Genomic DNA, 508529 nt, shown 5'->3' on the forward strand with positions numbered 1-508529 from the left:
GGTCATTTCAAGAGTATGTTGGAATCCCATGATCGGGGCTCCTTGCTATACTTTTACAAAAAGCAGCAACAAGGGAGGCCACACTGATCAGAGTGACGGCATAGAGAGACTGAAATTTAACCCTTCCTTCATATTGGTTTCCAGCTGAAAATTGTTTGTCGACGTTCCTGTTGGCCCAAGCTTGTAAAACGTATGTTGGTTTCACCAATTCAGGCAAATAGTTTCAAGTGGGAAGAATTTTCAGCAGGAAAATGACATGTGGGAAAGGACTAAATTCCCTTCCTCTTACTTCCCCTTACCTCCCCAATCTAAATGTCACTTCCAAGCAGTTGCATTTTGTAAAGGAATGTCCCAATCATGGTCCTTGAAGTAAGGGTTAATTTGGTCATGAGTTGGGTTTTACCAGGGCTGAAATGTGTTTCTCTTCCCAAAAAGATGCTAAGTAGGATTTGAACCTTTTGAAATGCCTTCATGAATGCTTCCTTCTGTTCTGATGATAACAGTAGCAATAATAGTTTTATTATGTGCTGGCATACACTCCTACATTTTAAGTACAAACCTGGTAGATCAGATCAAAGATCCTGGGACTTCAGCATTCTTTTTTCAACACCTTCCAGTCACATTTCATGTGAATACTATATACCTACCCTTGTTGTCTTCACTTTATTCCCAGAAGAGCAACTCCACCCTTTCCGGTCTGGAAGAACTTTACATTCCTCTCCTTCAAGACATGGTTGCATATGACACCACCATTTTTGTTCCACTATTGAGGCTACAGAAAAGGAAGAAATGCAAATTGACACTATTTTTTAATTATTCCAGAGGAATAATTTATCAAGATAAATAGCAACAAGATCATATACATTTGCCATGATTTGGCTACCTGTTTAAAAAGTAATAAATATCAGCAGAATAAGAATGAATGGACAATTTCTGGACTTGAATGAAAAGGAACGAAAAAGTAATTCAACTCAAAGGAGGCACAGAGTTGCCCGCATATTCTGAAACTTGCAATTACAGGGGGGCCCAATATCTGTTGATTCCATATTTGTGGATTCAGTTATCCATGGATCGGGTCTGGGCCCTCCCACGCACCCCCCCCCCCGGAGGGCTTCCCCAGACCTCCTAATACCTTATAAGGCATTAAAAATATCACTTCTGGTTTCTCCATGAAACCAAAAGTCACATGTTTTGAGCTCTAAAGTTCAGCCTGAGCCAACAGATGTGGATAAGGTAGCATGCCTGTAATTTGTATATCTGTATTTCTCTTTAAAACAACTTAAAGGTCTTCAGAAACCAAAGTTACATTTGTCAACCATCCAGTTTCTATGGATGGTCTAATTTTAAAAATGTTGATGTTTTTCCACTTTTAGATAGTCTGTATTAACTATTAAACAGTGTAGCTAGCCTAATATATCTAGAATAGTTTAAAATAGTTGTAATTGTTGCTTCTATGATTGTTGACTAAATTATGTCAGGAAAGAATTCATAAACACAAAAAAGGTGTTTTGCACATTAGTCAAAAAACAAAAACCTGTGAAATTTTTATTGTGTTTTTTAATTACTTACTGCACAACCCTATGCATGTCTTCTCTTAATGGGCCTTAAGAATGCATTGGACTGCAGCCCTATGTACCTCTCCGAATGCAATTAATTGAAAATAGCTTTTTAAAAGAGTTAACACCCAGTCCTATACCTTACAGCAGTGGTATTCAAACTGGGGCGTTGCGATGCCCCAGACTGTGCATCCTGGCCTCTGCCCCCTTAAGGCACGGGGGCAGCCAGGAGACGGGGAAGGCAGCGGTGCGATCCGCAGGATCGCGCCACTCAGGGGGGCTGCAGGGGCTTGGGTGCACTTGCCCAAGCCTCCTGCAGCCTCCTGGGGGTGCGGGGAGCCCTGCGCAACCTTCAGCAGGGCTCCCCAGGTCAGGAAAAGTGAAAGTGGAGTGATCACGCCCCACTCCGCAAAACCTTTCCCTTCTGTTGGGGTTGTAGAGACTGGGGTGCACCCTCCCTGTGTGCAGGGAGCCCTGCGTGAGTGCCTGCAGGGTGCCCCAGGTCAGGGAAAGGGAGAGTGGGGCAATCGCGCTCCACTTTTGCACACTCTAGTCCCTGCAGCCCTCCCCCCGCAACCACAAAGACTTACTGCAGGTTTCAAACTCCCAGAGAGTTTGAAAACCGCAGCCTTACAGGAACAGCAGTGCTAAATGGCTATTGCTGAATCCTGTGCTGGATCTGAGCAGACTGGAGGTCTCCTTGGGGGAAGGGGATATTTGTCCCTTACCCCAAGTAACACCCCAGCAGACTCAATGGGCTATTTTGCTGGTGCAGACTTGAGAAGCCCCGTGTCAGGCTTCTGAGCCCAACGTGGGGGATAGGATGTGGCAGAGGAGGACTTTGCCAGGCCTTCCCCCTCCTGGGCCTGTCCCTCCCCCATTCCACCACCCTCCCTCTACCCAGGAAGGCCTTCCCCAAGCTCTCCTGCCCTCCCATGTCCCTGCGCTGCTTGGTGCTTACCTGTGCTCTACCAGCAGCTGCGGCTCCTGCTGTGACATTGACGGGGCGGTGCAGGCCTCCTGGCCAGCGCAACTTGCACTCTGGGTGGTGCAAACATGCCTTACGGCAGGGGTGCTCAATAGGTGGATCGCAATCTACCGGTAGATCGCGAGGCAAAATGAGTAGATCGCGAAGCCCTGTCTCTCCAAACTGTTAATATGTCAGTTTTGTCTAGTGACTAGACGAAACTGACATATTTAGCTAAACTGACACTGAAACTGACACTTTAGCTGCTCTTCAGGCATGCAGCAACAAAACTGAAGAAACTGACTAGACTCCAGCAGGGGCTCCATACATTAAAGGGGGTGTCTGTCAGACGCTTCCTTCCCCCCTGGTAGATCTCCGGGCCTTGCTGGGTTTCAAAGTAGCTCTCGAGCCAAAAAAGTGTGAGCACCCCTGCCTTACGGAATGTCTGCAGCACCAGAGCTGCAGTGCCAGCACTAGGGCAACAGATGACCAGGCTGCCTGTTTTAGAATCACTCTTTGCCTTGTTTCTTGTGGAAACCATAATATACAGGCTATGTGAAATTTCAGCACATGGAATAAATATGTTGATATGGCCAGAAAAGTAAGATTACAATTACTTAATTTGATACGATCATTCAGATTTTAACATAAATTTTTTGCTTCTCAAGAGTTTCCCTAGAAATTCATTTTAAAATCCCCAGCTATCCATCATCTTGGGTATATCACTGAAGAGCTCTCAACATCTTTCTTATCAGTGTAAACATTGACAAGCTTAACAGAAAAGCAAGCATGATAGAACTCAAGAGAATATGAGTAGGGAGAGAAGTGCAAACAACAGAACATGTCGCACCATCAACACAAGAAGGAGCTGCTCTGGTGGTACCCGCTACCTGCCCAGGAAAGCAGGAGCACTTGACCGTTTGTGATCTTTCTTCTATCTTGTTCTTATTACAACATCGGTGGAGAGCCACCACTTCACAAGTTCCAGTTTTAACATGATGAGCTGTGGAAACAAGAAAATGTTGACAGCCATGATAAAGTTTCTGTACAAAATTGTGCGAGTATTTTAAATAGGAGCACATAAGCATCATCATATTGGAGGTCCTCCATACCATAAATGCAAATCAAGAGTTCTTGCGTGTGGACAGTAGGCCACTCTTGCTCCCTAAGGCAGGGATGCTTTTCAAAACTTTCAGTTCAAAACATGGTAGCCAAAGTCTTAGGGCAAGATGGGGAAGCTGTATGCCTGCAAGTGTGGCTGGCTGCAGGCAGATTATGGTCAGAAGGGTATAGGAACGTAGAATTAGATTAGGCACAAGTTCCCCATTTCCAATAATTCAGGAATACACTTTGCATTTACAAAACACGCTCTTTTGCTGTAAGAGCAAAAGGCATAGTAAAGATTACTAAAGAAAATACATTTTGTTCCACAATAAATTGGCACTTGTGTCTTTTTCTAAAAAGACCCACTTTTTAGAAAAAGAATCTTGTCGGGACCAACCGGAAGTGATGTCATGACCGTAAGTGACTTCATTGAGCAGGGAAATTTTTAACAATCCTAGTTGCAATCCTACCTACACTTACCCAGGAGTAAGTCCTGTTTACTATCATTGTTAAAAGCATATACATAGTTGTTAAAAGTACAGGCCTGAAACATTTGCAGTCATATACTATGCTAGCATCAAGTCTAATATATTAAAAATAAAATATTGAAATGAATGGGGACCCACCTGAAATTGGCTCGCGAACCACCTAGTGGGTCCTGACCCACAGTTTGAGAAACTGTTCTAAAGTATTAACACATTTCCTATTTTGCATGTGTCATACCCAACCTCATATTCTGAGGAAAAAAATACAAAAGGTAGCGCAAACTTCCTCCAGGCCAACAAACTGCTTTCTAGAGAGACACAAAACAACCAACCTTACCATTCAATCAATCAAAAAAGCTTTCCTGCTATAAGCAGCTCTGAAATATTTTGTTACAGATGATTTGTTACTCCAAATATCAATTGCTCTGTTTTAGACTTATGGGATGAACACTCAATATGAAGTGCTGTGGTGAGAGTGGGAAATCAAACATATTCAGACACTATCGATATTGTTTTTAGCTCAAGGTGAACGTTAATGCCACTTCCTTAGAACTGTCATGAAATGCCCACTGAAAGTAATCGTTTACTGGAAAAAGTCCTCCAGTTCAGGAAACTTTGTTGTAGTGCTATGAAATCAAACACAAAGATGATGACTTCTTTTAACAAAACAGAAATAAGCTAACTATTTTTAGGGTTGGCATTGCACTCAAAAAATAAAAGTTGAAACTAATCCGAGTGTTCATTGCAAGGCAAAACATCTGGGAATTTTCAAGAGAAGAAAAATTACAACCCAATCCTAATGAGCCTGCCTAATCTGCAGTACAGTGGCACAGAAACAGCTGCCACTATATCCTGTGGGGGCAAGGAGGCAGCCAGAGGTTTCCTGGAGGTAAGGCAACTAATGTATCAAGCCCCAGCAGCCGCTATGGGTCTACTCAAATCTGCATCAGCTCAATTGGTGGCACAGAACTGAGTAGCCCCATGTAGGGTTTTCAGGCCTAGTACTGAAGATAGAGTCTGGCAACAGTCTCTACTGCCATCCCCATCCCTGTCTCAGACCTGAACTGTATGCAAGATCATGAACTCTTATATCATTCTCATCCTGTCACTATGAGAGGACAAGCCTAACAAATACCATTTTCATGGCCAGGCAATCTTTGCAGCTAGAAGAAGGTTAAGAAAGATATTGGAATAGTGATATATAGAGGATGACCTGTGCCCAAATCTGAAAAACCACCAGCTTGAGATCCTTTTCAACAAAGCACATCAACATTTTCTCTAATCAAAATTAATATCCCAATATGCCAATGCATAGTGTGTACCGTGACTGGCAGAAAGTGCACAACTGTTATTACACGTCGGAAATATGAACTTTTTCACAGCAAAATGATGGGATGACAAGAGTGAAATCAAAAATGTTTAATTAGGAGCAGTGGTTAGCAAGTGATAGTATGAAATTGATAGGTGAAGCATCCACTACACTTCATATCATTATAGATTAGGGGTTGAGAAAAACATGTTAGTGCGATTCATTATTTATTGATCCTTGCTCAGAAATAATATAACTGCATATAAGGCAAAATCCATCCACATCTGGCCAGCCCTGTTGCCTCTTCACTCTCCCAATGCATGCCCATTACCAAGAATGAAGGGCCAGTGTGCACCTTTTAAAAAAAAAAAATACAGTTTCTATTATTCTAAGAATGGAAAAGAAAAATCTAGGAGTCTACAGACTAGTTCAGTGGTTCCCAAATTCTCCAAGAGTTAGGGAAACATAAGTCTTTGCAGGGACGGCAAGGCAGGATCATGTTTACCAGGATCATACTGCTGCTTGGGAGGGACAAAGAGTTAAAAAAAATATACTATTAGCAGCAATGTTCTTCGGGGTGGGGTGCAGGGAGCCCACAGGTGCCTCTGCCTCTCCCCAAGCCTTGGATACCTCCCTCCAAGCCTTAAAATGTCCAAAAATTGCGACCCACTTCCAGTTTGCAATCGCAAAATTGGAAGTGGGTTGCAATCACTATTTTTAGGTATTCCAAGAATTGGGGACCCCTGAAGAGGTGTCTGCAGGTTCCCCCCCCCCCCCAGAAGGCTGGCGCTGCTAATGATGAAGTTTGTTTTTTACCCTTTGTCCCCGGCAACTGCACAATCCTGGTGATCATGTCACTGCCTTCCTCATTGCCCCGCCCCTTAAGGGGGCAGAGACAGGACTTCTCTGGCTGGGGCATCGTAACACCCCAGTTTGGGAACCTCTGGACTAGTTGACTACAGTTCCCAGGATTTATTAAAGTTTGAATAAGCTGAGAAAAATAAGATGATTGATATCAGGAACATAGAATTATTAAAAATCAATAAAGTCAAATGCCCAATTTATCCAACTTTAAATGTTGACAAATTAGGAAGAAATATAGAAGTTACAAACCATCCTCCTGACATAGTATAAGAATTTTACTTGGAATCAATTTAAGTGGGTTAAGCCCACAGGATAAAGACTTGATACCATATGTTCAGGATGATCCATTGTGTTTTCACTGCATATGGATGGCATCAGCAATAAGCAACATTACTTTAGAATAAAGTGTCCAAGGAAGCTTAAACATCAGCGTCCTGCACCTGAGTTCAAATAGTGTGGTGTCCTGGTAGACCGATCTTAACATCTGCTTCCAAATCTATGATGCCACCATAAAAAAAATAAAAATAAAAAAAACCTTGTCCAGTCCTCACAAGATTTTTGCATGACATGCTCAGGAAGGAGAGACTGCACACTTATTTTAGACACTTACTTATTTTACTCACTCCATATGGCCCTTCAACAGAGGGTAAAAACAACTTCTGTTATATTTCACTATAAAATAGGATGATAGAATCTCTTAATTGGTAACACACTGTCCAGTATGAAATGAAATATGATGTCCCATACAAGACAGTATTGTGACTGAAATGACATAATGTCAGACTGCTGTTGAGTGTACTGTTTCTCTCTGTAGTTCATAATTATGTGTATGCATAATTTATTTTCTTCTGTTTCTAAAAATAGAACAGATGATCCAGCAACTGGTTAAAACTAGAACTGATTCTAGTCCAATACAAAATAACTCTAATACAGTGCTTTCCAAATGTTTTCAAGCCTCAAAGTCAAAAGTCCCTTATTTCCATAAACTCATCCCCAGTGCCCCCTACCCTATAAAAAGCAATCTTCAGAAGAGTGCTTTGCATGACCCACTGGCAGTCCGATTCAGACACAAGTCCTGCACTGCGATGCAGGTGTGCCAATGCAAACTCCACTGCATCCAGCACAGGAAAGAGGCTGCTGCAGCAGTGGCATCAATAGGGGGGTGCAGACAATGGGCCACATCAGGTGATGTGCATGGGGGGGTGACACCACTACTGGCCAAAATGTTTAAAATTTTGGTATGTTTGAATCATGTTATATATCATTCAATGTGTGATTTCATGCAGAATGTAACGAAACAAACCATGTTGAAATATCTCTATTCTATCAAACATTATAGCTAAAAAACCAGGTGTGGGGCAATGGTCCATCACCACACCCACCACCTGGGGTGTTACCCCACCCACTGCATGGGAGGAGGTCCATTATAGAGATGGTGTTTTGGCCTCCCACATCAGGTGACAAAAACTCTAGTGACACCACCGTGCTGGAGGTCACTCCAAGGGAAGGGGACATTATGTTTCTGGACACAGAAACAAAAGCAGTCACTACAACTAGGTTGGTTATGTGTGCCAGCCCACAAGCGTAGTGAGTTGTGTTGTCAAAAAACAGATGTCAGCAAAGAGGACAGTAATTATAAAATTAGCTTTGGGTTGTGGAATTCATTCCTGCCTATTGTTCTCTCCAATATCCTTATTTGTATTCTCAGTTACTTCATTGATTCTTAGGTTTTGTTTGTCTCCACACATTCCTATTTAATAGTTTTTACACGGCACAACTGGTTCCCCAGAGATGCCACATTACACCTTCTAAACAGAAATCAAGCTTCATCTACACGCACCAATAGGCATCTGAAATGCAAGCTATTTAATAGATTTACTTTGTTGTAAAATACTTTGAAAATAAATTAGTGCTGAAATGAAAACTTTTCAAAGCAGCAAATGTCTCAGTCTCTAGCCATTAGTGAGAGAGAATGGGATGTTTTTAGGGTTTTATGCCAATGCAATCAAATTAAATGGTCATTTAAATATATGAGTACAGGTTCAGCCTATTTATACGCGGATTTGACTCAACATGAATGGCCCCTGCAAATGAGAAGGAATGTGCTGATCCCTGGAGAAGGGGAAAATGCACCCCTTTAAAATCAGTTTAAAAAACTGAACAGTCCTTTAACAACAGCCTCCTTAATGAGAGAGAGAGAGAGAGGGCAGCTGGCTGACAATCCATCAATCCTTCCCTCTCCAGCGGCCCCTCCCTTCCCCCTGAGCACATGAAAGAAAGGTGATCACTTTGCATTGGTGAAGGGAGGGGCTGAGTTGGAGGAGGACTGATTGAGGGATTGTCTTCTTAATGACTCTTATCTTAGAGTCCAAAGGTCAGCAAGGCTGTTTTTAAACCACTGGAGCAAAGAAACTTTGTTTTTTAAATTGATATGCTATAGTGCGTTTTTTTTGCCATCCATGTGAGTGCAAACCCACGTGAATAATTAGTCTCAGCCTGTAGTATGGGAAGGTATTTCTATAAATGACATGAAGAATGGATTAGATGAGCAAATAACCAAACCCACCGATAATGGTACTGAGGGGGAATATGACAATCATACAATTTTTAATGAAGAAAGTAACTTTCTACAAAAGACATTCCTGGCATTTTGATGCAATGCAAATCATGGGCAAAGAGTTATCGTTTTCCATATACAGTATACTAAGAGTGTGACTATAATGTACAGTGTGACTGCAGCACACGGCAAATGAAACGGGTTCATGACTTCCATGATTCTGAGAGACAAATTTTACCAGGGGATACAAGTTTCCTTTGGGTCCCTTCCTTTCTCCATTGGATCATAATTTCATACAATCATTGGATCATACTTTCTACAAATTATGATATATTAAACTGTGTAGGTTTACACAAAATGTGAATGCTAGTCTTCACACAATATATGCAAATGTTTTCTGAGATCCCAGGACATTTCCAGCTTCCCTCCTTTGGCTCCCAGTCCCCCTTTTGACCCCAGGCCCAGATATGATGTACCCCCTGCAACCCTCTCTCACTGGTCCTCCATGGTATGTTTGGAGTCCAAACCAAGGTTAAGGTCACAAAAAGAGGTTAGAACTCCCCATGGTTAAGAATTATTTATGGTAGGCAAAGGTGGAATGACTCAAAACACTGATGTCCATACAAACACACTAAACGTATTTCATGCAATGACTGGGATCATCTTCACAGCACAAACAACACATTATGTGACCCTAGTGCCAGATGATCTGTTCATGCACCCAAATCCTGTGAAATTACATATAGGATTTCTGATGAAGGAAAAGGAGATTCAGATACTGTTTAAAAGTGAGGGGGGAAATAGCAGAGATATAGCAGAGCTGGCCACTATTTTTTATGCTTTGGTAACCAACTACTCTGAGAAGAGGAAGAGGAAAAGTAGAAGCCAGAGGCTCACTACTACCACCCCCTGTATAGGTAAATAACCTAATTATCTGTGGATTTTTCACCCGCTTCTTTATCTCAATGAGACGGTCCCTTTAAATTAAAGGAAAAACGTCCTTTAACAATAGCCTGCTTACTATTGTACTGCAAGAGAGCAGTAGCAGGCAGTCAATCAATCAATCACTCTTTCTCCAGGTGCTTAGAAGAGCCTAGTTTCAGTTCACTCCAAGCCAAATGACCCCTCCCTTCCCCCTGGAATAAGTGAAGGAATGCAAAGTGGAAGTGATTAGCATATCCACTTTGCATTCTCTTTGCAGTCTTTCCCCATGCTCCAGGTGAAGGAAGGGGTCTCTGCCTTGGAGTGAAGCCTTTCTAACTGCCTGGAGATTGATTGATTGATTGTTTCACCTGCTGCTGCTCTTCCACAGTAAAGTGGTAAGTAAGACTATTTTTAAACTGCTAAGCAAAAGGACATTGTTTTTTTAACTGATTTCATTTAATGTAATTTTTGGCATCTGCATGGGTTCTGGGAAGGAAACCCTTGTGACTGCCAAGACTCAGCATGTATTCTACTTATATAGCGATGATTTTCAACCAGTGTGCCAGGGCACATTGGTGTGCAACAAATGGTCCACGGGTGTGCCACGGGACTTTGGGAGAGAGTCATTTATTAATAGGTCCATTGGGGGACGTGAGTTCCCCACCAGCAGCATGGTGTGCCTTGTCAATTGTCAAAAAACTGATGGTGTTCCTTGACAACTTGTCAATGTGCTGTGATTTGAAAAAGGTTGACAATCACTGCATCCTGCAGTTAGGTGGCACTCACGGAAGCCTCTTCAAAGTAAGGGAATGTTCTCTTATGTCGGAGCTGCATGCCCTTATGGGATGTGGGTTAGGATTGTGCCCTAAGTTATTTTTATCCTGTCCCTTCTGCATTGGGGCTGTACTGTCTTTTTGATATGATGCTGTTTTATGGTTTAGATAAGGCAAGCTTTTATTTGGTTGTTTTATTCTCCTGTTTTTGAGAGTCTTGTTGGATATTGTTTGGTTATTTTATGGATTTGATGATTGCTGTACTGCTGGCATCTGAGAAAAGAAATTAGGAAGAACCACCAACACGACCAACATAGATGAAAAGAAACATTTTCTGGACTTCAACTAGACTTTGAACTATAAACTACTTGGGTACAAAGAATCCTACTAAAAAAGTCATCAAAGTACAGGCAGCCATAATAGACTTTTGGAGCACCTGCCTTCACTACACATAGTTACCTAGCCTGTAAATATGAGAATTTCTTTGTATTAATTTAGTTTTATCCACAAGGAAACAGTTACATCACAGTTCTGATTAAAACGTTTTGCTGAAACAAACTTAAACTAATGTATGTGAACCTGAAATTCATTCTTACTTGGAGTAGTATCAGGTGTTATGGATGTTGGAGGATCAATGTGCAGAAGTCAACAATGGTCCATGAGAGTCCAAAGTGACACTATGGTAGCACCACTATTTCTAGCACGGTGAATAATACAGCTACAGTTTCCCATCTGCATAAATTTAATTTTTCCAATACTGTATATTTTATATTCTCTATCATAAAACTTTTTTTTAAAAAAGTCAACATTTTATGGATTAAAAAGTGGTGTGACTAACATGTTTTCAGTTCAGCCCCCGAATCAGCATGTTATTATTCCATGACCATACATTGTGGCAGGATTATCACTTTTTTCTTTCAAGCACACTGAATGTTTGCTTTGTTCATACAGACTGACATAGACAGCAAATGTAAGTTATCTTTCCTCTGCACTTGAGCTATTTCAATATGTCATATCAGTGTGTCACTTCAGAAAGCCAGAACATGAATAACCCTGCTATTTTTGTAAGTGTGACTGAAAAATCTTGTTCTAGTGGACAGTGAGTATCCAGCTTAAGTAGACAACCAAGACAAGATTTCGAACCAAGGTTTCTTTGGCAAATGTCCAACCAAATGTTGTAAACAAAACCATAAAATAATCCGATCATTACAATAGTTGTATCCGATCATCAAGGTTCCAACCGATTCTGTTAAAGACTAGTTGTGCCAAGGTTCCTTAGCAGGTTTGCTGTGTTCTGGCAACTGTACCAAAATTTATTTCAGATAGGGTGGCTCTGTATCCGCAGATCCCGTATCCTTGAATCAGGTCTGCGGGGGCCCCCACACGTGCCCCCTCCAGAGGTGAGGGGACCTCTGCTCCCCTTGCCTCTGGGGGGGGGTATTCAGAACATGGCAGAGGCAGCACACCTACAGCCTCTGCTAGGCTCAGACTGACTTTCAGAGTAAAAAAAAAATTTCTATTTTTTCTGAAAAACTGGAAGTTCCATTTTTAATGCCTGTTAAGGCATTAGGATGCCTGGGGAAGCCACTGAGGGCTTTCCCAGGCCTCCCATTGCCTTATGAGGCATAAAAAGTTACTTTTTTAAATTCTGAAAGTCCTTCTGAGCCCACCTGAGGCTGCAGGCAGACACACGCAGCCTCTGCTGGGCTCAGAAGACCCTCCAGAGGCAAGGTGAAGCAAAGTTTCCCTTGCCTCTGGGCGTTCATATCCACAGATTCAGCTATCCATGGGGGGTTCTGGAACAGAACCCTGGCAGATATGGGGGCTTGCCTGTACTCTATATTTTCCCCATAAGTCCATTAAATGCCACCAGTATACTTAACATTCAAGCCTACTAAAATTAAAATTCCAGAAATAACCTGAAAAATCTTATGGTTTCCCATTAGAAACTAGGTCATAATTCAAATTTAGGCTGTGATCCTCTCACACTTTCTATTCGGTTTGTTCCACAGCTTTTAAAGACTATTTATTTTTGTTGTATATAGTGATTACAAAGAATTACTTTTTAAAATATTATTAATGATCTAGAACTGAGGTGTCAAAACTCATTTCATACAGTGGGCCAAATGGCATTCATGGTGTCTGCTGAAGGCTGGAAGTGCCATCATTAAGCAGATGATGTCCGGAAATAAGCACTTTGATTTCATGTAGGAACCCATTCGTTGCAAATGACAGAAAAGAAAATATGCAAATCTTAATCATTTTCAAGCTATCAAAGAGTCCAATCATCATGCTGGGAGAGCCTAATTACCTTGCAAGCTGCCCTTTCAGCTGCACCACTTTTGCCAAGGCACTTCACAGATTCAGGTGCTCTACAAAGTGACGCCTTGGCAGAAACAGCCCTGCTGAAAGAGCAACCCCTTTGATAACTGAGTTGTCCCAATGCCTCTGCAGCATCTCCCTTTCTCACAACTCTCAGCCTGCACCTCCCCCCATAGCATTCCTTATCTTCTGAGCCCTCTTTTAGTCTCTCTCTTCTAGAGCCTCGGCAGAAGCAGCACTGCTGAAAAGGTGGTGCTGGGAGAGCCCAATTATCACAAGAGCTTCTGCAGGCCCGATTTAGCCCACAGGCATCATGTTTGATACCCTGGGACTAGAACATGAAGAAGGTTTTAATTTAAATCAGCACCAAGGATAGTTAGCTGCTTAACATCCATTTTGCTTAAGTGTAAAACAACAAAGGAAACTGCACCACAAGAACTTGCACAACCCACCTCCCTCTGCAGTAACAGCAAAATATTCATGCATCTACTTCAAACCTCAGCAACACAGTATCTCCACAATGCTGCCCAGTATATTTACAGCTAGTAGTTTTAGAAGCCCAAGATTTCATAGACATTAGTTCAGCAAGATTTGAAAAGCTGCCTCTGCTGTGCAATTAACCTACTTAGTCCAGGTGGATGCTGGGTGGCAAGAAAAGGGCATATGATGCACACTGCTGAACGAGTGCCTTGGTAACCTTCAAAAAACAGCTAATGAATGGTTTGCTATGGTCAGTTGCCAAACAGCAGCCCTGTGCCAGAAATAAATCCCATTCATCAGCTTGTCTGCCAGCCACCAGTTATTGCCATCTGTATAGGAAGGTTTTTGTCCCCTTGGGAAAAAATCAAGGAAAACTGTGTTGTAATTGCTTTCCCAGGACTAAGGTCAAATAGAAAAGAGCTAGATACCCAATGCCAAACCATCTAGATTAAGAATGGACAAGTAGAAAGAGGAGAATATGCTGGATGAATAGAAAAAACTGGCTTAGATTCAGCTGGGTATGCAAGTTTAGAAAGCAGAAATCCACCAGATGGGAATATTTCATGCAGAAGCTTTTGGACCAGCAGTATTTTCAGCCATCTGACTTCATCCTGTTGGGCTTAGCAAAGATAATTTCATTCAGCCATTTCTTTGGTAGTGTTGAATGAATTATGTTGGCATAAACTTCTCCTGTGAAGGTTAAGTGGATTTTCACAGTAGAGGTTACTACCCAGATTTCAATGGTCAGTTTTTGTTTGAGATTTGAGAATCCCAAAAAGAATGCAGTTTTCCCAAATAAAACAAGAACAAGCAGCCACAATAACCAATAGCAGAGCTGTCGATCAAAATAGCAATAGAGAAGAACAAAATCAATAGAATTCTCGGGAAATAAAAAGTTCTTCACCTGGTGCCAACATGACAACAGTGTAGGCCTCTCACAAATTTGCTTAGGGGAGACGTTCCATGGATAGGGAAGCATCCCTGACAAGACCCACTCAACTGACTCCAAAGATGCAGGTTAAATTAAAAAATTCACATTTAAAAACCCAAAATCTAACTAACACATTTCATTGATTAAACAACAGCATTGTGAAAGGTGTATATGTGCTTTAGCTCTGTGTCTGGAAAAATCAAGAGAGAACTGCTATGCTAAGATTCAGGTGGAATTTTCAAGGGTTGGCATAGAATTCATTGCCTCTGTGTCGGTCGTACTGCCCCACATGGAGACTCACGGTCCAGTGGAGGTTGCTCCACTGGTTCCACCTCCCTCCCGCCCCTCCCCCTCCCCACCTTCCCCCACACCCCACCTACTTCTCCGCTGCCCGGCAGTCCACGCAACTGCTGAGCGGCAGTGCTCTGATGTTCCACAGGCGCTAGCCCAGGGCCGACCAGCACTGGGCTAGCACCAGTGCTCCACCGGCACTAGGGTGTGCAAACATGTCTTACAGCATGTTTGCGACAGTGCGTGCTGGTGGTGAGCCGACACACATTGGTTAGGATTGGGCCCTTCATACTGCCATTCCTTTGTCTCAGGGCCAAAACAGACATGATGCTGAACATCTATAACACAGGCCAACACACATTTTGCTTCCTTAAACGTTACACCAATTCCTGGGTTTATTTGGGGTGCTGATTCCAAAAATGGCATCCATTTTGCCCTATCATGTCTAGTTTTGGAGGTATAGTATAGCCTCATTAGTGAATGGTTGAAGCAGCTTCCTCATGAGGAAGCCTACACCATGCCTTCCTCATGAGGAAGCTGCTTGAACCATTCACTAATGAGGCTATACTATACCTCCAAAACTAGACATGATAGGGCAAAACGGATGCCATTTTTGGAATCGGCACCCCAAATTCATATCAAACCACTGTAAAGTTTGAAAAAACTTTTCTGACCCTCAGTTTTGTAGGCCTGTGTAAATCAATTGCATTTCGTTTGTTTTTTACTTTAAGGAACCATGGGGACTACCATTGCTTCCCTGTACCATTTCCTCAACCTAAATGTCCCAATCACCGATATCAGTACCACTGTGGAAAACACAGTCACCTGTGTTTTTCCTCCTACCAGGTCTAATAGCGGCTTATTATTATTATTAATTATTATTATTACTTATATACTGCTTTGTAACCAAAAAAAAAGTTCACAAAGTCATTTACAGGGAAACTCGAATAATGAAATGTCTCCCTGTTGCAAGAGGGCTCATAGTCTAAAAAAAATGCAGATGAAACACCAGCAAACAGCCACTAGAAAAGACACTGGGCTAGAGTGATGAGGGTTACTCTCCCCCTGCTAAATTTAAGAGGAACACCACTTGAAAAAGTGCTTTTTTGCCCAGTTAGCAGGGTTAGATTTATGGTGTATGTATGCAATTTACATCAGAAAATATTAGTGTGCACGTGAAATGCCCTCCCTCCAACACTGTTATTTCAGACAAACTCGTTTCTGCATTGTTCTTTGAGAGAGAGAGAGAGAGAGAGAGAGAGAGAGAGAGAGAGAGAGTTTTGGTCCTCCAAATAGCTCAATGTTACATGTAAGCAACCCATCCCACTTGCCACTGTAGCCATTCCAGGCAGCAACATTAATGCACAGGTGTTTGCTAAATCAAACAGTGTTTCCTGTGCACTGCCATCACAAGTGGGAGGGCCTCCTTTGTGACACCTGCAGTACTTACTGTTCCCCCCCCCAGTTATGCTACTGACTGAATTTTTCCCCCTGCCAGCTACACAGTTGGTTCAATGCAATACAGAGAAAGCAAAGTTACAGACAAAAATAACAAATGGGTTCACTATTGCTCTTCCCCCCCCCCCCAAGCAGGAATTAATGTCTCTCCACCCCACTCAGTTTTAGACAAAACCAATCAGTGAAACTTGTTACTAGGTGGATCTGGTAGGGTCTGGCCAAAAACACGCTTGCCAAGATTTGTTATTGAGGCTATTGCAATAAAGTGCAACCTTATGCATGTCTATTCAGATGAGAGTCCCACTGTGTTTACACCCAGGAAAGTGTGTATAGGATTGCAGCCTGAAGCTCAGAATTCTGAGTTTCCAAAGGAGTGAAGAAACCAAGATGCAAAAAAATATTATATCCATTTGGAAACTCTCCTCATTTCTTGAAACAGCTGAGCTACAACAAGATTTTTCCTCTTACCATTTACTCCTGGCTTTTCCTAGCCACAGTTCCCCACATCACAAAAAAAGAAACAGGCCCATGATGAAAGCAATTTAGTAAGGATGGATAGACCATTTTCTCCAGTGTACAACTATCTTAAGTGAATGATGCAGTAAAATATGCAGACATTATGAAAATCAGCAACTTTTGCAGCAAACCAAAGCTTACAGTTGCAAATAATGTGGTTTCATGGGAAGGACAGAAGAGGCAACTCTCACTTTTAGGCATAAAAATAATGCTTTGCCCCAGACACTGTTTATTATATCAGCTCTCATTTGATGGGCCAGATGCCAAAAGCCTGAACTCAGCAAGAAGCAACATGATATGTCTCAAAGCCGCCTTCAGGTTTGAAAATAAAAACACACAGTTTGTCTTTTCTTCGGAGCTTCAGCACACAGGATGCGGCTTTATGTGATAAACTACACTATTTTATAGGCATTACATTTTGGAACTTTTGGAAAGTATAAATATACTTTATAAAAACATTATTGACTAGAGCAGGGGTGCCCAAAGTTTTTGGCAGGAGGGCCACATCATCTCTCCAACACAGTGTCGGGGGCCGGGGGAAAAAAGAATTAATTTACATTTAAAATTTGAATAAATTTGCATATGTTTACATAAATGTATATATTAAAGATGAACTTATATGAATGAATGAAGGTCTTGCAATAGGTCAAGGCCTATAAAAGGCCTTGCACAAAGCAAGGCTGACTTTCCTTTGCCGCCGCTACTGCATCACAGACGTGAAACAGCAAGCAGTGGAGGGAGCCCTCATCCCACAGCTCTTGCAAGAGGTCAAACAGTCACCCTCATGCTGAGAGCAGTTGCGTCGGGCCAGTGTGGGCTCCAGCAAATCTTCAGAGGGCCAGAGGCTCATTGAAGATTGGGGGCTCCCTGAGGGCCGCATTGGGAGTCCTCGAGGGTCACAAGTGGCCCCAGGGCCGGGGTTTGGGCACCCCTGAACTAGAGGATGAGCAGCATATTTTCACAAAAGCTTTATATTGACAAAATTCTATGATTCTGGATCATAGCTCAGCAATGGAGACCACCTTTGTTTTACCAAAGGGGGGGGGGAATCCCGAGTGATGAGTTTTCTGAATGCTACAGCCCTCTTATGGGACACTGTACAACTGCAGTTGTCTTGCATACATTTTTCAACTGAAGTGTGGTTTCCACAAGGGAACACTTTCCAAAACACTCCTGTCAAAATTGAAGTACCACAGTCCATGGAAGTAAAATGTACGACCACAATTAAACATGTTGGAATTATGCCTCTGGGCCCAATCCAAAGAGTGTGCTATGTTCCATGGAACCTGTTCTGCCGGCATAGCACACTTTCTGGCTGTCACAAATACCAGACTGTGGTCTGACCGCCAGAAACAGCGAGCAGCTGAGTCTGCATGGCAATGGACCGTGGATGCCCACACACCTCAGGTAAGGCTGTGTAGGGCAGGGCCTAGGAGAGGGGGGTAAAGGGGGTAATTTGTACCCGGACCCAGGGTCAGAAAGGGGGCCCAAGAGTCAAAGGAGGGGGCCCAGAAAGTTCCTGGGACCTTACATTTTCCTATCTCACCTGAATTTGCTACCTGTGCATGATGCTGGAGGCACAACTGTGGGCATGCAGTGTCAACTGCAGCTGCAAGCCATACACACCAGGCTCAGCCATACACACCATCCATGACACTCCTTAACAGTGTCAAATCTGGGAAGGAACAGGTCTGCTACTGCAGCTCTTTGACTCGTGGATCCAATAACCATGAAGGGGTGTATAGGAACTCAGGGACCCAGCTGTGGGGCTACAGCTGCTGCAGAAGTTCATTTTGGTGCACACACCACACTGTCTATTCTAGAGTGAACCCAAATATGCTAATTTTCTGCAATGGCTTTTCTATATTTCAAAGATTTTAAAGAGACTTAGAAGTGTGTTTTGTTTTCCATATTACTTTATCTAGCTGCTGGTGCAGCATGGTCAAGTAGACCTGGGCTCTACATCAAGAAGCCTGGTAGACCTGGGCTCCAAAGTGCATCCTGGCTGTCAGCACCTTCACCCTGCCCTGTTTTCCCCTCCCCTTCTACCTACCCCCATTGCCCTCCTCCCCCTTTGGGAAGGGGCCCAAAAGAAACTTTGTACCCCCTGATAAAATTCCTCTCAGAGGCTCTGGTGCAGGGGGTTGGAGGGAGGTGGGGAGGATGGACCAGGGCAGGGTTGGGGCAACAAGAAAGGCAAATTGGGCTCAGGCAGTTTCGACAGAAGAGGTGCCTGCTGAATCCTGACCCCTTCACAAGCCTGAACTGCCTTCACAGGTTTAGTTCAGAGCAAAAGGTAAAGCTAGCCTCCCTTGATCACAACAAACTCTTGCGCAGAACTCAAAATTCTTTGACAGGTCTGATTTCAGTGGGACATTCTCAGTGGTAAATACAAGTTCACACAGGGTGAATCTGTTATGAACAAAAATTATTCATAATAAACGCTAAATATGATGGAACCAAACTAATGTGCACAGAGAGCTACTTCAGATATTCCAAAAAAGCAATAAGAGGAAATATGAGTGACTGAAACTTCCTCCACCATACATCTGGGCTCATCAAAATATACTCATCAGGAGATGCGTATTTCTAAATGGGGTAATAAATGTTCTTCTACACATGTCTTCACAGGGAAAATTAGCAACTCCCCCTTTTGATGAGAAGAAGTGAGAGGAAGCACAAGTAACTCACTTTTCCTTTCTCAGGTCTGTTTTATACAACCCAAAAAGTCCTTGCCCGTATAAGCAGTTCATGCACATCTTGTTGTGTTTAGATCCCTCTAATGGGGATCTGAAGGCCGGATCAGAGGGAACTGAAGGCCTTAGGAGTGGACCTCAACAAGTGGGAAACCCTGGCCTCTGAGCGGCCCGCTTGGAGGCAGGCTGTGCAGCATGGCCTTTCCCAGTTTGAAGAGACACTTGGCCAACAGTCTGAGGCTAAGAGGCAAAGAAGGAAGGTCCATAGCCAGGGAGACAGACCAGGGACAGACTGCACTTGCTCCCAGTGTGGAAGGGATTGTCACTCCCAAATCGGCCTTTTCAGCCACACTAGACGCTGTTCCAGAACCACCTTTCAGAGCGCAATACCAGAGTCTTTCGAGACTGAAGTTTGCCAACACTATGTTGTGTTTAGGGGCACTTATCACAAATCTATGCTAATGTTAAAGTCAAACTAGAAATGACCCAAAATGCATAAGTGTTCCTTTGATTTGGGGTGATTTTCTGTTTGCCTGTTTGTTTAAGTTGCTTTTTGAGGGTGGGTAGGGCAAAATCATGGCATGGTGATGGGGGCATTAGGACTAGTGATGTGCACTGAAAGGCTGGAGAAGCAGTTGTGGTGGAGCTGCAAGGCATTCTGAGGGCTATCCAGAAGCCGCAGCACCTGCTCAATCACAGGGCAGACGGAGTACTTGCTGCTGCAACTCTAGTCTGTCCGTGAATATGCAGTGGTTCCCAAACCTTTTTGACTGGTGGCTCCCCTGACCTACCATATATACAGTACTTGTTACTGTACTATACAGTACTATACAGTACTATACAGTTACTATACAGTACTTGTTACTGTACAGGGAGAGACTAGAGCTGCGGCAGTGGGAGTTCAGCCTCCTCTAGGATCACGCAACCCTTTAGAAAGTGAGTGGAGCATGCACGCAATCACAGGGGAGACCAACGCTACTCTCCTTGGAGTATGACAGCTGAAACTCTGCCTCCCCTGACCACACATCCCTGTTAGGACTTTGCTCCCACAATCCAATCCAGATTGTGCCCCCTCATGTAGTCTTTTAATTGGGAAAAAACCTTACCGCTGAAAGCCAATGTTCTTCTTGCCCTGTGTGATATTTAACAGCAAAACAAATCAAATTGGCATGTTCTTAGTTCAGGTCACATTTATTACACCAGCAGTGCACTAACACAAGTCATTGGTGTGCTAATATGAACAGATAAGTGGAGCCGCAGGAAATGGTCCAGTACATGCACTCAAACATGATTGAGCCCTCATGGTAAGATAACAGAGCTAAGCACTTTCCAAGGCCTGTGTACTCTATAAATCAGCTTCTTTGGAAAGTGCCAAGCAGCTCAGTTTATTTTCTTTAGTTGCTCTTCCAGCAGTATTCATGGAACTCAACTCCAATATTTGCAGGCCTCCAATATCTTAATTGTACTCTCAGCATGAAGTACTGAAATAACCATAGGTGTAGATCACTGAAAGCACTACCACTGGTTTTTAAAACCTCTTGTCTTAAGAGGGTCTTAAAAACCTTTTTGGGATGTAACTCCAGATTTTCTAGAGCTAAGATGTAGGTTTGGTGGCATCTCCTAACTCCTGCAGTCTTCAAAGACTGATATCCCATTAAAAGAGGCTGCCGGGTCATTTCTGAAACACAAGTGTGAAATAAATACTATACAGGTCTTTTAATACATTTTGTCTTTCGGTAATCTGTCAATTAAACTAGAACAACCATGTATCTGTTTTTAAATACACCTCCCACTAAGTGTCAGCATGTGTAAGCAAACCTTCTAAAATCTTGTGTCTATTTTTAATCACCCCTCTTTGACTTTTCCGTTGTTCCTGCATTTTTTCAGATATTTCACAAGGCTACCCTGTGTAAACAGTGTTCTGAAGATGCTCCACAGGACATCCCACAACTCAGCTTGCTCATTGGAAGAAAGGCCTTAACTTTTGAAGTTCAGTTTCATTCAGGAAGCCCCAGGCAAATCTGTTTGATGAACAGAGTCAGGGGAGTAACTCTGTTCAGACTTTCAGGGGGGAAAAAGGGAGGGCTAACAAGACACACTGCGAGTCTCATGAAATCTTCTCTTTTAAAGTGATCTCCCTTGGTACAACCTTCCCTTCACATTATTGATTCCATATGAATAGTGAGTCTCTAAGCCATAGGCCGAATGAATCAATAAAATACCTAAACAAAGTATGAGAACTAAACTCAGATGAACAAAGAGGAAAGTAGTTTTTGAAAGATACTATTTCAGATGGTAAAAAGGAACAAACAAGCTCCATTTTGTTAGTGTATATTCCCCAATCTAACTCAACAGCTCCATTTCAACAGGATTCTCCCTGTCTCCCCCCCAAAGGATGTGAAAACTTGTTTCTAACATAAAATCCAACTACATCCTGATGTGTGACTTCTTAAGAACATAAGGACAGCCCCACTCAATCAGGCCAAAGGCCCATCCAATCCAACTTCCTGTATCATACAGAGTGCAATCCTGTGCATGTCTACTCAGACGTAAGTCTCATTGTATTCAGAAGGGCTTACTCCCATGAAAGTGGGCATAGGATTGCAGCCACAGTGGCCCACCAGAAGCCTCAAGGAGCACCCAAGACAACAAGATACCTGCATCCTGTTGCCACTCCCCTGGCACCTGGCATTTTGAGGCACCCTACTTCTAAAACCAGGAGGTTGCACATACCCATCATGGCTTGTAACCATGATGGAGTTTCTTCCAGAAATCTGTCCCATCTCCTTTTAAAGGTATCTAGGCCAGATGCCATCACCACATCCTGAGGCAAAGAGTTCCATAGATTTATTGCTCACTGGGTAAAAAAGTATCTTCTTTTGTCTGTTCCAACTCTCCCGACACTCAGTTTTAATGGTTGCCCACTAGTTCTAGTGCTGTGTGAGAGGGAAAAGAATATCCCTCTATTCGCTCTATCCATCCTTTGCATAATTTGGTACATCTCAGTCATGACCCCCTCAGGCACCTTTTTCTAGACCGAAGATCCCCTAGTGCTGTAGCCTTTCTTCATAAGGGATGTGCTCCAGCCCAGTAATTATATTTGTCACTCTCTTCTTCACCTTTTACCGTTCCACTATAATATATCTCTTTTTTGAGATGTGGTGACCAGAACAGTATGCAGTACTCCAGATAAAATACTCCAGTTTAAAATATGTCTTGCATACACTACAGTGTGTTTCTCAACTACACTACAGTAGTGTTTCTCAACCAAGTGGTACTCATACCACCAGTGGTATTTGAGGTGGTGTCTAGTGGTACACACAGGACCCTAGGCCCTCACTACCTGGCAGTGACACAACTTGACAAGCAGTAGTAGGAGGCTCAACTCAGCAGGCAGAGCTCCAGGTATGTATTTCTCATGTTCAAAAAAGCATTGACCCTAAGCCTCTTTCTGAAGTTTGTTGCATCACGTCTGGCCTCCAAATCTGGAAATAGCTGACTAGCACACTGTCAGAACACCTTATACAACTGACTGCTTTGTGGCAGTCAGCACCAGTGCATGAGAAGTATTGCCAACAGGTGGCAAACATAAGATTGGATCATTATTTAGATATTGTGTTTTTACTGCATCATATTTTATTTTGTGGGCTGTCTTCAGAACCTTTTTTGCTGGAAAGCATAATAGAACTTTAAATAATAAATGGCTTCTGTACCATTCAGCCATTTTCAATGTCCAATTTGTGTCCATTCATTGCCCTAAGTTCAGGCTGGCCTGTCTATGTCCCCATTTCCCCCCAAACAACTGAACCTTGGTTGGATGGCTACACACAAGAAGGGCAAGGCCATGGGAGAGGAGAAAGGGCTTTGTGGCATGGATACAGCTTGCAGACCTTACATGACACCCCCTGCCTCAGCACCGCTTCAGTGCAAAAAAAGCAGCAACAGAGGAAACACAACTTGTACTTGAACTTTCTCCTCTCTCAACACACGCATACTTCTAGCTGTCATGCAAGAGAGAATGATGCATAAGTCACCTGTGATGGTCATTCTCCCACCTGGAAATCAAGGAATAAAGATAGAATGTTAACCTCTCCCCTTTGGATGAGACCCAGAATATTATATAGTTTTAATATTAACTGTGATTCTATAACAGTATAGAGCAGTGGTTCTCAGATGTTTAGAGTCAGGACCCACTTTTTAGAGTGAGAATCTGTCAGGAGTCACCAGAAGTGATATCATGACCGGAAGTGACATTATCAAGCAGGAAAAATTTTTAACAATCCTAGGCTGGAATCCTACCCACTCTTAGGCAGGAGTTACTATAATTGTTTAAAGCAGGGGTGTCCAAAGTTTTTGGCAGAAGGGCCACATCATCTCTCTGCCACTGTGTCGAGGGCTGGGGAAAAAATAATTAATTTGCATTTAAAATTTGAATAAATTTACATAATTTTACATAAATGAATATATTAAAGATGAACTTATATGAATGAATGAAGGTCTTGCAATAGCTCAAGGCCTATAAAAGGCCTTGCACAAAGCAAGACCAGCCTTTCCTTTGCTGCTGCTACTGCATCACAGACGTGAAACAGCAAGCAGTGGAGGGAGCTCTCATTCCACAGCTCACATGAGAGCTCAAACAGTTGCCCTCATGCTGAGAGCAGTTGCGTCGGGCCAGTGTGGGCTCCAACAAGTCTCCGGAGGGCCAAAGGCTCATTGGAGACTAGGGGCTCCCTGAGGGCCGCATTGAGAGGCCTCGAGGGCCGCAAGTGGCCCCAGGGCCGGGGTTTGGGCACCCCTGGTTTAAAGCATGTACATAGTAGCCTGTTAAAAGTAAAGACCTGTAACATTTCCCCAAATGCAGTCACATACCAGACTAATATATTAAAAATAGAATATTGAAATGAATGGGGGCCCACTTGAAATTGGCTCGTGACCCACCTAGTGGGTCCCGACCCACAGTTTGAGAAACACTGGTATAGAGGATATGTCAGCTTTAACTTTTCATATTTGTCTGATCAAGCTTTATTGTCATTTAAAAGTAGGCTGATGTAACCTTCAGCTGAAACAAAGAAACAAAAAGAATTTGTTGTAGTTGCTCATGTCGCTCTACTAAGATAATATAACAAAGCTTTGGAAAAGCCTGGCTGACAGTTAAGAGTAAATTTATGTGTTGTTTTTTTTAAATCTTTTCCATTTGGCACTAGTCATGCTACCCTTAAGTGCTTATTTTCTTGGGAGTCTTGCATGGGACTCACACACATAAATCGTGCTTACCTGAATGGCAACATATTTATTAGACCAAAGTTATAGGCCAAAAGGAAACCAAGGCTGGATTTTTGAGGGGAAATCAAAATCACTAATATTTATGAACTTCAGCTGTTCCAAGAGTCACAATCTGCTACCTTTATGTTTGCTTTTTGTTAACATCACTGTGTACATGTTAGTTCTGAATATACCATACCAAACTGTTCCGCCACAACAAAACGGGTCAGTTCCTGCTGCCATCCTGGAGATGTCACCTCACTGGAGCAAGCTTTCTGCTGCTGCTGGTGATAGCTGACACCCCAGTCTTACCTATCATGTGTAAAAGTAGGTCACATATGAATAAATATAGCAGCACAGCAAACAATGCCAATGGCAGGTGGAAGGGAGGAGATGAACTGGAGACACGGCGAAGGCAGATCTGACATAAAAAAAAAAATTAACCATGTGTTCTTTGGCCACACAGTGAACATGGTTTTTCAGTTGAAAGGACAGCCATGTATCCCAGAGAATCAAATAATAATAATAATAATAATAATAATAATAATAATAATAATAATAATAATAATAATAATAATAAACTTTATTTTTATCCTGCCCTTCTCCCCAAAGGGACCCAGGGCGGCTTACAACAAAAAAAACAAATTAAAACATAATTTAACAGAAAAAAAACATATTAAAAACACATTAAGAGAAACCATAAAAACAGTAATCAGATAAAAGTCAGAATAAAAAGAGCATAAAACAGCAGTTCAAGGAGGAATCACGCCTGTAAAAAACTAAAAGATGTATAAAAGATGTTAAAAAGGCCATAGAGTCAGAAGGCTCGTGTAAACAACAAGGTCTTCAGGCCTCGCCGAAAGGTCTCGAGGGAGGGAGCCATTCTCAAGTCAAGGGGAAGGGAGTTCCATAACACTGGTGCCACTACTGAGAAGGCCCTATTTCTTGCCGCCGCCCCACGTACCTCTTTAGGCGGCGGCACATGTAAAAAGGCCTTCTCTGATGACCTGAGAGGACGAGCCGGATTGTACAAAAGTAGGCGATCTCAAATGCTGGTATGACAGTCTTAGGGTCCGATTCTGAACCTTCTGTGCCAGCCCTCCGCTGGCACTGAGTGTTGCAAACATTCCTTAAAACACACCCATGATACTTAGCGCTGGGTCAGCACTGGTGCCGGGTCAGCACCAGTTTGCGTTGAGCCAGCACCAACTGGAGGCCCACCACACATCGGCAGAGCAAGGGTTGAGCTCCAGGTGCTAGAGAGGTCAGTTGCAGTGGGGAGGAGGCATTCTGGAGTTGGGGTAGAGAAGCAAGGTGGGGGGGAGTGGGGCAGGACCTGCAAAGCTCTGCTCTGCCGGCTCCAGAAGCCCACGTCTGGCCTCCCTGCCCGACATGGGGCCTTTCAAGTCTGGGGCAGCAAAATAGCAAAATGGTGCAAACTTGAGTAGCCCCATTGCAGGGCTTGGGCCTTACCCCAGGGGCATGGGACAAATTTTCCCTTCCCCTGAGGAGATGCTAGCAGCTGCCTGAAGTCCACAGGATGCAATGGCAGCCACTTCGGTGGTGTTGCTGCTCTGGGTGCTGAGCAGCTCGGGATTGGGCTCTTACCCTTCCTGTTCACTTGCCTACCTGCCCTCTGTCACAGCTGCCTCTCTCCATACTTCCAGCTGAGGAAATAAGCAAAGCAAGTCAGCTACCTGAGCCCCAGCTGAGAAGATAAGAGGGCAAGAGGCACATTTCAACTGGTACTCCTCTTATATTTATCAGGGGGAGAGTAACTTTTCACCCTAGCACAATGTCTTTTCTAGTGGCCGTTTGCTGTTGTTCTTCTGTAGTTTTTTAAATTGGGAGCTCTTTGGGGACAGGGAGCCATTTAATTATTTGATGTCTGTAAACCACTTTGTTGAAAAGTCATATATAAGTAATAATTACTAATAAGGTTGCCACACCCTCTTCTTCTCCTCTGGACTGATGCACGGTGTGAATAGGAGCAGGCAATTCTCTCATTTGTTCCTCATACAGTCTCCTTCTAAGTCAGGTATGTGGCCACCTTTTGCCAGTTAACAAAGAAAAGGACAGGAATAGAAGCAAGCAGGCAGGTGAGTGAGCAGGGAAGACAGGACTAACATCCCAGTGGTTGATTAGCTAATAAGCACAGCTGTCTTTTCAAATGGACCATCAGAAGAAAGCTGCTTTGAGTCCTACGCATCTGTCTTTCGCCCTCAGCTGACCAATCCAAAAGCCATGATAGGCCTGATGGGGCCCACAGTTTGCTGAATAGATTCAGGTCCTTTGTGCTTCTCAACTTCACTAACTTTTTTAAATTCCCCATTAATTAAGAGAAAATTAGCAATGGAAAAAAACTCTTCTAACTAAGGCATTTGTTCCCAAACTGGTGGGTCGCGACCCACCAGTCTGGGAAGCACTTATCCCTGGCCCCTTAAGGGGTGGGGAGGGGGGCAAGGCAGTAACACAATCCCCAGGGGGGAAGGTTTTTCCACTAACCTAAGGGGGTGCCAGCCTTCAGGGGGTACAGGGAACCCTGCAGACACTTCTGCAGGACACCCCAAGTCTCTGTAACAGTTTTTAAAAAGCTCATTTGAAAGCCACTTCCTGGGTCAAAAACGGGAAGTGGCTTTAAATCAAGTTGTGTTTTTTTTTACTATTACAGAGGCTTGGGGAGCCCACAGGGGCATCTCCCTGCAAGCCCTGGAGACTGGTATCCCCTTAGGTAAGTGGAAAAAGCCTCCCCCCTCCCCAGCAGCAGCGCAATCCTGGGGATTGTGTTGCTGCCTTCCCCACTCCCCTGCATATACTTACAGTGCTCCCAACCCCCTTGCAGGAGTTTGGGAAACACTGATCTAAGGTATTATGAAAATGGTCAGTGTTCACTGAAAACATTTCATAAAAATGGAAAGCAGGAAGTCTAAGTGCTAGACATTATGAAGCAGAACGTTGCTTCCACATTTCTAATGAATGTCTGTTGCGAAATAAGGCACCTGAAAAAGGGAGAGTTTTGGATTCTTAATTGTATTATTCACCCTAGAACATCTGCCAGGTATTTGAAAAGCAAATACAACAGAATTTGAGTGAATATATAAGACAAAATCAGCAAGGCACCATAGTAACATATGATGTAGACCATGCAGTAAAGCAGCAAGCACATGAGAGATGACAGCTGTTTGAATACCTCTGGTTTGGATTCAGATAGTTTTGGGTGAAATGAAACAGACACCATTAAATGTACATTAAAAAGGTGCTAGGTTTTCAGTAGCAATCTGATGAATTCAGAGCTAAGTGTCAGGTACTGCCCAGTTCAAAACGGATGCACTTTTTTTGATGGGCAGTCCTGTTGGCAGGCCACAGGTGAGCATTAGCTAGGGTAAGAGGAAGGAATTCCCCTTGTCTCGGGCTGAGCTGCAGTCGGCCCCAGCCCCACATTGGATACAGGGCAGGCCGGACAGCCTCCCCATTCTAGCATGGGTTAGGATTGGGCTGTCTGTCTTATGGTTACTTTCAGCCTAATTAGAGACACTGTGAGGTTGTTCACTTGATACGATTTGAACTTCTTTGCTGCAGCCTGGGACAGAAAGGTAGACAGATTGAACTGATACAGCGCCACTCCTAGCACTTTAAGAAATAGCACAGAAATTGCAATGAAAAAAATGACACTACCTGCCATCCTTTAAAGCCATACTAGAAAGGATCACAATTAGCTGGACAGGCAAATTAAAATGTGGGTGTACCGCTCTTTAGACCAACTCAAACCATTACCCAGGCATTTCAGGTTTGAATTATACACAAACTAGGGGTAGCTCAATCTGATTGAAATTGCCCTGCACCAATGCAGCAGGGCCAGTGCAGCTTGCATGGTATTCCACAGGGGAATTTTGCAGTCTGGAGACATTCGTCTCCTTGTCCCGGGGAAAACTCTAGCCATGGCAATGGGTCTACTTGGAACGGCAACTTCTAAATCGCTAGTACAAATCTGAGTGGATCCATGTCAGACCTTGGGAAGGGGGACAGGATACAGTGTGCACCAGCACTGTGGACCCACCCCCTCCTAGACCCGATCTGCCCATCCTCTGCACGCGCCACACCCCTGCCTTTCTCTGCCCCTCTGCTGCTCGTCACATAGATTACCTGCTCCAGTGCAGGGTCTGCACTGACACTGCTGCAACATGCTTTACAGCACATTTGCGACTGTCTGTTCTGGCAGAGTATTCCCAACACCAGCGCAGAGGCACAACAGGATTGTGCCGTGAGCCTGTCAAGGTCAAACAAAACATTCAGAAAATTCCTGTAATTGTATTTTTCCCCCACAGAGCCAATAGCAGCTCAGGAGAGAGAACATTTGGAAAACAGCATGAAGTGATTAATCCCCCTCCCAACACCACTGCTTTCATCAAGTTTGCCCTTGTGCCTACTCACGTTTAAAAAAAAAAAAAAAAAAAAAGAGCTGGGAACCCAGGATTGAAGAAAATGAAACAACAGCAAGCATGGCTGGCCCATCCCTGAGGCTCACTGACAGTTGCTTTATGCAGCTGCCTGGCAGGGGGATCTCACTTGTATTGACACACTCACTGCTGCTTCTCTTCCTTCCACTCCCTGCACTGCAAAGGGAAGGGGGGAAATGGAGTGGAAGGGGAAGTGAGAAGGAGAGGTGGTGGTAGGCTACAGCATCTCTGATGCTCAAGATGGGCGGTCTCCAAACTGGAGACTGCTGCATTCCGGAAAAGCCCTTCCCGTTCTGACCAACGCTTACCATTTTGCCATGGTGCTGCTTACTTTTCACCTCGATTGCTGCACAGGGATGGTCTGAGCAGTCTCATATATATTGCCCAACATCCCAGCAGGCTGTGCAGCAGGATATCCAGGCAGATGTGACTGCAAGGGCAGCCCTGTTCAGCAACTGAGGTGAAAAAGAAGCGGCACTGTGGCAGAACTCATTAAGCGTTGCTCATTGGGGGGGGGGGCTTTTTCCAAACCCCAGATCAGGCCCATGGACAGGGTTTGGAGGGTTCTGCTCAAGAAAGCTAAGTGCTATGCTAAACAGTGGCAAACAAATTTAGAGCAGGAATTCCTACCTTTCTTTTTTGGCATGGGTACTTCCTTTTTGGCAAGAGTTGCCAGTGGACATGAAGAATGTGCAGCTATCATGATACAAGCACATGACTGCTCACTGGCTAGGCAAACAGAGGCTGCTGATAGCAGCAGGGACACTTATTCAGACACACAACCGTGCACTTGCACAGTGCTGGCTGTAGCATCCTCCTTCCAGCATTGAAAAAAAGGTGAAATTCTCCTCATTGCAACTATCATGCAACCATCACCACTGGTTTCATCTAATGCATGCCTCACCAGCCACCACTGCAACAGAAACTCATTTCTGTTACAGTTTTAACTCAGTTCTTCTTAAGGCATCCTCAGTCGACTTCATTTTTCTCTCTATACACCACAGCTCTCTATTTTTCTCTCTGCGTACAAGAGGTCTGTACTACTAAGGTATCCCTCTCTTTTTCTCTCTACACCTTATAGCACTCTTGACTGTTTTCTGCATCACTACAGGTTCACACCATGTCACCTGCACCTCACAGTGATCTCTTTTCTACCTGCTCCACCAGAACTCTCTCTCTCTCTCTCTCTCTCTCTCTCTCTCTCTCGCTCTCTCTCAGCCAGGGATGTCAAACTCATATCATACAGAGGGCTGAAGTTAGCATTCATGGTGCCTGCTGAGGGCCGGAAGTGACATCATTAAGCAGATGATGGCCAGAAATGACCATTTTGTTCTCACATAGAAACTCATTAGCTGAAAATGACAGAAGAGAAAATGTGCAAAACTTGGTCATATTTTCAAGATATGACAGAACTCAATTATCAAGCTGGGAGAGACCAATTAAAATGGGAGCCAGATAAATTGCTTCCGGGAGCCGCATTCAGCCCACAGACCTTATGTCTGACACCTCTGCTCTAGGCAATACTACACCATGAACCAGCCGCCAGTAAAACCAGTGTTTCAACCAGCCGCCTCTATATTTTTCCCATTCAGTTGATGCAATCATTTCTTCAGTCAGGAACCAGGTTCCATTAGTTCAGGGGGTTGGGACAATTGCCAACTATTTATTTATTTATTTATTTATTTATTTATTTATTTATTTATTTATTTATATCCCGCCTTTCCACTCCAGAAAGGAGCACTCAAGGCGGCTACACAAATATATGTACCCCGGGAGTGACAGAATTGGAAAAATAGTTCTTACACCTACATCATGCAGGGCCTATATGCTTGCTTAACCCTCAGGAAAACAATCGGTTGAATAAGCATGATATCAGCTTCTCAAATTCAAGCATTTTTTTTAAAGTATATGCGCCAGCCAAGATCAAGTGAAAGGTTAATCATCTGGAATGAAAAAACAACTAAAGAAATTAATATTGCTGATTGGTATACAGGTAATTATCCACAGATTTTTTTACCTGCAGTTTTATCTCAATGCGATGAGAAGAGCCCTTTAAATTAAAGGAAAAAGGTTGTTTAACATTAGCCTTGTTAATGTGAGAAAGGGCAGACAGCTTACAATCCATCAATCATTCTCTCTCCAGATACTTACAACAGCTTCACTCCAAGGCAAGCGGCCCCTCCCTTCCCCCTGAGCACATGGAAGAAAGATAACCACTTTGCATTCTTTCCCAGCACTGCACTCTGGGTGAAGGGAGGGGTCGCTGCCTCTGAGTGAAGACTTTCTAAGCACCTGGAGAGAGACTGATAGATGGGTTGTCTGCCTAATGACTCTGTCTTACATCTCACAGGTCAACAAGGCTGCTTTTAAATCGCCTATCAAAGGGACATTGTTTTTTAAATGGATTTGCTTTAAGGTGATTTTTGCCATCCACCTGAGTTCTGGGAATACAACCCTCGTGAATAACGAGACTCAGCCTGTATGTGCTTGAATGATCCATGCATTCCAGAAATATATTTCAAACAAATGAAAAAAGAAAATGATTCCTAATGTTAGCAGCTCCTAAAATCCTTAAATAGACACAATTTAAAGATACAATTATGAAGCAACTATATTCATATGCAGCATTCTAAAAGCACCAGTAGAAGCATTTTACCAACTCCAGCTGCTATAGAGGAAATCACAGCATGTAGGTTTGCAATGACACATGGTAGTGAGTCTCTGGTTTGTATACAGCTGATTGGACTACAAGGCATCTTTTAACTGGTCACTCTCATATTTAGCAAGGAAAGAGTAACTGTCCCTATTTAGCTCAGCATGGCACCCTCCCACGGGCTGTTTGTTGCTGCCACTTCAGCAGCATTTTTAGACTCATGAGCCCTTTTAGGACAAGGAACCACATTTTCATTTATTTCAGGAGTGTAGCGAACCCAATACAGGGGGCGCAGGCCGCCCCCGGCAGCACTCTGTGGGTTTGCTGTGTTCTTTGCAGGGGGTGCACAGCACTTGCCACCAAAGTGCTCAGGGCAGAGAGCAGATGGGCCCCTTGACCCATCTTGCATCCATTTGTCTCCAAATTAGAACCATTCTGGATGTGGGGGGGGGGTGTAACACAGTAATATGGGGACACTATGTCATCATGTCACACCAGCCTGGAGCACCAGTCAACCCAACTATTGCCCAGCTAGATTTAGGGCCCAATCCTAAACTCCCTGACTGCCGGCACTGAGTGTCGCAAATGTGCTATAAGGCACATCTGCAGCACCTGGGGAGGAGGGGCCAACAGCGCTGGGCCTCAGCACCAAGTGGTAACCCCACGGGAGCACCCAAAGGTAAGTTTCATCGCCAGATAGTGGTGAAGGTTTTTGGGGCACAGGGAGCCATTCCAGGGAGGGCAGAGGGAGGGCAGGGTTGGGGGGAGTGACTGGCCCTGGAGGGGGTGGGATAGCAGAGGCCTCCTCCACCAGAGCCTATTCTTTGTGTCAGGCTGCAAGGCCTGCACTGGAGGGTCTCCAGTCTTTGTCAGCATAATAGCCGGCACACACTCAAGTAGCCCCATTGTGGGGCCTGCCCTCTGGAGGTCCCCGAGGAGACCTCCAGAGGCCTCTGTGGGGCTGCAGGATACAGGGTGCTACTGCACCCAACAGCACCACCAGGGATAAAACTGGGCTGATATTTTGCTATGTCAGTTGCATTTGGAGCAGCTGTGGCAGCCTATGGCAGCTGAAAAGCAGTATATAACTTATTAATAATAAAAATAAAACTACATTTCAGTGTGAGCCAAAGGAAACACTTGCGTAAATTAAGACCTAAGAGAGCAGTCAGACTGTGTAAGTGGTATTCTGCTCATAGACTTTAGTTCACAGTGAAGGTTCCATGCATGGTAGGGATGATTAGGGCATTGGGCATGCCCAAGTTTTTCTTCTGTGCCTTACTACATGAAGCATCTACAGGGTACGTCCAAGTCCTGATTCAGACAGAGAGGTCAGTTATAAGTCACATTAAAAAATAAAACACACATGAGACAGTGTGTGAATCTATATAAAAGTCAGCGTATCATAGTAAATGATACACATAGTAAATATTATGTATATCTAGTAAATACTAAATACTGATTGCTGTATTTTTCAACTTAAATGAGAAAAGGACATCTTGTAAGTATAAATGATCATTTTCTTTAAAATTACCTTGTAGCAAAAAGCATTTTTATGACAGCTCTTGATACTGTATTCCAGCTATTCACAATCACATTAACTGTTATCAACTCAAAAAATGCGCTCAGCAATTCCAGAAAAAGCTATCTCCTGATCCCATTTATTTCCAAATGATTCCTAGATAGATATTCTAATTAGGTGGCTAAAGCTGTAAGACAGAATGCAATTTTTTTTTAAACTTTTAAGCTGCGATAGAAGCCCAGCACAGTTGTAAAGCTGGCGAGTATTATATCTACTAAACAATAGATGAAGTTCAACAGTGTTCAGAGAAACAGCACAAATGGCATTTTCATACTACTGAAATTAATCTTTAAGTGCATAACATGAGTTTGCCTGGTGGCTAGGATGTCATTGCTTACTTTAAGCATGTGTTGTTAGTATGAGAAGTAGCCTTACACGACTAACTTCTGAGAATTGCTGTTGGCCTTCTAAGTATTTGGAGATTCGGAAACCTGAACATTATAATCACAGTTCTAGGCTGTGATGTCTAAATGCGGGGTTTGTAAACATTTAATCATAGGCTTCTTTTTCTCACAGTCTGTTGCTACAGACGTCTGAGCCTGTGAGAGCCATGCATTTTCATCAGCGCTTACTACCATTCAGCCATGCTACTGTGGGGTAAGCCAGACACACAAGTGCTAACAACCTTATTGCAAACTCAGCATGAATCAGTTTCTGGCATTCAATCACAAGCACAGCTTTTTAAGTAAGACAAACAAACACTTTTTCCTTCAGAGGTTCTACTGCAGCCAATCTTTTTGGCATGTGTGCCATGAATCAAGACGTGTGTGAAGTGTATGTTGCAGTGTGTAGATGCGACTCTCTCCCTTGTGCCTTAGCTTTGCTTGTAGTCTAATGAGCTCGGGAATAGGCAGTAGCACCAAGTGGATGAAGGGATAACTATATCATACAAGGTTCACAGGCCCTCTGCTCCTGTCCAGAGGTGTCGGGGTTGCCAACTTTTGACTGGTCTGCAACTGTGAATCATTTGGTCAATACTACCCATCAGGGCTATGAATACACATTAGACAGAAATGTATTCACAAAACACTTCTGTACATGAAATATTTCAAACAGGTATATACTGTATTTTGAAGAGGCATTCTTCCAAAACTCTAAAACCCTTTGACCAACTGCACATTTTCAATATTTGGCATCCCAGTGGTAGCAATATAACAGTTTGAATTATAGAAATGCAATAATTATTTTTAGGGCCAAACTAGACAAGATACAGGTGATTCATGATCTTGCATTTCCTTGCAGATACTTAGAGAGATGAGAAACATAAGTGTAGAGTCACAGTGTTGGGATGCATGCTTTTATAAGGATGAAAACAGGAGTGGGTGAGGGTTAGAGCAGGGAAATGGCATGAGGGGGATAAACTTTAAAAGTTCTTCCTCCAGCACCAATGCAATTCCTACCTCATACCCCTCTCAGTTATGATTGTTTTTAAGTAAAGAATAGGAAGTTTCAGAATATTCCATGATTCATCCAATTTACATGACAAATCACTCCCTGTTTATGCCCTTTTATTTTCAGTAATGCTAACAAAACCACAGTGGTTTATGCAATCAAATTTTCACAATTAGAATCCAAGAATGTACAGACAACACAGAGTGAGGAATAAGGTTCAAAGCTACGTGGCACAGCAACCTAACCTCTTAAGGTGTTTTTTAATAGGGCACAACCAAAATCAAATTGGTGCCCCCTATTAATTCATCCATCAAAGGATTCTGTTTTCTGAGGTAGGGTTCGTAATCTTATAAGTAAACAAAAGGTTGCAATCCTATCCATATTTACCTGGGGAAAACCACCATTGACTACAATGGGATTTACTTCTGAGTACACATGCATAGGATTGGGCTCAAAGAGAAGTACTTCCAGGCTGCTAGTCAAACTCCAAGCACAGTTCCATAGTTCTGGTTAAAGCAGTGCATTGCAAGAAAGGGAGAAGCCCTATTTCTGCAGACACTCAAGAAGTCTCTTAAGTCTTATTGAGAAAATAAGCAAGACAACGCAACTCTCTCTCTCTCTCTCTTTCGTAATGTTCACTTGCATAGATAATTGGAATGCTGCAGCAGCGGACATTTTTCGAAAGATGGCCTTTTTATGAGGCTCGTTTTGCAAACTTCATCTATAGCTTGTTTAGGTACTGTTCAATGAATTTTTTTTAATGAGAGAAGCTACTTTATTACACTCCTAGTCAATTTCTCAAGTTTATCATCTTCAGATAACAAAACAGAAAATATGGTGATAAAAAAGAGAAATTCATTAAAGAACACGGGCATAAAATTCCTTCAAGAGTGATTTGTGGGAAACCAAAGCAACACTACTTATAAAAAAAACTTCTGCCAACACTGACCAAACACAACAAACCAGATAACAAAGGGCCAAATCCTATCCAACTTGCCAGCATTGATGCAGCTGTGCCATTGGCAGCCCACACTGCATCCTGATTTTGGGAGTGGGCAGTTATGGAGGCTGCTTCTATGTAAGGGAAAATTTGTTCCTTTACCTTGGGATTGCATTGTGGCTACATTGGAAAGGATTGGGCCCAAATTTTGTATGTTTAAAAACAATTTTTTCTTAAAGTTGGCAACCCTTGCCTTACAGAGTTGGCTTGGATGCCCCAACAGTACCATATAGCACAACACAGTTCAATTTCTTACCTTTGTGATGGTTTGCTCCAGATGCTATTTTCCCCCACAATGTTACAACAAATATTATTATTAGCAGTTTTCCTTTTGTTGCTTTCTGTAAGTATCTTTTATTCATCCTAGAAAAAAAATAAAAATACACAAAGATGAAAAATGTTCAAGAAGTATTTCAGTATTTTTTCCTAACTTTGTAAAAGTAGTTAAAATGCAGTTCTACGATACCGGAAAGATACTCCTGCATTGGCTGCACAGCACAATGTTAGCCCATTTATCCTAGCAGGGAATCTGATTTCATTTGCTTAAGCTGGTCTTCTAGCCCATTAGGAAAACGTTGCAGTATTGGCTATGCATGTGTTAGGGATTGGACTTCCCCTTTGACACAAATGAGAACGAGCCCAATCAACACATTGGCAGCTTAGCATACAAACCGAATAGTGAAGAGAACCCTCATATCCAGGAAAACCTCAGTTTTTCTCCAGGTATCATTTGAAACCTACAGCCAATTGGACCAGAGATTATAGTGATGCAAGGGGGAAAAGGATAAATTTATCACCAGCAAACAGAAAAACAGGGGGGAAAAATACAGAAACAAAACCCAAACAACAGTTCGTATGCCATCATTGTAAAAACTGAGGATAACAAGGTAGCAAGTACAGGGGGGACGCTCTATCCATAGATCCTTTATCCATGGATTCACTTATTTATGAATCAGTTCTGCCCCCTGCACACGCCCTTCTGGAGGCAAGGGGAGCAGAGCCCCGGAAGGTCCTATGAGCCCAGCAGAGACCTGTCTTTGGCCTCTGTTGGGTTCAGACTGAGACCAACAGTGGAAAAAAATGTCACTTCTGGTTTCTCTGTGAAACCGGAAGTGATGTTTTTAATGCATTATAAAGCATTGGGAGGCTCGGGGAAGCCTCAGAGGGCTTCCTAAGAAGGTAAAGAAAAAATAGGCAAGAACCTGCAAAACATTTTCCTCATAATGCTCTTAATTACTCACCAATTTGTACCCACTGAGAGCCCAATCCTGGGCTTGGCGCCACGGCTTCATGCCGCCGTGCACTGTTGCAAACATGCTGTAAGCTACCGCCAGGCTACCGTCCGTGTTAGCCCAGCACCAGCCGGTGCTGGGTTAGCACCAGGCTAGTGCAGGGCAGGCACCCAGCCTCTGCCACTCGGTGGTCTCACAGACCACTGAGCCGCGGCACAGTAAGCAGGGGCAGGGAGGGGGCAGGGAGGAGGCATTCCGGGGAGGGGGGAGGCCAGTGGGGAGTGGAGAGAGGGCGGGGGGAGGCATGATGGGGAGGCGGGAGGAGGGGGCGAGTGGGAGGTGTGCCGGGGGAGGGAGCCGGGTCCGTGGAGCTCTGCTCCACCGGATCCAAGGCTTTCGTGTGGGGCTCAGCAGGGCTGCTTCCCTTTTCCAGAAGAAGGGAACAAAAGCCCCCTTCTCCCAAAGTGCCACCTGTGGTAGTCCGAGGCACGCGGGTTCCTGCAGCAGCCATTCTCAGTGCCACCGAGGCTGGGTGCCCCAGGCAGCTCAGGACTGGGCTGTCAGGCTGCAAGCCTATATACATAGTAGAAGTTACTTCTGAGTAGGTATGCATAGGTTGTGCTGTGAAAAACATAAACAGCATGCAAATGTAGCATCTTCTGTATAGCTTCTTGGATTGATTATGCTGTATTTTTTTGTCAAGCCTCTGTACCACAAAAATTGGTGACACTATATTCCAAACTCATTACTTTTTGGAAATGCTTCTTCCATCTAACAAAGTATAATATTTTATGCTCATAACCTTTAGAACTATGGGTTGTCCTAATGAATGGTGTTCTTTCTAAGCCTGTTTCAACTATTCATCAACGATGCTCCCAGATTTAATGTCAGCTCCTTCCTGATACAATTGATTGCAATTTCCACCATCATTAATTTTCAGACAGGGTACTAACAAAAAGCAATGCAGAAAACAAAGTAAGAACAAACAGGAGATACTCTGTTCTCCATAAAAACCATAATGCAGAACTACCAACTGAACTAATCAAATTTCACTGTGGGCATAGTGATGGTGCAAATGATAAGCGTTTCTAATATTTGCTAGTTCTCACAGTTGAAGAGGTAAGTTTGCTCTTTTGTTTAAAAAGTGGCTTGCTTTTTCAGCTGCAGGAACGATGTGGTAAATACTTCAAAGACTGTTCCATTTGCACCTGTCTATACCTTTTCTGGACTATGACCCACCATTTCTTCTCCTATCATTTCAGTAGATACCAGAAACTAGTACATCTTTCTTTGTTTATATGTACCTAATCCATTCCTGAAAACAGCCCTTGTTGTGGAAATCTGGATAACAAATACAATTACAGGTTGAGACTCATTATTAGCGTGGGTTCCATGGCAAAAAACGCAGTATGGTAAATCAATTTAAAAAACAAGTTTCTTTGCTCCGGTGATTTAAAAACAGCCTTGCTGACCTTTGTGATGTAAGATAAGAGTCATTAAGAAGACAATCCATCAATCAGTCCTCCTCCAAGTTTAGAAAGACACTTCACTCAGTCCCTCCCTTCACCAATGCAAAGGGATCACCTTTCTTTCACATGCTCAGGGGGAAGGAAGGGGTCGCCTGGAGAGAGAAGGATTGGAGAGAGATGGATTGTCAGCCAGCTGCCCTCTCTCTCTCTCTCTCTCTCTCTCTCTCTCATTAAGGAGGCTATTGTTAAAGGACTGTTCAGTTTTTAAAACTGATTTTAAAGGGGTGCATTTTTCCCCTTCTCCAGGGATCAGCACATTCCTTCTCATTTGCAGGGGCCGTTCGTGTTGAGTCAAATCCATGTATAAAAAATCCGTGTATAAATAGGCTGGACCTGTATTACATTAATTTCTAATTCAGAACCACTGAGTTAGACTGGACCATTGGTCAGCCAATCCACTGGGGCAGTGGTTCTCAAACTTTTTGGCACTGGGATCCACTTTTTAGAATGACAATTTATCCAGGACCCACGGGAAGTGATGTCATGGTCAGAAGGGACATCATCCTGCATGAAGTGCTTTCCAAAGAATGCAGCAAGCAGGAAAGTTGCCCGTGGCAAGCACTGAAATAAGGCAGGCTATATATAAATTTAAATGTATGTGGACTTTGAGAGTACAGTGGTGCCTCGCATAACGAAATTAATCCGTTCCGTGAGTCCTTTCGTTATGCGAGTTTTTCGTTTTGCGAAGCACGTTTTCCCATAGGAATGCATTGAAATTTAATTAATGCATTCCTATGGGCAAGAAAAGTCAGAACAAAGTCAAATTTGGTTTACAAAGTGTTTATTAAGTGCTCTTTAAAGGCATACATACTGTACAGAGGATTTCAAAAACTGGGGGGGATGCTGAGTGGGGAGCTTGAAGGCTGTAATCCTGTGCACACTTTCCTGGGAGTAAGCACAATGGGACTTACTTCTGAGGAGACACGCACAGGATTGTGCTCTAAGCTGGGGAGGACAGAACAGCTGCACTCAATTGCTTGCTTTTGCCTTGATCATGGGGGAAATGTGAAGGAAATGGGGCAGTGAGAGGGTGAATGAGCTATGGGGGGGCATGCTGAGTGGGGAGTTTGAAGGCTGTAATCCTGTGCAAACGTTCCTGGGAGCAAGCACAATGGGACTTACTTACATAAAGATCCGCCCCTTACTAGGGTGAATGGGATCATAAACTGACATGAAGATCCGCCCCTTACTAGGGTGAAGGGGATCATAAACTGACATGAAGATCCGCCCCTTACTAGGGTGAAGGAGATCATAAACTGACATGAAGATCCGCCCCTTACTAGGGTGAAGGGGATCATAAACTGACATGAAGATCCGCCCCTTACTAGGGTGAAGGGGATCATAAACTGACATGAAGATCCGCCCCTTACTAGGGTGAATGGGATCATAAACTGACATGAAGATCCGCCCCTTACTAGGGTGAAGGGGATCATAAACTGACATGAAGATCCGCCCCTTACTAGGGTGAATGGGATCATAAACTGACATGAAGATCCGCCCTTACTAGGGTGAAGGGAATCATAAACTGACATGAAGATCCGCCCCTTACTAGGGTGAAGGGGATCATAAACTGACATGAAGATCCGCCCCTTACTAGGGTGAAGGGGATCATAAACTGACATGAAGATCCGCCCCTTACTAGGGTGAAGGGGATCATAAACTGACATGAAGATCCGCCCCTTACTAGGGTGAAGGGGATCATAAACTGACATGAAGATCCGCCCCTTACTAGGGTGAAGGGGATCATAAACTGGCATGAAGATCCGCCCCTTACTAGGGTGAAGGGGATCATAAACTGGCATGAAGATCCGCCCCTTACTAGGGTGAAGGGGATCATAAACTGACATGAAGATCCGCCCCTTACTAGGGTGAAGGGGATCATAAACTGGCATGAAGATCCGCCCCTTACTAGGGTGAAGGGGATCATAAACTGACATGAAGATCCGCCCCTTACTAGGGTGAAGGGGATCATAAACTGACATGAAGATCCGCCCCTTACTAGGGTGAAGGGGATCATAAACTGACATGAAGATCCGCCCCTTACTAGGGTGAAGGGGATCATAAACTGGCATGAAGATCCGCCCCTTACTAGGGTGAAGGGGATCATAAACTGACATGAAGATCCGCCCCTTACTAGGGTGAAGGGAATCATAAACTGACATGAAGATCCGCCCCTTACTAGGGTGAAGGGGATCATAAACTGACATGAAGATCCGCCCCTTACTAGGGTGAAGGGGATCATAAACTGACATGAAGATCCGCCCCTTACTAGGGTGAAGGGGATCATAAACTGACATGAAGATCCGCCCCTTACTAGGGTGAAGGGGATCATAAACTGACATGAAGATCCGCCCCTTACTAGGGTGAAGGGGATCATAAACTGACATGAAGATCCGCCCCTTACTAGGGTGAAGGGGATCATAAACTGGCATGAAGATCCGCCCCTTACTAGGGTGAACGGGATCATAAACTGGCATGAAGATCCCCCCCCCTTAAGTCAAAACAAAACAAAACAAAAATTCGTCTTGCGAAGCACGGGTCATAAAAATTCGTTGTGCGAGTTACCAAACTTTGCAAAACGCTTTCGTTCTGTGAGTTTTTCGCTGCGTGGGGCATTCGTTATGTGAGGTACCACTGTATTTACATACCTATACCACTATCTACCATTTTTCGAACTCAATCCTATCCATTCCCCAGTGCCACCAGGACTGCTGAGAGCTGGCATTGGGCCTAGAACAAGATGCCTGATTGACCCCTGCATCCTAAATGCTTTGGGGTAATAGAAGTGCACTGAAAGTGAATTAAAGCTGTAGTGGCTATGCAGCTCTAGATGGGCTGAGGTACCCAAATTTATTTTGTAATGAATTCATTTTGTACTATATAGTTTGTTTTTTTCATGGCCTGGGCCTGCTGGAAGCCTGACCCCAGCCTGCCCCCATCTCCTCTCTCAGGCCTGCCTCTACCCATGCAGTGACACCAAAAAGGCTATCGCTTCATCTTGCTGGGCAGGGGGGCAGTCATGCATGACTCCATTCATTTCCTTACCTGGGGTAAGCCTTTGTAGGGCAGGAAGAGTCTACTTGGACCTGCACCAGTGAAATTGCTGGCCCAAGTCCATGTTGACTCAGGACAGTGGTTTGGGCCCAAGAAGCGGGTTAGGTGTCAGTGATCCCCACTGTGGTCAAATCCGCCCTCTTCGTGGACCCATTCCACCATCCCCACCTAATCAGGAATTTAAAATAGGGCACGTGTTTGTCTTGTCTAGTTGTCTAAGGCTGCAATCCTAACCACACTTTCCTGAGAGTAAGCCCCATTGAACAAAATAGGACTTACTTCTGAGTAGACCTGGTTAGGATTGTGCCCTAAGGGCCCAATCCTATCCAACTTTCCAGCACTGAGGCAGTCATTCCAATTGGATGCACGCTGCATACTTTGGTGCTGGGGGGCAGTCATGGGGGGCCTCCTTAAGGTAAGGGGAAGTCTGTTTCCTTACCTCAGGGCTGCATTGTGGCTGCATTGATACTGAAAAGCTGGACAGAATTGAATCCTAAGCAACTCACATGCAATGTAACAAAATAGAATTTCCAAGCTATTTTTATTAAATTATGTGAGTTCCATATCCAGTAGTGTGTCTCACACTAGGTATAAGGCTACTGGAGACTCAATACAATTTTGATTCAAAATAACTGAACTGTGTTGAGCACCTATTATACAAAGGATTAGAAAGAATTTTTTTCAGTTCTTCATTTGATACAATTAATTGGCAAAGTCTGGGCTCTAAGCCAACTATTTTCTTTTCTTTACGAACTATAAACATCTAATTTGGCAGCATATGAGAGTTTAGACCTTAAATGAATGCTGTATAGTTTTCTTAAAAATACAGAGACAGATATCAATTTTACAAATATACAGAATACATTTCAATAATAATTCTCATTATTTAATATGATTGACAACAAAGCACCTGAGAGTTGCAATTGCTAAGATATTCATACAGATAGACAGTAAGTGAGAATGCAGCACATATTACTATTATTTTTGAAAACTAAGATTTTAGTGGACCAGGCAGAATGTTAAAGTAGTCAGAGCACAGGAGAACATAATACAGACCAGTTGTGTGCCTACCATAGGCTGACCTGGGGCAAATGCCCTGAGCGCCAGCCTCTAGGGCCCCACAGAAGCTTCTCTGAGGTTTGCCAGAAGCACAGCTTATAGCACCAGGGAACCTCACAGAGGTTTCCCTGGCGTGGGAGGTGGTTATGCAAGGCTCTTTGAGCCTCTGGTAAGTTGGGGGGACGGATTTCTGCCCGAGGGGGGTGGCGATAGCCCGCAGGGGGCGCCATCATGGAGCTTTGTCCCGGGTATGGGGCTGCAGAGTTCCACAACTGATACGGGCACACACCCCCCCATAGCCATGAGTACCATAGCCGTGGTTTCATTCATCCACGGTTCTCAAATCTCTTCTGTAGCACTCATGATTAACTATCTTTGTAAATGCTTTGTAAAAGGAAGATCTTTTCTTCCTTCTGCTTTGCAGCAGGAAGTTGTCAATGAGACTCATAGCTGGTAGACCCATTTTTTAGAATGAGAATCTGTCAGGGCCCACTGGAAGTGATATCGTGACCAGAAGTGAAATCATTAAGAAGGAAAATTTCAACAATTCTAGGCTGCAATCCTACCCACACTTACCCAGTAATAAGTACCATTTACTATCATTGTTAAAAGAATATACATAGTAGCTTGTTAAAAGTACAGGTCTGTAACATTTTCCCAAATGCAGTTACATACCATGGTAGCATCAAGTCTAATGTATTAAAAATAAAATATTGAAATGAATGGAGACCCACCTGAAATTGGCTGATGACCCACCTAGTGAATCCTGATCCACAGTTTGAGAAACACTTTGGTACAGGAATGCTACAGGAAGCAACACGGAGAATGCCAACAGAAAGTCCTCTGCTGTTCACTTCCTGTTAGTATTCTCACTGCTTTCAAGCCCAGGAGGGGGAATAGGATACGGCATGCACCGCAATCCTGCCACCCTTCCGAGGCCTGATGCTCCTGCACAGATCAACTGAAACTTGCATCAGCAGTATCACTAAAGCAGTTCCAGGTTGACCCATTGTAGCTGCTGGGGTCAGCCCCTAGGACAGGGGTATCCAAAGTTTTTGGCAGGAGGGCCACATCATCTCTCTGACACTGTTTCGGGGGCCGCGGAAAAAAGCACAAATTTACATTAAAAAATTTGAATAAATTTACATAAGTTTACACAAATGAATATATTAAAGATGGAACTTATGTGAATGAATGAAGGTCTTGCAAAGGCCTTGCACAAAGCAAGGCTGGCCTTTCCTTTGCTGCTGCTACCACATCACAGATGTGAAACAACAAGCAGTGGAGGGAAAACTCATCCACAGCTCACATGAGACGTCAAACAATTGCCCTCACGCTGAGAGCAGTTGCGTCGGGCCAGTGTGGGTTCCAACAAATCTCCAGAGGGCCAGAGGCTCGTTGAAGACTTGGGGGCTCCCTGAGGGCCGCATTGAGAGGCCTCGAGGGCCGCAAGTGGCCCCAGGGCCGGGGTTTGGGCACCCCTGCCCTAGGAGGACAAATCTCCCTTTAACCCAAGGGGACCTTCAGCAGTCAAAAATTCCATCGGATGCAGTGCAGCCTGCACCGGCATTGCTGTATTGCCACACAAGAATTAGGCAGGATTGGGCTGTTAAAGTGCAAAGATTTTAAATGAGTAGATAGTAAATGGTCCACAGCAATGTTTCCCAAACTGTGAGTTGGGACCACTAGTGGGTTGCAACCTAATTGCTGGTGGGTCCTGAAACTGACAAGCTGACAGCCTATGGAAAATAAAATTGAGCCACACTTGTGTGTTTACTTCCAAGTAGGCAAACATGTGTCTTGGCACTTATCTATGCCAGCACCAGCCTGTGGGGAGGGGGGTATGAGGAGCCCCATGAACCCCTTTGCAGGGATTCCCATGCCTCAAAAAAATTAAAAATAGTGATTGCAACCCACTTTCAGTTTCGCAATCACAACTCACAAGTAGGTCATGATATCTATTTTTAACTTTTCTGAGGTACAAGGAGCCCTGCAAAGGGGTCTGCAGGTCTTCCTGTACACAGCGCCAGAAGGCGGTGCTGGAAAGTGCCAAAAAACCCTTCTGTCCCCAGCAGTGGCACAATAGTGGCAATTGCATCACTGCCATTCTCCCACTCAGCTCCTTAAGGGTACAGAGACAGGGCTTCCCTGGCTGGTGGGTTGCAACCCACCAGTTTGAGAACCCTTGATCTATAGTTTCATATTTGAATAATCCTACAAACAGCCAATAGCTGGATAACATTTCAAGAAAATGCAGAAGTAATTTCTTCTCCTGCTCCTTTGCAGTGGGGAATTCTTTTACAAAAGGGTAGCAATTACTGTGATACAGCCAAGAAAAGGATATACAGGTGGAGCCTATTTATCCGCCTTAGTTCCGTTCCGTGACTTGGCGCGATTAACAAAAAACATGTTGTGCTAAATTCCACAGAGTTACGCAAATATGCTGCAGCCTGACACTTCTGGATGGAAGGAAACTAAGGTAGCTGTTATCAATCCCCTCCCCTCCGCTCCGTACTCAGCCCCTCCCGTTGCCAGCTGCCCAGCTTCTTTCACAGTTGGGATGCTGATCTTTTAAGAGTCTAGCCCTATGCGTTTCTACTCAGAAGTAAGCCCCATTCCAGTCAATGGGGCTAACTCCCAGGAAAGTGTGGAGAGGATTGTAGGCTACATCTCATGCTTTGCTTGGTGGGAAGGCTCGCTTGTGTCAGTGATAGCCAGCACCATGGGGGGGGGGGTTGCTTCTCTGTTGCTACCACACCTGTCCCTGTGTGTGTGTGTGTGTGTGTGTGAGAGAGAGAGAGAGAGAGAGAGCACTCCAACTTGCTGCACGTATTCTGGCTACAGAGATTTTCGGGGGCCCCCTTCCCCTCTTCAGCCTCTTGGCTGGCTCAGCGGCTCCAGGACTGTTACTGTTCCTTCTCAAGGGAAACCTCTTCCAGGGCTGCAGGGCTATTTCCCTGCCTGGGCGAGGCAGAGCCTTTTTGCAGTGTTTTGGGCTGCCTGGAAATGGACCAGCCAGCACAGATGCCAGCACAGGGCAAAGGTGTGTGTGACTTTCGGTTCCTCCACCCCATTCGCATTGAGACAAATCGGCAGATAAAAAATCTGTGGATAAATAGGCTGCACCTGTAATACTCGTGCTGCTCCATTAACTGGTGTGTTACCACTTGAATTGAGAAGCAGATGTGTCATCTCACCCCCTCCATTTAAAAACTGTAGATGGCAACAATGTTACAATCCATTTGCATTGAAGCTGGAATAGCAGAGAGATTTAACCAACTAGTGTGAAGCCACAGCTATAGAATCTCTCCATGTATTTTCATGCTTCTGAAATATATTGATTAAAAGCAAGCCTTAAAACCCTACACCTTTTAACAAGTCGCAAAATGTGACATTTTGTAGTAAGTGCTGTCTTGAGAAAAGTGCTGCTAACACAGTTGGACTCTATTCAGAGTTCATAGAAAAACTCCATTCTGAGTTCAACTACAAAAAGTTAAAAATGTTAGTGAAAAGGATGCTGTCACAGTGATTTTTAAAATATTAGGAACTTAAGTTTTTACATATAATACATTGTTAGGTGTATTCCTAAGATGTCTGAAAGTATGCACCTCAAAATGTAAGGTATGGCTGAGACAAATTTTTCTCCACAGACACCTATATCATATAGCTTTGCAGGTCAATGAGGTACAACAGGTTGCAGCTCTCTGTTGAGTGTATAGTGTACAAACATAAACAGGCTAAAAGTGGTTTTCTTCTATACCAGTGTCTCTCAAACTGTGGGTCAAGAACCACTAGGTGGGTCATGAGCCATTTTCACGTGGGTCCCCATTCATTTCAATATTTTATTTTTAATATATTACACTTGATGCTACCATACGTGACTGCATATGGGGATTTGTTACAGCTCTATACTTTGAACAGGCTGCTTTGTATATGCTTTTAACGATAGTAAATGGGACTTACTCCTGGGTAAGTGTGGATAGGATTGCAGCCTAGGATTGTTAAAACTTTTCTTGCTTGATGATGTAACTTCCAGTCATGAGATCACTTCCGGTGAGTCCTGACAGATTCTCATTCTAAAAAGTGGGTCCCAGAGCTAAATGTGTGAGAACCACTGTTTTAGAAGAAATTAACATTTCCTTTTCAGACTATTAACATAGAATAGCATTTCCAAAGTACGACCTGAGGGCTGGTTTGAGAACTACTGTTCTATACCATATAATTTTCAATCGGTTTCTTTCTATGTTCTCCATATTACATCACTGGCTATCTGTTGAGAATTATAGCCATTTCTCTTTTCAGGGGAAGGCTGCTAAATTGTGTGGAAATTTCCCTATTTTTATCAAATTGTGTGATACTTTGATCTCTTAAATCTGTATGCTTGCCTTGAACATGGATGGTCTATTTTTAATTCATCAATCAATGCTGCACAAAATCTTCAACGCCAAGTGAGTTGGGTTTAATTTTTAATCCTGTTACAACGGGGGAGGCATAATTTGAAAGTAAACACTCCCAAATAGTTCAAGAATGTATGCCAACAAAGCTGACAGCCCAATCTCATGCATGTCTACTCAGAAGTAAATCCCATGATAGTCAATAGGAATTATTTCCAGGGAGGTGTGGATAGGATTGCAGCCAAAGTATATTAAATAGCATTCAAAACATCTGCCTATATTCTTGCTCAACAGAAATACTCAACAACATAATGTTGATTAAATATTGCCAAACCAATACACCATTACTAACCAAGAACCAAGGAAGCATTTTATCTGTCTCTTAATGAGCTTAAGAATGCCTTATCAAACAGGTGATGTTTTGTATAGCTGACAATATACTCTATTGGATTCATTCACAATTCTAATTCTTAAGTATGGTCTCTCTCATGATGGTGAGTATTTAACTGCACAATCTTACCGGACGTCACTGCCAGCAGAAAACTCATTCCATTGGTGGTGACTGCTGTAAAAGTGTCATAAAGCACTTTCCGGCAGTGCACTGCTGGGACAATGGCGGCAAGGCTTGCCCACTGCCCACTGGAGAAAGTTAACCAGTGGGAAAGGTGGGGGAGGTCAATGTGGGTGGGGAGGGGGTGAAACTGGGTGCAAACAGTGTAATGAGGCAGGGAGCATGCAGGAGAGGGTGGACATGCCTGCAATGGAGCATGCCAGATTCAATCCCTTTGACAGCAGCCTCCCCACCCACTTTTTCTTCTTGTATTAGTGAAACTGCTAGTGTAGATCCAAGGAAACCCTTTGAAGTGTGAAAGGCGTACACAGCGGTAAGGAGATTTAAATCCCCTTTCACCTCTGAAGCCTCCCAATATACCACCAACCTGCTAGACACAGCACACCTGTTTTGGGCATGGCTGCATCAATGTAGATGGAAAGATAGGATTGGGCTGTAAGATAATTAGCATTATAGGTTTAAAAATAAACTTCTCTCTCCTCCTCTCCCCAATTAAGAAATGTCCACACTGTTCTTTTGTTGTTGGCAACCTTCAGTCTTGAAAGACTATGGCATCGTGCTCTGAATGGTGGTTCTGGAACAGCGTCTAGTGTGGCTGAAAAGGCCGATTCGGGAGTGACAATCCCTTCCACACTGGGAGCAAGTGCAGTCTGTCCCTGGTCTGTCTTCCTGGCTATGGACCTTCCTTCTTTGCCTCTTTGCCTCAGTCTGTTGGCCAAGTGTCTCTTCAAACTGGGAAAGGCCATGCTGCACAGCCTGCCTCCAAGCAGGCCGCTCAGAGGCCAGGGTTTCCCACTTGTTGAGGTCCATTCCTAAGGCCTTCAGATCCCTCTTGCAGATGTCCTTGTATCGCAGCTGTGGTCTACCTGTAGGGCGCTTTCCTTGCACGAGTTCTCCATAGAGGATATCCTTTGGGATCCGGCCATCATCCATTCTCACGACATGACCGAGCCAACGCAGGCGTCTCTGTTTCAGCAGTGCATACATACTAGGGATTCCAGCACGTTCCAGGACTGTGTTGTTTGGAACTTTGTCCTGCCAGGTGATGCCGAGGATGCGTCGGAGGCAGCGCATGTGGAAAGCGTTGGAAAACGTGGAAAACACTGTTCTGTTCCCCCAAATATCAACAGCATACCTAGGAGCAACTCAAACCAAATATAGTAGGCCCTCCTTTTCACCAGGCACAGCATTCGCAGATTTGAAAATCTGTGGATGTCAAGCCCATGGCTGGAAGTTCTCTAAGACCTCCCGGACACAACTGGAAGTGCCTTCCAATAGTATCACGGAGGTCTTCTGAGGCGTGAGGAAGCCACGCATGATCTCCCCATGCCTCCCAAGGCCTTCCTGGCGCTTCTGAAAGGCACTTCTGGTTTGCTGCAAAACCGGAAGTGCCTTGCAGTTGCATCAGGGAGGCCTTCTGAGGTGTGGGGATCGCATGTGCAGCCCCCAATGCCTCAGATAGTCTCCCAAATATGACTGAAAGGCACTTCTGTTTGCTGAAAAACCAGAAGTGCCTTTCAGAAGCGTTGCAGAGGCCTTCTGAGATGCATAGAACTCACACTTGGTATCCCCGCACCGCAGAAGGCCTCTCTGATGCTTTTGAAAGGCATTTCTAGTTTGCTGGTGCAGGCCTCCCACAGATTTCATTATCTGTGGAATTTGCTATCCATGGTGGGGGGTCCTGGAATGGATCACTCACATATAATAAGGGCACACTGTATTCTACTGTTTGAAAACTCATCTTAAAAAGCTGGCCAATAAAGCAAAAGATGCCAAAAGTTTACTGAATTTGTGGTAACCGAAAACCCAAACACAGAGAGCATTTTTTCCAAGACCATCAGTACTTATAACCTCACTACAAAATTATTATATGACTCCTTTCTAAACAGTTCAATTGACAAAAGTCAGTAGGTGACTTCTGAATAAGATATTTTTGTCAATGTCATAACAGACAACCTATTTGGTACCAAGGCTGATGCAGATATACCATGACCTCTGGAGAATGCAGCTAATTTGCAAGATAGTATACATTTAAAGATCACCTTTTGGGTTCTCAAAGCACTTTAAATGAGCTTCCAAACAGTCCAAAGGCAGTACTAAGTAAAGTACTAGTCCAACCTGGATGACATCAGGGGTCATCATAGCCAGGTCTGCATAGCCCTAGACATAAGAACATAAGAACATAAGAACAGCCCCACTGGATCAGGCCATAGGCCTATCTAGTCCAGCTTCCTGTATCTCACAGCGGCCCACCAAATGCCCCAGGGAGCACACCAGATAACAAGAGACCTCATCCTGGTGCCCTCCCTTGCATCTGGCATTCTGACATAACCCATTTCTAAAATCAGGAGGTTGCGCATACACATCATGGCTTGTACCCCATAATGGATTTTTCCTCCAGAAACTTGTCCAATCCCCATTTAAAGGCGTCTAGGCTAGACGCCAGCACCACATCCTGTGGCAAGGAGTTCCACAGACCGACCACACGCTGAGTAAAGAAATATTTTCTTTTGTCTGTCCTAACCCGCCCAACACTCAATTTTAGTGGATGTCCCCTGGTTCTGGTATTATGTGAGAGTGTAAAGAGCATCTCCCTATCCACTCTGTCTATTTCCTGCATAATTTTGTATGTCTCAATCATGTCCCCCCTCAGGCGTCTCTTTTCTAGGCTGAAGAGGCCCAAACGCCGTAGCCTTTCCTCATAAGGAAGGTGCCCCAGCCCCGTAAGCATCTTAGTCGCTCTCTTTTGCACCTTTTCCATTTCCACTGTCTTTTTTGAGATGCGGCAACCAGAACTGGACACAATACTCCAGGTGTGGCCTTACCATAGATTTGTACAACGGCATTATAATACTAGCCGTTTTGTTCTCAATACCCTTCCTAATGATCCCAAGCATAGAATTGGCCTTCTTCACTGCCGCCGCACATTGGGTCGACACTTTCATCGACCTGTCCACCACCACCCCAAGATCTCTCTCCTGATCTGTCACAGACAGCTCAGAACCCATCAGCCTATATCTAAAGCTTTGATTTTTTGCCCCAATGTGCATGACTTTACACTTACTGACATTGAAGCGCATCTGCCATTTTGCTGCCCATTCTGCCAGTCTGGAGAGATCCTTCTGGAGCTCCTCACAATCACTTCTGGTCTTTACCACTCGGAAAAGTTTGGTGTCGTCTGCAAACTTAGCCACTTCACTGCTCAACGCTGTCTCCAGGTCATTTATGAAGAGGTTGAAAAGCACCGGTCCCAGGACAGATTCTTGGGGCACACCGCTTTTCACCTCTCTCCATTGTGAAAATTGCCCATTGACACCCACTCTCTGTTTCCTGGCCTCCAACCAGTTCTCAATCCACAAGAGGACCTGTCCTCTAATTCCCTGACTGTGGAGTTTTTTCAGTAGCCTTTGGTGAGGGACCGTGTCAAACGCCTTCTGAAAGTCCAGATATATAATGTCCACGGGTTCTCCCGCATCCACGTGCCTGTTGACCTTTTCAAAGAATTCTATAAGGTTCGTGAGGCAAGACTTACCCTTACAGAAGCCATGCTGACTCTCCCTCAGCAAGGCCTGTTCGTCTATGTGTTTTGAGATCCTATGTTTGATGAGGCATTCCACCATCTTACCCGGTATGGATGTTAGGCTGACCGGCCTATAGTTTCCCGGGTCCCCCCTCTTTCCCTTTTTAAAAATAGGCGTGACATTTGCTATCCTCCAATCTTCTGGCACCGTGGCCGTTTTGAGGGACAAGTTGCATACCTTAGTCAAGAGATCTGCAACTTCATTCTTCAATTCCTTAATAACCCTTGGGTGGATGCCATCAGGGCCCGGTGACTTATTGATCTTTAATTTATCAATGAGGTCTGAAACATCTTCTCTTTTAACCTCTATCTGACTTAACTCCTCGGTTAGGAGGGGCCGTTCGGGCAGCGGTATCTGCCCGAGGTCTTCTGCCGTGAAGACAGATGCAAAGAACTCATTTAATTTCTCTGCCATCTCTAAGTCTCCTTTTATCTCCCCTTTCCCTCCCTCACCATCCAGAGGGCCAACCGCTTCTCTGGCGGGTTTCCTGCTTCTAACATATTTGAAAAAGCTTTTATTATTCCCCTTAATGTTGCTGGCCATGCGTTCCTCATAGTCTCTCTTGGCATTCCATATCACCTTCTTACATTTCTTTTGCCACAGTTTATGTTCCTTTTTATTCTCCTCATTAGGGCAAGACTTCCATTTACGGAAGGAAGCTTCTTTGCCCTTCACAGCCTCTCTAACTTGGCTGGTTAGCCATGCGGGCACCCTCCTGGATTTAGTGGAACCCTTCTTTCTTTGCGGTATACACCTCTGCTGGGCCTCTATTACTGTTGTTTTAAGCAGCCTCCATGCACTCTGGAGAGATTGGACTCTTTTTACCCTCCCTTTCAACCTCCTTCTAACCAGCCTCCTCATTTGAGGGAAGTCCACCCGTCAGAAGTCAAGGGTTTTTGTTAGAGATTTGCCTGGTATTCTTCCCCCAACGTGCACGTCAAAACGGATCGCAGCATGATCACTGTTCCCCAATGTCTCAGTAACGTTTACATCTCTAACCAGGTCCTGCGTACCGCACAATATTAAATCCAGAGTCACCTGTCCTCTGGTGGGCTCCGTGACTAGCTGATCTAAGCCACAGTCATTTAGCACGTCAAGAAATCCGGTTTCCTTATCGTGACCAGAACACAAATTGACCCAGTCAATATGAGGATAATTGAAGTCCCCCATGATTACAACCCTGTCCCTCCTTGACACCTCCCTGATCTGTTTCCTCAGATCAGACACAGCTGATACACCAGCCTAAGCCGGTTAAAGGCACTCTGGACCACAGCCACTATCTGGGCATCCAGGAGCACCGCATCCTTCCAAGGGAATGCAGCCATGTCCAGAACAGTCAAATTCATAGTACACAGATCTCCTCACTAATACTATTTCTGTTTTGTCCAGATTTAATATCAGCTTATTTGCCCTCATCCAGTTCATTACAAATTCCCACAACAGTTCAGGATTTCCACCGCCTCCTTGAAAGATGATAGAAATGATAGAGTTAGGTGTAAATCTACATATATCCAACTCCAAATGTGCAGAAGACCTCCCTTAGTGGTTTCATTTAGATGTCAAAAAACATCTAGGGGACGCAGTTTTTGACATCTAGATGTCAAAAAACAAAAAGGGGACGCAGTAGAACCATGAGAAATGCTATAAATTAATGGCCATACCTAATAGGCATTGCTACCTAAGCGCCAGAAATAATTTGACCCACCATAAAATGGTGCTCTCAATTCCTATCATGGACAAGTGGTTCAGAAGGACACCATGGTTCTCTCTGAACAAATTGGGCAAATAAGCTCCTCCCTTGTAAACTCGCGGGAACAGATTATAAACAATAGAGAAGAAAAAAGAATGGATCAGATGTCAGGTGAAGTTAAAGAAGTGGAGTATTTTGAAATGGGACATGAGATGGAAGAAGCAATTGTTATAATAACTGGGAATCTTAAGGAAGAAAAAAGACGAAATGTTCAGAGAGCAAGCTGTCTCAAGAAGAGGAAGAATTTATGGATTGAATTCAAGAATAACATAATGAAAAAGAAGAAAGAAAAAAAGAGGGGGGGACTTAAGAAGAAAAAGAAGAAAAGGAAGAAGTGGAAGAACCAGTAGGAGGACTAAGAGGGAACACCAATAATATAGAGTACAAAGTAAACAATAAGAAGAAGGACAAAATGGTTGAATAATAAATAGAATTTTTTTTTTAACATATTAAATTAAAATAGATGTAAATGAAAATTTGAAATATAAATATTGTGGAAATTAAGTGGTATTAAGATAAATATTTTATTAATTAGATTAAACTAAAGTGGATGAAAAGGGAATTTGGAATATAAGTATTGTGAAAATTAAAGTGGTAAATATATGAAATAAATTAGATGGAACTGCAATTTTGGAATATAAGTATTGTGTAAAATATAGTGGTATTAAGACAAATAAAAGGGTTATTTTATAAAAAAGAAGGTAAATAAAATAAATTATAGATGTCAATTTATTTTGGAGAAAATATTAAACCTGTATTTTGGGTTAATAAATATGTGGTGGATAAGCGAAGTATAATATTATTGTAATTGGAGATATTTGTTTTTAGATGTGATATTAGAAATTAAGAATCAGATAAGAGATTGTATTTTAGAGGTTCGTTTAGTGGTAAGAAGAGTCTATAAGTAAAAATTTGAAGCCTTTTTTGATTGGATAGTTATGGAAAATGATGTATAACATGTTATAAGAGATATTGAAGGTTATTGAAGAGATATTGAATACTATGGTAATCGGAGACTTCTTTTTTAGATGTCATATTAGAAATTAAGAATCAGATAAGAAAGATTTTATTTTAGAGACTAGTTTAGTGGTAAGAAGAGTGTATAAGTAAAAGTTTGAAGTGTTTTTTTATGATGGGATAGATAAGGTTAGAGGAAAAATATGGAATGTTAAAGTATTAACCAGTTGGGTTAAAGAATATGATAATTTTTGTATTGATTATTAATTTCGTTTGGATTAATGTTTGTTGTAATCGATGGCCACCACCCTCATGTGTAACCTATGTAGTCCTAGCCCTAAGTCTATCCAATTTTCCTTACCTGTATCTGTAATAAATAAATAAAGCATTATATTAAAAAAAAAAAACAGAAGGACACCATGGTTTACAGCAGTGGTTCTCAAACTCTATGGGAGAGTTTGAGAGCCACAAAGTCTTTGCTGCAGGAAGCGGGGGGAAGGCAGAGATGCAATGCTCAGCATCGTGCCTCTGATCTGGGCGCAACGGCGTGCTGCCACTCACCCCTGCCTGCAGCAGCCTCCCGGCGGTTGGGGAACCCTGGCGCCAGCCTCAGCAGGGCTCCCCATGCAGTTCAGAGCCCTCCAGAAGGCGATCGCAACCAGAAGTGGTCGCAATCATCTTCTGGAAGACTATGTGGGGAGCCCTGCTGAGGCTGGCGCCAGGCTCCCCTAACCCCTGGGAGGCTGCTGCAGGCAGGGGTGAGTGGCAGAGCACCCCTGCGCCCAGATCAGAGGCACGATGCTGAGCATCACATCTCTGCCCCTCCCCTTAAGGGAGAACTAACCAGGGCTCTCAGGCTGGAGCATCACGACGCCCCAGTCTGAAAACCACTGGTTTACAGTATCAGAAACCATAGACAGGTCCAGCTGAACCAACAGGGATATACTCCTTCTGTGCAGTTATCATGTTTTGAAGTGAGACTACAACCAAAGCTTGTTGAGCAAGCCAGACAAATCTGCAGTACAACAGCTGTTTGTTGTGAAATCCATCATGCATTGGAATTCTTGCCAATAGACTTATTTTATTTGATTCCCAATGCAAGCTAGGTGATAAGTCAATGGATTTTGGGGGAAAATTCTAAATCTGAGTCCAATATGAGTAGCTGAGTTTTGGAAATATGATGGTCCATCTTGTCTCTGGATGACACAAAGGAAGTCTCGCATATTCATACAAAGTATAGTCCTACCGCAAACACAATACACCAGTGTTTCTCAACCAGTGGTAAGGGTACCACCAGTAGTAACTGAAGTTGTATCTGGTGGTACTTGGTGGACCTCTGGGACATCTGCCACCAGGCAGTGAGACAAGGGACACAATGCAACGTACAACAGTATGAGGCTCAACTCAATAGGTAGAGCTCCAAAGCAAGCTTTTCCATGCTCAAAAAAGCCCTCCCATCTATCCTGAGCCTCTTACTGGTGTTTGTTGCATTGCATCTGGCCTCCAAACCCAATGATGTCATTGCCAGTTACTTCCATTGGTGCTTCGAATAGGTGGGCCACGAAGGTGGTACAGCAGAGGACAAACCTTGAGAAACACTACAATAAACCAAAATAGAAGAGAAAAATGTCATTCTCCCTCTTGCCTTTAATTAGGTTGAAAATCTTTGGAACTGCAATCTACTTTCATCCTAAAGCAGAAGTCACAGAATAGAGGCGGGGAGGGGCACTTTTGAGCAGGGGAGGGCAGACCAGGAGATGGATTAGGCCTGGGAGATGGTTGGGATCAGCCATGACAGTGCAGACAAATCTTAACTGCCACTCCGATCAGAGTTGCACCAGCAAAATCATTGGCACAGATCCAATTAACCCCATAGGGGTGGCAGGAGTTCAACATGGGATAAGTGGGAAAATACCCCCTTACCAGAGGTTACCTCCAGCCTCCTCTTAACCTGTGCTGGATACAGTGCAGGCCAAGTGGCTGCCTGTTCCAGCACAGATTAGAATTCTGCCTTGTTATTCTGCCTTTTAGAATAATTTCTATGACTTCTTACCAAGCCACAAACCAAGTAAAATATAAATATGGTGTGTGTTGTTTTTTTTAGAACAATGAAGCACTATTATATCCTGTAGTAATTTTCCACAGTGCAGTGCAGAGACAGGCGAAGAATGAGGCAGAGGAATAGAAAAATGATTCCTCTCAAAATGAGCATTTTCATCTGTTGCAACATATAGCTGATTAATTAAAAGACCATTTTATGCTATTCTAGAAAGAACAGTCTTAAGAACATAAGATCAGCCCCACTGGATCAGGCCGTAGGCCCATCCAGTCCAGCCCCCTGTATCCCACAGCGGCCCACCAAATGCCCCAGGGAGCACACCAGATAACAAGAGACCTCATCCTGGTGCCCTCCCTTGCATCTGGCATTCTGACATAACCCATTTCTAAAATCAGGAGGTTGCGCATACACATCATGGCTTGTACCCCATAATGGATTTTTCCTCCAGAAACTTGTCCAATCCCCTTTTAAAGGCGTCTAGGCTAGACGCCAGCACCACATCCTGTGGCAAGGAGTTCCACAGACCGACCACACGCTGAGTAAAGAAATATTTTCTTTTGTCTGTCCTAACCCGCCCAACACTCAATTTTAGTGGATGTCCCCTGGTTCTGGTATTATGCGAGAGTATAAAGAGCATCTCCCTATCCACTCTGTCTATCCCCTGCATAATTTTGTATGTCTCAATCATGTCCCCCCTCAGGCGTCTCTTTTCTAGGCTGAAGAGGCCCAAACGCCATAGCCTTTCCTCATAAGGAAGGTGCCCCAGCCCCGTAATCATCTTAGTCGCTCTCTTTTGCACCTTTTCCATTTCCACTATGTCTTTTTTGAGATGCGGCGACCAGAACTGGACACAATACTCCAGGCGTGGCCTTACCATAGATTTGTACAACGGCATTATAATACTAGCCGTTTTGTTCTCAATACCCTTCCTAATGATCCCAAGCATAGAATTGGCCTTCTTCACTGCCGCCGCACATTGGGTCGACACTTTCATCGACCTGTCCACCACCACCCCAAGATCTCTCTCCTGATCTGTCACAGACAGCTCAGAACCCTTCAGCCTATATCTAAAGTTTTGATTTTTTGCCCCAATGTGCATGACTTTACACTTACTGACATTGAAGCGCATCTGCCATTTTGCTGCCCATTCTGCCAGTCTGGAGAGATCCTTCTGGAGCTCCTCACAATCACTTCTGGTCTTCACCACTCGGAAGAGTTTGGTGTCGTCTGCAAACTTTGCCACCTCACTGCTCAACCCTGTCTCCAGGTCATTTATGAAGAGGTTAAAAGCACCGGTCCCAGGACAGATCCTTGGGGCACACCGCTTTTCACCTCTCTCCATTGTGAAAATTGCCCATTGACACCCCACTCTCTGCTTCCTGGCCTCCAACCAGTTCTCAATCCACAAGAGGACCTGTCCTCTAATTCCCTGACTGTGGAGTTTTTTCAGTAGTCTTTGGTGAGGGGCCGTGTCAAATGCCTTCTGAAAGTCCAGATATATAATGTCCACGGGTTCTCCCGCATCCACGTGCCTCTTGACCTTTTCAAAGAATTCTATAAGGTTCGTGAGGCAAGACTTACCCTTACAGAAGCCATGCTGACTCTCCCTCAGCAAGGCCTGTTCGTCTATGTGTTTTGTGATCCTATCTTTGATGAGGCATTCCACCATCTTACCCGGTATGGATGTTAGGCTGACCGGCCTATAGTTTCCCGGGTCCCCCCTCTTTCCCTTTTTAAAAATAGGCGTGACATTTGCTATCCTCCAATCTTCTGGCACCGTGGCCGTTTTGAAAGACAAGTTGCATACCTTAGTCAAGAGGTCTGCAACTTCATTCTTCAATTCCTTAATAACTCTTGGGTGGATGCCATCAGGGCCCGGTGACTTATTGATCTTTAATTTATCAATGAGGTCTGAAACATCTTCTCTTTTAACCTCTATCTGACTTAACTCCTCAGTCAGGAGGGGCCGTTCGGGCAGCGGTATCTGCCCGAGGTCTTCTGCCGTGAAGACAGATGCAAAGAACTCATTTAATTTCTCTGCCATCTCTAAGTCTCCTTTTATCTCCCCTTTCCCTCCCTCACCATCCAGAGGGCCAACCGCTTCTCTGGCGGGTTTCCTGCTTCTAACATATTTGAAGAAGCTTTTATTATTCCCCTTAATGTTGCTGGCCATACGTTCCTCATAGTCTTACTTGGCCTCCAGTATCACCTTCTTACATTTCTTTTGCCACAGTTTATGTTCCTTTTTATTCTCCTCATTAGGGCAAGACTTCCATTTACGGAAGGAAGCTTCCTTGCCCTTCACAGCCTCTCTAACTTGGCTGGTTAGCCATGCGGGCACCCTCCTGGATTTAGTGGAACCCTTCTTTCTTTGCAGTATACACCTCTGCTGGGCCTCTATTACTGTTGTTTTAAGCAGCCTCCATGCACTCTGGAGAGATTGGACTCTTTTTACCCTCCCTTTCAACCTCCTTCTAACCAGCCTCCTCATTTGAGGAAGGTCCGCCCGTCAGAAGTCAAGGGTTTTTGTTAGAGATTTGCCTGGTATTCTTCCCCCAACGTGCACGTCAAAACGGATCGCAGCATGATCACTGTTCCCCAATGGCTCAGTAATGTATACATCTCTAACCAGGTCCTGCGTACCGCACAATATTAAATCCAGTCACCTGTCCTCTGGTGGGCTCCGTGACTAGCTGATCTAAGCCACAGTCATTTAGCACGTCAAGAAATCCGGTTTCCTTATCGTGACCAGAACACAAATTGACCCAGTCAATATGAGGATAATTGAAGTCCCCCATGATTACAACCCTGTCCCTCCTTGTCACCTCCCTGATCTGTTTCCTCATTTCAAGGTCCCCATCCGATTTCTGATCTGGAGGACGATAGCACGCCCCCAGTATTACATCGCTGCACAAGCCTGGTAATTTAACCCACAGAGATTCTACGGTGGAGTCGGACCCACCTTCAATCTCTACTTTACTGGATTCTATCCCTTCCTTAACATAAACGGCCACCCCACCTCCAACACGCCCCTGCCTGTCCCTCCTGTAGAGTTTATAGCCCGGGATTGTGGTATCCCACTGATTCTCCGCATTCCACCAGGTTTCCGTTATGTCCACTTTGTCAATATTTTCCCTTGTCACCAGACATTCCAGTTCTCCCACCTCTGCTCGTAGACTTCGGGCATTCGCATAAAAGCATTTGTACACGGAATGCCCCAGGATGCGCTGCTTATTCGCTCCTTTGTCCCCGCATCCTCTCATTGTGCCAAACCGTCTATCACATCCCATCACCCTACCTTTCCCAATTTCTTCTCCTACTCTGCCTTTGTCTTGTTGTTCTCTAACCTCCCCATCCTCATCCCATAGGGATGAGGAGTCCCAAAACGGATGCCCCTCGGCTCCTGTCGGCCTTCCCCCAGGGATCAGTTGAAAAGCTGCTCTGCCACCTTTTTAATGTTATGCGCCAGCAGTCTGGTTCCATTCTGGTTCAAGTGGAGCCCGTCCCTCTTGTACAGGCCCCGCTTGTCCCAAAAAGTTCCCCAGTGCCTAACGAATCTAAACCCCTCCTCCCTACACCACCATCTCATCCACGCATTGAGACCCCTGATCTCCGCCTGCCTAGCTGGCCCTGTGCGTGGAACAGGTAGCACTTCAGAGAACGCTACCTTTGAGGTCCTGGCTTTCAGTTTCCTCCCTAAAAGCCTAAATTTGGCCTCCCAGCTACACTTGCCCACGTCGTTGGTGCCGACATGCACCACAGCCACTACCTCTCCCCCAGCACTGTCTACTAGCCTGTCTAGACAAGAAGTGATGTCCGCAACCTTCGCACCAGGCAGGCAAGTCACCATGCGGTCCTCACATCCGTCGCAAACCCCCCTCTCTATGTTTCTAATAATCGAATCCCCCACTACAAGAAGCCCTACATGCACTACAAGAAGCCACTACAAGAAGTCTTGAATTTTACAGATGACTTGAAGGCTGAAATGTTTTTCATCCCTGAGATAATCAACAAGTTAGCTACTAGAGGGCTTGCATAATCTTCTAGTACAACGTGGAGTCTATCACACCTTTCACATCTAAATGCATTGTTAAAAAAACAAAACTCACAAATGTGTCCTCATTGCTGAGTTTGACAGACTGGAACTGAACATGGTGAGAATAGAATGAGCAGTCAGCTTCAAACCCAGAAGAAAAAGGCAATCTCATTTAAATGATTTGCTGATATGACTTAAAACAATTTATTTAATCTTTACCTTTTTTATGTAAATATCTTTCAACTAAGGATTTAAAAATTATAATTTAGAACAGATTTTAGAAAGTATAATTAGATGCCCTGTCAGATGGGAAGACAAATTAAAAGTGCAATTCACAGTGCTACAGCTCTTTGCCACCGAGGAGCTACTAATCTTTTGCACAGTACTCACAGCAGAATGTACTCCAGTCTCCGTAGGGCATGTGATTATAGACTTGCAGGGGAACTGGGATTTAAATTATTCATCAGTGCAGATTTTCTTTTGCAGGAAAAATTAGTGTGCCACATAAATAGCAAAAACTGTTAATTCATAGCCTTTAACAAATTAACTGCTTGGTAATGGCATCAGTTATTACGCGTTACTTTTACTAGCACTTACAGTACCAAGACGCTATCAAAGAGGCAGCTGTGTACTTAAAAAAAATATGCTAAAGACAGAATGCAACATCCATGCAGCCAATTAATTTTTCAGAATGCATACACTCATGCAAATGTAAATCACTATGCAGAAGCCTGTCAAGAGAATCTGATTAATGCAAGTTTATGGCTCTAACCATGGATTTCTGGAGGGAGAACAAAGCTTACACATCAATATCCTGAATACTGAAATGAAGCAGAAGCAGGTGCCTAGTCTGTAAGGGCAGCAATTTTAAACCAGTGTGCCATAGCACATTGGTGTGCCCAGAATGGTCTGCAGCTGTGCCGCAGGAGTTTGGGGGAAGCTCATTTATTAGTAGGGTCACTGAGGGATGTGAGCCTTCTACCAGCAGCATAGTGTGCCCTGTCCATTAAAAAAATCCAACGGTGTGCTTTGACAATTTTAGTGCCCAGTCAGTATGAAAAAAATTGAAAACAACTGCATTAGGGTATATTTTTTCACCTGCCTTAGTGGCTCTGAAGCATCATTTGGATCAATTTTTATAAGGAAATCTCACTTTAGAGGAGGATCCTCTTCAATTTTTCTATGTTGAACTGATCCTGTATTCACAAGTTTATAGGATACAGAGGTTTTCCAATCACATAATTTCTTTGAGAATTAATAATGTCTCAGTTTTTACAAATGGAGTAAAATATCATGAAGGAGAGGAGTAATGCAAACCACTGGGTTCTGACCACTTTTTCTGTTTCTGAGGCTTGGGGACCCCTGCAGAGGCCTCCTTGGGCCTCCCTGCACCTCCTGGATGCTGATGCTGCTTGTAGGTGGTAAGGAAACCCCCTTCTGTTCCCAGCAGTGGCACAATCCTAGGGATCACATTGCTCTCTTCCACCCTTTCCTTAAAGGAGCATAGGCCAATGCATCCCAGGCTGGTGGGTTACGACCCACCAGTTTGGGAATCACTGTTCTAGAGCATCATTATGGGTGGAATCATGCAATGATGAAAAAAGTGTAAAGGTGTTGAAGCAGAAGTATTCTAGGCTGTGGACAGGAGTGAACAAAAGCCATAAAATATTGCAGTGTTGGTAGTCAAATTTTGCACTCCACCAAAGTACAGTTTTGACCTCAAAATGTTTTACTGGGAAAACGGTAAATTGCATTGCTTTGTTCCTTCATGGTACTGTACACTGAAAAGTCTCCTATCTCCTCTAAGGGTGTAATCCTAGCTCGCAAGTCCCTTGCGCCGGCCCAGGAGGGTTGCAAATGTACCATAAGGCACGTTTTTGCCTCCTCAAGAGTCAGCTGGGCTGGCATGTGAAGGCACAGATGTTGCATCCAGCCTCTGCGCTGACTCTTCTGAGAAGCCTTTCACTGGCCAAATTCGGCTGACGCAAGGCGCTGGTGTGGGCAGAAAGGAGGCAGGAGGGAGGTGTTCCGGGGTGGGGGGAGGGTGGTTTTGGGGGCGGGCAAGTGGGGAGTGGGAGGTGGGGCTGGGACCCAGCAGTTGCCGGATCCCAACCCCGTTCCCCAAGTCACTCCGCTCTCCTCAGACTTGTGTCACCTCCTGAGGTGGCACAAGTCCGAGAAGACCCATAGCGGTTGCAGTGGGAAGAATTTCCCCTTAACTTTAGTTATTTAGTTATTTGATTTAGAGCCATTTAGTTATTTGATTTTTCTCTGTAAACCGCTTTGTGAACTTTTAGTTGAAAAGCAATATATAAATACTGTTAATAATAATAATAACTTCGGCTAAGCCACTTTGGCACCCTATCTCGTGCTGGATAAAGCACAAGCCTCCTGGCTTGCCTGTTCCAGTACAAGATAGGATTGCACTGTAAATGGCAAAAGGCATCAGGATTAAATATTCTTTTCTTCTCCTTCCAGTTTTCTAACATGTATTGGTGAAGAGATCAACTAGGTCACAGAAAAAAAACTAAATTCAGAAGCCAAAGATCTTTGAATACAAACCTAAGGTAATGTTACAGTTCAGTGTATTCCCTTGCCAATTGGATAGTGTGGACTGATACACACACACATGCATTGTGGCTGCAGTTCTGTGTACACTTACATGGGAGTAAAGGGGCATTGTCTGTTGCTTACCTTGCATCAGTGGTTTGCAATGTTCAGACCATGTGGAGTGTGCAATCAGCAACATATGGAAAATCATTATGGCACAGAATAAATATCACACAGTGGTATCATGAGGTTACACTCTTGAAAGAAAATATCAGTGGACTGGATTCAGCCTATGAGTTCTACCCGGCTTTCCTCTGCCTCCCTACGTGATGTGTGAGAAACATAAGCCTGGAAGACACTCATAATGAAAATGTACATATTCTGTCCCTGTGGTTCCTCCTGTGAATTTCTTTTTGCAAACTGCAGTGGTGGACCTGTCAATAAATGAAAGGGGCAGATGCCCCGGGTGCAGAGCCTTGTGCACTCTCTCGAAGCTCATGATGCGGTCAGAAACTATGTATCTGGTTTGCCAGAAGAACAGTTTAAGATGTCGGGGAAGCCTGAAGAGGCTTCCCCGGTACGTCCTGGAGTCGTGCAAGCACCGTGTGCTCCAGGTAAGTGTTAGGGGGGATTTGTGCGTGTGGGGTGGTGGCATCCTGCAGGGGGTGCCATTGTGAACCTTGGCCCCAGGGCGCAGGGTTGGGGAGGTCCACCACTGACAAATTGTCCTGCAGGAGGCTGAGAAAAGTCTGGACCTAGGTAGTTATACTCTGTTTTTAGTTAAGAACTCTCATCTTGCTACTGGTTCACACACAATTAAGTATTCAGCCAGTATCCCATAAGCAAACAATACCTACATTCAGTCTGTGCCATGTGAAAAATGCCTTGCTTAACATACACTCCATTAACTGCAGTAAAATTGCCAAATGAATACTGAACATGAACCTATTATATGCTGCCAAATATTATTTTGTTAGGGATGAATTTGTTTGCTCATCAGCAAAATAAGCCATATGAAAAAAAATTATTTGCCTAGTAGGAAAAATGGTTCATTAGTGAAGCAATGAACAAATGTGTACCAACATCTTAATATTTCTGTGTAACCGGTTCTGGACAATGTTTCTTCTTGGGCTACTATCTTGTCATTTTTTTTTCCAACAGTAAGGAAAGTAGTGTCCTTTCATATTTGCAATCCACTCTCAATGTAATAAAATATAATTGAAAAAATTAAAGATCAACGTGTTGCTTTTTAATGAGTTTTCAGAAGTGTCAACTTTAGTTTTCCTAGATTGTTGGTCTTTCACTAGTTTGTCATAGCCCACAAGTGGGACAGAGCCCACCGGTCACTCCAGTGGTATCACACAACCATCTTCTTTTTTGAGGTGGTAGAGAAGACATCCCTGCTGCTTCCTTGTGATCACTTTGTCCAGCATAGTGTGTACAAAATTACTATATGATGCAGTGACATCTTTAAATCAAATTGAATTTTCATGGCCCTAATCCCTATCAATAGCAGCTACAAAGTTACTACATCCTGATGATGAATCATTTTTTGTTTGTTTGTACTTACTACACCAGAGTGAGGAAAACACATCACAAGAACATGGATGGAGTGTAGGCAGAGAAATATCTAGAGCAGTTCTTCAAAGAGAAAGATAATGAGAGAAGTGAAGGATAGAGGTATAGAATAAGAAATTAAAAGGGGGCCCATGGTTGGTATTAGAAACAGGCCACAGAACTGGAAAAAAAATGTTCTATTTCCTTAACAAGGCTAGTTAATTATTTTATGCAGGACTTAATTTGTTGGCTATTCTGAAGTCAAACTCTCATGCTCAGGATCCAAATCTTAACTATGGTTCCTTTAGGTTCTGGGTAGGTAGTCAAAGCTATATGGAGCCCTAAATCTGAAACCAGGGCTGCTGTATCTATCCACTTAAAATGAGTCCTGGGATCATTCACCAAGGTGACATTAGGAATGTGCCCAAGGCTTCCTCCTACCCCTGCAAGGTTTGTTCCTGATTTATTCCTCATAGAAAGTACAGGTGGCCCCTCTTTATTTGACTCAACATGAGTTCCAAACCCACACCGGAGGGCCTCACTTGCATAAGAACATAAGAACAGCTCCACTGGATCAGGCCATAGGCCCATCTTGTCCAGCTTCCTGTATCTCACAGCGGCCCACCAAATGCCCCAGGGAGTACACCAGATAACAAGAGACCTCATCCTAGTGCCCTCCCTTGCATCTGGCATTCTGACATAACCCATTTCTAAAATCAGGAGGTTGCACATACACATCATGGCTTGTAATCCGTAATGGATTTTTCCTCCAGAATGTAGGAGTTACCCCTGGTGAAATGGAAACGCAAGATCGCTTGGGTTGAAACTTTGGCTAGATATACTGCCATTTTACGATGCGTGACCCAAGAATGCTTGTGATGGAAATAGATCCCTAAATATTTAAACTCTCTCTGCACAATTACCTTCCCTTTGAAAGAACAACAGAAAGTTTCCGAGATTTGCCAAATACTATTATCTTAGATTTCTTAAAATTTAGAAATAGCTCATTTTTCTTTAGGTAGTCAATACAGCCAGTTATCAAACATTTCAGACCTATTCTCAAAGTTGACAGTAAAACCATATCATCAGCATATAGTAAGAGCAGGATATGATTGGGGCCTAATTTAGGGCTATGAGCATTGATCTCTTTAAGAAGAGTATTGAGGTCATTTAGATAAGTCGAACAAGGTTGGAGCAAGAATGCTTCACTCCCTTGTTAACAGGGACTGGCTCTGAGAGGTTGCCTCTAAAGGAGGCTCTAACCTGACATATGTATATAGCTTCCTAATTAGGATGAGGAGTCATATGTCCATCCTCATATGTGAAAGTTTACGCCACAGAATGTCTCTAACCACTGTGTCAAAAGCGCCCTTTAGGTCCAAAAAGGCAACAAAGAGCTATCCATTAGCCTGGGCTAGCTGTTTGTTAATGAGATGAGAAAGGACCATACAGTGATCTACAATAGATTTACCCTTTCTGAAACCTACCTGTTTCAGGCCCAGAATATTGTTCACCTCGATCCAATCCAATAATCTTGATAATAAATGTTTTGCGTACATTTTACCGATAATTGAGAGCAAACTAACTGGCCTGTAACTTCCTGGTGTTCTTCTATCTCCCTTTTTATAAACTGGTACTATAATAGCTTTGGACCAGGCCTTAGGTATTTGGGCTGTTTTATCCACCCTGGTGAAGAGTTGGGCAAGAAGAGAAGCCCACAAATCCGGCTGGACTTTTATCAGGTCAGAGGGTAGTACATCGGGGCCAGGTGCCTTACGCGGATTTAACTGACTGATAAGCTCCGAGATTTCCATGATGGAGACCGGAGGCCACTCAGGTATATTGTCAAGGGCAAGCCCATCCAGATAGGTGGGTACCCTAGGGCTCTCATAAAAAACTGCAAGAAAGTGCTGTTGCCAGGTCTGATGGGGAATCACTGATGGATCATGTACTTCTTTTCGCGAAGCCCCAGTCACGACCTTCCAGAATTGTTTGCTACTGTTTGATCGAATGGCCTGCAAAAGACAATTCCATGGATCTTGAACAAGAGTCCTTCTTTTATCTCTAATAGCTGTGATTAAATGTTGTTGCAATGTAAAATACTGGGCAGGCATCACTGCTTGCTCCGAGTCCCTGAATTCCCTATAAAGTTTCCTACAATTAGCCTTTAGGGCAAGACATTCTTTGTCAAGCATGAATTGGCGGTCAGAAGAGTGCCCAGGCTCGTGCTGCTTTGGTGCCTCTCCCAAGGACGTCACTATGTCCTCGATAAGTTCCTCAAACAGAGCAACCTTTCCACCAGGCTCAACTGAGTCTGATAAAATAGATCCCACTGTCCCCGCTAATTCTGTCTTGAGTAACTCTTGAAGCTTCTGATTACTTGTGTGGTTAGGCCAGATTTTTGGGAGGATTTTTAGAATGCATCCCATAGATCCCAGCGTTTTTAGTCTCAAAGGGTTAAATTCTAAATCAAAATGGCAAATTAGCAGCAGATGGTCACTAGACACCCGAAATTCTGCGACATGCAGTAATATGGAGGATGGAATAATCATGTAATCTATTACACTAGAACCCAGAGGGGAGATGTATGTGAAGTCCCCAGAGTCATTCAAGTCCTGTAGACCATTAAGCCATAAGAGATTTCTAGCTACACTTAGTTTGGCCAGCGACACTCCTCCTGGGTTAATCAGCTTATCCTTCGAATGTCTAGTAAAGGAATATATTGGGGGAGCGGTGAATCTCTAGGAATATCTAGGGCTTTAGAAAAAAAATCCCTTCCCCCTGTCCTACCCTCACATTCATATCACCACATACTATCAAAGCCACTTGTGGGAATCTACATTCCAAGTCTTCCAAGATTTGGCCCAAACAGTTCCATTGTTGAATCCTTTGGACCTTGGTTGGCATAACTGGCATATACACGTTTACAATTATAACAACTAATTTGGATAATGATGACCTGGATTTTACAGAGCTTGTCCACCGTTAGTAAGAGATCAGCATGAAAGTAGTCAGAAACCAGAACCGCAAGCCCCACAGAGGGACGGCCCCTAGAGTTAGGTCTTTGTGCTGGTAGAGAATGAACAATATACCCTTGCAGAGCAATATTCTCCATCAGCCAGGTTTCCTGGACCAAAATTTCATCAAAGGCTCTCAGAAAAGTTATAAAATCCAAGTCGTTTAGCTTCTTGATCCAACCTGCCACATTCCAAGATAAAAGTTTAAGGGCAGCCCTGCCCTCTGAAGCAGATGAAGGGGCTAAATGTCAATCATCCAACAATGGCACTAGTTCTTCTCTAAAGTCATCCTGAGGAGAGTCAGCAGGCTCTTGAGCAGCTGGATTCAAGGAGGGTAACTCTGGAGCGACTGTTGCTGCTGGCTACATCAAACTCTTGCCAGGGCAGTGCACCTCCGTTCCCATCCTGATTGTTTTGTTCGCATCACTATTGGGAGTAGGGTGGTCCCAAGAAATAGGTGGACTCTTAGCTGGTATAGAGGGCAGGGGGCTAGTGCGATGGCTGTTAGATCGTGCCAAACCTTCTCTAGTCTCTCGATCATCTGAAGTTGAGCTTGTCGTGAGAGGACACGAAACACCTCCAAGGCCTCGCTGGTCAATGTATCCTCATCAATATCCAGCTCCAACAGGAGATCTAAAGCCTGGGATCTTGACGTGCAGTGGGGAGAGCCAGCTTTCCAAGGTTGCAGCTTAGATTGTGGTGAGACAATCCCCTCTGGGTTGGATGAAGAATTTCTCAGCAACTTCTTGCCACGATCTGTGAGGATTTTAGGTGTCTTGTCCCGTGGTTCTATGATCGCCAGACTATCCATCCCAGCGCACTATGAGAAGAAAAGCCCCCTGAGGTCCATTCTCTCAGATTGAACCTTGGAGTTAGCAGGGGGTTGTTGAATCAAGCTGGCTTCTGTAGCTTCCACCCTAGCGTCCTCTGGTTGCGTTGGAAAAACCTCTATGGACTCGTCGAGGAGTATATCTGTTTCACCCACATTCATCAGATTCAAAGGCTGATTTGGTACTTTGGCTTCAAGCTCTCTCTCTTGTTCCTGTCGTTCAACTGACACGTACGTCAGCTGGTGGTCTAGAGGGGCAGCCTTAAGATGCTTTCCATTGGTGGCTTGAACTGCCTCCCTAATTTGCAGTTTGGGAGTGCATTTCATCTTGATTAAAGACTTTTCCAAGGAAAGAGTTAGATTTTCTAGAGTAGCTGAATCCTTTTCAACCGTGTTTCTCAGTATTTTTGGACTCTGTGTTTTTTTTTATCCTTAGTAGGAGATAGTTTTCTCTCATTTGAAGGGAGTGTTGTTACAGGCTTATCGGTTGTCTGGGCAGGTAGCCAAGACTCACATGCCGCTGAATTGGAGGCTGATGCAATAGTGGGAGGCTTCAGGTTATGTTCAGAGGAGGACAGAAGCTCTCGGGGAGGATCAAAAGTATTGGAGAACACCTTCTTTGCTGTTATTTGAATATGTCAAGAAACAGTCTCATTCAAACCAGAGTCAGGGGAATTATAGAAGTCTCAAATGTTAGAAGAAGGCTGGTTTTATATACCGAACTTTGCAGCTGATGGTAACTTTATAAATCTACGTGATTAAATTCCACACGTAAGGTTTTTCTGAGAGAGGTTTTTATACTGCGCCAGTCCTTCCATTTTCCCGCAATAACTGGCACTCTGCCCACTTCTGGAATGATTTGGTTGGTTTGAAAACAGCACGATTTAGGATCAGCTCTGTTAAATGTGGAGACTGGTTTGCTCCTGGGTTCTTTCACAGGGGCAGGAGTGTCCTTCGGCTTTATCTGTTTGTTCCTAGAAGATCGTGATGATGCCAGAGAGTTGCTTATGAATTTTGGGGCTACTTCCTCCTGTAGCTGTTTCTGTATAACAGCTAATTGGGCAGAGATCTTAATTCTTGGAATATTGCCAGGACTGTTCTCGCCGAGGCTAAAGAGTGATCTCCTAATAAAGTCAGGAGGCAAACATTGCCTAGGTCAGAGTCCATGCAGTCCATGTGGTTCCTTTGGAGTGAGGCATTTTCGCCCAGTGCACTCCCACAAGGATAACCAGGCTGTGGAGTCACTGCAGGGCAAGATCTATTCCAAGTGTTATCTGGGTTTAGGGAATTACTATGCTTATTCCCTTCCAAAACACCTTCAGTCTCCAGAAAGGGTTATTGAATGAGGGAAGATGGGGAGTATCACTTACATTTCCATTCCACGATGATAGTTGGTCGAGCCGCAGTTGTTTGGAGACCTTCCTGGGAGAAACACTGCCTGCTCACAGCCTTTTCCTCCTTCTGCCCATGATTACAATCCAAAACAATCCTTGAAAACAGACACCCCACAGGAGCAAAATAGCCAATATCAGAGCTGCCAGGAAGGTCTCCGCCAGCACAGAGGTACTTGGGAGAAACAAAACCTCCCGCGTAGTCACTAATCTCTGACGAGCTGTCCCATAAGAATTAAAACAAAAAGCCACCAAGCTGCCAAAAGGCAGTTTATCAGTAAATAATTAGGATTAAATTTAAAAAATTTAAAAAAGGAAACTCACAATATCTACCATAAACAAGCACAATTGGGAAGATGTGAAAGGAGGGTACGATGGGGCGATCTTAGCCAGTCGCCAACTTGACCTCTGAAAGACCATTTAATATTAAAACAAAATAATCTAATTACCAAAGTATAACATATAAAACAATTCTTCCATCTACTTCTAACTCTTCTACTCATTTATATATTTCTTATATCAAATATAATAGATTTTTCCTAATTCCCTATATCTTTTCTAAATATTCACTTTTTATTATCTCAACTAGTTCAATTACTCATTAATATCAAATAATAATAATCTAATTTCCAAATTATAATAAAACCAACTATCTCTTATAATATGTTTTTTACCATTCTCCAATCTATTTCTCCAATCTGATTACATTTTTTTCTTTAACATAATAATCACCTATAAAACAATTCATCCACACACTAACATTTCCAGCTATTTTTTCTAATTCATTCTAATTCATATATATCAATTTTGTATATATTTATTTTTTAAGTAAATTTAAACCAGTGATTAACAAAATAAAATCCTCCAATTTTCTTTAACCCTCAGGTTTCTTTTTCTTTCTTTCTTTCCATTTTTTCTCCTGTAATATCTTTAATAATTTATCTCCATAACAGAATCCAATAAGCCCACACTTTCTTGAATAAGGTATGTACATTCTTCCAATTAACTGGGATATGTTTTCTTCTTCTTGTTCCAACAAATTTGGTATTTTGTGCACCCATATTACTCTGTCCATCTTCTCTATTTCAATCTCCATCAGCATCCCCTCTAGATCCTGTTGATTTTCCACTCTTCTAATTTCTATATCCACTCTTCTGATGATGGATTTCATCCCTCACCATCATCTTTTCCGCTTTCTCCTTCTGTTTATCTTCTATTTTCTTCACATCTTCCAATTGTTCCTTGCACACATCTATCTGTTGAGAGAGAGTCTTTAAACTGGCTTGAATCTGCAAGGACCAACTCAACTTCTGTCTTCACACTGTGAGCAATTTTTCTAAATTTTTGAGGATCAGTTGAGTCCAAATATCTGGAACAGGCTCCATCTTGCAATTTCTCTCTAATCCACAAGATGTCCACAGCATATTATTCTCCTTATTTCCACCAAGTTTTTTCAGTCAGGCATTTTTTGAATTTTTCTTACAGATAACAGTGTGATTAATGGAGAAAAACAAAACGAAAGAAACAGTCTCAAGGAGACAAAACTCTTTCAAGTCTAATAAAAATTATGTCCACAAGTAATTCTGGATTCTAGTCCACACACCAAATTATATTTATAATTATAATCCACGACCGATTTATTCCACTACAAAGATAAAGATATTCCACTACAAAGATAAAGAGCAGATAATGAACAGAATCATGTCTGTTCATCCACTGTTGGCTCCTCCTCCTCCAATAATTATATTTCTCTACAAGTCCAGGTTGTCCCTTTTTAACCTTTAGCTACCCCAGATGCAGAGCACCTTGAGACACTTAAGTGTCATACCTTTACAAACCTCTGTCCTTCAGGGATAAATGACCTGGAGACAGGGTTTAGCAGCGAAGTGGCTAAGTTTGCAGATGACACCAAACTTTTCCGAATGGTGAAGACCAGAAGTGATTGTGAGGAGCTCCAGAAGGATCTCTCCAGACTGGCAGAATGGGCAGCAAAATGGCAGATGCGCTTCAATGTCAGTAAGTGTAAAGTCATGCACATTGGGGCAAAAAATCAAAACTTTAGATATAGGCTGATGGGTTCTGAGCTGTCTGTGACAGATCAGGAGAGAGATCTTGGGGTGGTGGTGGACAGGTCGATGAAAGTGTCGACCCAATGTGCGGCGGCAGTGAAGAAGGCCAATTCTATGCTTGGGATCATTAGGAAGGGTATTGAGAACAAAACAGCTAATATTATAATGCCATTGTACAAATCTATGGTAAGGCCACACCTGGAGTATTGTGTCCAGTTCTGGTTGCCGCATCTCAAAAAAGACATAGTGGAAATGGAAAAGGTGCAAAAGAGAGCGACTAAGATGATTACGGGGCTGGGGCACCTTCCTTATGAGGAAAGGCTACGGCATTTGCGCCTCTTCAGCCTAGAAAAGAGACGCTTGAGGGGGGATATGATTGAGACATACAAAATTATGCCGGGGATAGACAGAGTGGATAGGGAGATGCTCTTTACACTCTCACATAATACCAGAACCAGGGGACATCCACTAAAATTGAGTGTTGGGAGAGTTAGAACAGACAAAAGAAAATATTTCTTTACTCAGTGTGTGGTCGGTCTGTGGAACTCCTTGCCACAGGATGTGGTGATGGCGTCTAGCTTGGACGCCTTTAAAAGGGGATTGGACAAGTTTCTGGAGGAAAAATCCATTATGGGGTACAAGCCATGATGTGTATGCGCTTCCTCCTGATTTTAGAAATGGGTTATGTCAGAATGCCAGATGCAAGGGAGGGCACCAGGATGAGGTCTCTTGTTATCTGGTGTGCTCCCTGGGGCATTTGGTGGGCCGCTGTGAGATACAGGAAGCTGGACTAGATGGGCCTATGGCCTGATCCAGTGGGGCTGTTCTTATGTTCTTATGATTACCAGAAAAATCTATATTTCTTAGAAGCAGTTCCAATTTAGATACATTTCTACTGTACCAGAGGTGGAGACTTTAGAACTATAGAGATAGAAACACTCAAGTACAAGCCCAAGTTTTGAAGGGGGAAAAGAAAAAAGAAAACATATAAAGAGTTGTGGTTTCTATGTGTGATTTTGCAACAACATATTCTGTAACAGCCACAGAGAAAAATATTTTCAGTTATTTGCTATGATACCTGCTGGTGCAAATTATTTTATCTAACAATAGAAGACAGTATGGACTTCAGTGACTTCCAGTTATGGCAGATGGTTAGCTGAGTTTCTCTAATGTTTGCATTTGTCATTAGTGAAAAGCACTGCAATATTTTGCCATTAAAGTCATTTTACTACTATTATAAGAAAAACATAACTTTATAAACCATGCGGCACCAAATGCAGATTTGAAATTGTCAGTTCTGCAAACTAAGGAACAACAGTGCCATGATTCCTATTCCTGTTCCTTTGTATCATTTTATTAAAGGCTTTAGTAAAAATTTCCAAATTCACTTTTCAAAAATAATTTGTGGCAATCTGTGAGTGCTTAACTTTCAATCCATTTTTCAATGTGCTTTTTTTCAAAATATACTTATATGAATGGAGGTGGTGCTAGTAACATATTGGCAGTATTGTGGCCTTTGTTGCAGTAATACACATCAACCCCAGGAACACTCTAGAAACTGAAGACAAAGCCTGACATAACAAGTTACCTAATCAGTGGTTCCCAAACTTTTTAGTACCAGGACCCACTTTTTAAAATGACACTATATCAGGACCTACCTAGCTTTATGAGAATTTTTAAAAAATGGTTTCAATTACCAGTTGCTCAAGCCTCTGCTTTTTTTATCCTTTTTACTATGGTGGTGGGGGAACCATCTTCTGGAGCATTTGTTGAGCTCCACATTCATCGAACTGGGACCATTCTGGGGCCCTTGTGTTCCCCTTCACCTGACCTTCAATAAGAGCTGAGGCATGTTTGCCTACTCACAAGTAAAGGTGCACATGTGGCTCAGTTTCATTTTCCATAGGGCTCAATACATTTTCCTAATTAGCTATCAGTTTATAAGTTTCATTTTCACAATCCACCAACAATCAGGTTGGGATCCAATGCTGGGTCCTGACTTACACTTTGGGAAACACTGATCTAAATCATTTCAGTGTTACTAGGACTTTTATTCCTTTCATACTTTACTAATTCAGTACACGCATTTATCATTGTTTGTCAAGTATTGGATTATGAAATAGAACAGTTCATAGTACAGGATTAATTAGTTCCATTTGGCTTTTTTAGGGCTTCTTTGATTTAATTTAGTATAATCTTTTCCAGTACATTAAATCAAAACTTTTAATTTTGTATTTTCTTTCTCTTGCTTGACTAATTACATCAAAGAAGGGCTATATTACAGCAAGGGTCTCTGGGCCCAGATCCCAGGCCACCCATATGCTAATTAGCATGGTAGATCAAAAAATGTTTGGAGCAAATAATTTTCTGTTGATAGACCCCCCACACACACACACAACGCAAAGATGCCCCCATCAAAATAGTGTAAAGTGTTTTGTACTGTACTTCAAAATCCAACAGGAAGATTTTGAAGGGGCCTGGACAGGAGTGGGACCAGCCTCTGGTATTTAGGCCAAATCCTAATCCCCCTCTCAAACAGCCTAGCCTACTTCTGGGCTGCTCAGATCTGCACCAGCGATTTAGCTGGCACAGATCTGAGTAGCCCCATTGCAGTGGCTGGGGTAAGGAGAAAAATATCCTTTTGCCCTGAGTTGCACCACAGTCACCTCCAACCAACTTGCTTGTTCCAGCGCAGGTTAGGATTGGGGCTGTTGGAGACACTCGGATAGTAGGAAGGCATTCTGCCAAATACCTCCAAAGCTGACAAACCCTCACTATGCTCTCCAGTTCATAACTGAGGGCCTCATTCTCCAATTGCGCAGGCTTCTGGAGATGCTCTGAGTGCCCCCAAATCTCAACACAATGTAAGAACCAAGACCCCACCATCCCTTATGCCAAGTTGCTCCTCCTCATTCTATAACATTTAATACAATTTATAGTGTAATCCTATATCCAAGTAGTAGTAGTGTCCCCGCAACATAAGCACAATAGCCAAGCAATATCCATCATACTCTAAGTCCATCCTGTGCAAAGGGATGGGGGGGGGGAACAGCCCAAAAATGTTCATGCCAACATGCATGCCAATAACTCCACCAGTGTCCATATCTCTCCTTTAAAATAGGATTCCTATAAAGCAACTAGCAACAAACCAATCAAACACAGGTTTATACATTCCTATTAGTCTCACCAAAGGCTGTTCAGATCTTTGGCAAAATTTAATCTTGGGAGTAATGAATGTTTTTATTAAAATGATACAGTTTTGTTGCTGTTTTCAGATAATGAAGCATGAGTCGCATCAAAAAGAGGAAGAGGCTAATTTCTCTTCATTAACTGCTAGCTTTTATAGAAAGAAATTTAAAAGCAGCCTGGAAAGAAATGCACTCTTATCCTCTCTATATAAAATATTTAGATATAATTATAGTAGTTAGATTTGGAGGAAAATGCAAATGGGCCATGCTGAACTCACAAATTCAGAATCTATTTGATCAGTGTCATTCACGTGAATTAAAAAACAATGTAACAGTAATATGAAAAAAACACTGGTGGTAAAACTAGTCTGATGCTTAATGGACTGACACATTCTGGATTACTGATTTTTATGCCAGCAGCACACCATTTTCCGGGGGGCTGCTAACATTAGACTTGTGCAACTTAAAAACCACCAGCAGTCACAGTCAGAACCCTGATTATTTCATTTCTTATTTGTAAGAAATTTGAAAGGAGATAGACAAATCAATTGGACAAACACAGGTTTATATGTTTCTATCAGTCCCACCAGAGACTTATTTTCAGATGGGAATTGAGATTTTACAATAGGACAATGATATGAAGTTGTCAATTATTTCCTAATTCCCTCTTTTTTCACTTTCAGAACTTTAGCAAAATTTTGAGTACCAGGGGTGGGCAAACTTTCAACTTTAGGGTTCCTGGACCTTTAACAATTGTATAGAACAGGGGTGCCCAAACCCCGACCCAGGGGCCACTTGCGGCCCTCAAGGCCTCTCAATGCGGCCCTCAGGGAGCCCCCAGTCTCCAATGAGCCTCTGGCCCTCCGGAGATTTGTTGAAGCCTGCAGTGGCGCAATGCAGCTTCTCTCAGCATGAGGGCGACTGTTTGACCTCTCGTGTGAGCTATGGGATGAGAGCTCCCTCCACTACTTACTCTTTCACATCTGTGATGCAGCAGCGGCAGCAAAGGAAAGGACAGCCTTGCTTTGTGCAAGGCCTTTTATAGGCATTGAGCTATTGCAAGACCTTCATTCATTCATATAAGTTCATCTTTAATATATTCATTTATGTAAACTTATGTAAATTTATTCAAATTTGAAATGTAAATTAATTCTTTTTTCCCCCGGCCCCCGACACAGTGTCAAAGAGACGATGTGGCCCTCCTGCCAAAAACTTTGGACACCGCTGGTATAGAAGATCAGGTGCAGCTTGTCATCTCACAGATGACAAACTGTACCTGCTGAAATTCTCTCTCCCATACAATTGTTAAAGGTCCAGGAACCTGAAGTTGAAAGTTTGCCACCCCTGTTGTATATGAAGACTTCCACTTCTTTTATAAGAGCTGAAAGGAGGCAGAATTGGCTAAAATAGGTTTTATCACTCAAAAAGTTTAAATCGTTTTCTTTTCACTTGGTGTTTTCTGTAGCTTTCAGTGCTGAAAATTTGCTACAGTTCCTATGGGAAGAGTACTTGAACTTTCCACAAAAGAAAATATAGAAGGTGGTGGTGCTCCATAGATTTTCCCCCCACACAGCAACATGAGAGTGCATTCCCCCAAACGCCACATCTCGCTTATCTATAACAAAAGGTAAAGGTCCAACATGGCATATTGTTTTATGTCCATAGAGACAAGATTATGATAAGTGAATTCACTGAGGTGTTGCAATGGCTCGAATCACTCATTTTAGGCTATCAGGGACATACCTTATTTGATGCCTAATGTTCCATGACCCCTAACCATTGAGAAGCCGCTTATATGTACTTTATCAGAAATTGTATGTTTTCAAGCAATAAATCATGAATATGGCCTTTCTCCGAAATAGAACTACATGATTTTGTACCTTGAACAAAATATTATGGTAGGGTAGCCCTTCTTGAATATTTGTTCTTGCTTAAAATATGAGACCGGATTCATTAGCTGGCTATTGCATGTGGAAGAGAAGAGAATGTGGGAGACACAGTGTAAGTAAATTGAAAAGAAAGGTAATATATTTATGTTGGGGAATATTTCTACTCTCCTTCCCTTTAATTGGTTCAAAAGCATCACTATTTCCATATATTCTCAAATCTATATAATACCCCAAAATATAAAACAACCAAGACACTTTGCATTGATCCATGGAGATTTCCTTCACTAATTTGAGAGGCATCACTAGCTGTTCTTCTTCCATCTAAAACTTCATTTAGACTCAAACAGACTCACAATAAACCTCAGGTTTTGATCATGAAATCCTTGCTTGCTCTGGGCCTGATCCAAATTGCTTTGAAGAAACTGGAAAGTCTCCCTTTAACTTCAATGGGCTTTGAATCAGAGACTTTTTTCCAACAGTCTTCTCTACAGCAAATTTCCTGAAGTCAGTAGGAATTTTGCCAAGGAAGGCTTGGATAAGAACTGAATATAGATTCAGACACTAGCCTTAGGAAAATACAGTACATAAAAAACTCTTTCTCATAGGGAAAAAAATCTCTCACACACAGAATCCTCACTGTGAATATGAAGACAACCTATATTCTAAAAAGAGAGTATGCTACACAAAGGAGACTCAGGTCATACACAAACAAGGCAGAGAAAATTTGCCCTATTAACAAAAGAACTGCCTAGTTCTGAAACACACTTTATTACAATGCGGGAAATTAATTCCTTTCCCATAGGATATTCATGGCCCAGTGGTGAGAGTTATGCATGTTCAGAATGGGAAGGCTAAGATTATCTAAAGTTTCTATCAGGCAACTTAAGCCTCTTACTGAACGTGCAAATTTTATCACTGCAAACGATACGTTTCAGTGGGTTAAATGCTACTGAACAACTGTGAAAATGTTAACATAGTAAATTAGAAAAGATTATCCTTTAAGTACATGTGTGAGATAAAGCCACACCTGGTTGTGATTTATGATGCTGCAACCTTTCTGAACACTTAATAGAAAAAAGCATATCTACCTGAATATCTGTTTACAATGTAATATATGGAATTTTCTGTTAATTCAGGGGATAATTGTTCCAGTACTAAATGAATAGGCTTTCAAAACAACATTTTAATAACTATCTGGCAAAACATAAATTAAAATTATCTTCAAAACACTATTTTTAAAAATTTCTTCTAGAGCTTCATTGCTAAAGCTGAGTAAAAACAATAATTTTCAAAGGGGGAAAAAACACTGTAAATTACTTGACATTTACTCATTGACTCATGATTATCAGAATAAGAATTCAGACTTCTATAAACGACAGCATATTAAACAAAGGTAACAAGGTTCCTCTTTATTTCAGTACTAATGTATGTACTTACAAGTGTCAGTTCCAAGGCTACTATAGCATGAAGTCTGGCACAACCATGAAACAGAACAAATGACAAAACTATGTAGATCGGAACATGTCAATTCACAGCAGTTCTCAACATGTTCTTTGGGACGCAAAAAAGAGGCTGCGATCTGGGTCGAAATGCGCTCCGTGCCCTAGACCAGGGGCGTCCAAAGTTTTTGGCAGGAGAGCAACATCATTTCTCTGACACTGTGTCGGGGGTCAGGGGAAATAAGAATTAATTTACATTTAAAATTTGAATAAATTTAGATGTTTACATAAATGAATATATTAAAGATGAACTTATATGAATGAATGATGGTCTTGCAATAGCTCAAGGTCTATAAAAGGCCTTTCACGAAGAAGGCTGGCCTTTCCTTTGCTGCTGCTACTGCATCACAGACGTGAAACAGCAAGCAGTGGAGAGAGCCCTCATCCCACAGCTCACATGAGAGGTCAAACAGTCGCCATCATGCTGAGAGCAGTTGCGTCGGGCCAGTGCGGGCTCCAACAAATCCCTGGAGGGCCAGAGGCTCATTGGAGACTGGGGACTCCTTGAGGGCCACATTGGGAGTCCTCGAGGGCCACAAGTGGCCCCAGGGCCAGGGTTTGGGCACCCCTGCCCTAGACATTGGACTCACAAGGGTAGAGAATAGGCCTAATTTGACCTAGACTTTTATCCCGATAGGGTTCTCTGAGTGTATCACATTACTTTTTCTCAGATATCTGGATGGTTGCCATCTTCCCTTTGGATGGGAAGCATCCTCCTTGTAGCCATAAATACAGCAGTGACAAAACCTACCCTTTGCCTCTGACACTAAAAATTTATGGTGTCTTTGTAACAGCTGTTTTATTTACAGATATACAGAGCATAATAAGAGTCAGTTACAACAAACAGGTCAAAAAAGCAGTAACCCAGACATTATTCCTAGAGAGAGTTCTTGCACTACAAGGCAATTCACCTTCACCCAACTCATGCTCTCTCTCTTCCCCCCCCCCCTTTACCAACTCCTTTCTTCTGCCAAAACATGCTCTAACTCAGTGGTTCTCACACATTTAGCGCCAGGACCCACTTTTTAGAATGAGAATCTGTCAGGACCCACTGGAAGTGACATCATGACTGGAAGTGACTGGAATCATGACTGGAAGTGGAGGGGGGTCGGGGGCTTCTTGTAGTGGGGGATTCGATTATTAGAAACATAGAGAGGGGGGTTTGCGGACCGCATATGTGACTTGCCTGCCTGGTACGAAGGTTGCAGACATCACTTCTTGTCTAGACAGGCTAGTAGACAGTGCTGGGGGAGAGGTAGCGGCTATGGTGCATGTCGGCACCAACGACGTGGGCAAGTGTAGCTGGGAGGTCCTGGAGGCCAAATTTAGGCTTTTAGGCAGGAAGCTGAAAGCCAGGACCTCAAAGGTAGCGTTCTCTGAAGTGCTACCTATTCCACGCACAGGGTCAGCTAGGCAGGCGGAGATCAGGGGTCTCAATGCGTGGATGAGACGGTGGTGTAGGGAGGAGGGGTTTAGATTCGTTAGGCACTGGGGAACTTTTTGGGACAAGCGGGGCCTGTACAAGAGGGACGGGCTCCACTTGAACCAGAATGGAACCAGACTGCTGGCGCATAACTTTAAAAAGGTGGCAGAGCAGCTTTTAAACTGATCCCTGGGGGAAGGCCGACAGGAGGCGAGGGGCATCCGGTTCAGGACTCCTCATCCCTATGGGATGAGGATGGGGAGGTTAGAGAACAACAAGACAAAGGCAGGGTAGGAGAAGAAATTGGGAAAGGTAGGGTGATGGGATGTGATAGACGGTTTGGCACAATGAGAGGATGCAGGGACAAAGGAGCGAATAAGCAGCCCATCCTGGGGCATTCCGTGTATAAATGCTTTTATGCGAATGCCCGAAGTCTACGAGCAAAGGTGGGAGAACTGGAACGTCTGGTGACAAGGGAAAATATTGACATAGTGGGCATAACGGAAACCTGGTGGAATGCGGAGAATCAGTGGGATACCGCAATCCCGGGCTATAAACTCTACAGGAGGGACAGGCAGGGGCGTGTTGGAGGTGGGGTGGCTGTTTATGTTAAGGAAGGGATAGAATCCAGCAAAGCAGAGATTGAAGGTGGGTCCGACTCCACCGTAGAATCTCTGTGGGTTACCAGGCTTGTGCAGCAATGTAATACTGGGGGCGTGCTATCGTCCTCCAGACCAGAAATCTGATGGGGACCTTGAAATGAGGAAACAGATCAGGGAGGTGACAAGGAGGGACAGGGTTGTAATCATGGGGGACTTCAATTATCCTCATATTGACTGGGTCAATTTGTGTTCTGGTCACGATAAGGAAATCGGATTTCTTGACGTGCTAAATGACTGTGGCTTAGATCAGCTAGTCACGGAGCCCACCAGAGGACAGGTGACTCTGGATTTAATATTGTGCAGTACGCAGGACCTGGTTAGAGATGTAAACGTTACTGAGACATTGGGGAACAGTGATCATGCTGCGATCCATTTTGACGTGCACGTTGGGGGAAGAATACCAGGCAAATCTCTAACAAAAACCTTTGACTTCCGATGGGCGGACTTCCCTCAAATGAGGAGACTGGTTAGAAGGAGGTTGAAAGGGAGGGTAAAAAGAGTCCAATCTCTCCAGAGTGCATGGAGGCTGCTTAAAACAACAGTAATAGAGGCCCAGCAGAGGTGTATACCGCAAAGAAAGAAGGGTTCCACTAAATCCAGGAGGGTGCCCGCATGGCTAACCAGCCAAGTTAGAGAGGCTGTGAAGGGCAAGGAAGCTTCCTTCCGTAAATGGAAGTCTTGCCCTAATGAGGAGACTAAAAAGGAACATAAACTGTGGCAAAAGAAATGTAAGAAGGTGATATGGGAGGCCAAGAGAGACTATGAGGAACGCATGGCCAGCAACATTAAGGGGAATAATAAAAGCTTCTTCAAATATGTTAGAAGCAGGAAACCCGCCAGAGAAGCGGTTGGCCCTCTGGATGGTGAGGGAGGGAAAGGGGAGATAAAAGGAGACTTAGAGATGGCAGAGAAATTAAATGAGTTCTTTGCATCTGTCTTCACGGCAGAAGACCTCGGGCAGATACCGCTGCCCGAACGGCCCCTCCTGACCGAGGAGTTAAGTCAGATAGAGGTTAAAAGAGAAGATGTTTCAGACCTCATTGATAAATTAAAGATCAATAAGTCACCGGGCCCTGATGGCATCCACCCAAGGGTTATTAAGGAATTGAAGAATGAAGTTGCAGATCTCTTGACTAAGGTATGCAACTTGTTCCTCAAAACGGCTACGGTGCCAGAAGATTGGAGGATAGCAAATGCCACGCCTATTTTTAAAAAGGGAAAGAGGGGGGACCCGGGAAACTATAGGCCGGTCAGCCTAACATCCATACCGGGTAAGATGGTGGAATGCCTCATCAAAGATAGGATCTCAAAACACATAGACGAACAGGCCTTGCTGAGGGAGAGTCAGCATGGCTTCTGTAAGGGTAAGTCTTGCCTCACGAACCTTATAGAATTCTTTAAAAAGGTCAACAGGCATGTGGATGCGGGAGAACCCATGGACATTATATATCTGGACTTTCAGAAGGCGTTTGACACGGTCCCTCACCAAAGGCTACTGAAAAAACTCCACAGTCAGGGAATTAGAGGACAGGTCCTCTCGTGGATTGAGAACTGGTTGGAGGCCAGGAAGCAGAGAGTGGGTGTCAATGGGCAATTTTCACAATGGAGAGAGGTGAAAAGCGGTATGCCCCAAGGATCTGTCCTGGGACCGGTGCTTTTCAACCTCTTCATAAATGACCTGGAGACAGGGTTGAGCAGTGAAGTGGCTAAGTTTGCAGATGACACCAAACTTTTCCGAGTGGTGAAGACCAGAAGTGATTGTGAGGAGCTCCAGAAGGATCTCTCCAGACTGGCAGAATGGGCAGCAAAATGGCAGATGCGCTTCAATGTCAGTAAGTGTAAAGTCATGCACATTGGGGCAAAAAATCAAAGCTTTAGATATAGGCTGATGGGTTCTGAGCTGTCTGTGACAGATCAGGAGAGAGATCTTGGGGTGGTAGTGGACAGGTCGATGAAAGTGTCGACCCAATGTGCGGCGGCAGTGAAGAAGGCCAATTCTATGCTTGGGATCATTAGGAAGGGTATTGAGAACAAAACGGCTAGTATTATAATGCCATTGTACAAATCTATGGTAAGGCCACACCTGGAGTATTGTGTCCAGTTCTGGTTGCCGCATCTCAAAAAAGACATAGTGGAAATGGAAAAGGTGCAAAAGAGAGCGACTAAGTTGATTACGGGGTTGGGGCACCTTCCTTATGAGGAAAGCCTACGGCGTTTGGGCCTCTTCAGCCTAGAAAAGAGACGCTTGAGGGGGGACATGATTGAGACATACAGAATTATGCAGGGAATGGACAGAGTGGATAGGGAGATGCTCTTTACACTCTCACATAATACCAGAACCAGGGGACATCCACTAAAATTGAGTGTTGGGCGGGTTAGGACAGACAAAAGAAAATATTTCTTTACTCAGCGTGTGGTCGGTCTGTGGAACTCCTTGCCACAGGATGTGGTGCTGGCGTCTAGCCTAGATGCCTTTAAAAGGGGATTGGACAAGTTTCTGGAGGAAAAATCCATTTTGGGGTACGCGCAACCTCCTGATTTTAGAAATGGGTTAAGTCAGAATGCCAGATGTAGGGGAGGGCACCAGGATGAGGTCTCTTGTTATCTGGTGTGCTCCCTGGGGCATTTGGTGGGCCGCTGTGAGATACAGGAAGCTGGACTAGATGGGCCTATGGCCTGATCCAGTGGGGCTGTTCTTATGTTCTTATGTTAGTGACGTCATCAGGCAGGAAAAATTTTAACAGTCCTAGGCTGCAATCCTTCCTACACTTACCCTGGAGTAAGTCCCATTTACTATCATTGTTAAAAGAATATACATAGTAGCTTGTTAAAAGTACAGGTCTGCAACACTTCCTCAAATGTAGTCACATACCATGGCAGCATCAAGTCTAACATCTTAAAAATAAAATATTGAAATGAATGGGGACCCACCTGAAATTGGTTCATGACCCACCTAATGGGTCCTGACCCACAGTTTGAGAAACACTGTTTCTTGCCTCTTCCCTTAGCGCTGAAGGCTGTTAACTTTCCAGAGAAGGACAGAAAGATTCCTTAGCTATCAAGGAACACTTTATTATCCTGTCCTGTCCAACTACCATTTCAGAAATAACAGCTAAACAAAAAATGGTATTCCTTTGCTGGTCCACAAGAACAGAAATAAGAGACATTTGCAGCCTTTTGTTATTTGGAATATTGCAGAAACCCTGCCAGCTGGACAACCATGGAAAAACCCCTGCTCTCTCTCCCCCTTGTGACATTTTGACTTGGCAAAGCCATCCTCCTCCCCCAATTCCCCCCCAGTAGAAGAGCAGGTGGATGGAGACTTTGCCAAACCAAGTCCTGCCTGCCATTCACTCTTCTTCCAACATTCTGATCTGGCAAGACATGGAAAGGAGAACTGCCAAACTCAAAGCAGTTCTGGCCTGGTTCTCCAAGTGAGAAGTGATGTCAACCAGGCAAACATCAGCATGAGAATGGTTCCAATCTGGCCCAGTCTCTGGAACATGCTCTCACTTCATGAATTCATGCATTTTGGTCTGCCAGCTCTCCCTTCCTCCTCAGTCTTACCATAAGTGAAGGAAACTTAATTGGTTAAAGATTTCAGCACAGTTGCTTCTGCTGTCCCAAGTCTTGATTGAGCTTTTACCCTCATAGTATTAAACAACTTTATAAAATGTTTCAAAAGTATTAGCAGAAAGTTTTGAAGAGAGTCACACAGGAATCCTATGGTTCCTGGCACCCACAGCTCAGGAGTATCACAGTGGCGACTGCTAGATCCTGTGGGTGTCAGGACACCACCAGAGGTCTCCTCAGGGGAAGGAAGCATTTGCTGCCTTACCCTAAGTAGACTGCAGCCAGCAGCCAGCAGCAATGGGTCTCCTCAGCTCTGCACCCACGTTTGAGCAGGTACAGAGCTGAGGAGGTCTGTGTCGGATTGCCTAGGCCAGGAGGAAGAATACGAAATGGTGGCAGAGCCATCTCCGTCCCCATTCCAGGCCCCATTCTCCCTTGCCCTGTTCCACCCACTTCCTGCATCCCCCCACCCCGAAAATACTCACAACTGGTTGATACTGGAAGAGCACCAGCTGGCCACGCAGCACTGAGGTACACTGCCTAATGACACTGGCTCAACGCCGGCGCTTCTTCCTCCCCCTGTGCCATAAGTGTGCCTTATAGCACATTCAGGACACCTAGCATTGGCACTGGAGTTCAGTGCCAGCGCTGAAGACCCAAAGAACTGGGCCCTTAGTTTCAACAAATCAGATTTCTCTTTCCCTCTCTAAATTCCAATCACTGCATTGTGGCATCTTAATCACAAGTGTCTAAATTATTCTTCATGGAAACAGTGATATAAGCATGCTCAGAGAATCAAAAGGCCGTCCGCCAAAATATGTAGCATGACATCAATCCTACACAGAACTGGAGTAGTGAAGATAACTCTGGAACAGGATAGCATCAGGTAAGAAAACCCTGGATAGAATATAGGCTCAGAGTTAGCAGTTGCTAATGGAAGTAAAAAATCAAATACATGTACAAGGTTTGTGGACTTTCCAATTGATTTCAGCCGAGAAACCTGAGCTTTATGTGCAATTGTTTCTCTGTGCAGATTGGCTCCCTCCATTGCAATAAATGATGTCCATATACACAGGAAGTCATGTACCCATAAGAATCCACAAACGGTTCTGGATTCCGTCAATAAAATACAAACAAGTTCAAAATAAATGAAAATGATTTCAGACTCAAATTTTCAACATTGCAAGATTATATGTTTTATTATTTCATCTGGACATCTTTCATGTTGCACTTTTTTCATTCCAAACAGGAAAACCAATACCTGATTATTGCTATTTTACAACAATGAGCCATCAGGGCTGGTAGATACCCTATACTTAATTTCTCCATGCCACCTTATAACATATCTTTCTACATAGCCAAACAGCTGACAAACTAAATGCTGAAGATGATGTTCAGTTCAACTTGGAATGTTTTTTGAAGCATGAAATTAACTATCTTGCTCATACATGTTGCCGGAAAGTAGCTCATAAGAGAGACTCGATGACTATGGTGTGATGTGCTGGCCTTTCGCTACTGAGAACTTGGTCTCAAATCAGAAACAAAGCTAAACTTCGTGTTCTCATCTGACTAATCCAAAGGAAATTTGTGAGCTTCAAAACATTCTCATCTATTTGTCACAACTGACAGCGTGTTCAACAAGCGATCTGCACTAGCATGCAGGAGGATTATTCTATGCTGAGAGTGTCATGGTTACATGAGACGAAAACCCCACTAAGCCGGCCTCTACTAATTGTCATTCGTCTCTACTTGTCATGTGTATGCAGGGCACTCTAATTAAAAGCAACAAACAGAGCCATGTGTGGCATGATAAGCTGAGAGTAGGGAATGCTTTTAAAATATTATATAGTATTCCAAACAGAGAGGAAAAAAAATTCATGTTAGCCTCTGTTAAGGAATATGCAATGACTTTATTTAGCAAATTATGCTTTCTGTTATATGCCTAGTAACAAAATGCTAATTTAAGTGCTTGTTATTGAACTATTTTTAGGTTACAAAACAGCAGTTCATAAAATCTCTCTCTCTCTCTCTCTCTCACACACACACACACACACATACACACACACACACGCACACACACACACACAATTTGCATTCTCATTTGAGAATACTAGTGAAAAGTCATATCCCCCTCAATGGATCTTGCACAAGAGATGCTCATAATCCATTTTAGCCCATATGCCTTTCCTCAGAGGAACTTCTCATGAGGAACACCTTCAACAGTGCCTTGCTCATTTGTTCATACTTATATATAATGGAACTGAATTTCCTAGAGGCAAATGTGTATATTACTTTACTGAATAGTAAAACAAAAAACAAAAAAAAACCCTAATTTTGTATTAGAATTTCATATGCACTGTGTATTAGAAATCCAGAAATCCTCACTGGATGTTTCAAAGCATCACAGCTTCAGAATGATATGAAATACCATTTATTCTGCAAAATTTAAATAGCTATACCCATCTATCTGTTGTCTGCTGAGAATCAGGCCAAGAAGAAAGATGTAAAAGCTTTGATAAGTACAGGATGTTGGTCATGATTCAGTAAAAAAAAAATAACAAAAAATGCAGTTGTTTCCATGCCACAGAAGCCATCATAAACCTTAGCTGGGTGCTTCGGAAACAGACAGAAAAATCTATTTTTAAGGGGTTGAACAGTGCTAAAGATAGATATTCTATTGAATACCTGACCTTTACAGTGCAAATTCTCTAGTGTCTACTGTCTGTATTCATACAAAAAAATGTTAATTAAATATTTCACCATAATATCTGATCTTTATTATATGCTGCATGTACTTGAGTACTTTGGCTAATTCCCCTTTGTCTTCACAAAACAGATAATCTTCTCTTGAAATTCCAAGCAGTTAAAGAATAATTTCATGCTCAATAATTCTTTTCTGTGTCTCAATGCAAGAAGAGACAACAGCAATCTCTTACTGACATGTAAATTGTCAATGAGTGAGATTTTCCCATTCAGATTCCCTCCCACATTATTGCCACTTTTCCCCTTTTCTTAATGCTGTGTCAGAATTGAAATACTATGCAATATTCCTACTTAGGAATACATGACAGGCAGCCCAATTATAGGATCATAATCAGCCCAATTATAGGATCATATCCAGCCAGAATCTCATCTCTTACAGTTTGTACCCCTTGGATCTAGTTCTACTCTCAGAGGCAGTTGAAAACAAAACTGTTCCTTCTTGCACATGACAGCCCTTCAGGTATTTGAAGAGCACTCTCATATCCCCTCTCAGTCTTCTCTTCTCCAGGCTAAACATACCAAGTTTCGTCAACCTTTCCTCGTAGGGCTTGTTCTCCAGCCCTCTGATCATCCTTGCTGCTCTTCTCTGAACCGGTTCCAGTTTGGCTGCATCTTTCTTAAAGTGAGGTGCCCATAACTGGCCACAGTATTCTAAGTGAGGTCTGACCAATGTGGATTTAAACTGAACCACAACCTCTCACAACTTGGAGGTGACAATTCTACTAATGCAGACTAAAATGGCATTCACTTCCTTTGTAGCCACACCACACTGCTGACTCATGTTCATCTTGTGATCCACTGCAACTTCAAGATCCCTCCCACATGTTCTGTTGCCAAGCCAGGTATCTCCCATTCTATAGCTGTGTCTTTGGTTATTTTTTTTATATTTGTATTGGTTATTTTTGTCCACGCACCCCAAATGCAGAACCTTGCATTTGTCCCTGATGAACTTCATCGTATTCATTTCAGCTCAGTATTCCATTTTGTCTAGCTCTTCTTGAAAGCTTCTACTGTCTTCTGTTGTGTTTGTTACTTTTCCCAGAAGTAAGCCCATTGTGTTCAGTAAGACTTAGGATGTAAACCTATCTTATTCATTAGAAACAAACACCTCTAGTCATTGATGAAGATGTTAAAGAGAACCAGGCCCAAGGCAGAGCCCTGGAGCATTCCACTCGAAATAGTCCTCCAGGTTGATGCAAAACCATTGACGAGTACCTTTTGTGTATATTGTATAATATTGCTATGCACAATTATGAGCAGATCATTTCAGGCTACAAGGCTCTGGGCAGGAAAGTGAAGGACCTAGGGCCCATGTAGTATTCTCCTCTGTTTTCCCATAACAGGCAGAGGACTTCAGAGGGATAGAAAATACTCCAGGTGAACGACTGGCTATGTCAGTTGGGTTGTTAGGTTGTTAGTTGGGTTGTTAGGTTGTCCACCCAGAGCACTTACTTGTGAATTAAGCTTCATGCTGATTTCTTAAATTCCCTCAGCCTTCTGTTTAAAGCCCTCCTGACCAGGTTCACCATGCTTCCACTGAAACCTGGTGAATCCTTCCCCAACCTGGTGAGATGCAGCTGTTTATCCAGGAAGCACTGTCCATGGTCCTGGAAGCAAAATCTCTCCTAACAACCCAACTGACATAGCCAGTCGTTCACCTGGAGTATTTTCTATCCCTCTGAAGTCCTCTGCCTGTTATGGGAGGACAGATGATAATACTACATGGGCCCCCAGGTCCTTCACTCTCCTGCACAGAGCCTCGTAGCCTGAAATGATCTGCTCATAATTGTGCACAGCCATATTATTTGTTCTTACGCGGATGAGCAAGAAAGAAACTCATTTAGCTATGCAGCTGTAACTCCTTCTCATGCATTCTGCCCCTCTCCCCAATGTGCCAAAATTGTAGTAGGTATACATGCAAAGACCACTACAAGGGAGGTGGCCTCACTGTTAATCCCAAAGTTTATTGTGGTGTGAGCAGAGACATCTTTATTTTAACAAAGTTCGAAATTAAGGATAGTTTCTAGAGTTATTCATAGCCAATACAAATTAGGAGACAATCTTGCTTCTCAACCAGCAAGAGAATTAATATGGATTATAATTTTCTTTAAAAAAACAAAAACAAAAAAACCACCTGTCAGGTTCTTTAACCTTTTGCCTTTAACAATTTGCTTTTAACAACTGCAAAGCAAGCAAGATTCAGCAGTTGACCCTTGATCACTGCATCCGCATGCTGGGTAGGTTCACCTGCTGAATGACTACTAATCACACAGGAATCGGAGCTCTGAAAGAAAAAGTAGTAGTAAAACAATTTATGGAATGAATTCTTTTCTTCAACAAGATGAGAGCCTTAGTTTAATAATGTCATCTATGTTTAACTATAATCATTCATGTTGAATTTCAGCTCTCCTGCATCCAGGCAAACACATTTACTGCATAAATCTCCAAACTAAATTGCACACATTTTAAAGAGTTCTTTCTTTTCTTATGAGAAAAAAATTGAATGTATTTGCCCCCATGGAATTTAGGAGACTGTTGTTATGGAACACAATGGCACGGAGGTTGCTAATTTTATAATGTTTACTCTCCAGGTTTATTTGCCAAAAAAAAAGTATACTCTGTAGCAACCAGTTGGATGTCAATATTTTGTCTCCAGCACTATCTGTTTCCACATTTGTCTTATCAACTCCTTCCCATTAGATAGAGCAGCTCTGCCAGTGAACTAGCTGTTTTTTGAATTCCATCTGTGCTCTCAAACCGTTACCCATCTGTGCAGTTTCAACTTTAAATAAACCTCTGACCAATCAGTGAGAGGCAGCCAGTGGAGATGAGAAATTGTTCTGTGTGTATCTTTTGTTCTATAGCTCTTTTGCAAATTTAGAACAAGACAAATAGGAAGTGACTGGCATTTGCTCAAATCACAATCTGACTTTTTTTTTTCAGCAACAAACTGTTTTTCATTTAGGGATAGCTGATTTGAGAAACTAATGTATTCCTTTTTTACAAAAACAACTCAGCATAAATGGTTTTCAGAACCCCCTGCCTTCCAGAGCATCCTCATTTAAAATAAGCAGTTATCACTTCTTTCCACTATATAAGAAAAAGACGGGAGACCCAGCAGGTCCAAATAACTATGCATTATACCATTCAAAACACTGATTTGCTGTTTTGAAAGGACACTGTTTGCACAGAGCTAAGCAATGGGAGCCTCAGAGCTAAAAACATTTATACAACTGTTTAATCTTAGGCATGTGTGTAGTCCCGCTGAAGCTAAATCAATCTGAAGGTTTACTGCGCTGGCCCTTCATACACTGTCGCTTCAGGGAAATTGTTTGCATGGATTAGAAGACTGGCTCTGGCTACATAACATCATCCAGTTTCTCATTAACAGCAGGTACCCGAACAAGAGCAAATCATGCAAGATAACAAAGTGCACATCCACCAAGATAAGAAACAAGCAGATATATGCAACACGTTCACATAACCTGTTTACACTGTCATCAATGGCCATCCACCCTCACGCATTTATGTCTTTGTGCCTGAATGTACATATGTGCACAGGGCCTCTAAGAGGAGTCCTATCAGGAGGTACAAAGTTTCTTTGGGGCCCCTTCCCAAAGAGGGAGGGGATGAAACAGACAAGGGGGCAATGGGCTGGGCAGCCTTCTGTAGTAGCCGCAGCCCCACAGCTCCCATCCACTTCTTCATGGCAAGCAGATCCACAAGCCAAAGAGCAGGCCACCTTCCTCCCAGGTGTGACACTGTTAAGAAGCGTATGCATTCCTGGGCCTGGTGCATGTGGCTTCTGGCAGTACTTGCTGCCATGTGCCATGTGGGCAGTGAGTCTGGGTGAGATTGGAAAATGTAAGATTACAGGAAATTTCTGGGCCCTGTCCTTGGGCTCCTGGACCCCCTTTCTGACCCTGGGCCCGGTTACAAATTACCCCCTTTACCCCCCTGTTCTAGGCCCTGTATGTGCACACATATACCTGCCACATGCATTTTCCTTATGGTGGCAGAGGAAAGAGGGAGGGAAGAACATTTGAGTACCAACACTGTACTTCTGGAATCTTTCTGATAAGATAAAATATTCCATGCCAATGAGTAGGAGAAAATGGACCTCTGCAGGAGAGGTTTCGTCATTTGCAGCAGAACTGTGCTTCTTATTCATAATGACATGCAAATTCTACTGAATTCAAGACTGCTCATATATCTTCACAAATTGAAAAACAGGTCAGTTTTCCTGGAGTGCTTCAGAAGGAAAAAAAAAAAGTATATCTTACAAATCATATTGTGTAACCTCCAAATTGCATATAAGCACACAAACAGAACGTGCTGCTGTAAAATGTTCTTTTATTAAGTTCCTTTTAGAGACAAGAAAGCAGCGTCTCCACATCATGGGTTGGGCAACCATTTGGCCTGCCCAAGCCAGTGGACACACCAGTATAATACACTTGGGATTTTACGCTCTCAGCAGCAAAGTTGAGAAGTAAACAACAACTACATATTTGGAAGAGTTAATATGAGTCACCCATAGTAAGAGCCACTCCTGAACATTCATGACAACACCACTGCATACACCAGTCATGGAACAGCACACTGACAAAACCCCATGTTTGGCAATTTGCATGTCACTCATTTCCAACATTTTTCTTTTTTTCCCCTAGAACCCCTGTATTTAAGTACCGGGCGACCCTTATCCTCGGGGGTTCTGTTCCTGGAACCCCCACGGATACCCAAATTTGTGGATGTTTGAACCCGCAGATTGGACCACCTGGATACTCCGAACACAACCAGAATAAAGTTCCGGTAATGTCTGGAGCTCTTTCGAGGCCCACAGAGGCCTCACACAGCCTCTGTGGGCCTCAGAATGCTGCCCAAAGATTTTTAAAGTGAACTTCTGGTTTTTGGCAAAAACCGGAAGTTCACTTTAAAAGCTTCTGGGTGGCATTCTGAGAACCACATAGGCCTCATGCAACTGTGCACAGTCTCTGTGGGCCTCAAAGCCTCCTAGATGCAACCGGAACAAGGTTCTGGTTGCTTCTGGGAGGTCTTCAGTGGGGTCCAGCCATGGGTTCAGAACCCGCAGATGATGAAATCCGTGAGTTCTGAATCAGTGGATACAGAGGACCCACTGTATAGGCGAAGCATGGAACATTTCCACTTGGCAGGGTAATTTGTCCATGAAGATCTGCCATGAATAACTCTGTTATGAAGCACAGAATTTGCCAAGCTGAAATATAAATCAAAAGATACCTTTGCATGAATGAAACAAATCAGTGCAGACACAAGAGCTTATCTGACTGAACTTGAAGGTCTCAGCATTAGCAGAAAGGAACAAGAAGTGCTGTCTTCTGCCTCCATATAACAGCAGCCATTCTTGCTCCTGCTGTGGTACAGCTGTACATCACAACACTGGGGAACGTATGAAGTTTTTTCATACTGATCACTGGTCCATCTAGGTCAGCGTTGTCCACGCTGGTTAGCAGCAGTTCTGCAGGGAGGGTCTTTCCCTGCCTTCCTTGGAGATGCCAGGGACTGGGGCTAAGACACTCTGTATGTGAAGCAGGTGCTCTGGATGGCCCCCACTAGATTCAAAGAAAAGACGGCATCCAATATTACACAGATCTTTCTTTTTAATGAGGGCTCCATGTCAGACAGACAAAGGACATTACATCAGCTGCAGCAAGTCTCAAAGTAAAGTTCACGCTGCTACAGTGAAAGAAAAATCCCTACAACTGGCTGCCAAACAGTTATCAAGTGTTGTTAAATGTGCAGCATCTCTAGTTCTACCTCCATCAATCGCTGCTGCCTCAGCATGGATCTTCAGCGTAGTGTCCCATAATGTACTGAAGCATGGGAAATTCTAAAACAGATGGAAGTTGTATATTTCATCACAGAATGATTCAATGAACTGACCTGTCACCCACACAAGACCACAGGTTCTTTGTACTATAAATGGAGAGAAGGAAAGTTTGAACTCTGCTAAAGTCATCAATCTGGTGAGCAATGAATAAGTGGATGATATAAAGCTTCAGGGAAAGTGGGAAGAATTAGTATTATGGAATATTCCCCTCTTTCTTCTATCTGTAACGAAGAGGTGGACAACGGCAACACAGATTACTACGCAACGACCACAAGATAGTCATGGGTTCCAACCCACAATACTGTTTTCCTCACCAGCACAAATGTACCCAAAGGCATGACATGTTTCCCTGGAACACTGAAACGCATATTGAGACATTTGGATATGAACTTCAACTGTGCCTGAGCTATAATGTGGCTTTCAGGACACATGCGCAAATTCATGTTTGGAACATGGCTGCATTAACAGATCAAACCAACATTATCTCTTGCAAGCTTTTTACTTAAGCACTCAAGCACTGCATGATTCTAGTCATTAATATATAAATGATATGCAAAAATATTATGTAAATGATATGCATAACACCTTATGATGTGAGGTCAAAATAACAACCCATTAGTGTTACATTAGCATGTCTATAATTGTTGGCAACCTGACTATGGTATCGTGCTATGAATGGTGGTTCTGGCGCAGCGTCTAGTGTGGCTGAAAAGGCCAATTCGGGAATGAAAATCCCTTCCACACTGGGAGGAAGTGTGTCCCTCGTCTGTCTCCCTGGCTATGGGCCTTCCTTCTTTGCCTCTTTGCCTCAGTCCGTTGGCAAAGTGTCTCTTTAAACTGGGAAAGGCCATGCTGCACAGCCTGCCTCCAAGCAGAATGCTCAGAGGCCAAGGTTTCCCATCTGTTGAGGTTCTTTCCAAAGGCTTTCAGATCCCTCTTGCAGATATCCTTGTAGCACAGCTGTGGTCCACCCATAGGGCGCTTTCCCTGCACAAGTTCTCCATAGAGGACATCCTTTGGGATCCAACCATCATCCATTCTCACAACATGACCAAGCCAATGCAGGCGTCTCTGTTTCAGCAGTGTATACATGGTGGGGATTCCAGCTCGTTCCAGGACTGTGTTGTTTGGAACTTTGTCCTGCCAGGTGATACCGAGTATGCGTCAGAGGCAGCGCATGTGGAAAGCGTTCAGCTTCTTCTGTTGTGTGCAAAGAGTCCATGACTCGCTGCAGTACAGAAGTGTACTCAAGATGCAAGCTCTGTAGACCTGGATCTTGGTATGTTCCGTCAGCTTCTTGTTGGACCAGACTCTCTTTGCGAGTCTGGAAAATGTGGTAGCTGCTTTACCGATGCGTCTGTTTAGCTCGGTATCGAGAGAAAGAGTGTCGGAGATCGTTGAGCCAAGGTACAAACATTAGCATTTCTATAATTACTGTAATTATTATCTGCATACAACTGAGAAAAGTAATACATATTATCCCTTTCATACCACACTGTATTTCATTTTTAAAATCTTCATTTTAGTTGAGTAGCAACTTTTTCTTTTGCTGCACCCAAAAAGTATTTAGGCTGCAATATATTTGTTACAGTGGAATCCTATGCTTGTCTATTCAGAATTAAAGCCACAGTCCTATGCACACTTTCCTGAGGGTAAGTGTCATTGAATATAATGGGATTATTTTGAGTAGACAATTGTCGGACTGTGCTGTAAGTCCCTTTATGTTCAATGGGGCTTACTCCCAGGAAGCTGTGTACAGAATTGTTTGCAACCTTAGCTTTTAAGATGCCATAAGACTAATCCTTTATTTCAAATACAGGTTGGCCCTCAGTATCCACATGGGATCTGTTCCCAGACTCCCTGCAGATACTGAAACCCGCAGAAAATTGAATCTGTGGGTTCCCACCCACAGGAGCTCCAAACATGACCAGAACCTCATTCCAGTTGCATCCAGACCATTGAGGCTCACAGAAGCCTCAGAAAGCCTTTCAGACACAACCAGAACAATGTTCTAGTTGTGCCTGGGAGCTCTTCAGTGGGTTCATCCATGGGTTCAGAACCCACAGATGATGAAATCTGGGGGTTCCAAATCCATGGACATGGAAGGCCCACTGTAAAGACCAAGGAAACAACATTTGGAGGGGGTAGCCATGTTTGTCTGCAGCAAAAAAAAAAAAACAATAAATCGTCTTGCACCATTTACAGACTAGTTTATGCTTTCATGGATTATAGTCCACTTCAACAGATGCATCCGATGAAGTTCAGCATACGCTTTCATGGACTGTAGTACATGAAAGCATATGCTGATATTGCTGCATGGAATGTGCAAACTGGACACCATGTCGGACAAAAGGAAATCATCACCAGGGAATTGTGGAAGTGCAAAATCTCGATCACTGCAGTATCTGAACTACACCTCACTGGATCTGGGACACTGACCATCCACCCACCAACAATCGATGAAACAATGATGCTATTCTACTTTGGTTGCGAGAACGAGCAACTGGTATTGCCTTTACTGTGAAAAGATGGAGTGCCAGAAGTGTAACTGCTTTCCAAACAGTATCAGACCATCTGGCAGTCCTCACTGTTAATGGTACAGTCAAGACCCATATCCTGTCCATCTACACCCCAGCCAAGACCAGCCCGGATTCAGCCAAGGATGACTTTCTACAACCAGCTTCAAGACACACTAGATAGGATCTCACAGACTGAGTAGAACATTCCAGCAGGAGATTTTAATGCCCATCCTAGTGCACACAGGACTGAAGAAGAAGAAATGCTGGGCAAATTTGGTCATGGTGAGATAATTGATCACAGACTGCACCTGCTGCCCTTTTCTGCATCAAACAGCATGATAATAGGTAACAGCTACTTCCAGAAGCCTCACAAACACCAGTGTACATGGCACTATCCATCTGGCAAAGACTCTGCTGTCCTGGACTACATTCCGATCAACTCCCATCCCAAACCATTACACCATCCCATAAATTTATCTCCCACCTTTCCATAATGTATTTGCCCAAAGGACTGGCAGCAATAAAACAAACCAATAAAATGCATACTTCTGAAAAGAAAGGATTTCCATGGTAAGTGGCATCACCACTTGAAATCTAAGCCCCTCCTTGCTACTTAATCACAACAGTTCATCAAACCTCAATGGCTGAAAAGTATTTTGGAAATGAAAAAAAAAAAATTATGTATGACAAAGTACAATAATACATATGATAGAATGTACTCATACTGAAAAGGCTCTGTGTGTTCCATCTTGAAGCACTGAAATTCTGAATTCCAACCATTCTTCTAAGGGACACTTATTCAAATATAACAATTACACCAGCAGAATTACTACTTGCACACCATTGATGGATGCCTGCTGGTGAGTTCATTTGAAAAACAATTGTTCTCTTGAGAATACGCTCTTAACAGTTGCCATTATTTTCAGACTAATGTCAGTTTTATCATGTTGGCTGTGACAGCATGAGTCTTCTCAGAATGTATACGCAGAAGAGGTTTTCACAGGCTCAGTACAAAAAAACCAAATTCCTTTTGAGAACTATTCCTCTGTTATTTACCTTATCTGCTTAAAAGTGCTCTCAAAAGATCAGCAAGGTCTCATTTCTTTCCCTTGCAAATTCAGCACTAAGTTAAAAGCACATGCCAAGAAACACAGATGTCTCCCAGTTATTCTCAGAACAGGTTTTTTTTCACCCCCTTGAAATTGCTTTCAAGTATCAAATGTATTTATTTCAGCAGGGAAGAGCTCATTAAGGTGAGCTCTTCATTCTCAGTAAGAACCTGAACACAAAGCATCAGTCAGCCCACTGTCAGGAACAGTCTGCCTCATGTGGGTGAAAACATAAAATAAAACTACAAATTATGTATTATGTAGATTATGTTGAAATTGCTTACAGTAAGTAATTGCTGATTATAGCCAGTCATGCTGCATCCAGCAGATGCACAAGGAGGAGGAAAGATACTGGATACAAATGTTTGAAAGGCAACTCAGAGAGCTGCTTTGGGTCCCTTTGGGGTCAAGGCGGGGTAAAAATACTATAAATAAATAAAATCTAATTACCCACCCACCAAATAAGCATGCCAAACAGAGGTTTGAGTTAAATGATCACTTTATTATTATAAACAAACGCCTGCAGCAGGGAGAAAAACTTAACTCCACCCCTTAGTGTGCAGACAACTACATCAGGGGAAACAGCGGTAACCGTCTACTTCTCCCAGGTCAACAACTGGTTTCACATCCTGACTCCCAGCTATAGTCATAGACCCAAGGAGCTTATCACCACCAGCCCTGAAGGGTCATGGCAGCTGGACAGTGTAGATTCCCACAGGACAAGCCTTACGGTTGTCTTTGCATGTTCCAGCCGGGGAGCTTGCCAGCCAGCTTCACCAACCTAGACAAGTATCATCGGAGTGGTCTCAGTTCACCCCGTGACCATGCTCACCTCAGAATGTTCACCAAGCATGTAAATCCTGTCTATCCAGCCTGCACAACACCTGCTACCTGGGGGGGGGGGGGGATAGCATAGCACTTCAAGCCCACTGCCCCACAAACAGCCAAAGGGCTCCACAGACCCTGCTGCAGGTCTACCAGACAAATATCAGCCCCAGCCAGAGATAAGCAAATGCCCACACTTCTAAACAGGACAGGCAATGCACATTCAATTCCTGAGTAAGCACTTAACTGCTGTTCCCTGTTGAGAACTCACATAATCTTCCACCAGGCAATACCTACCAGGTGGGCTTTACAGGCCCACATTACAGGCCACCTACCTCTCGTTATCTGTGACTCTATTCTTCTTATCTGTGAATACTGTGCCAGCGCCACATCAAATGGGCATCAGCACTGGCCCATGGAGAATTGTTGGACACATTTGTATTCGCTTCCAGACTTGCCCTACCATTTTGGGCACCATCTCAGAGATTCCAGCTGAACCTTCACAACCCTGGCGATGATCAGAGACCAATAATAAGTGGTCTCTGGAAGGCTACCAGAGCGCTGCTCTGGGGCTGGGCCAAGTCAAGGGAAGGAGCCAAAAGACAGATGGAGGAGGAGGACAGGTGAAGTAACCCCCTCCCGAGTCGAGGGATAGTCAACACTGAGAAATTGCCATTGCCACAACCTTCAAAGCATTGAGAGATATCCAGCACACAGGAAGAAGCATCAGATTTTGAAGATGTTGATGAGCCCTCACTATCCCCCAGCTCCATAGACTTCAAGTTAAGATTCAGGTTCATAAAGTTCATCAAGTGCATGGTAAAGGGGATCACCTGGAACCTAACCCCTTTTTTCCCATAGGCTCCATGATTTGGAATCTGCTAATTAAATATCTAGTAGGTTTTTCCAGGAACATAAACCTAGTAGATAACAAGAACCGACTGTAGCTAACAACTGATAATCTGGTGTTTCGTGACAAGCAAATAAACATTGTTTCATGCAATGCATATTAAATTAGTCTCTCACAGGAAACCACAAAAACACATCTGAAAGGGTGATTGGGAGGCAGGACAACCACCTTCGTAGCAGTGGATTTTATACAGTGTTTGTATCACCAGGTCTCCTTTAAAAGCCTCTGGAAATATCTCCACCACGTAATGGCTTACAGTACTTATCAACTGCATAGATTGCAACTATAAATATTTTGAAGAGAGCAATTCTAATGGATTCCTCCTCCACTAAATATTTATTTTTGACAGTATTTTTGCATATTTCTGACACCACAGGACTTCTGATGCATTACGCATTCCCATTGCTGTCAACTATTTAATATTGAGGGAATTATGCTGTGACAATGTGCTTTATTTATAAGTAACATTTGCCAGAATCATTGAAGTAATGTATGGAAATACTAATAGCACACTGATAGCAGTTAAGGACTCTCTCGAGAGTGAATGAGAAAAACATTTGAACTGGAGCACAGCTACAGCCTAAAGAGCCGTCATCCAACCTCAACTATGTAGAATCAAAGGATAGTAGAACTGCTGCCATAACCTGCTGATGCTACAGATGATTTGCAGCGCAATCTTATGCATGTTTACTCTGAAGTAAGACCCACTACGTCCAATGGAGCCTACTGCCAAGTGAGTACATATAAGATTGAAGCCTTAGTTTTATGTAAGGAAACATGAAATTACTGGAAACCTTGTAATCTTTAATGTAAGGAAACATTAAATTACCAGAACCTTGCATATGTAGGTCAAATATTCAATGCATTTGTTTACAAGTTTGATAACAACATGTTGAGCCTATTTATCCTGTATTTTATATCTGCAGATCTGGCTCAACACGAACCCCTGTGCCAGACTTGGCCCATCCTGAACTCTCTGAAGGCGGCCAGAGCTGTGCTCCAGTGACCTCCAAAGGGCTTTCTGAAGCTTGCAGGCATCTACCCACAGCCTCTGCAGACTTCAGAATGGCCATTTCAGGCCAAAACCTGAAGTGACACTTTTGAGCCTGAAGGCCATTCTGAAGCCCGTAGGATGCAGGTGGACTCATGTGACCTTTGCGGGCTTCAGAAAGCCCTCTGGAAGCAACAGGAGCATAGGGAGGGTTTAAAGGGGCCATACCAAGGGTTTCATTAACCATGGTTTTCTGTATGAGAAACGGATCCCTCGTGAATACTGAGGCCCCACTATGTATATCCTAACTAGAAATATTGATTCAGATGGCAGTCCTATGGCACACTTCCTAGAGAGTGCCATGGAATTTGGTAAAGCTTGCTTCTAAGTAAACCTGTAAAGGACTGGATTATCAAACTTACTAAGTGAAGGGCTGGTACCTAACTAGGAAGCAACAAAAGGGATCCAACCCCTTTAGAAATTCAGGGATAAAAACTTCAAGTATATCAGGTGAGTAGACAAAAACAGTATCTTTAAGTCCTGATCCGGTTCACTAGACAATAGGCAGTTGAATCTGCTCACTTATTCAAGAGTAATCTTGCATTTCTAGACTTCTACCAACTCACGACAGTACATCTGTTTAAGCAGACCACATAAACATCTATTAACTTTTTTTCTGGTCTATACAGCTGATACTCCATGGACCAGAATCAATGTTAATTGGTAAAAATTTGACGCCGTTACAGAGGAATCAGTTATGTTTGTTTAGCACAATATCATCAATTGGCTTTTTCCCCAACAAATGTGGCATATCGCCCATCGATAATGCTAGAGACTTATCAGACATCTTATAAAAGTGGACACATTCAGTATTTTATGGTTAATGTTCCCATTTTTCATAAGGCAGGAACAGCACATTTCAAATGCATTCATGTGGAAGAAAAGCAAGTGATCTTATATTTTGGATATGCACTAAATAACTTTATAGCTAACTAGTATTCAAATCCTGTAGAATGAATCTCTGAACATATGCCTGTGAAGCCAGGTACTGCCACTACTACAACAGCAAAACCATTTATGGTTTTGTTTTGCTATGTAAACTACTTTGTGAACTACTCTTGGTGAAAAACAGTTCAGGTTTCCTCTCCATACCCACAGAGGATAGGTTCCTGCTGCTAACATGAATAACAGAAACTGTAGATATCAGTAAACCCTACAAGAAGCAGTTCACAGATTCCCCCATTGCACAAATGACTTAGTATTGTGTTGTTTTCAGCCGTCCAACTTGCTTCCTGGTACATTTGCAACAGCACAGAGAAGCAGCAACAGGAGGGCTGCAATATAGAATTCTCTATAGAAAAGCTGTGTTTTTCAATTCCACCTATACCTTTTCCCCTTCAAGTTTTAATCTGGGACCGACCACCTCCCCAGAAGGATGCACCAGATATTTCTCTGCTAGTAACAGCACTAATATCAGGTCATCAGAGAAGGCCTTTTTACAAGTGCCACCGCCCAAGGAGGTTTGTGGGCCGGCGGCAAGAAATAGGGCCTTCTCAGTAGTGGCACCAACGTTGTGGAACTCCCTTCCCCTTGACTTGAGAATGGCTCCCTCTCTTGAGACTTTTTGGTGAGGCCTGAAGACCCTGCCCTTTAAAAAAGCCTTCTGATTCCATGGCCTTTTTAACACTTTTATACATCTTTTAGTTTCTTTTTGACAGACTGGATTCCTCTATGATTTTCCTGTTTTATGCTCTTTTTATTCTGACTTTATTCTGACTACTGTTTTTATGGCCTCTGTTAATGTGTTTGTAATATGATTTTATCTGTCTTAAATCATGCTTTTTAAAATTGTTTTTTACATGTTGTAAGCCGCCTTGGGTCCCTTTCAGGGAGAAGGGCGGGATACAAATAAAGATTATTATTATTATTATTATTATTATTATTATTATTAATATAAGAACATTTTCCTTCACACAAGCATAGTCCATGCATTTAACAGTTTATTCCAAATAAATACTCAGATTAATAAAGATTTCCACCACTGATCCAACCCCCTCCCAGTGGGTGGGGGTGATTTGCCCACCCGCTGCCCCCATCGCTGCCCACCCTGCCCCCACCTGACCCCCACATGTGTCTTCATGACAACTCTGTAAGGCAGCAGCCTGAGAAGGGCTGAACTTAGGAGTTGTGGGGCAAGTTGGCGAGAAGAGACTGTGCGCTATTATATCAAGAACTCAGTTTTGATAAAGCTGTACCACTATTGGATTGGATCCAAGCCCTCTCTTGCACAGGCGTTGAAAGGATGCCTAAATGAGGCTTTGCAACCCCATTGGGGTCCTGACGTGCAGGTTGAAGGACACTGCATTACATTATTCAAGTGGTAAGTGTAGTTCTCACTTGATAATCTGTATGTATACAAATATATCGTAGCCAGAGGGTGAAAAACTAAAATGCTTTTTTGCCTTCAAATATCACGAAATAGCAGCAAAAACGGGAAGTGCTAAACAGCAATCAGCCCTGTCACATCAATCATATGCTGATAGTGATGTTTCACCCTGATGTGGAAAATATCAGATTTTATCAGGTGAAGAAACATTTACATGAAACATTAACCAAGCAAAACTGACATAAAGTCACTTTCTGATCAGCAATCTCATCAAAAAGGAATGTAGGAATCGAAAGAGGATATTCTTGAACAAAATTAAGGCATCAGAAAGAAATTTAAAAAGAAAGAAACAAGGAAAATAATGTAGCTAAGATATTACAAAGAGGTTCCTAAAAAAATTAAAGTGACATGTCCATCACTTGAAATATACCTTGACTTAAAATATCATTCCATTAATCAGTTACAAGCCTTCCCATGCTTTAACAAACGCCTCAAGACATATTTCTTTTCCTCCCAGGCCTTCTCTAATTGGCTATAATTTTAAAATAACACCTCTGTTTCTCCATGGTCTTCTCTCTCTCTCTCTCTCTCTCTCTCTCACACACACACACACACACACACACACACACAGAGCCAGTCCAAGAGCTGATTATTCATATCCACAACGAAAGCAGGATGGGGTGGACTGGGTACCAAAAAGGGGAGAGATTGGTAGTGGATCCCCAGTTTCATACTTTATTTATTGAGGTCGTGGCACAAAAAAGGTTGAAGACCACTGTTCTATCTGGCCTCACATACTTTTCCTACACACGCCTGCTCTGTCACCCACCTCCTTATCCAATCTAGGGAGTGGGAAGAAGAGGATCAGTGTAGAAAGTTAGCAGACGGCAGTGGGTGCCCCTTCCAATCAACCGCTTGAAGTGACTGCTTCAGCTGGCCTCATGGATGGGCCAGCCCTGCACACATACAAACACACCAGCCTTCCTTCCCTTGCCTTCTGCAGTTGTCTATTTAGATTGTAAGCTGGTGGACAAGGACTTGTCCTCCACAATTTTCTGTATGAATGCACAGAGTCCTGTTTTTAGGTACTTAATGAATAAATATTATATTATTACAAAATACTCAGAACACCAACATCTGGAAAAATTTCATGTCTTCAGAGTTTTTCTGTCTCTCTTTACCAAGTATAACTTTAACAACCTATTTTTTTCCCCTTAGATAATGGAGTGAGAAAAAGGATTCTTAATCAAGAGCTGCAATGATGCAGAAATATAAATTTAACATCTAGGAAATTTGCAAATGACCATAATTTTTCTTAGTTCTCTTTTTCTGAGCACAATGAATTACACAAAATTGCCTCTTAATGATGTGGCTCATCCATAAATGTACATTGTGAAATACTATAGAATGGAGGTGGCGTGATCTGCACAATCATCTCTACCACTGTCTTGCCTGCTTTAGTATTCACTCAGCAGTGCACAAAACTAGCAACAAGCAGCAACAGAACTCAGAAGCAATAGTAAATCAGGCCAAAACCAAATGATGGCTGTCCGGTGATAATGTCAAAGACATAATTTTGCCTTGTTCGGTGTCATACTCACAGACCTCAGCTTGAATGTGCCCCTTTCCTCTACTTATATGGTTTTCCCACCTGGTCAGCAGAATTCCAGCAGAGATCTGACATGTAAATCTGAAAAGATTTTTGCCTCAAGCACTTAACTGCACCTAACATTTTTAAGACACTTGTTGGAACTGACCAGCCCAGCTAAAAACAGTTTTATGTGCAGTACTAAAATGATAGGCCTGTGGAAGAGAATGGTCAAGTTACACTCCATTTTGATAACTAATGAAAAAGTGGCTTCCACTTTTTTGTCCTGTAATATCGCTTTGACCTCAGGAAAAACTGTATGAGAGCTGAAATAAGAGAACTCACACATGCACTAAGTCTTTCCCAGATATTTCCGGTTATAGCTATCCAGCCAGACTGATGGATCCTGCTTCCTAGATCATTATTGCCAAGATCTCATTGTTTGTGCACACCCCAATGAACACTCGAGACAACTTCAGCTGGGAGAAAGGGCCACTTTATTACCAAGTAGTATATTATAGGAGAGGCAAAGAGAGACCTGCAGATGCAGGGGCAGCAAAGCACCTGTGGTGCGGAGGGCGGACTCTCGGAAGGCACCAGAATAGTATCTGTCCCCCAAGTTGGGCATGCACCCGACTCCAAGCCAGGCCCCATTACAGGCGGTGCAGCTTATCCAGGTCTTCACCCTGTGAAGGGGTGAGGCAGCTGGACTGCAGGCATTGCCACCTCGAGCCACCGAGCCCCTGAGGTGGTCCTGCAGTCCTGGTCAGGGCCCCGTCCCAATCAAAGCAGCTTACAAAATTAAAAATGTATAGCAATAATAACTCATTAAAAACAATTAAAACAAAACAAAACCCTAATGGATCACATAACAACATTAAAAATTGTTGTAGTATTTACATACACAGGCACTAAGATGTCTTAGCATATTTGGCATCAAGGACAGTCAGGCACGCCTGCGCAGTTGAGCATGCTCAACCAACCTTGGAAATATGTTGGGTCGTTGAACTCTGTGCCTGTGAGCAGCAGAATGTTATGAAGGAGAATCTTATCTAGGAATGTGTTTGTGGTTAAGCTAGAACTAGCTAGTAGGCAGCTAGTATGAAGCAAGGTAGCATCCTTGTGGAAATTTCCCTATTACGTAACCTTATATCATGTGTTTTGAGAATAAAAAGCTGGGTCAGGAGCTGGGAGACTTCACTTCACTTCTCCCTTGATTTCATTCTTGCTCCTGCTTCCAGCACTTTCAACCTCTCTGAAACCTGTCTCTGTTGTCTAAGTCTTGCCATGGCTTCTCTGCCACACCAACGCAGCATCTCAAGCTGCTCCTCAAGTAGCACCAAAATGCTACAAATTGTATTTAATTAAAATGCCAGTCCATCACAACCGTTATCAAACACCACCCTGAATAAAAAGGCCGTAAAGCCCCACCTAAAGGTCTCCAAGGAAAGAGCTTTTATGAATTCCAAGGGGAGGTAATTCCATGATTGGGATTTCCCTGCCAATCTGTATATGGACAAGAACTAGAAAGAAGGCTCATGTTTCTTACATCCCAATTGAGTTAGAACTATAACATGACTAGAAGAACTGGTTGGCAACCTTCAGTCTCGAAAGACTATGGTATAAGCCTACAGCACCCGGTATTCCCAGGCGGTCTCCCATCCAAGTACTAACCAGGCTTGACCCTGCTTAGCTTCCGAGATCAGACAACTAGAAGAGTAATGAGAAATTTGGTGTAGGGGCAGCCTTTCAGGAAGGCTGTTCTAAAAGAACACAGGGACAAAACAAAAGACCTACAAAGCAGAAATTTAATCTAGTCACTGCTTCTACGCATTACAACATTCCCACTTCCATTAAGCTTTAGCTAAACTAATAAATTATTATTAGTAATAGTGAGGATGAGACGTAGTTTTAAGCAACACACAGCCTGATCCAACCTAAGTCTCTATCCACCAATGCAGCTGCCCCAACAGGGCATGTGCTGCATCCTGAAGAGGAGTGTTGGCTCTCGGAGCCCTCTTCAACTAAGGAAGGTTTGACCCCTTGCCCCAGGGCAAGACTCTGCTGCCCTGATGGGTCTACTGGTGCAAGTGGACTGAGACCAGGAAAGGAGGGTAGGATAGTAGCATCACTACCGCCACTGATACTGCCCCCTTCTTGGCCTCAACACACATCTCTCCCCACCCCAGTCTCCACCCTGTTACTCCCCATTCCTCCCACCCCCCTGTCCATCACCCACTGCCCACTTCCTGCACAAACTCACCAGCTCCAGGGCATATCTGGATGCCAGGGATGCATTGCCTTGGCTACTTGGCACTTGTGATGGCAGTCCAGGTAACGGAATGGTGGGTCACACTTTGTGACTGCCATAAAACACACTGTGCCACAGAAATGCATGTACCGGTGGCACAGAGGCCCCATAGGATTGGGCTGACAAGCTTCCACGTAAGCAACTGCACATATTTCACCCTCTGTGGAGTGGGAGGTTTACAAAAGGATACGGGGAATAATTCCCCTTTCCCCTTCAAAGCTTCCAGATCTGCCCCATCCGCTGGATACAGCATACCTGTTTTCAGCATGGCTGCAGGAGTGGGAGGGATATACTTGGGCTCTAAGGGCCTAATCCTATCCAATTTTCCAGGGCCGGTGCAGCAGTGCCAATAGGGCATGCGCTGCATCCTGTGGGGGGGAGGCAATCACAGAGGCCTCCTCAAGTTAAGTAAGCATTTGTTCCCTTACCTCCAGGCTGCATTGCAGCTGCACTGGGATTGGAAAGTTGGATAGGACTGGGCCCTTAATCTCCTCTGAATTTCATACTTTGAGGGTGAGAATTTGTTGTTCAAGAAAATAGTCAACCTCACCCAGAGTATACAATTGCATGTACTTTAGATTCTAGCCTTTATCTTCTTTTTATGCTACCACGGATTTGGCTATTCTCCCACAATTATCAGGTAAAGTTGCAAGTGCATAATGTCCTGAAAGTGAGAAAATCAGGTAAATGGTTTATTTATTTGGAGAGGCAGAAACAAAGAATATATGCAATTTCAAAAGCTCCTTGTCTGTGTAGCGCTAATTGAACACAGGACTTTCTCTGAAAAACAATAGTTCAGCATACACACAAATTGCTGGATTTAGTGGCAATCCCTTTAGGCTAGTGTTAATTATTTGAGACTGGAGCCTAGAGACTGGAGTGAGCCAGCAAGGCAGAAACTTGACAAATGGTATATGGCATCAACTTGTTCCACAAAACAATAAATACTGATTATGGTGATGATGCAGAGCTGAAAAGCTGCTCGACATGAAATGAAATTATTCAAAGTTAATGGAGAATAGAAAACCTTCAAGGCTGTGAACATCATAACAAGCAAACAAAACAACACATTGTAGAATTTGGAATTGATCAATTGACTTTCTCCCTTTTATTCATTGACTCCAAAGGATACAAAATTTAAATTGAACACGTTTTTGCTCAGCTGTGACATATTAATTCAAACCTGGAACTGATTAGACATCTTATAAGAATTCATTGACCAAAAGTAAGGCAAAACAAGAGCTAAGCTGCTATGCAGCAACATTGCAAAGACTCTTGCAAGACCCTGTCTGTACCACTTCTGTCCACTTCAAACTACATCATATTCGCCACAGTTTTTTTTTTCTCCCAGCTGAAATAAGCACCAAGCTGCCACCAACCTGCATCTCCTACTTTAGCTTTAGGAGAGGAAGAATGGATAATGAAGTACTCTGCTCTGCCCAGTCAGCAAACAGGCAAGCAATAAATTTTTCATCTGTTTTACAAATTTTTTACACCAAAGGAAATAGTTTAGCACAGTGGTCCTCAGACTGGTGGTTTGCAACCCACCAACCTGAGAACCACTACCCCTTTCTCTTAAAAGGGTGGGGGCAGTGGGAAGCAGCAACATGATCCTCATGATCACATCTCTGCGGGGGCAGGGGGCTTTACTTTAACCTAACTGACCACCTGCCGGGGTCTGGGGCTCCCCACAGCTTGTAGAAAGTGAAAGTAATTATCGTGACCCACTTCCAGTTTCATGATTGCTGAATAATTCTGTTAGGATTCATTCTGTTTAGTTTCCAATGTAAGGATTTACTTGGGGCATCCCTGACAAAGCTGAAAAAATACAGTTGACTTGGTATCTGTCAGTTTGGTACCCACAGATCTGAGGGCCAAAAACCACAACGTTCAATTTTCCATCAAAAACATCCAACATCCACAGATTTTGGCATTTGCTGGGGAACAGAACCTCCACAGATAATGAGGACTACCCTGTAAATTCATCCTTCATTTGCTTTACAGCCCAATCCTATCTAATTTATGACAGCTATCTTAGAATGGCTGCTGACGGGATGCAGAAAGCTCTGTCAGGGGCCATTTTGGGAGTGGCCACATCATTCCCAGTTTGTTAACAGAGTTGCCTACACCCACCAGAGCAGGTAAGGCAGTGGGCAGCAATGAGGAGGGGGTGAAACAGGGCATGATGGAGCAGGGAGGGTGCAGGAGTGGGTTGATCCAGCAGCAATGGTGAATACCAAATCATATCCTCCTTTTCTGCAACCTCCTTACACTCTTCTCTTCTCAGACTTGCACTACTGAAATTGCTAGTGCAGGTCTAAGGAGACCCATTGCAGAACAGGAGGCTTATGCAGGGGATAGATGATTTAATCCCCTTTCCCTGCTGGAGCCTTCTAATCCCCCCCCCCCGAAAGTGCATGACCACTTTGGTGCGACTGCACCAGCTGGGGGAAGAATAGGATTGAGCTGTTAGGGTGCAATCCAAACCAACTTTCCAGCACTGAGGTAAGGGAACAAACACTTCCTTACCTTGAGGAAGCCTCCATGATTGCCACCCAACTGCAGGATGCGGCGCATGCCCCATTGGCACAGCTGTATGAGTGCTGGAAAGTTGGCTAGGATTTGGGCCTTAGGCACACCTACATACCAATTTACCAGAAAAATGTATGAATCTGCTGTAGTAGATGTAAAAGTTAGTTAGGACTTGGTCTTAGCGTCTTATATGTATCAGGTTTGCTTCTTTGTTCTGGTGCCAACAAACAGAAAGTGAGCATCAGAATAGTCTCATGGGGAAGATAATGTAAGTATGAAAAATAAAAAAAAAACTTGGACATCTTTCCTGCTTTCCTGTTTTTAGCATGATGAGCATTTAACTGTTAAAAAATTTAAAATTTTGTTTGTACAGGTAATGTTGCTATATTTCGTTCATACTGGTCTTTGACCGTATTAATAAATTGACTGACTGGCATGAAAGTTCTCTAATTGCTATGCACACGCTGGTAAAATGGACGGTTATGGGACAAATGAGATCTTGGGTTTGAGTTGTTGTTTTTCAAGTATTTAGATGATGATGAAACGAGTCAACACTTGAGAGGCACAATTTACATGTCACATCTTAATTATAAGAAATAGCATTTTCAAATGGTAATTAATAATTTCAATTCCATTCCATTTGGAATAATCATAGTGTGAATGAGAACGCTACATCCATAACACAGCAGTAGTTGAGAATGCTGAAAGCTAGAACTGTATGTTGATCAGCTTTGCAACTATGCAGCAAAGCAATTTGAGGCCTGTCATTAACAAATTCCTTAGACTAAGCAGCCTCAAGAAAAACAGATTCTTTTTTTATTTTCCTTCATGGTTAGCAAGGGGGAGCAAGGGAGGGAAAAGAGCGAGAGAGAATGAGGGAGTGTGAGTGTTATAAAGCCATTATTGAGGAAGAGATAAAACATTTGGAAAATGAAATTCGTCATGGAGTGGAGTTTGTACATGTCATATAAAAATTATTTCTCCATGTACTGAAATACAAACCCACATACCTATGCAGAACTACTGCACACATTTTTTTATAGGAACTCTGTTTCTGGCTCCCACTAGTGAAGTCAGCATGTGCAGAGATTCTGTACCTGATCAAAGGCAAGGGTCACTTACCAAGAGCAACACATAGCAGGATCTCCTCAGTGTACCATGTCAATATTGTAAGCGTACCTCCGGAAAAATACATAAGATCTTTTAAGTAAGATTTGTTTATTAAAAAAAACTTTCTGCAATTATAACATGTCATTCACTGCCAAGATAGATACAGATGGTTCAGACAGATATTAAATCTAAATTGATACAAGATGTGACAGTTTTTGTCTCATTATTGGTGAATTATTTTTTTATCAGCTCTAATTTAATTTCTAAAGAGGAACATATAGGCTTTTTTTTCTTCCTATGCAGCCATCTCATTATGTCACTCAATGAATTTGCAAAGAATTCAGGGCCAAACTCTATCCAACATTCCAGCCCTGGTTGGATAAGACCTTAGAGAGTTGCCCTTCTCACAGAATTGAAATACAATTATTCAGGGGGGGAAAGAACAAAGTACAATGATAATTCATGATAACAATAGGAGTATTCTATAAGTGTGCCCTAATCTGTTCTTTTCCCTGTAAACCATGTAAGAGTATGTACGTGTGTATGTGAGAGAGACTATAATTAGCAGTAGCTATACTAGAAGTCAAAGGATACCTGCTTACTGAAAAATTAAAGAAGCTAGCATTCTTCTGGGCTCAAACAACATATTGTAAAAATTTGTTAACTAAAGCAGGCAGATTAAAGGATAGACATCGCTTCTCACATCTCTTAAAGTGCTTAAAAAGACAGATGCTACATAATGAATTCCTATGAATTCAGGGCCATATGAATGGTAGAAAGGCTTTTGCCTAAGGCCCCAGCACTCCTGAAAGCTGTGCAGAGATACCACAGTGAGTTTCATCCAGCTAATTTCAAAATTTGGTTCTAGGGAGGTGAGAATGGGGGCATTCATCATGTTTGCTCTGTCACCCATAAATCATTCCTTAGTTATTACAGAGGGGATGTTACTCCTGAACATTATATGAACATTATACAGGTTCCACAACTTCATGTGTCACAGAATCATAGAGTTGGAAGGGAACCACAAGGTCATCTAGTCCAACCCCCTCCTGTGGCAAGAAATCCACCTACAGCATCTCCAGCACATGTCTGTCAAGCCTCTGTTAGAAGATCCACACTGAGGAAGAATCCACAACCTCCTTCAGCAATCTGCTCCACTGATGAACCACCCTTAATATTTTCTTGACCCAAATAATAAGTTTACATAAGAAGCACCATGATCTTTCGGGAAGTGGACATTGTCCTACCTGTTAAAGGTAAAGATGACTATATGCACATTTTTATGAATTACAATAACTTACAAAAAAAGATTGACAGATCAAAATTATTATTTCCAATGTTTTGCACACAAGATCCTGGAAACATTCATACAGGCTCCTATTTCTCTATAAATAAAGGGGTGTTTGTTTTGTTTAAAACACATAAAAACACAAAACAACACTTTTTGGCGTTTAAGATATCTGAATAAAAACACAAAGCACCATATTCTAGTGTTTAAGATATTTTCTAGAAATTAAATAGATTACTTTTCCAATTACAAATAATATAGCGGAGGCATCTGCTGACACTATATCATCTACCTAGTATACTTTAAAAGTATTTAAAATTAATCAGAATGATAACTTGGAATGAGAACTTAGAATAAAAGCAGTTAACACTACCTTCTGCTTTTTTCATTTTTTAAAATTATGAAATCAGCCAAAAAAAAAAAAATTTCAAACACCTCTATGAATAATGATAACATCTCTTGTGTAGATCAACAAAATCAATAGGTTTCGATCAACAAATTCTGCTGAATCATATATCGCTTTGTTTTTTGCCAGTTGAACGAATAGGAGAAAACAAACTTTAAAACAGTTTGGTCTGTTTAAAACAGTTTGGTTTAAAACAGTTTGGGCAGGAGGTCTGGTCTAGAGGGTAGAGCCTCCATTTGCCTGAAGATTAACATCCACAAGGTCGCCAGTTCGAGGCCACCGGCACCGTGCGACCTTGAAGCAGCTGGCAAGCTGCAGCTGAGCTGTTCCATCTGCTCGGAGCGTGGGAGGATGGAGGCCAGAATGTTAAACCAGATCGAAGTGTAACAGCTTGAATGTGGTGGTTCTTGAAAGAGAGAACCTTCTTTCAATTTGTAAAAATCCCTGCGTGGATTTAATAAGCCTGCCTATGTAAACCGTCTTATATAAAGTCTTGAATAAAGACCAAGAAAGGCGGTATATAAATACTGTATATTATTATTATTATATTATTAAACAGAAACCAGAAATATTGTATCAGCAAAGGAAAATTTTCATTTGGACTTATATACAGTCACTTCTCCATACAGAATTATCCAAAACAAAAGAACAATGAAAAGGAACCTGCAACACAGGGGGTGACAGTTGGATGACTGTCACTTCACAAGCAACAATTCAACTTTGAAACTTTCCAACTCTCCAAAAACAATAATGGCAGTGAGGCCTGTCTTTAGCCTGGACCTCTGGAACCAGGAACCAAGCAGATTCCACCTAAGCCTTCAAATTTTTCCTGTATCTCTTTGCTACCCACAGTAGAGGCTCTCCTGCCCCATTTCCAGTTTCTAGTTCATTTTCTTTAACATTCTACCACAGCAGGCAGGATAATAGTGTCCCAGGCTTTTGAAGATCTTTTTTGAAGGCTTTTGAGATGAGATCTCCGGAATGAACAAAAATGCTCACAGGGTCTAGCAGCCCAATCCTGAGCTGCCCAGAGCGCAAGGCTGCCACAGCGGTGAAAACAGCTGCCATGGCATCCCGCACACCCCGGGCAGCCGCCACCACCTCCTTGGGAGAAGGGGACATTAGTGCCCTTTCCCTGAGTAAAGGAAGTAGTCATGCAATGGGGCTACTCAATTCTATGGCAGCTCTGGAGCTGCGGCAGAATCAGAGAGCTCCAAGTAGGGCCACGGGGCCAGAGCTCCACCAGTCCCACCCACCTCCCGCCCCTCTCCCTCCCCCGGCATGCCTCCTCCCCACCCTCTCATGGCTCCTCCCTGCTCCCCCCACATCCGCACCTACTTCTCCACCGCCAGGCAGTTCGGGCGACCAGCTTTCCACCTGCGCTAGCCCACTGCCAGCTGGCTCTGAACTAGCTCCAGCACCCAGGCATGTTTGTGATAGTCCGCACCAGCGATGAGCCAGTGCGCACTGTTCAGAATTGGGCCCTAAATCAGGAGGAGGACATCATATTCAGAATATTTACTTCTGGCACCTTCTACCTCAAACTCGAGGTCTACAAGAAAAGAAGGCCGTATATGTTCCTCTGGTTACACTGGCCCCTTCTTGGTTCAGAAATGCATCTTGGATTTGAGTTATATATGCTTCTATTACGTAATGATGGTAATGTCATGTCTTAAAAAAACATCATTCATTATTCTAGGAAGGAAAAAATTCATGTGACTTTTTTCCATATCCCCAAACTTCCTAACTTTCCCACCAGAAAAACTGGATAAAAAAATAGCTTGGGGGAAAATCCGATTTTCTAGGGCAGGCTAGGGAAAAATTGTCCAGTTTTTCCCCAGCCTTCACATCTCTAAAGTGAACGAATTGACATCTTGTCAACCAACACTGTCAACAATCTCTAACATTTCTTTTTTTGGCTTATAGGTAAGGGGATCATTCAAGCAAGATCATCCGCATATAGGTTTAATTTAGAGTTAATTTTAGAGACTATGCTTAAACTGCTTTGGTTCCATTTCCTTTAACAAAAATGCATGGTCCAACAGACCAGCTACAAAACACACAAGAATTGGAATGCAATCTTTTCCATCACTGCCATAATTTTGTACAAGAAAATGGGAGTCATTTAAAATTATGTTAAAATATATCATACTGCAAATCTCTGAACAATGTTTGTTTTGTTATTATAACATTAATAGCCCAATCCTAACCTGTGCTGGAACAGACAAGCCACTGTGGCCTCCATTGTATCCAGCGAAGGTTAGGAGGTGGCTGGAGGTCACCTTGGGGTGAGGGGATATTTTTTATCTTTCCTGGTGTCAAGCCCCAGCCACCCTTACGGCCAACAGGAGCCTCATATGACACTACTCAGATCTGTGCCAGCTATTTAGATGGCACAAATCTGAACAGTCCATGCACTGCTTAGCATGAGGTCTCATTTTGTATAACATCCCTCCCAATTCCATATAACACTTCATGCAACACTAAGATTTATTGGTATACTGGAGGAGGAGGAGCCAACAGTGGACGAACAGACATGTCCCCAGGAGCAGCTGGGAGGCAGTTTGTTTTCCCCCAAATACTGCAGGTCTGAAGAGGACCTGAAGATCTTTGTTAGGAGAGGCAAGATCTTCAATGGTGCAGGTATCTGGGAAACTGAAAACCCAAACCGGAGGGGGGGGGGCCTTCCTTCTCAGATAAATATAACCATTTGTGACAGTATTGGGGGAGATGCAGTGATCTGCAATCAAGCTGCTGGCTCTGTGCTGAGATGCCATATGGAGGAAGAAAAAAAAAGTGTGAAGTGTAAAGTTTAAGCTGGAAATTTAAGATAAGTAAGTGTTAATATTGTCCCGGCTCTGATTGACTGATTTGGCTAAAAGCCCTGGATATACTGGAGGCATTAACAAGAGACTTTTTAAGGAGGTTGAAAGTGCTCTTTTTCTCTGTCATGGAATAAATTGGTGGTGGATTATAATTACAACTATAACTTGGGTGTGAACTAAAATCCAGAATTATTCTTGGACATAATTGGATATAAATACAATTCTCATTAGATTTGAAAGAGCTTTGTTTTCTCTGCACCAGAGACGGTGAGACTGTTTCTTGCATTTTGTTTCTCTCTCCGTTAACTGCACTGGACTGTTAACTGCAAGAGGTATGTAAGGAATGCGGATGGCAGAGTAGTAGTGACGTGGTGGAAGTAAGGAGAATAATACATTGTGGACATCTAGTGGACTAGAGAGAAATTGCAAAATGGATTCTGTTCCAGAAATGTGGATGCAGAAAATCTTGATTAATACGGAGACGTTGCTTATTATGGAGCAACAACAGCTGAGTTGGTCCTCGCAGATTCAAGCCAATCTGGAGATTCTTTCCCAACATACAGATGTGTGTAAGGAACAATTGGAAGATGTGAAGAAACAAGCAGAAGATAAACAAGGGAGTGAAAAAGTGGACAAGGAGGAAAATCAACAGGACAATCAACAGGATGAAGAAGAGGCGCTGATGGAGATCAAGAAAGATAAGATGGACAGAGTTACAGGAGTGCACAAATCACAAAATTTGTTGGAACAAGAAGAAGAAAATATATTCCAGTTAACTGGAAGAATGAACACACCCTATATAAGAAAGTGTGGATCTATCAGATTCTGCTATAGAGATAAATTATTAAAGATATTACAGGAGAAAAAATGGAGAGTAAGAGAGAAAAAGAACCCTGAGGGGTAATCTGAGGGTTAAAGAAAATTGGAGGAATTATTCAGCTAATAACAATGGCCCAAATTTATTTGAAGAAAAAAAAAAAAGAATATGTATGAAATTGATAAATATGAATTAGAATGTATTAAAAAATATAGCTGGAAATGTAAATGTGTGGAAGAATTATTTTATATGTGGTTACTATGTCAAAGAAAAAAAGTGAAATTAGATTGGAGTTGAAATAGCTGAGGTGATAATTTTGGTAATTAGATTATTTTGTTTTAATATTAATGAGCAATTGAAGTTAGTTTACGCTTGGTAGAAAGTGAATATTTAGAAAATATAGTATAGGGCAATAGAGAAAATTTACTGTATATTATATAAATAAATGGATAAATCAATAAGAGGTAGAAATAGATGAGTAAGTAGATTAGGAGATATAGTATGATTAATTAGTAATGGTATATGGTATTTAGCACTCCTAAATGTATGTTATATGTTTATATGTCTGTGTGTGTTAATAAAAAAAAAACTAAGATTTATTGGTATACTAACAACCCAATCCTAACTAGGGGTGTACTGCCCTTTATGACAGTGGTACATAGTTCTGCTGTCAAAAATGGTTATACAGTAGTGCATACAGAGCCATTTTGGGGCCACTGATACAAACTGTGCTGGTGCCAGAGGCCTACCGCTGCTGGCTACCCCTGGCGGTGAAGAGAAAATGGCAGCAAAAGTGGGGATGGGCAGAACAAAGCAAAGAGGGGGAGTTTCTATGTGGGAAGGAGGGTTGGTCTACAGGGTTGAGCCTCCATTTGCCTGAAGATCACATCTGAAGGTCGCCAGTTCGAGGCCACCGGCACCGTGCGACCTTGAAGCAGCTGACAAGCTGAGCCGAGCTATTCCATCTGCTCTGAGCGTGGGAGGATGGAGGCCAGAATGTGCGACCAGATCAAGAAAGAAACATCTGAATGTTGTGGTTTCTTGAAAGATAGAACCTTCTTTCAAATTGTAAAAATCCCTACGGGGATTTAAATTTGCCTGCCTATGTAAACCACCTTGAATAAAGTCTAAGGAGAAATCTGAGGACCAAGAAAGGCGGTATAGAAATACCTGTATTATTATTATTATTATTGGTGGAAGGAGGAATGGGGGTGAATTTCGGTGGCATCAGCATGCACCAGATCCCTACTCTCTTGGACCCCTGCTAGCAAAGCAGCTGTCTCAGAACTAAGTAGATCCACTGGGGCAGAGGCTTGCCCCAGGGTAAGGAAAAGGAGATCACTGAAATGATCCCCATGCAGGATAAAGCACATGCTCCATTAGTGTAGCTGCATTGGTGGAAGGGATTTTGTTAAGGTTGGGCGGTAAATATGCCACCAGCTTGGCTGCATGTGAGACGGAGAAGTTAGTATAGCAAGACCGGTTTCAAAGGTTAACTATCAGTTTCTGCTCAGATGGTTTCAGTGAAGCATGCAATGAAGAAAGAGAGATGGAACTGGGTAACTGAGATTCCGCAAGTTCCTGATTGAGAAAAAGTGTGCAAGAGAAGCAGGAGAGCTGTACAGAATTCACTAATCCAGCAGGAGTTAGGCAGAAGTGTGTGTGGAGAGCTACTGCCAATCCAGCACCCCCTTCATGGGACCTGATCTACCCATCCCCTGCCTTCTTCATGCCCCCCCACCACCACCATTCCCCTGTCTCTGCTCTGCTCAGAGCAGCTCCTACATGCTCAGCTGCACATTCCTCTTGCTCCAACACTGGAAGGATGGCACAGGCCTTCAACTAGCGCTACTAACTGCTAGGGTGACAAAACATGCTTTATGGCGCATGTGCAACAGCCTAGGCCAGCGCGCCAAGTCGCTGCACCAGTGTTACAGGTAGTTAAGACTGTGCTGAAATGATATTCCACGGACATATTAGAGGCAGAAAATAAAATGGATTAAGGACCCAATTCTATCCAACTTTCCTGTACTATTGTAGCTATACTGTACTGTACATTCCTGTACTAATGTATGCCAATGGACCTACACCGCAGCTAGTGGCAGGGGGCAGTCACGGAGGCCTCCAGAAGGTAAAGAAACATTTTTTTCCCTTACCACGGGGCTGCATTGAAGTTGCACTGGAAAGTTGGATAGGATTGAGCCTTATGATTGCATTAAGGGCACTATAAATGTTTGAATTTTGATTCATTTGTTGCTTGCATTCATGTAGTAATAAATCACAAATCCCTCCCTGGAGCTTATCTTTCCTTTCGACATTAGAAAAGGGAGGCTTCCGTCCTTCCAAAACTTTGCCCTACGCCCTCTCTCTTTCTGGTGTGCAAAGAGTGCATACCATGGGAATATCACAACATAAGAGCAAATAAAAACCCCTGCTAATTGGGTAAGAGGCACTTTTTCAAGTAGGTGCTCCTCTTTTTTAGCAGGGGGAGAGTAACTGGCCCACCTCACCCCAGCACTGTCTGTTCTAGTGGCTGTCTGCTGGTATTCATTTGCATCTTTTTAGATTGTGAGCCCTTTTGGGACAGGGAGCCATTTAGTTATTTCATTTTTCCCTGTAAACCGCTTTGTGAACTTTTAGTTGAAAAGCGGTATATAAATACTGTTAATAATAATAATAATAATAATAATAATAATAATAATGGTACTAGAAGTCACCAATGTTTTCATACCAGATGCATTAAGTTCACTGCCTGGAATTTTTTTTCTTAAGTAGGCAACCTTGAATGTTTCTAAAGGTGAAGAGTCTGCATCGTCCTTGAGGCATGCTGCAGTTAACACTCCGAGCATGAAAGAAGTAGCTGAGATTTGTTTAAAAAAAAACAAAACCACCAGTTTCAATTACTGAAAATTGCCAGAGGCCCCTTGCAGTGGTTATATGCTCAGTCAGGTTCCTGAAGGTGAAAGGCACGAGCAATCCAATGCTCTACACAGCTAGAACAATCCAATGCAGTGGTATAGTTAGAAGGGGGTGCAAAGCACTAAGTTTTGCAGGCGCCTGAATGTACCATGCAAGCGCCCCCTCCCCCTTGGAGCCGTTCCAGGCAGTGGGAGCAAAACAGAGGCATTCTGACTCCATTTTGCTCCCATAGCCTGGAATGGCTCCCGATGGGATGGGTCACTTGCACTGCACATTCAGGTGCCTGCAAAACTTAGTGCTTTGCACCCTTATTAGCTATGCCGCTGATCCATCGCATACGTACGCAGAAGTAAGCCTCACTGAGTTTCATGGAACCAACTCTTAGATGTACGTGTAGGATTGCAGCACTAGTGAACTTTTCAAAATGTTTTAGAACAAAAAAGCTAAACCTAAGGTGGCTTTCAGTCCAATCATATCTAAAAGAAGCACTGGTGAACATGTTCTGCCAGAGCAAGCTGCCGCAAAGCAGCTACAAGCATTCATAAAGCAATTGCAGGAGCACTATCAGCCGGCACACCAGTGGGAATGATGGAGCTTTCCCATGTGCAGGTAAATGTCTGGAGGCCTGCCATAGCAGGTAAGCCCAAAGTGGGGTGGGGGGAGGTGGGGGGGTGGAACAGGGTGTGGGGAGGATGGGGAGGAGATGGGGTGGGGAATGGGCAGATTAGGCATGGAAGAGAGGTGGGTTCAGCAGCAGCACACACCAAATCCAAACCCCCTTCCTGGACCTATTCCACTGGCCCAGAGCAACACAGACTTGCGCCAGTACCATCACTAATGCAGGTCCAAGTTGCCCAATACTTGTTTCTGGGGCTTACCCTGGGGCATGGGAACAAATGTCTCCTTACCCCCGAGTAGACCTCCAGCAGCTGAAAATCCCCATGGGATGCAGCAGAAACCACACCGGTGTGCTGCTAGATTACCACACAGGTATTTAGATAGGATTGGGCTACCCATCTTGTTAAACCAGGGGTCTCCAAATCCCAGCCCAGGGGTCAGATGTGACCTGCGACAAGCCTCTATACAGCCCACAGCAAGCCCCTGGTCCCCTGGAAGCCTCTGGCCTGTTCAACCGAATATGACTAGAGCTGTGCTCCAATTGCATATGGAGGGTGTTCTGAGAGCCTGGGAGGCCATGCGCCTCCCCTCAGAATGCCTTCTAAAGGTCTAAAAATCTCCCTTCCTGGTTTTCCTGAAAAACCAAAAGTGACATTTTTTGGCCATCTGAAAACTTTAGGCTTGCTAATGTATTTATTTAAATTTTATATTTAAAAAAAATTTTTCCAGCCCTGGACACCATGCCAGATATTTGATGTAGCCCTCTGATCTAAAAGTTGAGAGAACCCTGTATTAAACTATGAACAGCCCAATCCTTTCTGGGTCTTCCACTGCCAGAACTCATGTTCTGGCAGGGCAAGGCTCTTCGTGATCATGTGAAAGCCAGGCCACTGCTGTTAACAGGCACTTCTAGGACACTGCTACAAAAAAGTAGAGTTACGACACACACACAGTAGCTCCCAGGGGCTCCATCTATCTCAGTAAGTTGGTTGCAGAGAAAGGGAGGTTTGGGGGCATTTCAAGGTAGGGAGGGCAGGGAGAGGGGAGCAGGCTGCAGTGGGTGAATCTCAGCATCAGAACACAGACCAGATTTTACTCCCATTTTACATCCCATCCCAACCCCTTTCTCTGTAGTTCTTTCAATCCTAAGGTTTTTTGTTTGTTTTTTGACAGTCACAAATAAGAGTAAATTGGAACTTGAAAATTTGAGGGAGAATGTACCTCGATCAACCACTGCAAATCTTCCAAAGCTCATGCTTTAGAACAGGGGTGTCCAAACATTTTGGAAGGAGGGCCACATCATCTCTTTGACACTGTATCGGGAGCCAGGGGGAAAAAAGGAATTAATTTACATTTCAAATTTGAATAAATTTACATAAATGAATATATTAGAGGTGGAACTTATATGAATGAAAGAAGGTCTTGCAATAGCAATGCCTATAAAAGGCCTTGCATAAAGCAAGGTCAGCCTTTCCTTCACTGCTACTCCTGTATCACAGATGTGAAACAGCAAGCAGTGGAGGGAGCCTCGTCCCACAGCTCACACAAGAGGTCAAACAGTTGGCCATCATGCTGAGAGCAGTTGCATCAGGCCAGTGTGGGCTCCAGCAAGTCTCCGGAGGGCCAGAGGCTCATTGGAGACTGGGACCTTCCTGAGGGCCGGATTGGGAGTCCTTGATGGCCGCAAGTGGCCCCAGGGCCAGGGTTTGGGCACCCCTGCTTTACACAGCTGCTACCCAGCTGGTAGACCTGGGCTCCAAGTCGAGAGCCCAGGTCTACCTGTCTGGTTGACCTGGGCTCTGAAGGTAGTGCTCATGGCCCCCTCCCAAATACAGACACTGGATCCACGCCTGGTTCTAAGGAGAGTCAGAAAGCTGAGAGGATTCAGCTCAACCAGGTAGATTCAATAATTCAAATCTTCTGCACTTTGCTTTTTAAAAGTAATGAATATTGCAAAAAAAAACTAGTGTTCCAATGACCTTACTGTATTTGACTAGCATATCTTTCCTCTTGCTTTTATGTAAAGTAAATAAATTTTATTTTAATATGTATCAATGCATCAGCAATGTGTCATCGACAAATGTTATATAGGCGCTAGGTAGGTGCTAGGTAGGTGTTGCATAGGCACTAGATAGGCATTATATAGGTGTTAGATAGGTGTTAGATAGGCACTATGTAGGCGCTATATAGGTGCTAGATAGGCTCTAGATAGGTGCTGCATAGGCACTAGATAGGCATTATATAGGTGCTAGGTAGGTGCTATATAGGTGTTAAATAGGCACTTTCAATACAAGTAAATACTACCTGCATCCCAGTGATATGTTTTACTTTTGCAGGGTTGCAAGCCTGTGTATTGCACTGGTGTGTAAATGAAAGGATATGTTGCATGTTATTTCTACGTATGTAGGCAATACATTTTCCATGGCATGCAGAGATGCATTTATTCAATGCAAATTATTGTTACATGGCTTTTCAGATAATGAATGCATCTTTCAAAAAAAAAAACCACATTATTTTCTCTTCATGAAATTTGGGGGAGTTTCGGGTATTTGATGTTTCTCCAGACTTATCCTTTCATTTTGCCCACCAGTATAGATACCTGAAATCATTGCCCCCCTTGAAAAAATAGTCGCCCGCCCCCCACCTCTAGAATCCTGGCTACGGGCCTGCCACGGTTTGCAGAGGGCTGGGGTTGAGAAAAAGTGAGGGACATGCTGTGGCTACACCATCAACTCTTGTCTGCCTCTTCTTATCCTGTTTCTTTCCAGTAGACAAAGAACCCTAGCCATTGTGGAGTTGGAGAGAGAATTTGGGAGGACAGTGAGCAGGGGTGGAGAAAAGGAGCAGAAAAGGAGTTCCAAAGGGCTGGAGAGAGCGTTTGCAGAGGAAAAGTGGGGGGGGGGAAGCCATATGCAGCAATGGGCAGTGCTGGGGGATCCAGCTGACTGGAATTGCTGTCCCTCCACCAGGCACATCCATTTCTCTTTCTCCTCTCACTCTTTTTAGATCCATTTCTGCAGAACCCTGAGTTCTGACTGTGCATGGTGGTGGTGCCAGAAGCAGCAGCTCCTTGCTCATCTTCTCTCTCCCTGCTTGCTTCTTTATTCTTTGCCCCCAATCCACAGCTTCCCCACTCACTACCTTGATGCTGGAGGGGAGAGAGAAGGGGATCCCCAAAAAGCAGTAGGGAGCTGACTGCTCTGCCTTAGGGCATGACTTGCCAAGCACAGCTGCCACCAAAAGTTCAGGAGTTTTGCAGCTCCCAGAACAGAAGACCATGCATGTCTAGGAAGGAAGACAGTGCAATCTGGAGAGCCCAGAAAGGGAGTTGCATTGGTTGCAAACAAGGGGCTAAAACAGGGGTGTCAAACTTGCTTCATACAGAAGGCCAAAGGTAGCATTCATGGTGCCTGCTGAGGGCCGGAAGTGACATCATTAAGTAGATGATGCCCGGAATAAGCACTTTGTTCTCACATAAAAATTCATTAGCTGCAAATGACAGAAGAGAAAATGTGCAAATCTTGTTCAAATTTTCAAGATATGAGAGAACCCAATTAAGCTGGGAGAGCCCATTTATAACCAGGTGCCAGATAAATTGCATTCAGTCCACGGGCCTTATGTTTGACACCCCTGGGCTAGAAGGAAGGGCAGTGGCATCACTAGGATTCACGTCACCCGGTGCGGGAGGCCTGCGCATCAACCCATACAGTGGGCGGGGCAACACCCTGGGTGGTGGGCATGGTGATGTACCATCGTCCTGCCCCCACTGGTTTTTTGGCTGTACCTTTTGATAGAACACAGATATTTCGATGTGGTTTGTTTCATTGCATTCTGCATGAAATTACACATTGACTGATATATAACATGATGGTCTTATTCCTCCAAACTCTGATTTTAGTGATTTTGAAAACTTGTAGAGTCACTCACACACCTGTGTCAACTTACTAACACCTTATTGCAGCTTTTCTCGAACTTTTAGCACCAGGACCCACTTTTTAGAATGACAATCTGTCCAGGACCCATTATTATTATTATTATTATTATTATTATTATTATTATTATTATTACTATTATTAGAAGTGATGTCATGGCTAGAAGTGACATCATCAAGCAAATTAAAATAAATAATTATAAATTAAAATAAAAGAAATAATTAAATAAGGGGAAGCCAGTCCTGTTCCACCAAGTGAATTTTCTCTGTAGCCTGCCTGCAATAACACCCCCCCCCCAAAAAAGAATCAGTGAGATTTCCAGTCCTCCCCAGTGCCCAGTTTAAAGTTCTTCTATTTCAAGCATATCAAGATAAAGACCCACTTGGCTTTACAAGTGCAAAACAGAAAATATTCCCCTTACCAGTTCAAGCCTCTTTTTTTGTCCTTTTTAGTGGGGAGAGGGGGAGGCTGCCTTCTGGAGCATTTGTTGTGCTCCAGTTCCTTCAGATCGGGACCATTCTGGTGTCATCACATTCCCCTTTGCCTGGCCTGATCACAAGCCAAGGCACGTCTGCCTACTCATGAGTAAAACGTTTTCGCTTTCCACAGGGTTCAATACACTCGCAGCTGGGAGGGAGGGACCTCCTTCTCGGGTGTTTTTGGGGGGCTGCATTCATTGGATTAGGACCATTCTGGTGTTGTTGGATTTCTCTCAGCCTGCCCTTTCCATCGCACTAAGGCTTCTCCTAATCATGAGTAAACGTGCGATATGGCTCAGTTTCACTTTCCCACTTGTCAGCCATAAGAAGTCTTTAAAGTTTTCCATCACGGGGTCAGGCATAATTCTTTTCTCTCTATACATCCTAAGATATCTGCCAACCATTAATTAAGGATGTATTGTAAAATACTGTCTTAACCTCCTTTACACCAAAGATAATTGCTTCTTCCAGCAAGACACCTTAACTTAGTGTGGTTCATTATTAAAAGTATACTGTGTTTCATGCTGCCTCTCCTAATTTAGAAGTAACATTTTCCATAACTGCATTATTGAAAGCTACCTAAATGCAGTTCGCTTAGTACTTTCACTCAGACCCCACCTATTCTGCAGCCTATCATGGTATACCAGAGTTGGTTCAGCACTATATCTGTTTACTTCCTAAAGAAGGAACAGCTGACCGTGCAATGGGAGCTGTCCATCCATGCTAGTGCTGAAGTAAGGTGAGAAAGCTTTTAGGAGCCACATACTGAAACTTCCTAAGCACAAAATGCAAGGAAACCAAGGGCCATGTAATAAATCCAAATTCCTGGGCAGGTGCTCCAGGCAAAAAGCGTCTGCACACACAGATACAGAGTAGGGACAGGTTCATCTCCTGCCCAAAAGGAGTGAGAAATGCAGTGAGAAAAAGGTGGTAGAGACCACATTCTTTCATCCTTCTGTTCCAGAAGAAAAAACCTTCAGTTTTTATAACAAGCAGTACAGTTCTGTTCCAGAACCCCCCACAGTTACACAAAACTATGGATACAGGAAAACGCCTGCCACCCCCAGAGCATAGGGGAGCTCAGACTAAGCTTGGCAGGCAAAAAAAGGAACTTCCCGTTTCTTCATGAAACCAGAAGTGACATTCTTAATTCCTTATAAGGCATTAGAAGGCCCCAGGAATCCCTCCCTTTTTTGCCTGCCTAGCTCAGTCTGAGTCCAGCATAGGCCACGGAGAGACATCCACAGCCTCTACTGGACAGACAACCCTACTGGGGTGAGGGGACCACAGCCCCCCTCACCTCTGGAGGGTGCATGTTCATGGTGAGTGTGCGTGTGCGTGTGCGTGTGCGTGTGCGTGTGCGTGTGCACACGCATGCTTGCAGGGGACAGACCTGATTCATGGATAACTGAATCCACGGATATGGGATCCACAGATACAGCAGCCCCCCTGTATATCATTAGTTAGCCTTGTGAAAACTTTGCTAAGAAATGACAGCCACTGACTAAAGGTGTCACATATAACAATATTTAATGTTTACATAACACATTTCAAGTGCTCCAGATAGCCTGCACACATTATCTCAGTAATCCTCTCATTTGAGCCTGAATTCTTTTCACCATATTACAGACAGGAGACTCAAACTAAGAAAACAAGTTGACTAGTGACAACTAATCAGTTTATTACTGAGGTGAGTTTAAACTGGGGTTTTCCTGACTCACAACTCATATTCTTGGTTAGTATGTTATCTCTCTTTAGATTTTACCAATATCATAGAACAATTTGGCTCATGTGAACAGTGGTTCTCATTTCCCAATCTTTTCAGTGCAGGCAAAGCAGATTCACTGTTGCGCTCCAACCCACAATAAACCAATAATGTAGCCAAGTTCTTGGTCTCCTATGCCCACTATACTACCTTACACCATCAAGTTTCAGTAATCACTGTATTCCACAGGACAGTTGCGCTGCAACACAGTGGGGTGTTTGCAGAATGTGGAACAGTAATAACAAAGAAATACTAGGTATCTTTAAATCCCAAGAAGGTTTTAATGACCTCAATTTTTAACAGAAGATCAATTCAATTCCGTTTAATTTATAGAACAAGTCTTCACTACAGCAATGCTGCACCTGCTACACAATCCAAAGGAAGTCTTCTGAGGTTCTTAATAATGACACAGGAGGGTGACAGGAAAGAACTGCTGTAGCCAGTCAAACAGCTGCTGAAATTAAATCCCAAGGAAGAACCTATAGATAATAGAAAATGTGTCAGCTTCAGCGCAGCACTGGAAGCATGTTTCAGCAAAAAAGACACAAGCTGAAAGAAGAGCAAAGATGGGGGAATTTATGCTGATGGGAGCATTCTACAAATCTCTAATGAGATTGGATAAACTATCTTCAATACAACTTCCAATGGAAGTTATTTCACCTAGGTATTGAAGAATATATACTGAAATGGAGCAAAATGGTATAAAATGTTTAAGAAACCCCAAATGTCTTCTCTCACTTTAGAAACTATCCCAGAAAAGGATAAACAATGGCTGCAAGATACCACTGCGCTATTAGCATAAAACCTACTTGTCTCCCAGAACAATTTATTTGGATTGTCTGGGGTATTTAGATGAGATTCTTTATTTGCTAGACATGCAAACTACCTGATTCCTTTTGAGTAAAATCCTTTTCCTTTCCAATGTAATCATTTTCATTTGCTTGAGGTATATCACAGGATTCCTCAATACTACAGGCTTTGTCCACATATAGCATTTTGCTGGGATAGTACAAAAAATGATTTCAAATGAAAATTACCTGTAATTAGAGCAAAGATCTAAGCAGACGCCCAGTCCTCAAAAGTGCATGAATTAGTATAAGTTCCCTTGATGTCAATTGGGTTGAAAATGCTGGGAATGCTTTGAGAACAGAACTGAAAATCAAATGTTGATGAACACCAGGTGATTAGAAGGATCAGGAAAGGAGCTCCAGCCTCCACAGGGCTGGAGAGAGCGTTTGCAGAGGAAGAGTGAGTGGGGCAGGCTGAAAGCAGTGGGCAGTGCTGGGGGATCCAGCTGACTAGAATTGCTGTCCCACCACCAGCTGCATCCATCTCTCTTTCTTTTTTCTCCTCATTCTTTTTAGACCCGTCTCTGCAGAGCCCTGAGTGCTGACTGTGCATAGCAGTGGCAGAAAAAGTAGGGGCTGCTCCTTGCTCTCAAGATACAAAATATACTACGTATTTACTTTTTTCACAAGTATTCTTTTTCAAACACTTGTGCTCAGGCTATGGATTTCCCCAATTACAATTCTTTATTTTAGAAGCAGCTATTTGAGCAGAACTGACGGATACAAATATACAAATTCATGTGGGCCTGAGTTGTTTGAAAGGAAGTCAGTTCAGTTTAGTGTTTTTTTTGAATAAGATAAAATGCAAAACCCAGAGACATAAGCATACATGCATAGTGCACATAATTATCCTGAGATAGTTGGTCTAGTCCTTGCCGTACTGCTTCACATGGTTCACCTACTGGAAGTACTGCCGGAAGTAACTGGCAATGACATCATCACCAGCTACTTCCGGATTGGGAGGCCAGAAATGATACAACAAACGCTGGTAAGAGGCTCAGGGCAGACAGGAGAGCCCTTCTGAGTGCAGAAAAGCGCACTCTGGAGCTCTGTCCACCGAGCTGAGCTTCCTACCACTGCCTGTCGCGTTGCATTACTGGTCTCACTGCCAGGCATAAAGAGTCAGTGTGTACCACAGCATACCATCTCAACTACACTGGTGATACAAGTACCACTGATTGAGAAACACTGGTATAGGATGAGAAGTGAACAAAAAAAGAAGCTGCCCTGCCAGAGTCTTATGCCACATTTTGTTTTATCATAAACACCAAATGCCTTAAGGCAGACTCTCCTGCAAATGGGATCTTTTCTGAATAGAAAGAGCAGACTGAATAGAAAGTGTAGTTATCTAGATAAATATGTGCATGACTGCAGTCTCCCATTGTGGTGACTGGATGGCAAACTGATTCAATAATGGCTAGACCCAGGTGTCAAACAGTCCGATGATCCAGATACAGCCCCCAGAAGCTGTTTATCTGGCCCCCATGATAACTAGGCTCTCCCAGTGCCAACCTTTCAGCAGCACCATTTCTGCTGAAGCTCTGGGAGAGAGAGATGGAAAGAGGCTTCAGAAGGCAAGGAACACTATCGGGTAAGGAGCAGAACAAGAGAAGCAAGAGAAGAAGATGCTGCTGAGATGCTGGGAGAGTCATTTGCAACTAAGGAGTTTCTATGTAAGAACAAAGTGCTTATTTCGGGCTATCTTTTGCTTAATAACATCAGTTCCTGCTTAATGATGTCACTTCCGGCCTCTGCAGGTTCCATGAAAGCTATTTGGTACACTGTATGAAATTATTTTGGCACGCCTAGGTTAGTTCTCACAGAACAAATATTTGAAAAAACCCAATTTGAAAAAATGGGCTTTATGAATAACCTGTCTATGTAAACCACCTTGAGTCCTATGTAAAACAGAGAAAGGACGTAAGTGAGTGAGTGAGTGAGTCTTGTGCTATTCAAGTTGGCAGTGTCCAGGAGAGTCGAGAAGGAGTGGTCACTGGGGTCCCTGGACACCCCTGTGAGTTCACACAGTTTGGGAACCACTGCTCTAGGGTGATGCAGTCCAGTCCAGCCCAGTTCAGCTCAGATGGAAAATTCCAGCAGAAGGAACCACCCAGGTCCTAGGATGAGTGACATGTACAAAGGGACCCATTTCAGAAAGTGACCCATTTTGTGAAAAACCCCCATGGGGTTAAGCAAAGAGACCTAAAGAAATTCTGCGCTGAACTCTTTCATCCTGTTCTCCCAAAGTCACAGTTGTGACATCACCTCAGTGCTACAACACTCGTGCCCTATGGACTGAAGTCATCTCTGCTTGTTGCTCTGAATTGTTGCCCCTCAGAGATTCCTACATTGGGGTTTGGCTACTGATATCAAAACAACCTTAACATGGCTCCAGCCTGGGCTGCATCTTATTTAGCATCTGATAGAATAACATGTCAAACTCACCTCATGGACTACACTGACTACAGGATCTAATTTAGCTACGAAGCATAAGGCCAAACACAGAAAAAGAAATTAATACTTTCACATAGTGTGCTGTATAATCCTCATATAGTGCAGAAGATTTTAAATCTGGCTTCTAAAAAGGTTTTCTGTCATATATTTGTAGAATGAGAAAATTTATTCATTAAGATTACTTTCTTTTGCATTTTACCATTTGTGGCAAAGGAAGTTAATCAAGCTATTATTCACAAAGTGGTCGTTTGAATTCCTGCATCCATAATTAATGCTTTTATGTGTTTCATCGTTAATCAGAAAATTAGAAAACTGCATTATTCAATGCTCACAAGCATTTAGCATCTAATTATTTACATATTGATATTCTGTTACCTCAAGAAATGAACAAGTGGTCCTACAACAATGTTCATACCAAAAAATTAAAAAAAAGTTTAAGCTTTCAGAAGTTAAAAGCAAGAGCACATTTTTCAACTTACTTCCCATGTTCTTTGCAGTCTTTTGGTAAAAGGCATTAATATATCTCAAACTCTGCAAAGGTAAATTTTCAGAATAAATGAAATGGGGTTTTTGATACAATTCTCTACAAATACCAATTCAAAACTGAATCTATCCTTTTTTAAAAATTGTGTGGTTTCTATAATGCAAACTCTTTCCAAGAGTTCAGATTCCCAGCCAATTAACAGACATGCAAGCAGTCAACTGCAAGTCAATTAAGATTCAAACTTGCAAATTGGACACAAAAAGCCAAATTATCAACTTGCCAGGTTTCAAACATACCCACATAAAATGTCTTGATGATTTTGCTTGGTATATTTAGATTTGTAGCCAGCACTGATCTTGACTAAAGTCAATGATATTTATTTGCTATGATCAGCATTGGAAACTATTTCCATACTGGCATAAATATTCTATAGCAAAGCCTGCCATAACAGAAAAGCTTCCAGTAGACACTGAAATACCAGCAGATACTGGTCAGGCACACTTCATAGGCTAGGATAGTGGTTCTTAAATGTTTTTGCACTGGGACCCCCTTTTTACAATGACAATCTGTCAGGACCCACCAGAAGTGATATTATTAACCTGGAAGAATGAACATGGTCAGGAAGTGTCATCATCAAGCAGGAAAATTTTTGACATCCCCCCCCCAATGTGAAAAAAATCAAATTAAATTAAGTATGTCCAAATCCTAACCAACTTTCCAGCACTGGTACAGCTATGCCAAGGGAACATGTGCTGCATCCTGCAGTTGGATGGCAGTCATGGAGGGCTATTCAAGGTAAGGACATGTTTGTTCCCTTACATTGGAGCTGCATTGTCCTTATGTTGGTGCTGGAAAGTGGGTTAGGATTGTGCCCTAAGGAAATTAAGTTTACAATAAGTTTAAAAATGTATTTAAAATTAAGTAAAGTTCTTCTAACTCTCCCAAGCAGTTGCCAATTTTAAAAATTCTCCAAACATCCCAAAAGCTGCAATCCTATCCACACTTACATGGGAGCAAGTCCCATTGACTATGTTAGGCCTTTGGCATCCCAGACCCTGAATTGTTGTAAGCCAGGATGTGGCAGGAGGGGCCTGGTATGAAATGTAAATTAAAGGAACAGCAGCACTGTATATGATTAGCAATCAGATGCACCTGTGTTAGGTGGGAGCCATGTGACCTGGGGAGATGTGTGCAGACTCACATAGGCTATGGTGGAGTGGTGCAATGCACTGCTGAGCAGCCAATCAGAAAGGGTCACAAGACAGTCTTGTGACAATGAGGTTGCCCTATTCTGATTGGCAGGCCCTGGTATATATGGGGGAAAGCACAGGCTCCAGGTGTGGGTTGCTGTGGTGGAGTTTCAGCATATTGTGCTGCTGGTTTGTTCTGTGACTTGGACTGCATAATCGTGACTGTGCCTCTCTGTATCCCTGACTTCTGGACCGTCTGACTGACTACTCTTCTGCCTGCTCCTTTACCAATACATGCTTCTGCAACAAGCAAGCCTGTGTCTACTTCTTTGGCTCTGTTTGGGTTTGCCTGCTTCTTGTGCTATCTCCCTAAGCGCCCGTGCCACTCTGCTATCAGGAAAGCAAGGGCTATCCTCCCCTGCTGCCCTGACAGACTATCATTGTTAAAAGCATATACAGGTGGGACCTCAGTACCCACTGATTTGACTCACCATTGATACCGAGGTCCGCCCTTAAATGCCTTGTAACAAGAGAAAAAAGGCACCAAAATCCAATTGCCTATCTTCATGCTGTTTAATAATTTTAATTTCATTTCACTAGATCAGAGTTCTCCAAACCCAGGCCTGGGGGCCAGAAGTGGGCTGCAGCAAGTCACTATCCAGCCTGCAGCCAGCCTCTGGTCCCCTGACAGCCTCCGGCCCACTCAACCAAACACAACCGGAGCTGTGCTGGGCTGAGGGCTGAGCTAATAGTCAGGGAGCACTCCCCAGCCCTCAGAACATGTGCCAGTGTTTCCTATGATGTGCAGGTTCTGAGGTTATTACTCCTTAAGTAAGCTGCTTGTGGGGTGGGGGAATGGGAGTCCATTTAAGTGTGTGCTTTATTTTTGTGATGAGCCTATTTATTCATTTAAGTTCCATCTCTATTTATTTAAATTTTATATTTAAAAAAAAATTTTTTTCCAGCCCTCGACACTGTGCCAGACATTTGATGCGGTCCTCTGGCTGAAAAGTTTGGAGACTCCTGCACTAGATTAGATTCCATTATTCACCCCATCTAGTGGCTGACTGCAGTATAGCATCTATACCAATTCATTGTGTGGATCGGACCTGACCACAGTGGTCCATGCTAGTGACTTCAAGATCGATTTACTGTAATGCACTCTTCGTGGGGCTGCCCTTGAAGACGGTTCAGAAGCTGCAACTAGTGCAGAATGTGGCGGCCAGGGTCGTTACTGGAGCTAGGCAGTTTGATTCTGTCAAACTGCTGCTTCGGCAACTGCAATGGCTGCCCATTCGTTTCCGGGCCCAATTCACGCTGCCAATTTTGACCTTTAAAGCCCTTCATGGTTTGGGGCCAGGTTATCTAAGGGACTGCCTTCTCCCATATATTCTAGCCTGCCCTCTTAGGACATCTGAGGGCGCTTTCCCGCATGTGCCGCCTTTCTCTCAGTTAGAGGGATGGAGGCACAGGGGAAAGCCTTCTCAGTAGTGGCACCAAAGTTATGAACTCGCTGTTGGGGGAATTAAGATCTACCACCTCCCTCATGGCATTTTGTGAGGGCTAAAAGCATTTTTGTTTTGTTTTGCTTTTGGGATGTCTGCCTCCTGTGCCTCTATAGCAGTTCCTTGAGTTATTTTTGCCCTCCTCCATTTGGTGTCGTCCCCTCCAACGTATTTTCTTTTTCTTTTGTCATATTGTATTTTATATTTTTTACTCTACTGTATAATGTATTTTTTTAAAATCTATACATTGTAAGCCTTCTCGGGCATCTGCTTTCAGCAGAGGAAAGGCAGGGTGGAAATCTTTTAAATAAATAAATAAAATAAATTCTGGGGCAACAATGGAGGAGCAAGAAACTTGGAAGTGGGTCTTCAAAGCTATTTTTCAACTGATTTGGTGTCCGCTGATTTTTTTTTATCCACTGGGGGTTCCAGAATGGCTTGCTCTGTTGGCACAGAGGCTTGTGTCAGCCTCTGCAAGCTGGCACGGCTCTGCGTGCTGGCCTTGCCAAAGCCTGAGGAAGTGCAAACATGCCCTATGCATGTTTGTGACCCTCCTGGGTTGGTGCAAGGGACTTGTGCTGGCCCATGTGCAGCTCAGGTATGTGCTGCAAATAAATAAATAAAATACATATCGAAATTGATGGGGACCCACCTGAAATTAGCTTGCTACCCACCTAATGGGTCCTGGCCCACAGTTTGAGAAACACTGGGCTAGGGCAGTGGTTCTCAAACTTTTCCAACCTGTGGCTCCCCTGATCCTTGTGGCCATTGGCCACAGCTCCCCATTACAACACCTCACCTCAGTTACCCCCAAAATGGGGGTGAAGGTGTTATAATTATACACTAGGAACAAAAAAACAGCTGCCAGCACTCTGAGGCTGCAATCCTAACAACACTTACCTGAGAGTAAGCCCCACTGAACAAAATAGGACTTACTTCTGAGTAGACCTGGTTAGGCTTGTGCCCTGAATTTGTTAGCAGCACACCTGGAGAGGTTTGGAAAGGGAGGGGGGAAGAAGTGATGAATTTGCTGGGGGACGGGAAGACTTTGTTTTGTGTGTATCTGCTACTTGCAAACTGATGCAAACTGAGACCCAGAGACTGTTTAGCTGCAATCCTAACCTCACTTTCCTGGGAGTAAGTCCCATCGAACACAATAGGACTTACTTCTGAGTAGACCTAGCTAGGATTGTGCCTTTTGTCTTATAATAGTAGCTAACATGGGAAGTAACCCCCCCTCCAAAAGGAGGCAAGAGGAAAAAGTGGGATGGCTGAAAAGGAATGGGTGTTTTTATTTTTTAATCAATTTCTGGAGACAAAGCCATCAAGAGTGGCTTTTTTTCTTTTTTGAAGGGGGAGGAAAAAGAGAAAGGTGAAGATCCTTGGTTAACCTGACACAGACCCCAAGCCTATGTAGGTCTACTCAGAAGTAAGTCCCATTTGAGTCAATGAGGCTTACTCCCAGGAAAGTGTGGATAGGACTGAAGCCACACCCAGCAAGATTACAACTCACCCCCAAAGCGGATGGGGGATGCTCACACACATACACCCCAACATGCAGATGCCACCCCTATTCCCCACAGGCAAGATGGAGAGATGCAGGCTGGGCATTCAGACACACACACACCCCCAAGAGCAGGCTGGGCTCCCTCTTTCCCAAGTGGAGGAGAGCACTTCCCTCCCAGTTTGAAGCCTGTAAGGAGTTAGCCCTGTGCTGATGAGATGCAGCACCTCTGAGCTGCCCAGTCAGCCATCTCCCCCACCTCTCCCCAGCATGTCTCCCACACCCTCCCCACCCACCTCATTCTCAGCCTCAAAAGCAGCAAGTCAGGAGGGCAGCACCTGCAGCTGAGCAAAGCAGAGCAGCACAGCTGTGGTCACCTCTCTCCCCAGATGCTTGGCAACACCCCTGGAGGCTAGCCACACCTCACTAGGGAGGTGGGACTCACAGATTGAATACCTCAGGGCTAGGGCATTCCACAAAGGGATGTTATCATTGAGCAGGACCTGTGAGTCCCTGCCAACTGAACTTAGAGGGTAGCATGTCCTGCAAGAGAAGCATCCGAAAGTATCCATTACACAATGGACAGGTTTATATGGAGGACTCCCTTACTGTCAAGAATTTCTTACTGATGTTAAACCAGAATGTCCTCTTTTGCAATTTGTACCCACTGGAGCTTGTTTTACTCTCAGAGACAGAACATTTGTATGCAACTGTAGCAGCTGCTTCTTTAGGAACTCCCTTCCTTTAAAAAAAAGAATCATTCTCACACTGTTGAAACAACACAATACAAGAGAACTGCTACTAGCAGTAATATTTTAATGGCTAGTTTATCCATTAAAACACAAATTATCTCAGATCATTAAAGTGAGATAAAAATAGCCATTTCAAGGTTAGAGGAACTGGTAGTAAATGTGACTTGCTGCATTTAGTTTTGTTCTACAGGTTTCACCATTCCTAGCACACGGGAAGCAGCACCAACAGTGGATTATTGCTACAAAGTTTGCAGATTTAGAAGAGAAAAAAAAAACAGAATAGTTTTTTCCAACACTCCTCTGAGCTGGTATCAGTCTGTCCAAAATTTACACAGCTTTCACCATACACAATTTTGTATGTGGGTTGCATAGCATATGCTACTGTCATATAAGCCAGTGTTTCTCAAAAGTGGGTTGGGTCCCACTAGGTGGGTTGCAAGCCAATTTCAGGTGAGTCCCCATTCATTTCAATATTTTATTTTTAATAAGTTAGACGTGACGCTCCCATGGTATGTGACTGCATTTGGGGAAATGTTACAGACCTGTATTTTGAACAAGCTACTGTGTATATTTTTTTTAACAGTGATAGTCACTGGGACTTACTCCTGGGTAAGTGTGGGTTGGATTGCAGCCTTAGATTGTTAAAAAAATTTTCCTGCTTGATGATGTCATTTCCGGTCATGACATCACTTCCAGTGGGCTTGACAGATTCTCAATCTAAAAAGTGGGTCCCGGTGTTAAATGTGTGAGAACCACTGATATAAGCTATATAAAACAATGTTAGATTAACCTAGTAGCAAAAGTAGCATATGCTATGAGCCCCACATTTCCAAGACTATATGCTCGCACGCTGTCTCTAGTGGAATCGGCATCTCACAATCCGGCAACCCTGTTGTTTCCAAGTCAGAGGAACTGCATGCAACATGGTAATCATTACATACATAAATAATAACATGAATAAATAATTTTGTTCAAATTTTACTGTGGGTACAATCCTGTTGTACCTCAGTGCTGGCAGATCACATGCTCCAATGGTGCTGGCTGTTGCAAAAGTGGCAGAAAGCACATTGTGACAGCAGAAGAGTTTGAGGCACTGGCCAAAAAGTTATACAGCAAATGAAAAAAATTGAATTAACTTACTATGCAAGTAAATAATTTGTGTTTTAATATTTATGTGTACTGCTTTTTTTTTAAAATTTAGGGCCCCTTTATAACATATGCTACAGGCCTCGCACTAGCTTAATTCAGCCCTGGTTACAGAGTCAAGAACGTTTCTGCAGAGATTCAAACATTTCTGCAGAGTTTTATCCTTTCATTTTGACAGATTTAGGCCATCCAAGTAGATTTTCCCATCACCTTAAGAGCTGCAACTGAAGAAGATTTTATCGAGAAAAAAGTCAAAAACTGAGTCTGACCATTAACAGACATGGGGCTATTCTAACAACTAAAAGAAACCTGCAGAATTTGGTCATTTTCAACATTACCCAACTCTGTGTGAACTGGCATGACAGAATATTACATACAAGGCCCTGGGAATGCCAACTGATGAATAATCATTTTAAATACACTCAGATTTTAAAACTGCATAGCAAATGTTGACCTTTCCTTCCAGTTTCTGTTCCTTTTTTCATATCTCACTTGCAGTTTATTAAAACAATTTCTTATAGCCAAAGACTAAAATGTGCAAACATTTTAAGATAAAATGTTTTGGGGGGGGGGGGGGGAATAAGTTAAAAAACAAAATACAGGCAGCTTCCAGCTAAAGTTAAGAGTATTTAAGCCCAATTGATTTCAATGGGAGAGAAAGCACATATGTAATTAATTTTCACCCATGTAATTCAATGGGACTTAAAAATTCTTAATTTGGACTGTATAGTGACCTATAACTTTTTTCCATAATAGCAAATAAGATGTGATTGACTTCCTTCCACTTTCTGAGATTTTTCTAGGTTCCCAGCCCAGCAGCACAAGGCCCTAATTTATGGCGGCACAAAACCCAGGCTGCACTGTGGACCGCCACTGCAAATGGACAGCAGCACAACAGTGGCTCTAGAGACCTCTATCTGTGTTGGCAAGTTGGTAGTGACATGTTAAGGTTGGGGGGAGGGGAAGTGCGGGTCTGCCTGCAAAAACGGGTTTGAAAGTGTGGACTATTTCTGGTGCAATCTCCAAAACCAGAGGAAGGCTCAAGTGAATGTCACAGGGTCACAAGCAGGGTGTCTGTGCCTTGGATAACACTTTGCACCCTCCCTATGAATAGCAGAAACAGAAATTACACTGAATAAGCAACTATGAGTACATTGTTTGATTTGCACAATTAATTAAGGTGGCAGAACTCAATTTTTCTTGGCACAGGATTTCAATTATTTTTTTCTTTAGCATCCTATACATAGCGATCAGCCCACAAGAGCTAAACAGCAATACTTAGCAACAGTATTAGTGACATCTGAGTCTGAATAACAGCTGAATAACAGTTTGAAAAACACTGAGTATAGGATCCCAATGCAAGTCACTGCCACCATGATCCACTCCCTTCAGCTCTTTGACATGTAGGTGTATCTCTCTGGAAATCTGAAGTGGGGTAGGAAAACTGGTGCCAGAAGAATCACATAGTGCTTACCTCCAGCTGAGGCTTCACTTACATTTTTGAAATTAAAACAAATATTACAACAACATCATAAGTCTCCAGTAATCTTTTCTCTAAGAGAAGCCAAACCAAACTAGTGTCACGCTCAGAACTTCTCACTGCTCAGAGAAGTGGGAAATAAGTTACACTGTATTTAAATATTGCCACCCATAAAAACCCTTATTGAATATGCACATCTTTAGCATGCAGAGAGAAAGCTGCACTTTTCACCCTGGCATGCTACTTTGATACAAAAGAGGTGTGGGTGTTAAACTTTAAACATGCAATGCAAACCTGAAATGTGAAATAGTAGTCTACGAATAGTGATGTGCTACATCTTCATGTTTGAAAGAACTGTTAAAAAAAATGTAACCATGTGCTAACTATAAAAATATACATGTCAAAAAGCAGACCTAAAGAGTGACCGTATGAACACAGTGCCACAAGAAATCTTCAAGGGCAAACTCACAATAGTATTGTTAATCAACCAAGAATAAATGAAACAAATTTCTGTATTTATTCTTAGACATGTTTCCTACTTCAGCAGAACATGTGAAACTAACAATTGGCAGTCTCTACATAGGTTTCCAAGTATTTAATGGAGTGTAACTACCAATTTCAAAATTCCCATTAATTTTTAGAATCTTGCATGGTAGATTCAGTTATTTGGCACTACACTTCATAGCAGACAAGCAAAATTATCAGGGATAGTGCGCTCTCTAGGACAATTTATTTATGGAATTCTCTTTCCATACTCAATTGCTGATGCTTAGTTTCGTGAGTTCTGGATGGCAGATAAAAATTTTAGTGTCCATTTGGTGGTATCTAAAGTGACTGACAAACTGATTTTGCCACTGTGTTAATGCAAAGGTGCTACAGGCTCCACCTGCATTTCACTTTAGCAGTTTTTGTTTGTTTTTGTTTGTTTGTCTATATCATATGTGTTTAAATGTTGTAACCCACCTTGAGAACTGCAGTTCGTAGGTGGGGGTATAAATATTTGAAAGTTAAAAAAAATTCACATGCAATGCATCATAATTGTTTTTCCCCAAGCACATGGACTACGTCCCTTGCTGGAATAGATTGTGGGTTCATCCAACCCTATCTGCCTGACTCTGCCAATGCACATGATTAAAATAAAATTGCAATCATTTCATCAGCAGACAGATGTGGAATAATTTGCCAAAAGCAAGTTGCCAGCTAGCAGCAGTCAAAGGACAATTATTGTCCTATAGTGAAAAGGTTCTGGAAGAACAAATCCAGTGCTTATTTGCACTGTTTACCTTCCTAATGCTGAAAACTTCTGATAGAGTAATCCTAACCTGTGCCGGTACAGCCAGGCCACATGGTCCGCACTGCATCCAACGCAGTTTAGGAGTAGGCTGGAGGTTACCTTGAGGACAGGGGATAATTTTCCCCTTACCCAGACTAATGTCCCAGTCTGCCCTATGGGGCTAATCAGATCTGTGTCAACAATTTAGCTGCCACAAATCTGAGAATCCTGGTGTAACACAGGGCCAGACAGGAGGGGGTTAGGATACAGTGTAGGGCTACCACAGCCAATCCCGCCCCCTCCCAGGCCTGATCCTCTCCCATTCTGTTCTCCCCCTCTCAAAAACACCCCATTCCCACCTCCAGAACACCCTCCCACCACCGTCTCCCACATCCCCATACCGACTGGCACAATCCTACTTGTGTCAGCTGACACTGCTGCTGGTTGTGGCACCAGCAAACCAGAGCACATCTTTGTGCCAGCTCCCGAGTAAGCGTAAATGTGCCTTATGGCAGTACTGTATCTATAGGGGAGTGCACAGTAAGTATTGCAGGCACAGCAACATACACCCCCTGGAGAGAAGGGCCTTTACCTTGGCACGCTGTAATGTGACCCCCTCTAATGACTTGCATGGCAGATTTAGAAAAGCCTCCTGGGAAGATCGTTTATGTAGCTGCAATTTAGGTGAAGTAGAATCATCCACACACATTATGTTGCACTGTCCCACATATCAAGTACTAAGGCAGCAATTTCTCTTTTCCTTGCTCCATCCCAAAACAGCGCATTCTGAGAAAGATATAATTCAATTCCTTCTAGCAGGTGATGTAGAGCATACAACCCTCTCAGTCGCACAGTTCCTAAATTTAAGTATTCTGAATCCAGCCAAGCTTTCTGTACCAAGTAATCACTGAGTAGGCTACATTCTGGCAAGATCCACAGAGTAACTGTTTGTTTCCTGTCTTTTAAATAATTCATGTTTGTTTGTAAAATGTAATGTACGTTGTATCTGTGTGTACACATAGGTGTGCACATATACATATATTTGTGTACTACTTAGGTTTATACTCTCTCTACGATTTCTGTACAGAGTCCTCACCTATCAAATGTTTATGCCTAATAAAGGTTTTGTTGACTGTTGACTGTTGACAGGCACCGCAACACGCCATGTAAATGGCCCCTCCCACTCGCTGTCGAAGCCACTCTGGGCAGTGATGACAACATTGCCCAGAATGGCAGGAGCCACTTACACAGCACACTGCGGTGCCTTCCATACTTACCGTGCCACCCCCGTAGCTATGCTACTGCCTTATCGCATGTTTGCAACACCTGGAGCCATCACAGAAAAGCCTGTGCCAGCACAACAGGCAGTTAGGATTGGACTGTGACTTTCTTAACTTTTCCAGCAGTAATGTATCTCTATTTGTATTTCCCCAAGTCTTTGCTAATTTATAAAATTCACCATTTGACTTGGTCCTTTCAATTATATATGACAAGTAGCTTATACTCAAATGATCTTCTAAACATAAGCTTTACATGCTATAGTTTATCTTCCTCAATGTTGCTAAATGAAATGTTTGAAAGAAAAAATTGTATCATCATTAGTAGTAATGGACTCATTTTTAAAAGTCAACAATAAGAGGTCGTAAGTACCTGCTACAGAAGATAAAGTATAAATACAAGAGTGTTGATAAAGGTTGAACAACCTTGAGATATGAGTTTATCCCATTTGTCAAGTATTGAGGCAACATTTTTTGTGCTCCAACACAATTTTTCTTCTATGAACCACAATTTGCTCTGATGACCAAGAACATCAAGGTTGCCAGAATCAAATCCATAGGGTACTTCCCATTATTGCATTATATTTCTACCATAAATGTTAACCCAGAATTACAGAGCATTCAGGACCACAATACCTTTTCCCCTACATATCTCCTTTTTAGTTACATGCACTGACTAACATCCTCACAGCTACAGCACAAAGTATTATTTTATCTCTCTATCCATCTCTTTCTAAAGTGTGTTTTTGAAATACACTGTGTGAAAGAAACAAAATAAAATCTGATTGAATTGTATTGTTGTGGGAGTGAAAAGCTTTGCACTACATTCCTAGAAGAGTACTTGAGGCTGATATGATTATTTGGTACTTCCTTTTGATGGGCAGCTGGCAACACAGTTTTATCAGAAGCTGGGCAAGGATGTTGACCACAAAATTAGAGCACAGAGATCACCGAATGTTCTATCAGAAGTAGGAAAAAATGGGCTGTGAAGTGACTCAATCTTAAAATGATAGATAGAAGCGACAGTATTTGTGATGTCATCAGTCACCAGGCTTTCAGATTATAATTGTCAGGTGAGCTGAAGTGCCTCCATCTTGGATCAACTGAATGAGGCATGTAGGCATAAGTATCCTCTGGGTGACCACAGAATCCGATCAGGCTGCTTGAAAGCAGAAAGTGTAACAGGAAAAGCCCCAGCTGGGATTAAACTGAAAAACGGACACTTCTGGTGATGTTCTTATATGGCTTATTTATGTCCGGTAACAGGGACAACTTTCAAACTGTATAAAAGTATCAAACCTCTGCCTGAGAAAGGCTGAGGTTTTTATACAGTATGAAAGTTGTCCCTGTTACCTGAGAAAAGCAGAGCAGCGACACACAAGGGTTTTGTCCTGTATACCATTTCTCATCCTTGGAATAAAGCTCCTTTCCAATAAAATTAACCTTTCCAATCTGTTGTGTATTTTGTTGTGCTCCAGGCATGAACTGCACACTAGGTGCTGCCCAGATTTTGGGTTAACAATAGTCTTCAGGTCCAATCCTAAGCAGTCGCAGCGCCGGCATTGAGCTCCAGTGCCATTGCTGGGTGTCACAAATGTGCAGTAAGGCATGTCTGCGACTCCCAGAGAGACAGGGTCGCTGTTGTCAGACCAGAGCCAGTCAGTGCTGAGCCTCACTGCCACTCAGAAGGCCAGCCAGTGCAGTAAGTAGTATCAGGGCAGCAGAAGGCAGGGAGTGGGCAGAAGGGGATGGAGACAGCGGGTCAGGAGGAAGAACCGTGGCAGAGCTCTGCTCCGCTGTATCCTGAGCTCCATGTCAGGCCAGAAAGCCCAACACAGTGTCTCTCAATTCTGCTCTAGCAAAATAGCCAGCACAGACGTAAGAAGCCCCACTGCGGGGCTTGGCTCTTTCCATGGGGGAAAAGGAATGAAAGTCCCCGAAGAGACCTCTGGTGGCCACTGTGGGGCCACAGGATGCAGCAGTAGCCACTTTGGTGCTGCTGCACCCAGCAGCAACGCTGGCTTTAGAATTGAGCTGTTGCTTATTAAGATATTGTTCTTTACAAACATGTTTATGAACTGGGTGCAGTGCCCGTTTGCAAGCATAACTTAGGTCATTTTTCAAATGTGTATTTCTATAATTTCCAGGCCAAGGAAACATCTTCTAAACCCTACTGAGTACAGACGTCAATTCGTACCTCCTTTACTAATCATTTTGCTTGAATGTGAAGTTATAGCATATATCAAGGATGTGTGGTCAGGGAAGGCAGGGGAGGCAGAGCCTCTCCTATCATGTCCTGCTCCAATGAAAGTAGCCTCAGAGCCTCACATGTCTCCAGTGAATACCCTCACATTCAGGGAGACTAGAGCTTGCAGCAGTGACAGCCCAGCCTCCCCTGTGATTGCTCATGCGCTCCTCCCAATTTCTGAGTGGTTGCATGAATATCTCGGTATCACAGGGGATACTGAGCTGTTATTGCTGCAAGCTCTAGTTCATCCCTGGATGTGAAGCAGGACTGTCATTGCCACAAGCTCTGGTCTCTCTGAGAGACTTTCCAAGACTCTCCTAGCCTGTTGTGATTGTACAGGCACTGGGGTAGCTCCCTGAATGACTTGCTGTGTGACGTCATCTTGTCACCACCATAATTCTGGGGCTGCCTCCCCAGCTTTGGACTTCACAGCATGTCACTGGCTTATATACAGTGCTTCATTAAATATACTGCCTTAACAATTAGGTATGTTTCCCTATATAGCCACTGGCCACTGTTTTTCTGTGGTCACTATACTAGAGTATTGCATTACAGTACTCTAAAAATATCATGACCAATTAATAATATTAAGAAATAAGAGCAATATTAAAGTTGTCTGGGTGTTTGTAACATCTCAAAATTACCTGATCCAGAGCATTTGGATTATAAAATTTTATGCATTGAACATCTTTTTGTCATAAGAAACTCAGATAAAAGACTTGTAGTGAAAGAAATGCTAATTTGAATTAAAAGAATTACATAATGTTCCACAGCTATTGTACTGCATGACAATACAGTTTTGTATTTAAAGGCAAATACTTAAATCAGAAATGACAAATCTGAAAGGCTATAAGCAAACCAGCATTTCACCACTCTTAAGCTGCGTATTCTTCATGAAGTGTTTAAATTTTTCTTTAACTCTGCTTACCCTGTATATTTATACTGACACATAAGGAAAATATTCAATTCAATTTTGCTTAAAACCATAGGTCATCGCAATACATTAAAAGAAAAACAACAACAAAATATATAACAATAACCAATAAAAGCACTCATCCTTAAGATTTATGGAGTTTTGCACGGATCTTTTTTGCTGCTTTAGCAAACTTTGCTACTTGACAGGTGATAGTAACATCTGTACCCGCAAGCAAACTGCATAGCTGAACAGGCAAGGGTCTATCATGCAGTAGTCTAAGTATACCAGCAAGGAATTGATTCCTAGGATGTTCATACATGGGACAACTAAATAAATAGTGAAAGATATCATCAATAACCCCTAGTCCACACAGACAAACTCTTTGATAAGGAAAATAAAACATGTATACAGATAATCCTGGGAGATGATGTATTTAAGAAATACAATACAATGTTTCTACACTAGTGGCAGCAGGTATATTTTGATCTTTAGGGTTTGATATTTAATAAAGAAAACAAAAATGATTGCTGAATAAAGCTATCTATTTCTACATAAAATCTGAATGAACAAACATGTACCCTAAAGAAACATTATTATATGTTAAAATGGACATATGTTTTATTCTTTAACAGTCCTTTTCACTGAGCAGAGTTCCAAGAAAAATGATTGCACTTCTGTACTGAATGACATGACTTCCTCTCTTCAAAGCTACTTTAGGTTCTATGTCTTTACTGATCCTTGAAGTGAGTAAATAATGGTGTAAGATCTCATGCTCTCAAACTACTTTGGTAAATCCATAGCATTAAATACTGCATGGTGTTATTTAAGTATTTACCACAGTCATATGTATACAGTTTTGCATTTCAAGAAACCTTTTCTGAAAAGTGTCTCTTAACAGATAGAAGTTAACCCACAGAAGAGTGATTTTTCCATGAGCTCTGGTGATTCCATGAACTCATCTGAGTAAAGGTTTAAAAAGCCACTGCCAGTTAAGATAGAAAACACCCTGAGCAGTGGCCTGGCTTCGTCTAAGGCAGTGTTTCTCAACTGTGGGTCAGGACCCACTAGGTGGGTCGCAAGCCCATTTCAGGTGGGTCCCCATTCATTTCAATGTTTTATTTTTAATATGTTAGACTTGATGGTACCATGGTAGGTGACTGCATTTGGGGAAATGTTACAGACCTGTACTTTTAACAAGCTACTATGTATATTCTTTTAATGATGATAGTAAATGGGACATACTCCTGGGTAAGTGTGGGTAGGATTGCAGCCTAGGATTGTTAAAAATTTTCCTGCTTCATGACATCACTTCTGGTCATGACATCACTTCTAGTGGGTCCTAACAAATTCTCATTCAAAAAAGTGGGTCCAGGTGCTAAATGAGTGAGAACCACTGGACTAAGACAACTTCATATGTTTGGCCTGCAATCCTATGTACACTTATCTGGGAATAAGGCTCATTGGAATTAATGAAATTTACTTCTGAGTGGACATGCCTAAGATTGCATTGCATCTGCATAGGCAGATAAGTTTTTGGCTATTAAATAGTGCAGTGGGACAAGCTATCTTTATGAGACCAGATACATTCTTCTCAGCTGTCTTTTTGCATCAGGATGTGGTGATGGCATCTGGTCTAGATGACTTTAAAAGGGAATTGGACAGATTTCTGGAGGAAAAGTCCATCACGGGTTAAAAGCCATGATGTGTATGTGCAATCTCCTGATTTTAGAAGTGGCTAACTCAGAATGTCAGGGCACCAGGGAGGGCGCCAGGATGCAGGTATCTTGTCTTGTGTGCTCCTTGAGGCATTTGCTGGGCCACTGTGAGATACAGGAAGCTGGACTAGGTGGGCCTATGGCCTGATCCAGCAGGGCTGTTCTTATGTTCTTATAATGGGATCTCTAATGCACTAGTACTGTATATACCTACACACACTGTCATTCATTTCTCAGCTCCACCAACACTCTCTGCTGCATTCTGTGTACCTTCGAGTAGTGCTGAAATCCCAAGTTTCTAGATGAGTCATGGAGAAACAATGCATACAAACTCTCAGAACGCACCATGTTCACGTCACCTACCAAGAAGTTCTCCTGCTTATGCCCCATTAAAATACTGCTGCACAACTTCCATTCATTTCAGAAGCAGAAGCCTTTCTCAATAGCTTGTGCTCCACAAGATACGTCAAGATCCTCTCAGATATTAACAGCTGGACACCTGTCCAATCATGTTTTCCAGCAATCATTTCCCAGTTGCATAGAATACTGCTATTTTGTGACTAGCAGTTCTGTTTAACACAAAATGAAATACCTTTTACAGCACTGCTATAGTACTGAGCTACATAATCACAAATATGTTAACAATAGAAATCAAGACACCCATAAATGAAAAAAGGAAAGGAAAGGAAAGGACATTTAAAAAAAACAAACCCACCCTACTATATGTGGTTCATCACTAATCTTTATGTAAGAAATACCTATGGTACATGACTTAACTAATCACTCTGACTCTACAAGTTACAAAATCTCTTGATTAGATGGCTGTGTCACAACTGCAAATTTTGGTACCCATGTTGTGTAAATGGTTGATTTTCACTGACTATGGTGTGTCAGGAAGCAGCAAGCTGCTTATTAAGCTGCCTGATGCTCTAAAAGAATTCGGAAGCTCAACTCAAAATATATTTACATTGAAATATGTTCTATTAAAATCAGTAGCTTGTAGTCCTACAAAGTAATATCAAAGCTGGTGTTATTTTAAATGCCAATACCTACAGCCAGCTGTTGAAACTGAAAAACTACACAATTTAAATGAATTCTATGCACATAACTCTGTGCAAGACAGCTCTGATGAAGAGCTGGCTATTCTACTTTTGCTGAAAAAGAGAAAGAGATACTTCTACAGTAGTTAGGTAAAAATTATTTAATAACAAGTGTTGTCATCATGGTAGGAAGTCATTTTAACTGAAAGTAAGAAAAATGGGTAAAAAGAGACATTGAACTTTGAAGTGCTCCAGGCAGTTGCAAACTGCTGGAAAGAATAAACAATATAGACAGAAAAGAACAGCATAGGACCAGGCACCTTTTGGGTACTGAAAAGCACTTCCACTCTTAGTTTCAGCAGAGAGCTAGATAGCTGAGAAGAAATGAAGCAGATATTTCAAAAGTGTGCTTATGCCCAGTTGCTTGAAAAAGCAAGGCGTGGTATGAAAATGTAGATGTAAAGCCAGGCAAAATGGAAAACCCCTTTCATCTAAGGTATGACAAATGAAAGAATGCAAAACAGAGGGACAAGGAAGTCTTATTTTATAGCCACAACTGTGAGAGAATTTATACAAAAAGAAATGAAATCAAAAACCTCAGGCTTTATAAAAAGTGTTCTTCCCACCCCCCTTCATAAAACAATTCCTCCACTCTTTAACCTCTCCCTCAAGTCATCCAATAATGCTAGGGTGCACTGGAGGTCCACAGCGCCCTCCCAGGTGGTCCGAGACCTCTCTGGTGAAAAAAGAAAAAAAATGCCCTTCCAGGAAGAAAAAAAAGCCTCTGCAGCGCCAGCAGCCAATCAGAGCAGCTCAGAGCCAATCAGAGCATAGCCTTTCTCCATCTCCTGCCTCCCCCCTCCACCTCCCTTCCCTCCTTGTCTGTGAGTGCCCAGACAAGCAAAAAAGTGAAGCACAGGCGCCTTGTAAGTTTGTGCAGCCTCCTGGCTCAGCTGCATGCAGAGGAGAGGTGCCTGCCGCCACTGCCTCCAGCCTGCTGCCTCCATTTCTTGACCCTGTGCCTTCAGGTTAGCCCTTTCAGCCTGGTTTTTCAGGAGTCAAATCAGGACTGCAGCCAGCCTGGGAAGTCTCTTGGGTGGACGTGCGGGGCCGCTGCTGCTGCCACCACCACCACCACCACCGGAGGAGGAGGAGGAGGAGGTGGGGGGCCTGAGGAGGGGAGGAGTGGGAGTAATAAGGAGGGGGAGGAGAAGGAACAGGCTCCCAAAGGCATCGCTGGCTGGGGGGGTTTCCCTGGGAGTGGGTTTCTCTGGATGTGATTTCCCTGGGAGTCCGGACTCCAGCTGCCCAGGGAACACAGAGGGAGTTTGAGGCAGTGTGGCAGCAGGAGAGGGGAGAAACAGTATGCTCAACCCCCAGCCCTGGTACTCCCTCCCCAGTTGGCAGGATTGGGCCCCCTGGTTGTGCTCTTCTAATGCCCAGGGGTGGAGCAAGGGATCCAGGCAACCAGGTTTTGAAGAGGAAAACAGGCAGCACCTCTGCTGTCTTACTGCAAGCTGCCCACCTGGGGAGAAGCAATCCCAGAAGTTGCAGAACAGGCACTGCCATAGCCAAGTACAGCAGGTGCACCCCCTGACTCTTCTTCCTCAGAGAGCAGTAGCAGCTTTGTCCATGGGGAGCCCTCCCCCACCCCACACTTAGCCAGTTCCTTATCTCCTCAGATTGCAATCCTATGCATGCTTACCTTGGAGTAAGCCCCATTAGACATGATTAGACATGCCTAGAATGGGGCTGTCAGTCACACTGTGGCTGTGATGAACTTCTCCAGAAATTTCTCCAGTCCCCTTTTAAAGGCATCTAGTCTAGACACCATCATCACATCCTGGGGTAAGGAGTTCCACAGACTAATAGCAGAATAGGCAGCTGTTATTTTGTGGCTGCAGCCTACCTATAGGCTTGCTCACACTCTCTTAGGTCCAACCAAAGTAGTCCACAGCTAGAGCATGACAGCAATTAGAACAGGAAGTGAAGAGAGGCTTTTTTCCCCTAAAGACCTTGCAGTGCACACCAAAAGGACTTTTCTTCCTGAGAGATGCAGCAGCCATTCTGAGATGTCGCTCTGAGCTGGTGCTTCCTTCACACATCTCTTCTCCTTGAGGACCCACTTGCCTAAATTGTGGTGAACACTTTCCTAAGGACTCTGGACTCACAAGTGGGGTGGAGCAGGGCCAGGGCTGTGTAACAAAAGGAATTGTGAAGGGATGTGTGTGCTTTTCCGTTGGCTCATTTAACTACCTTGCATGACTTGTCTATAATCCCCTTGTGCTTACCCTCTCCCTTTGTGAGGTGTTTTTCCACACTTAAAAGAGGCAAGGGCTGTGCGTAATGTGGTCTGGTGTGGGGGAAAAGAGACTGGATTGAATTGGGTGGGTGTGAAAACCTCTGAGTTGGGGGGGGGGATTATTATGTGTTCCATGTATTCCATGTAAACCCAAGACTTTCACAGTTAGTGAAGCAAATGCAAGCACAACCATCACAATAATTATTAAATAATCTTCTTATGTATTACAAATTTAATTGTACTTTTTGTGTGCGAGGGTGTGGGGTTGCATGTGGTCCCCACCGTCTCAAAATTTTGCCTTAGTGGTCCCTGAGCTCCTAAAAGTTGGGAACCACTGCAATAATGTGACTGGTCTCCAAGCGGAATAAAAATCTCAGGATATATGAGGCTCTGGAAGTTACCAGCCTTGCTCTTTATGAAAGGAGTTAGGCAGAGAAATCAATAGTCTCTCACAGATGGCCCAGAATCTCCTCCTGCAGATATGGGAGGGGGAGGGCAAGGGGAGGATTAAAGCAGGACACAGTCAGTGTGAGGATTTTAAAGGAGGGACCTGACACATCTCATTGATCCACACTGGAGCGCAATGGGACTAGTTAATACAGATACAGAACAAAACTGCAGCAGGCCACTGAGATCCCTTTTCATTTGAAGGGAATGTCACTTAAGGAAATGTTCCTGAATTCTGGACTTCACTGGTCCTTATAATAGAATTGCAGGGAGTTCCTTATTTCAGACTCCTCTAATCAGTGATTTGATCACTGCGAGCTAGAAAGACTGCTAGTTTCCAAGAACCATCACCCCATACACTCAAGCCTTTGTACTCTGATTTAACTAACCCAGACTAACTATGGCCAATAGGTTACCAACCTTCATTGAGTAACAGGGAAATCACAGCCTATGTTTCACCAACAATCTTGCTCCGAAAGGATGAGAAACACACATCTATCCTTTCTTTGCCCTCTCAAATCATATGGAGGGTGACAATAGGCTGCTAACAAATCCGTGTTAGGTGATCCGGGGTAGCAAAACTGTACAGCAAGCCAAACTGGTCCAAGCTAGAAAGCAGATTCAGCGCCTTCTTGTGCAACTTTTCTCTCCCTGCTTGCCTTCGCACGCCTCCAGCCAGAGATTCTTCTCTGACTAGCACAGGACTGTCACAGAAAGGGCTCCAGCTTTCGCACCTCTGGCTGCCTGCTTCACACTTCATCCAGGGCAGACACACAAGCACACACCCTTTGACTCCGGATCGAGCATCATCCTCCCCAAATCGTGATCTCCGCCTCGCCCCTGAGACAACCCGCCTCAGATCCCAAGCCTATGCCTGCCTACTCATAAGTAAGTCCCAGCAAAGTCATTGGGGCTTACTCTCAGGAAAGTGTGGATGGGATTGTAGCATGAGAGCCCAATCCTATGCATGTCTACTCAGAAGTAAGTCCCAGCAAAGTCATTGGGGCTTACTCCCAGGAAAGTGTAAATAGGATTGCAACCTTACAGCCCAATCCTATGCCTGTCCACTCAGACGAAAGTGCCATCAAAGTCAATGGGGTTTACTCCTCGGAAAGTATGGATAGGATTGCAGCCTGAGAGCCCAGTCCTATGCATGTCTACTCAGAAGTAAGTCCCAGCAAAGTGTGGATAGGATTGCAGCCACATCTACCCTTCGACCGCCTTGCTGAGAGTGGACACAAGTGTCCAAAGGCAGGACGAACCCCTGGGGAGAGACCTCAGGGCTGCCCTTTCAAAGCGGGGCAGGGGCTGCGGAGAAGGAAGCCCCGGTCTCACCTACCTGCAGACCCCTTTCCTTGAGGAACCACCAGCACGCGATCCTCCTCCTTCAGGTCCTGGAGGGAAACTCCAGCCTTATCGGGCTCGCATCGCTGGCAAATCCCAAATCCGCGGGCAGCATCCAGTGGCATGGATGGGAGGGGAGTGCAAAGGGGGGGGCTCGTTTCCAGCTGTCCTGGTTTCTTTGGTCTGCTTTGGGTCTCCTGGAGATGGCGCGAAGATCCCCAACGAGGAGTTGTTCCTTCTCCTCCTCCCCTCCGCTTGGCACCCAATCAGGAGGCAAATGGGGCCAGCTGGGGGGCTTGGGACGAGTGGCGGCTCCTCTTGCTGGGTTGCCAAAGCCAACTCATCCACCAAGCCCGAGGAAGAAGAGGGGCGAAGGGCAAGGCGGCTCTCCTCTCTCCCCTCCTTCCTCTGCCACTGCCAGGGACTCCCGCAGCCTCCCGAGGCCCCGATCCTCGCTTCCGATGGCGCGATGCAGAACGAGCCCCCCTCACCCCGCTCGGCTACTCCATCCCGGGCGAGTCCGCGGGGCTCCTTTCAACACGCGCGGGCGGTGCTGCGGGCTTCCAGCCGTCCTGCCTCCATCCTCCGGCGTCCCGTTTCTCCTTCTCCGCGGAGGTGGAGGGTGGCCAAGCCAGTCCGCGCGCACTTTGCCCAGGTGGGCGCCTTCCCGTGGCTACCCCTGAGAAAGGGGAGTTAGACGAGCAGCGGCAGCTCAGATCCTACGCATGCCTACTCATATGTAAGTCCCAGCAAAGTCAATGGGGCTTACTCCCAGGAAAGTGAGGGTGGGCTTGCAGCCTCACTCTCCTCCCATCCAGGCTGCCTAGGGGGCGCGGAGGAGGGAAAGGAACCCAAAACCAGGCGGAGGGTGGGGGGACACCAGAGGGGCAAAGGCGCACGCACCGGCCAGCCAAGGCGCCCCGGAGGGCAGGCAACATCAGCTGGTCTCCTTCCCCTGCTCCAGAGTCTCTTTGCACCCTCTTTCTTGGCCTGGGGAGGTGCGCAATCCAAGGATGGGAGGGTTCGGAGGTGGCTGGGGGGGCCTCCGCCTGCACCCCCACTTCCAGCACCTCTGCGGTGGTCTCAGTGCCCGATCCTACGCCTGTCTACTCAAAAGTAACCCCGATTACAGTCAGTGGAGCTTCCTCCCAGGAAAGTGTGGACAGAGCTTGCAGCCCTAGAGTCCAATCCTATGCCTGTCTACTCAGAAGCAAGTCCCATTATAGTCAATGAAGCTTCCTCCCAGGAAAGTGCGGGTGGGACTGGAGCCTTAGAGTCCAATCCTGTGCCTGTTTACTCGAAAGTAAGTCCCTTTATAGTCAATGGAGCTTCCTCCCAGGAAAGTGTGAATACAGCTTGCAGCCCTAGAGTCCAATCCTATGCCTGTCTACTCGGAAGTAAGTCCCATTATGCTGGATGGAGCTTCCTCCCAGGAAAGTGCGGCTGGGGCTTGCAGCCTCGGTGCCTACACAGGTCGCCTCCCGGCTCGCCCCGTGCGCGCCTGGGGCTGACTGGCACGCAGCTCCGCCGCCGCCTCGTGCATGTCCCGGGCCGGAGAGCGCCCCAGCCGTCCCGGCAGGTGTGCCCTTTCCCGCAGGCTTCCGTGCACCAGGCTGCGGTCCGGGCGCTCCCGCGGGGCTTCCTTGGCGAGCTCTTCCCTTCCTTCCGGAGGCGCGCGGAGGGACGAGTGAAGAGCCTCCTCGGCAAGGGGCTGAGCTCCGTTCGGGAGGGCGGGAGGAGCCCCGAGGCGGGGGGGGGGCAGAGCGCTCGCCGAGCTCCGGCTGCTCCGCTCTCCCGCGCCTTCCCTGGGCTGCGGAGACGCACCCGGGGAGAGCCTTCCAAAGACTGGCCTCTGTCGCCCTCCAGCGCCAGGAACGGCGCAGAAGACGCTGGCAGAGCTGGAGACCCGCGAAAGTTGCCTGCGGCTCTCCCAGCAGGAAGTGCCTCTGCCCTGGTTGAATTTGCCCGGCTCAAAGAGCTGCCAGTGAAAGCCGGGCCACAGCAGTGGCTTCAGTCTCGGGCAGTGGATCTCAACCAGTGGCACATCGTACCACCAGTGGTACTCGAGGGGGTGCCTGGTGGAACCCCTGGGACCCAGACCCCTGCTGCCTGGCAGTGAGACCAATGATACTCGTACCACTGGTGGTACTTGAGGGGGTGTCTGGGGGTACCCGTGGGACCCAGACCCCTGCTGCCTGGCAGTGAGACCAGCAACACAATGCAACAAGCAGCAGTAGGAGGCTTGGCTCAGCAGGCAGAGCTCCAGCATGCACTTTTTTGTGTGCTTGAAAAAGCCCTTCTGTCCACCTTGAGCCTCTTACTAGTGTTTGTTACATTGCATCTGGCCTCCCAATCTGGAAGTAACTGGTGATGACATCACAACCAGTTACTTCCGGTGGTACTTACAATAGGTGGACCGTGCAAAGCAGTACAACAGGGGACAAATGTTGAGAAATGCTGGTCTAAAGCGGTGGTTCTCAAACTTTTTAGCACCGGGACCCACTTTTTAGAATCACAATCTATCAGGAGCCACTGGAAGGGATGTCATTAACCTGGAAGTGGTGTCATGGCAGAAATGACATCATCAAGCAGAAAATATTTAACACCCCAGTATGACAAAATCAAATCAATCAAGTAAATTTAAAGTGTATAAGTTTTTAAAATTTATTTAAAATAAAAAGAACCCTCCCAAGCAGTTGCTGATCTCTTTAAAAAAAAAAAAAAATTCCCCAAACATCACAAAGGCTTCAGTCCTATTCACACTTACCTGGGTGTAAGCCACACTGACTATCATTGTTAAAAGCATATATATATAGTAGCCTGTTAAACTATAGATCTGTCACATTTCCCCAAATGCAGTCACATACCATGGTAGCATCAATTCTAATGTATTAAAAACAAAATACACATTGAAATGAATGGGGCCCCACCTGAAATTGGTTCATGACCTACCTACTGGGTCCTGACATAGGTTGGTGCATTGCTGGGTTCATACAGGCCATGGGGGTCTCATTGCCTCTGCTTCCAACTTGCTTGCCCCATAGGGTTGGGGTTAAGGAGAACAAGCTGCCATTTTGGGATGTTTATCTTCTGCAGTTGAGTTTTTCACTGAGTTTGAAAGCCATGTATAGGTTTTCATACTATGACTCTATAGTATGGGTTGCTAGTCAGCAGCTTGATGCAAACTTACCAAGCAGGCCTGTGGTGCAGGCTGTGGCCTGTCATCAAGCCTGCACCCTGTCTACTTCTTTCCATCAGCCAGTTCCTGGGCTCAGTCAATAAGCTGCAAGGATGCCAACAAGGCATGTAAGACACCCTAGAGTGGCACCATCTCAGACTTTGGTTTTGACCTGATATACTTGCCAGAAAACTTAGCCAGCTGCTCTGTAGAGTCTCAGCATTTTTCCCCACTACCCTCATGTAAATGAAGTGTAAAATGTGCCACCAGAGTTGCACCACCTTAGAGAAGTGCACCACCTTAGAGAAGAGGACTGGGAATCATGCTCCCTAAAAGTTTATCACATGTTTATAGCAGCATTGTTAGGAAGTCAATCATCTTCGGTGGTGCAGTGGACCAGCACCTAGCTTTTCTGTATCAGGGAGTGTAGGTCAAGCACATGCTTTGCATGCTGAATGTTCCAGCTTCAACATCATGGCAGAGACACAATGATGTCACAGTGATGACACACCAACATCAGGACGGTGCTCCATGGATGTGCTGTGGGCTATGTCAGTATCTCCATGCCCCCTAGGGATGTTACTGGGAAGGGCTGCACCAGCATTGCTGTGCCGGACAGGCCTGGCATACACTTGCACCAGTGTCAGTGCACCATAGGCATGCTGCAGGGATGGGCCTAGCATATGACAGATAATGGGTCAATGTCCATGTGCCATCAGTACATGTTCAAATAGGATTGGGCCATAAGAGTTCTAATTGCTTCTTAGAGTCCTAGATTTGAGTTGGTTTGCTTTTTTCATCTCACTGTATTCTATACTTTTGAGTGAATTTTGGTATATTTCTATAAAGGAGAACAAAAACAGGTAGTGGTAGACAATATTCTCATCTTAATCATTTCCATAAGTAAAATGAAAGTATGATGTTATAATTAATGGAATGAAAGGTTTATGAAGTATTCTCTCTTACACTAAAATACAGGGCTATTATTTCATAGAAGAATAATGTATTACAATTTTGCAGTACTAAAACAAAAACCTATTCTTTCCCAAAAGAAAATACGATTCACTTGTTCACCCTCGTTTTAAATCCAGGTTACATTTTAGATTGACTGTGTTTGTTTGATAAATCATCTTTGTTTTTAAAGAGCCAGGTCAATTTTTAATGATCAGCACACAGAGGTCTCAGGAAATGCTTCTGCATGGCAACAGCTCCACATAGAGGACATAACATTTACAAGCCACATCACAAAGTTCTTCCTGATAATATGGAGTTTCTCCATACCACTTCCAGCAGTCACAAAGTGTCCAGGAGGGCTTCTGCCTTTTGCCACCCCAGTTGATGTCACCCCAGAAATCCAACCACAGCTCCTTGACCATCTGGCTGTCTCCTAAGTGGCCGTGTGATTGAGGAGGACAGTGAGGAAGCAGCGGCTATATTATTCCCCCCTCCTGCAGCACTGGAAGATCTGGGTGGTCACAGCCCTGATTCTCTTTCTGCTTGCTCTCAGCTCACGGGGAAAAGATTGCAGAGCCAACTAAAGTGACTTAGTGAGCAGTCAGCTGGAGGGAAATGGCAAGGAGTCACAGGGTGTGGGGTACCCCTCATCAATTCACCACTCCCTCCAACTTGCTGCTGAAAGTAAAAGCTTCAGTCAGCCTGATGGCTAAGCCAACCCTGTCCTTACAAGGGCATAGACTATAGAAGGCTATAGACTCAGCTTCTGGCTGAACCATGTTGCAGGCCACAGCATCAGCAGCACTGTGTCCCTTCTTGAGGGTCAGCTGTTAAGAGACGTGGCCTCTTCCTTTCTCCACAGCCAACCTACTGCTTCTTCTGAAGTCTGCAGTCATCTTCCCTTTCTCCAGCAGGCACAGACCCCATTCCTACAGATGTGTCTTACCCACACTTGGTGTACTCATTCCTTTGTGCATGCAAGGCTATTTGCCAACAGAGGTGAAGCAGGTAAGTGCAGGAATCTCCATGCATGCACTAAGGGGCTGTGGTGGTAAGGTTAATGTGTCTTGGATAGTGACCATTACAATATTTCACCCCTGTTGGCTCTCTTATTAGGCTGCCTTTTCCCACCCTCCACTATTAAAAATGGATGGTGCAAGGTTATACTAACTTCTGCCATTCTAATGAACTAGAACTAGAGTTGGAGAGCTGCCATCCTCAGCTGTGTCATTGGCAATGTATCTGGGGATGTGTCCCACCTCTAGTGCAGATGCAGTTGTGATCTTGTATTGTGATGAGCCCCTTAAATTTGATGCTATAAACTGCTGTACCTGTAAAGCGACTTATTAAATTGGGCCATAATTCAGTATACAACGAGAGATTGTGTATGGGATGCTGACCCTATCAATTCAATTCAATGTGTTTCTGAACAATCGGATTGACCTTCTTGTCATAATGACAGCATACACTGTCCATTTAAAATGATCTTTAAAATCCTACAGTCTTGCTCAAAAGAGAACTCTTAACAGAAGCAATTTATCTAGTATAATTAATTATTAATTACATTGGCTGCACTTAAATTCTAACTAGAATTAAACAAACAGAGAAAAAAAAAGGCATCCTGTGCTTGCAGGCTTTTAGACTAAGCAATTGGAAAGGCTAATAGAAAGTGTATTTAGTTGTTTCTTAAGACTGTTTTTGATGGGAAGAAATTCTGCAAAAAGACATGATAACTCATCAGCAAGAAGGATTAGTCTTCATGTTAGGGATTTATGGTACCATTTATTATCTCTTGAGATACAATTTTTTGTAATCTGTAAAGTGTCATTTTAAACACACATTTCACTAATCCTAGTTTTTAAAAGAATTGTCAGATCTTTTGAGCTGGGTAACTCAACCTATTATGATGGGAGATGAACTTGGAGTTCAGCCAAAAAATAGTTCAAAACACTCCTGGCCCAGTCCAGCAAAGGCAATCTATGCACATAAAGAGGCTTCCATGTGCAAAGGCAGTGCAAATAACTTGGGGCTCAATCCTGTAACCTGGGGACCTGTCGTACACTTGGGTCTCACTCCCAGGGTTTTGGGGTGCTCAGAGTTGTTGGTTCTGAACCCTAGAGCCCTCAAAGATCCCTGTTCGGTAGTACTGCCACCACCCTGTAAGAGCCAGTGCCCTAAAGGGAAACCGAGACCCTTTAGGCTTGACTATATCCCTTGTAGGCACTGAACACTTTCCTTACTTAAAGTCTCAGTCCTCAAGTTTCTGGTCCACAATGAGGATTTTTGGTAGCTTGCTGAACGGCTAGGCAGGATTCTGAACCTTTGTCCCCAACAGACAATGAATCAACATGGTAAAAAGATTTTTACTTTATTAAGTACATAGGGTTACACAAAGTTACATAAGGCAGCAAATGCTAGAGGCATAAAACTTCTAGGAAACATATCAGCATAAAACAACAAAGCTAACTGGCTAACTCTATTAATCTCTGACTCTCACCTGGGTCAGCTTCTTTTGTAGATCAGTTACCTAAGAGGCCACATGGTCCTGGCAGGGCAGGATGTGCACCTACCACCTCTCTCACCAAGAGACAAGGAAAAAAGACCCTGTCCTCTGGAAGTGGGGCTGGAAGTTCACCCTCTCAGCTCTTCCCTCCCCCCTGGAGATCTGCAGCTGCATTCCATCCTTGATGGGCATCTTTCTGGCTGCCTAGGTGCTACATAATCACCTTCCATTGAGTTGTAAATCCTAGCAGCTAGGAAATGCAAACCACTTCTATGTTACTGTTTTAGCTTGGTTCAGGCCTTGCAATGCTACTAGGCCTGAACTGTACATATTCATGACAGGGCCCAATCCTCTCCAACTGTCCAGCACTGATGCAGGGCATGTGCTGAATCCTGCAGTGGCGGGGCAGTCACGGAGGCCTCTTAAAGATAAGGAAACAACAGTTTCAATGCATTGCTGCATTGAGCATCAGTGCTAGAAGGTTGAAAAGGATTGGCCCTTCTTGTTTCAGGAAGGCATACATTTTTGTACATTTGAATGCACATATATCTGCCCTGTGCTGCTTTTAATGGCATGCACATTCACGTGTGCATTTGAACATAAATTTCTCTCCACAATATGGCACAAGTATTCCCAACTCTCATAAAAAGTATGACTGAAGTTGGGGCTGGGGCACCCATTCTGAGGCAGGCTCATATCTCATAACAAGACTATGTAGTAGTGTACTCCTATTATATATTTACTTACTTATTCAAATTTCTCTCCTTTCCTCTACAGAAAGTTCAGAGGATCACAGTTTTTTAATATCTGTAATGGCCTTGGGTATAGTAAATAAGACGAAGGAGAGAAGAGAAAAGAGAAGAGTAGAAATGTTTTTGCTCTTAACCCTCTATGTTTCAAGACAGAATGTAAATCAGAATAATACATATTTATGAACTCATATGTATTCATGAGGCAGCCTTACCTGATGCTTTAAAATGCTGCTATAAACATTATTACTGGTGTTCATGTTTGATGATGTTCTGAGAGTACCTGAGGAACACAATAATGATAATTACAAATGGATGTACATTGAGATGCTATCACTTTCCACTGAACCCAAAACAGTAATTGCAATCCTCACCCCAGGATCAAGGGATAGGATTTGAAATTATTTTTAGCAAAGGCATTGCCTAATGGCCTCACCCCAAAGCAAAACAAGGTTAAAATTATTAGGAGGTACATGATCACCTTTAAACACTCCAAGCTGGGTATTTCAAGAGGATAATTTTTCAGAAAGGCAACTACCAACCTTCCAGAAAAGACAACAGCATTCCTAATTCTAAGATAGCTATGAGCAGTGGCATAGCTAGAGGGGGTGCAAAGCACTAAGTTTTGCAGACACCCGAACACACTGTGCAAGCGGCCACTCCCCCTCCTCTTTGGAGCCACTCCAAGCAGTGGGAACAGAACAGAAGCACACACCTCTATTTTGCTCCCAATGCTTGGAATGGCTCTGACAGGGAGAGACCACTTACACGGCGTGTTTGGGCACCTGCAAAACTTAGTGCTTTGCACCCCCTCTAGCTACACCACTGGCTGTGTTTCTTAGGGTACAATCCTATGCATGTCTACTCAGAAGAAAGTCCTATTGTGTTCAATGGGACTTACTCCCAGGAAAGTATGGATAGGATTGCAGCCTTAATTGGCAAAGAATAAAAAAGAACTCAAGGCAGAATCAACCAGGTAGCTGGCACCTAATGTCCAGTGTGCCCACAACCCCTTAAAAAGCACTTTACAAAATCTCAAGGAAACCAAATAGGAAAATGCTGCAACTATGGTAATAATATTATATGACAATCCACAATATTTAACTGTGTAATGGAATCTGTAAACTATATTAACCAGCAAAATGAATATGAAAAAAAATCACTGCAGATAAAAATGATTCATAGCACAATCCTATCAGAGTGTACTCAGAAGTAAGCCCGATTATGTCCAATGGGGCTTACTCCCAGGAAGGTGTGTAGAGGTTTTCAGCCTCAGATAACCTATTGGTTGTTCTATTCCTTTTTTTTTCCCCCAAACTACAGTTCTAAGCAACCATTTGATGAGGTCTAATCCACACGATGAACAACAAACAGAATCAAAAATCTGAAAATAAAATTGGCAACTGACTGAGAGCTGGTGCTGGGCTGCAAATCAGCTGCAAATCAGAATCTCTCCAGTTCAAACCTTGCATCCACAATGTACTCAATAGGTGATCCCAGGGATACCACTCAGCCTCTTCTCCCTGGCTTCTTCATGGGGATAACTCTTACCTTACAGGTCATTTTGAGGCAAGGCCATGAAAGCCATAAGCCATTATGCCATGCTCATAAACACAAACACATTATAGTTTATATGTTTAGCAGTTTAACAGAGAAAATGTTCAAATGTTTACAAGTTTAATGAACCAAATGTTAATGCTATGTTATGGGTGTTTATAGCTAAATTAGTTATTAGTTTCTATGTTTAAGAAATAGGAAAAATGTTATGTTTAGCATATGTTTGGAACAAAGAAAGCATTTTTCTGGTCTTTATCTGAAACTGCAAACAGAGACAGGCTATAAATCAGCAAAGAAATGTTTCTGGGCAAACTGTCAAAGCATCAGATAAGGTGAACCGCTTCATGGAAAAGGGAGTATAAGGCTGAAATTTCCATCTGTCAGGCTAATTGGTAGTATGATAAATGAAACTAAACTAAACAGACTCCCAGCTTCTTCCCTGCTAGGAAAACCCTTGGAAAAAAAGCTTTTTGGACTTTTAAAACATTATATTTTCAGAAGGACAATGTTATGAATACTGAGAGAGCATTACACTAAAGCAACGTATCACAGAAGTGTCAGATAAATTACTAAGTTAGCATGCTTACATGCCAATAGTTCTTTAATGCCTCAATAATTATAGTGATTGTTTTTTTTAAAATGTAACCAATATATAAATTAGCTATTAGAGTAAAGCTTGATTGCCTGATGTTATTGAAAGTTAAATAATAGTATAGAAATACACAGAAAGGGGGAAATTATTAAGTTTTACTTAAAGGCACAAGTTTGAAAACTGTAATTCAGATGCAACCTTGGCAGAAGTAATATGTCTCACAGACAGCTCACAGATATGGAATATAGGAGCTGTATCCCTGTAACCTTGAAAAGGCAAATGTCTGGCAGAAGTTAATTAACAAGGAGACTCTGAAATGTGGTACTCCTTACAGATAAGACTCTTAACTACTCTGTAGACTCAAAGTGACAGATTTAGATACTTATAATTGGAACTCAGAGAAAGAGTTACAACTTAAAGTGAGATTAGATACAACATACAGAGGAACTAGGGAGGAGGCAGGAAGCATGATGTACCTGCAACAATTAATCAGGAAGCCGATATCTCTTGGCACCAAGAAACGTTATATAGAGGTTAGAAGCATTTTTAATGAGGAACATTAGATAAGCAACATTAGATAAGACAGTTGACAGCCTTGGCAAAGACAGTAAATCTGTTGCTAATTAAATTAGAGCTTTCCAAGATACAGACACCCACAGAAACAGCTGGACAGGAACAAGATAATGAAGCCCCTGATTAAGCCAAAACATAACAAGAGCCTCTCTTTGAACTGAGAGCAGACAGGAGGGGCTAGATTTAATTAAAATAAAGAGAAAGGTCTCTTAAAATCCTTATTTACAATAAGAGGTTGGTTTGTCTTGTATTAAATATGTTTTGTTAGAAATTTTAGGGGTTAACCTAACTTCTCTCAGAGGAGGAACATTAGGAAAAAACATGACTCGTGTTTTCTGTTAAAAACAAGGTAGAAAATGTCAAGATGACCTGCAGAGAAAAACATGTGTGTCATAGCTTTTTCAAAAGGAACATTCCAGGGTGTTGTGAAATCAAAGTTGCAGGCCAGAACTTCCATACATGGCTCCCAGTAAAGGCTAGAACCATGCACCAGTATGCCAAATAAGGAGAGGGAAGTGACATGAATATCACATGGGTCACTTGTTTTTCATAGAGTACAAGTACTGGAGTTTCAGGTGTGGTTCGAGAAAGAAATCAAAGATCCACCATGGGGTAACTTAAAACCTGTATTCATCCAAATCTATTCTTAATCTGTAAATAGCATGTAAATAAATTTTCTATATGCTTATAAAGAAGTCTATGTCTGCTTAGCAATTTGACCCAGAGACCAAGTCCCAGAAATCTCTCTATCAGTTTATACCACTATGCATCACAATAACAAGCCACATAAAGGGAATTACACATGGAATAGAGGAAAGACCAAAAGGGCTTAGTTTAAACAGAGGTTAGCAGAAAGCCCACAGTGATTAATGAGACCAGACAGAAAGAATGTTGAATAGATAAGCAGATGGCTGTTTGAAACATGTCAGGGTCAGGCCAGTGAGGAATGGCAAAAGATAAGAGCAAAAGACATACCAAAAACAAGTCCTGAATAATAATTGAGTAAAGAATGCCATCTAGTGGTTGTTGGAAACAATGTTTTCTATAATGTCTCAATGTACATTTCTCCGGTTTTGGAATTTGTAAATTGAAGCCAACCAATCAAATGCTTGTAAAGTTATCTGTGGCCAATTCAAAGAGAACCCCCATTTCTGATGTCACACACCAGCCAATGAGAAATGTAAGACTCCTCAGACAAAGGAGCCAGAATCAAATATAAGGGAGAGGCACACACTGGAAAATTGCTCTCTCTGAGGACTCTGAGAGTTCCCACATGGCTCTCATTGCTTTCTTCATTTTGGACAGGAGTCCCTGACAAGCCCGTTGCTGGCAATGAAATAAAGCTTGCAGACGATCACCACTCTTGCCTACTGAGTTTGCTTTTGACCTTTGCTCTCGACCTTGCAACAATTTGAAAGGATTACATCAAGAATATACAGGTGCAGCACTTTGCACACTCAGAAAGCACTGTGGATATGCAGTGCTATGCATATTTGATTGAAAGTAAGTCTCACTGTTTAATGGGACTTTCTTGTGTTTTTAGAGTACTTAGAATTTTCTATGGAGAGTGACAAGTTGGGAGGTGGAGTCTGAGCCAACAAAGTCAAATACAATACTCAGGGAGAAAATTATAATCAGGGGAACAATAGTAGAGTGGAGGGAAGAAGAATTTGGAATTCTGAGTGCCTGACAAATGAGCTACTGGTTGACAGCAGAGAAAAATAAGACTGTGTTTTGAAGAATAATGTATATTTACTTACATAATTATGGTACAATCCTAACAGCATTGGCACTGCCAGTGCAGATGATCATGGTGCCAGCAGGACGGCCTGTGCTAGCCGGCACAAGCAGTAGACCTGCGCACATGGAGCAGGTAAGCTCTGCATAGGCTGGCAGAGGGGTGAGGGATGATGAACAGAGCAGAGAGGGATTGTAACGGGGCAGGGGAGGGTGGGGAGATGGTGGATCAAGCTCAGGAGGGAGTGGAATTTGCTGCAACACCTACCACTATATCCTATCCTCCTTCCTGGGCCAGATTCCTCAAGGAGATCTCTCATGGGTGGAAATGGGGAGATGGATGGCATTCAGAATGGAATCAACCACAACCCTGCACAAGCACAAGCACAAGCAGGCCACATTTGATCTGAGCCAAATTTTGATATTCTGAGCACTCCCCTTTAAAAGCTCATGAAATTTTTAGAAATAAAGCAACATAACAGTAACTACTAAAACAAATCATATTTTAAAGCCAATAGTGTGAAGAAGGCACCTGGCCAAGTCTTCAAGAATCATCAGCTCCGTGACCCTAAAACAGCCAAACTGGAGTCAAGGACAGTCCTAGACCAAGAATGACTTCTGCCATTGGAGATACCTGCAGTTGTTGCAGGCCACTGGCAGGGAGTGCTTTACTATAGGTTTGCTCCTGTCTTCTGCAAAGCTAGGACATGAAGAACAGATTGCTCTGTCCTGTACTTGCTCAAAAATGCCATCAAAATGAAACTAGAAAAAGAAACTTCCACCTGCTCAGTGGCATCCTTGACTTCATGGAATATTTGATCGTAGTCAAATAATAGGTGGCCAATCAATAAAAGTTGATTGTTACAATATTTGTTACTATTTGTTACAATAGCAATAACAAATGTGGAGATTCAGTGCTATGAACAATATAACATGCTAGTCATAGGTAATGTAAGTTCTCTTGCTTTCAGTGGTGCTTTATCTGAATCAGAGCCACAGAATTAAAAATTAGCTCCTATTTGAAAGGGTTCACAATTGAGCAAGGTGTAGGCAGTTAAAGGAAAGGGGATACAGAGAGAAATTGTGGGCACAATCCTATCCTGCGCTGGAACAGGCAAGCCAAGAGGCTTGTGCTGTAACCAGCACAGTATTGTGACCAAAAGCAGCTTAGCCAGAGGCAAGGGGAAACATTTCCCCTTACCCCTGGGTAAGGGCCGCTGGCACCTATGGGTCTCCTTGGACTTGTGCCACCTCTTGAAGTGGCACAAGTCTGAGGAGAGAGGAGCGGCTTGGAGCTGCTCCGTTCTCCCCAGGAATGGGGTTGGGATCGGCATAACTGCATATGACTGATGCCTGCGTAGGCACACACAAACAGAACAAAAAACAACTCTTGCTATTTAATTCCTATCCTGTTGCTACAGCATACAACTCACCTTCACTTGACAACATATATATTTTTTTCGAATATGTAGCTTACAATATTTGAACCGCTGGTGCCCCCATGTGGTTATACATCAACATTGCCTTCATTATATTTCGGTTAGGTGTGAGACTATTTCACAGGGTCCAATCTGTTCGATATACACTGCTACGCTGTCAGTTGCTACGGAGGCATATCCTCCTGTGCTCACACTGAAGACCTCTTGGGATCAGGGCAGATGCACTGGGAAGCTGTGTTGGAATGGTATCATATTGTTGTCACAATTTACAACCACATTCTAACTGTGCGCAGACAGAAACATGAAACTGGGAAGTTTTTATCAGTGGAGTATGCAAGTTGAGTGGCTCTGACCATGTATCTACCCTTGCCATTTCCAATGGCCAGGCTGTTGATGACATGAACGATCTAACTGTCATTGAGCTGTTGGGGTACCCTTCATCCCAAGTTTGCTGCAGCTACCCTCCAGCCCATCATGGACTGAATTGCATCCATTCACTTTTAGCTTGGATCTCTATCAACTCATGCTTCTTCTTCATATGATCCCTTTAAAGCAGTGGTTCCCAACCTGTGGTCTATGGACTGCAAGTGGTCCAAAAGACCCTGAGAAGTGGTCCGCAAGGTCTAAGAAAAAAGATTGCCTTCTATCATTTCCAGCATTTTTCCAAGTGAGCACTCACCTACAGACCACCAGAGGGGGTGAAGAATGGACCTCCAACACTGAAGTGTTGGCTGTGGCTCTGGGTGGTCTGTTCTCTTCCTTCTCTGGTAGTTTGTGAGGGACTACTTGCTCAGGAGATGCTTCTCCATGGTCCACCAGAGAGGGTGGAGAATGGATTGCTCACAGCTGCAGCCAGAACCTACACTACAGCATGTCACCAAATGCTCCCCCATGGATGACTAAATTTAATTGTATTTTTTTGTGTGCAGGGGGGTGGGGGGGTGTTGCATATGGTCCACAACAATTCTAATTTTTGTCTCAGTGGTCTGTGAACTACTAAAGTTTGGGAACCACTGCTTTAAAGAAAGTGCTGATTTGTTTAAAAGGACCACAGGAGGAGGGAGTGAGGTGAGTGCATAAGAAATCAGATCACTGCCGCCTGCATGCAAAACAACACCCACACACAGGTTGCTGCAATCCCCCTCCCTATCCACTTACCTTGCTCCTTCCTCATGCAGTTCCTTTACTTCCTGCAGTTCCTTTACAATCCTGCACTTTTGTAGAAAAAGACCTCACAGGGCGGTGTGAGAATGCAGAGAGGTGGCAGCAAGATGCAAGTATCTTGTGGTCTTGTGTTTGCTCTCTGAGACATCCAGTGGGCCGCTGTGAGATACAGGAAGCTAGATGGCCTCTGGGCCTGATCCAGCAGGGCTCTTCTTATGTTCTTATAATGGGCTGAATTCTTCTGCCCAAATTTTTGGAGGGGTGCACTTTCATGTCAGCAGTGGGTTAGAGGCAGAGGCAGATGGTGGACTCTCTCATATTGGCCCTTTACTATTTTGTCCATTCTAGAGCCTACTTTGAGGTAGGATAGGTGAGAGGTTGATAAGAGGTAAAGTGAGACAGACCAAATTGACAAAAGGGAGTGCTGCAAATCAGGTTCTGAAATTCTGGGGAAGCTTTATATTGTCACAGAACATTTGAACGACATACTTATTAGTTCCAGTGTTCATAACTTTAAAAGAATGGAACAGTAAACAGAACAATAAAAGCCACAACTTCTCTTTTTTAAGTACTCCTGCTATTGCAATTACAGTTTCAACAGCAAAGCACTTCCCTTTTTAGAGAGTTAATAAACAAGGCTTTACAAATCATATGAAATGCTGAAAAGCATTTCTGGTTTCGCTGTTAATTCATCACAACACTGGAAGAAAAACAATATTCCTGTTTTTCAGTCCTAGACAGGAAATGGACAACGCAGAAGGGTGAGCTTGGCAGATCTTGGACGGCCACATGCTTACTTTTGTTAATTTGTAATATTATGACTTCTAATTTGGAGAATTGTTCCTTATCTCAGCATTTGAGAACATCTGTGCTTACCAGCAGCCGTGTCGCTAGGAGCAGCATGACCCAGGGCAGAGAAGGCATCATCATGTCATTTCCTGGTTTGCCTCCTTTAGAACACCAGAGTGCTTGCCAGCTGCAAAAAAAAAAAAAAAAAAAAAATCCATAAAGGAGTCCCTCCTAACTTCCTGCCCTCTCGTCTCCCCTTAGCCATGCCAGAATTCCAGGTTCATCAAGAGTGAAGATGTTTAAGAACTTCTCAAAGTTTAAATTCCCAAAGTGAAACTCCGCAATTCAAAAAAGGGGGAAGGATTTAAGGCTGAATTTATTTTATTTAAAAGATTTCTACCACGCCTTTCCTTAGCTGAAAGCACAATTCTCTAATAGCACAATTATATACATATTTATTCCAAGTTTTGTTTGCACTTACGCTTCAAAATGTGCGTGAAATGCAAGCTCTGGGTGGGAATACATTTTGAGACATCCAAAGAGCAGGTACCTGTAGCAGGAATGATGAGACCCATTGCTGCAGGTCATGCAGTGCAGAGTCAGGAGGGCAGTGACAGGTGGGCATTCTGCAGGTGAAGCTACCCCAGCACTAGTGGCGTACCCAGGGGGGCAAGGGGGGCAAATGCCCTGGACGCTATGCTGGGGGGATAGCACTGTGACCTGCCCTCAGTGTATGCCAAGAACCACACTGATAGTGGCTGCAGGAGTGAAGTGGTTCCATGCTGCTCTGAGGGCCACCTCTTCCCCTTTCTTTCCAGTCATAAGATACACAGCTGGCATAGTAGACTGGACCCAGGTTGAATTAGGAAGACCAGGAATATAATGAAAATGAATCATGCCCTACATCCACACAGTGATGTTGATACTGTACTTTATTTACTCAGAAGCATAAGTGGGCAAGCTATGTTACAAGTACACCAAATTGTACAAGAAGAAAGGGCACTGCAAGAATATGTAAAGGGATAGTGAAGAAGATGCTGTGAAGCTGGTTTATCAAGAAAACATGCTAAGTACTGGGGATGGTGATACAATAACAAAAAAACTAGTTTATAAAAAGGATCAAATGAATATCAGGAAAGAAAAATGGCAAAGCAAAGTGCTCCATGGACAATACACAAAAGACATTGCAGGAAAGGCTGATAACAACAAAACCTGGCACTGGCTAAGAACAGGTAGATTAAAGAAGGAGACAGAGGGATTAATTTTGGCTTCCCAAGACCAGGCACTAAGGATGAATGTATACAGAGCCAAAACATCTATGGACAGCAAATGTTGATTGTGATGAAACTGTGTACCACCTAGTCAGCTGCTGCAAGAAAATTGTGCAGACTGACTACAAAGAAAGGCACGACAAAGTTGCAACAATAATTCACTGGAACTTGTGCAAAAAGTATAAACTGTCTGCAAGTAACAACTGGTGGAACCACAAAACTGAAAAAGTGGTAGAGAATGAAGAGGTCAAAGCGCTCTGGGATTTTAGAATACAAACCAAACATCTGCCAGACAACATACCACACATAACCATCATCAAAGATGAGAAAGTTTGGATAGTAGGCACTGCAGTACCTGCTGACTAGAATAGAACAGGGGTGCCCAAACCCCGGCCTGGGGACCACTTGTGGCCCTCGGGGGCTCCCAATAAGGCCCTCAGGTAGCCCATAGTCTCCATTGAGCCCAACACAACTGCTGGCCCAACTCCGTGCTGGCCCAACTCCGTGCTGGCCCAACACAACTGCTGTCAGCAAGAGGACGACTGTTCAACTTTTCACCTGAGCTGTGGGACAAGGGCTCCCTCCACTACTTGCTGTTTCACGCCTGTGATGCAGCAGTGGCAGCGAAGGAAAGGCTGGCCTTGCTTTGTGCAAGGCCTTTTATAGGCCTTGAGCTACCCCAAAACCTTCATTCATTCATATAAGTTCCATCTCTAATATATTCATTTATGTAAATTTATTCAAATTGTAAATTGTAAATTAATTATTTTCTTCCCAGCCCCCAACACAGTGTCAGAGAGATGATGTGGCCCTCCTGCCAAAATGTTTGGACACCCCTGGAATAGAAGATAAAGAACTGGAGAAAATCACCAAGTATAAAGACCTACAAATATAAATTGAAAGACTGAGACACAAGAAAGCAAGAGTAATCCCAATAGTCATAGGCCCCTTGGGTGCTTTCCTGAAACATATTCAGAAAAGCACTTGGACACCATTAGGTTGAGCACAAGCACCATCAGTCAATCACAAAACGCCGCCTTACTAGGAACAGCTCATATACTATGGCAATATTTGTAACGTAACAATATAAAAACAAAAAATAGCTGCTTATCCTAGGCCAAAAACAACACGAATGTGCAAAAATTGAATAATAATAATAAACTGAGAGCACTACTCCCCTTGGATAGCCTGCCTTCTCTCAATACCTTCTATGACAGCAGTAGACATCGGAATTGTCTTTTTTACAGAAACTGTTTCAAGGACACACTGTGAATGAACAGATTCTACTAAATTTAGTTAAAAATGTAGATAACTGGCATTTAGGGAGATAAGATCATGCACAGCTTTAAAAAACACAGAAGCTCTTCCATCACCTTCTCTATACAGCAAAAATGAAAATCAATATTTTAATAGCTCTCCTATTCTAATGGTGCCATTTTGTGAATATAGCAAGTAGCTTTTGTTTGGCATCCTTTAAAGAACAAAATCTTAACACTTTCATTAGATTCTATTGCAATTAGATACACTCTATACCTCAAGACATGAGGGATGCAAACATCATCACGCTGTACAAGAACAAAGGTGACAGGGGTGACTGCAACAACTACCATGGCATCTCTCTCCTTAGCGTTGTAGGAAAGTTGTTTGCCCGAGTTGCACTAAAGAGGCTCCAGGTACTTGCAGAGAGCGTCTATCCAGAATTGCAGTGCGGATTCCGAGCCAACAGGTCCACCACTGATATGGTATTCTCCCTTAGACAACTGCAGGAGAAATGCAGAGAACAACGACAGCCACTCTTTATAGCCTTCATAGATCTCACGAAGGCTTTCGACCTGGTCAGCAGGGACGGCCTCTTCAAGATTCTCCCCAAGATCGGATGTCCACCCAGGCTCCTCAGCATCATCAGATCCTTCCACAAGGACATGAAGGGCACTGTTGTCTTCGATGGCTCCACATCAGACCCCTTTGACATCCGAAGTGGCGTGAACCAGGGCTGTGTTCTTGCATCAACCTTGTTTGGGATTTTCTTCGCTGTCCTGCTGAAGCATGCCTTTGGAACTGCAACAGAAGGCATCTATCTCCGGACCAGATCAGACGGAAAGCTCTTCAACCTCTCCAGACTGAGAGCAAAGTCCAAAGTCCAGCTGAAATGTCTGCGTGACTTCCTCTTTGCCGACGATGCAGCTGTCACTACCCACTCTGCCAAAGATCTCCAGCAGCTCATGGATCATTTTAGCAAGGCTTGCCAAGATTTTGGACTGACGATCAGCCTAAACAAAACACAGGTCATGGTTCAGGATGTGGACTCACCTCCCTGCATTACAATCTCTGCACATGAACAGGAGGTTGTCCATGACTTTGTGTACCTTGGCTCAATGATCTCCGACACTCTTTCTCTCAATACTGAGCTAAACAAACGCTTCGGTAAAGCAACTACCACATTTTCCAGACTCACAAAGAGAGTCTGGTCCAACAAGAAGCTGACGGAACATACCAAGATTCAGGTCTACAGAGCTTGCGTCCTGAGTACACTTCTGTACTGCAGCGAGTCATGGACTCTCCACTCACAACAGGAGAGGAAACTGAACACTTTCCACATGCGCTGCCTCCGACACATTCTCGGCATCACCTGGCAGGACAAAGTTCCTAACAACACAGTCCTGGAATGTGCTGGAATCCCTAGCATGTATGCACTGCTGAAACAGAGACGCCTGCGTTGGCTCGGTCATGTTGTGAGAATGGATGATGGGCGGATCCCAAAGGATCTCCTCTATGGAGAACTCGTGCAAGGAAAGCGCCCTACAGGTAGACCACAGCTGCGATACAAGGACATCTGCAAGAGGGATCTGAAGGCCTTAGGAATGGACCTCAACAGGTGGGAAACCCTGGCCTCTGAGCGGCCCGCTTGGAGGCAGGCTGTGCAGCATGGCCTTTCCCAGTTTGAAGAGACACTTGGCCAACAGTCTGAGGCTAAGAAGCAAAGAAGGAAGGCCCATAGCCAGGGAGACAGACCAGGGACAGACTGCACTTGCTCCCAGTGTGGAAGGGATTGTCACTCCCGGATTGGTCTTTTCAGCCACACTAGACGCTGTGCCAGAACCACCTTTCAGAGCGCGATACCATAGTCTTTCGAGACTGAAGGTTGCCAATAAAATATACCAGCCATTTTCAACCACTGTGTGGTGCACTCTGGTGTGCCACAAGTGGTCCACAGGTGTGCCACAGGAATTTGGGAGAAGGTCATTTATTAGTAGGGCCAATGGGGGTTGTGAGCCCCCCACTGGCAACATGGTGTGCCTTGTCAATTGTCAAAGACCTGATGGCGTGCCTTGACAATTTTAGTGCCTTGTCAGTGTGCCAGTGTGCCAAAAAGGTTGAAAATCACTGCTCTATACAGATAGTCATTAATTGTTTTTTTCTTTTTTTAAGCAACTCTAAAACATCTTTAGAGGGGAAAAAAAGACTTCAATTTATCTTGCATCATTTTGCATAAACAGGGCTCACAACTTTCTTTAACCAAATTTGGTTGTTGTCAGTTCACCACCTATATGAAGATTTCAACTTAAAAGAGGAAGCAAACTATTATTTTAACAGACACAATAAATCAGTGTCTAAAAATGTCACTGTTGCTTATATTTTTTCAGTTCCTAGCACAATACTGTTGGCTATTTCCATTCAGTCCCCCTCCCCCAAGTAACGTAACAAAGGACTCTAATAGCACGATTCTATACATATTTATTCAGAAATAACTCCCACCATGCTCAACTGGGTTTACTCTTTTAGGATTGCAGCCTAAAATAAGGAACTGACAGTGCAATCCTAATTTCTGCGGGCACAGGCAGGCCAGCGGGCCTGCACTGTATCCAGCACAAATTTGGGGCTGACAGCATGCCAGCCCAGGGCAAAAGGAAACAATTCCCCTTACCCCGGGTAACACCATAGCAGCCCCAATGGGGCTACTTGGATCTGCGCCCCCTATAGAGGTGGCTGAATCCTGGCCCTGCCTCCCACTGCCCTCCAACCCACCGGTCTGCCCACTGCTCGCCGTGCCCCTACCCTGAAACACTTCCTCCCTGCCCTCCCCATGCCCCTGACCCCCATGCTAACCAGGAAAGGCCAGCGCAAACTCACCTATCCTGGGGCCCCAGGTGGCGCAGGGAGACAGGCGCACATTGTTGCGCAAGCTTCCCCAACTTGAATGGAGGTGTGAAGTGCTTTATGGCATGTTTGTGACCCCTCCAGGGCCAGCGCGAGGGACACAAAGCAACTAACAACAAGAGATACAAAACGTCCTGAAGAGGACGTTCAATGAAGCAACACTTCATGTTGAGATGGGGGAAACCTTCCTGCTAAATGTGAACGTAAAATCCCAAAGGTGCCTGCTGGAGAAAAAAAATTTGTTTGAAGCTACTGAGCAAGAAATTCCCCCAGGCAGTGGATAGGATGATGCAATGCCCAGGCCTATGGATTTCAGTGAATTTCATTTTCAACAGAATTGGTTCTGTAGTAGATGCAGGATGCCAGCACGAACAGTTTGTAGCTCATATGGGTCAGGTGTGGGAGACATCATGCTGGCTTGCTTAACCAGTCCCATAAAAACATATTCTTAGAGTAGGAGCTTTCAGAATCCAAGATGCAGTGACATAAAAATGAATTTTAATTATTATCAAGATTATCATATATCACTTTTCAACAGAAAGTAGTATACAAAGTGATGTACATAGCCATACAAATAAATAAATGGTTCCTTGTCCCCAAAAGGCTCACAATCTGAAGGGGCGGGGGGAGAAGCAAAGAGACTCTAGCAGCAAAAGAGGGACAATTGCTCTCCTGCTGTTAAAGATGACACTAAAAGGTACAGGGTGCTTCCATCTGTGGATCCCATATATGCAGTTCCATGGATTAGGACCCCCCCCCCGCGAACCCTCCAAAGCCACTGAGGGTCTGTTAAGGGTCTTCAGTGGTCATCATATTTATGTAATAACGTTGCTCCTAGATCATACTTGCAAATGCCCATTGGTTGGTTTGTCATGTGCTGTTATAGAATCTGAAGTGACGATGTCTTCAGCATTGTGTAACATTTTCACAATCTTATGATTAACATCCCGATTTCACTGGACATAGTTACATAACCAGGCCCTCAATCTGACTGTAAGATTGGTATGATTGTATGTAGGACCAAAACTAGGGCCAAAGTTTTCAGCATAGTTCACCAAGCGCCTACATTTCTGCAACCCTTCTTTATCTGCTAGTGGGGCATGTTAGTGATTGCTTGGATTCTACTAGGATAAATACACACACATTGCAGTTATGCACACTCAGAACCATCATTTTTGTCTGTTCAATTTCTAACCAGCTTCACATGCTGTCCAAGCAGGCCCCCCAAGCACGGGGGAAATTACTAGACACACCTGTCTGCATGGTAGTGTACCACTGCAGCTGTTACCTGCCAGCCAGGGAAACTGGAGGCTTACAGGCACTCCTAGTCCTTGTGAGTTCAAAGCAACCAAATCCTGATGCTCCTGGATTCAAGACCCTGGTAAAATCCTTAAAGGCAATAGTGTGGCCGAAATGGTCAAGACTAGATTTGGGTGGAACATTTCCCTTTCACAGACCCACACTGTAGGATTTTATATGTTTCATAAATTTTATTGAAGAAATAAAGAAATAGATTATACAGAAGTATTTGAATAAAGCACAAGTTACAGACCTAAAGCATATGCAACAACTAAAAGAAATAAGCGAAAGTTCTAAGATTGAATGTCCTATCACTCACCTGACAGCGTGTAGCTCCTGAGCATAATCTTACTGTGGACTTTCTGCCCAATCCTATGCATGTCTAACCAGACGTTGTTACCAAAAGGGCTGTTTTGTTTAGGGGAATTATTACACTGCCCTTATTGGAACCTTAGGATCGTAGGCTAGATAACAAGATGGCGTAATGCAGAGAAATTCCCTTTTGCTTAAAAAGGAGACTGAGAGAAAGACAACTTTCAATAAAAGATTATAGTTTTATTACAAAAGCACAAAGGTAAACATAATGCACATGGAGAAATGATAAGTGTATGTTTCTTGGTCCTAGTACTTGAATCCAGTGTACCTAGCTTTCATGGTGGTTGTGTGTAAAGAGTATTTGGTGCATCCGAGGAAATTAGAAAAAGGAAAGGTTGTAGGGAATGATTTTAGGGGTCCTTGGTCTGCCAATCCCAGCTGCTAACTAAAGATGGGGAGAGAAGGGGAGAAAAAGGGGAGGAAGAAGGGAAAGAGTTCCAGGTGCAAGATAGTTACCTGTCCTGTAGAGCAGTTGGATGGGGGGGGGGAGTCCTGTGAAGAGAACCCTCTGACACAACACAGAAGTGTTGGTCCTTGGAGACAGAAAGCCAGAGAGTGGAAGCCCTCACTTAAAAGGGGTTTTCAGACGGAGCTGAGCTTGATGTGTGTAAAACATTGAAAGGATTAGGATGTCAGTTATCAGCAAAATTCAATGGCTGGCTTCCTAGATGGGGGAACTTAAACAATACAATGAATCAACAACACAAGAAGGCAGTTCAAGTTTGCATTCAGTACTTAAACAGTGATCGGGTTAGGAGATACTTTTGCATACATTTCTTAAACAGTGATTAGGTTAAAACAATACAATGAATACAGTAATGTAAGAGACACTTAAACAATGATTTAAGATGCCAGACTTCCTCCCATAATGAGTGACCATAGGGAGGTGGTGGTTGTGTAACCATGGGCTTATGACTTGACCAGAGTTTTCAAAATGTGGCCTGTGTGAGATGTTTAGCCTGCATAATATTTTAGTTCATAGTAACATAACCAGATATAGAGAGAAAATCACAACTAAAAGGAAAAAGGGGATTTTCACATAACAACGTAAGTCCCATTAGAGTCAATGGGGCTTACTCCCAGGATAGTGTGGATAGGATTGGGCTATTTCTCATTTACAGTGTGCCCATTAGCAGTACCAGCAGAAATGCACAGTAGGATAATCATAGGAGGACCCTGATGATACCTGAGCAGCTACCTTTCAATGCTGCATCCAAGACTAGCCGAACCCCCATGATGGACTTCCTCCCATGCAGTGGATGGGGCAAAAACCCAGGTGGTGGGCTGTGAAGGACTTTGGTAGTTGAAGACGGTCTAAGTGGCAATCTAGTGAAGGTGTACCTTCCAAACAGGCTACTAAAGGTGCTCAGCCCTTTGCTCATTTGTTCCAGAGTAGCAATTTTCAATGTTTTTCTTCTCATGGCACACTGACCCCTATGGTCTTTTTCTCTTGTGATGTCTACCTTCCAGGAAACTCTTCTGGGTTCTGTGGGTCTGTTTCTAGGGCAAATAGTGACGAATTGTCTGTCCGTCTTCTTCCACCAGCTGGTGGAAACAGACCCGTAGAACCCAGAAGAGTCTCTCAGAAGCAGCATCACAAAAGGCTCTGCTGGTGGAGGCACAGACAATTTGTTACAGATAGCTGCCCTGGAAACAGAGCTGCAGAACCTGGAAGAGTCCCAGAAGCCAGAAGCAACATCACAAAAGGCTGTGCTGGCAGAGGAAGAGGCACAGACAATTTATCACTACAAACAGTTTCCCTAGACAGAACCTGAACCCACAGAACCTGGAAGAGATTTTCAGCAATTTTCAACCAGTGCTCCAAACTCCTGCGGCACACCCGCAGACCTTTTGCAGCACACAAATGTACCATGTGCCATTACTGTTCTAGAGGCACCTTCTCTAACACAGAAGATGCATCCCCAAAAGAGAAAATGTTGCACTTGCCATTTGACCAAAAGTTCTTCTCTCGGTGGGTATTGGAAAATCTCTATTTTATAATTTTTAAGTATGTTTTATGTAATTTAATGGCTGTTAGCCACCTTGGGTATTCTCTGGGGAGAAAGGCAGGTTACAAATCAAATACACAATAATAAATAATAAGTTCTGTTAACACATGTGTTCAGATCCAGACATAGCCATAGGGACCCATGTTTCTTTTCTACTATAACTAGAGTAGAAAACTAGAAAACTATCGCATTCTGTGGGTTCTTCTACTCTGGCATCTACAGTGACCTGAGTTTCCCTGGCAGTGCCTGGTGGACCAGTGGCGCCAAAGTGGCTACCGCTGTATCCAGCAGGTGCTGGGAAGCAGCCAGAGGTATCCTCGGGGAAAGCCCCAAGCCCCATAATGGGGCTTCTCAAGTCTGCAGCAGTTATTTTGCCTTCCAGCCCAACACAGAGTTCAAATTATGGTGGGTCCCACCTCCTTCCTGCCCCACCCTCCTCACCCTCATTCTGCCCTCCCCCACCACCACAGGCTGAACTGCTGCCTGGCAGTCATACATATACCCGGCGGCAGCGTGTCCTCCTTCTGCCAGCACTGGGTCCAGCTCCTGACTGGTGCCAGAGCCGAGTGCAAGAGCTCCCTACTCACCAGATTCTGTAAATGTAGTTTACAGCATATTTATGGCACCCACCACTGGTGCTAAGGCTCAGCACTGGCACTGGCCCAGTTTAGGATTGGGCCTTCACTCAGGCTGTTTCTAAAAGCTAGGGGGACTTGCAGTATGTCCTGTCATAAACTTGTGGTATGCCCTGTCATGCACACACCTCATACTAAGATTGAATCAATTTACCTTTAGATTATGTTGAGAGTTTTCCCAAACCATTAAAGACATCTTTAAATCTTCAATATTCATACAATCAAAAGAGAGATTGGGTCTGCTGCTGATCTCCACAATGGCAGCAGGAAGCTAACAAAGCTTTGGATATACATTTGTATGCACATACAGTATGTGTACTGGGCAGAAGAGAAAGAGACTGTGCCCATAACTGAGCAAGTGGACAAGAAGAGCAGATCTTGTAGAAATAAATGAGATGTTACCTCAAGTGTATAATAATTTGGCTCTTTGTTGCTGATTTTCTACATAGCACGTTAGAAGGGGCACTAGCTCTTTCCCCCACCAGGGGGGGGGGAACCCTTCCATTGGCTTTCAACTAAATATTTATTCCTCTGCTCCCCCCCCCCCAAAAAAAAACACAACCTAAAATAGCATGCAGGAGCCTGTAGTTGGGGGCAAAATGACGCATGAACAAAGAGTTCAGTTACTCTAAGGTAGCATGCATGGGATTGCAGCCCACGGAAGCACAGAGCTGGTATTCCCAGAATAATGTGTGCAGGATTGCAGTATAAGAGTTTTATGGAAGATTTACAGAAACAATTTAAAGAAACAACACACAAGTCTTTAAACCATTCAAGGCAACTAATGTCATGATCATCACCAACAGTAGCCTCCCATATACTCTCTGTCCCAAAAATCTTAGAAAGACTACATACAGGACCCATGAGAGGGGTTAAAGGGGGTAATTTGTACCCAGGCCCAGGTTCAATAAGGGAGTCCAAGAGCTTGGGGGGGGGGAGAAATTTCCTGGGATCTCACATTTTCCTATCTCACTTGGAGTGGGATGCTGGGGGCACAACCCCAGGCATGAGGAAGTAGCTACTGCTTCAAGCTCTACACACTGGAGCTGGAAATGCATGCATTCCTGGTGTTACATCTGGGAGGAAAGTGGGGTGCCAGAGAAGCTCTTTGGCTTGTGGACCGGCTTCCCACGAAGGAGCACTGAGGAGCTCAGGGTCATGGCTGCAGGATGCAACTGCTACAGAAGTTCTGGTGCAGGCCAGACACTTTCTCGAGTGAGCCTCAGTACAATGAAGCTGATTCTCTGCAATGACTTTCTGTATTTAAAAGACTTCAGAGAGACTTGGGAGGGTTCTTGGTTTTCCGTGTTAATGTATCCGGCTGCCAAGGCAGCACAGGCAGGAAGACCAGGCTGCATATGGGAAGCCCAGTCAGCCTGGGCTCCAAAGGCTGTGGCCTCCCCCTGTTTTGTCCCCCTCTGCAAAGGGCCCAAAAGAAACTCTGTACCCCCCCCATCAAATTCGTTGCAGAGGCCCTGATTTTTAAAGTCTGACTGGGATTTGAATATCTCACTGATATTTAAGGTGTGTGCATGTGTGTGTATATGTGTATATATGTGTTTGTCCATGTCTGCGTGTGTGCATGTATATGTGTATATAGATGCATGTGCGGTGTGTGAATATATGTGTGTGTGTGGTGTGCGTATATGAGTGTGTGAATATGTGTGTGTGAATATGTGTGTGTGAATATGTGTGTGTATGTGTATATATGTGTGGTGTGCATGTATATGTGTATGTTGTGGGTGGGTGTGTATGTCTGCGTGGTGTGTGTATTTATATCTGTGTGTGTAGGGTGTGGGTCTGTGTGGTGTGAGTGTATATATGTGTGTGGGTCTGTGTGTGTGGTGTGGGTATATATGAGTGTGTGAATATATATGTGTGTGTGTGTGGTGTGTGTGTCTGTATGTGTGTGTTTATATCTGTGTGTGTAGGGTGCGGGTATGTGTGTGTATATGTATATATGTGTAGTGTATGTGTATGTTGTGTGTCTGTGTGGTGTGTGTCTGTGTGTGTTTATATCTGTGTGTGTAGGGTTCGGGTATGGGTATGTGTGTATGTATATATGCGTGGTGTATGTGCATGGTGTGTGGTGTGTGTCTGTGTGTTTATATCTGTGTGTGTAGGGTGTGGGTATGTATGTATATCTGTGTGGTGTATGTTGTGCGTGTGCCTCTGTGTGTTTATATCTGTGTGTGTAGGGTGTGGGTATGTATATGTGTGCGTGGGTGTGTACATGTGTGGTGCCTGTATAGTCTGTGGTGTGCGCGCGCACTTGCTGCACGGAGCGTTCCCGGGGACGCGCCCTGTCCCGCCCGAGCGAAGGGGAGCCGCGACGCTTCGCGTTCCCCGCAGCTGGCCGAGCCGGCTGCTGCCGCGGCCAGGGAACCGCCCCAGTCCTCCCGCCCGCCGGGTGGCGCTGCCCACAGAGCTCCGGGCCGCCCAGCCCTCCCTGCCGCCCAGCGGCGGGCGTGGGAACGGGGCGGGGCGGCGGGGCGGGGCGTCACTCCCAGCATGCCGCGCGGCCCGCTCTCGCCGCTCCTGTCAGCGCCGCCGTGCCCCTTTCGCAGCTGCCGCCGTCACCGCGGGCCGGCCGGGAGCGATGGCGGAGGGAGGCGCGGCGGACCTGGACACCCAGCGCTCCGACGTCGCCGCGCTGCTCAAGACGGCGCTCCGCAAGGGCGACACCTGGTGAGGCGCGGGCGGGGGCTGGACTGACGGGCGGGCGCCTCAGGCGCCCTCGCCTCGAGGGAGGGGCCGCCTGGTGCGGGTGCTGCTCGCGCCCCTGCCCGCCACCTGAGCCCCTGCGCGGGCGCCTGCGAGGCGAGAGCTTCCCCCGTCTCCAGGGGCCCCAGGCAGCCTCCCGGCGCCCTCCATTGCAGCCTCGCCTCCTCAGTTTGGGCCAGGGGAGGGGAGGGGCCGCTGTTACCCTCCCCATCCAGAAGTTGATTTGGATGACGGGAGGATTCAGACCCCCATCCTGCGCCTGTCTACTTGGGAGTAAGTCCCGTGGGCTTGCTCCCAGGGAAGTGCGGGTGGGTCTGCAGCCTCGCAGCCCCCTCCTGGGCAGAAGTAGGCTGCAGTCCTAGCCACTCTCTCCTGAGAGTAGCCCCATTGAGCAGAATAGGACTTACTGCTAAGTAGACCTGTTTAGGATTCTGCCCCAAGCCTCATTATAATCAATGGGGCTTCTTCCCAGGGAAGTGTGGGTGGGACTGCAGCCTCAGAGCCCCATCCTGGGCATGCATGTCCCATCAAACTCAACAGGGCTTCCTTCCTGGGAAATGTGGATGGGACTGCAGCCTCAGAGCCCAACCCTATGCTTGTCTACTCAGAAGTCAGTCCCATTATAGTCCATGGGGCTTCCTCCCAGGGACGTGTGGGTGGGATTGCAGCATTAGAGCCCAATCCTAGCCCTGTCTACTCAGAAGTCCCAGTATTGTCAGTAGCGCTTACTCCCAGGAAAGTGTGGATTAGGCACACTTAGGCTGCCATCTTATCCGCACTTATCTGGGAGTAAGCCCCATTGACTATAATGGGATTTACTTTTGACTAGACAAGCATACGATTGGGCTCTAAGGACCCAATCCTATGCAGTTTTCCAGTGCCAGTGCAGCTATGCCAGTGGGGCATGCACTGCATCCTGTGGTGGGGAGGCGGTCACGGAGGCCTCCTCAAGGTAAGGGAACGTTTGTTCCCCTACCTTGGGCAGTAGTGGACCTGGGGCTGTGGCATGGGTGGCAAGTGCCCTGAGAGCTATGTTCACCTTGCCCCAGCAGCTGCCACCTCTGCCCACCACGCTTCCCATCCGTCGGAGCCATTCCACGGTCAGGCAAAGCCCTGCATGGCACTTGGCAGCACGCAAAAGCCTTTTGAGGCTTCTTGCACAGTATAGTACCCAAGAAGGAGGTATCGGTTTATACAGACACTTGCTGCCCATCTGGGAACTATGAGATATATGAACTAGCCCAATCTTTTAAAAAAAGCAATTTAGAACTTTTCAATAGCCTTAAGCAAACTCATGTTGGCTTTGCTGAATTAGGGTTCCTTTTTAATATAAATAAAATGTATCTTCTTGATTTCTGTAAGTGCAGTGGATATGTGCAAGCATATAAGCAACAAGATATTAAAGTTAGTGTATGTCTACTCAGAAGAAGAATTCAGTGGGACTTATTCTCAGCCAAGTGTGTATATCAGGGGTGGCCAAACTTGTTTAACGTAAGAGCCACATAGAATAAACTTCAGATATTTGAAAGCAGATGTTTGATAGCTGCAGTATTTAAGAAGTACTTAAGTTCTTAAATATACTTACTCATCATGAACATTGTGTTTTAATCCAGTGGACTCACAGCCCAATCCTATGCATGTCTACTCAGAAGTCAGTCCCATTTGAGTCAATGGGGCTTATTCCCAGGAAAGTGTGGATAGGATTGGGCTGTCTGTTTATACCTGGTAAATACAGTAATTATAAAACTTGAAAATTTGTTAGTGTGATTCAAAAAGGAGCTGAGCAAGTGTATTTCTGAGAGCTGCACGTTATATGTCAAAGAACCACATGTGGTTTGCAAGCTGCAGTTTGATCACCCTGGTTATATGAGTGCAGTCTAAACAAATATTTTCCTTGGCTTTTTTGCTCACCTGTCTGATTAATAGTACTATACGTGTTCATTAAGCCGTTCCTTATAGTCCTCCAGGCGACCTTATACATGTTACTGTCGCTTCAGCTCTTCTGTGTATGGTAATGCTGCCTTCCTAACAGGCCTGTTATTAGAATAACTGAGAGTGTACTTGTAGCTTTTTGAACTCTTGAAGTGTGCTATGTAAAACTTACTATGGTATAGTTATATCCCAACCATAATCTCTAGTTTTATAGGAGTGTTTTTGAGGACGGTACTGGTATGAGAACAAACTCTCTGCAATTTATCTTCTGCTCTGTCATTGAAAAGAAAAAAAAACAACTAGATGAATAATTTGTTATGTAAATCTCTTCCTCTTCAAGGAGCTTAGACAAGCATTCATAGTTTTATCTTCATTTTATCTTCAGAGAACCCTTGTGAGGCAGGAGAGTCTGAGAGACTGTGACTGGCCCAAGTAAGCTTCATGACTGAGAGGGGATTTGAATCTTGATTTACCATGTGCACTTACTAGGGGCACTAGTTTCCATCTAACTTCTGTAGCATAGTCATACAACCCAATCCTTTGCATATATAAGTCACATTGTGTTGAGCAGGTATGTGTTTATAAGTTTGTAAGTTTGTAAGAGCTCGAATTATCTACAGATATTGGCCTCATAAAACACTACATAATTCTAAACACAGTTAATAAGGAGTATGTCCCAGTCTGAAGCTTTGGTCATCTCATGAGAAGGGAGGACTCTTTAGAAAAGATCCTGTTGCTGGGAAAAATTGAAGGCAAAACGAAAAGGGGATGGCAAAGGATGAGATGGTTAGATAGTGTCACAGAGGCAATGAACATTAATTTGGGCGCACTCCAGAAGTTAGTGGTAAACGGGGGGCCTGGTGTGCTGTGGTTCCTTGGGGTCATGAAGAATCGGACACAACTGAACAACAATGTCCCAGTCATGGATCTACAAGTCTTGACTGGGCTTGGTGGCCAGTTGTGGTTTCTGTAACATTCAAGGCTCAGTGTTGTTTTATGCACCATAGAAGTAATCTAAAGCTGCAATCCTGTGGGTGCTTACCTGAGTGCACTGAACATAGTAGGGCTTGCTTCTGAAGTGTGCTGTAAAGTGTATCACTCTTGTAGCAGCTGCCTGATAAAGAAATTTGCAGACCAGCGGTCGTAGGCTATGTATGTGTAATTGTGGCAACGCTTCTCTTTCAACCCAAGTTGCTGAACCTGATGGTCTGGCATCATCTGGAAAGAGAGACCCTGCCTTGCTGTGGTGCTGGTGGCTTAAAAACGAAGCATATTCCTTCTCTGGTCATCAACATTTAAAGTATGGTTGCCAGCTGCAATTAGGCTGTTTTTGTTCTTTTTAGTTGTAGGTACAAAAACAATTTGCTATTTAGTGTTCAAAATTTCAGTGTGAATTCCAGAAATTTAGAAATAGCAATAAACCAAAACATTAGAACTAGTAAATATGTTTCTTGTCCATATATTGTTTGTCAGTATCTATTTTTGTAAGTTTTAGGGTCCTATTTGTTTATTTACTAAATATTTTTTCATTTTTTTCATTCTTTCATATATGGCATTGTGACTTTTCCACAGTGCTTAGGTAAAACAACCTTAGCAGCAATCAGTAAGATCAATATTAATGGTTTTACAGGTAATTGAAGTCAGGAATCCAAATAATATACTGCTGAAGGATCCATGTCAGAACTGTCCCTGAAATCTGGGTGATAACTCTCATAATCTTTGGCCAGTAAACCTGAATTTAAGGGCTAAATCCTATCCAGTTTTCAGTGCTGATGAAGCCACAGTGCAGTCTGGAAGTAAGGGAACAAATGTTCTTCTACCTTGATGGGACCTCTGTGACTGCCCCTTCACAGCAGGATGCAGCATAAGCCCCTTTGGCATGGCTGCATCGCTGATGGAAAGATAAATACAATTGGGCCTAAGTTGTATGTGCACCAAAGATGGAAAAAGTCAGCATAGGTAGCTGACCACCGTATTTGGTTGTCATGCGCATGCGTATTTGTTTACCCTGATCCCAGTGGGTTTCACGACAGAATAAACATGTTTGTGTTGTTAGAGGAAACCCTAAATAACTATAGTACAAAAAATCTCTACTTAGTATATTAGAATAAAACTTCCTCTTAAACCAGTCGCAATGCCCCAGCCAGAGGGCCCTGGCCTCTATACCCTTAAGAGCAGGGAGGGGGAGAGGCAGCGATCACCAGAATCGTGTCGCTGTCGAGGGGCGCAGGGGTTTGCATAGACTTACCAGAGGCTGGAGCAGACTCCTGGGAGTGGGGGGAGCCCCATGCCAGCCTCCACAGGGCCCCCAAAGCGCGCAGGCACACAAAATAAAAATTGTGACCCACTTCCAGTTTTCGGTTATGAAACCAGAAGTGGGTCACAATAATTATTTTGTCAGTTTGCACACTTCGGGGGGGCCCTGCAGAGGTTGGCATGGGGCTCCCTGCACCCCCAGGAGCCTCCTCCAGCCTCTGGTAAGTCTAAACAAGCCCCTGCACCCCTTGACCGTGACACGATTCTGGTGATTGCTTCACTGCTTCCCCCTCTCCCCCACAAAAACTCCCTGAGAGTTTGAGAATTGCTATCTTAAGCTGTAGGGGAGTTGATGTTAAAACCAAGTTTAAGCATGAATCCTGTATAGTGAATAGTACTGTTATTTTATTTTAAAATCTTTCTGTATTTTGAGAAACTATGCAAACACCAGAATCCCTTTATTCATATCATTTTATCCGCACCCATAGCTATGCCATTTGTACTAAAAGTATTACATCAAGTTTTTTGAAAACTACCATAATTGGAATGGAACTGGAAAATTTGCTATCATGGGCAATCCTGTTGATGTTAATGGGCCTAATCCTAACAGTAAAGGCATTCTTATATTGTTTTAAAATTGATCGGATAATAGAAAGCTGCCTTATAGTCAGCCATCTAGATCAGTATGGTCCATACACTCTGGGAGTGGCTCTCCAATGGTTTCAGACAAACTGGGAGTCGCTCTCCAAAGGTTTTTATGTGTTCACTCTTTATGATTCTGTTTCTCACTATAGAAATGATTCAAAAGTTGTCTTCTGCTGACAAAGATATGATTAACTGGCCAACTGGATATTATATTCCCCCTATTCAGTCCTTGTGAGATCCAAAGTGTGAATATTTAGATCAACCAATGTAATCTAGCAAATAAGGTGTTTTGTCTCTGAATTTATCTCTGAATTATTTTTTGTTTTTTTCTGGACAGTGCATATATAGCACTTTTCATGCCTTAATCATAGTCAAGGGAACAAGATCAGACTTCATAACTATGCACTTTCTCTCCTAATATAAATGAGCAGTATTGTGTACCTTTCTATGCTGTCATCACCAAGGTTAGGGTTCTTGGAGCAAATCTGTTCTTTGCTTGTGTAATTCTGTTTGCATATTATTCTTGGTAGCTCATTAATGAAAATGAGTTGTATCCTAAGAAGATGAATCCTGACTTATCACTATAAAAACCACTGGGAAAGTGAATTGTGACTAATTCCAGGGAATTTACAGTTCAGTCCTATGTATATTTTTTCAGGAGAAAGTCTCATATATTTCAGTGGGACTTAATCCCAGATCAGTGTGCATAGGATTGCACCTATAGTAATGCCTGAAGTTTAAGACTCAACCTATTGTTATCAGAAGTGGCTGTATGTGAACTACAAGTAAAATATGACAATGCTAGCATAGAAGAGTTAACAGTTCTCAACCTGATTCATGTTTGCTTCCTGATTAGAAAGATAGGTTGGAAACAACCTATCAGGCCTCTGTTTTGAACACTGTCAGTAAGCCACTTCCATACTAACGTTTTTGAAACGCTGGAGAAGAAAGTGGCAAATCGGTTTTTTCTGATCTGATTGCTTAAAACTAGAGGTGTTTGTTTCCAGTGAGTAAGATGGGATTACAATCAAAGTCTTACTGAACACAATGGGTTTACTTCTGAGCAAAGTAAATAGCATTTTCAAATACCTGTTATATAGATTCAAGTTTTAAGTAATGGCTATTAGCTAATACAATAAACAATCTTTGACTTTGATTCAAGTTTTAAGTTCATTTTGTCAGTACTGGAGTCCTTTGCATATCTACTCAGAAGTAAATCCCATTGTACTGGGACTTTCTCCCAGAAATGCGTGTGCAGGGGGGCTCCCATATCCTTGGATCCCGTATCCACAGATTCAATTATCTTCAGATTGGGTCTGCAGGGCCCCACCACGCACGCTCTCCCTGGCTTCTCTGGGCCACCCAATGCCTTATAAGTCATTTAAAGTGTCACTTCCGGTTTCTCAGTTAAACTGGAAGTCATGTGTTTTGAGCTCTGTCTGAACTCAACAGAGGCTGTGGACTGCAGCCTCTGTTGAGCTCAGAGGTTCGTGGCCTTTGCTGAGCTCAGAAGACCCTCTGAGGGGAGGGGAGTTGGGCTCCCCTCCCTTTTGGAGGATCCAGACCGTGGGGATGGGCATTTGCCCTTATCTGTGGCTTTGGCTATCCATGGGGGGGGGGGTTCCAGAACGGAACTCGCGTGGCTAAGGGGGCACACCTGTATAGCAGTCGTTGCCAAACTGGTGGGTTGCAACCCACCAACCAGGGAAGCACTCATCCCTGGCCTGTTAAGAGGTGGGGTGGGCGGGGCAGCCATGTGATTCCCCAGGATTGTGCTGTTGCTGGAGACAGAAGGGGGGGTTGTACTTACCAAAGCGAGTGCCGACCTGTGTGTGTGTGAGAGAGCGCCCCATAGACACCTCTGCAGTGCTCCCCATGCCTCTAAAAAGCTAAAAATTGCAATTGAAAACCACTTCTGGGTTGCATTTCCAAAATAGGAAGTGATTTCCAATCACAATTTTTAGCTTTCTAGAGCAGGGGTGTCCAAACCTTGACCCAGGGCTGTTTTCAACCTTTGGGGGACCCCCAATCCGGCCCACGAGGAGCCCCCAGTCTCCAGTGAGCCTCTGGCCCACTGGAGACTTGCTGGATACCACACTGGCTTGATATGACTGTTCTCAGTGTGAGAGCCGACTGTTCGACCTCTCACGCAAGCTGCAAGCCAAGGGCTCCCTCTGTTGCTTGCTGTTTCACGTCTGTGAAGCAGCACTGGTAGCGAAGGAAAGGCTGGCCATGCTTTGCGCAAGGTCTTTTATAGGCTTTGAACTATCACAAGACCTTCATTCATTCATATAAGTTTCATTTCTATTATTATTATTATTATTATTAACAAAAGTATTATTAACAGTATTATTATTAATACTATTAATATAGTATTAATTATTATTGAGTTGGCATCCTTCAGTCTCGGAAGACTATGGTGTCACGCTCTGAATGGTGGTTCTGGAACAGAGTGTCCTCTCCAGTGCGCGAAGCCTGGGTAAAGTAGGTATGGAGGATAGGCTGTTACCCATGCAGCAAATCCCCCCTCTCCACGTCGCTGAAATGGTCCAATGGAAAGGCAGAGGCCAATACGGTTGGTTCCAGCGGCGTCGCAGGAGTTGCTAGAACGTGACTGTGTTCAGTCATGAACTACCTCAGGGACTCCGGCTCCGGCTTTTGCCTCGAGGTTGTCTCCTGAAGCCTTTTCCACAACTGGATGTAGCCACAAGGCAGTGGAGGTTTGGGATCAGAGTTTTCCTTCTCTCAGATGAGCTGCCTTCCCAGGCTGACGAGTCTCATCTACCCGGTGGCTGTTTAGTCGCCTCTTACGACAAGTACAGCCAAACTGAGGGCCTATTCTTATCCCCAGCTCCCAGGGGAATAATTATTATTAATATAATAATATTATTATTATTAATAACAGTATTATTATTCATTTATGTAAATGTATTCAAATTTTAAATGTAAATTAATTCTTTTTCCCTGCCCCCAACACAGTGTCACAGAGATGATGTGGCCCTCCTGCCAAAATGTTTGGACACCCCTGTTCTAGAGGCTTGAGGAGCCCTGTGGAGGCGTCCATGAGGCTCCCCGCGCCCCCCAGATGCTAGTGCTTACTTCATTAAGTACAACTGCTCTTCTGTCCTCAGCAGCAGCACAATCTTGGGAATTGTGTCCCTGCCATCCTCCGGCCCCGCAAAGACTTATTGTGGTCTCAAAGTCCGAGTAGGACTTTGGGAATCGCTGTTGTATAGGATTGCAGTCTAAATATTAGAAATGTCTATTTTTTTAATAGCACATTAATTGGTGAGGATAAAACTCTGTTTGGCAATGGCTAGAGGAAGGACTTCAGTTCTCTTGATCTTACTGAAGCAAAATTACAACAGGTGAAATGGAGTGTTTCAGGATTTTAGCATAAGGTCATCATGAGACCAGCTGCAGAGAAAATAAATCCTGAGGAAATAGAAGTTTTCCTCTCCACAAATCTGTGTTTGTGCCTTCCTGGTGGAAGGTTCCTAAGGTTAACTTCTTACTGTCTTACCTTCTGTATGAATGCTCCTGATCTGATGGCTGAGCCACGTGTATGATGCAAAACTTGTTTCAAGTTCCAACAAGTTGCCAGTCTTTTTGTCTTTTAGGGAGTGATACATGGCTGGCACTCCCTGATCCTATCACAGTATCCTTTTTAGGCTCCTTCTCCCTCTAAATTTTCTAGAGCTCAGTGCTAGACCATTTTATGTTACCACTTTTGAAGGAAAAAAAACCTGCGTTTCATAACATATGAATCGTTGCTTTCTGCCTTGACTCTGTGGAGCAGGAAACAAATGTTGTATCACCCCAGTCTGTGTACCTGTGGCATGCTGCCAAACATGCATTTTTAACATGCTTTATAGATGCTTTGTTTCCCAAATCTGTGTGACTGTCATATGACAAACAACAAATTCAAGCCCACGGGTATCTCTTGTAATCAGAAACAATATCTCTTAATAACCTTGATTTGTTTATCCATGTGAGATTATTTTTAAACTAACTCAGATTAGGCATGTAAGGTTGCAGTTCTGTACATGCTTACCTGGGAGTAAGTCTGGCTGAACACATGCAGCAAGTAGAACATTTTGGATTTATTTTTTTTACAGCAGACAGGAATGAAATACAAAAACAATATCCAGTGTTAAGTGGTGATTTGTATTTTAGGTTTGTGTGTGTTTTTTTACAACCCAACATCTTACTAGCAAGGAAAAAAAATGTCGTAGTGCTTGGTAATGTAACATCTGAATAGTTGAGTGTGTGCTTTCTAGAAGTGAAGCATGTGTTGACCAAAGTAGCTTTGAACTTCATGCCGAAAGCAGCTCCACAGATGTGTGGTGATGTTTCCTCAATAATGTCTTATGATTGGCTTTCATGCATATTCAGAAGGGCAATGGAAGGGACTCGGTAGGGCTGTGGAGGAGACAGAATCACTGAAAAGTGGGTGGAGGCCTCTTGTGGGAATAGAACTTTTGCTTTTAAACAGTGGGTTCCCATCCCAGTTTCCTTGTAAAAATAAAGAAGGTTGCATTTGCAGGGGAGAATTGAAAGAAAATACTGTATTTTAACATTCTCCTGTCCGTTAACCAATTCTCACTGCAAGTACTCCCCCCCCCCCATAACTTACAAATTACAAATAAAATACAAATTATTCCCCACCTCCCAAACTAGGTTCAGGAACCAGAGGTAAACCCAGTAGGAGAACATAACATAAGAACATAAGAACAGCCCCACTGGATCAGGCCATAGGCCCATCTAGTCCAGCTTCCTGTATCTCACAGCAGCCCACCAAATGCCCCAGGGAGCACACCAGATAACAAGAGACCTCATCCTGGTGCCCTCCCCTACATCTGGCATTCTGACTTAACCCATTTCTAAAATCAGGAGGTTGCGCATACACATCATGGCTTGTACCCCATAATGGATTTTTCCTCCAGAAACTTGTCCAATCCCCTTTTAAAGGCATCTAGGCTAGACGCCAGCACCACATCCTGTGGCAAGGAGTTCCACAGACCGACCACACGCTGAGTAAAGAAATATTTTCTTTTGTCTGTCCTAACCCGCCCAACACTCAATTTTAGTGGATGTCCCCTGGTTCTGGTATTATGTGAGAGTGTAAAGAGCATCTCCCTATCCACTCTGTCCATTCCCTGCATAATTTTGTATGTCTCAATCATGTCCCCCCTCAAGCGTCTCTTTTCTAGGCTGAAGAGGCCCAAACGCCATAGCCTTTCCTCATAAGGAAGGTGCCCCAGCCCCGTAATCATCTTAGTCGCTCTCTTTTGCACCTTTTCCATTTCCACTATGTCTTTTTTGAGATGCGGCGACCAGAACTGGACACAATACTCCAGGTGTGGCCTTACCATCGATTTGTACAACGGCATTATAATACTAGCCGTTTTGTTCTCAATACCCTTCCTAATGATCCCAAGCATAGAATTGGCCTTCTTCACTACCGCCGCACATTGGGTCGACACTTTCATCGACCTGTCCACCACCACCCCAAGATCTCTCTCCTGATCTGTCACAGACAGCTCAGAACCCATCAGCCTATATGTGAAGTTTTGATTTTTTGCCCCAATGTGCATGACTTTACACTTACTGACATTGAAGCGCATCTGCCATTTTGCTGCCCATTCTGCCAGTCTGGAGAGATCCTTCTGGAGCTCCTCACAATCACTTCTGGTCTTTACCACTCGGAAAAGTTTGGTGTTGTCTGCAAACTTAGCCACTTCACTGCTCAACCCTGTCTCCAGGTCATTTATGAAGAGGTTGAAAAGCACCGGTCCCAGGACAGATCCTTGGGGCACACCGTTTTGCACCTCTCTCCATTGTGAAAATTGCCCATTGACACCCACTCTCTGCTTCCTGGCCTCCAACCAATTCTCAATCCACGAGAGGACCTGTCCTCTAATTCCCTGACTGTGGAGTTTTTTCAGTAGCCTTTGGTGAGGGACCGTGTCAAACGCCTTCTGAAAGTCCAGATATATAATGTCCACGGGTTCTCCCGCATTCACATGCCTGTTGACCTTTTCAAAGAATTCTATAAGGTTCGTGAGGCAAGACTTACCCTTACAGAAGCCATGCTGACTCTCCCTCAGCAAGGCCTGTTCGTCTATGTGTTTTGAGATCCTATCTTTGATGAGGCATTCCACCATCTTACCCGGTATGGATGTTAGGCTGACCGGCCTATAGTTTCCCAGGTCCCCCCTCTTTCCCTTTTTAAAAATAGGCATGACATTTGCTATCCTCCAATCTTCTGGCACCATGGCCGTTTTGAGGGACAAGTTGCATACCTTAGTCAAGAGATCTGCAACTTCATTCTTCAATTCCTTAATAACTCTTGGGTGGATGCCAGGAATTTAGGCCCTGATGGCATCTAAATTCCCCGCTTTCCTCCCCCCCCCCGGTCACTCAAGTGAGCAATTCAGTCAACATCATCACTAAGCTCTCCCTGATTTGATTCATTGTATGCAATGCTATAGTTTCTATAACTGAAAACTTGTAAGGAGAGAACAAAGTGGCAGGAAGAGTACATCAAATACATTGAATTTTTCTACATGGAAATTACTTAAGTGAGGGAGGGTATATATGAATTAGTAAGATCATTGCTGGTACAAGGATCTTTTTTACTACGTGAACTTGCATCAAAAAAAACTGCTGCAAATCATATCTTTCCAATATGTATATACATATGTTGCAAAATAGCTTTTTGTACAATGTAGTGATTTCCGTTTTGGAAACTCATATCAACCAAGGTGACACAAGCCAATTTGAAACATTGAATAATTTCATAATGTGAACTACCATGCAATGTCAGTACTACTGCCATTCAAGTACTGTATGTAATGTAGTAGATATGTGAGACTGATCTGCTTTTCAAATATATATTTTCTTCTTTTCAAGGTATTTAGTGGATAGTCGCTGGTTCAAACAATGGAAAAAATATGTTGGGTTTGACAGCTGGGACAAATATCAGATGGGAGATCAGAATGTTTATCCTGGTCCTATTGATAATTCTGGACTTCTCAAAGGTAATGTATTATCACTGTTTGCTAAGTTCCCTGCATATGTACCAGTTTACTTCTGCAGGTCTGTACAGAGGTTGAAATGTACAGCTAACAAGAAATCCAACTCTTGTTAGCCTGACGCTATTGCACCCGCGCAAAAGCACCACTAAAAAATTACTGAACCTTCACAAAAGTAGTGATGCAGCTGTCTGTTACTTGGAAAGCTACTTGTGTTTTAAACAAACAAAAACCAAGGATCCTGATTTCTTTCTGGTCTTCTTTGCACTTCCCTTACTCCTGGGGTTCCCAAAGTGTGTATTGCAACACCCTGAAAAGGCACTGCAGGATGTCCCCAGTTGTCCCCCTACTTGGTGCTGCCATCTTAGATCTCACAAAATCTTGTGAAATATGGGCACCACCATCTTTAATCTCATGAGATTTTGCAAGATTCAAAATGGCAGCACTCGGCTCCTCTGGGAAGACGAGGCTGCAGGGTCCAGAGGCGTCACCAGGGTTTGCATCACTTGGTGTGAGAGCTCATTGTGTCACCCCATGATGGACTTCCTCCCGTACCAGAACCATACAGAATAAATTACAATATCATGCACACAACCTAAATGCAGTTGCACTACTAGGGTTGGCATAACCCCCATTAATTTTATTTCTTTTAATATATAACAGTACATGTCACCCAACAAATCAATAACCAACAACAAAAAATGGCCAACTTGATGACACACAACTGAATAGGGCTGCAGTCCTAACCGCAGTTACCTGGGAATAAGTGACGTTGACAATAATGGGACCGACTTCTGAATAGATATGCGTAGGATTGGGCACTAGGAGTTCTAGTATTACCTCAGATGTATAGAAATGAGAGCTGACTCATACTAGCACCTTATTGGTTTCCTGCTGTATCATAATAACACCTCATTGACTATCAGAACAATCAGTCTCGTTGGTCAGTTTTGAGTTAAGGGAATACACTTTTTGTTACATAAGGCCTTTGTTTTTTTCCTTTTCTGGATATTTCAACATGGTTTGTTTCATTGTATTAAATTACACATCAAATGATACATAACATGATGGTATTATTCGAAAATACCAAGATTTTCAGAACTTTGGCTAGTAATCACTACTAGCCAAAGTTCTGAAAATCTTGGTATTTTCGAATAATACCCCCCCGAGTGTCACCCCCCCGAGTCACCCCCCCGAGTGCATCACTTGATGTAGTCCGCACCCCCTAATGATGTCTCTGGTGGGGGTGTCATGGCCAAGGTAAGTTTGAGACCTGTCAGTTTAGTCGGTCAGAGTCTAGAAAGTATGTATCTGTACTCTACCAACTCCTGAAAATTAAATATCAGATAAAAGCTGGTGCAAATAAAATTCTTAATTGAAATGAGTTTATGATAGGTCCAATCTCCCTAAAAGAGTATTTCTACTGACAAATGGAAACAATATAACCTAAATCAGTAAGATTAACTCTTAGACTAGGATTCTTGTGGTAATATTGCCTCTCTTATCCTTAAAATTACGTACATATGTGTAAATATTCTAAAATCACTCCACAATAAAAGATGAAAACATATTTTTAAAAGCTTTCATACTTTTAAAAAGCATGTTTACAGAGATATATACTGTTTAAACTGTAGCATTTGGAATATTCCACTTTGGTTCCGCATACTAGTCTGTGTTTGCTTATAGTGAGGATGGTCAATTTATAGAAAGCTTTTTTTCTTAAGTGATTATTTCAGAGTGAGTTCAAAACATTGTTTACCTTCATCAGTGTATATGTTGCCAGTTATATTTTTCAGATCCTTAAAACTTAGAACATAAGAACAGCCCCACTGGATCAGGACATAGGCCCATCTAGTCCAGCTTCCTGTATCTCACAGTGGCCCCACCAAATGCCCCAGGGAGCACACCTGATAACAAGAGACCTTCATCCTGGTGCCCTCCCTTGCATCTGACACAGCCCATTTCTAAAATCAGGAGGTGGCACATATACCTCATGGCTTCTAACTGTAATGGATTTTTCCTCCAGAAACTTGTCCAATCCCCTTTTAAAGGCATCCAGGCCAGATGCCGTCACCACATCCTGTGGCAAGGAGTTCCACAGACCAACTTGATCATTTGTGATCGTCTAAGGCTACAGTTCTATGCATGCTTTCCTGGAAGTAAACCCCATTGAACACAGTGGGATTTACTTCTGAATAAAATGGTATAAGTTTGTGCTGTAAGTTTTTATTTGTAAGTTTCTGTGTAAGAGTGTGTGTTTAAATAGTCAAGTATTATAAAAATGAAGCATCTAAACATTGTCCTAATGGAATATAAAACTTTTTTATCATAGATGGGGACTGTCAGTCTCTTAAAGAGCATCTTATTGATGAGCTGGACTACATTCTTTTACCAACAGAAGGCTGGAACAAGCTAGTTAGCTGGTATACTCTTATGGAAAGCCAAGAACCAATTGCACGCAAGGTACTTCTATTGAGTGCAGAAATCTGTACTGGGCTTGTCAAAATTGTGAGGTCTCCTAGTCTTGGGCATGCTCTCCTCTGCTTCCCATGCAAGCCAGTATCTCTCCTGAGATCTAAACTCTGTGATCTTGTTTATTTGAAAAGTTTGATTGGAATAAGCCTGAATTGCCCTGTTTGGAAGTCACAACATAAAAGTCAGGATAAGAAGTAGAATAATTCCTCCCTTTGTGTACAAAGGGGAGTGGGGAGATAGGCACCCAAACATAGGAGACATTTCACAAAACTAGTATTCAGTCCTAGTTCCATATGGATTCTGAACTGAGCCAATATGTTACTTTGAAAATGTTCTGATGTTTTCTGAATGCTGGAAATAACATTAATGTTTGTTACATAAATGACTTGGTTTGTGGGGTTTTAGTCTTAGAACTAAACAATATGATCCATGTTCTTTTTGATATATATTCTTTTAAATACTATTTCAGCAGCCCATTACTGGATGTACAGTACTGTTCTGATGTTTTCTGAATGCTGGAAATAACATTAATGTTTGTTACATAAATGACTTGGTTTGTGGGGTTTTAGTCTTAGAACTAAACAATATGATCCATGTTCTTTTTGATATATATTCTTTTAAATACTATTTCAGCAGCCCAGTACTGGATGTACAGTATAGTAATTTGGCTGGTCATAAAATACTTCTAACTGATTTCCTCTTCCTAACAGTCTTCAGCAAAGCAAAACCTAACCCAAAACAGTGTAATGTCAATTGTTTGCTATTCGTAAGCAAACCCAATGGCAAAAAAGAGTACAGTGTAAAGTTAGGAAATAAGATTAAGGGCGCAGTCCTAACCCCTTATGTCAGTGCTTTCCAGCTTTCCAGCACTGACATAAGGGCAATGCAGCTCTGAGGTAAGGGAACAAACATTCCCTTACTTTGAGGAGGCCTCCATGAGTGACACCCAACTGCAGGATGCAACATACATCCCATTGGCACTGCTATAAGGGGTTAGGACTGCGCCCTAAAGGAGTTGAAGGGTAAAAGACCAAGAAAATGCAAGAATTATACAACTTTTCTCCTACAAATTATACATTCTCTCAATCACCACCATGGCAGTCTGTCTTCCATGAGGTAGGAGAAGGAACAATGACCTAATAACCAGTTTCATAAAATTAATTTGATTTTCTCAACTGAATTCCCCAAAGGATTAAATTAAAATTGCTTCTCTGTCACTATGTTAAAGCTACTAGTGAGCTATATTCCTGTAAATTAGATATTTTAACTTTATTATTATTATCAGCATTTTGACTTGCAAAAGTTTAGAATATAAAATAGAAACATTGGTTTGGTTCCAACATTAATGCATGAAAGAGTCTGGTTAATCAAGCTTTTCTAGTTTTTTTTCCATTTCTATAGAGATATAGGCTAAATTCAGACATTGTGTCAAACTGTTATTCACAGTAACCATAGTTGATTGTTTGAACTTTCAAAAACACAACAAGCTGGGAGGAGGAGCCAACAGTGGATGAACAGACATGTCTCCAGGGGCTCCTGAGAGACAGTCTGTTCCCCCCCCCCCAAAAAAAAACAAAACTGCAGGTCTGAAGAGAATCTGAAAATCTTTATCAGGAGAGATAAGATCTTTTCACGGTGCAGGTACCAGAGATTTTGAAAGCCCGACCGGGGGGGGGGGGGGCTTTCTTCTTGGAAACCTAATCATAGTATGATTAATGAGTAATGGTATATGGTATTTAGCACTCCTAAATGTAAGTTACGTTTGTATATCTGTGTGCGTGCAGCGGTGCTATTGGCTTGGGTACACTTACCAGAGCCTCCAGCAGCCTCCTGGGGGTGTGGGGAACCCTGTGCGGCTGTCCACTGGGCTCCCTGAAGCTTCAAACGTGAAAGTGGAGTGATTGCGCTCCGACGTTTGCACCACTTTCACTTGTTAAGCTTCAGGGAGCCCTGCAGACAGCTGCGCAGGGCTCCCTGCACTCCCGGAAGGCTGCAGGAGGCTCTGGTAAGTGTACCCAAGATCCTGTGGCCCCCCTGAGCCAGCCTCCAGGCTGCCCCCGCCCCTTAAGGGGAAACAGGCCAGGGACCACAGGCTGGGGGGTGGTGACGCCCCAGTCTGAAAAGCCCTGGCATAGGACAGTCCGCTGTATTTACGGTGGGAGAGATCATTGCATCTCATTGGGCAGCTACCGCCCGCCTTAAACTGGGCAGTCCCCAGTCAGTAAGGCCCATAGCCAGGGAGACAGACCAGGGACAGACTGCACTTGCTCCCAGTGTGGAAGGGATTGTCACTCCCGAATTGGCCTTTTCAGCCACACTAGACGCTGTTCCAGAACCACCTTTCAGAGTGCGTTACCATAGTCTTTCGAGACTGAAGGTTACCAACAACAACAATTGTTTAGATGTATCAGTTAGTGGTATATTCTTGTTATCAAGTGCCTTTGTATATCTAAGTTTGGAAAACTCCCTTATTGTTCCTTTATCCCATTATGTTTTTATCTCTGAAGCAGACTATACTTTCAGTAATACTTTCTTTTATCTATTAGAAAATTTAAACTATACTACATACTTGTTGGAATTGTGGAGGAAGTCCTCTTTTGGAACCTTGTATACATAAGGGATTCTTCAGCCAAGTTATTGGTTCTTTTGTTACAAAACATTTGATAATTGAATGAAGCAAGAGGTATTTTCTGGGCATGGGTAGGGGTAATCTCATTCAGCAACTCCCCTAGCTTCTGAAATTTCACAGTGTATTGCCAATATGCTTGTAAGCATATCTTTATCACAGCAACAGCTAGAAACGTGCTTTATGAAAGATGGGGGGGGGGGAGAGAAAGGCATTTGTGTTTCTTAGGCTGATGAATACTGAGGCCAAACTCATTTTGCAGCTTTTCTGCACTTCTATGGAGTCATGGTGTATAAACACAGCCCTGATTGTAACCTTAGCAACAGCAGCTACCCAGTTTTATAGTAATGCAGAATACTGTTGTTCTTCACCTTGTTTGCTGTGCTTATGAAGTTGTAGCAATGTATACTGATCTTGCTCCTATGAGGTTTACGCATTGTTCCCTATCTCTGTAAATGTCCAAGGCAGAATGCTGATTACCTAGAACATGTTTCTTTATCTGTCCTCCCCATTTAGGTGAGTGTATATTGGTGTAGGATTGGGCTTCTAGCCATTGTTTAGTACCTCCTTCTTTACACTATTTGTCTGATATATCACATATCAGGCAGATGGCTATTTTCAGGACAGTCTACATGGCTGACTTATGCAGTTATGACATAGAAGATCAGAAGGAAGTCTATAAGAGATGACTGTGAATATTCTGCTTATTTCAATTTGCAAGTTTTGATAGAAGTAATTTATGGCAAATAACGCTTAATATTACTTTTCTAGATAAAGCTGAAAATTAACATAGTCATTATTAGAAAAAGCAGCTAACCAATTGGCTGGCAAATACTGTTTATTTTAGTGCATATTTCATTGTATATATTGCTATTTGGATTACTGATAGTGTAAAAAAAAAAACTATGTGGGTGTCTTAAGTATAAATATTTATGCTTTTAGAGCTAGAAATATTTGATTATGCCCTAACTTATGTGACCTTTAAATGCATCATAAGAATTATGTTAAAAACTTTGGAAATGTAAAAAATAAGAAATTTGCTCCTGAATCGCTAAGAATTTTGCAGGCTCACCACAGAGACTCGCCTATAAGTAGACCCCACAGATAAGTCGAGGGCAGGTTTTGAGCCAGCAATCATGGAATTTTCTATGGCCCTCGGATAAGTCGGGGGTTAAACTTAGGGGGGTGTCTGACTATAGTTTTGTCTGATTTTGCCCGAGGCCAGATCCTGAAAAATAACCTACCACTAATTGTTACCTAAGAACTGTAGTCTCTAATTTTACTAAAAACATAATAAAAGATCATAAGATACATTTTTATTCTTTTTTAAATTCTGGTCTTCACCACCTTTTTGTAAATACTATCAGAGTAAGTGCACTGTAAACAACATACCAGTGGTTCCCAACCTGGTATTCATGTACTCCCAGGGACACTCGACCTTTTGGGGTACTTGAAAAAGAATGGAATAATGGCAGAAAAAGGCAGGTCGTGTGCCAGAATGCTTTGCAGAGCCAGCAAGGCAGGAAGGAAGGTAGCTAGTTGACTGTGAAAGCCCCACCAATAGCTAGTTTTAGGTCATCTATTCATGTATGCACCAGTGATTGAAAACTAGCACAGTAAAAAAGCTGAAACATAATATGGAAAGTGATCAATCAGCCAGAATTTCTCAGCACACTTCTGGTGCAAAACAGTGCAAAGGCAGAGTCTTCTGTTCTTCAAACAGATGAAAAGAGAAAACACTGTAATAAATACATGAAGTCTGGATTTTCATATGGGGAGATGAGGGCTTGTATTATTAATTACAAACATTTTGCTAATAGGAAGGGTACAATTTATGGAAATGGACTGCCAAGGGATATGCAAGTGGAAAAGGTTGAACCATGAATCAAATCCACCTTTAAGGTGTGTAGTGTGTTAAACCAGAAGCTCTACATACAGCATATAACGCATAACTGGGAGTGTGCAATTCAATTCACAGCAGAGGGATGCAGCTGTATATGTTTGCAGCCCTTTTTACTCAGAAGTAGACCCATTGCTTTCCATGGGCGTTATCCTTAAGTAATGGTGCACTGAATTGTAGCCTGGGAAGGAGAGTCCCATCCTGGTGTTGAAAAAAGCAGACCTGCTTGGCAATCATTTGCCAAGCAGAACCAGGCTGCAGCAGAAGGAAGGAGAGTAAAAGGTTAATTTTGGCTAGAATTTCCCAGTTGCCATAGAAACTATCTCTGCCCTGCCTGCTGCTTGAGAAACTTGGCGCCTGTCTGTCTGCCACTTGAGAAAGGAAACTGTTCAGACCCTCTGATTGACCCGGAGATAAGGCGAAGTGAGAATTGGAGCTTGATTACTTGGCAAAAATTTCATGTACTATACGTGAGTATCTACGGTAATTTCTGAAGCAATATATATGCACTTAGAGATTAAAATATTCTGATCACATAACAACTTTTATCTGTTTATTTTTCAGGTGGTTGAACAGGGTATGTTTGTAAAGCACTGCAAAGTAGAAGTATACCTTACAGAATTAAAGCTGTGTGAAAATGGAAATATAAACAATGTTGTAACACGAAGATTTAGTAAAGCTGACACAATAGGTATGTTAATTTGTGGTGTAGCTTATGAGAGATTGTATTTAATGCCTTTGAAAGTGTGTCAAGCATTTTCAGACATAAGCACTAGACCTTTATGGATGAAACTGTTGAAGAATTAACTTTATGGAACCATTTGCTTCAAATAGGTATACGTGAACTTTATTAATTTTAATGAAGTTTGACTTGAATCAGCACTTATCAACCATAACGTTGTTATAAAACAGGCTTCAGAATAGTTATCATGATAAGAGCGCAATCCAAACCTGCGCTGGAAAAGGCAAGCCAGGAGGCTTGCGATGCATCCAATGCGCATTTGTGGGAAGCAGTGGCTCGGCCAGAGGCAAGGGGAAACTCTTCCCCTTACCCCTGGGTAAGGTCTGCTGTCCCCAATGGATCTCCTTGGACCTGTGCCACCACTGGAGTTAGCGCAAGTCCAAAGAGAGTGGAGCGGCTTGAAGCCGCTCCGTTCGCTGTGGGGACGGGTGTTGGGATATGGCATAACTGCCAGATCCCAGCCCCACCTCCGGCTCCCCACGCACTCACCCCCGGGGCTGCCCATCGCCCTTCCTCCCCCTATCCTTCCCCGTCCAAGAACGCCTCTCTCCCTCCTCCTCCCTGCCCCCCACGCCTACCTTTGCTGCTTGTGTCCGCGCGGGCGCGCTGTCACAAGCAGCTGCTGGGAAGCCGGTGTGGAGGCTTATGTCAGCCAACACAGCTTCCTGTTCAGGAAGCGTAAACGTGCCTTACAGCACATTTGCTACCCTCCCAGGCTGCTGGCCCAAGTCCTAGTTAGGATTGCACCCTAAGTATTTTAATGAAATATCTGGTAATGATTTATATAGATAAGCTCTTGTTTATTTTTAACTTGTTGTACAATTTTGTTTTAAAATGCATGCTGTGACTCAGTGGCCAATATCCTGTTGTGTAACCTTTGTAATCCTATCCCTAAGTTTATCCCACTTCCCTGCCCTATATCTGTAATAAATAAATTAATTAATTAAAAATAAAATAATAGTTATCATAATACTTGTATTGGAAAAAAATTCCAGTTTAAATTTATTCCAAACGTGATACTTTTGGATGGAATAAAAATTTAAATGTAGATGTAGTATATTTATTAGTTTCCCCAGCATGTACAGTGAGAGAAATTTTTTTAACATGGTTGTAGTCTGAGAAAATCAGTAAACTTTGGGTTCTGCAACATGGGTGAAAGGATACCAGACTAGGAAAACAACCTGTTCTTTAGATGCATACATTCAGTTATTTCAGACATGGACTGGGTGACTGGTTAGTTAAGTGTCCTTCTTCCATAATGCTTAGAAGCATTTGAACAACATTCTTGTCGGTTGTCAGTTGTATTCTGCATTTGATATCATACACTGAATTGCTACCTGAAGATTTGCAACTTCTGTTTTTAACAAGTGCATATAAATTAGAAACCATTTGTTTTCTGTATGAGATGTACGTAATTGCTGATGAATTATAAAATGAGACATTTATTTCTGCCAATATAGATACAATTGAAAAGGAAATAAGAAAAATCTTCAGTATTCCGGATGAAAAAGAGACCAGGTTGTGGAACAAATACATGAGTAACACGTTTGAACCTTTGAACAAACCAGACAGTACCATACAAGATGCTGGTTTGTACCAGGGACAGGTATGATATAATTGGGTGATTCTTATTTCTTGTGTAGTACATGTTAATGATGGACATTTCTCAAAGTATAGTTAAGAAGTTCCATCAACTTTACTCTGGACATTTCTCAAAGTATAGTTAAGAAGTTCCATCAACTTTACACTCAGTTAACTAATTCCTAAGCTTTACAAAACATACAAGCCTTCAAAGAACCATGCAACTAGTTCTGCTAACTGACAAAGTCTAGTTTTTCTTGACTAGCTAGGGCTAGTTTTTCTTGACTAGCCAACTTCATGTGTTGCAGGTCAAGCCACTTTAGAAACTGTGTGGAGCTTGAAAAATCAGTTTGTGATAAAGCACCATAGTCTGCTATTAGAATAAAAAAAACTAAAAAACAAAAATAATTAGGAATGCACTAGAATGTATTAATTCTAGTGTCTTGTGTTGAAAAATGTGGAAACAGTACAGTGGGCCCTTCTTATCTGCGGGTTTGGCTGAAAAATTGGAAGTGCCTTCTGAAGCATTCAGGAGGCCTTCTGAGGCCTGTGCCTCAGAAGGCTTCTCAGGTGCTTCAGAGAGGCAGTTCTGGTTTCCATTCCTCTCCCCCCCCCAATGGATTTAATTATCCACATAATTTGGTATCTGTGGGGGGGGGGGGTCCAGGAACAGATCCCTGTGGATACGGAGGGCCCACAGTAACTTCTTTTGCCCTTTAATCTATTTCTCATGATGCAAAAAAAGTTGAGTACAGATCAGAATTAACCAAAGAGGACTGGCTACTATGATGTTATGTTTGGGGAATGATCTTTGGATGGCAAGAACAGAATTCAACATACAGTTTTGACTGTTGAATATCCAGACAGGCATGAAAGTACCCTGTGATTTGAGTTTAAATTAATAAAGTTAGGCAAGAAACAAATTGAAGGCTTAGGAGTCTGCTCATGCTGTGTTTCCATTTGAATTGAAAGATAGGTTTTGTTCAGTCTAAAGTAATTTTTGGAAATGTAGCTTGCAAAAATTCTAAATTCTTCTTTTAAAGTATGAGATGAAACCATTCTGAAAATAAATTCCAACCTATGAGTTGTGCAAGCCAGAGGAAGTTTGCACAAGGAAACTTCTCAGCCTCTGCCTCACAGCAGTTGAATTCTATACTCAATCCACTCTGTGCTTTTCTTTGCTTTTGCAGAATCATAGCAAAGCACAGGAATAAATACTCTATTGAAATTACTAGGAGAGAAGAAAATGAAAGCATTTGAAAACAATGGTAGCTATTGCTTTAATATTAAAACAGGTATCTTAAATATCAGACATTGAAGAACATGTACTTTATTTCCTCCTCCTCCTTTCTTCCATTTATATGACTAAATGTGTCATTTATACTGAGTATAAACTCCTTGGAAAGGAGTTACAAATCTTCCTAAGCCGCCTTTCAACTGAAAGTTTGCTTTTCCATTTATTAGTTCAGTTCTTGATCTAATAAGCAAATAGATAATTGAGAGTGCAATCCTAAGTGCTTGCTTGGCTGGTACAGTGGCCATTGGGCTGGCTGAGGGTGTTGCAAATGTGCTGTAAAGCATGTTCCCGGCACCTGGAGAGTAGGCTGTGCTGGTGGGGAGGCCTGCTTAACCCCACCGACACTGCATTCTGAGCCTCTGGCAGCCAGTGCAGTCAGGTAAGGGGCTGAGTCATGCAGGAGGGTGGGGAGGAGGAGGTGTTTCTGGGCATGGGGACAGATCATGCTGGGGAGGGGCCAAGATTGGCTGAGGCCTCCTCTGTTGTATTGTATATGTGTAAGGCCAGGCAGCCTTACATGGGGCTGCTTGGATGTCTGCCAGCTAAATAGCTGGTGCAGATCTGAACAGCCCCATAGGACAGGCTGGGCAATACTTGGATTAAGGAAAAAAAATATTCCCTTATCCCAGAACACCTCCAGCTGTATCCAGCCGTCTGGCTGCACCTGCACATATTAGGACTGAGCTGCCCCATGGTTTATTATTAGCAGAACTCAGAAAATTTTTAAGGGAGTTCACTGGATGATTGTAGTGGGGATCTTCAATTTTCCAAAAATTTAATCCTAGTGCAGTTCACTAGTATCTGCCCATGCAGGCCTAAATTTTCAGAGCGTATCTTGAATGTTTTTTCTTTCCTCATGGTTGTCAGAAACTACATAAAACAGGTGATTTTTTTATATTAATTGAATAATACTTGTACTCCCACACACTCCTTGAGGAGTGCAAGTCATGTCTTTCTTGTCCAAGTAAAGCCTGAAGTGGTTACCCCTGCCCAATCTACACTAGTGTATTACTGAGATTTTTTTAATAGCCGAACATACCTTCTCAAATGAATCATTTGTTTCTTGAAAGTCTAAGCAGGTTTTGAAAGCATAGAAACAATTATGACTGCCTCCTTACCATATTCTTGCAGATATTTCAGCATATTTGTCAACTTTTTTCTGTGATTTTTCCAAATGTAAGTGCTCCTGAAATTTCATCTACCTGTAGCAGCTGTGCTACAAAGTACAAAAGTCAAAGAAAATCTGTTTGTGCAAGCTCTCTCTCAAACAGAGAATGAGGATTTGAGAATAGGATTGCTCTCAATTAGTTTTGTCCTTAATCCTTGCAAATAATAAAGGCCTATCTAAATCTGTTTCAAGTGAACTCTTAGATACAGTGGTGCCTCGCATAACAAATGCCCCGCGCAGCGAAAAACCCGCAGAATGAAAGTGGTGTGCGAAGTTTGGTAACTCGCATAATGAATTTTTATGACTTATGCTTCGCATAACAAATTCTTTTTTTGTTTAGTTTTGTTTTGGTTTGTCTTAAGGGGGGGATCTTCATGTCGCTTTATGATCCGTCCACCCTAGTAAGGGGTGGATCTTCATGTCGCTTTATGATCCCGTCCACCCTAGTAAGGGGCGGATCTTCATGTCGCTTTATGATCCCGTCCACCCTAGTAAGGGGCGGATCTTCATGTCGCTTTATGATCCCGTCCACCCTAGTAAGGGGCGGATCTTCATGTCGCTTTATGATCCCGTCCACCCTAGTAAGGGGCGGATCTTTATGTAAGTAAGTCCCATTGTGCTTGCTCCCAGGAAAGTTTGCACAGGATTACAGCCTTCAAACTCCCCACTCAGCATCCCCCCATCACTCATTCACCCTCTCACTGCCCCATTTCCTTCACATTTCCCCCATGATCAAGGCAAAAGCAAGCAATTGAGTGCAGCTGCTCTGTTCTCCCCAGCTTAGAGCACAATCCTGTGCGTGTCTCCTCAGAAGTAAGTCCCATTGTGCTTACTCCCAGGAAAGTGTGCACAGGATTACAGCCTTCAAGCTCCCCACTCAGCATCCCCCCCTTTTTGAAATCCTCTGTACAGTATGTATGCCTTTAAAGAGCACTTAATAAACACTTTGTAAACCAAATTTGACTTTGTTCTGACTTTTCTTGCCCATAGGAACACATTAATTAAATTTCAATGCATTCCTATGGGAAAACGCGCTTCGCAAAACGAAAAACTCGCATAACGAAAGGACTCGCGGAACGGATTAATTTTGTTATGCGAGGCACCACTGTATATCTAAAAATTAATAAGAGAACAGTAGTATGAGTTAGGGTAGTCCAAGATGATCTGTTTCCTGAAATAGTTTGCATGCTATCACTCTCTCAGCCAGCCAGTACACACACAGCCCACCATCACTCACTTCATTGTCCTCCCCTTTCATGTCTCCTGGTCAGTAAAGTTCTAGACTGGGAGGATCCTGTTTTTTCTCATCTAACCACTTTATAAGAAGCCCCAGAGTGGTGGAGGAATAGCACTTGCCTTTTTCCGAAGTGCTCAAGAAAAGGATTGCAGTGGTAGAGATGGAAGGAAAGGGAAGCCCCCTTCTTTCCTCATGGGCAATAATCTTGGTAAAAATATTGAGATGCCTACTGTTAGCATAATGGATGTTATACAGTTTGCAAGTGTTCTAGTGCTCACCTGATTGTTAAACGTTTTCAGTGTTCCAACTTGAAGTGAAGCTGTTTTTCTTCTTTAATTTTTATATCAAATAGGTGTTAGTAATAGAACAAAAAAATGAAGATGGGACCTGGCCAAGAGGTCCTTCAGCTCCAAAGTAAGTGATTAAAGCAAATTTATGCTGCCCAGAATGTGGTTTAATGGTGTCGATCTCCCCTCCCATATTGTCTTCCGGAGTTTTGGAAACTGTGTCACATCCAGAGTAATGCCTCAGAGGGTAGGAGGGATGTTCATTTTGTGCAAAGGGGTCTTGTGTGAGTGGAAGGGGCCCTTTGCACAAGTGGAAGATATTTTCTGTTCTTGGAGGGAAACAGTATTTGTGAAAATGTTCTTCTGGATGTGACGGAATACTTTTTCATTTGCAGGTATTTGCTGTTCCTTGGGAGGGCTGATACAGTGGTAATATTTGATGGGTTTAGTTGAATGGAATTGTTCAGATGTGTTTTGTAGCCTGAGTTTCTGTGAACCTGCAGTTCAAAAAATATTCTAGCATTTTTGGGAAGATGTCTAATAACTAATCATTTATTTAGTTTCTATCATCCTGACCTCTTTTTTTAATAACCATAATATGGTTATTGGACGACTTCCATTTTCTGACTGGTATTGCAATAATGGGATTGAGTAAGAGTAGTCCTGTCAATTATATTTATTACTTGCAAACTCTGTCCAAGGGCACGCTAAGCAATGTACAACAGTTAAAGTCATAAATTACTAAATTATAATACTATAATCAATAAAATAAATATTATTAATAATAATAATAAACAGTATTTATATACCGCTTTTCAACTAAAAGTTCACAAAGCGGTTTACAGAGAAAAATCAAATAACTAAATGGCTCCCTGTCCCAAAAGGGACACAATCTAAAAAGATGCAAAGGAATACCAGCAGACAGCCACTAGAACACAGTGCTGGGGTGAGGTGGGCCAGTTACTCTCCCCCTGCTAAAAAAAGGAGCACCCACTTGAAAAAGTGCCTCTTACCCAGTTAGCAGGGGTTTACACTAAATACACTAAAACAGTAAAAATAAACAGCCAATCTGTATTTTTTTTAAGATGAACCTCCAGATAGTATCATCTGCTTTGCCTATAGGCAAACAGTTTTAAAGTTAAACCTATTTTACCTATCAATGGAATGCAAATAACTGGGTTTGTTTAGGAAGCACATTTCATAGTTTGGGTGCCACAACGGAGAAGGCTCTTGCTTATTTTAGCTGGGCAAAAGAGGAACCCAGGACATAACTTCTGCTCCAGATCTTGTGGTGTGTTGAGTTTTATGTTCCTTATGCCTCACTATTTTTAGCAGTTGAACCATAGAATTTTGTGCCATATGCAGCTGTTTTAATATAGAACCAAAGTCTGAGTGTACAGAATGCTACAGCATGATAGTACAATGAGGGGCTACCAAGGCATGAATGAATGTACTGGCCAAAGAGACTGTTGCAACTTGTTCACAATCTTTAATTAGCAAAACATGGTTCTAGTCATTTCTTCCACCTGTACATCCAGCAGCAAGCATGGTTAAGAAATACTTTTAAATGATAAATCTTCATTTTTAGGGTAGTTTGATTTCATCCAGCACAAGTATAATCGATATCCCCTTATCTCTAGAACTTTTCTGGATTAATCTTTCATTTACCAGCCTTCATCCAACCTGTCACTTAAGAAACTGTCCACACAGTCACTTAAGAAACCTGCTGCCATTCCTGAATGCAATAAAAATGAAAAAATAGAGTTGTGTTGTCTTTATACTGGTGAAACCGCACTGCCAATACCAAATTCTCTCAGTGTTTCACATAAATAAAAACAGCAAAAACAAAATTCAACCTTTTGAGGTACTTCACAGGTCAAATCCTATGGGACAGAGCATCTGCCACCGGGTTGGCAGGCAGGATAGAATTACCATGAAGCAGGAACCCAACTCCTAACTGTTCCAGGCAGCTCAGAAGGATCTGATGGTCTGGTTCATCACCATGTGATGAAAGGTCCATAAGAATAAGCAAAGCTGCATTTGCCATCCAACTTTAGATATTCATTGGAGTTACTGTGGCGGCTTCTGTTCTATACCATAGCTTAAACTCTCATTGATATGGGTCAAAGTCAGAATTCTCAAGAGTTTCTGGAGTTGTAATCATTTTGTTTGCTATAACCTGTTTTATGATATTTCTCAAAAGTAGCAAGTTATAATCTGTTCAAATATTTTGTGTAAATAAAAATGTACTTCAAAACTTGCCTCTGTTGCCATATAATTCCATGGGAGGGGCAAGAAGAAGAAAATGGAAAGAAAGCTTAGAAGTGGTTTGGGCAATAGGAGGGAAAGGGAGGAAGAATGGAACCTGGTTCAGACCTGGTTTGTGTAGCCAAAACATGGTTTTGTATAGAGTCTGAACCTAAGCCTGTCCACAAACCATGGTTTGGTGCCTCCAAACCTGTCATGAAATCACAGTTGGTTTGCAAGCCCCAGTTTGTGCTAACTGTAGTTTTGCACTATATCTGAATTAACATATTGTTGATACCCCAGTTAGGGTCATTGCAAGCCTCAAGGGGCTACCTCACCATTTAGTGAAGCTGTGTCCTGAGCAGATGGGAAACAAAAGCAGTGAAGTAGCTCAGCCCATGGCTTTTTGTTGCACATCTGTGAACTCAAATCATGATGTAGTATATCTTAACTATAGTGAGCATAAATCGTGGTTTACATTTTGTCTTAACTAAACCAATGTCTGTCTCTATAAAACCAATAGTATCTGCTAACAAAATACTCAAAATGATCTTTCATACAACATCTAGATACAGTTTGAATTCTTAAAGCATACAGGAAGTTTCCAAATTAAGTAAAATATGCAGAAATGGTTGAATAATTTTAAATACTGTCCTTGAATGGTAGGAAGCAATTGATGACTTTGTTTTTAGATGAATTCTTGTGATTCATAGTACTGGGTTTCTGTTTTGCCAGATCCCCAGTCCAAGCTTTGCTTAGAGAACCTATGCCCACTTTACGCTAATTAGCTCCCCTGTGTTCCCTAACAATGGCCCCAGTTCTGCACTGCAGCACAGCTGGACCCCCCCCCCCAGGTTAGCTTGCTTGTTCAACCTGCAGAGATGCTCCTTCCTCCCCTCTCCTGCCAGCAGCTTCTCCAGCCTCCACAGCAACACCTTGGTCCTCAGCAGGTCTTGGGAGTAGCAGCCACACACCAATCTCTAGTTCCTCAGTCCATTAATCCATCAGTTCAGTCCCCTCCCCTCCTTCAAGCTTTCCTCCTTCTACCACTCACACCCCTTTTACTTCCTGCAGGTGCTGCTTTTAACCCTGAGGGCTTTTTTTGCCTCCAAGTGGCTCCAGCTGTGCAGCACACTCACTGCAATCTAAGGCCTTGGTGTTAACCCCATACTTGCCTGCCAGAATAAGGGGCCATTTCCATTACAGTTTCATAGAAATTTTCAGCCATATTTGACACTTTTCTGTCATATTTTTTTCAGAACAAGATTAATTGCTGTTGAAGTTCACCTTGGTATTTTACTTTTTCTATTCTTTTTAAATGCAGTTTTTATACTGAATTCAGTATATTTGGTTTTGGCAGTGCCTTTTGGAAAACACTATAACATCCCCCTAATGTACTGTGCAGTAAATTATTAATTCCTATACTCAGACTTTGGCTCCACCTTTAAAACAATGTCTCTGGATAATGTGTATTATACCTCTACCATATGATATACCAATTCTGAATGAAGAAGTATTGAACTGTTGAGCGTTCAGATGGCTAGCTGCCAGAACCTTGCAACAATTGCATTTTGGGTAAGACCTTAAATTTGAATTCTATAAAATTTGCCATTAGACAATATAGAGATGTTGTTTCCTGTATTGTACAGTCTGATTGTGGTTCTGTACCAATGCAGTATACATGTGGAAGGGAAGTTGTTTGTTTGAATACCCAATTCTGTTTAAAATCTTTTAGCGTGTAGATAGTGACCATATAAGAAATATTCAAGGAAATATTCAGAGATGCTAGAAATGCTTTTACCACAGACAGTTCTTCGTATATAATCTGAGGTGATAGAGACCATAAGAGAGCTGCACCATGTATCCTTAATATAGAAGTTGTTTCTTGGCTCTGATCTTAGGCAATTTGATCAGTCATTTCAATGAAAATGATTTGATATAAAAATTCTTATTCAGGAGATGGTAAACCTTTTTTGCTGTTTCCTCCTGAGTGTCACTGATAATACAGAGCATCCCACGTTATCTGTGGGGGTTCTATACCAGGACGCCCTTATGTATAAGGAAACCAGCAAATGATGAAATCTAGGTTTCAGGGCCCTGGTAATCTGGAGGCTGTGCTCCCATCACCTCTGAAGGATGTTCTGAGGGCCAGAGAGGCTCCACACCGCCTCCACAGGCCTCTGAATACCTTCTGGAGGCAACCGGAGTGCAACTCTGATCACCTATAGTAGGTCCATGTGAGGCTGTCCCTGCAGGTTTGAAACCTGCAGATAATGAAATCCACAGGTTCTGAATGTGTGGATGCTGCAGGCACACTGTATATATCAAACGCCTGACTGCTCATGTTCCCTTATCTCATCATTTTTCTTTTCATGTTCCATATTAGCTAAGGGCTGCTAGCACGCCTAGATGGCGCACTAGCAATGATTGCCATGCCAGAACCCCTTTCAGCTGGCAGCAGGGCTTTGCTGCCAGCTGATTGGCTGGCTGGCCTGAGGGGGCGGGACAACTGGGCTAGTTCTAGCGCGCAGGTGCTAGACTTAGCTCAGTCCGTTCCTGGAAGCAACCCCCGCCCGCCCGCCCTGTAGCTAGTCTGGGATTAGCTGGTCGCTCTCCGGAGGACCGGGTAGGAATTTTTTGAGCATCATCTGATTGGCACCACGATGGTGTTTGTTTTCACCTACCTCGGACTGGCTATGGAGCGCGTTGGGGTTTGCAATATATCTCTTTAACGCCCTGGTCACTGGCAGTAGAAGTGCGGGGTGGGTAGGCAGAAGACCTTCTCGGTGTCCAATCTAAGTCAGCAAGGACAGGGTTGAGCCAGAACCGCTCTCAAGATGCTTGACCGGCTCGGGAGGCAGGCTGGCTAGCCCCTTGTCTGAACTTGGGGGCCTTGCAGGGGTGACCTGAAGGCATAGCAGTTTGGCTGACTTACCCTCTTCAGGTGACGGTAAAAGGCGGGCTTAATAACAATTGAGCTACGCCTGGAGTCAGGTGGACGCCCTATGAGATTGGGGGACGTAGACGGCTAGGGCCGTTTCCCACACTTAGAACCCCTCACTTGGGATGGGTATTGTTTACCATGTTTTTGCCTTGTTGCTCTTGTTGTAATTCAGTAAAGTGGCCCATTTTAATCCCATACCTGTTGTCGGCTGTATTTATTTTGGCAATGCATGGTAATTAGAATTGTTTCTTACCTTCAAATTTTATTGCACAGTCCACCAGGTACATTTAAGGTTATAAATTCTAACATGCAGTTTTTTCTATCTGTGTGAACTCAGTTTTCCAGTGTTGACTTTGTTTCTATTGCTTTTAGAAATCAGATATACAGAGAGGGTTCTCTAGGAATATGAACTACAGGTTTGCCCTCTTTATGCGTAGGTTTGGAACCTGCGGTGAGTTAAATCCACATGTTTCAAACTCACAGATAAACAGCTCCTGGACACAACCAGAGGTGTTCTCCTATTGCTTCTAAGTGGCAAGAGGTCTCCCCAGGCATCAGAAAGGTCCCCAGAGATGTCGGAAGGGTACTTCCAGTTTTTATGAAAAATGTTTTTCCCCCATAAAAACAGGAAGTGCTCTTCTGACACCTCCCAGGGCCTTCGCGTGCAGTCTCTGGGTCTCAGAACAACTCTGGATGCGACTGGAGAACACTCCAGTCATGTCTGGAGGTCCTATTGGACTGGATCCACAGATTCTCTTATCTGCAGGTTTTGGTATCCATGAGGGGTCGGAACAGATCCCTCGTTAATACCGAGGTCCAACTGTATAGTGCTCATCATTTCACTGTACATTTCTTCAGAAAGCTATCTTTTTTTTTTCAGCTTAACCAAGCAAAACATAAAAGCAAATGTTATTTCAAAAGGTCTTATGACTAAAACTGTTGCTGCCTATTTCAGTAGAGCTATAATACTTAGATTGAAACACCATCATTAACAAAAAATATCTGGATGGTATTACCGTGGAGGACTGTATAGATCAGTGGTTCTCAAACTGGTGGGTTGCAACCCACCAGTTTGTGTAAAGATGCCCCGTTCCCTTTAAGGGGTGGGGGGAGGGGGGAAGCAGCAAAGCAATCCCCAGGATCGCGCCCCTGAGGGGGGAGGGGGCGCTATTTTTTCACAAACCATACATGCTCTCAGGGTCCAGGGGGTGCGGGGAGCCCAGCGCAGTGCTTGCAGGGCTCTCCGCGACTTGTAAACATTGAAAATTCCAAGCAGGATTAACCGGAAGTGGAATTTCCGGTTTCGTTGCGCTTGGAACTTGCACTTTTAAATCTCCCGGGAAGTTTGAGCACCACTGGTATAGATCATTACAACTCACATCCATGAGTTAAAGTAATGAAGATACTATTTTCCATTTCTTCAGTGGGGGATGCAGCATTTTCACATATGACCTGGCAACTCTTGAGTGTTGTTTCTTACACAGATACCTAATTGCTTTCTGTATGTATTACTGTGGAACTATTATTTTATTATTATGGAATTAAAACAAAATTAAAGAATTCTTAAATATTGAAATCAGTGAGACTTGACCACCAGCAGCTCGTTAGGACTGGTTGGTTGGCCCTTATTTGTCCTTTTGACATTAAAGGGGTTTGTGGTAATGTCAGTTTTTATACCTAAGCATTCTTGAGTATTACGGGATTGTGTCTAAGAGAACTTTGGCTACCTTTTAACCTCTGCTCTTGAGAGCCTTTTCTTCTAATCCATTAAGCTAAATGTTTGAATGATAAAAATATTCAAATCTTTAACTTTCTCACTCACTCTTGAATAGTACTGATATTTGAAGTTGTTGGCCTTATGTAACAGGAAGTGGTGTTCACTGTATTTGACCTATACCACAGTGGTATATAAAAGTTTTAGTGGCTATCTGTGTGGCAGCTGTAATACAATAATCATCTGAGTGTAACATTTTAATTCAAGTAGTAACCAAATATTGATAGTAATTCAATGGCAGCCGTAATACTGAGGTTTGCTGAAGGTTGGAAGCCTTTTGTACAGTTCATTTTGTGGTGTGCTCTGTTTGCTTTCCTTTTTCTGTTCTGACTATCTCTGCTTTCAATAATTACTCAGGACAAAAAAATTATCATTTCTCCACCGTGCTTGTAAATAAGAATTGAAACTGTCTCTGAGCTTTGGTATCTAACTAATAGCACATGAACATTTGCTAGTCTCAATTGAGGCCCTACTTGTTTATATGAGGTGTGATTTAAAGTCCTCTGTGTTCACATACTTTTTGTGTTTTTGTTGCCATGACTCACATGGATTGACTCATTTTATTTTGTTCTTTTTGGAAATTTTATTTGAAAAAATTAGAAGCAGGATAGAAATCCTTGAAATCAATAAAAATAATTGAATTTCTAAATATTTTGTACTGTGCTTTAGAAAACAGAAACCTTGAGTACAACTTATTGCCTAGGATGGAATCTAGTTACCAGACTAGATCCATGAGTAATGGAAATAAAGTAACAATCACTTCTCCTTTTCATCCTGGGATAAGTGGTTGTGAAATACTGTGAATCTTAGACATATATGGTTTAGCTGGGGGTGCCACACTTCAAGGATTCAAGAGTCAACTAAGGTAATAAATTCTTGCTAATATAGTATAGGAGCATTTGTTTATTTATTACAAGTAACCTTTTTCTATCATAGAATTCAAGACAGAATATTTCAAGCCTGAGGCCAGGTTGTGGAATTACCAGTATTGAATTAATCTTTGATTAAAAATAAAAAAGATTGCAAGTGTTTAAAACTCACTGCTGCAAGTAATACACTTGAAATATTATGCATACTATCTTTTATATGTAATTTTCAAATGAAATGTCTTGGAGAACTATATATTCTGTTATTCATAGTGTAAACAACAGTTGACATAAGCAAATAACCAGATTACATATAAAAAAGGTATTTTGTACATAATCTTCAAGTGTATTAATTGCAGCTATGTGTTTTAAACATTTGTAAACTTTTGTATGGCAACTTTGTTCCTTGTCGATTGTGATTAAATATAAAATCTGGAATGACAGATATAAAATGCAATACTCTTTGTAGCTTCCCATGTACTGAAGTACTCAAGTAACGACCATTTGACTTGTTTTTCAATTTTTGTGCATAACCAACTGCTTTTGAACCTAAGGGTCATTTAACAAACAGGTTATGATATAGTTTGGCTGTTCAAAGAAAAAGTCAAGAATTCCACTCGGATTGTTCAAGCCCCTTGCAGATGTCAAATCAGCATTTCTGGTTACAACTTGCAATTACAGGCTGGTCCTCCTATCCATGGGTCCAGTATCTGCAGATTCAGTTAGTCACGGATATGGGGCTCCATGCACCCATTACGTTATCATATTTTTTGTGTAGCACTGGAAGCGTAGTTGTTTCTGACTTTAAAGTTGCTTAAGCAAAACAATGCATACATACATACATAAGACCTTTATTGGCATAGATAAAGGAAATACAGAACAACAAACATCCAGAACACACACACACACAATAAAACAATCTTAATCATCCAATACCCCCTCCCCCATTCACCATAATATAGCAGAAGACCCAGAATTCCGTCCTGCCAGAATCCCAGAAACAAAGTTGGCAACCTTGTCAAGAGAGTCAGTTTCCACTATAGAAAGAAGAGTTTGTAATTTAAATGAATCCTCCCAACCCTGCAGTTTGTTCAGCAGTGGAGCCAGATAGTTCTTACGGAGGGTGTGATGCAGTGGGCAATAAAAAAATATATGATGTAATGTCTCCACACAATTCCTGTCACAGGTACATCTTCTTTCTGAGTAGGGAATGCCACTAAACCTGCCCGCTAGCAGAGCTGATGGAAATGCATTGCATCTCGCAAGGGAGAATGCTCTGCGAGCCTGCGTGCACTGCAGATGATAAAAGAAAGAAGCTGGCTTCCCAAAACTGACTGGGATGTGCAGATGGAGAGGGGAGCAAATGGTGTTAGCTGCACAGAATAGCTCTTGACGCTCAATATCGAGCAAATTTTCCTTGTTAGTCCTGTAGGCTTTGCTTAAACCAATCATACCCAGGCTTGCTGTGTCTAGTCCTATCAATTTAAGCTTGGTGAGTGTATCCACAACCTCCACAGGCAGTACTGGATCAGCCAGAAGCTGGTACGTCAGCCCATACGGGGCAGCATTGAAGAGGATTGCAAGCCAAAATTTTACTGATCTCAACCACGCCAACGTTTTGAGTCTGAAAAAACCCACTGCAAGACACATAGCAGAGTATGGAACACATCTGGGAAAACCAAGATCCTCTGCAGGAAGGAGGCCTGTATGCTCTCAGTTGAATGATTCAAGGCCTTGTGCCAGATTGGACAGCCATAAAGAACTTGCAAAAGTACCTTAGCCTTGAATACCTCTAAAGCAGCTGGGACATATCTGTTACCTTAGCTTAAAAAAAAACCGGGAAATTGCAAGGGATGAGATTTTTGATGCATTTAGAACTGCATTACGATGAGAAACCCATGAATGCTTGTAGTGGAAATTAATGCCTAAATATCTGAATGTCTTTACCTGTTCCATTCTGTTGCCCATAAATGACCATTTAAATGGTTTCCAGTTGTTGGCAAACACTATGATTTTAGATTTAGAGTAGTTAATCTGTAACTTGTTGGATGTAAAAGACTATAGATTTATTAAGTAGACGTTTTAAGCCAATTCTTGTTCAAAAAATAAGAGCTGCATCATCCGCATACAGTAATCGCGGCACTAGACAGGCCCCAAGTATCGGGCAGTGACCATCCACTGTCTTCAAGGCCGGGGCTAAATCATTCAGGAACAGGTTTACATAGCATTAACAGATTAAATAGCATGGGAGCCAGAATGCATCCCTGCTTAACCCCTTTGTTTATAGCAGGGGTGCCCAAACCCCGGCCCTGGGGCCACTTGCATCCCTCGAGGCCTCTCAATGCGGCCCTCAGGGAGCCCACAGTCTCCAATGAGACTGGCCCTCCAGAGATTTGTTGGAGCCCACACTGGCCCGACACAAGTGCTCTCAGCATGAGTGTGACTGTTTGACCTCTCACGTGAGCTGTGGGATGAGGACTCCTTCCACTGCTTCTTGTTTCACGTCTGTGATGCAGCAGCAGCAGCAGCAGCAAAGGAAAGGCCAGCCTCACTTTGTGCAAGGCCTTTTATAGGCCTTGAGCTATTGCAAGACCGTCATTCATTCATATAAGTTTATCTTGTATATTCATTTATGTAAACTTATGTGAATTTATTCAAATTTTAAATGTAAATTAATTCTTTCCCCCCCCCCCCAGCCACTGACACAGTGTCAGAGAAATGATGTGGCCCTCTTGCCAAAAACTTTGGACACCCCTGGTTTATAGCAGTGGGGTGTGTGAGGCTACCGCTCCTGGTATGTCTAACCTTACATGATGTGTTGGAGTATAAGATCTTAATTAACATCAATAGTCTTTTATCAATCCCCATGCTGGCTAATTTAGACCAAAGAAGATCTCTGTCAGTGGAATCAAACTCAGCTCTTAGATCAAGAAAAGCCGTGTAGAGTCTTGCCTTGGCTTTCTTAATCTGTTTATGGACTAGGTGAGATAAAATTAAACAGTTATCCACTGTTGATTTGCCCCGACAAAATCCTGATTGCTCAGGACCTAGGATATGCTTAGAGTTGATCCAGGTAAAAAGCTTATTACTTAGGTATTTCGCGTAAATTTTGCCTATTACAGAGAGCAAGCTGATAGGCCAGTAATTCGCAGGGAGGTTAGGGTTGCCCTTTTTAAAAACTGGGATGATTGTTGCCGAGACCCAATCTTTGGGAACTAAGCCAGTTCTATCTATCGTTGTGAAGAAGGGTACAAGCAAGTGAGCCCACCACTCAGGATCACATTTTAAGAGTTCAGGTGGTATTTGATCTGGTCCAGCCGCTTTCCCTGATTTCAATTGGTCTATTATCTGTATAATCTCCATGGGCATCACAGGGGGCCAGATAGGTAGATCAGAAGAAGTAAAGTCGGGTCGGGTATCTGGGGATTTGCTCTTATCAAAAAATAATTCTGAAAAATGTTTAATCCACATAGAAGAAGAGATTACAACTGGGTCATACATTTTGGAGCTAAGAGAGCCTGATACCACGGCCCAAAATTGTTTTATTTTTTTGCTGTATTGCTTGCAACAACTTGATCCATTGAGCATGGGTATACTTCTGCTTTTTATCTAACAGTAAGGCATTAAATTGTTTTTTGTAGAAAAAATATTTAACTGCCTCACATGGAGCGTTAGACTTTCTGAAGGCCAAATAAGTTGCTCTGATCAATGCCTTGAGGTTTCTGCATTCTTTATCAAACCAGTCCTTTTTCTCGGACACATCATGTATAGTACTCCGCTTAGGGTTGGAACCCAGAGTCCTACGGATGTGATCAATTAGGCTTTCAAATGACTGGATTTGGGCAAAGGGGTCAGGCTCCTTCAAAATGGCTGATAATAAATTTATACTTGTTGACTCCCTACTTAACTGATGGAAATTTAAAGAAAGGGTGTTGTTCACCATGATTTTGCCACTACTCTCTGTGTTTACTTTAACCCCTGGGTGTGCTGGCGTTTTCCCCGAGTGTAGATCAATTACCAGGGTTAGAGGGAAGTGATCACTAATGGTAAGATCCCTGATGTCAAACTCTTTCACATGTGGTTTCAAAGACATGGACACTAGAGCATCGTCCTTGACACTTGACCCACGAGGGGACATGTATGTAAATTCACCAGCATTGGGGTACTCCTTTAACCCATTAAGCCAGAGCAGATTAGAAATAACGGAAAATCTTGCAAGGGCCAAGCTATTAGCATTGTAATGAGAATCCTTTGACCATCTGTCTAACATACAAAATGAGGGGAAAGAATCTTCTTCATCCACCATCCATGCTCTAGAATAGATTTGATTAGAGTTTCCAACCCTGGAATTCAGGTCGCCCAGCAAAACAACTTCAGCTAGAGGATGGGGCCTCCTGAGGTCATCCATACCAGTTAAGAGGTCACTCCAGAGCTGGGATCTCTGAGAACTGTTAAGTAAAGGGGGGTATAATTAATACATAATAAATCAGTAGCTTCACAGGATATCATTAAAGCTTGCATCTTACAACACCCTGAAGTTGTAGCTAGGGAGCAGGGTTTAAGATGCTCTGCCACCAGTATGGCTAAGCCTGCTGATGGGCCCCCACTAGAATTAGGTTTAATAGCAGGGAGCCAAAAAGCTTTATATCTGTTAAGATGCAATTGGTCCTGAACCCACATCTCTTGCAACATAATTACATCAAAGGTTCTAAGATAACTAAAAAAATCAGTGTCATTTTCCTTGCTCCTCCATCCTGCAATATTCCAGGAAAGGATTCTCAAAAAGGGAGACCCCAAGTCAGGAGAAGCGTTGATCAGTCAATTTTCATTCATGGGCGGGTTCTCAATTTCCAGGGGGGGCATGAGACACATAGCTAGATGAGGCTAAGTTTGCCTCCGTGGATAGCACAGAATCTCTTGAATTAATAACATGCTCCCCGGGTGAAGTAGTTTCTGATTCAGATTGATGACCCAAAGCTTGCTCTGGAAGAACCAAAGGATGCGTTCTGCCAGTCAGAGCTTCCTCATTAGGACTAATAAGTTCTGCTCTAACTTTATCCAGGCATTTTATTATGTTTACTTGTTCCATCCTTGGAAGGCTCTTGAAGGCATTTATAGCTCCTTCCACAATCTCATCTTCTTCTTGAGAAGGGGAGGGAGGCAAATTTCCTCCACCTAGAGGCTCCTGGTGGATCTCAGCCTGAATGGGCAACTTCTGAAGGGGGTCTGCTTTTAGAGATGATGTTTGAGGGTCTCATAGAGATGAGCTCTTCAAAGATGCAGAAGAACATTGGGTCAATATAATGTCCGTTAATTCCTGCCAAACCATCTCAATTTTTTTGACCATCTGTAATTGCTTTTGTCTAGGGAGAACTCTGTATGCCTCCAGAGCCTCCCTGGTTAGCATGTCCTCGTCTATATCCAGCTGGAGCAGCAGGTCCATGGACTGGGAGCTTGTATCACCACTGTGAGGACTAGTATTCTGAGGAGGCGTTGTAGCTTGTGAAGAAGCATTAGGCAAACACTCAGTGATATAACCAGTGTCTGAGATCTCCTCTGAGCTGAACACAGAATTCCTCAGAAGATTATTCCTGACACACACTGTGTCTGAGACAGGCAGCACATCCTATACCTCTGTGGATGAGTTTGTAATCCTCACAGGGCACCTAGGAATGGCAGGCATTATCTCCATTGGGCAGTCTGTTTCTGTGTGTGCACTGCTGGTGTCCGAAGGTGCATATGCTTTGCAAAGAAGGCCATTTTGGTCTACTGATGCAATTGGCTCCAAGGATACAGCAGTTCCAGTTGTAATCTGTCCGTTCAGAGACCCGTGCAGGTCCTCTTGGGGTCTGAAGGTCTTCTTCCATTACGGCAAATTTACTGGTACCTTGGGTGGAGGCTTGGGATTGAGCCTGGGAGCTGCTGCTAGATGCTGGGCTCTTCCTTTTAGGCTTTCCTTTCCCAGCTTCTGAGTGTTGGACATTAGGTAAGCTGTATGCATCCTTGGGTGCTTTGCCTTGTTGTACTGGAAGCGAGGCTTTTAACTTCAGTAGTAGACTAGCAAAGCTGTCAGTGGCCGCTTTCAGATCAGAGACTGTTGACATAACATCCAAGTGTAATAAGGACCAAGGATCAGCTGTGTTTTCAGCAAGCTGATTACACTTATCACCTGACTGAGGGCTGCGCATCTGGCCAAAATTGGCCGGCCTTGAAACTGCAGAAGAAACTGATAATGGAGGCTTCAGATGGTTTCTCTGGACTAGTCGATTAGTATGCATTTCACCAAACACCCAGTTTTGGAAGATACTGTATTTTTCAAGAATGTACTTCCTCTCATGAAGCAAGCGAGGAATCCTGTGAGTCTTGAATTTCAACAAGATGCAAGAACATTGTGGCATTTGGTGCCACCGAGGGAGCCTAATCAATTCAATTAAATCAGTGTTGTGTACGTCAAGACAGAGTAGCCTGGATAGTGAGTCGAGTGCTTGTGGTTTACTTGTCCATTTTCCCCAATTAAGGGGTGTGTGCCAGATTACTAACATCAGTTGGTTTCTCAGCAAGTGACAGGTCGAATTCACATGGGCTTCTCAACTCACCCTTTCTACAGTCAGGAGTGGGTTTCTTGGATGTCTGAAGTGAGTGTCCAAATGCTGTGCAGGATGGGAGAGTGAGAGAGAAGAGCTTTGGATATCCTTATGAAGCAAGTTCAGCTTTGATAAAATAGAGTTGAGCTGCCGGCAGATGTATACGATTGTATTCCCCATTGTTATGGAATAATCTCCTAAAACAGTTAAAAACTGATTACTAGTAGCTCTCTCTTCCTGTAGCGAGAGCTTGTCCTGTAGAGAGGGGAAATGTGGCGACAGTGAGTCGTAGATATCTCCCAGCTGGGGGGGGGGCACTCCCAGAAGTCTCCCCCTTCTGACTCCACGGAAGGGTCTTGGACATCAAGGACAGCAAACTTATTAGAGGAGATAAAATTAGGCTCACTCACATGTTGCATCCAGGAGAGTTCATTCAGGTGTCTCTGTTTTGAGGACTTGCCGGGAGAGTTACCATGTTCTGAATGATTTCTCTGTCTCCTCTTTTTCCCCATGGTCTCTGCATTTCAAGATTTGGAATAACAATCCACTGTAATCCACATGTAGTTGTAAACAAAACAGGAGCTGCCAGTGCCTTTCGGCTCAGGGACAATTTCTAAGACCTCCCGGACAAGAAGTAGAGGTCCTATCTAGGGAAGAAAAAATGTAGAAACAACTAGGAGCAGCCAGCAGAGATAACCTACTAGGCGGCCATTTTCCCCGGGTGAGGATTGCAAAACAATGCAATATGCTGGCAAACAGCCTGCACACTAGAGGGTAACAAACACGAAGCAGGACAGCGTGTAGTGTCTCTCTGTAGTGTACAAGTTGGTTGCCTGCATATTGCGTTGCTTGACTAATGTTGCATGACTAATGTAATGGGGAATGTTATTTATATAGCATTCCCCCATATCTGCAATTTCCTTATCCAAGGGACGGGACTAGAATGCAACCCCTGTGGATACAGTGGCCTGCCTGTAAATGAACATTCTAAGTATCTGAATTAATGTGCTCCTGTGTCACAACTTTGCAGAGATATTGTAGGTATGATTGCACTACAATGGCAGCATTTCCTAGTTTGTGTGTGTATGTTTTTACCCTCCATATAATTTTAATTTTGTCTGTGTGAGAGTCAGTAGTTATTACCTTGTGATCATTATTTAGATAGCAGTAGCAACTTTACTACCATGCTTAAAAAATTTTTTTCCTGAAAATTGGTTTAAAAACTTCTAATATTGCTCATTTCATTATGTGGTATGGTTCTTTATATTACATTATTACATTGCAGTCTATGGTGTGATAGGATACTTTACATCCTTCACAGTCTGGAAGGATACTTCTTATTCCAGAGTATATGAGTGACAATTAAGAATATGTTGTGTGCATAATTGCTCACTTGCCTTTTAGTGGTTGAAATATAAAATTATATATCATGCAAAGCCATTTGGACAAAGGATTATGCTCCCACATCTGTTCCCACATTAAGGATAGTTGCCCTAGATCACAGCACTGAGACAAACAGCATAATCTGAGCATTATTGATACTCTGCTAGTTATTAATTTGAGGAAAGAATGTGTTATATGTCCTCTACTTTAACTTCCATATAGAATTTTAAATAAATTTCCATAACCAGTTTCACCAGTTTCCATAACCAGATAAAACCAGTTTCATTGTGATATTTCTTCTGACCCACCTCTTTTTTTGGTCTTTTATATGGCTTCACCAGGTGTTTTCAGTGGTATTGATGTTTTGTATGCACCATTTCTGTTGGTGTTTTCTCCTTGGATGATAACTGGGCTATAAGCTGCAATTCTCAGTCATGATTGCATCATAAGAATTTGGAAGTAAGGGATGGGTGACCAAACCAAGCCTTTTGACAAACTTTAAGGAAAGAACCAGACTGTGGCTTTTTTCCTAAATATAACATTCTGATAACTGTTTTTGATGAGTGCTGATACTTGCTTTATAAATAAATACTACAGTATTTATCAAACAGCTACAGTTTTCTTTTCTTTGATGGTTTGTTACATCACTGCATTTTCATTTGTTCATGGTGATTGATATGATAATGAATACATAGTACTAAAATTGACCAGGTCATTGTGATTTCAATAATGTCTGTTGAAACCTTGGCCTTGGAGAAAGAGTAAATCAGTTGTTTTGTTTTAGTTACCATTGCTGCTGTCATCCTGTTTGCTGCCAATTGTTTTCTCATTGTAGACTGTGGCAGGGAGAGTATACATTGATGTACACTAGACCGATGGTACGCGTACCACCAGTTGTACCTCGGGCGGTGTTGGGTAGTATGCATAGCACCCACTGCCCTGCAGTGAGATTGTAACGAGCTTCCAACGGTAATAGGAAGCTATAGCTGATGGGCAGACCTCTAGTGCAGGGTTTTCAAGTGCAAGAAAAAGCTCTCCTGCCTGCCCTGAGCCTCTTACTGACCATGTAAGCTCCTGTCACAGTCTCTGAACCCAGAAGTAACTGGTGATGATGTCATTACCAGTTTCCAGTGGTACTGCCAAAACAGCACAATGGCAAGTGGTACATCAGGAGAGCAGTGTTGAGAAATGCTCGATTAGACATATTTCAGCCAACTAGTATACAAAATCAGTTATAACTGAAGAATCTATTTTGTTTTATTTTTTACTTTGCTGAATTAATGAGTGTTCAGAAGGATGAGTGCTAGTGTTGAAATGTTAAGTATGTCTTATATTTGTGAACTTGTGGTCTCTTGTCTGATGTCTTTTGCGTAAGGTCTTGTTATGCGTTTAGGGCGTTTCCAAATTCTACTGGAGTCAGTTGGTGCACTTTCTGATTACATAAGATTCTGATTGTATCAGAATAAAAGTTTGTAGAATAAATTTTTATAGTTTGAGGCCTCTGACTGAAACAAACAAGAGTTTCAGACTTCATACTTCATTTTCCATGTTTATATGCAATTGGCTGAATGAACATGAGTGACTTTTTATCAGTTCTTTTTGGTATAGTGATGTTCATTACTTTAATCTCTTTTGTAAATTGAACTACTGATATAAGGTACTATTAAACCTGCTTTCAGAGTTCTTTGACAATGTACTGATGCACCTTCATATGTAATTTCAAAGGGTGTTAGGAGCATCAACAGGGATACCTCTTTTGTAAAGGAGATGATTTGGTCACAGAGAAAGTAACGTGTATGTTTTTCAGTGAAAGTAATTCTTGGGCAAATCTTAATTTTGGTTTGGCTGACTTAATTTTTGTGATTTTTTTTTTCTCCTTCAAGAAGGTTAAACTGAGATGTTCTAAATGTGTTTTTAGGTTGGACCGCTTCTCTGCGTGTTTATTGCTCTAATCATAAGAACCTTATTTTTTCATACTTATTTACATACATTGTTCATCTGTTAGCTTTTCCTTTTTCATTATTAATTTTGCAATCTCAGCATTTTTATCTAATTTAACATTTTCATATTTTTAAAGGTCCCCAGGTGCATCCAATTTTTCAACTTTACCAAAGATCTCTCCATCTCTATCAAATAATTATAACAACATCAACAACAGAAAGTAAGCAACGTATCTTAAGAACTTTTAATTTTAATCATCCAAGTATTATTTGGAAGGAAGACTGTTTATCATTTTAAATAAATAACTTGGATGGATTTTATTATTGTGAAAGTGCAGTGATACCAAGGCTTAAAGCTCACCTAGAACTTGGTGAACTATAAGAAAAAAACAGGAAGGTAGATTGTTTTTGCATTGTTTTTTTCTTCAGTACCTTGATACTTTAAGAAACCATATAGCACTTCATGCTGATTTCAAATCATTGCATCAAGAAAAGGCTTAATCATGACTTGCCTGCTTGGGACATTATTCATGTACCTTATTGCTCAGGCTTTCCTACTCTTGAGACTTGAAGTTCAAGGTCAGAAATCAGGAAGTATTGGGATTATATGTTACAGCAAGTAACAAATGACAGGATAACATCCCCCCCACCCCGGTTTTTTATAATTCTAAAAAGAATATTTCTCTGTTTTCCTAACAAATACTTAGCATGAAGAAACTAGAATAAGACTTGTATGTTCATTAAATGGCCCTCTTAATTTATAGTACACTTAATGCAAATATCTCGTACTACTTTTTCTGTAGGGTTGCTAAAACCAGGAAAGCAACTTTCATAAATAGTTCAAAAGTAAAGTTTTCTTGTAGGAATACTGGAAAGATAATTGAAGATGCAAAGTCAGTTTTGCCTTACATTTTTATAATATCAAAGCTTGTGGCTATGAATCAAATGTGAAAATGTTTCAGTATTCTAAAAGTAATTACTAAATATTTTATACAATATCTTCCAGTTAAATACTGCATTTATGAGAAGGGAGTTTCGTAAGGGGTGAAGTGGCACTTGTGCTTCTACTAATTGTGAGTAACCCCAACTCTCTAAGCTAAAGAAATACATGTATTTAACTGCAGTCTATTGTACCATGTATGTGTGTATAGCAAGTACAGAAAAGTACTTTCTGGCGTGCATAAATAATCTAATCACCAAAACTCACCTAATTCTTTATTATTATTCTGATAGTCTATGTTAATTGAAAAAACAAATCATACCATTTGTAGCCATGTCTTCAGTTGTCTCCTGCTTTACATCTAATAAAAGAGGGTTCCACCCTTTTTTTTAAAGTTGTCAATGATGTTTGAAGAAATTTAGCATATTTGTCTGGTGCTGAATCAAAAAATGGCATCAGTTTTGCCCTGTTGGCTCTAGTTTTGGGGGTATGGCATAACCAGCTTAGGGCCAAATCCTATCCAACTTTCCATCCCTGGTGTAGCCATGTCAGTGGGGTTTGTACTGTATCCTGTGATGGGGGGGTGGGGTGGGCTAGTTATGGAGGCCTCCATAAAGTAAGGGAACATTTGTTCCCTCACCTAGGGGCTGTATTGCAGCTGCACTGGGGCTGAAAAGTTAGATAGGATTGGACCCTTAAACCCCCAAAATTGATGTCATTTATATTCAGGCAGGTACTCTTTTTATATTTTTTAGACAAGATAAAAATGCACTTTTAGAAGAAAATACTTTAGGATTTGCTTTTCAATTCAGTAAACGTAAATCTTCATTTCTAAAACATAAGGCCTTGCATGGATTTGCCCATCAAAGCAAAAGGTTATATTTAGAAATATTAGCTTAAATAATCATTTGAAAATTGTAGTGCACATTGGTAATTTAGTGGATTCCCCCATCTGGCATTGAATTATTTAGGTGTTCCGTGTTATCTGCAGGGTTCTGTTTCCAGAACTCTCATGGATGCTGAAACCCATAGATAACAAAGTCTGTGGGTCTTGGCATGTTTACCACTCTGGAGGTGATGGGAACTCTTCTCTTGTCACTTCTGTAGGGTGTTCTGAGGCCTTTGGGAGGCCTTAGAAGGTCACTTTCAGTTTTCGGGGAAAACCGGTAATGATGTTTTAGGCCCTTATAAGGCCTTCTGAAGCCTGTGGGGAGGCTCTAAGGGCCAAAAACATCACTTCTGGTTTTCCCCTGAAAACCAAAAGTGATCTTATAAGTGTTCTTAGGCCTGTGGAGGCTGTGTGCAACCTCTACTGGCCTAAGAACACCTCCTGGAGGTGACAGGATCACAGCTCATGTTGCCTCTGGGGGTCCGTGTTGTGCCAACCCTGCACCACAGATAATCAAATCTGCAGGTCCCAAATCCACAGGTTCCCATAGTTGGCCCAGGTCTTACCATAAGATAAGTATGTTTTCTACTTACCGCCTGTTTACTCTCAGGTTGTACCTGTTTACTCTCAGGTTATACCTGTTATAATTTACTTATAACGTTGACTTGTAGGTATGAACTGAGTGGCATCTCTTAAAAGGCTTTCCTCTCATTTATTTCTCACCTGGAAAAAAAATCTTTGTTTTAGAATACCACCATCTGTATTTATATCCCTGATAAAATATTCCATAGTGCACTAATTTTCCTGCTCAGCTGCAGTATTCTGGGAGCATACAGTTTTTGATCCTTATTCCTTCTCTCCCATAGTTTTTGAGTAGCATCTATAGTTTCTCTTCCTGCTAGAAGAGTGCTTCCTTGAAGGAAACTGGACCTACTGCTTGAAAATAGTTTTATAAAGGCCATTTTTCGCCCTGTACATTTTAGGATTTTTTTCAAGCCATTATGCTAAGGTGGAAAAGAAATATTGTAGTCTTAAGTATGAAATAAAATTGCTTCATAAGAATTTTGAATTCTAAAGAAAAGGAATAGAGAATTGTTATACCTGTTATAGGAGGGTACTGCAGAATTGCTTGCTTACCATTTCACCCTTTTTATCTCCAAAAGACCTATAATAACCTTCCGTTGTACATCTGTGTCAGAGATGTGTCAGAGTACAATCCTAAGTTTGAGTTAGGCCGTTCCAGGCCCACTGCCCTGACCCAGGAGTGTCACGAATGTCTTAAAGCATGTTCATGGCTACTAGAGAGCTGCCTGGACCTGCACAAGGGTGTACGCGGTCCTGCTAGTGCTGGATCCTGCCCTGGAGGGGTAAGTTTGCTCCAGCGCGGGCAGGCCAGTGGAAAGGGAGGCAGGGAAGGGGGCATTTTTGGATGGGGAGGCAGTCCAGGAGGGGAGGGTCTGGGAGGGGGGTGGCAGCAGCCCACGCCAAATTCCAAGATCAACTGCTTTCACAGGAAGATCTAAATATTGAGAGAACTTCACTAAAAAGGAAGTTCTTGGAGCAGTGGTGGTGCATGAGGAAAAAGCCCCTTCTGCTTAACTTTAATTGGGTGTTCCCCCTTTGTGAATAAGATACAGAACAGGGATTGTGAAACGTATGTACTCCTTGAACACACCTGAGGTTTAAGCACAAATTTCCAGTCACATTCTCAAACCTATAGGAATGACACTTTCTGAATAACGCTGTTCTGTTACCATCATCATCAAAACATGAATATGCCCATGTTTCAGTTTCTGTCCTACAGTCGCTCAGGGCCACCTCTGTTAACTTTTGTTCACAAGAATGCATTTGCGTTCAAGTGGTGGTATTATTATTATTGAGAACGTTTATAAAGCCTGTGTCTAGCTTGCAATTAGGCACTTCTGTCGTTACCAGGGGAACTACATGGGGAATTATTTACTGTGTTTTTCTTGAGAAGGACACAGGTTGATCAGTTCTTCCTCCCAAGGAAAAATTAGTGAAGACAAAGTAAAACAGTTCCACTGATAGAAGAATCTTACAGCCCAAGTCTATGGAAGGTATGGCTGCTGCACAGAGCCCATTACAACAGCCGAAGTGACTTTAATTGTTGTAAAATGGGTGCCGATGAAGCTCAGAGCACTCCATTGGCAGCCATTCTGCCAGCCATTCAGGCAGCACTGCAGCCTCCCTATCGAACCCTGCCTTCTGGACCTAATAAGGCAGCAGGGAGGGGGTGAAACGAGGGGGGGAGGAATAGAAAACAGGGAAGCAGTGAATCTGGCAGCAGTGGTGCACATCAGATCATATATCTTCCTTTTTGAAGCTCCCTGCCCCTTTCCTTGGACATATGCTTCCAAATGAGGTGACATGTCCATGGAGACCCATAGTTGGCCCCAAGTCTTACCATGAGATAAGTATGTTTTCTACTTACCGCCTGTTTACTCTCAGGTTGTACCTGCCCTCCCGGATGCAGTGCAGGTGCTTTTGGTGCAGTTTTATAGCTGGTTGGGCAAGTAGAGGATAGGGTTGGGCCTTTAAAGCAGCGCTATAATGAAAAAGGAATCCTCATTTTTAACAAATAGACTGGGAGAAAGACAGGCTCCAATCAAAAAGATTTATTGTAAAAGAACAGGCATAAGAAAAAATACACAAAGATCCTACCAGTAGTTGAATAAAACAGTAAGAAATAACAATCAACTTTAACAAATGTGAGAACCTACTTATCTTGTGATGGATAAATGTTTGTAATGTGTATTTTGTGCACTGGGAGAGTAAGGACAAGGGGTAGTATTCAGAGAAGGAATTCAAGGGAGCCTTACAGTGAAATCCTATTCGTGTCTACTCAGAAGTAAGTCCCATTGTGTTCAGTGAGGCTTACTCCCAAGAAAGTGTGTATAGGATTGCAGCCTTTCTCTTTTAGCCCAGTGCTTAAGCTTGAGATAGGGGGACGGGATATTGGAGAGGAAAGTGAAGGAGTTCAACGTGCATTAATAGTTACCACTCTTGAAGTCAGCTTGCCAAGCCTGAGTGCTAGCTTCTGTACAGCATTTTGAAGACCCAAGAATGATGCAAGGGCAAATGTTTGCCTCACATTTGGATCATGCAATCATTTGGCAGGCTGTCAATATTTATAGGGTTCTAGAAGAATGCATATAGCAATACCTTGACTTTCACCCACATGACTGCCTTCACTTTGCTCTTTCAGTTGTTTTCAGTTATAACCACATTTCAAATTTTGTCCATTTGCTTTCCCTTTTGTCTTATTTCATCCTTACACAACGTTGCTTAACAGTCTTATGCTTATTTTTCTTATAGTTCTGTTCATTTTGGTTTCATATCATTCGCATGTGTTATATAATTATTTATGTTTTTTGCCAAACAAAATAAATGGGCAAGCTAAATAAGACTACACTTTGACATTCATCCATTGTTTACTTTCATCCATGCTCTGGTCTATAACCAGATGAAGGTGCAAGGTATTGCCGTACATGACATTATTGAGGCTTTTATGTATTGTGTTCTGGGATCATGATTGTTTAATCAATCATTTTTTTTATATGGAGGATATTCCTTATCTGTACACTTTTCCTGACTCCCTAGATCAGTGGTTCCCAATATTTTTTCACTTGAGTACCCCTTGGCAGCCCATTTCCATAAATTGTACTATTATTATTATTATTATTATTATTATTATTATTATTATTATTATTATTATTAACAACAGTATTTATATACAGCTTTTCAACAAAAAGTTTACGAAGTGATTTACAGAGAAAAATCAAATAACTAATTAGTAAAATGTTTGCAATTAATATGGGTGTGGTTGTTTCAAATTTATATATTGTAACTGTGAATAAATGGCCCAATAATGGGATTAAAAAGCAATGGAATGATTTTTATAAAACAAACAACAAAAATTTTATCCACAACAAATGCTCAGTGTGATCCTTAAGCTTTTTTTAAGGCACATTGTTTTGTGAAATCAGGTTCAACTGATGTAAGATACAGTCTTAAATCTGGAACTTTATTCCACTTATCTCCATATTTTTTTTATGAAGGCATAAGAAGCCCTTTCCACCAGCACCATATCCTTGTTTGTATAGTTGATGTTTTGTTTGTAAATTCTCAAGAGTAAAAAAGGTTGCATGCTACCATTGGATTATACTTCCCAACACACTGGGGCTTAGGACAGTCCTCATCTCCTATATAAAAAGGCCCGTACTTTGTTTGTTCATCACACTGTTTTCTCTTTTACCGGTTTGAAGAACTGAAGACTGTGCCTTTCCACTGTTTTGCATCCAAGTGTTAGATGTGTCGTAAGAAATTCTTAGTGATTGATCACTTTCCACATTATGCTTCAGCTTCTTTTTAAGTGTGTCAGTTTTCAACCACTGATCCATATCTGATAATAAATGAATTGATGACCAAAAACTAGCAATTGGTGGGGCTTTTGCAACCAGCTAGCCGCCTTCCTTCCTGCCTTACTAGCCTCACAAGGCATTCTAATACAGACTTGTCTTTTTCCTCTATTATTTAATTCTTTTTCAAGTACCCCTAAAGGTACTGGCAAATACCACTGGGGGTACATGTACCCCAGGTTGGGAACCACTGCCCTAGACTGATCAGTGTTTATAATAAAACCTATCAGTCAGACAGGATGGCACCACAATAGGTGAACTCTGACAGGAATAATATTATATCAGCACATCATTATTTTGCAGTCTTATCTCTTTCTTCAGAATATATGACTTGCATGAGCTGCATCTTAGTAACAGAGGTCAAAAGTTTTGTGTGCCTGATCAGAAACAGCAGTGTCCATAGCTGCATATAAAGACTTAGGAGAATTGTCCAGAAATATGTAGCTCATAGATTCCATGAATATGAAACAAGGACAAGGGAAACAAGACAAAAACTTCTCTGGTATCGATAAGACCTTTCATGATTCTGGATAATTATTTGCAAAAGCTGAATGAAAAATATAACATGTAAGCCTACAAATTGGGTGCCAGGAAAGAAAAATAGTGGACAAGTGATCATTTGAATGACAGATTACATACTTCTGTATTATATTCCCTTGAAGCTCATAATCTTTGGGCTGAAACAGATGTGATGGCAGCCATGGGAAAATCACTATCATGCAAGTGTTCCCTATCATAATTAGCGTACATTCATATTCTTACATTCATATTCTACATATGCAATTCATATGTAGCATTATCACACCAATGTCACACTCACCCAGGCTATTGATTGTTAGTACACTAATGCTACATGCGAATAGATAAGTGTATCGGTATGTTTTTTTGAAAGATGATGAGATACACATAGAACTCGTACATGGATAAATGATTTACCTATGGCTGCTGTCACATTGTTTTAGTTCTCTATGATGTTTGATGATGGCTGTCCCAGGGAAGACAGTATGCCAAATGGAACAGGCTGTTTATAGAAGGAAATATTCCCTAGGACTATTATGAGATATTCTGATATCTTTGAAACAAGCAAAAAGAAAATCCCTCTTCAAACTGCAGCCTGTCCAGATTGGACCAGAAAAATGTTTCAAAATGTGAGATAACTCCATTTCAGCTTTGAATATCTAATTAAATAATACAGTAGCATGGTGAGTTTATTCCTCTAAGGGTGCAATCCAGCCCTTGACTTGGGCCGGTGCAGGTCCCTTGCGCCTCCTCAGGAGGAAGCCAAGCCGGCACTCTGAGAATCGCCGGCCTGCGGAGACTTACGCAAGCCTCCATGCCAGCTTCCTCTGTGCTGGTTGCATCGGCCTGGCTGGGCTGACACAAGGAGCAAAGGTAGGTGGAGAGGAGGCGGGAGGGAGGCTTCCTGGGTGGGGGGAGGCAGGAGGGAGGTGTTCCTGGGCGGGGGAAGGTGGGCAGTGGGCAGCCCCAGGAGCAGGTGGGCCTGCAGGGAGCAGGAGGCAGGGCTGGGATACAGCAGTTATACCAGATCCCAACCCCCGTTCCTGGGGAGAACGGAGCAACTTGAAGCCACTCCGCTCTCCTTGGATTTACATCACCTCCTGAGGTGGCACAAGTCCGAGGAGACCTATAGGGGCCTTGCCTCTGGCTGAGCCGCTTATGGCCCCTATCCTGCACTGGTTACAGTACAAGCCTCTTGGCTTGCCTGTTCCAGCGCAGAATAGAATTGCACCCTAAGGTAGTAGGATTTGTGAAACATCACAATTTTTAACATAAATTATGTGTACATTTCAGTGCATGCATCCTGTCTGTACAAGGGCTACCAAGAAATGTCAGCTCTGTACAGTAAGTCCCCTGCTGATAGAAATTAGGTTCCAGTGATCTGCGCTTAAGTCAGAAAGTAGAATCATCAGGTTCCCTAGCAGAGAAAGGGCGTTCTGAATGATTTGGGCTTTCCCAAATCATTTGGAATGCCCTTTCTCTACCAGGACCAGGAATTCACCTGGTAAGTAAATTTTCCATTTTCTTGCCAGCGAAGCACTATCACGCCTGCGCAAAAACACTGTTGACTTAGAAATGCAACTGAGACTTCCATATATCAGGGAGGAAGTGTAATTCCAAAGACTTGCTTGTGGGAAAAAGTATACTTGGGTGTCTACAGGGTGGTATCATAATAATAATCATAATTATAATATCATAATGGGCAGGAGGTCTGGTCTAGAGGGTAGAGCCTCCTTTTGCCTGAAGATAACATCCGAAGGTCGCCAGTTCGAGGCCACCGGCACCGTGAACGGCGAGACCTTGAAGCAGCTGACAAGCCTAGCCAAGTTATGCCAATTTATTCCACCTGCTCTTTGGCCGCTGTCAGCCTGTGTCAGCCAGAATGTGATACCAGATCATAAAAGATCCATCTGGAATGTTGTGGTTCTTGAAAGACAGAACCTTCTTCAATTGTAAAAATCCCTATTGGGATTTAGTATAGCCTGCCTATGTAAACCGCCTTGAATTAAAGTCCAAGGAGAAATCTGACGACCAAGAAAGGCGGTATATAAATACCTGTATTATTATTATTATTATTCCTTTGGTCTTAATTTTTATTCACATTCATCATAATTAAATTGTCAGATTTAGACAGTAAGTTTTTCTCTGCTTTTTAAAGAAAGTAATGGCTGTTGTAGGGGGCCTTGATCATACACTGCTTTAATCCTACACCTTTTCCTGCTTGGTGGTGGCAAAAGGCGATTGTGTTTTGTTTTACTCATGTCGGAATCACTTCTGTCAGGGCTTATTTTTCTCATACAGTATTAACGCTTGACTCTTCCTGTACCAAATTAGCCTTGCCATGCTGACTGCTCCTTTCATTCTCTCCCTCCCTTCTGCCAAGAATCCCCAGATTTTCAATGTTGTTTTTCCCTGTTGCCACTGGGGTCACTGTTTTCCGAGTTATTGAGCTGCGCTGCTGGTTCTCTCCAAGCAGTTTCCTGTTTGCTTTTTCATAGTTTTCACATCTGTGGCTACTTCAAAGCCCTGACCAAGCCTATTTGTAAATCAGATGTTCGTATCGCGAACATCTGTAAATTGGAGACTTTCTGTATATTGCGCCTTCATCCCTCAAGGTGGAACAGGCTATATGGCTGAAATTCTGGTCTCAATTACGTGCACATATGTTACATTAAAATTTATGGCACTTGCATATATAACTGAGTTTTATATAAAATTGAGTTATATCCTGAACAGATACTTTGGAATATTTTTAACCCTTTAACTCTTAAGTACAGAATTTTGCTATTTTTATCTATTTTTAGCATGCACACTTCTGATATAAAGTATATTCTGTCTTGGCAAAGACTCATAGAACCAGTTTAACTGCAGTTGCTAGAAAACAGTGGGGTCATTCTTTGTCGCTCCAGGCTGACTTCTGCAGTTTACTGGCTTTCCTTATGTTAAATCTAAGGCCACTCATGGTGCATCACTCATGGTGGCCTCAGAAATCTGAGTTCTTACCTGTAACTAAAGAATATCCCTGCTGCCCTGTTTATTGTTCTAGTTCTTAACGGTAACAGAATGCAAAAAAGGACATGTTCTGCTGTTGCTGTCTGTACTTACAACATGATTGTGTCAAACCTGAATGAATTAAGCTGTGCAGCTATTTTTATTACTAAAGGGTAGAAGATAGCAGTCTATCTTAAGGTTGTCCAGTTTTTCAAAGCGAAGTAGTATGAAGTGTTTGAGAGCTTTATTGATATGGCATTTAAGTACAGAACGGAACTACCTAAATTACAGATTCATTTAATTTAGACAGCTGTTATTTTGTGCATTGTATTGACATACTGTTGTCCATATCTAGTACAATGATAGATCATGAAACATCATTGTGAAATGTTTTGTTCTCTTTCAGTGTGAAAAACTCAAACTATTGCCTTCCCTCATACACTGCTTATAAGAATTATGACTATTCGGAGCCTGGAAGGCACAACGAACAGCCTGGCCTTTGTGGCCTAAGCAATTTGGGGAATACATGTTTCATGAATTCAGCAATTCAGGTTAGGTGTTTCAATACCTTGTGAATCTTCTTATTGCTTTGAACTGAGAGTTTTTCTGTGGAAAGTGAAAACTACTACTAGAATGCTATCAGAATTGGTTTATATGTACATTGCCTTGGTTTATATGTACATTATATGCATAGCTAATCTTTATCCTTTGCAAGGCTTTATGCAGGTTGAGCATCCCTATTTCAAAATGCTCCAGAATCCGAAACTTGTTGAGCGCAACATGATGCCACAAGTGGAAAATTCCATACCTGACTTGATTTGACAAGTCACAGTCAAAACGCAGGTGTTAACAGTTTATTCAGTATTCCCAAAGGATAAAAGGCCGTCCCAGCCCTCCCTTCAGCTGCGAATTTGTGTTTAGATTTTGGTCCCATCCCCAAGATATTTATGCATATGCAAATATTTCAAACGCTGTAAAATCTAAAATCCAAAGCACTTCTGGTCCCAAGCATTTCAAGTAAGGGATACTCAACCTGTACTATGTAAAATACTTTTTATGGGACAGCTGTTGATAGACAGAATCATTATTAGAATCTTGCTAGATCAGTGATATTCTTTGGGAAATCATAATTAAGGCTCAGAGATATTGTAGATTTGGGAAAATTAGTTGTTGAAATCTTTTCTATACTATATGAAGAGTAAGAAAATGAAATTGAGTCTTAATAGGAAAAACTGAGGAGATAGCTGAGTGGCTAATGTGAATACTTACTATATACAAATATTTTATTATACATCCATTTACAGTGTTTGAGTAACACCCCTCCACTTACCGAATACTTTCTCAATGATAAATATCAAGAAGAGCTAAATTTTGACAATCCATTAGGAATGCGAGGTGAAATTGCCAAATCTTATGCAGAACTTATCAAGCAGATGTGGTCTGGAAAATACAGCTATGTAACTCCAAGGGCATTTAAGGCAAGTATAACTTCGTTCACCAGTTAGCCCATTAGATTTGTGGCTTCGTAGATAAAGTTCATTAATAATGATCTAGCAGCATATTAATTATATGCTTATAAACTATATATAAATTCTTTGGGCACTGAAATACCTTTTTAAAAATAAAAGAAGAACTGTGCAAACTTTAATTGCATTTTTGGCTTTAATTTTAGCAAATGTATGTGTCAGGTACCTTCCTTTATTAATCCTGTTGCCCATTAATATTTATATTGTTAAGTAACTAACTTTGGGCGCAATCCAAACAGCGCCTTATGCTGGCCCAAGTCCCTTGGGCCAGCATAAGAGGGTCACAAACGTGCTGTAAAGCACGTTTGCACCTCTTCACGGGGAAACCAGGCCGGCGCTCCAAGAAGCGCCGGCCTGCGGAGGCTGGCATAAGCCTCCACCACAGCTTCCCCTCAGCCACTTGTGTCGCCAGCACAAGCAGCAAATGTAGGCATGGGGGGGCAGGGAGGAGGAAGGAAGAAGGCATTTCTGGGTGGGAAGGGAGGGCGGTGGGCGACCCTGAGGGCGGGTACACAGGGAGCCGGAGGCGGGGCTGGGAACCGGCAGTTATGCCAGATCCCAACCCCTGTCCCCGCAGAGAACGGAGCAGCTTCAAGCTGCTCCGCTCTCCTCGGACTTGCGCTACCTCCAGAGGCGGCACAGGTCTGAGGAGACCAATTGGGGACAGCAGCCCTTACCCAGGGGTAAAGGGAAGAGTTTCCCTTGCCTCTGGCTGAGCCGCTGCTGCCCACAGACCTGCCTAGGATGCAGCGCAAGCCTCCTGCCTTGCCTGCTCCAGCGCAGGTTTGGATTGCTCTCTTTGCTAACCATAAAAAAATTTTCTTTGTCTGTAACAAAGGCATCAGAATCTAAATTCATTTTGTACTTTAAGGAGGCGAGAGAAGACCAACCATCCTAGTGAGTTGGTTACCATCTTTCTATCAATGATTCCAGCTGAAATGTCCCCCTCCTCAGTGGACCCCAAAGGGTTGTGTGCACACCACATTGCACTGAGAGGAGGAGAGGGAAGAACCTCTTGGATAAACTAACTGAATGAAGGCAGAATGAAGAGAGCAAATATCTCATCTGTTGATTAACCTGTAAACAAACATAGAAGAAAGTGTCTGCAAACAATTTCTTCCCCTCTCCAATAGCGTGTACATTGTTAGTACTCTTACTGTACATCACATTGCTGTTTTTAGTGGAGAGGCAATTCAATAATAAAATATGATGGTTTTTTCTTAACGTGTAAATTTGTATTTGCTAGTCCCCTTGAGGATTGTGGCTGAAATTTAAGAGTTTGACAATGTTGTTATTTTAGGTTAGTTGTTCCCAAAGTGTGCGCCATGATGCAGGCCACCTCTGCAGCTTTTTGTTCATAGGCACCATTAGCTGAGCAGCACAGCCGCTGTGCCAGATGAGGGCAGATAAGGTGCAAACTCAGCACAGCCTCTAACAAATGGCTGCACTGAGCTCGCAACTGGTCTGCCCTCATCTGGTGTGGTGGCTGCGCTGCTCAGTTGATTCACCACAGAGAATCCAGCTTCCTGGGAAGCCTAGAAAGTCAGGTTCCAGTGAGCTTGGGCACAGAGGGTTGGAGAAGGAGAAGGTGAGCTCCTGAGACTCCCACTATCAGTCTCTAAAGCCAGACCCAACAGTGTTATTATTAACGGTATTTATATACCGCTTTTCAACTAAAAGTTCGCAAAGCGGTTGGGAAGTGTTGGGAAGGAGCTGCATCCATGCCCCAGTCTGTGTATACAGTCTTCGGTATCTAATGCCTCTCTCCCCCCCCCTTCCTCCCTCTGTGTGTGTGTGTGTGTGACAGATAGGGGGGCGGAAAGGCATGGGACAAAAATGAGTGTTTATATGTGCATGTGGATGTAACACTCACCTGGACACAAAGTGGCTAGATGGGCTGCATCTGAGAGAAAGGTGTTCACTTTTTCTTTTCCCTCTCTGTCTCTAGTGCGCTCTCTGTCCCCCTCTCGTAAACTCAGACCTTTTTCTATTTTTTAAAAAATTTGCCAATTCAACTTTTAACCTGTTAATAAAAAACTAAAGGCATTAAAAACATCACTTGCAGTTTCACAGAGAAACTGCAGGTTGTGTTTTTTTTAACTGTCGGGCTCGGTATGAACCTGGCAGAGGCTGCAAATATACGTCCGTGGCCTCTGTTGGGCTCAGAGGACTCCAGGAGGTGAGGCAAGCAGATACAGAGCAGATTCAACCCCCGTGAATACAGGGGCATGCCTATATTATACAGCCACAGGAGTGGCTTAATAGGTGAGTGTTGGAACTCTGTCATAAAGCCTGAAAATTCTGTTAAACTTCATCATGAGGCACTAGCATTGTAATCTTGTTTATCTTGTCTAGACACAGGTAGGACGATTTGCACCACAGTTTTCTGGGTATCAGCAACAAGATTGCCAAGAACTGCTAGCCTTTCTTCTAGATGGTCTACATGAGGATTTGAATCGAATTAGGAAAAAGCCTTATATTCAACTAAAAGATGCAGATGGAAGGCCAGATAAGGTAACATCCTTTCATTATATTGTATCTAGGTTAATGTATTGATCCAGAAGTACATTCAAAAAAAGGAATTTTAAGAGAAGTGAAAATATTCTAGTTTCTGTATTGTTCTACGATGTGGCTATAGCTCCAATTCCAGAAGTGAATGTAGTGCCACCTTGGGTGCCGCAATTTGTGGTAGAAAGGCAGGGTAAAAATTCATTTAATAATAATAATTCCTGGGAATCAGGTTGCTGCAGTCCCCATGCCCCTTGCAATCACTTAGCTGGTTCCCTTCTCTTAAGGAAGACTTTGGGAACCACTGGTCTAGACAGCAATACTGTTCCTCTGAATATTTCCAAATGCCACATAATTGTCCTAAATTGGCTATTTCCACACAAAGCATACCTGATCTAGGTTAAAAGTTGTGTTGTGAGCCATAGCAGAAGCTGTTTCTCCATGTTTATCAAGTTGCAAGGCTTTCAGCCCCACAAAAGGTACACGACTATCTTTGTTGATATTGAAGTTGATGCTGTAGCTCTATGGAAGTATGATAGCTGCCAACCCATTGGGGGGGGGCAGCAACCTGAAGTACTTAAACTATCAAATTACCTCTGGCATGAACCATTTTCATATTCTCATTGCAATACTTGCTGTAGGGATAGATTACACAACCAAATGAAGCTTAGGGCACGATCCTAGCCAACTTTCCAGCACTGACATATCTGTGCCAATGTGGCGTGCACTGCATTCTGCAGTGGGGAGGCAGTCAAGGTGGCCTTCTCAAAGTAAGGACATGTTTGTTACCTTACCTTGGGGCTGCATTGCAGCTAGGTCAGTGCTGGAAAGTTGGTTAGGATTGCGCCCTTTGTTGTCTATCTCAATATGACTTGCACAGAAAAATTTTAATGTTGAACTTCTGTTTACACAAGGAGAGTTGCAGCTATCTTTGTAATGGCAGTTTTCAAGCCACTGCAACCATATAAATTTGTATTTGTATGGTATTTAACAGCTGTAATTACCTGTATTCATATAGAGCAATATGAACCAGTCCAGGGTAGCTTTGTTTTGTCCTTAGTTCATCTCTGCAGTATTTTTGTCTTTTTGCATTCTTCAGCCTGTCTACAGTAGCCTTTGACAGGCACCTGCCGTTGTATAGTAAATGAAGCTAAGGGGCAGGATAGCAGGTAGATAATAGATGTGAACTGCACACTCCAAATTCACTATACGAATGCTGCTGCTTATTGTTATTCCTAATACTTTTCTGTGGGATAATATTACTTTTCACCTGTCTCTAGAAACCTGGAGAGTTTAAACACAAGGAATGCAGGTAGTCTGTTAATGCATTCACGTGTCGAAAAATGGTTTATAAAAATAATACTTGTGCTTTTATTTAGGTGGTTGCTGAAGAAGCTTGGGAGAATCATTTGAAGCGAAATGATTCCATCATTGTAGATATATTTCATGGACTTTTTAAATCAACTTTAGTTTGTCCAGAATGTGCTAAGATCTCTGTAACATTTGATCCCTTTTGTTACTTGACTCTTCCACTACCCATGAAAAAAGAACGCAGTTTGGAAGTTTATTTAGTTAGAATGGATCCACTAGCCAAACCGATGCAGGTGAGAAGTATGTACATTACATGTTCATGGCATTTAGACATTTTGTTATTTCATGCCTTATTATGTAGCCAATTGTAATGAGAATTTTGCTTCTTTTGTTCTTGTGTTTTAAAGATTTACCTTAAACTTATGCTGTAGTCTTTCATCTCCATGGTGTTGCTTACTGTAAAAACTGGAGACATTTTTCCTCCAGTACACAGCATGATAGCAAAAGGAAGAAAGAACACAATTAAACTAGCCCCATAAACCTCTAATTAACAATCACAATTGAAGCTGAGAGGATTAAATAATATGGTTTTTTTTCCTATCAAAAATTAATCATGCCATTTTAGATGAATTGAATTAGATCTGCCAGTTCCTTGTGGTTCTTGGGGCACAATCCTAATTCAGTCTACTCAGAAGTAAGTCCTGTTCTGTTCGATGGGGCTTGCTCTCAGGAAAGTGTGGTTAGGATTGCAGCCTTAGATGCATGTTCTCTACTGCATTGTCACAGCAGAGTTAAGAATATGCAGTTGACCCTAGATCAGAGGTCTCCAAACTTTTTGGCCAGGGGGCTGCATCATATATCTGGTGCAGTGTAAAGGGCCAGAAAAAAAATTTAAATATAAAATCTATATAAATAAATAAGAGATGGAACTTAGATGAGTGAATAAGTGAATGAATGAGCTAATTCATTCAACCTCTCTGGTCTTTAGAACACCCTCCAGACGCAACCGGAGCACAGCTCCAATCATGTTCAGCCAAGTGGGCCAGAGGCTTTCAGGGGACAGGAAGCTGGCCATGGGCTGGATAGAGGCTGGCCGTGGGCCGCATATGGCCCCTGGGCTGGGGTTTGGAGACCCCTGCTCTAGAGTAGTGATTTTTCAACCTTCTTCACCTCACAGCACACTGACAAGGCACTAAACTTGTCAAGGCACACAATCAGTCTTCTGACAATTGACAAGGCACACCATCCCTCAATGGCCCGATTAATAAATTATATTTACTTACTTAATAAATAAATCTGCCAGTCTCCCACGGCACACCTGTGGACCATTCATGGCACACTGGTTGAAAATCGCTGCCCTAGAAGATGGCATTTGCTCAGTGTTTTACTTCTTTTTCCCCCCTCATTTAAATTACTCTACACTTAGGCTGAAGCTCACACTTGATAGCATTTGTATTATTAGATTTCTGTTTTGAAATGATGTACATATGATACAGGCACACATGCTCTCTCTCAAACATTCAGACTCCCACAATTTTTACCCATGTTACATAATTCCAGTAGCCTGGTCCATTTTCAGGTTTAGTGTCTGGGAGAGAGAAAAGAACATAATGTTCTCTGTTTCCCACTGCAGAGTGAAGGAACAGCATTAAAATTCAAATGGCTGAGTTGCAGAGGCCAACTGTGGCTATAAATATGTGTCTATATCTGTGTAAGTCTTCTATAGGTTGCTCCCCTCCACCCAGGAGAGCTAGTTATAATTATTCTGTGATTGTGATAATGTATTGTGGGTTAGTGCAGTTCTCCAAATCCCTTCCCCTTTGATTCAAATTCTTGTTTGTAAGCAAACTATGGTTAGTGATAATTATAGTTTGCCTGAGTTGGAAATCATGGCAGACTAGAGTTCACATGGAAATGGAGAAGAGCAGCAGCCTGTGTGAAAGAAGATGTAGCCTGCAGCATATTCTCAATTTGGACATATCTGAATTGGGCCTAAGGCTACTACAGATGTGCTAGTGAAATTTTAAGCAGTAAGTAGGGATGGGGAACACCAACTGCCCAAAAGACTGGCAAGTACTGGAGAAAAGCAGTAGTAGGAGTTCTCACAACTTGAGCTCTCTGGAGCCTTCTCTGTCTTCAGTGTCCACAAGCTGAAGGCATCAGATTGGATTCACTCTTGAAGTGCAGGATGGGCAGGATAAAGCAATACTAGACATGAGATGAGCTTAAAATAATTTTCTTTGCTCAGATGTATGTACTGCTTGAGCAGTGAACAGAAAGAACAGACAAAAAGAGAGATGAGTGGTAAGATAGAGAGGAAAGGGAAAGAAGGGAACAAAGAGGGAAAGAGCAGATTGGAGGAGAAAGGAGACATCCGTTGAAGACTTGGAAGAAAACAGAGACCATAACTTAATGATAGCACATGGACACTGCGTATATAAAGTCACAGTTTAATCCCTTTCATCTCTAAGGGTGGTGAGAGAGACATCTGCCTGAGACCCAAGAGAGCCATTGCCAGTTATAGTACTGGGCTAAATGGAGCAGTGGCCTGATTCAATACAAGGTAGCATCATTTATGTTCATGAGTGAAAGAGAAGTGGGATAACAGAAGAAAGAGAGATTAAGAGGGGGAAAAGAAGCTATGATGAACATTACAATTTTATTGGGGATAATGGAGAAGACATCTGTGAGTGCTTCTGTTTATATAGCATTAAAAAAAATGTTTTTATTAAGAGTTGTACCATCTATAATGGATCTGCCTTTCCAACAAATTACTGGGGTAGATCACTATTATTCCTAACCTACAGATGGGTTGGGGAGGGGGTACTGAGGCAAAAGGTGTAAGAGACTTGCCTGATTCCACTCAGAGATTCTGGCAGAAACAGAACTTGAATCCAGGTCTCCCAGGACCAAGACCACTCTCTGGGATGGTGGGCCTAAATCTAACTTATTTTGAATATAAAATATTAGCGGCTATGGAAAAAGTGGACAGACAATGCCAGCATATCTAGATGGTATATGAAAGTAGCTTGAAGTTGCACCTAACCTTTGCATACATTTTTGCATACATTTTTGCACCGTGCATCCCATAACAGCAGGAGTCCAGTTTTCCCACTCCTCAAACAATTTCCAACTTTTGCAAACTAAAAAACCTCCCTGCTATTTTTTTTAAAAATGCAATCAAAATAGTGGAAGTTAAGTGCTTGTATTTGTTTCTGCATTTATGCAGATCTGTTTCATTAAATTGACTCCTTTGGCAAATATCTCCTCAAGAATGATGAATTTATAAGTAGATACAGATGAGACTGGATGCATAAACGCAAGGTATAAAAAATTGAGGTTTGGGGGAGGGTAGTGGTGGGCTTTTCTTGTGTTTTGGATTTTTGCTGCTTGAGCTAATGGTTGATAGGGCTCACTTGTAAGTTGGATCCACAAGGAAGGAAGATGGTAATGCTTTAGTAAAGGCCAGAATAGAGTGTTGTGTGTTTGGAAAGCAAGAGAAAACAAAAGCTGGAAGGTGACAGCTTTGATATTGAGATGTATGTGTGAGTGTTGCCAAGGGAAGTTGTTGCATTTGGGGATTTGATCAAATAACGATTGGTGTATGTTGTTTCTGGACCTCATAGTCTCATATTGATAGTTTTCAGACCATATGAGCTCAGCTGAACTATCTTAATTTGCATCATGAAAATATTCTTACATTCTTACATCATGAAAATATACCACATTTTCTTGTTATATGCAGACTTTGCGTGCACGAAGTACTAAATATTTGGGGGAATCTGTAGTTTTCCGTGATAGAAAACTGTTAAGTTTAGCCAAGTGCCTTCAAAAATGTTAATATAAATGAGAGGGTACAAAATAGCAGTTGTCATTTGATACAGATGACTATCAGTTTGCTTCATCTTTTGATTGTTGAATAATCAAGGGATTTCCAACAACAACAAAATTCCCAGTTGAACCACTCAGTTCTAACCGATATTCTTTCTCTTAAGCATGAAAGTAGCCAATTTGGACTTTGGAGATATACTTAAACAGCTCATTCGCAGTATTTAATCTCCTCAACCACATTTTATTCATATGGCACTCTTCTTCCTCAAAGGGAATATTTCAGGAATATTTCAGGTTGTTTAAATGTTAAAAAGCTAGATGTTACGTAAGCCCTCTTCCATTTCTTTTACGAATGACGCTGTTATATTGTATTTTATTTTTTAGTACAAAGTAGTAGTTCCAAAAATTGGAAATATACAGGACCTCTGCACAGCTTTGTCAGTTTTGTCTGGTGTTGGTGCAGATAAGGTAAAATGCTTTATACATAATTTACATACAATGTTGAATATTATCTTTGTGTCTAAACAAACTGAAGTGATTTAAATTTTATTTCCTTATAGATGGTAGTTACTGATATATACAATCATAGGTTCCATAGGATATTTGCAATGGATGAAAATCTAAGTAGTATTATGGAGCGTGATGATATTTATGTGTAAGTACATTATATGTAAGTACAGAATATATATGATCAAGAAATGTATGTTCATGATTAATTGCATGTGAATTTCTCTAGTCTTTGCTAAAAGATTGCTTAGCTTCATAGCAGGCATATAATGATGTGGCCTTATTTAAGATGTAGCATGTGCTTTTTTTTGTTTTAGATTTGAAATTGGCATCAACAGAACTGAAGATACAGAGCAAGTTGTAATTCCAGTTTGCTTAAGGGAAAAGTTTAGGCACAGTGGTTATAGTCACCATAGTGGTTCCACACATTTTGGTCAACCTTTCCTTATAGCAGTGCCTAGAAACAATACCGAAGATAAGCTGTATAATCTTCTGCTATTGAGAATGTGGTATGTGTACAAGAAAACATCTTGAAAATGCATTTCTAATTGTATTGAGTATGTATGTTGCATATCTGGAGATCATAAAACTAGACCCCCAAGGAGGAAAAATGGTTGATTTGCCTCCGTGTCCTGCTCCCCAGGAGGCTGCAGGCGAGCTTGTGTACATGCTAGCAGACAACATCACAGAGAGCTTTGCGTGGGGCTCTGTACTTTTGCAATCCTTTACTGCAGCAGTTTCCAAAGAGGTGAAAGCAGTGTGCCCCAAGGGTCACTGGGTAACAGGCAGCAAAATGGCAGATGTGCTTCAGTGTAAGTGTTAGGTGATGCACATTGGTGCAGGAAATCCACATTTCACATATTGGTGGATGGGTTCTGAGCTGTCTGTGACAGATCAGGAGAGAGTTCTTGGGGTGCCAGCAGACAGCTCAATTAAAATGTTGATCCAGTGTGCGGCAGCTGTGAAAAAAACCAATTCTATGCTTGGGATTAAAAAAAGGATTGTGAGTTCAATCCTATCCATTTCCAGCACTGATGTAGCCAGGCCAACAGAGTGTGTGCTGCATCCTGTTGTGGAGGGGCAGTCATGGAGTCCTCTTCAAGGTAAGGGAACGTTTGCTCCCTTACCTTCGGGATAGAATTGAGCCCTCAGAATATGATGGCAAATATTATTATGCCATTGTACAAATCAATGTGGTAACATTTTAGTCACATTTCAAAAAGTATATAGTGAAATTGGAAAAGGTTCAGAAGAGAATGTTCAAAATGATTATTAGACTGGGGCAGCTCCATTTTCAGGAAAGACTTCAGTTTTTGGGGCCTGGGACATGATTGAGATTTATAAAGGTATGCGTGGGATGGAGAGGGGAATTCCTTTCCATCTCTCACAGTACCAGAACTAGAGACATCCACTAAAATTGAGTGCCAACAGAGTTAGAAGAGACAAAAGAAAATTTTTATTTTTTATTTTAAAAACAAATTTATTTCCTACCTTTCCATGCTGAAACAAATGCCCAAGGCAGCTTACAGAGTTCTAACAATAAATGTACAACATATAAAACAATAAATAAAATAGTTAATAAAAACCATAAAAACAATTGAGGGGTCAGCAGTGAGTAATTAATCTGTGGAATTTCTTGCCACAGTGATGGTCTTTATAAGGGATTTGGACAGATTTATGGAGGGAAAGTGCATCACATGTTACAGACCATGATTGCAACCTCCAGATTTTAGAGGTGCCCCTCTCTGAATGCCAGATGCAAGGGAGTGGCAACAGGCTACAGATATCATGTCGTCTTGGATGCTCCCTGACTAGAGTGCACAACTAGTGCACTCGTGTTTGGTCCATCTCATTATGCTTGCGTGCATATGTTCACAAGTATATCAATAGAAATATAACAAGAGAAGGAGCTTGTATAACAAATGATTGGTGTTTTCTAGCCGATACGTGAAAACCTCTACTGAAACAGAAGACACTGAAGCATCCTTGCAGTGCTGTAAGGACAACAGTATCAATGGTAATGGTCCAAATGGAATTCATGAAGAAGGATCCCCAAGTAAGACTTAAATTATATGCAGCTATTTCTTGCATTCTTAGCTGTGCTTTACAATCTGCCTTGAATGGTTTATTTTTGCCACCAACTGACCCTCTGGTATGGCAGCCTAGCCATATAGACTCGCTGGTATACAGCCCTCACCAGATTCTAAAGAGAATTGTTGTAAGCAGAAATGAAAGCATTGCTTGAAACCGATGTAGTGACCATTCCCTGGCATACTTGTGGATCCTTAGTATAACTGTTATTCACATACTGGTGTGAAGTTCATTTGGAGTAACACATTATAGCACTTATACCAAGAGTTTTTTCTTTACTTTGGAAAGGGTTTTATTCTGTATAGGGTCATTGTATAGATCAACTGCATTACATAAGCCAGGGGTGCTCAATAGGTAGATCGCGATCTACCGGTAGATCGCGAGGCAAAATGAGTAGATCGCGGAGTGCCGACCTCCCCCCTTTCAGGTGCCTCTGGGAGGAAACGCCGGGAGTAAGGCCCATTGTACTCAATGGGGCTTACTCCCAGGTAAGTGTGGCTAGGATTGCAGCCTCACAGCCTAATCCTAGGCATGTCTAGTCAGGAGTAAGTCCTGTTATACTCAGTGGGGCTCAAGGTACACCAACATACATTGTACACATAAATGTTATATGTTATGATGGCGCGAACATTGTAAAAAAAACTCTGGTAGATCTCCGGGCCTTGCTGGGTTTCAAAGTAGCTCTCGAGCCAAAAATGTGTGAGCACCCCTGACATAAGCAGTGACCTTTTTGGTTTTTTTAACTTTGGTAGTGAAAAGCAAATGTTGTGTGCGTTATAGCACATGCCTAGACATGTGCTGGGCTTGCAATTATGTGGGCAATATTTGGTGAAATCCCAGTCTACAGTGCAGGTATGGGGACCAAGCTGGATTTTCAGGTAACCACATCTACTGTATTTTGCATAGTTCCTCATCATAACAAGACTATGTAGAATAAGTAAATGTGGTAACATCTGTTCAGCTAATATTATATAGTGTTGAACCTAATGTTTCTCCTGCAAGCAGTCTTCCCCTCTCAGTCTCCTTATTACAGCTTCTTGAGCCCCCTGAAAAACCATTCCTGAGAATCAGGATACCCTTAGGAAAAGCATGGCATGTGGGGGTGGGTGGGTGAAGGAACGCAGTGTGAATGAGGAGTAACTGGAAACTGGGTACACGTACCTTCAGTGAGCAGAGCTCTGCTTGCAGAAGATATTTGCACCTAGTTGCTAGACACTTTCTCCCTTTCCTATTGCAGCCTCTCATGCCACATCCCGAATATCCCCATTTCAGCCTCTCATGCCATATCCTGAACCATTCTTGTATAAACCTTAACCCTGAGGAGCAGCTGCAGAAGGAGGGAAAGAAAGATCTCTTGCACAAGCGGTGTGGCACCCATGCTACTTAGGTAGGATCCAACCCATATACAGGGCGGTCCTCAGTATCCGCAGGAACGCCCCTCCGATACCTGGGGATGTTCAGATCTGCAAGTGAGGCATCCTGTTGCCTTCCAAACACAACCGGAGCTGTGCTCTGGTCACATCTGGAGGACCTTCTGAGAGCTGGAGAGCCCTTGCATGTTTTCCCCACCCCTCAGATTGCCTTTGGAGGGCCAAAAAGCATGACTTCTGGTTCTGGCCAAAACTGGAAGCCATGCTTTTTGGTCCTCCAAAGGCCCTCTAGACACAACCAGAGCATAGCATTTGGAAGGCAACAGGTTGCCCACCCTGTGGAACCCGTACATATTCAAATCTGCAGTTATTGAACCCATGGAGGTCTGCCTGTATTGCAGAATATTTTTATACACTGCCGTGTCAATAGGATCAGGTTTTGTTCTTCATGTTGGCAGCACTGAGATTCTGAAATTTTGTCATACAGAGGCTTGTTATAGTCCTGCCCACAATCAGTGATTCTTCAAGTGCCCAGCCCCAGCACATGGGAAATCTGGTGTGTGGCTGATGTATTCATTGACTGTGTAGCATCATACCTAGCACTTGTATAGTGCTTTTTGAGCATGCAAAGCATATCACATATGTTAGCCTGATATAATCTTTACAATAACCCTGTACGGCAGTGGTTCCCAGACTGTGCACTGCAGCACCCTCAGGTGCCTCGCTGAACTTACAGAGGCACTGCAGGATGTCCCTGGTGTCCTCTTCTTTTGTCTCTCCTAGGTGTTGTCATCTTGGATCGTGCAAGATCTCATATGATTCTTGCAAGATTTCATGTGATCCAAGATGGTGGCGCTTAGGAGAGCTGGAAAAAAGAGGCAGCTGCAAAAGAAGGGTGCCATGTCCCTGTTAAGTTTGGGAACCACTGATAGGCGGTGAGCAGCATTGTTCCCATACTGCAGCTGAGGCTTAGAAGGGATGGCTTATTCCAGAGTGAACACTACTATAGGAGTTATAAGCAGGAGCCGAGAATCTGAAGCCTGTTTTCCTTCCTAAGAAGCAATTTTGATAGCTCTTTCCTTGGGGTAAATGTGGCAGAATTGCTTTCCAATCTGTAGGAACATTTTTCAGAATTCTAGCGAATACCAAGATGAGCCTCCATAGTATGCTCACAGCCATGCTTCTGTATTTCAGTGGCTTCTCTTTGCTTCACTGAATGTATAATAGTATGGTACTTGCAAAGCATTATCAGTTTGATCAGTTTGACATCTTCAATCTTAGGTGAAATGGAAACTGATGAACAAGATGATGAATCCAGCCAGGATCAGGAACTTCCTTCTGAAAACGAAAACAGCCAGTCAGAAGACTCTGTTGGAGGAGATAATGATTCTGAAAATGGATTATGTACAGAGGACTCCTGCAAGGATCAACTTATGGGGCACAAAAAACGACTGTTCACATTCCAGTTTAATAGTTTAGGCAACACGGACATCAATTATGTCAAAGATGATACCAGGCATATTAGGTTTGATGACAGGCAACTTAGACTAGATGGTAAGTTTGGGTTTGTAGTGGAACAGATTTTTTTTTTATTGTTTGGTATTTCTTTCCATTAATGTATTTACTGTTAGTGGTATCGATTCCATTTTCAGAACATAAATAAGTTTTTTCAGCTTGCCTAGATTTTATTTATTTTTTTAATAAATTTCTACCCCGCTTTATCTCCCCGAAGGAAATTCAAGACAGCTTACAACATAAAATCACAATAAAAACCAGTAAAAACTGTAAAATGATAGTAAATCACAGTAAAAACCATAGGCATTAAAAATCTACTCAAAATAAGATATTAAAAATATCACATTAAAAGACCAAAGACAGAAATCATAAACTACCAGCAATCATTAACAGTAACAAAGGGGCTAACCTGCATGAAAACCCATAATAGCCAATATTAAAAAGACCTGGACTCAGATGGCTGATCTAAATAAGTGTCTTTAGGCCCTGCAGGAAAGCCTCTAAGAAGGGAGCGGTTTGTAAGCAGAAAGGGAGGAAGTTCCATAAAGTTGGTTGCACTACTGAGAAGGCTCTCTTCCTTCCTGCCACCTCTCCCACTTCCATAGGCAACAGCACCTGTAGATGGGCCTTCTCCGGTGACCAGAGAGGACGAGCCAAATTGAACAGAAGTAGGCAATCTCTCAGATACCCTGGCCCCCAAGCCATATAGGGCTTTAAAGATCAAAACCAGCATCTTGAATTGGGCCCAGAAATGAATGGACAACCACTGCCAGAGCAATGGCCTGACAGAGTCAAGCTGCCTACCTCCAGAAAGCACACAGCTGTAACATTTTGCACTAATAGCAGTTTCCGAATTGTCTTCAAGGTAGCCCCACGTAGAGTGGGTTGCAGTAGTCTAACCTTAATGTCACTGTGGCATGGATAACCACAGCCAGGTCTACACGATCCAGGTGCGGTCGCAGCTGGTACAGCAGCCAAAGCTGGGCAAAGACACACCCTCCGGCCACAGCCGCCACCTGGGAATCTAGGAACAGCTGCAAATCCAGGCAGACCCCCAATCTGCAGACCTGCTCCTTCAGAAGGAATGCAACCTGTTCAGCACTGAACAGTATTCTAGCACCTGCATCATAGATTTCCAAACAAGGAGAACCTCTGACTTGTTAGGATTTAATCTCACCTTATTGGCCCTCATCCAGATCCCATCTGCCTCCAGGCAGTGCTCCAGGGCTTCAGTAGCCACCTTGGAATGTGGTGGAAAGGATAGAGAGAGCTGGGGTGTCATTGCATTTTGATGGCACCCCACCCCAAATCCCCAGATGATCTCTCCCTGTGGTTTCATGTAGATGTTAAATAGCTTTGGGGATAGGATTGAGCCCTGTGGTACCCCACACCTCAAGGACCAGGGTGCTGAACAGGCATCCCACAGCACTACCATCTGGGACCTATTCAAGTACGAGTGGAACCACCATAAAACTGTGCCTCCTGACTCCCAGATCGGCCAGTTGGCCCAGAAGGAAACAATGGTCGATGATGTTGAAAGCCGCTGAGAAGTCCAGCAAGACCAACAAGAATGCACTTCCCCTGTCCAGTCCCTGGCGTAGGTCATTCACCAAGGCGACCAAGGCTGTCTTTGTCACAAAGCCTGACCTGAAGCCTGATTGAAAGGGATCAGAATAATCCACTTCATTCAAGACCCAATGGAGATGCCACCACCCACTCGACCATCTTGCCCAGTGTTTGCATTCTTTTACTATAGTGAGCATGTTGGTGTAAAGGCTTCTTTCATTTGCCTGGGGATTGTATATAATATAGTAGATGGCACTTGGCAGATTATTAATTTTTGGTCCCATTAAGGAGTTCTTCATAATTTGAGTGTATAATCCTGAGTGAAGGCATTACATAGTGGGCTTCAGTGACAGTCATATCTATGATACAGCTGATTTGCAGTATGAGATTTAAAACTTTCCTGCATAGCACTTCCCAACAGCATGAGCACATCTTATAAGCATAGAGGCAGTTTTTTTTTTCAAATGGCGCTTCTCTTCAGCCGAGGAACAGTAACTATTCTTGTTCATCTCAGCACAGTATCTTTTGTAGTGGCTGTTGCTAGTGTTTCTTCTGTATCCTTTTAAATTGTGAGCCCTTTTGGGATAGAGAACTGTTTAGTTATTTGATTTTCTCTAAACCGCTTTGTGAATTTCTTTTGTTGAAAAGTGGTATATAAATATTTTTATAGTACTATTGCTTATGCAATTTTTCCATTAGAGAATTAGGGCGCAATCCAGCCCTTGACTTGAGCCGGCACAAGTCCCTTGCTTGCACTGGCCATGGAGGGTCACAAATATGCTATAAGGCACATTTGAGCCTCTTCAGGAGTTGGCTAGGCTGGCGCACATTGGCACACCAGCCTGTGGAGGTTGGAACAAACCTCAGCACTGACGAAGGCACTGAGGCTTGCATTGGCCCGCCTGGGTCAATGCAAGCCTCTGAGGTAGGTGGGGAGGGGGAGGGGGCAGGAGGGAGGTGTTCCTGGGCAGGGGAGGGAGGGCGGCGGGTAGCCCTGGGGGCGGGCAGGTGGGAAGCAGGAGGTGGGGCTGGGATCTGGCAGTTATGCCGGATCCCAAGCTCTCCTCGGACTTGTGCTACCTCAAGAGGTGGCGCAAGTCTGAGGAGATCCATAGGGGAAAGGAGAAAAGTTTCCCCTTGCCTCTGGCTGAGCTGCTTTTGGCCCCTATCCTGCACTGGATACAGCACAAGCCTCCTGGCTTTCCTGTTCCAGTGCAGGGTAGGATTGTGCCCTTAGATTTTGCTTTAAATTGTACCTGAATACTAAACAACAGTATTTGAGTTCAAATTCAGTTTTTTTTTTTTTAAAAGAGCTTTGTGTTCTCCTTTTTAGAAAGATCTTTCTTGGCTTTGGATTGGGATCCTGAATTTAAAAAGAGATACTTTGATGAAAATGCCGCTGAGGTATGTGATTTTTAGCACATCTTGAAGCAGCACTAGCAAATAGTATATAAAAATGTTGTACTCATTACGCAATATTTACTTTCAAAAAATGTTTACACGATTTAATAGTAGCAAAGATCGCTTTCTCCTTTTGGGTTAGTTTTCCAAATTTAGGAGTGTGTAGTTCTTGGTTACAATAAGACAATATCACTAAAATGAGTTTTGTTTCATTTGTTCTCTTAACTCAAGAAATACTTCTCTTTAGGATTTTGAAAAGCATGAAAGTGTGGATTATAGACCTCCAAAAAAGCCCTTTGTGAAATTAAAAGATTGCATTGAATTGTTCACCACAAAGGAAAAACTAGGTGCTGAAGATCCATGGTAAGAGTGAAAATGCAATTGATATGTTAAAGTGGTTTCTCCAACTATAGAAGGTACTTACTGGTGTATTGCAGAGATCATGACTAGAGACATGGCACAGTTTACTCTTATTTCTCAAGGTAGTATTCCTTGAGAAGCAAGGACTAAACCTACCATTAGAGGGATTATTGCACTCTTTGCTTTGTACTTATTCCAGTAGTGTGCGTAGTGTTTCTAGCTGGTCTGGAAAAATCTTTGTGGAATTGCCATGTACACTAGAGGAGGAATTCTGTTAAATTAGAAAATTAGCTAATAGGCATGAACTGGATGGGTGGAGGATGGACCTTGTTTTAGATGGATTTCGAGGAGGAAAGTGGATGCTATGCATGTGATATTTCCTTACCACTTGGGATTCCCATTGATGGATGTTGTCATTGTGGTGAACAGTTTTTATCCCAACTGCAGTGCTGTCCTTAAGTTCCATCCTTTTATGTTTTTGTATACATATACATACAAATGAAAAACAACCACTTACTTTGATGGAAGTAGGGAAATTGGTGTGCATGGGACTGAACCTATTCTTCTCAGTTATGAGATCTTCTAATTTGAATAATCACTTCTCCCCCCCCCCTCCCCAGTGAGAGGATTGAGGGAGTGTTGAGCAGGGGTCTGCTCCTACTCTTTCTCTGGATAGGGACCAGGGGGGAAAATATTCTGTGTGTGCCTTGAAACGGGAAAATTGCATTTTTGGTGATATTCTTATCGGTGCAGCACATCTGCTGTTACACTTCTTAAGAATATATCCTTTATAGATATGTTCAATTACTAGAGGGAATATGCATGCCAAAGAAGATTTATACTTGCAAGACCTGTGTGTGTGTGTTTAAAATCTGCATGTCAGGAGTGGTACAGCATTTTTTTAAAAATGTTTATTATTTTAAGAGGATTATAGACTACTTTTCAACAAAAAGTAGTTCACAAAGCTGTTTGCCTAATCAAATAAATGGTTCCTTGTTCCCCAACAGTCTAATCAGAGGACTATCCTTCCAGTTCAAGCACTGAAATAAATGGTGGGGGGAAATTGGTTTTTAAAGCATAGTACCTAAATGAGTCCTTCCTATTTTGTTTGCCAGGCTGAATGCTTGCTCTGTCATGAAAAACAGCAATTACATCTGCCTCAATTGAGTGTAACACTAGGGTTTGACGTGTATGTCTTTTCTTCTAGGTATTGCCCAAACTGTAAAGAACACCAGCAAGCTACCAAAAAACTAGATTTGTGGTCACTGCCACCAGTATTGGTAGTGCATCTAAAGCGTTTTTCTTACAGTAGATATATGAGAGATAAATTGGATACTTTGGTTGACTTCCCTATCATGTAAGAGATCTATAATAAAATCAATTGAATAGTATTCATATTTATATATGGTTAATGTTAAGTATACTTTTAAAAGCAATTAAATCCATTGGTTATGTGGGTTTAACAGACTTATTGTGAACTAAACTTAAAGCTAAACTTACTATGTTTATATCCATTTTGTTTGAAATTGAAAGGCAGAGTAAAAATTAATACATGCAGGTATAATTATCCACAGATTATCAGTGGATGTTTCACCCTGCTTTATCTCAATGCGATGAGAAATTAAATGAAAAATGTCTCTTAAAAACAGCCTCACCATTGTATATGGGGGAGAGCAGGCAATCAGTCTCTCTGTCTAGGCACTCAGGTTTCGCTTTAAGTCAAGTGACCCCTCCCTTCCCCCTGGAGCAAGAGAAAATGCAGAACAGAAGTTATTACCACCTCTGCTTTGCATACTCTTTACATTATTTTCTGCACTCCCTGGTGAAGGGAGGGGTTACTTGTCTTGGAGTGAAGCTTTTCTGAGTGCCTGGAAAGATATAAATTGATTGTCTGCCTGCTGCTGGTCTTCTGCATTACAGTGGTAAGGTAGGCTATTTTTAAACCTTTGAGTAAAGGGCTATTGTTTTCGGTTTTTTCCAATGGATTTCATTTTCAGCATCCACTGGGTTTCTGGGTACGGAAACCTCACTGATGCCAAGACTCAACCTGTACTTTAATATTTCTGATAGGAATGTAGCTTTGCATCTGACAGTAAGAGGCAGATGTAGAGTGGGGAATGAAGCTGAAAGATACAGATGTATTATATAAGTTTTGAACTGTCTTGAAAAATTAATTCATTTAGTGTGAGTTGCATTTAGCTTCTACATCATGGTTAAGGCATATAAACCTTTTAGGTGATGTTGTAAAGGTGATGTTTTGTATGTATCTGTGCTAACATGCTTTCCGATTAAAAGTGAACCCTGTATGTCCCTAGTGCTGGGCTGCCCATTGCTGCCAATCTTTTATCCAGCAGTTTCCCAGATAATAAAGTGTAGGGTTGATGCTCTTATCCCAAACGTGTTTGTGAAATTGCATTTATTTTCAGCCTGCAGTCTGAATGGAAGTTAACTGCTTCCTGTTAGCATTGATTGAGTCTCTTCAAGCATTCAGGCTGCCAGCAGCCTGACCATGTTTCGCTATAAGCTTTGAATGCTTATAGTGACCTGTAAAAGCAACAACAGTTTTACCCCAGTAAGGATTTGAACAGTGTTAACCCCACCCCTGCCTACATGGATAACTTGGGACCCAATCCTATCAAATTTTCCAGTGCCAGTGCAACTGGACCAATGGGGTGTGCACTGAATCCTGTGGTGGGAAGGCAGTCTCAGAGGCCTCCTTAGGATATGGGAACATTTATAGCTGCATTATAGCTGCACCTGGGCTGGAAAGTTGGATAGGATTGGGCCCACTGATATGTGATCCGAAGATATGGGAGGCTGCCTATAAGTGTGTGTTAAGCTCTTCATAAATACCAGTTTAACAACCTTTAGACTTCTGGGTTTTTCAATAAGATTCGTTTAGTGAGTTATATAAAGTTATTAATTGCTTTATTTAAGGAGTTAAGTGCTTAAGTAAAATGTAAAGATCCAAATCCAGTTCCTAAGCTCAACAATGAATGTGACCTTTTCTTTAAAACAGTGATCTGGATATGTCTGAGTTCCTAATTAATCCAAATGCTGGACCTTGCCGTTATAATTTGATTGCTGTATCTAACCATTATGGAGGCATGGGAGGAGGACATTGTGAGTAACCTACTTTACGTGAATGATGGTACTATAACAAAATATAAGTTTGCAGGATTATCAGACGAAATATCTGTTTTTTTATCCTAGATACTGCTTTTGCAAAAAACAAAGATGATGGGAAGTGGTACTACTTCGATGACAGTAGTGTGTCCACTGCATCTGAGGAACAAATAGTGGCAAGTATCTTTTTTTTTATTTCTAAGCGCAAGACTTTGCTCTTGCCCAGGAACAAAATCCATGTCAGTTCTGCATATGTATTTTATTAAAAAACAACCTAGCATAGCATGCTTGTTGCCTTAAACACCAAACTTGGCAATCTAAGAGAGCTTACCAAACAAATGTGATATTTTTCAGTAGTAACAGTTGCTGAAAGGATGAATGCCTTTAGAACTTAAATATGGGTACTACAGTGAAAAACAGAAAAAGTATAGAAATATTGAAAATGATATTTGAGTATTTTAGTGAGTGCCACTTCAGGCTCACCTCGATAATACAACCTCCATGCACCTTGTCAGTTATTCAGTCTGTGCATCTCACTAACATGAACACATGAAGCTGCCTTATTCTGTGTCAAATCATTGGTCCATCTGGCTACAGCAGGTGTTCCTAAACCTTCTGCATGTAGTACAGATGCTCTACCACTGAGCAGTGGCCCTTTCCTAAAAACATGCAGGGCTCAGACAGATTGCACTTGCAGTCTTGATTGACAATCTTAAGTTAGCAAATAAAAGCTTTAGATACTGTTGGTCATGAGGTGTTGGTGACATATTGGAGATCCGATTTTGAGTGGTTCTGTTCATATATTGAGAGGAAGTTCCAGAGTCTTGTGGGACAATTGCTCATAATCTCCTTGGAAGCTTCTGTGTGATATTTGTAGGCATGGGAAAAAATTCTGACCACTACTATTGCACAGGTAATTCATTCCAGAGCAGTGCTGTTGCTGTGATAGCTGGGTGTGACAACCCAGCAAAAAATGTGGCAGCAACCAGTGAGTATCTGTTGTCAAGGGAAGATACGCAATGGATATTGAGATTGCAAAGTATGTCCCCTAGAGGTCTCAATGAGAATATAGATCATGCTTTATTAATGTGATTTTATTGAGATTATTTAAAGACCATCTCAAGATACATTGAGGGGGTGACCCATTTTCTCCCTCACTCTCTGGTTGCATTTAAGAGAGTTCATTTTGTCAGTATTTACATACTTGTTTTATAACTATAATTGTTTTCTATGCAGCTATAGGATAATATTGACAAGGGGAATATCAGGCCTCAGCAACTATAGGGAGTAGAGACAAGGGGAGAGCTTTAACATCCTAATCCTACTGTTGGGCTACACCGATCTACCATGCGCTGCCCTGGCAATGTGTCGCAGCGACTGGGAGAGGAAAGGAGTCAGCGGGGAGGCTAGCATCAGTTGGCACTGAGTCTCCATGTTGGTTGACAGCCACTGGGATCCATCAACAGTAAATTCCCCACTGAGTGGCGGGGGGAGATGTTCCAGGGTGTGGGAAGGATGGTGGGGAGGCAACATTTCTGGGCAAGAAAGTATGAATCAGGTAGCAGTTCAGGCTGGGGCAGGGACAGCAGCAGAGGCTGTGGCTGCATCCTATCATCCCTTCTGGGCCTCAGAGCCCTACACAGGTCTCCTTGGTTCTGTTCCATCTAAACAACTGCCACAGATCCAAGTAGACCCATAGGAGCTGCCAGGGCCCAACATGGGGTAAGAGAACTGATGGGAACTGATGTTCCCTTATCCCGAGGAGACCTCCAGCAGTTTCCCTGACCCCATGGGATACAGCAACGGCCATTTCAGCGCCCCTGTACCATGGGGCAGCAGCCTGCATAGGATTGGGCTGTAAGTTGTTTTATTGTTTTTGTGCTAAATAGTCTATTATATTGTGTTTCATGTGGTTTAAAGATTAAAACTTTTTGACATTCTTAAGTTTGATTTTTAATTGGTTTGGGCATCTTTTGACTTCGGTTGTGCAGTAAAAGTATAACATTTTTTCATTTATTTTATGAGAGTATTTTGGTTAATTATTGTCTTAGTATTTGGTTTGTGTTTATTTCCTGGTCGGTTCTGCTTGAGAATATATTTCATGATTAGTTATAATTGTTTGTTTCTTTAGTGTCTGCAAAGAAGAGTATTTGCTAAAATGCACTGGGCTTTTAACAGCATCTTATAATACAAAGTATTATCTGCATCCTTTTGGAGATTCCTCCACTTTTTTGTGACTGCAGCAACAGCCTTTCATGGAAATGCTTGAATAAGAACAGCAAATCTCAGATTTATTCCCTAGGCTTGTCCAGGATCAGACTGACTGTGTTTACTATGATAGGCAAATTGCTAAGGCTGCAATCTGATGCACACTTAATTCGGAATAAGCCCCATTGAACTCAAGAGAAGTCACTTAAATGTGCATAAGATTGCACTGTCAATGTAATCAGTAGTTTTGACTTCAGTTTCTCTCTGCTGTTAGGGTGTTTTAATTTAGCAGTTATATGTTTGAATTGTTTTAAAATTGTTCTTATATTGTATATATTAGTGCTTGGTGTTTGTTTGTTGCTTGCTGTGAGCCCCCTTGAATCCCCTTGTGGGGAATAAAAGCAGGATAAAAATCCCATGCTAAAGTATTGGGATAGAGAAACACATAGAGATTACCTAAAGATGGGTGGGGAAAAACCTGTGTTTCATCCTTAGGTAGAATATTAACAAGTTCTATTTAACTTCCCACAGTAAGATTAAGGCTTTAAAGTTAATGGAAAATGGAGTTAATGGAAAACAAGACATTAATCATGAATACTAAAAAAATGTTTTTCTTTTTTTTTCCCCAGTCCAAAGCAGCCTATGTGCTCTTCTACCAGAGACAAGACACTATCAGTGGAACTGGCTTTTTCCCCCTTGACCGGGAAACAAAACAAGATGCTTCTGCTGCTACAGGCATCCCATTAGAGAGTGATGAAGACAGTAATGAGAATGATAATGATATAGAGAATGAAAATTGTATGCACACTAACTAATGGAAGGCCTAGAAGCCATACAGAAAAAAAAACTTTCTTGTGGAAGATACCTATTGAAACAGTGAAATTACCCACCAAATTAAAAATAAAATCTGAGATGGGAAATTTCAGATGTCGGAATGTAAATCCTTATTACATTTTAACTTGTGCGGTACTTGAAGTGAAACAATGAAAACGTTAACAGGATTTGTCTGATACCTTTACAATCTTGTATTCACAAGCTCTATATAGGAAATCGCAAATAAACCCCTTTACAGTTTCTGCTGCAGTTTGGATGAATTATGGTTTTCTTTGTTTTGGATGCAAGTTAATATCAACAATTTCTGGATTTGGTCTTTGTGTTAACACCTTGGGAATATTACTGCAGATCTTGGATTGTTGAGGATGTCCATATGCCTGTAGCAAACATCTGATTTGCCTCGTATATGTGACGCACAAGTGCAGCAGTATTCTTGGAACACCAAATTTCTAAGTTTTCCCCTAAAATAAATGTTGATGAAAAAAGAGAAACACTTAATCATGCTAGAAAGAAAGTAACTTGAAAAGGTGTTTTAACCTTTTGTGGTAAAAGTAATCTTCCAGAATATTATGTTCATCTTACTGCTGCTGTGGAACAGGTTCTGGATGTCATGCTGCATAAAGGAATTGAATTTTTCAATTAAATGTAAGTATCCCTCATTGCTTGCTGGATCTACTTTGTAAACATAATTCCTGTTATCTTGCTTATAAGATGTGCGTAACTTTAATCTGGTGTCAGTCCAAAATTTTTAATTGTGCTGTAAGTCCCCTCCCCCCCATTTTGGGTAGTTTGGCAATTTACAAACTACATACAGTGTGATAGGGTCCGATTTTTAATAGTATACTGTATTCATAGTAAAATCCGTGCATCAAGCTTAGATGACTGTTCCATATAACTTGCCTTCAAATTGTTAATGGACAACTGGTTCAAAGGTAGGTCTGTTAATTTTTCATGTGCATTTTTGGTGGAATTCACCATAGCCTTACATCTCAAAAGGTAACTATTTATAGAAGAATTGGCATTTGCATGTTCAAGAGTCAGAACCTGTACAGTAAGTAGAAAAAGCATACATTGAATTGGGTTTTTTTAACTGTGTTCAAGGAGTCTGGGATGCCAAAAATATGTGTGAGTTTGAAACATTTTTTATTTGCTGCTTTCCCTTTGATATAGTTGAAAGAATGTATTGTTGATTCATATACAATACTGCCTTTGATAGGAACTCCCTAAGTGTGGAGGCACACTTCACATATCTACTACCTGAAGTCCCACCATTGTTAAAGCAAAAAGTATGATCTTCACTTGAATTAATCAAATACAATAGGTTATAAATTGTGTATTGTAAATAAAGTTCACTCTGTGAGTGCACATTTTGGTAAATTATTTATTTATGTTAGCATTTAAAAGTTTAAAATTGCATTTGACCAGGATAAAATTAGGTTTGTGGACATGGCTTTGCTTTATACTTTGATATTAAAAGCTGGTGTTTCATCCTGGTATTTTAAAGCTGCTTCCTGTTTTTTTAAATGTAAGCTAGCCTCCTGCATGACAGAGGTTAAAAAATTGTCTGCACTTGAGTTCACTTGGGTTTACATTTGAAATGCGCATGTTTATTTATACAAATTTCAATAAAGCTATTCAAGGCCTTATTTAGTCTTTTCAATTTCTTACAGATAATCATTGGTAATAGATCACCACATATTGTCGAGATCTTATGTTATCTTATAGAAGTGATACTGATCATATAATAGCAGGTGTCATATCTTAAGGAACCAGATAAAATGCCTGAAACCAATGATGGATTGAAAAAGCTTAATATAGCAGTGTAGTATTTACTCATACATTTGAAAAAAGCATGTGGTATAGTCCTTTCTAGACTATTTTAACCTGCATGAGAGGGACTGAACATTCTTCCATGTCAAATACTCTCTACCAGTGACATGGGGCAAAAATGTTCTGCTATTTCTAGAAATTTGTTCCTAGAATAAATAGATTCAATGCTAGTCAAATTGGGCAGTTTCAAAATTATACTTTTTTTCATCCATAGGAAATGTGCATAGTCTATTTGTGCATAGGGCGATAGTGGTAAACAAAGGGGCTAGGTTAAAACCAAAAACACTGATAATCAAAACATGCTAAATCAGACATAGGCTGACTTGTACCCTACTTGAAAGGCTTGCTGTTTACTTGGAGGCATGTCACATAGAATGTACTGTCTATATGTTATAGAAGTTGGGAACAGGTAATGAAATCATTATTTTTTGCTTTCAGCTGAGAGTGTGTTTAAGTAAAAGAGAGATATGTGGTTCCAAGATGATGATAGAAAGTATTTCCTATATTGTACAATAAAATTAATATGTTAATATTTTTAAATAAAATTTTGAGGGGTGACATCCAGATTCAATGAAAGAAGTTTGTTCCATATTGAATATTCACTTCATTCTGATCTGTTAGGCAGGGTATGTTAGTACTGTTAGTATGTTCCAGGTATATATAGCATCCATAGTACTGTAAACACTTGCTGTCAAAAAGTAGTTTGCAAACACACAATGACTTCCCAGTTTCAAATAGATGACTCTCATGGTGTAGTACAGAGGTTCTCAAACTGGGACGTTGCGATGACCCAGCCAATGAAGCCTGGTCGCTACTCCTTAAGGGATGTGGCACTATCATGGTGATGGCCTTTCTAGGATTATGCCACTGCCACAAAAAAGGGTTTGTTTTTTTTTACTTACCCTCTGCAGACTCCACCTCAAAACAGCTCCCTGAAGCTATTGTGACCCACTTCCGGAGTTTCACAGCGTAATCCTATCCAACTTCCCAGAATCGATGCAACTGTGTGTGCTGCATCCTGCAGTGTGTGTGTGTGGGGGGGGAGTCGTGGAGGCCTCCTCAAGGTAAAGGAATGTTTGTTCCCTTACCTTGGGACTGCATTGGCACTGGAAAGTTAGGTAAGATTGGGCCTTTAGTGTGTCTTCTCATGCATTTTGAATGTACTAAATATTCAACCATTCTGTATCATATTCATGATGGATAAACAACAAAAGTACTAACTAGTTTGATCCTTTAACAATTAAAACTAAGAAACTGTCTTGGTAAATTGAGCAAGGGGAAGTCTGAAGAGAGACAATACTAAAATAACAGTAAGAAATCCTTTGTATCCAGCTGGTATGGAAACTCAAGTACCTCTAAGGCCCTGTGCTTTCCACTATTTTATTCCCTCCAAAATTGGGAAGAACAATCCAAGGCTGTGTAAGTTGTGGGCTTGTTCTTGTTCTTACTCAAGACTGTAAGACTCAGAGCCCAATCCTGTGGTCAGTGGCACAGCTTCATGCCACCAAGCACTGTTGCAAACATGCCGTAATGCATGTTTGCGAGCCTCTCCATCGGGCTCCCACCCGTGCTAGCCCAGCGCCAGCCGGTGCTGGGCTAGCGTGGGGCAGTTGTCCAGGTTCCGTGGCTCAGCAGTCTCATGGTCTCATGGTAGGCAGGGGTGGGGGCATTGAGGAGGCGTTTCAGGAAGAGGAGAGGCCGGCAAGGGTGGAGGAAGGCGTGATACGGAGGTGTGACGTGGGAGGGAACGGGCGGGGGTGGAGGAAGATGTCATGCGAGGTGTGACGTGGGGGGGTGGGCTGGAGGCATGCCGGGGGAGGGAGGGAGGCAGGTCTGAGGAGCTCTGCTCCACAGGATGCAAGGCACTCATGAAGGGCTTGGCACCCTACACGAGCACCTTTACTTTATCCCTGACCTTTTGGTTGGCGATAGTGAGTAGCCCCATTGCAGGGCTGCTTACCTTACCCGAGGGAAGAGGACAGAAGTTCCCTTCTCCCGAGTTGCCTCCTGCAGTAGCCCAGGCCGCGTAGGATCTGGCAGCAGCCGTTCTCTGTGCCACCAAGCCTGGGTGCCCCGGGCAACTCAGGATTGGGCTGTAAAACAGCTAAGCAAAAAGGATACACACTCATGCTCCATGATGCATATTCTGATACAGGAGAAGCAGGTAGTGCTTGTGATAGGAGATCAGCATCATGATTTCTGATAAAGCACAAAACTTGTCCTCTTTGAAAGGACAGGAAAGGGGAGCAGGAGACTGGAGCACATCCCATGCGTGTTGTCAATGGGGCTTACTCCCAGGAAAGTGCGCATAGGATGGCAGCCTTTGAGCCCAAGCCAGTGCATGCCTACTCAGAAGTAAGTTCCATTATTGTCAATGGGGCTTACTCCCAGGAAAAGATCATAGCTTGAAGATGGGGAGAGAGACGGGAGGGCTGCTTCTTCATGCAGAGTTTACAGCTCTGCATCTGCTTCTTCCAAGCGAGAGGGAGGAGGGAAGCCCCCCACACAGCCAGCCTCCCTCCCTCCCACCCGCCCCCACTCCTGCACCGCCCAACCCCACTCTTCCCTCCACCAGCCTTCACTCTGTTGTACTGTTTTCTCCCCTTCTCCTGACCCGCTGTACCTCCCTTCTCTTTTCCCTTCCCCACTGTCCCTCTTTCTCTGCCCCCTATTTACAAGCCATGCAATCAGGGAAACTGACCAGGAAACTGATTAAGCAGCAGACAGCAGTTTCCATCCGCACATCCCCCCAAGACAGAGAGCAGAGCTGAACCAGCTCCCCAGAATCACCCCACTTCTTTAAGAGTGAAACCCCCCTGACAGCCTTGATCCTGCTGTAAATCAAGAGAAGGAAACAGCCCTCAGACCAGGTGAGGGTGGGCTTGTTGCAGCTGCAGGATGCACCTTCCCTGAAAGTGGAAACACTCCCATCAAATGTCTCACAAACTACAATTCAGAGGAATAACACCCAGGGAAAGCAATGGGTCTGCTTCTGAGTAAATAGGGTTTCAGCTATCTGCAGCTGCACTTGGTCACAGCCATTTGCTGTTGCTTGTCTCTGCTGTGAATTGAATTGCACACTCCCAGTTGTGATCTAAGTTGTGTGTTATATGTAGAGCTTCTGGCTTAAGAGCAGAAGACTCTGCCTTTGCACTGTTTTGCACCAGAAATGTCCTGAGAAATTCTGAGTGATAGATCACTTTTTTATGTTTTAGTTTTTTTCCTGTACTGGTCTTCAATCACTGGTTCATACATGAATTGATCACCAAAAATTAGCTATTGGTGGGGCTTTCACAGTCAACTAGCTACCTCCCTTCCTGCCTTGCTGACCCTGCAAGGCATTCTGGAGCACTGCCATTATTCCATTCTCTTTCAAGTACCCCTAAAGGTCCTGTTGAGTGCCCCTGGGGGTACATGAACCCCAGATTGGGAACCACTGTTCTATTAGTATGTAGTTTACCGTGCAATTACTCTTTGATAGTGTTTACAAAAAGATGGTGAAGACCAGAATTTAAAAGTTTATGAATAAAAATTAATCTTATGATTTTACTATATTTTTAATAAATTAGAGACTGTCAGTTCTTGGGTAACAATTACTGGTAGGTTATTTTTCAGGATCTGGCCTAGGGTAAAATCAGACAAAATATAATCAGACACACACACCCCAAGTTTATGACCCCGACTTATTCGAGGGTCATAGAAAATTCTATAATTCTTGCTTCAAAACCTGCCCTCGACTTGTCTGTGAGATCTACTTGTATGCGGGTATCTGCGGTAGCTTTAATTTGCACATAATTCATTGAAGAAAACCTGCAACATTCAAACATCTAAGGAAAGCAATGGAAGAAAGGTGGATTTATGCAGATCCCTTATAGGGTCCAATCCTACCCAATTTTCCAGTGCCAGTGCAGTCATGCCAATGGGGCATGCACTGCATCCTGTGGTGGGGAGGTATTCACAGAGGCCTCCTCAAGATATCAGGACGTTTGTTCCCTTACTCCAGGGTTGCATTGCAATTGCACCGGTGTTGGAAAGTTGGATAGGATTGGGCCCTTAGTCAACAATGTCAGCTGTGTATAGATGACAATGGGTAACATTTCAAGCATTTGGTCTAATTCAGTAACTAATTTAAATGCAGCGTAATCCAAGCCGGCACTTAGGCTGACTCAAGTAACTTGTGCCTTTGAGGTGTCATGAATGTGCCATAAAGCACATTTGTGCCACCTCAGGAGTTTAGTATGCTGGTGCAAGGACCACCGCCAGACCTAGCGTGTTAACACTGGCCTAAGGAGGTCAGTGGAGGGGGTTGGAAAGGGTGGTGAGGAGGACAGGATGGGGGCGTTTTGGGGACGATGTACCAGTGGGTGGACCAGGCCAGAAAGGGGTTGCAACTGGCCTTGACATCTTAAACTGGATGCTAACCCCCCTCTTAGCCAGCCTGGCATCACTCCAGACCACTTGGATTTGCGTCTGTGAACTCGCTGGTGCAAATTAGAGTAGCCCCATAGGGGTAAAAAATCCCCTTACCCTGAGTTACGGTCCAGCCCACACCTACCTTGCGCTGGATACAGTGCAGGCCAGTTGGCCTACCTGTTCCAATGCATGTTTGCATTCCCCCGTGACTCAAGCACCATAAGCTAGGTGTGGCCAAACTTGTTCAATGTAAGAGCCACATACGACAAACTTTTGATCAGTGTTTCTCAACTTTTGTCCTCTGCCCTACCACTTCACACAGCCCACCTATTTGAAGTACCACCAGAAGTAATTGGTGATGACATCATCACCAGTTACTTCTGGGTGGGAGGCCAGATGTGATGCAACAACTACCAGTAGGAGGCTCAGGGGTGGACAGGGGGGCTTTTTCAAGTGAGGAAAAGCATGCTTTGGAGCTCTGCCCACTGAGCCAAGCCTCCTACTGCTGTTTACTGTGTTGCATTCCTGGTCTTGCTGCCAGGTGGCAGGTATCCAGGAGTCCAGTGCGTACCACCAGACACTACCTCAAGTACCACTAGTGGTAGCTGCTCCACTGGTTGAGAAACACTGCTTTAGATCTTTGAGAGCCAAATGAGAGAAGGGTGAGAGCCACAGTATTTAAGAAGCATTTAAATTCTTAAGTTTAATGTTCATGGTGAATAAATATATTTATGTTTTAATCTAGGACTCTCTGTTTATACCTTGAAAATAATAAGTATGAAAATTTATTGAGCTTTTATGTTAATTGTAATGCAAAAAGCTCAGCCAAAATATTTCCAAGATTCATAAGTTATGTCAGAGCCAAGTGTGGCTCCCAAGCCATGTGTTTGGCCATCCCTGCCATATGCAGTATATGTATGGATTACGGTATATGTTTGAATAATGGCATAATAAATTTGGCACTATATGTGTACATTTTCTTGAGATGCCCTGTATTCGCAGAAGAAAGACTGACAAGTAGATGTTCTTGAAAGGCAGAAATGTCTACCACAGAGCAGATAATTGCTCAGAATGATCCTGCCAGCAATGTGTTAGATTACCAAAACAGTTTGCTGTTTACACTTGATTATTCCTGACGGAGCAAGTGGGAGATAAAGACACACGAAGGCTTCTTTGAAGAGGAAGAGGAAGGAAGGAAGCTGATTAGTGGACCAGACTGGACCAGACAAAAATTATAGGTAAGAGATCCTGTTGTAGCACTTTCTCTCCATGGAAGTGCACCTTCCATTATTTTGCTCTGAAGCTCGGGCCGCAATTCTATTTGGACCGCACACCAATGACAGTGCAATGACTGCCTTATCCTAAACTTGTCCAAGCAATGCCAACCTGGCGCAGCCCCTCCCAGTCTATGGAAACCCCACCACAGCCTGTCATCCATGAATAATAATAATAATAATAATAATAATAATAACTTTATTTTTACCCCGCCTTTCTCCCCGAAGGGACTCAAGGCGGCTTACAACATATTAAAAACATAATTTAAAAACAAATAAAAACATGAAGCAGTGTCCTGAAGTTGGTGTGCTGTCAGTACATCATTGATGCAACATCAGCCAATCATCACATCCACCCATTCCCAGCACCAAAGAAGTGCCACTAGGGTGAATAGTGGGGGTCAGGGGCAAACCTATGGTCAATGAGCAGCCACCACTGGGGGACACCCTCTACCAGCCACTAAGAATGGGCAGCATCACCAACCATGGGGAGATGCCAAGGACACCACACAAAAAACATACACAACATAAGGATGCCAAAACAACCGCACTTGCTATAGAATTTACTACAGCATTAGCACCAAAGGGGCAAAAACAAAGTACTGCTAGGAATCTACACTCACATTCTGTGCCCCTCTTCCTCTCTCCCAAATGCACACACCCACACTTTTTGAGCAGGGCGCAATAGAGAGATGGGTCCCTCAGTACGGGACAGCCATGCGAAACACACAAATCTCTCCGTGACAAGGGTTTGAGTTCCAGTGGCCTTCCCCTTTGTTCCCTATGGAGTTATACTTAAGTCAGCTCTGTTGCTGGTGTACCATTTTTTCCAGAGTTGGGGTTGTGCCCATCATCTGAAGGGGGGCAGCATCTGGTATACATTGACTCTTCCCTGCTGTGGCCTCTCAGCAGAGTTGTGCCAGCATCCAAGCTATGTCAGCATGGCATTTTTCCAGCGTTGCACCATCATTTTTGGACGACTTCTGCTGCAGCAGAACTGTCATCGCACTGATTAACCTTGTTCTAGCATCACAGTTTTCATCGTGGCTTGATTAGCATCTTATGATACATAGCTTGGTCAGCTCTCTTTTTTCCCATTTTGGGGGGAGTAGTCCCCCAAGTTCAGATAGGCTGGTTTGAAATTAATGGACATTCACATTTCCCTACTCCTAGGTCAGGTGAGTGGAGTGGACCAATGACTTGGTGTGAACAAAACCCACTGGGGATCCAGGAAGGTTTTGGTTTAGGCCACTGGTTCTCAGATGTTTAGCACTGGGACCCATTCTTTCAGAATGAGAATCTGTCAGGACCCACCAGAAGTGATCTCATGACCGGAAGTGACATCATCCAGCAGGGAAATTTTTAACCACCCTAGGCTGCAATCCTATCCACACTTACCCAGGAGTAAGTCCCATTGATTATTATTGTTAAGAGAATATACATAGTAGCTTGTTAAGAGTAAGGTCTGTAACAGGAATGAATGTAAGGTCTGTCTCATGAATGAAATGTGGCTAAAAGCCACACATGTTTCTCCTTGGCTTCAGTTCACATTCAACTGTTATCTACACAGCTTGAATAATCAATAAAGCAAGAGGCTGATCTATGAAAAATAGAAAAAGATGGGCACTGCCAAATTTTGTGAGACATGGATATGCCCCATACATGCCTATGGATGAATCATTAACACAGTATTAGTGCTGTTTAGAACTAAGTGGAGGGTAGTCACTATGAAGTAATTCAGTGCTTTGGAGTGAAATCCTTTTATCTTCTGTAGGTTATGAGAGGGGAAAACTTTTTAACCAATTTTTAGTAATACAAAGTCTTCTATTTAGGGGCTAAAATTTCTGCCACAAGCTGTCATTTTGTCAGTTAGAAATGGAAGAAATGACATTGATAGCACAGTCCTAGGTATGTCTACAAATAAGACAGAGGCTGAGTTCAATGGGACTTCTTCCCACGTAAGTGTGTACTGTATAGGACTGCAGCCTGAGTTACGGTAATTGCCGTAGAAACTATTAGTTGTCAATTTTACCATAAGAACACAAGTGGAATAAAGCACTGTTTCTCAAATGGTGGGTCAGAACCCACTAGGTGGGTTGCGAGCCAATTTCAGGTGGGTTCCCATTCATTTCAGTATTTTATTTTTAATAGATTTGATGCTACCATGGTATGTGACGGCATCTGGGTAAATGTTACAGCTCTATACTTTTAACAGGCTATCATGTATATGCTTTTAAGTTAGCAAATGGGACTTGCTCCTGGGTAAGTGTGGGTAGGATTGCCGCCTAGGATCGTTAAAAATTTTCCTGCCTGATGACGTCACTTCCGGTGGGTCCTGACAGATTCTCGTTCTAAAAAGTGGGTTCCAGTGCTAAAAGTTTGAGAACCACTGCTCTAGAGTATTAAGCTAATGTTTCTAGTACAGTATTATGAAAAGCCCTGCAGCTATCTCCATGAGGCACAAGTGAGGCATCTGAAATTCTGTACCAACTTTAGTCACGTGTATCCAGGAAAAATTACTTTAATCTGGATGAACCATTAGGATGATTCGAGGAAAAGAGGACAAACTGTTTTACAGGCAGAGATTATTTGTCTTTGCTCCAATTTAGGAAAAACAGGCAATAAAAAGGAATTATGGTTATACCAGACATATGGCATATATCAGACAACACAAATTGAATTGGCTTTGTGCTGTAGCAGAGGTCTTGGTTCACCTTTGTTATCTCAGGTAACTTCCTCTGAACATACCTGTGCCAGGCACCCCCCATAACATGCTGTGATTGATTTCTTGGTGAGCCCACTATTGGTGGGCTCACATGTGGATACTGCTGCTTTTCTAGTGGTGCGTTGGAGTCGAGGTTGATTATTCTTTGATCTCCTGGAATTACAGTAGTTATACTATTTTTTGTTTTTATTTTTTATGTAATTCACTGTGCAATCCTATGCTTGTCAATTCAGAAGTAAGCCCCATAAAGTTCATTGGGATTTATTCCCAGGTAAGCGTGTTTAGGCTTGCAGCCAAAGAGCACAATCCTAACTGGCATTTAAGCTGGCTCAAGTCCCTTGCAGTGCCTTCTGAGTGCACCACCTCTGGAGTCAGCTAGGCCGGTGCAGAGGTCTGCACCAGCCCAACAAGACCAGCCCCAGAAACCAGGAGCTTGTCTTAGCCTGGGCAAGGCCGTGCAGGGGGTGGTAAATGGTGGCAGGAGGGCAGAATGAAGGTGGGGATGGGGCATTTGGGGGCGGGGGAGGGTGGAATGCTGGGCATATCTAGCCTGGGGGAGTGGTGGGACCGACTGTAACAGGCTGTTAGGCTGTAATCTAACCTAACCTCCCTCCTGGCTAGCCTGACATTACAGTGAGTTCACTGGCACAGATCTCAGTAGCCCCATAGGCATGGCTGGTGCGCGACAGTGGGTAAGGGGGAAAAATATCTCCTTACTCCGAGTTGTGCTCTATCCAGTACCAATCTTGAGTTAGATACCGTGCTGGCCACTTGGATTGGGCTGCTCTTTACATGTGGTAGTTTAACATTTCACTTTGTTCTATAACTTCAGTTCTTTGCTAGCAAAAAGTATGTTTGTTGAAATCTTCATTCACAATCTCAATGCTATCATGCTATCAAAAGTTATTAGCAACTTTAACCAGAGAGAAAAAGCAAGGTTCATTTTCTGTCAAAATATCTGAGCAGCACCTGTATTTCTTTATTCTATAATAAGCTGTTATGTATTTTTATATCAGCTGATGTCAGCTAGGTGATGTATTTTTATGTCAGCTAGGATTGAACTGCAAAGTTCAATCAAACCCTAAGTGCAGGATATTATAATTAAAATATTTTAGAGGCTACTTGTTCCAAGAACGTGAGCAGTAATGCTGAAGGCAGGCATTTAAACACATCATGTGCAGAAAAGTAATCATGTGCCAGGTTATAGGAATGTCACAGAATGATTCTTAGGCAGACAGCCTTACGTATTAGGGTCCTCAGGTCACTAATTTTTAAACAGGCCAAATTTTGAATTGAACAAGGTCTGAAGAGGGGTTGGTAGCATTGACTTGTTGATTTATCTTCCCGTAGGCCAAGCCTCAAAGCAAATAGCCCTAGAGTAAATTGAAGAAATGGGCTCTGGCATTGACCCCCCCTCCCCAATCTTGGTCTTAGTTGGCACAGAGGATTTAGCTGATACAGGAGGAGCAGAATGTCTATTGCTATTTATACTGGGGAATAAGGAAAACACTGCTTCTTTCTTGGGCCTGTTCCATACCTTACACAGCAACAAACCTCCCCTTGACACCAGAAAAGGAAATGTTAACATGTATAAAAAATGTTTATTAATCATCTTAGCTATAGATGAATATCAATTTAGTGCACATTTTCAAACACCTACTTGTCATGTCTATACCCTTTTTTTTTTTAGGAGCACACCAAAAATTTTAATTAAGCACACAGCTAAAAAAAAATACATTTGAGAAGAGGCCTTCCTTTCTTAAGCTACATGGTAATTCAAGTGCAAAACAGTAGTAGGGGTTCTGCTTGCATAAGAATGTACAGCTCCTAGGACTGGCAAAGAGCCATGTTCTTCCTGTTTTCCTTCCATAGTAAGGAAACCGAAAAACTCAGGGTGCCTAGAGGGCAGAGTCCCTCTACCTTCAACCAATGTATAGAAGAGGGCATTAGGCAGATGCAGCTCTTTAACCTCTTCCATGCTGTGCTGCACCCACCCAAATTTCCTCTTCTATACATTGGTTGAAGGTAGAGGCACTGAGGCTGCCATGCTAGCCACACTTTCCTGGGAGTGAGCCCCGCTGACTACCATGGCACTTACTTCTGAGCAGACAGGTACAGGATGGGGTGTGAGGCTGCAGCCCTCTCCACACTTCCCTGGGAGGAAGCCCCACTGACTAATGGGGCTTACTTCTGAGTAGAGGTGCACAGGATGGGGCTCTGAGGCTGCCACCCTGTTCGCACTTCCCTGGGAGTGAGCCGCGCTGCCGGTAATGGGAGTGACTTCTGAGTAGACACACAGGACTGGGCTCTGAGCCCCCCTTTGCAGCTGGTCCCCCTAGTCCCAGGCAAATGGGAGCTTCCAGAGCACGGGGAGGCGGCTTAAGCCCTGTCTATGCCCCGCTCCTCAGGGCTGAAGCAGCAGCAGCTGATGTATGCGGTGCCTCAGAGCATATGCAGAGCGCGTCAGCCCCGAGGCGCCTCAGGGGGGGCGGCCAGCTGAGCTCTGCACATGCTCTGAGGACACGCGCTCTGCACATGCTCTGAGGCACGGCGTAGTTCAGCTGCTGCCGCTGGGGGACGAGTCCCCAGTGCTGCCCCCGGCCTGCCCGAGGTCCGGTGTCGTCGCGAGGCCTCTACCAGCGCTCTCTCAGCCGCAGCGGCCACGGAAGCCTCCCCGCTCCGCCCCTTCCCGAGGCCGCGGCTGGCGGAAGCCGGGCTGACGTGTGGCGGAGGCGCCCGGCATTGTGGGAGGCCGACGCGGCTAGCTGGCTGGCGGGCCGGCCTTGGCGGAGCCTCTCTCCTCTCCTCTCCTCTCCTCTCCTCCCAGCCCCCCGGCGAGCCCGCGGCCTGTGGCGGCCGCGGCGCGGCCAGCCATGGCCGGCACCAGCAGTCCCGAGGCCGTGAAGAAGCTGCTGGAGAACATGCAGGGCGACCTGCGGGCCCTCAGCCTCGAGTGCCGCAAGAAGTTCCCCCCCGTCAAGGAGGTGAGGCGGGCGGGGGTGTTTCGTGGTGGGGCGTCGCCAGGGCGGCGGCCTGGGCAGCTTCCCCGCGTCCCGGGGAAGGGAGGCCCCTCGGGTCCCACCTGGGTGAGGCCTCCCCTTGCCCGCAGGTGTCCTGCCGCCCCCTCCTGTCCGCACTTCCCTGGGAGTGAGCCCCACTCACTGTGATGGGGCTTCACTGTGGGTAGACACGTCTGAGACGGGCTCTCAGAGCCCCTGCCTGGGAGTAAGCCCACTGACTGTGGTGAAGCTTACTTACGAGGAGACAGGCATAGGATTGGGCTCTGAGGCTGCAGTCCTTCCACACTTACCTGGGAATAAGCCCCATCGACTTTGATGGAGCTTCATTGTGAGTAGACATGTCTAGGATGGGGTTTTCAGAGCCTAATCTTGTACACACTTACCTGGGAGTAGGCCCCACTGACTTTAATGGGACTTCATTGTCAGTAGTCACATCTAGGATGGGGCTCTCAGGGATCAACGCTATCCAAGCTTACCTGGGAGTAAGTCCCACTGACTATAATGAGACTGATGTCTGAGTAGACAGGCATAGGATTGGGCTCTAAGCCTCCCCCACCTGCCCTTCTTTCTGTTCTGGGTCGCTTGCACTTCATACTCTTGGCCAACATTAGAGCCCAGTCCTTCTCATGTCTTCTCAGAAACCTTATTATAGTCAATGGGGCTTACTCCCAGGTGAGTATGGATAGGATTGCAGCTTCAGAGCCCTATCCTGTGCTTGTCTACACAGAAGTCAGTCCTATTATAGTCAATTGGGAAAGCTTACTCCCTGGAAAGTGTGGATAGGATTGCAGTCCCAGTCTCCAATGGGCAAACTTTTGAGTGTTGGACCCTGAAACCAGCTATGAGAGGATATTTGGGAGTCTCCTGGATACCGGATGCCTCTTAAGGGGTAACCCAAGGAATGCTCTACAACAGTGGTTCTTAGTCAGTGGTATGGGTACTCAGTCAAGCAGTACTTGAGGTGGTGCCTGGTGGTACTCACAGGACTCCTGGACACCTGCTGTTTGTTAGCAAGACCAGGAATATGACACAACAAACAGCAGTAGGAGGCTTGGCTGAGCAGGCAGAGCTCCAAAGCATACTTTTCTGGGCTTGAAAAAGCCCTCCCTTCCACCTTGAGCCTCTTACTGGTGTTTGTCATGTTGCATGTGGCCTCCCAAACCCAAAGTAACTGGTGATGACATCACCACCAGTTTCTTCTGTTGGTACTTGAAATAGGTGGACCATGTGAAGTGGTACAACAGAGGACAAACCTTGAGAAACACTGCTCTACAACAGCATTTGTCCAGTAGTAACTGGATATGATGTCATTGGCAGTTACTGTTGGATTAAGAGTCCAGATGCAATATGACAAACACCAGTAAGGGGTTCAGGGTGAACAGGAGGGCTTTTTGGAGTGCATGAAAAGTGCACACTGGAGCTCTGCCTCCTGAGCCTCCTACAGATTCTTGTTGAATTGTATTGCTGCTCTCACTGCAAGGTGGTGGGGAGTCCTGCATATATCACTGGACACCATTTCAAGTACCACTGGTGGTACTTGAAATGGTGTCCAGTGATATGTGCAGGACTCCCCACCACCTTGCAGTGAGAGCAGCAATACAGTGGTACTTGTAGATTAGTGTTTCTCAACCAGTGGTACAATGGTGTTCTTCAGTCTGTGGGTCAGGACCCCAGTGGGGTCCCAAAGCCTTCTTTGGGGGGTTGTGGCATCCTTTCAAAGCCTGTGCATGAGAGGGTTTGGATCCTATCCAGGAATGGTGCTGCCTTCTCAAAACTGAATTATTTTGATATAATCCTGCACAGTCTCTTCTTGCTCTCTTGCCCCGCAACTCCTGAGGCCAGCCTTGCTCAGGCTGTACCTCACAGGGTTGCAAAGACACACGTAGTAGGGGGAAATGGGTGGGTAGGTAGGCAGTTAGGGTCTTGAGAGAGGGTGGAATTGGCAGTGGATCCCCAGTATATTTGGGTTTGGTGTCATGGCATAAAAGAGGTTGAAAACCACTGGTCTACAAAATCTTGTGTCCTTTAGTTGTCGGTTTTCATCTGCTGTCATACTAGATAAACTTGGGAAAGGTGACATGGAATCCATGTTTGAGGGCAAGTGGTTTCACGTATAGGGGCTATTGAGGCTTGATTGAACATAGGAAGTGTTGCTTTCTAATCAAAACAAGAGACTACAGGTGCAATTCTAACCCCTTATGTCAGTGCTTTCCAGCACTGGCATAGCGGTGCCAGTGGGATATGTGCTGCAACCTGCAGTTGGGTGTCACTCATGGTGGCCTCAAAGTAAGGGAATGTTTTTTCCCTTACCTCAGAACTGCATTGCCCTTATGTCAATGCTGGAAAGTACTGACATAAGGGGTTAGGATTGCACCCTACCTTGCATTATATACTTCAAGTTGTTACTGGATGGCCCATCTATCCTGAATTTTGAAATTATAGAGAAGTATTGGGAGTGAGATGGATATATTCCATTTATTATAGGTATTGTCATTATTACTGTTAAATCTATGTTTATATACTTTGTTTCTACAAAAGTTCACAAAGTCTATGTAGCAAAATAAATTAAGAAAATGTTCCTTGTTCCAATGGGCTCGTAGTCTAAGAACAAGTTACAAAAGAGACACCAGCATCAATCACTGAAAGAGGCAACATACTGGGGTGAATAAGAACAGTTGCCCTCACCCTGCTAAATATTAGAGAATTACTACTTAACAGGTGCCTCTCAGCCCAGATAGCCCAATCCTTCCTAAATCCCAGTGCAGCAATGCAGTGGCACTGTTGCAGCTTCTGCTGTATTGCACAATGATACAGCTGCTTTATATTTGTCCCCTTGCCCCAGGACAAGCCCTAGCAGCAGCAGTCGGTCAACTTGGACCTGTGCCAGTGATATTGTGTTGATCTGGGCAGGTGAATAAAGCTTGGGAAGGGAGTTTGAATATGGCACTCGCTGGCGCCTCTTATCCTGCCTGCTCCTGAGCCCAATCTGCCCATCCCTGCTTTGTTGTTGCACTGTTCCACCCTTCCCCTGCTGCTCCAATGGACTTGCCACTTCCCACCAGTGCAAGCAGGAAGGCTCCAGCCTTCCCACTGGCTTACCTGGGCCTTGCATTGTCACAAAGTGCTTTTATGGTGCTTTTGTAACAGTACGCATTGGTGGAACATGTTCCACTGGCACAGTCCCACAATAGGATTGGGCCGTAAGTTTAAGTAGGAAACAATGATCAGCTTTGTATGCTGAGTGATAATAAGAGTTCTTGTATAAATATTACTTATGCACTTATGCATCTTCCTCCTGTTATATTATTGAGAATTTTACTTTTACTTTTTATTATTAAAAACATTATATACCACTTTTCAACAAAGGTTCACAAAGCAACTTTGAGATTTTTGTTTAACAAATTCCTAGTTGTTGCATATTGCACATATATTATTAATATATGCATATTTAAAATGTTCTTACATGCATGGTTTGGCTTCATAAAATAAATTGCCAAATAGTCCAGCCAAGGTACAGCAGCTTTGTCAGTTTTGCAAATAGTCTGGTACACCAAATTTTCTTGACTGGTGTGTTGTCCTGAAATATCCTGAAAAGTTTGCTTTATTGGTTGGATTTATTCAGAGATTAAGACTGTAATCCTATCCACACTTACCTGGGAGTAAGTCCCATTGACTATAATGGGAGTTGCTTTTGAGGATTGGACAACACCCTTCTCTTTTGAGTAATTCTTTTTCTTTCTGTTGAAACCTTAGTAGTACTTAGATTTCTTTGATGAAATGAATTTGGTACAGAAGTTACAGACCTGTGCTTCAGATTGGTTACAGTAGGGTCGGGTTTGTATGAGTTTGTATTTATGAAGCGGAAAAGATCTGGTAGAGCAGGGATCTTTGACTAGGGGTTTGGGAGAGTTTGAGAGCCAGTAAGTCCTTGCAGGTGTGGGGGGAAGGCAGCGGCGCAATCCCCAGGATCACGCTGCTCAGGGGGCTGCAGGGGCTTAGGTGCACTTACCCAAGCCTCATGCAGCCTCCCCGGGGTGTGGGGAGCCCGCGCAACTTCTGGCAGGGCTCCCCACAGCAGGAAAAATGGATGCAGAGCGATCGCGCCCCACCCCCACTAAAGCGGAAGTGGACTGCGATTGCTCCGCATCCGCTTTCCCTGCTGCGGGGAGCCCTGCCAGATGTCGCGCCGGACTCCCTGCACCCCAGGGAGGCTGCAGGAGGCTTGGGTGGGTGCACCCAAGCCCCTGCAGCCCCCTGAACAGCGCAATCCTGGGGATCGCACCACTGCCTTCCCCCGCCTCTAGGCTGCCCCTGCCCCTTAAGGGGGCAGAGACCAGGGCCCTCGGGCTGGGGCGTCGTAACGCCCCAGTTTGAATAGCACTGGACTGGTGCATTGGGACACAGAAGCAGCTTACAGCCAAACCTCAGGAGGTTAGAAGTTTGCAGCCATGCAAGTTTGCAGGCTGCCATTTTGTTTTAAGACCTGCAACAGTAACCAGAGTTCTGAGTCTCTGATGGCATAAATTCTGCCAGAGACTTTAACTTCAGAAGGGTGAGTTTGGCCAAGCCCCCAGTCTTCTGTGGAGCCTCTCATGTCCCACCCATCCACCCATCCACCTGCACTCCCTGGCTACATCACTCCCTCTGTTTCCTCCCTTGCCTTGCTTTGTCTTTCTCTTTTCCAACATTGAACCATGCTCCACACTGGAGCTTTTCTGTCATGACCTCAAATGATATTCTCCCTCTTTTTCTATTTGTGTTTAACATAAGAGTCAGCTATACAGATTGCAGGCTATTTTATAAATTTGAACTTGTGATTTGATTCCAAGTTTCCTTACATTTATTTAGATGCTTCTCTCTCTCGGATTTACATAATGTGTTAGTTTTTCATAATTGCTGCTTGTCGTAATCATTTAAATCAATCTCTTCAAAAATAAATCTTGAAATAAAATACATGCTTTTTGTATTGGATTGACATGACTGCAAACATTTTTTAAATAGATTAAGGGCACAATCCTAACCAGGTCTACTTATGAGTAAATCCTATTTTGTTCAATGGGACTTACTCTCAGAATAGTGTGTTTAGGATTGCAGCCTTTTAGTGTTAATTAACATTAAATGTTTGTTTTTCTGGCCTTTTTCATTCCAGGATTATGAATTCTCTTCCTCAATTCAATTTCTTTCTGCACTGTTTGCAAACTAGCTAGGTGGCTTACTCGTTCTTACCCCATATAGTAAAACACCAGCAATTTTGATGAGTGCTAGCTCACTAAAACTTCTGTCAGCTTCTGCCACAGTCAATGGCAGTGTGCAAAAAATCTGTAAAATTATGCACATTTCACTGAATTAGTTGCAGTTGTCTTTTGTAACTCTTGTTGAATAAAATAAGTGGAGGTAGCAGAATGTTACTTATTCTGCTTTAACGTTGCTTTGGATTCATTCCAGCAAATGTCACAATATCTGGACAGTAAATATGACCATATTATATCTTTATGTAATATGTACATTTAGTGCAGCTTCTTTTTTCATTGTGAAAAACTTAACATAAAAGGTGATTAAGATAATTGACATTGGTATTATGCTTGGGAATTGGTTATTCTCCGTTGGCAAAATGAATATATTGTACAGTGCTTTATTCTTTTTTTTTTCTGTCTCAGCCTACATCCTAATTGTAATCTATATGATCCTTGTTTTATCACTTAACATTAGTGGTTCCCAAATGGTTGATGTGGCTCCTCCGGGAGCTGCAAAAACCAGCCAGGGGAGCTGTAGAATCCTCGCAGCCCTATACAGCAGAGGTTCTCAAACTTTAAGGGCACTTTACTCCCTCAGTTCTTGCAGGGGAGGGACTAGGGCAGTGACTAGGGGGTGCAAAGCACCTCTTGCAAAACAGAAGTGCTTTGCGTCTGCTTTTAGTGAATGTTCCAAGCCTCAGGGAGTGCTGTGCAGGGTTCCCTGCACCTGCTGCAGCCCTGCCTTCTTGGAGTAAGTGCAAAGTACCCCTCCTTGCCCCCCTTAGCGATGCGATCCTGGGGATCGTGGCGCTGCCTCCCTCCCCCCTTTTTACACGACCATTTAAGCATTACACGAACTGGTGGGTCGCAACCCACCAGTTTAACTGCTATACAGTGTATAGGATTGTAGCCCTAATGGGGAGCCATGGCCAGTGGCCCAGTAGGTCAAAGGAATCACTAATCAAAAAAGTTTGAGAATCATGGACTTGCATGTTTGCCTAAGCCAGTATGATACGTACTATTTTAACTCCTGTGTCACTTGGTTAGTACAGTTACGTGTTAAGGAGAGAGCTGCAAATAAATTTTAAAATTTGTAGAGAGGCCAGAGTGTGCTATGGAATAGAACGGTCTGATCAGTGTGTACCTAGGTGATGGCATGTTCTCTTCTTTGTACCTGGAGTGATTGGATAACTGGAATTATCAAATACTTATCTTTTGTGCCAGAATCTTGACTACAGCTGAGGATGGAATTCATCAATCAAAAGTTCCCTAGAATCTTCTCCCTCTGCTAACTGGTTATTTAAGAGGAGGTGGGCAGGAAGAGCTCACATTGTCTTTTTGCTGCCGGCAGAAAGCTCTGTTTTTCTGATTTGCTGCGCTGGAGTTATTTCTGAATCAGCAGCCTCCATTTCATATAAACAAATCTGGTTGTTTTAACGTATTGACTACTATAAAAACTCAGGAGCTGTTTATTACCCAGCTGCTGAGGTTGTGGTAAAGCGTCTGATGCATATAGATTTAGTTATTGCCAGCATTGTGTTTTAGGTACAGACATGGTAAAAGTAGACAATAATTATATTTGCTCTCTTGTTGTGATACTGCATCGTAGTTTGCACACACTTTGCTTGAATTCAAATGGGTAGATAGGATAGATAAGAATATACGTCTTCAAGAATACTGTTAAAGATGTTATTCGCTGAATAAAATTCATAATTGTAACATGTAAAATAGAAATTAGTAGTACCAATTAAACGGCCATAAAAGAGTATTTGGAGGTAATGGCGCTGTTATTAATAGGTCTCAGAAAAAAGATTCTATTACATTGAGTTTGGGATTTGAAGCCAAACCTTCCATGCACACAGTTCCTAAACATTGGCTAGAACTCAATACAGGCATGCCTCGGTATCCATGGGGGTTGTGTTCTGGAACCCCCCACAGTTAGCTGAAACACAGATACCAGAGACGCCCCCTACACACTCTCCTCTGCTGCACTTCCCTTCAGAGGATCTTCTGAGACCGCACACATCTGCCTGCAGCCTCTGTAGACCTCAGAATGGCTGTTTAGGCAAAAAAAAAAATGTCAGTTCTGGGTTGTTGTTTTTTTGTAAATTCGGAAGTGACTTTTTATCCCTCCAGGGCTTCCTTGGTCCTCATAATGCCTTTTAAAGGCATTAAAACATCACTTCCAGTTTTATGGGGGGGGGGGGGAAAGGAAGCGTAAAAGGAAGTGTAAAGGAAGCATTTTTCAGCCTAAATGGCCATTCTGAGACCCGCAGAGACCATGGGCGGATGTGCATGGCATCTGCAGGGCTCAGAAGACCCTCCAAAGGGCAGGTGGGTCTTCATCCATGGATAAGTGAATCCACGGATACAGGCCCCCCATATTCAAATCTTGAAGGAGCTTTGTGTTTTGATTACCAGGCTGGTGACAATGGATGTTGTGAGAAGTGCCCAGGGAAAAGCTTAAGAAAGAGAATAGTGGGTAGAAGGGACATGGAAACCTGATCATATGGAGGATTTGGTAGTCCCTAAGATAGTTTAAGTGGTAAATATCTAAAATTCAAACAAAAACCCCTGGCAAAAATTGTTCCATTATGTGTGCTTTTTCTAGTTTCTATAAAACGTTACACGTCTTAGTATCAAGATGTAACATTGTGGAATATTACCAAAAGTAGTAATATTTGAAAGTATTAATATATGATTAAAAATGCTAAGGTTAAACCCTCGTGTTTTGTTCTTTTTATTATGAATAATATACTAGGGACTGAAATATTGGTAAAAATAAACATTCCCTAAGAAAGAGAGAGAGAGAGAAGTTCTTTGTTAGGCAGTAGTGCATGCTTGGCTTATAAATTAGGATTGAACTGCATGGTACTAATTATTTTAACCCACTAGTGAATTCTGTTCTGATAACTGTAATGGAAACAAAACAGCAATGTTATTGTTAATATGTGTACCATCACTCTGATTGATTTAGCAACCAAGGGTTTGGCAGGTTTCATAGGGTTTTATCCTTAGTAAGTATTTACTGAATTTCAATGAAATCCATGGAACTTAGTCATGATTAATTATATGTAGAATAAAATGCATATTCTGTAATACTTTTTTTACATATCATATTGAGCAAATTCTGAGTCACTAACCTGTAAAGAAATTTATAGCAAATATATTTATACAACCAAAGTAACAAAAGAACAACTAATATTGTACACACAAAAAAACTTGGCAAGAGCTAGCAAAACTTATAGAAAATCTTTGAAGGCATGACCAGTCCAAACCTTCAGTGGATAAAAACATACTGTGAAGCAGTCAACTGTGCTCCAGAGACAGGAAATTCCATAGTGTAGGGGCCACTGCTGTAAAGGGCCTATATAGCCTCCACTTATCAAACTTCTGATAGCAGTAGAAGAAGGAAGGGAGACTCACTAAAGGATTTTGCAGGTTGAGCACAGTCACATGGGAAGAGGTGGTCCTTGGTGGTTCAGGTCCTGAACTGTTTTGGAGCATTCAAAGTAATAACCAGCATTTTGAATTCCAGTTGTGCTGGAAACAACTGGCAATCAGTGTAGCTGGAATATCAGAGATGTAACTTGTGCATAAAGCCTTGCCTCTGTCAGAACCCTTGCAGCCGCATTCTGTACAGAAGTCCTTTTGGATCAGACCATAGGGCAATTTAGTCCAACATCCTATTATCAACATAACACACCAGCTGTCTTTGGGTATACTTCTCTCCTTCCAGTACTCTCCTGAACCCAGAGGTAGCTCATAGATGTTATGACTAGTTGCTGTTGATGGACCAGTCCTACTTGCTTTGTCCTATCCCTTTTGAAAGCCATCCAAACTACGTAATTGTCGTCATCACATCATGTGACAACAGATTTCACTGAGTGACAATACACTGCATGAAGAAGTACACCTGGCTCTCCTTATGTGCAGCGGTGTAGTGAATTTTTTTCAATGTGGGTGCCATCAACATGTCTGTAGGGCCAAAAGGAACTCCTGGACACAACCAGAAGGCACTTCCAGGCATGCTCAAAAGGTCCTTGGGGCCCTCCCCACAAATTTGATTATCTGTGAAAAACAGTATCCATAGGGAGTCTCGGACCAGATCTCCTGTGAATCGTGAGGGCCCACTACCTTTTTTGTTCATCTTAAATATCCTGCTTATATGTTTCACTGGATGATCTGTGATTCTGTGATATTGTGAAAGGGGAAAATCTGTCTCTCTACACCAAGCATCATAACATGAACCGTAATCGTATTTGTCCCCCAACTTAATTGTCTTTTTTTCCAAGTTAAAAACTCCAAACATTGTAGGCTTCCCTTGTGAAGGTGTTCCAACATTTGGATTATTTTAACTACCTGTTTTTGCACCTTTTTGTGCTCTGCAGTACCTTGCACTTTCATCTGGTGAGGGACAAGAGCATGGGTGAAAGTAAAAAATGGATAAATGTCAAAACATAGCCTTATTTAGCTTGCAGTTATTTGGGCAGTGAATATCATAAATAACTATGTAGCACATGCACATGCAAATGCATGTGAAATCTAAACAAACAGAAATAAAAAAAAATAAGCATAAGAATATTGACGAACATTATGGAGGGTTGGATGAAATTGGATGAAAGAGGAAAGCACATGGACGAAATTTGAACTGCAGCTATAATTGAAAGTGGTTGAAGGAGCAAAGCAATGAAAATCAAGTGGATGAAAGTCAATATAAGTCTGTATCTTCCATGAGATACAGCAATCAGATATGTAAACCAGTATTCTGAATGTGGCTGTACCAAGGAGTTTATGAGGCAATATAATATCCATATCCTCATTCTCAATTGTTTTTCTAATGACCCCTAGCATGGAATTTGCCTTTATCACTCCTACCACACAATGGGTTACTATTTCCCTTGAACTATACCCCATGAAAGGGTGTCTTTCATCAACATCTCAGACCACATTGTTGTGTAAATGAAGTTGGGATTTTTTTGCCCTGGTTTGCATCACTTATTGTCGTTGAACCACATTTTCCATTTGGTTGCCCATTTTCCCACTTTTTGAGCCTTTCACAATCTGCTTTGGTTTGCACCACCTTGGGTAGTTTGGTGTCACCTGAGAATGTGGCCACCCCCAGTTGCTGTTCAGCCCCAACTCCAGTTCATTTATAGATAAGTTAAAAACCACTATACAGGTACAGTTTTTTGGGGGAGACCCCCATTTTGTACTTTAATACCATTGTGAGATTTGTCCATTTATTCCTGTTGTCTACCTACTGTTCTTTAAGCAGTTACCAGTCCATGAAAGGACATGTTGTCTTGTTCCATTATTGTTAAAGTTACTGACAATCCTTTTGCGAAGGACTTAACAAAAACTTTTTGAAAGTCTAAAAGTACCAACTGACATTTCTAAATAGACCTCAAGAGCAACCATATACAGAACACTGTCCAGTAGCCTAACAGAACTAAGACAGGAATATTAGTGACCAGGTCTGTTTCAGATGGAAATGGGCATATCTAGTGTACCCATTGAAACTGGGCAAGTGCACTGTGGGTCACAACAATCACCTGGACATTCAGACCAATTCTGGGCCCTGCAGTACTTCCAAGTTGCAGACTGATCCCTTAAGGCAGCGGTACCCAAACTTACACAGTCACAGTGCCTTGTTGCAGTGGTGCCATATCAGCATTTCCGTGAGATTGGCCTGGCTAAGATAGCAGTGCCTAGGAGAGCTGAGAAGAAGAGTCAGCTGGGGGACATCCCACATTGTATCTGAGTTCACCAGGGTGCCATGGTGCACAGTTTGGAAACCAGTGCCTTAAGGGGAGTGCAACCCCATCAAAAATGGGATAATGCACTATCAGTATATCAGCAGGTCTCTTAACCAAGAAAATGCCTGTCTCATCCAGATTTAATTTCCTTTTTTTCCTTTTATTCAACCCCTTACTATCCCAGACACTGATTCAGAACACCCCCAACTTCCCCAGCTGGGGAAAGTAAAGATGTACAAACTGCATGTTGGTGATACCGCATGTCAAGCCCTCAGATGACCCCTCCCAACAGTATAATGTAGATGTTAAAGAACATGGGGACCAGGATTACACTCTGTAAGGCATTATGAGACAAAAATCTTGGTGCCAAGCAAGAGTCCCTTAGCAAAGTCCTCTTTGTCCTGATCCTCCAGGAAAGATTAGAGTGTCTTATAACAGATTGCCTCCTTCCCAGATATGCAATCCAGAAGAATGGAATCATCAGTAGTGTTGAATGTTTCTGGAATGTTGAATTGTAGCTGTATGCTGTGTATTTTTGTTCTTTTATATGCAAGGCATAGAATTTGCTTTGCGGACCTTACTCCATTGCCATCAAGATTACTGTCAAGTATATTGTTGAACGTCTTTCCTATGAGAAACAGGAAAAAAAGAAACTGAACTCCTTGAACACTGTTACATAATCCATATCTTTATTGTACTTGCTTGATGCAGCTGACATTACAGATAACTTAGTTCATCTTCCACGATGCATGTACAGTATGCATGTCTTAACTGTATTTACTTAGGCTTAGGCCAAACATGAAAAAACCTATGTGGAAATAGGCACCTTGCATAGAATACCGTGGATACTAGTACCTGAAATTTTTGCCAAGTAATCAAGCTCCAATTCTCACTTGTCTTATCTCTGGGTCAATCAGAGGATAGATTCAACTCTGAACAGTTTCCTTTCTCAAGGAGCAGGCAGGCAGGCACCAAGTTTCTCAAGCAAGAGGCAGGCACCAGGCAGGCAGGGCAGAGATAGTTTCTACGGCAACTGGGAAATTTCAGCCAAAGTTAACCTTTTAATCTCCTTCCTTCTGCTGCAGCCTGGTTCTGCTTGGCAGATACTTGCAAAGCAGGTCTGTTTTTTGAAACACCAGGATGGGACCCTCCTTCCCAGGCTACAATTCAGTGCACCATTACTTAAGAATAACACCCATGGAAAGCTTCATTCCAAGGCAAGCAACCCCTCCCTTCCCCCCTCCCAGCACTGTGAAAGAAAGATAATCACTTTGTTCTAGGTGGAGGGAGGGGTCGCTGGCTTGGAGTAAAACCTCTCTAAGTGACTGGAGAGAGACTGATTGATGGACTGTCTGCTTAATAACTCTGCAAGGCTGCTTTTAAATTGTCTAATAAAGGGACACTATTTTTTAAATAGATTTGCTTTAATGCGATTCTTGCCATCCACATGAGTTCTGGGAACAGAACCCTCGCGAATAATGAAACACAACCTGTTTATGCAATTCATTAACTGGTACAAGTGCATTCTTGAAAACTTTCAAATAAATCCTTTTGATGTACAAGTATCTGTAGTATCTCTTCTCTTCCCCCCTCCTTTTCACCTGCATGTTTCGCATTTTTTATTCAGTTTCAAGTTTGTTTTTTAATGGATCTATCCAAGGTGTATTGAAAACCCTGTCATTTTCTTGCACTGAAATGAAAGCAACTGCTTTGGTGAAAAAAAATTATTTCTGTAAATGTGTCAGTACTGTTGTGGGAAAATGCAGCAGTTTGAAAAGAAAATTGTATAGGTGTCCATTGTGATTGTATGCTTAGTTGGCCATCACATTATCATAGCTTGAGAACACTCCTCTCTTACTTCCTCACATGTAGTTGGTGAGTGATTAATCAGTGTTTCAGCACATGTGACTTGTTAAGTACATATGTTCAAACAACTCATGATAGTGATGCTTTTAATTGTAACCACATAGTTATAAATGGTACTTATACTCAATTATCCATAAAGACATGTTGCTCCTCATCCTGCATTTTACAGTGGACTAGACTTCATTGTCTAGAGGCGAACTAAAGAGGCGCCTCTGCTCTGAGTACAAGTTGCTTAGGTACAAAATCTTTGTGGTTTGTCAAGACCAGGCATCAGTTTATATTGTACTTGGGTTAGAAAGAAAGCTTGCTAGTTTTCAGAGGCTGTTTCTATGCTATCAAAATAGAGCAAGAAATTCCTTTTTGGAAAATATATTGCAACAACTTGCAGATCAAGTGTAACCGGTCTTTGTGCAACTGAACTCTGAAACAGCTTGTCACATGGCAGTTAATTTACAGTGGTGTATGCTTTTTTGTGGAAAAGAAATAAAAAGAAAAGTGAAGGTGTTTTCGCAGTATAGGAAACTGAGAATTGAATACTATATGGCAGGGGTATTCAAACTGGAGCGTTGCGATGCCCCAGCCTTTGGATCCTGGCCTCTGCCCCCTTAAGGGGCGGGGGCAGCCAGGAGACAGGGGGAAGGCAGCGGGCGATCGCGCCACTCAGGGGGGCTGCAGGGGCTTCGGTGCACTTGCCCAAGCCTCCTACAGCCTCCTGGGGGTGCGGGGAACCCTATGCAAACTTCAGCAGGGCTCCCCGGGTCAGGAAAAGTGAAAGCGGAACGATTGCGCCCCGCTCCGCAAAACCGGAAGCGGAGCACGATCGCTCCACTTTCCCTTCTGACGGGGCTGTAGGGACTGGGGTGCCTGTAGGGCTCCCCAGGTCAGGGAAAGGGAGAGCGAGGTGATCGTGCTCCGCTTCCACTTTTGCGGAGGCAGAGCAGATCACTCCACTCTCCCTTTCCCTGACCTGGGGTGCCCTGCAGGCACTCGTGCAGGGCTCCCTGCACGTAGGGACAGCTGCTGCAGGGACTGGTGAGTGCATCCCAGTCCCTGCAGCCCCTGAGTGACACGATCCTGGGGATTGCATCACTACCTTCCCCTTGTCCCTGCTGCCCCCCACCCCCGCAAAGACTTACTGCGGGTTTCAAACTCCCAGAGAGTTTGAAAACCGCAGCTATATGGTATCCATATCTGCACTAACTTAGTAGATTATCCATTTGATACACTTTTGTGTAATTGATACTAAAATAGTAAAGACTTGGTTAATAAATCTGATCTAATGTTCTGTGCTCGAGTGTTGGGAGGGTTAGGACAGACAAAAGAAAATATTTCTGTACTCAGCGTGTGGTTGGTCTGTGGAACTCCTTGCTGCAGGATGTGGTGACGTGGCATCTGGCCTGGATGCCTTTAAAAGGGGATTGAACAAGTTTCTGAAGGAAAAATCCATTATGGGTTACAAGCCATGATGTGTATGTGCAACCAACCTCCTGATTTTAGAAATGGGCTATGTCAGAATGCCAGTGCAAGGGAGGGCACCAGGATGCAGGTCTCTTGTTATCTGGTGTGCTCCCTGGGGCATTTGGTGGGGCCGCTGTGAGATACAGGAAGCTGGACTAGATGGGCCTATGGCCTGATCCAGTGGGGCTGCTCTTATGTTCTTATGTTGGGACAGTTCATATCTCTCAATGACACTTTTATCCATGTGCACATTATGGAAGAGAATGGTGAGTGGTTTTTCCCACAATCACTTATTTTTCAAGCAATGTAGCTAAAATACATGAATATAACTAACATCCTTATAGTCTGCTTCAGTTTAACATGAACATATGAAGGCTGCCTTCCACCAAGCACAGAGGTGTTGCCCTTCAAAGTAGGCAGGATATGTGACAGAGTTCTTTTCAGCCCAGCTACTTGAGATTCTTGTAATTGATTTGAATCTGGAACACTTTTAGCATGTGAGATATGTACATTAGGAAAACTAACATGTAAAGACAGATCCTTGATGTTGGTGTTGCAGCCGTTCTCTCAATTGAAAGTGGCAAACCATCAACTGAATCTGGATAGTGACATCTCTCTGTGGGAAATACGTTCTGTTTCTTCCCTGTGTACTCCTGTATAACTTCTTTAGTTTATATGGCTAGTCACAGAGTTTCGTTTTCAAGTGGTGTCCTCTTTTCGGGGGAGCAACTTTTCCTCTTCACCCCAGCAGAGCATCTTCTCCAATGGTTGTTGCTGATGTCTCTCCTGTACTTTTTTTTTTTTTTTAAAGATTGTGAGCCCTCTGGGCACAAGGGAACCATTTCTTAATTTATTTTATATGTATACCGCTTTGTGAACTATTCCTGTTGAACAGCAGTGTATAAATATTCTTAATATAAATAATCTCTATTTATTCTATGTGTAAACATCCCAAATCAGAGGCATAAGAAAATTTAGTTGGGATTAGGTTCCTTTGAACTTGGTAGAATTTAAACATGTACAGGGTCAGCCTGCCTATGGGTTGTTCATTGAAAAGGACAAGTACTGTACTGTTCTTATATAATACTGTCACTACTATGTGCATATACACAAATTGAAGTGGTTTTACAAACATTTTCAGGTTTCTTTGTTGATTTTAATCTTAGTTCATATGTGAGCAAGCATGTGTGTGATTATACACTCAGTTCTTTTTTTTACATTTATATGATGTGTTTATGTCTTAACTACTCTGTGCATTCAGAGAAACATTAACATTGCTGAACAAGTAATTTTGGTTAGTGTGTCCAAACAAAATATTTTTTGTTTTGAAATATCTGATTTTATAACAGTTCTGCAGATAGCACTGACCATCTTTCTCTGTCATCTACTGTAGAAAAGTGCAATAATATACAGGTGGACTCTCTTTATCTGTGGGTTCAGAATCCACAAATTTGACTCGCTGTGAGTTCCAAACCCATGGTGGAGGGCATCCCCTAACCTCCTAGAAGCAACTGGATTCCAGGAACAAATCCCCTGTGGATACTGAGGTCCCACTGTATGTAACCTCCTATCTTCAGGCAGTTTTGATTTCTCTTTCACTCAGCTTATCAGTGTTTTCAGAAACAAAGTCAATTACCAGGAGATTGGATGAGGTTTACGTTTGAGGTAATTGAAAGCTATGATTTGGACCAATATTAATATGGAAAAATTAGCTATAGCAGTATGTTAGGTCACAAATTAACCTCTTATTTACAATTATAGAATGATGGAGGTGAGTGATAAGAACAGCAGAGATGAGTTACTAGACAATTTAGCTGTACAAGCAAAAAAATAATTACAAATAATTAAATGAGGTTGACATTCAAAGCCAGGCAATTGAGTATCTTCCTGTGTGAGCATGTGATTGTTTGCAAAGACACATTTTTGAAACTGCTGTCCTATTCTGTTTCAACAACTTCTGTAAATGATCATGTGACATAACATACTTTCAGTTATGTCACATGATCATTCATAGAAGTTGTTGAAACAGGATAGGGCAGCAGTTCCCAACTGTGGGTCCAGAACCCACCAGTGGGTAGTAACCCAAAATTTGTTAGGTTGAGAAACTGACAGCAGGTTAGTCTATGTTCTTCAAAGGATAAACAACCAGCTACTTGGGGGAAGAATACTGCTGCCCAGTCACCATTTAGCCACACCCCTTGGCATAAATCAGGCAGCTGCCTCTAAAATGTTTGGGAACCACTGGAATAGGATATTTGAAATAGGGATTCTGAACAAATTATATGTTGTGTATATGTGACGGCAAACTTTCTTTGTATTTTTAATTTGTTCTGAGAGATTATTGCTGTATATATTTTTAATAACCACAGAATATATGTGTAAAATAGGAGGTTGGGCACATATCTGTTTTGGCCTGGTGGTGACAAAAATGTTTAAATTTTTTAGCTGTCTGTTGGTGAACTGTTCTTTATTTTCTTTTTGCACTGTGAGGTACTCTGTTCATGTTTTTCATAGAAGGAAATGGTATTTGATATAAGGAAGCATAATTTCAAAACTGGACTACTTAACATGTCATATAAATATTTTATTTTATGTTGGAAAGCCTAGGGTTCATTTCTATGCACACTTGCTTAGGGAGAGGTGACCAGAACTGTACCACCTGCCATAGTATGAAATATTGAAAGTGGTACTGGTCATTCTAGTTGAAAAACACTGATCTAAAAATATATATTTCTCAAGGTAAAAATTACAGAGTAGGCTGCCATCTTATGTGATGTATGCTTACCCCCAGAGTTTCCCTGTGGCTGTAAGTGAATGTTAAAAGTTTGGGTTAGGATGGGAGCCACTTAAATTAAAGCTCTACATCCACTGCATTCTGGGAGAAACAGTTTCTGCAGATATGAATAGGACAAGGTTTTTACAGACTTAACAGCTTTAAAGTTTCATTACACTTTAGTGATATGAAGAATTGCTTGCATATTACAGAACCTAAGTAGTGACTTTGTAACTTAACTATTGTCTCTTCTTTACAGGCTGCTGAGTCAGGAATAATAAAAGTAAAAACAATAGCTGCACGAAACACTGACATCTTGGCAGGTAATTATTTGCAAAAAGAAAAGCATAAAGCTCTTTTTATGTTTTGCTTTTAAAATCAGGCTTAATGTGTGATTTGTGTGATATTGGAGTCTCTTAAAACCTGGGAGTAATAGGATTGTGGGTGTTGGATCGCTTAACCCAGTTAAGCAATCTGTGTTGTGTCTCAACATACAAGACATAACACATTAAGTCTGAATTCTAGGGTGAAGTTATTTATTCTAATTCTCCTTTAAATTCAAAGCAAGCTAAGTACCTCAAGGCCAAAGGTATATAATTGACAAAATTCTGGAATAGTCTTGAGTATCTGAGGCTCCTAGCCTGGATGGCTATTTCTTTCCCAGATGCTCAGGGGACACTGACATAACAAGCAGCTGCTACAGGTCTTGAGGATGCCAAGTTTTACAAAGAGCTTCTGACTGAAGTCTCCTTTCATATTTATCTCTGTATACAAAGCTTAATGTCCAGTGGCCCAGCTATTAATTATACCAAAGAATCTTATAGTGCAGTGTTTCTCAAACTGTGGGTTGGGACTCACTAGGTGGGTTGTGAGACAGTTTCAGGTGCATCCAATTCATTTCAATATTTTATTTTTATTATAGTAGACTTGATGATACCCTGGTATTTGACTGCATTTGGGGAAATGTTACACATCTGTACTTTAACAGGCTACTATGTATATGCTTTTAACAATAATAGTAAATGGGACTTACTCCTGGGTAAGTGTGGGTAGGTCTGCAGCCTAGGGATTGTTAAAAATTTTCCTGCTTGATGATGTCGCTTCCGGTCAGGACCTCACTTCCAGTGGGTCCAGACAGATTCTCATTCTAAAAAGGGGGTCCTGTGCTAAATGTGTGAGAACCACTGATCATGCCTTAAAACTAGCAAATGTATTTCAGCATGAGCTTTCAAGGATTAGAGACCTCTTAATCAGATGCATGAAGTTACTATCAATTGGCAGGGCTGTGCATGGGCACACTTAGAAGAAAATTGGTAAAAGGTGGAGTTGGAGGGCTAGCATGGGATGGAAAAGGTATGGTCTGTGTCCATTATTTTGTAAAATTCAATGATTATTCATAACAGTAGTGCAAGTTGATAAAACAACTATGCTGAGTATAGTTAATTGTAGTACTGATGGCAAGTTCAATGGTTTCAAATTAGAACCTGCACAAGTGTGTTTGGACCTGTGTATAAAGGGACTAACCTCAAAGAGTAAGTTACAGAGGAGACAACAGGGCATATGGTAGAGGACAGAGTGGACTAAATGCTTCCCTAGAATCTTGCAACTATTTCCGTGCACCCGAGAGATTGCGTTGGGATTGTGTTTCTTGAGCTGGCTCCCTATGCCAAAGAGCTAACTGAGTGCACTTTCCAAAGTGCTTTGTGATCTAGCATATACCTTGGCAACCTTCAGTCTCGAAAGACTATGGTATCGCGCTCTGAAAGGTGGTTCTGGCACAGCGTCTAGTGTGGCTGAAAAGGCCAATCCGAGAGTGACAATCCCTTCCACACTGGGAGCAAGTGCAGTCTGTCCCTGGTCTGTCTCCCTGGCTATGGGCCTTCCTTCTTTGCCTCTTAGCCTCAGACTGTTGGCAAAGTGTCTCTTCAAACTGGGAAAGGCCATGCTGCACAGCCTGCCTCCAAGCGGGCCGCTCAGAGGCCAGGGTTTCCCACTTGTTGAGGTCCATCCCTACGGCCTTCAGATCCCTCTTGCAGATGTCCTTGTATCGCAGCTGTGGTCTACCTGTAGGGCGCTTTCCTTGCACGAGTTCTCCATAGAGGAGATCCTTTGGGATCCGGCCATCATCCATTCTCACGACATGACCAAGCCAACGCAGGCGTCTCTGTTTCAGCAGTGAATACATGCTAGGGATTCCAGCACGTTCCAGGACTGTGTTGTTTGGAACTTTGTCCTGCCAGGTGATGCCGAGGATGCGTCGGAGGCAGCGCATGTGGAAAGCGCTCAGTTTCCTCTCCTGTTGTGAGCGAAGAGTCCATGACTCGCTGCAGTACAGAAGTGTACTCAGGACGCAAGCTCTGTAGACCTGGATCTTGGTATGTTCCGTCAGCTTCTTGTTGGACCAGACTCTCTTTGTGAGTCTGGAAAACGTGGTAGCTGCTTTACCGATGCGCTTGTTTAGCTCGGTATCGAGAGAATGAGTGTCGGAGATCGTTGAGCCAAGGTACACAAAGTCATGGACAACCTCCAGTTCATGCTCAGAGATTGTAATGCAGGGAGGTGAGTCCACATCCTGAACCATGACCTGTGTTTTCTTCAGGCTGATTGTCAGTCCAAAATCTTGGCAGGCCTTGCTAAAACGATCCATGAGCTGCTGGAGATCTTTGGCAGAGTGGGTAGTGACAGCTGCATCGTCGGCAAAGAGGAAGTCACGCAGACATTTCAGCTGGACTTTGGATTTTGCTCTCAGTCTGGAGAGGTTGAAGAGCTTTCCGTCTGATCTGGTCCGGAGATAGATGCCTTCTGTTGCAGTTCCAAAGGCCTGCTTCAGCAGGACAGCAAAGAAAATCCCAAACAAGGTTGGTGCAAGAACACAGCCCTGCTTCACTCCGCTTCGGATGTCAAAAGGGTCTGATGTGGAGCCATCGAAGACAACAGTGCCCTTCATGTCCTTGTGGAAAGATCTGATGATGCTGAGGAGCCTGGGTGGACATCCAATCTTGGGGAGAATCTTGAAGAGGCCGTCTCTGCTGACCAGGTCGAAAGCCTTTGTGAGATCTATGAAGGCTATAAAGAGTGGCTGTCGTTGTTCCCTGCATTTCTCCTGCAGTTGTCTAAGGGAGAATACCATATCAGTGGTGGACCTGTTGGCTCGGAATCCACACTGCGATTCTGGATAGACGCTCTCTGCAAGTACCTGGAGCCTCTTTAGTACAACTCGGGCAAACAGCTTTCCTACAACGCTAAGGAGAGAGATGCCGCGGTAGTTGTTGCAGTCACCCCTGTCACCTTTGTTCTTGTACAGCGTGATGATGTTTGCATCCCTCATGTCTTGAGGTACTTCACCTTCTCTCCAGCAGAGACAGAGGATTTCATGCAGCTCAGTGACGATGATCTCTTTGCAGCATTTTAGGACTTCAGCAGGGATGCTGTCTTTTCCAGGTGCCTTGCCAAAGGCAAGGGAGTCCAGGGCCACGTGAAGTTCTTCTAGGGTTGGTTCACTGTCAAGCTCTTCCAGCACAGGCAGGCACTCAATGTTGTTCAGTGCTTCTTCGGTGACTACATTTTCTCTGGAATATAGCTCAGAGTAGTGCTGCACCCAGCGTTCCATCTGCTGCGCCCGATCCTGGATGACCTCGCCTGTTGCAGACTTCAGAGGGGCAATTTTCTTCTGTGTTGGACCTAGGGCCTGCTTGATACCATCATACATCCCCTTGATGTTGCCCGTGTCAGCTGCTATCTGTATCTCGGAACAGAGCTGGAGCCAGTAGTCGTTAGCACATCTCCTGGCAGTCTGTTGGACTTTGCTGCGAGCAGTTCGGAGGACCTGCAGGTTGCGCTCACTGGGACAGGCCTTGTATGCTGCTTGAGCTCTCCTCTTTTCCTCAATGACTGGTGTCAACTCCTCAGAGTGGGCTTCAAACCAGTCTGCCGCCTTGTTGGTCTTCTTGCCGAATATGGACAAGGCGGTGTTGTAAACGGTATTCTTGAAATGTTCCCATCTGTTGGATGCGTTTGCGTCGGCCGGGCCTGGAAGAGATTCCTCAAGCGCTTGTGCAAATTCCTCCACTTTTCTCTGATCCCGGGTCTTGCTGGTATCAATGCGAGGTCTTCCTTCCTTTTTCGTGTGATACAGTCGCTTTGTTTGCAGTTTCACTCTGCTGCACACCAGGGAGTGGTCAGTGTCGCAGGCAGCACCATGATAACTGCGTGTGATCTTGATGCTGGGAAGGCTGGAGCGTCTGGTGAGGATCAGGTCGAGCTGGTGCCAGTGCTTTGATCTTGGATGTCTCCAAGAGACTCTATGTTGGGGCTTTGTGTTGAAGAACGTGTTGCTGACACAGAGACCGTGATGACAGCAAAACTCTAGCAGGCGTTGGCCATTTTCGTTCATCCTCCCAGTGCCAAACTGACCTAAGCAAGTGGGCCATGAACTGTTATCAGCACCAACTCTAGCATTGAAATCGCCGAGGATGAACAATGGCTCTTTTACAGGGATTTTCTTGACAGTGGTGGCCAGGTCATCATAGAATTTGTCTTTGGCTTCTGCTGGAGACGACAGAGTCGGTGCATAAGCACTGATGAGAGTGACAGGTCCTGCTGATGACTGGAGCTGCAGGGACAAAATTCTTTCACTTCCCACAGTAGGTGGGATGATGGATTTCAGCAGAGTATTTCTGACCGCAAAGCCAACGCCATGTTCCCTGGTTTCGTTTGGTGGTTTTCCCTGCCAGAAAAATGAGAAATTTCTCTCCTTGACAGATCCGGAATCTGGCAGCCTAGTCTCTTGAAGGGCGACGATGTCCATCTGCAGTCTGCTCAGCTCCATGTCGATGACAGCTGTTTTGCGTGCGTCGTCTATTTCTTGCAGGTCATCAGAGAAGCCAGGTGTCATTGTCCTAACGTTCCAGGTGCCCAGCTTTAGGGCAGTAGTTTTCTGTTTTCTGTTGCATGGTGCAGAGTTGTCGATCCGCTTGTCGGTTTTCACCCTAAACCCCACGCACCCCATGAGGTTAACGGACCGTGGCGAGACAACACCTTACTGGCTGGGGACTGCCCAGCTTAAGGCGGGCGGTAGCTGCCCAATGAGATGCAATGATCTCTCCCACCGTCGGAAGCAGCCCCTGGCGTCATGCTCTACGCCAATCGAGCAAAGACTTATAACCGGTAAACTGCTGCTTCCCGTGTTGTGCCGACGCCGTATGGCGAAGTTGGAGTGTCCTCTCCAGTGCGCGAAGCCTGGGTAAAGAAGGTATGGAGGATAGGCTGTTACCCATGCAGCAAATCCCCCCTCTCCACGTCGCTGGAATGGTCCAATGGAAAGGCAGAAGCCAATACGGTTGGTTCCAGCGGCGTTGCAGGAGTTGCCAGAACGTGACTGTGTTCAGCCATGAACTGCCTCAGGGACTCCGGCTCCTGATTTTGCCTCGAGGTTGACTCCTGAAGCCTTTTCCAGAACTGGATGTAGCCACAAGGCAGTGGAGGTTTGAAGTCAGAGTTTCCTTCTCTTAGATGAGCTGCCTTCCTAGGCTGACGAGTCCCATCTACCCGGTGGCTGTTTAGTCGCCTCTTACGACAAGTACAGCCAAACTGAGGGCCTATTCTTAGCCCCCAGCCCCCAGGGTAAATATACATCAGTGAATTGTAAAGCAGCAGCAAATATGCATACAGTATTTGTATTCACCAATGTTTGGCCACATCTGTTCTAAAGCACAGCATAGGATCTAGCATAGGAATCTTCTATTTAAAGAAAAAAATAAGTGAACAGTCATGTGTTATCTAGATACACTTTATGTGTGATCTAGTTACAATTCATGTGTGATCTTGATGCACTTCAGATAACCCTTTGGTCACTGCCACCATTGGAAGAATTTTAATTAGCAGTTAATGCCAGGTTGTCTGTACTCTTTGTGAAAAATTGACTCCTTGATCCCGAATACACTGATATGAAAATTTCTGTTGGCTGGTGCTTCCAAATAATCAGTGCTTAGGTTGTTAGCTTAAGGTAGTAGCGTTCAGGATCTTTCAGACTTATAATCTTATGCTCCAATCTTATACTTCCTGGCGCTGTAGTATACAGCAGCACCAAAATGGCCACTGCTGTATCTTGCGGGGCTTGGGAAGCTGCCAGTGGTCTCCTTGGGAGAAGGGGACTCTGTCCGCTTACCCCAAGTAAAGCCCCAGCCCCTGCAATGGGGCCGCTCTAGACTGCACCAACTTCTGAATCCAAAATAGGGAATGGGATTCAGCAGAGGAGACCTTGACCAGTTGCACCCCCCTCCTAGACTGGTCCCTCCTCCCATTCTGCCCTCCCCTTCCCCCCAGGAATGCCTCCCCTGTCCTCCTACCACCCTCCCATACCCTTGCACCTTTCAGCACTTACCTTCTTACCAGCAGTGGCTGGGGCTTCCTCTGTGGCGCTGGTGGGGCAATACAGGCCTCCCTGCTGTCTCCACTCTGCAGGTGCCGCAAATGTGCCTTACAGCACTGGAACTGGGCTGCAGCTCCGGCGCTAGAGCCCTATAGGATCAGGTGTTTACGTATCTGTCCAAAATAATTAGAAGTGGGAACAGTCTAATGGTTAAATGTGTATGAATAAAAATTCCTGCTGCTGAAATACTATACTTTCTTTACTACAAGTGATAGATTAGAATGGAAATATTGAAAGTGTCATTTTTAGGGGGGGAGGGAGGATTGACATAAAATGAGGCTTTTTAGTTGCCTATGCATAATCTGGAAAAAGCATTGTAGTTGTGAAAACCTTAGTAAAGCGCTTCGCTGCTTCCTTCATATTTGCTTCTTGAAGTAGCTAATCGCAGAATACAAAATAGAATAACTTAAGTGAGGTATTAACATTTTATAGATGATGTATCTGTAGACACGCTAGTAATAGTGATAAAAGGCTGCATTTCCTAGTGGGGAGAATATAAACCAGTCATGCTGACATTAAACTTTAGCCAGTTTAGAAAGTCAAGGATTCAGAAAGAATCTGAAGTACAGAGGATGCTGGGGAATGATTTCTTCCACCAGTACAATTTACTACTTGTAATGAGGAGACTGAAAGACGGCCAGAAAAAGGTGAAACAAAATATGTGCCTTAAAATTGTAGCGTAGTTAATGTATGGATAGAAATAAATGTATGTACATGTGTATTTCTAATACAGGGCTTCTCAAACTAGGCTGTTGTGACACCCCAGCTAGAGGTACCTAGATTCTGCCCCCTTAAGGGGCAGGGGTCTGCAGAGACTGGCATTTACTTTATCAGTCCCTGCAGCATCCTCCCAGGGGTGCAGGGAGCCCTGCGCAATCTTTCGCAGGGCATCCCCCATTCCCCACTGCCTTCCCTGCTTAGTGGCTCTCAAACTCTCCTAGAGAGTCTTTTTAGAGGTAGAAGTGTGTTTTTTTGGTTTCAGTTTTTTTGCAGATTTTATTTTCTGACAGAAAAGAGAAGTACAGAAAGCGGTGTTGTCTTATTCCGTTGGGCACACTTTCTATACTTTTAAATTTTGATAGATTTATTTGTTGTCACAAAAAAATCCATCTCTATTTACAGGAAACACACACATATTTTAAAAAAGATTAAGCTATCAATATTTTTCCTGATTAGAAAAAAAATGTGCAGCTCTGTTTTAAAGTGCATGATATAGCAAAATTCTGAAGGAGCTAATGTACCTAGTTGAGCTAATACTTGAGGGTGGAACACAATTGCTTACTCCATAGTGCCTTGTTAAAAATGTTCTGCATGTTGATGGCTTTACTTCATTTAAAACCGATTGGCCCATTCCCTTGATTTCTGGTCTGCATCTATTATCTGAGACTACAAATTCACCCATTTATTGTTGGTATGGGATCTGATTTCTTTTGTAGGTTCATTATTCAATACCTTGGAAGTATGACAGAAATGCTTGAGTGTTAGCTCTGCCAACACAGTGATTCATAAGTAATTTGTCTAAATCAGGGGTGGGCAAACTTTCAACTTTAGGGATCTTGGGATTTAACAATTATATAGAATTTCAGCAGGTGCAACTTGTCATCTCACAAATGACAATCTGCACCTGCTGAAATTCTTCCCCCTACACAATTTTTAAAGGTCCAGGAGCCCTAAAGTTGAAAGCTTGCCCACCTCTGATCTGAATGACTAGGTTTTGAAGGATTGTTTAAACCTACTCATGTTATATATTTCAGAGTAAGTGGTCCTTGCCCTAAATGTTTCTTCACATTAACACTTCTATTATTTATTTACTTGCTTGCTTGCTTATTTATTTTTCTTCTGTTTTCATTGCTATCATGAACGCTGATATATGAGAAGGCTATGAGAGGTAATGTCAGTTATACATCCATACTTAAGACAAAGAAGCATCTCAAATAAATCTGTTTGGAGATCTAGAAAGAATTCTATAAAGGTTTTATTGTTTTGGAAAGCCTTGCTAAAATCTTTGTGGATAGGCCGTATAACTAATATCCTACTTCATAATGCTAGTTTAACATACCTCAGCATTTTGGAAAACAGCTGTGGCCCTAATCCTTATTTCTTCCTGAAGGGCTCTAACATAGTAGTTTGGCTTCTGAGGAAATATGCTAATTTAGATAATTTTGAAAGGTTTAATAGTATTGCTCTTAGGTGTATCATGGTTCTTTATTAATTTATACTCATCCCTCGTTATCTGTACCTAATTCGTTCTTGATAGCAAAAATCTGGATGAGTACAATTAATACATTAATTTAAATGGAAAAAATAGTAAGTCATTTCAAAGCCATTCTAAGTTCACCCAAAAATCACTGTATTGTACCACGCAACTTGATTTTTCTGGTACAATAAAACAGAATACAGAACAATTAATAACACCAATAAAATAATACAAAACAAAGATTTAATAAAGTCAGTTTACCGTAATAATGTATATCAGCTGGCTTAAGCAAGACGAAGAGGGTTGATGGCATTCAACAGAGGAAGAAGAATGCAAAGTGTGCTTTGAAAGCCATTATGAAACTGAGTCTAGGCATGCACTACCTATCAGTTAGGGTGTCTCACCCGCATCCATTAGGGTGTAAAATCTGCCATTTTAATTGCAATTTTAATTGCGGTCTCAGCTCATACAGACTTGATATCTCTTCCTGGACCATATAACAAAAATTTTGGTATAGATCAGGGGTGTCCAAAGTTTTTGGCAGGAGGGCCACATCATCTCTCTAACACTGTGTCGGGGGGCCGGGGAAGAAAATAATTAATTTACATTTCAAATCTGAATAAATTTACATAAGTTTACATAAATGAACATATTAAAGATGAACTTATATGAATGAATGATGGTCTTGCAATAGCTCAAGGCCTATGAAAGGCCTTGCACAAAGCAAGGTCAGCCTTTTCTTTGCTGCCTCTGCTGCATCACAGACATGAAACAGCAAGCAGTGGAGGGAGCCTTCATTCCACAGCTCACGCAAGTGGTCAAACAGTTGCCCTCACGCTGAGAGCAGTTGCGTCAGGCCAGTGCGGGCTCCAGCAAGTCTCCGGAGGGCCAGAGGCTCATTGGAGACTGGGAGCTCCCTGAGGGCCTCATTGGGAGTCCTCGAGGGCCGCAAGTGGCCCCAGGGCCGGGGTTTGGGCACTCCTGGTATAGATAAAGAAATATGGTATTAATATTTGCAGTACATGTAAGTGAACATCTGTTATAGTGAATGTATAGATAGTGGGAGAGGAGTGTACATTCTAAAATACCCCTTTAAGTACAACACTGTATATAAAGTCTTAGCTTAATGGCAGTCTTGATGTGCTGCAGTATAAACTAGCACAGTGTTTCCCAAACTGTGGATAAGGACACACCCATGGATCATGACCTGATTATTGAAGGTTAATGAAACTGAAACTGACAAACTGATAGTTGACAAGAAAAATGTTTTTTTCCCTGTGAAAGTGAAACTGAGGCACATGTGTGCATTTACTCGTGAGTAGGTAACTGCGCCACTCCGCTTTGACAGGCAGGTCAAGATGAACACAACACCATCGGAATGGTCTTGATCTGATGAATGCAAGCCCCAAAAAACACTTGAGAAGGAAGACTCCCCCCTCCCCCAGCTGACAACAAAAGTATATTGAGCCCTATGGAAAGTGAAACTAAGCTGTGTGTGTGCATTTACTCATAAGTAGGCGACCATACCTTGACTTTTATCAAAGGCCAGGTGATAGGGAATGCAAGGCCACCAGAATGGCCTCAATCCAATGAACAGAGAGCTCAACAAATGCTCTAGAACAGGGGTGTCAAACTCGTTTCATACAAAGGATCGAATGGCATTCATGATGCCTGCTGAGGGCTGGAAGTGATGTTGTTAGGCAGGAAGTAATATTGAACAGGTCATAACCAAAAGTAAGCACTTTTTCTCATTTAGAAATTCATTAGCTGCAAATGACAGAAGAGAAAACATGCAAATCTTTATCATATTTTAAGATATGGGGGAGCCCAAGTATCATGTGGGATGCCCTTTCAGCAGTAACACCTCAGCACTGAGCAGCAGCTGAGAGCCTGAGGGCCGAATAAAAAGCTTCTGCAGGCTGCATCTGGCCCTCCGGCCTTATGTTTCACATCCCTGCTCTAGAAGGTGTTTCCCCCACTAAAAAGGATAAAAACAGGCTTGAGCGACTGGTAAAGTGAAACTTCTTTTTAGTCTTATAAATATAGGTGGGTCCAGATAGAGTGTCGTTTTAAAAAGTGAGTCCCACTGCTAAAAAATTTGGGAATTACTGATCTAGTGTATATTGATATGTCTGCATTAAAAATAGGCTACAAGTTATGCCTCTATTACTATACTTGGTTTTTCTAAAAATATCAGACGGAATTCATTTGAAAAGCACCATGTTTCAATGAAAGACTTTCCCTCTTCTTTGTGATTTTCAAAAACCTGTCATCAGACATGGTTTGAAGTTAGTAGTTACTATTTTATATTGGTCAAAATTAGTGTTTTGACTTAATATCTGTTACCATTTGCATTTTATCTTTAGTAGTGTTTCTGTGGCTTCTTTACTGGATTTAGGCTAGACTTGAGGTGGGGAACCTAAAGAGCTCAGGGCCCAATCCTATCCAACTTTCCCGCAGCGGTGCAGCTGCAATGCAACCCTGAGATAAGGGAACAACTGTTCCCATACCTTTAGGAGGCCTCTGTGACTGCCTTCCCACCACAGGATGCAATGCCTGCCCTAATGGCACAACTGCACCAGCACTGGAAAATAGGATAGGTTTGGGCCCTACATCTCCCTTGAATGGCTTGGGCAAGTTTTGTTATCCTAATAGTTATTATTTATTTTTCCATTCAATTTATACCCCACCTTTCTTCCAAATGGGTACCTAAAGCAGCTTTAGGTTAATATACCACTTAGGTACATTTCCTTCTTGCTTTAGGTAGCAAGAAGTAAGCAAGAGATGCATTTTATACATAACATGAAGAGACATGAAAATAAATGAACGAGTAGACTTCTAACAAATGTGATATATAACTCTATGACAGTGGTTCTCAAACTGGGGCATTGCGACGCCCCAGCCAGAGAGCCCTGGCCTCTTCCCCCTTAAGGGGTGGGGAAGGGGTGAGGCAGCAACATGATTGCCATGATTGCGTTGCTTTGGAGGGGTACAGGGGCTTGGCTGGACTTTCCACATTCTTCTGCAGCCTCTCGGGAGAGGGGGATTTACTTAGGATTGGGTTGTCCATCTCCAGGAGGACTACTAGTTTGTGATTACTAGAGAGATCTGTATGTATGTGTCTGTACGTATTAATCAGGGCTAGCAGAGATTGTATGTATGAGTTGGTGCCTGCAATGCTGATTTCTTTGCCCGTCCATACAAATAATTTGGGATTCTTAATGCTGTCTTCTGTCTGCAAGTACTGAGCAGACCTCTCCTTCATATCTTGTTCCCTATATGGGTAAAGAGAAAAATTATAATCCTCAGTGGACTTGTTTAAGAGTAGACCCATTGAAATCTGAGGGACTTCACTATAAACATGCATTGTTTCAGGCAATCCACTTATTTTTCTCCAAAGAAATGAATAGACTTTTAATTAGACAATTCTCTGATTCTGCCTTACTCGGTAGCCTTGATTGATTTGATTTGTATCCTGCCTTTCCCTCCAAATAATGGAGTGGTCAGAGCGCTCAAAGTTTAAAAATAAACTTAAAAAAAAAATATTACTGTTTTAAAAATATTACTTTGTGTTAAATTTATTGATAGCATAGCTGATGTTTAACCCCTGGGGGCTGGGGATAAGAATAGGCCCTCAGTTTGGCTGTACTTGTCATAAGAGGTGACTAAACAGCCACTGGGTAGGTGGGACTCATTAGCCTGGGAAGGCAGCTAATCTAAGAGAAGGAAAACTCTGATCCCAAACCTCCGATGCCTTGTGGCTACATCCAGTTATGGAAAAGGCTTCAGGAGTCAACCTCGAGGCAAAATCCGGAGCCGGAGACCCTGAGGCAGTTCATGGCTGAGCACAGTCACGTTCTGGCAACTCCTGCGATGCCGCTGGAACCAACCATATTGGCTTCTGCCTTTCCATTGGACCATTTCAGCGACGTGGAGAGGGGGGATTTGCTGCATGGGTAACAGTCTATCCTCCATATCTACTTTACCCAGGCTTCGCGCACTGGAGAGGACACTGTTTCAGAACCACTATTCAGAGCGCGATGCCATAGTCTTCCGAGACTGAAGGATGCCAACTGAGCTGATGTTTTTCTAGCCCCACTGTTATTGTATACACATATTTGCTAATATCTGCACTTCATGTTATTAACATGTACTTTCCTTGAGCATAGGAAAGGTGCTTTATAAATCTTTTAAATGAATAAACATGACCCAATTTTCTGCCTTGGTCAAGATGGACACCCTCCAACCCTATGGAAATCAAGCATACATTCTAAAATATGTTCCTGGTTGTTTTTCAGAAAATGGAGTGTATATTAAACTGGTGTTGGATTTTTATTTAAACACGTCCTTTTAAGAAATGATTCTGCATTGATTTTTACTTATAGTGTGTTGTTAGCCTTGTGCAAAAAATTGTTCATACAGCTATATATGGGGAGGTACAACTTTTATTCTTGTAACAGACTTGTGAGGTAGGTTATGCTGAGAGATAGTAACTGATGCAAGATTACCCAGTGAGCTTCATGACTGAGAATTTTACACTGAATCTACCTAGTCCTTGTCCAACTACTGCACCTTGCAAGATTTTAGAGTTTGATATTGCAGTCTCTGATCTGCATAACTTAAATGTAAAATTGTGCCAACCCAGGAAGTTCACCTCAGTGCAAGTGTAATCTTTTAAAATGTGCAGAAAAAAAATGTTATTAAAGGTTATTTCAACAGGTTCAGTGAAGAGCACAAAGCCATTGCTTTTCTATGACAGACTAACTCTCATCTCTTCTGAAATTCATGTGATAGCATTTGGATTATTAAAACTTTATATTAAAATCTCAGGTAATTATTAGAATACTAAACTTAAATGAAATCTCCTCTAGGCCATGACACTTATTTGGTTATCTTGGCGCAATCACCAAGTTGCAGCATAATCTGTATCCGGAGGAAACATGGAATAAAAATGAAATAGGTTGGTGCTCTGGCTGTTCTTAGGAACTGTCAACACCACTGGTCCCTAATAACCTGATCCAGATGGTGTTTGGGGTGGGGTGTGACACATGCTGTCCTACATCTCAGACAATGTTAAGATAAATAGGTGGGATGAGAGAGTGAGGTGATAAACTGGACTTCAGAAGCAAGGTGGATTGAAGAAAAAGTACTGAGTAACTAGGACATCGTAGAAGATGCAAACAAGCTCTTTCCTTCTCTGCAACTGTTGTTACCTTTTGATGAGAGATTCAAGTGTTGATGAGATATTTCAAGATGGCAAGTGTTTCTGTTTGTGACTGTTCTTGAGTAGGGTAACCTTGCAGTGATTTTGTTCAAGTTTTGAAAGATTTGATCTTAGTCATATCTTTGAACTACTAATACTTGACTCATATTTTTTTCTCTGTTTGAAAGCCTTGAAAGAGAACAGCTCAGAGGTGGTACAACCTTTTCTAATGGGTTGTGGAACAAAGGAACCAAAGATCACTCAACTGTGTTTAGCAGCTATTCAGAGGCTCATGTCTCATGAAGTTGTTTCTGAGGTAAGACAGATAAGTAAAACTATGAAAGTACTACCTAGTATTGTACTCAGTTGAAGAATTGAGTATGTTAGCAAAGCTTTGTGTAGGTGTAGTGTCTAAAATGTAATCACGATAACCTATTTGTGGTTTCCCATTCTGAATTTTAAATAGCTGTTTTCTATTGTAAATAGAAATAGTGTTGTATATTTCTATTGTAAGCAGAAAACTTGCAGGCGGTCTAGGGCTGTGGAAATAAGCAGATTTGTTGTCGTCTTTATTTGGCTTTCCCTTTGCCTGCATGTATATGACTGTGCCTTAAGATAACCATCACAGGCTATCTGCAGCTGTCTCCATCTTTTTGCAGTTAGTCAGATGGCAACTTTTGAGAAGAACTTCCCTATATAGGGACTGCTTATCCCAGGAGCAGTGCCTACTCCCTGGTGCCTACTCTTATGTCTTTTGAGCACCAGGTGAAGTCCTTTCTATTATCCCCTTTGATAATAGTTGAGTGGTTTTATTTTGTGGTGATGCTCATGTGTAATGTTTCTTCTGCTATTTTAATTTTGGTTGTTTTTGTTGTTCTGATACTGCTTTATTGTTCTGTTTTACCTGCTTTATTATTGTTAGAACCTTGAAAGCTGTGTCTGTAGGAAGAGATAAAAACTTTTAAAATAAATAAATAGCAAAAAGAAGAATAAAGAAAGAAGATGTGTGCAGGTGCCCCCTCCCCTATATCGACCGAATCCATATCCACTCTTTTACTTATCCGTGGTTCACAAATTCCCAATATGCTCATGACTTCGCTTTTGCAAAGCCAAGGCTGTGAAAACGAAACCATACACTGAGAACACTAGACTTAGAGCCCAATTCTGAGGTAGACAGAGGGGACACTGTTGCAGACCTGCTGTAAGGCATATCTGCGAGGCTTACTGCCAGGCCAGTGCCCGTGCTAGCCCAGCTGGGCTAGCGCCGGGCAGGCGCCTGTTCTCCACTGCTTGGCGGTCTGACAGACCACCAAGCCGTGGCACAGTAAGCGGGGGTGAGGGGAGGCTTGGGGAGGGAGGAGAGAGGACGGGCGGGAGGCGTGATGGGGCGGCAGGGGAGGAGAGAGGGCTGGTGGAAGGCGTACCAGGGAGAGGGAGCAGGTAGGCAGGAGGCGGGTTCGGAGGAGCTCAGCTCCATCGGATCCTGTCCGTTCGTGCAGGGCTCTGCGCCCTACACAAACTACTTTACCGCTGACCTTTTGGTCGATGGTAAAGTGAGTAACCCCATTGCGGGGCTGCTTCCCTTATCCAGGAGAAGGGGATGAAAGTCCCCTAATCCCGAGGCACCGCCCGCAGCAGGCTGAGGCGTGCAGGATGCGGTGGGAGCTGTTCTCGGCGCTACTGCATCTGCGCACCCCAGGCAGCTCAGGATTGGGCTGTTAGTTCTCTCACCTCCTGTAGAGTCTAGCAAATTTAACAGGAAGTGGAGTCAAGTGTTCTGAGTCTGCTCCCTCTGCTGTCCGCTTCCTGTTAGTGTTCTCTCTGTTGCCTCATGTAGTGTTAATCTAGCAGTGCTAAGTCTAGTGTTCTCAGAATCTGGTTTCGTTTTCACAGTGTTCTGTAGCAAAGGAAAAAGCTGTGTTTTGCAAGGAAGAGAAGTTAGTAGTAAGTACAATGGAGGGATTTGAATAGGGTTCATTGCTATTTGCAGTTTCCAGTATCTGCAGAAGCAGTGGTGTACCCGCCCTTCTGGCACCTAGGGGCTTGACTCATGAGTCACCCCTGAAAGTGCCTGACTTGGAAGTAATTACAGTAATTCAGTTACTTCCAGGTTTGGGCAGTTTGACAGAACAAGGAAGGCAAGGCAAGGCTTGTGCAGGACCTCTTTTAGAACTTACTGATTTTCCTCATTTAATAAAACACAATTAGGAATCCATGTTTACGCATGCTTAGAGAATAGAACTGTTACTGCAGTGTTTTAAATGAAGATTCTTTAACAATATGTAAAACAGTATTATAGAAGGTATCATTTTAGTTTGTGAATGGAGCATGCTTATTTTATAAGTGTCAGGACTTTTATCACTGTATAGTTATATCTCCTAAATAGTGGTAATTTCTCACCTGAAATCTAATTTCCTTAAGAAAAACTAAGTAGAAAGGTGACTATAGATTACCCTTGATTTTAACCTTGTCTGGAAAACATTTTTTATTTATATTGTCTGCTAGAATTAATGATTTTCTTAAATTTAAACACTTGCTTGTATGATTGGCATTCACTCTTACAAGCCATTTTTTAAATACACAGCGTCTAACATTTGATTGTTTATATCAAACAATTTCTTCCAAGGTTGCAGCTGGGAACGTCATTAATATGCTTTGGCAATTGATGGAAAATAGCCTTGAAGAACTCAAGCTACTTCAGACAGTTCTTGTATTACTGACAACCAATACAGTTGTCCATGATGAAGCACTTTCTAAGGTAGGCATTCTGGATGAAATAGCATTTCACAGACTGTTCTTCATCAAATATGAACATAAGAACATAAGAACAGCCCCACTGGATCAGGCCATAGGCCCATCTAGTCCAGCTTCCTGTATCTCACAGCGGCCCACCAAATGCCCCAGGGAGCACACCAGATAACAACAGACCTCATCCTAGTGCCCTCCCCTGCATCTGGCATTCTGACATAGCCCATTTCTAAAATCAGGAGGTTATGCATACACATCATGGCTTGTACCACATATTGGATTTTTCCTCCAGAAACTTGTCCAATCCCCTTTTAAAGGCGTCTAGGCTAGACGCCAGCACCACATCCTGTGGCAAGGAGTTCCACAGACCGACCACACGCTGAGTAAAGAAATATTTTCTTTTGTCTGTCCTTACCCGCCCAACACTCAATTTTAGTGGATGTCCCCTGGTTCTGGTATTATGTGAGAGTGTAAAGAGCATCTCCCTATCCACTCTGTCCATCCCTTGCATAATTTTGTAGGTCTCAATCATGACCCCCCTCAGGCGTCTCTTTTCTAGGCTGAAGAGGCCCAAACGCCGTAGCCTTTCCTCATAAGGAAGGTGCCCCAGCCCCGTAATCATCTTAGTCGCTCTCTTTTGCACCTTTTCCATTTCCACTATGTCTTTTTTGAGATGCGGCGACCAGAACTGGACACAATACTCCAGGTGTGGCCTTACCATAGATTTGTACAATGGCATTATAATACTAGCCGTTTTGTTCTCAATACCCTTCCTAATGATCCCAAGCATAGAATTGGCCTTCTTCACTACCGCCGCACATTGGGTCGACACTTTCATCGACCTGTCCACCACCACCCCAAGATCTCTCTCCTGATCTGTCACAGACAGCTCAGAACCCATCAGCCTATATGTGAAGTTTTGATTTTTTGCCCCAATGTGCATGACCGTACACTTACCTGACATTGAAGCGCATCTGCCATTTTGCTGCCCATTCTGCCAGTCTGGAGAGATCCTTCTGGAGCTCCTCACAATCACTTCTGGTCTTCACCACTCGGAAAAGTTTGGTGTCATCTGCAAATTTTGCTACTTCACTGCTCAACCCTGTCTCCAGGTCATTTATGAAGAGGTTGAAAAGCACCGGTCCCAGGACAGATCCTTGGGGCACAACGCTTTTCACCTCTCTCCATTGTGAAAATTGCCCATTGACACCCACTCTCTGCCTCCTGGCCTCCAACCAGTTCTCAGTCCATGAGAGGACCTGTCCTCTAATTCCCTGACTGTGGAGTTTTTTCAGTAGCCTTTGGTGAGGGACCGTGTCAAACGCCTTCTGAAAGTCCAGATATATAATGTCCACGGGTTCTCCCAAATCCACATGCCTATTGACCTTTTCAAAGAATTCTATAAGGTTCGTGAGGCAAGACTTACCCTTACAGAAGCCATGCTGACTCTCCCTCAGCAAGATGAAACAAATGAAAGAAAGCAACAATGAAAGAAATGTACTCCCAGCACTGCTTCTTTAAATGATCGTAACAGGCATGTAATTCAGCTCCAAGATTCTATCTTGGGCAGGCTGGTCCAATTTTCAGCAGCTGGGAACCACATGACCCTTACATGACTCCTGACTGGGCCAACCCGGAAGTAATTGGCAGTAATGTGATGACATCATCACCTGTTCTGAGCCTGCGTGGGTGCAGGTGTAGCGGGGCTTTTTTAGCTCCCCACTTCACTGTTCCAACTTTTCCAAAGGAGAAGCTGGAAGGTGGCAAGGAGATTGAAAAACCACCACCTCCCGAGCTGTGAAGTTGTCAATGAGTGGATCTTTCTGCGTATTTTTACTAAATTTTTACTCTTTTCTGTTTTAACATGGCACAGATAAGAAGCACTCTTAAAGTATCTTATACCTGCACATCCTTTCTTCCATTTTTGCATCTCAGGCTAAGAGTTTTGTGATGGAACTTGAGAAAGTGGTTCCTAAAATAGGCAGAGCCTAAACCATGGAGTGCTTTTGAGATCAGGGAGCCAGGATGGTGTAATGATTCAGGAGTTGGGTTAAGACCTGGAAAGTCCAAATACCAGCCATGAAGCTCCCTGGGTGACCTTGGGCCAGTTACTCTCTCAGTCTCACCTACCTCACAGGGTTGTTGTGAGGATGACAAGAGGGGAGAAATTGTGTGCACCACCCTGAGCTCCTTGGAGGAAGGGTGGTATAAAAATGTGGAAAATTAAAAATAATAAAAATTTGAGTTAAATCCTAGCACCTTGAATGGGGTGGGGATGATAATCCATTCCGGTGCAGACTCTGGGACAGTGGGTTGATGTGCTCCCCCAGAGTGAGAAAGTGGGCTGTCATTTTATGTATTTGCTGAAATTTTCTAACAGTCATTCAACTGGAATTTATTGCAGGATTCTAGCAGTTAGGTTACAGAGACTGAGTTACTAAACTGAAATCTGTTTTCAGGCAGTGGGGAGCCCAACTTTAAAATGTACCATATTCTGCTTATCTGAGGTTGTGGAAACTGAAAATGTCCACAGCTTAGTGAGTTTTGCTTTTGTAACTGTAGAAAGATTATATAAAATAACAAAGTAATCTCTATCATAGTTTGTACCTTTTAAAAATGTTTTTAGATTGTATAATCAGACTTGTGTTTTAACGTTGTTTTTCAGGCAATTGTTCTTTGTTTTCGACTGCATTTCACAAAGGACAATATCACAAATAATACTGCAGCAGCCACAGTGCGACAAGTAGTTACTGTTGTTTTTGAAAGAGTGGTTGCTGAAGATGAACGATACAAAGGTGGGTATGTGCTCATATTGTCATTTCCAATACTATGTATTTATATTATTAATTGCTGTTTGGTGTTTCGATTAACGTTTGCAAGGTGTTTGGTGTTTAGATTAATATGGCAGTGCCCTGACCCAAAAAGAACTTTATAGCATTTCCTCCAAGGAGTTCATAAGAACATAAGAACAGCCCCACTGGATCAGGCCATAGGCCCATCTAGTCCAGCTTCCTGTATCTCACAGCGGCCCACCAAATGCCCCAGGGAGCACGCCAGATAACAAGAGACCTCATTATGGTGCCCTCCCTTTGCATCTGGCATTCTGACATAGCCCATTTGTAAAATCAGGAGGTTGTACATGCACATCATGGCTTGTAACCCGTAATGGATTTTTCCTCCAGAAACTTGTCCAATCCCCTTTTATAGGCGTCCAGGCCAGACGCCATCACCACATCCTGCGGCAAGGAGTTCCACAGACCAACCACACGCCAAGTAAAGAAATATTTTCTTTTGTCTGTTCTAACTCTCCCAACACTCAATTTTAGCAGATGTCCCCTGGTTCTGGTGTTATGTGAGAGTGTAAAGAGCATTTCTCTATCCACTCTGTCCATCCCCTGCATAATTTTGTAGGTCTCAATCATGTCCCCCCTCAGGCGCCTCTTTTCTAGGCTGAAGAGGCCCAAAGGACTTAGCCTTTCCTCATAAGGAAGGTGCCCCAGCCCCGTAATCATCTTAGTCACTCTCTTTTGCACCTTTTCCATTTCCTTATAGAATTCCAAAGAATTCTATAAGGTTCGTGAGGCAAGACTTACCCTTATAGAAGCCATGCTGATTCTCCCTCAGCAGGGCCTGTTCGTCTATGTGTTTTGAGATCCTATCTTTGATGAGGCATGCCACCATCTTATCCGGTATAGATGTTAGGCTGACCGACCTGTAGTTTCCCGGGTCCCCCCTCTTTCCCTTTTTAAAGATAGGAGTGACATTTGCTATCCTCCAATCTTCTGGCACCGTGGCCGTTTTGAGGGACAAGTTGTATATCTTAGTCAAAAGATCAGCAACTTCATTCTTCAATTCCTTAATAACTCTTGGGTGGATGCCATCAGGGCCCGGTGACTTATTGATCTTTAATTTATCAATGAGGTCTGAAACATCTTCTCTTTTAACCTCTATCTGACTTAATTCCTCGGTCAGGAGGGGCTGTTCGGGCAGCGGTATCTGCCCGAGGTCTTCTGCAGTGAAGACAGATGCAAAGAACTCATTCAATTTCTCTGCCATCTCTAAGTCTCCTTTTATTTCCCCTTTCCCTCCCTTACCATCCAGAGGGCCAACCGCTTTTCTGGCAGGTTTCCTGCTTCTAACATATTTGAAGAAGCTTTTATTATTCCCCTTAATGTTGCTGGCCATGCGTTCCTCATAGTCTCGCTTGGCCTCCCGTATCACCTTCTTACATTTCTTTTGCCACAGTTTATGTTCCTTTTTATTCTCCTCATTAGGGCAAGACTTCCATTTATGAAAGGAAGCTTCCTTGCCCTTCACAGCCTCTCTAACTTGGCTGGTTAGCCATGCGGGCACCCTCCTGGATTTAGTGGAACCCTTCTTTCTTTGTGGTATACACCTCTGCTGGGCCTCCATTACTGTTGTTTTAAGCAGCCTCCATGCACTCTGGAGAGTTCACTCTGGAGTTCAGTGATTCATACATCTGAATCATCCTGTTTTATACCCGTGGCTATCCTGGCTATCCTGTGAGGTCAGATATGCTGAGATAGATAAGGTTATCAAGTTAACATCATTCCTGAGTAAGGATTTGAATTCAGTCCTCCATAATCAGAGTTCTGCATTCTGTCCAGTACACCATACTACTTTACAAAGTAGAGAACACTTTTCAGAGTATTTATGTCAATTATATGCATGTAAATTATGGGAGTTTATATCATGTATGTACATTTTTGTGTACATTATATGTTTTTTCTTGTGAAACTTTGTCATGTAGGCTAGGGTTCAAGGGTTGCTTAGGGCCAAAGTACACGTTATATTAAATGTGTGCTGCCTGTTCTGGAGAGAGAAATTATGGTCTTTGGTTTAAAATACTAACTGGGAGAGAGGCACCTGAAAAAAACAGTGGGAGCTTTGTTAATTATTTAAAATAAAAATTCTTTAAAAATTTGTTTAAAAAATTTAAAATAGTGGGATTGTGTATGTGTGCATGCTATCAGGATTGGAACTTTGGCAGGCCAAAGTGTCCAACCTTGCTATTTCATGTTGGTTTTGCCCTGTTTTTGTAACATCTCCAGTGTTATTCTCAAAGACAAATAAAAGCATTGGCACATGCATATACAGGTCAGCACTTGGTATCGGTGCGGGAGTCATTCCTGGATCCCCCACAGATACTGAAATCTGCAGATATTTGGATCCATAGGGGGCCCCCCAGAGGTCCTCCAGATGAGACTGGAAGTGGCTTCATGCCTCAGAACGCCTCCTGGAAGCTTCTGACAGGCACTTCTATTTTCCATCAAACTGGATGTACCTGTCAGAAGCCTTCTGGAGGCTTCCAAGGCACAAGGAGGTGATGTGCGGCCTCCCCAGGGCCTCGGAACACCTCCCAGACGCAACTGGAAGGCACTTCTGGTTGCATCCAGGAGGTATCCAGCCACAGGTCTGCACCCACAGTAAGTCAAATCTGCAAGTTCCAAACCCATGGATAAGGAGGGTCAACCTGTAATTGATGTAATCCTTGATGTAATTCTTGTTCATTACCTTACAGAGTTATTATACTATCCCTGCATTGGGAGGGCTTGTCATGAACACCAAATGAGTTCATGGCAGAGGCAAGATTTGAACCAGGAAGATCCTGATTTGCAGCTCTCTTAGGGTCCAATCCTATCGAATTTTCCAGTGCTAGTGTAGCCGTGCCAATGGCGCGTGCACTGCATCCTATGCTGGGGAGGCAGTCACAGACGCCTCCGCAAGGTATGGGAACTTTTGTTCCCTTACCTCAGGGGTGCATTATGGCTACACTGATGCTGGAAAGTTGAATAGGATTGGACCCTTTGTTACTATACTATACCAGTTTCTGAAACTGGAAAAGTAGCTGTGTGGAACTCTTCCCTAGTAGGTAGTGGCAAGGGAACAGCAGGTCTTTTTTTCCCCCAAAAAAACAAATATAAACAAACACACATAACAAAAAAACATAACACCACTACACACAAAAAAAGGGGTGTAGAAAATCATATAACACTGCAACTAATAAATCATTACATATCTTAATCAATTTCCTCTTCTAAATTTACCTCTTAATATCATTTTTCATTCATCCTTCGTCTATTATAACATATCAAATATATATATAATACAATCATCTAAATGCCCTATCATATATTACTAAAACTTCATTTTCAACCAAGCATAAAAAGATTACCATTACACAATTTGTGTTGGTTTTCGTTATTAATCCAAAATTTCTGAAAGCCTGTCCATTACCTCATTATTTTCTCTATTAATTCATCTTTCATTAATATTTTAAAATCCTTCCAATATCTAACATATAAAATCCTCACTACAATTAAAATCATAATAACTAAATACACATCGTTTTCTTTATAACATCTAAAATAATATTAAACAAAAATAATTCAGGTTTCAGCGATGTCATAAATTCAACAATCTCTTGTATTACATTTCTTACCATTCTCCAATAGATTTGCATTTTTTTTTATATCCACCACATGTTCCTTCCACACATTTACACTTCCAACAACTACTTGATATATTCTGTTTCATTTTTACCAGTTTTTTTGGTGTCATGTACCATCTATAGAACATTTTATATATCTTTTCGGGACAGCGGGTCTTATGGGAAAAAACCGTGGGACTATAAAGTACCTAAATCAACCAAGCTGCTGCATGAGCCTTTGTTAAAATTGAAGACAGTGCACGACTTCAATTTTTACTGAATTGGATGTGTTTTTTTTATACAGATGTTATTGAGCAACCAATTGGAATTCAAGGAAACAGTAACAGAAGATCTGTCAGTACCTTGAAACCATGTGCTAAAGATGCCTATATGCTTTTTCAGGTATTGGCCTTGAATTTTTCTTCTGAAGTGCATACTTTCTTATATGCAGAATATACTTTTATGTGAACTGTGAACAACCATGCTTACTACCTGCATCCTGTTAGAAAAGGGGCAGTGACACCAGACTGCCAGCCAGGGACTCACATCCCCTAGTGGCCCTACTAATATAGAAGAGAGAGACCCAAACCTAGATGTGCAAGCCCTTTTTCTTTCATCTCCACCCCTTAGCAGCCCTCCCCCCCTTTTACTTGCTAATGGGCTTTTTTCTATTCAGGGTGTCCATGGGAGTGGTCGATGGGCAGATTGCTGGGCATTTGCTGGTGTCAGAGTAGTCTTTCAAACTGGTACCAACCTGTTGGAATCGAAAGTCTTGGTCATCTTTATTTCTCTTACTTCCCCTTTATCTCTTCTGAACCTCAGATAATCAAAATAGAACTTTTACAGTATGTTCAAGTCGATTTTAATGAATGAAAGTGGATGAGTGATTTTTGTCCCCCCTCTCCAGGATCTTTGTCAGCTTGTTAATGCTGATGCCCCTTACTGGCTTGTAGGCATGACAGAAATGACTCGGACCTTTGGTCTGGAACTTCTTGAATCAGTCCTCAATGATTTCCCGCAAGTCTTTTTACAGGTAAATGTTTTTGACTGTTTTTTTTATCTCAGAAATAGGAAGGTGGAAATTTTGGAAACTAAGTTTTGGAAACAGAATACATTTTCATGTTCATAGAATATGAAAGAATTATTAAGCAGCTGTTAGCATCTCTCGATCTGATATCAATATATGTAACACATAGTACTTTGCTTTTCTGGTAACTTCAGTGTTCATTAGATAAATTAGACCTGATATGTGTTAGACATATCTACTCTGGTGGAAGCTGAAAAATTATGTATATTTTTTGTGTACAGGTATCCCCCTGTATCCATGGGTCGTGTGTCCACAGTTTCAATTAATTGCTGTTCACAAATTTCTCCCTAGTTGCTCAAATGACTTATCTTTGTCTTATTGCAGCCCTCTTATCGCTTTCTTCTCTGTCTCTTTGCTGCCTGCAAACACTAACAGGAAGAGCTCACTGAAGTGGGTTTAAGAGCTGAAAACAATGCAGTGCTAACCGTTACATTGTTTTCAGCCCCCCAACTCTCTTCCTGTTAGCTCTTCCTTCTTCCTGTTAGTGTTTGCAGGCAACCCAGAGACAGAGAGACGCTGACGGGGGTCCTACAATTGGACAAAGATGACTGTGTGAATGGGGTGGGGGGAATTATTAACTCTTTCATGTAGTTTCACTATTATTCATGGTTTCTGGTATCCTCAGTAGCAGCAGCATCCTATCCCACTTGAATACAGGTGACCACCTGTATCTGCACTTTATATAGTACTAACATTGCCTGTTTTTATTTTGCAGCATCAAGAATTCAGTTTCCTCCTTAAAGAAAGAGTTTGTCCACTTGTGATAAAACTCTTCTCTCCAAATATCAAATTTCGACAAGGCTCCAGCACGTCATCTTCACCAGCACCAGTGGAAAAACCTTATTTTCCTATCTGCATGCGCCTCTTGAGAGTAGTTTCCGTTCTTATCAAGCAGTTTTATAGCTTGCTGGTAAGAATGCCGTTTAGTACCAGTGTTGTTCACAGGATACACCTTTAATGTTGTTTGCATCATGCTATGATATTGCTCTATTTGTATTCTATATGCTGAATGTTAGTTTATTTGAACTTACACTTAACAATATTAAGGTAGCTTATAGTAGCTATCAATAAAACATCCTAAAACAAATAATGTGTATCTCTTTTAGACAAAAGCAGCCGACAGTAGAAAACCAGCAGGCTCATTAAAAGACACAAAAGCCATTGTTGTTTATTTAAAGCTTGAGAAAGCATTACAGACTATGCATAAGAACAGTCCCACTGGATCAGGCCATAGGCCCATCTAGTCCAGCTTCCTGTATCTCACAGCGGCCCACCAAATGCCCCAGGGAGCACACCAGATAACAAGAGACCTCATCCTGGTGCCCTCCCTTGCATCTGGCATTCTGACATAACCCATTTCTAAAATCAGGAGGTTGCGCATACACATCATGGCTTGTACCCCATAATGGATTTTTCCTCCAGAAACTTGTCCAATCCCCTTTTAAAGGCGTCTAGGCTAGACGCCATCACCACATCCTGTGGCAAGGAGTTCCACAGACCGACCACACGCTGAGTAAAGAAATATTTTCTTTTGTCTGTCCTAACCCGCCCAACACTCAATTTTAGTGGATGTCCCCTGGTTCTGGTATTATGTGAGAATATAATTGTCACTTGCATATTGCATAAGTGGCAATAATGATGTCTCCAGGCAAATTCTCTAGGGAGGGACTTCCCTTAGTATCTCAGGTGCCTCCAAGATATAGAGCCTCTCTCCAACTGTCTAATTTCTGAAGATGGAGGAATTCGGAGAAGGACATGAGGAGATTAACTGATAGGCAGACTTAATACGGGAAAAGACAGTTCTTGAAGTATCCCCATCCTAGGCTTTAAGGAATTTGCAATATTTATTTTTTTAAGTCTGTGTGCTTATACCATTCCTTACTATTTTTATGATTGAGTTGTGCTGATGTGAACAGATGCCTATGTAATTAGATTCCCTGCTTAGATTCTCTGATTCCTCTTCTATAGCAAGATAATTGACCTGTTGTATTTACTAGGCTGTCTTTGCAGCTCACGGTTCATGGAGTCCATTGTGTATTGCATCTTTTTATTGCTTGTTTTTCCATTTTGATTTCACCTCTCCACCTAAAGAGCTCAAAAGGTGGCTTACAAAAATTTTATAAAACATTACAAATACAATACATATAGTCTGTAACCCACGTAGTTGGAAAGAGCTGAATTTGTGTTCCAAAAGATTGCCAGGGTGGGTTCTACTGGTTTTCTGAAAGGAAAGGATCTAGCTCTGCAGACTCTGTACAAGAAAGCATTGCATATGAAAGGTGTTGAGGTGCAGAAGACCCAGTTCCTGATAGTATCCCATCTGAAGATCACAAAATTCAGAGATGTTAATCACATGTCCATCACAGGTTACAAACCATCATGGGTATACACAACCTGCTGGTTTTAGAAGTAGGCTATCTCTGACATGCCAGATGCAAGGGACTGACAACAGGATATAGGTATCTTGTTGTCTTGTGTAGTCCCTGAGGCATCTGATGAGCCACTGTGAAATACAGGAAGCAGGAGTAGATGGGCCTTTGGTCTGATCCAGCAGGGCTTTTCTTAGTTCTCATGATGAGGTATTTTCTGAGGTGTATTAGTCAGAGAAAACTTTTGCATTTAAGATTTGCAGCAGAATCCTTAGCTTGGCCTAGAAACTAAGCATTGACTGTTAGTACCAGGGTTATATGATCCAAGCTGTCGGCACTGATTGACATCTATGTTACTGCATTCTGGACAATTTGAATTTTTGGAATCATTTTCAAGGAGAAAAATGTATTTGCCATCCTTTCCTTCAGCCACACATGCCCTGATCTGGCAACAGGAGCAGTTGTTAGCCATGTCAGCAGTTGATAATCATGTCAGCACATAAACCGTTACCAGTTAAACAGAAAATCAAAATCACTGATACTCTTAGCAGGGAGGTGACAGTGCAGACACAGTTTATGGCGCAATCCTATCCAACTTTCCAGCACCAATGCAACCATGACAGTGGGGTGCATGCTGCATCCTGCAGTGGGGGAGCAGCCATGGAGGCCTCCTAAAGGTAATGGAACAATGCAGAGCATTGCATCTCCATTGGCCCTGCAAAGCTAGATATGATTGGGCCCCAAATCTCCCAAAACTTTTACTTTCAAAAAGGTGATAAGGCTCTCTCTCTCTCTCTCTCTCTGTTCACACGCTAGTTAGGATGAAAACAACTTCTTCAGTAATAACCTTAAAGAGTGACTGTGTTTCTAGGTCAGCATTTCCCAAACTGTGAATTGTGACCCTGTGCTTTGGGCTGCAATATGATGCTCAATGTAGCATCACAGTGCCTTATTGGGAGCCCCTGGAAGCTGCTTATATGTCGCGTCAGGCCAGTGACCCACTTCATTTGTCTGTGCACGCCCAGAATGCCCTGTGTACATGACTTCCATTTTGCTTCCAGGCATAACTGTGGAACATTCTGGGGCCTGCAGAGGCCAATTGGGTGGATAGCCAGCCTGGCAAGACCCGTAAGCAGCCTCCAGGGGCTCCCAATAAGGTATTGCAGCACTATAGAGAGCTTTGTGTTGCGATCCTCCGCAGAGAATAAGGTGGGTTGCAACACTAAAAAGTTTGGGAACCACTGTTCTAGGATCATGTTCTAGAATTGTCTGTCATGTCAAAGCTATATATGGTTTTAGTAAAGGGGCAACACTTTGATCACTAGACTAATCCTGGGTTAAATAGGTTGATAGCAACATAGTAATTTGAGGGGGGAAATGTCTCGTTTAGAACTGTAATAAGGATTTTTTGTATGTTTAGGTAACTGAATGTGAGATTTTTCTGTCGTTGCTTGTGAAGTTTCTGGATGCAGACAAACCTCAATGGCTCCGAGCTGTTGCAGTAGAATCTATACACAGACTTTGTGTGCAGCCTCAACTGTTAAGGTAGTGTGACTGTGATAGTTGATGTACCAAATGAGGTAAAGTTTTATTTTGTAAAAAATTGCAGAATTAAACTAATTTATAGGTTTCCTTTTGAGAATGACTGCGTAGACTTGAGAAGCACTGATAAATTTTATTTTTACTCTGTTCAAACAGGTCCTTCTGCCAATCATATGATATGAAGCTGCATTCAACCAAGGTGTTCCGTGACATTGTGAATGCTCTCGGATCATTTATTCAGTCGCTGTTTCTTGTACCAAGTGCAGGAAATGCATTGGCTACAACCAACCAAGCAGGTAAACACATGCTTGTATTGTTTCAAATCACTTCGTCCATAATTTTTTCTTAGAAGTCACACCTGTTTCCATAAATAGGAAGCTTGAATATATTTTAATCAAATTTCCTGATTTAAGTAGCCATCAAAGATTTAAACAAGTTTGAACAAGAAAAGTCTGTGTCAGACTGGACTGCACATGTGCTTTAATTCTTCCTACTGCAAGTCACCTGAGAAGAGTTTTTTTTTTGTTTTTTTGTTTTTTGTTTTAATATTTGATTTGATTTAAGGCATGGGTACAGGGAAAATCACATATATATTCAGGGTAATACAAAGGGAAAAACACTAGGGAATCACAGAACTGCAGCCAATACTGTCTTATTTCTATAATTATCATCTCTTCAATCAATATTTCATAATCGTTTATCTAACCATTCGTATAATGGGTTCCACAATCTCTGTATTCTCCAGAATTGTTTCTATTGAATATCTTCCCTGAAGGATATAATAATGATTTCAAACACACTTTGTTATACGTGATCATTGCAGCAAGATTGGTCTATGCCGGGTTATGGAAGAATTCAGAAATTCCTGGTATAGGGATGTGGATTGAGAAACTATACGAGATTGTCGAAATGGACGTGTTGACAGAAAGATTGAGGGATGGCGTGATGGAGAGAATACCTCAGAAGAGTTTTGAAAGGGAAGGTTGGGATGGGGCATAGTGAATTGCTTGCAATTAGAGCAAACTAGCTAGAACTTAGTCTCATAGGTTAGCTGGACCCAATATAGGCTTCTGTTTTCTCTTTCACTTTTTCATTTACCCAAGCAGCAGCAAAGGGGACGGCTGCTCCGCAGGCCTTCTTTAAGGCTTAAAGCCTTACCAGTAGGGAACTATACAGCATAAATTGTAATCCCTAGGGATCTTAGTCCTTGGAAATTCCTGCTGGTGAATCTTTGGGACCTAATGAAGATACAGAGAGCACCCCCTGCACCAGCTGCTGCTAAAGGTAAGTTTTGGGGAATGGTAAAGGTGTGAGGACAGTGGCAAGGAGTTAAGAGCCAGTCTTCATCTTCCTGAAGATGAGATCAAGAGCATAATGAGGCATTATGCAAATTTTAAAGTAACATAATTTGTACAGGATCCTAATCCAATACGAATTAGCTTGATTTAGGACAGCTCATTCTGAATTGAGATGGGAATCTCACTTTTATACTGTATTTAAAGTGTCTTGCATTTTGTAGAGTCTAGCCTTTGATCAGATACAAACACACTACAATAGGTTAGCCAGCAGAGGGCATTCGAAGGATGGCAGGAAATGGTTTGGGTTTGTCTGCCCATTTATCCATGTTGTCTTGTGATGTAATAAGATGTAATGATAAACTAAATTAAGCATGTGGCTAATTTTGTTTACATTATAGGAGGTGGTGTGCCTGGCAGTACAGCCTCAGCACAGACTAATCCAGGAATGCTTGGAATGGGCGGAGGCGTAACTGTATTACCTGCTTTTGAATATAGAGGTATCTGGATACCTATTCTCAGTGTGTCAGCGCAGGGCAGTGCTAAAGCTACCTAGTAAGTAAAATAATCATTTCTAAACTCGTTAATGTGAATGAGTAGCCCCATTGTGGGGCCTGCGCTCCTACTTGGGGAAGGGGACAAAAGTCCCCTTTCCTGGAGGAGAACTCAATGTGATACCAGATCATAAAAGATCCATCTGAAATGTTGTGGTTCTTGAAAGACAGAACCTTCTTCAATTAAAAATCCCTATTGGGATTTAGTATAGCCTGCCTATGTAAACCGCCTTGAATTAAAGTCTGAGGAGAAATCTGACAACCAAGAAAGGCGGTATATTACCTGTATTATTATTATTATTATTATTATTATTATTATTATTATTATTATTATTATTATTATTATTAGAGTCTGTGCCAGCTGTTTTGCCGGTGCAGAATGGAGCACCTCCCTGTCAGGCTTTGCAGCCTTACACAGAGGACAGGATTCTTCAGTTTACGACACCCAGCACTGGCGCTGGAGTTCAGTGCCGGGGTAGGTCCAGATGGGATTGGGTCCTAAGAAACTTTTTTTCCCCTTCTCAGATTTGACGATGAGGGACATAGGACAAATCTAGTTAAATTCATTTTCCCATTCACTTGAACTGTATATAATTTTGTTTCTCTTTTGAACATTACTGTGTATTGTGTGTTGCAGCAACATAAATAAATCCACTGATATTATTTCAGTAAATAAACAATAGGTAGTAAGTGTTTATTTCTTCCACTTCCTTATAATTTTTTTAATCTCTCAGTTTAGAAATGTTGGACAAGGTTGAACCACCTACAATTCCTGAAGGCTACGCAATGTCTGTAGCATTCCATTGTTTACTGGATCTTGTCCGTGGTATCACTAATATGATTGAAGAAGAATTAGGACAGGTTGAAATAGACCATCAAGCTATAACAACTGATGCACAAACTTCACCAACACAATCTTCGGACTTGCAAGATTTTCATTCTGCATCTGACCAAAGTGATAAAGAAGCAGGTACATATTAATGCACAATTGAGGTTAAGGCTGCATACATACATGCAAACAGGTTCAGATATTTTTGCCTGATGATGAGCTCTGGGTTTTTCTTCACTTCTCAAGCAGCACGTGAATAACTTTATGCAACAATGAGGAAAATAGGGTGTCGTAGTAGGGCTATTGGCTTACTGAAAGAATAAGACCCACAAGCTACAGAAGCCTTGAAAACTGCAAGAGCTGAACTTTTTGCAGAGCAATTAGCAGCTATTTGATTTAGTTAGCTGATCTTTCCATCACCTGTCATTACCTGAAGGGCTTAATGAAGGCTTGGAAAACAGTCTTGGCCAAGCAGGCCAGACACTTTGCCTTTGTTCAATGTAGCTGTAATGAACTTGCTGTCAAGATAAATCTTGTGAATGTTTTAGGACAACAAGAACTCTGAAGTTGCTAAAATGTAACCATAGGAAAAACCATTAACTTGATTTGCTGGACTACTCCCAGTGTTGTGTGAATGCAACATTATCGTTGACAGCTGAATGCACGAGTTTATCTTTCTCTGAAAGACTTCAATTCAACTGTAGTACAAAGGGTAGACCCAGACTTAAACAAAACGCCCAATTTTAAAGCATAATTTTGTGGGGGGGGGGGGTCAGTGGGGAAGTGTAGAACTAGGCATGGCAAAAAAAAAAAGACCAACCCTTGAAGCAGTCACTTCTGTCTCATATTTTTCTTTGAAAGCATGGATCTAACTGTCTGAAAAAAATCAAGTGGAAAGTTGACCCTCTGAACTTTTCACAAGCCTAAAATCAGATTTTAAAAAATGATCCTGAGTACCTGGAAAGGTCAAAGTGATTCACATTAATGATGGGTGTGTACCCCTTTGGAGACAGAGGGGTCACCCAGACTAGACTTTGAAGCTTAGGGAAATAAAATTCTTCCACGTGATCCAATCAGACCTGTGGTCTGTTTTGTTCCATCTTACTAGAATTTTCCTATTTTAAAAGATATTAATGTGTGAGGATGGGTATTATAATAAGATGTTGATGTGTCAGCGGATTCTGAGATCATATCACTGCAATGTGCCATATATTAAAACAGAACAATAAACCCATCAAAAGGTGAATTGTTTATGTTCCAATTGAGAAGTGTTATTAACTGCATTGTAAACTTGTTTCTCCAAGTTAGCAGAGCTGTTTGGGAAGAAATGGTGAATGCATGTTGGTGCGGTCTCCTTGCAGCACTGTCATTACTTCTGGATGCAAGGTATTCAGTCCACTTACCCTTTGGTTTTATTGTTCAGAGGCAGTGTTCTCATTTGTAGTGAGTTAGAATCAACTTTTAGAATCTGTAAAATAAATACTCTGAAGGCTGGGATAGCGCAGTTCCCATGGACCAGACAGACATAATTGCAGAGGACGGTGTTTATGATTCTGGATAGAAGTATAGAAGATCAGACACCATGTAGCAGTAATTTTACCAATTACGAAGGTGTCTCATACCCTCTCTATTCTATCCAGATAGTTTTGTCTTGTTTTATTGTTTAATTGCTTGTTAATATTTTATTGTTTTACTACTTTTGTGTATTTTTAATGTTGTAAGCTGCCTTGAATGCCATTATCAGGATATGAAAATGTTTTTTAAATACAACTATTTCCATGTGGTGTCATGTTTAATACCAAGAACTATGATACGTAAGCGATTTGTAGTTTTAGTATTGAATTTTATGAAAAATCTTTTCTTCATGCAATTAAACCTGCTTACATTATGGTAGAAACAACCTGGAAAATAATCCTATCCTATACCTTTGAAGCACATAGGCTCAACCTGTAGTTTAAAACTACGTATCTGCATATTTTCCATTCACGGATCTGGCTCAACTTGGACCAACCTGAACCATCCAAAGGCCCTGGAGTGCAAAAAAGAGACTTCCAGTTTCCCTTGGACTTTCCCAGGTCTCAGAGCATCTTATAAGGGGGAAAAATGTCAGAAAACTGGAAGTCTTTTTTTTTTTTTTTTTTTTTTTTTGCAGTCCAGGGCCATTCTGAAGCCTGCAGAGGCCACGGGTGGCCACACACAACCTCTGCGGGCTTCAGAAAACCCTTTGGAGGCGACTGGAGCTATGCTGTAGTAACTTTCAGAGGTTTTAAAAGTGCTGAAAGGTGCGGTTGTCGTTATCCACGGGGGTCTGAGAACTGATCCTTTGTGGGTACCCAAGGCACCATCTCTGTGTTCTTAAAAAATGCTACTGGCTTTAAATGTACGTTTATTGGCTTTTGTGTTTTTTTTATTTTATTTTATTTTTGTCAACTACTTCTAATATGTATGTGGGTTTTTTCCCCTTTGTATTTCAGCACCGATGAAGCTGCCACAGAAAATATTTTAAAAGCTGAACTGACCATGGCGGCACTGTGTGGAAAATTAGGTCTTGTTACATCAAGAGATGCCTTTATTACTGCCATTTGCAAAGGCTCACTGCCTCCACACTACGCCCTGACTGTGCTGAATACCACCACAGCTGCTCTTTCCAGTAAATGTAAGGACATAATGTAGTTTTCTACTTTTTGTTAGAAGCACAAATATATTCAAATATAGTCCCTATTCATAGACCTTCACCAAAATTTTAGAATGTTTTACTTTTCCAGATACTTATTTAACATGAATTGTATATAAAACCATGGCAGTACAGTATATTCAATGAACCATAACCTAGTACGATAATCCTTGTCTTTATTTCTATCCAGAGTAATTTGAAAAGATCCCGATCCTTTCTTTAAAGTTAGAATCCCTGTCACAGGCTTCTGTCAAACCTTGCATTTCCATTCATCAAGTGATAAACTGAACTATCTTCATAAACTTTATAAAACTTTTTATAAAATCTTGTGGAAGTTCTGTTTTTTTGTGTAAAAATAACACCTGACAGACAAATAACTAGTTTGTTACTCAAAGCAATATGAAGTTATTTCTTAAGTTATGTAAGATATTTTTTCTAAGGTGCCCGAGTTTCTTACAATATGATGTTTTTGTTTTGTTCTTTTTTTTTCATAAATTGGTGGAATTTTTTTAATGGACTGATAATATTTAGAGTGAGTGAAATTAACTGCAAATTTCATCTTTTAAGACCTGTTCATTTCTAATGTTGTTCTACTACACGTACTAAAATTAATTCATTGTCAGTGCTTGTATATGCAGCCATATTTATTTAAGCTTGGTGCCCTGTTCATTTTGTTACATTTATACTGTTTCGCATGTAAGGGTTATTCTTTTGTTCTCTAGCATATTCCATTCAAGGGCAGAACGTTCAGATGATCAGTCCATCAAGCGAGTCTCATCAGCAAGTTGTTGCAGTAGGACAACCACTAGCTCTTCAACCACAGGGAACAGTAATGGTAAAATATAATTTGTAAATATCCTTTTCCTATTTGGTTGTTCTTAGATGTGAGGGTTTTTTCATAAGTAAACCATGGCTGACATGATAACATGACTCCGTCTTCCATGTTTGACTAAAGAGCTATTCCTAGTGTGTTAATAATTTATATAGTACTTTTTATCATTCAGAATGTGTGATAGTCATGATCTCATCCAGTCACTGGTTGATTTGTGATCTTTGCATTTGTTAAATCATTATTTGCAGAGTGCTGGAGAAAAGCCATATGAACACTTAAAATGTACAGATCTCAAAGTTCTGTCTCCCATAAAATGCTTTCTTCATTTGAATGTCCTGTTGGTGACAGTGATCATAATAGTAATTCCTTTTTATAAACCTAAGATAAGAAAATACACCTCTGTATGAGGCATAGTAGCATGGTCGAATCAGGTATCAGAAACGTTGGCATCTCTCGGGGAAAAACAAAATGTCTTTTTGGTTTAATAGCCTTGTTTACAAATTAGAAACTGTCACTTATTTATTCATATGCACAGGGCCACCCTAGTGACGAGGCCAATCGAAATAGTAATTTTGAATGGCAAGTTAGGGGTGATGGCAAACTGACAAGGGATGTCCCGCACCTGCATTTGCCTTCCCCCTCCAGCCACTGCTCACTGAACCTCTTCAGTCAGCTTTCCTGTACTATTCATGCTCACTAAGAGCCAACAGGAAGAGGAACAGTGGCTATCCATCTCTTCATGACCATTGGAGGGGGGGAACTGCTACTGCTGCCACCTCCTTGCCCCCCTTCTTGCTCACCTTGCTCATCAGCTGCTTAGAAAAGCAACCTCATGGGCAAGGAGAGGTGGAGTGCAGCAATTCAAGCCCCCCACCCACCTGCTTATCTTGAGCTCTGGTGCTACCTTCTTCCCTCATGCTCTACTCATCCTGTTTATTTCAAACAGGATGGAGTAGAGGAAGGAGGTAACATTGGAGCTCAAATTAAATAGCATGAGGTGAGTTTCAGGTCATCTTGCTTCCCTCTCCTTTCGTTGTTTGCCCTGTTGCTTTCCTAAACAGCCAGATGGATGAGAAGGAGGAAGAGGTATCGGCAGCAGTTGCAAAAGTAGTGGTAGGGTGTGTTCGTGGCAGGTTTGGGGGGACAAAAACCAGGGATGCATTTTCTCTTGAGTCACTCCTGTATATGCATGAAGTTATAATTTCATTGTATTCACTCTTAGCTTAAAAGCCATATGCCGTTTTCCTTCCCCAGTAACACAGCAGGGACCCTAGAGTGAGCATGAAATAGAGCTGTAATGGGAAGGTTGTGGCAAAGGTGTTGAGGGGGGAGCGAGAGGGCGGGAGAAAGAAGCCATTTGACACATTGATGAGGACCACAGCAGGCCAACTTTCTTGCTATTCTAGCTTTCTGTTGGCAAAGCTGCACAGTTTTGGCATATGTAAGGGCAGGAATCCCATGGAATTGCTAGTCCAACTGCTGATACTATGAAACTGCCAACCTGAGTACTGGTGGTGTTATCTCAGTCTGACTGTTGAAAAGATCAGGATTGGCAGGCAGAGTTTGAAGGGCTACCATCTTGAAGTGCTGCCATCATGATTAAACCTCATACCGACTGTCGGAGGTGAGAGAACCCATGAGCTAGCCTCTGGGATGCTATCCAAAGGTCTTTTAAGGAATTACCCCTCCCCTCAGAGATGCAGGGAAGTGAACTGCTGTTCCTCTGGTCCCTGCCCATTACCTTCAGCACCAATCCCAGGAGCATATTGTGGCAATAAGTAGAAGGCCATAATGATAAACAGTATAGCTAACAAAGTAAATTAATTGAGCTATTTGGAGCCCAGCCTGTGTGTGTGTGCGCGCGTGTGTGAGGGAGAGAGAGAACTATGTAACCATGGTAATGATCAGTGGGAAGGGAACTTTTCCTCTGATCAGTGCCTCAGGCCCTACTTCACTCTGATTAGTTGGAGCTCCTATGGTGTCGCATTACCAGATGGTCAAGATTCTTTTTGCTTCCTGGCTAAGAGCTGCAACCTCAACCACTTCCTCATCACCACTCACACAATCCCAGTATCCCACCTAGTAAGTTGGGGCATAAGTTAATATACACATACACATGTATACACCCACGTATACACCCAGAGATCATTATCCAGCAGCAGGAGGATTTAAAATGCATACTCTATGCCAGTGTTTCTCACACTGGGTCGGGACCCACTAGGTGGGTTGTGAGCCAATTTCAGGTGGGTCCCCATTCATTTCAGTATTTTATTTTTAATATATTGGACTTGATGCTACCATGGTATGTGACTGCATTTGGGAAAATGTTACAGATATGTACTTTTAACAGGCTACTCTGTATATGTTTTTAACAAATGATAGTCAATGGGACTTACTCCTAGGTACGTTTGAGTAGGATTACAGCCTAGGATTGTGAAAAATTTTCCTACTTGATGATATCACTTCTGGTCATGACATCACTTCAGGTGGGTCCTGACAGATTCTTATTCTAAAAAGTGGGTCCCGGTGCTGAATGTGAGAACCACTGCTTTAGGCCAAATTATGTACATTGAAGGAAAAGTGAAATTGACTGCTAGATCTACATTTGAATTCATGTCTACCGTGGTCACCCATATTTGTAAAGTTGTCTTCAATTTGTTATATTGAAAACATTAATCCCCATTTTTCAACTTTAAAGAAGCACTCTGAGAACAGAGATGCTCTGAAAGAATTTGCAGGTATCTATAACTTTATGAGCAGCGATGCAACCACGTCATACATTTAACTCCCATGAATATCTGTTAATAGCGTCCCGATATTGCAGATTACACAGGCCTACAAAACTGAGAGTCAGAAAAGTTTTTCCAAAACTTTATGGTGGTTTGATATGAATTCGGGGTGCCAATTCCAAAAATGGCATCCGTTTTGCCCTATCACGTCTAGTTTTGGAGATATAGTATAGCATCAGTAGTGAATGGTTCAAGCAGCTTCCTCATGAGAAAGCCATGGTGTAGGCTTCCTACAGCACCCTAAATATACCCAGGAATTGGTGTAACAAATGTTACCAAAGGAAGCAAAATGTGTGTTATTAATAAAGATCCAGACTATAATCTTAAGCACACTTATTAAGGAGTAAGCCCCATGGAAAATAGCAGGGCTTCTGAGTAAATATACATAGAATTGCATATGTAATTCTCTCTCCCCACTGATACAGGACATTAGGAATGTTCTTCTTGGCAGAGATGGAAAAGTACCTCAGGTCTGAATTGTAGCAATTTTCAACTTTGTTCATAAGTGCAGCTCTTTACTTGCCACTCACTTATATGGAAAAAAATGGGGGCTACATTCGAGTACCCCCTGCCTTCTCCACCCTTCAAGAATCTAACCTGTTTCTGTTTGTTTGCATAGTGCTGTCCTAGATCCTGTTGCATGGCTATGCTAGAATGTGATCTAATGTTGGGAACCAGTGCTAAATCGATTATCAGCCTGGCTTGTGAACTTAGACTTACACATGTGTGCTTGTCTGCTGCTTCTCTTCTTTATACCATTTTTGTCAAGCTGCCTTATCCATGTTTTCCCCTTCAGTTTTCCTTTTTCACCAGTCTGCTAAGAGGAACAGCCACCCAGCAGAAACAAAATTTGCACCAGCTTCCTTTCCTTCCTCTCCCTCCAGTTTCCTGCATGCAAAGAAGGGGGAGCCCATCTACTCACCTAGTTCTTCAGGTACCCTGCCAGCAGGAAGGATATGGGCTTGGCAGCCAGAATGCCAGTCATGAAACTTTTCTTGTTGGGAGAAACTTTAGAGCTTGCTACCAAATTAGTTACTTATTGCTTTGGCTCCTCCCTGCCAAATGTCTTTCACCAAACACTTTATGATACTACCAGTAGATTGGGGGCCTTGTCAAGAGTTTCCTTTTATGCTCACTGGATAGAGCCCTTCATATGAGTCTAGTTCTGCCACTTAAGAGTTCCCTGAGGTAAGTGGCAACCTCTCTGACTTTTACTTTCCGCTGCCTTGAGATATGTTTTATCATGGCAGTGGGATTCTTTCTTCTGCCTTGAAAAACCCCATTCGTTGTGATCTGGGTTACTGTTCCTCCTTTCCTTTTCTTGTTTTGAAAAGTAAGCCCATTTTTCTGTTCTGGATTTTAAATTTTTCTTCTCTGTCTTCATTGTACGTTGCTTGTGCAGTGGATAGTTATTTTCTATTGGTGCTTGGCATAGTAGTGCTATAGTTGCTGATTCTGTGTTGCATAAGCATTTTCTTTTCATTAATTGCTTTGGTATCATCTTCTGCTATAACACCTTACTAGTTCATACTATGAATCTGAATGTCCATCAAAAGTTAAGAAGGACAGATTTCTGGAGGAAAATGTCCATCATGGATTATAAGCCATGATGTGTGTGTGCAACCTCCTGATTTTAGAAATAGGCTACGTCAGAATGCCAGATGCAAAGGAGGGCACCAAGTTGCAGCTCTCTTGTTGTCTGGTGTGCTCCCTGGGGCATTTGGTGGGCCACTGAGAGATACAGGAAGCTGGACTAGATGGGCCTATGGCCTGATCCAGCGGGGCTGTTCTTATGTTCTTAAGGAAAGTGATTGTGCAGGATTACAGTATATCAAGAACTCCATTTTGATAAGGCAGCACCATTATTGGATTGGACCCAAGCCCTCTCTTGCACAGGCTTTGAAAGGTTGCCATAACCCCTGAAATGAGGCTTTGCAACCCCATTAGGATCACAATCCACAGGTTCTGGGGTTTTTCAAAACATTATTCACGCAGCCTTTCCTCACGATGGTCTCTTCAGTGGATGCAGAACTCCTGGCTTTGAGCAAACATTGAAACTACCCCAAGAACCCAAATTGAAATTGCTTTGGTATGTGAATATTGTACTTTTAAGCATACAGCTGAACTTATTGAAAAACTGAACCCTTTTAAAAAAAATTTTTTCACTGCCATTGGTTCATTATGCTAAATAAAATGTTATGTTTTCATTCTAGAAATTTGAAAAATCCAACCAATATCATTTGTACTTATTTCTAGCAAATAAGAACCCATGCAATCTTAATCCAAAATCCCAGCTCCTTGCTGTCTAAACTCACTGTGTGTCTATCATAAAGGCTCATTTTTTGTTTCAGTGTATCCAACTATATTATACCACCAACAGGAAAAATAATCTCCAAAGATGTTAATACAAAAGGAGCAATCTTTCTCTCAGTGCAATTCAGGCTGCAGTGCTAACCACACTTTCCTGAGAGTAAGCCCCATTGAACAAAATGGGGCTTACTTCTGAGTAGACCTGGTTAGGATTGTGTCCTCAGTGAAGAATAAACTCAAAGCTGTGTTACATAGGTAAAATGTAAAAGTAGTTTTAGAATGGTAGTTTCTCACTGTCTTGCCCTGCTCAGGCTGCTACCTCACAGGATTGTTGTGAAGAGGTGGGGGGAAAAGAGGAAGGGTGAATCAGGGCAGGCGGGGTGGGAGCGGGTAGGGCAGGGAGTTTGCAAATTGGATCCCAGGAGGGGAGCAGGATCAGTGGTGGGTCCCCAAGCTCATACTTCATTCATTCATTCATTTACTGAGGTCATGATATGAAAAAGGTTGAAGACCACTGCCCTAAATCTGTTTATTTCTCCCAAAAAAACAATTCCCTATACCAGTGGTTTTTAGTCTGGGCGTCGCGACGCCCCAGCCGGAGAGCCCTGGGCAGATACACAGCATCGCACCTCTGATCTGGGCACAGGGGCGCACTGCCACTCACCCCTGCCTGCAGCAGCCTCCCGTGATTGGGGGAGCCCAGCACCAGCCTCAGCAGGGCTCCCCACGCAGTGCAGAGCCCTCCAGAACATTTTGCGATTGTGAAACAGGAAGCGATTGTCTTCTGGAGGGCTCTGCACTGCATGGGGAGCCCTGCTGAGGCTGGCGCAGGCAGGGGTGAGTGGCAGCGTTCCCTTGCGCCCAGATCAGAGGCTTGATGCTGAGCATCATGTCTCTGCCTTCCCCCCGTCCCTGCTGCCTACAGCAAAGACTTTGTGGTTCTCAAACTCTCTGGGAGAGTTTGGGAACCTCTGCCGTATACCAGTGGTTCTCAAACTCTTTCGCACCAGGACCCACTTTTTAAAATGGCACTCTATCAGGACCCACTTAGCTTTACAAGACTTTCACTTGTAAAAGTTGCACTTTACTGGCTGGTCAGGCTTCTTTTTTTTATCCATTTTACTATAGTGGTGGGGGACCACCTTCTGGGCATTTGTTGAGCTCCACCTTCATTGGATTGGGACCATCCCAGTGACCTTGTGTTTCCCTGGCCTTCAGTAAGAGCTGAGGCACCTTTTCCTATTTCCAATCTGAAATGAAGTAAGCTAGCCCTAGTATTCATGATTTTGCTTCCTAAAGCCAGGTTTGAGAACTTTGAAAGGATTGAGTGAATTAAAAATTATCTGGCCTGCCCATATTCTGTACTGATTTGGGGTTCTATCAATTGCTGTGGTTTAAAATATATTATGCTTGGAATAAACACTCCTTTATACTGAGAACAGATTGCAAAATTGTGGTTTTTGTCAGCAATTGTACTTGCTATTCACTTTTTTGGAATTCACAACTATTGTTAGATATATTTATATTTTGCTTTTAAATTCTGTTTAAATGTTCTCTTAGCTAACATCTAAGAATATACAGTGCATGAGGACATTACTCAGCTTAGCTCATTGTCATGGAGCTATTCTTGGTACATCATGGCAACTTGTCTTGGCTACTCTACAGGTGAGTAACAGGTAATGCTTTCTCTTTCATTGACTTGCACATTATTTATATTTATTGCACTGCTAGAGCACTTCAGTTTCAGCAATGAAATTCTTCCCATGTCGCAAGTCTATCCCACATTATTATATTGCTCAAACTGCTGAACATGCTAGTTTTCTGTAGCCTTGAGTGCACAAACATGGTCAGGACTATGGCTAACAAACTTCTAGCTTCTTATCCTTCTATAGCTGTGAGTTATACTGATAACTTTCATGGGAATAGCCCAGTGCCTTAGATGTCTGGGCTTAAAGACATCCACAGAACACCTGGAAAAGGCTATATGAAGGTGTGAGTGATCTATCTTGTTTCACACAGAGCTTTTTAGCTTGAAATATGAAGCTACAATACTGTTTTATCTCAAAAATACAAACCTAAGGAAAGAAATCCTTGCCTTACATGATCTAAGCACATAGATGAAAGTAAAATATTTCAGCTAAAAAATTATACTTTTGCATTTCAGCACCTTGTATGGATTCTTGGCTTAAAACCTGGTGTTGGAGGTGCTTTAAAGCCTGGGAGAGCAGTAGAAGGACCCAGCACAGTAAGAATATATTTCCTATAATATAATAATTATAATTTAAACAAATGTATAATAAAATAGTAACACATTATATATTTGTGGGGCTTTAATGAATTCTCTTACAGAATAAAATTGTCTCTTTTAGGTTCTAACTACAGCTGTTATGACTGATTTACCAGTTATCTCCAACATACTCTCCAGGCTGTTTGAAAGCTCACAGTAAGATAAATGACTTCACAATTTAAACATTTGTTTCTTTGCTCTCAGAGCAATAGTTTTAACAACTGATCTCCCCCCCCACTCCCAGGTACCTAGATGATGTTTCATTACATCATTTAATAAATGCTCTTTGCTCCTTGTCTTTGGAAGCCATGGATATGGCCTACGGAAATAATAAGGTATGGCATACTTCATTTTGCATCTCAGATATGTTTTTGTTAACAGTTCCTGCTTCTGAAAAGTTCCTTGCAGCGCAGTTGTATGATATGTCAGGTCAATAAAAGTTGGAATGAATTGTGCTGATAATTGTACTAGTGAAGTCAGTGGCATTCCTCGCCACTATTACGCCCAGAGGCACAACTCCAGGGGTACCATTCCCCATCTGGAAGTGCCACAGTCTCCCACACCTGCTGCCTCCCCTGTGGAAGTGTTCTGAGGGCTGAAGAAGCGGATGCCCCTGACCCTCAGAAGGCCTTCTTGTTTTTGACCAAAAACCTGAGGTGACAATTTTAGGCCTCCAGAAGGTCTTCTGAGGGTTGGGGCGCATGCAGCCACTCCAGCCCTCAGAATGCCCCCAGGGGGGAGGCAGCTGGCGCTCCTACCCATCTACTGCCCAGAACCACATGGTCCCCTGGACCCGCGCCAGGCATGCCACTGAGTTTGTCACTCAGAATATAGTCCAAACAAGCCTCTGTACACATGCTGTAAAGTGCGTTTGTGGCACCTGAAGAGTAAGCACCAGCAGGGAGGCCTGCATCTCCACTGCATCCAATGGACAGCTGTTGGTGGAGGTAAGAGTTGCACTTGGGTGGCAGAAGGGCACTGGGAGGGTGGATCAGAGGCAGGGAGGGGGCGTTTCTCTGCAGGGTTGGGTGGAACAGGGGTGGATCAGGCCTAAGATGGAGCAGGATTGACAGAGCAGGCCTCTGCTATATCCTGTCCTCTCTCCCGAGTCTGAACACCCAACATGGGGCTACTTGGACTTGCTCCAGCTATATAGCTGGCACAGATCTGAGAAGCCCCATTGGGCAGGCTGGGGCATTACTCAGGGTAAGAGAAAAAATATCCTCTTACCCTGAGGAGAAGTCCAGCCTGCTCCTGAACTGATACAACAGAGACCATGCAACACTTCTGCGCCAGTACAGCTTAGGATTGGGCTGTCAGTGTAGTAAAATGTGAACTTATGTCACTGTAGAGTATACTAATAGAATAGTTTAGCCTGGAAGTTGACATGTACTATATTAAATGGAACATCATTTAGACAACTATGTGAGAAATAACAAATCATAAAATGCACATTTTAAAGAACTGTGTAATGTTACATTGCTTTTATTGATCACTAAAAGAAGCAGATTTTAATTATGAGACATTTAACTTTTTAGTAATTAGGGACTTAAGTGGAAAAGTAGAAGAAATCCTTGTATCTGCCTTTAGCAAAAAAACAAAAAACCCAATCCATATTCTAAGGCTGCAATCCTATGTATGCTTCAGAGTAAATTTCATTGTATTTAGTGAGATTTACTTCTGAGTAAACATGCAGGGCATGGCTTCTCAGACTGGGGCGTCGCAATGTCCAGCCTATTGGCCCTGGAGTCAGGGCAGGGCTTCTCAGACTGGGGCGTCGCAATGTCAAGCCTGTGGGCCCTGGGTTCTACCCCCTTAAGGGGTGGGGGCAGGAGGAAGGCAGTGATGCAATCCCCAGGATTGTGTTGCTAAGGGGGCCATAGGGACTGGCATGCACTTACCAGTCCCTGCTGCAGCCTCCTGGGAGTGCGGGGAACCCTGCATGACTCTCCGTAGGGCTCCCCATGTCTTAGAAAGTGAAAGCAGAGCGATTGTGCTCCACTGCCGGTTTGCAATTGCAAACCAGAAGTAGAGCGCGATTTCTCCGCTTTCACTTTCTAAAGGTGGGGGAGCCCTGCAGAGGGTTGCACAGGGCTCTCTGCACCCCCAGGAGGCTGCTGCAGGTTCTGGTAAGTGCATGCCAGTCCCTGCGCCCCCCCCCCTTAGCGAAGCGATCCTGGGGAAAGCATCGCTGCCTTCCCGCCCACCCCCGCTGCTTTCCCAGCTTCCCCGCAATGACTTACTGTGGTCCTCAAACTCCCTGTGAGTTTGAGAACTGCTGTTAGGGTATCTGACTATGCAATAAGATCTACCTACTACTAAACATTTACTTAGTGTCTACATTATACCTCTGAGTGACTGGTTGTTCAAACTATATTAGTGCATAATTGTGTTGGATTTATAATAATTAAAAAGTAGACTCATGAAAAGGAAGTAGCAACATAGAGCTTTAGTAGTATAGATAGCATATGAAAACCAAAAATTGGTGTGGTCTGATTTAGCTCTATGGCATATGCTTACAAATCAAATCAAAACTGCATGCTTTGGGAACAGGCACATTTGCAGTGGCATGGAGAAAATTGTTTAAATTTGCATATACCAACTTCACACAATGTGACAGTGGCTGCTAAGTGAGTGGTAGTATTTAAAGTCACCTCTGTATGACAGTTGTAAATGCAAACCAATCCTCATGCTCAGTATTTTAATATACCTTGAAATTTTCGCACATCAGGAAGTTGGCCCAAATTAGGTGCTTTGGGTTCAGATTCTTAGCTATGTTTATGCTCTGTGGCAGGAGGGGTGTGATATGGTTGCATATTTTGGTTACTCAGGTCTGCAAAATTGAGGGTCAGAAAATTTTTTCCCAGAATTTGGGGTGCTGATTCCGAAATGGCCCTGGTGTAGGCTTCCTCATGAGGAAGCTGCTTGAACCATTCACTAACAAGGTTATGCTGAATCTCCAAGTCTAGGTATGATAGGGCAAAACTGATGCCATTTGTGGAATCCCAAATATACCCAGGAATAGGTCTAACTTTTAAGACAGAAAAATGTGTGTTGGCCTGTGTTATCAGTTTGCATGTTAAGTTAATCTGGAGGCAACTCTATCAGACCTTGACATTTCAGTTTCAAATACAGTATACCAAATAGAACTCTCTTGCTTTTTATTTGGCTGAGGTTGAGGTGGTTGAATTTTTTTTTTTAAATCTTAAGAAGTCAGGAAATGACCTAGAGCAGCATTTCCCAACCTGTGGTTGTATAACGAGCCCATGTGTGCTGGGCTGCAACATGATGCTCCCTGTAGCGCTGCAGTGCCTTATTGTAACTTCCAGGTTAGCCACTTCCAGGTTACACTGGGCCAGTGATCCACTCCGTTGGTCTCCACAGGCCCTAGAATGCCCCATGGAAGCGACTTCCAGTTTGCGGGCACAACTGAATGCCCCACACAAGTATCTTCCATGTGGCATTCTGGGGCCTGCAGAAGCCAATGGATTGTCAGCCTCAGGACATGGAAGCTTACTCCAAGGGCTTCCAGTAAGGCAGTGTGGTGCTACAGCAAGCACTGCAGTGTGACCCACCACAGGTGGGTTAAATACTAAAAAGTTTAGGAACCACTGACCTACAGGAAATGGGGAAAGACCTAGAATAACATAATGCATATGTTGTTAAACTTTGTTTTTAATTCGATTTGTCCTTAGGAACCTTCACTGTTTGCTGTTGCTAAATTGTTGGAAACTGGACTGGTTAACATGCATAGGATTGAAATTTTGTGGCGACCACTTACTGGTCATCTATTAGAGGTAACTGATCTTATTGGTCATACTAACATCTGTGTTTGAAAAATACTAGTACTTTTCTCTGTTAGTAATGCAAGAGGGAAAAGTCTATTCTGAAAGCAAATTATGTAATGTGTTTTTAGTTTTGGCTTCCTTGTTTTTCTGCTTTTGGAATACATTGTTTTCTTCCTTATTTTGTCTAAACACATTTCTTTTGTCCACTGATTGTACTCTATGTAGCTCAGCGCAAAGTAAATTATGTATTACCTCATTCATTTTAAATACATGCACTTGTATATATAGAAATAAATATGCAAGATTCTTTCCTCAGGCAGTCTTTAAAAATTGAAACTGAATGTAGAACTAAGACTGATTTAAACCTTCAGTAATAAAAATACACCTATGTTGATTTCAGGCAGCTATGGAGAGCCATTCTTTATTGATGTTGTATATGTGAATATCATAATAGTGTGTGTATTCCAGTCAACTGTTGCCCAGTTCATCTCTTTGTCCAGCTGCAGCAGTCCTTTCTATGGCAGCTGTCTTTATCGTGGCTGTTTCTTTTCCAAGTAGCAGATGTGACTCTTATTTAATCCATCTATTAAATGAAAAAACTGACCTTTGCCCTAAGGTTTTGCTTAATCAGATGACTAGTTTCAAGTTTTATTGCTCCAAAGTAATGTTTTTAGTTTACCATGCTACCAAAGTTGTGGTCAGGAACAAAAAGGCTTTTGGGTTCTGGTTCCTGGGCTAGTTGATTAATCTTTCTGCCTAGAGCTAAATTGAAACAAATTGGATCACTCTTCTTCCCCCCCCCCTCCCCTGAGCAACCACTTTGCAGTGCAATACATAACAGATTATAACACCCATACAAAATGGAGAAAACTGGTACATCCCTTTACCACCCACTTGCCTACTGAGGATGTGTGTATGCAAGAGATTGGATCGGGAAGACCCACCACATAGTTGATATTCACATATGTATGTATTGCGGTTGCATGCAATGACTCCTTTGAAAAGCAACTTTTATATAGCAGAGGAAGACTCGCATTAAGCAGTGGGTCACTTGCTATATTGTAAGTTCATGGTGGCTCACCTAGCAAATCATTGTTCTGGTATAATACGTAATAGCCTGGAAAGAAATTATGCGTATGTCTACTTGTGAGTCAAATATTGGTATGTTAGTCTGCTTCTGGTTTATTAGCATTTAGGATATAACTCTTAACTGTGTGATCATTTATGCTTATGTATGCTTATGGGGGTGACTTGCCAGGAGCATTATCATGGTTTGAAAATTCTAGTTTAGGAAACTGCTCAGTACTTGGCCTTTTTATACTCCTACGTGTGTAATATCTGGATGTATGTCACTAGTGTAAAAAAAAGTATAAAGAACATTAAAAACAGCCCCACTGGGTCAGGCCATAGGCTCATCTAGTTCAGCTTCCTGTATCTCACATTGGCCCACCAAATGCCTCAGGGAGCACACCAGATAGCAAGAGACCTGCATCCTGGTGCCCTCCCTTGCATCTGGATGCAAGATGTTCTTGCTTTGTGTTATTTTGGCCAATTGCGATCCTGGCCCCTGTGCTGCTCAGTGCTAGGACCACAAAATACCACGCCCCAGACCTAAAAAGTCACTTCTAGGTTTTGCTGAAAACTGGTAGTGATGTTTTTAGGCCTTCCAGGGGCCTCAGAAGGCCTTGGGGAGGCTGTGCGCAGCCTCTCTGGCCCTCGAGAAGCCTCCTAAGGCTCTGTATAAGGGCTTAAGGAAAGGGGGGACTGACAGCAGGGGGGAGGGTTCATAGTGGCACCCTCCCGCCAGATGGTGCCCCAGGGCATTTGTTCCCCTTGACCCCCATAGGTATACCAGTGAATTTAGCTACCTGTAACTTCCGTTAACATATGTAAATTAAAACTTTACTAACACTAGTTGAAACGGGAGGACTTGTACTGCAAGAGTATACTATTTGAATTTGAAAAAATGTAAATCTGAATACTCACAAAAATTTCAAAACTGCAAATCACATCTTTTTAGAGAATGTAATATTGGATTCAAATTCAGTAGAATCCACTGTTGCCCTTTTTAGATACTGTATTTCTTCATTATACAGACTTATTTTAAAACATGCATCCTTTGGAAACATTGCATCTCATCATCAAAACTGCTTACAGTGTAAACTCAGTGATCTTAATGCTTATTTCTTGAATTGTCTTTGTTTTCAAATTTTTCACTTCTTCCTTCTCCCCTATTGCTTCCTCTTTTTTATTCAGAAGGTAAGCTTGTCCTGCAAGTTCGTCGTCTTTATGCTTGACTTTATGCTAACCATATGAATCTTAGTTTTAATGTTTGGGAATAAGAAAACAAGATAGAAATAAGATTGGGATTCAAAAAGATGGATTTTGCAGTTTGCTAAGGGATATTTTGTAATTTAGAAACTAGTAGACTTTGGTAAATCTACTATTAGCATCATAGAAAACTGCCTTGTACTGTATTAGTTTATTGGCCCATTGTATGTCAGTATTTTCTATACCAGGAATGACCAAACTGCAACTCAAGAGCCACAGGTGTCTCTCTGAAAAAGAATGTGTGGCTCTCAGAAATTTGTTGACTGAACTCCTTTTTGCTTCACAATTAATATAAAAAATAAATTTTCAAGGTTTAAAATTATTTTCTGGGTATAAACTGAGAGTTCACTAGATTAAAACTTAAGTTTAATGGTGAGTAAATATATTTAAGAATTTAAATGCTTCTTAAATACTGCAGTTCTCAAACATCTCTCTTGCGGCTCTCAAAAACCTGATGCTTATCGTACGTGGCTCTTATTTTAAGCGAGTTTGGTTACCCTTGATCTATACAGACTGGCAGTGTTCTCCAGAGTTTCAGTAAGGAACGTTTTTGTGTGTGAAATGGCTACGGCTAGGATATATTTTGAACCAATCAGTACAATAAGAAAAATGCACCTGTCTTGTATTTGTTGACCTTGGAAACCATATAAGGTTAGAGTTGTAAAACACTCTGTGTGCTGAAAAGTGCCATGGGAATTGTTACTAATATAATAACACAGCAACAGCTATTCTGTATGTAGCTTCCAGACTGGGCTATCAGAATCAGTATTTTAAAATATTTCATAAATTGAATGCCCTTTCTTAATGCTGAAAATGTATCAATCTGTCTTATGGCTTGAAAGAGTCTTTTAAAGGAGGCTATACTGTATGTTTAGGTTTGCCAGCATCCAAACTCACGGATGAGGGAATGGGGAGCAGAGGCTTTAACTTCTCTCATTAAAGCTGGACTGACATTTAACCATGATCCTTCACTTGCTCAAAATCAGGTAATTTTTTGAAAGTAAAAATAATCTTCGCTCTGTAAAATACAATTGGTAGCAGTCTTGAATTGCGTAATTTGAGGTGCTTGAAAATGGTGTTTTTTTACTCAGAAGTAAGCTCATTGTGTTCAGTAAGACTTAGGCTGCAATCCTATCTTACGGGAAACAAAACACCTCTATGCATAATTGAAATTGATTGTTATTAGAAATGAGTAGAAACTATTTTCCATAGTTCTGTCAATAATTGGGTTCAGAGTTATGGAGTATGTGGCTTTTATATAACTTAAATGTCTCCTGTTCCTGAGAGTCCACTATACATAGTTGACCTAATGTAACAATAATACTGCCTTTTCTAACCATTAATGGAACACCCTAGGAGCCCGCTTACTTCTTGGATTGAATAACCCTGCAGGAAATATATTTTGTGGCTAGCAACAAGCTGTGCGAATGTGCAGTTAAATGTGATATCACACCCGTAATAGTTAAAATTTGCAGGGTGAGTATATTGTGACTAGGTTGAAATATGTAGCATACTGCTTGACCACCCAGAATAGCTATCTGGAGAGCATAGTCACAAGTGGTGACCACTTTAAAATTGTGCATGCAACAGATCACAGCTTGTGGCTTCTATGTAGGCTTGCTGTGTGCACTGAAACTGGTGCTGGCACAGTGCAATATACAGTTTGGGAACTGCGGCACAATGCGGAAAATGACACAGGGACAAGTGCAACCAAGATGCAACTTCCGGGTCATCCACCATTTTAGGTTTCAGCATTGGTGGGCCCACAACCTGCCAGGAATCTAATTTTGACCTACATTTTGGGAAATGCTTCCCTAAGTAGGTAGGGTAGGTCTTTGCTTCCCTTGTGAATTTGCAAAATCTAGTCTTGCATCAAAATACACTTAGGCTCTACTTTTTCTTAGTATCTTTTCCTGTTTTATTTCTAGAGACTTCAGCTACTGCTGCTAAACCCATTGAAAGAACTGTCAAACATCAATCACCCTGATATTAGGCTTAAGCAGCTGGAATGTGTGTTACAGATTTTGCAAAGCCAGGGTGACAGCCTAGGGCCTGGGTGGCCCTTAGTACTTGGAGTGATGGGTGCAATCAGAAGTGATCAAGGGTGAGTTTGTTGAAGTTGTAATGCAAGAATTCACTTTTACTAGTGATTTTCATTGCTGTCTTCCATTTCTCCTTTACAGTTAATTATAATAGTGTTTTCTTTAGTAACTAATTTCCAATTATTGCACCTATGTCTGATTGTATTCACAGGCTAACACAAGTTCCTGTGTAACATATAACATAAAATGTTAAATTGTCTGTTTTCTGTACGCTTCATCTTATCAGCCAGTATGTCAAAAATAAAAACTACCAATTTTCACTCATATTTAGGACAGTTTAGAGAATATTGCTAATTATCAACTCAAGCGCAGTCAGTATGTTGGGATCTTTCTATAAACTGACTATGCAAAGGAGATTGCATGGTGGCCACAATAAATCCAGATAAAATGGAAACTGTTCCATGTTCCAAGCTTTTTAACGTGTGTAGCTATTCATTGTAAAGGTGTGCTTGTTTTTTCCATTCAGCCAGTTTTGTTTGTTTTAATTTTTGTGGCTTCCAGTATCATGTTGAAAATAGTCATATCTTGTGTGATAAGCAGCTAAATACAAACAGAAGTTGTTACCATGACCTACTTGATTGTATGGATTAGGCCATCATCTATTTTGTATTCCTTCATAATCACATGATAAAATTAGAAACAAGATATTTTGATTTTGTTAATAGAGAGTCTCTAATACGGACTGCATTCCAGTGTCTTCAGTTGGTTGTGACTGACTTTCTGCCAACGATGCCATGTACCTGTTTACAGATTGTTGTAGAAGTTGCTGGAAGTTTTGGGCTTCATAATCAAGAACTAAACATCAGCTTAACATCAATTGGTCTCTTGGTGAGTGTTTAGTTTAATCCCTAACTATGATTGCCTTTTCTTTAATGCTTATAGTTCATACAAAGATCAATAGTTGCTTTTAATAATTGTGTAAATGTTTAGAAAGTTCCTTGAGTAATATGGGCACTTTCTGTAAAAAGAAATTCAATGATCATGTTAGTATATATACAGTGGGCGCACTGTATCAGCTGATTTAGGACCTGCGGATTTCATTATCTGTGGGTCCTCACATCCATGGGTTGGATCCACATGGACCCTCCAGAGGCGACTGCTGTGCTCCAGTCTTCTCCAGAGTGTGTTCTGAGGGTCAGGGAGTCCGTGCTCAGTCTCCCCAGCCCTCAGAACATCCTCCAGAGTTTCCTTATCCATGAGGGATCCTGGAAAGGAATCCTGGCAGAGAATATGGGACTCCCTGTAGTACATAAGAAGAGCCCCACTGGATCAGGCCATAGGCCCATCTAGTCCAGCTTCTGTATCTCACAGTGGCCCACCAGATGCCTCAGGGAGCACAAAGGACAACAAGGGACCTGCATACTGGTGCCCTCCCTTGCATCTAGCATTCTGAGGTAGCCTACATCTGAAATGAAGAGGTTGCATATACCCACCATAGCTTGTAATCTGTGGTGGACTTTTCCTCCAGAAATTTTTCCAATCCCCTTTTAAAATACAGTACAATACAAAATACAATTTACAAAATTGTATTACAAAATACAAGCAGTTGCAGAGTAAAATAATGAGGATTCATGTTATGGTGATATGTATTTTAAACACATCAAGCACAGTTACCAAGTGTAAGAAATGGGTATTAAGTCCAGTTGATTTCAATATGATTTAAGCAAGTTTTACTTTCTCTGAAATTGTACCTGTTGAGTTGTGATTTACAATCAAGAACACATATCTAAGTTTCACTGAGATGAGGGTTCATTTGTGTCTTAAGATCCAGAAAACTCCAGTTACTAATACTTGATTTGATATCATGCCTTCAGTTGTTGTGCATGAATCAGTAGTGGGTTACTGCTGCTCTAAAGCTTCTTTGCCCCCCAAAAAACCTAAACTGCATAGCTGTCCTTTTGAATAATTGAAGCAAATCAACAATATGTATTTTTGGTATTATTTTGTACTATATTAAATTATTTCACTATATAAAGTATGGAGATGGATTTAAATTACCCCTGCTAATTGGGTAAGAGGCACTTTTTCAAGTGGGTGCTCCTTTTTTTAGCAGGGGGAGAGTAACTGGCCCACCTCACCCCAGCACTGTCTGTTCTAGTGGCTGTCTGCTGGTATTCATTTGCATCTTTTTAGATTGTGAGCCCTTTTGGGACAGGGAGCCATTTAGTTATTTGATTTTTCTCTGTAAACCGCTTTGTGAACTTCTAGTTGAAAAGCGGTATATAAATACTGTTAATAATAATACTAAATTGTAGCACAAATCATATGGATTTATTTTTTCTTAATGATGGCTTTTTAATGAAATTGATTTACTTGTCAATAGGATTATGCATCTTGGAACTTGTAGATGAAATGTCCTTGCTCCTGAAACAAGCAGGTTTAGATCATTTTAGAAGAGGGGCTGTTTTAGAGAAACAAGTCTAAACTTACTTATAGCCCAATCCTAACTAGTGCTGGCGTAGTGGGACATCATGGCCTCTGCTGTATCCAGCACTCATTAGAAGCAAGCTGGAGATCTCTTCAGGGCGAGAGGATATTTACTTGCCCCATGTAACGCTCCAGCCTGCCCAGTGTGGCTACTTTATTCTGCACCAGCTAGCATAAATTTAGCTGGCACAAGTCCAAGCAGCCCTGTGTAGAGCAGTCGGGCCTGGGGGGGGGGAATTGGGCATGGCGAAGGACTGCACCACTGATTCTGCCCCCTACAGGGCCTGATCCACCCCATTCCCTCCATTTCCATGAAGAAACACCCCCACCCACCCTCCTCCAGCCCCTGCACCACTCAGCGCTTGCTTACCTCCACCAGTGGTTAGGGGTTGGGATACTGCACTGGTGGGATGGCTCAGGCCCTTCCTGCCAGTGCTGCTTATACATGAGTCATCAACAAGCACTTTAGAGTGCTAGCAATCAAAAAGATTGCACTGTTAATAATTTAAAATAAAAAATCAGAAAAATGTGTTGAAACGGTATTTAGAACTAGCAGCAATAAAATACTGAAATAACAGGAAACTCAACTTGAGCCTTCTAATTATACTTCTCATAAAGCCTTACTCAGCAAAAATACTTTAACTATCTGAACATAAGAACAGCCCCACTGGATCAGGCCATAGGCCCATCTAGTCCAGCTTCCTGTATCTCACAGCGGCCCACCAAATGCCCCAGGGAGCACACCAGATAACAAGAGACCTGCATCCTGGTGCCCTCCCTTGCATTGGCATTCTGACATAGCCCATTTCTAAAACCAGGAGGTTGCACATACACATCATGGCTTGTAACCCATAATGGATTTTTTCTCCAGAAACTTTTCCAATCCCCTTTTAAAGGCATCCAAGCCAGATGGCTGCCACACACCACATCCTGCGGCAAAGAGTTCCACAGACTGACCACACGCTGAGTAAAGGGCAGGAGGTCTGGTCTAGAGGGTAGAGCTTCTGTTTGCCTGAAGATAACATCCACAGGTCGCCGGTTCGAGGCCACGGGCACCTTGCGACCTTGAAGCAGCTGATAAGCTGAGTCGAGTTATTCCATCTGCTCTGAGCGTGGGAGGATGGAGGCCAGGATGGAGGCCAGATCAGAACAAAACATCTGAATTGTTGTGGCTCTTGAAAGATAGAGCCTTCTTTCAATTGTAAAAATCCCTACGGGGATTTAAATTAGCCTGCATATGTAAACCGCTTTGAATAAAGTAAAGAGCATCTCTCTATCCACTTTATCCTTCCCATGCATAATTTTGTATGTCTCAGTCATGTCCCCCCTCAGGTATCTCTTTTCTAGGCTGAAAATCTGGTGAAAATAGGACAAAGATTTGGAACCAGCATAATTTTGAGCGTAGTTAGTTCAACAGAATAGATAGCTTCCTTTTCTACATCCTATATGCATCATTTACAAATGTGTTTTTTGTTGTTTTGTAGTGGAATATTTCAGACTACTTTTTCCAAAGAGGCGATATTATTGAAAAAGAGCTGAACAAAGAGGAAGCTGTGCTGCAGAAACAAGCAGAAGAAAAAGGAGTGGCACTGAACCGTCCTTTCCATCCAGCGCCACCATTTGACTGCCTGTGGCTATGTCTCTATGCCAAGCTGGGGGAGCTCTGTGTGGATCCACGACCTGCAGTTAGAAAGAGTGCTGGGCAGACCTTATTCTCTACTGTTGGTGCTCATGGGACTTTACTGCAACACTCAACATGGCACACAGTTATTTGGAAGGTACTAAACTTAATGTTTATGTTTAATGGAAGGTACTAAACTAAATGCTTATGTTTAATAATGACACTGTTAAAGTATATGTATTTTATCTTAGATTTTTTAATGTTTGGTATTTTTTGTTTTCTCATTTAGATAATGTTATCTGCAAGAATAACAGACCCTATTGCATAGAATTCTTAAAATGTCCAGTTTTAATTTTAATTCTTCCTCCTACTTTTTCTATGTGGTCTTCACACTTTTCAGATTTGCAACCCACTTTTAATTTTGTTGTCAGCAGGGATTACCTTTTAATTATTTGCCCAATACATTTTTTTCTCCTTCTCATTCCTTTTTGCCAAAACACCATTAATGATATTCTGCTTCCTATGTGTTCCATCTCAGATGGAAGCTGTGCATTTTCAGTGGTGTTCTTCCATTTTCTCTACAAGGTCATAGGAAAAGATGATGGAACACACCTCTGGGAATTCTACTGCAGCCAGTGCCAGAAGTCACACACGTGCAGAGAAATGCATTTCATTGTTCTCTGTGATATTGCACAATGTACTGAGATGCATCTCTGGGATTGTGTGGTACAGGGGCCCCCATATCTGCAGATCCCGTATCCACAGATTCAGTTATCTGTGGATCAGTTCTGGCCCCCCCAGTGCGTGCACCCCCATGTGCCTCTAGAGGGGAGTCCGAGCTCAGCAGAGGCCAGGGGTGTCCATCCTTCTGCCAGGCTCAGATTGAGTTGTACAGCTCAAAAAAATGCAACTTCCGGTTTCATGGAGAAGGCATTAAAAACGTGACCTCCAGTTTCTCCATGAAACAGGAAGTGACATTTTTTGAGCTGTATAGCTCAGTCTAAGTCTGGCAAAGGCCGGGGATGCATGCCACCGGCCTCACTGAGCTCAGACTCCCTCCTGAGGTGAGTGGAGCAGAGCTTCTTTCACCTCCAGAGGGAGGGGCAGCTGCTGAACTACGGGGATGAACATTCGCCCATATCCATGGTTTCGGGCATCTGTACGGGTTCCGGAATGGAACCCCCATGGATAAGGGGGCACACTTGTACAGTGAACTACATCTTGAAAAAGCCTTCCCGTTATGGCATGGTTGTTTTGTACCATTCAGTAAAGTTTAAGTACATAGATACGGTGGCGTAGCTGGAAAGGGGGGCGGAGCACCCAGTCTCGCGGGGGCAAGCAGCCCCAACATTTCACAATCTGAGCATCTATGCGGTGGTGTAGCTGGAGGGGAGCGGAGCACCCAGTCTGGCGGGGCAAGTGGCCCCTCCCTTCAGAGCCATTCCGGGCGGGGGGAGCAAAACAGAACCATATGGGAATGGCTCCAAAGGGAGGGTTCGCTTACCCCCGCCAGACTGGGTGCTCTGCCCCTCCTCCAGCTACACCACCGCATAGATGCTCAGATTGTAAAATGTTGTTCACTGTAAGAAATGAGAACTGCTATGGAACCTATCTCTTATAGCCAAAGGTGTTACTTTTTGTTAAAAATATAAAAACACAAAACCCCACATTTTGTGTTTAAAATATCTAAGTAAAAACACAAAACCACATTTTGGTGTTTAAGATGTTTTCTAGAAATTAAAATAGATTAATTTTCCAGTTGGAAATAATATTATGACTGCTTCTGCTGACACTACATCACCTATTTCACCTATGTAGTATACTTTTAAAGTGTTTAAAATTAATAAAGATGAGAAGTTGAAATAAGACCTTGGAATTAAAAGACATAACACCATTTTTTGCTTTTTTTCATTGTTTTCAAATCATGAAATCTGCAAAAAAAACAAAAAAAAGCTTTTCGAACTCCCTTAGTTACAAGCACTCTGTGAACTCTTGAGCATGCACAGGACAGCATTCAAAACTGTTTTCCTTCTGTTCTCAGTGCATTTAATCCAACCCAGTAATTTTCTGTAAATGTCTAATCAGTTTAAACTAGTGATAGAACCAGTTCTTCTGCCTTTGGGGTCTGTGTGTAGTGTGGAAAGTGGATTGATCACAAGGGCACATAAGATATTAATATTCTTTATTTCCACTTTTTAATGATTTTCTATCTTTTAGTGGAATATTCCCTAACAAGACTAGGGAATATTCCATTTTAGTGACCCACATTATGATCCCCTTTTAAGCCTAACTTTTAAGCCATTCATACAGTAAAGCCTTCATCAGTAGTAGAGAACAGAAGAGCTTTTCAATATTGTTAATTTGTTTATTATTTCTGTAAACTTTGTTTGCAATCCATACGATTGCAAATGAATAACAAGGTAGAATAACAAGTTATTAATTGTTCAATATTATAGGTTCTCTTTCATTTGCTGGATCGGGTACGGGAGTCTTCTACAACTGCTGACAAAGAGAAGATTGAGTCCGGTGGTGGTAATATCCTGATTCACCATTCAAGAGATACTGCAGAGAAACAGTGGGCTGAAACATGGGTGTTAACTTTGGCTGGAGTAGCGAGAATATTCAACACGAGAAGACATTTGTTGCAATCCTTAGGTATAATGGATACTTCATTTTTAAAGGTGGCTAGCTAGAATTTTGATTGACAAAACATGGTCCTGCAGTTTTGCGTTGCCTACTTCAGAGAACCTGATGATGTGCAGTGGTTGAAAATCAGAATTTTATTTAAAAGTGTATTCAAAACTCTTGTTTTTAAGTACATAATTTTTGTAAAAAATTTCAGTGTTATAGACATTTTCTTAATTATTACAAAATGGTGGTGGTGGTTCTCTGTGTTTTGTATGGATTTTGGAAATGTTCTGGAACTATGCATTTTTGGCAAGCATGGACTTTTTAATTGTGTGTTTTATTTTGTATATGTATAATTAACCTATCCTTTTGTTTCTTCTAAGTTTTCGTAAGATTTAATAGTATTCTTGTTCAAGTGCTTTTTAAAAAGGAAACAAAATGCAGTGCATACCATGAGAATGAAATAGATATCTCATTGATCTTTCTTTTGCCCACCCAGTAGGAGATTTTTCTCAAGCCTGGGATGTTCTTCTTGATCACATCCAATCAGCTGCACTCAGCAAAAACAATGAAGTTTCTCTGGCTGCTTTGAAAAGCTTTCAGGAAATCTTGCAAATTGTTTCTCCTGTTAGGGAAACTGAAAAACCCGACACACCACCTGCTATTAATGTGCCTGTCCTCATAGGAACAGTGACTGCCACTGGACTTGGAAGATCTTTTATGAGAACTGATTCTATAGGAGACAGGATTGGAAGGTACAATGTGACCGAGCCACCTGTCATAACTGATGAAATTGAGGACTTGAACCTTTGGTGGGCTGCTTGGAACAGCTGGTTTCGGATTGGTTCAGAAAGTACAAAGCCTCCAGTTTCTTGTGATAAAATGACTTTTATTCCCAGCCAGCCTTTTCTTACAGCTTTAATACAGATATTCCCAGCCCTTTATCAGCACATCAAAACCGGTTTCAGTATGGATGATCTCCAAAAACTGGGTGTAATTTTACATGGTGCAGTCTCTGTTCCAATCAGTTCAGATGCATCTCCTTTCATCCTACCATCCTACACTGAGGCGGTTCTAACAAGTTTGCAAGAAGCAGTTCTTACAGCTTTAGATGTCTTGCAAAAGGTAATTATATTGCTTTAAATATTCTTCGGAAGGCAGCCTTTCAGCTTCATCTTTTGTTTGAATGTGATCAATTTACTGTTAGCAGAAATAATTGGTAACGGTTTTAGTGGTTGTATGAGGTGTTGTTCCTTCTTCTTGTTATTCTTCTTGTTAAGAAGGAAAGCCTACTTTCAAACAGCTTTTGAAATTTTGCTCAAATGATCTGGTTTTTGATATCTGCATCATACTTGACTGCATGATAAAATCCTGAATGAGATCATTGGTCCATCTTTTTCAGTATTCTACATTGACTGAAAGCAGCTCTCGAAGGTTTCAGGCAGGGATCTTTCTCATTTCTTTGAGGAAACTATACCTGGTGTCTTCTGCATGTAAACCAGGTGTTTCTTGCTGGAAGGATGGCCCTTTTGCATTGCGTTTAGGTTTACATTGCAGATAGACTGTCTAAGGCTGCAATCCTAACCACACTTTCCTGAGAGTGAACAAAATAGGACTTACTTCTGAGTAGACCTGGTTAGGATTGTGCCCTATATAATGTTTGCAATGTTAGATTACATTGCAATTAGACTGTATAGAACCCAAACCTACGCATGCCTACTCAAAAGTAAGTCCCATTATAGTCAGTGGGACACTTACTCCCGGGAAAGTGTGGATAGGATAATATTTGCAGAGATGCAATTATAATAAATAATATTTTTGAACCAAGAAAATTTTTGCGCAGATGGGTCCTGCAACAAAATTCTGCATCAGGTTCCCAATTGTGAAGGAAGTCATGGGAGGGGAGTGCCTTGTGTAAGTTAGAGAACCTACTTTCATGGATCGGATATTGACACTGTTCAGTATCTGCTGGATGGGACAACTGAGTGTTGCTCATTATATGCTGCAAGATATTTGTTCTCAGTGTTGTCGAGGCACAAATTTCTATGTATTTTTGTTCCCCTACATAGTGATCCTGAATAATGAATAGTTTCAACCTTGACTGTTTTATCCCTCTGTTTTTTGTAAGCTTTTTATGTTGACATTGCTGTCATTTATTGGATATTGTTTATGCCAATAAAGGTTAAAATGAATGAATGAAAAGTTAGGGAACTCTGCCTAGCAGGTTTCCTGGAGGTAACTGGGCAAGCAAGGCAGGTTTCACTCTCTCCAAGGCACAAGGGTCAGAAAATCTGTCACTTTGCACCCCAGGATCAGACAGTCTTGCAATACTGTTAAATGTATTGGAGCAAGTACTGAAGGTATACCTTTTCTTTCTCCAAGGCAGGAGACGCACAGTGAAATTTCCATTACCTCTTCACCAATACTTAACAGCCCTAAAAATCAAGGAACTGATCTCTTGCCTTGCCAGGCTGTCTGAGCCTAAGTGCCAGTTAGAAAGATTTCTCTGCCTTTTTTTTTCCAAGAGTTGTGAGGTCACTTAGAAGACCATTACATTTCTGTTGCTAGCACCCCTCAGCCTATCAAAGGGTAGGATACTGACACAGGGCTATTGACTTAACTATTGGAGCATGAATACTTGAACCAAAACACTGAAGTTTATATTCTGTGCATGGAATTATCATAAGAGTCATGCAATGAAATGGTGTTCTAGTTTCTCTACAGAGCATGGAAAGTTGGATGCCAAGCTAAATTTAATTGACCCCAGTGCAAGATGTTAACTGAAATGCCATTCCTTATAATGATACACATTCTTTTGTTTTTTGAAAAAATAAATATGCTAATCTCTCAGTTAATAGGCTGTCAGGTGCAGCAGATTTTTTCTAGCAGATGTTTGTATCTTTATTTTCTAGCAAATGTGATTGCCTATTCTTTATGGTGTTTTTTGCAACACTGCAACATTTTTTCCTAACCCAGAAAAAGTTATCTGTTTCGTCACCACCTTATTTTAACTTAGAGGTGTTGTGATCAACCATTCCCTCTGCCATTCAAAGTGTAGTTGGGTTGGCTAACTAAGTTATTTCCCCTTCCCCCCAGGAAAACCCACACAAATTGGTTTGGCTCATATTGAGCCTAATTACAAGTCAAATAAAACTCTACTGGACCTTTGATGACATCAGAAGGAGATCAGTATGGGGTTTAATCCTTCCTCAATGCCCTCATAAACCTCTAGGCTCTTCCCCCCCCAATCACTTATGTAGCTATTTTTCTGGTGCAGAAGATTGGAGCATGGATAAAAACCTTCCTGAGTAGCACTGTGACAGAAATCCACACACCAATAGCCTGGAAAATGTTTTCTCAGAGCTACTGAAGTTCAGAGAATGTCCTTTGGACATCAGTGTCCCTGGCAAAACTGACATTTGCCTCTCTGCTTCAGATCTGTCTCTGAGTCTTTCATCTATCAATTTGTTTCAAGGACTGGCTTTCACTGTCTCCCTCATTATTATGTAATGATTTTGAAACAAAGCCCAGGTGAAATAAACTTGCCTGGTCTTTTTTCATTTTTTCTATTTTTTTTCTTTACTGTGCTCCAGACTTATATTTGTACTCCCTACTGCTTATTTCACCTTTAAACAATACCAAAAACATGCATAGATGTGATCCAATGCCATGTGTTCTATACACACAATAAACTAAAAGAAGGGGTGAAACTTACTATTGGTCCTAGGAGTTCTGTGAACTGAACTGAGTGACCTACTACTGGGGCCTAGTAGTTCAGGCCTGAATGTTCACTTTTCCATGTTTGAATTGTACAAATACACATTGGTGCTTATGGAGAACACCTGGACTGAATTTCCATTACAGCTTTAATCCACTTTCAATGCACTGCTATTCCCCCAATGCATTCTGAGGGGACAGTAGTCTGTTAAGGAGTCTGAGATCTGTTAGAGCTACCCTTAATGAATTACAGTTTCCTGGATGGGCTGAGAATGAGGTATCCTATTTTATAATATTTTTGTACTATATAGTTCTGTTCTGGTCTGGGCCACCTGGAAGCTCAGACCCTGGAGATTTTGCCTCTCTGCCCCCCCCCCCCCGCTGCATTTCCATTTGCAGAAATTTCACCAGATACTAACTTTGTGTATGTGTGTGTTTGTAGGCTATATGCGTCGGTTCAGAAAATATGCAGATAATGCATCCTGCTATCTTTGATCAGTTGCTGGCATTTGTTGAATTTTCCTGTAAACCCCCACAATACGGACAACTAGAAACAAAGCACATTGCAAATGCAAAATATAATCAGGTGAGATGTATGGAATTTTTGCTTTTGAATGCAGTGGCTCTCAAATATGATTAATTGTGCATGAAATATTAAAATATCACTAGTGTCTTAAATTTGGACTGCCTTTATGATTTGCATTATCAACTAATTCATTTAATAGTTAGGGGTTTTTTTTTAAATATTTCCAGTAATTTGACACTTTCTGCTAAAAGGAAGATTATTTTAGCCTAACCATGTCCTCTTAATGAACTCAGCCTTGCATTAGTAAACATCATATTTGGTTTTCTCTCCCTTCTTTTGGGTTATGAAAATAGAGCATGATACTTTTATTTCAAATATATTTGCATGCTAATAATACTCACAGGAGAATGAGTCACCAGTATTTTTGATAGGTAATATGTTTATGTCTATTAATTTTTTTTATTCTGTTTATCATGCAACACAATGGAATCACAATAGATACAACTATTTGCTCCGGTGAGTTAAAATTCCTAACTTAGTGTTCTTCCTGGAAAAAATTGCACCATATCACTTGCTTAAAAATTATCTCACTGAAATAGTCCACTTCTTTTCACAGTGCTGTATTGTGTGGGTTTGGGGGTTTCTTTTATAAATTGTGGTGGGGGTGTTTTTGCTTGGATAAGAATGTTTTTCCTTGTGGGATTCTTGGAAAATTTTGCATGCTATCAAAATAGGTCCATCACAGGAATTCTTTTCTTTCATATGGTTGTTTCTCTGCTGGTAGTGACGGTCTATCTTTTTTTTTTCTAAGGCGGAATGGGTAGCACTGAATTATGTACCGTTTGCTGAAAGATCGTTAGAAGTTGTGGTAGACCTGTACCAGAAGACAGCTTGTCACAAAGCTGTTGTAAATGAGAAAGTCCTTCAGAATATTATCAAGGTAAATATTAGTAAACATATTTTAGAAGTCTTAAAAATTTCTTGGGTGAGTCACCCTGAGGTTGGTCTGTAGACCTGTGAAAACTAAAAAAGGGTTTTACTCTTACTTTAACAATAATCTCATGTATTGTAAGAATTTGTTCCCATAACTAAGTTCTTCAGATATTTGGACCAAATTCGGCAAATGGCGGCTCCTCATGTGGATAGGGCTTAGATCTGAATTTCTTGTTCCCTACAGATTGAAAAGCAATGTTGTTCAAGATCAGTGGTAATCAGAAGAAAAACTAAAGTAATCCCATGAAACTGCTAATCATTTTGGTGTCTCTTTCCACCTAAGATGAAGTGAAATCTGTGCTTGGCTTAACATATAATAAATAATCTCATATTGAATAATAGGACTCATTGCTGAGTTTTATGTTTTATTGCATGTCTTGTGCAAATATTTGTGACAGCTTTGGTTTTCAAAGTGAGAAATTGGTCTCCCAAAAGAAACATGAAATGTGAAGGAAAGCAGATCACTATGTCATCATTTATCTCTCCATAGTGCTTCAAACCAGGTGGTACTTTAGACGTGGCACTAAAGGTTGGTTCAGACTTTACAGTCCAGTCATGCTGCCCAGCTCACAGGGCTGCCACAGCAAACTGAGCACACCAGGCAGCCAACAGCGGCTCCTCAGGAGAAGGGGACATTTGATCCACCTCTTCATCATCCGTGGTGGGTTGCAATGCAGTGCTCTTCATCGTGCTGCAGTACTTTATTGGGAGGCCTCAGAGGCTGCTTCTGGGTTGTGCCAGGCCTGCAACCCACTCTATTGGCTTCCATAGGCCTCAGAATGGCCCATGGAAACAACTTCCAGTTGATCAGAGGTTGTTTCCATGGGCCATTCTGATGCCCACAGAGGCCAAAGGAGCTGTGATCCAGATGTGGCCTCCAGGACCTCCCAATAAGGCATTGCGGCACTACAAGGAGCATCGCATCAGGCCCATCACACATGGGCTCATGGGTCACAACCCATGGTTTGGGAAACACTGGGTTGGCTGTAAACACGTAGTCATATGGTAGATACTCACTGAGCACCACAGGTTGCCTGTGTTTACAAAGATCACCCCATCAAACCGGTGCCCTTAAAGATCCCTAAAGGTCAACCAGCAGCTTGTCTGCCCCTTACTGTGATTTAACTGTAAGAATACATTGAATTTCCCACATGGGCAAATTCAATTACAGAAGCTATGGACATTCAGTTTGAAAATGGTTGTTTAGTAAAAACAGTGTTCAGAGGTTACACTGATGATTAAAAGGCATTTTGATTATCTTTGTGACAATTCTTAATGTGCTGGTTGCTCCATTCTCCAGTGGGATCTCCATGTCCATCTTAGTCCTTACAAGTGGATAGCTCCTCCCTCTCAGGTAGGCAGGCCAGAGTCTTTTGGTCATCCTGAGGGGAGGGGCGGCTGCCTGGACTCCCCCAGACTAGCCTAGCCTTTCGGCGAAGCAGGGAAGAGCTGGGTTCAGCTCCGTTGAACACCCCCCCCCCACTGGAGTAAGAGGGTATTTTATTCTTTTTACCTTTTCCCTAACTCTCCAGCCTTCCAGCAGGCAATACTGCCTGCTGTCCCTTTAAGAAACCTTTTCCTAACTCTCCAGCCTTCCAGCAGGCAAGAACGGCTGCTGTCCCTTTAAGAAAGTTTTCCTTTGTTTAACCAGCAGCCCACCTATTTTGAACAAAGCAGCCGAACCTATTTTGAATTTCAGTACCGGCTCTGAGAGTTCCCTTTGTTTTACCAGAGCAAGACAGCAACTCTGCTCTTGAATTTTGCGCCTTTCCGCGCCGGAGCTCCATGCCCCTGCTGAGAGGCAGCAGCTAACCACCGAGCCCGTTTTCAGGGCTGCCCTCACTTGAACCCAGGGCAGCTGCTTTAGTGGCAGCAGCCGCGCAACACGGGAGCACCCGGGCTGCCCTCATCTGACCCCAGGGCAGCCCCCCACTCTCAGCAGCTGCACACCCAGCAGGCGCTCCCATGTCTCCAGTTGCTCGCCCCCCCCCCCGCACCTGGCGGGGCGAGGCAGCCAGCCTCCGGAGCCAGTTTCCCCCAGCAGCAGCGGGGTCGTGGTGCTTCCTCCTCCCCTCCCCATTGTTCCAGGGCGCCACGTGCCATCTTGGGTTAGCACCCAAAGAGCACAAAGACCAGCCCCCCCCAAGCGCTGCCAGGCAGGGGTGGCAGAAACAGGCTCACGGCGGCAGCGGGGGCTGTGCAGCTGCTTCAGCTGCCTCCAGCTGCATCAGGAGAGCGGTGGAGGAGAGGACCACGTGCAGGCTGGACTGGACTTTAGAAAAGTGGTGAGCTCCCCCCGAACACATGGCCACCCCCAACAAGGCCCCTGATGCGCACATTCCCTGCATGGGGCTCAGTGCCTTAGACTGGGGAGAGCTCTCCAGGGCCATCCAGGAAATGGTCCAGGCCACGGTCAACGCTGCCATGGAGGCACAGCAACCACGGGGGGGCACCCCAGCGCACCCACCCACGGGGCTCCCAGCTTCCACCCCAGAGGAGGAAGAAGAGGAGGAGGACGAAGATGAACCCACACTCCCTCCCTTCAAGAGGTGCCAGACGTCATCCGTGTGCAGTGCCACCCCCAAACACACCCACCTCTAGGAGCAGGATCTGGGTGAAGGAAGCTCCCACACCTCATCTGCAGAGGAGGCAGAAATATCGTTGGAGGAGGTTGAGAGACACAAGCCCCACGTCTTCTACCCTGAGCAGTTTAACAGGCTAATCTCAGGGGTGCTTCAGGTGCTAGACCTGCAGTCCGAGCGCCCTGAGGATACCAGGCCCAAGGCCAAGTGGGGGTCCCCAACAGTCCAAGCCAGCAGGAAACCCCCCAGTGGTTTCCCCTTCCCTCCTTTCTTCCAACAACTGGTGGACAAGGAGTGGAATAACCCAAATAGGGGCAAGCAAGTCCCAGCAAGCCTTCCACCAGGTTCTACTTCCCCCAGAGGTCGTGGCCCACCTCAAGTCAACCCTAGTGGACACCCCAGTAGCAGCACTGAGATCCCCAGCCGTCCTCCCCACAGACACTGACGGTCTCCCAAGGGACCCCACAAACAAGGTAGAACTAGCCACCAGGAGGGGATTTGAGGCCTCCTCCAATGCGCTGCGGGCCTCCGCTTCCCTGTGCTCCAGAGCTTTGGTCCTTTGGCTTCAGCAGTTCAGTGAGACCCACAAGTTACGTTCCAGGGCTCGCTTAAATACCAGAAAGATGACCTCAGCTGCCGCCTTTGTAGCAGACGCAACAGCAGATGCCCTGCAGTTCTCAGCCAGGGCCGCAGGAGTTGCTATGTGTCGCAGCACCTGGCTGTGTAGCTGGGACGTGGATGCAACCTCACACGCCAGGGTCTCCAGCCTCCCCTTCCAGGGAGCCAAGTTGTTCAGGGACGCCCTGGACCCACTACTAGTAGAGTCCAGGGGAAAGAAGAAGGTACTGCCCACCAGGGAGAGGAACCCAAGGCCCACCCAGCGGTCCCAGCGCCGGCCCTTTCAGCCATCAAGGAGCTCTCAACCCATTACCCCATCCTCGGCGGCCCCTTTCAGAAGTCAAAGACCCGTCTGGCACCCAAGACAGCCAGCCGACAAGCCCAGAGGAAAGCAGTCCTGGCACTTTGGCACAAGGGGCCCAAAGTCTCAATGACAACCTGCTACACTTTGCAGACAGATGGGACGAGGTGACCACCGACCAGTGGGTGCGGGACACAATCCACTGGGGGTACGCGCTGGAACTCCGTGTGACTCCCCCCAACTGGTTTCTACGGGTCCCCAGACCCAAGTGCCTGCTAAAGCACGGCAAGACACTCGAGGCAATCCAACACCTCCTACAGGTCGGGGCCATTGAACCAGTTCCAAGGGAGCAGTGGGGGGCCAGGTTGTACTCCCATCTCTTCACCGTGCCCAAGAGATCTGGTGGCACCAGGACCATCCTCGACCTCAAGTGGCTCAACAGATGGATGCGTCAACAGAAATTCAAGATGGAGATCCTACGCTCTATCCTGATGTCCATCAGAAGGCACAGCTACATGATCTCGCTGGACCTCCAGGAGGCGTAGCTGCACTTGCCCATATTGCCCGCCCACTGCCGCAACTTCAGGTTCTGCTACCAGAACCAGCACCATCAGTACAGGGCACTCCCTTCAGCACCAAGGGCACAGGCCTGTCTTCAGCATCAAGGGCCTTCACCAAAATCCTCATCGTGCTGATTGCGCACTTGCGCACAAGGGGCGTGGCCACCTTTCCGTACCTGGATGACGTCCTTCTGAGATCTGCCTCACCAGAGGAGGACGCCCTACACCTGCACCAGACCATCCAGTGTCTCCGGAACCACGGGTTCCTCATCAACTTGGAGAAGAGTCACCTGACACCCTCACAGACCATAGAGCACCTGGGAGCAATCATCAACACCTCAAAGTTTTCCTGTCCCCGGAACGGCGGGCCAAGACTGCAGACCTGATCAACGCTGTCCTCCACTCCCCCAAACCGGACGTACTGATTTTGGCCTGTCTCCTGGGCATGGTGACCTCCTGCCAGGACATCATTCCCTGGGCCAGGTACAGGGCACGGTCCCTCCAGCACCTGCTGCTGCCCTTCCAGGACTTCGTCTCCAAAAGGATCAAGCGTGTCAGACTGGACCCCCTCACTCTCAAGCACCTTCAATGGTGGACGCAGCCACACAGGTTGTACCAGGGCTCGCCCATCCAGATATACCACAGAGCCGTCCTGTTCACAGACGTGAGTCTCCAGGGATGTGGGGCCCACACCCCCAAGGAGGTAGCCCAGAGCGGCTGGTCCCCAAGTGAGAGGACGGCTTCCATCAACCTGCTAGAGCTGAGGACCATTCGACCAGCCCTGCTGGCCCTCCCCCAACTCGGGTCAGGACGTACTGACCCGATGTGTACACTGATGTGTGTACACCCTGTGTGTGACTGATGTGTACACCGACACCGGCAAGGTCCTACATAAACCGTCAAGGGGGCACCAGATCAGCAGCCCTGCAGAGGGAGGCACACAGGCTGATGCTGTGGGCGGAAAAGAACCTCACCTCCATCAGAGCGGAGCACATCACCGGGCTGCAAAACACAGCAGCAGACTGGCTGAGTCGCTAGGACCTCGACCATTCAGAATGGAGGCTTCACCCGCAGGTCTTCACATGGATCAACTGCCAGTTTGGTCCAATGACCATAGACCTGTTCGCCAGCAGCCACAACCACCAGCTGCCGAGATTCTTCTCTTGAGGACGCTGCCTGGAAGCAGAGGGGATGGACGCACTCCACCAACAGTGGCCCCGAGGGATAGCGTATGCCTTTTCCCCCACAAAGCGCCTTCAGAGGGTCCTCACAAAGGTCAGGCTAGAGCAGGGAGAGGTCCTCCTTATGGCCCCAAACTGGCCCTGCCGGCCCTGGTACCCGGCCCTGGGTGAGCTGGCCATCTCCCCACCCATTCCCCTCCCCCAGCGCCCGGACCTTCTGTCACTGGGCCCAGCCCTTCACCTACAGACGGCCAAACTCCATCTAGCTGCCTGGGGATTGAGTGGAAAAGACTAGCCAAGTCAGGCTACTCCCCTGCCATCCTGGCTACTCTCCTCTCCAACCAGAGAGGATCCACCAACCGGGTCTACAGCGGAACCTGGAGGGTCCTAACCGAATGGTGCCAGGTCCAAAATCTTGACCCAGAGAGGATCAGGGTCAAGGACTTTCTGAGCTTCCTCCAGGCAGGCCTCGACAAGGGCCTCTGCATGGCCACCCTTAAGAGACAGGTCTCAGCGGTCGCCTCCATTCTGGGTCCCCCAAGGGAAGGGCCCTGGCGTCACACCCGCACATCAGAAAATTCCTCAAGGGTGTGAGTCTCCTCAACTTCCCCCCCCCCCGTGACCAGGGCTCCCACTTGGGACCTGACACTGATGCTGAGGGCATTGACAAGGCCTCCTTTTGAACCTGTGGTGACGTGCTCACTGAAACTTTTATCTCAGAAGACCACCTTCCTGGTGGGCGTGACTTCTGCCAGAAGGGTGTCAGAGCTGGCAGCCCTCTCCGTAGCCAAGGAACTCCGCCAGATCCAGGAGGACAGGATTGTCCTCCGCACCGACCCTACTTCCTACCCAAGGTGAACTCTCTGTTTCACCACTCGCAGGAGGTGATGCTACCCACCTTTTGCCCCAACCCTTCTCATCCCAGAAAGCGGGAATGGCATGCCCTCGACGTGCGTCAGGCAGTGAGCTTTTATCTCTCCCGGACCTCAGCCCACCACCATTGTTCGTATCATTCTGACCTAGTGACCAAGGCAGGAAGGTGACTCCCTCCACCATTTCCAGATGGGTTAGAGAGGCCATAGCCGAGGCCTACAGAGCATCCGGCAAGGACCCCCTTAAGGGCATAGTGGCCCACTCCGTCAGGGGGGTCGCCACCTCAGCCGCATTCAGGGCTCACCCCTCCCTGGAGGCAGTAGGTAGGGCAGCTACCTGGAGCTCACCTAACACATTTATCAAACACTACAAGATCGATGCCTTCGTCTCTGGGGATGCAGCCTTCGCAAGGCACGTCCTCCAGAGCGTGGTTCTATAAGCTTACGGCAGCTCCCACCCTTGAGGAGCACTGCTTGAGCACATCCCAATTGTAAGGGCTAAGACAGACATGGAGATCCCACTGGAGAATGGGGAGATTTGTACTTACCGTGAATCCCCCTTCTCATTGGTCTCCATGTCCGAATTAGTCCGCCTACCCTCGCAGCCGTTAAAAAAAAAAAAGGAGAAGAAACAGACATGCTGAACACCAGAATGGTAAAGTCGGGGACACAGTACAGCGCAGAGTAGCAATAGACCTGGGATAGGGCCCCGGGCCACCTTGGCCCATTCTGCAATCATCCCCCGAGCCAACACGCAACACAACACGTGACACCAGACGACCGCCACTACAGTGCATCTGGATGGTCACAAGACATCTGGCATCAGGGGCCTGGCTCTTCAAGCTTGGACAGTCTGGGGAGTTTAGGCAGCCCCTCCCCTCAGGATGACCAAAAGACTCTGGCCTGCCTACCTGAGAGGGAGGAGCTACCCACTTGTAAGGACTAATCCGGACATGGAGACCACTGAGAAGGGGGATTCACAGTAAATACAAATCTCCCTATTTCTACAGTCATTGTCTTCTGTTATGATTTTCTCACCTCTGCCCACCCTGTTTGGATTTAATAGAGCAAAAGCTATGTTTTTGTGGTGACTTTTGCATCCTTGGTCTACTTTGCTTCTTGTTTCTCAGTTTCTTCTTGTAGTTACACTCATTTTCCATTTGTCACTCCCGGATTGGCCTTTTCAGCCACACTAGACGCTGTGCCAGAACCACCTTTCAGAGCGCGATACCATAGTCTTTCGAGACTGAAGGTTGCCAATATATATAGCAGGCTTCACAGGTTTTCTTGTGTTTTCCTTTACTTTGTTAGGAGGTGTTACTGGGCAGCATCCAGACCTTTGGTACAGTGACATGCATTGTCAGAAGCCCCTTCTGTTCACACAGAGATGTTGTGTGTGAGTGAAATTCTTTTTCCATTCACAGAAGGAGCTTCCACTGACAGTGTACAGCTGTACAAAAGGTCTGGATCCTGCCCATGAGACATGCAAGAATTGGTACTCTACACATTTTTATTCATGGTACATTTGTCTTACTCTTCAAATTACGTCAACATAATCAATTATTTTTGCAGACGTTGAGGATGCCACTTAGTTTGAAGTACGCTTGTCCTTCAGAAAGCACATGGAAATTGGCAGTTTCTTCTCTCCTTAAAGTTCTCTCCATTGGGCTACCAGTTGCAAGACAGCATGCATCCTCTGGGAAATTTGACAGCATGTGGCCAGAGTTAGCCAACACCTTTGAAAACTTCTTATTCACAAAAAGGTAAAGGGCATCTTCATGTGGTTTTTTTAGGTGGCGGGAGCAGAATAATGAGGTTCAAGTAACTTGACTACATCTAACTTTTATTATTTGTACAATTGTACAACTAGCTGTACAATTTACAAGTAGCTATACTTCTTTTCTTTTTACTAGACTTAGAAAGGGTGGTTCTGAAATATCATATGGTATTAAAACCTCATTGTAGAGAAGTAGAGCATGGAGTTTCAGAAGTCTTGCATAAAAGTTCTTGTTCTCTCTCTCAGATTAAGTTTGCCAAGCATTAGATATTGTTATCTAGTTATTGGGCATTGTATGTATAATGTGTGCAGCAAGCTGAAATGAAAACATGTGCAGTCTATCCATTAGAAGTATTTTCTGCACTCTTAAATGTTAAGGATTAACATTTCAAATGGAGTAACAGCATAGGAAGAAAGCTTGAAGTTACCAGAGTTAGTGTTTGCAAAAACTGTATTCACTATCTTTTATCAGCACTATTCACAACATACAGGTTACACATATATTTATCAGAAATTTAACCTGCTTCACTGAGAGGACTCAGAGCAGTTTACAACAAACAAGTAAAAGAATAATCATCAATAAAAGCAGAACTATAATTTGTTTAAAATGTTCATGCACACTCAGGTCCAAAGTCCAGCAGTCATTACAAGTTAGGAAGCACACTTGCTGAAATGAGTTCTGCATCCTCTGTCGAAATACAGATAGTGAGGAGGGAAGGACTATACCAATTACCTCATGTAGACAGGACTGCCTACAGAGTGGGCACTCCCATACATCACGCAGCACAGTGTTTGTGTCACAAACTTCAACGTGAAATTGTTTTTTGATGGAGGCGTGGATCTTCTGACCATACTAAATATTCCACTGTGCACATATGTACATTTATGGATGCTCAATAGTGCATTACAATATAATACATTGTGAAATGATTCTCAATATCTAAATTGTGAATTTACTTGATATAGGAAATATGTTTGTGTTTAATTCTATACTTGATAAATGGAAAAAAATAGTAGAAAACAGGCTGTCTGAAAACTAGAAAAGCTGTTCTTGTTTCAAGAGGTAAGAACCATAACAGAACTCATTTGATGTTTGGGTGTTGTGTGGAGTCTCATCTGAGAGTTAGAAAGTTAGGTTACGACATATATAATTGGTGCAAAAATAATCTGAAAATACCTAATTTAACCAATTTTTGCCCAGCCCACAGGTGTACACATTTAGTCCCCGTGGCGTATATGCAATGTTGGGCAGAAATAGCTTAACATATGCAAATTGTTTATGTATGAAAAGAATATGTCCCTTGGAAATGAGAGAGGTTTATCATGGCTCATTCTGATCTCTCCTTTGAGTGTGTTGTCCAGTGTGTCAAATTATTCAAATATTAATTTCACTACTGGTTGTTAGCCTCATCCATTTGTAAAGAATGAAAAACTTCATTCTCAAGATGAATTACTGGTAGATAAGGTTTTTTAAACTATTTGGGGTATTATAGGTGCTAATGAAGTGATGGTGTATCCAGAAAGCATATTAACACTGAAATATTCCGTATGTTAAAGTGACTGAAGACTACTTCCTCCTGTGATTCTTTGAACCGATATTTCTACGCCATGGGATGCAACCTCAATGAACTGCCACTTGATGAATTTGATTTAATCACTCACATAAAGCAGAGGTCACTAACAGGGTGTCTGCCTAGCCTTTGCTCAAAGTGCATATGTATGGGATTGATGAATGGGTGGAAGTTTGGTCTCTGTGGGTGAGATGGAAGAGGCATGCAAACATATGCATGGCAGGATGGAAACTTATTTTGTTCTTGGTTGCATGTGCTTCAACATGCATTTTGCAATATGCCTGCCACCCCTTCTGAGAATTCCTGAGGTAAACCCCCCCCCCCGAAAGGCTTCACAAGGTTTAGAGACACCTGCTTTAAGGCTTTTCTCCAAAAATACAAATTGCTATATATGTATACTTAATTTTTCTATACTTACATTTTCTATTTATCTGTTATTTACATAACTTTCATATCTTGAACTTTTCACATTAGACTATGTACTTCAAAAACATTTCTGTGTTTAATTCTGTTTCAGTTCACCTCCAGATAATCTTTCTATTCAAGAATTTCAGAGGAATGAAAGCATTGATGTTGAGGTGAGAATATATCCATGTGCAATCGAAAAAAGCATTCTAATAAAATTCTGCATCATACCAATTTTTTTAAGAAAGATTAAATTACTTTAATGTATACTTAACAAATTCAACTTTTATTAGCTCACAGCATAAGTTACCATTTTGACCACTGTGTGAAACAGTGCAGGTTTCATTGCACACGTACCATTGACCAATGTATTTGCAGAAGATCTGTTTTGCATATACTTATCAGTATCTGAAAAGAGTAGAATCTCTTATGGCCTAAATATTATTATTTTGGAACATTTTAGTCTTCAACTGCTTTCTAACACCTGGTTGTGGCATTTAGCTTATGCACATGGCAGAACCTTTGGTTCAGACATGCATATCCCACTCAGAGAACATGAACTGGGGTTAAGCAGTGGTCTCCACTGGCGCATTCTATATGAAGCAAAAATGGTTGTTCCCACTTGAATGGACATTTACACACGTGTGTGCCTGTTCAAATTCAAGATTCTATAGAATGCTGGGGAGGGATTACAAGGCAAAACTTGCTCCTATGCCCCACCCTCCACACACATCCCAGTGAACCATAAACCTTGAACCCAGTGAACCTGGATGATTCTGTAATACCATATAATTTTGCAGCTGTATTTTGCATTACTGAACTTTTGCTTAATGATTTTTCTGTAAAACATTTGTATGTACTTCATCTGTTATAGGTGGTGCAGCTCATTAGCACAGAGATACTGCCATATGCTAATTTTATTCCTAAGGAATTTGTTGGTCAGATTATGACTATGCTTAATAGGGGCTCAATACATTCACAGTCCTCTTCATTTACAGGTATGTAAATCTGAACAATAAAGCAGCATGAAAAGTCACATGGAAGTATTCCTGTTGTAGTAAACATTGGAATGGCAATGTTGTATGTCATGTGTAGCAGGTGCATAGCTAGAGCATTGACACGTGGAGGTGTATAGTGTATGACCAGCAGGACATTTGCACAAAACCATAAATCAAAAGCCATATTTGTAGTTCCAAACTTGACAAATGGTTTGTTTAATATAATAAATGCTTTCTGAAAAATTAAGCATCAGAAATGTTCAGATTTCCATTTATCTAAGAAAGAATCAGGGGTGGGAATGGGAAAATCCTATGGCTCCTCTTCCCAAATTTACAAGCCTGACACGCATGTCACCAGTATCTTGAATACGATTATATCATACAGTAAATACTGTGATGGTTTTTAATCAGTAAACGTGTTGCTGTATATTTTGATTTAACATACTATATAAGAAATTGTGTAATAGATTTGTAAACTATTTGTTATAAACTACTTTTAAAGTATTTTACAAAACTGTGAACATAATAAAAAGCATCAAACAAGAAATAAAAAAGCTAAACAAACTTAACACATTCCAACATCCACCCATAAAACAACTGTAGTAAAACCTGAAGCCATTCTGTTAAAGCAGAGTGGAGGAGAAAAGTTTTCAGGGTGCACCTTAAGGCAGCCAGCTTGAGGTTTGCCAACCTTTTTCAGAAGTGCATTCTGCAGTCACAGCACCAGTGCAGAAAAGGCTCTATCCTTGGACCCCATCAACTGCACTTAGGACCCATTCCTATCCAATTGTCCAGTGCTGATGCAGCCATGCTAATGGGGTGTGCACTGCATTCTGCAGTGTGGGGGGGGGGGAGGCATGGAGACCTCCTTAAAGTAAGGGAAATATTTGTTCCCATTCCTTGGGGCTGCATCAGTGCTGGAAAGTTAGATAGGATTGAACCCTCAATTAGTTGTCGGCCAGAGATAATGATCTTAGAGCCCAAAAACTAACATGGTATCCAAGCAGTCCTTCAGATAACCTGACCCCATTTCATATAGTGACTTTAAAGGTAGAATCAGCACCTTAAATTTGTCCAGAAACAAACTTGTAACTTTTATAGCTGATGCAGTACTGTCATACTGTGCTCATAGAAACTCGCACCAGAGAGCAAAGTAATAGTTGTCTTTTTGCACAAGTTGAAGTTTTTGGACCATCTTCTAGGGCTTCCCCAATTAGAGTGCATTATGTATGGATAATTGAGGCTAGATCTGATTTTTCTAGGAGGCTGACGAATCACCCCAAGCCTTACAAATGGTCAACATCTGGTAATCCAGGGTGAATGCCAGATTCAGGATATCCCATACTGCATATCTGCAACTTCAGGGAGAGAGCAGCCCAATCAAGCAGAAAGGCTGTAAATTTTCATCTGAACTGAAGTTGCAGTTTTAGTCCTCATTCAAGTGCCCTGAAGCACCAGTTCAGGATTTTCTCCAATTCCCCAGAATTTAGATGAGAGGGGGAGCTGGGGGTCATCAACATACTGAGGACACCACAGACCAAACTTGTGAATGACCCCTCCCAGTGGTTCATGTAGATAAAAGAATAAAATGGAGCCCTGTGGTATCTCATAGTCAAAAGCGAGGGGGCGGGTGAGCTGTAATCCTCCAGTGTCATACTCTTGGTATGGCCCATCAGGAAGGATTAGAATCACCTTAACACAATACCCTTGAATTCCCTCCTCTCCCCCATGGTAGCCTAGTCAGAAAGAGACTATGGTTGATGGTATCAAAAGACTCTGAGAGGTCTAGGGGAAGGGAACAAGACTGCACTCCGACTACCTATCTCCCAGTGAAGGTTATCCCCTAAGGCACAGTCAATCCGGAAGTCAAACTGATTTATCTTTCTGTATCACAATTCTTTCTTTGCCAAAGTCAGTAGAACTCAGTGATCCTGGTGAAAAAAAAAAAATAAAGTCATGCAAAAGTCATGCAAAAAGAAATAAATAGTATTGGAGTTTATAAGAAGTAATAGTATTGGAGTTTGATTGCAATACATCCCAATGATTTCCAAGGACTAAGATCAAAAGCCTAAAGAGTGCACGCCAGCTTACTGCCAGCATACACTGTCATAAATGTGCCATAAGGCATGTTTGCAGGCCCTAGCACCAGTGCTAGCTCAGCACTGTCTGGTGTTGGGCTAGCTCTGGTGGAGCACCGGAGCTCCACCACATGGCGGTTGTGCAGACCACTGGGCAGTGGAGAAGTAGGTGGGGGCATGGGGGGAGGCAGGTATTCCAGGGTAGGGGGAGGCAGGCACAGCGTGGGGAGGAGGCGTGCTGGTGGGAGATGAACAGGGCAAGGAGGTAAAGCTCCACCAGATCCTGAGTCTCCGTGTCAGGCCACCTGCCCAACATGGAGGCTCTTACTTCTACGCCAACCTTTAGGTCGTCGTAGAATCGAGTAGCCCCGTTGCAGTGCTACGTGCCTTACCAGGGGAAAGAGGACAAAAGTCCCCTACTCACGATGAGCCACTGGCGCTACCCTGGTTGCACTAAGGATACAGCGGCATCCATTTTCGGCGCCACTGCAGACCTAAGCACCAGGCAGTTCAGGATTGGGCTGTCCACCACTGATAATTTTCTTTGGGTGAGCAGATCAGTCTTACACCATAACTGGATTGTGGATTATGGTTAAAAGATGAAATGCTTTGATCCAGGTTGTCAGATTTTAGTTCCATTAAGCAATGTATCTATTTCCATATAATTATCTGCAGTGTGCTTGGCTTTATAATCTCTGTACTTTCTAAATGCTCTGTTTCCAATAATTTTTTAAAAAATAAAATAGATAAGAATTTTTTGTTTTGACAGAAGCAGAAATAGATATTCGTATGAGAGAGGAATTTTCCAAGATGTGCTTTGAAACTTTGCTTCAGTTCTCATTCAGTAACAAAGTAACAACTCCTCAGGAAGGCTACATTTCTCGCATGGCACTCTCTGTTCTCTTAAAACGTTCACAAGACGTGCTGTATCGCTACATAGAAGATGAAAGACTAAGTGGCAAGTGTCCTCTGCCCCGGTAGGTACAATGGGTTTCTAGATGTCTGTGTACCTTGTTATGATTTAAGGTTTTTTTAATGTTAAGGCTCCAAACTATGCCGTTCCAATATCTGAAAGGATGTTATAAAAGACTCATTTGAACAAAACTTGTGTAATTGTAGGCCTCAACCACCTAAAAATATTTGTCATTTCTTCTACTGTACCATATATAATGTTCCTAAGTAAAAAGATGCATTGGAAAAATGTTAACTGAATTATACTGAGGATCTTTAGAAGTTATTTTAGTTGGTCCACAAATAATCTTAGGCTGCAGTCCTGTACACACTTGGAAATACACCACTGATCTCATTAGGATTGTGCTGTAAGTTGTTTTTATTTAACAAAGTTCCAAAATTTGCTGACAGCTTGGGAACTGGGAGTGCATTTTGTAGCAACTAACAGCACAATCCAATCTTTGGCGAGGCCACTGGTTGCAGCGGCCACCAGTCTCCTTAGGGGAAGGGGACGAAAGTTCACAATGGGGTCAGGCTTCACAATGGGGTTTCTCAAGTCTGAGCAAGCTGTTTTGCTGGCACAGACAAAAGAACCCCTGTGTTGGGCTTTTTAGCCAGTCTCACCCCCACCAGCTCCAGTTCCTCCCCCACACTGGAATGCCTCCCCCCCATCCCGAAAGCCCTTACCACCGCCCAGAGCTCTTACCTTGCTCCAGATTGCATCCATCTGCCACTGGGCCCAGTGCCACTGGTGTTGGGCCAGCACCGGCACTCCCTCCTCACAGGGTGCCATAAATGTGCTTTACAGCACTTTTATGACCCCCAGGCTAGCGCTGGAGTTCAGCACCAATGGTTAAGGCCCATTGGATTGGACTCTCAGTCGATAATTGTAACAACCTTTAATGCTTTCTTATTCTGCAGTCAAGATGTTATCGTTACAAACGGTAATCGGTTTTAATAAAGTCTGTTTGTTACTTGATCTGAACTGTTTTTTATTACCTGGTTAGTGAATAGTAAAAATTGATTATGAAAAATAGAACTGACCTACAGTTGTAATTTTATGAAAAATCACAACCTTAGGTCATCCTAGTCAGATTTTTATCTTCTTAAACTGTTTTTAAAGATTGAGAAAATGGGCACTAAGGTCACCTGTGGGAATTTTTTGGAAAGATGTTCAAAATAGTTTCTTTGAGAATTATTAAACTTTGACATTTAACCTGGATCCAGCTAACATTTATGAACACCAAGCACTTGCTTGCATGAATGACTATGAATGGTAGGCTGCAGTGATGTCCTATCAAGCTGCTTTTGAAATGAAGGTCAGTTTCAAAAATTCATTTGGCATGAGAATTTCTACTTGAGGAACAGAAGCCCAAGAACTCCTTTGAAACACAAAAAACAAGTTGCACAAATCTTTGGATCATAGCCATACTGTTTATTCATTCTTAGAAGTATTTGCAATACTGGAAACACAAGCAAAAATACATTTCCAACCTTGCACTTCAGTGCTTACTTGAAAATGCTGTAATTGTTCATTGTGTTGTTGACCAGTGTTTTAGAAAATTAGATATAAATAACGTGGTATTGTGGGGCAAAGGTATGATTTTTTTAAAATATACTATTAGATTTTGTTAAACCACTATTTTGTTAACCATTACAACTGTTTTGTATAAAAAACCAAAGTAATAGAGTTTTGATCAACACTTTCTGAAAACTTACATTTACCGCTTATTTTGTTCTTTTTATAGGCAGCAAGTCACAGAAATAATCTTTGTTTTAAAAGCTGTCAGTACTCTCATAGATTCTCTTAAAAAAACTCAGCCTGAAAATGGTAAGTAGATCTATTGTATATAATTTGTAATTATTTTATTGTGCATACATTTTTCATGCTTATCATTAAATAATCCTAAATATGGGGCAGGGTGTATCCGTGGATCCCATGTCTCCATTTTCACTTATTAGCTTGTTTAAAGACTTATCGCAGTGGGGGAAAGGCTATAGCAAGGTTAGCAGGAAGCGGAACCTAACCACTTCCTGTTAACCTCAGTCAAGTTTTTTTAAATATCCAAACTGCTGGGAGGCAGCCTCAAGGTCGTTATGAGTTTGTAAGCTTATAGCAACCTGGTTTAAGGAAGACTTTTTTGCTGAGTAGGTTTCTCAAACAAGCTAATGGGCATGGAGGAGAGGGCAGAGACAGGCATTCCCTGTATCCATGGCTTCTGGGATCTGTGCAGGGAGTCAGGAACCTATCCTGCGTCTGGGGCATGTCTGTGTATTACTTCAGCACTTCCCAAAGTTTGGGCCGCAACCCACTGGAGGGTCATTAGCCCAAGCATAGCGTGGATATCAGGCACTATCTGGACCCACCCGTCCACCCTTGCATTTGCAGGGCCTCAGAATGGCCCTCAGAAGCTTCTATAAGCCACTTCTGGTTTTTTATAGCTTCTTCTGGTTTGCTTCTGGAAACCGGAAGTGGATTACTGAAGTTTATGAGGGCCATTCTGAGGCCTGCAGAAGGCTATAGAGGAGGTTACTGGGTCAGGAGAGGCCTCTACCACCACCAGGAGTGTTGTGACCCACTGCAGAGGACAAGGTGGGTCATGGTGCTGTGAAGTTAGGGAACCCCTATACTATTTCATAATACAAATGTCAAGATAAAATGTTCTTCAAATTTGACTTTAAAACTTAGAGCTGATATTGTAAAGGGTTTGTAATATTTGGAGATAAGGCAGGTGCCCAGGGCCACCCATACCTTCAGCCCTGCCACCCACTCCAAGGGGTCCTATGCCATTGCCGACAGTCCTGGAACTCCCTGCCAAGGTTGTGCTGCTTGCCTGTGTGAAAGAGGCTCGCTTCTGTGATGGACTGAGCTGACCCAGTACAGCTGCAGCAGGGTTGCTGGGGCAGACTTCCTGGACCACCAACTGCAATGCCATCAACGATGGCTGTTTGTCAGCGCAGCCTGGGTCAAATTGACCATCTGTATCACCACTGGCAGCAGAGCATGGAGGACCTCCCCCCAGCGTAAGGAGAGTGATCTGTGGGTGTGGAAACCCTCTTTCAGGGGCAGGGGCAAGGGACAACTGAAGATGGTGAAGAGGCAGGCCAACCAGAGGACCAGGAAGAGACTGCTTATATTAAATTTTGATTGATGGCCAGTGAGGAGGCTGGCTGCAAGGGTAGGTGCTGATTAATGCCATTCAGGCGTGACCCTTAGGAAGGAGCCAGGGCTCAGGAGGAGGAAATAGTTGTGGTAACCCCTCCCTCGGCTGCATCTGAGGCCCATAGGACCCCCTCACGGATAAGCAAAGAGACTCACCTTGGATGCCAATGGACAGCAGGGTCTGAATTTAAATACCTTTAAAAACAAAACAGTGTGCCAAAATAGGGCTTTTCTGTTTTCAAAGGCATTTAAATTCAGACCTCCGATATTCATGGATTCCGTATCTGCAGGGGTTCTGGAATGGAACTACCACAGATACCAGGGTCTGACTGTATTTTTTCTGTGTAAAAATAACAACTGGAGCATTAGAAAAAAAAAAATCACTTTTTTTAACCTTTTTGTTGCAGTTGATGCTAACACGTGGGCACAGGTTATTGCTTTGTACCCAACTTTAGTAGAATGTATCACATGCTCATCTTCAGAAGTCTGTTCTGCTCTCAAAGAGGCTTTAGTTCCCTTTAAGGACTTCATGCACCCACCAGCATCCAAGATACAGAATGGAGAGTCTTGACAAAACACAATTTTTTTTTTTACTTTTTCAAGAAGAAATGCATCCCTCAAAAGAATGTTTATTCTGAACTGAAACACCTCTGTGGACACACATCTCTTATGTCTTGGCAAGCAGTGTTGACCACCTTTTAAACTATACTAACACGAACTCGGTGATTCGTATCACTTCAAGCTTGCTTCAGAAATGTTTCAGGATGACTAGCAGTGCAAACCTCTGACTGTTTGAGAAGAATCAATTTTATTAAATACAGTACTCTCTACAGTATCTTGAAGTGGTGATTGAAAAGTGGGCTTATGTACAGCTTGTTGTGTGTGTGTGTTAATGATGTAATTAAGAAAAAAAACACTTCATTTGGATTTATTAGGCGGGTGTTTTGCACCGTTTTTTCAAGTACAAAACTGTACTAAAATTTTATGCAAGATGGTACTGTAACATTCCACATTATCTGTAACCAGCCTTTGTAAACAAAGGGAAGATGTATTTGTGTGTATAATAAATCATACAGTTCTGTAAAAAAAAAAAAAAGGAAAAAAGTTGCATTTATTTAAATCCTTTTTAAACATAATGTTAAAAGCTTAAAAATGTATTTATTATGGATACTAAGTTGTATGCTTGCATTTGTACTGAATATTTGCCTTCTTCATTGGCAGATATACTCATTCATATCTGATCATGCAATGATTTTTTTTTCCTTTTTGGCATATTTGAATGTATGTTATCTGTGGCCAATGAACAATAATTTTAGCAGGATATAATAAAAATAGTGGCAAACAATCTGTGAGCTGCCATGTTGAAATAAATGCATTTGCATAGGCAGAACACTGCTCTGTAGCACTAAAACACTATCATACCTCGTTTCACTAAATGGTTTTATCAGCCCATCTTTGTAGGTAGCTCTGCGTTTTCTTTTCAAGTTCTACTTGAAATTCTTATGTAACTCTTTGTTTTGACCCTAAACAACATTGGTCACCATTGCTGAATTATGACTAAAGCAAGATTTCAAAGATCAGCAATATTTTACTTGTATTTCTTGTTCATTGTTGCAATAATTTTAAGTGCTTTGTTTTGTAATGTTTTTTCCAACCTGAATAACTGTTCTACTCTTTGAGTATAATGTGTGTGATACAAACCAAGAAGTGTATTTTTGAAGCTAGTTTAGAGATACAGTAAACTGTCATGAAGTAAAATTGTTTGTTTCCCTTTACTATGCAGTGCCAAAGGGTCCGTACTTTCTGTAAGAGCTTTCCTTGGAAAGATTCTTACAGATAGCCATGCTGCTTAAATTTTAATGAATATATATTTTGATCCCAATCCTGATAACACTTCGACATCATGCTGGACAGCTGAAGATTTCTTCTGTTGTGCCTTCCTGGTGTGAGAGAGGACTCACAATAACAATACCTTATGCAGATGGCCCATTCTTACAGGCATGTTGTTACACGCGATCCATAAATATTGTTGCAAACACTGCATATTCTGCCACTTTGCGGCAGAGCGTTCTCCTTTCCCAAAAGCATCCATGACAGTGACAGTTTATTGTGCTGCATAAACCTGCCTGAAGCTACCAAGAAGCAAGGATGTATGGAGATGCATCCATCCATTAAAAAATTAAACTTTTTACTTCAATTATTATTTTTTAGATAAACTTCTTTAAGAAAATATCTATCCAGTTCAAAGTAAAATCTGAATGTAGTATAAACAAACATATTAAAGTTTATAATCCTTTATACTGAGTTTGTGACCATCTAGCGAACATTTCCAGGCTAATTCTAACCATCAGTAAAGAGCTTGATACTGGGGCGAGGGGAAGAAGAGAAAAGCTTGGACAATCAGGTATCTCCTTGTCGCCAGGGATTCATTCTGTTATACTTGTGCCCATTTGGATGATCTCATGCTATTTCATGGCCTTTGAACTACCTAAGCTCTGGAATTTATGGCCATCTGTGACTCTACTTACCAACCAAACAACTTAGGGCCCAATCCTATCCAATTTTCCAGTGCCGGTGCAGCTGTGTCAATGGGGCCTGCACTGTGTCCTGTGGTAGGGAGGCAGTCACAGAGGGTTCCTCAAGGTAAGGGAACATTTGTTCCCTTACCTAGGGGCTGCATTGCAGCTGCATCGGTGCTGGAAAGTTGGATAGGATTGGGCCCTTAGATATTTATTTTCTAGTTATGGGAACAAGATAAACTGCCTAATAGCTAACTGCTCTTGCTTTTGGGAAATCGAAGTGCCTTTCAGGGAGGAATAGGAAATTACTAACAAATCTAGTTCTGTTTGAGTTCTACAAACAAATCCACAGAAATTTCAGGCTCTCCCTACTCCATAGAATTCTAAAGTGCAAATATTGCATGCACAAAAGTTTTGAATTAGCTTACAGTCTAGCAATAAGGACTTGGTTAAGTAGTACATTGAGATGTTTTAATAGTTCTGTCGACCAACATGGATGCACTTCTGTTTTAGTAAACATTTGCAATATTAGGAGACCTGATTTTAAGGGTGTTATTAAAATTAGTCTTTTCTGTTGGTAATTTTAAATCACATTGCTTTAAATCAGAAAAGCCCTCCCTATTCTGAGCTTACTGTTCCGCCATGGTGCCACGTTTGTTTCAAGCTCATCCTGGCACAGGAACAGTCTGAGCAGTTGCATCTATTACCCAGCATCCCAGAAGGCTGTGCAAAAGAATGTCTGGGCAGATGCGACTGCCCAGAGAGTACCTGTGCCAGGATCAGCTTGAAACAAATGCAGCACCATGGTGGAACAGTAAGCTCCGCTCACAGGAGGGAGGACTTTTTCCAAACCCTAAGCTGGGGTTTGGAGAGCCGTGCTTTAAATTATCCTGAAACCCATCTTGGGGTGATTAAGACAAACACAACCATTAAATGTAACTAATGGCTCTGGGTCCTGGCTTCTCCTTGCCAACTCAAGGTCCTATGCTAATTAAGTTATAGATGTCATGAGCAACCTTTTTCCAAGGTTTGGCACACAAAGAAATACCATCACCACCAGGGATAGGCAAGAGAAATCCATCAAGTGGTATCTCACAAAAGCATGAGCTCATTCCCAAAAATATTCTGCTATAGCCAAAAACAATTTAAGTCTGGGAATAGAACCCTAAACCATGCATTCTCCTGCTACCTAACCTTGGTATGTCTGAAAATTGACCCATTACAGGTCAATTGACAGCATTATAGGTTCTATCTCCTCAGCAACCCAAGAATTTCCATGCCAACTCCTGGCAGCCTCTTGTTCATCTTTTCCTTCCCCAGGTCCCTCCATACAACCAGAGAAGCTGCAATTTGATGTTTGCAAAAAACCCTCGTCTCCCCCATTGGAAAGTACTTTGGTTGCATTGCCTCACTTTCCATTTTCATTCCCTTGAGCCTCCACCAGTACGTGGAATCTTACCTACCTAGTCCTGCAGCTTCTAGCTCACTTGACATTTTAGAGAAACCATCACAGCAGATACAGATGTATACAATGTCCTTTCTAGGCTATCTTCCCTTCCTAACCAATGACAGACCATTGGTGAGGTGATCTAGTATTCTTCTCCTTTGTTCATCTAAACTCCCCTGCCCCCTTAACCCTCTCTAAACCTAGACGCCACCTCTAACCTAGATGCCACCTCTGTGTCTGTTTTAAGTTCTGTTTTTCACCTGTAAGAGCAGGAGTTTAGAGTCTATCATCCAAACTCTCTCTTTTTAAACTCCCCTCTTGGACTCCCTGCTGTGGATGATTTTATTTGGGGGGGGGGGATTAATTGGTTTATGTTACTCTTTTTGATCTGCCTCTGAATTACAGAGAACTCAACTATCTTTGTGCTTGGTCTTCCATTTCCTTTTCACTAATTTTCCACTTTGTGCACTCAGAATCCTTTATTTCCTCTTCATTCCTCATCTTCCCCTGAATAATTTCTATAGATACCAATATCCTTCTGTCCATGTCATGTGCCCCTTTGCCTCTCCCCTTCTCATTTTATATATCCCCTCCCCTTTCAGGAAGATATGCTTTTTCATTTAGTGTACCCAGTAGCTAAGTGATTCTTCTGCATTTTTCTCTAGCTTTCCCCTCCCTCTTACTGTACTTTTAACCCCACAATAAATATCTGCTTTTGGTATTATGATCTATTCTTGTTTTGGTTGTATTCTCAGTTATTTCATTGTTGGTTTTAACTTTGCACTGTTGGCTGCCTTAATGGAAGGGGAAAGGGTGACATAAATTGTTAAAATAAACCTTTGCACCTGTATCCTTGTCTCCCTTATACTTGGTAAAGGCCAAATGCTTTAGAGTGTGTTAAGAGCCAAATGGCCACATTCGCTACTCATGTGCTTATTTACCCCTTGTATGCATTCTGTTATACACATCCTTGAGCACTTCTAGTGGCGCTGGTCTTTGCATCCTAGATTTTTGTCAAAAAATAACAGGCTATGATACATACATACTATGATACTGCTATTAAGCTTGTTCGCTGCTCCCAATTTTCTCAATATAAGAAAATTAATTTACTTTTGCTATAATTATGGGACATAGATGTCTTGCGCCTACCTACCATAGCGAAGGGGAAACCTTCACCAGAATGTTCATTAAGAGCAGGATGGTGTAGTGCTTCAGGAGTTATGCCTGGGAGGGTCATGTTCAAATCCCCACTCATAAAGCTTCTGGGTGAACTTGGGCTAGTCACTATCATCCTCACCTACCTCACATGGTTGCTGTGAGGACAAAACTATGCCTGCATTTGTTTTTCAGCTAGAAAATAGCCATAAGTGCCATTACTAGCATGCTTCTAGCACGATTCATTTAAAAACGGAACAAAAATGGCATGGAACGTAGTTCAGGGTGTTTTCACCATGTTTAGTCATTTCCTTATAATTATTAACTAAGCTCTGCATAATTCTTTTAAAATCTCAAAAACAAATGGCTCCTTTTGTCTAAGTTCAAAAACCTCTCTACCACCACCTCCTCTATTTGCTGTACAAGATGGCTGCACTCAGTTGTTTCCTCAGAACAGAGCAAATTATAACATTATTCATGGAGGGCACCATGTTTTATAGTCTCAAGCTTGAAGGGCAGAGTGCCAGCATGGCGAGTGTGCTGGAACTTGAAAAATGAGACTGTGATAGTTTTTCGGCAAGAAAATAGCCAGAAGTGAAGTTGCTAGCGTGCCTCTAGCATGGTAGAAACAGGATTAAATAATGGGAAATGGTATTGAAGGTACTTCAAGGTGTTTTCGTGACATTCCATCATTGCCATATTAAAGTTACCCAGTTCTGTGTAATGCTTTTAAAATCTAAAAAATGCATGGCTTTCATCCAAATTTAAAAGCCCCTCCTCCACCACCTCCCCTATTTGCCATAGAAGATGCTGCACCCAGTTGTTTCTTCTAAGCAATAGGATATTATTATATGAAGGCAGCTATATTTTATAGCACCACTGGAAAGATCACTAGCATGGGTTACATTCTTTTTTTTAGACAAAATAATTGGCAGAAGTGACATTTCCAGCATGCTACTAGCATGCTTCCACCACAGTTAATTTAAAAATGACACAATGGCATCTCCTCATTGAAATAAATTGTATGCCATGTTGTTTCCATACACTCCATACATTCTGGAGGCCACCATGTTTTTAGATGTTTTCTTTAAATAGGAAAATAGGTGGAAGTAATGTAAGCACAGTGGCGGCCAACTTTCCCTGCTCCGAGCTCACTAGGAAAAATTCCAGAACCTAAAAAAAAAGAATGTGACCTAAGTGTGCTGGAACCTTAAAAAAATAAAAAAGCTCTCTAGCACTTCTAGTGCCTTTCACCTCCTAGCACGCTCACCATGCTAGCAATCTTTCCAGCAAGCAAGATGCTAGAAAACATTGTCACCTCCATATGGCTGCATTCATTTTTTAGCCTCTAGCACTTCTAATGCAGCGATATGGAGGTGACGATGTTTTCTAGCATCCTGCTTGCTGGAAAGATTGCTAACATGGTGAGCATGCTAGGAGGTGAAAAACAAACCCTAGTGTGCAGCAAGGAGGGGGGGGGAAGGCTCTCTAGCGCTTCTAGCACTGGAAGCTGAAAAACGCAGCACACATAACTAGGTATTTATATACTGCCTTTCTGGTCATTGGATTACTCCTCTGACTTTATTCAAGGGATTTTTACCATCATAGTTCTCTCTTTCAAGAACCAACATCCTTGTTTGATCTCACTTCTGGTCTCCAGTTTTCCCACGCTGGCTGACAAGCAGCTCCATCTCTCACATGGAAGGCAGCCAAGACGCTTCTTGCTCACACCAAGAGTAGGTGGAATCACTCAGCTTGGCTTGTCAGCTACTTCAAGGTCTCGCCATTCTCAGCCATTCAAGGAGCTGCCTGCGTCCTCAAACTGGCGACCTTCTGATGTTATCTTCAGGCTAACGGAGGCTCTACCCTCTACACCAGAGGGTGACCTTAGTGTGCTAGAAAAAAAATTATCTAGTGCTTCTAGTTGAATAACAAATGCAGCCTATGGCTGTGTTCTTCTTTTAGTTAGGGTAAGGCTGAAGTGAGATTTCTAGCATGCTGCTGCTGTGTTTCCTCCCAGTGCGATTTATTTAAAAACAGAAGTCAAACAGTGCTTGTTTTCCAACGGTTAATTACTGCCTCCAGTCACTAAAAGTACCTGAACATTATTTACCTCTGTAGACTCCTTTTACAACCTCCAGAACGGATGGCTCCTTGTGTGCAAGTTTGAAACCTCCTCCTCCAGGCTGTCCTGCTTGCCTTACAAAATGGCTACTGCCAGTTGTTTCTTTGGAGCAGAGCCACAAGATAACACTGCTCGACGCAGGTGGCCATCTTTTCTAGCTCTGAGATTGCCAGGAAAAACTCCAGTGTGGACAGCGCACTACAGCCTAATTTAAGAAGAAAAAGGAATGTGTACCTATGGTGCTGGCTTAAATAAAGAAGCTCTAGAGCTGGGAGCTGAAAGCAGACACAGCACTGAGTTCCTTTGAAGGGGTGGCATGAGAAGCAGCGTGAAAGCAGGCTTGGCACACGTGCTGATGCGAGAGCCAGTCCCACTGAACACAGACTTCTGCCTGAGCGCGCAGACAGGGCTGCACGGTTACTTTCTCCTGGGTCGGCCGGCTGCTGTGCAATGCGAGGGGAGGCGGGCACTGACCCTGCACACTTTCCCGGGAGTAAATCCCACTGAACACAACGGGACTGACTTCGGAGTGGCCCTGCGCAGGGCTGCTGTGCTCTACCTCGGGACCACCGTCCCACCCACTTTCCTGCGAGCTTCTGAGCAGACACGCGCAGCACTGCAGCCCATGCTCGGCAGCTGCTCCTCCTCAACACGCCGAGAGCCGCGTCGCAGTTCGTGGGGCTCGCTCCCAGGGAAGTGTGGGGAAAGGCAGCCTCAGAGCCCCATCCTGGGCGTGTCTGCTCAGCCCCTCTGCGGTGAGGGGAGGGTGGGCAGCGGCGCCTCCTCCTGTCCCGGCATGCGCCGCGAGCCTTCCTGCCGGGACTGATGCGGGCCTGACGCTGCTGTCGCCGTCGGGACACAACAAAAGGGGCGGCCCAGGCACGTCCCCGCCCCGTCCCCTCGCGCGCCTTTTCTTCCCGCCCAAGAGGGTGCCGGCCGTTCTGGCCCGCCTCCCCGCCCCTTCCCCTACGGCTGCCCTTCCCTCCCTCTCTATGGTTCGCTCGAGCGCATGCGCGGAACGGGAGGGGCGAGCCGCGGCGACGGGAAGAGCGTCGCTCAGACTCCCTGGGGAGAGGACGGAGCGGCGGAGCTTCGGGAAGGGCGGGAGCTTCCACGGTACCGGGGGGGGGAAGACACTGAGAAACCGCGGCGCGTGCCCGTGACCTCTCCCCCAGCCGGCACGTCTGGGGGTGGTGAGACACGCGCCATCCCGCGGCCACAGCGCGCGCGCTCACGCAATGGCGCCCTGCGTGGCCGGGCCGCTGGCCCCGCCCCCTTCACGCGCCCTGCCGCCTTTTCTTCTCCCTCTCAGGGCACGGGGGGCGGGGAGGGTAACGGTCATGAGGGGTTGAGGAGGCGACGGTCACGTGGTGGAGGGGTAACGGTCGTGAGGGAAGGCAACGGTCACGTGGGGGAGGGCCACGGCCGTGGGGGAGGTAACGGTCTGAGGTTCTGTCAGTGCCGTGCCTGCGGACTCCGAGCCTGCCCAGTCAGGAAGCTCGCCTGGTGTTCGGGAGCAGCCGAGGAGAGCTGCCGGCTGCCTGTGGCCCTGGATGTCCTCCTCCGCCCCGCGCCGGCCGGTGGCTTCTCGCCCCTCCCTCCGCGGAGCCGCTTGACGCCGCAGCGCCCGGTGCCTCTCGCAGCCGGGGGCCTGCAGCGCTCCTCCTGGACGAGCCTCCTCGCGCGCGTCGGGTCAGGCGAGGGAAAGGGCGGCGCTCGAGGAGGGGCCTGCCCTGGGCGGGGTCTCCTCGGGAGTCTGGCCGGTGGTGCTGCGGACGAAGGCGCCAGGGAAGCAGCCGCACAGCCGCCAGGCTCTGGGTTCCCTTCGTGTCTCGGAGGGCCTCGGGATGGGCCGCGCACCAGGCCCTGGCTGAGGTAGTAGTTTGTGCTGTTGGTCGGGTCGTGACATTGCCCGCTGTGGAGATAACTGCGCAAGCTACTGCCTTGCCAGTGCTGGTGGCCGTCAGCTGCGGACGGGACAGCCTCGAGCGACGGGGGTCCCCTTGTCTTCCCAGGGACGCCCAGGCCACCGAGGCGGTCCTTTTCTGTGCCTTTGCTGGTCTCCCAGGCGCGGCTTCATCTTGGAAGCCAGACGTGGACCTGCGTGACCTTCTGCACCTCCTGGATGACTCTTGAGTTGCCTTTCAGCAAACAGCTGCTCCTGCCGACACTGAAATAGGTGGAAAGCACGTATGATGTGGACTCTGCATGTTCTGTTCATCAGGGACACACTGCCAAAATCCGTTGAATTTGGGCTTTGTCACCCACACGTTTGGTCCCTGTTGCATACATGCAACGGTGGGCAGGAATGGCTTCAAAGTATTCATCTGCCAAAGTGGTCTGCGTGTTGGCACCACTATGTAGACGGCCAGAGTACGTTCTGTGTCTTGGAAGGACGTTGGACAGCATCTCAAGACAGAACTTGAACACTCCTGTGCTGGGTTAAGCCATTTTCTGCCCAACGTTGCATATACGCAACAGGGATCAAATGTGTACACTTGTGGGCTGGGTAGAAATGGGTTAAAGACTGGTGCTTTGCTGCACTGTGATGCCAGTGCGTTTAGATAGTGATGTTTAGCCTGGTGCCTTTGGAGTGATAGCTGCTGGTTACCATTTGTGTGGGGCACACTTATTTAAAAGATATTTAAGTTATTGAACATTTTCTATGCTATGTGACTGTTAAAGGAAGTACTATTGCATATAAACGAATGCATCTTCATTTATCACTTTGAAGTAAAACAGTAGATCTAGTTTTAAAGAGACAGTACTGTGTGTTTTTGTGGACATCGTGTTGTATGCCTGCTCTCTTACTGTTCAGCTTTTCAGGTGATCAAGTTTTATTTCACAGAATAAGTTGGACTAATGTGTGTCTAAGCGTAGAGACTGGAATCCATATTCTGGGACCTGGGAACAAATCGTACAAGTCTGAATTCATATGAAATAATTGAAAACAAAAATGTCTATTTCTAATCACTAATATTCAAATAAAAAGGTTGTGTAAAATATCCTGATGTTGCTTACATCCTTGTTTTTCAGCAATATGAGACATATCTTTCCAGTTTTTAGTCACCTAAAGCACCTTTACATCTCTTTTCTGTGAAAATATCTGTTGCAAGTTCATCATTCAGTAAATGGAATGTATATATGCACACACAGCCCTCTTTTAAAATCGCTTTTAATACTGTAACTACATCTTTCAAGGGAAAGTGATGTTCTGTAGTCAGCGTGAAACAAAACAATATAAAAAAGTGAACATACGGACAAATTAATAGAAATTCCAAAACTAAAATGATCACATATGAAAATGTGTATTTGTTAAATTTGACTTAGTGACCTTACTGACATGAATATACTGAGCTATTGATAGGAGGACAATAAGTCAGGTTTTCCTGACTTGTGAAGGTTCATTGTGCAACACTAAGTGAGGTTCATTGAGCAACACTTGTATATTTTTCCTATTTATCATTTTTAAAAAGGTTTTTATAGTTAGATGTCTTCATTAATTATATTAGGCAACTTTTAAACCTAGTCAACCATTTTATAATAGTATGAAAATTTTTAATTATACTGAGCTCTGAAGGTACCTTTTCTATTTTTATTTTTAGAAAATTATGTAGGATAATCTGTTTTAAAAATGTAATTGAAAAATAAATTGTATATCTGCACATTAGTAGGGAGAAAGGTCCCCTTTGGGCATTTGTGATATTTTTTAAAATGGTGATATGCACTGATTTGATTGGTCTAAGATTTCTTTAGCACAAAAATTGTTTTCTTGAAAGATCCATGAAGAGTCTCAGAAGCAAGTTCTATCAGGTTATTTTTGTACCTTCCAATAATGTTAACATGACTAAGAATTGACAGTGGCAACCCATGGGAATGCGAAAAGTTAAATGTAATATTACTGAAAACACTCAAATATCCTGGCAGAACTTCTGAACAGGTCAAAATCATCCCGTTTATCAAATTACTTGATTTTACAATTGAGCATTTCAAGATTAGTTTTAAGAACATCAAGTTGAACATTGTTTTATCAGTAAAAATTTGATTTGCATAATAGACCTAATCTATTCAAGCATGTTCAGGCTGTATGTTAATGCAGTGCAGTTTGAGGCATAAGGGAACTCTTTATTCTAGAATAGATAGTATGTCAAGAGATAACTTTAAGAAGTCTGTGTGGGCTTTATTAGTTTTGTTTCATCTCAGTTACTCAGCTACACTTAGTAATGTGCTTGGTGTCCTTCAATAAGATTTATGCAATGCAAAAAAGTAATGGGGGAAGAATCATGTGCAAGAGTACAGTGTACAGGCAAATAACTCTGTGTTTAAATGTAATTTGCAAAACAATAAATGCTCTAGTTCTCAAATAGATGTATTTTTAACTACTCCTTTGCTTTTTTCCCCAAGTCCTCAGGTTCCTTACTTTTTCTCAGACTTGTGCCCATCACTCTAACTTACATAAACACGGGTAGTTTTTGTCCTCATGTGAGAGTACGCTTACAGCTGAATCCTAACAAAATTTTATTTATAGTGTAAGCACACATATTTTTAAAAAGAGAATATACTTGTGGTTAACTGTACTGAATGCAAAATTAATGTAATTTAGCACATTAGGTTCCTCTTCACTATTCATACCAGTAGTGCTGTATTTTATAGTGTGACAAATTTGAAATGATGGTAAACTGGTTGTTGTATCCTAAAGTTTCCTTTCACATGTGGAATGACACCTTAGGATTTAACCCTGTGCAGGAAGCTTCAGGGAATTGCAAAGGTGCCATTGAGTTTTCTTAATACTAATTAATCTGGCAATACTTTGTTTTAAATGCCCCATATTATAAATGCCCTTGGAAAATCCCAGTTATTGTCAGGGGCTGAAATAATTTTGGCCCTTGATAGGTGAAACCAAACTTCTCCCAAATGGGAGATGGAATGGTCCATCTCTTTTGAGATGTTCCATTTCACCATGCATGGGAGAGACAAGCATGTATACATGTTTGAATCTTTGGCCCTGTACAGTACCTGCCCTGCACTGAGAAAACAAAGCAGTGAGGCAGAAGGCATTCATTTCTGGCCTGCCTGGCACCCAATGCTACCAGAAGCCTCTGCAGCTGGCCACAGTGGCGGCAGCAGCACTGGTTGGGTAGTGCCCTACTGGGCTTTGCGCCATGCCAGGCCCTCCCAGCTGCAGCTCAGCCCTCGTGGCCAAATTTGCTTCTGAGCCATGAATGGCTTAGAATGTCCTTCAGGGAGATCATATGGATAAGTTGACTAAGGTTTTCAGGGTAAATTTTTAAGGGTAAAATTTCTGAATTTATACACAAATATGTACAAGTAAATAAAGTGTAACAATCTATATGCTTCTGTTTACCCCTTTCTCCATCCCCTTTTCCCTCCCTTTGTTTTCTTTATTTTGATCTTCAGATGGTTAAGTTTCTTGCGGCAGAAACGTGTCTTTTTACTCTATATCGGGAGTCTCCAACCCTGGCCCGGGGGCCAGATGTGGCCCACAACCAGCCTTTGGTCCCCTGGGAGTCTCTTAATGCAACTGGAGCTGTGCTCTCATTGCATCTAGAGGGTGTTCTAAGGGCCTAAAAACATCACTTCCTGGTTTTCCAGAAAAACAAGAAGTAACTTTTTGTGCCCTCTGAAGACCTTGGAAGGCTTTCTGAGGGTCAGGGAGGTCTCCCCCCCCCCCAAGAACACACTCCAGGCATTTCCTGTGATGTGTTGGTTCTGAAGTGTTTACACCTGTATATTTAAATAAGCTGCTTGGGAGATGGGAGAATGGGGCTCCATTTGAGTGTGTGCTTTATTTCTGTGGTGTGTGGTGGTGCATGGAGAAATCTTGGAAATTTGAGCCCATTCATTTATTCGTTAATCCAAGTTCCATCTCTAATGTATTTATTTAAATTTTATATTTAAATTTTTTCTCCTTCCCCTTGACACCTTGCCAGATATTTGTTATGGCCCGCTGGCCAAAATGTTTGGAGAGCCCTACTCTATATAAAGCAACATGTACACTTCTAGTGCTATATAAAGTTGGTAGCCTCTTATTTGAGGCCACAAATCCACAAGCCTCTGATGTGACAATTTTAAAAAGGTACCAGGTTCTTCTGCAAGCCACGGTTGTAGGTGCCACACATACAGGTGCAGCCTATTTATCCATAGATTTGTCTCAATGCAAATCGGGTGGGGGCACTGAAAGTCACACACACCTTTGCCTCCTTTGCCCTGCACTGTCATCTCGATACATTTGCAGGCAGCCCAAAACACTACAAAAAGGTTCTTCCTCACCTAGGCAGGGAAATAGCCCTGGAAGAGGTTCCCCTTGCAAAGGAAAAGTAACATTCCTGGAGCCCCTGAGCCAGCAAAGAGGCTGAAGAGGGGAGGGGGGGGCAAAAATTTCTAGGCGGAACACACGCAGCAAGGTGGGGCGCTCTCTCACTCACTCACACAGGGGCAAGTGTGGTAGCAACAGAGGGGATTGCTTTAAAAAAACCCAGGGAGTGTTTGCCAAATTCTCCCTCCATTGAGATGGTGCAGGCAATCACCAACACAAGCAACCCTGCCCCCATGGTGCAGGCTATCACTGACACAAGCAAGCCTTCCCACCAAGCAAAGCATGAGATATAGCCTACAATCCTCTCCACACTTTCCTGGGAATAAGCCCCATTGACTACAATGGGGCTTACTTCTGAATAGGAACACATAGGGCTGGACTCTTAAAAGATCAGCAACCAAACTGAAAGAAGCGGAACAGCTGGCAATGGGGAGGGCTGAGTACGGAGGGGAGGGGATTGCTAACAGCTGCCTTAGTTTCCTTCCATTCAGAAGTGTCAAGCTGCAGTGTGTTTGCGTAACTCTATGGAATTTAGCACAACGTGTTTTTTGTTAATTGCGCCAAGTCACAGAACTAACACGGATAAATAGGCTCCACCTGTATTGGAAATAGTTTCTAAACTGAGTTTCCATAACATAGAGCACATCATGAAGTATTTCTATATCACGTGGCAGTGCTTCATACCTCTACTAGCTGCTGTCAAGACTCTATAGTGCCAGAACAAAGCATGTCCATAGAACATGGGATCCCAGCAAGACATACTGTGCCAGCACAAAAGCCTGGTACACCTGTATCCATGAGTTTGGGGGAGGGGGTGTATATGCATGCTGCACATCTTTCAAACTTCAAAGCCTGCCTTGTGTGCTAATACAATGTGCAGCATATAGATTTGTTATGTAGAAATGTAGGTTTTTGACATAGTAATGGAACATTTTATTTAAGAATAGCCTGGAAAAAGACAAATGGATATAACATTTCATTTGAACTTCTTAATAGACATAGGTTTTCCAGTTCAACACAGTATGAAAGGCTTACAGGGGACAACAGTGGTTTTTGTCTATTCCTCATCCTTTTGGACATGAAATTGATGTAGTTTTGCTGAAGAAGCTGCTCACAAAAAAAAAAAAAAATTTCATGTAAGGTAAATACTGAGCAAGTTGTACCATTCTTTCAGATTTGAATGTAGCAACTAGCATTTGGGCCTTTTTTTTTAAAGCTTCACCACTATGCACACACTCTGCACAGGGGCTATCAAAAATTGTGCTTGGTGCAAACTTGCTCACGTAATTGGTGCTCGCTACCACAGTAACTACACCACTTTTCCAGGATCTGCATTACATTTCTATACCCTTTGAGACATTATTCAAGGTACTTGTTTTGACTGCTAAAACCACCTGCCCACAAGCACAAGTGTGGTTTGTGTGCTTTGAGCTCTGGTTTGTGGCTCAGGTTTTATACCAGCTACTGAGAAACACCAAAGCGACTATGCAATATCCAACCAGACTGGCATTTTGTGGCTAGGATATAAAAGTATTTTACTGACAATGTAATATTACCAGCATCCTTCTATATACAGTATACCTAACATCCCCATGGCCGGCTGCATCATTCAATGTGTAGTTGGTATAAGTAACAGATATGCAAAAAGTTGCCTATGACGAGTTGGACTGTGTTTCAAGTATGTTGTAGAATATAATGCATCTTGCATTTCAAATTCCTCTTAGGAAGATTAATGTACTAGTTTTTGGTCTTCCAGGAGACATAACTTCAAACTAATTGAAGGTTACAAAACCTTTTGATGCTTAATAGTTATTTTTCCCCAGGCACTAGTTGTAGCCTGCAGGGACTTCTTGTGAAGCTGTCATAGTGAAAAAAATAAAGCAACAAGAAATGCATACTTTCCATCCTACTGGACTCCAGGAGCAATAGGTGCTGGAGTAAGGCAAAGGTCTTCTTCCTACATTCTGCATTCTGCCAGTGGTTGTCAGGAAACAATACTTGTGCTTCTCCAGCACAAAGGAATCAGATACTGCATGGAGGAAACCCTAAATGTTCGTTCATGTTTAAACTGGAACAACACTTTGATCCCCATTGTGCCAGCCCATGCAGTCATCTTCAGTGACAATAAATGGGTACACAGTCTTGTGTTTAAGTACGCCACTTGGGCATTATTGTAATCAAAAGGTCTGAAGAATGGTAATAACAGAATATAAATAGAGCTAATCTACACTTACTGTTTCCTTACTAATGGGGAATGCAGCACATACAATAAATAGTTGAAACCACTGGTATGACAAATTATTTTAAGGGTTTGATTTCCAAGTCCATCTGACTCTCAAGCCATTACAGCAGATCTTTAGTTCAGAATCAATAGTCACTGGTATGCACAAAATCTAGAATGACTGCTCATTCTTGTGTATTTGCTACTTCTGCTGTGGTCAGATAAATCACTTTCAAGCTGTTAAAAATCAATGATCATAAATTAGACTTCATTGTTACCCCATTGCTTGGGAAATTCTCATGGGTTAATTAATTCAACAGCATCGAACACCCCTTCTGCAAGAGGCATGGGTTGTTCTTAAAACTGTGATGGAAAAAATTCAGACTGAGCTATTTGTTTCTCCATATTATATATACAATGGAATTCTTCAGTCTAGCCCAACTAATTCATGTTTCAATTGTACCCAGCTGCTTAAATTGCACTGCTCAGAGATTGCATTGATCCCCAGGTGCAGGTATTCCATCTGTGCAGCTCTGAAAGACTATTTACAGCAGAGGTTAGGCCAGTGATTGCTGGGATGGAAAACTCATTTCTCAGTCTGGCTTTTATTTACACTCTTATTAAAGATCCTTTCACTCATGTTGGGATGGCAGCTAGTGGCTGCAGTGAGCATTTGGCACCTAGCCAAGCGGCAAAATTACCATGTTGATGAAAGATAGCCTGCTTCCATTTTAACCTTTCACTGCTCTCTCCTTTCCATCTACATTTGAATGAAGAAGATCATTATGGAACAAGATAGTGGGACAAAGAGATAAGACAGACCTTGGCAACAGAGTTCATCAAAGAAAAATCAATTGTTTGCCAATGCCACCAATTCAGAAACAAGTTTTAATGCTTTGTTAATGTGCATTACGATTTCTAACACAGTGAAATGTTTTAGTGTGAACCAGTGATGCCAGTCATACCACGTATCTTATTTTGTAATTACTGTTTAGGCTGGGATATAAAGAAGTGCTGCTTTCAGCTGATATGTAAGCAACAAAAAGAATGGGAATATCCTTATAATATTATATTTTCACTACAAATGAATCCCTAAGACATACTGGGCAATGAGATATTTTAGACAAAGATCTTCATTCATTCAGTGGTAGCCATTGCTCTTTTTTTTTTTTTTTTTTTTTTACAACACTAGCACCTACTTACTCTCACAAGGTGAAACAAAGGTTGTCTCTTAAAAAATATCCAGAAGAATAACCATGTTAGGGCTTTACAGTTCAGTTCAGGAAATTGCCACCATTCTGCATCTTTCCCCTTCTGCCTTGTAACACCGAAGTAAATATGTGCATGGTGTAGCACCATGCTCTGCATTGCCCTTCTTCCAAGTTGCATTGACTGGCACTTGCAGAGTCAGGACACTATAGCATAGGGGTGTCAAATGTAAGACCCAGGTGCCGGATGTGGCCCTTGGAAGCTTTTTATCTGGCCCTCAGACTCAGCTGCTGAGCAGTGCTGAGGCGTTACTGCTGAAAGGGCAGCCCGCATGAAAATTGACCTCTCCCATAACTTGAAATATGATCAAGATTTGTGTATTTTTCTTCTGTCATTTGCAGCTAATGAGTTCCTAAATTAGAAAAGCACTTGTTTTTGGTTATGACCTGTTTAACGACATCACTTCCAGCCCTCATCAGGCATCATGAATGCTATTCAACGCACTATGTGAAACAATTTTGACACCCCTGACATAGCATATCACCTCCAGGAGTCAGGACGCTGTATATAACCCCCCCCCCACACACACACACACACACACATTTATCCTCACAACAATCCTATGAGGCTAGTTAGGCTGAAAGTGTCACTCTTCACGGCTGAGAGTAGATCTGAACCTAGGTACCCCTGCTTAATATTCTGGCCATTACACTAGTTCTTACCTAGATTAAGAACTATATTACAAGCGAATAGGGGCTAAGAGACATAGTTGAGGCTGCCCCCAATTTCATAACAGCTAGTCAAAATGTTAATCTTTCCTACAAAGACAACGGTCTTCAGTCTTATGGGACATGAGAATTCACATGCTCACCACTGGAACAGAGCAGAAGCAGCATGGGGGAGCAAGGCCCAAATGACTCAAACAATCTGCTTGAAGTCAGCTGTGCCAGCTATACCTCCTTGAGGCCTTTGTTTTGCGGCTTCCCAAGCAAGATAGTTGCTGAAGCACCATGAAGGATAATGCTTGCGGAGAGGAAGAGGTCTCACAACACTATCTGGGGGAAGGAAGCTTACCAAGAAAGGAGTGGAACTACTGCAAACTTCCCCACACCCCCATTCTTTAAAGGCAGTCTAGAACAGAAGTGTCAAATATAAGGCCCACAGGCCTGATCCTGCACCACTGTAATTGGGCTCTCTCATATCTTGAAATTAGTAACAAGATTTGCACATTTTCTCCTCTGTCATTCATTTTCAGCTAATGAATTTCTATGTTAAAACAAAGTGCTTATTTTTGGCCATCATCTGCTTAATGATGTCACTTCCACTATTCAGATTACCACATGAAATGAATTTGACAGCCCTAGTCTAGAGGATACCATGGTCAATGGAATAGAAAACAATGGAGAGGTTTCAGAGAATCAACAGATATTCCTCTTGCTTTTCTCTTGATAAAGGCTATCCACAAAGAATGTTTCTGTCCCAAAAAGCTACAAACCAGATTGAAATGTTTACTTACATCAGCCTTTTTCTCTGCTTATTTCCTCAGTAAGCACGCAGAAGCAATTGTTAGGAGTGCTTGAACCGTACTCCTAACAACTCTGAACAGGATTTGATACCTAAGAAAGTTAAAAAGGGGGGGCACAGTATCCATGGAAATATACTTGAGTTAGAGACAGCTCAGAAGAAAGCTCAGGAGTGGAGAGTTCCAGAGTGGCTTCATATTTTTACTGGCACATTTAAGTGACTTTACAAGTCACTTAACCCTAAAAAGAAGTTCACAGGGACAGTACCCAAATAAAGAGCCAAAATAAGTTTTTGTGTTTATTTTTTACAATTTCATTTTAAAACTTTGCTGCGCATACATATTTCCAGTTTCTTCCTCTCTTTCATTGCACTTAAGTTTCAAAACACATAAAATATATCCTTTACTAAACATTTTTGTTCTCGGGTTACAAAAAGTTTGACATTTCACAGTCACAACGCTTACATACATTGATCCAACCCCATTTTTACACAACATACTCTTCTCATTTGGAATGCTGGGCCTGGAAAATAATACGTTCCTTGAGTACAGTCAATGTGCCAACAAGGGAGTAAAGAAAATGGCAGCTGCTGAATTAAAATGAAATACAATGGAAGAACAAACTAAAGTGGAGGTTGACAGGGAAAAGCCTCCTTCAAGTATAAATGGAGATAGAATTTGGCAGAATGGTTGAAGAGGTATTTGGCCACTGTCTGCATGATACCCACAATATCATCTTCATAAACAGGAAAACAAAATTACAAGAGAAAGCACAAGCAATCTTCACATATCTTCAAACATGAGTTGCAACTACAAGGGCACATATGCAAAGAGAAATGAGATGAATTCAGCAGAGTTGTATTGTGTGCCATTATCGACGACAAAGCTCAAAGAAAAGTTTTACAGAAAGCATTTTACTTCAAGATGGCATGTAGAGAGGCACTGTTCCCACAATAACTTTCAGGGCGCAATCCGAACCAAGTCTCCAGCACCGAGGTAAGGGCAATGCAACTCTGAGGTAAGGGAACAAACATTGCCTCCGTGACTGCCACCCAACTGCAGGATGCAGCACATGCCTCATTGGCATAGCTATGCCAGTGCTGGAAAGTTAGGATTGCACCCTCAGAAGCTATCTTGTTACAGAACTGTTTCAACTTCTTAGTGTTCTTAGTGATGAAGACCACTTGTTCACACTGCTGGCTTTAAATTTTAAAGTAAGATGCATCGCATGTGTTGAGAGAATTCTTTCTTGGGCATTACATGTGTTGAAAGAATTCTTTCTTGACTTGCTCGTTAAAATGATGGTCATTTACATTAAGTTGCAAGAACCATATAAAGGTGAGCAATAAATTTGGCAACAGAAGTTTTAGGTCACAGCTGTCAAATCTTGTACCTAAGAGAAAAATTCATCATTTGTGTTGTATCTTTGTTTGAGAGTATACTTTGTAGAAAGTATAACAATTAGAATTTTGTCCCAGAATGGGGGGGGGGGGGAAGCGACAAGAAGAGCGAAAGTAGATGTGGTACATGATCTTAGGGCCCAATCTAATCCAACTTTCCAGCACCAATGCAGCCTTGAAGTTTTCTCACCTTGAGGAAGCATCCATGACTGCCCCTCCACCACAGGATGTGGTATACCCCATTGACCCTGCTGCATTACCACTGAAAGTTGGATAGGATTGTCAACTGCAGTGTCAACTGCAATTTCTATAATTCTAATTCTGTCATTCTTTATCACTGACAGATTTTACAATTGGAGTCCACATCATAGAAATTCACTTGTGCAGTTAAGAAAACTCACTTTTTATCTCAATCTCATCAATTTATATTTGCCTAAATTTTTTAAAATCTCTTTAAGACAAGCAATTGAAAGACTGAGCTCAAACTCTGTCCATTTTGTCCTTTTTTTTTAACCAACTTTCTTAATATGTATTTTGCCCAATATCCATTTGTCCAGCTGCCCACAAACTTTGCTGCATTTTTCTCAGCTACTTTTCTCAGGAGAGTCACTGAATATCCAGTAATCTTTCATCATGAAGGAAAACTCTGTAACCTGGTTACTTTTTAACACAATTTTCAACAATGTTTTTTATTATACAATTGTTGAAGAAGCAATTGCCAGTTTAGCTTGATTATTTCTAGACGATACTAAACCCCATGTTATGATTAACAAAAGTTATTTTATTACTATACATATTGTATTCTGTTAAGAGTACTTGCTTGGGAAGTATGACCCAAGTTTTGCTGTTCAAAGTAGCATTTTCCTTTGTGCAGAATATGAGACTACATTTTGCATAGCTTTCTGTTCACCTTCACAAATGTTTGGTGTTGCAGCAAGATCATTCCCCCCCCCCCAAATGGACCAACAGCAAGCACTTTGACACAGGAAGGGGACAAACACTCGTTTTAATGGCAGCCCCTTATCATTTACGAGGTGCTACTCCACAGGGTTCCCAATCTATGGAAGGAAGAAGGGGGGCATAGGGCCGCTGCTTGAAAGGGGACTTTAAAAGTCACAATGCCCAGGCAGAGCCATTAACTCTTATAAAATATGTTCAATCTAGAAAGTGCATTACTGCCTCAAAAACATTCTTTGGGAAAAGTCAGAAATGTTTTGTATAGGGAAATATTAATGTCTAAAGGAGCTCTAAGCAGGTGAAAACACGAGGCACCTTTTAGAGACAGAGACAGAGGCAAGTAAAAGCTTTAGGATAGTCAATGTCTGAGTTCATTCAAGGTGCTGGAGTGTCAACTCATTTTCACTAAACACAAATGCCTACATTTTCTGTATGAATCCCAAGTTTTTCCGTGGCCTCTATAGGAAGTGTTCCAAAGCCAATACAGCATTACTTGGCCACCGCAAGGGATATGGTAGTTTGGTCTGGTAATTGGGAGACATAACACAAGAAACTATATATCAACAAGGTGTATTTTGCGACTTTGATTTCAATATTTCACACTGCTGCCTCCTACACTGGCATTTCTAGATGTTGCTAATGGAAATATATGTTTTCCATTACACATGATGTAAATTGCCATACATAGAATTTGAAATAGTACCACTAAATCTAGATGATGTAAATGTGGAAGTACAAACACTAGAAGTGAATCTGTGTCATTTCAATGACTCAGATAAATGTTATTTTTCATGACAAATGTTTGATATAATAGTATGGAATGCATCCAAGTTCAACTGTTGGTCCTTCTGTCTTAGTAGATGGGCATCAGAATAGCACAGTTCTCTTTCATAACTATAATCAATATTACTTTACCATATAACATTGTGGTAAAGTGAAATTAAAATCTACAGTGTTCCCGTACTGGCAAAAGTTCTTTTATTCTGTGTGGAATCACTTGGGATGGTTTACTACCAAGTAAGATATTTTTCCACTTTTGGCACTGTAAATGGGAGAGATATCAAAGTCCTGTGCAGTAGTGTACTTCCTAGCGGTCACCACACAATTACAGAAGAAAGAGAGAGTCGTAAACCCTTTCCAAGGGGGCATATTGAATTAGAAAGTGATGGGAAATTAATTATAACAATGTACAAAAAAAATGCACTTCATAAGAATACGTAAAATCAGATTGAAAGTCTGTGGTGACCCAAGCAAACTGCCTCGCCTAAAATGAAAAACACATCTGTATGTGGAAATGAATTCTATGCTGTATCATTCCTATGTGTCTTTAGGTAAAAGAAATAAAAGGTGGAAAGCTGATCTCAGTGAATGAGATGAAGAAAGCAAGATCATTCACTGAGTACACATTGGGAAAGCACTGCCAATTTACGGAAATACTGTGATTTATGGAACATCTGCTTTTCCTTACTTTTATGCATCATAGATATCACTTATGCATACAATACAGATGTTAAAAAAATACTGTAACACCTTTTTTAAACTTGGAAGTAAGCCACTGTGTTCAGTAACACTTGGGCTATAATCCTATCTTTCTCACCAGAAAGAAACACCTCTAAAAACAATACATTCTCTGACAACAGATTTACTTCATGGCAGAGACAAATTGTTATCTTCTGAACTGGTCAGTTTCAAATCAAAATTTATTCCCTGCAGTGGTAGCATGTTGAAAGAGGTTAGTGTGTCCAATCCTGTGTGATGGGCTAACCAAGGGGCTGCTCCAGGAGAGAGGTACACAATGTAGTGTTCATGCAAATAATTATTTCCAGACCAATCTTATTAAGGAGGTGAGGGGGAGAGAACCATTAAAAGTCTCATTGGAATACAGAGAAGTGTCATTCTCTTATTAAACTGGCAGGTTCTCTTCTGGAAAGAATGTAACATTATTGAGACCACACATAAGCTCTCCAATATTTTAAAGAATGTGTTAGATCGGTTTCTCTCAAGCTAGCCAAAAGGTAGGGTGGGTATGTTTCATTCACAAGCAATGTTTCATTCTGGAGTCTCCGACTAGGGAGGTGAGACCTGAGGAACAAGATTCCAAGTCATTTGCAAATATTCAAATAGTTTATTCTTCCCAAAGACCCCTATAAATCCCATCTTAGAAAAAGTGAACTATATGACTGCTGCAGTTAAATTCACACTCCTTGTCTGAGCAAGTTTCTTGCTGGGATGTTGGCTATCTGATGTTGTGTTAATATACGGAGAGCATAGCAGGTCGAACAGTAAACAGACTAGTCTTTCTGCAATGGCCCTCTCTACATCATGTGAATTTACAGAGTCAAGTACTTTGACTTGCCAATGCAATATCTTAGCTGTTATCACAGAAGGAAATGCCAGACGTAGTATACAGTAAAAGATTTGTTCTGTAGGAGGGCTTCAAAACATACTAATATTAAATAGTGAAAAGAATGAACTCAGAAAACTAAAATTTACTGAGTCCCAAATTAAACAATACTTAACAATCCTTTTAAACAGGATATATGCATAGGAGATAGAAGCATTCAATGAATGAAAATGTCTGGTGTTGAAGAAACTTTGATTTTGGGGAAATCTTGCTAAAGTAAAAATTCTCCAGTCTGCTACAACATATAGTTACACATACAAAAAAAAAATATTGACCAAAAAGGAAAAAAACAACAACACAAGACTATCCGAAACAACCAACTTTGCTACAGCTGCTAAACATTAAACCAACTCTAGGGGGAAAAAAATGACTTCGCCACCTAAACATAACATGAGCTGTCAAATTCAAGTATTTTATGATGGGTACAAGAGGGGAAAAAAGCTTGAATTCATGTACATAAATAAAATCCTTTATAAATTCTCTACTGAAACATTAGTAACTTTGGGAGAAAAAAAAAGTTTAAGTGTCAGCTCAGGTTTTATTTTTTACACCTTAACACTTAAATTAGATTTTTTTTCAAACATAAAGTTACTCGGGGGATACTGGCTGTCATACCAGTATTAACCTATTCACATCTCGAGTGGCATTTTCAGGCTACATTAAACTGGGAAAAGATAAAAACTTCTAGAAGATCACAATAGGGTCCTCACCAGGAGGGACATTAAAAAGGAATCACTAATGCACTAGCAGCATTAAAGTTCCAATCCTGATATGCACCAAAAATATTAACACAGGGAAGTTTCAACTTCTGGGTGATACCTTTAATCATATACAACTGAGCCCCTATATTTCAGGTAGAAATATCCCAGTCCAACTAAGTTTAGAACAGAATATATCTACTAGAAACATTATTCTCAATTCTTGACAGCCTGCGTTTCCCTTACCAAAGGTTCTTACCAAAAAGTACACCTTCCCTATTATCAGTAGTGGTGCCTCTTTTTACAACAGTGTGTTTCCATGTATTAAAGGAATGACATAGACAGAAATGTCATCTCCCGAGCCCAGTCTGTCATTGGATATCCTCCAGCCTCTGTCCTTCAGCACTCCTCTGGCTCGCATTACCAAATCCTGAGCTGCTAATGTATACCTGCAGGTAATGAAAACACAGGAACGGATTAGAGGTGTTTTACAAAAAGTAAAGTAACTGAATCCTCAATTTAACAGACTTCGGAAACAGCAGGCGTTATTCACTTCTTTAAAACACGTCCTGCAAGTCTTGCACATGAGCTGACATGCAATATGTGCACAGTCACAAATGCATTCAGATTTAAGGGACTTAAGGCTTTAACAGATAACCCCTTCCCCCCATTCACCCATTAAATCAAGGGCTCACTATATTTCAGACACTGGTCCATATGAGAACATGGCAGCCAAAGCACACTTCCAAGAGAAGGTTTCTAGAGTTGAGGAGCAGCCACCAAGAATTCTCCTGTGTGCTTGTACTGTTTATACTTGAAAATATTACTGCCAAAAGGCAGTTTTTGGCTGACCTTTGAAGCTGTGACAGGACATGGAAGATCAGCAATGGCAGTCGAAAGATAACTACAGCTGTGATCACAGAAATACTTGCTCCTTACTCATAATGTCATAGCAACACAGTTGCATACCTGATTGCGTGGAAGACTTTGATACCAAGAATTAGCTCTGAGCTTGATAGGAGGGACAGAGGCCATGTCAAGTAGGATGGCTGAACATCATAGCAGACCCCCACAAAAACACAAGATTCATGTACACTAGTGGGTCTCGAAGTTGCCTCAAACTGCATACCTGAGTGACTAAGAGCACAATCCTAACCAACTTTCTGGCACAGGCATAGCTGCGCTAGTGGGGCATGTGCTGCATCCTGCATTTGGGGGTTAGTCATGGAGGCCTCCTCAAGGTAAAGCAATGTTTGTTCCCTTCAGAGTTGCATTGTCCTTACGTCGGTGCTGGAAAATTGTTTAGAATTGTGCCCTAAGTGCAGCTTCAGATAGCCCACTTGTAGGGCTCAGTCAACTACTTGCTGGGACATTAAGAAATGTTCCAGCAGATACAGAGTCCAATGCAAATTAGTAAGAGCTGGTTGACACTAATATACTGAAGGTTGCTTTTTGTGCAGTGTGTATTTGTGCAGTACAGGATATGTATATTGCATCCTCTGGCCACTCTTTAATTTCTCCTTTGGAGTTGGGAGAAATCATATGAACATTTGCACCCAAGAATAGAAGGACTAAATTATCCTTTTACACTTGTCAGAGGGCAATTAAATGGGCACAATATTTTCAGATATCCATATGTCAGACACCAAGATCTATCACATGCAAGCACCTTAAGGCAGATTAGAAGTGACATCCTACAACAGGAGTGGCCAGTCTTTCAACTTTAGGGCTCCTGGACCTTTAACAATTGTGTAGAAGAGGGAATTTCAGCAGGTGCAGCTTGTCATTTCACAGATGACAAGCACCTGCTGAAATTCCCTCCTAGGAGAGAGGCAGGAGACCTAAGGTTGAAAGGTTGGCCATTCCTGCCCTATAACAAAGACATGTACCATTTTGTTCAAAGATTACAGAGATATTGCCATTTTAAGAATAATGAAAGTCTTAGCAAGTTCTTTTATCAAAAGACTAAACTATTAGTGAAAAATATAAGAGAGAAGGAGAAACAACAACTACAAGAGTATGGTTTACAAATAACTTCCAAAATCTAATATTTAGGTATAATTTTAACTAAAAAATCCAGCACCCTGATGGAAGGTAATTATTTGAAACTACGAGGGTCGCCCAGAAAGTAATGCACCACATTTTTTTTCTCAGCCTACAGTAATGGTACGAATGTGAAACTTTAGATATACATTATTTGAATTTTCAGGAATGCGCACACAAATTTTTGGTTTCTTCAGACAGATAGCGTAGCTGCAGCAGTGTTTCGAAATGGCGTCTGTAAGTGATGTACGTTACAAGCAGCGTGTTGTCACTGAATTTCTCACTGCGGAGAAAGAAACTGTTGGGAACATTCACAAACGTTTGTGTACAGTTTATGGAGAATCTGCAGTCGACAGAAGTACGGTTAGTCACTGGGCACAGAGGGTGAGGCCATTAGAAGGCGGTTCGGCAGAGCTCCAAGATTTGCAGCGTTCGGGGCGGCTAAATTTTTTTGGCCAATAGTAGTGTCACACCCCCTGAGTACGTCACCCAGTGCGATCTGCACCCTCCACCGCACTGATCATAGGTGCAGGGGGACGACGACTCTTGTCTCCTCATCTTCGTCCTGGCACCAACAGTGGCTATGCACATGTTTTCAGAAGGAGAGCAAACTGAAGCAGAACACATGTGCTAGTCTGAGGAGAAATCTGACAACCATGAAAGGCGGTATATAAGTACCTGTATTATTATTATTGTTGTTGGCAACCTTCAGTCTCGAAAGACTATGGTATCGCGCTCTGAAAGGTGGTTCTGGAACAGTGTCTAGTGTGGTTGAAAAGGCCGATTCGGGAGTGACAATCCCTACCACACCAGGAGCAAGTGCAGTCTGTCCCTGGTCTGTCTCCCTGGCTGTGGGCCTTCCTTCTTTGCCTCTTTGCCTCAGACTGTTGGCCAAGTGTCTCTTCAAACTGGGAAAGGCCATGCTGCACAGCCTGCCTCCAAGCGGGCCGCTCAGAGGCCAGGGTTTCCCACCTGTTGAGGTCCACTCCTAAGGGCTTCAGATCCCTCTTGCAGATGTCCTTGTATCACAGCTGTGGTCTACCTGTAGGGTGCTTTCCTTGCATGAGTTCTCCATAGAGGAGATCCTTTGGGATCCAGCCATCACCCATTCTCACGACATGACTGAGCCAACGCAGGCGTCTCTGTATTATTATTATTATTAATTTATAGAAGCTGATGGGTCTCTTGATTCTGTATTTGAAATGTCACACCTGACAAGACGTAGCTTACTGATGTGCTCATTCGCGAGGACCGACGCATAACGACTAGGCAGTTGGCGCTGAAGCTGTCAATCAGCAAAGGAAGTGTGGATGCAATCATCCGTGCTCTTGATTACTCAAAAGTGTGTGCACGATGGGTTCCGAGCTGTCTTACGGTGAACCAAAAATCTCTCAAAAAAACATTTCTTCTGAGTTGCTGAAACGTTTTGAAGATGAGGGGGAAGCGTTCATGTCCAGGATTGTGACAGGTGATGAAACCTGGGTTCACCATTTTGAGCCCAAAACAAAATGACAGTCGATGGAATGGCGTCATCCTCAATCTCCACAGAAGAAAAAATTCAAAGCAACTGCTTCCGCCGGTTAGGTCATGATCACTGTGTTTTGGGACTGTGAGGGCGTCATACTCATTGTTGTGATGCCAAGAGGCAGCACCATTAATTCTGAAGCTTATGTGAAGATATTAACCAAACTCAAGAAGCGCTTCCAGCGACTTCGGCGCCATAACAACCCAGGTGAATGTTTGATTCAACATGATAACGCTCGGCCTCATGACTTTGAGGACTTCGGAACACATCACTAAACAGGGTTGGACTGTGTTACCCCATCCACTCTACAGCCCTGACCTAGCTCCCTCAGACTTCCACTTGTTTGGGCCATTAAAGGATGCCATTCGCGGAAGACATTTTGAGGATGACGAAGAGGTGATTCGCACAGTGCAGAAATGGCTTCGTGACCAGAACAAGGAGTGGTACCGACAGGGCATACATGCCCTTGTGTCTCGCTGGAGGAAGGCCACAGAACTGGACGGAGATTACGTGGAAAAATAGGGAGTGCAGAAGAAACATCATTCTTTCTTGTGTGTAAGTTTCATTGTGTTCAATAAATAATTGTTGAAGAAAAAAAATGTGGTGCATTACTTTCTGGGCGACCCTCGTATTAAAAGAAATAAAAAACGACCTAGAAAAATGGAGCAAATTGAAACTTTCTTTTATGGGCAAGATCGCAACAATTAAAATGAATATATTACCTAAAGTGATGTTCTTATTTCAAACTATCCCAATTTTACTTAAAGGGAATTTTTTAATATAATTAAATAGAGTCATAACTAAATTTGTTTGGCAAGGTAAAAAAGCAAGAATTAAGATGAAGGTTCTACAAGACTCTAAAGAACGGGCTGGATTTGGACTACCAAATTGGGAAATATATTATCAAGCTGCAGTTTTAAGCTGGATTAAAGAATGGGCAAATCTGAAGAATCAAAGATTATTAAAATTAGAAGCTTATAATCTTCAAATTGGATGGCATGCTTTTCTTATACACGATGAAGCTACCGTAGATACTCGCCTATAAGGCGAAAAATTTCTTCCCAGAAAAGCAGCCTGAATCATTGCCCTGCCTTATCTCCGGGGCAGGCAAGTAGCGAGGGGGGGAGGCAAGTGAGCCAGCCAATCACTATTGTGGGAGGGAGGGAGAGAGCGAGGGAGCAAGTGATCTTCTGCTGAGAAGAGTCTGTGCAGGCTGGGGTTGCTGCTGAGCTTTTGCAGCTGCCTGCGGGTGTGGTGTGGGTGTGCTCCACATGCTCCCTCAGGCTGTTGCCCAGCTGCAGAAGCTCCAAGTATACAATACTTGTATACAGAGTATAGCAAAAACAGTATTAAAAATAGTGTATGTATGTATGTATGTATACATTCTATGTATGTATAGATGTATACATACTATGTGTTTTTAATAAATTAGTGACTGTACAGTTTAGGTAACAATTACTGGGAGGTTATTTTTCAGGATCTGGCCTCAGGTAAAATCAGACAAAATTATAGTCAGACACCTCCCTAAGTTAAACACCCGACTTATCCGAGGGTCACAGCAAATGCCATGATTTTGGGCTCAAAACCTGCCTGCGTCTTATCTGTGAGATTGACTTATAGGCGAGTATCTGCGGTAAGTATTATGGACATTTTAAACAACATTTAATAAGAAGAGCATTGCTACGAGTATGGGAGCAGATTAGATATAAGCTCTATGAGAAAATACCAATATGGATTAAACCATTGGAGATAGCGACTAAACCAGATTGAACTGATGAATCGCAAAATAAAACCTATTAAGAGCTGCTAAATGAAAAAACAGAACTGTGGTCGAAAGAAGAACTTAATAATAATAATAAAGGTATAGCTCTTTATTTGGTATAGAAATCCAAATAAAATCAAGACTGAAGGAAGATAAAAAAAAAAACCAGGAATATATTTACAAGAGACTGACTTTGATAAGTTATTTTTAGAAGATGAGGGAAAATATATAAAAAAGATGTATAAGTTTTTATTAGACATAAAAATGGAAGATGAAATAGTAAAAGACAATGATACAATGGGCAAAAAATATTGGACATATTATACCTTTGGAAAGTTGGGAGCAAATATGGAAAAAATATTAGATAAAGCTGTTTCGTTTAAAGAAAATATTTACAAGATGTTTTATAGGTAGCATTTTTCACTTGATAGACAATCCTGTATACATTTTAGCTAGTTTAACAAATGCTGGAGTTGTAAAGATTCTGTGGGCACATTTTACCATATGTGGTGACCTGCTCTAAAGTAAAAATGTATTGGGAAAATGTACATACTATGTTACAGAAAATGTTAAAATGTTCTGTCCCCTTTGTTCCAGAATTATTTCTCATAAATATTTTACCAGATAGTTATAGTAGAAATATCAGACATATTTTGCTTCACATCAACACTGCAGCAAGACTTTTATTTGCACAGATGTGGAAAAATAGAGGTGCCAAATATGAAAATGTTGATAGAAAAAATTTATGAAATAGTTGAAATGGATATTCTATCAGAAAGATTACATGATGATGGTAAATTAGATAGAATTAAGAATATATGGGAACCTTTTTACAACTGGTTAGAAATAGAATAGAACAAAATAATTCAGAAGATGTTATGATATATGCCCCAGGCCTACAGTGAATTTACAGGCTGGATAGGGCAAGGCTAGGCCCTGATGTCTTGGCCTGCATACATGCAGTGTAGCACTGATGCATCATGGGACTGGCTGATGCAACAGGGCATAGCAGGGATGATGCAACACCTTGCAATAACGTGTCACCAGACAATGAGTCATGTGATCACCAGATCCTAGCTCGCTTCTCATTGGCCAGTGCCAGTATATATTGCAGCTTGTCAAGCTGCTGCGTGGGAGATGTTATGTGGAGTGTCTGCGGGAAGCTACATTGGTGGAGTTGGTGACTGAGAGTTGAGAAAAGTGCTGTTTGCTTGCTGAACTGCCTTTGCACTGTAAATATTGTACATATCTTCAAGTAAAGGACATCTGGTGGTGGAGCACTGCCGTGTGCCTCATTATTTACCGGGAGTATCTGCCTGACCTTGAGTCTCTGGAGCTGCGGTGTCGGCTGCGTACTGCAACAGAAGATGTGTCAGATCTGTAGTTGTTTGAAAGACAAAAAAACCAAAACTGTACTCTAGTGGAGACCTAATGTATCTTTCCTTTGTATTCCCCCGACCTATGTATGTACCTTTGTACCTATCCCCATATCTGAATTAAAAAAAAAAGAAAGTCGAGTTCTTTATCAGTTGTTCAGATTTACAAAACCTCAGAATGGGATTCATACCATGATGACAATGCTAAAGAGAAGGAAAGAAAATGGGCAGTGCAGCAAACACCAACACAACTAAGCTGATGATATGCTGAAATAAGAGGGGTTGCGCTCCTCCTTGGCAATAATAGAGTGAGGAAGCATTTCAGGAGATGCATAGCAGGAGTAGTGCATTACTGAATGCTTTATTTACCAATGCAGTGAATTAGGGATTAAGGCACCTTCACAGAAGTGCTGCAGTAGTTTTCAGGCAACTACGTAACTCTCTCTTCCAGGTGCATGTTATGTTGTTGCTGCAGTATAGGGCAGTGGCGTAGCTGGCCCCTCTGGCACTCCGGGGCTTGTCACCCCCTGGAAGTGCCTAACCCAGAAGTTATTGTGGTACCATGATGACATCACCACCAATTACTTCCAGGTTTCAGCACACTCAGAATAGTTGAACACCGCTCTGAGCAACAAATTGCTTTTTTCATCTTTTTTTTCCTGACAAGCCGGGGGGGGGGGAGGGAGTGGAAAAGCAACCAGCCACTTGGAGCAGCTTACAACCACTCCAAAGATTGGGCAGCAGGATCTTGACGCATGCCCGGTTGCCGTGCACAGCACTTACAAGCAGGTTGGGGCTGTTGCAGGCACCATGCACCGGTTGGGCGATGGAGTGGGTGCACAGTTGGGCAAAGGGAGCAACTGGTGGTGTGGAGCCCTTGGACTGCCTTGTCCAATGCCAGCAGCTTGGTGAATGTTGTTGGCCTCGCAGCTGCTCAGATAGACAAGCCATTGCTGAGCCTGCCTGAAAGCACCAAGGGCAGCAACAGGAAGGGGCACAGGTGGGCACAAACAGGGCCCGTATCACCTGCCGCAGGGGCTGCTCCCTGCAGCTCATGCGAAAGTGGCAGACCCACACTGTCTTTCTGCCTTGCCTGCCTTCCGCCCCTCCTTCACGCCTATCATGCCCTGTGCAGGTAACAGTTGCGCCACATTATTCAATGGTGTTAAGCCAGAGGGCACTTGTAGTGGCTGCAAGGAAAAAAAAAGGCTCAAAAATTGGTCAGCAGCTCAGGGTGGCTCGCAACCACTTGGAGTGCGGCTGGCTTGACACCCCTCACGGCATAGTACCTGGGGCCGTGTATCCGCCACCCCCCTCTTAGCTAAAAGGTAGCTACTTATATTTTATTATCCATTTATAGAAAGTCTCCACTGGTATTACGTTTCTGACTAGACTCCAAGGATATGTTGGCACCTCACATCTTGCCATGGCTTAAGCTTCACAAGAAAGTTTACCTTGACTGTCTTTTCTTATTGTTGTCAATTCCTTGTTGATGTATAGATTATCATCAACTAACTTCTAAGATCTGAGAGATGATGAGCTACACTCTCTCTATATGCCCTATGTATACTTATATTCTTTAGGTTGAGAAGCAAAATCCTATTTTGTATCTTTTTGTCATGGTTTGTAATCTGCAGAATTATCCTTACAAGCACTTCTGCGTTGTTGCAAGCAGCACTCTGCCCAAAAGAATGAATACTCTGACCTATCCCTTTATATAAAAGCAAAAGAAAATGCCATGACACCTACACATTTTGTTGAAGACCATTATTTTACTGCTGGGAGAATGTGCTTTTGCTTCCACTGCTTTGAATTCCCAGCATTCTACTTACTTGAAACTTCTCAGATGGTAAAGAGTGTATAACTTGATCGCCTTACTTGCCAAGTTAAAATGCTCCATTCAGGGGAAGGAGTGCCTACTATTATCTAAAAAAGATTGCTCTATTATACACCGTGAGCAAGGAAAGATGTTTATATGCACTTATCCTCCAATTCTGAGCATGAAATACTGTATATGAAATATTTGCCACTATATCCTCTATCTTTAGAGTAAGTGAAAAGCAGGGGAGACAGATGTATCAAAGATAATTTGATCATGTGCATATTCACTCCGAAATAAGTTCAAGAGGGACTCATTCTCAAGCATGCATAGGACAGTGGCTTTAGTCAGATTCCATGCAATGTCTCGATCTCCTTTATTTAATCTATGCCACAGAGTTTCACTCAGTTGTCTTGTAGATGGTCCCCCCCCCAATTTTTTGTTTTACAGTTTACAAGCATTTCACACCAATTCCATATCATCTTCACATCAATCAAACCTAAATTTGTTTTGCTACAACCATAGCATACATTGTTCGCTCCCATCATTTGCTCAAGCAAATTAATAAAATTTCTGTCTTTTTTACTACAGCCTGCTTGACATTTCAAGAATGCTATTATGTTCTCCCTGAAGTAATTCCCAAGACCCACTGATGGGCTGCCACCTGATTTTTGGTGGGTCGACAACAGGTGAGGGAAAGATCAGATAACGAATTGCCTCAAGCCCTGGGGCTATTCAAAAACCAGATACTGTAGCTGCTAATTATCCTGCAGAGACTCAGCTCCTTCAGTCTGCAAGCATGTGCAAATATAGGAAGATAAATGTTTGTCTTTTTTCTGGTTGTTATTATTTATTTCAGAGCGCGATACCATAGTCTTTTGAGACTGAAGGTTGCCAACTATGTATTATTTATTTAAAAAAATATTATTTCTTTCTAGATCATATTTTTTTTAAGTCTGGTAAACCTAGGTGGGACCCCATAGAGTGTCATTTAAAAAATGGGTCCCAGTGCTAAAAAGTTTAGGACCCACTTTTCTAAGGTAAGCACAAATACTTCTATTCAGACAATCTTCATCTTCTCCCCCCCCCCCAATAAAATCTTTGTTGTGCTCTTCTGAACCTTTTCAGCTGTATTCTTCTAAAAATGTGCTACTAAAAACGGCCACCACTGTACACTAGTGGAGGCCTTGAACGAGGTTTTTTTTTTTTCCAGGTGTAGTAGTAGTGCATGCTTGCCACCCCTAGAATCACTTTCTGGAACAAAAGGATGGATTTTTCGAACAAGACACGTATCTATTTCCACTCTGTTCCCTGTAAGCACTGCTAAGGTCAAATCTCTCTCTCTTTCTCTCATCCATCACCTAGCATTTACATTTAATTAACAGAGCAGGAAGGGCAGACTGATATTCCACAGCTTCTTGCTAACTATTTACACAGCAATCCAGGCAATTAAATGCTATTTACATTCCATGATGTTTTTGAAGAGTGTCAAAATAAAATTAGCATATGTGGATTTCACAATGGCCATCATTTTTAATAAAAAATATGGCATGACATAAACTTGATTCTATGCTCTATGCTCAGTCGTGCAGAGGCAGCAGAGTACAAGATCTGAGGCTATAGAACTCAACATCAGTACCAGTCAAAAGCAAAGGTTTTCTCTGTAAGAGGCAGCAACCCTACTGCAGGACAGTCAGTCACAGAAATTTATTATTAATGCAACCTTTATTAATGTTATCCTTGGGAGAGGGCAGGGGAGAGTCTGAAAGACATCCTTGATCAAGACATATAAGCAGACAAGATTACATGCCTGTGGGGGTCATCGGGATCACAGTTTGGTAGGAAAGTAGTGACAGCTTCTGCAACTTCTTCATTTAATAGTACATCCCAGAGTCCATCCGTAGCCAAGATCAGCACATCATCAGCTCCATGCTCATACTGAAGAAGATCATATACTCTCACCTGAAAACAAAACGGAAGGGGAAAAAAAATGGTCTTCACTGAATGACTGTTGAGTCTCTTCTCTAGTAGAAAATGTACTGAACTCTGATAAACAGTAGCATAAAGTGGGCACACAAGCAGCCATGATATACACAAACAGAGAAGGAAGGGCATGAGGAAGTTAGGAGCGTCCGTGGTATTCCTCGCACTCCCTAGTTTTACACCATCACCCTTAGGGTCAGTGAAAACTTGTACACTTTTCAAAATACTATATTTTGTTTTAAACCAATTAGTAGAGAAAGCCATTATTTTATATATTATACAGCCAAAATTCTAAAGGCTCTAATACAGGGGTGCTCACACTTTTTTGGCTCGAGAGCTACTCTGAAACCCAGCAAGGCCCGGAGATCTACCAGGGGGGAAGGAAGCATCTGACAGACACCCCCTTTAATGTATGGAGCACCTGCTGGAGTCTAGTCAGTTTCGTCAGTTTTGTTGCTGCATGCCTGAAGAGCAGCCAAAGTGTCGGTTTCAGTTTAGTGTCAGCTAAATATATCAGTTTCGTCTAGTCACTAGATGAAACTGACATATTAACAGTTTGGAGAGACAGGGCTCGCGAGGCAAAATCTACTCATTTTGCCTCGCGATCTACCGGTAGATCGCGATCCACCTATTGAGCACCCCTGCTCTAATACATTGATTTGCAACGTTTTTCGTCTCATGGCACACTGACAAGGTACTAAAATTGTTAAGGTACACCATTCATTTTTTGACAATTGACAAGGCATACCACGTTGTCGGTGGGGGGCTCAAATCCCCGAATGACCCTTCTCCAAACTCCTGCAGCACACCTGCAGACCATTCGTGGCACAACAGTGTGCCACAGCACAGTGGCTGAAAATGGCTGATCTAATAAGGGCATTGCTTATATAAAACAAATCCAACCTCAGTCACTTGGTTAAGGTGTAACCCTTTGAAAGGCTTCAGGGACTAGAATCTGCTTGAAAAACATCCCACCTGCAAATATATGCGGGAATGTTGTTAAAATCAAGTCAAGTCCATTTGAGTTTCTCGCAGAAGTTCCTCACCCATCTCTTTCCTGTCTCCTCCAAAGCCTCCAGGTCTTCTACCTGTTTCCATCGAGGCCCCTACTGTCAAACCACTTGGCTCCTGAAATTCCAACAATGAAACCTTTGGGAGTTCTTCTCAACCAATAGTTTAGTTAGCCTTTCAGTTTCTCCAGCAGTGATTAGAAAGAAGCCATTTATCCTCTCTCTTTATGTTGCATATAGAAATCCAGGAGTAGGATATGTATCTAATGTGCTTATGATCATGAGCCATTAGTTATTTGAATTGTCTGTAAATGGCTTTGTGAACTTTTGGTGAAAAGTAGTATATAAATATTTATTATGATGATAAAGTTAGTTCTCAGTGTAAGCCTGCAATATTTTCTCTATTAGTTAATTTTTTTAAAGTAAGGTTTTAATTTTATTTACTAAGGTGAGGGATGCAATTAAGGATTTAGAAACAAATGAACTTGCAGACACTTTTGTTAATTCCTCACTTCAATGGAACAAAAACAGACAGCAAGACTTGACAAGCCTACCATGGAGCGATATACCACAATAATAATCATCTATGTACCAATAAACATAATGACATCATATAACTATAAATGCAACAAACTTACAGCCCAATTATATTGCCAGACAGTGCTGGTCTCCAATGTGCTACCTTAACAACGGTTGTCACAAATGTGCTAGAAGGTACACTGAGATACCTGGGACGCCACAACAGTTCGACAACAGCCAGGACCAATCAATGGTAAATTCCCTGCCAAGCAGCGGGGAGGCATTCTGGGACATGGGGAGGGTTACAGGAAGGGGGCATTTCTGGGCAGGGGAGGGGCAGACCAGGGCAATTCAGGCCAGGGACGGGGCAGGAGCAAGAGGAAAGGCTGCTGCCGCATCCTATCCCCCTTCCCAAGCCTTGGAGCCCTACACAGTCTCCTTGGTTCTGCACCATCTAAAAAACTGGCACAGCTCCAAGTAGACCCATAGGCACCCCAGGTCCAATATGGGGTAAAGGAATCCATGTTCCCTTACTTCAAGAAAACCTTTGGCTTCCACCCTGGCCCCACAGGATTCAGCCACAGCCGTTTGAGCACTGCTGTACTGCGGGACTGACAGCCCCAATAGGATTGAGCTGTTAATCAGTGCTTTTCATTTTCTGTCCTTACTAACCAAGCAGGTAAGTGAAATGCAAGTCATTCTGTTCTAGTAGCAAGCTATATATACTTTATAAGCTAGAGCTCCCTCCTACTGAAGTAAAAATCAAACATTCTACTGAGTATGTAGCAATCCAGAAATGTATGGTTGCTTCAGCCTGTTTATACAATGCAGTTGTTTACAATCAACCAACACAACATTGCACAAAGTGTCAACCCGGAATCTTTTCTTTTTCCTTAAAAATAAATAAATAAAGGATTTCAGATAGGAAAAGGAAAAAAAATTAAGGAATCGATTTAATGCGCCAGATCTTGAGAAACTTTCTTACAGATCTATATGATTTTCAAATTCACATTGAAAATCTGATACAAATATCATCACCATGTTAACTAATAGCTGTATTATTTAATAAATACATAGAGATGTAAATAAATAAATAAATAAATAAATATGGATGTAAATAAAAAGAGAATGTATTCTGACATCATTTAGGAACAGTTACAAAATATAATAATAGAGGAGGGAACATGCGAGTCTGTGGTATTCCGATTAGGAAAAAAGGTAATAGGGTTAGGGTGCAATCCTATCTTGTGATGGAACAGGAAAACTAAGAGGCTTGCACTGTATCCAGCTCAAGATAGGTGCCCAAAGTGGCTTAGCCAGTGGTAAGGGAAAACTCTTCCCCTTACGTCTGGGTAAGGCACTGAAGTTCCTATCGGTCTCCTTGGACATGTGCCACCTCCTGGGGTGGCACAAGTCCGAGGAGAGCAGAGCAACTTGAAGCCACCCCACGGTGCTTGGGGAATGGGTTTGGGATCCGGCATAACTGCCAGGTCCCAGCTTTGCCTCCTGCTGCCCACCAGCTCCCGAGGCCGCCCACTGCCTGCCCTCCCCCTATCCTGTAACGCCTCCCTCCCACCTCCTCCCCACCCACCCCAGAGTCTTGCTTCGGCCAAGCTCAGCTGATGCAAGGCTTGCTACCTCTGTTGGCATGAAGGCTTAACTCAGTCTCAGCAGACCGGCATGCCTCCGTGAGTTGGCCTAGCCCTTATGGCACATTTGCGACCCTCCTGGGCCAGCACAAGGGACTTGCGCCAGCCCAAGGGCACCTTAGGATTGCACCCTTAGTCAACCAATTTGCTGTACTAACATTAATGGCCCATCAATTCAACTCCTATTTAAGGGGCTTTGAGGCACTATTTTAGGACATCTGATCTCTCTCCTCGGTGGAGGATTCTTATGTTGATTCCCTATCAGGTCACAGGAATGATCAGTTCAAGTATCAACTATGTTTTCTATGACTATTTTCCTATAGAGTGAGTGGGTTTTGGAGTATTTTAAGATTAAAGATATCTGCTTTTCCCTGGAATCCTTCTTGCATTCTCATTTATCTAGTGTAGAATGAAATTGAGGGCATGTGCCATCTTGAACACATCCCAAGACCTCTATGCCTCATAACTCTTGCAAGCAGAAATGCTTACATTATTTTGGACTAAAATATGTCATAAGAAGAGATTCCCATGAGCCCCGACAGCCCTATAACCCTTGAGGTTTTTCTTGGAAGCCTCATTCCCTAAAAAGCGATCATCTATTCGATGAAGGTAATGACCTGTATCAGGGTATCACTTACCTTGGAGTTACTCTGGGATGACTGGGAACAATATCTAAATGAGCCAGAGAATGTATTCTGACAACTGCCGAAGAGCTCAAACCATAATTTTCAATACTCCTAAAGTAGTCGCAGAAAACCTATTTTCCCCTCCCATGGAAAATAGGTGGTGTAAGCAATGCTCTGCACTTAGCTACTTTGCTATTGATCAACAAATCAACATCAATAATAATAAATTCCCTCTTAACTACACTGGTGGTTTTTTTTTCTTTTTTAATTGAAAACATTATGTGATTCCATTTCACTGGCAAATATGGAAATGTCCCAATACCCTTCAATAAGTTGATATGCAGATAATAAAGAGATCTGGTCACTAGAATTATTATCTGCCGCATTACCGATTAGCCCCTTCTAAGGAACAAGTTTTTGTACTTGAATAAATGACAAAAGAGTTCCTTTGTGTTTCCGGCCTGTAGTCAATTTCCAGCGCTGTGTGCCAGCCTTCCACTTGATAGCTCCATACCTTTTATACTAATGTTTTATCAAATGTTTTATGACCTCTAGATGGCCATCAGTTGAACTTATATGATCTGGCAGTCTTAGTTACAGACGCCATTCCTGACTTTCCTCATTCCAGCCAGTTTTTGTTCAAGGACTCCCTAAGAGTTTCCCAAGGGCAGATGCCAAACTACAAGGTTTTACATGAATTTTGAAAAACATTCTCAGTTCAATTCCCACTTTCTCTCCCCATTGTAAAAATATTAGTGTTCTACCTCTGGTGATGATGACAAAAAAGGCTTGATGTAGATGTTGGAGTCATGCACCTTCAGGTCATGGTCTCCAAGTCCTCTCGTAACTCCAATTGTTGCCATAACGCGAGCCTGGAAACAGTGATATACACCAATGACAGGATTGCTCTGTGAGAAAGAGATCTGTGCAAAAGCTGTTAACAGCAACTGTACCAATCAACTGTGCTCAAGAATTGTGTTCATCACATCTAATATGACCATGACCAACAGAGAGGCTATACATTCAATGTGTCTTTCTTCTGTGCATTCAGAAGGGCGACAGCACATTATTCCAGCATGTACACGCAAACATACACTCCACACCACCCTAATTCCAGTACAAGAGACTTATGTAAGTTAAAGTTAGAGTTGTGGTTATTGACTCTCTCCTCATATCTTTCTTCCCTTAATAAGGTGCAAATACTGGCTGGGATCCAAAGAACCACTTCAGGCACACAAGATCACGGGCCGGCCGAGAGGACTTTTGAATCTTTTTCTGTGAACAACAGCCTCCATCATCATCAGTCTCCACAAATTGTTTTGGAACTTCCTTCAATTTCCAGATACTTGTCTTGCACCATGAAAATGGACTATCAAAGTGAATTACGAGTGGAACCCCTCCCCGTCTCTGTGGATTCAGTTTCTGCAGTTTCAGTCATCCGCAGTTTACCACAGCCCAAAAATATTACATGGAAAATTCCAGAAAGATTCATAAGTTTCAAACTGTGCGCTATTCTGAGTAACACAGTGAAACCTTCCCACATCCAGTTAGCTTCTAGTGTCCTCACTGTCCGCATTTGTTGCCTCGTTATGACAGTGTTTTGAAATTTTATCACACGTATGCATATAAACCAAAAAGGACTTATAAACAGGGTTTGCTACAATCCATATTTTAGGCATCTGAGGTAGGAATTGGAACATATCACCCACAGATAAGGGGGGGAGTGGCATAGCTAGAGGGGGTGCAAAGCACCAAGTTTGGCAGGGAGCCTCACTGCGGTGTGCATGTGACTCTTCCCCATTTCCTTCTGAGCCATTCCAGGTGGTGGGTGTATGCCTCTGTTTTGCACCCACTGCCCAGAATAGCTCCAAAGGGGAGGGGCCATTTGCACACCGTGGTGAGGCCCCCTCAAAACTTGGTGCTTCACACCCACTCTAGCTACACCACTGACAGAGGGACTACTATACTGCAGTTATTACAAGAGTAACATTAACATACCAACTCACCCTGAAGGTCCAGTCTATATCCCTCTTCTGTTCTACAATTTCCCTATTCTGCAACACATTTTGGCAAAAACAGTTTTGCTTAAAAGGAGGAGGACTCCCTCCCTCCCTCAAAGAAAAGCCAACCAAGTGTTCATTACTCACCCACCCCCTCCACAGAAGCATCTGAATCACTACTGCGATATTTTTCCTTAGCCAGAGAATGAAATTCCTGGGACTGCTTCTGAAGCAAGCAACTCATTTTACCGATGGTAAACACTCTCACTGTTTGTTCTAAAATATGTTCAGACTTAAAAAATGGAAAAACCAAACAAAAAAAGAGGCTAGCTCCAAAAAAAACAAAGAGGAAAATAAATTTAAATGCAGCAAGAGTGAAAACACTTTGAAGACATAAAGTTCATCAGAATACAGAGATAAGTCACAGCATGTTCAGGTCCAGAATAACTAGATTAATTCTGAAGATAGGCTATTCTCTAACAGTCAAGCAAGCAGCCAATCAGTTTGGGAAGAACTGCTTAGAAACACAGCAAGCACCTCCATGCCAGCAATCTAGGAGCTGAGAGTTCTATTCATCCTAGAGTTACATCTATCAGGCTTGCCGAGATCAGTGATAATAATCTTGCTGTTCCTAATTATGCATCTGGTAATATGCTGCTACTTCAGCCCCACTCCTTCCAAAAGAGCATTTTTCCCCTTAAAAAAAAACTAAAAAACACTATTTGGAACCATGTGTGCAACCATAAGGAATAATCTGCCTACAAAGGGGTGGTTTTAATGGACCCCCCTCCTCAAATCAACATTTCACTTCAAACTTGCTTGATCTCAGTCATAACAGCTCCACTCGTAACAAACCAAATCAACGTGATACCTTTTGTCTTTTTTTTTTTCCAGCTGACTGGTTCATATTTAACTTTGCAATCAAACTGCAGTGAGCTGTCTGAAAATCAAACCAGGACATAATTTCTTATCAAATTTTCTCTCCTCCACCCTCCCAATAACTTGAAACAAAGCAAAATTCCATCAAGTAGGTTAAAGAATAAAATTCAGGCAGTAAAAGTGTTATTAAAAACTGCTTTTTTTCAAAAGAGACTGCACGAGTCCCCTTGGCCCTGCCCTTACAGACAGTAGGAACTGATCTTTGTCTGTTACAATATTCTTTCAAGCTGTCCGAATGACAGAATAAAGAGATAGAGAGTAGATTGCCAGGGGCTAAGCGGAGTGGTAAACAGTATATAGGCTTATATTCTTTTGAAACGACAGAACAGGCTTACCTTTTTGCCTTCTCCGTATATAAGGGGAAATTTCAAGTCATCTTCTTCAATAGTTTTGTATGCCCTGTGAAGGATAAACAGCATTTCAAAAAGCTTGCACTCAATTAGTGACCCAGGGCCCTGACACTTGAGGCTGCCTTGGTTCCATCATTCTCTTTCTCTCAGCTACAAAAATCTGTCTGTGCTTCACCTTTGCAATATCTTGCTGATTTTATTTCTTTGGCACACTTTCCCCAAAGTAGTCCACAGTTTAATCAAAATAAGAGGGTGATGCAAAGAATATACTGTAAAATTTGCCAATACGGATTGCGATTTTTTTATACATTTGCTGTTTTTTTTTTTTTTAAAATCCTGCCTTGCTACTCACAAGAATGCCTAAGTTGGCTAAAAAGCATTTAAAAACCAACATTAAAATCTTATAACACAAATAAGAAGACCAGAGGAATTAAACCGGAACAGGGGAGAGGCAGGACAAAACAGACACTAGTAACAGACTGGTCAAAGGCTTGCCTAAACAGAAACGTCTTCACTTCCTGGCAAACATGCGTGTGCACAACTACGAAGCCTTCCAGCTGAGGTGCTGCCACTGAAACGCCCTTTCAGGCATGCCAGCCTTCAGAAGACATCAGGATGCGGAGGATGTGTCATCAGGCAACCTCTATAGCCAAGCAATGTCATACATCTCTTATTAAATAAAAGGCTGGGAAGTGAAGGCAAATCTAAACTAGACAATGTGCTGATTGAATGAATGGGGACGGACGGACTGCATGTCCCATTTTTCAGATACCCAGATTTGGACCATGGAGGAGGGAGACTTTAACCTCTCCCCCCAATGATCTTGATCTAGACTGGACCTCCAGCATCCTGGGAACAATGAACCTGCTGGAACCAGAGGGCTTTCCTTTAATCCTAGGCCAGGGGCGGGAAGAGCGTTAAAGTCCTTCTCTCCCGCCTTGCTACAGTGGGGCCAAATTGTAACAAACTAGTTGAGTCCTAAACTGGAATAAAATCTTGATGAGCAAAACTGAAGGCCAAAGCACACCCACTAAACAGGAATACAGTGGGCGCCCGGTTTTTGCGAGGAATTGGTTCCACGACCTCTCACATGTACTGAAATTAGCAGAAACCAGGGTTACAGTGCCACAATAACTTACCTGGAGGTCATGCTGGCCTTTAAGCCTCCTCAGAACATCTCCCAGACGCAACCTGAAGTTGCCAATGCAAACCCGAGGTGGATTCCAGTTTGCGTCCAGGAAGAGTTCTGAAGCATGGGGAGGCCTTCTGAGGCACAAGTACAGCATTCACAGGGGCACAGCCCACAGAGCAATTCCATAAGTGAAAAAAGGAATCACACTACTAATTGATAACTGTGAAAAACAACACTGATAAAGTGTGAACCCACTCTAAAAAATAGCCAGGTCTCACTGTCAGAAACTACATGCATTCAAAGAAAATTTCAAACCATGGATAGCTTTAAGCAGGTTCTTTAAAGCCCAAGTGACCTTGATTACAACACTCAGACTTGCCAGAAATTTTTCCTGCCAGGTTTGCTACTATTTCCAAAGATGCAATATTACAAAATTCCCTGTAGGAATTTACTTATTTTTCCTTTTTTAGCCTGCCTTTCAGAAAAACATCCCAAGGCAGCTAGCAGTCAAATATAAAAACACAGAAATGGTTAACAAGAAGTGAATAGAACTACACAGGCAGCAATGGAATCAGAACTCTAATAGCAGGCACAAACCATTAACAGGTCACCTTTGTCTCCATGCCCTCCCCCAAAGCCTGGTGGAACCAGTGTGTTTTGAGTACCTTTCTTAAAAGGTTAGAAGAAGGGGAGCATCACAAACCCGTAGGGCAGCTGTTCCCAAACTTACTGGGGTCACAGCAACCTTCTTTTGTGGTAGCCTCTTCTTCCCTGCTTTTACTGTTCAGAAATCGCATGGCAGAGCAGGGTGAAACATGGAAGCTGAGAGATGCAGAAAAAGGGCAGTGCTCTTCCCGGTGTCCTTGCTCTGCCCTGCTCTGTCACTATTTCAAACTACAGAATGGCGGGGCGGGGGGAGTAAGGAAGTAAAATAGGGGCTAGGCGAGTCAACTGCAGAGGAGGCCAACAGTGCAACATGAGGCAGCTCTCCTTATTTCCCCAGCCTCCCTTCATGGCTGTGCTGACCTTGGTTCCATGTGCATGCTAATCAAGCTTCAGTCAATGACAGCAGAGCAGAGCAACTTACAGGTAGATTCACGTGGCATAACTGCAGTGCCACCACAGAAAAGGCACTGCCTCATGTGGCCATCCCCTAACTTTCATTAGGAGTTCCACACACAGAAAGGCTTTTCCAGAAAATGGACCACAATTTGGGACTCCTCTCCCATTATTGCAAATGGAGTCTGAGCGTGCAGCGCTAACTGCATCCCACGTCCCTTGCACCAGCCCAGGAGGGTCACAACATTCAGTTGAATCCTTCCCTCCCGTGACCGGCACTCTGTGTTTCTCCATGTCCCCCAATCGGGACAACGCAACGAGCTGGCCAATCACATCCATGGTGCAATGCCTCAGTGCACATCGTGCCCAGATTTCTGGGCACAACTGCCCAGAGCATTGTGTCATCTGAATCGGAGGACTTGGAGAGATGCAGCACTCCGGAACTCAAAGTGCCAGTTGCACCAGGGAATGCATTTTGGCACTTTGAGCACCACTGCCCTAGTTCTTCCAGATAACTAGAATCTCTAAGCTTAATATTCCACAGGCAGTTTTCAGCTTGGCTAATGATTCAGCTCTTGGGATATTAGCACAACAAGAGGACCTGTCGGAGAAGAGGATGCAGGATTGGGACAGAGGTTTAGAAAACGAGTAAGGGGTGGCAAGAAGGAAGGTAAAGATACTGAAGCATCATTTGATTTTGGTGTCCCCTACCTAGAGGTGAACTGCAGGAGTTCCAGCAGAGTCACAGAAGATGCTGGGCACACTTTCCTGCTCACAGGGTGCATCATAAGGAGGAACCTCTACGCTAGATACAGTCCAGTACTCTCAACACTTCATTTCATTGGTTTTCCTCCTCATTTTTCAGAAAGAAACCTTTACATTCTCTCAGGATCTTCCCCCCCTTAAACAATCCTGAATTTGCACCCATGCTCTGATACATATTTATTTTATTTTTCCCCTTTTTCAGCTCAGGGTGTTATACATGGTTCCGCCCCTCCTTTTGTCTTCACAACAACCCTCTGAGGTAGGTGTTGAGAGACAGTGACTAGCCCAGGGTCACCCAGAAAGCTTAGTGGCTGAGCAGGGACTTGAACCTGGATCTTCCTTGTCTAAGGGTCCAATCCTACCCAACTTTTCAGCACCGGTGCAACCCTAAGGTAAGGTAACAAATGTTTCCATACCCTGAGGAGGCCTCTGTGACTGCCTGCCTGCCCACCACAGGATGCAGTGCATGCTCCACTGGCACAGTTGTACCAGCACTGGAAAATTGAATAGGATTGGGCCCTAAGTCGACACCAGAACCACCATGCTATCCTGACTCTCTCTCTCCTGCACATGCACACCCTCTCAATAAATCTAGTCCAATGTACCAAAAACAATAAGGCAAGATTCTGAATCTTGCAGCAATTTGCCTCCAAGATCAAGAATGTTGTTGTTGGCATCCTTCAGTCTTGGAAGACTATGGTGTCACGCTCCGAATGGTGGTTCTGGAACAGTGTCCTCTCCAGTCCGCAAAGCCTGGGTAAAGCGGGTATGGAGGATAGGCTGTTACCCATGCAGCAAATCCCCCCTCTCCACGTCGCTGAAATGGTCCAATGGAAAGGCAGAGGCCAATACGGTTGGTTCCAGCGACGTCGCAGGAGTTGCCAGAACGTGACTGTGTTCAGCCATGAACTGCCTCAGGGACTCCGGCTCCGGATTTTGCCTCGAGGTTGACTCCTGAAGCCTTTTCCATAACTGGATGTAGCCACAAGGCAGTGGAGGTTTGGGATCAGAGTTTTCCTTCTCTCAGATGAGCTGCCTTCCCAGGCTAAGGAGTCCCATCTACCCGGTGGCTGTTTAGTCGCCTCTTACGACAAGTACAGCCAAACTGAGGGCCTATTCTTTTCCCCAGCCCAGCTATCTTATCCCCAGCCCAGCTATCAAGAATGTAGCTTCTTCTAAAAGAAACTAGTAGAAAATGTTGGCATGGTTTTAGGTGAACGAGTAATTTTCCCCCCCGTTTTAACTAATTTTCAGCTCCCCTCATCTCCAGAGGGTGGGCATCCCCTGTTATCTGTGGTTTCACTTAAGTGTGGGAGGTTTCGGAACTGAACTCCTGTGGATATGGGGCATGCCTGTACTTAGCTCAATTTCTTTTAAATTCAGTTAAAACATTTTTTAAACTATGCAGAGAGAGAGAGAGAGAGAGAGAGAGAGAGAGAGAGAGAGAGAGAGAGAGTGTAAAAAACACTATAAAGTTCATTAGAACAGAGAAAAAAATTAATCTCTAATGATAAGCCAGTACAGAATGGTTGAATGGAAGTGTAACTCTTGGGTCACTGCTCCTTTCTTGGCAGTTGAGCCAGAGCTACTGGGCTTTTCTGCTTTTGTTTGGACTCTGGCTCTGTTCTTCTGGCATGTGTGCACTTAGAGAAAGAAGAGCCATTTGTCATTGCCAGGAGATGTGCTGTACGCAGCAAGTCAGACCTCCTCCCCTGCTGCTCCTGCAGCTAGAGCTAGAAGTCTTGAAAAGATGCAGAACATGCATGTTGAGAACAGTCATTTATCATCACAGAACCGTGGTCCACGCAGAAGCCACAGAGCACAAAAGCCTTGCCCGAGCACATGTGGGTAAGGACCGTAAGCCACTCTCTCAAAACAGAGTTGGATTAAATCTGACCCACCCTATTTTTTGTCTTTTTCCATTTGTCTGTCAATAGCTGCAAAGTATTGCTTCAGCTTCACAAAGGACACCTTGCTTTATCCATTTTTTTTCTTCCAAAAAACAAGTGCTAGGTGTTCCCAAAATAAATAAAATTAGGAAAAATGTCAGTTCTTTAGGAAAAGCACATTATTAGGGAAATCAGAAAAGGAGAACTAAAATTAAGGTTTGATCTCTCCATTAAAGGAAGGACAGCTAATCTGAGGTCTAAGGCATGGTAATTTTGAAGAATGCTCTTTTTCCCATATTTGGTCCTGCTTCATAAAGCTCTAATTTTTCCTGCATATTTTTGTCCTCACTTCTGGACACTTCTAATCTCCCAGAAGCTACTGTGCCAGCCCAGCAGCCTAAAAGCTGCTGGGACCTATTGCTGCAGTAGTCTTTGTTTGAAACCCCTTCCAAAAAAACCACATACTGGATGTAGATTTCAGTTCTTCATGTCTGGAGGAACCAAGTCTCCAAATGACATTGACACGTATCTACTGATTGGACAGCCAAATCTGTCTGTTGAGTAGATGGGGAGGTTCCTTCTCCAATCAGGTACCTCTAGGACATCAACAAAACCTAGGTTACTTAAGTTCAAACACAAGGATGCTCATGTGTGTTTCTGCCAGCCAGAAGACTTCCATTGCTGAAAAATGTATTGAACTGGGCACTACTGCAATTTGATTTTCAGTAAGAAATCCTCAGGTTCTTGGCTCTCTTGAGAGGAGAGGGGGTTCCCAGATGGCCCCCCTGTGTGGTCTCTGTAGCCAGGGATGGTGGCAGCAAATAGAATTATGTTTCCCCCTCCCATTCAGCTGCTAACTCAGTAAAAAAGGTAAGCAGGAAGAGGAGTGTGAGTGCAAACCACTAGGTGCTACTCCCCTCAGTCAGCCTGCCTTCTCCAGCTCTCTTCCCTTGCCAACAGTTGAATTTTTTTTATTAGGCAAAGCACATAATTGTTTAGGATGGGGTGGGGGGCTCATATGAATTACACAAATTTGGAAACAAGGTGCAACTGAGCAAATGAGGACACAAGCCATGCAGACTGCCCCATTACTCTTTGTAACCCCGAGTCAAATGATTAGGGAAGGCCACTTATCTGAATAAGATTAAATAAGAGTAAGCTAATTAGACCCACTAGCGTTAGCTGGCAGATAAATTCAAGTCTGGGTGAGGGACACTGCTGCATTAAATGCTGCCTTGGGATCTGTAGCAAAGCTAATGAGGACTGTCAGTTGGGTCTCTTTTATTAGGTGGCTCTCTAGAGGATAAAGCCTGAGATTTCAGTAACAGGGCTTCTGTGCTTGATTCAATAAATCATTTTATATTAAAGGGGAGAGGGGAGGGAAGGAGCCAGCGCAGATCTGGTGTTGGCTTCATAAAGCATTCTGTGGCATTTCTCAATCTACTTATCCCCTTCTCTGTCAGACTGCCTGACTGGGCTGTCAAAGGACATTGAGGAAAGCAATAAAGAATCCAAGAATGCCCACAGCTACAAGTCATTAAACAGAACTTGCATGTTACACAAAGCAGAGCACATGTAGGTTGCTGCAGGAGGTGGAGCTCTGGGCCACCCTGAGAATAGATTTTTGCAACCTCAAGATCCAGCTCTGAGGCTAAGCGTAAGAGAAAAGCAAAGGTAAACCTAGACAAATATCTGGCTGTCTGCCACATGCACGCACATTTGGTGCTGGTGTGCTATCGCCTTTTAAGATCAGGCGCCCAGAGATTCAAGAGGTGCTTTATCACAAAGAGTGAGCAGAACCAAAGAGATTGGCAGCATTCCAGGACGGCAGAAAACACTGTCTGTAAAGACGGATGCAGGATTTGGGGTGGGTCTTTTTTCTTCTTGTTTTGACCTATTGTAAGCCTCTAGGACTCCAGCCTTTTTGGTTCAGAATAAATCACACACACACACACACACAATACATGATGCCCATTGGTGCTAATTGCATTCCATGGCAACAAAACCTCACAACACACAGAGCTCTCAATAGCAAAGCCACTGGGGACAACTAAATTGCACAAGCTGGTGCATCTGATGCCTATCAACCACATCTTGGTCTCGCTTTTAACCCTTTGCTTCAAGCCAAACACAACACTGAAAAGCTTTAAATCTCTATAAAGATTTTTTTGGGGGGGCTCACCTTTTAGGGCAGTAGTTTCCAAACTGTGTATCATGGTGCCTAAGGGCACCATAGCAAACCTACAGGGGTACAGCAGAATGTTCCCAGCAGTCTCTTCTTCCCAGCTGTCTCAGGTGCTGCCACCTTGGATCACACAAGATTGCTGCAAAATCAGGGCACTGTGACCCAGGAAGTTTGGGAATAGCTGTTTCATGGCATTCCACTTCTATGAGGGATATTAGGAGATACAATGCAGTAGTATGAGCAGTCGTACACAAAGTACTAATACTTGGCTGCGTTGCAAGGACTTCTTGAGCAAAGAAAAAATATGTGCATCGGAGGCTGAAATAACAGCCCTGTATGACCTGCACTATTGACTGCCTCCCTTCTTCCAGTTGATGCTGCTGTTACCATGATCTTGACCCACAACCATCTGGAGTGTAGGTTTCAAGGGGAAAGGGAAACACATTTGCCTAGTTCAGAAACTCGCAATGCATGGAAGAGGAAATGATTAATTTTGCTGCCTCTGACAAGTTTTTCCCCCCTCCTAAACTATTAAAATGATTCAAGGGAATGTATACCTGGGAATGCAAACAAGGGATTTGCATATTTAATGTCTCCCACATTGCAAAAACATTCTGCACATGGAAACCTACAAAATCAAAGAGAAAGAATGCAAGAAATTTGGGAGAGGTGTCAAATGTGCAATACCCCACCAGCATTGCACGGTAGTATAGCCCTACGTCAGTGATTTTCAACCTTTTTCATCTCATGGCACACTGGCAAGACATTAAAATGGTCAAGGCACACCATCGGTTTTTTGACAATTGACAAGGCACACTGTGCTGTCAATGGGGGGCTCACACCCCCAATGGCCCTACTAATAAATGACCCTCTCCCAAATTCCAGCAGCACACCTGGGGACCATTCACGGCACACCAGTGTGCCAAAGCACAGTGGTTGAAAATGGCTGCCCTATGTAGACTGTACCAGGTGCTTTCTTAACACTGCAGTCTGCTCCTAGGTCAGTGGATGAAAAGATTGATTCAAAGATCAAACACCAGCATCCTGAAGAATTACAGTCACATGAAGACTGAACATTTGAATGACAACTATCAGTCCCAAGGACTCAATAAAGGCAAATGGACCTAATGTAACTTTGGCATTTGTCAGCAACATTTCAGTGTGGACAGCTCCACTCTTGTCCTGCAAGGAAAAGTGCTCTGTGGATACAGAACCAGCCATCAGTATGTGACACAAAAAATCTACTACAGCTAAACAGCCAAGCAGGCACAGGGGATGGAAAGCATGGACCCCCACATAAAACTCTAATTAAATCCCAGGCACAAAATCAGAACACACCAGACAGAGAGAACAGAAAAGAGACAGCAACAGCGCTGGGTAAGACTGGAAGAGAGAACCTCAAAGCAAGAATGGCAACACTGAACCAGTGAGGCATCTGCTTATTGCTGAGGGTATGTTTGTTCTATTACATTTCAATACTATGAACTGCAGCCCTCTAGCACTGAAAGATGCTACAGCTAGACCAAGGTGGGCACTTTATGAAAACTGCATTGTGACAATCCTGGGCAGCCAGGACGGTGCAATCCTGGAAGATTCAGTTCTCAGCCATGAAACCTTCCTTGGGCCAGTCATTATCTCCCAGTTTCACCTACCTCACAGGGTTGCTGTGAGGTCAAAAAGTGGGAAGAAACCATGTACAGCACCCTGAGCTTCATGGTATAAAAATGTGAAAAATAAATAAAATAAACTACCTTTTCTACCTTAAGTGAGCCAGCAGCAAGGCCTATGAAACTCTCCAGAGCACAAGCAATGAAAGCTGCCACAACAAGAAAAGCATATAAAATCAACAGCAGCAGCAGCAGCTGTGAAAGGAGTTACAATTGCTAGGAGTTAAGATTGCTAGGATACAATCCTTGCATCTTGATGATAATTCATGTTAAGTGATGCCTTTACCAACCACCTGAGCACTGTGCTTTGTGTAGGCAAATCTCTATTTCTGAGACCAGGTAAAACCTCTCTAGGTCACTGTTCATGAATCATATCCTTATTTTGAAAGAGACCTACTTAAGCTTACAGTAATGAATGACCAGGATTTTTTTTTTAAAGACATGAGGATTTCTTGTAACCGAAAGGGTTGTATTCTTACCAGCCAGTCATGCTGAAGTCTCTGTAAAGCATTCTTTTACCAATTTCTTTACGCTGAACCCTCCTTGGAAACTCCAAGTGTGTAAACTCATTTCCCAGCAAGTGGGGCTGCATATATGCCTATAGGTTTAAGAAAAAGAAAAAAAGAACCACACACAGAATACAATGACACTTTTGAGGAGACACACTTTTGGGCTCTCGTATGTATGTTTTTTCACTGTAACATTTAAGGCACTTTGAATAAATGTCAACTCATAAATAACCAACCCCGAGGCTACAGTTAGAAGCCATATTTCAGCAGGGCCATCGCCTTCCTGTTCCCACCCAACCCTGAAGCAGTATGAACTCTGTACCAACTTTACAATTCTTGACTTCAGCAATTAATCTGTTATAATTCTTAACCATTTAGGACAACTGGCTTGTAACTTTGCACTGCACTAAGTTGGAAGCCAGTACCAGAACATCATGCTCCACCATTGCAATCCTTTTCCTTTTATTTTTAAAGATGCCACGACTCTTCGGACAGGACATTTCTTTTGCTTCTGTTGTTGTCAAAACTGGTATAACACCATCCTAAATAGATAGATAGCACTTAGGCTCCTTTCCAGATTTTCTCCTGTACAGAGTAGTGCATTGCACATTAACTATTTAAGAATGCACCAGCATTGTGGATAATGAGAATTAACTGTAGTTGTGATTTTGATAACAACCCTATCAAGAGGCAGTGGAATAGATAGCAAGGGACAGGGGGGAGGTCCACTGTGGGTGCCAGCCTCGGGAGGGTGATACCACAAGTGACCAAAATTGCTAAAATCACGGTGGTTAGGAATACCACCATCATGCTATATACTGTTGGATGTTGAATTTACAGCAAAATGCAATGAAAAAACTAGAGTGAAATATCTCCAAAGTTATGGCTGAAAATCCAGAAAACAAAAATGCATGCAGCCCTATGGATAGCGAAACCGAGCCATTTACTCATGCATTTACTCGCAAGTAGACAAACCTGCCTTAGTCCACTGGAATGTGAGGCCGCCAGAATGGTCCTGATCCGATGAACATGGAGTTGAACAAATGCTCCAGAAGGCAGCCCCCTCCCCATAAAAATAAAGCAGAGGCTTGTAAAGCCAGGTGAGTCCTGATAGTGATATGCTTGAAAAATAAGAACTTAAATTGAACTGGGCACTGGGTAAGGCTGAAAATCTTACTAATTGGGGGGGGGGGTATTATTGCAGCCAGGCTACAGAGAAAATTCACTTGTTGAATCAGGGCTGGCTTCCTCTTATTTAATTATTTGTTTTTCTTTAATTTGTTTTTCTTCAATTCAATTACTCATAATTATTCGTTTTAATTTGCTTGATTATATCACTTCTAGCCAAGACATGACCTGAAAAATTAATTGATTATGTCGTATGGGGTGATAAAAATTTATGGGCGCTGGGTGTCAAATGATCTAGCTAGGCCACTGCCAAAAAGGATTGCTGAGGATGGGAGTAAATTGCCAATAATTTAAAATATGAACTTTGGGGCTGAGGATCTTTTAAACCTGGATCCTTTTGTGGTCTACGACCAGAGCAGGCCCTTCATCTTCCCAGTACTGCTGGGCAGCCATCCATTTCTTCCAACACATCTGAAACTGCCTCTTTAATGCAGTTTCACGCTTTTTGGTATCTTCCACGTATTTTCTTTGAACCTGATATCCGTAGCGCAAGCAATTTGCTTCATATGGAGAGGAAGTAAACAAACAAAGGTAAAGAAAAAGGTACGCAAAATACCAGAAGTGCTTTTCACTCCAGCTGCTGTTTGCAGCTCAAACCAGGAAGGACATCAAAAGAGGGGGTTGGGGAGAAAGACCCTCACAAGCAGTATTTCTAGAGTAATGCTCCGATCCCAAGACTATAGATACAGATTTTAATTTAAAAAGCAAACCATTTTAAACATAGGCAAGAATACATATTAATTACACTTGCTTTGTATGGATACAGACAGTTGACAGGACAATGGCAATAGTCTCATTTTAAACTTGGGTTTCAGAGACTGGAAGAAACAGATTGGTCTGTAGCGTCATATCAGCCTGGGGCACCAGTTGCCCTGGTGGAATTTAAGGCACTGGCCAGACACACCAGATGCCAGAGTTGGCTGGCTTTCCCTTGCTCAAAGGGAATTTACACTTTGCTTCTCTTTGTTATCCCCACAATTGGTTGAAAGGACAGAACTTATTGTTCAATGTGTGGGTCTTGCAGCATCTGCCAAGTCTGGAGAGGGTAATAAAACGAGCTGCTTGGCAGCTCTGAATGATACAAAGCATTTGCTCTAAAAGCAAGTCAAAATATACTACTATTTTATAAATGCAGGACTGGTCCAGGCCATTTGAGCACCCTGGACAAAAACCCAAGCCCAGCAGCCTGCATGTAGCACACAACCCCATGCTCTCACATGTTCCAAGTCTCATCAACTTTTCTTTCTATCCTTCCATATTCAAGGCTGGCCACAGAGGCAGCCAAAATACACAAGTTACTGCTTTGAGACAGAAACAGTTAGGGACACCAATGAACCACTATGCAATCCAGTAGGTATACACAGCATTAACCACTGGCAAATCAGGGCATGAATCTATTCCCATTCTAACTCTCCACTGGACAAAACAGCAGACAGTGCCCAACAGTTTGGGATGTGTCACATCCTGATAGTTGTCAGGGTGCTCTGCTTATAACAAAATTCAGTACAATAAGAGGTTGCCAGTTCTACAGAATGGTTTTTAAAATGAGGTAGAACAGAGAAAGGGGAAACTATTGTGCTTTGCCAAAGTTAAGTGCCCTGCTTTCTCAGTGGGGAAGCTGGACACAGACCCATGGCTTGCCACTAGAAGCTTCCAAATTACATAGTATTCCACACTGAATGAGATCATGGGCATGGCAGAACAGGTTGTTCAGAAAGCAAGACTTTTGCATACCAACACCCACTAACAGAAATGTCTACATTAAACTGGGTGGATAGGGAAGTAAATGAAGATCAAAACTAAATGCCCTGAAGTGGACATCCAGGTCATCTAGAGTAATTTCTGCACAGATCAATGATTTCACAATATTGTTTGATTAAATCCACTGTGTGCTGCATTTCCACCCAAGACACCAAGATCATGATTTGACTTATTGCTTGTAGTTTTCAGAAAAGTTTGAGAGGGACAATACACATTCCATTGTCAGATCAGGACTGCAAGGAAAGCAGCATTAATGTTCATCACCAGCCACTAAAACAAGTCCTGCTTCTTACCAGATACTGAAGCCTCTGGCGTTCTGTTTCTGGAGTGAATTCTGAAGACATCGGAATGACTTCTCCATTTCTGATTATTATCGCCCTGTAATATCCAGAATACACAGTGAGGAAGTAGAGACTAGAGTTCTTTCTGAGAAATATGCTAACTTCTGGCAAACGGCTTTCTAGTCACTGATAGGTCATGGCAAAGCATCTCCACTCTCTAAGCCAATGATATGGCAAAGCAAATCCTGTTTAACAGAAATGTTACGACATAGCTGCCAAGGGAAACAGGAATTGAAGTGACAAATAGCCCACCCACCCCCACACCCCTGTACATGCAAAAGTCAGTGGGAATAGAAAATGGGCATTTTCCTGTTATTTCTATTAAATCTCTCTCTACCAGAGTAGATCACATGGTAACATCAGGATGGAGATACAGACATAAAATAGGTCACTAAGGTATGGTTTTATTATACATATCTCGAAGCAGCAGCGTAGCTAATGATTGTGTAGCCTGGTGCCAAGCTCAAAATGTTGCCCCAGAAGTTAAGGCACAACTGGAAGTGACATCACATCTGGGCTTTTAAAAAGTGAAAATTGGGAGGAACCCACCTCCTCCCCCCAGCAGCTCCCCACCCACTTGCTCTGCTGTCTCCCCCCACTCAGTAGCATAGCGAAGGCCATTTCTGCTACCTTGGGTCAAAAAAGATTTGTAGCCCCCCTCCCAACAAAATCAAATTTAATTAAGCAATAAATCAAAAGTGTGCCCCTGGTCAGTTCGAGACACTGTGTTGAGTGAAGAGAGATGGTTATTCTCACCCTACTAAATATAAAAGGGGCACCACTGGAAAAAAAATGCCATTTTACCCAGTTAGCAGGGGTAACCGTATTATGATACATGGAAATGAGAGCTGATTCATATTAACACCTTATTGGTTTCATTCTGTAACATGATAACATGTCATTGCAACATGTCAATAACATAATAATATATCATTGGATCTCAGAACAGCCTGCCTTATAGGTTGGTTCTAAGAAAATCCACTTTTTGTTCCATAAGGCAGTAGTGTTTTCATTTTCTGGTTGGCCATAACTTTTGATAGAATACAGAGATTCTAATGTGGTTTGTTTCATTGCATTCTGCATTAAATTACCTTTCCACTTTTCTTGCGTTATCAGATATCACCCAGCACAAGTTTTTACACATGCACTTCCAAGAAAGATGGAAATACACATCACATTTTACAATAACATCAAATTAAAGGGATTTTCACTTAATTGAGACTACTTTTGTTTCTACTTATCTTCTTGCAACTAATTAAATGGTCTTTTCTCTAGTTGTTTAGGACCTTTTTTAGCCTTTTATAGACTCATTACTCTTCAGGCACTGTTACAACTGGATTTATCCCATTTATTCCTTTCAGAGTTTCCATCAGTGGTTCTGTTTCTTTATATTCTCCTCGTTCTATAAGATTAATACAAGCCCTGTCCTCCTTTCTTTCTCCCTTTGTTTCTTCATTCTCTCATTTGTTCTCAAATACTGATCCTACAAAAAACGATTTTACACTCTATTGTTCTGTATGTGATCTCTCTTTCTCTTTCCCTCCCCAGTGCCTGCTATCTATCAAAAGGATGAATGCCCAATTTTTCTCAAGCTTTAATCTGCCTAAACAGAGTTTATGTGTTTCTTCACAGCCTCTCTCAACATCACTTTCTCTTGCTCTTGATAATGTTGCGTGTTGTCCTCCCTCAGATCAAAATATTGGAAAATTCTTCTCCTAACCCTACATGCACAACCTTGCCAAATCCTGCCATTCTCACCTGATCTATATTGCTAGAATTTGCTATTGGCTCTCTACACACATCCACCAACATTTTAGTTCATTCTCTTATTACCTCTTATGAATAACACTACACATAAGAAAAGACTTATGCTGCTGCTGCTACTACAGTCCTACTGTAAATTTTTATGTATACTACACTAATTCTTCTATCATTCTTTAAAAATATAGCTCACAGATAACAAAGTTCACTTGAAGGAACAGATTAATATAAGGACCAAACTTGTTACGAAATTGTCTACATTTTTTAAAAAACACTTTAGTCTTTCGTGCAGCTTTGCATTTCACTGGGCTTCTTCTAAAGAGGGCAGGAAAGCACAAGCTACAAGAAAAAAAATCATCCTGGTTACTCTGGCCAAGCCACAAACAGAGAACTACAGTATATCATGTATAGGGAAATTTTCACTCACTGCAGGCCTACTGGCATTCTAATGCCCAAAACAGACCCCCAACCCACCCATGCCTCTAGTCTTAAGAATATTTATAGGATGCCTTGATTCTATTACGCATCCTTTCAGTCAGAAATGATTTGAAACACAACACCGAATGGCACATTTCAATAAACCATTTGGAAAACCCTTTCTGACAGGGTGTTATAAATTCCAAGCCACAGGGAAGATGTACCCATTTTGTCAAAAGGCACTGAACATTGTGAATTCTGTACAGGTGATAAAGCATCTGGCTTGTTGGAAGAGGTATTTTAAATGTGTCAGCAGAAGGCGGAGGGACATGGGTGGACAGAAAGGCAGGGGTTCACTGTATTCAAAAGAGACCAAGGCATGTAGATTTTGATTAGGCTTGTCAGAAAAACAGTCGAGGGGAGAAAAACTATGATGGCTACAAGGATGGAATACTTTTTTCCCTATTTGCTAACTATGGCAACTGAACTATATATGTTCCTGGAATATATTCATTTGTTGCTTTACTGAACGCAATAGCTGAGCAATACACTATACACAATATGCTATTACTACTTTCTAGCAATAGTTTAAGAAACCTGGTAGAATGATTGCTTAGATTTATAATCTATAAGCAGATGAAGGTTCGGGGCCAATTCACAGAGGGAAGCTATGACTATTTCGCCACACGATTGCACACTTTGGTATGTGATGGTAAGCAGGAAAAGTCATGTGAACCAGGTATCTATAAGGGAACAAACTGAGGTCATTCCCACATTTGTTACAGTTGGAGGAGACACACAAGGGGATCTACACTGATGGAAACGGACATGGCTGTCTCCATCAATAAGACAAGTTCACACCTAACTAAAGCAAACCAAATGGTGTGACTTATTACTCATTTTTTTTCAACCTTCCTTCAAGAAACCAACACTCTAAACTAGGAGTGGCCATACTTGCTTAACATAAAAGCCACAGATAAACTTCAGATGATTGAGAGTCCACAAGAGAGATGTTTGAGAGCCACAGTATTTCAGGCACATTTAAATTCTTAAATATATTTACTAACCATGAACATTTATGTTGCAATCCAATGGACTTTCAGTTTATATCTGATAAATAATTATAAAAATGAAAATTTCTTTTATATTATGATCCAAAAAAAGGAGCTTAGCCAACATATTTCTGTGAATTGCACATTATACGGGGGAGGGGTCCTATATCCACTGATTCACTTATCTGCGAATTGGGTCCGTGAGCTCCTTCTGCACGCATGCCCCTTCCGGAGGCAACGGGAGCTCTGTGGCCTCTGCTGGGCTCAAACTGAACCTTACAACAAAAAAAGCAACTTCTGGTTTGATGGAAAAAAAACAGAAGTGACTTTTTTTAATGCCCTGGAGGGCTTCCTAATGCTTTATAAGGCATTAAAAAAGCCACTTCCGGTTTTGCGAAAAAATGGAAGTGGCTTTTCTCACTGTAAGACAGACATGTTCAGACTCTGCTGGGTTCAGAGGACCCTCCAGAGGGGGGGGAGCATTCCCAAGTATCTGCAGTTTCAACCACAAGGGGTTCTGCAACAGAACCCCCGTGGAAACTGGGGCATGCCTGTATGTCAAAGAGCTATCATAAGTGGCTCACCTCTGGTTTGGCCACCCTTGCTCTAAACACTACATCCCCACTATGTAGTATGTATCTATACACTATGTAGTATGTATCTATACATACCCCACTTGGGTATGTATCTATATGCTGATTACATACCCAAGTGCACAAATAAGTACAGGAGGACCCCATATCCACTGATCCAATATTCACTTCGGGGCTTCCCTGGGCCTCATAACGTCCTTTAAAAGGTATAAAAACACACTGTTTTACAAAAAAAACAGAAGTGACTTTTTTTTACCTAAATGGCTACTCTGATATCCGCAGAGGTTGTGGGTGGATGCATGTGACCTCCGTGGTCTCAAAAGACCCTCCAGAGGTGAGGGGAGCACAGTTTCCCTCACCTCCAGAGGGCAGGGGGAGATGTCCCTGGTATCCAGATATCAGAGGAGGGGTTCCGAAATGGGACACGCCTGTAGTAGGGGCACATCTGTAGTAAAAATAAGTACAGCTTGTTTGTGAGGCCTATTTCTAAGCAGGCTGGTCCCAAGTTAAAACGAAGTACAAGAACTTTCTACCCCAAGTTCTCATTTCATTTGGGGACAGCGACTCATGAGAACTTCCCATCCTTTTAGTTCTGAAACACAGAGTCAAAACCGAAGTGCAAAGCAGCACTGAGGTGGCCAAAACAAAAAACAAAAACAGAAGGTGGTGTGCATAGGAACAACTGGATAAAGCCACGGAGGGTACAAAGGCAGCCTCCAGTTATTTCTTTTTCACTTCAGTCCTTCCAAAAACACAGTGGTTAAAAGCAAGCCCAGATAAGCAAGTGAGCATGCAAGATAGCAGCCTTGGCTAGGACACAACTGCCAAGCAATTCAAGTAATGGTGGAATCAATTTGTTCTGAATTCAGGCCTGAGCAGCTTGCAAATCAGCTACCTCATTGTCTGGGGAAGCAGGGCTACTTGGCACATACCCTAGCAGCAAACTTGCTTTTAAGATGGTTTTGGATGGTGAGGGGGGAGAGAGTGCTTCTACCTATACTTCCTGAAGCTGCTCGCATTCTTCCTCCTGATCCAACCACTAAGCATTCATCTTTGCTTTGCAAAGCCACCTGCGCTTCTTTTATTTATCCATCCATCCAGGTTTTGATATCCCACCTTTCTGTCTCTAAAACGTTCAAGGTGGCTTTCAACATTTAAAAAGGGCCTCCCAAGAATAAAACTCTCAGGGCTGGTCTCTTTAAGGAGCTGATACTATAAGCTCTCCAGTCTGGGGACCTCTTCTTTTCCCACAACATATCATTTACTATTAAAGGTCAAAAAATTTTCTTAGGAAAAAATAAATTCATAGAAGAGACTCTAGATTCCAAAAACCTTCAGTTTAAGACAACAGTTAGGATGCTTACAAATTCACTCACACAATTTGTTTTGTTTTTGGGTGCAAGTTAAAGCTGTTTCCTCAATTTCTGCACCATACATGCAGGATGTATATTCTACAGTCTCATATATTGCAGTCACTTATGACTGTGAGCCCAATCCTATGCATGTCTACTCAGAAGTAAATCCCATTATAGCTAGTGGGGCTTACTCCCAGGAAAGTGTGGATAGGATTGTAGCCTAAGCCTCCAGGCACCCAGACGTTCCTTTGGACTTTCAACCCACATCCTTTGCAGCTTTTGCAGCTTCTGAGTAAGCCAATTGTAGTTCTTGCTATTACTGTATACTGGGGTAGTCAGATTTTTTTGCCTGAATTGGTGCAGAACCATTGCCCCTGCTAGTACACACACGTGAAACCTTGTCAGTTTCCCTAACCCCCTATTTAAACATGCGGCTGTCGCTGTTTCCTCTGCCTCCTCCTCTTCCTCACCTGGCCGGTTGTTAAAGGAAGCAGAGAAATCCAGAGACTGAATCCATTTCTCCTTCCTTTTACCTTTAACTCTGCCACTTTGTTCCTCATAGCCTCCTCTCACTTGTTTCTACCAAGCCTTGTTCAGACAAACTGGCTACATGGTGCATGCTAGGAAAGGGACCATTTGTTTTAATGTGGCCACACAGGAGGCAGCAGCAGTGGGTGGACAAATCTCAAAAGGTAAGAGGAAAGAGGGGAGGCGGTTCCATCTTCTTTTCTGTCTGGCTTGCCTGGCCTTCTTGCTGGGCTGGCAAGAAGGAGAAAAAAGAGAAACAATCCTGTTTTGATTGTTCATGGAAATGAGCAATCAGAACAAGACCCCCCTGCTGTTGCTTCTTGCTACTACTCTACTGTGAGCGCTTGAGGCAGCAGCTCTGCAGGAAGAGGTCAGCTGCCACTGCCTCGATCTTTCTTTTGCTCACTCTCACAGATTGAAGCAGTTGGGGAAAGGGTGGTCTAAAGGGGGCAGCAGGCAGGTGCAGTAGTATACCTAAGGGAGGGGCAAGAGGCCAAATTCCCTGGGCACCAGCCTTGGGGGGGTGCTGCTGCATCACCATCCATTCCCCTGCAGCACCCCCCCCCCCATGGCATTCAATCAGCCTCCGACAGTATCGGTGCATCAATCTGAGGGCCTCCCTCAGAGGCCTTCTGAAAGGTGGGGAAGCCACACCCCGTCTCCCAGCCTTCAGAATGCCTTGGGAGGGGGGCGGAGTCAGCAGGTGCAGGACGCAGCATCTCCAGGTGAAGGGCAGCAGCCCTGGAGGTGTGACCCCAGTTGGCACATTTGCAAGGAATGCTACTGGGCAGATGCAGACCCCTCATCAGTTTGCCACACCTCTAGCATGCCACTCAAAGTGGCCAATCAGCTTCATGGTTGAGCCAGCCCCAACTGAATACTTAGAAATCTCTGGTTCACAATTTTAGTCTTTTTTTTTTTTTTAACTTTTTGAATTTTAACAGCTATTGTTAAAGTGTTATATGTATCCAAACTTAATTTCTATGTGAGCAGCCTTGAGGACTGATAAGGCAGGACATAACAATTATTTTTTAAAAGTGTGGGTAGAATTGCCAGCCTGTGAGCTCAAGCCTATGTATGTCTACTCTGAAGACTCTGAAGTCCCATAGTGGTCAATGGGGCTTACTCTGTAGTCTGCCTGCAATAACAACCCCCCAAAAAGAATCAGTGAGATTTCCAGCCCTCCCAGTGCCCAGTGTAAAGTTCTTCTGTTTCAGGGATATCAAGACAAAGACCCACCTGACTTTGCAAGTGCAAAATAGAAAACTTTCCCCTTACCATTCAAGCCTCTTCTTTTGTCCTTTTTAGGGACCTCCTTCTCATGTTTTTGGGGACTGCATTCATTGGATCAGGACCATTCTGGTGTCATTGGATTCCTCTCAGCCTGCCCTTTCTGAAGGACTATGGCAAGTATGCCTACCCATGAATTAACACGCAATACGGCTCACTTTCACTTTCCATAGGGATCCATGCATTTTTCCTTCCGGTTTTTTGGCCATAACGTTTGAATGAAAGGAGCTATTTCAATTCTGTTTTGTGCACTGCATTCCACTGGACATTCCGCATCCAATGGTGTATGGCATGACAGAGTAGCTCCGAAAGCCGCGAAGTTAGCACATCTTCCCCCAGGGCACGTCACCCCCCGGCACGTCATCTGGTGCTGCCCGCACCCCCCACACCCTGCTAGCGACACCAGTGGATCTCTAGGAGCTATCAGAATAGGGCTACATGGTCTCCATGATGATGATAATTAAGAGATTGCAAATTCATGCATCCATGTATATTACTAATGCAGAATACAATGCTCTATGTATTAGCACAACAGTAACCAATCATGCTGCAATATGGGAGAAAGTTAAGTTTGTGTGAACATTGCTCAGGTTAGTGCCTGCATTTATTTGCACATATTTCAGATGATGAAAAAAGCAATGGATTGACCTTGAGATCAACACCTTTTAGAGAGAACACACTGGTAAAAGGTTCTGTCTCTCGGGAAAGACAAACGGGTGCCAAGCAATCTGGTGGTGTTTCATCTTGGAGGGAAACAGCACATTAAGAAATACTTTGGCTTAGACTCAGACATCGGTTCTGGGCATCTTCATGTCAAAAGTGAAGGATGACTACTAGACCACCCAAGGTGGCAAATAATATAGATACTGCCAACTGTTTATGGGGTTCTAAAAAGTCATCCCATTTTTGCCAAGTGTCCCTGATGATACAGGATCCAGCTTTTTTCTTGGGAAAGTTGTTCTAGCTTCCTTTTATCTTATACACCATACACAAATCATCAATTCTATATATAAAAATACATTGAATAGGTCAACAGTAATCAATACATATTTCAGACAAATGGAAATAATAAAACTGATTATCCTGGAAATTATTTCAGTCATAGATAAATAAAATGTATACAAATTTGTCAGTTGTGTCTCTTCTCTCAATTTCTCACCACAAATTGGCAATAAACACAATATTCCCAGTCCACTTCAGCCAGTCTGTAACAGCCAATGATACACGGTTCCTTCCTTCCTTCCCTTCCCTTCCCTTCGGCTGCTAATGCAATCCATGATGCTTTTCATAAATGAGCAATCAATCCAGGATGGTCATTTAGTACGGGATACTTTACATACTCAATAACAGTTTCAGCATTAAGGGAAGTTCACAACCTAATATCTCTTGTACTGTCCTTAGTATTTCTCTCCAGAATTTTGATACAAGTATGCAGCTCCAGAATGTAGTATCAGATATTCACTCTGATATATACACCTCCAGTACTTACCTGAAGTATATCGATGTGATGCTATTAATCCAGTGGGTGTCAAGTACCACCTGTGCTGAAGCCTATAAAAATCTCTCTCAATGATGCATTCACTAGCTGCTTTTTTACATTCTCCAAGCATTATTCCCTATTTATCCAAGTGATTGATTGGCTCTTGAACATCCCTTTACCACTATGAATCAAAACCAGACCTCTTCCCTTTTATCTTTAAAAATAACAACCAACAATTTGAAACCATTTCTCCCCTACTGCAAAGTCCTTTCTCTGGCAGAATAGCAACCTCTGACTTAGATTCACCATATTCAAGACACACACACCCTGCTCCACTGAACCTGGGCTAAGAAGTCTAAAGCGTAATCCTATGGAAGTAACCAACAGGTAAGTCCCACTCTTTTCAAAGGTGTTTACTCCCAGGGAAGTGCATACAGGATTGTATCCTTAACTACCTACACTATTTGTTTTTATTTATCGATTTATATCTAGATATACAGAAATGTTTATTTATAGCACTTGTATCTGCATAATTGGAACCTGACTGGAGAAACAGATTTCTCTGGGGTACAAGTGACTCAACTTCTGTGAAAACTGGAGTCCAGGAAATATGCTTCATGAGAACAAAGCCTCAGTGTTAGTTACACATGTGCAGCTGACAGAATGTCTACACATGCTAAGGAAGGATGGTCCACTTACAAACTTGAAAAACACTGCTTACCTGCTATCACCAGCATTTGCCACATACAACTTTCCTAGTAAACACACCACCACAAGGGCTGTGCAGCCACCGGATATACTGTACACAGTCCTCTCTCGCTCTATCTGTAAATCCTGAGGAGAAAAAAAACAAACACACATATACACAAAAACAGAATTTTTTTAAAATAACTCCATAACTGCTATTTCACAAGAGACAAAAATTATCTGAACACACACATATCAAAAACTAGGCAACATCACAGATTTTCTATTGCAGCTGCAAGATCTGCTCCCTACTTCAGCTGACTTGGAAAGTTCAAAATAATGAGTTCAAAAAGATAAGGCTGGGTACATAACAGATGAAGTGACTGAGTACAGTAGCGAGAGACTGGCAAAAAGAAAATATGAGGAAAGAAAAGTATGTTGGCTGAACAATTAGCTCCTTGGCACAACAAAAGGCAGGTCTGGCCTACATGAGCAGCAGAATGAAATGAGAGAATCCTCAGGTGGTGCAGTCCACTGAACACCTTCAAGCTATATATGGAGATGCCATTTTTGAACAGCATATTAAACACACACCACTCCATGCACATGTAGACAAGTACATCAGGGAGAAAGATTCCAGTCCAGTGGTTCCTAAACTGGTGGGTCATGACCACCAGCCAGGGAAGCATTCAGCCCTGGCCCCCTAAGGAGCAGAGCAGGGCCATGGCAGCAATGCTATCCCCACGATCATGCCACTGCCAGGGCAGAATGGGGGTTCACTTATCTGCAGCTAGTGCTGGCCTCCAGGGGGTGTGGGGAATCCCACAGATCATTCCACAAGGCTGCCCAAGCCTCTGATTAACCCATTTTTGCCTGGCCCACAGGTGTACACTTTTGGTCCTGTTGCATATATACAACGTTGGACTGAAATGGCTTAACTAAAAATAGAGACCAGAAACCACTTCCAGTTTTCAATTGTGAAACCAAAAACGGTTTCTGATCTCTATTTTTAGTTAATTGAAGGTTTGGAGAGTCCTGCAGAGGGGTCCACGGGGCTCCAAACAGCCCCTGGAGGCTGGCACTAGTTGCAGATAAGTAACTCCCTCTTCTGTCCCAGCAGCGGGATGGTCCAGGGGATGGTGTCACTGCCATAGCCCTGCCCCTGCAAAGACTTAAGCAGTTCACAACTCCTACAGAGGACTTTGGGAACCACTGTTCTAGTCTGTCCCACACACCTGCTGCACACGTTTTCCACATGCTGAACAAAAAGATATTCACTGTGGATTGAGCCAGGCCATTTTCAATCACAAAGTGGCCAAGTATTGGAGCACATTCACATGACTGAATCAAACTGTACAAGAAAAAACACACGTCATCCATTCCCACATGTTAAAAATGGCTGAGTCGTGTAACATTATTGCTTATTCTAATAGCTGCACTCCTTATAGCAAAAGTCTGCCAAAAGTCTTGCCTCTGCCTCTTTACTTATTTCACTGTATCTACTCTCCAAAAACTGGCTCCGCATTCTCTTTGGCCCCATAGCAGGAATTTTGTTTACTCTTCAGAAAATTTACATGAGACACAGCAGTTTAACAGACAGCACGTCAAGTCAGGCACACTATCTAGATTGATGACCAAGCCTAGTAATCATTCTTTCAATCCTGTGGATGCCAGGTTAAGCAGAGAAACAAGGGAGTTACTGTGGACTTCAGAAAGGTAGGAGCACTGCTCATCAGTTTCAACAGGACTTCCCAGATGAGCTGAAGCAGGGTATGGATTGCAATGCTAACAGTGTCTGACACAAGTAAGATTCTGCACCGTTCAACACAGAGGGCTCAATCTCACGTGCTCAATGAATTATCAGAGATGATTTTGTGTCAGGCAGAGCTGGAGCAACTGAGATGCTGCCCAAGGAGGCCACCTTGTGGCTCATGTGTGCATTGCACTATTGTATTTGATGAATCCAGTGCCAAGGAATAAAAGCCTGAAATGTTCCAGGACTAATAGAGCTCATCTTATAAATAAATGCATACACAGGCAAGAAAAAAAGACTAGGAACTATTCCACTATTATTGTTTACAGCTTTGGAACATATCCTGAATGCAAGTCACTAAGTGATACGTATATTATTAGCTATATGACTTTGAAATTAAATAATTTAATGAAATGTTTAGTTGGCCATTATCCATGAGATGCTTTACCTTCGCATGGATCATAGCCAAATACTATTTTTTAAAAATTTCAACCTGGCCCAATCCTTTGACAAGTAAAGCCAGATAAGGGAAGGCTTGCTGGCAGGGCTGAGCAAAGAGGATGATGGGGAAAAAACTTGAGCTGGTTCTCCCTGGGCACAGCATGAAATCTAGCCTTTGCATGCACTCAAGTTTGCATGCAGTTCTCATACATGGGAACAGCAAGCCTCTGCATACATGCACACACAGGCTTCACTGTGCAGAATGTTATGCTAACAAATGATATTATTATGCAAACTGAGATGAGATGCCGGCTGCATACATCACTTTCTTAATGAATGTGTCTAGCTCTTTAAAATTTGCCAGACTTAAAAGAAAACGCAAATCATAAGTGGCTTAGTATTTAAATTGCCTATATTTAAAATACAAGGTGATTAAAGCGAAGATTATATGCAGTGCAGATGATTACTCAAAACAAATTTAGCAAATCAGAATATTTTGAATATATGTTTAGAAACTTTATGTTCCATCATCAACTTGGCATGCAAGTCAATTTTTGTTTTGGATGGCAGAAAAGTGATTACATGTCACGAGGCATGTGGCAGCAAGATGCAGTCAAGTCAACCCATAAATAGACTGGAGATTGTATAGACACTGCTTAGGATCAGAGATTCTAAGAATCTTAAAGGTTCTTCAGAATTTTAAGATTCTAAGAATGCAGGGACTGAAGCACCCCCACCCACTTCCTTCTCCCAGAACACCATGTTAGTATCATTTTTCTTCAACTGGAGTGAACTCTGTCAGGATTGATGTGGCCCCTTCTCCATATGTGGGACCCAGTGCAGTTGTTCACCCTGCCTCCTTCCTGGGTCCGATGGGGATGCACATTCAAATGTTCGCTCCGTTCAAAGCAGCAGCGCATGGATATATAGTAGATCTACACTTGAATGTACATTTTTGCCCATGGTTCCCAATTCAGCAATGGATGCACAAGCAGAGATGTGTAACTAGGGTGAAGACTGAGGGACACCTGCCCCTGGTGCTATGCCAGGGGGAAGCACACGCAAGGCAGTCGCTTCTGGGTTCTTCCCAGAAAAGGAGGTGCTTGAGGCTTTGTGCTACCTTCCCCTGTGGAGTCTCTCCTTTGGGACAGAAAGATGGAATTGGGAGGGCGGGGGTGCGGAAAGCCACCAGGACCTTCTCCTCAGGGAGAACATGGAAGTGACATCATGATGTCACTGCCCCAAGTGCAGAGGCTTCTAGTTACACCTCTGCATATGCATAATTCATGTAGATCACCTTAGATCAGGGGTGTCCAAACATTTTGGCAGGAAGGCCACATCATCTCTCTATCACTGTGTCGGGAGCCAGGAAAAAAAAGAATTTTTACATTTCAAATTTGAATAAATTTACATAAATGAATATATTTGAGATGGAGCTTATATGAATGAATGAATGAAAGTCTTGTAGTAGCTCAAGACCTATAAAAGGCCTTGCACAAAGCAAGGCCAGTCTTTCCTTCGCTGCCACTGCTGCATCACAGAAATGAAACAACAAGTAATGGAGGGAGCCCCTGTCCCACAGCTCAGGTGAGAGATCGAACAGTCATCCTCACACTGAAAGCAGTTGCGTCAGGCCAGTGGGGGCTCCAGCAAGTCTCTGGAGGGGCAGAGGCTCATTGGAGACTGGGTGCTCCCTATGGGCTGGATTGGGAGCCCCCAAGGGCCGCAAGTGGCCCCCGGGCCGGGGTTTGGGCACCCCTGCCTTAGATCAGTGTTTTCTAATCTCTGGATCAAGACTCACCAGTAGGTCGTTACCTGATAGTTGGTGGGTTGTGAAACTGAAACAGACAATCTGAGAGCAGACTAGGAAAACATACTGAGCCCTAATGCAAACTGAACTGCACATGCATGTTTACTCATGAGTAGGCAAACATGCCTTGGCCCACTTTGAAAGGCAGGCCGGAACTGCCTGCACTGCCACCAGAATGGTCCCTTTCCGTTGAACAAAAGCCCCCAAAAACACTCCAGAAGCAAGTCTCTCCCTCCCCCCCCCCCCCGGTCGACAAGGAAAATGTATGAAGCCCCATGGGAACTGAAATGGAGCAGCACATGCAGGCGAAGGGAACTAATAGGCCACCAGAACAGTTCTGATTCGATGAACATGGAGCTCAACAAATGCATCAGAAGACTCCACCACCATCAACACAGTAAAAAGAATAAAAAACAGAGGCTTGAGCCTCTTTCCCTTTCAAGGTAAAGGTGAAACTGGGTTGTTTTGTTTTTTTTAATACTGGCAACAGGCATTCCCCCAGTATCTGTGGGTCCTGTATCTGTAGTTTCAACTAAACACAGATAAAAAAAATTTTTTTTTAAATTCCAGAAAGTTCTTGAAAATTCTGACACAGTGCGCCCAACTCCTTCCTTCCTCCTTCCCGGACCACCAGTACTCTCCTTTGAAGTGCAGCATGTGCGACTGCTGGCTCCGGTTCACCTTGATCAACGTGCCTGGCAGCACCAGCTCTGTACTCAGACGCCATGCTTTCTTCTCTGCCTCTCACAGTGCCTCACCTGGCAACTCCCTCCAGCCCGGAGACACTTTGGTGGCTGTCAACATGGGACCCACTCGGTCAGGCTGCCTCTGGGTCTTAAAGCCTGGAATCTGCAAATACAGGTTGCATCTGATCATCCATGGATCTGGCTCAATGGGGGTCCTCCAACCCACGTAGAACCCCAATCAGGGTGACCTGTAGCCCTCTGAATGTGACCAGAGCAGAGCTCCAATCACATCCAGAGAGCATTCTGAAGGCCGGGGAGGACTCCACAGAAGGACTATGGAGGACTCCTCAAGGAGGCCTTAGAACAGCAGTTTTCAACCACTGTGCCATGGCACATGGCTATGCTGCGAATGGTCTGCAGGTGTGTCATGGGGGTTTGGGGGAGGGTGATTTATTAGCAGGCCACTGGGGGGTGTAAGCACCTGGTTGATGGCATGGTGTGCCTTGTCAACTGTCAAAAAACTGATGGTACGCTTTGACAATTCTAGTGCCCTTTTAGTGTGCCATGAAATGCAAAAGGTTGAAATTGCTGTCTTAGAACGTCACTTCCAGTTTTCCGCAAAAACCATAAATGATGTTTAAAGGCCTTAGAAGGCCACCCCAGTCCTTTCGGTAGAAACCGAAAGTGATGTTCTAAGACCTCCCTGAGGCCTTAGAAGTCATTGTGAGGGCTGTGGAGACCGTGCACAGCCTTCCCAGTCTTCAGAATGCTCTCTTGTTGAGTTCAGAGGGTTAAAGGTGCCAAATCTGTGGTTTTCAGTATCCATGGGTAGTCCAGGAGCGGGAATCCTTAGGAGTCATTCTGAAGGCTACGGAGTCCTCCCCGTCTCTCAGGATGCTCTCAGGATGCGACTGGAGTTCTGGTTGCATTCAGAGGGCTACAGGTTGCCCCAATCAGGGCTCAAAATGGGTTGGGGTACTGGCATTGAATCAAATCCATGGATGATGAGACGCAACCTGTATTTGCTGATTCCAGGCTTTAAGATTCCCCACAGATACCGAGGCTCTACCTGTATTGTATTGTAGAGTTTGCTGCTATCTGTGGTTCCAGGTAATCACAGTAGGTCTTGCAACTTATCTCCCACAGATACAGGTGAACACTCGGTACATATAAAATATGTGGGATAAACTTTTTTCTTTTTTATAAAGTCAGATTCTCAAGATTCTGCACCAGTTATCAAATTCTGCCCTACAAAGCTTTGCATGAACAGAAAATCCTAATACATACATTTTAAAAATGGGTCACCAAGGTGTTGCCACACATTCTCGTTTATAAAAACTTTAAAGCAAAACAATATTTCCTACTTATTTTCGTCTCCAATGCCACATCTCATTATTATTCTGGCATTTATATTTCATTGAGGGTTGTCAATCAATACAGATGTTTTAAACCAACTTTAATCTCATCTGACCAATTAAAGCTCTTGGCCCCAATTATTTTTAACAACAGGGTCTCTCTAAAGGCTCCGCAGTAGTCTCAAAGATGGCAGAACCACAAAGGAACTAACCCTCAGAGATGCTGAGAGTTCCAATTATCAACTGATTTAACAATTTTCTGTATTAAACAGATTGAGAACCAGGTCCACAAAGGAGGAAGAATTCTGCAGTCTGAACAGAGAGAGCACAGTTTTGCCATCACAGCACAGACTTCCCAGTGACAAATATATTGCTTTTTAATGCAATCCAACGCCCATTGGCTATCAACGCCCTAATGGTTCAACGCCCATTCTCCTATCCCCCTAAACAACTTATTTAAACAGCACTCAAAACACTGTCAAACTTTGCATGCATAATTAGTAGAGATGCTGCCACAAAAGATACAATTTTTTTTAATTCTCTGCACTTTTTAAAAATCATGCTTTCCTCATCTTCACTGTTTACAAACCCCCATTTACAAAAGGAACCATGGTCTGCATCAGTGTACATGTTACACATAACCGTGGTTAACAGTGGGAGAAATAATTTTGGAGAGGGAAGGAGGAAGTAGCTATTAAAAGTAGTTATTTATGAGTCAGGCTTCCAATTTACAACCATGCTTTTCAGGGAGCCAGAATTATGCCAGCAATGGGCCAGGAGGAAAAATGCATCAGGTGCTAGTCATGAATTCTAGTTATATTCAATTGGCTTCTCTCTACAAAAGACATTCAGTACATGCATAATTGTGGGAGCTAGGCCTTAGATTATCATCATCATGGAGTACTAACCAGCTATTTGCCTTCCTATAGCCATTTGGTGTGCCAAAGGGTACCTAGCTCCAAAATAGCATGCTGTGCTCTTCTTTGGACAGGAATGTCGGTGCTCCAGTACACAATATTAGATGTATAGAAGCATCATGTGCAGCTGAAGTTACCCACAGTATTAACATATCAATCCAATGGGTTTCTTTCAGTAAAGAAAAATAAAAAAAGTCCTCAATACTACTATTGTGGAGTCATGCACTAAAATAAACTTTAAAAGAGAATAAGCTACTAAAAACTTCTTAGTATGTTGACATCAGCATGTCAATTGCCCCTTTCCTAAGCCGCCACCCCCCCAAATGCATTCAAGAATCTTACCAAAAAATCAATACAAAGAGTAGAATGCACTTACCATTTCCCTGAATGCTGTCTCAATAGCACCCATAACCAGGCACTCATGAGAGATTTTCTTCTCCGTAAAGAAGCGAGTTGGTGGGGTGCCAGGTGAGCCTGGAGGTCCAACAGTTCCACGTAAGGAGGCTGCCCTGGTTAGTGTTCTGCTGTTTGCGTTCATGCTTTCAGGTTCCTCTCCCAGGCAGGTTGGAGGAAGGACAGCAGAGTTTTTCAGGATGTCCACAATGTCCTGTAGCTGCTCTGCAATGTGATGCTGAAGCAGCTTTGATGCCACAACAGCTGCCCCGGATCCGGCGTGCCCATCAAATAAGGACCAGTAATAGAAAGAAATGCCATCTGATTCCTGGGTAAGGAAGGACATATATGCAGTATATAAAAACATAACAGCGATAAAGAGTTCAAAGGTGGCTCAATTATTAAAAGAGAAGGACAGGTAGCCACTACCCAATTTCAAATCCCAAATACATTTTTCAAGCAAAAATAGATTATGATCTAATCTCTTTGCCTAATCCAGGAGGAACACACATAGGATTATTTTTTATGCAGTCCAGATTAATTCACAATAACTGGCTATCCATGGTTCCATTCTCATTAACTGCTCAAGTGCACCCTATAAAAGTGGAGAAAATCCACTTGTCACCCACAGTATCAATTATATTAATAATGCCCGATTGGAAAAGAACATTAAGGGATAATACTAATCAGTATTAAATAGGAATCATGATTACAGGACCAGTGCACATGAAAACAATCACAAGTTTAGTCATTTTGATATCCTTAATATCTCTGAGATTAGGTAGGATGGAGTAAAAAGTGACCAATTTCATTGTGGTTCCATCAAAGGAGAACTCACAAATTAACTCACTAGATAATTTAAAAAATAATCTTGAGGCATCTTGCACCCCTCCCCCCACCATCACCAGACTCATCTAATTGCCTTCTGTTGTAGCTAAACCTATGCGAACTCATCTCTCTCCTCCTCGTTCTCCTTGCATCTGATGAAGTAAGCTTTCAGCTATGACAGCTCATAGCTGCTGGCACCAGGTTGCTAGGGGCCCTGGGTGAAACCCTGTAGTGCGATATTAGAGTTCTCCCCACCTCAAACCAAGTTAACATAATAATTAAAACATTTTATACAAGCCAAAAAGTGGTGGGTTGTACCCCAAATAGGGTAAGAACAATGGCGCTCATGTACACAATCTTCCCTGAACCCTCCTTCTTACTGCAACTTGCCAAATCTTCCAAAAAACCACTTTTGAGACTTGAGAGACTCTCGGAATAGCATAGGATGCCCCCCAATGCTAGGAGGCTGCTTTTGGGGTGAAGAAGGATAACATGTGCAAGCACTATTTAGGATACTACCCAATTCAATTAAAAAATAAAAATCAATTACTTTACAAATCCTTTAAAAAAGCATGCATTAAGAACTAACAGTGACTAAATCTTAACATCAGAGGCCACAGAAAGCCTGAGGAAACCAATATGCCTAAAAATAAATTGTTTTTACTGGCATCTTATTTAGTTTCAGAGATCCAGCACAGAATAAGATCCAGCTTCTAGAGTAAGAGCGCCCTCTAGTAGCAGATGCTCTTTAGCAATATTTTCCACATTGATGGGGGTGGGGAGAATTAGTTCTATTTTGGAGCTTTAATGCTCAGTATACTAAAAAGCACATTTCAAGGTATCTTTCTAGTGTTACTAATAAGTTCACAGTGCCATTTCAAATGACCACAGAAAGCTGATGAAACAGAAATGAAATATCCAAGAACTACCCATGTTTGCAAAGGAGAACATTGCATTTTAAAAAGCTAAGAAAAACAGCACACAGAGAACAGAAATACAGGTGTGCACCACTTAATGGGGATATGTTCGCCTATCCCTGTTGTTATGCGATTTGGTCATTAAGTGAACATTCAGTCCAAACTATTGCCTTTGTTGTGTAAGCAGACACTCCCTGCCAGACACTAGCTGGTTGCATAGGCTGCTGGAGATAGATCGCCTCTTCTTTGCATTGAGCCTCTATGCTGTGTAAACAGACCCTCTGCTGCAGGCTATGGGAGACGCAATTGCCTCACTAAGAGCATCTTTATTGTGCTTTAACCACCGTCATATATGCAGTCTGTTAAGCGAACAGTTGTTAAGCGGCCCATGCCTATAGTTCACTCATGTTTAACTTTAGGGAAAGGGGAAAAGCTGCTTTCTCTCTCTGGTTGCTTCATTGAGGAAAATAGGTATTTAAGGTCTTTTTCTGCAAAAGAAGAAGCTGTAGTTGTGAATGCCCCGGGTAAACCTGCACCAAGTTAATCATTTTAGACATGCAAAAACGCAGGTTCTGCTTGTTGGAAATGGGACAGATGACGGCTTCAGTGAGAAAATCCAGAGTGTGTAAAGAAAACAGCAACCATCATGGCTTGTGGCAATGCCCATAACCCATGATTTATCAAGAACAATTTTCAAGTCACTTTTAGTAGCTTTGGAGTGGAACTTTGAAGAGGGCGAGTTACCATGACGGAGAACGCAACAGCAGCTGTTCTAAGATCTTCAGCCACTTACTGAAACCTTCCACCTATCATACCATCCAAATTGCAGTAACTTTTTAATTCTGCAAGTCGGCCTTCAAAGGCATAATTCATGCGCACACCCCCGCATGCACTCCCTTGGGAGGCAAGGGGCAAGGAGCTCTGCTCCTCTCGCCTCCGGAGGGGCTTCTGAGCTCAGCAGAGGCCGGGGATGTCCATCCCCGGCCTCTACTGAGCTCAGAAGTGAAAAACACATGATTTCCAGGGAGCCCCCTGGGGACTGCAAGGACAGTCATTCGCCCATATCCACAGTTTCAGCTATCCACTGGGGGTTCCAGAATGGAACCCCCGCAGATAAGGGGGCAAGCCTGAAATTACAAATAAGACCAGTACAATCACAGCAAAGTTGCAACATCAGGGGAACCACTGCCTGTCACAGCCACAATTATCCTGTCTGTTAAGGTTTTATCAAGAGAACATGAAGGTGGAGAGTGCTTGTACGTACACAACAAGTGCTCTTGTATGAAGCAACAGTTAGTTCCATGACAAAAAGGCAACTTACTGAATTCTCTTTCAACTGCAATCCTTCCCCATTTGGCAATGATGACCTCCGCTTGGTAGAGGAGTTTTTGTTCGGTGTGGAATTAGTTCCTCCTGGTTTCTTCTTCACAGAAAGCACTTCACAGCTAGCTTGGTCTTCATTGTGTGTACTCTTCCCTGCATTGATGACTCTGTTAACAAAAAGAATGCATGTTTTGCTCATACGGTTCTTCTGATCAAAGTGAAAGCAGACTTTGATACAGAATTCAAATCCCTATGTTAACATTCCACCTCTCCATAAGGATTCTGTGCAGATCATCCCTTGCTCACAAAGGATCAGATAGCTGGAAAAATCTGAAGGGACAGGAAGTGCATGGAGGTCCAAACCAAACATGCAAAAAACCACGTGGAAATGAGCATTTCCCACAGAATACCTGCACATTTGGATGCAAAACTCATTTGGGTTTCCTTATCCCTGAGACAATTGTGAGCTTTTTGTCATGTAATATCCAAGTAACTATTTCCCACTTTTTCACCTCGTAAATCTGCGAGTTTGGAGATTTCCGTGTGAGTTTTTGAAATTAGGAGCACAAAACTCATATGGTTTTTGATACTTGTGCACTTTGAGTCCTTGAAGGAGGCAAGACAGCACCCGTGACTGGATCCCAGGAGAGCCCTCCTACATCAGAGCCTGCCCTGTTCTTGCTTTTGGCTTTACAGGACAGCTGTCTCTCCCACTCACCCCCTCCACTAGTGGCAAAGAGGTAAGACAACAGCAAAGGGGCTTTTGCTTGATCTGTTGCTCTATCTGCTTAGGATGGGGGAAGGGGAGAAGGAGGGGGAAGCCAATAGCACTTCAATCCTCTTCCCACCAGATTGGTGGGGAGATGCCACCTGTTTACATTACCCTAGGTATATCTACTCAGAAGTAAGTCCCATTGTTTACTCTCAGGATAGTGTGCCTATGATTGCATGGGGAAGGAGACTTGCAATTTGTCTTGAAAACAGCAGCTTGTTCACTTGCATCTGTCTCCTTGATGAAACTGCTTGCATGAAACACATGGCTTCTTTCCATTGAGGAATCTTTTTTTCTTCCCTTCCCCAGTTCCCTTCACAAAGAGACCATCTTCCAAAATACAGGTGAAGACAGGAGGTGCAGGTGTCTGTGTGTATTTGCTTCCTCACTTCAGATTCCACCCAGATTCACAGAGCAAGAGACAGAACGGCACTATTTTCTCCCCATGGTGGGAAAGCAGTTTTGATATGCCTATGCATGTGTAAAAAAAAAAAGGGGGTGTTCAAATGTTCAAGGGGGTTCACACCTGCAATAGTGTGCCTAGGATGGAAGCCCAGGCAGAACAAGCAAGAAGGAGGCAACCACAACTTTTCTGGCAACAACTTTTCTTTTAACCCTAACCTTCTCCAATGACTCTTAGCCATCTCCCCCCCCCCCCCGGCACACTGCTCTCTCACCTGGAATCTTTATTTGGCTTCTCCTTCCAAGTGATCCAGCCTGATCCTTTTTACTTGGTTGAACTTTACTATGAACTTGGATGTGGAGGTATGCACTTACTTCCCAACCCCTCCTCTCCTGAAATTCCAACCAGATTCACAGAGCAAGAGTGAGCAACTCATAGCACAGCAACTTCTTTCTCCCCAGGCAGAAAAGGGGCTTTCTGACAATCCACTGCATACCTTCTCAGAAGTAGTGCCTACTCAGAAGGCACAGAAAACAAACAGCATGTAAAACCTGCTCTCTGCCAACAGCAGAACATTTACTGCCCTCAAAAGGGCAAATACTCAGGGGGAAGCTCCCATCCCTTTTGGTTGGTTAATGCTGCTAGGATACACAGAGACACAAAAAGTCTGCCAAAGGATGATTGGCAGCACTGGAGGAGGAACTTGCATGCCTTTTGCCACAAAGAAGAACCTGGACTGCAGAAAATATGCGGTCGCAAACCCCTGTGGTTGGAAATTCAGACGTATTCTCCCACAAAATAGATTCACATTCAGTCTGAGCCTGAGCGACTCCAAAGAACTTTCAACAGAGGAGGAAGAAAAATATGTTAAAGAAGAAAAAGGAACAAGAAGTCTGTGCCAACAAAACCAATGACTCAACAAGAAGCCTGTAAGTCAGCAGTGACACAAGATGCGTTTCAAGCAGCACACAATGCAGCACCATTCCCTGCTCCAAATCCTCAATATACTGCCCACAGATTAACACTCCCTGGAAAAAAGAGGTTTTACAGCGGCTAGCAGCAGTTGCGTAGCTAATGCTCATGTAGCCCGGTGCCAAGCTCAAAATGTTGCCCCGGAAGTGATGTCACAACTGGAAGTGATGTCACATCTGGGCTTTTTCAAAAGTGAAAAGGCATCTATCTGCTATCTGGGGTCAAAGAAGATTTGTAGCCCCCCCCCCCCAAGACAAAATCAATTAAGTAAGTAAGTAAGCAAGTAAATAAATAAATAAATAAAGCGTGTGCCCCGATAGGTTGGTTATTCTTCTCTTGCTTAATAGAAGAGGGGCACCTCTTGAACAACTATCAGTCTCATAGGTCAGTTTTGAGTTAAGAAAATCCACTTTTTGTTCTATAAGGCAATTGTGTTTTCATTTTCTAGTTAATTAGCCATAACCTTTGATAGAATACAGATATTCCAATGGGGTTTGTTTCATTGCATTCTACATTTAATTACCTTCCCAGTGATATATAACATGATGGTATTAATCATATATACCAAGATTTTCACAATTTTGGTCACTAGTGTCAAGCTCAGCTTGTTGCCCCCCTAAAGCTTGATGCCCGGTGTAACTGCTACCCCCTGCACCCCCTTAGCTACGCCACTGGCTAGCAGACAACAAAACACAGGCCTATCCATATATTCATCTAATCCAGGTATTTACCAGGATTTCTGGTACAAACATCAACTATGATTGAGACAGCCATGGAAGCACATCTACAATACACTGTTATCCCTTCCCCTGCTTGTATTCAACTACTGTACTAGTACAATCCCATGTGGTTTTCTGAACCTGCAGGTAAGCTACTGGTTGGAAGTTTCAATGTGCAGTCTGTACTTTCACCTACATTCTGCATCATCTCCACTGTTCTCCATGTTGCACAACACCGACTTGCTGCCAAAATTCTGACAGTATGTTGCCCACTGTCAGCACATCACCCACACTGTGCGACACAAAAGGACTACAAGAGGCAAGACTGCTGAGAGAATCCAAGCTGGCATGATAGAGCCTCCAACTTAAGAATTTCCTGCACCCAACACATTTACACTGGCACCCCCCAAAGAAGCACATGAGACATAGGCTTGGAATGATTTAAACTTGATTAATAAACAACAAACCTACAGCAGGGAAAAATTTATCTAAAATCCCCCAGCATGCTGGCATCTAATAGCTTGGGAGAAATGGCGCTGGCCATCTACCTCCCCCTGACCCCAATAGGGCATCACATCCTGGCTCAAGGTGTCACTCAATCGAGGACTGAGTTATCCTATCACTTCCAACCCCAAAGGGTCGTGGCAGCCAGCCAGCACAGACCCACACCGGAAAACCTTGTGTAAGCCTTTGCTCGAACCAGCCAAGGGGCTCGCCAGCCAGCCTCATCAACCCGGACAAGTGTTGTCAGAGAGGTTCTGGCTTACCCCTTGGCCTTGCTAACCTCAGCATGTACGCCGGCCCCCGCTGCTGGCTACCCAGCCAGCACGCCACCTGCCTAACCCAAACATACTTGCAAAAAACTTGAAGTTCATCCACATCCAAATGTCAGTCTGGGGTAGGCGAAAAAACTGCCAGGCAACAGCCAATCAGGTTAGCAGCAAAAAATTCCTACCCAGCCCAGGCGACCAGCTAACCTCAGACTGAACATAGGGCAGGTGGGCGGGGCTTGCCAGATCGGTGCAGACTGGCAAGACTTGCCAGATCGCTCAGTTCCACACCCCTCAGTTCCAAAAGGCAGCCCATTGCCTGCCTGTATTTTCCCACCTTTGCCTCGTGCTGAGGGGGAGGGGCAGTGAAAATGGCGGCAGGGCTGTAAGGGCCCAACCGGAATTCTAGCTCTTTTTTTCTCCCCCTCACAAGTTGTGCAGAGACGGCCGACAGTATCGGCAAAAGAAAACACAAAAGATCTGGGAACGTGGAACTGTCCAGTTTTACTCATTTGGGGGGGGGGGGCTTTTGAAAAGAATATCAGTTATCAATCCCAGTTAGTCCTTATCTATACATAAAGGCAGTTCATGTCGGTGTCAACTCTAAGGAAGGCCCTTGGATTGGACTGACATCCATGACTGCTGAGTCATTCCTGAGTAGAAGACACCTTTTCATTCTTGTTGACCTTCCCCTTCATTTTCAACTGATTGGCATACAAAGAATTTGGTATGAACCATGAAGCCCACCTGATTCCCAAGAGAGGAAAAGTCAAGGAGCTCAGGCTACCCCAAGGTTAAACAGCCCTAAGATTATATAGAGAGGGTTTTGACCCATTTCTGCCCAGCCCACAGGTGTACACATTTTATCCCTGTTGCGTATATGCAACGTTGGGCAAAAACAGCTTAAAGGGTTTCACGGCTTAATGGGGTTGTGCGCTCACCTTTGTGGGATATAAACAGTAGTTTCCCACCCACCTACCCCTAGCCTGGTGGGTGGAAAATCTGAACTAGCATGATTACCTAGCGTAGGGAAAGTGGCCCTGCTTCCTTCAGACCTAATCTTTGCAAGTTGTATGCCCTTGCATCCTGCCTGGGTGCTCATTTTCTCTGTAACAGCAATACTTTGTCCACAAACAATTTAAAATCTAAGCGGATAATTAAGAACATAAGAACAGCCCCACTGGATCAGGACATAGGCCCATCTAGTCCAGCTTCCTGTATCTCACAGTGGCCCACCAAATGCCCCAGGGAGCACACCTGATAACAAGAGACCTGCATCCTGGTGCCCTCCCTTGCATCTGCCATAGCCCATTTCTAAAATCAGGAGGTTGCACAAACACATCATGGTTTGTAACCCGTAATGGATTTTTCTTCCAGAAACTCGTCCAAGCCCCTTTTAAAGGCATCCAGGCCTCTCTCACCAGTTTTCACCTCTCTCCATTGTGAAAACTGCCCATTGACACCCACTCTCTGTTTCCTGGTCTTCAACCAGGTCTCAATCCAGGAGAGGACCTGCCCTCTAATTCCCTGACTGTGGAGTTTTTTCAGTAGCCTTTGGTGAGGGACTGTGTTGAATGCCTTCTGAAAATCCAGATATATAAATGTCCACGGGTGCTCCTGCATCCACATGCCTGTTGACCTTTTCAAAGAATTCTATAAGATTCGTGAGGCAAGACTTACCCTTACAGAAGCCATGCTGATTCTCTCTCAGCAAGGCTTGTTCGTCTATGTGTTTTGAGATTCTATCTTTGATGAGGCATTCCACATCTTACTCGGTATAGATGTTAGGCTGACCGGCCTATAGTTTCCCGGGTCCCCCCTTTCCCTTTTTAAAGATCGGTGTGACATTTGCTATCCTCCAATCCTCTGGCACTGTGGCCGTTTTGAGGGACAAGTTGCATATTTTAGTCAAGATATCAGCAACTTCATTCTTCAATTCCTTAATAATTCTTGAGTGGATGCCATCAGGGCCCGGTGACTTATTGATCTTTAATTTATCAATGAGGTCTGAAACATCTTCTCTTTTAACCTCTATCTGACTTAATTCCTTGGTCAGGAAGGGACGTTCGGGCAGCGAACTACTCTTTTGGTTAGAAAAATACTAGGAAATTATCATTATCCTAAAAACATTAATGTTATTATCAGAACAGTTCAAATGTGCTTGGCAGTAGCAATGTGCGAAAACAGCAAATTACTCTTTTGGTTAGAAAAATACTAGGAAATTATCATTATCCTAAAAACATTAATGTTATTATCAGAACAGTTCAAATGTGCTTGGCAGTAGCAAGGTGCGAAAACAGGATGTGTACTGCATAATTAGTATATTCCTACATCAGTGGTTCTTAAACTGTGGGTCAGGACCCACCAGTGCGTCACAACCTGATTTTTGGTGGGTCGCAAAACAGACAAGCTGATAGCCGACAAGGAAAATTTATTATGTCCTATGGAAACTGGAACAGAGAAGTATGTGCACGTTTACTATTGAATAAGTTACCATGTCTTGGTCCACTTCAAAGGGCAGGCCAAGGGGAACATAATGCCACCAGACTAGTCCTGATCCAATGAACTTGGAGCTCAACAAACATTCCAGAATGTGGTGCCCCCCATGGCATAGTAAAAAGGATAAAAACCAGAGGCTTGAGCTGCTGATAAAGTGCAACCTGTTTTAAATTCTCATAAACCTAGGTGGGACCGGATAGACTATCATTTTTAAAAAATGGGTCCTCTTGCTAAAACGTTTGGGAACCACTGCACTACAGTATGATTGCATTTACCTGAATGAGCACTAGACAGGGTGTATTCATTTCCCACTCAGGTTGCCATCACGGGCACATTTACATGTGAGTAAATGCCACGTAGGGTGCAATCCTAACCCCTTATGCCAGTGCTTTCCAGCTCTGGCATAGCAGTGCCAATGGGTCATGTGCTGCATCCTGCAGTTGGGTGTCACTCACGGAGGCCTACTCAAAGTAAGGGAATGCTTGTTCCCTCACCTCAGAGCTGCATTGCCCTTATGTCAGTGCTGAAAAGCACTGACATAAGGGGTTAGGACTGCACCCTAAACAAAGTAGGACCTACTTTTGAGTAAACATACCTAGAACTGCATAGTCAATAGTTTCACTTCCAGAGGTCTGGAGGCATAGCTGAAGCCTCAGAATACAACCATCGGCACCACAAACAACAACATTTTAACAAGGCAAGAAGAGAGACAAAAGAGGGGCAATGAAACAGCTTAGGGAAGCAACTAGAAAACAAGGGCAAGTTGAATTGTATGCACAGACCCCATGTTTAAAAAGAAAAACACAATAACTTCATAAAGGAACCAGTAAGTTCCATTCTCGAGCAACTGTGCTATGACTTTAGTATTTTCTTAGCAATATGGGCCACATTGGGGGGGGGGGGAGAAAGTATACCACTCTTCATTTAGGTATCAATTTTAGTGTCTGGATTTGCATTAGACCAGTGATGTTCAACCTTTCTCATCTCAGGATACACTGACAAGGTGCTAAAATTGTCAAGGCACACCATCAGCTTTTTGATAATGTCAAGGCACACCATGCTGCTGGTGGGGGGATAACATCCCCCAATGGCCCTAATAATAAATCACCCTCCCCTAAATTTCCATGGCACACCTGCAGACCATTCGTGGCACACCAGTGTGCCATAGCACACTGGTTGAAAATAGCTGCTTTAGACTATGAGATCTTGACACAGTAGTGCTTCTGCAGTGATAATATGCTGTCTGCCAACGACTGGGAAAAGGCTTGATTGCATGCCAAGCAGGTCAAACAGTGCAATAAATTGGAACCAAAGGAAAACAGAAGCACTTGCACACAAGGATGATCTATCTCAACAAGTAGTGAACAGTGGACCCAAGCTCGCTTCCAGAAGCAAGAAACTAAGGGAAGTGCTGTCATGGCACTCAGTTCAGTCATTAAAAAAAAAAAGAAGGAACACTTATTTAAGATGACTCTCAACAGTCAGCTGTTGTAAGGTTGAAGGTTCTATCATATTATCATTTTAAAGCCTAATACTGTAAAACATACAGGATCCAAACATTTGCCTGGTGCCCAAAATTTGGGAGAATGGCCTAGTTCAGCCAGTTTCCAAGCCATGATGATCAAGCAGATTATGACAGCTACAAGCATAGGGCCAAGGTGGAACAGCCAGTCCATACTACATGGTCTACGCTAGGTTGAGATTGACTGTAGAGGTCAATATGACACACAACTTGAAATGGAAATAGCGCACTCAGTAGGGATGTAAGCAGCACAGGACAAACCATTAACTTTTTCCATTAAGTTTCATTTTACATTTTCTAGATAGGGCCTTTTTGAAGGCACATATAAAAAAAATAGTTTTATTCCTCACAGAGAAGGAATGTACAAACAAACATTCATCCACCTATCCCTATTCCCATATGCTCCCCTCCGAAACCGACCCCATATTGCATCTCACAATTCCCACAGCACCCAACAGATGTGGCAAATTGCAGACTCAGGTCTACCAAAGTTCAAGGCAAACAAGATAAACAGCTTATGTGGAATTTCTTCAAGCTTTTAAATTTTTTCTTTAATATTTAATGTGTGTGAAAAGTTAAACTCTAAAGTTTGGCAGGAATGGTGCTAATCCCTTTTGATACAGCTGCCAACTTAAATTAGCACATGGTTTAAGCATCACGTGACCGAAACAGTTTGCGCATTTCCACAGATAAGGATTCCTTCTGTTTTCAATCCTCACTTACTGCAGCACTCATTACAGCATCTGTAACCTGAAATAAATTTTAATCAGCAACATTACTGGAAAATATTACAAAAGAAATAGCCAACAAGCAAAATGATGTCTCCACATGTTTTCTCTTTGAGTAGAGCATATTAATCAGCTCCTAGATTGTAGGCCCTGATTTTACTGCCCCATAATATAATCTGAAGCCCATGCCAAATTTATGCCAACGCTGCAGGTTTCCTAGTGGAAAGGTTGGGAAGGGAATAGAAGATACCGTTGAGAAATCTTAGCTATACCTTAATATGAACACGTCTGAAGGAAAGAGATGACTTACTGTGCAATTCCTTGGAATACTACAGAAAAAGAATAGCTCAATAAAATTAAAGTTATGAAAGGCCTAATTATCTTCTATTGCAGCAGTTCTCAAACTTCTCAGGAGTAAGTCTCCTGAGATAAGTCTTGGCAGATGAGCGGATAAGGCAGCAAAGCAATCCTGAGGATCTTGCTGCTGCCAGGGCGCAAGGAGGGTGTTTTACTTACTGGGCAATGCAGCTGACTCCAGGAGGTGCAAGGAGCCCCACGGAGCCCTCTACAGGGCAACCCAAGTAGCAGAATTCTAAAAATAAGTGATTGGAAACTTCTGGCTGCGATCACAAAATAGTGTGAAACAAATGGATCATCTTTGAAGATGCCTATGCAAATACTACAATCACTTGGGACAAATATGGTACCAATCCTTGGGTGCATTGGAAAAAAAATTGCTGGTCCTTCAAACCAGATTGTTTGAGAAACACTACCTTAGAGGCAGTGATCAACAGATGTTGCCCAAAAAGGAGAAACTAGAGCACACTGATGACAAGCAGGCTTGGACTGTATCATGAAACTAATTATTCTCATCCTTTAAAATCCAGCAAGGAAATGGCCAAGGTGGAGAGGTATTAACCACCTTTCACAATAATCTTCATAATAGAAAGGAGGTTAACTCAGCAGTCTGATTCATAACATGGGTCAGAGTGAATGCCCCGTGGATTCAAACAGGTCACAATAGGCTTCAGCCAGGCAGCTATAAATTCACCTGTTTTCAAACATGATCCAAATGGTAACTGTTCTTGCAGTGGGGACTGAAGAAAATCAGGGTGTGAAATTTAAGAACTGAAACTGTCAGTCAGTGTTAATTGAAAAAAAAAGAATAGAACATCTTAGCACTAGTATGTCAAAATAATTAATGTCAGTCTTAGCTGCCATCTTGAAATATAAAGGAGAAAGAGCAATTTTTCACATATCCCTCATAAACATTTGCTTCTTACAGAAACAGTTCTTGGTCTCTTTACAAAATCTAAAAAAGGCACTGCTTGCTTTGGTGCTGTCCTTGGAAGTTCAGGGCTAATATAAACCACTGACAGCGCAATCCTAACCCCCTTCCTTGCCGGCGTAAGTAACAACGTGGTACTAGAGGCTGTTCTATGGCTGTCGCAAAGCAGCCTGCACTGATGCACACTGCAGGCCCACTGGTGGGGAAGCCACAGCGGCCTCCCACATGCTGACAAGCCCACAGACATCTGCAAGAGCAAGTAAGCCCACTCAGAGGGTTGGACGAAGGAGGCTGGACATGGCAGTGGTGGTCCGAATGGGGGAGAGGAAGGGCAGACTGGGGCGGTGAGGACGATGGCTTAGGCCTGGGAGGGAGGCAGGATCGGCTGCGACACAGCATGCCAAATCCTGAGATCCTTCTCAGGCCTGATCCATCTTCATGGAGCAACACAGGCTTGCACCATGTGATTGAGCTGGTGTAGGGCCGAGCAGCTCCAGAGCAGCTACTAGGGCAAGGGGACAAATGTTCCCTTACCCAAAGGAGATCTCCAGCATCTCTCTCTCTCTCCTGTGCACTTCTGACTGAGCAAGTCAGGGACAGCCCACTCTCTGGGTAACAGAGCAGAAGGCTACTGGGGAGAGCCCCCCCCCCATACATAGAAAGAGACTAAGTATCAGCCAGGAGCATTAGGTTCTGTTGTATTGGTCTGTTCTCCTCCTCCAGACGTTGGGAGTTCTTATCCCCTCAGGTTAGGTTGATCCAGGTTCTCAGTCTAGTCCAGGGGTGCCCAAACCCCGGCCCTGGGGCCACTTACGACCCTCGAGGCCTCTCAATATGGCCCTCAGGGAGCCCCCAGTCTCCAATGAACCTCTGGCCCTCCAGAGATTTGTTGGAGCCCACACTGGCCCAACGCAACTGCTCTCAGCGTGAGGACAACTGTTTGACGTCTCACGTGAGCTGTGAATGAGGGTTCCCTCCACTGCTTGTTGTTTCACATCTGTGATGCAGTAGCGGCAGCAAAGGTAAGGCCAGCCTTGCTTTGTTCAAGGCCTTATATAGACCTTGAGCTATTGCAAGACCTTCATTCATTCATATGTTCCATCTTTAATATATTCATTTATGTAAACTTAAGTAAATTTATTCAAATTTTAAATGTAAATTAGTTCTTTTTTTCCCCGGACCCCGACACAGTGTCAGAAAGATGATGTGGCCCTCCTGCCAAAAACTTTGGACACCCCTGGTCTAGTGCAAAAGGGCTGCACAGGTGAGGCTTCTCTGCAGAGCCAGCACCATTCAGGGGACATTAATCTGTTAGGAACGAAGCCTGTTTATTGTTTTTTACTCATCTGTTAATAAAACCTCATGGCTCAAAACATCTGCCATGTTCTGGGATCAGTGGATTTGACAGCTTCTCTGCTCTGCAGGTGCTACTGTCAGAGTGAGGGCAATAACCCTGAATACTATTCTTGGGGAGGGATTTTGCCCTGGGACCCCTTCTTGGAAATGGATCTCTGGGGTTGGTGGCAGCGGACTACATCTGCCAAGTCTTGACCCACTAAACTGCATGTCCAAACTCTTAAACCCAGTTTAAGTGTGGGGAATAGGAAGAGAGTGAGTACCTGACACTAGGAGTTACTGCCCTAGATCAGTGGGTGGCCACAGGAAGCCCCCCTTGCTCTTCATGACACTCCCCCTTTAGTATCCTGCAACTTGACTCTGCTTGTAGCCAATGGAAACTCCAGCCCAGCCGTGAATACTGCTTCCACCTGCTATCTCCACCAGGGCCTAAGAGAGGGTAATAAAGAGGGGTAAAGGGGGTAATTTGTACCCAGGCCCAGGAGCCAAAGGAGGGGGCCCAGAAAGTTCCTGGGATCTGACCTGAATCTCACCTGAACTTCCAATCTCACCTGAACTCGCTGCCTATGCATAATGCTGGGGCACAACCCCACACGTACATGCAGTGTTTGCTGCTGCAAGCCATGCACAACAGGCCCAGGAATGCATCCATGACCCTCCTTAACACCATGTCAAATTTGGGAGGAAACTGGCCTGCCACAGTAGCTCTTTGGCTTGTAGATCCCATAATCATGAAGGAGTATATAGAAGCTCAGGGACCCGACTGTGGGGCTCCAGCTGCTGCTGAAGTTCATTTTGGTCCATTCTAGCGGCACCTAAATACAATGATGCTATCTTTCTGCAATGGATTTTCTATATCTCAAAGATTTTAGAGAGGAGCATGTTTGGTTTTTAATACGTATTACTTTATCCAGCAGCCAGTGCTGCATGGTCACGTAGACCTGGCCTCTGCATCAAGAAGCCTAGTAGACCTGGGCTCCAAAAGATTATTGTGGCCATCAGCACCCTACCCTATATTGCCCCCTGGTCTGCCTGCTCCCATTGCTCTCCTCCCCCTTTGGGAAGGGGCCCAGAAGAAACTCTGTACCCTCTGATCAAATTCCTCTCATATGCCCTGATCTCCACCAAACAGTATTTATAAATGAGACACTTCCCCATCATATACTGTCATGTTGGCAACCTTCAGTCTCGGAAGACTATGGTATCGCGCTCTGGATGGTGGTTCTGGAACAGCGTCTAGTGTGGCTGAAAAGGTCAATTCGGGAGTGACAATCCCTTCCACACTGGGAGCAAGTGTAGTGTGTCCCTGGTCTGTCTCCCTGGCTATGGGCCTTCCTTCTTTGCCTCTTAGCCTCAGACTGTTGGCCAAGTCTCTCTTCAAACTGGGAAAGGCCATGCTGCACAGCCTGCCTCCAAGCGGCCAGGGTTTCCCACCGGTTGAGGTCCACTCCTAAGGCCTTCAGATTCCTCTTGCAGATGTCCTTGCAGCTGTGGTCTACCTGTAGGGCGCTTTCCTTGCACAAGTTCTCCATAGAGTAGATCCTTTGGGATCCGGCCATCACCCATTCTCATGACATGACCGAGCCAATGCAGGCCCCTGTTTCAGCAGTGCATACATGCTAGGGATTCCAGCACATTCCAGGACTGTGTTGTTTGGAACTTTGTCCTGCCAGGTGATGCCGAGCATGTGTCGGAGGCAGCGCATGTGGAATGCGTTCAGTTTCCTCTCCTGTTGTGAGTGAAGAGTCCATGACTCGCTGCAGTATAGAAGGGTATTCAGGGCGCAAGCTCTGTAGACCTGAATCTTAGTATGTTCCGTCAGCTTCTTGTTGGACCAGACTCTCTTTGTGAGTCTGGAAAACGTGGTAGCTGCTTTACCGATGCGTTTGTTTAGCTCGGTATCGAGAGAAAGAGTGTCGGAGATCGTTGAGCCAAGGTACACAAAGTCATGGACAACCTCCAGTTCATGCGCAGAGATTGTAATGCAGGGAGGTGAGTCCACATCCTGAACCATGACCTATGTTTTCTTCAGGATGATCGTCAGTCCAAAATACTGTATGCTATAGCTATGGCACATTTGCAGAACTGAAGGAAACTAGCTGAAAAGACATCTACTTACCGATTGATTAGTCACTCTTAAAGATCTTTGCGCGCACACACGCACACACACACACACAAATTATATATCTATTTCTGTCTTTGAACAATATAAATAGGCCGTGATGTATACTACAGATGCATGAAGCACAAATATCTGAAGGATATAATTATCATGCTGTGATGGTTTGAAAATGTTAATCGGATGCTAACGCTAGCCTCTGGAAAAAAATTCATTCTAAATATTTTATCGTGGTCACATTACACTAAAACTTGTGGGGAGACTAGTGGCAAAACCGTAATAGCTGCTGCCTAACAGCTATATACTGATTCACAGCAAGTGCCAGTTTGCTAAAATACATGATATCTTTATTAGGAAATGTAGTTCATCTAGCGCTTAAAGGTGTACAAAGAAATATGCACGGCTGGAAGAAAGGGAGGATTTACTGGTCCACAGTAACCTTAACAAAATACGCCTTGTCCCAAGACTTCAGTATGCAGCCGTTCTGAGATCAATCTATCTCTGTAGCTATTCAGCAAATGCAACACAGCAATGCTGTAATGGTGGCACGTGACCAGCAGCTTGCAAAAAGGAGAAGAAATCAGTGCACTCCTCCATCTTTCAGTGTAGATCCAGTTCACATAGTGACCTTTTGTAGAGTTGATCTTGATTGGATTTGTGATAAAAATCAATATGACAAGTGTGACCATAATTCTGAGGATATTTCTGAGTAATTCTGAGGATTCTGAGGATAATTCTTGCTCAGTTACACAGTATGTTTTTCCAGTCTCCTTGCAGCAGAAATTGAAGGAGAACCTGTTTAGCAATCACTATTCAGGCCATGAAAAACCCAACATTAGATTTTAAACCGGTTTGACTGTATGGAAAAGTGCCATCTTGAAAGGCTTCCTTCAAATACAGGGGGGAAAAAAGCACACTTGGGCTGGTGGTGATGGAAAAGCTTTCTACTAAAAAGGAATTTTGAGAAAGCCAGATAATTGTGTTCCTCACAACAGGGATTAATGCATTGCAGTGGGGTATTGCTAAAGACAACTATAAGTACAAAACTAGCAGCTGTAAACCACCCAGTAATATATTTAGTCTATAGATCACTCTTCACTAAAACCACAATGAAAAAGAGGTAATAATTAGCCGCAAAACAAACCTATGAACCAAAATGGGTTAAGAGTTATGAAGGATAGTTGGAAAAGCTATCCTGGAAGTATTATGCTGAAAGGTGGGATAAAAAGAAGTGTTGCGATTTCACAAGAACCTAAAGGATAGGTTAATGCTCTTCCATCGGTTGACGTTTACCACCTTTCCTCTTGGAATTTTCTATGACTAGAAATGGAATATGATAGAAGTGATAGAAGGAAAATTATCTTGGTATACTCAGATTTTTGGGCAAAGCTCTGCTTCAAGTTCACCTGCCTCCTGGGCATCATAAAGACTGGACATTCAATTAATCTCAGTTTCATATGCTCTTTTATTTTTTTTAAAAAAAACTCTGGTTGGAAAAGTGATTTTCAGCCTTTTTCATCTCACTGCACACTGACAAGGTACTAAATTGCAAGGCACACCATCAGTTTTTTTTTACCATTGACAAGATACAGTGCACTGACAGCTGGGGCTCGCATCCCCCAGTGGCCCTACTAACAAATGATCCTTCCCCAAACTCCTGTAGCACACCTGTAGACTGTCTATGGCACACCATACTGTAAGTAACTAAAGGTTGGTTTTTACTCTATGATATGTCTTTTTTCAAGGACACTGTTTTTATTTTAATTATTGTACTTTTCTTTCAAATGAAACTCAAAGGTGCTGTCCAGCAAGCAATTTTAAGGTAATATAGAAACTGAATTGTCTTATTAGAAAAACTCAGTTGCATTGTGATTTTTTTTCCTCAGTTAAATTTGATTTATACCAAATTAAATTAAATTTGATTTTATCATATTGGGGGGCACCAAAATTTCCTGTGATCCCAGGTACCAGATGCCTTAGCTATGCCACTAGCATAGCTAGTGGGTCTAGCTATAGGGTCATAGGGGTCTTAGGGGTCCACCTAAAAGTAAAAACAGAGGGGGCCTGTCAAATCTCACCAGGAAAGATATTTCAGTTAAGAAGCCACCACTGAGAAAATCCCATCTCTCTATACCCACTAATAACTTATTTAAACGTGGTGGACCTGAAAGCACTTGAACAGATTCACATGGTCAAAGGGGGTCCTCAGGTTATTTGCTTAGTTTACAAAAAGCAGGGAAGACCATGGCAGCTATATTAGGCAATGGCAATAAACTGTGTTACATTCAAGCACTGCTGTCTCCAGGGGTAGCAATTCTGTGATTGATTTTCCTGTTTTGGTTTTCATTCATTCCTGCTACTGTGTATTGCAGACAAAAATCAGTAACTGTAAGGGTTAAAAATATTTGCTTCTGCAATACTTGCCTTTTTTTTATATGCAAAATTTGGGAGGGAGGAGAAGTTGGGGAGTGCATTTCTTAATTACTTTGCATAACATATACACTCTGATTCAAGATGACAGACCTGCACTTCTAACTTGATAACCATAACAGATTGCTCCTCATTTTTTTCAGAAAGCACTAAATTAATTTGCTTTGGACATGGATGGATCTGTCCCACAATTTGCTACTGAGGAGTAAAAACGTGTATGTTCATAAAGTAACAGTCCTCTGAAAATAGTATAAGTAGAAAAGGAAAATGATCTTGGTCTCTAGAAGTTAGTTATATGTCCAGGTTTATTGCAAGGATAAAATGTTTGCTCTTATTTTTTCTTGTTGTGTTGACTTGGTATATAGCTCTTCAGGACATTTTCCCTGGCAGTAATGCCCGCATCTGGTGGCTGGGAGCTTCACAGCAAGGATCTAAGTGGCAGCTTCTGCCTGCCCATCAGCTGCTACATTGTCTTTGCTAGCAAGAGTACAGGGACTGACCCGGCCGTATGGGCCTACAATAGGCATGGGCAGTTTCCAGCCTGGCCAACCTCTTCTCTATATATAGGGTTAAAGCCTTGTACTTCCAAGAACAGCTGTTCTGCATATGCAGTTCTTTACTGGATTCCACCATATATAGTAAATGAGTGCAAAGGAAGAGATTCGCTTTTCATGCAAACCCTTCACAGATGGGGAATTGTTCCACTGGGTAAAGAGTGCATTCCTGTTCTCAAAGCAATGCAGTCTTGAGTACAGCCGCAACAGATGGAGAAGGGTGCACTCTCACTATATTTCTCTAGGCAAATATATGTCTGCATCTGATGCTTGTGAGAACATAGTGCTACAGGTTGCACCAAGTGCTTTTCTGGGCACAAATATTTCTTAATTAGAATTGCCATGTTCATTTATCTTTGCAACATATTATATGGGGGGAGGGTCTCCACATATTTTCAAAAAGTAACAAATGACAAAAGAAACAGATATTTCCAATGTAAAAGATGAATGCAAGCTTACACTTCCTAAAAAGAGTAACATATTCAAACCCAAATCAAAGGATTCTGATATTTTTAGCTAAAAATAGACAGGCTTAGAATTGCTTATTGAGCTCTGCAGGATAGTACAGTAATCACAAGAAAAGAACAAATCAAAAATACACATTTCCCCAAGATAAGTTTTTAATGACTGAACAGCAATTTTTCCACTCAAGTATCCATTAAAGTTGGACTCTTTCTTCAAGTTTAGAAGATTACAACAAGATTTTTACCAAGGGCTGCAATCGTTGAGGCAGTTTTGATTTGGATGAGGACAAACAAGTTGAAGCTAAATCTGAACAAGACAGAAGTGGTCTAGGTTGAGTGACCTACTGATCTGAGTACAGCATACAGCCCATTCTCACGGGGGTTGCACTTCCCCTGTCGAATCAAGGTTGCAGGTTGGTGTGCTGCTGGACCTAGCATTATCCATGAACGTCCAGGTCAGGGGTATCAAACTCATTTCATATAGTGGGCCAAATAGCATTCATGGCACATGATGAGGGCTGGTAATGATGTCAGTAAGCCATTTCTGCTCAACGTTGTATATACATAACAGGGGTCAAATGTATACACATGTGGGCAGGGCAGAAATGGGCTAAGCAGGAAGTGACATCAGGTAACACAGGCTCAAACTACAACTTCAACAAGAGGATTTAAACAGACCAAAGTATGCAGCTTGCAAAATCCAACCATAAAGATTGCCTTTATAGCGAGTGCTTCATTTGAATTTATGGCATGCCTTAAAATGTAATCTGAAGTTCATCTCTAATCATATCTGCTCCTTACTGCTGTCAATTTACATAATTCCATGTAATTTATTAATTTTCACTGCTCTCCGCTAAACGCTTTGAAGTTGTGTTCGCATCTCCTTAGTTAATTGCCAGTAGCACAATTTTGCTTTATGAGGAAAGGTTTGGCATCAGTAGCCAAGGGATATGAAATGGAATAAGCAACAACTGGACCATGAAAACTAAATATGCTGTGGAAGAAAGTTCTTTGTAGAAACAGAAGGTCCGAGACCAGGAATTGGAGCCAATCATAAATACTGCTTGGAGGACTGGAGTAAATCCTTTTTCAAGAACCATAACTGCCAAATCCCAGCAGATGTAGCTTAGGAGCAGTGGTGTAGTAGAGATATGTTTTTAAATGCGGGATATCCTCACAACAGGCCCCCAGACCCAAACCCCAGTAAGACCGTAAAACAACAAAATTTTAAATTTCTGCTTTAGAATTATTTTTCTCCTTCCACTTATTTCTACTTTGAAGTTTACTCTACTTAAAGATCTAGTTCCTTTCATCCCAACTCAGGGAGTAGGTTACAACAGTTTTAAAACAGAATGTACACAAACTTAAATATAAAATTACGAAATACAGGCATAACCCCCATATCCACGGGGGTTCTGTTCCAGAACTCCATGTGGTTACATGAAACTATGGATACAGGCAAATGCGTCCCCCCACCTGTACCAAGGGGAGCTCTATTCATCTTGCCTCCAGAGGGTCCTCTGAGCCCAGCAGAGGTCATAGACACCTGTCCGTGGCCTCTGCCGGGCTCAGACTGAGCCCCGACAGTTTAAAAAACGCAACTTTCAATTTCTCTGTGAAACCATGTGACATTTTTAATGCCTTCTAAGATATTAGGAGGCTTGGGAGAAATTAGCTTCCCTTGCCTTCGGAGGGGATGCGTGCAGGAATGCCCTGTATACCCCATTTGCAGAAGTGAACCCACAGATACGGGGGCCTCCCTGTATAGGTACCATCCACCCAACTTGCATAAGGACTCCATTCCGGATACCACAACATCTCAATGATGTCAAGTTTTATGTTAAGTCAGAACTGAAGACACCCACACTCGCTGCTCTCTAAAGCTCACCAAAGCTGTAAAGCTTTGCTCTGTAAGCTGGGATTGTTCTCAACACACCCCACATTTTCTCTTTCATTTGAAGAGTCTGCATGGAGGCAGGTTCTTTAAACAAAGAGGAAAAGTGGGGCACACTGGAAACAATCCCAGCTTACACGGTGAAGTGAGTGGCAAGCTTTACAGAGTGGCAAGCATGGCTCTTGTACAGGCCAGACTTTACGTAGACTCAAAGTTAGGTAAGTTGAGACTTTAGCAGATATGAAAACAGCATTCTGCTTCAGGGTGTTGTTCATATTTACCTTATCTCTGTATTTGTTCACTTATAAACACCTGCCTCTCCAGTTACACACAGGTGAGAGCCAGTGAACTATAGCATTTAATTGGACAAGGCCTGGATTTAAAAGCTCACCCAGCTATGAAGCTCACTGGGTGACCTAGGACCAGCAGGGACAGCCCAAGAAATTCTAGCATTTGCGGCAGTTTGCCAAATGCTGCCTCCCCCTTACCTGACGATGGGCCAGCCTCTACTCTGCCCATTCCTTGGACTGGAAAAAGGGAAAGGGGATGAAGTGGAAGTGTGGAAGAGAGGTGGACTAGAGCGTCAGAAACACAGCGTCATCATCCTATTCCCTTTTCCAATCCAGGAAGGAGGAGGAAGTAGGTGGGTGGAGGCAGTTGCCCCCTGCCAATTAACTGTCTGAGTTGACTGCCCTAGTTGGCCTCATGGATGGTCCTGCCATGAGGTCCAATTGCTCCACATTCTCACGAACCTCACAGGGTTTAGAGAGAATGAGGGGGATCAGACCCCATTGCTTGCATCCCAGCAAACATATACAAAGCTGGAAAATAGTTATACAAAAAAAATGCTTACATTGGTTATGCCATTCTGCTTTAGGGCTGTCTAATCTATAGATAGCTCTCTGGGACAGATGTTAGCTCCCTTCCTGCTTATGTTCGTGATTTATAAAATCTTCATCTAATCCTCCAGAACTGCTGAAGAGTGAAACCAAAATACAGATTTCTACCCATACGGTGATGCAATCAGAGTTAGGCCTTCTAACATAGACCCACTTTCAAGAGAGTTTGTAATAATTTCGGATTAATATTCTTTAAAAAGATAAATCATTTCAAGCTGGAAGGTCAAGTACTGTACATATAATTGTCAACTGTAGCCAAAAGGGCACCTCTACCACCCAGCAAACCGAAGTACACAGGTTCGTTGTTTCTTAAAAATGAACATTCCGTACTCCATCTTGTATTTCTATTAAAATCTCATTCCCCAATACAGTGGGCGATCCGTTCTAGGACTTCCCGCAGATACTGAGATCCTCAGATAATTAAATCTGTGGTTGGGCCTCTGAAGGCCTCCAGATGGGACTGGACAGTCATTCTGATCACATCCAAAAGGTCCTTTGCCCTCCAACCAAAGGTTCAGCATCCGCAGATACTGAAATCACGGATAAGGAAGACCCACTGTACTAATAACTGGGCGAAGAGACCCAATTAAAGTGGTGGTACTCCAACATTTAGCATTTCATTTTGAGTCACCATCCCAGCAAAATGTCCTTTGCAGTGACCCTTTGCTGATGGTTCTTTTTAGACCAGTGATTTGCAACCCTTTTAATCTCACGGTACACTGACAAGGCACTCAAATTATCAAGGGACACCATCATTTTTTTTTTTTTACCAGTGACAAGGTACAACATGCTACTGGTAGGGGGCTCAAATACCCAACTGCCCTAATAATGAATGACCCCCTCCTAAGTCCCATGGCACACCAGTGTGCCATGGTACACTGGCTGAAAAATCGTTGTTTTAGACTGTGAACGCTCTGGGACAAGAAACAATCTTTTCATTTATGTTGCTACATAAATCACACTGTGAACCCCAGTTCGAGCCTTACCTGTGTCATGCACTGTCTAGGTGCCCTTAAGAAGCCATGCCTTCTCAGAGTCACTAGGAGGTTTTAGACAAGTCACTCCCTCTTAACCTAACCTTCCCAGCTGCAATATGCAAACACCACTACCTTTGCAGAAGTATTGCAAAGACAATACCAAAATAATACTTAAGAAGTTCTGTCCAAAAAGTGCCACACAAAACTAATATTACTATATTAGTAATATAGTAATTCTATACTATACTGTATATAGTAAAAGAATATACAGAAAGAAAGAATAGAAGAATGTAAAAATTGTGTCCAAGAATGTCAACCCATAAGTCAGATTTTATTATTTTGATGTGGCAATGTAAACCATTGTCAATACCTATATTTTTTGTGGTTATTGCCTATATGAAGTCAGCCCAATAACCCTGAACTTTCAAAAATGCAGCTCAGCGTGGGTTGAAACATTCACAAGTTCAATCATACCAAAGGGGTAAAACAACAGCATCTTCCCATGCGAACCCCACAGATAGGCAAGACTACCCAAAGGCATGGAAGCAGAGCACCAACAGCTAAAGAGGTCACCATTTAGTACAGATGGTGGAAAAACACAATCCCTCAGGACATTCTTAAGTCACATTCTTAAGTACAGAAGCTTCTGAGGGTTTCATGCAAGTTTTCAAAACTTCACTGGAATCCAAAATTGTGTTCCCTTGTGGCACTGCGGCCTTCTCTGGACACTCTCTGTCTCATTGAGCTGCTCCCCTCAGCGGTCAGAATGAGTTAAGCATATATGCAACAGGGACCAAGTGTTTACACCTGCAGGCTGGACAAAAATGGATTAACATGACAGCTACATTGCACTAGTGCCTGCCCACAACATGCAAAACATCACACGACCACAGTGTCTTATGGCATGCCTGGCTTCAAAAAGTGCTTCTGAGGTGGCCGATAAGATCAATCTAGTCAGCTGGTAACTCTGGTCCCTGGGGAAGGAAGGGCTGCAGGGAACAAATGAAGAAAAGAAACATGTCTACTACTCTTATTCTTTTGCATCCAAGGTGCCCAAGCAGCTCTAATTCCTACAACGGACAAGCAGTAAGGCTTGAAAAATACTTTAAACAAAATATGGTTCCCTCTCAACTGAAAGGGAAAGCAATCTATAGTGTTCATTCATGCACATCAACATGACTGGATGGGTTGACTCTCCTTTGAAAACTCTATCTCAGAAATTTGAAATAAAACACAGCGAACACCAATTTTTCTAAAGATTTCATTTTCTGCACAAAGGGGAATACTGTACACTGTTGGATGGAAAAGCAGTACCTGCTATAAAATGAAGACAGATGAGCCCTTCACACACTGTAGTTAGAGTATGTCTCATATATGGTGCTGTGTGACTGATTTAGCAGCAACTTTAGCTGAGGGCAAGGATGAGGATGAATCCATTATTTAGGCACAAATCTGAAGTATAATGGCTAATTTGAGTGCAGTGTGTTCTTCTGAAACTTCTTACTTTTATTTTTGTACATTGCACCTGTCAGTTCCAATCTACTAGTCCCTCTGACTGATATTACACCGCATATTGACACTGCTACACTGATTCATACGATAGCAAGAGGACTAAGAGGCCATCAAAGGATTTAACCATCCCAATAAGAAACTTATGGTGCATTAGAATCAAATTCCCAAACAGAAGTAACTTCAGAAGTAGAGTATTTCACAATTACAATGTCCACACCAGACACTTAACAGGGTTTAAGCCAACAGTGCCAACAATACAGAAGACATAAAGCTTACTGCTGAAATGAGCTGTTAGTGTTTGGGGAAAGTAGATATCAACACACCCAAAAGCACATGTAAGGCTATATCAAGATAACAATAACACAGCAAGTTTCCAATAACACAGCAACAACAAGCGAAGAGTCTGATTTTGAAGCACAAGGCATATTTTTCCTGAAAACTAGATTCCCCAAGGAAGACAGAAATTCAATGGGAGAACAGGTTGAAGCCTTGCAGTTAGCCTGCTTAAATCTAACTTAATGGGATTCAGGCAGCCGTTTCTGTTCAGAATTGAAATCATGTTCTCCAAAGTTATTGTTCCATAGTCTTGCTATCAAGCAATAAAATGTTACCATGGAGAACTCGCAGGTAGGGTGGATCCAGGAAACTGTGCCAAGGATGCACACAAGTTTGGGGTGAGCCAAGGACTGAACTGCATAATCAAATTCTGAACAGATGAGCTGTCCTTCACATATGAGAGTGAGCAGTCTTTCTTCCTTAGCAAAAAAGAGAAAGTCTATTACTAAAGGCAAACAGCTCAAATATTTATGCAAACATTGAGGCAGCAAGACATATGCGCTGTACTTTTGTGAAACACCCAAAGAGAAACATATTTTTGATGTTAAAAAAATTAATTCTGCAGCCTGGTATAAAATATACCTTATGCCAAATAGAGGTTGAACGTAACGTTATGTATAAAATATAGATATTAAAGGTTACAGATAATATTATTTGAGGTTATAGAAGCAAAGATGGATTCCAAATTAGAGGGCAGCTTCCTCAGAGGCTCTGGATGAGTTCTCCCTTTATACTGTATCAACAGCTCTCTCCACCAACCTGCGCCTCAGCTCCAGGGAGTGGGACAACAGCTGAGGTGCTCAAGAGGAGAACTTTCAGTCTTCTGCTGCACCGAGATGGACCTGGCCACAGAATAACATAGCATGCAATACTGACAAATAATATTATGCAACAGTCACAAGCAGGGAAGAACACAGAGGGAAGTAAAGACAATGGCTATGAAAGTAAACAATCTGCAATGACAACTGGGATACATCAGCACTATAAAAGGTACTTTCCTGGGGAGATGGAAAAGAAAATAAAGTACACAAAAATGGTGGCGTAGCTGGAGGGGGGAAGGATGGCTCCGTTTTGCTCCCCCTGCTGGGAATGGCTCAAAAGGGAGGGGCCGCTTGCCCGCCACGCTGAGGCTCCCTGCCAGTCAGGGTGCTCTGTCCCCCCTCCAGCTACACCACTGCACAAACAAATAGAGGAGTGTGGGGTGGTAAAGGAAAAACTGCCAACTTTTCTAGTTACTTTTCTTGTCAAGGCAATAGTCTCTTTCTCCTAACAGTCTCTTTGGCTGCTCTTCAAGCTACTGATATTAGCATTGTTTTGAAAAAGAAAATTACCAGTATCTTCATTTGGGGAGGTAAGTTGCTTAGAGAGCTTGTGAAAGATGCAAGGTCAAACACTGCAAAGCCACCAGGGGCCACTTTTTTGTCATTCTCTCTGTGCCTAGGACAGATCTTTCTGCACCAAACACACAAGAACATTGTTACTGACAAAGGCAGCCACATGAGTAGGTGGAGGTTTCTGCATGAAAAATACAAGCAAGTGGCAGCCACAGGATTGGGTGTCTGCTTGCAAATCTAACCTACCAGTACTCTTCATAAATTATGCTGTGCGCTTTGAACCAATTCCCAAAAGCAAAATACAAACACACAATGCAACTTCTTAAATGGGCTTCTTAACAAGAGATGTGCAGTTCTTTAGAAAGTACACAATGTCAATATAAATTCAAGTTCACTGTGATCACATAAGAACAATACAACCATGCGTGTAATAGCCAGGCTATTGTTTCAATTAAAAAAAAACAACACCTTTTTTTTTTTTAAACAAATACTTGTTCAACAGTGGGATGCAGAAAACAAATGTGGAAACAACTCTCAGCCAAGTGGCATTTTATCCCAGCCAACAAATTCCAGCAATTTTTAGGCTACTATCCTATTCACTCTTAGCTAGGAGTGGAATCAATTGAGTTATTTCTAAATGGACATGCCTAAGATTACACTGCAAGACTATGAACAGGTTAAGTTGCACGTGTGGGTCAAAATGCCACTGGGATGAGTCTTCTTTCCATATTCCTCAAGATTATAACTGGGACATCTAGAGAATGAGAAGGAATCATGGAGGGCCAGAGGACTCCCATGGACCTCAAACACTAAATCCTACAGCTGTGAATACACTGCCCTGTTAATTATGATTATCACATGACCTTATGACACAGAAGCATAAGAAGCCACTTCCTCAAATATTACTTTACAAAATGTTAGGTAACAACTGTTTTATTCAACTGCGACTTAAAAGCCACAATTAACTTTAGCTGCAGCTAAACTTAGTTAATTTTAACTTTATGAATGCCAGTCGAGGAAAAACTTAGTATTTACATCATACAGTGGGCCTTCCCTATCTGCTGGGATTGGTTCCGGAACACTTCTAGAATGTTCCACAGATACCAAAATCCACAGATACTGCCTTATATAAAATGGTGTGCCTGCCATACCTCTCCATCCTGAGGAGCTGTGAGGACAGACACATCTTGGGAGAAGAAGAGCCCCCCATCATTATCCCTGGTTGAATTAAAAGGAAGGAGGCAGCAGCCACCCCTGCCAGCCTTTTCTCTGGGTGGCCTTGAAAATGCCAACAGGTCTATGTTCAGAGCTGCAGAAAGGCAGTCACAGGGACCCAGCAGCTTCCCTCCCTCCCTCCTTCCCCCCCCCCCACCAGCCACTAACTGTAGCCATGTATTGCTCTACTTGGGATTGGTGCAGAACTTGTATTCTGTAAAACTGTCCAGCACTCAGATAGCTTGGCAGGAAGGCAGTGGCTGGGCGCAAAGCAGCAAGACAAGGAAAAGGAGCACGAGTGACAAATGGTGCCACCGTAGCACCACAGCCATGTTTCCTGAGAGAGCCTGTTGGCCTGGCTGGCTGGCTGCAAGAGGGAGGGGGGAGTAGAGGTGAGCAATCAGCAGACCTGGCTGAAAAAGCACATGGCCAGGAGGAGTAGACTCACTTTCCTGAGTCTTTCTGGATCCCCCCCCCCCAAGTATTTTTGATTAGTAGTTGGATAAATCCACGGATGTGGGACGCATGGATACGGATGGCCCAATGTACAACAGGTACCATATTTGCATTAGGTCTCATTTACCATATCTGTTAAGGTTATCACGAAAGTTACAAACTCAAGCACAGGTATGTCAAATTAATTAGCATGACTGTGTTCCAAGTTCTATTTATCCAATCATTCATTTAGCATTTTACCAAGATGACATCAAACACAATTCTGCTATACACCAGTGGTGGACCTGCCATTGAATGAACAGGGCAAATGCCCTGGGCACGGAGCCTCACACAACTTCAGGACCACGCGGGAGCCTCCAGACACTGCCTGCCTTTTTGTGATCCTATAAGCTTGCTAGCTTATAGCGTTTCGTAAAAAGATACATACTTGCTTGGTGCCGGGGTAAGGAACTTAAGCAGAAGTGGGCTCAGGGGAGCACAGAGATTGCACAGAGATAGTGTTCCCCCTTATCTGCTGTTTCTGGTATCTGCGGGGGGGGGGGGGAGGAGAGGAACATATCCCTTGCAGATACCAGGGGACTCCTGTAGTTGGCAAAGACAAAAAGAGGCTTTGTGCAGCATTAAACTGTTGTATAATCTTCTAGCTCCCTGTAATTTACATTGATTATTTCTTGTCCTATCCCATATGATGCAGCATTAAATTGGTCTCCTTTGCATTATAGAAAACAAGATTCAATTAAACGCCTTCCTGAGAGGACCAAGTTTGGTAACCACAGTTACATAAGCCTCTCCATTTGACAGATGGAAGAGCCAGCAATTCACAGTGCTATAAACAGTGAGTGGATGACTCAGCTGGCAAGATACCCTTCCTCCTCTCTTCCCCCCCCCCCAAACTGCTCATTTCAAAAGCAGCAGCACAATGTGACCTGAGGCGTATTTTAAACATTATCATTGCATCAAACAAGAATCAGACCCTGAAGCAAGATCCTTATATTCTTTTCCTAGAGAATCACTTCCATAAAAATACATGTTTTGTATACATTTCTTGGATCTTCAAAGCCACTCATATTATGAAAACCTAAAAATTAAGAGGATGGTGAATGAAGGAGAGCCAAAAATCCATGAGCATCAGATCTCTTGACCAAGCTTGTAAACTGTGACACACAAACTTGCCTGCAGATATAGAGGAGTACTTTGGACAAAACCTCCTCTGTGAAATTAGGAAGATTTTTGAGGAAAGCAGGGGGAAAGAAGGGAGGAGCCTGGGTGCGTGCAAGCCCTGTGAATACACACATCAACTAATGCAGGGCTGTCAAAGTCATTTCATACAGCAGGCCAAATAGCATTCATTGCGTCTGCTGAGAGCCAGTGACATCAGTAAGCAGGATGTGTGATCATTAAGCAAATGATGGCCAGAAGTAAGCACTTTTTTTTCTCACAAATGCCACAAATGACAGAAGAGAAATTTGCAAACCGTGATCATATTTTCAAGATATGGGAGAGCCGAATTATCACACTGTCACCCTTTTGGCAGCACCACTTATGTTGCAAAGCATCACTTTGCAGCTCAGCAGCTGAGAGGTGGTCTGCAAAGTGATGCTGTGGCAGAAGCGGAGCTGCTTAAAGGGCAGCCTGTGTAATAAACAGGGCAATCCCAGTGCCTCACAGCTGCTCCTCACCCTCTCACACCCCTGTAGATCTGCTCTTCCTTGCCTCCTGAGGCCTCCTTCCATCTCTCCTTCCTTGGCAGAACCTTGGCAGAAGTGGCACTGCTGAAAGAGAGTGCTGCGAGGGGCCAAATATCATGTGGGCCAGATAAAGAGCTTCCACGGACCTTCAGGCCCTGTGTTTGATACCCCTGAACTAATACATGGGGCTGGTTTGGAATTTAAAATATCCAAACTGGGCCTCACAGGTCATACAAAGTGGTGCCTTGCCTCCCACATGGGGAATATCTAGTGGTTTGCACTTGAAGCATTAACAACGCTATGTCCTTTCGATGACATGAAAACACATGTCTAAACAGGGTAGAACCAAATGACATAAGGTCTCGTGGAGGTCCAAACCTGTGTGTGGGGGGGTGTTTCTGTACGATGGATCCTTCGCGGCTTCAGAACCCAACACGTTTGTCAAATGCAGCCTCCCTGGGCATCAAAAAGTTTGCAGGAGGCTTCTGACATGCTCCAGTTTGCCAAAAAACTGCAATAATAATAAAATAATAAAACTTTATTTTTATCCCGCCCTTCTCCCTAACGGGACCCAGGGCGGCTAACAACAAGTGCCTGTTAGAGGGCTCCGGCAAACATTCTGAGGTGCAGCGAGGTCACATGTGACCTTCCCGCACCTCAGCAAGCCTGCTTGAGCCTTCTGACAAGCATTTGCAGTTTTCATGCCCCATGGATTCCATTATCTGTGGGCTTTGGTGCATACGAGGGGTCCAGGAATGGATCCCTGCGGATACTGCGGTCAGACTGTAATGCTAATGCAGAAGTAGGCCAATCATCCCACCTTACACAGGTTTTGCTGGCTTAAGCCGCCCCCCCACCCCACAGGAATGATACCTTTTAACACAGACTGTAACCATCTTAGCTGTCTTTCTAACATCGTAAGGCAGCCCCTTGCACAACTAAGTTTTCTGGTTGAACATTTCAACTGTTTACCAAGCTCAAGTCCCACTACACCAAACTAGTTAACCTTACCACTACTCTACTAAGCACAAGAAATGATATAACCCAAGCAATTCAAACAAAATTCCCAATAATAAAATGGAAACATGAGCTACTTGGAAAAAAGAAAAATATATGAATTATATTGTCTTCCTACTCTGTTGCCCTCCAAAGATAAAAAGGGAAAGTGACAATACATCACAGACGCAAATTGTTTTAGAGAAATTATATTCTCAAGATTGAACCCCATATATACCACATGCAAAATCAAATTGTTATTCTGAGTTCTTGGTTAGAAAAAAGGAACAGAGCAGCATTTATCACCAAAGCCAGAAATGTATCTTGGGACACTATGCCAAGAATATATTGTTCTATACCAGGGGTGCTCACACTTTTTTGGCTCGAGAGCTACTTTGAAACCCTGCAAGGCCCGGAGATCTACCAGAGTTTTTTTTACAATGTTCGCGCCATCATAACATATAACATTTGTATACAATGTATGTTGGTGTACCTTGAGCCCCACTGAGTATAACAGGACTTACTCCTGAGTAGACATGCCTAGGATTAGGCTGTGAGGCTGCAATCCTAGCCACACTTACCTAGGAGTAAGCCCCATTGAGTACAATGGGCCTTACTCCCGGCGTTTCTTCCCAGAGGCACCTGAAGGGGGGGGGTCGGCACTCCGCGATCTACTCATTTTACCTCACGATCTACCGGTAGATTGCGATCCATCTATTGAGCACCCCTGTTCTATACGATGTCAACCAAATGCTACAGTTTGCACATGCTCATATCAATGAAATGAAAGCCAGTATCACAAAGCTGCATATTAGAAAGCATTTTCAGTTCCGTTACTTGCACAGATCTCACAATTAAGTTGTGTAAGTTGTGTTCTTTCTAGAAAACTATATTCTAGGGAATCTGCAATTTTATTCTGGAATGGGGATGGGGCACCTCCCTTACTACAAAAGGTTACAGCATTTGAGGATCTGCAATTTTATTCTGGGATGGGGCACCTCCCTTATTACTAAAGGCTACAGCATTTGACGCTCTTCAGTCTAGAAAAAAGGTGCCTAAGGGGGAACATGATTAAGACATACAAAATTATGCAGGGGATGGATAAAGTGGATGGACAGATGTTCTTTTCCTCTCACACACCATAACCAGGAGACATTCACTAAAATTGAGCATTGGGACAGAAAAGAAAATATTTCTTTACCCAGCATGTAATTAGCCTGTGGAACTCCTTGCCACAGGGTATGGCGACAGCATCTGGCCTGGATGCCTTAAAAAGAGGATTGAACAAATTTATGGGGGAAAGGTCCATCACGGTTTACATGCCATGACGGGTATGTGCAACCTCTTGATTTTAGAAGTAGAGTACCTCAGAATGCCAGATGCATGGGAGGGCACCAGGATGCAGGTGTCTTGTTGTGCGTTCCCTGAGGCATTTGGTGGGCCACTGTGAGATACAAGAAACTGAACTAGATGGGCCTTTGGCCTGATCCAGTGGGGCTCTCCTTATGTTTTTATTCACATTCCCTAGAGCAGCAGTAGTGCATAGAAATCACCAGCCCAATCCTATGCATGTCTACTCAGAAGTCCCATTATAGTCAATGGGGCTTACTACAGGCTTACTCCAAGCATACATATACGTGACAGCTGAAAACAGAAGCGAAGCTGTGGGGGGGGGGCGCAATACGGTAAGTATGGCATACTCCACAACCTGCCATGTAAGCAGACCCTCCTCCTTGGCATCAGAGCCATTCCGGGCAGCAATAGGAATGTACCATCTCTGTCCTGAATGGCTCTGACACCATGGAGGAGGGGCCACTTGGCACAAGGGGAGTATGCCATACTTACTACACCACCACCCCTCTAGCTTCACCTAGGAGATGGAAGAGCTTGGAAGCAGAGCCTCATAGATTCCCTCCCTCCAGCATTTTCTATACTATTATGCTGAACAATGTGCAGTGGCACATTGTACTGATTGTAGCTGATAGCTAAATCAGCCAACAGCTGGTTTTAGCCAATAGGCGAAACAGCCACAACAGTAAAAGCTTGAGGGAGTATACTGTGATGGTGCTCATTATCATGAAGAAAAACGAATTACAATATCTAAAAACACCTTTTGACTATATTTTGGTAAAAATAATATTCCCCTGGAATTGGAGGACTGGAGGGAAAAATAATTAGCAGCACTGCACTGGGGATTTATTTTGCTTCTTGTTTGAAAGTTCAGAGGAAAGTTCAGAGGAAAGTTAAATATCAACCACTCCTTGATCTAGCAGGTGTGCCTCTTTACCAACTGCCATTCCAAGCTTTCTTTGAAGTACACATAATTTATGTGTAAACAGAAAGAACAGTAAACCCTGTTGAACATGCAGCTACATTTGGTTTTAAAAAATTAGCTGTTTTAGTTGAAGCCAGTTAGCACTATTTTTCCCCCCACACCATGCCTACCATCATCTTGCCTCCAATACAGTGGTCCTCAACTTTATAAACCAGGACCCACTTTTTAGAATGACAATCTATTAGAACCCACTGGAACTGATGTCATCCTGAAAGTGATGTCATAGCTGGAAGTGATATCATCAAGCAGAAACATCTTTAACACCCCCATATGACAAAATCAAATTAAGTAAATTAATAGTTTATAGTAAGTTAAAAATTATTTAAAATAAAGAACCTTCCTAACCCTCCCAAAAATTCCCCAAACACCCCAAAGGCTGCAATCCTATCCACATTTACCTGGGAGTAAGCTCCATTGACTATCATTGTTTAAAACATATACATAGTATCTTGTTAAAAAATACAGTTCTGTAACATTTCCTCAGATGCAGTCACATACCATAGTACGAGAACCAAATCCAATAAACTAAAAATAAAATGCACATTGAAATGAATGGGGAACGACCTGAAATTGGCTCATGACCCACCCAATGGGTCCCAACCCACAGTTTGAGAAACACTGCTCTAACAGAAGAGAAGTTAGTAAGAGAGGTACACACTATAAAATCCTAAACTGTTAAGAGTAAAATTAGTAAAATTAGGCCACCAAATTATCACTTCTCACAGCCATCACTAAGACAACATCACTAATCAGATCCAAAACCATTTCATGATTTTTGGCTCAAATTCATGGCATCTTTTAGAACACAGACTTTAGCGAAGCGATTTTCAACACTTTCCTCTCATGGCACACGGACCTCTATGGTCTTTTCTAGGGTCTTCGCTTCTTGTGATGTCAGTTCTGGTTTCCTGGAGACCAATTTGGGTTCTGCAGCTCTGCTTCTAAGACAACCATCTGTAGTAACAAATTGTCTGTTCCTTTTCCTCCACTGGCTCTGCCGGCAGAGGTAGAGGTATAGCCAATTTGTCACTACAGGCAGTTGCCGTAGAAACAGAGCTGCAGGACTCTAAAAAGTTTTTCCAGCAATTTTCAACCACTGTTGAAACCACTAACTCCTGTTGCACATCTGCAGACCTTTCTCAGCACACCGATGAGCTGTGGCACACTGGTTTACAACAGCGGCTTTGGAGTGTGCCAGCGGTTACTTAAAACACTAAGCTGATATTCGTTCTCATGTCTGTTATGGGTCTGCTAGCAAAATACAGCCGCTGCTCTGCTCCACATCAAATGCTCTTCATAGATCCATGACTAGAACTACTGAGTCTGTCAAGTAGTGGTTAGAGTACTGGACAAAGACCAGGTTTCAGTCCTGAACCCAGTATTCATTCCTCAGCCTAGCCTTCAGGGTTGCTGTGAGGATGAAAAGGAAGAGAATCATGTACACCAGCCTTAGCTCCTTGCATGGGATACAGACATAAGCAATCAGGATTTAAAGCAGCGACTTTCAACTATTTTCTTGTCATGATACACTGGTCTTAACCTCTTGTGATGTCACTTCTGACTTCTGGGAGACTTGTCAGAGTTCTGCATTAACTAGTGGCTGTCCCTCTTCCTCTGTCAGCAAAGCAAAGCCAGCAAAGGAAGAGGGACAGCCAACGCATTACCACTTACAGTTGACTTAGAGCAGGGGTGTCCAAAGTTTTTGGCAGGAGGGCCACATTGTCTCTCTGACACTGTGTTGAGGGCCGGGCAAAAAAAAAAAAGAATTAATTTACATTTAAAATTTGAATAAATTGACATATGTTTACATAAATGAATATATTAAAGATGAACTTATATGAATGAATGAAGGTCTTGCAATAACTCAACGCCTATAAAAGGCCTTGCACAAAGCAAGGCTGGCCTTTCCTTTGCTGACACTGCTGCCTCACAGAAGTGAAACAGCAAGCAGTGGAGGGAGCCCTCATCCCACAGCTCATGCGAGAGGTCAAACAGTCACCCTCACGCTGAGAGCAGTTGCATCGGGCCAGCATGGTCTCCAACAAATCTCCAGAGGGCCAGAGGCTCATTGGAGACTGGGGGCTCCCTGAGGGCCACACTGAGAGGCCTCGAGGGCCACAAGTGTTTTGGGCACCCCTGACTTAGAGACATGGATGCAGAACATGGATGAGTTTTTCAGCAATTTTCAACGTTATGCTCCAAATTCCCTCAGCACACCTACAGACCTTTGTGGCACAATGGTTGAAAAATAACTGTTTTAAAGTTGCATTCTGAAGGCAAACAAGTGATGAACTTTGAATCTTTATGTATTTTATTTAAATGATTTATAGCCCACTTTCCCACAAGCTCAAAGGGGCATACAAATAAAACAATTGAAAATGACTAAAAATACACACAATAAGACGAAAAGCAACTAACAATGATGAGAACATAAGAACAGCCCCACTGGATCAGGCCATAGGCCCATGTAGTCCAGCTTCCTGTATCTCACAGTGGCCCCACCAAATGCCCCAGGGAGCACACCTGATAACAAGAGACCTGCATCCTGGTGCCCTCCCTTGCATCTGACATAGTCCATTTCTAAAATCAGGAGGTTGCACATACACATCATGGCTTGTAACCCGTAATGGATTTTTCCTCCAGAAAGTTATCCAGAAACTATGATACATAGGAGTGGGTAAGAACATCCAACAGTAAAATAAAACCATAAAAGCAGCACTACAGGACTTCTAGTTAAAAACACACAAAATTCACAATACAGGTCACTTTGTGAATAAGCAAAAAGAATTTTGAATTGCAGCAAAATCATGGTTTGCAGGCTAAAGACCAACAAAACACTTTCTGGGAGAATTTTAATAACATGATCCCACTGAGAACAACATTTCGTTTTGATCTGACATGCATTTTTCTTTCCCACACTGCCAGACAGCTTCCAACCTTCCAAAAATAATGTAGAGAGCATTGCTATGGAAGAATATGACCGAAACTGGTGACTACAGAAGTAAATAGCAAACTTGCGTTTACTTGAATAAGGTCACAACTTTATCCTGAAGCAACAATAAACGTTAACAGCATTCCCTCTGTAGTAGGTGCCACTGATTTTAATTGGATTTACTGATGAGTAATCATGCTTCAGACTCAGGCCTGGGAGGTATTTTAACCAATACCCATTAGCAGTAGAATTATATTAAGATCCCAGATAAAAATATACACCTGTAATAAGAACAATATTTAGTCCAAGAGTAAGGACTTAATCAATGGAGTTTCAGCACAGATATGTTCACTGTTTAAGATTACTGTACTAATATATATGCCATCTATTCTTGATGTAAGGCAGGTAACTTTTTTCCCCAGAACAGGACAAACAGGCTTGAAATAAAGTTTTTTTTGTTTTTTTTCCCATTTGGGGCATATAGAGCTAGATGAACATTAAAGTTACTTTGCAATAAAACAAAGTGTTCAGAAGCAAGTAATAACCATCTCTTTCTATTACCACACAGAAGGGGCAGAGAGTCTGTTGCTTACAAGAACATAATTCATCTGGCTGACAAAAGTATAAGAGAGGTTGGTCTGGTCTCCATGGTAAAAATCATTGGTACATAATAACTAGCTAGTATACAAAGAATCTGCCATTCTTCTGCAGATTCCATACCAATATAGGGAGAGAACCGTTTCTGAAATATATATATATATATATAAGATTTTCTTTTCTGCATACAGAGGATTTCATTTACCAGTCGAATAAGAAACATGGCAGCAGACGATAAATTCCTGAAAATGACCTGCACACATAAAAAGGAGTCTGGTCAAACAAAATACTATAACTAAAAAATTTGGAGCTTAATCGCTAAGGATGAAAAAGCAATGTAACCAGAATCATTTTAGTTGCTTGAACCTAAACTTGCTTTATCAGCAAAAAAGAAAAAAAAGGGACAGAACACTTATTGAAAGGATCTTTGCCAATATTTGGAAAACATCGGATGTGTGCCAAAACAATATTTGCACAGGTGACAGAATGAAACATAATATATTAAGATCTGGAGATCATAATATAAAAGGTCTGGAGACGTTTAGCATCAAGGTACCTGCTTTAAAAGAACTACTATTTATGGGAAATATAGGGAAACCCCCCAAAATAGAATCCCCATCTTCAGTTATCTCCATGTTCTTATTAGCAAATGGGAGCATGTATTCTGCTCTGTGATGTCATCATATGGTGTCATTCCAAACTACGACCAATATCAATCAATAATGTGCATCCAACAGGGGGCAGGTATCACACAGGTGCAGGACAGGTGTCAATGATTTAAAAACTCTAATGCTATGTAAAAATGACTTCACAAAAGTTAAAACTGCCAAGTGAGTGTATGTCCAGTTTTAAAGTTTTTTTGAATTATCGATGATCACCAGTTAGCAATCTTGCAAAGTTTACTTGAGGGGTCCCACTGACATCAGTAATGTTTATTTCTAAGTAAATATAGCTAAGATTGGGTTGACAGTCTCCTTATACCCTAATCCAGTGGTTCCCAAACTTTTTCAACAGGCAGCTCCCTTGACCTACTGGGCCATTGCCCACAGCTCTCCATTAGGGCTACAATCTTATACATTGTTTAGGGCAGTGGGGTTTTCATGACAATTCCCTGGAGAGCCATGGCTCATAGTTTGGGAACCACTGTCCTAATCTGATACACATTCTTAAATTTTAAAAAAAGGATAATCACTTCCTATATGGAATGTATGGGCCAGCTCACAACACCACTTGAGAAGGCCTAGAAAACCAAGGCAACCTAGCCTGGACGCGACAATGAACACTCACTCAGAATCAACTCAAAGAATAGCATGAGACACAGACACCCAGACTGCACTGAAGGAAGACATCCAGACAAAGACATCTTTAAGAACTGTAAAACAAAAAGGAAGCCGTTTCATTGATAAAGACAGCCGGGAAAATGCAGTAAGACCTTCTTCATCAAAAGCAGAAGGACAGTTCAGAAAAAGATTGACTCTCACCCAGCTAAAGGCTTTCTGGACCTCTCAAATATCCCTGCCAACATATGAAAATTTTCTTATCTGGTTCCTTTACAAGACAGGATGTGGAACCATACAGTCACTCTTTTGCATTTATGTCCACAATCCAAAATAAAACTGTAAATAAATCCCACTAGTAATAAATCAGATCTTTAAACAAATGACTTTCACTGTTACCATTAATTGCTTTTGTCAAGTAAAAAAAAAACAGTGACATGGCACAGTGAGATGAGCTGCAAGGAAACCACTGAATGGCCAGAAGGTACAGGACAGCAACCCAAGAATGATTTGCTACCAATATCTTCAAGTATCATACTGCTCTCAGACTTGCCACAGTGTATCAGCTTTTCACTAGTTTACCTTTCAACAACTCTGTATGACAAAAGAACACACACATTATAAGATTCAGACTGCAATCCTATCCACACTTTCCTGGGAGTAAGCTCCATTTATTCTAATAGGAAGAAAGGCATAGAATTGGGCTTTCAGTCCAATTATCATTAAGTGCAGCACAGCATGTCTAGACTTGGCATGGACCAAAGGTGTCTCCATGTATTTCGTGACTTATGTACACTTCTTCAATGCTATCTATGATCAATGAGCATCATTTCTGATATATCCAGAGATGCAGTAACTTAATCCATCCACACACCCTGAGGAGAAAAAAGCATTCACTACTGAGTTAAAAGCTGCATTTCACTTCCACCTTATGAAAGCCCATCTCTGCAATAATAACTAATTTGCTTAAGAAAGCACTTCATCATTTCAAGGCTTCAATTCAGAAAAAAATAAGCACAGAGTAAGAGCAATCAAAATAAATGGGGGGAGGCAATGAAAGGAACTATGGGATGAGACCAGAAAACTACTGTAGTCTCCTTCATTCCACCTTCTGAGCTGGGCTTCCAGTGCAAGACAGTGCAGGGAGGATGGAAAATTTTGAGAATGCAACTGATCAGTGGCAAACACTCCAGCCACTGCCTATGCAGCATAAGCCTGAAACATCGGTGTGTATGTGTCTGTGTTCACTCTCAGCTCCCCATTAAGATAGGACTTGTTTCAGACAGTGCTGTCTCTCTCCAACATGCATGCAACAAAAAGGAATTGCCCTCATAGTCCCTTTACAGTCACAATATTTAAACCTTCCCTATATCTAACAGGAATACAATCCAGAGACTCGTAAAATAAGTTCTGTTGACATCACAGGAGAAAATGCAAATCGACTTGTGGAAAGAGTCCTGGACTGCAAACAAAACTGCGGGGTCAAAGGGCAAAAGGCATTACTGAATGCCCTCCCCTTTTCTCCACTGTCCCCCCAGTTACTTTTTGAATGCCACTAGCATTACTGGATGCAGATCATTTCATTCAACCAGTTCTGCACTCAATAAGTCGAAAAACAGACTGAGCATGACCCAATCAGAAGGAAAGCACCTGAGGGTTAAATTATGCACATTTACTGGGAAATAAGCCCACTGAATTCAGTGGTTCTTACTCCAAAGTAAACATGCAGGTAATTGGGCTGCAAGTTTGCAATCCTATAAGTACTGTAGTGCCTTGGGAGCAAGACCCACTGAATTCAGGGAGGCTTGCTTCTAATTAAGCATGAACAGGATCAGGCTCGTAAGCTCCACTGACTGCAATAAGAGTTCAGCATGTGCTTAACACTCTCCCCTTGAAATAAGAAGAAACTTTGGGATACAGAAGGAATAACAAGAACTGCAGCCTGCCCCATACACATGGGAGGAAGAAGAAAGGGTGCTCAGATGAACCACCCATGATACCCAACATATAAAACTTAACCCAAAGGAGGATCTCCTAATGAAGGGGTGTCAAACATAAGGCCCAGGGGCTGGATGCAGCCCACAGAAGCTTTTTATTCGGCCCTAAGGCTCCCAGCTGCTGAGCAATGCTGCTGCTGAAAGGGTTGCCCACATGAAAATTAAACTGTCTTATATCTTGAAATATGATCAAGATTTGCATATTTTCTCTTCTGTCATTTGCAGCTAATGAGTCCCTAAGTGAGAAAAAGTGCTTATTTTTAGTTATGACCTGTTTAATGACATCACTTCTGGCCCTTAGTAGGCATCATGAATGCTATTCGGTTCACTATATGAAACAAGTTTGACACCCCTGTCCTAAGGTTTAGTCCCAGAACCCATGTATCTGAGCATGTGCAGAGCACATTCCCACAACCATATCAAAGAGTAAAGGGAAAGGATTTTCTGAGGGGCATCACCTTTAGATAAGTGGGCATGCTCTGCGTATCCTACTTCCTACAACACAGGGCCCTTGTGCAATGGGGACAGGTACCCCTGCATCCAAAGTAAAGAGACATCATTTAAAAATACAAACGTACATAAAACGGAACCTTTCTCATTTTAGAAGTTCAGCAATGTCTCCAGATCCACTGACAAGGGAGGCACCTGCTGGCTTCCCTCTCCACTCCTTCCAGGCCAGGTGAAGTAGACAGGTGATCTAGAGCTCAATCCTATGCATGTCTACTCAGAAGTAATTTCCATTATATTCAAAGAGGCTTACTCCTAGGTGAGCGTAAATAGGATTGCAGCCCTAGACAGGTGACCTAGCAAGAGCCCAATCCAATGCGTGTCTACTCAGAAGTAAGTTCCATTACAGTCAATGGGGCTTACTCCCAGGTAAGTGTGGATAGAATTGCAGCCTTAGACACCAAGCCAATGCGTGTCTACTCAGAAGGAAGTCCCATGATAGTCAATGGGGCTTACCTGGAAGTAAGTGTGGACAGGATTGCAGCCCTAGACAGGTGGCCCGGCCCGGCCTGGCCTTCCCACCCCCAGCCAGGGGGGCGAGTGCCTCTTCCCCAAGCCCGGGCCCTGGAGCGCGTCCTCCCCCTTACACGCCCACCCAGGTCCCCCTCCTCCCGCTACTCACTCGGCGTAGCCCGTGGTCCAGGGCAGGCGCCGGGTCTCCTTGTTGAGGATGAGGATGGGCCGGGCGATGTGGTCCGCGGAGCACTCCACCTCGTCGGGGGAGAGCCCCAGGAACTCGGGTCTGCCGTAGGGGAAGCGCAGGGGCAGGTCGGAGGAGCCCCCGCCGCCGTGGTCCGCGCCGGAGCCGCCGGCCATGATGCCGCCCATCAAGTTGGCCACGGCAGACTTCACCCGAGTGAGCATCGTGCCCCTGGGGGCACCCGCGGGGCCGGCGGGGGAGGCACCATCCAGGTCCCCGCGGGCGCGCAGGCAGGCGGGCAGGGCTGCGGCGGGTCAGGCTGCCGCTGGAGCAGAGGCGCTTCCGCAGTGGCGGAGCCGCATGAAGCCGCCACCAGCGCTCCCGGAGGCAGCCTGGAGCCAGGCGCTGCTCCGCCTCCTCCTCCTGCGGCCACGCAGAGGCAGCCCCGCTTCTTCCCCTCCCCGGGCGCTGCTGGCTCAACTCGGCTCAGCCCAGCCACGCCGAGGCTCCGCGGCTCCCAGCGCTGCGTCACGTGATGATGATGATGATGGTGATCATCACCACCACCACCGGCCTCCCCCCTCTCTCTGCCACCCAGTGGCATCCACCCCGGGGATCTTGCGGCACTGGCTCGCCACCCCTCGCTCTCCGGCCGGCCCCTTTGGCACCGTCGTCGCAGCAGGGGGGTGGCCGCAGGCAACATATGGGAGGAAGGGGGCGGGCAGAAGCTGGCAGCAGTGGCGTAGCCAGAGGGGGCGCAAGGCACTAAGTTTTCGCAGGTAGCCTCCACGCAGCGTGCAAGTAGCCTCTCCCCCTCCTCTTCGGAGCCAATCCAGGCTCAGGCTGCCTGGAATCCACACTTAGCTGGAAGTAAGCCCCATTGCTATAATAGGACTGACTTCAGAGTAGACATGCATAGGATTGGGCTCTAAGGCTGCAATCCTATCCACAATTACCCCGGAGTAAGCCCCATTGACTCTAATGGACTGACTCCAGAGTAAACATGCATAGGAGGATTGAGCTGTTATGCCTCAGTTTTGCACTCCCCCACCTGGAATGGGTCGGAAGGGGAGGGGCCCCTTGCATGCTGTGGTGATGCTCCTTGCAAAACTTAGTGCTTTGCACCCCCTCTAGCTATGCCACTGGCTGAAAAGAAGGACATCATAACCTGTATCAATTGTCATCAAAGCCATTTCTGCCCAACGTTGCATCTACGCAACAGGGACCAACTGTGTACACCTGTGGGCCCAGCAAAAATGGGTTAACTATGGAGATTTCAACCATATCAAGTTCCCCTTAAACAGTGGTGTGTGCAAGTTGAATCAGGTCAAAGTAAACAGGCAGAGATCTGTGATCAAATTCAAGGGGGAAGGTGCTTCAGGGTTCCCTGAGTACAGCATCTCTCTTCAGGGTGTCTGGTATGTCCTCTGGCACTCCCCCAACAAAACAATGCGACTTTATTAGACGCAAGGAGAGTCCTCACCAGTGTTGGAACTGCCTAGTTGGAAGGGTTTTCAAAAATGCTTTTTTTGCATGGTTTAATAAGACCACCTTTAAGCCAGTGACCTCCAAATACACTTCTGTGTTTGACCTCACTTCTGATCTCGTCTCTGACATTTCCTCCTAGCCTGCATTTCACACTCATTCTGCAGTAATCCACTTTCATAAAGACTCTGTTCCTAGTTACCCTGTCATGGTTGCTGAGCTTGAAGCTCAGAGCCCAATCCTAGGCATGTCTACTCAGAAGTAAGTCCCTTTATAGTCAATGGGACTTACTCCCAGGTAAGTGTGGATAGGATTGCAGCCTCAATCCATATCGGGATTGCTCTCCAGCCTAGCAATGCATGGGGTTAGCAATATACAAGTGCCACAGTGTTGTCTGAGTGTTGTCTTTAAACCACAAGTGCACAACCATATGGGGCAGAAAAAGCAGTACATTGGGAATGAACTGTATGAGTCTTGCTTTAGCCACCTTCTTGCCATGGACACAGTGAACATACAAGGTTGTCATCTACTGAAGGAGACCCAATTTGAACTACTTCTAAGCCCCTTGTCAATAGAAAAATCAAATACAGTAGAACCTCGAAAGTTGACCACCTCTCTATAATGACCACCTCCTTAAGTTGACCTAATTTTCTAGAGCCTTTTCTCCCATATGTTGACCAATTCCTCCAGTCCCTTGGGTTGTCAACTTAAAGAGGTTCTACTGTACTTTAATACAGTGGTTCTCAAACTTTTTGGCACCAGGACCCACTTTTTAGAAGGACGATCTGTTGGACCCACCAGAAGTGATGTCATTAACTAGAAGTGATATGGAAGTGACTGGAAGTGACATCAAACAGGAAAATTTTTAACACCCCATATGATAAAATCAAATTTAATTGAGTAAATTAGAAGTTTACAATAAGCATACATTAAAAAATTTACTGAAAGTAAAAAAGAATCCTCTTAACCCTCCTAAGCTGATCTGTTTAAGAAAAAAAAATCCCCAAACATCCCAAAGACTGCACTCCTATCCACACTTACCCAGGCATAAGCCCCATTGACTATTATTGTTAAAGTATATACATAGTAGCCTGTTAAAAGTACTGTGCAGATCTGTAATATTTCTCCAAATGTAACTATGGTATGAGGTCACATACCATAATAGCATCAAATCTATTACAAATAAAATACACATTGAAATAAATGGGGACCTACCTGAAATTGGCTTGTGACCCACCTAGTGGGTTGTCACCCACAGTTTGAGAAACACTGCTTTAATATTTTAATAAAAATACAGCCCTAATGGAAGGACTAACAGCCCAATCCTATGCAGGTCTACTCAGAAGTAAGTCCCACTAAAGTCAGTGGGGCTTACCCCCAGGAAAGTGTGGATAGGATTGGGCTGTAACACACCTTTTGCCTCAAAGAAGCCCTGGAATGCAGTGAATGTGTGGCTGCACATGAGTTGAAATTCACAGATGTGCCTCACAGATGCATTTTCCCCTTAAAATAGCTGCATGTTTAGTTTGGGCCTAAGAAAGAAATCATCTTGAGATAGAATAAGAAGTCCTTATGGAATTTCTTTAAGTTACCATTTTCTTCTCATACTGAAACGTTTCTCTAACTCTGAGCATTCAAATAAAATGTAGTTATCTCTTATTTCTGTATGAGAGCAAAACTAGGACTTTAAAAATGAGTTTGGTAAGTGGATAATTTCTCTGGCTAAAAAGGTAGTAAATGCCTTGTAAATCAAGTAGCTTTTAAGCATTATTTTTATAAGAGCATATATTAAATGTACAGACATTTTATTCCATGATCTTTTTCACTTTACAACATATTTTTTAAAATTGAAAAAGTATGGAGAAACAGGAAAAGATACCTGTGTTGTATCAGGAAAAGATACCTGTGAACTGGAAAAAAAACAGCAAAAGATACCTGTGTTGGAAATTGGCTAGATCTCTAAAGTGTTTACAAACGAACCTAACCAACTGTCTTTTTCTACAGTGTCAAACCCCAGTCTTGTGCAGTGCATTTCATTGCTTGATCATGTGTTCCAGTTCTTCTGTAGGAAGTCTGCCCAACACAAGACAGTGAGAATGTGGATTGTTTGTCCCACAGACAAGCAAGAGTCACTTTCCCCTACATCTGAATGAATTCTGGAAACACCTGCTACTTCTTTTATTATTGGCTAGTTCTCCGTTCCTTTCTCACTATGGCCAAGAAGTCCTGGTCACAAATTTTGATAGGAGCAGCTTTGAATACTAGGAGAGGAACCCAGGACATTCAAATAGGAGTTTTCTAGGACTAAGAGGAAAGGCAATCAGTTATTTTTTATTTTATCCACCAATATAGCACATGGAAACTACCACCCTCAGACTCTGGTAACTTGGGGTGGACTCAATTTTGCCACAACTTGAAACAAAGAATATTTGGGACCATCTTGTTGGAACAAGTACTGCTGAACCATGGGTTTGATTGAAGCAGCCACTTTGAGTGGTGGGTTGGAAAGGGGACGGCCAAAGCCTTTGAGAGGGGGGGTATAGGGGATACATTATACCCAGGCCTGGGATCAAAAAGGGGACCCTAGGAGCCAAATTCACATTTGGAGGGAGAAGGAAAGGGGCCCAAAAGAAAATTTGTACCCCGATGATATTCCTCAGTGGCTCCGAGTGTGGCAAACTATTGAGGGTGTAATGTCCATAGCAGGTGAAGACCCTACCCCCTGGCATGGGACCGAACGCAGGGGGCTTACCCTGTCGATGACAGGAGACAGACACGGTCGCTTTGCACAGGCAGTTTACTTAAGTCAGACATTTAACATTCATGGGGCCCATTACATCACAGGCCCTTTTGGCTTATATAGACTTGTGCCGTCGGCACACATTAGGATCATTCCCAACCCCTCAAGGTTCCAGGGAGAGCTCCCCAGCTGGTGCCTGGTGCCCTGGGATATGGGTTCCCCAGGTTGGTCGCCTGTAGCACTTGGTGTTGGGGGTCAGCCCAGATGTCCTCAGGAGGACCCCAGATACCTCAGTGTTTGGACCTCAATCAGCTGGCTAGAGTTTGCTGAGAGTCCTCAGGCCTGCAGCCTTTCTTCTCCTGAGGTCAGCCCAGGGGCCCAGAAAGCCCAGGCAGGTCCCAGTTCTGGGGGCTTCCAGTTCCAGCTCACTCTCTCAAGGACCAGGGCAGTCAAATTCCCTTTCAGGTCATGGACCAGCAGAATAAGACCAGGGTTGCTACCCCCTCTGGCCTTCCCTCCAGCATTGCTGTTGCCTGGGAAAGAATAACCTCTCCCTAGGTTGCCCAGGCTGCTTATGAAGCCTGTGTCTGGCTTAGCTGGCCCCACCCTTTCTGGCCACATGGCTGTTGGATGCTCCCAGGAGACCCTGGGCCCTACTCCGGGGAGATGCCCTGCCTGGGGGCCCAGTCCTGGCATTACTTGTGACTTACCCCCCCAGGAGGCCCCTACGCATGGAGGCCCCTGCTCCTGAGGAAACCCTGGCCAGGTGACAGAGGGGCACCCCTCCTTGTGTGTGCCTGCAGTCCCCCTCCTGCCTCGATCCAGCTGTTTCAAATGGTGCTCTGTCTTCTTGCTCATTTCTAAGAAAATTGGAACAGTGGCAGCCCACCTCCTCCTCCACTGCTACTGTTGTAATCAGTTGTGATGGCCGAGCTGCAGAAAGATGGGGCAGAACAATCCTGTTCAGATTCTTCATTCCCAGGAGTGGTCATGATGGAAGGTGACAGAATAACCAGGGTAATATGCCATTGGGGCAAAAGCTTAAAAGCCACACTGCTAAAGCATAAAGGCATACAGAATAGAAAGGCTGTTTTTATTTAGAAAAATCCTAGTCTCACAGAAAAAGCTGCTTGAAAGACTCATTTTAGAAAGCTGTTCTGCTAGTTTCACAGAAACTGAGAACTTGGGGCTTCAAAGGCTGTGCTATATACTTTGGAATTTGGAAAAGGGAGTCTAAGGCAAAGATAGATAGGCTTCATCATTGGCAGAAGTACACAACTCTCACAACACTGAGAAAACACAAATGCAACAATTGTAGTCATTAGAAGTAAGTTTTAGCTGCTGGCTTATCAGTTGGCAATGCTTCTTGGCAAACTAATATAGCTCTAGCTAGCTAACCACAGGCATCTGCAAGAGACAAATTTAGAAGACAGTACACATTTTAATTGGATAAACAAGAGCCTTCTTGAGAATCAGGAAACTTCTGCTTTTAGTCTCTTTGTTTGAATTGCAATAGAAATGAAGGCAAACCATAGGGGACCAAAAATTACTTGAAAAGTTTTAAGAGACTCACAAGAAGTTGGCTGAAGCCTTACACTTTAGCAGGTGCTAGGCAACCATGCTTCTTAGCAAGGATATACACTACTATACCCCTTAAATATACTCAAAGTAACTGGTCACAATAGTTATATAGAATTAAGACATAGAATTTTAGGGAAACTGTTAAGGGAAGTTTAAAGGACTTTGCCTTGCAGAGGTTAGCAGATGGCCCCACAGTGTTTTGCTAAAGCCAGGAGAAGGAATGCAGGAGAGATAAGACAGGTGGCTCAAGCAAGGCCATCCTAAGAGTCTGAAGGGAATGTATGCCAAGAAATGGGTTTGAAGTTCTGCCAAGAGGGACAGTCCTGGATATAATAATGTTATAGCATCCCCTGCTGGTTCTTGAAAACTTTGTAATACAATAAGTTTAATTGTTTAATTTTACCTTATTTGGAAACCTGTAACTTGAAGTTCATCTATCAAGTGTCTCTAAGGCTATCTACAGCCTATTAAGAATTAGCCCCATCTATGATGTCAAACTTCAACCAATGGGAAGTTCAAATCTTCAAACAAAGAGCCCAGAATGTTATAAAGAGTCTGGTTAACATTGATACTGGCTCTCAGTGTGTTGGCAACCTTCAGTCTCAAAAGACTATGGTATCACGCTCTGAATGGTCGTTCTGGAACAGCGTCTAGTGTGGCTGAAAAGGCTGATTCGGGAGTAACAATGCCTTCCACACTGGGAGCAAGTGTGTCCCTGGTCTGTCTCCCTGGCTATGGGCCTTCCTTCTTTGCCTCTTTGCCTCAGACTGTTGGACAAGTGTCTCTTCAAACTGGGAAAGGCCATGCTGCACAGCCTGCCTCCAAGCGGGCCGCTCAGAGGCCAGGGTTTCCCACCTGTTGAGGTCCACTCCTAAAGCCTTCAGATCCCTCTTGCAGATGTCCTTGTATCGCAGCTGTGGTCTACCTGTAGGGTGCTTTCCTTGCACGAGTTCTCCATAGAGGAGATCCTTTGGGATCCGGCCATCATCCATTCTCACGACATGACCAAGCCAATGCAGGCATCTCTGTTTCAGCAGTGCATACATGCTAGGGATTCCAGCTCGTTCCAGGACTATGTTGTTTGGAACTTTGTCCTGCCAGGTGATGCTGAGGGTGCGGTGGAGGCTCTCCGACTCTAGGTCTCAATGCTTTGGACATTAGTCCCATGAGATGCCTGTTGCTGGCAACGAAATAAAGCTTGCAAACGATCACCCTTGAGTACTGAGTCTTGCTTTTTAATACCTTGCAACAGTCAGAACAGGATTGTGCCACCACATTCTCTTTCTTTCCCACCCAGCAAAAAGAAGGCAGAGCCTCCCTCTTACTTTTAGGCCCATCAACCACTGCCACCTCCTCCTTGCTCCCATTTGGCCTAATTCAAAGAAACAGGCTGGACAAGGCATACTGGGAGCCAAATAGGACTCTGATCCCATCATGCATTGCCCAGCCTAGTTGTTTGAATAGGGTTAAGAGAACATAAGAACCAGGTTAGAATTTGTGGTGAGCAATACAGTTTTCGCCAATGGTCTCCAGCACATCACAGACTCATCCCAACTACCTGACAAGGTTGCTGTGGAAATAAATACTCTGAATTCACTGAACATAATTCCTGCAGCACTTCTTTCCATAAGCAGTTTGCACAAATTGAGAACATAGATTCCAATACTCTGTGATACATAAGCTGTGGGAGCAAAACAGAGTGGAATGGCCTCCATGTGGAGAGGGACGGCCCCTTGCATGCTGCATTGAGGCTCCCTGAAAGACTTAGTGCTTTGCACCCCCTCTAGCTATGCTACTGTATTGTGGTCAATGGGGTTTATTCCCAGATAAGTGTGGATAGGATTGCAGTCTTTGCGTGCTAATGCATAGAGGCCTTGAGGGATTTTGAATGTTCTCATTCATTACTCCCAACACCCACAAACCACAAGCTACCTACATATACATGTTTGCAAGAAAGAAAGTAATTATCCAATATGGTATCTTTATGCCTGGCTGTGTGGGAGTATGTCAGCCGAGATTATTCTAGAGGGAGTCACTGAATGAGAGTAGGTGTATCCCAGAATGTCCATCAAATTGATAGATTTTTTAGAAAAAGATGGCTCAGTCTTTAGTCATAGGAAAAATGCTGCAGCATATTTCTGTTTTGTTTCTTTTCAGGGGATCAGGGAGATAAACCTGTGAGAGACAAACCTATTTCTTCTTAAAGGCACTGGGAAAGAACAAAAAAAATATATTCACAGCACAGTCCTATACATATCTATGCATGTTTTCATATGGGACTTACTCGTAGGTAAGTGCATCTAAGATTGCAACCTTAGAATCTTATTAATAACATAACATTCTACTTTCATCGCCATTAAGTTAAAATGTAATTTATGGTTCTGTCAGATATGCTGACCCCAACATGTGAATAGTTGTAGTGGCACCAAGAAAAGCTTAATCACAGCTACAAGGGAGACTAGTTTGTTCTACAGGCATGCCACATCAAATCCCATTATAGCAGTTTATTATTCTGTCTCAGGGCCCAATCCTATCCAAGTTTCCAGCACCAGTGCAGCCACAGTGCAGCCCTGAGGTAAGGGAACAAATGTTCCCATACCTTGAGGAGGCCTCTGTGACTGCCTCCCCACCAAAGGATGCAGTTCATGTCAGTGGCATCACTAGGATTCGCGTCACCCGGTGTGGGAAGCCTGTGCGTCACCCCATGCAGTGGGCAGGGCAACGTTCCAGGTAGGCGTGGTGATGTACCATCGCCCCGCCCCCACCGGTTTTTTGACTGTACCTTTCGTTAGAACACAGATATTTCAATGCGGATTGTTTCATTGCATTCTGCGTGAAATTATGCATTGATTGATAGATAACATGATGGTATTATGGTACATGATGGTACCATATATTATGGTATAATAATAATAATAATAATAATAATAATAATAATAATAATAATAATAATATATTATTATTATTATTATTATTATTATTATTATTATTATTATTATTATTATACCATATTATGGTAACATGATGGTACATGATTAGCAGGGGGAGAGTAACTGGCCCACCTCACCCCAGCAGTGTCTGTTCTGGTGGCTGTCTGCTGGTATTCTTTTGCATCTTTTTAGATTGTGAGCCCTTTTGGGACAGGGAGCCATTTAGTTATTTGATTTTTCTCTGTAAACAGCTTTGTGAACTTTTAGTTGAAAAGCAGTATATAAATACTGTTAATAATAATAATAATAATAATAATAATAATCCTCCAAATTCTGATTTTAGTGATTTTGAGAACTTGTAGAGTCTCACACACCGTGTCAACTTACTAACAACTTATTGCAGCAGTTCTCAAACTTTTAGCACTGGGACCCACTTTTTAGAATGACAATCTGTCCAGGACCCATTGGAAGTGATGTCATGGCCAGAAGTGACATCATAAAGCAATTAAAATAAATAATTATAAATAATTAAATTAAAATAATTAAATACGTGGGAGCCAGTTCTGTTCCACCAAGTGAATCTACTCTGAAGAAGTCCTAGAAGCAGGAAAAAGACCAGAATGATTGATTAGGGTGAAAAAGTTAGATAGAGGTTCCAACCACCAGAGAGGGTTACTAATTAAAATTTCACACGGAATGTCGTCGGGGCCGGGAGCTTTCCCGGGTTTCAGGGTATTAATCAACCCCACCGCCTCATCTGGAGTAATGGGTAGCCATTCCGGGAAATTTGAAGGGGTGAAAATAGAGGGTTCACAGGGATCAGTAGCAGAGAAAATTTCCGAAAAATGGGCTACCCAGATGGGCGGGGAAATAGGGGAGGGTACATTACTAAAAGAAGGCGAGTTAGAGTGGGTGACCAGGGACCAAAAAGTCAATAACAATAACAACCCCCAAAAAGAATCAGTGAGATTTCCAGCTCTCCCCAGTGCCCAGTTTAAAGTTCTTCTATTTCAGGCATATCCATATAAAGACTCTCCTGGCTTTGCAAGTTCAAAATAGAAAACTTTCCCCTTACCATTCAAGCCTCTTTTTTGTTCTTTTTAGGGGGGGAAGCTGCCTTCTGTTGCACTCCAGCTCCATCAGATCAGGACCCTTCTGGTGTCCTCACATTCCCCTTTGCCTGGCCTGACCACCAACCAAGGCATGTCTGCCTACTTTTGAGTAAACGCGACTGTGAGGCAGCTTTGCTTTCCATAGGGCTCCATAGACTGGGAGGGAGAAACCTCCTTCTCCTGTTTTTGGGGGCTACACTCATTGGATGAGGACCATTCTGAAGGCCATGTACTCGCGAGTAAACGCGGGCACGTGGCTTCGTTTCAGGCTCAGACTCGTAGCTGGGAGGGGGGAGCTTCTCTGGTGTTTTTGGGGGGCTGCATTCATTGGATTGGGACAATTCTGGTGTCGTTGGATTCCTCTCAGCCTGCCCTTTCCGATGGACTATGCAAGTATGCCTATTCACAAGTAAGCGCGCACTACAGCTCACTTTCACTTTCCATAGGGCTCCATGCATTTTTTCCTTCTGGTTTTTTGGCCATAACTTTCGAACAAAAGGAACTATTTCAATTCTGTTCTTTCCACTGCACTCCGCTGGCCATTCCGCATCCAGCAGTGTATGGCAAGACAGGGTAGCTCCTAACCCCGCGATGTTAGTGCATCCTCCACAGGGCGCGTCACTCCCCTGGCGCGTCACCTGGTGCAGCCCGCACTCCCTGCGCTCCCCTAGTGCTGCCAGTGGTTCATGCCCCATTTGCACAGCTACACTGGCCCTGGAAAATTGGATAGGATTAGGCCCCTAGTCGGCATCCTGCAGGGGAATTTTGGTGGCTGGAGGCCTCCCCAGTGAAAATAAACAGTGAAAATAAAACAACAAGAGCTGAAGCCCCAGCCAGGCTCAGGTAGCTGTAGTGGACCAAGAAGGCGAGAGAATGCCACACTCCTCACCTTTCTTCAGCTATTCCTCTAAGAAAGCTGGCTTTGAGGAAGGGAGGGCTTCAAGAGACTATTCCCTGGCCCGGCTAGCTGCTTTTTGTGGCTCACCAGGGAGCTGGGGCTTACAGTTTGGGAACTACTGTACACACTTCGCCCCATTGAACTCAGTGGAACTTCTGAGTAGATAAGCATAGGATTGTGGCGTTAGCTTCTTAAAAGGGCTCTTCTTGTCCTAATAGTTTGGATAGCCTTTTAAGGAGATGTCTAGAAGTGACTCTGTTCAGTGTCTGAATAGAGCTTCTCCTGAAATGTCATGGGGCATCCACTCAGTGGATGGCAGAAGGAAGTTCCATCAGCTCTATCCCCAGCACTACAATGAGACAAGGGTAGGTGGTTATTATCCATTAAGCATACATGGCTTCTGATAGTAACATCATCCTTGCAGGCCCTGTGCAGACTCATCATGAATTGTTTTATGAGATCTGGCATGCTGCAGCTTGAGGATATGTTGTCAGTTCTCTCCTATGCACAAAAATGACTCTACAAAAAGGACTGGGAGTGAGTTGAGGATATTTTTAATCTGCCGCTCCTAAACTTTGCGGGAGTATATTTATCAGAGGCAGAGTTATAAGCAACAAAGCCATTATGACTTTCTGTCATCTCTTGTGTGTTCAAAACATGATAGCAATTAGAATGTGTTTTGCCATAGAAATACTGTTGCAAAGTGGTATTATTTTTGGACTCTGTTTGAATTTGTTTTCCCAGTTTCAATGACATCTCTACCCAACCCCCCTTCAAAGCAAATCTGGATGACTATTCAGCGATCACCGCACAGCCCAGATAAAGGCAGCATAACTCTTCAGCAGAAGCCAGCCATGCTTCTGATGGAGTGCCATGCTGGCCCAACTAACTTATGCTAGTGGACATAAGGTTGGAACAATTGAAACCAGACTTCTGAGTCCTGCGATTAGAACTTTATGGAGTCAGCCTGAAATACTAGAGATGGACAACCTGGATTAAAAGCACAGAGCTAAGAATAATTAGTGGGTAGTAGGATAGGCTCCACAGATGGAGTTGGATTTTGTCCTCAAGGTCTGACTGCAATATCTGAGAATGGGGAAACTTTTTTACAGGTTGTATATGCTACGGCCCTCAGCATGTATGACATCCCCCTGTAGAATGTGGCACAGATCACATACTTTTATTGTACAGAAAGATCTTTTATATTCGAGGCGCCTTCCCTTTGCTTGTTTGTTCTATTTTTCCTTCCATCTATCCATTCAGTTGTATGAAGGCACACTGCCATGGAACCTTGACGTAGGTCACAGCCATCAAGACTAGTAGAGAGTGGTACAGCAGGCCTACCTGAATTTTCTCAATCCCTTTTTAAAGTCATCCATACTAGTGGCCATCACCATACCTTGTGGGAATAAATTCCACAGTGATGCACTGTGTGAAGAAGTACCTCCTTTTGCCCATCCTAAATCTCCCCTCATAAATTTCACTGGATGATCTGATATTGTGAGAGAGGAAGAAAAAGTTAATTCACTCCACAGAATGCATAATTTTATAATGGTATGTATTTTATCAATCATGTTTGCCCTTAATTGCCTTTTCTCCTCCAAGCTAAAAACCCCTAAACCTCATAGCCTTTCTTCATAAGGAAGGTGCTTCAGTCCTCTGACTATTTTGGTTGCCCTCTTTAAAACTTTTCCCCAGCTCTACAATATCCTTCTTGAAGTGTAATGAGCAGATTACATGTGGTCAATGGATCAAATGGTTGCCAAGGTAGCTCCTGAAGCAGCATAGAACAGGGTAAGCATAATCATTAAAAGTTGAAATGAGAAAATCGCTGAAGATTCCACCCTAATCAGTTCCTAAAATATCACCAGTACAGGTGATATGGACTAAAAAGATTTTGAGGCATCTTGGATATAGAAAATCTGGACTCGAGGAAGAGGTTGATGTGCTTCCAGACCCACTCAGCCTGTCACTTCTCATTCTAAAAGCCAAAGGCAAATATTTAACTGCCAACTCGACTTCCTGCATAGCTGATGTTGCTGGACTTGTATGCAAGGTTCTGTGTAGTTAGGAGTCAGTATGGGCAGGTCTGTGTTTTATGCTGTGACCAGCCATGCCATCTTGATCTTCTCCCTGGTGTTATTTTTAAACCTTTCCTCTCAGTTTCCTCTATATTTTATGCCAGAAAAAAGAATCTTTGCTAATTATGGGGTAGGGCAAAGATTGGTCTGTTTTGAGCTCTTTTTGGATGCTGTATAATACTAGAGGCAGAGCAAAGCAATCAGATGGCATTCTGTGGTTCTTGGCTCTGCTCTCCGCAAAAACAGTCTGTAAGCCCGGGATGACTTGCCTCAGCATACAGTCTAAGAGAAATACTGCATGTACATCCAGAGTTATGGGTGAAGAGGGATGGTTCAGAGCAGGTTCCAGTGCCTGGCATTTTGGACCTCTAGACAAGAAACTCCATGGTCCATCCAGGATATACACAGTGGAGAAGATAGCACTGTATTCTGTTATCCTCCTGTGGCAATCCCTAGAGCAGCAATTTTCAATGTTTTTCTTTTCATGGCACTTTAATCACTATGGCCTTCTGTTTGGTATTTGTCTCTTGTGATGTCACAGCCGGCTTCCAGGAGACTTATCCGAGTTCTGGGGCTCTGTTTCTAGAGCACCTGTCTGTAGCAACAAATTGCCTGTCCCTCTTTCTCCGCTAATAGAGTCAATTCATTACACAGACAGTTGCCCAAGAAACAGAGATGCAGAACCCGGATGAGTTTTTCAGTGCTTTTCAATTACTGTGCTCCAAACTCACACAGCTCACCTGCAGATCTTTCATGGCACACCTACATACCATGGCAAACCAGTTGAAAATTACTGCCCTAGAAAGCGGTCGCAGGATTGGTGGGGGGGGGTGAGGTTACTGGTTCAGCATGCAGTGCCCCACATGGCTGTTCAACAACAGACCTCTTTGTTAACTCTACATGCAAGGAAGCATGAACTTCTGAACAACTCCATTATACACACTGAGTGGCGGAAGGCAAAGAGCGAGAGACCCCACCCACACAGTCATTGAGGGGAAAAAGAAACTAAGGCTGCTATCCTAACCACACTTTCCTGAGAGTAAGCCCCACTGAACAAAATAGGACTTACTTCTGAGTAGACCTGGTTAGGCTTGTGCCCTAACTGCTCAAACCTATGCATGTTTACTGGGAAGTGAATCTCAAGGTATTTGGTGTGCTTAGCCTGCAGCCCAACTCTTGCAAGCTCATTTAAAATCGCACATACATTATCGCATCCCCTGGACCTTTCTTTCACCACAGCCACCTTTTCCCTCTTTGTCTCCCCCACTCCCCTGACCCCAGCCTGTTTCACTTATTTCATGCATTTTTAGGCGGCTTCAAGTATTTCGATTGGTTAAGGTGGCTTACAAAAACTAAAACTCAAAGGAAAGTCAAGCAAATTCAGAGTAGAGATAATTTATTCAGAGATATGTTGGAGCCATTTTGGCTACCACTGTGGTTGGCCCATAGCTGGCTGAAGCCTGTTCTGGGGGGAGAAAACACAGCTCATGTTTTCTATTGCACGTGGAAGCAGAAACAGTAGCAAAGAGCCTGATTAGGAATTAGGCACCCACTTCCACCCTTACAACAGACTTGATTCCAGGCTGGGAACCTTGTTTAACAGGCAATTGGTAAGAGGTGTGACCAGTAGCAGGGGGGCTAGTGGGCTTTTACGCTGTGATGGTCTTGCTGCTGTTAATGCTGAGAAGGAGGTAAACAACTCCTCAGCTGTGTCTCAGCCTGGGTCATTAGTATATGTAGTGAATGCTGTTAGCCCTTCAGCTTTCCTTAGTTCAAAATATGGCCCTTGCTAAAAACATGTTGTTGATCAGAGCCAAGGTCTTTCAATGCTGTGGCCTAGATAAACATTTCACCTGGGATCTACAGGGAAAGGCTTTCTTGCCTGGAACCTAATGCTATTGTGACAGGCAGCCAACCCCTCTTTGTTCCTGGCTAAGAGAGATAATAGAGCTTATTGTCCATCTTTAGGAGGCTAGCTGTGCCACAGGCTAAGGAAGTCATCATAAGGGTGAAAAACCACATAGCACTGTCTTAGATTGAGTCTGTCTAGCTCTGTATTGCTGTCACTGACTGCAGCAGTATTCCAAGAATTCAGGCAGGTTGCCCCAGCTCTACCTGGAGCCTCCAGGAATGAACCTGGGGCCTGTGTGCCACTTATGTGCTCTGCCGCTGAACTATGACTCCGTTCTTAAAGGATCACTCTGTTGACCATAACAGAATATGAAGTCCTGCCAACTGCAAATGGGAAACAAATGTTTATATCCTCAATGATAAGTGTGACAAGAAGAGGTTGCCAGGAGTATCTCTGAGCTCAATTCCCTTGAGACTTTGCTTGTCCATCACTGAGATGCCAGTCGTTATCTCTTATTTACACACAAACCTCTAAGCAGACAAATACCCAGTTCCCTCTCTAAGCAGATTTGTAATGCCCAGTTTCCAAAGAGCACTAGTTCTGTGCACCCACAGAAGTGTTTGTTTCTCAGGACAAACAGCAGATTTCCGTGCTACACAGCAAACCACGTTAGAAACTTTCAGAAGCAGGTTGTGGTATCACATCACAGGGAGGGGATGAGCAGGCGGGCAGCACCAAATATGCTGAGCATGTCCAAATGTTGGGCAAAAAACAACTGGAAATGTTTGTCAATAGTCCTATATACTACATTTTTAGATATACTATTACACTTTCAAATTTGGACAGCCTTCCATGTGCCTCTGTACCCCTTTTGATTTGCAAATACTGGAATTTAAAAAAAACCCTAAGATTTTTAAACTTGCATAACTACTTTTGCTTAATTAAAAGAGCAGTCCTATGTCTCTCGACTCACATTGCTTTCCATGGAGATTACTCCCAAGTAACTGTCTCCAGGATTGCACTGTCAGGCTGGTGAGGGAAGGGGTCATAATTCATTTGTAGGATACTTGCTTTTCATACAGAAAGTCACATTCAGTACCTGGCATCTCCAAAGGTGAAGAAAAAAATTCTATCTGGCTATGCAGTCTTTCCACAACACCACTGACTTCAAATTATAGAACATCCAGGCAGGGCACAGAACAGAGGCATAGTCCAAGATTTATGGAGTGGGGGCATAGAATGCATCAATAGGCATTTTCACCTGAACAGCCCAGAATTAGCACAAAGTAGTAGGAGCCACCTTTCATCACACATCCATAGCTTGTGTGCTTGCTATTCCCGAACACACGCACAGATAAGAAAACCCATGAATAAGGAAATCTGCGGGTTCCAACCCACAGGGACTCCCAACACAACTGGAACCCCATTATAAAGGGTAATGGATGCATCTCCATTGGCATCAGAGAGTTCAGGTCTGTCTTCCACTGTGGGTTTGGAACCCATGGTTAGTTAAAACCGTGGCTTCCAAATCTACAGGTAGGAAGTTTGGACCTGTACTTAGAATAGTGCTGTAGCAACTTATCGCAGCATTCAGGCCCATCCTTGGAATAGGAAACACTGTAGCTAACATTTACACCAAGAATGTCTTTATGCTGTCACTGAACTCTTCGTTTTTAATTATCTTTCAACCTGTTTCATGCTTTTGGTTTGCTGACGCATTTGCAAACAGCTCAGAACTGGAAGAACCAAACATTCTGCAGTTTGTGGCATTCCACCAGCAGCCACCCAACCATAAAACATTATAACAGCCAGAAAGCTTGAAGTCTGGCTAAGCAAACAGGACACAGGTTGAATTAATCTCCTCTTGCTTGTGTTTACCTAGCTGTAAATTATGCAAACTAATATTTACACACCAAACTTCCCAGAAGCATTTCGTTATGTATCATTCCATGCGCAATAAGGTATATGAAAAGGTTTTGATCTACATTAGGATTCAACTTCCATGCCTCATGACTCTCTATGTGTTCATTCCAATCCATGCAGGTTGCAATCCTGCAAAGGTTGCTTAAATTCCATTGAATTCAGTCTTTTGGCAAGTTAAGATGCTGGTGATAGAATCTTTGACTGAGGGACCCAGCAAGCTATAATAGTGGCCAGAGGTGGTCCAGGCCCCAAGAGGCCCTAAACTACATTTGGAGAGTGTTCATTAGCATGTCAATCTATTAGCCTGCATACACATCTACCTTTTCCAGATTGTTCTCAGGACTCTGGAAAGGATGGTAGTGGGCAAAATTTGCATCAGCTGACAGCCAACAGGAGCTTCAACTATCACCATCTCCTTCTTGATTGCTCTTCAGAACCTAGAAGCTCCTGCCAGGTCTTAGACAGCATCAAGTAGACCAAAACAGACCATGCAGTATAGCACTAGCTTTGGTTGGCAACATAGTAATCTATGGCTGTGGTTCTCACATGTTTAGCACCGGGACCCTCTTTTTAGAATGAGAATCTGTCAGGACCCACCAGAAGTGATGTCATGACCAGAAGTGACATCATCAAGTAGGAAAATTTTTAACAAACTTAGGCTGCAATCCTACTCACACTTACCCAGGAGTAAGTCCCATATACTATCATTAAAAGAATATACCATACATAGTAGCTTGTTAAAATTACAGGTCTGTAACATTTCCCCAAATGCAGTCACCTACCATGAGAGCATCAAGTTTAACAGATGAAAAAGAAAATATTGAAATGAATGGGGACCCACCTGAATAGGTGTTGGAGTTCAGCAGTAGTCTTGTATGTGTTTGAGCCAAAGGGACTAATAGGCTTAAAGCGGGCATAAGTTCTGTAGACTAAGTTTGGAGAGGGAGTTTAGCAAAAACAGTTCCCCTTCCAATTTCCAGAACATTACATACAAGGGAGCAGCTTCCCTAAGGTCACTTAGTGAATGCATGGCAGAGGTTTGCTCAGTGTGGTATACATAGTTGCTCCATTCTTTGTGTCCTCACAACCAGTGGCATCACTAGAGACCAGCCTAGGCTAGAGGTAAATAACTGGGAAAGGGTTATTACCTGAAGAGTTTTTCTTTGAATTTTTGCATGACACATTCATAGGGCACATGAAGGTGACTTGTCCTTCCAGGGGCTTTCCAGCCCAGGTGAGACTGGGGTGCTACTTATAGGAAGGTAGGGGGAGCCAGGAGAGTCTCTGGAAGGGGGGAGAAGGCCCAGGTGAGCCAGGAATCAGTGGTGTCACTAGGGTTCGCATCACCTGGTGCGGGATGCCAGCGTGTCACCCCCATGCAGTGGGCGGGGCAACACCCCAGGTGGTGGGTGTGGTGATGTACCATCACTCTGCTCCCACTGGTTTTTTGGCTGAACCTTTTGATAGAACAAAGATAGAACACATTCTGCATGAAATTACACATTGATTGATATATAACATGATGGTATTATTCCTCCAAACTGTGATTTTGGTCACTAGTGGTGTCACCCCACCCCCAGGGTGTCAACTTACTAACACCTTATTGCAGCAGTTCTCAAACTTTTAGCATTCGGATCCACTTTTTAGAATGACAATTTGTCTAAGACCCACCAGAAGTGATGTCATGGTGGAAGTGACATCATCAGGCAAATTAAAATAATAAGTATAAATAATTAAAGTAAAACAAATAATTAAATAAGCAGAAGCCAGCCCTGTTCCACCAAGTGAGTTTCCTTTATAGCCTGCCTGCAATAACACCACCCCCCCCCCTCCAAAATCAGTAAGGCTTTCAGTCCTACCCACTGCCCAGTTCAATTTAAAAACTTCTGTTTAAACTAGATCACTGTCAGGATCCACTTGGCTTTGCAAGTCTCAAAAAGTTCACCTTATCAGCTGAAGCCTCTGTTTTGATCCTTTTTAGTGTGTGTGTGGGGGGGAGGGGAGGCTGCCTTCTGGAGCATTTGTTGAGCTCCAGTACCATCAGCTCAGGACCATTCTGATGGCTTCACATTCCACTTTGCCTGGCCTGACCACCAGCCAAGGCATGTTTGCTTACTCGCAAGTAAATGCAACCATGAGGCTTAGTTTCACTTTCCATAGGGCTTAATACATTTGTCTGCTTGGAGGGAGGGACTTCCTTCTCAGGTGTCTTTGGGGGTTGCCTTCATTGGATCAGGACCATTCTGGTGTCGTTGGATTCCTCTCAGCCTGGTCTTTCTGACAGACTAAGGCAAGTTTGCCTACTCACAAGTAAACGCGCGATAATGCTCAGTTTCATTTTCCATAGGGCTCCATGCATTTTTTGTTCTCTGGTTTTTTGGCCACAACCTTTGATAGAAAGGTGATATTTCACTCTTGTTTACTGCATTGTATTCCACTCGAAATTCCACATCCAACGGTATATAACATAATGTGGTTACGCCTAACCACCGCGATTTTAGCGTGTCACCCCAGTGCACGTCACCCCCCCATTCGCATCACCCACTGTGGCTCGCACCCCCCGCACCCCTTAGTGATGCCACTGCTCACAACAACCCTGTGAGGTAGGTGAGTCTGATAGACTATGACTGACCCAAGGTCATCCCAGAAATTTTCATAGCTGAGTGAGGATTTGAACCTGGATCTTCCAGGTCTAAGTCCTGAATCCACCAGATCCATTCCCTCCCTTCCTGGTTCATCCTCCTCCTTGCCCATGGCTGACACTTGTCACTGACGTTCTGGAACAGAGGGATCTGGGAAGGCTGTACCACTTGCTGTTTCTGGCAGCAGCTGGGTACAGTGAAATAACACGTAGTGTTTTGCGATGTTGTAAGTTTGGCTGTGCTGCCCAAAAGTGAGTGCAGCTCAGTGACAGGAATGGGCCATTGATTTTATAAGTTGTCAATTACTGAGCGTGTGCATTCTGCTGTTCTTGACTTGATCACAAGGCGCTTTGTAGATGATGGACATCATTCTTCTAAACAGGAGCAAAGCTTCTGAGACCCTTTTGGATATTTTGGATAGTGTTTGAGAATTCTCAACTACCAACAGTTGCTGCCTGATAAATTAATATTTGCCAGATAATGTATTATCTAGATCAGCATTTGCTAAACTACAGCCTGTGGCCCACATCTGGCACAACACTGAAGCCCTCCCAACTGTGAGCAACAATTACTGTTCCGGCGTGATGCTCAAAAGAAGCCCACCTGATTGCTGCAGTGCAACCCTTTGCACAGTGCCCAGAAATATGGGTACAAAGCCTGCTGGGGCAATGAGCTACAGACATGACTGCCCAAAGTGCCACACTGCAACAATTGGGTGGGCTTCTTGTCAGCATTGTGATGGAACCGTAAGCGCTAGTCCAAACAGGGGCCACTTTAGTGGAACCCTACCTACAGTACTTACAGTGTCTTCTGTGTGTTTTTTTTTTTGGGGGGGGGGGTGTTGGCATCCTTCAGTCTCGGAAGACTAAGGTGTCACGCTCTGAATGGTGGTCCTGGAACAGAGTGTCCTCTCCAGTGCGCGAAGCCTGGGTAAAGTAGGTATGGAGGATAGGCTGTTACCCACGCAGCAAATCCCCCCTCTCCACGTCGCTGAAATGGTCCAATGGAAAGGCAGAAGCCAATACGGTTGGTTCCAGCGGCGTTGCAGGAGTTGCCAGAATGTGACTGTGTTCAGCCATGAACTGCCTCAGGGACTCCGGCTCCGGATTTTGCCTCGAGGTTGACTCCTGAAGCCTTTTCCATAACTGGATGTAGCCACAAGGCCGTGGAGGTTTGGGATCAGAGTTTTCCTTCTCTCAGATGAGTTGCCTTCCCAGGCTGATGAGTCATCTACCCGGCGGCTGTTTAGTTGCCTCTTACGACAAGTACAGCCAAACTCAGGGCCTATTCTTATCCCCAGTCCCCAGGGGATACCCCCCTGGGGATACCCCCCTGGGGGGGGTAGGAATTCTTTTATTTTAGACTCCACAAATGGCAAGGGTGTTGCATGTATCAATTGCAGAATGTAAAACATACATCATACTTATGCATTTTCCCTTTGTGCTTCCTGAGGAATTTCTCAGGGGAAACCCTGTGCTGCCTATAGACAAAGGAGAAACCTAAATAGAGAAGATGTATCATGGGATGCCAAAAGAAACATGGGATGCTAGAATCATCTGTCTCATCCTAGCAGAATCAGTGAGGCTCTGTGCCACAGAATGCCGTGTCTTGTACTTTGAGCTGTCTGTCTTCACTGTATTCCAGTTCTTACATAACCCTCCTCTCCAGTTGGTGTTACTGGCATTTCAGTGAACATAAGTCAGGCATCATATAGCACATAATCACAAGTGAATCATTTAAGTGCTCTGTTAAAAAGCACTGTCTAAATCAGGTCTCTCCAAACCCTGGCCTGTGGGCCAGATCCAGGGTTTGAGAGAAGACACAGCTGACACAATATGTTAGTAGTGTGATGGTGGACTGTGTTCCAGGTATGAACAAAATCAAACAGTGGTTTATATTGCTTCAAATGCTCACTTACAAGCATTTAGACCAGTGATCTCCAAACTGGAGACCGCTGCACATCGGAAAAGCCTTCCCTGGCATGAGCGGCACTTGCCTGGCATGAGCGGCACTGCTGTGCCAGATCAGCGGTATGATGGAATGGTAAGCACTGCTCATAGGGGGAGGGATTCTGTGAAGAAATCCCAAAGCATGTTATTTACATTTCAGAGTGGAAAAAGACTGACAGGAAAGAAAGAAAATGCAGGTGGAATCTGCAAGATATCCTGATTGCCATGCAAACGACAGACTGAAGAGCACCGTGATTTTTAAATTGCTAGTTATGAATAGTTTTCTCTACTTATTCCAGAGCAACCGTCATATCAGTCTGAATGCTTCAATTCTAGGCCTGGCAGGCCAAGCGCTACTCCAAAGGATGTACTTGAGTATCATTACACAGAGCCAAAGTATTATCTCATATCACCATGCTTCCCCTTTTGTTGTGTGTGTGCTTCTGTGCCCCTGAAGCATGAATTCTTCATTGCATGATATAAATGTCTGTTCTGAGAAGAGCATAGACATGAACTGCATATCAACTAGCGAGCTGCAATATAGCAAATCAACCAGCTCTTGTTTTCAAGCACACTGAAGTAGGTCATGTTTTCTCGAAGCACTTCAAGGGAACTGCCACAAACGAATGCTCACTATAAGTTTCCATTATATTATTTATATTAATTGGTATATGCTTATTGCTGGAGACAAATACCATTTGTCTGCAAGAGGATGGTTCGTTACAAAGCTGATGGCCGCAGGTGTGAGTTGCTACGGGCCCATATGATCAGGTTCAGTCTTGTGTATGTAGGGATGTGCCTCCCTACTTTTTAACTGAGAGGGCTCAGTGAGTTAGCCTCAGGATGCTCCGTATGGTGACTAGCGGTGCAATCCTAAGCCAGGTACTGCTGGCAGGATGAGTGCATGCACTGTCACAAATGTGCCATAAAGCACATTGTGGCAGTGCAAAGGATTGTGGTGCTGGCACAAATGCCTGCACTGGCCTGACAGCACCACCTGAAAGCCTATGCCCACTGGAGCCAGCAGAAGGTCAGGGGAATTGAGGCAGGGAGGGGGTTTAATGGCACGGGGAAGGTGGGGAAGGGTATTAGGCTCAGAAAGGAAACGGGAACTGTTTCAATGGCTACTGCCATATCCTATCCCCCTTCCTGGGACTGATTTTCCAACACAGGACTGCTCAGACTTTTACCAGCTATTTTGCCAGTGCAAACTCGAGTAGCCTCATAACAGCTGTTTGGGCTTACCCTGGGGAAGGGGATCTCCACCAGCCTCTGTGCTGGATACAGCGGAGACTGTTTCAGTGTCTCTGTATTGCAGCGTGGACAGGTATTTAGGACTGGGCTATAGGTCTCATTCCCAGCAGAAAAGCTTCAGGTGGGAACTAGAGCATGAAGACAGGTTTTTTTTATACCAGAGATGCTCAACTGTCATAAGAACATAAACATAAAAAGAGCCCCACTGAAGCAAGCCAAAGGCCCATCTAGTCCAACTTCCTGTATCTCACAGTGGCCCATCAGATGGCTCAGGGAGCACAGAAGACAACAAGGTACCTGTTGCCAATCCCTTGCATCTGGCATTCAGAGAGAGCCAATTTCTCATGACATAACCTGGGACGAACTTTTCCTCCATAAATCGGTCTAAGCCCCTTTTAGAGGCATCTAGGCTAGATGCCATCACCACAACCTGTGGCAAGGAGCTCCTGTCACACAGCCATGTGGTTTGAGCTCCTTAGCATTGCTTTTCTCTGTCATGATTTCTGAGTTAAATTTTGCGTTATTTGTGATTTTGGTGATTTGGCTTTCACATAACCTCTTCCAACCAAGGGGAAGCTTATCTCTACCACAGATATGAAGCAATTGGTGTTTTGTTTTTTTTATGCCAGCAGAGGTAGGATCTATTTTCTTCTCAGGTTGTTAATTACCTTTGCAATCTGGACACAACTACTCAAGATGGCTGTATGCCATCTACACTCCTAGTGGCAATATGCCTCTATACCAGTTGCTAGGATCAACAGTGGAAGAGGTATATTGCCTTCATATGGAAGCTTGGCAGTTTCCTAGGTGCATTTTACTAGGTGATCATTGTGGGAAACAAGACACTGGACTATATAAGCTCTTGGTCCAATCTAGTATGGGCCTTCTTATGTTCTTTAACTAGCTAAATGCAGTCCACCAGCCATCACTAAGCACTAAACAAGCCTGTCTTTGCTGCCTGCCTGGAACTGCAAAAATAGGGCATTGTCAAACATCTGGCAACGATTGCACCACCTGGTGGGCTGGATGAATCCAAAGCCAGGTGGGCCAAGTTTTCAGGCCTGATCTTGAGTGACATCATTCACTTTAATGCAGAAAAGTTAGCCTTAATTTTCAGGTTCTCCAGCATTTAGACTTGGAACTTCACTAAAACCTATTCCTAGCTATATTTTTCTGGAGCGGTCACATGCATTTTTGTTCTTCATCTGATTTGCCACAAATAAGTGCTTGTTTAACTAGCTCTTCCTTCTTAAAAAAGTTAGGCAAGCCATCTTTAATTAATGTCAACAGAACAGGCAAACATTCTGAAACAGATGAAGTGGTATTTATTTCAGAAATGTCTGCAATCTAAAGTAAAGAGTCTTTCTGTTTAAAAAGTCTCATTGAGAAAACTGGAGGTAGGTGCCCTAAAAGGCACACAAAGTTCTCTCAATTAAGTTTATCATTAGAACAGCACGAGGGTGTTTTGTCTTACCAGGCAAAAGGAAAATGCAATCATAAAAATAGTCAAATACAAAATATTATCTGCTTTCAAGGTAAGGAGGCATACTATATTTTTAGTTACTTCTGACAGCACCAATGGGAGATCTGTGTTAAAATTTCAATATACCGGACTGACAACTTGATTCATGGTGAACATTCTGTCTAAATTCTTGTGTTTTAGGTGTCTTAATGGTAATTATTATGAAACCATTCCTTAGCTGACAACCTGCCACTATCCCAAATATTGAGAGTTTGTTGTTGTTGTCATGTGTAATGAATATTTTTCCAAAGTACCAGTCATTTAAGAACTCTCATTAGGTACCTGTGGTTGAAAGATGATACTGCCAAGGTGCAGCTGTCAAGTTGCAGTCAGAAGTCCTTTTTTGGAAAGGATGTGATTGCATTCCTAGGTAGGCATCAAGGTCTCAATTATGGGTGATGAGGTTGGGGTGGAAGATGCAACCCCTTTTATATGTTTGTGGTAAAATTAGCCCATATTTGTTGATAGTATTTATCTGCTTAACTGATTACACTAAGGTAGTGGTTCTCAAACGTATCTTGGTTGGAACACCCCAGCAGTCTGTTTTTCCTGGCCCAACTGGGTGCCGCCATCTTGGATCTCACGAGGTCCAAGGTGGCAGTGCCCAAATTTCTTAAGATCTTATGAGACCCAAGATGGTGGTGCCCAGGAGAACCATTTGGAGGGGCCACTGGGAACATCCCATGGTGCGCTGTCAAATTCATTTCATACAGAGGGCCAAAGTTAGCATTCATTGTACCTGCTGAGGGCTAGAAGTGACATCATTAAGCAGAAAGTGACATCATTAAGCAGATGATGGCCAGAAATAATCACTTTGTTCTCACATAGAATTAGCCACAAATGACAGAAGAGAAAATGTGCAAAGCTTGTTCATAATTTCAAGATATGAGAGAGCCCAGTTATCATGCTGGGAAAATTCAATTATAACAGGGGCCAGATAAATTGCTTCCTGGGGCCACATTCCACCCTGGGCCTTATGTTTGACACCCCTGCCCTAAGGTGTCACAACGCACACTTTGAAACCACCTGCACTAAGGTGTAACAACCCACCTGGTAGATACATTCATATCTTGTCAGCTCATAGATAAGAAATCAAATTCAAGAGTAGTTTGTATTCTGTTTCTTCTGGCTTATTTTGACTGCAGTCCTATACATATTTTTTAGGCAGAGATCCCAATCCTATCTATCTTTCCAGCACTGATGCAACCGTAATGCAGCCCCAAGGTAAGGGAACATTTATTCCCTTGAAGAAGCTTCTATGACTGTCCCCTCCACCTCAGGATGCAGCACATCAGTGCTAGAAAGCTGGAAAAGTTTGGGCCCCAAGTCCCATTATACACAATGACTCAGAGGTTTACTTCTGAGTAGACATGCACTTCCAATCTCCTAGCCAATTAACTGTAGCTTATCAAAGTTCCCAATCAGCCCTGCAAGAAAACTATACAGACCGAAGGTACACCTGTATTTTTGGGCACTTCAATCATCATTTGGGGATACTTCCCTGCTTAGCATTGGCAGACCATGTTTTTCCTTCTTAAAATGTCAGCACACCTCCCTCAGCAACTGTGAGAGAAGACTTCTTGGTTCACCTGCCTTTCCCAGATGTAAACTTATAACGTCTTGTGACTATATTTGGTTGCAATCCAGTCATGATATGGTTTATAAGAGTTATTTCTGTATCATCTGCCTACCCTCTCTACCACATTTCCTTCACCATCCTCACTCTAGTCTCCAGTGAAACTGACAAGGTGGCAGAAAAACCTTGTGCTTTTCAGCCAGTGACAGTCTTGTAAGTTTCATCATTCATCTGCTGGTTTTTTTTTCTTCTTCACAGGGGCTATCAGAGGTTTCAGCTGGTCAGAATAAAATATATTTCCTTTGAAAATATTATATCAAAACACATGAAGAGTACATATGAAAGAACTATCCAAATCTCAACAGCTGTTATTTTTTTCTTTCTATCATGATGGGGCCTGATTTAGATCAGGACTGTGGTGCTGGGAAGGGCAGGCTCAACCCTTGTTCTGCCCCATTTTTTCCAGAAAAAATTCACCCAAGTGAGTATTTGTCTCATTAGGGAAAACAGAGCAAACACTAGCTTTCAGGGGGGTAAAATTATCATAAGAGATGGAGGAAGTTTGAACCCTCCCTTGTGATCCCAGTGTTACCTGAGACCCCTTGCACCTGCTTTATGCAAACATTAAAAGGGATGGGAGACCTGACTACAGATTTATGTCCTACTCCCCTGCCCCATCAATCCTACCCTCCCACCAATGCAGCTGCACCAATGGAGCATGCACTGTAAACTGAGAGGGGGCAGTCCACCCTGAGGAAAGGGAACTGCCCCAATGGATCTCCGCGGATCTATGCCAGCTATTTTGCTGACACAAGTCTAAGACAAGTTAGGCTGCGAGAAACTGACTGTGGTCTCAGAGCCCAAGCCTGGGCACAACACACTGGCTTACCACCCGCGTGCACTGTTGCAAACATGTCATAAGGCACATTTGTGAGGCTTGCTGCCAGGTGAGTACCCATGATAGCCCGGTGCTGGCTGGTGCTGGGCTAGCACCAGCCGAGTACCCAGCCTCCGCTACTCAGTGGTCACATGGACCGCCGAGCCACAAAAAGATAAGCAGGGGCAGGGGGGAGGTGGGGAGGAGGCATTCCGGGGATGGGGGGAGAGGCCGGGGAGGAGGCATGATGGGGAGGCGGGAGACGGTGGGCTGGAGGTGTGCCGGGGGAGGAAGCGGGGAGGGAGGGACGTGGCTCCAGAGAATTCATGTAGGGCTCGGTGCCCAACACGAATGCTCTTCCCTCACGTTCTTCCCTCAATCGAGTGGCCCCATTGTGGGGTTTTTGTAAAGGCTTTGCATTTGGCAGAAGTCTGTTTTTTGAGACACCAAGATGGGATCCTCCTTTCCATTTGAAACCAAGTCCCAGGCTACAATTCAGTGCACATATAGTTATACTTGTTGTTGTTGGCATCCTTCAGTCTCGGAAGACTATGGTGTCACGCTCTGAATGGTGGTTCTGGAACAGAGTGTCCTCTCCAGTGCGCGAAGCCTGGGTAAAGTAGGTATGGAGGATAGGCTGTTACCCATGCAGCAGATCCCCCCTCTCCACGTCACTGAAATGGTCCAATGGAAAGGCAGAAGCCAATACGGTTGGTTCCAGCGGCATTGCAGGAGTTGCCAGAACGTGACTGTGTACAGCCATGAACTGCCTCAGTGACTCTGGCTCCGGATTTTGCCTCGAGGTTGACTCCTGAAGCCTTTTCCATAACTGGATGTAGCCACAAGGCCGTGGAGGTTTGGGATCAGAGTTTTCCTTCTCTCAGATGAGCTGCCTTCCCAGGCTGATGAGTCCCATCTACCCGGTGGCTGTTTAGTCGCCTCTTACGACAAGTAAAGCCAAACTGAGGGTCTATTCTTATCCCCAGCCCCCAGGGGTCAGTTATACTTGCACTTAAGAATAACACCCATGGAAAGCAGTGGTTCTACTTCTGAGTAAAAACGGTTGCAACTATATGCAGCTCATCTCTCTGCTGTGAACTGAATTGTACACTCTCAGTTATGTGTTATAAGTTGTATGTTATATGTAGAGTTTTGGGCTTAACACACCAGACACCTTAAAGGTGGATTTGATTCCTGGTTCTCCTGCAGTGGTTCCCAACCTTTTTTCACTTGCATATCCCTTGGCAGCCCATTTCCATAAATTGTACTCTTCCTATTAGCAAAATGTTTGTAATTAGTAAGACAAGCCCTCATCTCCTCCATATGAAAACCCAGACTTCATGTATTCATCACAGTGTTTTCTCTTTTCATCTGTTTGAAGAACAGAAGACTCTGCCTTTGCACTGTTTTGCACCAGAAGTGTGCTGCAAAATTCTGGGTGATTGATCACTTTCCATATTATGTTTCAGTTTTTTTACTGTGCTGGTTTTCAATCACTGTTTCATACATGAATTGATGACCAAAAACTAGCTGCTGGTGGGGCTTTCACAGCCAACTAGCTACCTCCCTGTCTGCCTTGCTAGCCCTGCAAGCCATTCTGGAGCATGACCTGCATTATTCCATTCTTTTTCAAGTACCCCTAAAAGTCCTGTTGAGTGACCCTGGGGGTTCATGAATCCCAGGTTGGGAACCACTGTTTTACTGGTATGTTGTTTACAGTGCACTTACTCTGATAGTGCTTACAAAAAGGTAGTGAAGACCAGAATTTAAAAAGAATAAAAATGTATCTTATGATCTTTTACTATGTTTTTAATAAGAGACTGTACAGTTCTTAGGTAACAATTAGTGGTAGGTTATTTTTCAGGATCTGGACTCAGGTAAAATCAGACAAAACTATAGTCAGATACCCTCCTAAGTTTAACCCCAGATGTATCTGAGGGTCATAGAAAATTCCATGATTTTTTGCTCAAAACCTGCCCTCGACTTATCTGTGGGATCAACTTATAGGCGGGTGTCTGCGGTAGCTTGTTGCCTGAGCTGCTGCTCACCATAATACATTATATTGTTACGCTGTATACCTTACCACAGAACTTGCAGACTTTTAGAGAGTTTAGCATATGGGTCATGTAAAGAAGAGGTCTTGGAGCAGGAACCCTCATGTCATCACTAGAAAAGATACAGGAGCACACATCCGTAGAGTGAGAGGGGTTCAACACATGCATTTTCCATGTATTTGAGTGAATAAAATGGTGAATTGAAAAGCTGAACATAGCATCTCTGACTCAAGTAATGCTGCCATAAATGAAACATGATCTATCTGATTCGATCAGCATTTGCTTCTTGCTACTGACCATGTATTTGCAAAGATAGCAGAGTAGGAAGGAAATGAAGAAGTTGGGAAGGAATATTAGTCTCTGGTTACCCTTGTAATCATATGCAGCAAGGCAGATGCTGAGCACATTTCATGACCAACAAAGAAAATGACTTAAAAAAAAACACAACAGGATTGAGTTTTGAATATTGTGAAATAATTGCAGTAAAACTAAACAAGCTTGAAAATCGAAGACTCCATTTTTTGTTGCCAGGAAAACTATTATTGGTATATTGTGTACTTCTAATAGCAATAAAACTTGATGATTGCCTCACCATGCTTTTAAATGTTTTATCTGCCTGCTGCATGTTGCATATTTATAGAAAACTGAAGCAAAATGGGCAGCCACTAAAAAAAGCTTGCTGGAAATACCGTTTTTTAAAAGCTACATTAGACATTTCCAAACATTTATTTAAAATTCATCATGCAACATTTATTTATTTATTTATTTGCAGAATATATATCCCACGTCTCCACTCCAGAAAAGAGTACTCAAGGTGGCTCTTCGGTAATTTGAAAGTATTATGGTTTGTGTCTACTTGGTACAGAATCCATCTTTTAAAAACCTTTTTTTTTTTTTTTTGCAAAGCGGCAATTCCCAGAAAATAGGCATTCTCTATTGGCATGGCCTGAAGTCATTTTCCACGATAACAAGTCATTAAAAATTAAAGGGCCCGTCACTTGCATCACCAAGACTAATCTGTTGGGCTGTCTACACATAGTCTGTGAAACTATGTATGGCATGATTAAAAAAAAAAATACTAGTTAAACCCCAGAATCTAGTATCACATGCTCAAGATTGGCCACCCCCATAAGCAAGAAAACATGTAAAGGAAAAATCAATTCAAACATACCGTAATATTCTACACACCTTCAAACTGAACTGACATTCTTAGGATATTTTGGCCCTATCCAATCAGTTACTAGCACCAGTAGAGCATGCGTTCCACTGGTGCAATCCATCGCAAAAGTGCCATAAAGCACTTTACAATGGTGTGCCTGCCTGAGGAGCCTTCCTGTTGGTGCTGGCACATACAGCTGTGTCCACTAGAGCAGCTTAGTTCAGTGCTGAGCTGTGCAAGAGCAGGGAGGGGTGGGGGGAGGGCTGTGAGGGGGCAGGATCAGTTGCACCAGCATGAGCCATATCCTATCCCCCTTCCCGGGCCTGATCCGCCAACTCTGATCAACGTGAATTTGGTGGAGGTCCGAGTCGACCTGTTGTGCCTGCTGGGCCTTATCCTGGGGCAAGAGGATAATTGTCCCCTTACCACAAGGAGACCTCCAGCATGTAAAATTCCCCCAAGGGATGCAGTGGAAGCCACGCCAGTGCTGCTGCATTGGTGCAGGGCAACTTAAGTACGATTGGGCTGATTGCCATGTGTTGCTTTTAAAAGATACATGGACTGGTGCCATGTTTTGCCGCCTGCAAATATTCATAGCTATAGAGTCTTACCACATGGTCTTACCACATCTCCTTTCCACATCTCCTTATCTGGGCTTGAAGGGACAGGGTTGTTCTTTTCTCTGTTTGCTATAAGGGCATGTTTAGTATCTTGTTGCACATTTCCTTCTGCTGATACTTGCGAACTGCTCACAGGCCTGTTGCTAGGCAATCTAAATTCCATCAGATTACCTCCTTTTGTTATTTCCTTCTGCTTCTAAATCTGATTATTGAATACAAGTGTTTCCTGGGCATGCATCCCCTGTAGCATACCTGAATCCGACCTGTTCCTTTGGTCAGTGCCACATAACCCTCAACCAGATTTTTGAAAGTGACTGTTTTTAGATGGGACTTTCTGATGTCTAAGCAAGACTGGGAGAAAGATGGTGCTATGGGGAAGAACTAAGGGCCCTGTCCTACCCAACTCTCTAGTGTCTGTGCAGCTGCAATGCAGCTCCAAGAGAACAAACATTCCCTCTGTGACTACCTCTGAAGTAACCTCTGTGACTGCCCCCACCACCACAGGATTCACTACATGCCCCATTGGCATGGCTGCATCAGTGCTGGAAAGTTTAATAGGACTGGACCCTATGACCAGTAATGAAAATTGCATTGTCTTATGCTACTTGGATGTCTGAAGTCAGCAACAGAATACAGAGTGCTTAACTATTTTTGCAGCTTTTTGTGGGAATGTGCAGTGGGTATGTGTAACCTCCTGATTTTATAAGTAGGCTACCTCAGAATGCCAGATGCAAGGGAGGGCACCAGGATGCAGTTCTCCTATTGTCTTACTTATAGAAACAAACATATGGAATAAAATGTCACATTTCATTACGTGGTATCATTCATGTACCATAAAGGAATGGGATGAGCTGTATCAGTCTAGAAACAGTTTTAAATTCCTTCCTCGTTTTTTCTTCTAAATTATACCTTTTAAAATGTTTTTAGAGCAGAGTTTAATCTGGTGTAAAACTGGCTTCACAGAAATAAATTGAATGGTGCTGATAACACATCCTCCATTCCTTTTAAAGAAGAGCTATAAGCAGTTCAAGGGCTGTCTTTATAACAACATATGGGGATATACGCGTATAATAAAAACAGTGCTTTCTTACTTGACTTTTACTGTGGCTAATGAGAATATCTATTGTCATTTAGTCCACTTTATCCTTAATAGCACACACTCTGGTTCCTGTTAAGGCCGGTGTTTATTTTTCTAGGAAATGATTTGCACAGGAAATTGGACAACTCAGGGAATATGAAATGTTCTGTTAGGTAATTTTGCATACATATAAATTTTAGCTATATGCATTTTTTTTTCTGCCACCAATTGAGGAAGTCAAGTATCTATCTCTCTCTCTCTCTCTCTCTCTCTCTCTCTCTCTCTCACACACACACACACACACACACACACACACACACACACGAGAGAGAGAGAGAGAGAGAGAGAGAGAGAGAGAGAGAGAGAGAGACTGCTCACAACCATTATAATGTGAAAGGATATTTGGCCTCTTCTTCCTATGCTCAGGGGCTTCAAGCTGGCTGCATGCTAATTTAATTTATTTATATTTTAATCTTTTTATTCCTCAGTCCATAATAAGCAGTTTCCTGAGAGCTTTCAAAATCTGATTTTCAGGATCCAAGCCTCAAACTCAAATTACACAGATCACATGGTACTATTCCATTCCTAGATCAATTTTTGTAGAATGTTTATAATTAAGTGGTGAGCTAAACCCACATCCCACAAACCACATAAATTATTACTTTTGATCTTAAATTGGTTTAGTTATTAGGTGAGATTCAAATTCAAGCACCGCAGGCACTCACCTATAAGCCGACCCCACAGATAAGTCGAGGGGAAGTTTTGAGCCAACAATCATGGAATTTTCTGTGACCCTCGGATAAGTCAGGGGTTAAACTTAGTCAGGGGTTAAACTTAAACTGACTATAGTTTTGTCTGATTTTACCCGAGGTCAGATCCTGAAAAATAACCTACCACTAATTGTTACCTAAGAACTGTAGTCTCTAATTTATTAAAAACACAGTAAAAGATCATAAGATACATTTTTATTCTTTTTTAAATTCTGGTCTTCACCACCTTTTTTTTTTTTAAATTGATGTTTAATTTTAAAGTATACATTCCACTTATATTTACATAATCATACATCAATAATCTTTTCCCCCCCTTTTCCCTCCCCCTTGAACAGTGACCATTAACATTAAGTATTTATATCTGCAGCCATAAGCACACCTTTTGGATTTTATCCATTATAACAGTATAGGCTCCCCCTTCCCTTACCCATCTTATATATCTCAACCATTTCTTTTTTATCTCGGTTTTCTTATCTTCCCATGTCTTATCCTGTTTCAATATTGATACTATGTCTGATTGTATCCATTCATATAAATACCAATTCCATTTTTCCACAATCCATCTTTCCACCCATATGCTATAACTGCATGGATAGCTAGAATCATAGCTTTGAATAAATCCTGATTATGTTTTTTTTACTTTATTATTTCCCAAAACTCCCATAAATAACATTTTCCCAGAGAGCTCCAGCTTAAGGTTACATAATTCTTCCACATGGTTACATGTGGTTACATGATATTCTTTTCAAATATCAATTGCCAAAAATCAATTACCTTAGAACATTCCCACCAAAGATGGGCATAATAACCCTTTACCCTCCTACAGTGCCAACAATTTGAATTCCTTCCCTTAATCATATAAGCCAGTTGGGCAGGTGTCCTATACCATTTCAATATTAATTTCATCTCCAATTCTCTAAATTTCTCCATTCTAATTTCCAATATTCCTTTCATTATTCTGTCTATCTCCTGTACTGACATTCCCACCTCTCTTTCCCATTTAATTTGTATTAACCTAATCATATAGTCTCTATCTTTATTCATTAAATTGTATAACTGTTTTGCCATAACCTTTTTATTATCCTCTTTAAGACTATATATTTTTCAAATTGAGTATCCTCTTCATTTAAAACTCGGGAGAATCTTTGTTTTAAAATATTACATAAAGCCAAGATCCTTAACCAGTACTTTCCTCCCACTTTCTCCAATAATTCTTATATAGGAGTCAACATCCCCTGAGGATTGTATAAATCCTTCACTCTAAAATAACCATTTTCCTTTAACTTCTCCCAAAAAGTTTTTTTCAACATTTTTAAATTCTTCACTTAAAAATTCAAGTGGGGTCCATTTAGAAAATTTTGGCATCCAATTGGGTTGCATTTTCCCCAAAACTTTTAATGCTAACTGTCTTGGTCCTATTGTAATTTTAATTTCCTTTTTCACTTTCTGTGTAAATATTCCAAAATTACCTCCTCCTCCTCTATTTATTGTATCTTCCCATCTCACCCATTTATCCAAATTTTTCACATCTATTTCCATCAACATCTTAATTTGGAAAGCTTCATAGTAACTTTCCAAATGTGGCAATCCCCATCCTAAATCTTCCTGTGGTGAATATACAACCTTCCTTAAAATTCTAGCTTTCTTCTTCCCAAACACCCAATTTTTTATTTCTTGATCCCATATAACTAATTGGTTCCTGGGAATCCACTCTGGAAGCACCTGAAATGGATATAGCATCTTAGATAAAATGAACATTTTAATTGCCCTTATCTTCCCCAAAATGCTTAAATATCTATTATTCCATTGATTTAATTTTTTTTGTACCTTCCTCCATGTTGTTTTATAATTTGCATCCACTAAGTTTTTGGGGTTCTTTGTTATTATTATTCCTAAATATTTAATTCGCTTAACTCTTAATTTCACACCTGTTAACTTTGCTATTTCTTCTTGTTCCTTTAACTCTATCCTCCTAAACATTATTTCTGATTTCTCAATATTTACCCCTAAACCAGAGTATGATTTAAAATCCTCTAAAATTATCATTAATTCTCTCAACTTTTCCAGAGGATTCCCAAGAACCAAAAGCGGAGGAAGGGAAACAATATGATGAAGTTATAGTCAATAAAATCAAGGAAGAGGATTTGTTAGTATTAAATGACGATATTACACAACAAGAAATTTTGAGTGTTATACAGAAGTTAAAAAACAGGAAGTCACCAGGTTTAGATGGATTGATGGCAGAATTTTATAAAATGGTTGGAAATTTAATAGCTCCGGAACTACAGAGTTTGTTTAATAAGATATTGAGGGGAGGGAAAGCACCAGATTCTTGGAGGAATACTGAAATTATGATAATTTTGAAACAAATGAGGGACCTGGTGGATCCTAATTCTTATAGACCTATTAGCCTGGCAAATCAGGACTATAAAATTTTTGCAAAAATCTTAGCAAATAGACTGGAGAGACTGCTCCCAAGGTTAATAGGAGAGGATCAATATGGTTTTGTAAAGGGAAGATACATTGGACACCCTATAAGGAATGTTATTAATACTTTAGATCATGGAAGTATTGATGGAAGGTTTGCCTTCTTGAAATTAGATGTATATAAGGCATTCAATATGTTAGATCATGGGTATTTATATCAAGTATTAAGTAAAGTTGGTTTTGAAGGGTTTTTTTTGAATGTTTGAAAAGAAATCTATAAGGAAGGCAAAGCCATGATTAAAGTTAATGATGGTCATACTAAGGAAATACAAATTCAGAGAGGAGTAAGATGCCCTTTATCCCCAATGTTGCTTGTTTTAGCGATGGAGCCCTTAGCTGATAGAATCAGGAATAGTATTAGAATACAAGGATATAGAGTAGGGAAGGAGGAAATTAAATTAAATTTATATGCAGATGATATACAGTACTTTCACCACCTTTTTGTAAACACTATCAGAGTAAGTGCACTGTACACAACATACCAGTGCTTCCCAACCTGGTATTCATGTACTCCCAGGGTCACTCAAAAGGACCTTAAGGGGTACTTGAAAAAGAATGGAATAATGGCAGAAAAAGGTAGGCTGTGCTCCAGAATGCACAGCCTGGAAGTGAAGTAGCTAGTTGGCTGTGAAAGCCCCACCAATAGCTAGTTTTTGGTCATGAATTCATCTGTGAACCAGTGATTGAAAACCAGCACAGTAAAAAAGCTGAAACATAATATGGAAATTGATCACCCAGAATTTCTCAGTATACTTCTGGTGCAAAACAGTGCAAAGGAAGTCTTCTGTTCTTCAAACAGATGAAAAGAGAAAATATATGATGAATACATGAAGTCTGGGCTTTCATATGGAGGAGATGAGGGCTTGTCTTACTAATTACAAACATTTTGCTAATAGGAAGGGTACAATTTATGGAAATGGGCTGCCAAGGGATATGCAAGTGGAAAAGGTTGAACCATGAATCAAATCCACCTTCAAGGTGTCTGGTGTGTTAAGCCAGAAGCTCTACGTACAACATGCAACACATAACTGGGAGTGTGCAATT

General features: G+C 42.9%; 4 protein-coding genes across 11 annotated transcripts; 2 read left to right on the forward strand and 2 right to left on the reverse strand.

Moving 5' to 3' along the window:
• Nucleotides 1–635: 635 nt before the first annotated feature.
• TAFA2 (TAFA chemokine like family member 2) lies at nucleotides 636–35941 on the reverse strand. The gene is made up of 3 exons (XM_066634283.1): nucleotides 35836–35941; nucleotides 3374–3526; nucleotides 636–772 (listed from the first exon to the last, which is right to left on the reverse strand). The coding sequence occupies exons 1-3, from the start codon at nucleotides 35939–35941 to the stop codon at nucleotides 636–638; spliced, it is 396 nt and encodes a 131-aa protein (XP_066490380.1).
• Nucleotides 35942–174832: 138891 nt separating this feature from the next.
• Nucleotides 174833–253537, forward strand: USP15 (ubiquitin specific peptidase 15). 3 transcript variants are annotated; one of them, XM_066633276.1, is made up of 22 exons: nucleotides 174833–175002; nucleotides 186787–186914; nucleotides 189241–189371; nucleotides 194474–194600; nucleotides 196112–196257; nucleotides 200287–200348; nucleotides 218097–218180; nucleotides 228144–228288; nucleotides 229042–229215; nucleotides 231619–231777; nucleotides 233151–233375; nucleotides 237298–237381; nucleotides 237474–237568; nucleotides 237738–237929; nucleotides 239361–239476; nucleotides 242163–242435; nucleotides 245296–245366; nucleotides 245611–245726; nucleotides 246931–247080; nucleotides 248743–248846; nucleotides 248937–249025; nucleotides 251687–253537. In XM_066633276.1, the coding sequence occupies exons 1-22, from the start codon at nucleotides 174914–174916 to the stop codon at nucleotides 251870–251872; spliced, it is 2946 nt and encodes a 981-aa protein (XP_066489373.1). In that variant the 5' UTR covers nucleotides 174833–174913; the 3' UTR covers nucleotides 251873–253537. The 3 variants fall into 3 exon arrangements, with proteins under 3 accessions (XP_066489373.1, XP_066489374.1, XP_066489375.1); XM_066633277.1 differs by having other exon boundaries at nucleotides 239361–239437; XM_066633278.1 differs by lacking the exon at nucleotides 218097–218180.
• Nucleotides 253538–264944: 11407 nt separating this feature from the next.
• MON2 (MON2 homolog, regulator of endosome-to-Golgi trafficking) lies at nucleotides 264945–364172 on the forward strand. 6 transcript variants are annotated; one of them, XM_066633170.1, is made up of 35 exons: nucleotides 264945–265117; nucleotides 282503–282566; nucleotides 296262–296389; nucleotides 298700–298831; nucleotides 301487–301616; nucleotides 305577–305674; nucleotides 306180–306305; nucleotides 307075–307269; nucleotides 310149–310273; nucleotides 310427–310566; nucleotides 311967–312120; nucleotides 312854–313089; nucleotides 314253–314334; nucleotides 315423–315604; nucleotides 316345–316457; nucleotides 323114–323218; nucleotides 323718–323798; nucleotides 323923–323996; nucleotides 324085–324175; nucleotides 327536–327637; nucleotides 330835–330945; nucleotides 331888–332063; nucleotides 332727–332889; nucleotides 335973–336266; nucleotides 338566–338764; nucleotides 339237–339862; nucleotides 342897–343040; nucleotides 343479–343496; nucleotides 343792–343920; nucleotides 351660–351850; nucleotides 353953–354013; nucleotides 354715–354838; nucleotides 357686–357893; nucleotides 359616–359698; nucleotides 361438–364172. In XM_066633170.1, exons 1-35 carry the CDS (start codon nucleotides 265007–265009, stop codon nucleotides 361599–361601), a joined length of 5160 nt encoding a protein of 1719 aa, XP_066489267.1. In that variant the 5' UTR covers nucleotides 264945–265006; the 3' UTR covers nucleotides 361602–364172. The 6 variants fall into 6 exon arrangements, with proteins under 6 accessions (XP_066489267.1, XP_066489268.1, XP_066489269.1 ...); XM_066633171.1 differs by having other exon boundaries at nucleotides 339240–339862; XM_066633172.1 differs by lacking the exon at nucleotides 343479–343496.
• A 17299-nt stretch (nucleotides 364173–381471) lies between these two features.
• PPM1H (protein phosphatase, Mg2+/Mn2+ dependent 1H) lies at nucleotides 381472–473344 on the reverse strand. The gene is made up of 10 exons (XM_066634130.1): nucleotides 472878–473344; nucleotides 434706–434874; nucleotides 431623–431967; nucleotides 424319–424431; nucleotides 415074–415158; nucleotides 411802–411920; nucleotides 402611–402674; nucleotides 400101–400208; nucleotides 395360–395511; nucleotides 381472–385473 (listed from the first exon to the last, which is right to left on the reverse strand). Exons 1-10 carry the CDS (start codon nucleotides 473117–473119, stop codon nucleotides 385326–385328), a joined length of 1545 nt encoding a protein of 514 aa, XP_066490227.1. The 5' UTR covers nucleotides 473120–473344; the 3' UTR covers nucleotides 381472–385325.
• Nucleotides 473345–508529: the final 35185 nt, after the last annotated feature.

This window comes from Tiliqua scincoides, chromosome 7 (assembly GCF_035046505.1).
Source record: "Tiliqua scincoides isolate rTilSci1 chromosome 7, rTilSci1.hap2, whole genome shotgun sequence".
In the NCBI taxonomy this organism is placed as follows: Eukaryota; Metazoa; Chordata; class Lepidosauria; order Squamata; family Scincidae; genus Tiliqua; species Tiliqua scincoides.

What these genes read in the sequence shown, in the direction of transcription:
- USP15 (XM_066633276.1), top strand. Translation starts at nt 174,914, where the DNA reads ATGGCGGAGGGAGGCGCGGCGGACCTGGACACCCAGCGCTCCGACGTC. An exon ending in TAATTCTGGACTTCTCAAAG is followed by an intron (nt 186,915 to 189,240) that starts GTAATGTATTAT and finishes TTTTTATCATAG; the next exon opens with ATGGGGACTGTCAGTCTCTT. An exon ending in GAGCGTGATGATATTTATGT is followed by an intron (nt 237,569 to 237,737) that starts GTAAGTACATTA and finishes TTTTTGTTTTAG; the next exon opens with ATTTGAAATTGGCATCAACA.
- MON2 (XM_066633170.1), top strand. Translation starts at nt 265,007, where the DNA reads ATGGCCGGCACCAGCAGTCCCGAGGCCGTGAAGAAGCTGCTGGAGAAC. An exon ending in TCATTACTTCTGGATGCAAG is followed by an intron (nt 314,335 to 315,422) that starts GTATTCAGTCCA and finishes TTTGTATTTCAG; the next exon opens with CACCGATGAAGCTGCCACAG. An exon ending in AACTTCTTATTCACAAAAAG is followed by an intron (nt 351,851 to 353,952) that starts GTAAAGGGCATC and finishes ATTCTGTTTCAG; the next exon opens with TTCACCTCCAGATAATCTTT.
- TAFA2 (XM_066634283.1), bottom strand. Translation starts at nt 35,941, where the DNA reads ATGAATAAAAGATACTTACAGAAAGCAACAAAAGGAAAACTGCTAATA. An exon ending in TGGAGCAAACCATCACAAAG is followed by an intron (nt 3,527 to 35,835) that starts GTAAGAAATTGA and finishes TTGTTTCCACAG; the next exon opens with CTCATCATGTTAAAACTGGA. An exon ending in AGCTCCTTCTTGTGTTGATG is followed by an intron (nt 773 to 3,373) that starts GTGCGACATGTT and finishes CCTTTTCTGTAG; the next exon opens with CCTCAATAGTGGAACAAAAA.
- PPM1H (XM_066634130.1), bottom strand. Translation starts at nt 473,119, where the DNA reads ATGCTCACTCGGGTGAAGTCTGCCGTGGCCAACTTGATGGGCGGCATC. An exon ending in GCAAATGCTGGTGATAGCAG is followed by an intron (nt 415,159 to 424,318) that starts GTAAGCAGTGTT and finishes TGGATATTACAG; the next exon opens with GGCGATAATAATCAGAAATG. An exon ending in TATACGGAGAAGGCAAAAAG is followed by an intron (nt 400,209 to 402,610) that starts GTAAGCCTGTTC and finishes CACTGTTTCCAG; the next exon opens with GCTCGCGTTATGGCAACAAT.